Source organism: Hippocampus zosterae, chromosome 9 (genome assembly GCF_025434085.1).
Source record: "Hippocampus zosterae strain Florida chromosome 9, ASM2543408v3, whole genome shotgun sequence".
Classification (NCBI taxonomy): domain Eukaryota; kingdom Metazoa; phylum Chordata; class Actinopteri; order Syngnathiformes; family Syngnathidae; genus Hippocampus; species Hippocampus zosterae.
The window spans coordinates 3201326-3736172 of record NC_067459.1 but is presented as its reverse complement, the minus strand read 5'-3'; the positions used below and the strand labels follow the sequence as shown (position 1 = coordinate 3736172).

Below are 534847 nucleotides of genomic sequence, written 5' to 3'. Positions count from 1 at the left end.
AGCCCCCCAGTGTTTTAATGGCTGACCTCATGTTTTAAAGAGTCAAGATTAGTGGGTGGAACAGCAAGCTCCCACGTGGATCTCAACGCATGGTGAGTGGAGATAGTCTGAGGACAACAGAATGAGCCTGCACATGAACAAACATAATGCAAAATCAATATAAGTCTGAGTCAACATGATAAGCACTTGGTGCCAAAAATAGTTTCAGTAACTGTCTGTGTGAGGTATGACACCGATAAGACTTCTGAGGAATCTTATCTGTGCTAACAATTGATCTAAAGCAGGGGTGTCCAAACTTTTTGCCAAGGGGGCCAGATTTTATGTGGTAAAATGTCGGGGGGCCGACCTTGGCTGACATTCTTTACATTGAACAACAATATTGTTCAACAAATTTTAGTAAGCCAGTCTGTTTCACATTTCCATTTTTATTTTAATTTCAACAATCTTAAGAATTTCTTTTGGTTCATTTGAAACAGGTATATCACATGCAACTGCTTATTCACTTGACTTTTTCTTAAACAGAAGTCTCCTGAGTGCAAATTGATTGATTTGAAACATAAAATGTATCACCATGACTTTTCAATAGTCACAAAACGTTTGACTCGAACAACAGGGAAATGAACAAGCAATACACATATCCACAACTGCAAGGATCATTTGAAATATGACATATCAGTCAATATAAACACGGAGTGATGTCTTGTTAACTCGTGAGTGATGCCCTGTAGTGTCTAAATACTATTACTCATTTAGTGAATGCTATTACTCATTTAGCCACTAGAGGGAAGCAGTACTCTATGAAACATCACTCCCCAGTCTACGAGACCTCAGTCAATGCAACACGTGTTCCATTGCGCCCAACCTGCGGGCCAGACGGCACTGATTTTATGACGGGGGCCGAGGGCCGGATGAAATTCGACCGCGGGCCGGATTTGGCCCGCGGGCCGGACTTTGGACATGCCTGATCTAAAGTGACCGTGGCAGTAATTTGTGTGTGTGTGTGTTTAAAAATAGGTTGTTACACAAGCCATTCATTCGCTTATCTTTAGAGCAGTGTGTTTGAAGCTTGACTTGCCACTTGACGACTTACTACATTTGAGAGACACTGTGATCACTCTTTCACCATGAAATTTACAATGGACTCCAAATGCTAAGGCCAAAACACCTCAAGTCATTTATCTGACCCCCCCCCCCCCCCCCCCTCCCTCCCACACACAGAAAAAGGCATTTTTATTAATTTCCTCTAGCTGGGGCTTTTACTGTCTCACAAAAGATCAGTAAAAGTCAATGCCCCGCAGTCAGGCTGTCTTTGACAGACATGAACCCTCGAGCGAACACTATACCACTTGACAAAGAGTCAGATATCAAAAGCCAAATAAAAGAGACAATGGGGAAAGGCAAAATGGTTCTTTTTTGGTGTCATTGTTTTTTGCTACCCTAGACGTTTACCTTGAAAGGTTGTCAGTGGATACCGAAGTCAACATACACAGTGTGAAGTTGTGGATTCCTTGCCAGGCCCCGAGTCAAACAAGCACTGTGTGATACTTTGTCTGAGTCACGGAGAACAACAAAGACTCTGCGCCGCACTGCTGTAAAGGGCAAGATAACATCCTGGTTTTAGACAAACAGGAATATCTCTCCTTACCAGCTGAACGGTTTCATTAAATTATCCAGGACAAACATTTTTGTCACAAAAGGAAATGGAGAATAAGAAATAAATAAATTAAAAAGCAAATAGGGATTGAGAATGATATTTGGAACTGTGAGACACCAATGTAAAAGACTGACAATCCATTTGTGTATTCGTTTTATGATAAAAACCAATTATTTGTGGCACACACATGGTAAGCTGAAGAAGCCAAATCAGCGAAAGATACTACATACTAAAATATTCATGGTATCTTTGCTCATTTTTATGTGTGGAAAATGGCAAAGCATGATGGTGTCCAGAAAAACAGTAGACTGTACTGAACAAGATGAAGGGTGCAGTATAACGATGCTCAATAATAAGACAGATGCTACAAAGGATACTACTTCAACTCATTAAATCTATTATTTAGATTACGGTAAACAACAGGAATTGATATTATTCCCAGTGAGGTGTGAACATGTTCAGGTTATTTAATTCAGTTTCGATTGCTTATGTTGTGCTTTGATTTAGGTATTATTAAAACCAGCATAGGGCGGTAGTCCAGTGGTTAGCACGTCGGCTTCACAGTGCAGAGGTACAGGGTTAGGGTATTCCAGCTCCGGCCTCCCTGTGTCGAGTTTGCATGTTCTCCCCGGGCCTGTGTGGGTTTTCTCCGGGTGCTCCGGTTTCCTCCCACATTCCAAAAATATGCATGGCAGGCTGATTGAACACTCTAAATTGTCCCTAGGTGTGAGTGTAAGCGTGGATGGTTGTTCGTCTATGTGTGCCCTGTGATTGGGTGGCAACCGATTCAGGGTGTCCCCCGCCTACTGCCCGGAGACGGCTGGGATGGGCTCCAGCACCCCCCGCGACCCTAGTGAGGATCAAGCGGTACAGAAGATGAATGAATGAATGAATAAAAGCAGCATTTTCAGAAGGTATTCGACAGAGATTTTCAATATACCTTATGTTCTGCAGTATGAGGCGCTTGGGATTATAACGAGCAGATTCAATGAATGGCCTGTTTCAAAACTGTTTTCACGTATAGGGCGCACTGCATTCATTATAAGGCTCATAGAATAGAAACTACAATAATGACTGCAGTTGCAGTTATTTTATATATACAACTACCGTTCAAAAGTTTGGGGTCACATTGAAATTTCCTTATTTTTGAAGGAAAAGCAATGTACTTTTCAATGAAGATAATTTTAAAATAGTCTTAACTTTAAGACTAGTTTAAAATTCTACTCTGTAAACTCTATTCATTGCTAATGTGGTAAATGACTATTCTAGCTGCAAATGTCTGGTTTTTGGTGCAATATCTATCCATCCATCCATCCATCATCCATCTTCTACCGCTTTTACGGGGCCGGGTCGCGGGGGGAACAGCTTTAGCAGGGAAGCCTAGACTTCCCTCCCCCTAGCTACTTCTTCCAGCTCTCCCCAGGGGATCCCGAGGCGTTCCCAGGCCAGCTGCGTGACATAGTCTCTCCAGCGTGTCCTGGGTCTTCCTCGGGGTCTCCTCACGGTGGGACATGCCCGGAACACCTCACCAGGGAGGCGTTCAGGAGGCATCTGAATCAGATGCCCAAGCCACCTCATCTGGCTCCTCTCGATGTGGAGGAGAAGCGGCTCTACTCTGCGCCCCTCCCGGATGACCAAGCTTCTCACCTTATCTCGAAGGGAGAGCCCGGACACCCTGCGGAGAAAACTCATTTCGGCCGCTTGTATCCGGGATCTCGTTCTTTCGGTCACGACCCACAGCTCGTGACCATAGATGAGGGTTGGAACGTAGATCGGCCGGTAAATTGAGAGCTTCGCCCTTTGGCTCAGCTCCTTCTTCACCACGACAGACCGATACAACGTCCGCATCACGGCAGACGCTGCACCGATCCGCCTGTCGATCTCCCGCTCCCTCCTACCCCCACTCGTGAACAAGACCCCAAGATACTTGAACTCCTCCACTTGGGGTAAGATCTCCTCCCCGACCTGGAGGGGGCACTCCACCCTTTTCCGACTGAGGACCATTGTTTCAGATTTGGAGGTGCTGATTTTCATCCCAACCGCTTCACACTCGGCTGCGAAACGCTCCAGTGAGAGTTGGAGAGCTCTGTTTGAAGGAGCCAACAGCACCACATCATCTGCAAAAAGCAGGGATGCAGTACTGAGGCCACTAAAACGGACCTCCTCAATGCTTCGGCTGTGCCTAGAAATTCTGTCCATAAAGGTTATGAACAGAATCGGCGACAAAGGGCAGCCTTGGCGGAGTCCTACCCTCAAAGGAAACAATTCTGACTTATTGCTGGCAATGCGAACCAAACTCTGACATCGGCAGTATAGGGACCGAACAGCCCGTATTAGGGGGTTCGGTACCCCATACCCACGAAGCACCCCCCACCCCTCCACAGAGCTCCTTGAGGGACACGGTCAAACGCCTTCTCCAAGTCCACAAAACACATGTATACTGGTTGGGCGAATTCCCACATACCCTCGAGGACCCTGCTAAGGGTGTAGATCTGGTCCACCGTTACACGGCCGGGACGAAAACCACACTGCTCCTCCTCAATCTGAGGCTCGACTTCCTGACGGACCCTCCTCTCCAGCACCCCTGACTTCCACCTTACTGCCACAACTCAGATTGGCCGACTCAACAATAGAGGCACGGAACATGGTCCAGTCGGACTCAATGGCCCCCGTGTCCCCCGGAACATGGGAAAAGCTCTGTTGGAGGTGGGAGTTGAAACTCCTTCTGACAGGGGATTCCGCCAGATGCTCCCAACAAACCCTCACAATACGTTTGGGTCTGCCAGGACGGACCGGCATCTTCCCCCACCATCGGAGCCTACTCACCACCAGGTGGTGATCAGTTGACAGCTCCGCCCCTCTCTTCACCCGAGTGTCCAAAACATGCGGCCGCAAATCCGATGATACAATCACAAGGTCGATCATCGAACTACGGCCTAGGGTGTCCTGGTGCCAAGTGCACATATGGACACACTTATGTTTGAACAAGGTGTTTGTTATGGACAGTCCGTGACGAGCACAGAAGTCCAATAACAAAACACCACTCGAGTTCTGATCGGGGGGCCGTTCCTCCCAATCACGCCCCTCCAGGTCTCACTGTCATTGCCCACGTGAGCACTGAAGTCCCCCAGTAGAACAAGGGAGTCCCCAGCAGGAGTACTCTCCAGCACACCCTCCAAGGACTCCAAAAAGGGTTGGTATGCTGAGCTGCTGTTTGGTGCATATGCACAAACAACAGTCTGGACCCGTCCCCCCACCCGGAGGCGGAGGGAGGCAACCCTCTCGTCTACTGTCTCACTCCTCACACCACTGGTATCCTTGTTCACAGTCTCGTCACTTCCCGTATTGACTACTGCAACTCACTCCTCTTCGGTGTCCATCAAAAATTCCTCCATAAACTTCAATTTGTTCAGAATTCAGAAGCCCGGATCATCACCATAACCCCCTCCTTCCATCATATCACCCCCATCCTCCGACAGCTCCACTGGCTTCCTGTCAAACTTAGAATCGACTTCAAATTACTTCTCTATACATTCAAAGCCATCCATAACCTTGCGCCCACCTATCTGTCAGATCTTCTTCAAATCTCCATTCCCTCTCGCTCACTCAGGTCCTCATCCTCCCTCCACCTTTTTCTACCCTCTGCCTGTCTCGGTACAATGGGGTGCAGAGCCTTCAGTCGCTCTGCCCCCAAAACTCTGGAACTCACTTCCTCCCAACATTCATAATATTGACTCTCTTTCCATATTCAAAACCCACCTATTCAGACTTGCCTACCTGCCTTAAATCTTTATTTATTTATTTATTATTTTACCTGTGTTTTACTATTGCTCGTGGTTGTACAGTGTCCCTGAGTGTTATGAAAGGCGCTTACAAATGTGATGTATTATTATTATTACCGGTGTGAACCCCAATGTACTGGCACTGAGCCGGGGGGCAATGAGCATGCCCACACCTGCTCTGCGCCTCTCACCGTGAGCAACTCCAGAGTGGAAGAGAGTCCAACCCCTCTCGAGAGGACTGGTACCAGAACCCAGGCTGTGTGCGGAGGCAAGTCCGACTATATCCAGTCGGAACTTCTCTGCCTCACACACCAGCTCGGGCTCCTTCCCTGCCAGAGAGGTGACATTCCATGTCCCAAGAGCTCACTTCTGCAGCCGAGGATCGGACCGCCAGGGTCCCCACCTTTGGCTGCCGCCCAGCTCGCATTGCACCCAACCCTTTTGGCCTTTTCCACAGGTGGTGGAACCACCACGGGTGGTGAGACCATGAGAAGGGGGACCCATGTTGCCTCTTCGGGCTGTGCCCGGCCGGGCCCAATGGGTGTAGGCCCGGCCACCAGGCGCTCGCCAACGAGCCCCACCTCCAGGATTGGCTCCAGAGGGGGGCCCCGGTGACCCGTGTCCGGGCAAGGGAAACTGAGTACCATCGATTTTATTTTTCATAAGGGGCTTTGTGAGCCGTGCTTTGTCTGGTCCCTCACCTAGGACCTGTTTGCCATGGGTGACCCTGCTAGTGGCATAAAGCCCCAGACAACTTAACTCCTAGGATCATTGGGACACACAAACCCCTCCACCACGGTAAGGTGACGGCTCACAGAGAGGTGCAATATTTACATAGGTGTATAGAGGCCCATTTCCAGCAACTATCACTCCAGTGTTCTAAAGGTACAATGTGTTTGCTCATTGGCTCAGAAGGCTAATTGATGATTAGAAAACCCTTGTGCAATGAAACAGTTTAGCTTGTTACAGAAGCTACAAAACTGACCTTCCTGTGAGCAGATTGAGTTTCTGGAGCATCACATTTGTGGGGTCAATTAAACGCTCAAAATGACCAGAAAAAGAGAACTTTCATCTGAAACTCGACAGTCTATTCTTGTTCTTAGAAATGAAGGCTATTCAATGCGAGAAATTGAAGAAATCAATTCAATTACTTTGAAATCAATTCAAAGTAATTGAATTGATTTCCTACAACGGTGTGTACTACTCCCTTCAGAGGACAGCACAAACTGGCTCTAACCAGAGTCGAAAAAGAAGTGGGAGGCCGCATTGCACAACTGAGCAGATAAGTACATCAGAGTCTCTAGTTTGAGAAACAGGCGCCTCACAGGTCCCCAACTGGCATCTTCATTAAATAGTACCTGCAAAACACCAGTGTCAACATCTACAGTGAAGAGGCCACTGCGGGATTCTGGGTTTCAGGGCAGAGTGGCAAAGAAAAAGCCATATCTGAGACTGGCCAACAAAAGAAAAAGATTAAGATGGGTAAAAGAACACAGACATTGGACAGAGGAAGGCTGGAAAAAAGTGTTGTGGACGGATGAATCCAAGTTTGAGGTGTTTGGATCACAAAGAAGAACGTTTGTGAGATGCAGAACAAATGAAAAGATGCTGGAAGAACGCCCGACGCCATCTGTTAAGCAGGGAGGAAGTAATGTGATGGTCTGGGGTTGCTTTGGTGCTGGTAAGGTGGGAGATTTGTACAGGGTAAAAGGGATTCTGAATGAGGAAGGCTCTCACTCCATTATGCAACGCCATGCCATACCCAGTGGACAGCGCTTGATTGGAGCCAATTTCATCCTACACCAGGACAATGACCCCAAACACACCTCCAAATTGTGCGAGAACTATTTAAAGCAGAAGCAGGCAGCTAGTATTCTATCGGTAATGGCGTGGCCAGCGTAGTCACCAGATCTGAACCCCATTGAGCTGTTGTGGGGGCAGCTTGACCGTATGGTACGCAAGAAGTGACCATCCAACCAAACAAACTTGTGGGAGCTGCTTCTGGAAGCGTGTGGTGCAATTTCTCTAGATTACCTCAACAAATTAACAGCTAGAATGCCAAAGGTCTGCAATGCCGTAATTGCTGCAAATGGAGAATTCTTTGACGAAAGAAAAGTTTGAGGTAAAAAAAATCTCATTTCAAATACAAATCATCAATTCATTATTTCTAACCTTGTCAATGTCTTGACTCTATTTTCTATTCATTTCACAACGTTTGGTGGTGAATAAGTGTGACTTTACATGGAAAACACAAAATTGTTTGGGTGACCCCAAACTTTTGAATGGTAGTATATTCATTCATTCATCTTCCGAGCCGCTTGATCCTCACCAGGGTCGCGGGGGGTCCTGGAGCCTATCTATCCCAGCTGTCTTCGGGCAGTAGGCGGGGGACACCCTGAATCGGTTGCCAGCAAGTCGCAGGGCACACAGAAACGAACAACCATTTGCACCCGCACTCCCGAGTGTTGGCGCATCGGTCTTGGATATCATCAACAGCAGCCTCTCTTCTGGTGTAGTTCCCCAACAGTTTAAGCATGCTGTGGTCCAACCCGTGATCAAGAAACCTGGTCTTGATCCAGATGTGTTTTCAAGTTTCAGGCCCATTTCCAAACTGCCTTTCATTTCCAAAATTCTGGTAAAAGTGGTGCACATGCAGTTGAAACTTTTCTTGGATGAACATAACATCTTGGAGGTCTTCCAGTCAGGTTTCAAGATGATGCATCGCACGGAGTCGGCCCTGTTACGCGCTTCTAATGACATCCTCCTGGCAAATGACTCTGGAGACCACGTGTGTCTAGTTTTATTGGACTTAACTGCAGCATTTGATACAGTGGATCACAGTATTCTGCTGACTCGTTTGCAGCACTTGGTGGGCATTGGCGGCAGTGCTCTTGAGTGGTTTAGGTCCTATCTAGCTGACAGAACTTTTTGTGTCAGCCTTGGCTGCTCTGAGTCACGCACTGCTCCCCTGTCATGTGGTGTTCCACAGGGCTCAATTCTGGGGCCTCTGCTGTTCTTGCTGTATCTGCTACCATTGGGTTCCATCGTAAGGAAACATGGTATTCCCTTCCACTGCTATACAGATGACTGCCAGATCTATGTCCCACTGAGCAAGAAAGACGCCTTCTCATTAAGGCCACTCCTATCCTGTCTGGAAGAAATCAAAACCTGGATGGCACGAAATTTCTTGAAATTCAACGAAAAGAAGACAGAGGTGATATTGTTTGGTCCCAGAGGCCCTTGTACATTCCATCCTGTAGACTTGGGCCCCCTGTCTCCTTATCTGAAATCAACGGTCTCAAACTTGGGCCTTAAACTGGACTGTGATTTCAAACTCGATCGGCAAATTGGTGCCGTTGTTAAATCCAGCTTCTTTCACCTTAGACAGCTGGCCAAAATAAAACCTGTCCTCTCACATGAACACTTTGAGACAGTAATTCATGCCTTTGTCACATCCCGGCTCGATTACTGCAATGTCCTTGACTTTGGAGTCAGCCAGTCCTCCATTAAGCGCCTTCAGCTGGTCCAGAATGCCGCTGCTCGCCTCTTGACTGGTACTGTACTCGTAAGAGGGAGCATATAACTCCTACTCTGGCATTCCTTCACTGGCTCCCCATTCATTTTCAAGAAGAAGAAGAGTTATTTTCAAGATCCTCCTCTTTGTTTTCAAATCTCTGAATAATCTCGCGCCACCTTACCTCTCTGAGTTCATCCGCCCCTACACACCTGCCCGGCACCTCAGTTCTGTGGACCAGACATTATTAGAAGTACCAAGAACTAAACTGAGGCTCAGAGGGGATCGAGCCTTTTCTGTTGCTGGTCCCTCTCTCTGGAATGACCTCCCACTGAACATTCGGCAAGCCTCCTCGCTGCCCATCTTCAAAACCCTCCTCAAAACTCACTTATATTCTTTGGCATTCGACTCAGCATGACTTAGTTTTGTTCTTGGTTTTACTGTTTGGTGCTTTCTACCGCCTTTATTACGGATTTGTCTTACTGTTTATTGTGCATGTTAAATTGCTCCATGTACAGCACTTTGTATGCAGCGATGGCTGTTTGAAAGTGCTCTATAAATACTGCTGACTTGACTTGACTTGACAGTGGCTGCTGGAGCAAATGTTATTGAGCAACCCCATCTGGAGTTCATGACAAAGACTGTTTGCCTGGTGGACACATGAATCCTGACTTTACCTGACACTCTCCTGGGCAATACAAGACGGAGTTCCACAACTCGTTTTTTTTTTAAAGAAAACATCATGTAAATATTTACGCATCACGCGTCACAAGGCAAGCAAGTTAGTATGGTTTATCATAAACTAACGCTGTTGTGCAACTGCAGGCAAATGTGTCCGAAAATAGATTTTTTTGCCCATATGGATTGTGATGTGATCCAAACGGCTCAATTTTGATTTTTTCAAATCGACATGGGTCACTTATATGTGCATCCAGAAAAACTCAATACATCAATGCTTATCTTGTGTGAAGCCACCACAGAATGAAACAGAATGAAAACAATTCAACAGAATATCTATCACCCTCTTCCTCAACCGCGATTCACGACCGGACCGCCGACCTCCTCAGTCCGGCCCGCCGACCTCCTCTGTCCGGACCCTCGGCAAATTGTATAAAATAATAATTTATAACGTGATTTTTAAGTTATACATTTTATATTTGTGGACTGTAATCTGCGCATTACCGCGATCGCTTGTTAAAATTATCCGTTGTATTCTTTGCGCGCACTAACAGATGTAAGGCAGATGACCGCGGCAGCGCGACTTTGTGTGTATAATGTTTGACTGACTGGAGACCCTGGTTGAGCAGCGCATGTCGGCGATAACGATGCGCTGATTGGCTCCTCTGAACTGAAGGTGTGTCCATACATAAGCATATACGAGGCGCTGATTATATAATATAATAATGCTCTTGCGACGCGGGGGCCCAGTCTCATTCGGCTGGGTCGTCGCAGTGCGTAGAGCCGATCAGCTTCACCAGGGTCCGCCAATGACCACGGTCCTGGGCCAGGTCCGCTGCATCCTCCAGGGCGCTGATTGGCTCCTCTGAATTTAAGGTGTGCCCATACATAAGCGTCAGCACGCGTCTATCCCACTAAACACGCATTCAAAATAGTTCATTGTGGCCGGAAACAGACGCATGCGCAACGCCACCGTGCGCTCACAGCTTCAGTCCAGGAGAGCCGCACACACAATTAAGACGAAGGTTTCGATTGTGTGCAGTTTTGCTCCCATCTACCAGGGGGTCTTTGAGAGCTGTTTAACAGCAGAACAGATAAATAAACGTCACAATGGTGTCCTCTAAAATTGCTTCAAAGAGAAAGGTGGACAGTGAAAATCGGCGTTTCAATGAAGAATGGACCGACTATGCTTTCATTCTACCTCTGTCGAGCACCAAGCCACTGTGTCTAATATGCCTAAAGACGGTAGCTCTGGTCAAGAGTCAAAATATAAAACGCCACTATGTGACAGAGCACAGCTCTTTTGAACGGGATTTCCCTCCTAATTCAGAACTAAGAACAAACGAAATAAAGAAACTGAAAAGGTCATATCAAGACTCAAGCAGGAAGATTGTGACATGTATGACACACCAACAAAAAGCAACAGAGTGCTCACTGAAAGTGGCCTGGGTTTTGGGTAAGCACAAGAAACCATTCTTTGATGCAGAAATTATAAAAGAATGCATGACTGAAGTTATGGGCACAATGTTTGAAGGCAAAGAAAATGAGCAAATGACAGCCAAAATAAAGCAAATTCCACTGTCAGATTCCACATCGACCAGACGAACTGAAGTCCTTGCTGCTGATTTATCTGGCCAGCTTTGTGATGCAATACAAAATGCAAATTGGGATTGATTTCTTTTGTTAAAGGAAATGGATATTTTGATGTATCTTCTTAGCAGGCACAACTTAACAAAATAAAAGAGTTCCTGTGCCTCAACAAAATACCTCTCATTATTTGTTGTGTACTGGCAGAGTGAATAATTGTTACTTTATATATGCCCATACTAAATGGGCATATAGCCCTGCTCCTTATGACCGCCATGCATGGGACCGGACCTTGGTCTTAATAAAAAAAAAAAAAAGTGGACCTCCAGCATTTCTAGTTGAGGACCACTGATCTATCATAATCCAACTTTGGGGATCGTCATTTTAAGCAATGTCACTCTCTGTAGTCGACCGAAACGAATGCCACAATTACCATGTGATGGGATGATTCCGAACCAAACATCATGCGACCGCACTCGGAAAAACACGTTACTGAATTCCCTGTATATGCTGTGATAACTAGCATAACTACGGATTGATGACATGATGGTTTGAACACAAATTTCCTGAAATGTTGTTCAAACCTTGGTTTGCAGATTCAACGCTGCCATTACTCTCCGAATGAAAAAAACGGTGTTAAAGTGCTTTGAGTAGCTTGAAATTCAAACCCTAATTACAACGAAGTTGGGATGTGCTAGAAATAGCATCCAATAATGTGCCATGTTTTGTCATAATGGGCTGACTCATAGACACATTTTGATTTTCAGTCAAAGGCAGAGAGCAAGGATTTACTTGATTGTTTAATCTCACACTTTGGTAGGCAGGCACTCCAGAGACCCAAAAATGTGAAGAGAAATAAACAGAAAGCACATTTTATGTCATATGCCCCTTTACTGTTTCCCTGGAGAATAATTTCACACGTTACACACATACTATTTGGATAAATAGGATTTCATTAAAACATACACAATGCAAAAGCAACACAACCAACAGCACTAAAATTAGATGATGGAAAAGAATAGTAATTGTAGCCAACGATACAAAATGTACAATGTACCTCTCTGTGTGGAGTTATGTTTGTTCTCTGCGTACTTCGGTATCCATCCACTTTGCATTTTCTAAATGTTGTGAATGTTCTATGTTTGGCTGGCGATTCATCGAGATTACACCCCCTCTCGCATGAAGTCAACTAGTGTAGACACCAGATCTCCCGTGATCCCGCTCAGGGTGGTGGACACAAGATCGTGACACATGTTGTGCTCCCTAAGTCCAAACTTCCTGCGGTGGAAAAACAGTGCACTGCTGAGATTGGAAGTTTAGGAGAACAGCTGTGCAAAGCAGGAGGGTGTCTTTTATTTTGTGTCCATGTTATTGTGTCCATGTCAGACATTGGGTCAAAGCTGGAAAAGATGTTGAAAACACATACACTAAAACTATATCATAAACACAAATAAATGCTTCAAAAACCAACCGATAAGCTGCACTGGAAGGTGTTGCAGCGCAAATTCTAGTCACAGTCTCAAAAAAACGCCCATGACAAGTGAAAGATGATGTGAGGATTCAGGGGTTGAATACAATCCAATACAAGTCTCCACCCTGCTTTTTTATAAACACGTCAGTATGAAACACAAAAACAGTTATCCTGTAGTTTTCAGCTATCTTCTAGCCCGTTTCCCCCGCCAAAAGGTTGATGTGGTCAATACAGTCAGTGTCCATGTTTAGTAATCACTGCTGATTGCTCCCCTAGACCCAAGTCTTTTTGCCAAACACGATCAAGCAGACAGTCCTTGTATCTAAAGTACGCCAGCGGAAAGCGTTTCATCTGCGTTGGTGACTACCATGCCAGCTGGTGTCCCGTTCAGCGGTGACTGCGGGGTGACTTTTGCCAGACAGTGATCCTTGCTGTGAGTGCAGCTGTTGGCGCAGAGTTGGCAAGAAGAACAGGCCGAGTTGCAGAATGGCAAAAAGCGGAAAATACTTAAGCGCCACAGCAACCAGCCGGGGGACCAACAGCACCAGCAGAGCACCGCACATCCCACCACCAAACCCAGGATGATGTAGAGAACCACCAAGGACGCAGAGGCTGCAGACTCTGGAAAAATAATGAATTACAAAAATTCCATGATGGAAACATTTGGACTTGGATTGGTGGTTATCATATCCCCACAGACAGAAATGGTCAGTGGGACTTCTGAAATCGATCCGTTTGTATGCTACTGCTGTGGTTTGAGGATACGGGGAGCTGGAGGTTATCGCTTCCGATTTCAGGCTAAAGGAAGAATCTTGGGTATTGTGGACGGATGGATCGCCGGTCAACCACAGGGCACATGAAGAGACAATCATTAACACTCACTTTTACACCATTAATAAGTGAAAACTAAAACTACACAGCCTCCATGGGAACCATGCAAATGAAACACTACAGTGAAACTCCTCGACAACGAAACCTACATGGGCGAAAATACCCCCAGGTGTGTAAAATGCATGAAATCCTTTCCCATTTTTCTGCTCCCACTACAACGAAAAGTCCCCCTGTTCCGTTATTTGTAATCTTTTTCTCTGCTCTTGCCTCGCAACGAGATTCACTACAACAAAGACAAGCCTTCCGCAAAAGTCTAATCCAACCTCAGCATGCCACAGCGACCTCTGCTGATTTGTTCGGAAACGGCAACATCAACTACCACACTTGTTTACACATGCACAGTAGTACAGGAAGTATTTGTTTCAGAAGCAGCACGAACGTTGCATTGCTAAAATGGCGACGAAACGGACCTTTGCATACCAAGGAGTTAAGAAAAGAAAAGCTTTATCACTTGAAGACAGGATAAAGGTAATAAAAATGAAAGATGCATAGCAAAATAAAAGACATATGCAAGAAATTTATGTCAGAGAAAGTAAATGCTGATCGTAACTTTCGCGATTTCTTTCCCTTTTTTTCTTTCTATGCTGGCTATACGAAGTGTCAAATAAGTGTATGCTAACACTTATGCACTATTGGAATAAAAATAAAAAGTTCACATATACGTCTTTGTGTGTGTTCGTGTTTACGTTTGCTACAGTGAAAAGTCTCCTGTTGTGAAATAGTTCTTGCTGCTAACATGATTTCGTTGTATAGGAGTTTCACTGTACACCAGGGGTGTGAAACTCATTTTTCCGCCACCTTACTTCTCTGAGCTCATCCGGCCCTACACACCTGCCCAGCGCATCAGGTCTGCGGACCAGACATTATTAGAAGGCCCAAAAACTAAACTGAGGCTCAGAGGGGATCGAGCCTTTTCCGTTGCTGGTCCCTCTCTCTGGAATGATCTCCCACTGAAGATTCAGTAAGCCTCCTCGCTACCCATATTTAAAACCCGCCTCAAAACTCACTTGTATTCTTGAGCATTTGACTCAGCATGACCCAAATTATGATCTTACTTATACTGTTTGGTGCTCTCTACCGTCTTTGTTACCGAAAGATTGCTTTACTGTTGTATATGTTAATTGCTCCATGTACAACACTTTTTGTGCAGCGATGAAAGTGCTCTATAAATTCAGTTTAGTTGAGCTGAGTTGAGTTTTGTCACGGGCCACTTTGGAATGACGTTGTTCCTCAGAGGGCCGAGTTAATATTTAATCATCACATAGTATTATTATTTGTACACAACAAATTGATGGATTACGAGTTTTGAAATCAGTCAATTATTTGTTTGTTGTTTGTTCACTTATGATTCAAGTGAGTGTAACCAGGTTTAGAAAATTATTGCCAAATATCAATGTTATTTATTACACATGGCAATTTGACATTTCGGTACAGATTTTAGAAAGTATCATGGAAGTTGACACACATGATCTGCTTTCGCGGGCCACATAAAATCATGTGGCGGGCCAGATCTGGCCCCCGGGGCTTTGAGTTTCACACCAATGCTGCACACCATTACAGACAATTCTAAAATCTTCTGAAACAAATTTATTTTTCATGGGTATGACGGTTAAGGGCATTAAATATAGTTTCAGGATTTCATCCAACTATAGATTTCTATTGGGACGAGCATCAGTGTTGTTTGACTGTCAAAGTACATTATCATTCATAATACATACATGACCCAATGTAAAACAGTAAGACCATTAAAAAAATAAAAAAATAACAGTTTAATGTGGCAATGCTACAAAACATTGTGATTTGAAAAATGTGCCATATTATTGAAAACAGTTTAACATTAAAAATGGAGCATCACAAATTTATGATGCTGTCCCAAAAAAGTCAGCCTACATTCAGCATGCTGTATAACAGTTAGGGATAGGGAAACTGGTTTGTGCACCATACATGCAATGAGTGCAGCAGCTGCATAAACAGTTCTCTTCGGCATTTCCTCTCCACCATACTGGCAGCTGGAAGCTTACTGCGTGCTGAGAAATCCTGTTTAATTATTATTGATGTTTTTTTATTTTCAGCAATTAATTAAATGTAGATTTTTTTTAACTTATTAATTTTCATTTTACCTGCCATTGGCTGGCAACCAGTTCAGAGTATACCCCACCTACTGCCTGGAGACAGCTAGGGCAGGCTCCGGCACGCCCACGACCCTCGTGAGGATAAGCGTTAAAAGTTATGGATGGATGGAAAGATGGATAATTATATATTTTTTCTAATTTTATTTTTATCAATGTTTCTATTTCCCCATGTAATGTAAATTTCCCCAGTGTGGGACGAATAAAGGATATCTTTCTCATCTTATCTTATTTTTGTCGTATTTTTTTCTATTTTGTTTTTCAATTTTCTAATTCTGATTTCCTTTTCGCATTGAAAAAAAATCTTCCTCAAAATAGATTACTGATACTGCGTTGACAAGTTGTTATTGCATTACAAAACTTTAACCACATAAAACTATTACCTGTATTCTGTCTTCACACACAAAAAAACAATCAGGGGTGGATACAAAGGACAATTTTGCTTGAGTTTCGCCTACCAAGAACATACAAGAACTGAGAGAAGCAATAATTAAAAAGTTGACGGTAAATGTATTTTCCACTTACCTGACACAGACTCATAACTAGGAGTGCTGTGTGCAATTCCACAGTTGAAGTGTACGGGAATTGGCACTGTGGGGGAATTTCTAAAAGATGGAGGTGGGGTTGGTATTGCTGTTGGTGGCTCGGGCGGTAGAAGCTGACCTGCTGATGAACGACAGACTTTGATCAACTATCTTAGTCAGAAAGGTCATGTTTTGAAGGTAGAAGGCAAGTGAACAACCCGTCTATTGCAGCGGAAACATTTCAGACCGACAATCTGGAGAGACACTAAAAACAAAACAAAAAAAACCCCACTTTGGTTTTACTCGTTACTACTTTGTTCACATCCTAGAAACACATTTAAACATATTAAGTTACTTGAACTACAAAAAACATACTGTACATCTTAAAATACACTTTTCAAACCCATTGTAAACATACAGTACACGAAAGATGAAATGCGATAAAGCAGGTACTTGCATTATTTGCAGTGCTCTAAAATACTTGAGGAGTCAGCAAAGTTCCAGGACCGGTATCACAAAATGTATGTATGTATATATGTTTCAAACTGACACGGTGTACCCAAAGCGATAGAATAATCGCTTTGTGTACAACGAAATAATTGAAAGTGGATCCCCGAAATAGCAGACATGGAAAGAGATTTGTCAGACAACAAAGGGTCTTTAATACAACACAAAATTACCCGACCGGGAGAATAACAAAAAGCGCTGGTCAAAATAAGGACCAGGAATTAAATAACGAGAACAACAGAAAACGCTTGCGGGAAAATAGCAAGGAATAGTCTGTTAGGAAAAACGCTATAAAGTTCACATGAAAGAGAACAACGACGCGCAATAACAGCCACAAGGCTTGGCGGCAACGAATAATCAGAAATCGAAATGGGCGAGAGAATTGGCACGGTGTGGAATACTCCGGCAGTGAGTAGACTGCCAGAGCGTCCAAATGAAGGCTGAGTAATCAATCACAAATGGGGGACAGGTGTACAGGGGGCGGGCTTCCACGGGACGTGACAGTACCCCCCCCTCAACGGACGCCTCCCGGCGGCCTACCCGTTTTGGACGGATGAGCTGCGTGGAAGTCGCGCAGAAGGGACGGATCAAGGATCCAGGAGCGGGGGACCCATTGCCGATCCTCCGGCCCGTAGCCCTCCCAGTCGACCAGATACTGGAACCCCCTTCCCCTGCGCCGAGAGTCCAGGATGGCTCGTACCGTGTACACCGGGTCACCATCGACGACCCGCGGAGGAGGGGGCGGAGTGGGAGAAGAGGCCAAGGGACTGGTCGTCACCGGTTTGAGCAGGGAGACGTGGAACACGGGGTGAACCTTCATGGTGGCCGGCAGCCGGAGCTTGACCGTGACAGGGCTGATGATGGACTCGACCTCGAATGGTCCGGTGAATCGGGGCCCCAATTTCGCAGACGTGCCGGCCAGGCGAAGGTCCCTCGTCGCCAGCCACACCTTCTGTCCCACCACGTAGGTAGGTGCCGGGCGCCGACGACGATCCGCGATCTGCCGGTTCCGGGTCACCGTGCGGGATAGTGCAGCCCGGGCCTCCTTCCACACGCGATGGGCCCGTTTGTGGTGGTGCTGCACCGAAGGGACCTCCACTTGTCACTCCTGGGACGGGAACAGCGGTGGTTGGTACCCGTAGGCCGACATGAAGGGGGACCTACCAGTGGCTGAAGAGACGAGGGTGTTGTGTGCATACTCCACCCAAGGTAAGTGGTCGGCCCAGGAGGAGGGACGGTGGAGACACACACAGCGGAGGGCCGCCCCCAGATCCTGGTTGGCACGTTCGGCTTGACCATTGGACTGGGGGTGATATCCCGAGGACAGACTAGCCGTGGCCCCGAGGGACCGGCAGAATCGCTTCCAGACGCGGGACACGAACTGGGGCCCCCGGTCTGAGACTATGTCCATCGGGATGCCATGGAGACGGAAAACGTGCTTGATCAGGAGGTCGGCGGTCTCCAATGCAGATGGCAACCTGGACAGAGGCACAAAATGGGCAGCCTTGGAGAATCAGTCCACGATCGTGAGGAAGACGGACCGCCCACGGGATGGAGGAAGGCCCGTAACGAAGTCCAGGGCGATGTGAGACCAAGGTCGAGGAGGGATGGGCAATGTCTGGAGTAATCCCGCCGGAGGTCGACGTGAGGTCTTGCCGCAGGCGCAGGAGGGGCAGGCATTGATGAAGTCCACCACATCCTTCCGAAGCTCCGGCCACCAGAACCGCTGGGTGATGAGATGCACAGTCCGGTTCACCCCAGGATGGCAAGCCACCTTGGACCCGTGCCCCCACTGCAACACCTCCGAACGTAGCGGTGGGGGCACGAACAGCTTCCCCGTGGGACATTCTGCCGGGACTTGGACACCATCCTGAGCTGCCTGCATACGCTGCTCAATCTCCCATCTCAACGCCCCCACGATGCACTGGGCCGGGAGAATGGTCGCCGGTGTCCGGTCCCTCTCCGCGGGGTCGTGGAGACGGGAAAGGGCGTCGGGCTTGGTGTTCTTGGACCCTGGGGAGTATGTGAAGATGAAGTTGAACCGGGTCAAGAACAGGGCCCACCGGGCCTGACGGGAGTTTAGTCGTTTGGCAGAGTGGAGATATTCCAGATTTTGATGGTCGGTGTAGACCAGGCATGTCCAAAGTCCGGCCCGGGGGCCAAATCCGGCCCGCGGTCAAATTTCATCCGGCCCTCGGCCCCTGTCATAAAATCAGTGCCGTCTGGCCCGCAGGTTGGGCGCAATGGAACACGTGTTGCATTGACTGAGGTCTCGTAGACTGGTGAGTGATGTTTCATAGAGTACTGCTTCCCTCTAGTGGCTAAATGAGTAATAGCATTCACTAAATGAGTAATAGCATTTAGACACTAGAGGGCATCACTCACGAGTTAACAAGACATCACTCCGTGTTTATATTGACTGATATGTCATATTTCAAATAATCCTTGCAGTTGTGGATATGTGTATTGCTTGTTCATTTCCCTGTTGTTCGAGTCAAAGGTTTTGTGACTATTGAAAAGTCATGGTGATACATTTTATGTTTCAAATCAATCAATTTGCACTCTGGAGACTTCTGTTTAAGAAAAAGTCAAGTGAATAAGCACTTGCATGTGATATACCTGTTTCAAATGAACCAAAGGAAATTCTTAAGATTGTTGAAGTTGAAATTCCATAAAAATGGAAATGTGAAACAGACTGGCTTCTTAAAATTTGTTGAACAATATTGTTGTTCAATGTAAAGAATGTCAGCCAAGGTCAGCCCCCGACATTTTACCACATAAAATCTGGCCCCCTTGGCAAAAAGTTTGGACAGCCCTGGTGTAGACGGTAAATGGCTCCCTTGCCCCCTCGAGCCAGTGGCGCCATTCCTGCAAGGCGCCGACTACAGCCAGCAGTTCACGATTGCCCACGTCGTAGTTTGACTCGGCTGCACTGAGTCGACGAGAGAAAAAGGCGCAGGGGTGTAGCTTCTGGTCGACCGGGGAACACCGCCCCCCACCCCTGAATCCAAGGCGTCCACCTCTACGACGAAAGGGAAGTCAGGGTCAGGATGTTGTAATACGGGAGGATTAGTGAACGCTGCTTTTAAGTTTGCGAACGCCGAGTCCCATCTGAATGGGACTTTAATGGACGTCAGCCAGGTCAACGGGAGTGCCTTTTGGCTGTAGCCGCGAATGAAACGCCTGTAGAAATTGGCAAACCCCAAAAAGCGCTGCAACTCCTTCCGGTTGGCTGGAGCAGGCCAGTTCGTCACCACCTGCATCTTGTTGGGGTCTGCTCTTAGCTTGCCCTGCTCAATAATAAACCCCAGAAAAGAGATGACGGGTACATGGAATTCACATTTCTCTGCCTTGACGAAGAGCCGATTCTCCAATAAACGCTGTAAAACCAGTCTGACATGTTGCTTGTGTTCTTGTAACGACCGAGAGAAAATTAAGATATCGTCAAGATAGACGAAGCAGAAAATGTTCAGCATGTCCCTTAATACGTCGTTGATTAGACTTTGGAATACGGCGGGAGCGTTTGTCAGCCCGAAAGGCATGACTAAATATTCTAAATGACCCAGCGGAGTCTTAAAAGCAGTCTTCCATTCGTCTCCTTCCCGGATGCGGACCAAATGGTAAGCACTGCGTAAATCTAATTTCGAGAATATAGTGGCTGTTTGTAAAGGAGCGAAGGCGGAGTCCAACAATGGCAGCGGATACTTATTTTTGATTGTGATGTTATTCAACCCACGATAATCCACACATGGTCGCAGGGTCTTGTCTTTCTTCCCCACAAAGAAAAATCCCGCACCTAACGGTGATTGCAATGGTCTAATTAGACCGGCAGCGAGTGAGCTGTTTATGTACTCTGTTAGTGCTTCGCGTTCGGGTTGGGACACCTGATATAGCCATGAATTCGGCAACGGAGCGCCCGCCTGGAGGTCTATGGTGCAGTCGTAGGGACGATGCGGGGGCAAAGAGCGTGCGCGATCCTTGCTGAATACTTTTTGAAGGTCATGATAGCAATCTGGCACTCCGTCAAGGCAGATAGTGTCGGGGGAGTCGTCACTGGCACGTCCGTGCTCCCCTTCGGCTGATCGGAGACAATGTTTGTAACAGTACCGGCTCCAACTTTCTATTGCCGGACGCTCCCAGGAAATCACGGGGTTGTGAGTCTTGAGCCAGGGCAAACCGAGAACAACCGGAGCGGCTCGAGACCGCATTAAATAAAACCGGCGATGCTCGACATGGTTTCCGGATAATTGGAGTCTTAGTGGTTCTGTTCTCTGTGTTACCACCGCCAGGAGGCGCCCATCGAGATCACAAACCCGCTTCTTATCGGCCAATTCCTCGACAAAACAACCCAAGTCCGAGGCGAGTTCGGTGTCCATCAAACAGTCATCAGCCCCCGAGTCTATCAGGGCCCTAACCCGCTGCGACCGGGACCCCCCATATATCTCCCCCTCGAGTTCCAGTCTCTTGGGGTGCCCCGGCCGGGATTCGACTCGCCGAGGCTCGGGAGGCTCTGCACGAGATCGTGACTTACAGTACTCGGTGAACGAGGATGGTTGAGGTTCCGGACGGCTGGGAGCAGCATGAGGTCCTTGTTGATCGCTGTCAGACCAAGCCCGATCGTTGAACCGGCGCCTTCTCCATTATGATCCCGAGCCTTCGTCACCTAGCTGCATCGGCTCCACCTCGGTGGCAACCTTACGGAATCGGGGGTGATCTCCGGGTCCTGCTGCTCGAAGCGTCCCACGGTCCTTTAATCCGCGACGAAACAGTCCACACAGCGCCCGATCATCGTAGCCACTCTGGGCGGCCAAGATCCGGAACTCGATTGAGTAGTCCGCTACCGATCGCCTCCCCTGGTGGAGTGCAAGTAACCGGCCCTTCCGCCTCTCTGCCCCGCATGGGATGGTGGAACACCCGGCGAAACGCTGTTACGAAGTCGTGGAAAGAAGACCGGAGGCTCGGCTTTGCGTCGCTCGTCGCCATAGCCCATGACGCCGCTGGACCTGTCAACAAACTCATTATATATGCCACCTTTGCGGCGTCATTAGCATAGACGGACGGTTGTTGGTCGAATATGAGCGAGCACTGGTGGAGAAAGTGCCCACAGTGCCCGTGCTCACCCCCGTAACGTGGGGGGTGTGGAAGCGACGGCTCCCTCATCATTGTGGGGAATGATGCGGGTGCCTCAGTGGTGGTTGGACGAACCCCGGGGGGAGGTGTTCTCTGTTCCTCCACCCGTACCAAACGGGGTTCGAACTCATCGAAACGATGAGCCAGCATTGTAACTGCGCCACGGAGTTCCGTAATGGCTTGGCACTGCTGACTCATCTGTTGCTCTTGTCGGGACAGAGCGGACAAAATCTTTTCTATGTCTGCGGGATCCATGATTGCCGGAGTATTCTGACATGGTGTACCCGAAGCGATAGAATAATCGCTTTGTGTACAACGAAATAACTGAAAGTGGATCCACGAAATAGCAGACACAGAAAGAGATTTGTCAGAGAACAAAGGGTCTTTAATACAACACAAAATTACCCGACCGGGAGAATAACAAAAAGCGCTGGTCAAAATAAGGACCAGGAATTAAATGACGAGAACAACAGAAATCGCTTGTGGGAAAATAGCAAGGAATAGTCTGTTAGGAAAAACGCTATAAAGTTCACACGAAAGAGAACAACGACGCGCAATAACAGCCACAAGGCTTAGTGGCAACGAATAATCAGAAATCGAAATGGGCGGGAGAATTGGCATGGCGTGGAATACTCCGGCAGTGAGTAGACTGCCAGAGCGTCCAAATAAAGGCTGAGTAATCAATCACAAATGGGTGACAGGTGTGCAGGCGGCGGGCAGGACGCCCCCCCCCCCCCTGCTGGCAAACACGGGACGTGACACAAACCCAAACAGCGAACGGATTTTCCCTCTTGAATGTAATTCGCCTTGAGTGGATAACCGCAACCTCGGCTCTCAGCACCAATTGAGCATATGCTTTTTTATACATTAATGTAGATACAGAATATGAGCATTTTAATGAATGAGAGGTAGAGTCATCACCAAGAATGAGTCATTGATCTTTGCGCAAGATCCGGAGACGAAATGCCAGAGCTTTCAATGGAATGGAGTCTGACATCACAAAGACCGAAGAAAGCAAAACAGTCGAAGTCCAAATACAAAGTCACGTTGAAAGACTTGAAGACCTGGATGGCACAAAATTTCTTGAAATTCAACGAAAAAAAGACAGAGGTGATATTGTTTGGTCCCAGTGGCCCTTGTACATTCCATCCTGTAGACTTGGGCCCCTGTCTCCTTATCTGAAATAAACGGTCTCAAACTTGGGCCTTAAACTGGACTGTGATTTCAAACTCGATCGGCAAATTGGTGCCGTTGTTAAATCCAGCTTCTTTCACCTTAGGCAGCTGGCCAAAATAAAACCTCTCCTCTCACATGAACACTTTGAGACAGTGATTCATGCCTTTGTCACATCCCGGCTCGATTACTGCAATGTCCTTTATTTTGGAGTCAGCCAGTCCTCCATTAAGCGCCTTCAGCTGGTCCAGAATCCCGCTGCTCGCCTCTTGACTGGTACTGTACTCATAAGAGGGAGCATATAACTCCTACTCTGGCATTCCTTCACTGGCTCCCCATTCATTTTAGAGTTATTTTCAAGATCCTCCTCTTTGTTTTCAAATCTCTGAATAATCTCGCGCCACCTTACCTCTCTGAATTCATCCGCACCTACACACCTGCCCGGCACCTCAGGTCTGTGGACCAGACATTATTAGAAGTACCAAGAACTAAACTGAGGCTCAGAGGGGATCGAGCCTTTTCTGTTGCTGGTCCCTCTCTCTGGAATGACCTCCCACTGAACATTCGGCAAGCCTCCTCGCTGCCCATCTTCAAAACCCTCCTCAAAACTCACTTGTATTCTTTGGCATTCGACTCAGCATGACTTAGTTTTGTTCTTGGTTTTACTGTTTGGTGCTTTCTACCGCCTTTATTACCGATTTGTCTTACTGTTTATTGTGCATGTTAAATTGCTCCATGTACAGCACTTTGTATGCAGTGATGGCTGTTTGAAAGTGCTCTATAAATACTGTTGACTTGACTTGACTTGACTTCTTCAATGTGAGGGACATTGTCTACAGTGAGTTCTTGCCACAGGGCTAGATGATCAACCAGCACGTGTATAAAGAGTTCCTTCCTTTTTTTTTTTTTTGTTCCTGAGAAAAGGCGAGAGCTGTGACTGTACAACTTGTGGCTGCTTTACCATGACAACACACTTACTCACAATGACCTCAAGCATCTGTTCCTGGCAAAGGAGAACCTCTGTTCTCTGACTTGGCTCCATGGGATTTTTTTTCCTTTTTTCAAGCTCAAGAGAGTCATCAAGGGTACCCGTTTTGAAGATGGGGAGGACATCAAGATGCCTGTGACTAGTTGGAGAGGATCCCGGAATAATTCCTCAAGGAGTGCATGAACTTGTGGCAAAGAAGGCTGGAGAAGTCTGTTCAAGTCAAATCACGTTTGTGTAGATGGTCCTTATTTACAAAAAAAAACAAAACGAAAAGTTCCCGCATGCCCACAGTTGACAAATTTTCGTGACATCCCCTGATAGACCGTCTCAGACTCCATGGGGTTTACTGGGAATGCGTAGTGTGGAGGAGAGAACAGAAGAGAATAGAAAGTCATTTTTGACACAGTATGGGCAGAAACTACGAAATTGGTGTGCAAATTATTTTTTTTAAAAGAACATCCAAAAAAAGTTCTGAAAAATCACAACACTAAAATTGCAGTACAAAGAGCCATGAGGCCCAAGTGTTAGCTACTGTATGTGTACAGAGGCAGCGGAATCAGGGATGTTGAATGTGCAAAGTAAAGAATATAAAATTAGGCCCAACAACTGGCAATACGGCACTAACTTTCATATGCATTGTATTGTAACAGTGGAATCAGGGACATTTGAATGGAGCAGAAGCAACATGAAAAGAGTGAGTTCAGGGGAGTGATGGCTTGTGGAAGAAGCTGTCCCTAAGTCTGTTCATTGTGGTCCTGATGGAACGGTAATGCCTGCCTCACTGCAGGCACTTGGTGATAATTAGGATGAGTGCAACTGGGTGGTGGTCCATGAAATTAGCAGTCGGCAAAGCAGCTTTATTTATATAGCACATTTAATACACAAGTTAACTCAATTATCTTTCCATGAATAAAAAAATAAACAATTTAAAAACATTTAACATTGGTAAAGGCATAATAGTGGCAGACTTTAGTATGGTTAGGAGGATGGCCTGTGTCAGGAACAGGTTGATAATGGCGGTCTGAGCAACCTGAGCAGCAAAGGCCCAGGAACCTTCCCGGGAACCTCATCAGGCCAGGATGCGTTCCTGCGGTTGACACTGCTGAGTATGTGTTTCCTCTCTTGTACCTGAACCATCAGAGGTTGGTTGTTGTGATTTGACTTTGACAAATGTGGTGTGGTTGAAAAATTTAGGGGTGGAACCTCGAAGCACGTAAAAGATTCCATTCGGCTCCTCAGTTAGTACGACCGGAAACTTCAAAAAAGTGAATTTTTGTCTGTCAGTGGAATCATCACGAACCTGGTTCGTACCGACATACCTTCCCTGGGGATAATGGAATGTATAACCCGTGAAAAAATAGGGAACACTGTAGTTCCAACACTGAGATATTTGTAAATTGGAGTTACACCGTATATTTGTGACACCAGTCCTAGAACTTTGTGACACACCTTGTATGTTTGCTGCTAACCTTATACTGTATACTAAAAAATATGATGGCTTCGAGAGAGCTATTGGGACCAATTGATCTAGTGCCAACGTATTACATCACTGACCTTTGCATCCTGTGGTTAGATTTTCTTCCAGGTCACTTCCATCCCCGCAATTGTCAATGCCTTTATCATCGCACACCAGACTGAGTGGGATACACTTTCCATTCCTGCAAGTGAAGTAAGGCTCACTGCTGCACAATGACTGGTTGAACCCTGAGAAGAAAGAGTGTGATGTCTGAATCAAAAACAATGAGCCTCATCCATGAATAAATGTGTCGAAACGTTCTCACACTGTGCATACGTTTAGCGTATACATGCCAAGTCCATCACACCACCGTGCAAACGTGAATGATTCAGAATTCATTCAAAAATGACGGCTCGTGTCTATTTGTTGTTGTTGTTTACGATGATACTAGTGCAGCGTGTTATACCGGAGACAAATTCCTTGTGTGTTCTACATACTTGGCCAATAAAGATGATTCTGATTCTGATTCTGATTCTGATAAAGCTCCGGCCTGCATAAAGCACAAGTGGCTATGTGGGGGCCTCTGATCTTTTGAATGGTCATTTGGTGACAGGGAATTACCGACAATGTTGTTTTTATATTTCTATCCTGCATTTGCATTTGATTGACACGAAAAACTCTCAGGCTTTGGATGAATGCATGCAGTTGGATGGCTTTTCCTGTTACATCATGAAAGCGTGTACTTGGTTGTAGTATTCTGCTCGATGAGTGACAACTGCTAACAGACAGCTGCAGATGCACAAATAGTAAGTACAGCACTTGCACCTGTTTGAATGGGACGAAGGTAATACCAGACTCGCTCACCAACCCCCCCCCCCCCCCCCAAAACATCCCACTGTTATTCTGCACAAGGTCACTGCTTTTTTAACCAAACCAAACTTTGGGATTGTTTAATTGTTACCCTTCATTGATTGCATTTTCACCAGTTGTTTTTTTTTATTTCATGAATGAGAAAAGAAGTGCACTAAGGGGGAGAAACGTTTGATTTTTTTTTTATTGGGTTCCCTGAAAAATTATTGATTTATGAAATATTTTACATTTGTTTTAGAGTCTTGAATAATTTGCATCGTTAAGTAAAACTTCCAAAAAAGAACAGCAATTAATTTTTGTAATTTCTAAACAGTACTTGGAAAAAAAAACGTTTTTTTTGTGATTACTTTGTACACTTCTTTAATTTAAGAAAAAACATCTGGACATGACAAGGTATGAAAAAAAATATTTGCTGTTGATCAAAAAAGTTTGTGCTAAAGATATCCTATTTGGTAAGAACAAGGAAAGCATAAAAAAACATGAAAAGATCATGAAAATTAATTTACTTCAATGATGCATCGATCTCAATTTTATATCTCTCTTTTTGCTCTCCGTGCCAAACGCCCTGACAGAACTTGTTTTTGGCTTTTGAGTAAATTCGTCTGTGTGTGCCCTGCAATTGGCTGGCAACCTGTTCAGGGTGTACCTCACCGACTTCCTAAAGATGGCTGTGATAGTAACTTTGTGTATTTTGTTGCCACTCTCATGATCCTGTCCTGTTTGTGTTGCAGTCGCCGGCAGTTTTAGAGGACGTTCCGTCCAGAGGTGCACCTATCCCGAATCTCATCATTACCATCTGTCGGATTATTCAGCCTTGCTCATGACTCTTGTTTCCAAGTGCCTGTATTCTCTACTAGACATTCATGCCTTTTTCCTCGTAGTTTTCTTGTCACGTTTTCTAGTGTTTTTCATGTAAGTAGGACTTGATGTTGTTGTTGTTGTTGTTGTTTATTGAACATAAAACATATACAGTAATAATTTGACAGAAAATAAGGTAGATAAAATAGTAAAAAGAAAGAAATCAGTCTTCATTCAACACAGTTATTATGTTCATGGGAGTAGGAAGAAGTAAAAACGTATCTAGTCCTACCCCGTTAAGTGTTTATATCTAATAAATCATTTTTATATCAATCAGAAAAGAAAAAAAGTAAGAAGAAAGAAGTCTCCATTAAGGCTCATACTTTACCCTTAACCGTGATATTTTTACAACTTTTGGTTTGTATCGGGATTATATAAATCCACACCCTGGCACTCTTGTGTCAATTTTCTCTTGTCTTCATAATGGATATTTCAATACCTTTCTCTATTTATCAACTTAGTTTTGATTTTGATCATAGTATTATTCTCATTTTGTGAAATACATGTATTGGATTTCCTTGTCCTTTTGTGACAAGCGATCTGGTTTTTTTTGCCCTTGCCTTTTGTAAGGGTTTTTGGTTTTGTCTCATTTTATCCTGGTTCTTCCTCACCAGCATCTTTCGTTGGACTTTGACGGTCTTGTAAATAAACCTTTTTTTGTCAACTCTTATCTGTGTCTACACTTTTAGAATCCAAATCCAGAGTACTCCGGAACTCCTAGAAGCCGCCTGACTTCTCCTGGTCTCTTTTTTTAAAAACCTAGATTTAAAAAAAAAGTTTTTTTTATTGTTGTTGTTTTTTTTTTAAGTACCGATATCATGAGCTCATGTAGTGGCTCAAACATCTTCTGTTCAGAGCCGGCCTTTCGTTTGACATGTAGAAGAAGCTGCCCATTCCTTTCCGTCCAACATTTTCACATTGTTGTCCTCAAAGGAATGTCCATTCCCTTTTGAGATGCAAATTAACTACAGACTCGACATCATCCTAAATCGGGCCACGTATTTGAGTAGAGGTTGCATGGAGTTCCTGTCTGAGTATTAGAGCTGCAGACGCCTTTAGGAAAATGTCTTCAATTTACTTTTATTTCAGCCATGTGAAAACATTGCCCAATTTCAATGTCTAATTTTAGACCAAAAGCAGAGTGTCCGTGTATGTGTGTGAGTGTGTGTTTGTTTACCAAGTCTGAACGATGTGAAGTCCCCCACGAAGTCTACTCTGGGCTGAGTCCCACGGGTGACAAGTCGCAAGGTCAGGTAGTTTCCTGTCGACAGCACTGGCCGTGGTGGACTCTTGCCACAAAGAGGGGGCCCAAGAGGAGGAGAATTCCTGTCCCATCCATCATAAAACTGAACAAATGAGCCTGCGTGACAGGGATCCCCTGAGCTTTCCCCAGAGGTGGGCTCCAGTTTGGGGTTTAGGGGAGCAGAGCCGCGTGGGGATTCGGGTAACACAGGGGCTGGGCTCAGAGGGGCAACTCGCAACAAACTGTAGACAAGGAAGAAGCGAAAATGGAACTGGACCTTGTCCTTTGGGGAGGTGGCCTGCATGGTGAGGTGGCAATCGGTCCCAATTGTTACAAAGTAGTACTTTTTAGATTCTTGATGGGAGTTGATGATCATGCCATCACCTCGGATGGTCTGACCGCAGAAATCCACCACATTCACTGATAAGACAAACACACCACAAACCAAGTGAATTCATTACAATGACAGCAACAACAGGACCTCAAGGTCAGTTTAGCCAAAAGGAGCACAAAGTTTTCATATGGAAAATCCACCTAGGCTGTGGCCTAAACTGAACCGGCGTGCAGCCTTGGATTCCTTTGATAGTGAGTGAATCTTCACCACCATTCGACACCCACCTCATGACACTGAATCTAAAAGAGATCCAAGAATTCTACCTAAGAGAAGTTTAACATGTAAAATTGATAATTTTGGCCATTTTCTGTTGCACCTGGACTTGGAGTCCTATCATACAATATGTTAAAACATGCTCTCAGTGACATTAACCCTTTCATGCATCCTGTAATCTGAATACATGACAAACTGTCCGCTGTAGTAACCACTGTCCCTGAAAGGGTTAAAATCCTGTTGCGAGGCGACACCACTTTTAAACTTGTTTACCTTCATAGACACTGCATTGTACATAACATTACATCAAACATTCATTCATTGACTTTCTGAAGCACTGATCTGCACAAGCGCCGCACATGTGATGGAGCCTATCCAAGCCGTCGTTGGGCGGTAGGAAGGGTACGCCACGAGCTGGTCGTCAGCTAATTGCAGCAACGTGTTTTAGTGACATTAATAAATAACAAACATCATAAAATATAGTACATAAAATGAGTAAGGCACACCCGACTCAACAAGTCAATTAGTTATGACACCCGCTTGGCCGTCATTGGCTGCAGATGATCACATGACATTGCTTGTCTAATCAGTACTTTGGGAAATTTAGTTCGCTTAGTAGTCAATGTGTGACTGTCGTGGTAGTACGTCGTACAATTAAAAATTAAAAAAAAGGATGCGTATCTCTTGAAATTGTATTTACTTTTTTCTGTTTTTAATAAATGTGTTTTTTTTAATACTGTATATACCGTATATATTTATTTTTCACTCATGAAGGGTTTAGTGAACGTGCATATTAACTGGTGGGGTTAGGTACCTCTAAAAAGGGTAAGAACCACTGCCTTCTCAACTGCTGCAGCTGTAATGAAGCTATGAGAACTGGTCACAAACATGGACATGAAACATATACAGTAATCCCTCGCTATAAGGCGGTTCACCTTCCGCAGATTTTTTCAGTGCAGTTTTTTTAATGCATTTTTTTAAACAGTGAATTGTGTTCTGCATCCTGATTGGCGAAGGGACTGACCAACATGAACTGTCTCCGCACCTTGTCTCTGTACAGCTTGCCAAATTTACCTTTGCAAATTTTTGGTCTTTGGTTTCATTGTATCAGTGGCAGATGCTGGTATGTCAAGGAGGGGAAGCTCAATTTCAGCCTACATCATAAAATGTGTCTGTTTATATATACGTGAATTCTACTCTCTGTTCCTTTTCAAAAAAATGAAAAGGATGCCTTCACCATAAGCTGGGTGATTGGCTCATTTCGCTGTCAATCAAAAAGAGATTCAGACTCAGACAGATCATCATGAAGAAAAGCTGAGCTTCTGCACGCCCACTGTCCATAGACTCCCACAGACACTGGAGCGTCCAATGGGCGGGACAAAACCAGCATTCATCCAATGACTCGTCTTGTTTCATTGCATTGCGACAACCTTCTCAGAACTCTCTCGACGCCCAGCATCCGTGCGGTTGACGCTCAGCGTCCACACTGTTTAAAGCTGAGTGAAGCTACGGGAATGAATGAGAAGAGAGTCGCCTCGTAACCAGTGATAAGAAGCTGGTTCAGAACAAAAGTTGAGCGCGTTGTAGCGCATATTTAGTCAATGACATGTCCACACAATTATACATACACACATATATTTGAACAGTTACTTTAAGACATTTTAGGGGAAGCTGAGCTTCCCCTGCAGTCTTAGAGCAATCACCTCTGCATTGTATACATAGTTCAGTATTGTATAATAACTGAAAAAAATAAAGCTTACTATCAAGTATCAAGTACAACTTTATTGTGTTTGTTATTTGAAATGTCTTCCTTGTCACATTTTTTTGCTTTAAAAAAAAATAAATTCTACTTCACGGATTTCACTTATCACGGGTTCTTTTTGGAACATAACCCCCGCGATAAATGAGGGATTACTGTAAATACAAATTACAGAAAAATAAATGAAAGACAAAAGTCTCTTCTGCACCTGTGTCGGAGTATTGTTTCTGGTATTGCTATCTTCTCTGCTCATGGACTATTTGGCTATTGACCTCGTTGTGTTTCGCGTTTTGTACTCTTGGTTTCTCTGCTTTTTGTAAGTACGCTTTTGGTTTTGTGATTTGGCTTTTCGCTCGCGTGAATTTTGATACATTGTTTTCGTTTGTATTCGCGGTTGTCATAATTCGGTTTAGGGACCAACACGTAGGGCACTACAGTAGCACTTTAGGGCTCCCCCGCCAGCTGCACACCTGTTGGTCATTTGGTAATTAGTTGTATAAAACGACTCCTGCCCGAACACTCTGTTGGGTCATTGTTTGCTCTTGCTCCTGTCATGTGTGTTGCTGTTTGCTCTTGTTTTCTGTCATGTTTAGGTCATTGTTATGTTTTAGATTTAGTCATGTTTTTTGTTTGATACTTTGTGTGTTTTGGATTTAGTTTTCTTTGTTTTAAATACAATTCTTCAAATACACCCCGCTCCTCCCTCCTGCCTGCTTTTTGGGGTCCACCTCGCAACGTGACAGCGGTCTTTATTTTTCTCCCTTGCCTTTTGAGCAAGTGCTTTTTGTTTTTCGTTTATGTTCTCTCTGGTCCTTGTTTTGACCAGCGCTTTATGTTACCTCTTTATCGGTGCGATTATTAGCATTAAAACATATTTTTGTTACGGAGACCTTGTCTACGTTTTTGGGATCCAGATTTAACTCAGCTTGTCCGAGTCGTGACACTCGATGCCATAAGAACACTCACAGGGAAACAACAATATGGGGAATATAAATACACTGTGACACCATATATAAGGCGCATTGGATTATAAAACACACTGTAGGCTTTTGGGAAAATTGAATGCTTTTAGGCGCACCATCTAATGCGGGAAATGCGATACTAAATTATAATGAAACAGAGCAATGATTCAACAAAAACATCAGACGGAAGGCCTTTTGTCAAAGCCTGGCCATGTGTTTCATCAAAAAAGATAATCTGACAAATAAATGTGTAGGAACACACTGTTGAACTAATTTAAAATTACATGATTGACTCAACATGAATATTTTGAATTTTTTTGTGATTAGTCGAAGCTGTAGTCACAATTCGCATGAAGATTTGATTCTCGTGTATACTAATTACCCTTAATGAACTTGAATGGATTGGTTGAAAATTTGGAAAAATGGCAGCAGAGAAACCTGCCTAGGCCATCACACAAACTCGTGAATCAGCAGTGGTGTTCTTCCATGAGCCGGACCAGGATATATGGGTGGGCAATTCCGGCTTTGGAAGCCCCATCATCTGGGCCGTAGGCCAAATAATGAGAAAATTTACAATCACCCATGGAGTTTATTAGCTCTGTTTCCAAGGGAGACCATTAACTCCTTCTACAATGACCTCCAGGAATGTCCCAAAGCCGGAGCCCCTGTTGGTGGGAAATGATCATTCCCTCCACTCGGCAAATGTGAGAGTAAAATTACAATTTGAGCTCTTTTTCAGTCATATTGTCATAAATGAAAGGCAGTATAAAATGTGAAGGCGTTTTGAGCAGTGAGGTGTGACAGTGTGGCGGCATTGTGTCAGTGGTGCAGCAGTATAGGCAAGCTTTGTATCCATGGATGAGCTGAGCATGGCTGATCCAAGAGATGTTCGTTTCATGCACACGCATGCGTGCACGCACACAGTGATTCTGGCTGGTTATTTGACTAAAAGTGGATGAGGGGCCACTCAATTCAGGATTAGCCCTCAAACTCACTATTGAAACATTCTGATAAACACCACAGACTTTCGGAGTGTGGGGGCTCATTATCATTCGTAAAATGCTCTTGACACGCATGACTGAATTCCTCAGCTAAAAACAAGTAAAATGAGCTTATTTAAACTCCCAAAACAAGCTAGTATAGAAATTTGAATGATGCGTACGACCACGTTTTCGATTGACGTGATAGGATTTCAGTATCGTTTTAGCGTATTTTAGTGAAGTGTGCGAGTGCATTTCAACACGGTGCGTGAAGAAATTAGACCTGCCTCTAGGCAAGCCACATCAAATGTGTGTGTATACAATACATGCCGATTTATATCGCGCTTTCACAACAGTGGGAGCTGTAACAAAGCGCTGAATAAAACAGTTGACATAAAGTAAAATAATAAACACAACACATAACATAAAATATGGACAGTCGTGTAGTCCTAACGACCTTTCCCTCATGCACTTTGTTGTTTAGAGCAGTTTGAGACAAACGAGGAGAGAATAGTATTCTTTCACCAGTGGAACAGAGACGTCATGCTCAAAATGTGCACACGTCGGCTACAAGCTAAGTTTCAACGTCAACAAGAAGCTGTGGCATCCATTGATGAAAAAAAGAGATTGGTTCACTTCTCCATTGTTCCATGTAAATCCATTTCATTTCCAAGCGGCGGCTCTCAGTTCCAAATACGCATCTACGCGATGAGAGGCATATTGGAAGGCAGGGGTCGGCAACCCAAAATGTTGAAAGAGCCATGTAGGACAAAAAAAACAAATATGTCTGGAGCCGCAAAAAAATAAAAGCCTTCTATAAACCTTACAATGAAGGAAACACATGCTGTTTGTATGTAGGAGACTGGACTGTCCCAGAATTGTTTGTTATACATTCCTTTCTTGTATGTTCACAAACGCCCCCATAGAATTTATTTTGTGATTTCCTCGTTTGATTTTTTTTTTGTTTTGGTCTTTATTTTCGCTTTTCTTAGTGTCAGTGAGGTGATCATGAATTTCCGTTTTTTGGAGGCTGTCTTTGAATGCATCTTGAGTTGAATGAGAAGAGAGAAGGCACAGAGTCAGACGCAGAGGTGTCTGTGTTTGTTGAGACTGTTAAAAGCATAAATAAAGTGTACGTTTTTAAAAACCAACACCACAGCTCTCCTTTATCGGAGCTGCAACATATATCTATATCTATTTGAGCTATATTAGCCTACTATCAAAACTTTTTCCATTTTCAAACTTTTTTTATAAAACTCCAGGAACCCACTAGATGTCACTAAAGAGCCGCATGTGGCTCTGGAGCCGCGAGTTGCCGACCCCTGTTGTAAGGGTACTCCTTTCTTTGCTTTTTCAAAGTAAAACATGGCGGTTGTCCAACAGTCGTGAAGCAGCCTGAATGAAGCAATAGGATTACTTGGTACTGTACACGGTAATTTAAATATAATGACAAGACATGATAATACTTGTTGATTATTGTCGTATAATAAGGATTTTCCTAAAGAAATTAATATGTACTCATGATTTTAATTTGTAAATGAGTCAGTCAATAGGAAGCCTCTTGGTATTTTGTGCACGCATTTACAGGAAGACAACGCTTTTTATGGGTACACACTGTCTCTTGAAAAGAGGCAGGTCAAAATTTGCTCCGTGACTGTCCGGGGAGAAGTGGCAGATTGACGTGAATATTGTGGACAGTGGGTCCTTATGAGAGTGTATCAAATTTGTATACCAGTTTGTTAAATTAGTGTGAATGACAACAATTTACTACTGCTCACGACAATGATTTACTAGTGTTGAGGACATTTCAGTAGTGTCTATGAGCAAGAAATCCATCAGTGTGTATGACAGCATTTCAGTCATGGGCATTAAAGCGTTTCAGTTTTGTATACCTGTATGAGAGCATTTCCCTATTGTTTATGAGCAAGCAAATACTGTAAATAAATGAACTTCAATAGTGTTTATAAGAAAGTTTCAGCCTTGTGACTGAGGGCATTTCAGGAGTGAATGTAAGAACTAATCCTGATATGCTTCAAATCGGCCTACGCTGGCCGGATATTACAAACACCACTACGCAAAAGGATCTGAATTTATATTGTTTCATTACAGAAACTAAATATATGTTTAGGGACTCATCTTTCACAATAAATAATAAATAAATGGATACGTAATAAACGTGAATGAGTTGACTGTTTTAAAATAAAATGTCAGAACATCGTTTTAGTGGATGGGTTCATAGCAATGATTTTTCATATTTCAGTCTTCACATGAAGTTTAAGGAAAACATAATAATCAAATTTCTAAATGATACTTGATTGTACTTCATAAAATTCATTAGAAAAAGTACCTGCTACTCATGTCTTAAGTCAGAATAGCTCAGTGTGCTCCATTTAGGGATATAACGACCAGTAGTTTGCTACATTGTTCAAAAAGGATTCAAATAAAGCATATCAATTTAACTCACTCAAAAGGTATCTGCATACGCATGCAATTGATGTTAATAATCACAATTCCACAGCTCTGTTCAGTTTTTTATGTGGTTATCGTATTTTCAGTGGCTAACTGAATATTGCTGGTCTTTGCGTTAAACAAAAACTATTTTCAATTGGTCTTTGAGTTAAGTTAGACGTCTACAAAAAAAATACATAAATAAAGGTTAGAGCTGTGGAGCAATAAACTGCTATAAGCCTGCTAAGGACTACGTTTGCGTACACGTGTTCGTTGTCACGGTGGACGTCTAACCTGTGTCGATGGCTGACCCGTGTAGACTCAAAAAGCAGAGTGGGAGTAACAGCGTGACCAGGCGCCCACAGGGCACGTCCGCATGAATCTCCATCATCCAGGCTGGCCGCGTCAATGAGGACTCGACTCACAGAGGAAAGATCAGCGCCATTCTCGCCCCGACGTGAAATGATCCCAACTTTGGAATTAAGTTGGCAGGAGGATTTTATCTAGTACTATGGAAAGGCCATTATGCACACGTAGTTTGTGTGTGAGTGTGTTAATCCCACATCTCGCCCCCACCTACGGTCTCGGACATCTCCACGACAACAGACAACTAATCAGCTGTCAGGCAGCAGTGCGTGTGTGTGTGTGTGTGCGTGTGTGTGTGTGTTTGGACGACGAACAACAAAGCGGCTCGCGAAAAGTTTAAAAGAAAGCGAATAAACTTCAGTGAACAAATGTCCTTTTATTAAATGACGTAAGGTATTAATATGTTATGCATGTACCCAAATGTAATTAAAACACAAATTATCTACATTTAGAAGTGTAGAATTGGTAACCTGAATGAACATTTTATATGTCCGATAGATTTCAAGTGATTTGCTATTGGCTGCTCAGCTGTTCTATGGCCAGGCGGGTGATGTGACTGCTGACAACAGGGACGGCTCCAGGATGTTTTATTTTCTCTCCTGGGGCTAGAGTGCTATAACGATACAGAAGGTGGCTGAGAAAATACCTTGAAAAAAATATTTTCAAATATCAAAATGCTGGAGTGTCTTAATTGGGGCTAGACAGATTTCTGACTGAGCCATCAATGAGTCTGGGCGTAGCGCCATCTCTAACAATGCAGCAAAATGGATTCCAAAGTGTTTCAGTCAAATGTATCTGTTGATATTTAGCCAAATGCTTCAGAACCTATTTGATGGCACTTCACTGCGCAGGCGGCCAATGATGCAAAGCTTATGGCGAAAGCAACCAAATAGTTTTTTAAGGTATAGACATGGAATTATCAATCAATCAATCAATCAAATTTCATTTAAATAGCACTTTCAGACATAAAAATGCAACTCAAAGTGCTGTGCAATTAAAACATCCAAAATACAACATAAAAAGAGGACCGTCCCACTTCCCCAAACATGAACAGATGCATATCACCACAAGCATGCCCGTGCTTACACACACACACACACACACACACACACACACACACACACACACACACACACACACACACACACACACAAAACACGCTGTCACGTTTACGAAGTGGTGGTGCACTCCAAAAAGCAGGCATGAGAGAGGAGCAGGGAGAACTTGACAGATTGTATTAAAACACGGAAACTAAATCCAAAACAAGCAAAGTCCTAACAACAAAACGAATCCAAAGTATCAAACAAAAAACATGGCAGAAGCTCAAAAACGGTAAAAATAGTAACAGAAACATGTCCTAAACGTGACAAAACTAACAAACATGACAGCAGCAGAGGAACAGTAACAATGACCCGACCATGAGTGGTCGGGTGGGAGTCCTTTTGTAGCCATAATTGGCTAACGACCAACAAGGTGTGCAGCTGCAGGGAAAAGCCCCACAGTGCCACCTGTTGGTCACGAACTGAAACATGACACGCATACATAACCTGATAAACTATCTTAAAACATGGCACAGAGAAAACAGATGAAGAAAATAGCACCCAAAGGGAGCTCATCCACGCTGACAAAAACGACACCTCCCAGTGTGAAGGCCCCTCATTAGGAAACATTGGCGCTACAAAATAATTAAAATAAGTTATCCAAAAGATAAACTAATAAGATGTGCCTTAAGCCTGCTCGAAAAAACAGACCTGATGTCCTTTGGCTGGCTATTCCCTAGCTGGGGACCAAATTGGCTGAATGAAGCCTCACCATGTGTTCTGGTTCTCACCCAAAGAATAATTAAAACACCAGTGCCAAAGGACCTCTGGATGCACGAGGATTGATAGGATAAAAGCAAGTCGGATAAGTAGGATGGCCTAAGAACGTTTTGGCATTCAAAAAGGAATAAAACCATCTTAAAATCAATCTTGAAACACACAGAGGGGCTAATACAGCAATTTTAAAACTGGTGTAATGGAATCCCACCCTCTAGTCCTTGTCAGGACTCGTGTGGCTGAGTTCCGGAGTAACTCTCACCTTGAAATACTCTTTTTAGGAAGACCAGAAAGCTAGGCATTGCAATTAACTGAGCAACAGGAAATAAAAGTATGCTTTAAAAGTTATGTGTTAGCTTGAGAGAGAAACAGGCGGACTGTGGCTGTGTTGGACATGATTAAAAACCAATCTGTTACATTACATTTGCAAAAATGAAAAGAGAATCTTTTTTTCCAGGTTGTCATTGTGGGGAATCCTGTAAAAGTCTGAGGAGAATTGATCATGTCTCGAGCCCTGAGCAACTCTGATGTCATTTTGAGTTGACATCAGGTGGCAAAGTAGCCAGCCACACTCTGAGATGAATAAAAACAGGTGGATTTCGCTGCTGAATTAATACTCCACAAACAGAAATCAGAATACTGTGTTTCGACTAGTGAGGCTGCATAGAACATATTGCAAAGAAACTTTTAGGGTTGACTTCCCCTTTCATTCATGTACTGGTATTTATTTTTTGATGGGGTGCTTGAGTAAAATTTATGCCATTTGATAAAAGAATATTTCTGAATATTATTTTGATGCTTGGACAAAAGCCATGATCATGACCAAAATAGTGTGTCCGTTGCTGACCCTGAGTTTCGGTTGTCATCAAGACCAAGATGTTGCTGGCTCAGAATGAACGCGTTTAGAGTTAATCTATTGAAGCAAAAAATCTCCTCGGTGGACTGCTTGAGATTATACTCTGTGTGTATCGTTTGCCATATGCAGCTTTTTATGTAGTGGTTTAAAAAAAATAAATGAATAAATAAAAAGGTAAAACCTTGCATATTCCTCCTTTCGGGAGATTTAAGAAAATGAGGCACCCGAAGCTACACACCTGTACACACATCAGCAGGTTTAGAATCTGGTCTAATGAGTCCCATTGATGATGTGCTTGTGTAGCAGTTCCTCTTTGTGGTTATGCATGGTCGGCGTCATCTCTTCTTCCCGCAGTCTGGCATTCTTACGGATTTCTTCCAGGGAGTAATTCTGCAGAAGGCATCCATTCTCAAACACCGTGACCAGAAGATCCTGAAAGGACACAGAAAACATGAAACATTGAGATCAGCAGCACTCCAAAACCTACAATAAAAATTATGTTGAGGAGTTAAAATGTTCTAATAAATACACCACCAAGATGTGATTCACAAATTCTAAAACCATTTGGAAAGTGGACATAATATGGATTAATAACACTAATATGGCACCCAAGAACAAAAGGGTTGCCTGTTGCTGCTTTGTTGTATAAAATAGCAGCGTCTTAATGAAGACAACAGTATTTAGCTTAGGTTCAAGCTCAAATTTTGTAATGTCATAAGTATAACAGGCAAATACATTTAGAGTTACTTTATTGAGCTGCGTGAGAGGAATTTACAAGACAGTAATTGAAATACCTTGACAATAAGTTAGGACAGTTTTACGTAACAGCAAACAATAACCACCATCTAATATGGATTGTACACACGATACCTGTCTGACAATGTAAATTCAAACCGAGCGTTACAGCAAAGGGACTGCTGTAAATAGCAAAAAGCCAAGAGTAACTGAGTTGACACGAGACAGTGACAAAGCACTACCAATGTCTAAGTGAAACACCTTGAAGCAACTCAACATTACAGTACTTACTTGCCACCATCTTGTTCAAACAAATAAAGCTAAAACAGCAAAGAGCAGAGTTTTTCAACAAAGAAGTAAAGGTTCCCAAAAAAAATAAAAATACAATTCAGTGAATTTGTGAAAGTTGAACAGCAAATATAAGGGGATCGCTGGAATTGCAGAGTTGTTGATCTACAGTATAATAATACCACAAACATCATTATAAGATCAGTCTCACCTCCTCAGGTTTGCCGGCTCCCCTTTCTACAGTCTCGAAGAGCCCATCAGAGTTCCTTCTCAGCGATAGACGACCCCTCTTTGACACCTTAGATGGATCCGTCACTGGCTGCTTGTATACGTCCATCTGGAAGACATACACAGGTAGGGAAAAGATATTATTGCGGGAAAACAGATGTCAGCGCAAAACCGCCCCCTGTTGTCATACTAATGTGTTCACTTCGAAAAAAAAAAAATCTGAAAAATGTCCAGCACAGACCATGTTTTTAAACAATCCCCTATTACTGTTTGGAATACAAGTCTTGATCATGATAAATACCTTGTACTACACACTTAATGTACAAAAGGTGCTCAACAAATGAAGCTTGATTTAATTCATGCAACACTTGACACGCACATTTTTATGTTCCCTACTTTTAAAAATGGTCATGATAGAGAAAATGACAAACGGTTTTCATGTGGCCATCTCTCCTCAGACTATGAAGTGAATTTTCCTTTATGGTCCTATAAAGGGTTCAACCGTATTGCATTTATTTTTGGTTCAGCTCGATCAGAAAAAATGAGTCAAGACTTCTTGAATTTTAGTAACATTTTCAAGAATTACAAGTTCATCATCACATTAGTTGCTACATCTATGCAAACCCATTACCTCAATTCTACTCACCCCTTTGCCGTTGGTCTCCACATAGCTGCACTTGAAGGCACAACTGAGTGTGTCGCGGTTGAGCTTCTGGAGCAAAGAACTGCCACAACCAAAGAAAACATTCTCTGCACTCCAGCCTTCATCAGTCAGCTTGTGAAGAATCTGCAGAAAACCACCAAGGCAGATACTAGAGTGACATACATTTCATCGTGCGCGAAAATGTACTTGAAGCTACTGCAGATGTCACGAAAATACATCTTCAGAAAACTTTATCAAAGAACTGGAAGACGGCCACCAGTTTTGTTTTTACTACAAATTCGAGGGGGAAACGGCTGAAACTGAAGCTTTCTACTTTCTCGCTACTTTCTGTTCGGGCTGCCTAATCCTGCATTGGGTTCTTGAGATTCTAGGAACACCAGCAGCGTGAAATACCTGCTTGCTGCTTATCAGTAGCTGTTTTCTTAATACAGTGCAGCACCTGACAGAAACTTTTCTTAAGATGCCTTCATCTCAACGAACTTTCTGAAAAACAAATTTGTACAACTGCCTCAAAGTTTAGAGATCATGGATTCAAAATTGGGCACCGGCCTTCCGATGAGGAATTGTCATGTTCTCACAGGGCTTGCATGGATTTTCTTCCTACATTTTGAAAAACATGCATGGTAGGTTAATTAAAAACTTGTCTGCGGGCGTGAAGGTGATTGCTTGTCTGTCTAAGTGTCCTATGATTGGCATGTGACCAGTTCAGGGTGTGCCCCACCTCTTGCCTAAAGCCCACTAGGATTTCATTTTTCACATACTTTACTGTCCCCAAAGGGAAATTGGTTCTGCAATTGCAGCTTGTGATCAGAGCCTTTGCACTCTTTTTTATCGTTTTCATTATTCTCATTCAGAGTTTGTTTTGTGTACAATTCACCTAGGGCACGGGCAAAGAATAGAAATCTAGAGTTCCGAGGAAAGCACTTTAAAACGGTAAGTGTGAGCTACTATAGTTTAACAGGCTGCAAAGGTGTGTTGCATGCCTCCGTGTCAGGCTGTTGCTCATCATAGCATGCGTGTGTATGTGCGTGCGCGGTAACGGGTCGATCGCAGAAGGTTGGTTGATCAAAAAGTCGATCTTCGGTCCAAAAGGTTTGGGCACCCCTGGGCTAAATACAGGGGTAGTACAGGGGTATTCATTACATTAATTCTCCCATGCCAATGAAGGTAAACATTGGATTAAAATTGTTAGATTGGCAGAGGTGCATGGTACATGAAAAGAGCTGTCACATTTCCATAAAGCTTTTCAAATTAATAATCACAGAACAAGTCCTTGTTCTTCTATCTATCTATCCGTCCATCTTGTACCGCTTATCTGGGGCCGTGTCGCGGGGGCAGCAGCTTTAGGAGGGATGCCCAGACTTCCTTCTCCCCAGCCACTTCTTCGAGCTCTTCCTGGCGGATCCCGAGGCGTTCCCAGGCCAGCTGGGTGACATAGTCTCTCCAGCGTGTCCTGGGTCGTCATCGGGGTCTACTCCTGGTGGAACACCTCACCAGGGAGGCATCCTAATTAGATGCCCGAGCCAACTCATCTGGCTCCTCTCGATGTGGAGGAGAAGCGGCTCGACTCTGAGCCCCTCCCGGATGACCGAGCTTCTCACCTTATCTCTAAGGGAGAGCCCGGACACCCTGCGGAGAAAGCTCATTTCGGCCGCTTGTATCCGCGATCTCGTTCTTTCGGTCACGAACCATAGCTTGTGACCATAGATGAGGGTTGGAACGTAGATCAGCCGGTAAATTGAGAGCTTCGCCCTTTGACTCAGCTCCTTTATCACGACAGATCGATACAAAGTCCGCATCACAGCAGACGCTGCACCGATCCGCCCGTCGATCTCTCGCTCCCTCCTGTCCTCAATCGTGAACAAGACCCCAAGAGACTTAAACTCCTCCACTTGGTTTCTATATTATCATTAAATACAAAACTTACAGACAGAGGTTCTCAATTTTGTGATGTGTTTTCTATGCTCAGCTTCCGGAGTAGAGAAACCAGCCATTGGACATCCGTAGTATCGCTGATATCTCTCTCAATCTTGCTCTCGCTCTCGCTCTCACTCTCTGTGTGTGTGTGTGTGTGTGTGTGTGTGTGTGTGTGTGTGTGTGTGTGCGCGTGTGCGTGGCATGGTGGTCGACTGGTTCGCGCATAGGCTTCACAGTGCAGCCATGTAGGCTTCGATGCCAGCTCCGGCCAACCTGTGAGGAGTTTGCATGTTCTCCCCAAGCCTGGAAGGAGAGAGCCTGGAAGGTAAAGGTGACAGTCGTGCCTGTGGTGGTCGGAGCGCTCGGGGCAGTGACCCCCAAACTAGATGAGTGGTTGCAACAGATCCCAGGAACAACATCGGACATCTCAGTCCAGAAATGTACAGTGCTGGGAACAGCAAGGATACTGCGCAGAACCCTCAAGCTTCCTGGCCTCTGGTAGAGGACCCAAGCTGAATGAGGGACGGACACCACCCGAGGGGTGAGACGAGGCTTTCCTCTGCCCTTTATCTATTATCACGATATCTGGTTGGTTTGCCATTACCATCTTGTCAGTCTGGATCTGGAAGTCCCACAGGATCTTTGCTCTGTCATTCTCCACCACCTTCGGAGGTGTTTGCCATTTTGATCTTGGGGTTTCCAGTCCATACTCTGCACAGATGTTTCGGCAGACTATGCCAGCCACCTGGTTATGGCGTTCCATGTCGGCTTAACATGCCAGCATCTTACACCCTGCAGTTATGTGTTGGATCGTCTCAGGTGCCTCCTTTACACAACCTACACCTTGGGTCTTGTCTGCTGTGGTATATCTGGGCCTCAATGGCTCTGGTGCTCAGGGCCTGCACCTGAGCAGCCTGGATGAGTGCCTCTGTGCTGTCCTTCAGGCCAGCCCTCTCTAGCCGCTGATAGGACTTCTTGAGATCAGCCACTCCAGTTATGGTCCGGTGGTACATCCCGTCCCGTGTAGGGGCTTGTCCTCCCACGATGGTCCCTCTTCCAGCGCTTCATCCTCTGTTCCCCATTGTCTGAGACATTATCTGAGTATGTCATCCGTTGGAGCCTTCTCCTTGATGTATTCATGGAGCTTGGATGTTTCATCCTGGACAGTGGCTCTCACACTCACTAGCTGTTTATTGCCCGGGTCTTATTTTTGCCATTGAGCTGGCTTCTTAGGACTTGCCTCACTCGCTGGAGGTATTTGGCCGTAGCCGCTTTCCTTGTTGCCAGTTCGAGGTTGCCATTGGCTTGTGGTATACCAAGGTACTTATAGCGGTCCTCAATGTCTGTTCCTTCAGGGAGTGAGACTCCTGCAGTGCGGACTACCTTTCCTCTCTTAGTCACCATCCGACTACATTTCTCAAGCCCAAATGACATCCCAATGTCGCTGCTGTAGATCCTGGTTGTGTGCATCAGGGAGTCTATGTCCCTTTCGCTCGTAGCATACGGCTTTATGTCATCCATGTAGAGGAGGTGACTGATCGTAGCTTCATTTCTGAGGCGGTATCCATAGCCTGTCTTGGTGATTACTTGGCTTTGGGGTTTCAGTCCTATGCAGAACAGCAGTGGGGAGAGTGCATCACCTTGGTATATGCCACATTTGATGGACACTTGGGTAAGTGGCTTCAAGTGTGGTTTTCCACATCCTCATTGAGTTCGCAACGAAGGCTCTTAGGGTCCTGTTCACCTTATACGACTCCAAGCATTCAGTGATCCATGTATGTGGCATCGAGTCATAGGCTTTCTTGTAATTAATCCAGGCTGTGCACAAATTGGTATGTCGGGACCAGCAGTCTTGTGCGACTGTTCTGTCAAACAGGAGCTGATATTTGGCTACTCTGATAGAGCTCTAACAATGCCCTTCTGTGCTTCGTTCATGTATTGATCCATGTGTCCACTTATCTTAGCCGCAATGATGCCTGACATGAGCTTCCATGTTGTGGAGAGACAGGTTATTGGCCGATAGTTGGATGGGACTGCACCCTTCGAGGGATCCTTCATGATCAGGATCGTTCGCCCTTCGGTTAGCCATTCTGGGTGAGTCCCATCCCTCAGCAGCTGGTTCATTTGTACTGCTAGGCGCTCATGGAGTGCTGTGAGTTTCTTTAGCCAGTAAGTGTGGACCATGTCCGGGCCTGGTGCTGTCCAGTTCTACATATCTGAGACTTTCCTGTATGTGTGCCACTGTTATGGTAACTGGGTTCTGTTCAGGGAGGTCGCTGTGCTCCTCTCTCAGCGTCACCAGCCATTGTGCCCTGCTGTTATGTGCAACCTCCTTCTCCCATATGCCTTTCCAGTACCTTTCAGTTTCCAGTCTTGGTTGGTCAGCTCTGTTGTTAGGACCCTGCCACTGAGCGTACAGTGTTGCGAACAGCCTGTTTATTCGTCTGGCCTCATTCTCTTTCGTGTACCGCTTTAGGCGGCTGGACAAGGCTTGGAGCCTTTGTTTGGCAGTTTCGAGTGCTTCGGGTATGGTCATCTGGATGTACCTCTCGGGTATCTGCCTTTTCCTCACACCTCTCTGGGCCTCCGTCAATTGACTCACATCTTTCCGGGCCGCCTTAATCTTAGCCTCCAACCGTCTTTTCCATGGTGGGTAACGTATCTCATGGCTTCCATGGTTGCTCTTATAGCCAAGCATCTCAAGGATCTGCGATTGTTACGGTAGGGATCGCCCTCAGTGCTGCATTCACCCTTTCCATGAGACTTTCAGATGGTACTTCACATAGCCGTTGTAATTGGTTTCTTCGTTGCTCAGCTTTCATTCTCGCCATGATCTTAGCTTTCAGGTCAGTTGCTGCCTCGCTCAGCATTTCATTCCTTGGGGCTGGCCTCCCAATCTCATCATCTGCATTCATTTGGGTTTGCCTCCCAATCTCTGGTATGACCTCCTCCTCTGATCTGGCAGCCTGGCCCCAGGCCACCATGGAACCTGCGTTGTACCTCATCAATCTCAAGTTGTGACAGCAGTTGCCGTTTGTGGATGTTGGAACACTGAGCTACTAGTTGTTTCGTTGTCAACCGTGACTGTGGGTTTCGAAATAACCATTTAGCCCACATTCTCTGCATGTAACCCCTCTGACTAGGGTTGCTTGAGTAGTAGCATTCCAACAGAGCCATGTTATCGCATTTCGCCCATCTCTGCTTTGTTCCAGTAGCCCATTTTTCATCAAGGTGCTCTGGTTCCCCAGCACCTGACGCAGACCTTGTTTGGCCGGGCGACGTCTGAGCCGGCATGTCATTCGTTTTATTGTCTCTCATCATTGTATGAGGTAGGCATTAGCGTGAAGGATCTTGCCAAAGGACCCTCACTTCCAGATAGTTCCACTAACAAGACCAAAGTTACCTGGATGTTTTGCAGTCGTAAAGTGAGCTATCATCATAGCACGTCGTGTCTGAAATACCACTTAATGGCCAAGCACACAGCTGATGTGAGTACTCCGTCCCCTCATCTAAGACAGACAGCTATCGATAATTTCAAAGCGAAGACAATGGATACATTTGCTGAAGCCAGAGCTAAATGTATGGCTACTGCTTGCAAGCCTGTCAACATTGTCCACAGCTAGACTCAAGCTGAAATCATTCGCGTTGCATTAAACAACTCCACTATGGATTGCCAGCGAGAGCCTGCCTTACAATCGCTGAACAGAAATTGTATGTAGCGGAAAAGGCTAAGGTACACCAAGCGGGAGAAGACACTTTGGGAGAGAAATAAGAGACGAGTTTGATGAGCCTCTGGTGAATAAAGAGCAGGATGTATCAATACCTCATCCACTGAACTGAGGTCAATGCCATCCCCTTGAATTATTCTCAGGTATGAAGGCAGCACCTTGTATCCTACAGAGTTCAGCAAACATCCAAAACACTCCTCCAAAATCTTGATGACCTAGAAGACACACATTTTTTAGTTAAAAATCATTTATCTGCCATCAATAATGTGTCCTGCTGCAGGCTAAACAAGACTAAATAATCATTCAATGACCCCATTCAAAAGATCAGCTCTTGACTGACTCGCAACGTGAAAGGATGTCACAAAAATGAGTCTGTCAAAATGGCCAATTCAACCTGAGTGCAACGCAGAAAGACGGATGATGGGTTCCAGAGAAATTTGAGGGGTTTTTTTGCAAGGGAAAAATGTGGAAAATGTGTGTGATATCACTGATAGATCGGTTAAAAAAAAACTTTAAATTAGAATAAAACTGAATAACCTGATTCAATTTTCAACATCACTCTTCAAGCTGTTCGTTTTGTCCTCTACTCAGGGCAGCCCTTCTCAGATTGGCTGACAAATTTAAAAATATCCACAAATCAGCTTATATGGGCCACAATTTTGAAGGAGTCTGCAAATGGATGCCTCAAAATGACTGTGCTGTTTCAAACGGCGTCACCTGCCATAAAAATCCACTTAAACAGCGCAAATTTTTTATAAATGGTATGAAAGACAAGTGCGGAGAGTTGAATAGCACATGGAGTTTTTGACTGAATGTAAGATAAGATATCCTTTATTCGTCCCACACTGGGGAAATTTACAGCCTCCAGCAGCAAGAATGTATGTAGAAAGAAGAAAGAGAAAAAAACAACAAACATCTTTCAATTAAATGCAATATGAACACAAAATGGATAAATCGCAGTACTATTTACAATTTTCCTTCACATCATTTAATTATTATTATTATTATGATTGTTATTTTTTATTCATCAGCCTGACAGCAGTCGGTAGGAACGAGCTTCGGTATCTCTCCTTCTTGCAGCGCGGGTGTAACAGTCTCTGGCTGAAGGAGCTACCAAGTGCTGTCAGGGCGGGCTGGAGGGGGTGGGAGGGACTGGCCATCATAGCTTTTAGCTTAGTTAGCATCCTTCTGTTGCCCACCTCCTCCAGAGTGACAAGGGAGCAACCCAGGACAGAACTGGCCTTCCTGACCAGTCGGTCCAGTCTCTTTCTGTCCCGGGCTGAGATGCTGCCTGACCAGCAGACAATGCCATAATGGATGGCCGAGGCCACCACCGAGTTATAGAACGTCTTAAGGAGTGACCCCTGAACCCCAAAAGACCTCAGTTTCCTGAGTAGGAAGAGTCGGCTCTGTCCTTTCCTAATCAGGGTGTCCGTGTTTGTAGACCAGTCTAGTTTGTCGTTCAGAAGAACACCAAGGTACTTGTAGGAGGTCACCCTCTCTATGTGCATACCCTGGATGTTCATCGGTGCTGGTGAGGACTTTTTCCTGCAGAAATCCACAACCAACTCCTTAGTTTTCCTAGGGTTGATCTGGAGGAGATTCTGCTGGCACCAGTCCACAAAGTCCTTTGTCAGTCCCCTGTACTCCCGATCGTCCCCTTCTGTAATGAGGCCAACAATCGCAGAGTCATCGGAGAACTTCTGAAGGTGGCAGTTTGGAGTGACGTGTCTGAAGTCCGAGGTGTAGAGGATGAACAGGAATGGAGCCAGAACAGTCCCCTGCGGCGCTCCAGTGCTGCAGAGAAGCCGGTCCGACTCACAGGTCTGCAATCTCACGTACTGCGGCCGATTTGTGAGGTAGTCTATGATCCATGCTGTGAGATGGTGGTCCACTCCGGCGTTCTGCAGTTTGCCTCCCAGCAAATTGGGCTGGATGGTGTTGAAGGCACTGGAGAAATCAAAGAACATGATTCTGCTCCCAGCCTTCTCCAAGTGTGACAGCACTGAGTGGAGGAGGTAGATAATGGCGTCTTCCACGCTGATGCCAGGCTGATAGGCAAACTGCAGAGGGTCCAGTGACGGGCTCACCAGCGGTCGAAGGTGGGCGAGGATGAGTCTCTCCAGCGTCTTCATCAGGTGAGACGTCAGCGCCACCGGTCTGTAGCTGTTCAGCTCCTTAGGGTGGGGGGTCTTGGGCACTGGGACCAGGCACGAAGTTTTCCACAGCTGTGGAGCTCTGCCCAGCTTCAGGCTCAGGTTGAAGATGTGCTGGACAATGTTACACAGCTGGTCAGAGCAGGTCCTGAGGAGCCGGGAACTGATCTTGTCCGGACCTGCTGCCTTCCTCACATTCATCTTCCTCAGTTGGTTCCTTACCTGCTCTGTTGTGACGGACAGGCAGGAACCACAACATGTATTTGTTATGGAGGATTTTAGGGGCCTGCGATAGGCTGGTAACCAGTTCAGGGTGTCTTCCGCCTACTGCCAGACAGCTGGGATTGACTCAAGCACGCCCGCGACCCTTGTGAGGAGGAACGGATCAGAAAATGGTTGGATTTTAGGGGCCATAGAAGTGTTCACTCCGTGCGCACCCCCCTACCCGCCCGCCTCCCCCCAAAAAACATCAAATGAAATATGGTAGCTACTTGTCATGTTGCTACTCTGACGAAAACATGCAATGATAAATGAATCAATTTTGAGACTGTCCACGTTTTTTGTTTGTTTTGACTGAGAAATTTCCTTTTGTCCCAAAAACGCACATTATTTGGAACTGTGTGTCCCGCGGGAAAATTATGCATCTAGGACGCGGGACGCAGAGGTAACGAGATGGCTGTATACTGGGTTTGGGCAGTTTTTCAGAACCAGGAAAGACAAAAGACAAAAAAGTATTTTTACAGTGTGGGAGAATACCAGTGATGTACAAAGAGTACAGTAGGCCATTATCGGATGCTTCTGAAAAATAACCAATTAATTTTTTTTTATCCATGAGCAGTCCGGGCTGACAACTGTAAATGTTAAACTTGAAGAAACACACTTGCCAATTTTTACCTCGACAGAAACCATATTCAAACAAAAAATATATTTTCACTCCCCCATCTTTTTCCATTTTCAAATATTTTAAAAAGCTCCAGGGAACCACTAGGCGGCACTCAAGAGCTGCATGCGGCTGCGGTGCCGCATTTTGCCGACCCCCGGCCTAACCTGATCTTATTATCACATCAAAAAAATGATATTTTTAACAACTGACACTTAAATCATGACATTTCATTTAAACTATTAACTTGGCGGCCCGGTAGTCCAGTGGTTAGCACGTCAGCATCACAGTGCAGAGGTATCGGGTTCGATTCCAGCTACGGCCTCCCTGTGTGGAGTTTGCATGTTCTCCCTGGGCCTGCGTGGGTTTTCTCCGGGTGCTCCGGTTTCCTCCCACATTCCAAAAACATGCGTGGCAGGCTGATTGAACACTCCAAATTGTCCCTAGGTGTGAGTGTGAGTGCGAATGGTTGTTCGTTTCTGTGTGCCCTGCGATTGGCTGGCAACCGATTCAGGGTGTCCCCCGCCTACTGCCCGAAGACAGCTGGGATAGGCTCCAGCACCCCCCGCGACCCTTGTGAGGATCAAGCGGCTCGGAAGATGAATGAATGAATGAATGAATGACTAACATGATACAAAGGGTCTGCTTGGGAAATATTGCGTCAAAGCAGCTGCCTTATTTACCTCAATAAGAGTTTCTGCGGGATCACCAGAGTCTGGCCGGATCACGAGACACGAGTCCTGGCCACGTTCCATGACTCGCTCCTTCAGCTTGTCTCCCCAGATATGTTTGCAGGCATTGAAGATATCATAGCTGTCACTGACCACAGAGACAGGCCCGGAGGAGAACTCATCCAACACTCGCTCAAATGCATCCTTCTCTCTACTTTTCCCCCAGGAGATGATCGTACTGTATGAAAAGGAAGAGCATTTTCCTCATTTTAGATTAACATTTGGAGATGACTTGGGGGGGGGGGGGGCATGCCAAAAGGTAGTAAGAATGATTACATTATGCAGATTAATGCAAACAAAACCAATTATTTATGATGTTCATTACCTTATTACAAAAGCATTTGTAATAAGGCAATGAAATTAAGAACTGGCATTTTATTTGTCAAATACCATTTCTTCAGTCATTAAAACATTCTACCCATCATTATGGATTGTTTTTTTTTGTGTAATTGATTTTATTGTGCAAGGCAGCAGCATTTATAACTAATTCGAGGAATGATTGTATTAATTACATGATGGTAAATATACTCATGCGCTTATTCATAAGTGAGCATACATTGTCCCCATCGCAGTCTAGCATTCGTAAATTCTCATATTTGTGGCCTGAAACGTAGAAAGATAATTCAGAAAATCATGAAATACTGTCTACAAAGGTTTATTTGTTGTACTGCAGAGTCTCCCCTGATTGCTGAGTTCAGACAGGCAGCCAGATCTAGTAAGAGTCCTGGTTGTTTGGAAGTCCGCCCATTGGCAGAGCATGGTGGCCTCTGTGATCAGTGGAACATTCTTAGCAGCAGAATTTTCTTCTGTACTCTTGGCCAGGTTTGTGGTTTGAGTCAAGACAGTCCTGTCTCGGAGGTCTACAGATAACGCCTTTGATTTCTATGTGACCTTGTATCGACAGAGAGAGAGACATTTTAGGGATCTTAATATTGTCTAAATGCACTAGTACAGTGTATTTATTACATTCATTCTCTCCCAATGAAGGTAAATACTGGATTAAAGTTGTTACCTTGACAAAGGCGTGTGGTACATGAAAAGAACTGTCACCCTGTGGGCATCTATATTATCATGAAATATAAAAGTTACAGACAGCAGTTCTCAAGTTGCTGATATGTTTTTTTCTTTACCTATGCTCAGCTGCCGGAATGGAGAAACCAGCCATTGGACATCCGTAGTATCGCTGAGCCATTAGTAGTCCTGCTACTGTGTCAGTACTGCAGAAATTCACCAGATGAGCAGCTCCACCTAAAGCTGCAGACTGGATCGATGAAAGAAATAAGACAATTACTTGTGTGGCTCTTTAAAATATGCAGATATAGTTTACTTACTAGTTTTTTTTTTTTTTAACGAGTCCTCCTCTCTAGTTAATCATGCATTCTTTTGGTTATGCCTTGTGGTTCTGGGCAGGAGGAAGTAGGGGAAACTGGTCCTCTTGTCAAAGTCAGCTATTAGGTTTATTGGGGATGTAACAGGACAGTGTTGGAGTAGTCAAGAGACCAAAACATTATTGAGATTAGAGTGTCAAAACCGAGATATGATCAAGTCTTTTGGAGGTCGAGACCGAGATAAGATCAAGACTGTATACAGAATGTATACAAATACATGTCAAAGAAAAAGTACTGGTACAAAAAACAAATGAAAAAAAAAAACAAAACAAAACAAAGAACAGGGGTCGTCTTATATTCGGGGTTAAGACGTTATACCCATTCACCACGCTAGATGGCGCCTGATATCATTGAAGCGAATGTTGAACTTGACTCCCGAGGCCTGTCACGAAGAAGAAAACGTACTGTTATTATTTTCTGTGTAAAAATTAATTTGGTGTTCAAAAAGTCTTTTTTCAAACTTGAGTCTTGAAAAAGAGGGAATCGTCTTATAATCAGGGCTGTCTTATATTCGGGCCAATACGGTAATCAAGCTCAAACGGAACTTTCTTCTTCTACTCTTATCTATACAGAAAGTTGCTTCTCCATGCATGCAGGGTACCACACAACTAAGAGGCCATAGCTCATATCAGGAAAATATTATTTTTATTTATAGCTTAGTTGTATTTATAGTTGCTATTATTTTAGTATATTATTACTTCATTTTGTTACTTTTTGTTGTTTGTTTCAAGTTGAGTTTTATTTCAAGTTGAGTTTAAGGATTTAAAGAATATTTATTGTCATACCAGCTCACATTTCCACATGATATGGCACAAAATACGATGCCCCAAGTCCTAGGTTAGCCCAAGAAGTCCCAAGACTTATGAAAATAACAACAGAACAACAAAAAAAGTTAAATATGATAAAGCGATCAGGATGATTCATTTATTCATGGTTTGAATCTGTGCAAAGATGCAATGCAGTAAAATGTGTGGATGCAGGCAGAATGAAAACACAAGAGGCTTGAACTGGACATGCTATTTTTATATTTAAGTCATTTTGTGCTTGACAAGTTCAAGTATGACCAGTTCAATGTGCAGTGTTATGATAGTTTTGAGGAGGAGAGCTTTGGTAATTAATTATCATAATTTCAATACCAATCAAAATAATCTAGATCACCCAGCCCTATTGCTCAGTTATTGTTGAAGGGACATAACAGATGCAGACTTAGACCTCTGGGGCCTTCCAAAACCTCGAAGACCAGATCAGGCATAGGACAAAGACAACCATATGCCCAAAACACAGAGAAGAATTTAGCATTAAATTTAAAAAAAAACCTTGACAAAAGTGTTCTTTTTTTTTTGCACGAACCGGTACTAAAGTAAGTACGAAAACATTTTTACAACCTATCAACAAACAGATTTGCTGACCTCCTGTGAAGAAACTCCTCTGTAGCCAAAGTCATGCAATTTCAGGTGAAGACCCTCAAGGCTTCCTGAGGTGGCCTTCAGGTGTTTGGCTAGGATCTTCTTAAACTCTCTGGATATGGTAGCCACTGTGATGGGATACCACATCTGGACCAACATTGTCTAGAACCAACAATGAGAAGGTGTCATCAAATAGGATAGTTATGGGACAAATTAAAGCAGACAGCAGTAGTACATGCATAGGTGGATCCCAATTGCATGTACATAAGATTTCAATTATGCCCTTAGAAAGGGGTCACCAACCTTGTTGAAACGGAGATGTACTTCTTGGGTACTAAATAATGCGAAAGGCGACCCAGTACTTCTGAAATATATATATTTTTTACATTACAGTCAAACCTCGTTTTTCAAATGTCTCTGTTCTCGACCAAATCGGTTTTCGACCAAAAATTGAGTTTTTTTTATGCCTCGGATTACGACCGAAAATCGGTTCTTGACCAAACTGAACGCACTTGAATGCGCCACATGACTCCTCTCGCCTTCCTTACACGAGGAAGTGACGCTTCCTCGGGTAGACGAGGAAGTGACGCTTCCTCGTGTAGAGTTCCATTGTAAACAGACATGTTCAATAAATATTCTTTTTTTAAAAAGAGCGTTGTTTCGGTTTTCGAACAGCCTTCTGGAACGGATTATGGTCGAAAACCGAGGTATGACTGTAACTTTAATTACAGATGCTGGGTGAGGGACCAAACAAAGTACAGATGATAGACTTCCTATATTGAATGAAATATTTGGAACTTGAATTCCTTGGCCCGGATAGCGCTCCCCCTATAGAACCAGTCCTGGAAATGGGGCTCGTTGCCAAGCACCTGGTGGTCACGTCTACACCCATGGGGTCTGGACGGGCATATCCCAAAGAGGCCACGTGGGGACGTGGAATGGGTTTATTTAATGGCCCCTGGCTTGATTCCTGTTACATTCGGGTTCACCCTTGAGGACAAAGGGATACCCTCTCTCCACCTTTGGGTGGGGAGACAGGTCCTGAATGTTGTTTTTGCTTATGCACCAAACATCAATTCAGGGTTTCTACCCTTCCTTAGAGGGGGTGCTGAAGAGCGTTCCCAGTGGGGATTCCATCATTCTGCTGGAGGACTTTGATGGTGATGTGGGCATTGACAGTGACACCTGGAAGGGCATGATTGAGGAGAATGGCCCGCGCAGTCGGTTCTGCTACTGGAATTCTATGCTCGTGATGAATTTTCCATAATGAACACCATGTTCAGACATAAGGGATTCCACCAGGTCAACATAGGCTATAGTTCGATGCGCTGAGAGTATGGGATACCATATGCCCAAGTATAGGCTGTGTGATCCTAGGATGACCCTTGTTACGGTTTGGTCCGAATTGCCAGCAATAAGTCTCATTAGTTTCCAGTGAGGCAGCCTTTTTTTTTTTTTAACCGATTCTGTTCATAACGTTGTTGAATGGAATTTCTAGGCACAGCCAAGGCATTGATGGGGCCAGGTTTGATGACCAGAGTATTCCATCTCTGCTTTTTGCAGATGATGTGGTTCTGTTGGCTTCATCAAGGTGCACTATTCAACTCTCACTGGAGCAGTTCAAAACCAAGTTTGAAGTTACTGGGATGAGAATCAGCACCTCCAAATCGGAGGTCATGGTCCTCAATCAGAAAAGGGTGGTGTGCCTCTCCAGGTCAAGGATGAGAGCTTGCCCCAAGTGGAGGAGTTTAAGTATCTTGGGGCCTTGTTCACAAGTGAGGGGAGGCAGCAGTGGGAGATCAACGGGCAGATTGTTGGAGCGCTTGCAGTGATGCAGACTCTGTATCGGTCTGTCGTGGTAAAGTAGAAGCTGAGCCGAAAGGCGAAGCTCTCGATTTACCAATTGATCTTGGTACCTACCCTCAGCTACGGTCACGAGCTGTAGGTTGCGACCAAAAGCTCGGTCATTCAGGTGGAGCCCAAATTCGAACCACTGCTCCTGCGCCTTGAGAGGAGCCACATGAGGTGGCTCGGGCATCTTGTTAGGATGCTGCCTGGAAGCTTTCAGGGTATGGTGTTCCAGACACGTTCTATTGGGAGGAGGTCTTGAGAACAAACAAGGACATGCTGGAGAGACTGTCTCTCGGCTGGTATGGGGATCCCACAGGAAGATCTGGATGAAGTGGCTAAGGAGAGTCTTGGCCTCCCTGCTTAAGCTGCTGCCCCTGCAACCCGACCTCGGATAAACAGAAGAAAATGAATGAATGAATATAAATTATGATTAATTCACATGAAGACACTGATCTTGCTCATGATTTCTGACATTACCATCGGTTGGAAATCCAAATATGGTTTGTAACATTTTATTTATAAAGGTTTTTGCAATTGAATAACACTGTAAAACGATCAAATCTTTCACAGTTCTATGAAATCACCCTGTCCCATCCCTGGCGAACAGGACCCCCACCTACTCATCTGGCTACCTGTTGGTGACCCCTGACAAAAGGCAACACATGTAAACATCAATTACCTCAACATAGTTAGTGAGCCAGTAGAATCTTGCGTCTGTATTTTCCACAGTGAAGAGCACATTGCCTCTGGGTATGATCTTGCCCTCAGGCACCGCTTTTATCCGGATAGGAAGACGGCCATCGTGTTTCTGACACAAAGGTAACATATTGATCATGAGGTGACCGAATGAGAAAATACACCAACCACCCACAACATTACAACCACTTGCACAGTATAACAATGTCCAATGCAAGAGCACTCTGCCTTTAAAAGATGAAGCATCGTTTTGACAAAACACAGCAAGACAGGTACGAATTATGTTTCTGGGAGCTGTAGTCCACATTTTCATTTAAATTGTGTTGTTAATGATCAACTGCAGCGCATGTCTCTCCTTTGACCAAAATAGATTTGGAAAAATGTTAAGGATCACATATTTGTATTTGATTTCATGAGACTAGGTAAGAATGGTGGATGAGCGGTAAGCACGTCTGCCTTACAGTGATCCCCCTGCTTCCGTGGGTTTTGTCCGGGTACGCTAGCTTCCTCCCACATTCCAAAAATATGCACGTTTGGTTGTTCATTGAAGAATCTACATCAAGGGTGGGCAACAGCTCACCAGCAATCTCTGCACAAGCTGGATAACAATCCTGATGATTTGAATCAGATGTGATGGGAGGAGGGAGACATATAAAACATCCAAGATACCAGCCCTCGAGGAACGGCGTTATCGACCCTGGGTCTAAAATTAACCCTTTGCACAACAACACAGAAATCATTTCCAGAAAAAGGTCAGATGGAACAAATACAATTTTCCACTGTCAATAAATTACCAGCTACTCGGACACCATCTGATTGAAAAATCATCTCTGTAGTTGAATGTGTGATAACCTTGAGCTGTGTGATGCAGACATTTAATGACTTTTTTAGGTCGAAATGGCATAGAAAAATATTACTTCTCGAAGGTGAGGAGATTGTGAACTCGGGTTTGAGTTTCAATGTTTCTCATATTGTGAGTGTTTACATGCAGACCGAAAATTAGCACGCCACCTTACACCCAACACTGAGTACTGTGTGTAGTACTATGTACTATGTGAGCCTGATGCTTCTTATTCTATATGTGTTCTGCGATTGGCTGACAAGTTCAGGTGAACCCGGCTTCTCACTCAAAGTCAGCAGGGAGAGGTTACAACTCACCTGCAACCAGTGGCGGCTAGTGGAAGGAAGGAAGCAAGGAAGGAATATAGATGGGGGAGAGTGAGAGAGAGAAAGAGAGAGAGAGTACTCCCTGGATTTAGAATTGCATGGCGGTCACCTCCAGCTAATTTCAAAGCCCTCCTCAAAACTCACCTGTATTCTTTGGCATTCGACTCAGCATGACTTAGATTTGTTCTTGATTTTACTGTTTGGTGCTTTCTACCGCCTTCATTACCGATTTGTCTTACTGTTTATTGTGCATGTTAAATTGCTCCATGTACAGCACTTTGTATGCAGCGATGGCTGTTTGAAAGTGCTCTATAAATACTGTTGACTTGACTTGATTTATATAATTTGCATTATTCTATTGAAAGCCTGGTGGGCTGCAGTATTTCTCGTAATTACGCAAATGCACATTAAGATCTCTCTTTGTCTGGCCTCTTATTATGTGTTTCAACGTAATTTCGTTGTGAAAATGCATTTATCATGCTCATAAAAATATGGAGATTATTTTAACCTTAAGAAATTTTGTGGGTTTTTTTCTGCGGGGCTTCAGCGGGGGACCGCGTCAACCGCCTCACCCGGAGCCGCTCCATGGAGGCAGGGACGCAGAAGCAAACCCCCGCCTACTCATTGGCCAGCGGTTTATAGTACGGTGCGGCACATATAATTACAAAATTGATTTTTCTTCATAAATCTGAGCATGCGGCTCTTAATCAGGTGCGGTCTGTAGCCCGGAATTTACGGTAATTGGAAGGGTGGGGAAAATGACATACACCAGCGGTGACCAAACTTTTTGGATCGAAGATCTACTTTTCGATCAACTAACCTCACGGGATCTACCCTTACCGGCGCGCGCACGCACACACACACACAAATGTAAGATTTACCTGCTTTATTTTTTTTGTGAAAATGAGACTGATAAGATGATTAGTGTGCAGTGTATATTAACAAAAAATATATTACGTACATGTACAAAGACACACAAATGGTTGTTTTTTTTCTTCTCGACACTCCTCAGATCTAATTGGGACCCGTCTTAGATGTACCGGTAGATCAGGATCTACCTAATGGGCACCCCTGGACATACACAAATGAAATGAACACCACATTTCATTTGATTTTTTTATGAACACATACGAGTGGCTGCCTCTCCAGCAGCTCATCTTCTTTCTACATACATTCTTGCTGCTGGAGGCTGTAAATTTCCCCAGTGTGGGACGAATAAAGGATATCTTATCTTGTCTTATCTTATTTTTATTGATTTTTGAAGCTTTCCCTGAAAATTAAGGACAATTAAGAACATAATTTTACAACTTCTTTTTTTATGGATTTGGGAACCCTGTTTAACGCAGCTATGCATTTTAACTGCAGTTGCAGTGTTGCGCCACGATGGAGGTGCTATATCACCAGCGGTGCGCAGGAAAGACCTGAAGCAACTACTGAAGAACAAACAGACTGAATCATATTTTTCCATGCTAGTCGGTGCGATTGGCCATCAATGTGCAATATTGACACAGGTAAATATTGCAGGTTTTTTTTGCTTCCAAGCATGTCATGTTTATTAAATTAAAAGCTTCCTTTGTGTCGAAGTAACATTTATCATTTTTAGCATTGCAGATATATCAGGGAAAAAAAGAGCCACTTTTGTAAAAAGCGACTTCTCGAGGAGCAGAGAAAGAAGAGAGACAAAAACTTTTTCATTAATGGATGCTACAGCTTCTTGTTGCTTTCAAGCTTAGCTTGTAGGAGCCGTGTGTACATTGCAGCATTGACGTCTTTGATGCACTGGTGAAAAGCACAATTTGATTCGCTCATCTTCCATCTATAACTGCTTCAGACAAAGTGTATGCAGGAAAGTGGTTAAGACTGCACGATTGTCTATGTCTCATGTGTGGTCTTGTATTATTTTGTCTTTTTTTGTGAACATTTCTTTTAATGGCGGCTCCTTTTGTTTCTTGTTTTATGTTGATAGGGAAGAAATTTCATCTGTGCAGTCACATTTGGCAATAAAGTGGTATCCAATCAAATCCAAAACACCATGTTCAGACATAAGGGTCTCCACCAGATCATGGCTGAAGTTCGATGATAGACCTAATTCAAAGTATTACAGCCATTAATAGCATGCATTTTTTAAATAATTGAATTGTGTATCATTGTGCCAAGGAACATTGCGTTTTTGACCATTTCTATTTCCACTAACTTCTTTTCCTTTGAAATACCTTGACACAGAACATTATAAATATTGAAATACCTCAAGAACCTTTCTCCAGCCTTCTTCATCAAATACAGCCTGTTTGAAGTGCAATTGGTAGAAGACTTTTGCTTCTTGAATCTTCTCTTCTGTAATCACTCGCCCTGTAGAAAAACAACAGAATACGTAGAACTGGCCACCTGCAATGACTTTCAGGGAACATTCATCAAACATGAATTACACACCATGATTATAAGGTTGTTTTTTTCAGTAAATGTACCTGTGAGATATTTCTTCAATAAATACTGGAGACCAAAAAACACCACTTCGCTGAACTGGGAGCCTTTCTTGCGGCGACATTCAAAGTAGGAGTAGATTTTGCTTACGTTGGGAGGATACTGTTTGTAGTGTGTTATCTGAGTTTAAAAAAAACAACAACAACAACAAACAGCAGAGTGAACAGTTGGAACCACAGTCTCAATGAGCCTATTTAGACTTCTAATCATCTAACTGCATAGGGTGGTCATTCATCACTTGCTAATCATACCACGTGTATTACTTAACAGCAAATTCCTAAGTTAGAAAAAGGAGGATTTTCGACTTAGCAAAGCATGTATGTACAGTTAAGAAACAAACAACACTGTAAAATTTTGTGTCTCTCTTTGTGCCTCTGCAGCACTAATTGAATAATCAGCAGCAAAAACCACTTGATCAATATGAATGTGGATTAATTAGGGGATTAGAATTTAGTTGTTGCAAATCTGCAACACCCGCCCCTGATAGATAGATCGATCGATAGATTGATATATAGACAGACAATCTTCTGCTGCTTTGTTAATGTCTGTCACCTCACATCTTGACACATATATATATACATATATATATATATATATAAATCGGCATGTATTGTATATATATATACATATATATATATATATATATATTAGAGCTGTGAAACGATTAAAATATTTAATCTAATTAAAAATGCAACTGTCATAATTAACTCAAATGGACAAAAAAATTAATCGTGATTACTCACACATTTTTTATCGTGTCTGAATTTCCTTTTACATTTTTTGTCCTATTTTGCCCCCATTTTAATGCTCTCATCAACATGGAATCATGAATCAGTTTTCTATGTGCCAAATGCGAATAATTACTGAAATAACAATTTAGATTTTCAATTTTACATAAACATTTTTCACTTGGAGCAGTTATTCACACATAATCTCTCACACAATATTACTATCCATCAACAACAGTGAAAACAATATTTTGTCACACAACCTGCTTTAACAGCTCTTTTTAGGGAATCAAAACAGAGCAATATAACATTATAAAGTGCACATCTAAGGTAAATTAGTACTCAACCAGAGGTGATTGCTCTAAGATTGCAAGCAAAGCTCAGCTTCCTCTAAAAGTGATCAAATATTATAAGATATCCTTTATTTGTCCCACACTGGGGAAATTTACAGCCTCCAGCAGCAAGAATGTAGGTAGAAAGAATGCTGGAAAGTATGATGGAAAATGGAAAGTTTACTTTTAAAAAGTTGCCATATTGCTCCACTGACAAGACCAAAGTTATCTGTTCTTCTCTCTCTCTCTGTATCATACAGGTATACGATGTATGCCACTGACGCGATTGTTACTTGTTTGGAACTATTTTGTTTGGAAGGTTACAGCGTTCCGTGTCCATATAAATAGAGCGGGTGGAGGTTCTCTGTGTTCGTCTGACAGTGACAGTGCGCTACAGTGGTAGCGACCTAGCGAAAGTAAAATGTCTCCAGTGTTGTCATCGAACCAAGTGTAGTCATTCGAAATGAGGTCTACACAAAACCGTAGAGAGACTTCCGCGCAAGAAGAACCAACACAATCAACATAGCCTGACTGTGTTAGGTGGAATGAAACTTCCCCCCACCCCCTTTCAGAATGGTTTGCCCCTACAGCACGGGGGAAGTGAGTGTACTTGTTTGTACGGCCGGCAGTTTCGAATACAGCGGCACATAATGAACACATGTGTGTATATATATATATATATATATATATATATATATATATATATATATATACACACTGATGAAAGTATGCACGGAAGCTAGTCCCCACCATCACCCCCTCCTTCATACATTCCCTTGTTTCACCGTCTTCATTGTTCATGTCTTGTGACCTGTTGTAACTGTCATATGCTTGTGCAGGAGTTTTTTGCCTAACTCAAATTATCCACAAAATGAGGGTAGTTCGAGCGTGTGTTTTTTTTCTCCCCCTCTCCCTTCCTTGTGGTTTCTTTCTGACTTCGGGGTTGAGTGAACGCTGGCGCGTTTTGGCTGCCGCTGCTCAACCCGTATTGTTTTGTGTTTTTTGTTATTGTAAAGTGTCCTTGGGTGTCTTGAAAGGCGCTTATAAATAAAATGTATTATTATATTATACCTGTATATATTATTATTATATACGGTATATTGGTGCTGTCAAACGATTAAAATATTTAATCGTGGTTAAATACGTATATAATGATATTAACTCATAATTACTCCCATTTTTTATCGTATCTAAATTTCCTTTGATATTTTTTGTCCTACTTTTTCCTATTTTAATCCTCTCATCAACATGGAATCATGAATCAGTTTTCTAAGTGCAAAATGCAAATATTTAATGAAACAACAATTTTGATTTTCAATTTTACATGAACATTTTTCACTTGGAGCAGTTATTCACACATAATCTCTCACACATTATTACTGTCCATAAACAACAGTGAAAAAATATTTTGTCACACAACAGCTCCTTTAACAGCTCTTTTTAGGGAATCAAAACAGAGCAATATAACATTATAAAGTGCACATCTAAGGTAAATTAGTACTCAACCAGAGGTGATTGCTCTAAGATTGCAAGGGAAGCTCAGCTTCCTCTAAAAGTGATCAAATATTATAAGATATCCTTTATTTGTCCCACAATGGGGAAATTTACAGCCTTCAGCAGCAAGAATGTAGGTAGAAAGAAGAAAGAAGAAAAAAAACAACAAACACCGTTCAATTAAGTGCAATATAAACACAAAATGGATAAATCGCAATGCTATTTACAATTGTCTTTCACATCATTTAATTATTATTATTGTTGTTATTTTTATTCAGCAGCCAGACAGCAGTCGGTATGAACGAGCGTATGTGTGTACGTACAATTGTGTGGACATGTCATTGACTAAATATGCGCTACAACGCGCTCAACTTTTGTTTCGAATCAGCTTCTTATTACTGGTTACAACGCAACCCTCTTCTCATTCATTCCCGCAGCTTCACTGTGCTCTACCTGTATAGTGGCTCTTTGCAATTTTGCACAGCCCTGTAGAACAGCATTGCCGCTACAATCATTGTAGCTCCAGCTCTGTACTTACTTGAACCACTGTCACTGATGTATACTCCACCGCACCAGACACTTGCGTACATCTGCACAATTGCATCATTCCGGATGACTACACTTGGTTCGAGGAGTAACACTGGAGACATTATATTTTCAGTATGGTCGCCATCACTGCACTGCTGAACTCCCGACGTGACTCAGCGCACCGTCACTGTTAGACGAACACAGAGATTTATTTATATGGACACAGAACACGGTAACCTTCCAAACAAAATAGTTCCAAACAAGTAACAATCGTGTCTGTGGCAGACATCGTAATGAACAGGCTACCTGCTCTTGATTCACCAGAGTCTCATCAACTTAGTTCGTCTTTGTCCGTCTCTGTGCCTTCTCTTCTTCCGTTCAACTCGAGAGGCGTTCATGACCGCCTCCAAAAATCGCATTGGAATTTCCTTGATCATATCTCCAACAGAACGATCAGATGTCAGTAGTAGTTATTCATTCCTTTGTTGTGTATTCACAAATGATGAAATCACAATATAAATTCTGTAGGGGGGCTATAGAATTAATTTTTTGATATGCTCACTTGCTTTTCAGTTTTTATGTATTATTTTCAATTTTCATAGTTTCATTTAAGTAATCATTAGTTTACGTTTTTCGGAGGCGGTCTTGAACGCCTCTCGAGTCGAACTGAAGAAGGCATGGAGATGGACGAAGACATACCTGCATTTGTTGAGACTGTTTTAAAAAACAACGCTACAGCTCTCCTTGTTTCGGAGCCGCAACAAAAACGTATTTAACAAAGCAGCGACACAGTTCACTGAACCGACAGCAAGTTATAACACTAAGCATGTCTGAAGCAAGGAGCCATCTTGGTATCGGCATATTACCGTAATGACCATACACAAGACGCACCGGACTTTAAGGTGCTCGGTAAGATTTTGAGAAAATTTAAGACCTTTTGGTGCGCCCTGTAGTGCGGAAAATATGGAATATATATGTACAGTATGTGTATGTGCTATGTAGATGCTACAGCTTCTGGCTGACTTTGAAACTTAGCTTGTAGCCGACGTGTGCACATTTTGAGCATAATGTCTCTGAGCCACTGTTGAAAGGACACTTTGATTCTCTCCTCTTTCATCTCAAACTGCTTTAAACAACAAAGCAAAAGTGGGAAAAGTGGTTAGGAATGCACGACTGTCCGTGTTTTATGTTATGTGTTGTGTTTATTATTTTACTTGATGTTAACTGTTTTGTTAAGCGCTTTGTTACAGCTGCAGCTGTCGTGAAAGCACTATATAAATCAGGATGTATTGTATTGTGTGTGTGTATATTATATATATATATATTATATATATATATATATGCATGCATGCATACGTACATATACATGGAAGGGAGAGAGAGAGAGAGAGATTCCATATAACTTTAGATTACCATGACAGAATTAATTCATAAAATACCGATGGAAACCTTTATTTTATTTGTCAATAAATTGCAGTAAACTTAGGAAAAGTATGTAAAGGATTGATTAAGTAAAATTAGAACAAAGTGGAAAACCATGCTTTGGCAAAGCAACTGTAATTGTTTTGAGACGTTCTACGTGCTGCTTCATCAGCTGTTTTCGTGAAGCACTTGCAAAAAAATTGTTCCCAAGCCAAATATCTGTTGAGAAGCCTTTTCATATTTTTCCTCCGTTAAATACATATAATTTATCCAAGCCGCCATGAGGGGTGGCACGTGGGTATACTGCATAAGTAAGCCGCTGACAAAATATATTTCTTTCATATTTAAGACAAAACCTCGAAGACCCGTGATACCGTACTACTGAATACTTAAAACTACATTCATTGTGTAGATGTTGAAAACACAGGCGTGTTTCTCGGTTGGGAGTACGTAAATCACACTTGCTTTCATCTGTCGACAACTCTAAATCACCCATTAAAGTGCATCAACTGATAAACGTATCAAATATTACACAAATAACCCGTGTTTATAAGATGATCAAATAATTCAGATTCCTCCAACTCAAATAAAACGGTGGGAGGACCTTCGAGTAAAGTGTCTTAAACCTGCAACAAAAATAAATTTCCATTTCTACTCTGTACACAATACTAGACGGGGTCCCAAATTAAAACAGCACATTAGCTGTACATTATTTCGTTAAAAAACGTTTCATTCGAAACCATTTTAAGCGTTTCAAAATACAGTACAACACCATCGGTACGCGCCCAAAACATAGTACAGAGGAACGCAAAGTAATGTACTGGTTCACTTACCTTGTACGAATCCGTCGCAAGCAAAAAATTAAAGTCGTGAGCTGCCATTGTTGTGATGAATGAATGAATCGACGTAAACGTCACTTCAGAATAGTAACCTCCAACAGACCAATTATCTGTTGGTATAAGTCTAAAAGAGAACAGCCGCAATGAAAATCAGCCTTTGCACTCGAAAGGCAGGAATTTCAAACAGAAAATTTCCCCAAACATCACGGATTCTGTCGTCAAGCCGCGCGTGATCCTAGCAGAAGTCATTTTGTGTGTAAAGGGGCGGTATTCCGTTCGCAAGTGGCATGGCAAGCACACGTCTCATCTCCGCCTTCTGACCTGAGACGTAATGCAGCTTTCAGGGACACTTGGGTTTCTTCAGCTTCGACTTCTTCTATTATTCTTTTCCGAGCAGTTGGCAAATAACTTATGATACATTATCGCCACCAACTGACATGGACTGTGAGTACTAATTTCGCGCAACCTAACAGCGAATTACATCCGATTAAGTATACCTCCATCAAGTATCTGAGCCGTTTATCCTCACAAGAGTCGCGGTCTTGCCGGAGCCTATCCATCAGGCAGTAGGCAGGGTACACCCTCAACTGGTTGTCAGCAGGGCACAACTAAAACTACTTTTTACACTCAACACTCTCATAATCAAAGAACTTCTCGCAACCTCATACCTATCACGCCAAAATAAGAAAATCTCAACCGTTTGTCATTCCGCATTGGCATGTCTGTCTGTCTGTTTTTTGTTTCCAGCCCCAGTGAGAGTGAAGGTAGTTACCCTCCAGTTGGCGCATCGGTTCACAATCATTGCTAGCCTTGTATTTAAACCCCTGGAGAACCCACTGGGTCAAATTCGGCCCCTATGAATTCTGCTTCTCAAATGCTACTCTTAAATGTTTTACATACTGTACATTTGACAATAAAGTTTATCCAATCCAATCTATAAATCCCAAAGGGTCAAATTTGGCCCTAATTCTAATTTAGGATTAAAGCATTACATATTTGAAAAAAACATATATTTTGATGTTCAGTGAACACAGTCATTTCATGTAAAATTAATAATTTCCAAAGAAGAAAAGGGTTCTTGGGTTCTCCAGGGGTAAAGATTGTGACTTCGGCAATTACGTGTTGGATTTTTGACCGTGCTCGCTGTTGTGCTTTAAGTGTTGTTTTCCAGACCTCTCAATAATGTTAATATAGTCACTTGTTTGTATTTTCATCATTTAGTTTCTTGCTGTTGATTTTGGTTTTGCGTTTTTGGACTCTTGTCATTTCTTTTGTGTATTCTCCGTGTTTTATTACTTTACCTTTTGCAAGCGCTTTTTGTTTATGCATTGTATTTTCTGGCCCCTTGTGACCATCAATTTCTGTTTGTACTTTGTCGTGCGCTTTTCTGTAAATGTTTTAATCGCATTTTGTCTGAGCCTGCATTTCTGGGATCCAAAATATCATTCGGTTCGGCTCTGAACCTGACACCCACACATACACTTACCAGATTCATGCTTACCCATCCTGAAGTAATATTCTGTGAGACCATCTTCCTTTCCTCTCTTGATCCCATTGCTTTTAACACATTTCTTTAAGTTTCTCTTTTACAGTACCGGTACTTTTCATTTCAGAAGTTTAACATCAATAATAAACCCGACAAACCATTTCAATCTGGCTTCAGATCCAATCACAGCACAGAAACAGCCCTTGGCCATGTCACCAACAACCGCCTCCTCTCCTCACACCGACTCCCTCAATATCCTCATTTTACCTGACCTCAGATCTACTTTTGACATCATAATCACTCCATCCTCCTCACCTGGCACTGCTCTCTCCTGGTTAAAAATCATGCCTCAGTGACCAGTTCAATAGCATAACTAAATCTCAGTCTAACACAGCCCCTCTTCCTCTCAGCTGCTGAAGCACTGATTCACGCCTTTATCACCCCACGACTCGACTACTGAAATAGCATCCTGTACGACTTACCCACAAAAAACCCCAACAAACTTAAATACATCCAAAATTCTGCTGCCCGTCTCCTCACCCACTCCTGCCCAGAGTCTTCCAACATCTACAGTGGTTCCCCATCCAACAACAAATCAAGTCTAAAATTCTTCTCATCACCTTTAAGGCCCTTCACAACCTTGCCCTCTCCAACCTCACTGACCACCTTCACGACCACACCCCTACCTGCCCATGCCAACCTCCTTACCCCTTGTATCTGAACCAAGTACCAGACCTGGGGAGAGAAAGCCTACTCTATTGCCACCCACTCCCTCTGGAATTGTTCCCTCATCACCTCAGACACACTTCCTTCTTTTAAAACAGCATTAAATACCCCCACTTTTAGATCTGCCTTTAAGTGCAGAGCCTCCCTGTGTGGAGTTTGCATGTTCTCCCAGGCCTACGTGGGTTTTCTCCGGGTACTCCGGTTTCCTCCCACATTCCAAAAACATGCCTGGCAGGCTGATTGAACACTCTAAATAGTCCCTATGTGGATGGTTGTTTGTCTCTGTGTGCCCTGCGATTGATGGCAACTGATTCAGGGTGTTCCCCGCCTACTGCTGGAAGACAGCTGGGATAGGCTCCTGCTCCCCCCGCGGCCCTAGTGAGGATCAAGCGGTTCGGAAAGTGAATGAATGAATTTGTCATGAGTCATTTGATCTTGTCGTGTGAATTGGACGCATTTTTCAGTTTTCATCATTATCTTATTTAGTATTTTTTTTGTTCGACAGGTCACAACTTTATTAGCAAAGCTACAAAACATTGATTTGAAATAAAAAGTTTGCTCCACATAGCGCGTTTTCTTCTTAGTACAAGCACTGTGTAAATCAATAGAGGAAACTATTTTGTGTGCTGCTTATTTTCATTGAGCTAAGTTCCCGGGTATTATACAAAATTGCTTGGAAAAAAGGATTGTCTATGTTTGTACGTAACATTTCAGTCTTTACACTTTTCTTTTAGACAGGAGTTCATTCAAGACTGACACTTTTATTTTTAAACATAATTATCTGAACTGCATAAGTATTTCTCACCACTGGAGTTATGCATCACGTACAACGTGGCTCAATACACAAGTAACTAAGGAGTCGACTATAACACCTAATAATACATTTTTTTAAACATTTTTAATTTGTAACAGCACCAATCCATGAATATTAATTAATTTATTTATTCATTCAAACACGTTATCTAAATATGTAGGCCACCGAATCAAATTCTGCTTGGAGGAACACGCAGACATAAACCGGCACTGTCTGCGTGATCTTTATGTCTGCGTGATCCTTGATGCACACTTTCTGTGCCACGTTTCAGTGTGGTAGTTCTCGGCTGATATGAAACACAGAGCTGCGTGCAGGACTGTAGTTCCCTCCGCCGTTCATTTGAAGCAGTCACTTAAGTTATACATTTTTAAAAAGTCTCTTCGGGATATGCAGACTGTTCGTAAAATGTAAACAAAAACATTTATTTTACAAACCACATGGGACTAGGCCTATGTGATCACATTTGGCCTGTGTAATAAGGACGAAAAAGGACCTGCGAATTGTTTTGGTAATGTACGTTTTAACCAATAGGGGGCGACAGTAACTCAAAGATCTTTAAAAAAAACGTTTCAGTTGAGCAACTGCTGATGAGATTGAATTGTTTTTGTCCTCCGTTATTCAACATAAAACAATCTATTTTTAGAATGATTTCACATGCAATGGCTGTCATTTAAAATAAAACCCCCCAAAATATGGTGAACTTTTAACATCACATCATTTGATCAATTACAGTACTGCCAGATTTTCAAAAAGCACTGTTGGTTTTCTGGGATTTTACTTGTCAGGGTTGTGTTAATTGAAGACAATGTAATCGATGGTGAAGAATTGTCACTGCATCCTGTGTCAGCTGTAACAAGTAATTCATTCATCATTCATCACCTGAACTGCTTATCGTCATGAGGGTCACAGACTTCGAGCGAATGGTAGGCTACCCCCTGAACTGATCACCAGCCACTCTCAGGGCACTAAAAAAAATCAGTCAATCATTTTAAAACACATTTAGCCATTTTGTCTCAGGCACAGTTTAAAATATGAAGCCGAGTGTCCAAATTGGACAGGTAATTGTGTTAAAGCATTACAATTATTATGTAAAAATAAATAATATAACTGCTTCTTCACTGCAAGACATGATTGATAAGCACCGTACTCTCATCATGTTTTACTTTCTCCCCGTACATAAGAACCACTAATTGACGGTGATCAGTCTTGTGACGGGCTGACGCGGAGTGGCGGCTTGACAAATGCAATCATCCGGATAGCCAGGGTTGAAGTATCTGGTGGTTGGCAGCTGCCCCAGCTCCTCAGCTGTGGCCCCAATGCTGCAGGCACCTTCAGGGGTCATCTCGCCTCTGGCCACGACTGACTGGACCAGTCTGGACTGAGAGGGGCTGGGTGATGATGAGGGGCAAATGCTGTGAGGTCAAGGGCAGGATTTAAGCAGGCAAATTGGGAGGGGTGGGGGGTATTACTCGTGTGTATCCAATCATGGGTGACAGGATTAGGTAGTGGGAGGGAAGAAGATGAAGAAGCAATGTCGCAAATTATCTAAAACGTTTTGAAGAGCACGATCTGGAGCCCTTCCAAATGACTAGCTCATCGCCGGGGCCTTGGGGTACAAGAGGCAGAATCTCTGCTCTTGTCACGGACCAGACCTCCCCACATCCCTCAGAGACCTCACACAGTCGCCGACTGTCCTCCAGCTCTCCTCTATGTCAGTCGAGTGCATGATTTTGGAGCCGCGAGATCATGCGATGCACTTTGTCAAGTGTAAGTCTACAGAGAGCACACAGGCACATAATTGGCTGGGCCCAGAGCCATGTAAATGCTATAAGTGTCGGCTCAAGTTGATTGGATAATGGCTAATTGCATCATGCACGTCATTCAGTAATATGCTGTGGGTCCTTGCAGTGCCAAGTGAAGGGGAGAAGAAGAATAGAAGAAGGAAAATATTTTGGGTGCATTATTTCACACACCAAAATCCATCTCTCAGGTGCATAGAGTGTGAATGACAACGCGATACTGTTGAGGAGTCTTTGCTTTTTTTTCCTGGTGGTTAATTCTTCATTTTCATTCTTGGTTGAAAAATTTAAGATTTGACAGATCAGAGCGCCAGCTGAGCATCATGCCTGTTGGCACTGTTTATGGCGGGTTTTTTTGTGACCCCGTGTGAGTTTGTAAATCCATAGTCTCTCTTTTGATCGTGGAATGTCAACTCCGCTTAGGAGCCCTGACTGCCGGACGGCTCTTTGTCTTTCCCTTCAGAGTGGCCTTGTCTGTTGTCATGCTGTTTCATATTAAATCCAAGGCTTCATGTCATACGCTAAAAGGAAGCAACACTGGCCTTAAGGTAGCTTGGCGCAGCTCCTTCCCCACTGCACACATTCAAGTGTTAACACTTCCTTGAATGAGCGCCCTACTTCACTTGTGTTACTGTAATTGCATACCGCTCTGCTCTCATCTCATGAAGCTCTGCCAAATAAGGACCCAAACCCCACCTCCTGCACGCTTTGCACTTGTGCAGAACCTGCTCGCGAGTAATGTTAAAATTCTTCCCTGGCTGGACATTAAGACACTACTTTAAGGCCCACGAGGGAGATTGGGACAGCTGAATTTGACTTTAGTCACCATATATTGATTGCTCTACCATGGATGTCTTTCTGCTGTCGCCTGGTTAATTCCAAATGTGCAGTGCAATTCATATTGACTGAGAGACTAAGTGGGCATGCGCTTGTATATTTTTGCCTTTTGTTCATATTGATTCTCTCTTGACACATATCCATGTAAGGCACCAGGGAGCTGTATTTGATTTTACGACCATCACACTATGATCAATTGACTATTGTGCACACAGTCCACATTTGCTCACATAATTTGCTCTTTGTAGCTTATGTTAATATTGTGTACAGAGTTTGAAATAAGGGGAAGCGTTCCAATGAGGTAGTGTTTGTTTGTTTGAAACAAACTTAATATAAATTGAGAAACAAGTGTTTGGGGCAGACTGGGACTAATAAAAGTGTCACTGTTTTACAAGTACAGATGTTCGTTGTTAAGAGTTGATTTAGTTGTTATTCCATGTAAGTGGGAAACATAAATGAGTCATTCACAAAGAAGGTAAACATGCATATACAAATTGGATGCCCAAAAAAGATTCCTAACATTTTAAGATAATGATTTATTGAAAGAGAGCCCACACATAATAATCAAAATGTATTCTTACTGCTGTTACAGTATCTGGTCTCCTCAACTTGACCAAGACAGCACACCGCCTACTAGAACGACATCAACGAAGTTTTGCGTAGGGGCAAACAGTGCTGCCCCGCTTCATCACTGAGGTGAGTTCAGTGCTTTGCTCAAGGGTAGGTCTAGCCTCGTCAAGAAGCGCCTCACTTTTGTTTACTTACCAGTACTTTAAAAAACTGGCCACCATCTTCAATGAGGACATCACTAGAGAATCATCACATGTGCGTAAACGTTGCACTGGTCTGCACAATGACACAGCTATGCCGAATGAAATAATAATAATAATACATCACATTTGTAAGCGCCTTTCACTCGTGTTAATCCTGAAAAAAAGAAGCCACTTGGTTTCCAGCCAATACCATGAAATAAATCTACCGAATGAGATTGCACTTTTCATGTAAAAGATGCATATTTGGCACAGCACTGGTTATTATTGTCACCTGTGTGGCACAGTATGTCCCGTCTCCAACTATAAAATACGCCTGGTCCTGAAAATTTTCACTGCACTGTAAAGTACAGGCACCGTGCATGCCTGTACTTGTACACACTGGGGGCCCAACAACACTTGCGGAAGTCCACTTTTTGTAGAAATTGTTGAATAACATGCCAGTGTGCATCTTGTTTGCTATTTCCGGTCGACATCTTGCAAATAAATTGTTGGTCCGCATTATGCTACCGTTTATCTCTGTGTCCTCCTCGTTGTCCAATGTTTATCGATTGTCCCTCAATAAACTGCACATGTTAAGTCTCCTTGGATCCAACATGGACGTACCCATGTGTTGAAAAAGGTACCGTAAAAGTAACATATATCAATATAAAGGTGCATTTTTCAGCTGATATGTGTTTTCCCACCCACCTAAACTAATTAATTATGACCAATCAAGCCACAAACATAAAATGAATGATGCCTTCCTTTAAGCTAACGTGCATTGTTTGGGAATGTGAGCGTACCAGTAGAAAATACACATAAGCGTGTCAATGCTACTCGAGTGGTGCTGGTGGGCAGAAAGACGTTTTGAAAATTGTTTCAATCAGAAGAAGAGAAGAAAAATACTTGGAAATATGACTCACTTTTTGTTCAACTGTTGTTTGTTACCAAAAAAAAAGAATCATAATCAAGAATCAAAAAAGGGTCAAAGAAAATATACATAGTATTGGATGAGTTCAAGTCCAAGACTGAAGTAAATATCTGATACAAGCTTCGTAAGAAATAGTGGTTGAAATTGTGATTCACTGCAAGCAAATGATTATGGAATATATTTAGATTAATTAGTTTAAATATTTGTGCCGTGCATGCGTAGGTGGTGATCCAGACGTTCATCTGAGTGGGTGTGCCCTCACCTACGCAAATTCTGCAGTTGGCCAAAATACAATGTAAGACTCTACTTAAGGTAAGCCATTAATATTTTTAATATTAATGGCATAGTTTTAATGGGAAATAATACGACCTATTTCTGCATATAACATTTTGTCCATATCAGAAAAACACCAATTTTATTATCATATATGTAATGAGATAGATGAATAATAACAGTGACATCAATGATAACATACAACTTTGTATTATTTCATTACCTCACTGAATGATGATAAATAAGGAATTGGATCAGTCATGATGGCAATGGCAACATTTTTATCAATTGCACGGATTGTAGCCCCTGAGATTTTGAATTTACTGACTGAAAAGTTTGGTTGAATAGGAAATTGTTTAACCACTGGGGGAGGACTACTTTTGAGCTACCACTGTGTCATGATAATCTTAATTAATGTCGGAGATTTGCATTTCGAATAAATGTCTTTTGACGGCGGTTTCTAATTCTTAAGGTTTGTCGGGACAAGCAAGTTGAGTTGCATTTAGATGAGAGGGTGTTTTAATTGTGTGAACAAGAAGAAGAATTCACGATTAATGAAGAAAGAGAACGAGAACATTTCCGAGCAGGGTCAGGTCGGGTCAAAAGGATTAGCAGTGGCACCGGACATCCCCAAATCAATTGATCCGACTCAATAATGACACACTGCTCAACATTGCCAGAATAAAGTCGAGAGATGTAGGGTGGGATGGCGAATATAGCTCATTTTTTTGCAAGAGTAGGCGATTAGATTTTAATACAATGTAATAAGCGACGCAAAGATCGACATTTTTGAATAGACTGTGTTGTGAATGATCGGAGCTAGTGGAAGCATTATTAGCAACTCTAAATAATCATGATCACAACTTTTCAGTAATGTTTGAGATGTGCCAAAAACATCTTGGAACCCTTTATCAGTCAAAATTTGTGCGCCTCGCCTGCATTGAATTTAAAGAGTATGAGATGAGCCACTTTGATTGGCTGGAAATCAAGTCAGCTATGTTGACTCCCACAATGACACAAACGCCCGTTTCCAAATGCCAAAATACCAAAAGAAAGATAACCCAACCCATGCCAACCGTTAAACTTGCACTGGGTATGAAAATAGGGCCTCGTAAATTGACTTGCCAAGTACCATATTTTCCACAATTTAAGGCACTTCGGAGGAGCGGGCGCACCTTCAATGAAATGGCTTATATTAAAACTGTTATCATATATAGGATGCACCGCGTTATAAGGTGCATAGAATAGAAGCTACAACAGTGGCTGTGGTTGAGCTATGCATCAACTAGATGGAGCTATGATAAAGGGAATACAACACAATACAGCTTTATTTATGTAGAGTTTTCACAACCGCTGCAGGTGTAGCAAAGCACTTTACAGAACCTTTAAAATACTACGTCCTACTACGAAATCAGAATATTGATCCATACAAGGTAAGATAAGATAACAAAACCTTTATTAGTCTCACAATGGAGAAATTCACAATTCACAGCAGCAAAGTAATGAAAGGAAGAAGTAGAAGAACAAAATATAGGAGCTGCTGGAAAGGCCTTTAAGGCACACTCTTGGCTTTTGAGATAATTTAATGCTTTTTGGTGCGCCTCACAGTGTGATAAATATACACTTCTCTCACTGTCACTATATTGCTGATACATGGGCTGAAGCATGCATGAAGCGCATATATATATATATATATATATATATGAAGCTCTGCATAGTATATCAAGGATTTCAATTATTGCTGGAATTTTTGTCCATTTACATATTCGGCCGATGTTAATGTTTTTATTTGATTTTTTAACACAACTAGCTAGGGCTTTTGTTACATTTTGTCAATGATTAGTTTTCATTCTGTCCTGCTCTGCAGGGCTAAACAATCCGCATTTTGCTGGAATTTTGTAACCAACATTTCATCAATAGTTTCAGAGAAATGAGTGAAAATGTTGCCTGTCACAGCAAAGTCTTTAAAATCTTAACAACAAATAAACAACAATTTAAAGTGTAATCTAATAAGGCAATTGGCACAGGGCCAGTCAAACAGTCACAGTTGTGTCATGCTCTGTTTCCAACTCGCAGCGGGTCACCATCAAATCTTCTGCATCTTCTGCTTCAAACAAGTGGTGAGGGAAGACAAGGAAACTTGATGAAGATCAAAAAGTGAAGTCTGATACCAGCTGAATGATGGGATTTCTCTTCCAACTCAGTTCCCAGCGACCCGGCGCTTGCAGCAACAACCTTCTCCATGCAGGCTCACTGCACACTTGACATGCCAACAGAGACACGCTGGCACAATTGGCACATCCCACTAACAAACTGCTCAACGCCGTCTTCAAGAAATGATGATGAGGTTTGTGTTGAGAAAGATTTAGGGTTGACTTTGTAAAAGAATCTAAATGAGGTGCTGGTGAATGACACGTCTGTCTGTGTCTGGTCGTTTCTTGAGTGGCTCATTTCCATGCATCACATCTTGCATTCATCAATGCTGTAAGCCTCAAGATGCTGCTGTTTTTGAATGTTTTACTAACCTTATATTTTATACCACACATGCAAAAAGCTATGTATCAAGCTGACATGCATTTAAATGTACATTCTTTCCACATTTGAAAAAACTATGTGGCCTATTCCATCCCCGCTCTGTTCAACTCGTTTGAAGCGGGAATACAACCACTGCTCATTAACCCCTCAGTACTTACAATAAATCCTGAAGGCACATTGTGCTAAAGGGCCAGTGCCTAATGAGGGGATGCATGGGGGAGGGGACTTTTATACACATTCAAGACATATTAAAAAAAAAAAGTTTTAAGATTTGCATTTACACATTCAGTTTAAGGTGTGTATGACCAGTGTTTTCCTGAACAGAAGAACAGTTTCAATCAATCTAAATGATCCTGTTTGATAGCTTGAAATTAAAATATTTCAAATATTTATTTTCTGAGCATTTGGAAAACAACCCTGCTGAGGTCCAAATAAAACATGTTTGCAAGAGCATGAGGTCATGAAAAATCAGCATGATCAAATTGTTTGCGATAATATATACAAAAAGTGTCAGACATAACTTCAAATTTAAATCACCTTTTTAAAACGGACACACAAAGCAGACTTCATGTTTAAATAGTGTTATTTGGATGTGAAAATTTTGAAAATTGATTGTATTTCAACTGGCTGACAACTACAGACAATTTTCCTGAAATTAATATAAAACAATGACCATGGTGACTTGCAGAGATTTGTGGGCAAAAACTGAAGGGAGTTGTCCTTATTCTTGCACATTAGCTCTATAGCTGATTAAATTGAAAACATATATATTTTTTAAATGACTAAATCGTTTACTTGCTATCAAAATGGCCAATCGCAGATGTGGTGGGAACTTTGTCTGATCGCATAAATAAGTGTCGCCGCCCCGACCCGTTCCAAAAGAATGAAGGCTTTAGAGCGGGGAACGCTTTAATTGGAATTTCATGTGGGCTAAAATGAGGGGAAACTGATGTAAGTTAACATTTGGTCGACTTAATTGGTCTCTTTCTCTCCCCCCTCCTCGAATCGGGCACTTACAGGCCGCCGCTGAAGCTTCCCCGCTAATCTCCCATTTACAATCAATTCAATCGGCCAAACAAAAAGTCCGCCTCTCTCTTTTTTTCTCTTCCTGTCTCAAACGAGTTCCATTGTGGCCAGTAAATTGCCTCAATCCCCGGTGATCCCGCAGTGGCGCGGGGAGCCAAAGAAAGATGTCCTCATGTTGTTGACAGCTGATTAACGCGCGGTGCCTCGCTCTCCAGCGCGCTTAATCTCCTCCGCTTGGGCGCGCAGTAATTAAAGGCCCGGTTCGTCAATTAACGTGTTTGTGGATGCTGATGCAGTTGCTCAGATGTTGAAGAGGTGCGGGTGGGAGGGCGGGGGGAGTGCATGCGCGGGGGAAAAAAAGGCCAACCTGGTTGTTTACTGCTCCCATGTTGTCCGTGTCCCGCAGCCATAAAGACGTTTTGCCTTGTGCGCACGCAAAGTGCGGCCGGCGCTCTGTGTGTGCGTGTGAAAAGAGCGTCCTGTCGCCCCACGCGTTGCTTTGAATCGAAGTGAAGAGAAAAACCGCCTTTCAAATAACAGCGACGTGGTTCGCAGTGCAACTCGTTAATTGAAAGCTTTTCAGCCCCCCATCTCTCCGAAGAAACCGGCTCGAATTAGAATAACAGCCGCATCTTTTAATTCTCACGTCTGTTTCTTACATCTTGATTTTATTCATGTTGTTGAGGGGGGCGGGGGGGGGGGGGATTTCACTTCCAGACGTCTATTACTTGATTGAAATACACCACAAAGAAGCTCTTCCCCACAGGCAAGAGTCAGAGTGTTAGAGGAGCATGTGTCGCGCCTCTCAGTTGCCTCGCAGGGGGTTTGTCCCTTGCCCATCAGTACTCAGAAAACAGGCTAGCATCTCCCCAACAACCAGTCTACTGCCATGCAAAATGTCAACACTTCCATAGCCAAATCGTTCAGGACTTGGACATTTTAAACTCATTATTAACCAGGCTTTGTGACACCCACAAGAGGTGTGTGTGTTGGGGGGGGGGGGGGGGGGGTATGTATTATATAGATTGTAGTATGTATTATATAAATTGTCCACAGCTGGGATAGGCTTCAGCACGCCTGGACCCTTGCGAGGATAAGAAAAGATAAGATATCCTTTATTTGTCCCACACTGGGGAAATTTACAAGCATTCGGATATTTAAAAAAAAAAAGGGGGGGGGGGGGACAAGATGCAGCATCTCAAAGATGGTTTGACAGACAGGTGCAGACAGGTGGTGAGCAGAGTATATGTTATAGTCACATTAGCCAAGTGAGTGTTCAGTCAGTACAATAGCGGCCGTGGTCGGGCTGCCTGAGCACTAATTGGCTGTTAATAGAAAGATCTCCATTTAGGAGCACGGACCTACCTCTCAACAGAATGTGTGCAGGGATAATATTGTTCTTGGAGCCGTGCGGAGAATAACTTGTGGTCTATTAACGCAGAGGTCCAGATGAAGAGCTGCGCCTGAGTGCTCCATTATCTTCAATTCTGATGATATGCTGAACCCAAGCCCGCCACATGCATTCACTCTCCGCCATCAAGCCCCAGAGGCCGTTTAGCTGCTTAATGCAATTCGTTTTCAAGAGTCCATGTTATTTTTGATCATTTGCGACATTACGCCCGAGTCAAGTGTAAATGTGGTATTAGTGAGATCGTGTCTGTCAATAAATGTTGAGGCAAAGTGGTGTCGGTGTGACTTTAAAGAACACTTCACGATTACAGTACTCTCACTTCTCCATGTACCTTTAAAATCACAATATTTTCTTTTTATTTTTCCGAGTATGCTATTGAAACAAAATTGTAATTAGTTGCTATTATAAAAATACAAGAAAACACACACACACACACACACACACACATGAAAAGTTTCTTTTCATCCCATGCATATCATTCATTCAAGTTTTTTATCGATACATTTTTTTTATCAAACGGATCCAAACATGAATTAAAATGCTTATTTTGCTCCATCCGTGATTCTCAATGCGTAGTCACATCATGAAAGACTTTGAAACTGCATCTTTTCAAGTTTTATTTTCAAGCTTTTCACTAATGGAAACAACGTGGCTCAAACATTCATTATTATAACTTAGAACTTATGCATTAACATGAACGAATTCAGTGAGTGAAATGTACAACATAAAGAGGTGCACCTCAAATTATTCATCTCTTAAATAATATTTCCCTATATGTACAATTTAATCATTCCTCTTCCTGTGTGATGCTTATAACAGGCATCAGACAACAGGTTTCTTGACAGAAAAAAAAGGTCTTTATTTTCTTGAGGTTGGCTATTTGACTTGACTGAACATGATCGAGGGTATGACTGAACGGTCTCCACCTTCTTTCTGGACCATTCATATCTGTACATCTTGGTGACACATGTAGAGCATAAGGCAGTCTGTTTGAGGCCTCGCATAGCCTGGTTGCAATGCATATGGAGATTTAGGGGATTGATTCAGCTCTGGAGCTCTCTGGCTTCTCTATCTGTTGCGGAAGAGAAGCTGTCATGCAGTTTTCTGATGTGTTTCTTCAGGTCAAAGTTACGGCAGAAGCCCTTCCCACAGGTGGCACAGGTGAACGGCTTCTTGTCATTGTGTGTGTGCATGTGGAAGGTCAAGTTGTAGATCTGATGGAAGGCCTTGTTGCAAATGGAGCACTTGTACTGCTTCTCCCCACTGTGAGTCAGTTTGTGGTTCTTGTAATTACCTTGAGGGGGAGGCACGCAAGAGCAAAGAATAAAACCTTATTGTGTTTCCTGTCAATGGCAGAAAAAATCAATAAAGGGCCATACATTCCGAAGTATCATGAGCTTTAGCGAAGAAATATCTCGGCAACATAGATGTGTCATCTAGATATAGATTTTTTCAAAATCTATAATAATTAGGAAAAAAGAAAACATCCAAGCGAAAAAAGTGTTCGGTTTACCGATTTGTAAAGGCACACATGGTTTGTGATAAAACATATTGCATTATTTCCCAAAAAATATTGCAGACCTCACACAGGAGTGTGTGCATGTCCAAGTGGGTGTGCATGAGTGCGTGTCAAGACATATTAAGCATTCATCAGAAATATTTTCCAAAGCACTGAACAGATATGTGTTTGAATTGCAAATATTGTTCAGTTAATATTTTTGTTGATATAATTCTGAAATTAAATTATAATTGTTCAATTTGATTAGACAAAACATCAAACGAATGTACAATCCGTTAACTTTCCTTGTAAAAATGCTAACAGGTAAATTACGGTGATGGTGACATCAGAGTGAAAGTGACAGGCGTACTGCGCATCCAAAAAGTGAGCATAAAGAGGCCCCGTTTTCTGTTTCGCCCACCAAGGTCAGCAGTTCATTGTGAAGTTATAGAGCCGCTCCGATTCACTGACCAAACTTCATTAATCTGCGATTGTGCGTTGAAGTCAAGAAGTTGTCAAACTTTGTCAAAATCAAGTGTGGTGACAAGTGGAAACATAGCGTAGATTCCCAACTTTGCTGAGGTCTAGCAGTTGACCCAGAGCAAATGCTGCCATCTTAAAGGGGGAATTAGTCAGTGTAAAGTGACATGTCCTATTTCCACTGATGGTTTCATGCTCATCTTGTGGGCCTACAACTATTTCTCTTTTCATTACTTTCACCCCCCGTCCCCCATCCGCACCCTCCACCCCCAAAAAATTAGATAGATAAACAGATAGATATTTTATTCACCGTGAAAGGACTAAGTACCAATTAAGTCGTAGTAATTATAACACTACTACTACTCCAACAACAATAACAAATACGACTAATATAATCCATCCAACCTTCTATCCACCCATTATCAGTACCTACTATCTCATAATAATAATGATGATGATGATGATGATGATAATAATAATAAAACGAATACCAGTAATATAATAATAATAATAATAATAATAATAATAATAATAATAATAATAATAATAATAATAATAAATAAGTGTATTGAAATAATTAATTGACTTACGCGTTTGCATGTTTGTATACAAATGGGCAATAAGATCTCTTCGTAAATTCCCCCTACGTGATGGATTATGACTAAAACCAGCAGATACAGAACGACGAAATAAAATTGAAATCTTTTCAAAATTGAGTTAACCGCTATTGAATTTATAACATCACGTAATGATGTTTTTTTTTCTTTATGATTCAACCCATAAGCAACCCAGATATGATTTAAAAGCGCGCGTGAAACAAACAAACAAACGAAACACAACAACAAAAAAACAAGCGGGTAAGACTTAATCTGTAGCGGATATTAACGTTTGGTGAAATTCACGCTTTTTGGAATCCGTTAAAAACCGTTAGTGTACTTACCTTTTTGGTGGAATCCTTTGCCGCAGAACTCGCACACGAAAGGTTTGTACCCGGCGTGGATCCGAACGTGTGTGTTCAACGTGGAGCTTCTGTTGAACGCTTTTCCGCACTGGTTGCATTTATGTGGTTTTTCCTTTGAAGGGCAGTAAATTAAAAGATTAACGTTTTGGCAGGAAAAAAAACTATATCTATAGGCACGGTTATGTGTGTGATTGCGACTCTTCTCACTTGTGTGTGGATGATCTTGTGCCTGCACAAGGTGCTGGCCTGTCGGAACCCTTTCCCGCACACTTTACACACGAAGGGACGGGCCCCCGTGTGCACCGGCATATGTCTGGTCAGATTGTAGTGAGCATTAAAAACCTGTGGAATCGAGAAAATGGGGATATTTAATAATGCTGTTTTTTTTGTTACCGGCGACCCTATCCAATTATTTATTCAATCAATCAATCAAATTTTTGCTTTTTTTGTTTCAATGTAGTTACAAATAAATGTCACTACGCTGAGATTTCGTTGTATTTTTCATTCTTTTAAAAATGGTCACATTTCGATTACCTTTCCACACACTTCACACGTGAAATTTTTAGGCTTTCCGTCTCCAGTGCTGCCGCTGCCGCCGCTGCTGCTAAGTTTATGAGTCTTGAAGCCGTTTTTTTCGCCGCTCACATTGTGGTTCTCTTTCACGATCTGATCCAGCTGCCCCGGAAGGTGCTCCTTGTGAGGATACTGATGGGTGGGAATCTTGTCAGCCCCCGCGGGTAGTTTGGCATTTTCCAAGAGGAAAAGTCTGTGGTGAGTGGAGATGGAGGCCTGAGCGTGTGGGCTGTTCACCCAGTGTCCCGCCAGAAAGTCCGACTGAGGATAGGCAGAGTCCAGGTAGTTGAGATAATAGAGAGAGCCGCCACTTGGCATGGCCACAGCCTGGTGGATCACCTGCGGTTTCACGACCCTGCTTCCCGTCGTCAACACGGGCTGCTTCAGCCCGGAGTCTATTTTAGCGCACACGCCGCAGCTTCCCTTGCACGGCGCGCTCGCGGAGCCGCAAAAGCCTCCCCTGAGACTCGCTCTCCAAAGCTCCGAGTAGTTCATCAGGGCCTTGGCCTGGAGGTCGTAGCCGAAAGGCTGCAGCGGAATCATGCAAGGGATTGGGGAGCAGAGTCCGAGCAGCTTCTTACTCTCCGACCGCTCCTCCGCGCTCATTTTCGGCTCCGAGCTCTTGGACATGATTCGGTCTATTGAGAAGGCGAGAGTCTTGGGAGCCGCGGAAGGTCCGGTCCTTCCGCAGGACATCACCGTCTCCAGAGAGCCGGCGCCTGACATTTGCTGGAAAGTTTTCGTCCTCGTTGTAGCGGAACACAATTTACAGGCTTGCAATATCCCGGGATATCCGACTTGCTTCTTGGAGTTGCCTTTTCACTCACTCGTGCTTCCAGCAGAAAAGACAGGAGGACACATACGTTTAATAAGCACCTTGCTGCCACCCGCTTCATACATTTGCATTCAAATGGCAGCCCCGCTGCAACAATGGCATCCAGGGCGTGTTGGATTAATGCTCATTAACTAGTGCACACAAATTACACTCGTTAGGGCGACGAGTTGGGAAGAGGACCAAAAAAAAAAAAAAGAAAAAGAAAAGTTGCAATCTAAGCTCCTGGAGACTGGATGAAGGACGATCTGAGTTAGCCTCTTTAATGGTCAGATGGGTGTGGAAAAAAAGAGGCGAGTGCTCTCTGTGTCATGTTGGCATGAGCACCGCCCCAGTCGATTACGGTCTCTGCGTAGTGACATCAGCTGGCACCCCAACTCTTAAATATGTGACGGTGAGACGCCCACTTCCATCGACCCGCCCTCAAATCCTATCCACAGATTAATGCTTTAGATCAACCTAAATCCTTTATAACATAAATATGAGCTCATTTAAATGGTCTTCAATTATCTACATAGCAATCATCAAACAAGCAAACATGCGCTCACCTGCTCCATGTCACGTGACACTCCAATTTGTTTAACACATGCTGGATTCAAGGATCCGAACGTGCTCTTTCAATATTTCCACCTGTTCAAGAGCAGGAACTCCCCTTGGATCCTATTAAACCAAATTCCTCCTTCTCCCTATTCAAAAGAGGCCATTTTCAGACAGGGAGGGAAAGAGATGGAAGAAAAAGCCCACAAAGTTCTTTCACTTTTTGCTACTAAAGCACTGCGTGAACCTCGTTATGTGTTCTCTTCTTCCAGAAATGCAGGGCTGGATTAAACAGCGTCAAGCAGAAAAGAAGTAGACAAGGGATATCAAAAGGGATGTCTTTATTTCCTTAAAGAGGCCTGCAAGAAGTTTGCTGCAATCCCCAGTGTTGTGTCGTAATAACAAAGAGCTACAAAGACCGAGTACAATTCATGTGTTCACATTGCAGGCCATTTGAGCACAGGCGCTCCCAGAAACCTGAACTGAGTAAGGATAACGACAGTGTCGTGCCGAGGAGGAGGACTGCGGAGGATATACAGTAAGTCATCGTGATGACCCATGTCCAGCAAAAAAAAAAAAAAACAAATACAACAAGCCCCCAAATGTTCATTTGCTGTATTTACATTTGTATTTATACATTTGATGTCACATATATTATTGCAGTGTGGGATACCACCACACTACCAAATATTACAGACACTTGGTCGGCAGGTTTGAGGTTGACTTGTTTGGTTGCGTAAACAGCAATATGTGAACTCAGATGAGCCATGGTTGCACGATTATGAAAACAGACAGAGCAACTTATTTTGAAAATGTGGAAGCAGTCAACCTGCTTTCAATTTTAAGTGATTTACTTTGCCATAGAAAAAAAAAGAAACCAATTATTTTCTGTGAGTTGTGAGTCAGGTGTTTTCGTTAATTTGAAGAGCAATCGAGTGAAATCATGCTGAACCCCTGCCTGGCATTGTATCCGTTACAGCATTTTGCATTCGATTGAGATGTGGAAAGTGAGTGCATAGATAGCACTGCGAAAAAAAAAAAGTAAGTGAGTTGTTTGTTCCAAATCAATTTGCTGAATTTTAATTTATTTTTAATTTCAAGTTCAATACACGGATATGTAAAATTCTTATTGCTGTGTGCGCAGGAAAGCAAGCTTTCACAAAAGCAATACTGAAGATGATGTATTTGTGTTTTTAACTGCTTGTGTTATTGAGTGCTTAGAAAGGGGCCCACAAATAAAATGTATTAATATCTATTATTATTAAATGACCTAACTCGAAATTTTCACAAAGCCTTGAAATTTTGAGTTCGTTCAATTAATTGAATTTTTTTTATAGTGCACAATAAAAAAAACCCCACACCCAATCAATCATGACATCACATTTGGACATCACTCAAGAAATATCTGATGACTGAGGTTCATTTGGTGGGGCCTGTCAAATGGAATGTCAAAATTTCACTCTTGTACAGTGAGTTATTTAGCTTCCTGTATTTTCCGCAGATTTGAAAAGGTTTGACCGACACTCAGACATGCCAACAAAATCTATCCTCTTCCACTTTTAAACATGGGAGAAGGTGAAGTTTTCCCTCGGTTCTCCAGACAGAGTGGCATACTTAACCCAGCATGCTTCCGTCCCCCGACACTTTTTTTCCTGTTAATAATCTTTAAATACGTCCTGGCTTTGTTTTGTCTTCCACCTGCACCTCAGCATGGAAGAATTAGCGCCTGTTGTCTGGGTGCTTCTCAAATGTAAATGTAGCCAAAAAAACCCCAACCCTGTCATTTAAGTTTATTCAGGCGCAACCAGTGGTTGATCCACACAATAAACATTGATCCTGTTGCTTTAACTCAGACCCCCGTGTTCAGCTTTAACAGCAATTAGCTCAAACATTAATTGAAGGCGAGGCTTGCTTTTTGCCTACAGGCATGCAAAGACCATGCATTTCGGCTGGCAAAATTTCTCCTCACTATCAATGACTTCTTATTCAGCACACACGTCTTGCAAAGACGAAATGGGAACCTATCATGCACAATTCTAACTTCTTGATTTTCGTACTTTTTCTTTGTGCGCCTCACATTGCATTTAAGCGGATAAAATCGAAATAGGAAATGACTTTTAAAAAAATATGGATTATAGTAGCTGAAAAATTCATGGGTTTTAACTCACACTGTTGCTCATCTTGCTTTTCTTTCAGCTTGCTCCTTTTGGGCTTGCCACAGTGTGTCATCCTTTTCTATCTTCTGCTTCCTTCTCTCAAACACAAACGGCCCCTGTCTTCGGTCTTCCTCTGGCTCGCTTGCCTGAGAGCTCTATCCTCACATTATCATCCCACTGACTCAGTATGTCCAAACGGTCAAAGTTTTTTCCCCTATAACATTTTCTACAAAACATTGAACATTCGCCATTCCTCTGGTGAGGAGGTAATTTCTAATCCTATTCAAAGTGGTCACCCATCAAGAGAGCCTCAACATTTTCATCGCAAGCTAATCGGGATTCATCTTTGCTTCCAGTCATCTCTTCACTGCTACAGTCACCAGGCCGTACCGCATGGCTAGCCTCGCCACTGTCATATGAAGCTTTTACTTCATCCTCTTCTGCCCCATAATACACCTGATATTTTCCTTTCTCAATTTCAACTTGCTTGGTTCTGTTCAGTCAGTGCTTTTCACACTCCCCATTGACTCTAAGAGCCCTATTTTCACAAACAGGCACCCGTGCACTTGTGCCCATCTTCATTACATAATGCCAGAGAAATTCTAGTTTTCCGTGTTTTGGAATTTTGTAGACCGTGTTACATGTCGCAGGCGTTCTGGCGGATGGGGCTGGAGCGACCCTGGTCTAACTGACAATTTGGCGACAGAACTGAGCTCAGTGAAAAAATGGGGGTATCTTCATTTGAGTGCTGGAGCATGTCGAGTTCAGTGTTTGTAAATTTCAGCGTTTCAACTTTTTTGATCGCACGCCCTCGGCGTAGCTGGAAAATTGTTGACCATAAGTAGACTAGATTCTAGACTATCGAAAAGCAGGTCTAACTTTTGGTGCAAGTGGTAGAACGTGATTTCAATTTGATCGAGTCACAGGCAGACAGAGGTAAGTGGGGGTGAGTCCAGTTTTTTTCAGGTTTGTCTATTCAACAGCCTGACAGCAGTCGGCTGGAACGAGCGGCGGGACCTTTCCTTCTGAAGGAGCTGCCCTGTGCTGTCAGGGTGGCCTGGAGGGGGTGGGAGGGTCTGTCCATCATAGCTTTTAGCTTGGCTAGCATTCTCCTGTTGCCCATCTCCTCCAGAGTGTCCAACAACAGCATGGGACAATCCCTTTGAATCATTATAGAAATTCATTTATTCAACGCATGATTTAAATCTTCCGAACCGCTTGATCCTCACAAGGGTCGCGGGGGGTGCTGGAGCCTATCCCAGCTGTCTCCGGGCAGTAGGCGGGGGACACCCTGAATCAGTTGCCAGCCAATCGCAGGGCACACATAGACAAACAATCATCCAAGCCCACACTCAAACCTAGGGACAATTTAGAGTGTTTCATTAACCTGCCGTGCATTTTTTTGGAATGTGGGAGGAAACCAGAGAAAACAAACGCAGGCACTGGGAGAACATGCAAACTCCACACTGGGAGGCCGGCGCTGGAATTGAACCCGGTACCTCTGCACTGTGAGGTCGACGCGCAAACCACCCGCCTACCGGGCCACCCATATATATATATATATATATATATATATATATATATATATATATATATATATATATATATATATATATATATATATATATATACTAGCTGGTTCGCTGCCCGCCGGGCGGCTCATCAGCTAGTTCCTGCGGAAGGCTGGTAAGGTGGGCCTTCGGCCCACAAAAGTGTTGTTGCAATGCTTGTGGGTAGACAACATTTTTTCGCTAAGATGCCCGCGCGATCGTAGTGAGCCACTGCCTGAGCGGCGCAGTGGCGGCGCGCAGTGGCGGCGCGCAGTGGCGGCGCGCAGCGGCGCGGTGAAGTAGGTACGTGTTGAAAAGGGACAGATGGAAGGACAGACCGCGTGCGGGACGACGCGCAATATATATATAGATATATAAGGTTGTGCAAAGAGGCACCTGAGACGATCCAACACATAACTGCAGGGTGTAAGATGCTGGCAGGGAAAGCCTACATGGAATGCCATAACCAGGTGCCTGGCATAGTCTACCGAAACATCTGTGCGGAGTATGGACTGGAAACACCAAGGTCAAAATGGGAAACACCTCTGAACGTGGTGGAGAATGACAGAGCGAAGATCCTGTGGGACTTCCAGATCCAGACTGACAAGATGGTAATGGCGAACCAACCAGATATCGTGATCATAGATAAAGGGCAGAGGAAAGCCGTTGTAGCGGATGTAGCGGTCCCAAGTGATGGAAACATCAGGAAGAAGGAACATGAGAAACTCGAGAAATACCAAGGGCTCAGAGAGGAGCTGGAGAGAACCTGGAAGGTAAAGGTGACAGTCGTCTGGCCTCTGGTAGAGGATCCGAGCTGAATGAGGGACGGACACCACCCGAGGGGGGGTGTGACGAGCATTTTTTTTTTAATGTACAGTATATAATAAATTTGCGGGACAAGTGGCTAAAATGGACAAAATTATGGGGTAGGGTTGTCGTGTGGACAGTTTTTGTACTTCTTGTGCAGTAATTTATTAAAGATAACTGACATCTGGCTCTCCTTGAAACGCCACAAATCCCGGTATTTGTACGGGCTAGGTACATGAACACAGGGTGCATTGTAGCTTATCCCATCAGATTATGGAGAGAGAAAATTTTAGATAAAAAGAGGAAAAAAAAGTCAGTTTACCACATTTTAATCATGTTCAATGATGTCTATGTTCACTTGAAGTGAATTCAAATGGCTGTCTTTTCAGTCGTAATTGCTGTTGAATACTGATGATGAAACATTAAGCTGATAATTCTCCAAACTGTGCTCTGCACGTCTCATCACAGGAAATCACAGACAGTTGTCCTCACACGTTGCAGCCATGGTGACAACTTTCACTGACTTAAATTTGAGGAAATGAGACCAGAACGTGTGAGTCGCGAGAGATTTTACTCTCTTTCAATGTATTACTCCTACATTAATTGATACTACTCTCAGATATTAGCACATCACAATGCAGCAGCGTTTGCTTCATGGCCATCGGGACCAGTGGCTCACAAATTTCTTTACATTGTGCTGGTATTCATATGGTCCACTATCTGCATTTCTTATTCAATAAAGAGTAATGATTCCATAGCAAAAATGTAAGGATACATTTGTCATGTAATTTTATATTTTCGCCCCTGCCCTTTTAGTACTTCCCCATATGTGTAGTGGCACGTAAGCCAAGTGGTCAGCTCATCTACCTCTCACTTCTGAGTTGGGGGCTGTCGAGAGGGGCCAGCAAGTTAGCCTTCTCAGCCAGGGTGCTCAGCATCTCACACCTGGGGCTCGCCTGCTAATTACCCACCTGACGCTCATCAGCATGTTAGGGCCGGGGTAAGTTGGCTCCCTAACCCGTTCTCAGTGCCAGTTTGTGGCATAACCACCTGCAGTGAACTCAGTTAGGTATCTCCTGAAGTATTTACGTTCTGTATGGATTCTTCGTGTTCTCCCCTTAAACTCTGAGTGAGTTTCGGTTCGGATTTTTCCTAAGTTGACTTTTTGCAAAGGGTAGAATAAATAACGGCAAGTTTTTTTTGGGTGTCTGGCTAATGCTATCCATGTTTGTTGTCGTGTGTTTGGGGTCATATACAAACCTGTGTGGAGTGTGCATGTGCTTCTCTTGCTTGTGTGGGATTCTCCAGGTACTATGGTTTCTGGCCACTCTTTCCTCCACTGTGCAGGAAATGTTACCAGCCCTACATCCATAGATTCATTTTCTACCGCTTATATGGGGTTGGATCGCGGGGGCAATGGCTTTAATGGGGAAGCCCAGACTTCCCTCTCCACACTTGTTCCAGCTCTTCCTGGGGGATCCCGAGGCGTTCCCAGACCAACTGGAGAAACTTCTTTCCAGCGTGTCCTGGGTCGTCCCGGGGGCCTCCTGCCTCCTGCAAGGGAAAAAATCCCTTGTTTCTTTTTTGGTAATTTTTTTTCAGAGGGGTTGCAAAAGTTGACAAATAGAGTGAAAACTTTTCTAAGTTGGCAAAACTTTAGACACAAGTTGTAGCTCCTGCTCACTACCTCGCTTGTGCTACCATCCATGTGTGTGCATCCAAAAAAAGAACTTTCAAAATAAAACTGCCAGAATTTTGACTTTTTACTCTGACTTCACATGCCTTGCGATTGGCTAGCGACCGGTCAAGGGAGTACCAATGTCTTCTTGAGCAAAGCATTTAACCCCCCATACTGTGTCATCAGGAAGTGAGTGAAGAAAAGAGTTAAAGCGATGGAATTAGTGTACCCTCTCGTTGTGGTCGTTACCATTATTGAGTTGAATGAAGAAGGAAAATTTCAGATCTGCATGATTAATTTAATGTACCGGTCGATCAAATATCGTATTCTCTCTGCTTCTTCTTCCGAGCATGCACTGCCAATGGCTTCTAGATGACAATTCAGACAGCTAATGGGCCACATTTTGACACAAATCGGCCTTGCAACAAATTCCCCCGGGGAAAAAACAGGTTTGATTCTGTTATTTGAACTTGTTGATTTTCTGTCACGTAGTCTATCACAGTGGTCATTTCTCCCAACATTTATTTAGTATAATTCCTCTTTAGGGCTACCGCTGTGATGACAACGTCTTTTGCAAGGACTGTGGGCAAAACTAGCATCTGCTATCTCAAGGTGATGCGATATCATTCTGTGAGTGCATGACTACATTTCGAAGTCCTTTTATATGTCCAAGTCTGAGTTCTTCAGCAGAGATTTAATTCTATCATGTTTTGACCTGATATCTGAATACCGCAGCCAGCTCACACCTCCCCTTCACACAGATCCAGGACAGTGGCTCATTTCTGCCATCAAAAACAAACGCTCACAGATTAAATTTCTGTCATCCATTCAACCTTTAAGATTTTACACGTAATGATAAATTTAGAAACGCCGTCAAAAAAGGGAACACGAAAAAGTTGCTCCTCTACTCTGACGTTATTTGTAAAATACAATATATAAAATCACACTTCATAATCTCAAGCGCAAATATTTTTGATCAGACAATTGGAGATTTGTTACTCATGGAATTATAGTATAGTCAATAAATTGAGTTCAATCACATTGGCCATAGTTTGCGGACAGCTCGCACCACAGCATCCAAGGGATTTTGTTGCTCAAAGGTCACAGTCAAACTAGGAAGAGGGGGCAAAATTATTTTCTCGTCATTAAAAAAAAATGACAATCATCAAGTGGAGAATATACAGTTCCCCAAAATGGATGACCTTCCAAAATTAAAAAAGGGCTATGGGGTGGGGTGGCATGATGGAATTCTTAACTTGCAAAACAAGCAAACAAAAAAAAGACACACTTGAAATCATCCCTAACACACATGGGGAAATGATTTATGGTCCAATGAAGCCAACACTGAGTTTTTCTTTTTCTTTAGAGGGAAGTGGTGGAGGGAATTGTGAACAGTTTGAAGTAGCAGTCACTGTTAGCACAAGACCTTCAAGCATCTGCTGGAAAGAAAAAAAAATGGAGATCACTATTTGGTTGTAAATCAGAGGCCATTTTTGAATGGTGATATCAGTGTGCTGACTCATATTTAACATGAGTTTGAATCGGATTTTTAATTCTGAACAGCCACATTTCCGGTCGAAAGAGCATGTGCACATTTATGCAACCACATCGTTTCAGTTATTTTTAATTCTTCTCGGTAAAAGATTGAATCTTGTACACGTTTCAGGTCCCAACAATTGAATGGAAAACATTTTGGAATGATTTCTCTTGATCTCATTTTTTGGGGGGTTGGGGGGGTCTGAAAAAAACAGCATTTGGACAACAGTTTTACCATATATCCACTTTAGTTCTTATTGCCACTTTGCAATTTTTGTACGGATTGCCAGCAGGGAAAAGTACTTGATACATTATTAACCCATCTGAGACAGCAAAGTTTTCAAGCTGATTTTTTCCAGGTGATGGCAGAGTTACACAGAACGTGGATTAGTGGTGATCCAAGGTATTTGCACATCCGATTTGGATCTGCAATGAAAATATTCTCAAAGTCGTTCGTCTTAGTCTCAATGGCAGCTTGACCATTATAGTTACTGATGAATAGTACATTTACTTTTTGAAATATGCGTGCCAAGGGCAAATGTTGAATGTTAAAGACCATGACATACTTGGTTTTATTTTCGCATGAGAGAAGGAATAAATGAAGCACCTCACTTGCTTCAGTGCAGTTATATTCAATCATAACAGGTGTGTGTTTGTGCGTGTGCACATTTATGTCCAAAAGCTTCTGGCTCCATCGTGACTCATGTGAAGACAAGAGGCTTTGGGCAGTCTTTGGGTTCAGCGAAACCTTGAATAAATTCAGAATATTTTTTCCTTTTGTTTGTTTGTTTCAATGGAGGTCTACTGGTTAGCGCCTTGGCCTCACAGTGCAGAAGTTCAGGCTTCGATTCCAGCTACAGCCTTCCTGTGTGGGGTTTCCATGTTCTCCCCGCGCAAGCGTGGGTTTTCTCTGGGTACTTCAGTTTCCTCCCACATTCCAAAAACATGAATGGTAGTCTGATTGAACACTCTAAATTGTCCTGTGGTGTGAGTGTGAGCGCAGATGGTTGTTCGTTTCTGTGTGCCCTGCGATTGGCTGGCAACCGGTTCCGGGTATCCTCCGCCTATTACCCGAAGACAACTGGGATAGGCTCCACTTCTGTGGACAAGTGGATCAGAAAATGGATGGACTGATGGATATTTCAATGAGAGCGACATAAAAAAAAACAAAACAAAGAAAACGGTTGGATGCACTGCAGCGTTATTTACTAGGCCAGTGGTGTCCAAACTATCGAACGGGGGCCATTTGTGACCCACCATCCATTTTTCAGTGGCCCGTGACATGACAAAAAAATAGAATACCCCAAATGACATTTGACATGGGCCACAAGGTTATTTCAAAAAGGTGAAGGTGGACAGAGTGAGAAGGGAGGCTATACTGTAGAACAGGGGTGCCCAAACTTTTTGGCTAGATCTACTTTTCGATCAACTAACCTCCCGGGATCTACCCTTACCTGCACGTGCGCACGCACACACACACACACACACACACACACACACACACACACACACACAAACGCACGCCATGATGAGAAACAGCCTGAAACTGAGGCATGCGATGCACTTTTGCAGCCTGTTAACTATTGTAGCTCACACGTACCATTTTAAAGTGCTTCCCTGGGCCCTCCTAGTTTCCTATTCATTGCCCGTGCCCTCGGTGAATCGGACACGAAGCAAACTCTGAATCAGAATAATGACGATAAAAGATCACAAGCTGCAATTGCAGACTGCTGAGCGCCCAACAACTTCCGGTGACGTAATCCCGCACCACCGTAAATTAAAGATTTACCAGCTTTATTTATTAATTTTTTTTAAACATTTAATTTTTTTTTTATGAAAATGACTGATAGGATGATTACGGTGCAGCATACATTAACAGAGAAAAATATTACTAACATGTACAAAGACACACAAATGGTTGTTTGCTCTTTTTCTCTTCGACACCTCAGATCTACTTGGGACCTGTCTTAGATACGTAGATCAGGATCGACGTAATGGGCACCCCTGCTGTAGAACATTTTGCTATATTCAAACATACAAATATACAAAAAAACAATAACCCAATTTTTCTTCAAAACACTGTTGTGACTAAAGAGAATTCAATTTTACAGGCAAGAATTGTTTCTTCCACTTGTGCTATATGACTCATTTATGAGGACATCACATTCATGATCCTCAAGTACCGGTAACTGTTTGAAAAAAGGTCACCTTACGACAGGTTCTTCTTTTTTTGGTTCTGAATGTGGAGATGGGATTCGGCTGCTGGTAAGTGCTGAGCTGTGAGATTGAAGGGTGTTGACCACACAAAAAAAAACAACTTGTCCCTCACACCTTTAACAGAAAGTTGATAACCATCCATCCATCCATCCATTATCTACCGCTTATCCGGGGCCGGGTCGCGGGGGCAACAGCTTTAGCAGGGAAGCCCAGACTTCCCTCTCCCTAGCTACTTCTTCCAGCTCTCCCCGGGGGATCCCGAGGCGTTCCCAGGCCAGCTGGGTGACGTAGTCTCTCCAGCGTGTCCTGGGTCTTCCTCGGGGTCTCCTCCCGGTGGGACATGCCCGGAACACCTCACCAGGGAGGCGCTCAGGAGGCATCCGAATCAGATGCCCAAGCCACCTCATCTGGCTCCTCTCGATGTGGAGGAGAAGCGGCTCGACTCTGAGCCCCTCCCGGATGACCGAGCTCCTCACCTTATCTCTAAGGGAGAGCCCAGACACCCTGCGGAGAAAACTCATTTCGGCCGCTTGTATCCGGGATCTCGTTCTTTCGGTCACGACCCATAGCTCGTGGCCATAGATGAGGGTTGGGACGTAGATCGACCGGTAAATTGAGAGCTTCGCCCTTTGGCTCAGCTCCTTCTTCACCACGACAGACCGATACAACGTCCGCATCACAGCAGACGCTGCACCGATCCGCCTGTCGATCTCTCGCTCCCTCCTGCCCTCACTCGTGAACAAGACCCCAAGATACTTAAACTCCTCCACTTGGGGCAAGATCTCCCCCCCGACCCGGAGGGGGCACTCCACCCTTTTCCGACTGAGGACCATGGTTTCAGATTTGGAGGTGCTGATTTTCATCCCAACCGCTTCACACTCGGCTGCGAAACGCTCCAGTGAGAGTTGTAGAGCCCCGTTTGAAGGAGCCAACAGCACCACATCATCTGCAAAAAGCAGGGATGTAATACTGAGGCCCCCAAAACGGACTCCCTCAACGCTTCGGCTGCGCCTAGAAATTCTGTCCATAAAGGTTATGAACAGAATCGGTGACAAAGGGCAGCCTTGGCGGAGTCCTACCCTCACTGGGAACGATTCCGACTTACTGCCGGCAATGCGAACCAAACTCTGACATCGGTGGTATAGTGACCGAACAGCCCGTATCAGGGGGTTCGGTACCCCATACCCACGAAGCACCCCCCACAGAACTCCCCGAGGGACACGGTCAAACGCCTTCTCCAAGTCCACAAAACACATGTAGACTGGTTGGGCGAATTCCCACATACCCTCAAGGACCCTGCTAAGGGTGTAGAGCTGGTCCACTGCTCCACGGCCGGGACGAAAACCACACTGCTCCTCCTCAATCTGAGGCTCGACTTCCCGACGGACCCTCCTCTCCAGCACCCCTGAATAGACCTTACCAGGGAGGCTGAGGAGTGTGATCCCTCTGTAGTTGGAACACACCCTCCGGTCCCCCTTTTTAAAAAGAGGGACTACCACCCCGGTCTGCCAATCCAGGGGCACTCTCCCTGTTGACCACGCGATGTTGCAGAGGCGTGTCAACCAGGACAGCCCCACAACATCCAGAACCTTGAGGAACTCCGGGCGGATCTCATCCACCCCTGGGGCCTTGCCACCGAGGAGCTTTTTAACCACATCGGTGACTTCAACCACAGAGATAGGAGAGCCCACCTCAGAGTCCTCTGGCTCTGCTTCCTCCAAGGAAGGCGTGTTGGTGGAGTTGAGGAGGTCTTCGAAGTACTCTGCCCACCGGTTCACAACGTCCCGAGTCGAAGTCAGCAGCGCCCCATCCCCACTGTACACAGTGTTAGTGGTGCACTGCTTCCCCCTCCTGAGACGTCGGATGGTGGACCAGAATTTCCTCGAAGCCGTCCGGAAGTCGGCTTCCATGGCCTCACCGAACTCTTCCCATGCTCGGGTTTTTGCCTCGGCGACCACCGAAGCCGCGGTCCGCTTGGCCAGTCGATACCCGTCAGCTGCCTCTGGGGTCCCACAGGCCATAAAGGCTCGATAGGACTCCTTCTTCAGCTTGACGGCATCCCTTACTGCTGGTGTCCACCAGCGAGTACGGGGATTGCCGCCACGACAGGCACCAACCACCTTACGGCCACAACTCAGATTGGCCGCCTCAACAATAGAGGCACGGAACATGGTCCACTCGGGCTCAATGTCCCCCGCCTCCCCCGGAACATGGGAAAAGCTCTGTCGAAGGTGGGAGTTGAAACTCCTTCTGACAGGGGATTCCGCCAGACGCTCCCAACAAACCCTCACTATACGTTTGGGTCTGCCAGGACGGACCGGCATCTTCCCCCACCATCGGAGCCTACTCACCACCAGGTGGTGATCAGTTGACAGCTCCGCCCCTCTCTTCACCCGAGTGTCCAGAACATGCGGCCGCAAATCCGATGATACAACTACAAAGTCGATCATCGAACTGCGGCCTAGGGTGTCCTGGTGCCAAGTGCACATATGGACACCCTTATGTTTGAACAAGGTGTTCGTTATGGACAATCCGTGGCGAGCACAGAAGTCCAATAACAAAACACCACTCGAGTTCTGATCGGGGGGGCCGTTCCTCCCAATCACGCCCCTCCAAGTCTCACTGTCATTGCCCACGTGAGCATTGAAGTCCCCCAGCAGAACAAGGGAGTCCCCAGCAGGAGTACTCTCCAGCACACCCTCCAAGGACTCCAAAAAGGGTGGGTATGCTGAGCTGCTGTTTGGTGCATATGCACAAACAACAGTCAGTAACCGTCCACCCACCCGAAGGCGGAGGGAGGCAACCCTCTCGTCTACCGGTGTGAACCCCAATGTACAGGCACTGAGCCGGGGGGCAATGAGTATGCCCACACCTGCTCTGCGCCTCTCACCGTGAGCAACTCCAGAGTGGAAGAGAGTCCAACCCCTCTCGAGAGAACTGGTACCAGAACCCAAGCTGTGTGTGGAGGCAAGTCCGACTATATCCAGTCGGAAATTCTCTGCCTCACACACCAGCTCGGGCTCCTTCCCTGCCAGAGAGGTGACATTCCATGTCCCAAGAGCTAGCTTCTGCAGCCGAGGATCAGACCGCCAGGGTCCCCGTCTTTGGCTGCCGCCCAGCTCACATAGCACCCGACCCCTTTGGCCCCTCTCATGGGTGGTGAGCCCATGGGAAGGGGGACCCACGTTGCCTCTTCGGGCTGTGCCCGGCCGGGCCCCATGGGTGTAGGCCCGGCCACCAGGCGCTTGCCAACGAGCCCCACCTCCAGGCCTGGCTCCAGAGTGGGGCCCCGGTGACCCGCGTCCGGGCAAGGGAAACCTTGGTCCATATATTGTAGTCATCATAAGGGTCTATGAGCCATGCTTTGTCTGGCCCCTCACCTAGAACCTGTTTGCCATGGGTGACCCTGCCAGGGGCATAAAGCCCCAGACAACTTAGCTCCTAGGATCATTGGGACACGCAAACCCCTCCACCACGGTAAGGTGACGGCTCACGGAGGGGAAAAAAAAAAGTTGATAACGTGTACTAGAAACTAGGCAATACAAACCATTTAAATTGCTTTCTTGACTGACTTTAGCATGTTTAAAAAAGTTCGCGAATTTGTAGCTGGCCCTTTCGTCCTTCCATTTTTATGCAGGCGGCCCTCAAACAAAAATGTTTGGACACCGCTGTACGTGGCTATCAATCAAACCGGCGAACTCGTTATTTTAAACAATCCGATGTGTGAGACAGATGTGAAAGGAGAGGTGTGCGTGGTCAAATGTGCTACCAGCAGAAGGGGGGTGACCATTGACACGCATCTAACAATCATAGCGGCCTCAGTAAAACGGTGATAATGTTGATCCCCCATATGGGATTTAACTGTAAAGGTCCATGAAAAGGGACAAACAGTCCTATGACATTCGTCACTAGAGTTATGACCCAATTCGCTCTTCGGTCTTGTCTGAATATTGTGTGAGATTGCTTTGAAGTATAAGCTACTCTTTTCATGGAAAATATCTAAAATTAATCAGTGGACTTGTTGTCTGCTCTTAAGGCCATTATAAAAAGGTTTTGGTGCATTGAAACATAAGAGGCTTTGCGCATTGCTTTTATTAAAAGGATCTGACATCTACCTGCCCTCTCAAATGGTTGTCAAGGTTGACACTTTCTGGCACGCAAAACAACGTTGCAAAAATAACCTTTTCTCCGAGGCTGGGAGGCGCTGCTGTAAATTGCTGTTGTTTACACCTTTAAGAACTTTGCGAAAAGCTTTTGAAATGAAATATGCATTTTGAAGAACAAATCACAAACCTGTTTATTTCAGCTGTTGGATACTCTGCACACAGGCACTTTTCATTTGTCTATTGTCATTAGTTTCTCCATGTGGCAATTTGTCGCAATGTCTTGTTTGTGTATCCATAATACAGCAGGACTCCCGAGTACAGCTGCAGCACGTCAGACTCGTCACCGTGTCCGCCTATGCTGGCCAGTTGGAGATCCCTCGATTTTGATCAATTTTCATTTTCATTTTCAATTTCTCTGCATGATTGGAATTGAAAGGGGAAAGAAGCTCAGCTTGTGCTGCTGTAAATATCTACCCATTAATCCACCCTGGTGTCATCCCTCGCTAACAATTGCCCAATCATGTCTGGATATTCACGGGGATATTAAATGAAGAGTATTCTGTCTGCAGAAACTCGTGCTCAATGTTTTTAGACAGGAATGCGGGATGCTCACTGTTCATTATCCTCACTGGCAAAGTATATGGAGGGAAAAAACCATAATGATCACCCAGGGTCAAAAGCATGCACCACTGAAAGGACCCCTTCCTGACTTTTGTTTTATTTTTCATCACACAAGAATGTCTGTTCAATTCATTCCTGAAAATAAAATAAAATAAAATAAGATAAAGGGCGGCCCGGTAGTCCAGTGGTTAGCACGTCGGCTTCACAGTGCAGAGGTACCGGGTTCGATTCCAGCTCCGGCCTCCCTGTGTGGAGTTTGCATGTTCTCCCCGGGCCTGCGTGGGTTTTCTCCGGGTGCTCCGGTTTCCTCCCACATTCCAAAAACATGCGTGGCGGGCTGATTGAACACTCTAAAAATTGTCCCTTGGTGTGAGTGTGAGCGTGGATGGTTGTTCGTCTCTGTGTGCCCTGCGATTGGCTGGCAACCGATTCAGGGTGTCCCCCGCCTACTGCCCGGAGACAGCTGGGATAGGCTCCAGCACCCACCGCGACCCTAGTGAGGATCAAGCGGCTCGGAAGATTAATGAATGAATGAAAAGGATGAATGAAAATAAGATAAAAATCTCGAACTGTCAGGAGCACACAACATTATTTATTGGTTTTAAGCGACCCCTCTCAGACATGAGAACATTTCTGAATTGAGTGAAAATAATTATTGAGTGTATGTTCTGTCAATGTACAGTTCCTGTAAGATCACGGGTCAATGTGATCCACTGCATGTTGAAAAATTTTTTGGCTAAAAGGTTCAATACATTTTAATATCACTCATTGTTTTTTGTTTTTTTGGGGTGAAATTTGAAATGATATCTTCACAATTGTTATGAGAAATATTAACAAAGTCCCCTCTTATTAATTTTCTCAAAAACCTTTTTAGCCATGTTTGACAATAGTTTGCAATAAACATATTTTGGCAAATCACTCCTACTGGTTTGAATTGCTGCTTGTGTGTGTGTGTGTGTGTGTGTGTGTGTGTGTGGGCAGGGGGGGGGGTTGGTTGTGTGAGAATTTATTGGTGGGATCAATACAGTCATTCCACATCTTGACGTGTTGCAAGATCCAAAATTGTGTTTTTATCTCGTCTTGTCCGAAGATTATTGTCCCCTGACCCCCACAAGAAAAATAATTTAAACCATTCTTTCTTATTTTAATTTGGGACTATATGATAACTAATCCCCATGACTTTGGTTTTAGCTTCCATCTTGGGCCCTTGATTTGATTTTGGTCATTTGAGCTCTGGCAATTCTTTCAATCTCCTTCTGGACGGTAATATCAACTCTCAAGATGATGCTTTAATCCATCTTAATCTCAGATTTTTTTCTTAAGAAAATGATGCCCGAGGGTTTGGCAGAGGCCAGAGCGTCGTATTAACATATGTATTGTATTTTTTGCAGTCAACTGCCAGAGCGTGCAAAGTGCTCCTTGGAATAAAATACAATCATAACCAAACAACAGTTACACAATATTCTACTTGTGGTTTTAAATCCAGTCCGTGCACACACTGAAAAAAACAACAACAAACGGGGCAAAAAAATTATTTTGGCAATTCACCTTTATTCTAATGTTCTTGTTATCTATGCACTTTGCCTAGTGTCAGAAGCTCGACAAAAACAAATCGGTAACTTCACATCATGGAGCAAGATCATTTGGAAAAGTGAATACCGATCACCATGCAGCACTTTTACAGGAAAGTAACGCTCACAGAAGTAAAATACAGAAACACACCACTTTCCGTTGACCATTCGGAAAAACTTCCCATCCATTTTGAAAAGAAGGGCACATAAAAAGGTTTGTGAAATAATGTACAAAGACTAACTGAAAGGATGTACACTTACCAAAACAACAACAGCAACGACGACAAACTATTTGGTTGGAAATTAAACAGAAAAAAATGAGAACAGGTCGGTATCATAAAAGCAAATAAAATCTTATTTAACAAATGACAGGGATATGGCAGCAGTTTTCGCGAGAGACCAAATCATTTTTAAAATGGGAATGCACGAACCTTTCTAATGAAACAGCTTTTGCCATTTAAATAAACTGATTTGAAGTTTGAATTAAATTACCATAAATGATATGTACACAGTATTTCCCTCAACCAAATAATGTATAACTTTTATCTCTGTCAGAATATAGCAAATTTAACTGCATGAGTAAATAAAGATGCTTCCGTTTCTGAAAAAAAAATCCTTGCTTAAATGGAACAAATGTCAACGTTTATACTATATTTCTATTAACAATTTGAGTTTAGCGCCGCTATTACCAATTTGGTTGCCTACCTGAATTTTACCATACGCCACTATTATCAATCAAAGGATGACTTTGAGGTGTTATTCTGAGATAGTCGGTATTGAATAGAATACGTATCTGGTCCTTGGAATGGGAATAATCAGTGATTGTTCAACAAGAAATCAGTTGGTTGTGTGGACTTGATTTATTGTGCCTTCAAAGAATTAAGGGAAGTTGTAGTGAACTATTTTGTTGCCACTTGCAGAGGTGCTGTTAAATGAGTCTCCACTATGAGCCCCAATTTCAATGAATGTGAGAGCTGTGCAAAAAGGTAAATAAAAACTAAATAAATAAATAAAACTATTTGCAAATCCTTTTCAACTTATAGAATATGTAAAAAGACAATCTATTTAATGTTCAAACCAGCGCTGTTTTGCAAATATTCTCTCATTTAAAATTTTATGCCTTGAGCACGTTCCAAAACAGCTAGGACAGGGATAACAAAAGTCTAGGAAAGTGTTAAAAAAAAACAAAAAAAAGTTTGGAGCATTTCACAGTTGAACAGGTTCAACATAAACATGCTTTGAGGCTTTGAGGAAATTCTGGTCCATCATCTGGTTCCTCAGGCAGCAGTGCACCATTAACGCTGCGTAAAGTGGAGATGGGGCGCTGCTGACCTTGACTCGGGACATGATGAGTCAGTGGGGAAAATACTTAGAAGACCTCCTCAATTCCATCGACACATTTTCCAATGAGGGAAAAAAGCCTGGAGACTCTGATGTGGGTTCTCCTATCTCTGAGGCTGAAGTAACTGAGGTGGTCAAAAAGCTCTTCGGTGGCAAAGCCCCAGGTGTGGATGAGATCCGAGTTCTTAAAGACTCTGGATGTTGTGAGGCTCTCCAGGTTCACATGCCTCTAAAACATCATATGGATTGGCAGACCGGGGTGGTGGTACCTCTTTTCAAGAAGTGGGATCGGAGGGTGTGTTCCAACTGCAGCGGAATCACACTCCTCAACCTCTCTGGTTACATGTATTCGGGGGTACTGAAATGGAGGGTCCAACAGGAGGTTGAATCTCCACAACAATGTGGTTTTCATCCCATCCGTGGAAAAGGAGAGTTTACCCAACCAGTCTACATGTGTTTTGTGGACTTGGAGAATGTGCTCGACTGTCTCCCTCGGGGTTTGGCATACCGAGCCCCCTGATACGGGCTGTTCGATCCCTGTATCACCGATGTCAGAGTTTGGACCGCATTGCTGGCAGTAAATCGGATTTGTATCGAGTGAGGGGTGGACTCTGCCAAGGCTGCCCTTTGTCACCGATTCTGTTCAGAACCTTTATGGACAGTATTTCTAGGCACGGTAAGGCAACGAGGGGGTCCGCTTTGGTGGCCTCAATATTGCATTCTCTGCTTTTTGCAGATGATGTGAAACTGAAGGCTTCTTCAAGCCGTGATCCCCAACTCTCACTGGAGCAGTTCACAGCCAAGTGTGAAGCGGTTGGGATGAAAATCAGCACTTCCAAATCTGAGACAATGGTCCTCAGTTGGAAAAGGGTGGAGTGCCCTCTCCGGGTTGGGGATGAGATCTTGCCCCAAGTGTCGGAGTTTAAGTGTCTTGGGGTCTTGTTCACGAGTGAGGGCAGGAGGGAGCAGGAGATCAACAAGCAGACTCTGTATCGGTATGTTATGGTGAAGAAGGAGCTGAGCTGAAACACAAAGCTCGAGTTTCCTGAGCAGGGTGTCCGGGCTCTCCCTTAGAGATAAGGCGAGAAGCTCGATCATCCGGGAGGGGAGCTGCCTCCCCTCCACATCGAGAGGAGCCAGATGAGGTGGCTCGGGCATCTGAATAGGATTCCTCCTGGATGCCACCATGGTCAGGTGTTTCGGGCATGTCCCACCGGCAGGAGGGCCCTGGGAAGTCTGGGCTTCCCTGCTAAGACTACTGCCTCCGCGACCCAACCTCGAACAAGCAGTAGAAAATGATATGTTATGGTCTGACAAGTCCACATTTCCACTTGGTTTTGGAAATCATCGATGTCATATCCAAAGAGGACCATTTGGATCGGGGGGTTAGTGTCCATGGCATGGATAACTTGCACATCTGCGAATGCACCAATAATGCTGAAATTGCAACTTATGCTGCAAGCAATAGCAAAGTCTATTTCAGGGACCGCCCTGCTTATTTTAACAAGGATATGCATGTGTTACAACATCATGTCTTCATTGTAAAAGAGCAGTCCACACCTGTTTCTAATCGAACATGTGCATTGTGAAGCACATAATATGACAACGGACACCCTCGACTGACAAGCAGCTTAAGTTTCAGATCAAGCAAGAAGAACTTGACCTTTTTTTTAACAAAAGTATAATCAACTTAAACATGAAGTATCTTGTTTTTGGGGTGAATATTGGTTGAAAAGGATTTGCAAATCATTGTGTTCTGTTTTTGTTTGTTTTATACATACTCTCCCAACTTCTCCCAAATTGCCGTTTGTATTTGGTGGTTTAAACTAAACTAAGTTAAGCTGTGATAAACAAAACTAAACAGCATCAGTTTTGTGAACATGAGCAACATCCGGAGACCTCCACAATGACTATGCTGTGCATCGAAACAGTAGTTGAATAATGAATTGATCATTTTTCTGTAGCCAATCAAGGAGCTTGAATCAAATGCCTTTCCCTAACCTGGGCACTGCCGCCTACCAGATTACATCTACCATCATGAGATCTCTTGTGTCATCACTATACTGAAACACAGTGTGTCTTTGATTCATGTATCTTTCACAGTTATTATATGCTTGTTATGGAAAACCACGACAAAGGGACTGGTTGTGGAAGTTCATGTAGAGAACAGTCTCATGTACAGTACCATAAATTTGTCGCGGCCAATGTGGTACAATCTGGAACTTTAGTGCCAGGCTGCTTGCTGGCTGATTGAAGAGGAAGCTTAAGAGACGACATACAGGAAGTGAGTGAGGCTTGTGTCAGGAGTGAAGACATTTTGGTATGTTGTGATAAAATGGCCAACAACACGAAATACATCATACACTGTTCTTTTGTGCTGATAAAGTCTGTGGATTTGTAAGAATAAAAAGACAAGGGACATAATTCTCACTTCCTCCCTAAGGAAAATAACATGCAGTAGCTGCCTTCACTGCTTAGTCTCCAGTATTGGGGGAAAAAAGTCATAACATATTGCATGAGAACATTTGGAAGTTAGTAAGTAAGTAGAGAAAACAATAACTAAAAAAGAAATTCAAATACGTTCTGCAGATTTGATGTTAAATTACTATGAGTACCCATTTTTACCAGTGCCATTATCAGTGAAGCGAGAACAATATTAATCAGTGACAATTTAATAACAGTTTGGATTTTTGACACTGACACAATACTTCAATACACTTGAATACAACAGAGTCTTTGCCAGTCGGCCTTTTGCTGCTGACATTTATGTTTGACTAATATTTTTTCTTCACTGCTGTATTAATATTATCTTGAGGTGAATTCAATATTAAGCCTAGGCAAGGACTTGAATAATTGGCCTACATCTCGCAAATATTTGACACACGGTGCATTTCATTTGTATCAATTCTGACTTAAACAATAAACTCTTACATGAACAAAGAACAAAAACCACAAACAGCAAGTGATGTTAATCATTGGGCCAGTCGCTTTTGACCGTAGGAAGGCTGTGTGTGTTTTTAGGCAGCATATTGCTGAACCTGCTGTGACATTTTTTTTGCCATCTCGATTTAGTTATCGCTGGTCTCTTCGTCACTGTCCTTCATCGAAATGCCTTGCATCCCTCCTTCCCTCACTGACGCGGTGGCTTCTTCTAAGGTCAGACGATTTCGAACAGTCTCATACATCTTACTATTTAATGTGGAGTCCAGAACCCCTTGAAGGCGGAAGTCACGGTACTTTTTCTAAAAATCAAAGACACAAGAAACAGTATTACACTTTAAGTATTACATTTTAAACAGGACATACAGTACTGCACATGTTTATAATTGGGCGTTCTTAGGTTAATGTATTTATTTCAAGACACAACATCGAGTCCACTTTTTCTCTGAGGGTTAATGTGGTCCGGCTGCAGAGCTGAGAAAAAGTACCACTCCAGCGGCCACAAATGGAAACTGTAAGGTGGCTTTTAGAAAGAATGGATTTGTCATGGTTTTACTCTCAGAGCTGTTGACGTTTGGTTTTCTCTTTTTCTTTTTCCCATTTCAGTGCCTAAGTTGCGTCGGGGGCGTTCCCCTAGAGCCGTGCCAACGGCGCATTGCAATCACGGGAGTCTAAAGGACTTTGGCAACGGAAAGCCATCGTTGCTCACTACTTTGGAAACAAGTGTTCGATTATCTAGACCAGGGGTGCCCAAACCTTTTGGATCAAAGATCTACTTTTCGATCAACTAACCTCCCGGGATCTACCCTTACCGGCGCGGGCATGCGCACAAACACACACGCGCACACACACACACACACACACACACACACACACACACACACACACACACACACACACACACGCCATGATGAGAAACAGCCATGATGAGAAACCGCCTGAAACAGAGGCATGCCACGCACTTTTGCAGCCTGTTAACTATAGTAGCTAACACGTACCGTTTTAAAGTGCTTCCCTGGGCCCTCCTAGATTCCTATTCTTTGCTCGGGCCCTCAGTGAATTGTACAAGAAGCAAACTCTGAATGAAAATCATGACGATAAAAGATTACAAGCTGCAATTGTAGACTGCTGAGCGCAAACAACTTCCGGTGACGTAATCCCGCGCCACCATAAATTCAAGATTTACCTGCTTTATTTTATTTAAAAAAAATAGTGAAAATCAGACTGATAAGATGATTAGGGTGCAGTGTATATTAACACAAAAAAATATATTACTAACATGTACAAAGACACACAAATGGTTGCTTGTTTTTTTTTCTTTTCGACACTCCTCGGATCTACTTGGGACCTGTCTTCGATCTACCCGTAGATCAGGATCTACCTAATGGGCACTGATCTAGACTCTTACGCTTATGTTTCATAGCTCTCTAGTCATCGTGTTTTAACTTCACATGCACGTATTGTATTCCGGTCATGCTCGGTGTCGTGATTTTTGATATCCTTGCCGTTTGCAAGTGTTTTGTGTTGATTGTGTTTTTATCCTCGCTCTTTCTAGCCAGAGGCTTTTGTTGTACTTTGTCACTATTAAATCTCATTTGTCATCTTAAACTTGTCTACGTTTGTGGAATCTTTTTCATCGGTTCTCACCGGAACCTGACAGAATTGACCATGTCTGCATTCTCTTCGAGAGGAGCCAATCTGTGGAACTTTTCCCTGGATAATTAAAATATTTGGTAAGATTAGGCTTGTTTAAAAAGCGCACAAAATTATGGATGAGCCATAAGCAGCAGTACACTCAATTTAAGGCTACAAGTGTTTCTTCATTTTGTTTTTATCATTGCTTTTTATTCAACTCAACTGTATTTACTTAAAACACTGTTTTAAAGTGCTCTGTTGTGTTACAGTTTGTTTTTGTATCTGTCCATTTCTGACAGTTTGTTTTTGTATCTGTCCCTATCAAATAAACCCACCCATCCATTGTCCAGTCTGCTTATCCTCACAAGAGTCAGGGGCGTGCTGGATCAAGGTGCAGGCGGACTTTTGTAGTGGTCTGCGAACTTGTGTAGTGGATGTCATCATAGGGGCATTCCATTCAGAAATATAGTCACACAGGGAATTGAATCCTCTGAATCATTATGAAAATCAATTCAGTGAACGCATTATTGTTTTCATCATCGTTGTATATTTTTTGAAGTCATCCCACTGGCCAGCATGCACTCTTACATGCACTACCTGTCAGGGGTGAGATAAATAGCCTGAAATGTGTCATAGGAGAGGACATATTTGAATAAAGAAGTCAACCCCAAAATTGTCATTACAATATGTTCTATTCTAAACACAGCATTTTGATTAAAATTGCATTTGTTAAATATGAATTAAGCAGCAAATTCCAACCGCTTTTATCCATGACAGGGGGCGGCCATTTTGCCACTTGCTGTCGATTGAAAATGACATCACAGTATGTAATGGTTCAGGTAACAACCACTCATGCCTCACCTGTTTTCTGAGTTTGGTCAGATGACGTTGGCGAGCAGAGCTGTGATTTGTTGTTTGCTGTGCCCTGAGTAAAGGTGATGTCATTTTCAGTCAACAGCCAAGTGGCAAAATGGCTGCCCCCTGACACTGCTAAAAACGGGTGGATTTTGCTCCTGAATTCATATTCCACATAGGCAGGATGCCGTGTTTAGACAAGTGGGGGCAGCACAGAATATATTATTGTGATGACATTTTTAGGACTGGCTTCCGCTTTTTCAGTAGCCAGTGCTTATCTGCAAGGGTATCTTTCTCCTAACGTTGTCAGCAGCGACAATGCTCCGGTCACGCACAGATCATTTCGTCGTTGTGCACACTGAGACACCTCTCGTCAAGACTGTCATTGCACCTGATTTAATGGGAATGAGAGGAGACACTTTGATTGTGTTCATGCTGTGCCATCTGACACGCATCTGTTAAATTACCAAAACTTGGTCTATCTAACCCGCCGCCGAGCAGTGCCGGACTTGTGCCGGTCACAAAAAGAGCCCTGAGTCTCTGTTCTGATCAAGGTTTCTTGAACTTTCTTCCTCAGGAGTTTTTCATTTCGTCTGCCACCGTTGTGCTTGTTCACGCAAGGGTAAACAATTCGGTTCCTTTAATGTGTGAGGCAGAAGACCTGCTCCAAATGTGCCTGCTGTGTAGTGGCACAACATAAAGTTGACTTAACTTTAAACCGTAACCAGTCTCTCAGATGAAAAGGGTTCAGAGACTTGTTCCTTGCTCCTTTCTGGTAATGAGGTTTCGAGCAGTGTCCGCTCACCATTTTTGTTGGCATTGTTCCAGCATGATCAGAAATTACAAGTTCCATTGAGTCCAGCCTCGCGTCTTGCTGTTTCACTATTTTTTCCTTATAACAGCCCCTTTTTATTTTAATTTTTGTCTCAAATTACTGTTTGACTTGACAATCACTTGTAAGATACAATAGTACTGTTCACACGGCAAGATTTGGTCCGGTGCTGCACCGGGGCTGCCCCAGTAGAGCGTTCACACGTGCAAATTAGCTCCGGCGTAGCCCCGGAAAAGAGCTTATACCGGACCAAATTTGACCCACGTCAGGATGGTGGGTCAAATATTTGCTCCGGAGCAAATGCTCGTTTGCGAAGCAGCACCGGTGTAAATTTGCAGGTGTGAACGCAACTGGGTTAAATTTGCCCCAGAGCAAATGCTTGTGAAGAGTACGTATGGCGAGAATGCGTTGCATTCGTGCTCTGTCGGACATCTGTAATGTGTTTGTTTCATAACGACACAAAACTTGGCTAGTAACATCTTTCCTTTTGTAGGAGACTGGACTGTCTCGGAGTTGTTTGTTCCTTTGTTGTTTGTTCACAACCCCCCGCCCCCCATAGAATTTATTTTGTGATTTCCTCTCTTGATTTTCTGTTTGGCGTATTAGTGTTTGCTTTTCTGAGTATCATTAAAGTCATCGTTCATTTACGTTTTTTGGGCGGTCACTCTCGAGCAGAAGGCACGGAGACCGAGAAGGAGAAGGACGTGCCGGTCCAGTAGTCGCTTGAGTTGTGTATATACAGTACGTTTTAAAAAGAACCAACACGACAGCTCGTTTGTTGTTGTTGTCATTTTGCTCCGCTGCAGAAACTGCCGTGTGAACGCAAGTGGGGCAGCCCCGACACTGTACCGGGGCTGCCCCGCTCAGCGGCAGTGTACGCGTGAACGCTCCACACAATTTGCTGCGGTGCAAAATATCCCGCAACAAAATATCTCGGTGTAGCAAATGTGTGCCGTGTGAAGGGCCCTATAAATTAATTTGTCCAAATACTCCCGACATCCTTTGCAGTTTACTGGAAGAACGTCCTTTGTTATGTAACTTTGTTGTTGCAGAGAGAAATGGTTAAGAAAGCAGTCTTGGAACCTGCCTGTCAGTATAGCTTGATAATTAGGCGGGGCACAGTTTGCAGCTACAGTGAAACTCCTCGACAACGAGATCATGTTCAGGGGGTTTTTCACTGTAGCAAATTTGATCTCAGATGTAAACACACACACACACAAACGTATGTGTACACGCACACACAATCGAATGTGTACTCTTTATTTTTATTTCAATACAGTAGTGCATAAGTATGAGCACACACTTATGTAACACTTCATATTGTCAGTGTAGAAAGGAAAAAAAGGGAGAGAAATTGCGAAATTTCCGATCAGCATTCACTTTCACTTACATAAATTTTTGGATAATGTCTTTTATTTAGCTTGCTCCGTCTTTCATTTTGATCACTTTGACCCTCTCTTCCAGCATCAGAGCTCTTCTTGTCTTAGCTGCTTGACATGCAAAGGTCCGTTTTGTAGCCATTTTATCAACGCAACGTCCATGCTCGTCTGAATCTAACAATAACAAATACTTCTTGGACCCGATGGCTTTTCTTTCCACCATCCCACTGTCTGTAACTCGAACTCCCCTCGATCGCCACACAAGACAGCGTTGCTCAGCTAATGTCATGCAATGAACTTCTAAACCAGGTTACTACGCTCCGTAGTCCTCGATGGCCATAGTTATCTCTCGAAGGCTAACAACCTTATGCTAACTGGAGCGCTTCTCTCTCATTTGCGCACCAGTTAGCGTAAGGTTTTTAGCATGATAACAAGTAAAGCATTTTCGAGGAAAATGCTTTACTTGTAATACGAGGAAACGTTCATTTATTTGAATGTCCGTCGAGCCATAAGCAATTTACTCTGAGCAGCTAATCGGATGCATTCCACTCTATCTTCCACGGATCTAACTACAGTATCTACACACATAGATAGTTGAGGTTCCTCTTGGCCAATTGGAGGCCAGGATGATGCTCAGTAAGCCAATAGCAGGGCAGCTATGAGTATGTTGCGTTCAGGAAATTCGAAGCTGTGACCGAAATAAACATCGTTCACTATGTAAACCAGTGTGGTAGTTGCTTTTGCCGATTCCGAACGAAGCAGTAGAGGTCGCTGTTGGATTAGACTTCATTGTAGTGAATGTCTTCGCGAGGCTGGAGCAGAGAAAATCATATAACGCAACAGGGTTTTTTTTTTCGTTGTATGGGGGGCAGTAGAATGGGAATGATGTTAATGCATGAATATTTTTTCACATTAGGGGGTATATTCGCCCATGTAGGTTTCGTTCTAGAGGAGTTTCACTGTATCTTAATCGTAGTAGCACCATTTATCGACAAAGCCTCCCAATGCAGGCAACTGATTGCACTCATTCTACACATCGTTAAATGTTGCTGTGAGGCCAAGATTCAAATGAACAAAGCCTCAGTCACCTTCAACAGACGTTGATATTAATTTATTGGAAACTTCCTTTGTTAAGTTGACTGAAAATGTCAAATGGAGTTCTCACCTTAACAATTCTGATGAGAATCTTCAACTGATAGACATGCAGTTGCAGGTCCATGCGGTCCGTCAGCCATGTTCCGATGAGGTTCATTGTGCTGGTATACCATTGCTGAAAAAGAGCAGTACGAGTGGATGAGTGAAGCAGAAGCAGGAAGGAGCTGGCAAACAAATCTTTATTTGTATAAAGCGTTCTCTGATCCAATTCAACGACACCCATACAACTTAGCACTGAAAAAAATACAGTGTCTTTTCCTCTCAAAAATCGGCCCCATCGGCACAGGCTGTTATTTAAGTGTTTACTCCAGGAAGAAACAGCAGGCAATGAGGCATCACTTAATAGGATCCTAATAAAGAGGGATGACGCTCTTGGCACAAAACAGAAAGTCCTGTGAATGACAGACCTACAGGCACTTGTCGAAGGCCGTGAAACATTTCGTTGTAGTTTCCCTGTAGGATGTTTAAGTTCTGTTGAATTTGCTGTTTCTGTTCAAAAGAAAACCACCATCACAGTGCACTATTGGAGCAAGGACAAAGTCATATTGGGATACTTATGTTTGATAAAACAAACAATAATTGAGATTTCAATCTTTTTCTGTCCAACAAAACCAGGGAATGAAAACCAGGGGTGGGTGGGGGTGCGGGGGTTGACTGTGATGCAGATAATGACTGGTACCAAAAGATCACTTACTAACACGACAAACATTTTCTTGACATTGCTAGTATTCTTCATACAGGTGCATGTTTCAACCTTGTGATGCGGTCATGACTCGATTTAGACCACTCTCCCCTACATCAGTACCTACAAGGCACACTGCGCGCAGAAGCCCAAAGCTTTCATATGTCCCTCTGTTGTCATGTGTAATTGATGGAGAATAATGAGCACAGGCTGATACTAATGGAAGGTGACTGACTTCAACTGTCAGGGTCACAGAAAAGTGGATGCACGGCGAATCGACTTGGAATAAATTGGGTTGGATAAAGAGGTGCCAGATGCTAAGCGGTACTTTCTGAGTTGGAAAAGTTGAAATGATTCCTATTTAACATCTCTTGTTAGCCCACTGCAGCTGATAAATTTTGGCCTTTAATGTTAATTTTCAGGATCAAATTCATCACCATCAAGCTGCACTTTCGAAAGGCCTGGATTCTGTAAATAAGACTGATTGTTGAAGTTCAAATGCCCCAAATGTTGGAGTTTTGTGACACCATTTCTGAAAGGATGGCCAAGTGAAGAGAAGAGTCAATTGGTCACTGGTCAGTATTCTGTTATTCATCACACAACAACGAAGGCTCGTAAGTGTTTCAGTGCCATGTTTGGGTGGTGATGATCATCAGTCGCTGACTACAGAATGAGCAACACATAAACGCACATCCCACTAAATTAGATCATTAAACAAATGGGAAAACACTTTTCTGTCGATAAATTACAACTAAGTTTCTAAAATAAAAATGTCACTTTGATAATTACTTATGTAATATTTACATTTAGATTATGACAAGATGGTGAATTCTGGCTTTAACAAACTGTTAGCATCACAATTATTATTTTTTTAAAAATCATGAAATATTTAACTGTGTATGGTGAAACCATATCAGTTACACATTTTTGAATTGAACTGCTGAAATTTAGATGCCATGTGACATTCTAATTTATTGGAATGCCCTTTGAAACAGAGCACGGCAACTTAGTTTGAAAAACAATAGCCACCATCAGAAGAGTGGAACCAAATTCTTGAGCACTTGTGCCCGCCACCATCAGTAGAGTGGAACCAAATTCTTGAGCACTTGTGCCCGACCAACAACAAAACAAACTCAAAAGCACACCACAATCGCAGCTATGACAGCTGAAGATGAAGAGATCAGGTCAGCGAGTGGGACACGGGTGAGGAGAAGATGGCTGTGGCCATGCAGTACTGGGGTGAATCAGAGCGGCGACCTGGTGCCAGCAGCAGCCTATCTGTCGCTGTGTGCCTGTGAAGGCTTCAGCGTGGCAGCAGGCCTGTGATCTCGCCCCAAGCATAACCCCCCACTGGGAGGCCAGGCTTGGAGTGACTGGCTGCTCTCCCTCTTTCCATCATCCACTCCTTCACTTCTTGTCGTTCTTTAGACTTTTTAGACATGGTGCCACGCAGCACCCATCAACTGCCATTTTTCACAGCAGCCATTTTGTGTCCTCTTCTGCTTTGCTCCTCCTCATTTTATGTCAAAAGAGGCTTGACAGTTATGTTACAAGTTTTCTTGCCGCCATAGCATTTGGGGGGCGTCTGTCAAGGACATCTTGTCTACACATAATGCCTGTTATTTTCATCAAGTTTTAAATCCTTTTTGGGCCAATGTGAGTGTTCTACTCATTTGAAGACATTTAAAACAGTGAATTTGATCCAGGAATTGTCATCAATGTCTCGACAGCATCAGGGCATGAGTTTGATTAATTTTACAGGGCTTTTGCTCGTACTATAACGTGTTGGCTATAAAATATACAACACAGTTTCTTTTTTTAATTTGCCGTATTTTCTGCACTATAAGGTGCTTCAGAGTATAAGGTGCACCTTCAATGAATGGTCTATTTTAAAACTGTTTTTATATACTATATGCACCACATTACAAGGCGCATAGAATAGAAGCCACAATAATGGCTGCGGTTGCATTATGCATCCACTAGATAGAGCTAAGCTAAAAGCAATACAATACAACAATCCAACAAGCAATACAACACTGCTTTATTCATAGTGTTTAGAGCTTCAACAACCGCTGCAGGTCTCACAAAGCACTTGACAGAACATTTAAAATACTACATCCAATACATCAGAATATTGATCCATATATGAGGCACATTGGATTATAAGGCTGTCAGCTTGTGAGAAAAATGAATGCTTTGAAGTGCGCCTTATACAACGACCGAGCAGATGATTGTTCGCAGTCGGTGGCACATTTGATAACAGGCCACTCACAGGGAGCAAATTTATTGCTCATCCGAGGTTGAAATAAGTCTTGAAAATAAGGTGCATCCGCTAAAGACTCTCTGTGTGTGAACCGACTCGGTTTGGTTATGTGATACGGCTTTATTTAAGGAACTGTAACTGCAGTCAATTTAAAACACAGTTTTATCACTTACAGGCGATTTTCAATGGAGAGAAACAAGGAGTGGGCTCCAACTAATAAGAGAAATTACATTCCGCATAAGAGTGATTTATATTTGCTTTACACCTGTTTACAAATGCTGCTTCATGTGAAACCACTCCTCAGTGGAAATAAAAGAATGGGGACCGTTGTTCTCGATCACCAAGGCTTGAAACGTGCAATTCTGCAACATAGTTTGTAAGTCAAGATTTGGATTTTAGCACCCCAACTAAACAAATTGAAACAGGTCTTGAGAATTAAGAGAGATTTCCGCAGGAACTAGCTGATGAGCCGCCCGGAAAGCGGCGAACCAGCTAGTGTGTGTGTGTGTGTGTGTGTGTGTGTGTGTGTATATATATATATATATATATATCTATTATATTATATATATATATATATATATATATATATATATATATATATATATATATATATATATTGCAAAGCAGTGAGCATAAATTTCGATATTTGGAAGGTTCATTCAAAAGTTAGTGGTACACCTTGATGTATATATGTACAGCCATTTCGTTACCCCTGCGTCCTAGACGCATAATTTTCCCGCGGGTCACACAGTTCCAAATAATGTGCGTTTTTGGGACGCAAGGAAATTTTTCAGTCAAAACAAATACAACTATGGGAATCGCTGATGAGAAAAGGATGAGTCCTATTATGCATTTAGAGAGTCCCAAATTTAGAATTCTGAAATGGTCTACTTAATCAATAGCATATGATAATAACACAAACAACAACATATACGTACAATTATAAACAAATGCTGCAAAAGTTTAAATAGTTCAGTAGCAGGCGTAAGGATTTCGGAAATTCATCGTAACCGTTTTTCGGTCCGTCGGATTACCCAATGGGATACCACGATAACTAATTTTGTGTTCTGTAAACCATTTTTCTATTTTGACTGATATTCATAATCAAGAATTCTGAATACTCAAAAGTATAATGTTTCAAGGGTAAATGTTTTAAAACTATCCATGAACAATGAACATTACATCAGCAGCGGTGTACACCAGGTTTATTAAAAAAAATAAATGGATTCAAATATGGTGGAGTCATATGTCATCATGAATACAGCATACCACAAAATCAGAGTATTTTTTTTTCCAATCTCACACTGCAAAGATTAATTTCCTGGTAAGTATTGATGTGGCTTGACACCCTCTTCCCAAGACGATGCATGTGTAATCTGCTATCAATTTGACGAAAGAATCTAACACACGTCATCATCAGTTCTACCAACAGTTAACATTAGCATTACTACACCTTGTGACGATTGTTTTTTTCGGAAATTTACCATGCTACAACCAGGAAATTATACAATAACCAATACTGTTTCATAATATTCTTCATAGCGATTAGCTAATGACTAATTTGCCTTGTAATCGTGCCTCTCGTCGTATCTCGCTCTCGTGTTCTGTGCATACGTCACAGTTGAGTTTAGTGATACGCCCTACGGACGATTCATACGAAAAATCAGACTGGCATTCCCAGTTCTTAAATGTCGTAATTAGTAGACCTTTGTGAGTATTTTCGCCGCCATCTCAAACTTCCATCCGCGTGACTCCTCAGTTTTCGGACGAAAATAGCAACCCACATGCGCACATAACGTTATCTGTTCCGTCCCCCCAACACTGGAAACAAAACAAAACGAAAGTAATTTCGAAGAAACACACACACACCACACCACAAACACCTGTACAGACAGTGAAATCGCATTGATCACACAGGAGAGACTTGTTTGCGTACAGTCAACTCGTGTGCGGTGACTTTTATGGTTAAACGATTTTTCGGTACCGTCAAAATGGCGCCACGAAAAACGACATGCTACCGGTAACAATCGTTACCATGAAATCTTCAGGCCTGCCGTTTTTGTTGTTGTTGTTGTTGTTGTTGTTGTTGTTGTTTTGACTGAGAAATTTCCTTGCGTCCCAAAAACGCACATTATTTGGAAGTGTGCGTCCCACGGGAAAATTCTGCGTCTAGGACGCAGGACGCAGAAGTAACGAGATGGCTTGTATGTATATATGTTTTTGGCTGGAGTACCTGGAGAAAACCACATAGGCACGGGGAGATCATGCAAACTCCACACAGGAAGGCCAAAGCCGGGATCGAACCCACGACCTCTGCACCGTGAGGTCGACACGCTAACCACTCGACACCGGGCAAACCCCACAAGAAAAAAAGTGAATAATGAGACTGAATTTCCACTGTATGTTTTTAAAATCAATTGATATGCCCTTCAGCCACCACCACCACTTTTTTTCCCCTGCTCCAACTTTACCCCAAGTTACATAAAAACCCTGACAAGTATCAAAAGCCAATTGGCACTTGCAGACCTTGTCAAATGAACAGTGATTGCCCCCTCTTGTTTAAGTCATTTTGGCAAGAATTAAAAAGAAAAGAAAATCCTCATAACAGATTAATTCACCCGATCTCGTTTTTTAGGGTGCATGGCAGCAGGGGGCTAGCACTTGATAACAGCCAAAAAAAGCGTAATATGACTCTACATAATAATGCCATAACCACAGGACCTAAATCTGTGATCCTACTGATTCAATTTCTTCAACCAGGATATCGTTTCGTGTGTAGGTGTGTGTGTGTGTGTGTGTGTGTGTGTGTGTGTGTGTGTGTGTGTGTGTGTGTGTGTGTGTGTGTGCGCATACATTAATGGGTTTTGTCACCTTGTGACATGCTGATGAACCCCGACCTATACACATGCGACAAGCACGTTACACACAACATGCAACATTGCAGACACATTCTCACATGTACACGTATACATCTGCTCGTCCAGCACCGCTTCAAGCGAGAGCTGGGAGAGAGAGAGAGAGAGAGAGAGAGAGAGAGAGAGAGAGAGAGAGAGAGAGAGAGAGCGACCTCCTGCCCCTATCTGACACCAACCCACCCTTGCCTCCAAAAACTTCCACCCACTGCCATACACACAAACCTCGCCTTGAAGCCAGTGTTCACACCCAAGTCTTAACATGCCACTTGGTGGGAGGGAAGGGTGAGGGGGGGGGGGTGTCACCAGCAGGATATGATTCAATAAATGGCACACATTTTCTTCCCCTATTCATCTTTTTCATTTGCATACATTTGCCATGCTGTGTAATGAAGGGGCTATGGCCTTTTTAGATTTGTAGGTCAAATGATGCATACCATTTTTTTCTACACAAGTTTTAACCCTTTCATGCACCAATAAGATTAAGATATCCTTTATTTGTCCCGCAATGGGCAAATTACAATCAGAATTCAGAAAGGAAAAACGCTGGGTAGGGAGAGGGAAAAAAAAATCAACCTCGAACTATCCTCTTCCGAGGATAATTTAAGTCCAGGATAAAAAAATGATGATAACCTGTAACCTGATAACATGATAGGCTGTCCACTGTAGTAACCGCTGTCCCTGAAAGGGTTAAAGCTGTCAATAGACAACAGGATCTTTTTTCTAATAACCAACTTACTTGAAAAGAAAGCTGCAATGCATAATCAACTGTAGATACAATATATCATTTCATTTTCCTCAAGGGCACATTCAAATGTTCAAAATACTCTCCAGGCAAGGATGTCACAGGATTGTTTTTTTTTTTTTTGTCAGCAGCAAATGTTTGTCTCTTGTTCAAGGCCTAAGTGCTTCCCAACAGGCTACTGCTGCCCGTCAAGCTACTCCTACTCCAATTATTATTACGAGTTCTGACATACCGTATATCCTCATTTGAGACCAGGTGCACAAATTCATTCAACTGCTGAATGGAGAGGCGGGGGGGAGGCTAATGAGGCATTTTAAGATTAATAGTTGAAAGTATTACATACAGATTTATAAACATTTCCATTATCAATAACTAATCATTGATTAAAACTATACATTATGTACATACAGTATGTATTACAATGTATGTCAAGTGAAACTGGAACTGCGACTGAAAATTAGGAGAAATGCTGAGTAAATAACAAGGAAGGAGACAGACTGCAAAGTGCATCACTCCCCGCCATGTATGGTGCTGTGAGAAAGTATTTGACCCTTTCCTGATTTCTGTGTTCTTTTCATATTAATCACATACAAAGGTTTCAGTTCATCAAACCAATTTTAATATAACACAGAGACTACCCAAGGAAATACAAAATGCAGTTTCTAAATCCCAATTGAATTTATTAAGGTACAAACACCCCAAAACTACCTGTCCCCATGTGAAGAAGCAATTCATGGGGGGGGCACCCCTTGTTAAATCACAAACTGTGACTCACGACAGTTTTGGGAAAGCTGAGTTCAATTTCACAGGCAACACCCAAGCACCACATTTGTTGAATCAAGAAATCACTTAAATCAGGGGTGCTCAAACTTTTTGGACTGAAGATCGACTTTTCGATCACCCAAACTCCCGCGATCAATCCGTCAACGCACGCCATGATGAGCAACAAACAGCCTGATACGGAGGCACGAGACACACTTTTGCAGCCTGTTAACTATCGTTGCTCACAAGCCTCTTTTAACGGCCCTCTTGATTCCTATTCTTTGCCCGTGCCCTGTGTGAATTGTACACAAAACAAAGTCTGAATGAGAATATGAGAATAATGAAAACGATAAAAGATATAGCGCAACAGCTCTGATCACAAGCTGCAATTGCAGACTGCTGAGCGCGAACAAATGCGTGATGCAGGTCACGCGCCACCGTAGGTTAAGGATTTACCCGCTTTATTTCATTTTATTTTTTTAAATACTTTTTGTGAAAATGCGACTGATAGGATGATTAGGGTGTAGTGTACATTAATACACAAAAAAATATTACAAACATGCACAAAGACACGCAAATAGTGTTGTTTGTTTGTTTGTTTGTTTGTTTGTTTGTTTTTTCTCCTCTACACCCCTCGCGATCGAGTTGGGACCAGTCCGCGATCTACCAGTTGATCCCGATCGACGCAATGGGCACCCCTGATTCTGTCAAAGTGGAGTCGGCTACAAGATGTCAAGAAACAAACGCATCATGCCACGATACAAAGAAATTCAAGAAGAAATGAGAAAAAAGGTTTTCAAATCTATCAGCCCACAAAAGGTCACAAAGCCATTTCCAATACATCACCAGGAGTGCAACGACGACTCATCCAGGAGGTTGCAAAAGTGCCTAGAACAACACCCAAAGAACTCCAAAACTCGCTGACCTCAGTTCAGTTCTGTGTGCACGACTCTACTATAAGAAAGACACTGACCAAAAATGGCATCCATGGGAGAGTTCTCAGGCGAAAATCACTGCTGTCCAAAAAGCACACAGAGGCTCGTCTCATATTCGCCAAAAGATATCTTGATAATCCTCAAAACTTTTGGAAAAACATTCTGTGGACTGATGAGTCAAAAATTTAACTTTTTAGAGGATGTGTGCCCCGTTACTTCTGGGGTAAAAATGTCACGGCCTTTGATTAAAAACAACATTGTGCCAACAGTGAAGCATGGCGGTGGCAGTGTGATCGTCAGTGGTTGCTTTGCTAACTCAGGACCAAGACAACTTGCTGTGATTGATGGGGCAGTACATTTTGCTGTCTGCCAGAAAATCCTAAAGGAGAACGTCTGACAATCAGTCAGCGCCCTCAAACTCAAGTGCTCTTGGATCATGCAGCAGGACAACACACCAGCAAGTCCACCTCTGAATGGCTAAAAAAAACTAATAATAATGTTTTGAAGTGGGAAGGGTCAAAGTCTGAATTTGAATCCAATTGAGATCCTGTTGTGTGACCTTAAATAGGCAGTTCATGCTAGAAAACCCTCCAATGTGGCGGAATTGAAGCAATTTTGCGAAAAAGAGTGGGTGAAAATTCCTCTGCAACAATGTGAAAGACTCATCACCAATTATCGCAAACGCTTGATTTCAGTTGTTGTAAAGGGGGGCACAATACATTATTAGGTTATGGGGGCAATTACATTTCACGTTAGGGTCAGAATGGTTTGGAGTTTTGGTTGGGCAATGGTTTGGGCCACCCAAAAATATGAATCTTTCATTTGAAAAAAAGTCTGTGAGAGGTTTTTTGTTTGTCATTTCATTGCAAAACCAAATAACTCTAACACTAAATTTTCTCCATAAACACACAAGTCCCAAATGTTCACATAACTATAAAATTGTACTAAAATGTCACATATTGTGTTTACAGAATCAAATTATGGCAAGTAAGTGCACTACAACTGCAGTCCCTGAACCTTAATTTAGATGAGCCCTAAATCTTAATTAGGGGAAAACAAGTCCTCGAGTAATTCGAGTGCCTTTATTTAAATAAATAAATAAATAAATAAAATGCTGGAGGAATTTTTTTACTGCCTCTGCTAACTATTTTAGTGTGCACCACTGGAAAGACAAGACAAGCCATTCACAGCATGGCTATGCATGGGGGCAACATGCCAAACATTACATGGACATCAATGGCTTGGTACACTTTTATTTTGAAGTTCACCTTTAAAATGCATGTGATGCGGCAGCAACTGGATGCTGGCATGAGCCCAGTTTTTATTGCCATGACATATTGTCACCAACGTCAACAAAATGTCTTCTCAAAATCCTGTATAATTGGATGAAACAAAACAAAACAAAACAAATAAAAGCCAATAATCAAGTACACCACCACTGTATAATGCGGCGCCAGTCGCCAGGGTAAGCGGCTAATGGCTATCAGCTAGCAGCTAGCTATCAGCAGCGGGTGTCCAGTTTAGTCTGGCAGCAGCCGTTAGACTATATATAATTATTACAATAAAATTAAGTTTATTGTTCTTTAACCAAGCAGAAATGTATCTTATGTGAATACTCAATCGTTCAATAGAATTTTTAGTCTGAATACGATGATATTTGATAGCTATAGCCCTAATTGTAACTCGTCAAAGTCATTGTCATTTTATCCATGCTTTCATCATCACTAAATGACAGTTTGTCACCACTATTTTTGGAATGTCAGCCAGTCCGTCATTACTACTTTAACCACGCTTCCATTCTCAAAATTACAGTTAAAAAAATGCTTCATTAAAAAAATTATTACAGCTGGTCACCTCTATTTTAGGACTGCTGGATCATCTTTTTTGGTGGCATCGGCGACAGCCAATCAAAAACCCACTTACAATGTCTCACACACACACAAACTGCACAAGCACAAGCGCACACACTGTATTTCTCTCATATGTTTGACTACACCAGGGTTGCTTCAAGTGGAGAATAGAAGGGGATGCTCTGACGAAAAATAAATAAGTAAATAAATAAAATTTGAACATTGGTAGTCAATCTGGTGACCAGTGGTTGTGTTGGCTGCTAAATACTATCTTGGCAATTGACAGTTCACCAACTGGAAACAAGTCAATGTACATAGCTGCGCTTACTGTATTTGATTATTCTGCTAATCAAGAGGTACCCAATATCTCACATCATCATTTCAAGGCACTTATTTTACTTTAATGGAATGGCAACCACAAACCCTGAAGACAAGCGGCGATGAGTAACATGCATACGTGTACACATTATTTACAGGCAGAAAACCTATAAAAAGTCAAACCATTTGTAAGGTCAGTGAACCCTGTTTGAGGGGCCGCTCAGGAGCTTTTGTGCTGCTGAGAGCCAGGAATGTTGGAGCTGATGAGGGGCCTCACAACAGGGGGTACATGAGGATTACAAGCTACCGGGCCTCTGCCTCTTTCTGCCTCTGGTGCCCCTCCTATCTATTTGTGTTTAAGACTGTGGAAGACCACCTACTTATATGTGCAGTTTCTTTTTTTTTTTTAATCATTCCAATTTTGAAACTCATAGCTCAGGATGTTATTTCTGGTCTGTCTGTGGGCAGCATGGCTCACTCAGAGGTACAGTGGTCATTTACCAACCAGGAGGTTGGTATTTTGATCCTCATTGCAGGATTGCTTGAGCAAGATACTGAACCCCAAGTTGCTCCTGGTGCTGCGTCACCAGTCAGTATGAACAAGATATAAATCAGCATGCATTGTATTCTATTGTATTGTATTGAGATAACAGTGTGAAGCGCTTTGAGTACCCGCGGTAGAAAAGCGCGATACAAGTGACATCCCATTTACCATCTGCCCTTACCTCAAGTCTGGAACCCGTTTACTTCCCTACTTTCTTAGTTTGTCTCTGGAGATGGTTCTTTTTTTTTCTTCTTCTTTTTTTTTTTTAAACTGTTATCTTGTTTTGGGGTCATGGGCCGAAGCCAAAGTGCCGGAAATAACGATGAGCCACAAACTCATGGCAATGAAGATAATGTTGATGATTTTTAGTAGTAGTAGTAGTCAGAGTAGTAGTAGTACGGTTAGTCATCCTATTCTAACAATATCAATCATTTTCATTCAAGACATTAAAGTAGACATTTCAAAGTTTTTTCATTACATTATCATAACCGTAAGTCATTGTTCAGGCCAACATTTGAGAAAGGGAGACAAGAGCGAGTGAGGAAGGCAGATAGAAATACAGTAACTCGAGAGAAAGACGAAGAAAGACACAGGCAGAGAGGGAGGGAGAGAAAACAAAAGAGAGAGCGAGAGAGAGCGAGAGGTAGAAAGAGAGAGAGAGATGCCCTGCTGAGACCCAGCTGTGTCTGCAATTAGCAGCAGGCATGGAATGATGATTGTGGATGCGCCAACACTAATCTCAAATGACATGTTTCTTTTTGAGGGAGAAGCAAGCAGAACACCAAAAGGCAACGCTGCTTTTTCCTCACAAATACACATGCCGACACTGATAAACACAAAACCCACACAGGCACACAAACTCACACACGAGTGTACGGATCATCTTGAAGGAGTGGAAACTCTAAATCTGACTACAAGACATTTTGCACTTTGCACAATGGGTTTGTCTAATCCTACCTGGTCTGCTTTTCAGAGCCTACTGTTGGCCTATTCTAGTCTGGCTCACAAGCTCAGCAGAGAGGCCCCATTGATGAAGACACTCAATTACCATAGTAACTCACACAGTAGGAAGGAACACTCCCCTCCACAGCCCTCCCTCCAATCCCAGTCCCAGCAGCAACCCGCAATCCCCCTTTGCATCCAGCTGCATGCTCAACTTGTCATCCAACAGCAGGTCTAAGCCTGACCCCCAAAGAGCACAAGGAGCTTTTCACACAAGGCTAATGGTGCTCGGGCTCCTGCACTGAATGATGTCATTCCGCATTCCTCACAAATGTTGATACATCTGAAATTGGAACTTTGCTTGTATCACATGACAACTCAACTGTAGGCAGGTGGCAAGCTGGTTTATTTGGAAAAAAAAGTTTAGAAATGCTCTCTCTTTCAGCAGCTGGTCTACACACACACCATCATTAATTTTCTTTTGAGTCAGACCATAATACTGTTTTTAAGTGAAACCGTTCAGTGGCGTAAGATAGAATCCCAAAGGTTGAAGCATCAGAATTGTAATTATGACAGAGAGAGAGCTAGAGAGAGAGAGAGAGAGAGAGAGAGAGAGAGAGAGAGAGAGAGAGAGAGAGAGAGAGAGAGAGAGAGAGAGAGAGAGAGAGAGAATGTGTATATGTATGTACAGTATGTATGTATGTCTGCACATGGCAATGTACAGTGTTTGTGTGTGTGTGTGTGTGTGTGTGTGTGTGTGTGTGTGTGTGTGTGTGTGTGTGTGTGTGTGTGTGTGTGAGTGAGTGTACAGGATGCATATATCATTTTCTCCCCGTACTTGCTTGGGTTTTCTCTGGTTTCCTCCCACATTCCAATAAATATGTGTGGCAGGTTAATGGAACAATTCAAAATTGTCCTTAGGTGTGAGTGGGACCACGGATGGTTGTTCGTCTCTGTGTGTCCTGCGATTGGCTGGCAACTGGTTTGGGGTCCCTCTCTCTCTCTCTCTCTCTCTCTCTCTCTCTCTCTCTCTCTCTCATAATTATAAAATTACTATGGTGATGTTTGAACCTTTGGGATTAACAACTGCAGTGTTCCCCATCCTATCTTGCGCCACTGAACAGTTTCAATGAAAAACAGTATTTTGACTGAATGGCACAGAAAGATATGACTTCATATACTGTACAATGCTCCATTAAACTTGAATGTAGTTGGTGTAATTAGAAGTATCCCTGTGCTTCTTTCTCTTCATTCTGTCCCATCTCAATGTAATCTCTTTTCTTTCCAAAGACTCCAAAGGCTCATCTTTTAAAGCTGTTTTGATGGCTTCATTGCTTCATTTGAAAGCCTGTCACGACATACTCCACAGGGCAGGTTTGGTGTGTGTGAGTAAACAAGCAATAAAGCCGTACCTTAAGTAGGACTGCTGATATTAGTTGGGTTACTGGATACCTATTCTAATTCGAATTTTCAAGCATTGCAAATGTAAACCCGACTGGAACCACAACAAATGTGGAAAACCTTTACAAAAAAGTTTTATTGCTGCGAGGTGATGGATTTTCAGCCTATTGACAATAGGAAAATGCAAATTTCGGCGATGGAAAAAGGTTTTGTGAATAAACGTTTATAGGACCGGATACTACCTTACATGTTTTGACCGGATATTGCGTCACACCTCCATATTGAAGTCACAAAAAATAGCGGAGGACAATAAAGTAACGGATATTGAGAGTGATGAAGAAATGTAAAAATTTATGGAATTAAAAAAAGAAACGAACATTAACGGCATTGCTGGCCTCCTTATCGCCAACAGCATTGTCAACATAAACAATCTTTTTTGCCGTCTCCTTTTCATGATGGTTCCCGATGTGGTGAATGCTGACACAATTGTGACCACAGTTCTTCTAAACCACGAAAGCTCAATCAGCAATCCGCCCGTGATCACTTTTGTTGACAGTCAGCCGAGTGTCTTGTGGCAGAAAGACGTTCTCATATGGCGCAGCTTCCTCTCAGTGTTTGCAAAGTAATGACAAATGGAAACGGGCAGAAGTCGCATGTTTGTTTTGTGCAATTTCACTAAAGTCGCTTAAAAATATTTTATTGTACTTATTCTATTCACTTGAATTAGATTTTCTTTTCACAATTATATGACTTTTCTCCTAATATTTACACTACAGGCTATAAATTCTGAGACAGCGCAGGCACATCTTGATTTTCGTGCCGGTGCAAGCCTTGCTTCGCGTGTTTGTGAATTTGGTTGGTCAGTTGTGGGTCATGTTGGGCGTTGCAGCATACTGAGGGTGCAGCCAATGCCGATCACAAGTGTGGCTTGATTTAATGAAGAGTCACCTCAGTGCAATAGTTAGACGAAGATGAAACTGTGCAAAGGAGGTGGCATGACACGTGTAAGTAAACGGAGTACCGTGTCTGACGAGCTGGGTGTTCCCTCCCACGACCAGTCTCAGCCTGTTCTGCTCTAAATTTCGGTGTCATAATCAGGTGAGGTAATCAAATTAAAATATATCTATTACCAACATTGACGGATCTAACAAATGCAAATGCTGTTTTGCTGCTGTGAGCCTGCCCTTCACATATACTAAACCATTAATAGCAAGTCATCTCAGGTTTGATGAATTATTATGTCCTCCTCATGACAAATGATGGGAAAAGGGTCCCAAAAAAAAAAAAACTGTGCTCCTCGACTTATGAGTGACCAGACTTAAAACTTTTTCAAAATAAAAGACGTCGCTAGGCTGATTTTGCCTTGAATTGCGAACATTTCCTCATCAGTTTAGATGGCAACAGCAACAAACTTCACCTCAGTGTTCCAAGGAAGCAAGACAATGAGTTTGACAACACTTCTCCGGTAAAGTGAGTCTTTACTGCAGGACTACTACAACAATCAGCTAAAGGCACATGTAGACAAAGGTGCCTGTTTTTCCTGGGGGTTGTCATGAAAGCCTGTTTCTTTGGGTGAATGAGTGAATATAGCACATGCTTTGGGACTTAAAATGAGACAAACATGTACAGCAAGAATGACAACTTGCTTTAAATGTGTAAATGTGTCTCTCTCCATGTGGATCGAGAAGAAAGGTGCTGTTCATGTGAAATGAATGGAGCTCAGCATCTTGTAGTGGATGTTGTCATCTTCTGACTCACTGTCTCTGGCCATTCAAGCAAGGGGATTGCTTGAGGAGGGGGAAGGACCGGCAAGACCAAAGCAGTAGGACTAAGTTTTTTCCCTCTACAAGCCAACAAGTCTCAAACTGTTTTGATTGTGTTGCGCAAAAGACGAACTGCTGCTGACCATGGACCATAGTGTGAACGCTGCAGGCATGGCAACATAATGGGTTCAATTGACATTTCAGCCATCGAGTGAGTTAAGGAAGCGGTTCAGAAGAACAGGCCGGTAAAGCTCAACCAACAGGAAAGGTAAATAGTTCACAAGAATTTGAACAGTGTTTGCCTCTCCTTGTGTTCCAAATGTTGTGTTAGATCGATGGGATAAAAAAACAACAGCAACATCAAAAAGAAGCTGGCCATTTGTTTCGAACACATATACACATGCATGATTGTGGGAGGATGGTGTTTATGGGCTATGTTGTGAGAAACTAAACAGTTGGAATTATGGTCAGCGACCAGTCATTGAGCAAACACACAATGAGCAACAGAAAAGCTCTGTGGTCGACAATAAAAAAAGGAAAGGAAAAAAAAAGCCGCCAGCTCGGGGCCCTGAGAAAAGTAAGCCATTCTCCTCACAAAAAGCCGCTTAGGGGTGGATTGAGGGAAAGGAAAGGAGGGCTAAAACACTTGTGGGCTGAGGGAACTCTATAGAGGGAGTGAAAATGGAATAAGCCAGCAAGCACTTGAGGGTCCCGCCGAGCACCTGAATGGGACAGAGGGGTGGAGTGCCAGAGGGGGTCTAGTGAAGGTGAATGGCCTTCTTTTTGGGTCCAATTTGTCTCTTTTCACCCCGCTCGCCCTGCTCCGACTCTGACAGATGTACAAAGAGGGAGCGGCGCTGGGCCACTCATCCACATACGCCCGTGAGCAGCTGTCACTTTTGTCAGGCAAGTTAATCAAACAAATGCCACCGTACCACCCTTTTTAACAAGGCAAAGGGGAAGAGGGGTGAAAGGAGGCATGTAAAAGGGTGATAGAGACCCCAGAGATAACATGTGGGTCCTTGATCAATTCACCCCACCAGACTTCATCAATAAACCAGCGGGAGCTGATAAAGGAGAAGTTGCCATTAAACTTGTATTTTCCACTTCTGATGATCATGGCTTTCGTGATCTGAGTTGTTTCCCCCAGTGACACAGAGAGAGGGAATATTCATGCAGGATTTGGCGCCCTCCAAAAAAGGGAAAGGGGAAGCAAAATGCTCTCTGTTTGTCATTATCAAGACTCTAAGCTGCTTTAAGGCTTCATGAAACAGAAGCAAATATGTTTGTGTTCAAGCAGTCACACGCGATCAATTCAACCTCTCCCACTTGGTTGGGCTTGTTCAAAATTATGATTGGTGAGATACATGATGATTTTTCCCCAACTGTATTTTTGTTGAACTGTGAGTGTGTGGAATTAATGGCGGTAATTGTTTTACGTGATTGTTATTTACTTATATCTTATCTCTCCACCAGCCATGTTTCTTCTACATCTACTTGTCTGTGACATTATCGTCCATGTCGGCTGGAAGCATGAATCTCGCTGACAATTGAAAATCACTTTCACCAATATCTTCACTCCTGTAATAAATAGATCTTAATTACCAGACCTATCTGTCCTCTTCACCGTGAATACGGACCTTTAAGTGGAATTCTTTCACTCCACACCTGGCTTCTTCTAACACACCATGTGGGCTTCAACGATAACTTCAACCTGTCCTGGGGCCGTGAAACAATTTTGTGACCTGATGTTTTACATGCCAGTGACCAACACAGGAAAACCAGAAGGTCTAAAAGTTCACATTCGGCACACGTTTCATGCTCTTCCACTGCCACAAGAGCGATTATTTACATTCCGCACTCAGCTCCGTTGTCCTCACTGTAGAGTCTGATCTCACCGCACAGCCTCTCACGACAGCTCCGCTACTCCCCCTACCAACTCCAGTCATCACTGCCCTTTCCTGCCACTGCTCTACCCACACGGCCTGCTGTCACAGTTCGATCCTCTTCATCTCATCGTAATAAGTCACGCATCAGCTTGTTCAATCTCCAAACCATCCTGTGGTCCTCTTGACATGTCGCTAGGTTGAAAGTGAAAAAGAAACCATCCATCCCAAGTTCCTCAACATAACCAACATTCCCGCTGCTAGTTTTTGATTATTTCAAGACCTTGTTGTTCCACTTTTCTGTCCCCACTCCACTGAACCCTGCTGTTAACTTCAAAAAGCAAACCCCTCCTTCCCCCACTTCTCATTTTCAGAGTCAGCTGCGTAGTATTTCAACACCTGTTCTCATTCTTGGCGAGTTCAAGTACCACATCGACACGTCATGGATTTGGTGTGCTGAATTTATCAAGCACACCCTCAAATCACAAGCATCAACCTCCATATCTCCAACCCAATGGCAATCAGTACAAAATATCAACAACCCATCCACCCCTTGAAAAATAAACACGTCATAAGTCTTCCATCGCTCTCCCCCTCTCATGCCCCACGTTGACAACTCCTACATCTAACTCAGGTCGGTCCCGGACCCGTGAAATGTTTTGCAGACACCGATCACACAAAAAAATTTGAAACAAACACACCAAGCTGAGCTCATCCTCAATATCATCAACAGCTTTTTCTCATCTTCAATCTCACCTCTCTATCAACAATGCAGGCTGAAGCTCACAAGTAGCATTGACACAATCCTCATTCCATTGTTTCCTTCCATCTGGAAACCTGCGTCCACATCGTTGGTTCTGATTCCACTTCATTGTCACGTTCTGCCCGAAGCGATAACGATCGCTCCGAGCAGAACAAGGAACTAAAGGGTTGGATCCCCGGAAAAACAGACAACGAAAGAATCTTGTCAAAGAAAAGAGTGTCTTTAATGACAAAAACAGAAAGAGCCCGGGAAAAAATGGTAACACAAAACGCTGGTCAAATAAGGACCAGGAATAACAAAGAAGGAAACTACAACTGAAAACGCTCGCGGAAAACAAGACGACGCGAGGGGGGCCTGAATTGGCGGAAATACAATTAATACAAAATCTAGAAGCGAAACGCGAATAACAAGAGTAATCGGCCGTAAGGCAAAAAGGCAACAGGTCGAACGTCAAATAGCGAAATCGAGCGCGAGAGCAATATGGCACGGCGTGGAATTCTCCGTCAGTGAGATGACTGCCGGAGTCTCTAAATAAAGGGGGGTAATCAGCCCGAAATTACGGGCAGGTGTGCCGATGGCGGAGGAGAAAACCCGCCACCTGCTGGCGGACACGCGACGTGACAGTACCCCCCCCTCAATGGACGCCTCCCGGCGGACTACCCGGTTTGGATGGATGTGCAGTGTGGAAGTCGCAAAAGGGACGGATCAAGGATCCAGGAGCGAGGCACCCACTGCCGCTCCTCAGGCCCGTAGCCCTCCCAGTCGACCAGATACTGGAACCCCTTTCCCCTGCGCCGAGAGTCCAGGATGGCACGAACCGTGTACACCGGGTCACCGTCGACGACCCGCGGAGGGGGCGGCGGCGTGGGAGGAGGAGCCAAGTCACTGGAAGACACGGGTTTGAGTAGGGAGACGTGGAAGACGGGGTGAACCTTCATGGTGGGTGGCAGCCGGAGCCTGACTGCAGCTGGACTGATGACGGCCTCGACCTCGAATGGTCCAGTAAATCGGGGTCCCAGTTTCGCAGACGTGCCGGCCAGGCGAAGATCCCTCGTTGCCAACCACACCTTCTGTCCCACCACGTATGAAGGAGCCGGGCGCCGGCGACGATCCGCGATCCGCTGGTTCCTGGCCGCCGTGCGGGACAACGCAGCCCGGGCCTCCTTCCACACGCAATGGGCCCGCTTGAGGTGGTGCTGCACAGAGGGGACCTCCACCTGCCCCTCCTGGGACGGGAACAGCGGCGGCTGGTACCCGTAGGCGGCCATGAAGGGGGACCTACCAGTGGCAGAAGAGACGAGGGTGTTGTGCGCGTACTCCACCCAGGGTAAGTGGTCGACCCAGGATGAGGGACGTTGAAGGCACACACAGCGGAGGGCCGCCCCCAGATCCTGGTTGGCACGCTCGGCTTGTCCATTGGACTGGGGGTGGTACCCCGAGGTCAGACTGGCCGTGGCCCCGAGGGACCGGCAGACCCCGCTTACAGACGCGGGATACGAACTGGGGCCCCCGGTCCGAGACAATGTCCAGTGGAATGCCGTGGAGACGGAAGACGTGTTCGACGAGGAGGTCGGCGGTCTCCAGCGCCGACGGCAACCTGGACAAACGCACAAAATGAGCCGCCTTGGAGAAGCGGTCCACGATCGTGAGCACGACAGTTCGACCCCGGGAAGGCGGGAGACCCGTGACGAAGTCCAGGGCGATGTGGCACCACGGGCGAGGAGGAATGGGCAACGGCTGGAGCAGTCCCGCCGGAGGTTGATGGGACGACTTGCCGCAGGCGCAGGAGGTGCAGGCCTTGATGAACACCGTCACGTCGCTGCGGAGCTCCGGCCACCAGAAACGCTGGGCGACGAGTTGCACAGTCCGGTTCACCCCGGGATGACACGCCACCTTGGACCCATGTCCCCACTGCAGAACTTCAGATCGTAGGGAAGGAGGTACGAATAGCCTCCCTGCTGGGCACTCCGTCGGCACCTGAACCCCCTCCAGGGCTGCCTGGATCCGCTGCTCAACCTCCCACTGGACGGCCCCCACGATGCACCGGGTCGGGAGGATGGTCTCCGGGGATCGATCCCTCCCCGCAGGCTCGTGGAGACGGGAAAGGGCGTCGGGCTTAGTGTTCTTAGACCCGGGAGAGTAGGTGAGGATGAAGTCGAACCTGGTGAGGAAGAGGGCCGACCGGGCCTGACGGGCGTTTAGTCTTTTGGCGGAGCGGAGGTAGGCGAGGTTCTTATGATCTGTGTAGACCGTAAAAGGTTCCTTTGCCCCCTCGAGCCAGTGCCGCCACTCCTGCAAGGCGGTCACAACTGCCAACAGTTCACGGTTGCCCACGTCGTAATTGGACTCGGCGGCACTGAGTCGACGGGAGAAGAAGGCGCAGGGGTGCAACTTCTGGTCGACCGGAGAGCGCTGGGACAGCACAGCCCCCACCCCCGAATCCGAGGCGTCCACCTCCACGATAAAGGGGAGATCAGGATCAGGGTGCTGTAGTACGGGGGGACTGGTGAACGCCGCCTTCAGGTTTGCGAACGCCGCATCCGCGGTCGGATCCCACTTAAATGGGGTTTTAATGGACGTAAGGCGGGTTAAGGGGAGCACCTTCTGACTGTAACCGCGGATGAAGCGTCGGTAGAAGTTGGCGAACCCCAGAAAGCGCTGCAGTTCCTTGCGATTGTTTGGAACCGGCCAGTTAGTGACTGCACGCGTCTTAATGGGGTCCGCCCTTAACCTGCCCTGTTCAATAATGAACCCTAGGAAGGAGATGACGGGGACATGGAATTCACACTTTTCTGCCTTGACGAAGAGCCGGTTCTCCAGTAGACGTTGTAGCACCAGCCTAACGTGTTGCTGGTGCTCGTGTAATGACCGGGAAAAAATTAAAATATCGTCAAGATAAACGAAACAAAAGATGTTAATCATGTCCCTTAACACGTCATTGATTAGGTTTTGGAAAACGGCAGGAGCGTTGGTCAGCCCAAAAGGCATAACCAAGTATTCAAAATGACCCAGAGGGGTCTTAAAAGCCGTCTTCCACTCGTCACCCTCCCGGATGCGAACCAAGTGGTAAGCGCTGCGTAAGTCTAATTTGGAGAAAATGGTGGCTGACTGTAATGGGGCGAAGGCGGAGTCCAGCAAGGGTAGCGGGTATCTATTCTTAATAGTAATCTCGTTTAATCCCCGATAGTCTACGCAGGGTCGCAGGGTCTTGTCTTTCTTCCCTACGAAGAAAAAGCCCGCCCCTAACGGTGAACGCGATGGTCTAATAAGACCTGCAGCGAGCGAGCTGTTGATGTACTCCGTCAATGCCTCGCGCTCGGGTTGGGACACCTGATACAGCCGCGAGGTCGGCAACGGAGCGCCCGCCTGCAGGTCTATAGCGCAATCGTAGGGGCGGTGTGGAGGCAAAGAGCGGGCACGATCCTCGCTGAACACCTCCTTAAGATCCCGATAGCAATCCGGCACTCCGTCAAGGCAGATCTCCTCGGGGGGTGTGACACGTTCATGCTTCCCGACGGCCGATTGTAGACAGTGCTGGTAACAATACTGGCTCCAGCTGTCTATCGCTGGGCGCGCCCAGGAAATCACGGGATTGTGTGTCTTAAGCCAGGGTAATCCGAGAACGATCGGGGCGTTGCGAGACCGCATCAAGTAAAAACGGCGATGTTCGACATGGTTGCCGGACAGTAGAAGTTTCAACGGCTCCGTCCTATGCGTAACTACCGCCAGGAGGCGCCCATCAAGATCACAAACCCGCTTCCTATCTATCAACTTCTCCACGGGACAACCCAGCTCGGATGCGAGATCGGTGTCCATTATACAGTCATCTGCCCCCGAGTCTACCAGAGCCCGAACCCGCCACGACCGGGACCCCTCAAATATCTCCCCCTCGAGCTCAAGTCTGTTGGGGTGTCCAGGCCGCGAGTCGACTCGCCTCGACTCGAAGGGGGGCGCGCGAGGTCGTGACTCACAGTACTCCTGGTGGGCAGGGGGTGACGACCCCGGATGGCTGGTTGCGGCGTGAGGAGATGGTGGAACGCCGTCAGTCGTCGCTCGATCGCTGAAAAGACGCTTTCTTTCCTCCGCACCAACGTCCTTGCCTCCCAGCTGCATCTGTTCCTCCGTGGGTGTTCGTCGGAACTGGGACCGATCACCTCCACGCTCCCGGCTTCGCTCCCTCAGGCGGTTGTCCAAGAGGAGGGAGAGGTCGATTAACTCCTCCAGGTCGGTGCTGTGGTCGCGGGTCGCCAGCTCGTCTTTGAGTTGAGGGTTTAGTCCGCGGCGAAACAGACCACACAACGCCCGATCACCATATCCACTCTGGGCGGCCAGGATCCGGAACTCGATGGAGTAGTCTGCTACCGATCGCTCTCCCTGGTGGAGGGCGAGTAACCGGCCCTCTGCCTCTCTGCCCCACACGGGATGGTGGAACACCCGGCGGAACGCTGCCACGAAATCAGGGAACGAAGTACGGAGATTCGGCTTAGCGTCACTGGTCGCAATCGCCCACGACGCCGCCGGACCTGTCAACAGACTCATGACAAATGCCACCTTGGCGGCGTCATTAGCATAGGCAGACGGCTGTTGGTCAAATATGAGAGAGCACTGGTGGAGGAAGTGTCCACACTGCCCGTGCTCGCCCCCGTAGCGAGGGGTGTGTGGAAGCGATGGCTCCCTCGTCATAATGGGATATGAGGAGGGCGCTTCAGGAATGATAGAACGAACCCCGGGGGGAGATGGTCCCCGCTCCTCCACCCGGACCAACCGAGGTTCTAAATCATAGTACTGATGAGCCAGCATGGAGACCGTGCCGCGGAGTTCCTTAATGGCTTGGCCCTGCTGACTCATCTGTTGCTCTTGTCGGGAAAGAGCGGACAAAATGTTTTCGAAGTCTGCGGGATCCATGGTGGCCGGAGAATTCTGTCACGTTCTGCCCGAAGCGATAACGATCGCTCCGAGCAGAACAAGGAACTAAAGGGTTGGATCCCCGGAAAAACAGACAACGAAAGAATCTTGTCAAAGAAAAGAGTGTCTTTAATGACAAAAACAGAAAGAGCCCGACAGGGAAAAAACGGTAACACAAAACGCTGGTCAAATAAGGACCAGGAATAACAAAGAAGGAAACTACAACTGAAAACGCTCGCGGAAAACAAGACGACGCGAGGGGGGCCTGAATTGGCGGAAATACAATTAATACAAAATCTAGAAGCGAAACGCGAATAACAAGAGTAATCGGCCGTAAGGCAAAAAGGCAACAGGTCGAACGTCAAATAGCGAAATCGAGCGCGAGAGCAATATGGCACGGCGTGGAATTCTCCGGCAGTGAGATGACTGCCGGAGTCTCTAAATAAAGGGGGGTAATCAGCCCGAAATTACGGGCAGGTGTGCCGATGGCGGAGGAGAAAACCCGCCACCTGCTGGCGGACACGCGACGTGACATTCATTAAAAGACAACAATTTATCCACATACACAAGTGGACCTCCTCCACTGCTCCTCTTTCCCAAGGTGTCCCCCCAAGGTTTGGTGCTTGGTCCTCTCCTTTTCATCCTCTCTGGTAAGGTTAATCGCCAAGACGGCCTGAACTTCCATTGTTAAGATGACAACATTCAGATTCACATCGCCGCCAAATCTATCACCATAGCAACCTGCTCCACACTGACAAATTGCCCCATCCATTCACCCATTTTTTTCCCGCTTATCATCACACAGAGACGAACAACCATCCGTGCTCACACTCACACCAAGGGACAGTTTTGAGTGTATAGTCAGCCTGCCATGCATGTTTTTGGAATGTGGGAGGAAACCGGAGTACCCGGAGAAAAGCCACACATCCATAGGGAGATCATGCAAACTCCACACGGAACCGGAATCAAACCCTGCACCGCCGCACTGTGAGGCTGACGCGCGAACCAGTTGACCACCGGGCCGCCACAAATGGCCATGGTGAGATAAAATCCTGGATGGAAAGAAACTTCATACAGCTCAACATAATCATCATCAGCCCAGAATCCCTCACCAGGTCCACTTACAACTTCTTGTCTGTCTCTAAGTCACTCTAACCCCAACCCCATACATTTCACTGTGTTGGTGTCAACCTCACAGTGCAGAGGTACTGGGTTTGATTCCATGTTCTCCCCGGGCCTGCGTGGGTTTTCTCCGGTTTCCTCCCACATTCCAAAAACCTGCATGGCAGGCTGACTGTACACTCCAAATTGTCCCTTGGTGTGAGCGTGAGCGCGGGTGGTTGTTCGTCTCTGTGTGCCCTGTCATTGGCTGGCAACCGGTTCAGGGTGTCCCCTGCCTACTGCCTGAAGACGGCTGGGGTAGGCTCCAGCATCCCCCACGGCCCTTGTGAGGATAAGCGGATCGGAAAATGGATGGATGGAAGGGAAAAAAAACGCTGCGCAGCTCTGCCCTTGCATTACCTCCTCCACTGAGATACTCTCACTTGCCCCACACAACCATTGAATGAAATGTTCTTTCTTCATGACTTATGGTTTTCAAAAGGACATAATTAAATTATTTCAGAAATCTTCCTTTTACACATTTTCTGTCAGTAACTGCAGTTCTGAGACTGTAACATAAAGGCTTTAAATGACTAGTCTGCACACTTGAGTGTGACCATGAGTGACAGTCGTGGTTAAATAATCTTTTCATGATGAGACACATGAAAACAGTTAAAAATACTATTCAATGCATATTGCTGAAGGATACATGACTACAAAGTTTGCAAAAAATGTGCACATATCTCAATCAAAGGTTTTATAGCACTTGATTGTCTGAGGGAGTTACGTTTGCGGGTTTCTGTAGCTCAGTGTTGATTAAATTGTTCACTTGGCATGGCTGAGGGCCTGGTCGTTCATGACCGGATCTAGAAGGCGAAACATCCCGGACCGTCAAGTGGTATGGCTTCATCGCCCACTTGTTTGTTGGAATTCCTTTCGCCTATGACAACTTAAGCACTCCCTCGTCACGCTCCTGCCACACACAAACATCAGACACCCCTCACCCGCTGTGAGCAAAGTACAGTGGTGGCGACGACAACAATCTCAAATCCTTCAATCTGTAGTTCAATCTGACCCCTGCCCTCACCCCACTCCACCGCAGCCATTCAGCAGTTGGTGAGCCCAACGAGACGGGAGGAGCAGCTGCGATTCAAAAGCGGTTTAAAGTTCGTCACACAGAAGTGCAATTTCGCCACGCTTGTGAAGCCGATAACCATCCAAGGTCAACGGAAATACTTCAAATCAATCAATGAGCCGTTCTCCTAATCCCCTCCGGGCAAAGGCAGATTAAGTATATAATTGACCTGTGTAATCCCTGTATCTGCAATTTAAACCATGGCTTGGAAAGATGGGGGCGGGGGTGGTTTTAAGACGCTCAAGTTGTACAGCGCCAGCTCAGCCCTCCTTCTCCTTAACCTCATTTCCCCTCTTTCTCCTAACCTGGCTGCTATGTTGCTTGGCTCTGCCGGGCGCAAATGGCATGTGGCAGCAAAGTGTGGCATATCAGTGCCGGTCTGGATTTGTCTCAAGCTAAAGACGTGGCTTTTTTTAATCAATGATCTCTGGCTGTCTTGGGCTAAGTCCCCTCTACAGTGTCATTTAAGCACATCTGTTTTAATCTGGGGCCCTTAGCCACTCTTTCAAGAACTAAACCAAGGAGGGGAGGGGGCAAAAGGACCAAATTAATTTTTCTCTATTATTTGAACACATAAACACACACAGAGCATATATTCACTGCACTCTGTGTGTAAGTAGGCCAAGTTAGACTTAACATACACAAATAAGCAATCTTGATTCATTTTTAGGGTCCAAAAGATGTGAAACATTTTCTGGTTGATTTTGAGAAGTTCAGCAAAGAGCACCTTAATGTACAAATTACTGATTCATTCCTGTGAAATACTGGACATTCAAATATGTTTTGATCAATACCCATCAATTCATGACGTTCAAATTAGAAAGTTTCAAGAATTTAAACGGCTCTTTTTGGCTTCTTCTCATCAATTTCACATCGCGTGATAAAATATGAATGCAATGGGTTGCGTTCGAAGGAAATAAAATTATAATTCAAATATGTGGGATGAACATGGAAGGAAATGACTGCTCAAAGCTGCATTTCGATGACAGCAACACCTCAAAGTGGACTCAATATGAAAATTGAGTCTTCAGTGAATTTAAGCATTTCTTTATTTTTATTATTATTTTTGCCCAAATACTCATCATAACCCAACGTAGCCAGACGTTGACAAGTAAAAATCCCAAAAGTTGTTTTCCTTCAAAGGATTAACCATTCAAGTGTAATCATTGTGCCACACCTGCCTTTAGTGGATTTTCACCAAAGCAATGTAATGCTCAAGCGCTCATGATTGGATTGCTTTTGGTCAGGGTAAAATAGTAAACGGAAACAAAACCTGTACATCTTATTTTAACACAGCAGTAGATCATGCGGAGAAATGGGTCAAATATCAGTTACACGTTTTGCACCAATAAATCATAACCTCTCGTCTATGACAGATTATAAAATGTTACCACTTGTTAACAGAGTTAATCTCAGATTATGTTTAATTTCTTAAGACATTTTTGGTTGTTTAACCTTGCCAGTATTAGGCCACATATGGGCCTGTCTACTATCACAGTATACAGTACATGAAATTATGAGTGCTGACATATATTCTGTAATTAAGAGGCCACAGTGAAATAATCTTCTTACTGGAATTACAAGGTCAAGTGCATGACATAATCTCAATTAAAATGAAACGCAATCTAATTTTGTTCAGGAGGAAAACTCAGCCAAATGTTGAGTGAAGCCAAATTAATTCCCAGGCCAATTGTTTTCAATAGTATTGCTTCCTTTTCAACAAGATACGGTCGGACCAAGAAAAGCGAAACAGCCGATGAATCGTCATCCGTAGATTAAAGATGGTGGTACCTGTAGCTATTCCACATTTGGTTGTTCCAGACATGATGTGTTGATATGATTTGAAATGGAATCTCTTTACAATTAATCAGAGAGATTGTGGTACTTGACAAGAATTCTCATTTAATTCTAGTCTTAAACTAAGGCCTTTTGAAAAGATTTTAAGGTAATAATCTTGTCAGACGACAAAAAAAAAAAAAAAAAAACAAAGAACATGCCAGATCACAAAAACAAGATAAAATGTGTTTCAGTACTGTGAAACAGTAAAGTGTGCAGTTAAATTAAAATCAAAATCTCTAAGGATTTATAAAACTGATGATAAATGTCTATTTTGTTCACAAGTTGGCGAGGAAACAATTTGTTGACAGATATTTTCTTTCTTGGCTCACATAGCACCCACTCATCATGATGATGATGACACAAATGTGCAACTGGAATATGAATAAAGTGAGGGTAAATGTGTTTGATCATGGGTATCAAAATTAATTTTACTATGCGATGTACACACAACGGTAGCTATTTTGAAACTCACTTTTAGCTCATGAAAACAAAACTTTTGCAAAATCCATTCATTCACAGCGGTTTTTGCCTCACCTGATGTCCGTCGTGATAACACCACAGGCACATGCATGCATCCGGTAAGCTTGATTAGTGCTCTTGATTGCAAAATAACACATCTAAGACATTGATGTTTTAAGACTCAGGAAGCTTTGTTTTAAGGTTTATGCGCATCGAATAAAAGAAGAACAGAGTGACAAGAAAAGCACAACAGAGCAGCCAGAGACACCTTCATCGGCCTTTGTGATGCCGCGGGCAGACCTAATACAGCTTGACAACAAAGAGAATTCAGACAGAAAACCTCTCGTGAAGGAAAAACAGATACTGGGCAAAGCTACGCGTCAAGAATCAGCAACAAGCAGCACTGAACATCTCTGTCATATACAACAGCGAGGAAGACGGTAGGAGACGGATTGCACTTGAAGGCCTTGACTCAATGAAATGACATAGAGAGATACAGTACATGGAACCATATACCAGTACATCCGTCCATTCAAAGAGACTGACCCATAAAAATACTGATTGAAATATACAGATCACACACATGATCAATGCGGACGACCTAAATATCAAATAATACAAAGTAAAATTGTGCTTCAAAGAAACTCATAGATTTTATCAGTTGCCGTTTTCTACTTGCGTCTGAACAAAATAGTTACAACTCACGTAAACACCCACAAAAAGTTAAAATATGACATTGTATGGTTATAAAAAGTATATATATATATATATACTCTCTCTCTCTCTCGCTCTCTCCATATATATATTCATTCATTCATTCATCGTCCGAGCCGCTTGATCCTCACTAGGGTCGCGGGGGGTGCTGGAGCCTATCCCAGCCGTCTCCGGGCAGTAGGCGGGGGACACCCTGAATCGGTTGCCAGCCAATCACAGGGCACACAGAGACGAACAACCATTCGCACTCACACTTACACCTAGGGACAATTTCGAGTGTTCAATCAGCCTGCCACGCATGTTTTTGGAATGTGGGAGGAAACCGGAGCACCCGGAGAAAACCCACGCAGGCCCGGGGAGAACATGCAAACTCCACACAGGGAGGCCGGAGCTGGAATCGAACCCGTAACCTCTGCACTGTGAAGCCGACGTGCTAACCACTGGACTACCGGGCCGGCCCATATATATACAAAACAATAAGCGCGCTGCATAGGTCCACGCATGCTTGTGTTGCCAGCCACGGCAGCGCGAGACACCAAAAACGGATACTCAAAGAGTTTATGAATGGAAAGTTTACTTTTAAAAAGTTGCCAGATTGCTCCACTGAAAAGACCAAAGTTACCTGTATTATACAGATATATGATGTATGGTATGCCACTGACGCAATTGTTACTTGTTTGGAACTATTTTGTGTGGAAGGTTACAGTGTTCCGTGTCGGTATAAATAGAGCGCGTGGAGCGTCTGACAGTGACGGTGCACTGAGGTGGTGACATGACAACAAAAGTTCAGCGGTAGCGACCTAGCGAAAATAAAACATCTCCAGTGTTGTCATCGAACCAAGTGTAGTCATCCAAAATGATGTCGACACAAAACCACAGTGTTAGTGGTGCACTGTTTCCCCCTCCTGAGACGTCGGATGGTGGACCAGAATTTCCTCGAAGCCGTCTGGAAGCCGTCTGGAAGTCGGCTTCCACGGCCTCCCGAACTCTTCCCACGCTTGGGTTTTTGCCTCAGCGACCACCGAAGCTGCATTCTGCTTGGCCAATCGATACCCATCAGCTGCCTCTGGGGTCCCACAGGCCATAACGGCCCGATAGGACTCCTTCTTCAGCTTGACGGCATCCCTTACTGCTGGTGTCCACCAGCGAGTACGGGGGTTGCCGCCACGAGAGGCACCAACCACCTTACGGCCACAACTCAGATTGGCCGCCTCACCAATAGAGGCACGGAACATGGTCCACTCTGACTCAATTACCCCGCCTCCCCCGGAACATGGGAAAAGCTCTCAACAAAACCTCACAATACGTTTGGGTCTGCCAGGTTGGACCAGCATCTTCCCCACCATCGGAGCCTCCTCACCACCAGATGGTGATCAGTTGACAGTCTGCCCCTCTCTTCACCTGAGTGTCCAAAACATGCGGCCGCAAATCGGATGATACAACAACAAATTCAATCATCGGACTGTCCTGCTGCCAAGGGCACATATGGACACCCTTATGTTTGAACAAAGTGTTCGTTATGGATAATCCGTGACAAGCACAGAAGTTCAATAACAAAACACCACTCGAGTTCTGATCGGGGGGCCGTTCCTCCCAATCATGGCCCTCCAGGTCTCACTGTCATTGCCCACGTGAGCTTTGAAGTCCCCCAGCAGAACAAGGGAGTCCCCAGCAGGAGCACTCTCCAGCACACCCTCCAAGGATGCGTATGCACAAACAACAGTCAGGACCCTCCCCCCCAAACCTGAAGGCGGAGGGAGGCAACCCTCTCGTCTACCGGTGTGAACACCAATGTACAGGCACTGAGCCGGGGGGCAATGAGTATCCCCACACCTCCTCTGCGCCTCTCACCGTGGGCAACTCCAGAGTGGAATAGAGTCCAACCCCTCTCGAGAGAACTGGTACCAGAACCCAGGCTATGTGTGGACGCAAGTCCGACTATATCCAGTCAGAACTTTTCTACCTCGCACACCAGCTCGGGCTCCTTCCCTGTAAGAGAGGTGACATTCCATGTCCCTAGAGCTAGCTTCTGCAGCCAAGGATCGGACCGCCAGGGTCCCCGCCTTTGGCTGCCGCCCAGCTCACACTGCACTGACCCCTTTGGCCCCTCCCATGGGTGGTGATCCCATGAGAAGACATTGCCTCTTCGGGCTGAGCCCGGCTGGGCCCCATGGGTGCAGGCTCGGCCACCAGGCGCTCGCCAACAAGCCCCACCCTCCAGAGGGGGGCCCCGGTGACCCACGTCCGGGCAAGGGAAACTGGGTTCCATTTATTTTGATCATCATAAGGGGTTTTATGAAAGAAACACAATATGACACCGAATTCAACAGTCCCTGATGTTAAATGTTCATAATCAGTTCTTTTTGTTAGTTTGTTTGGTTTTTTTTTTTTGCAAGTTCAAGTTTCATTTCAAAGGATTCTAATAAATTTGCTGCTAATCAGAGACCGAAGCCGCAGTTTCATTTTGACAATGTTGACAGAGGTGGCTTTATTTAACAATGTTTTGCTTATTTAAACAGCAGAAGGGCAAACATTACAAGAACAACAAAAAGTTGAATCAATAGACACACTGCACTAGATTTGCTTTTATGCTAATTAGGATGAACCGAAAAACAGTCTGAGCTCTGGATAATGCAAGTTCCAAAATACCCAAGAAGACATAAACACACTGATAACTTAGTCAAAAACAGTTTCATTTGGCAATGATTCAATTGTGACTTAAATAATCTTTGCTGAAGTAAACATGTTTGTGTGATCCTGTTTAATTTGATGTCAAAGAATGGTTCTACTGAGAGATTAAGCCCCTCCTCCATGAGCGCGCATACACATGCGCACACACACACACACACACACACACACACACACACACACACACACACACACACACACACACACACAAACACACGCACACACACACACACACACACACACACACACACAGGCACACAAATCATCTGTGTTTCAGTTTACCAGTAAAATAACTCGGCGATAAAACGTGCTTGAATGCCAAACACAGTTGCTCTCGAATTTGTACAGATGTAATGGTATTTTATGCAGATGTGGCAATCTTTTAAAAAGAGAGAGGGACATCGGTTTTTGCACACGTATTATTGTATTCGTGTCATTCGAAATTGTTGTTCAGCAAAGAGATTTTTGGTCCATTTTTTCCAACTGATTTTATTGTGCCGATACTGAAAAACAATCTATAGTACGTATACTGTAGTTAATTTATACCTGCCTGAAAAACCTACCCTCCCTGCACAAAAAGACGACGACAAAGTGAGGAATAAATGGGACCAAGATCAATAAAAAAAGGCCCTCAGATTAGGCACGGAGAGCTACAACTCATCCAGATGCAGGGATTATTTCAATACATTTAGTGGGGGAGCAATCCTTCATTTGGAGACAGTGCATGCTGTTTTGATGTTACTTGAAACCGGCTTATGTATTTAAAGCAGACAGTGTCATGTGGCTCAGTTGCAAGTTGATTAAAGCATGAGTGGTTTACTTTTTTTTCTTTTCCAACAGAAAGAAAGACGATCATGTGTTTGTGCGGTCAACTTCTCAAAATAACTGGACGATTGGATGCAGTTTGGGCAGCAGCTCGATATGGAGGAGTTAAGTAGTGAATGGAAAATTGTTTACTTACATCAAACAATCTTTCGATGTACATTTCCTCATTCACTTTCTCTCGCAACATGTCCTGGGAGTGTCGAACAAAAGTCACATAACCATCAGCCACATCCATTCCTGGCTTCTGAAAGAAGATGTAAGAACAGGTATGGCTAAAGAGAGAGAAAGAAACCCACCCAAGTTTGGTGCAGGTTGGTATGTAACGCTACTTATTTCATTTAATTGTTGAGGTTCAATTTAGAAAGAAAAAAAAAACAATCAGCACAAAGGTAATGAATGGACAACAATGCCAAAGGGCACACGGGAACATCTGGCACAAAGTCTTATCAGCCTATATGGCTCAATACGTTTAGAATGAGACCATGTCATAAAAGTTGCATTAGATGGCAGAAGGTAGAATAAACCTCTGTAATCCACCTGTTGCTATTCATACACCAAAAGAAGCTACGGCTTTGTGTTGAGTACACCAACTTTGTGTTCCATTCAACAGGCTCAGATTTTACACAGAGTAAGATGAGCTGTGAGTACATTGAGACAGGTTCGAGATTTTTTCTGTGTCAAATTCATGTCTTGGCTCAATGAAGGTTGGGAAGCACTAGTCTAGTGGTTAGAACTCCTGTCTTGCCTGTGCTTAACTCCCAGTATGGGTACCTTGTCAGAGATTTGAGACAGTAGATTAAATTCAATTATTACGGTGAAATTAAAATCCTGCTGTAATATTAGGATTACTGCAAAAAAAAAAGTTCTTCATTCGGTTCTTGTCAAAGAATGTCGATTGGGCTGCCAAAAAAAAACCCTTGACGGTCTGGCCATGTGAAAAGCGAAATGGGACATGTCACAATTTGATTTGGGAGAGCAGATTGTGAGAGCAGCCGCCATTCTGATCTCTAAAATATTCATTGCCGACAATTCAGGAGCGTCAAACGTCAACACCCATTCAAAAAGCATATTTTGCCTTTTTCGAATCTTTTGGTGTAAAAAGAAAAATGCACCCCAAATGACATTGTTTCAAAACTCCATTAGCACATTTGGAATGATGTTTTGTGATGTAAATGTGTGTCCTTTTTTTCTAAACAGTGAAATGCTAGATTTGTATATGAAGAACATAATTAGCATGCTTGACTGAGAATTGCGACCCCTGCCAGTATAAGCAGTGCCTCTTCACATTTACTGACAAGGCATTAATTTGAAATTTGTCATGTTGCAACAACCGAAGTGTTGGCAGCTAATACAGCTCAAACACACACACGACCAAATGTTCTCCGCCGTCACTGCCACTCAAAGCAATTGGGGATGTGTTGTACAACAAGAGCCCACCATGTATTTTACGCACGGCTGTCAGTGTCAGGCCACATGCATTTGAAATTGGAAACACAAATACAGTACATATCAACACCATCTGGTATAAGGCCACAAATGAAAGTCATTGTCCAATATTTGCAAAGGGACAAGTAACAGACACAACAAACACAAACTCAACGCACCACAGTGGAACAAACTTATCATTTCAAATGCCGTAAATCAATCCCCACAAATCGGACTTTGCTCTATAATTCACAGATTTTGTTTTGTCCAAACCTTTGTCCACTCAAGGCTGCTACTCGAGGTCATACTTTGGACCATATTTAGTGTTTGTACACTATTCATTGAGAAATGTCAAACTGCTTAAAAAATTTAACTTCAATATAGACAGGTGCACCAGTGGCTTTAGGTCCACATTGGACAAAAAATGCCTCCAATGTTGAGAGTTTGAACTGCCTTATTAATGTGTTTTGCTTTATCTGTATTTTTGTGAAACCTTCAAAAACAAAAGGATCAGCCTCGACAAGTGGTGTGTAAAGCAAAGAATAATGACGATTGTCGGGTGTTGAATCAACCACAACTCTTTCTAAGATATTCATAACAGTACAGTTGGGATTGCTTCAAGGCCCCGAGAACAGTGGGAGTTACTGGATGTAAACTAAGCAGACTATGTTTAAAAAAAAAAAGAAAAAAGTAAGCTTCAGCTTCACCTGTGTGATCCTCCCCTGCAGCGTCTGCTTCCTCCCGGTATTATTTTCTGCAAAGGTGCATTGCGGTTGCTTTTATTACATTTGCTAGGCTAATTCTAATTGTCTGCGATTGGCTGGCAACCGGTTCAGGGTGTCCCCCGCCTACTGCCCGAAGACAGCTGGGATAGGCTCCAGCACCCCCCGCGACCCTCGTGAGGATAAAGCGGTTTGGAAAAATGGATGGATGGAAGTTTCAAGCCGTCAATATATTTACTCATAATTACGTTTCATTTGACCAATTAAATTATCGAAAACGGCACAGTGTACCAATGACAATGTCCAAGTCCACCCTCATGCTTAACATTCATCAGATATTTGTAATTGGATTGCACACACATGAGGGAGGAGCAGGCTGCCTAAGCGAGAGAGATTCTGCGTGTGTGGATCAGTGTACCCAGCTGGCTGTGTAAGGAGCAATTGAGAGCCAAAATAAGCATCTTGAATCGAATTTAATGAGGACGGGGAATGAGTGCCATAAATGCAGCAATTTCTGTCGTGCGACCTGCTAAACTCCTTGGCAAATTTGCCTCGTGTAACAGCATGAGAGACGAAGAAAGTTTATTTGACGCTACTGTGTAACTAGCTGAGTTTGGCATTGTTTGGGGGGGAAAAAAACAAAATGGTATTTTTAAGCTGTTTATGGTAAATAAATGTTTTCAAAAACAGAATTATCTGTGTGACCTCTTTCCTTGCAAATATCTCATCTTATAACGTGGAGACTTGAGGTCAATGTCTGTACAAATGTGTTTTATGGATTTACCTGTTGCGGCTTTGAACCGGGTGCATTTCGTGGTCCGAAAACTACAGTCACTCTACATCAATATGACAGTTGAGATGCTTAAAATGTTGCTTTAAGCATATATTTAACATTAACAAACACATTTCAAAACCTGTTTTGAAATGTGAAAAAAATTACCGGTACATGCTGTGGAAACTTTTATTCCCCTTATCTGAATAAAATATAAGTACGTAACAAAGACAAAAAAAAAGGACAATTCATGTTTATTTCAATTTCAATGTTTGTTCCAAAGTGTAAATCAAGACAAAAAGATGTACACAGAACAGTAACTTTCACTTACAGGTACGTCCACGTATTTTGAAGCAGCTTTTACCTTGTCATAAAGGAGAGAGATGATAAACGGATGATAAAACAGTCAGCATTTTCGCTATATCACTTTTCACGTAAAAATGTGTAATAAACGAAACTGTATAACTTGCAGTCGAATGTCTTTTGTCGATGTGGTAACAACATTTAAATATGGTTGTTCAATAGCCTGGCTTAACCACAACGTTTGGTTTTGTTTTTTTAAAATAGCTGTTAGCTAAAGGAAGAAGAATTTCTTTTATGGTCATATGAAATAATTTCTTTGTTAAATTACAATTAAATGACAAAAAATGCTAAATATACTGTATGCCATGACATAAAATGTCACCTTGAGTATAAAAAAAAGGGTTGAACTCTATATAAAATGTATTATTATTATTATTTATAAAAATCATTGTGTTGACATGTCCATGCAAGAAATTACATTATTTTAATTAGATTAAGAGTAAGAGATCACAATATTAAATGCAATCTGCGGTTGGACATCAATTAATTGAAAGTGAGATATCGAAAAATATTAATCGTGGTTCCTTACTGCGGAAAATTCTGAACAGATTGCTACATTCATTGCAGGAAATGGCACATTTGACAAGAATGGTCCATAGAACACTGCCTTTCCTTTTGACAATTGTTCTTAAGTAAGCAATTCTGTAGGTAATTTGAAAGTGTGATTCCACTTACAGTGAGGTATTGTGCCTCTCAAGGATTGATAGATTCGCAGTTTCCGGAGGATGTGTCATACTTATAATCGCTTTACAGTCACAAAATTTGCAACAGGAGGAACCTGCATATCAAACCTGATTCTAAGGTTTAAATAGCGACTTGGCTGTTCTTACATTTGAATGTGACAAGTTATATTAAAACAAGTTTGACAATTGCATGAGAAGAATACAGAATGTTCTTTCCCCCCAGAATTTTTCCATTAAAACCAACTTACTGTGAAGGAAAGGAAAGAGGAGAAGAGCGTTCCTTCATCATATCTCGAGAGTTTTGCCAAGACACTTTCGAGGATAACCACAAACTGAAACAGAGAAGAATTAAACAAGATCGCATCAAACTCCATCTTGATTTACATTATGAATCTTTGTATAATAATGTTACTCATTACATATATGAGGTAAGTCAAACATTGCTTCTTATCTTCCAAAAAATAAAATAAAATGTACATTAAAAAAGCTATATGTTTTGTTGTTATTGTGGGAGCTAATTTATTTATTATTTTAGTGATCTATTCCTGTATCAATGTTTGAATTCAAATCCATACGAGAGTGCATTATTTCTTTATACATTTTTTGTTGTTGTCATGCTTTCATCATGTTTCTACAATTGATGCCTTTATCACCTAACATGGACTTCCCCCCCTGCTTTTTTAAGTTTTTCGAGGGCATGCACAGCGAAAAATGGGGTACCCTAACTCTGACAGGATGTTCAACTGGGTGTGTGGCTTCAATGGTTTGGGAAAGGCTAACCTGCAATGTTTGTGAGCAAAGTTGTTGATGGCACCCATCACTTAGTGAGGAACACGTCAAAAGTTAATTCAAAATATTAGGAGTGAAAGTCCACATTTAAAGGTTGAATATAATCTGTAAATTTGAAGTGAAAATGTATATTATGGCAAAAGACAAGCTATTACCGTTGCGGCGTGTATTCTACCGAGCAGAACAATTGGATAAAGTTAGTACCGATAAAGCAATTGGGCACTTTACCTTTGCTACCAGCAGGGTTGTCATCTCCTTCACCGTTTCCTCGATGAGATTGTCAATTTGGGAATGGTATTGTCTCTACACAAAAAAAAAAAAAAAAAAGAGCGGGAGTGAAAACCGGTTCCAGTCATACTTGTACTGTTTTGATGGTTGTGATGTCACTGGTTTATACATTTTCAACACACAAGAGAAATGGGGATCTCAACCGTCCATTTGTTATCTTCACAGTATGATTACATACCTTACCTTTAATTACCCAGTTAAATTTCAAGGAATCACATCATTATTAGTTCAACTAAAACCATTCAAAAGGCAATTTGCTCATTTCTGTTTCGTCCTCCAAGTCTGCTGTTTGCAAAACATCACTACAGTTGTCAAACAGTTGACATGATACTTTTCGTTGTTACGAAATGGGATTGTTGATTCTAATTATTGTCAATAAATTACTGTAATTATATGTTACACTGCATTTCCGTATGTCACTAACTATTTGGCTGGCAAAGGAGCTTTTCAGTCCGCCACAGAACTGCTGTCATGGAAACTCAAAGGCGGTGTTACCATAATGAATCCCTTTGTTTGCACTTGTGGCACCAGCAGAAAAGCTATGGACCGCGCAATAATGAATTCATTGTCAGGAATGGGAATCAGTCTCAAGATTCTGCGAAGGATGAGATGTCTCACTTCTACCCCATGTATATTCAATAATATCTACACATATGCTCATGAAATCCAAACAATTAAAAAGGAGGAAGACAGACAGGGAAAACTGACGACTAATTATACAATTGGGAAAAGGAAGGTGTGATTACAATTTAAACTGTGGCCACACTTACCCATTCTCGAACAAACTTTGACAAGACAAAGAGAGGGGGGGAAGCAACTGAGAAGCGGAGAGCTGGAGGTGGCACTGCACATGTGAAATGATTTTAACTGTGTAGAGCAAATGAGGAAAACAAGAAACAAAACAAAACAAAAAAACTGCAAATGTGACAAAGAAATATCAGAATTAAACTACGAAAATACATGTTTCTTACCCGACAGATGTGTCATGATGGGTTCATTAATTTAAATGCATTTAATACCATTCCAATAAAAATGAAAATTCTTCCACACTTGAAAAACATCAGCTTTATATTTGCAAGTGTGTGTCACAAGCTGCTCTCATGTCATTTCCGGTTCCAACCTACCTCTTGATCCAGGTCCATCGCACACAGCTTGGCAGACTGAGCCTTGGCATCCACCATGACATTAAACATGGTGCAGATTGACTGCGGCACTCGGAAGTCTGTAGCCCGGCTGCTCCTCTGAAGCTTGGCCTCGAACGCTGCACGTGTTCTTTGGAAAAGACGAGACACATTCAAAGGGCCTCAATAGGAATTTTGCATAACACAAACTAATATCTCTAGTTCATTTCTGGATGATACGATTATGTTTACAAACAATGGTTGATTGAAACTAATACTTAGGAGACTTTGCTCACTATTTTTTGCTAAATTTATCTTATTTTTCACTGACCGCCAAAGCTTCACTTGAGGAACCTCGCTCAGAAATGCACACTTATGCTTTGGACCGATTATAACTTCTAAATGACGTCTATGATCCACTGGAGAAAGGACACTTTGATCCTCTCCTCTTTCATCTAGAACTGCTTCAGACAACAAAGTGTATGCAGAAAATTGGTGAAGATTGAACGACTGTCTGTGTCCTATGTGTTGTCTTGTGTTATTTCTGTTATTTTGACTTCAAAATGGCGCCGCGAGAGTGGCTGCCTTTCCAGCAGCTCCTATATTTTGTTGTTCTACTTCTTACTTTCATAACTTTGCTGCTGTGAATTGTGAATTTCTCCATTGTGAGACTAATAAAGGTTTTCTTCTTCTTCTTCTTCTTAAATCCTTTGCATATAAGAGGTAAGTCCCATTTGAGCATTTTCATGCATCCCGTACACTATCTTCGCATATATTGGTGCACAGGTCAATTGTGAAGTAATTTTAGAAAATCCCAAACGAAATATTTTAATGTCACAAGTAAAATAATTAAACAAAACACAGTCAATAAAGCATGAAAACAATCTTTTCTATTTCATAAATTTGACGAAGTAATCATTTTTCCAAAGTGAGACCACGACGAGCGTCAAATCTGGGTGTGTGACATAATTTCAATACAGCAATAGCGGACAAAAGTGTACAGCAGCAAAAGTGTCTAAAGGCAGTCAAAAAGAGATTCGGAAAGTGATGTTTCAAATGTATCAGGTGATCCAGGTGTTTGAAGAGTTGGAGGAAGAGGAGGTTTTCGACAAGATGTATGTTGGACTATACATATGTAGGACCCCTATGCTCAGGATACGGAAAATATGCTCGAACGGCCCAAAGTGAAGTGGAGACAAGACCCATTTTTAAGAATGGTAAGATATGTAGCAGGGGTGACAAACTAATTTCACATTGTGGGCCACCTACGGCCTCGGTAGACGTCAAGTGGACCGGACCATTAAAATGATACCATACTCTGGTATAAATAACCAAAATATCATGTCTTTCCTTTGTTCCTTTCTTTCATTTGTTTAGGTAGAAAAAGTTGAAATTTAACGGAAATACTGTATCTTTTAGAAAACATGACAAAATGACTTCACTCTGTGTTTCAATTGGCTGTCTTAGTCTGCTGATAGGTTCGAAATCCTGTCTGCTTGAGTATTCCTCGTCAGGCTAATGTTGGCAAAAGCTTGTCGCGTCTCGGGACATACTATTTCAGCCACCTTCATCATGCATCGTTTAACAAAGTCACCATCGGAATACGGCTTTGATGCTAATGCTATTTCACTAGCAATTAGGGAGCTGGCTTTTACTATGTGTTGGGTCTGTCTCAGTGACAGACTGAGACTGCTGTTGTCTTCTTCTCTGATCAAAACAGATTTTCTTGAAAAGGAACAAGAGTAGAATTCACATATAAATAAACTGACACATTTTATGATGTAGGACGAAATTGAGCTTCCCCTCCTTGACAGACCAGCATCCGCCACTGCTGGAATGTGAATAAAATTTCTCAGTAACATTTTTCCAACTTTATCTGCTTGCATTCTGGTTATATTTCCTTTGTACCTTTTGATGCAGGATTCAATCATATCACTTGACATGAGTTTCAGTCTTGTTTCGAGGTGTTTGCCAAACTCTTCCTCTGGCCAGTGCAGATCTCGGATGAAGGTCTGAAGAGCATCCAACTTCCAAAAGAGATCCTCTGATGTCCCTGAGCCATTGCTTTCAAAGCGAGAGGTAAAACGTTTTTCATTTAGGGTTCTGCAATATTGATTATCTCAAACACGAGACGTCTATTTCCAGAGCAAATTCAGAGCACGCACATATTCTCCAAAATCAATTTCTAAATACCAACTAGCTAATAAATACCGTATTTTCCGCACTATAAGGAGCACCTAAAAGCATTTAATTTTCTCTAAAGCTGACAGTGTGCCTTATAATCGCCTTATATATGGATCAATATTCAGATTTCTTGGATGTAGTATTTCAAATGTTCTGTCAAGCGCTTTGTTACAGCTGCACCGGTTGTTGAAGCTCTATACAGTATAAAGAAAGCTGTATTGTATTGTACGGTATTGCCTTTTGCTTAGCTCCATCTCGTGGATGCATAATGCAACCGCAGCCACTATTGCAGCTTCTATTCCCAACTGGTGGACCGCGATCCACGACCGGACCGCCCAACTCCTCTGTCCGGCCCTCGATAAATTGTATAAAATAATAAATTATAAAGTGATTTTTACGTTACACATTTTATATTTTTGGACTATAATCTGCGCATTACCGCGATCGCTTGTTAAAATTATCAGTTTTATTATTTGCGTGCACGAACAGATGTATTGCAGAGGACGCAGCAGCGCGACTGTGTGTGTGTAATGTTTGACGAACTGGATACCCTGGCCGAGCAGGGCATGTCAGCGATAACGATGCACTGATTGGCTCCTCTGAACTTAAGGTGTGCCCATACATAAGCGACACGCATTCAAAATGGATGATTGTGTCAGGAAACAGACGCATGTGCGACGCCACAGTGTGCTCATAGCTTCAGCACAGGAGAGCTGCACACAGACAATTAGACAGGACGAATCACGGGAGGTTTCGATCGTGTGCAGTTTTGCTCCCGTCTACTTTGCAACTGTTTAATAGCAGAACACCGCAACATGATAAATGAACATCCCAATGGCGTCCTCAAATATTTGCATGCCTCAGACATTGCATTCACCTATTGTGGAAGAAAAGCACTGCACATTCCTGTGCTCCCTTGTGTCAGTATTTAAAATGGTTCTTAACTCCTCTTCTGATATATTTTTCAGTGATTTCAGAGGGGATGTGAAAAGGGGAATCGTACAAATGAAAATAATATTTTTGTTTTCATGTTTAGTATTTATTTTGGTAAAATTAGTATTTTGTTTTTGTTAAATGAAGGGAAAAAAGAAAACTACTGTTTAACAAAGTTCAAGTAAAAATGTCTTATTTCCATAAAAGGGCTAATTCTATTATTAAGCAGGCACAACTTAACAAAATAAAAGAGTTCCTCTTTTTCTTTACAACTTTTCTCCGCAGGGTGTCCGGGCTCTCCCTTAGAGATAAGGTGAGGAGCTCGGTCATCCGGGAGGGGCTCAGAGTCAAGCCGCTTCTCCTCCACATCGAGAGGAGCCAGATGAGGTGGCTTGGGCATCTGATTCGGATGCCTCCTGAGCGCCTCCCTGGTGAGGTGTTCCGGGCATGTCCCACCGGGAGGAGACCCCGAGGAAGACCCAGGACACGCTGGAGAGACTACGTCACCCAGCTGGCCTGGGAACGCCTCGGAATCCCCCGGGGAGAGCTGGAAGAAGTAGCTAGGGAGAGGGAAGTCTGGGCTTCCCTGCTAAAGCTGTTGCCCCCGCGACCTGGCCCCGGATAAGCGGTAGATGATGGATGGATGGATGGATGGATGGATGGATGGATGGATGGAAGAGTTCCTCTGCCTCAACACAACACTTCTCATTATTTGCTGTGTACTGGCAAAGTGAATAATTGTTATTTTCATGCACCCCATTATTCAAGTCAAGTCAACAGTATTTATAGAGCACTTCCAAACAGCCATCGCTGCATACAAAGTGCTGTACATGGAGCAATTTAACATGCACAATAAACAGTAAGACCAAGAACAAATCTAAGTCATGCTGAGTCGAATGCCAAAGAATACAAGTGAGTTTTGAGGAGGGTTTTGAAGATGGGCAGCGAGGAGGCTTGCCGAATGTTCAGTGGGAGGTCATTCCAGAGAGAGGGACCAGCAACAGAAAAGGCTCGATCCCCTCTGAGCCTCAGTTTAGTTCTTGGTACTTCTAATAATGTCTGGTCCACAGACCTGAGGCGCCGGGCAGTTGTGTAGAGGCGGAAGAGCTCAGAGAGGTAAGGTGGCGCGAGATTATTCAGAGACTTGAAAACAAATAGGAGGTTATTGGTTGGTTGTGAGGAGTGTTGATTTGTACAAGCTTGGCTTGACCATACTAAATTGGCATATAGCCCTGCTCCCCATGACCGCCGTGCATGGGACCGGACCTAAAAAATAAAAAAAAATTTAAAAAGTGGACCTACAGCCTTTCTAGTTGAGGACCACTGTTCTATTCTATGCGTCTTATAATGCGGTGCACCCTATATATGAAATCAGCTTGAAAATTGGCCATTCATTAAAGGTGTGCCTTGTACTCCAAAGTGCCTCATAGTGCGGAAAATACGGTAAATCAATCAATCAAAAACACACAGAAATTAAATCGCCTGAGAGTTTACTATGTCTGCCTGATAGAGGAAAGTAAAGTCATATGCAAACATGCATTTAAGACATATGGGAGCGCTGAATTTGTCATCAGGAAAGAGGAACAAGTCCTTGGGCAAAATGCAAACTAGCTGTAGAGGAAGAAATAAACGGCAACACTTACCAGGGTCACACTCACACATTGAGATCACAATTCAAATGAAACAACAAAAATGTTGTCCTCATTTTAACTGATCCAAACACACTATTGGCACACAATAACAACAGAAGGTAAAAAAACACCGGGAAGGTCAAATATTCCACTGAGATCAGCCCGCAACATGCTCAACGCCATGACAAGACATAAATGTGGCTTTAAGGAGTGCATAAGTCTCTCCATCGGCAACAACTATTTGCAGTAAAATTGCACATTGTTGATTATTAAAATAGATATCCTATATTGGCAAAATATTGGACACAGTTTTTTATTTATTTACAGTAAGATAAGATAACCTTTATTTGTATAAGAAAATGATTTATTTATACTTAGATTTTCTCTCTTATTTAAATGCTGAATTGCAACTCATCTTTCTTTTTTCAAATTATAATTCACCAAATTATTTAGACCAAGATGAAAACATTTAGACCTTTTTTTTAACTTTAATGTGCAACACAAGGTGTAGAATTAAACTGGAAGAAAAAACTAGGATGTTTTTGGGCAAACAAACAAAAAAAACTACAAACAACCTGAAAAAATAAACATGCAAACCCTTAAACGAATGTGATTCCACCACTCAGTGTTTTGGGGTGAGATTCTATGGCACGTTTTGATGTGGCAGCATTTCTCCATTCTTATTTCAAAAAGTGCTCGAAATTGGTTTGCGAGACAGAAGGAACATCAGGTTCTTGGTCAGTCCCTGACGAAGACCCTTCTACTCCATTACTGCAGTGAGACAGGCGGCCCGCTGAAGGAAGAGTTCGGGTACCATTTACAGATGGAGGCGACTGTGCTCCTTCAAAGTAACATATGTTTTTCCGCAATGGTTTAAATGGTGCTGAACAGTAACTCAAAAAGGGAATGAAACTGATTGTATAGGGCAAAGCCGCAAATTCTGGAGGCCCCTTTAATCTGCCTGAAGGCCTTTTTGTTGGCCTCTTTGCAACCTACCCTTTTTTGGGGTGGCTAGGCATGCCTCACCACATGACAGTGACTGCCATCACTGTTTCGTGGTGATAGAGTTCATAAAAATAAATAAATAAATAAATAACCTTTTGGCACCTTCTTTTGGCCAACACATTTTAATTATGAGATCCCGCTGTTGGTTTGGAAGCCCTTTGTGGGTAATGACTTTTGCTGTAAAATGGAACCAAACAATTGTCCAAAAGCCAACCAGGACAGTTTAACTTTTTATTTTGAATTCATCAGAGTCATTTTATACGACGGCAACAGGTACTGCCAACTATTTAACATGAGCTTGAATGTCATTGGCCAATTCTGTACAAAACCGGAGCCTCACTTAAAGACTGGGGATATGTCACGACATTATTGGGTTTCATATTCCTATGCTGTACTGCATCCCATAAATATTTCAGGCGTTTTTTTGTGTTCACATTAAATGTGAAAACAGTTCTGCAAAGATTCACGTTAGTCTCACTTTTGTACATGGCATTTTAACAGGTGTTGTTGACTTTTTATAGCCACTGTACATGAGTTGTCTAGTTTTCTAATAAAAAAGAGAGAACATAATAAGGGGAACTCCTTTTAATTCCTTTGAAAAAATACATTTTTAATTTCCTGCATCTACTTGAACACGATGGTCACGATATCACATAAAGGTTCAACACAAATACTGCATCTCAAATAAAAAGAAAATGAATGCTTTGAGACACGCAGAACGAATCTGTTGCCTTGTGTCATTTAGATGCCACATTTATGCCAAAGACGTGCCGTGCATGTCTGTGCCGACATGAGGCAAGTAGTACACACTTGCAGTCATCATTTGAAGTCATCCAGTTGGGTGGAGAAAAGCTGGGCATTTGTGCAAGGTTAACACTTGGCACCGATATATTTGGTACTTTGGGCATTTGAAGATTGACATTTGGCAGAGTGCTAGCTATACTTCTGCAAAGAAAAACACAATACACCAAAAAAACAAAAAACAAAAAAAAAACAAAGAAGACAAATACTGACGTACTGCAAATGCTACACACTCATGGAAGGTACACATCATGGTGTTTGCACAGTTAAAGTTAAAGATCACCCCATTTAGGTGTGTTTTAAAAATTAAATATCCATTCATAGTACATTCAACTCTAAGCAAATAATGTTTCACCGGTAGAACTGTATGTGAATGAAGTTAAGGGAGGAGTCCCATCAATTCGGCAATACAGTGAAACTCCTCTACAAAGAAACCTACATGGGCGAAAATACCCCCCAATGTGATAAAATCTTCATGCATTAACACCATTTCCACTCTCCTGCCCCCATACAACGAAAAAAACCCTGTTGCGTTATTCGAAATCTTTTTCTCTGCTCTTGCCCCGTTTACTACAACGAAGTCTAATCCAACAGCGACCTCTACTGCTTGGTTCGGAAACGGCAACAGCAACAGCAACCACCACACTGGTTAACACAGCTCTGAGTTTCCTGAATGCAACATACTCATAGCTGCTCTGCCATTGGCTTACCGAGCATCATCCTGGCCTCAGATGTGTGTAAATACTGTAGCTCAGGTGTGCCCATTAGCTCGATCCTGATCTACCGGTAGATCTAAGACAGGTCCCAAGTAGATCCGAGGAGTGTCGAGGAGAAAAAAAACCAAAAACAACCATTTGTGTGTATTTGTACATGTTAGTAATATATTTTTGTGTTAATGTACACTGCACCTTATCATCTTATCAGTCTCATTTTCACCAAAAAAATACTTACAAAATAAAATAAAGCAGGTAAATTTTTAATTTACGGTGGCGCGTGATTACGTCACCGGAAGTTGTGAGCTCTCAGCAGTCTGCAATTGCAGCTTGTGATCAGAACTGTTGCTCTCTATCTTTTATCGTCATTATTCTCATACAGAGTTTGCTTCGTGTACAATTCACCGAGGGCACGGGCAAAGAATAGGAATCTATGAGAGCCCAGGGAAGCACTTTAAAACGGTATGTGTGAGCTACGATAGTTAACAGGCTGCAAAATGCATTGCATGCCTCAGTTTCAGGCTGTTTCTCATCATGGCGTATAGTGTGTGTGTGTGTGTGTGTGTGTGCGTGTGTGTGTGTGTGTGTGCGCGTGTGCCGGTAAGGGTAGATCGAAAGTAAGGTTAGTTGATCGAAAAGTAGATCTTCGATCCAAAAAGTTTGGGCACCCCTGCTGTAGCTAGATCCGTGGAAGATCGAGTGGAATGCATCCGATTAGCTGTTCAGAGTAAGGGACAGTCAAATAAACAAACGTTTCCTGGAATGCTTTACTTGTTATCATGCTAAAAACCTTACGCTAACTGGAGCGCTTATTAGAGAGAAGCCGAGTTCCATCGGGCTAACTATGGCCATCGAGGAATACAAAGCATCCTGTGGCTGGCGTTAAAGGTTCATTGCTTGACATCAGCTGAGCAACGCGATCGAGGGGTGGTTGAGTTAAAAAGTGGGGTGGTGGAAAGAAAAGCCACCGGGTCCAGGAAGTATTTGTTATTGTTAGATTCAGACGCAGCATGAACATTGCATTGCTAAAATGGCTACAAAATGGAAATTGGAGGTCAAGCAGCTAAGACAAGAAGCGCTCTGACGCTGGAAAAGAGGGTTAAAGTGATCAAAATGTAAGACGGAGGAAGCAAAATAAAAGACATTATCCAAGAAATTGATGTAAGTGAAAGTGAATGCTGATTGTACATTTCGCAATTTATTTCCCTTTTTTTTCTTTCTACACTGTCTATATGAAGTGTCAAATACAGTAAGTGTGTGCTCATACTTATGCACTATTGGAATGGAATAAAAATAAAGAGTACACATATGTTTGTGTACACTCATTTGCTACAGTGAAAAACCCCCTGTTGTGAAAAATGTCTTGCCGCAAACATGATTTCGTTTTACAGGAGTTTCACTGTAGATGTGTCATAGTGGAAAACATTAGAAAGGGGTAACTGAGTGCCCACTTTTCAGCTGTAATAGCTTCCACACTTCTAAGTGTGTTTGAGGCACTTGATGTTCATGTAGATCAGGGGTGCTCATTTCGTCGATCGCGATCGACCGGTAGATCGCGGACTGGTCCCCAAGTTATTCCTTATCCATTCGTTGCCTTGAAGCCTTGTGGCTGTAATTGCGCGTCTTTATATTCGCTCGTGTAAGATTAACTCGTTCATCTATAGATTCTCCTTGCTATTTTTCCCGCAAGCGTTTTCTGTTGTTTCCTTAATTATTTCCTGGTCCTTATTTTGACCAGCGCTTTTTGTTGTTCGCCCGGACAGGTATTTTGTGTTTGTATTAAACCTCCTTTGTTCTCTGACAAACCTTTTCCTGTGTCTGCTATTTCGGGGATCCACTCCTAGTTTTTTGTTGTACACGAAGCGATTATTCTATCGCTTCGGGTATAACGTGACATATCTTTTATCATTATCATTATTCTCATATTCTGAATCGGAGTTTGCTATGTGTACAATTCACCAACGGCACGAGCAAAGAATAGGAATCTAGAGGGCCGAGGGAAGCAATTTAAAATGGTACGTGTGAGCTACGATAGTTAACAGGCTGCAAAAGTGCATCACATGCCTCCGTGTCAGGCTGTTGCTCATCATGGTGTGCATGTGTATGTGTGTGCGCGTGCACGGTAACGGGTCGATGGCGGGAGGTTGGTTGATGGAAACTATGGTCCAAAAAGTTTGGGCACCTCTGATGTAGATGAACATTAAAGAGGTCAAAGTTCCATTCTTCGACCACAAACTCATTTATGCTATAATAGCAATGATTCTTGCTAAAACGGGTTTCAGAAAGCTGGAAACATCTCAAAAAACACTGTATTCCAAATCATAATGCATAGTGACTCACGCTTTATTTATTTATTTATTTTTCTTCGGTCACATTTTTGCATGTTTGTTTTCCGGTCTATTTACTTTTTAGATCGGTGATGTAAATGCCAGAGAGATTTTATGTTGGGCCGAATGGACAGTTATGTTGCAAAACGGGGAAAGCAAGTCACATTCTCCATATGACAACCATATATCCATCCTCCGATTTTCTAAACTTCTTTATCCTCACAAGGGTCGCGCGGGGGGTGTTGGAGCCTATCACAGCTGTCTTCGGGCAGTAGGCAGGGAAACGGTTGCCAGCCAATCGTCGGGCACACAGAGACAAACAACCATCTGCGCTCACACTCACTCTAGGGACAATTTTGAGTGTTCAATTAGCCTGTCATGTACGGGTATGTTTTAGGAAAGTGGGAAGTAACCAGAGTACCTGGAGAAAACCCTCAACAGGCCCGGAGAGAACATGCAAACTCCACGTAGGAAGGCTGGAGCCGGGATCGAACCTACGACCTCTGCACCGTGAGGTCAACCCGCTAACCACTCGATCACCGGGCCACCCGCCACTCCACTCTATATCTGATCAGTACACCTACTTGAAATACTCCCAAATGTTATTGCATTTTTAACAACTGAGCTCCGAGGACCACTAAAAATCTTTGAGTTATTTCTTTTTTTTGTGAGTTTTACAGGTTTTATTTATTTTTGATCATGACATTGCTTACCTATTAGAAGACAAAGGTCAAGAAGGTTTCCTTACTTGACAGGTTCCCAAGATTCCCTTTCAAAGCCTCTGTGAATGGACTGAGCAATGGACGACTCCATCAGGTCCACGTAACGCACCACCAGGGGGGCATAAAGGTCTTGCAGGTGTTTGTGGAACCGCCCATTGCAAAGGTTATCTGTTGAGAAAAAAATGATGACTGTGAATGTTCATGCATATGGAGTCAGTCTATGATGGGTGAGCATGATAAGTCATCATTTGTGACATTTGGAGTGTACATCATAAACATTCAATCGTTACTGCGTTAAATGAACAATTTGGGAATATATTCTAAAACATGTGAAAAAATAGGTTCAGAAAGAAAAAACTTGTCAGTGGAGGTTGGTAATGTGACTTTCGCACCTCTTCTCACAGGTGTGACACAGTTGAGGCAGAATGTGTCAGGTCGAAGATGTCAGAATACTTCTTAATCGGAACCAATCACACACACACAGTCCCTCCTGTCTCTGCCAGCTTCCAACTGGGAAAAAGGCAACACTGACAAAGACCGCAGGAGATAAAATGGAGGCCAGTGTGTGCTAAAGTGATGGCTCACGGCTCCATGCAGCGTGCTTGGTTTTCCTCTCCCTCGCTCTCTCTTTGTTTTTCTCTCCCCCTCTGAGCATGTATGTGTTTGTGTGTATTGGCATTGGAGTCAAGGTCAGCGATACACAGTAGGTGCAATGTTTGTTGTGTTCCGTGACTGCCACTTTCCCAATTAGCCACTTCAGCGGCAGTTGTCCACTTGGATGTGTTGTGGCCAGGAGTGTGTTTGCAGGGCTTGCCGCGACCCAAACGCGACTGCTTTGGTCCTCATTAACTCCTCGAATAGCAACCAGATTTGGGTGGCTGTCTGGTACGGGCTATTTACTGCTGCATAAGTGCATCGCTGAGGGGCACCGGATCAAATGACCTTCTGCAGAATGTAAGTCTGCATCAAGATAGAGTTCGAGTCGAGAGAGTATTTACGTGGGCAACATACAGTATATTGTCTGTCTTTGGCTGTATTGCGGAGATTATTTACTGTGCATGATGTCTTAATGAACATTTTTTTGACTACTTGCAAATAAGTAATTTAATTCATGATCTTTCATGTTGTCAATGATCTTTAAAAGTGCGACACTTTTTGTTACTGAGTGGACTTTTTTGACTTGTAATTACTGGTCGAAGAATTGTTTGCTATGTCCTCCTGTATATTATTTCAATTGACATCTTCAATGTTCCAAAGTGGGGCCCTTTTGAGGCACTACCAAATGAGCAGATTTTCAAGGAATGAGTGGATTACAATCTAACTTCTCCTTGACTCCCGGTTGACTAAAAGAAAAGGGGAAACATTCCCTGGGGACAATTAGCACCCAATTGGTTGAGTTGGAATTGTTAAGAGCGAAGTGTATCCTCTACAGGACCACAGACTCTTACTCCCTCGGGCAAGAATGCAGTTCATTATAGAGATTGCAGGCCTGCAGCAACCAAAGTCAAGATCATTATCTTCGGTCAAACACACACACACACACACACACATGTGAATGAATACACAATTGTCAGCACATTTACAATATACATGTTGTTCACCCACATAGGTATTGATCCATTTTAGATGGCGCATTGACACAAACCAGTGCCAGAAACAGACACATCAAGCTCCAACAAAAATGGCATATGAGACACTTTTCAGTAATGCATATTCTGGAAACATGTTTTCCTCAACAAAAGCAGCACCAGACGACCGTTGTTTTGATGAACTTGCCTCAATAATTGGCAAAAATAATCAGCGTTAAAGGTATGATCAGTGAAATGTTCTTTTGTTAAATGCAGCTGATTCAATTGTTCGGGGAATTGATCGAGTAGGACTGTCCTGAAAACGATTTTGAAATTTTAAATCCATCCAGTCATTTTTTTTTTGGATGACTTGTCCTCATTGGAGTCGTGGGTGAGGTGGAGCCTATCCTAGTTGACAATGGGTGAGAGGAGCATTACACCCTAGAAAGGTCATCGGCAAATCGCAGGGCACAAGCACAGTAAAAACAACGGAAGCACTGGAATTCTTACTTTGCTCGTCTCCCTCCAATTCTACAAAGAATTTAAAAGGTAAAAAGGTCAATTTGAAACAATGAAAGATACATGCTGAAGAAAAAAGAGGGGGGGGCTTTGTATATAATCCGTACAATTTAAAAATGATGACATTTCAAATAAAAAAAAGGACAGTCCATCCACATTTGGCAGTAGCAATAATTTAATTGGTGCAAAAAGAAAAACAAAAGGCACCGACGATTCAAGTATTGCAGGTTGCAGAGGTTATACACAGTGTAACCGTTGAAATGTGCAAGATTAGAAAAGTAAAATGTTGCACAGTGTGCTTGACAGATTGTGCTGTCATTTGTTGAGCAGTCTGCTAGTGTGTGGGTAGAAGCTGTTTTTTTTTTTTTTTGGGCTTGTTTCACTTCGTGTGATTCCTGTAGCGTCTGCCAGATGGGAGAAGCTTGTACATTGTGTGTTGGAGATGTGTACTGTTGTGGGACAGCTGTCATATATGTGGCGCAGTGGTGTAAAGGCTACATCACAGATGTTTTGAGATCTTTTTTAATGACATTCTGGCATGCGTTCCTGTTCTGCATGGTACAGTTTGAAGGTTTTCTTCCTGCAGACCTTTGCATACCTCAGATGGCAATACTGTTCGTATAATCTCCCTGCATCTGTATGAGGCGAGTGCGTCAAAGTGGGTGTTAGAACTCATTCAGTGAATCTGGCAGTGTGTTGTTGCTGCTCCTGGTCCATGGTGTTACGCCACTATAGGAGGTGTGTGATGTGATGAGGCTCTGCTCTTTGGAGTCAGGGGTGTTGTACTCTCACTCCAGGTTCAGCCTGAATGGTCTCTTAGCTTCTCTGATGGATCTACGTGGTCGTATTGCACTTTTTGGGGACATCACTATCACCAGAGGCGAATGCAGCGGAGGATGCAAATGGCATGGGCCATAAATCACCGGCCAGGTGTTTGATTTCAATAGATATCGCAGCACGTGGTAGCGGCAATGCTGTTGATGCATGTGCTGATGTAATCCGTGACAGCTGAGAAGGAGAGATACTCCTCAGATACTACATTCAGACTAAAAGTGAGGTGAGAGTTTTTGGTGGTGCAATCCCATATATAGTCGATGCAGTTCTTGCAGTCAAGCACGGATGCGTGCATAGCGGATTTAACTTTTGTTACACAACACCTCACAGCAGCCAAAACGCTTTGGCAATGTACAATGTCATACACAGCGTCGTGTACAGTTAGTTTTTGAGTCAAGATTCTACAACAATGGAAGCAAACTTTCTCATCGCTGACTGTAGCTAGCCGGAGTTCAAGAACGCAGCCATCAATTAGTACGGGACAGGGATAGAAGAAAGCAGGCTCGGAGAATGGTGAGCAAGGAAATTGGCATACCCGATAAATGTATTTACCAGTATTGACTGCAGGAGAAAAGGAGTGGCTCGGCTGCAGTCCGAGGAAAGAAGTACTCTGCAGTGCTATCGCTTCTTTACCTGTTGAAATGCTCTAGTTGTCTGTCAAGCAAAGCCCCCTCCCCTTCTCTGGTGTGCGCAAATGAAGCCGCCGTGTCTAGTACAAACTACAGCAGTCAAATTGCAGCAAGTAAAACAAGGTGGAATGCTCATCTCACGTTTGGTCTGAACCTAGCCTAAGACTTCAATGCAGCCCTAACTCTTTAATGAAAGACATCCCAATTTGGAGTGTAAATGCAGTCTTGTAGTACAACATCAGTCTCTTCATTCCAAACATTTACTGTTTTCTTTGCTGGAGAGTCAGTTTGAGGAGCTGCCTGAAGGAACACCAATATGTGCCAATACCAAGGAGGCATATAAACCCCTCCCCCGTCTTGGAAGAGCAGACCACAACTTGGTATTTCTCGAGCCTGTGAACAAACCCCTCGTGCACAGACAGCCAACTGTGACCAGAATGGTCAGGAAATGGTTCATGGATGCTGAAGATGCTCTGTGGGACTGCTTCGACACAACCAGGAGGGGACTCTTCAGCGAAGTTCATGGGGAGGACATTGATGCACTTACTGACACCATCACGGACTACATAAACTTCTGTGAGGAGAACACCGTGCCCGCCAGAACTGTGCGGTGTTTTTCCAACAACAAACCATGGATTAATCCTGACATAAAGGCCCTCCTGAAGGAGAAGAAGAGAGCTTTTATGTCGAGAAACAGAGAGGAGCTGGAGGCCGTGCAGATTCGGCTGAGAAGAAAGATCAGAGAGGGGAAGAAGACATACAGGATGAAATTGGAGGACATGTTACAGGCCAGCAATGTCACTGATGTCTGGAGGGGCCTGAAAACCATCTCAGGCCATGACAGCCCAAAGACATTGACTGAGAAGGACAAGGACTGGGCAGATGGACTGAACCGTTTTTCAACTATTTCGACCAGTCGTCTGTCCCTTCCCCCAACCACGAACTGCTCTCACTGAGGACTTCTCCTCCCCCTCCTCTTTCGACCAGCTCTCAATAACCCAGTCTGTCACCTGGTTCCTGCCTGTCCGTCACAACAGAGCAGGTGAGGAACCAACTGAGAAAGATGAATGTGAGGAATGCAGCAGGTCCAGACAAGATCAGTTCCCGGTTCCTCAGGACCTGCTCTGAACAGCTGTGTGACATTGTCCAGCATATGTTCAACCTGAGCCTGAAGCTGGGCAGAATTCCACAGCTGTGGAAAACTTTGTGCCTGGTCCCAGTGCCCAAGACCCCCCACCTTAAGGAGCTGAACAGCTACAGACCGGTGGCGCTGACGTCTCACCTGATGAAGACGCTGGAGAGACTCGTCCTCGCCCACCTTTGACCGATGGTGAGCTCGGCACTGGACCCGCTGCAGTTTACCTATCAGCCTGGTATTGGTGTGGAAGACGCCATTATCTACCTCCTCCACTCAGTGCTGTCACAGTTGGAGAAGGCTGGGAGCACTGTGAGAATCATGTTGTTTGATTTCTCCAGTGCCTTCAACACCATCCAGCCCAACTTACTGGGAGGCAAACTGCAGAACTCCGGAGTGGACCACCATCTCACAGCATGGATCATAGACTACCTCACAAACCGTCCGGAGTACGTGAGGTTGCAGAGCTGTGAGTCGGACAGGCTTTTCTGCAACCCTGGAGCGCCGCAGGGGACTATTCTGGCTCCATTCCTGTTCATCCTCTACACCTCGGACTTCAGACACGGCACTCCAAACTGACACCTTCAGAGGTTCTCCGATGACTCTGCGATTGTTGGCCTCATTACAGAGGGGGACGATCGGGAGTACAAGGGACTGTCAAAGGACTTTGTGGGCTGGTGCCAGCAGAATGTCCTCCAGCAAACAGTCCTCACCAGCACCGATGAACATCCAGGATATGGACATAGAGAGGATGACCTCCTACAAATACCTAGGTGTTCTTCTGAACAACAAACTGGACTGGTCTACAAACTCGGACACCCTGATTAGGAAAGGACAGAGCAGACTCTTCCTACTCAGGAAACTGAGGTCTTTTAGGGTTCAGGGGTCGCTCCTTAAGACTTTCTATGACTCGGTGGTGGCCTCGGCCATCCATTATGGCATTGTCTGCTGGTCAGGCAGCATCTCAGCCCGGGACAGAAAGAGACTGGAGCGACTGGTCAGGAAGCCAGGTTCTGTCCTAGGCTGCTCCCTTGACACTCTGGAGGAGGTGGGCAACAGAAGGATGCTAACTAAGCTAAAAGCTATGATGGCCAGTCCCTCCCACCCCCTCCAGCCCACCCTGACAGCACTTGGTAGATCCTTCAGCCAGAGACTGTTACACCCGCGCTGCAAGAAGGAGAGATACGACGCTCGTTCCTACCGACTGCTGTCAGGCTGCTGAATAAAAATAATAACAATAATAATAATAATAATACTTAAATGATGTGAAACGAATGTAAAATGTGAAAAACAATTGTAAATAGTGCTGCAATTTATCAAATTTGTATTTATATTGCACTTAATTGAACGGTGTTTGTTTTTTCTTCTTTCTTCTTTCTACCCACATTCTTGCTGCTGGAGGCTGTAAATTTCCCCAGTGTGGGACAAATAAAGGATATCTTATCTTATCTTATCTTATCTTATTTTATCTTATCTTATCTTGTGTGGTCACACTGTCCAAAATGGGGCCTAGGCACAGCATTAAATGTATCCTTAAACATGCTATGAACTTGGTCCAGTGTGTTAGTTAACTATGTTGAAATCTTTAGGCGCTGTTGGTATTTTGGGAGAACAGCTCTGAGGTAACAATGGTTGAAATCTTGCGCTGCAATAAATAAGCAAGAGCATAAACAAAAGAAGAACAAGCAAACTCCACACAGGAAGCCTTCTTGTGTGATTGTCACGAGCTGAGGTGTCACGGTGCCGTACATTTTAGATCACATAATACATGGACATAACTTATTTATACATAATACATACATTTAGCATATTTTCTATATTCACTATAAGGCGCTTTGAATTATAAGGTACAGCTCCAATGAATTGCCTATTTTAAAACTGTTTATTTATCATATATAGGGCGCACTGTATTATAAGTTGCATAGAAGCTACAATATTGGCTGCAATTGCGCTATGCATCCACTAGATCATGCTATGCTGAAGGGAATACAAAACAATACAATACAGCTTTATTTATTTAGAGCCCTCACAACCAATTAAGAAACCCATGTGAACTGGTCAAAAACATGGAGATGAAACATACATAAAAATGGCATTACAAAACAATAAAAGTTGATGAAGACAATTGATTCAACAAAAAGGCACACAAATCTCCTGGGCTCACATCCACATATCTTTTGAAGTCTTGCTTGTTTCCTTCTCCCTTCATTTAGTCAGTAGTTAAATATGCTTTTGGTATCATCTTCGTTTCGTAATGGCTGCGCAGAGCTCACAAAGTAGTTTGCTGTTAAGAGTGTGTCATGGTGAATGCACATGTCAATTAGTGTCAGGCAGAACCCTTTTAGGTAACAATTGGTTCCTGCTAATAATCACCAGGAGATGGCAAAGGCACACAAACAGGGAAACAATTCAATCCTTTGGACACAACATACTAACCTCCTATTCTTATTTTGATAAAACACTCCTGTCTTAAAAAAATTAATCATGGTGTTTTTCAGAGCGGCTGAATTATTGTTTGTTTGTTTTGTTTGTTTGTTTGTTTGTTTGTTTACTGAACATAAAACATATACAGTAATAATTTGACAGAAAATAAGGTAGATAAAAAAGTAAAAAGAAAGAAATCAGTCTTCATTCAACACAGTTATTATGTTCAAGGGAGTAGGATGAAGTAAAAAACTTATCTAGTCCTACCCCGTTATGTGTTTATATCTACTAAATCATTTTTATATCAATCAGAAAAGAAAAAGTAAGAAGAAGTCTCCATTAAGGCTCATACTTTACCCTTAACCGTGATATTTTTACAACTTTGGGTTTGTATCGGGATTATATACATCCTCACCCTGGCACTCTTGTGTCAACACCTCCCCATATAAAGAACCAGCAGCACCACAAATTTGATGCTTCAAATTAATCACCATCCCACAAAGCACACTAACTAAACATTCAACATCCTAATGCTGAAGAAGGGTTGCTTTTCCATTCATTTGATATAAAAGAACCAAAAAAAAAAAAAACGGCAGTCAAACCAATTATATATTTTGTAATTTTTGAAAGACTTCCAGACAGTGGCCGGCAATGAAGGCATAATTGCAATGTATTTTAAATGATGGTCTAATGCTCATGTTATTAGATCGAGTGTACTGTATGCCCAATAATGTTTACGCATTCACACAGAAAAAAGATAAGATAAAACTGTGTAAAAACCTATTTTTATTTGGACCCACTAGATTTGGAAATAGTTGCCGATGAAGGACATAAAATTTTTCATTTTATATCCTTGAGTAACCATTTTTAAGTGTGAATAAATTAAGTGTGTATAAAATCATATCGATCCTTATTTTTTTTCATAATATGAAGTATAGCACTAGGTAAGTGGCTAATCTCATTTCTCCAGGCCCAACTCACAGTCAATCCTCAGGAAGTCGTTGAGTAGCTGAAAGAGGGGGAAACTGTCCCAGCTGTCAGGCGGCTGCACCTCAAGAGCTGCATCCATGTCAGTCGAGTAGAGACACAGGAAGGTCTCAGCGTGCTCCACCATCAGGTCTGACCACCAGGCAAAGGCCTTCAGATAGAGTCGAGGAGACGAGTGAGACTCAACTCAAGTCAACTTTATTTATACAGCATTTTAAAAACAACTATAGCTGCATACAAAGTAGTGTACGAAAACGAATAATCTGACAGATAAAAACAACTGCAGCTAAAACAATAAATGAATAACAAACACAAGTGTGTATATATAAAAAATATACAGTATGTATATATATATATATATACATATATATATATTGCGCGTCGTCCCGCACGCGGTCTGTCCTTCCGTCTGTCCCTTTTCAAAACGTACCTACTTCACCGCTGCGCGCCGCCGCTGCGCGCCGCCACTGCGCCGCCACTGCGCCGCTCAGGCAGTGGCTCACTTCGATCGCGCGGGCATCTTAGCGAAAATATGTTGTCTACCCACAAGCATTGCAATGATATTGTTAGTTATTTAGTAGAGCTAAACATCTCTTTATTTTCGCGATAAGCAATGAAGATGAACAAAAAGTTGAACCAAGCAACAACACTTTTGAGGGCCGAAGGCCCACCTTACCAGCCTTCCGCAGGAACTAGCTGATGAGCCGCCCGGAGGGCGGCGAACCACCACCTTACCAGCCTTCCGTAGGAACTAGCCGATGAGCCGCCTGGAGGGCAGCGAACCAGCTAGTATATATATATATATGGTGACTAAGAGAGACAAGGTAGTCCACACTGAAGGGGTCTCACTCCCTGAAGGAACAATAGCAGACATTGAGGACAGCTACAAGTACCTCGGTATACCACAAGTCAATGGCAACCTCAAAATGACAAAAGGAATGCAGCAACGACCAAAAAAACCTCCAGCGGGTGAGGCAAGTCCGAAGAAGCTAGCTCAATGGCAAGAACAACACCTGGGCAATAAACAGCTATGCCCTGCCAGTGATCAGATACCCTGCAGGAATAATAAGGTGACCAAAGAAAGGGATTCAGACCACGGATGTTAAGACCCGAAAGCTCCTAACCAGGCATGGAGCATTCCATCCCAAATCCAGCACCCTGAGACTGTACACAAGCCGTAAGGAAGGAGGCCGGGGACGAGTGAGTGTGAGTGTGAGAGCCACTGTCCAGGATGAAACATTCAAGCTCCATGAATACATCAAGGAGAAGGCTCCAACGGATGACGTACTCAGAGAATGTCTCAGACAGTGGGGAACAGAAGATTATGAGGCGCTGTAAGAGGGACCATCATGGGAGGACAAGCCCCTACACGGGATGTACCACCGGACCATAACTGAAGTGGCCGATCTCAAGAAGTCCTATCAGTGGCTAGAGAGGGCTGGCCTGAAGGACAGCACAGGGGCACTCATCCTGGCTGCTCAAGAGCAGGCCCTGAGCACCAGAGCCATCGTGGCCCAGATATACCACACCAGACAAGACCCAAGATGGCACCTGAGACAATCCAACACATAACTGCAGGTTGTAAGATGCTGGTAGGGAAACCTTACATGGAACACCATAACCAGGTGGCTGGCATAGTCTACAAAAACATCTGTGCGGACTACAGGAAACCCCAAGGTCAAAATGGGAAACACCTCCGAAGGTTGTGGAGAATTACCGAGCGAATATCCTGTGAGACTTCCAGATACAGACTGACAAGATTGTAATGGCGAACCAACCAGATAACGTGATCATAGATAAATGGCAGAGGAAAGCCGTTGTAGTGGATGTAGTGATCCCAAGTGATGGGAACATCACGAGAGAAATACCAAGGGCTCAGAGAGGAGCTGGAGAGAGCCTGGAAGGTAGAGGTGACAGTCGTGCTTGTGGCACACGTCGCAGCAGATGTTACGTTGCTCTATAAATACACCAGAAACAAGTCAAGTCAAAAGTATTTATAGAGCACTTTCAAACAGCCATCGCTGCATACAAAGTGCTATACATGGAGCGATTTAACATACACAATAAACAGTAAGACGAATCGGTAATAAAGGCGGTAGAAAGCACCAAGCAGTAAAATCAAGAACTCATGCTGAGTCGAACGCCAAAGAATACAAGTGAGTTTTGAGGAGGGCTTTAAAGATGGGCAGCGAGGAGGCTTGCCGAATGTTCAGTGGGAGTTCATTCCAGAGAGAGGGACCAGCAACAGAAAAGGCTCGAACCCCTCTGAGCCTCAGTTTAGTTCTTGGTACTTCTAACAAAGACTGGATCCACAGACCTGAGGCGCCGGGCAGGTGTGTAGGGGCGGATGAGCTCAGAGAGGTAAGGTGGCGCGAGATTATTCAGAGATTTGAAAACAAAGAGGAGGATCTTGAAAATAACTCTAAAATGAATGGGGAGCCAGTATAGGGATGCCAGAGTGGGAGTTATATGCTCCCTCTTACGAGTACCAGTCAAGAGGCGAGCAGCGACATTCTGGACCAGCTGAAGGCGCTTAATGGAGGACTGGCTGACTCCAAAGTACAGGGCATTGCAGTAATCCAGCCGGGATGTGACAAAGGCATGAATTACTGTCTCAAAGTGTTCATGTGAGAGGAGAGGTTTTATTTTGGCCAGCTGTCTAAGGTGAAAGAAGCTTGATTTAACAACGGCACCAATTTGCCGATCGAGTTTGAAATCACTGTCCAGTTTAAGGCCCAAGTTTGAGACCGTTGATTTCAGATAAGGAGACAGGGGGCCCAAGTCTACAGGATGGAATGTACAAGGGCCACTGGGACCAAACAATATCACCTCTGTCTTCTTTTCGTTGAATTTCAAGAAATTTGGTGCCGTCCAGGTTTTGATTTCTTCCAGACAGGATAGGAGTGGCCTTAATGAGAAGGCGTCTTTCTTGCTCAGTGGGACATAGATCTGGCAGTCATCTGCATAGCAGTGGAAGGGAATACCATGTTTCCTTAAGATGGAACCCAATGGGAGCAGATACAGCGAGAACAGCAGAGGCCCCAGAATTGAGCCCTGTGGAACACCACATGACAGGGGAGCAGTGCGTGACTCAGAGCAGCCAAGGCTAACACAAAAGGTCCTGTCAGTTAGATAGGATCTAAACCACTCAAGAGCACTGCCGCCAATACCCACCAAGTGCTGCAAACGAGTCAGCAGAATACTGTGATCCAGTGTATCAAATGCTGCAGTTAAGTCCAATAAAACCAGACACATGTGGTCTCCAGAGTCATTTGCCAGGAGGATGTCATTAGAAACGCGTAACAGGGCTGACTCCGTGCTATGCATCGTCTTGAAACCTGACTGGAAGAAACAAAGCAACAAGCGCGCTGCAGAAGTCCACACCCATGTCTGTTTTGCCAGCCATGGATAAATGGATACTTAAAGAGTTTATGAATGTAAAGTTTACTTTGAAAAAGTTGCCAGATTGTTCTACTGACAACACCAAAGTTACCTGTATGTTTTGCAGTCGTAAACTGAGCTATCATCAAAGCACATCGGGTCTGAAATACCACTTAATTAATGGCCAATCACACAGCTGATGTGAGTACTCCTCCCCCTCGTCCAAGACAGACAGCTATGGATAATTTCAAAGCGAAGAAAATGGATAACACGACGAAGAACAAATTTGCTGAAGCCAGAGGTAAATGTATGGCTAATGCATGCAAGCCTGTCAACATTGTCCACAGCGAGACTGAAGCTGAAATCATTCGCATTGCATCGAATGACTCCACTACGGATTGCCAGCGAGAGCCTCCATTACAAGCTGTGTACAGATATTGTACATAGCGGAGAAGGCTAAGGTACCCAAAGCGGGAGAAGACACTGTTTCGGGAGAGAAATAAGAAACTAGGTTGAAGAAAGAGCAGGCATTCTGTTGAGTACAATGTATGCCACTGACACGATTGTTACTTGTTTGGAACTATTTTGTGTGGAAGGTTAACGTCTTCCGTGTCCATATAAATACCGTATTTTCACAACTATAAGGCACCATTAAAAGTCTTAAATTTTCTCCAAAATGGACAGGACGCCTTATAATGCGGAGCGTCTGGACTCTAGTGTATGAACGGAGTTCCAAAGCATGACTGAGAGCGCTTCTGGCAGACACGCTGTTTATATAGAGAAATTATTTCCCCATTGTGGGACAAATAAAGGATATCTTAAAAGGCGGAGTGAGTGACGACAGGCATGCGGAAGTACGCCAATGAGTGAAGGGTGGGCGTGTAAGAGGACGCTAAATGCACGTCCCTAGCAGGTACCAGTCGCCAATGAGGTGAAGGGTGGGCGTGTAAGAGGAAGCAAAAGGAACCCAAATAGAGAATAAACATTAGAACATAACAACCTTCAGGAAACTTCTTTGCAAGACATCTACTGTCCATCCAATTCTGAACTAAAATAATTTAAAATAACATGTCTCTTACTTTAATGGTAATTAACAGGTGATGAATACACCCTTACCACAAACAAAATATGTTAGGGTGTGTGTGTGTGTGTGCGTGGGTGTGCATTCTCACTGACCTCAGCATGGTGTTCCTCATTCTGCTGCAGCACCTCAATTACGAGCTCAGCCAAGCGAATGGTGTCTTCCAGTTTTTTTGCGGGAGTGACTAACCGACCAACATTCTCTGTTGCACAAAAGTCAATTTTTAGAGTCTCATCTGAAACACAATCTTCACCTTCCTTATCAAAGGCCTCGACACAGGTTTAATGCATGCAACCGAAACACAGGTGGCAAGCATCCTGCTGATAAAAAAAATATATGACGTTCTTTGACGTTAAGATTTTACATCAAGAAAATGCATGCTAGCTTGCCTCCTGCCAACAACTATAAGCTCAAAACACATATTTGTCATTTTGAGTAAGTTTTGCCTTTTAAGTGGTCTTTGGCTCAGATGATAGGAACAGCCAAAATTACTTTGATAATCTTGTGCATGCATTGAAAAAAATGTAGAGAGCTTATCAGCATACCATAAATCGGTCTGGCGGGTATTTTGAGGATTTTTTTTTTTTTATCGTCGAAACAGTAAAAGACAGTTACAGTTTTAGAATGAAAGCTTACAAGACTATTTTATCATTACACATTCAATGAGGTCCCAATTCGTGGTGATAGTACACATTGAGGTCAGTAGTACCGTCCTATTACGTACGCAAGTAATGTGTCACAGCTTTGTCGGTGAGGCGGAGGAGCGATGTCAAACATGAAGAGAAAGTAAGGTCGACACGAGTGATGCAAACAACATTCAACACTGATCATGCAGTAATGTAGTGATCTTGTGTTAGAAGAAAATGGTGGAGTTTTATCAAGACTTACATCTGTTCCATAATCATAACCGGGCTTTTCGTATTCAGCTCTCACGGTAAATCCATATTGATACGATCAAGCAAAATTGCTCAGCTGTGCAAATTATGTATAAAAAGCTTCATTCGGTGAAAGGTTTGAGACTGCCCTACTGGGATGCATCTCTATCATGTACAGTGAGTGGAATGGAATTATACCATGGCTAACATCTACTGACAGGCTGTTTTTACTTTTCATTGATTGATGCCTGATCCTAACACACACACACACATAAACTTTTTTTTTAAATGCCAATCTTGTTTTGGTTTAATTTTCATGGCCATGGTATAAGCATGATAATGCACTCCAATGTATTTTGGACTGTGATGCCGTAGCATCATTGCATGAATAAATATTACCACCACAGTATCCATTTGATCGATCGGGCCATCGGCTTGTGCATTATCATTTACAATCGAGTTGTGAAGTGGGTAGGTGGAGTTGTTTTATATGGCTCGGATTCTGAGCTGTAAATATCAGATTCAGTACTTGCCTTTGGAACATTTCCTATTTTTGAATGAGCACAAAACAAATCTTGTAGTCAAAGTATAAACATTAGCACATCACAACATTCAGGAAACAAATGGGTCAACATCTTGTCAGAGTCAAAACTCAAGAAAGATCTCAAAATGATATGGAAAGAGTAAGATTGGATAAACCACATCATAGGAAAGTAATACTTAAAACTGACCAGTACCGTCTTTGAAAATGCAGAATTTGATCAGCTGTCTCAAGAACCCCCCCACCCCCGCCCCATTCAGTCCACCAACTGGCACAGTCAAGTGGTTCAGTGACGATGTTTGGCAAGACAAGTGGCTGATAGTTACTTGCCCGCAGGAGCTCAAGTCATGTTAACATGGCTCACAGCTCCCAAAGAATGGGACTTCTGTACTTGTAGTACTTGTTAGGACACCCCAGAGTAATGTCTCTCAAGCCAGAAGGTCAGAATTTGGTGGCACAGTTTGTCTTAGATTATTGTACATAGCTTGCTTTTGATCTCCCCTTAGAAACGCTATTTCACGATACATACAACCAATCAAATCGTTTCTTCTTTTCTGAAGAAGAATGGTTTGAACATAATTCCTTGTGATTCTGCTAAATCAGAATGGGTTTATCTCAATGGGAGATTCCCATGCACCAAGCCCACTCTGCATTATGGTGTGTCGTATCTTTCATGTACGTTGTATTTACGCTGTTTTTCATTTGGAAGACACGTTTAAATGTTTCCATAGCGACCACAGAGTGTTGCGGCCAGATAGGAAGTTTCTCATGTCATGATTCGTTTTTATTATTATGTTGAGGAAAAGACCACCATTTTCATGCAGATCATATAATATTTTGTTGTATTTATTCGGCCTTAAAGGCCGGTCCAAGAATATTGTCTGACATTAAACCGGTCCATGGGGCAAAATAGGTTGGGAACTGCTGCTCTAAAGTCTCGCTGAGATTGCCCAATTTTGAATTCTAACACATTTTTAGGGAACAATATGCTTTTTTCATGTGTGAAATGAACGCCTGAAATCACATGAGAGTTTTACTTCTTCTAATCTTTTTTACAACACTGACTCTAAAAGAGGAACAACTTCAACGAGGGGTGTTGAGGGAAAACAAGAATGAGTTGAGAGGAAGAATCGATACTGGAAGGTCATTGAAGTCGGGCGAGTCAGATTCAAGCAGTAAATACTTCAGCATAACTAACCATTTGCCTTGTTACCAAAGGTCAAGATATTTGTTTTTGACACGTTACCTTCTGTGTATATTGAAGAATGCAATTTTTTTTTTAAATGGGTTAGGATCTGTTCTATGTAGTCATTTGTGGATAATTGGGAAGTTAAAATTTGATGTCGACCGATGTCCTGTTAATTGTGTTGAACCTCCTGTGGACATAATAGATCACTGCTCTGTCTGCCTTTCCTGTCACTAGGGCTGAAACGCTCTCTCGTCGTTGGTCCTTTTCAGCCTCAGAAAATTGAGCTGGCCCATTACTGGGTATAAAGATCCCAATGGGGCATTTTCAATGCTTTTCCTGGCCTATCATCTTGTCCATTTTACCTCCAAAACCTGTGAGAGGAACTGTGGCACACATAGATTATCAATCCATTTTCATCCCAATTTACTGTTGGCACGCGGCTTCTTCTAACCATGTGTTCAATGCACTTGATGAAATTACCTTTCATACACTTTACACATTTCAGTCAGACTAAGGTATGATTGACTAAAGTAAACATCTAAAGCAACAAATTAAGGAGAACCTATGTTCTGGCCAAGGTAAAGCTGATAGTAAATGAAGAATAGACATCACCTGAATCCTCCATTTTTTCCTGACATTTGTCCACTTTTGAGACAGGTGACAAAGAAGGAGAGGAGGTAGATAAAAGAGGGAACAATTTAGGGAGGAAGAGAGAAATGCAATGTTCATTTTGTAGAATCAGAAAGTACCGGTGTATGTTAAAAAAAAGAGAAGAGAGAAGAACAGAAAACTCAAAGGCCCTGAATTTTGAGACAATCTCGTGTTGAACAAAAGCAGCAAATACCCGAATAGTTGTCATTTACAGAATGAAGGCCAACATCGTCAGCCGGTGATGTGATTAGTTCTGACATCATTCATCTTGTAGTTTATTGAATGGAGACTGCAGTATGTTTTTGACCTCTCGTGTGTATCATGATCTTAAACAAGGAAACGGATACACATAAGCAAAGTAAAAATGCATTCAAGTTGCAGACAGACAATGAGCTTTTGGGAAGTACTGCAAAACCACGATCAAAGGCAGATTGTGCAGTAAGGCTGTCAAGAAATTGACAAGTACATCATTTCAGACAGAAAACAAAAGATTTAAGCAAGTTCAAAAACAACACCCTATGGATACTTGTTGTGGTGGCTGTGCATGCTGTATGCAAGAGAAACATGAAGGTAGAGGATAAGCTGGGAAATGAGGGAAGTACTCACGAATGGTTAAATCCATCACTTGAGACGCCAAGCAGAAGACAGGATGCTCATACATCTCTCTCTTTTTCCCTACAGAGAAAGAGGGAGGACACCAAGGCATGCGACAAGCCCGGGTCAGAGGGAATGACCATTATGGTCCGGAGGGCTCGACCAAGGCTTTCAGGGTTGATTCGAAACCATTTTGTTGTTACGTGAATTGGGTATTTTAAATTTCAGGCAAATAGGCCTTTTTGGGTCAAACATACAAAGCAGTATCAGTTTGTGCCCTACATGTACTGTATGGTTATCCAATGAATCCTTTGTACACACTGTACGAGTACCGTATTTTCCGGATTATAAATCAAGCTGGAGCATAAAACGCATTTTGGGGGGAAATTTATTTGATAAAATCCAATACCAAAAACAGACATGTCATCTTGAAAGGCAATTTAAAATTAAAATAAAATAGAGAACAACAGGCTAAATAAGTGTACATATGCTAACGTGACATAACACATTAACAACAAACGGAGAATGTGCCCGGTATGTTCACGTAAGATATTAAGAGTAATTCAGATAACTATAGCATAAGGAACATGCTAACAAGTTTAGCAAACCATCAGTCTCACTCCGAATCACTAAATCCAATGAAGTGTTCATCCTCCGTGTCACTTTTAAACAACTCTGCCATTTCCGGAGGTAGAAGATGTGACGTTTCCTCTTCTACGTCGCTTACGTCAGACGCATCGTTGATTTATCAACACAACTCTAGAGCGCCCTCTTGTGGTTTAATGTGGAAATAACATGAAATCAAACAGCAATGTGTTAATAATTTCACACATAAGTCGCTTCAGAGTACAAAAGTCACACCCAAACTATGGACAAAAACTGTGACTTATAGTCCGGAAAATATAGTATGTCATCACACGCTTACGCTTGTGTGGTGGGTGTGTTGCCACTGAAGAATTGTATTTTTGGGAATCAATGATTGGGAATCAATTTGGGAATCAAATTGACAAGGTACTGTATATATTTTGCATGAAACTGTTCACATTTTATTTTGTAATTAGAAAGATCAAGGGCCTTAATTTTGTGCCCAGCCCAAGTCTACCGCAAAGCGTAAACTAACTGTGCATTTGGTGGAGTTTGTTTTCTTTTGATATTTTTTTTAGGCTGGCGCAGGTAGAAGGGGACGGTTATGCCCTTGTCTGTCGCTGTGGAAGGGAACGATGCCAACTTGTTTGCCATCCAATGGAAGCGGCTCCCTGCATTCCCTCTAAATTCAATGCAGAGAGTCACTCGGTCTACATAAGATAAGATAAGATAAGATAAGATAAGATAAGATAAGATAAGATAAGATAAGATATCCTTTATTTGTCCACACTGGGGAAATGTGGATGCAAGAGATGAAAAGTACATTTTAAAAGGAATTGCAGGATCTTCTACATGCGGCTGATGTAAAGTTAGCCGCTTTAAGGTAGACATGGAGACTGCCTTCTACCCTGATCGCGTGTCCGTGTGAGACAACTCTCTATGAACTGATTTCTCTGATGACTCAGAGGGATTGCCTCATTCCGTTGCCATATTGCAATACAACGTCATCGACCACACACTTTGAATCTGTCAAATCCACCGAAAACGTGTCACACCCCCTGTGGCACAATTTAAGGGGTGTTCACACGGCACACATTTGCTCCGGCGCTGCACCGATGTATTTTGTTGCGATATATTTTGCACCGCAGCAAATTGTGTGGAGCGTTCACACGTACAAAGCCGATGAGCGTGTTTGCACCGGCACAGCGTCGGTTTAGCCCCACTTGCGTTCACACGGCAGTTTCTGCAGCGGAGCAAAATGACAGAAAACAGATGAGCTGTCGTGTTGGCTGTTTTTAAAACGTATATACACAACTCAAGCGACTACTGGACAGGCACGTCCTTCTCCTTCTCGGTCTCCGTGCCTTCTGCTCGAGCGTGACCGCCCCCGAAAACGTAAATCAACGATGACTTCAATGACACTCAGAAAAGCAAGCACGTAATGCGCCAAACAGAAAATTAAGAGAGGAAATCACAATTATAAATTATATGGCGGAGCGGGGGTTGTGAACACACAACAAATGAACAAACTACACAAACAACTCCGAGACAGTCCAGTCTCCTACAAAAGGAAAGATGTTACCAGCCAAGTCTTGTGTCATTATTAAACAAACACATGACGGAAGTCTGACAGAACACGAAAGCAACGCATTCTCGCCGTACTATACTCTTCACAAGCATTTGCTCTGGAGCAAATTTCACCCAGTTGCATTCACACGTGCAAATTTACAACGGTGCTGCTTCGCAAACGAGCATTTGCTCCGGAGCAAATTTTTAAACCACCTCCCTGAGGTGGATCAAATTTGGTCCGGTGTAAGCTGTTTTCCGGGGCTAAGCCGGAGCTAATTTGCACGTGTGAACGCTCTACTGGGTCAGCCCCGGCGTAGCACCGGACCAAATCTTGCCGTGTGAACACCCCTTAAGCTGTTTTCCGGGGTTACGACGGAGCTAATTTGCACGTGTGAAAACTCTACTGGGGCAGCCCCGCCATAGCACCAGACCAAATCTTGCCGTGTGAACACCCCTTTAGACGTGCTTTTATGTGGTCTAAATTGTAGTCTACATTAAAGAAAATGAAGAAGCGGCCGTATGTATGCCTTGCGCACGTGCGCGTGTCTACCAAAATAGGGCTTCAAACTGATTGATATTGAGCCATGTTACAATGGTGCATTGACATTTGAAGGCTACAAATATTCTACAGTTTGGAGTTTGGCCAAAAGTTTCAGTTAAATGTTTTTTAACCATCATCAATACAGTGCTGTTACTTGTCTTCAATGCATCTTTATTTCAGCATTCCAGAGGATGTGTATTTTTCTTTGTCCCCTGGTGTTGAAACTGTGCTTTCAATGTCATGATAATTGGAGCTGTGTCGGTTCTGTAAAGTGATGCTAGTTTTTGTTTTGGTAGCTTGTATTTAAAGAACTATTTTACTTTGTCAAATCAAAGCTGACATTATTTTTTAATCCGTCTTGCCATGACACTTATTTTGTAAAAACATTGTTGTCAAAGTTAAAGTAGTATGTTTTGTACTTTTTGACTTGTGGACTGGTTACCTTCAAGTTACAATACAGTCAAATGTTTTAATGAGACCTACCCCAAAATTTTGGTTTGAATTTTAATGGTGGTGAACTATTTTTTTGAATGTTTTTATGACAGTCTACAACTCTACATAAACATTGCCAGGACAGTACATATTTTATACATTCACCCATTACACAATTCAGTCACATGAGGGTATTTAAAGTCATTATGATTGTTAAATTTTGTTGAACATGCTCAGATTAAGTAAAGGACTTGTTTTAACAGGACAAAACTAATGTTTGTTAAATGTGCATGTCTCCAAAGAAGTCTGCACTTCCTTTTTGTGTGTGTCGTACATGTTGTAACATGTTGTATTATAGTGCATTGATTTTATTGTATATTTCTGAAACATTTAAAGTTAAAAAAAATGACTGCAATCTTCCTTCAACAATGAAGTGAGTGTTAAAGTGATTCATTGTTATTAACATATCAATACTGGACCTGTGTGATGTTAAATGGTGTGCCAATACCAAAGGCAAGTAAAAGTAAGAAACTAAACTTTTGTCAGTTATTCCTGCAAATTGTTATTTCTACATAGCAACACAATAAACCTTGTATCCAAACATCTGTCATTTCCTTTTGCTATGTTTTTTGGGCAGTCTGCCTTGGATTAACCATTCGTTCCACAGAGCAGAAGCAGTTCAAAAAGGTCTGCATGGTTTGTCTTCAGATGTGAAGAAGCACAGTAGTATAAGAGGAGGGTTTTGGGGGGACAGTATCAACAATTGGAAGAGAGATGCTTAAGTTTGACTTCCTGATTTTGTTCAGGCAGGTGTCGTGTCGTTTCTTTAGAGACATCATCTTAAATTACAGGTGTCAAAGTCAAGGCCCAGAGGCCAGATCCGGCCATGTGTTTCACCTAACATGATTCTTGCTGAAATTTGGACCGAAATGTCAAATTGTCATGGGTAATAAATAACGTTGCAATTTTGCATCGGCCCTCTAAGGGAAGTTACTCCGAAGTGGCCCGTGACAAAAAATGAGTTTAATGCAAAAAATGAGTTTAACGCTCCTGCCTTAAATAGACACATTTCGGTGAGTGTTTGGATATTTGTTAATTTAGTACTTGTTTTGCATATTTATTAAATATTTGTTGATTCAAAAATAAATAAATAAATAAATCAAATAAAAATGTCATAACACCCAACCTCCTCTATTTTTAACCACATAAAGTTAATTTCACACTTTGTCAGTTGACTTGTGTTCTAGATGTGTAGGTTGATGCAACTGCATTGTCATTCTGTATTCTGGTAAGAATATAATAATAATAATAATAATACATTTTATTTGTAAGCGCCTTTCACAGCACTCAGGGACACTTTACAACCAAGAGAAAATAATAAAACCACAGATAAAATTATAAATAAAAGAAGAGAAAGATTTAAGGTGAATATGCAAGTCTGAATAGGTGGGTTTTGAGCTGGGTTTTGAATGTGTTTTGAATTTCCCCTCAACCTTCCCTGCTCGCCCCTCAGTCTATGTGCTGTCCTTGTCTGACTATCGTAGCCTCCTGCCATATTTTCATCCTAAAAACAAACCATGGAATTCGTTGGGTTAGGGTTAGGGTTATGCCATCGACAAACTTTTCTCGACGAGAAGAGCAGGCAGTGGGGAGCCTACTTGCCCCTCGAGGACATTTGCGGCTGGGTACACCCTAGATCACCGGAGGAAGTGTAGAATGGTGTGCCTCAATACTGTCCGTTGAGGATGTAGAAGACATCTACATTATCGGCCTTCTGATAATAGGTATGCTGCTGTTTGGTGTTAGCAGTTTCCTGATCTATCGCAAAATTCAACTGACGGGAGCGGCTTGATTGTAAATGAAGAAGCTGCCGGTCTTCCTGGATGGCATGGTGCGGATGTCCAACACTCAGACCCGAGCGGTGACTCTGCTCAACTGCAAAATGGATGTGATTTTGGAAAGTCATTGCAAGATGGACAACAACTTGGAGGAGTTGGAATCCGCGCTCAGAAAAGAAATCAGGGATTTGGCTGATCGACACCATTGAAGAGACATAGGCCACGGACTCAAGGCTGTCTGGAATTTTGGCAGCCTGCTCCCAAAACATCTGCGATCTGGACCTCCTCCTTCTCGGCCATAGACTGATAAGCCAGGACTGTCTCCATGAGAAGACCTTGACGAAGCAGCTGCGGCCTGACATGCACACACAACCAGACAATCACACACGCACACACACCCTTGTAACACCGCCTTTATTGTTCCTGTTTTTTCCCCGCGACGTGAACTGATCTGCTGAGCGCTCGAATGGACTGAGCAGCTGGTCGGACGGGGTGCATCGCGCTCCCCCCACCCCCTTTCCAACCATCTGCCCCCCTCATTACATGTTATGTCTTGTGACATGTTTTAACTGTCATATGGTTATTTACGTGTTGGGGTATTTTTTTCTCCTGGACTCAAATTATCCTCAGAAGAGGATAGTTCGAGCGTGGGTTTTTTTCCCCCTCTCCCTCCCTAGTGGTTTTCTTTCGGAACTAAGATCTCAGGGTGCTGTGCACACGGTGAGTACCGACAGGCCCTTTGCACTGTATCCCATGTTCGTCATTGTTTTTCATGTTTCTTGTGCAGAGCGTGCCTGTTAAGTCCTAATTGCCCCACGGGGATAAAAAAAAAGTTTTCTAAATCCGAATGTGACACTCTGAATCTAAAAACATTTTAATAGCAACCGCAACCCCGACCATGTGGTACAAATATTGTCGGGGGCAGTGGGTTCAGGTTTACAAACGGAGCCACAGTTGTAGGTGAAAGCCAGTTTCCAATTGCCCACGTCACATGCGTGGCCAACTCCATCATCCGCAAGGGGAGATCTTGCAGTTTACCTGTAAATTCACTTCACGTATGCCAATGACATGCACTGCCCCCAGCGAGTCTACTTCTGCGTCCACAGTTTCAAACCCTGAATGCGCGTAGACCGAACTGTTTTTAATGCATATGATGGGAGGGATCCGCAACAACCGGTCGGGTGTCGCATCGGTCCCATCCTGCAGCATCTAATTATATCTGTGCAAAGTCTAGGAAAACCCAAAAATAATGACTCCACCATGTGCTTTGTGCTCGACTTCGCTCAGCACGAAAATAGGGCCGATAGATTGCTGTTTTTAAATGTGGATGATGTCTCCTAAAGAAAACCTGCTCCAACACAAATATGAGCTGCCGCAACAGAGTGTCATTATCATCTAATTATTGAACTTCCTGTGGTTAAACACCAGGGAGTGATCATGACCAGCGAGTACCAATAGACGAGAAGGGAGAGGTGAGTATGGTCATTAGAAAGCAAGGCAAAGGGAGGGGAAACATCTATTCGGCTGGAAGAAAGCCCAAATAGAGATAGAGCCAATGTAGGACTCAGTTGAAAGAGAAGCTGAGGCATGGTGGAAGCCAGCAAAGGGAATAGTGAAGAATTGAATGCATTTTTACTTATTGTTCAGCTGCAACTATCAAATGGTACCGGCAGAAGGAGCATATATTTTGGGAATTTGTCACTTAAAATAACAACAAAAGTGCAGTAGATAATTGGCTGTCAAGAAGAAAAGCGTATTATGAATATAAAATTATATGGATTAAAGGCTCTTCATGTAATTAAATATTCTTGAAACTGAAAAAAGAAGAACAAATCCAGAAACAGTTTCAGGGATGTTATGAATAGCTTACCTTCCAGTTTGGCGTACTCCGACAGGCGCTGGTAATTGACCAGAGCTGCTTGCTCCAGACACTTACGAATAACAGCTTTGACTTCTTCTTGTGGAACCGGGGTGACAACATCTTTCATCAAAACCTTTGAGGAAGAAAATAAGTCTTTCATTTTCTGAATACCAACAAGTACCGAAACACTTGGGGCTTTATTTTCGTGTTCGGTCCGGTGCAAGTCCAGCATGGCACATGGTCTACCTCGGCACAGAGTAGGTTAGACCAGGTGTTGGCAACTTCTCAGATGCAGGCAAGCCAGTGCATCGTTTAAAAAGGGTAGTTTTCGCCACGGTGGGTGTAAACACTGCCAATTCCATTTACCACCAATCAAAGTGGCACCTCTCATTCCCTTTCAATTTGGCACACTCACATCTGCTACGGAGACATATGTATGCGGAAAAGAACGCAGCAATCCGTGCACAGGCAGAGCATTGTCACTACGCCTGGCCGGTGTGCCTTCCACAGCCATCAATGGCAGTGAGTGCAGAATGAGCTGGTGATTACAGCTGCCGATTTAAATATGTCAGTGGATATCATCCATCTATCCCCACCACCTTTCTGTAGCTGTGTATTGAGGATCTAAAAACGATAATAATGCTAAATAATAATGATATGACATCTGTGGAATTGAAAATGGCCTACAAACAGATGGAAAGGGTCTAAGATACAGTTTTAGAAGTTACAATTAATGTTTCCTCTAACCCTCCATGCATCTGAGCATTGATCCAAACTTCCTGAACCTTCCTTGAACCACGGTGAGCAATATCAGACATTCACACAGTGGCTACACCCGTATCACACTTGTCCAAAATCTGAGATCATAATAAGTTCCCAGATATAAGGGGTGTTCACACGGCACACATTTGCTCCGGAGCTGCACCAATGTATTTGGTTGCGATATATTTTGCACCGCAGCAAATTGTGTGGAGCGTTCACACGTACAAAGCCGCTCATCGGCACAGCGTCGGTGCAGCCCCACTTGCGTTCACACGGCAGTTTCTGCAGCGGAGCAAAACGACAGAAAACAAATGAGCTGTCGTGTTGGTTCTTTTTAAAACGTACTGTATATACACAACTCAAGCGACTACTGGACAGGCAAGTCCTTCTCCTTCTCGGTCTCCGTGCCTTCTGCTTGAGAGTGACCGCCCACGAAAACGTAAATCAACGATGACTTCAATGACACTCAGAAAAGCAAACACTAATGCACCAAACAGAAAATCAAGAAAGGAAATCACAAAATAAATTATATAGGGGCGGAGGGTTGTGAACAAACAACAAAGGAACAAACAACTCAGAGACAGCCCAGTCTCCTACAAAAGGAAAGATGTTACCAGCCAAGTCTTGTGTCGTTATTAAACAAAAACATTACGGAAGTCCGACAGAGCACGAAAGCAACGCATTCTCGCCATACGTACTCTACGCAAGCATTTGCTCTGGAGCAAATTTAACCCAGTTTTGTTCACACGTGCAAATTTACATTGGTGCTGCTTCATTAACGAGCATTTGCTCCGGAGCAAATTTTTAAACCACCTCCCTGAGGTGGATCAAATTTGGTCCGGTGTAAGCCTTTTTCCGGGGTTACGCCGGAGCTAATTTGCACGTGTGAACGCTCTACTGGGGCAGCCCCGGCGCAGCACCGGACCAAATCTTGCCGTGTGAACACCCCTATAGTTTGGTACGAAAAAAAAGGGGGAAAAAAATGGTATATCGTAATAGAGGATATTATTGAACAGACTTTTTGACAGGGATAACATGGGCCCAAGTTTGTAAGAAATGGTTAAGGATGAAACATTTTATATTGCGAATTAGACCAATTTAACTTGAATTGTCGAAACATCAATGGAAGAAAATTCTATAATAAGTTTAAAAATAAATTATGCCTGCAACCTTTGTTATTTTTGATCCATCCATCCATTTTCTACTGTTTATCCGGGGTCAGGGCACGGGGGGACCAGCTTTATCAGGGAACACTGTTCCTTCTAAGCATGCTTTGTGAGCAAATGTGCACTGCCCCCTGCGTGTCTGCGCATAAAATATCTGAGCTGTGCACACAGTAAAAATCCAACCGGTATTGAAAATAAAATAAATGCATAGCTTATTCTGTATTATGCAACATGTGATTGGCTGTTCCAGGTTGTTATTCGACGCAATTCGCTCACGCATTGACGTCATGACGTTGTCACTGGCAGCTACGCATGAATGTTACGGAGCACCGGTGCTGAGAGCAGAGAGGCGTGTTCGCCGCGGAGGCTGCGTGACCTGAGGCAAGGCACTCTTTACCCATCATAATAATGTCAAAACGAACGGGCAGTGGCACATCCACTCACCAAGTAAAGAAGAAATGCGGTTTGTTTAAGATGGAATGGTTGTCGGAGTATGTGCAAGCGGAAGACAAACCTGTGAAACTTGATATTTTTTCTTTTTCGAGTGAGAAAGGTCTACTCTGTAAAACGTGTTGCAAAGCTAAAGTAGCAAGCGAGTTTTCGGAGGGAAAAGTGTGGAACGTCACATTCAGCACAAAAGTCCTTTGAATGCAGGAAAATTGTACAACGATGCATGATGGGAATGGGGATCAGTACCTGGACAAAGTGTACAACCACTGGAGAGGGGAAAAGGACAGACGGAAAAAATAAGGTGAAATTTAAGTTCTCAATCTGTTTCGAGCTTAATTTTAATTTATTAAGAATAATAATTATTAAAAATAATTTGTGTAAATGCTAATACAACAGTTTAATTCAATATTTTGCAGATATAGTTAATTAATGTTTCATGAATTACAACACACGTCATTGTGCAACATGTGAATGTTTTGACTTTTTTCTGAAATGTGTACAGGCCTAAATCCTTCAAGAGCACGAGCTACTATGAAGAAGGACCCTTATGCTGTGGAAGATTCAGAGGAATCGACTTGAACAAAGTGTCAACCCATTGGAGAAGTCACCAAGACACACAAGAAGAATAAGGTGAAATTTCAGTCCTCAGTCACATTTGTGCTTATCTGGTGTTGTTTACCAGGACATTTGTGTGTATTGATCAATAAGTTCTAGTAATACCACTTAATATAATAGAATAAATGGTCATTACAAGTCCAGTGGTTAGCACGTCGGCTTCACAGTGCAGAGGTACCGGGTTCGATTCCAGCTCCGGCCTCCCTGTGTGGAGTTTGCATGTTCTCCCCGGGCCTGCGTGGGTTTTCTCCGGGTGCTCCGGTTTCCTCCCACATTCCAAAAATATGCATGGCAGGCTGATTGAACACTCTAAATTGTCCCTAGGTGTGAGTGTGAGTGCGAATGGTTGTTCGTCTCTGTGTGCCCTGCGATTGGCTGGCAACCGATTCAGGGTGTCCCCTGCCTACTGCCCGGAGACAGCTGGGATAGGCTCCAGCACCCCCCGCGACCCTAGTGAGGATCAAGCGGTTAGGAAGATGAATGAATGAATGAATGAATGGTCATTACAATTGTGTATGTACAGTATTTCTTCTACATACAGCATTACATGAGCAGGACTTCCGGACTACAGTCGGTCCATCTCACCCAGTGAAGAGCAGCACTCTCTCCAAGATCACAGTAGGACATTGTCACATTGCAGTTGATGCGTTGTCATAATTTATACAAACCATTGAATTTTTCACTGAAGGTGGACAAACACACTTATTAAAGAAGTAATTTAATAGAAACGATTGCCATAATTTTATTGTTTTAATTAAAACATGCAACTTGAATGTATGTGATGCACATGATACTGCGTGACCACAATTTGCATGGCACATGTTGCTAATGATAATAATAGATTGTATTTGTAAGTGCTTTCTGGATGAAAAGCATTTCTGATGTCACTCTTCACTTCATATATTTTGTCATAAAATAACAAACGTTATTTTAAAACGTTGTGCACAAACACAATGAGCAGTCCCATGGACCATCAAGAAAGGCACTTACAAATACAATCCATTATTATCAAATCGCTCCGGATGTTTGTGCGTTTGCTCAGACACACAAAAAATTTGAGGGAACATTGCCAGGGAAGCCCAAACGTTTGTTATTTTATGACAAGTGAAGAGTGACATCAGAAATGCTTTTCATCAAGAAAGGCACTTACAAATACAATCTATTATTATCATGATTGTTATTATTATTATTATTATCATCCATCCATCCATCCATCATCTGATATAATGATCTACACGAGGGTCGCAGTCTTTCTGGAGCCTATCCCAGCTGTCTTCGGGCAGTCAGTGGAGTACACCCTGAACTGGTTGCCAGCCAATCGCATTATGATGATGATGATGATTATTAAATAATAGTTTGATGAAAGTGTGATGCACCTTAAAACATTTTCATAATCACAGCATGAACATAGAATATTGGTATAAAAGGCATTGTAACGAATGACATAACTAATAATTTCACACCAAAAAATTCACTCACCCTTTCAAGCAATGATAGAGTTGCTTTCAATGCACCCTCTGGTCGTCCAAATGGAAAGCAATACCTTTTGGGGACAGTGTAAGATTTGGTTAATCATGCTGTTCTTGGGATTTTCATGAGCACCAGATAAAATTGTTAGCTATTTCCTTACCTGAAATGTGTAATCTGGTTTTCCAATAGCACTCGAAGTCTTTCTCTGATCTCCTCAAAACGCTCCTTTTCCTCCACTGTGACAGTACCAATACCGTCCGGTCTGAAACATGACAAAATAAGTTTCACAGCAACACTGGCAATCATTCCTTAACACTGTGAAGGTCATACAGGAGAGCACTGCAGAATTCAGGGCAATATAACCGTTGGTGGGATCCTCAATAACTGTATTAATAACTTGGTGGTTGCATTCAGCCTCATACCTTCCCTGTCATTTTTAGAGACATTTTTTAATTTGAAGTTCTGTTTACATATGAATAAATAGTCCTTGTTAAGCAGGTGTGCATCTGTGAGTATGTGCATCTCGATTGCATTTATCCCATGTGACATGCTTGGGCCTGGGTGGAGTCTGAGCAGAGTGCATGTGACAGGAGAGGCGCTGGACTGGTGGCTGTGACAGTATGATGAGAAGCGGGAGACATGACACACCCTCTATCCATCACCCCCTGCCGGCCCCCACCTCTTTTTGACATGTCCTTTCAGCGGACAGCGGCAAACTGCGCGCCTGTTTCGGAGAGGGTGTTGTTAAAACACACAGAGTGTTTCATTAGTGCCGTGTTTGATCTCATGGGGTACAAGCATGCTTACCATCAAGTATCATGTAATCCGGACGCCCTCTGCAATTTGCATGAACATTTCAAGACACCGTCATTGCCACCTGTCGACCGTCGCTGCTGAAATTTGGCTTGAGGCAAAGGCTTTTGAATTTGTTAACTGGTTGCTTTCAATGCCACCAAAAAGGAAATGTCAGTATTGTTACATTTGCATTTGTTTACTATTGGAGTGGTTTGATACTAACCGACGGCGTAACAAGGTAATCTTATTTAGACATTTGAATGTATTTTTGACTAAATATATGTGTATGTATACACTACGAATACATCAAATAAACATATGGTAAAATGCATATTGCACATGCAATATATGAGAGTAAAGTAGTTACTCTGTGTTTAGTAAGTTAAAAAAAAGAATATCATTCTCAGTTTATGAAATTCATGCATTGTAATTCTTTGTAACCCGAGTTTTGTGGCAAACATTATGGGGTGTCAGATTGAAAATGCACAATAAGTGCATATTAACCTTACACACAGTCAAGAATTATAAGAGGAGCATTTCACACTAATTAGGTCTCGGTGCGTTTTTTTGTTTTGTTTTGTTTTGTTTTGTTTTGTTTGTTTTTCCACCAGCAGCACATTGTTCTTTGTCGGCTCTCTCATGTTTCTATATCCCGATGACTACACAGCTTCAGTGAAGACAAGTAAATGAGCCATCAGTGACAGACAGCTAGCAACAAATTGATGTCGGTAACACATAATTTTAAAACCACATTTAACTCTGTGTAACTGAAGTAATGAATATCAGTTCATTCCAACCACAATGTACAGTCTCCTGGAAAATCGGAACAGTTTTGATCATGTTTTCATAGTTTATTTGTATAAGGTTATCTCATTTCATTTATCAAATGTTCATTTATAAAATTTTGGTTTCAACATATGGTTTTTGGAATACACAAATTTTCAAAAGCAAAAATCAATTAAAAATAACACGCATGTGTTTTGTATTATTTGCAACCGAAATGTTATTTGCCTGATATTTAGACATGTCATTAAGTCACATATTTAGGGTGGAGACATTGTTTCATGGACTGTTTGAACAGACATTACACAAATCTGGAAGCAAGTCAAGTTGCGACACAGTCGCAGGCCGCTGAGAAACTGTGCACAACTAACTGCATGTACAGTACATCTCTTGGCAAGGAGAAATCTTGCAAAATGGTATGGCTTTTCGGAATGTAATGTTTTAGTGGGGGTTGGTCAAGGTGAGGTATGTGGCTTTTTTATTTTATTTTTTTAAGGGATGCGCAGCAATGTTCAGCCCATCACAAGTGACAACCTGTCAACCTGTCATGCCTGTGCCTCAAGGCAATATGGAGCAACTGGCTAAGCCTCTCTTGACACACTTGACATGTGTGGATGTCACTGTTTTGGATAATTTAGTTGATACACGTGTAAGCATGCCATTACTTACGCCGCTATCACTATGACATTTGTTTAGAAAATGAATTTCACCTCAGGGTCAAATAAACCCAAAACACATTGTGAAAAAAAAATACTGTAGATGAACCTTTTATGCATTTGACAAGATACTGTAGATTTTTCGTGTGCATCCGTCTAGGCCGAGGAGGGAGACCCTCCGTTTGTCAGGAGGATACAGGGAGACATTTCTTGAAAATGGCAAAAGCAGTAACTCACCTTTTTTGTCCGGAGAAAAGTGGGGACCTGAAATCCCTTTTCTTCACAAACTCAATGATTTTGAGTTCTTTCCTAATGCTTTGGGGAGAGGGCTCAGGAGAAGAGGGGAAAAGTGCTTGCTGCAGTTCGGCCTCTGATACTGGCCAGTTTAACAGCTCTGACACACGCTGACTAACAGGGGTTGTGTCAAATGTTGGAATTTTGTGGACAATGGAGGTTATTTTTGTCACGTGGACATGGTAAGTTAGTAGGTTAGAAAAGAAAAAGGGAAAAGACAAAGGAAAAATAAAAATAGACATGAAAACATGCAAGATGAGAATCAATCGGAAAAATATCAAACTAGACAGGGATGAGCACATCACAGGCAACTTTTCATCCGCTATACGTGTTGGGAGTGTGGAGTGACACCTCTCAGCTGCGATTGTATTTCTACCTATTTCCATGGACGTGAGAAGCGCAGAAGGCAAAGCTGTAGTGTAGAAGGGTTGGGTCAATCATGGCTCCATTCTCCGCCCTGTCCAGTAGGTCACCCAGGTAACACAAGTGGCGATGACAGCCTCGTACCCCATAGCGAGCGCAGTATTCGTCCAAGACAAATACCTGGCCAGGACTAAACCAGCCCTGTATGTGACAGAGACAGCGTATACCACTCTGAAACACTTTATTTACCAAGGAACAATTTGTATTTTACAGTTTGCTTACAAGACAGGAGTAAGAGTCATTGAGTCTGTGATCCAAAGTGAGGCGCTGGACCAGTTCAAAGAGTGAGGCGTGATCAAAATTACAGGGATTGGCTGAAATAAACTCATCCATGCCATGCTTCTGGGCTCGATCCGCATCTGCCCTCAGAACCCATCCAAATAGGCGGGCAGGAGAAAGAAAGAAAGAAAGAAAGAAAGAAAGAAAGAAAGAAAGAAAGAAAGAAAGAAAGAAAGAAAGAAAGAAAGAAAGAAGAAGGAAGGAAGGAAAAAAGAACATGTTATTATAAGTTCGGACTCATCTCCTCTGCAACATATATTTACGATACCTGTCCTGCTATTTTAAAGGCAGGATAAAATAAACACATAAAAGAAGTGGTACAGGAATTTATTTTTTATAGCTGTTATGGCTATGCATCACAGTTCTTATACAGTTCTGATAGCTTGCAGAATGAATCGGGCAAAACAGAGATATCCCAATTCTCCTTGAAATCGCCTCGCCGTGAACATGCTCACATACGCATTCAACTGAATTAAAATGATTACAAACTTGTCGCTAATACTTTGCTATTAGTTACGCCCGATTCAAGTGTAAAATCCCACAAATGACTTTTCTCCATAACCTGTTTCTTTTAACCCAACAATGCCCAGGCATTTCAAACGAATGTGAGAAATTGACCTGGATATTACAATTTCACATAAAGCTTACAGTCAGCGTTTGTTAAATAAATACATAAATAAATCGTGAAAAATGTTTCGATTTAAATATGTCACACATTCAACTACTGGTAAGAAAAAAAACATATTTGTGACAAGGATTACCGTCCTTAAAATGTAGTGACTTAAATACAAACAATAAATACATTGCGCTGCACGTTGCACTGTGGGAACTGAGTGGCTAGAACATATGACATTCCTGTATTCTGTTCATCGGCGTCATAACAACAATTAAACAAAACTAAATTTATATATATATATCTAGAGAGAGAGAGAGAGAGAGAGAGAGAGAGAGAGAGAAAGAAAGAGACAGCAAGAGAGAGAGAGAGAGCAAGCTGTGTCTCACTTTCAACGCACAAGTAACGAAAGTCACAGATGGCAAAGGGCTAGCATTAGATATAGCATCTCGCTTTGTTGCGTTCAGCTCAGCAGCTGGATACCTTCGATGGCCGCAACGAGGAATGAGTGGCGGTTTCTTTCTGGATTTGTTAGTCAGACTTACATTTCTTTGTATATACACATAGTTACGGTGTGGCAGCGCACCGTTATATGATGTCACATCAGATTTCTTCTTCAAGGTTACGAGGGTGCCACTCAGTTTTCAGATAGAGAAACTTAAGTTGAAAACTTAAATGCTACTAGAGGCAGTCTTCTTATACTCTTTCTACGTTTTATTATATTTATAAAATTAATGATTCAATTATTAATTTCATACTCATACTCAGGAATTTACCCATGCCCCTTTGAAACCAAACCAAATTCCATGATATGTTAACATGATCTTTGTGTTTAATCCATATTGGACAGCTGCTTTTATTTGAGGAAAATAACATTTCCCCTGATTTTCTGACATATTACAGACCAACATAGGAACTGAATCATAATTTGTGCATTTTCTGCATTGCCTATTTGAAGAAATGTCCATTTTTTTTAATAATAAAGGGATAGAAATGTTATAAATGTCCTTTTCAATCTGAGTAATCAATTAAATGGAAAAAAAAAAAGAAATAATGAATCTTTTTTTTTTAAAGAAAAAATAGTAGTTGTAGTTCTGAAGAAAAAATGTACACCAAATCCACCTAATCAGTATCCGCTGATCACACACATGGATGATCGGTATCGGCAGCTTAAAACCCTGATCGGAACATCCTTAAATGAATGTGAAAATGATGACCAGGCAGATGTGTCAGGCGTGGTGTCAAAATACACATGACATTTATGTTTGGCCGAGGACTGCTGAAGGCTGACTCTTGAGAAAAGGCCAATATCTGGGCTAAAATTTCCTTTGCAATAAAACTAAGAAGCATTTTCACAATCAGAGGCAAGCCCTTTCGCCATACTCGAGCGCTGCACGTGAGAGGTATGACTGTCTCCTTCCCATGCCCTTATAGTACTGCGCAAACATATTTTGATAGTGTTCATATTATTTTGATGTGTGGGTTTGGCATTGGTGGAACTCCAGAGTGTTCAACCCCTCTCAAGAGGACTGGTACCACAAATAAAGCTGTGTGTGGATGCAAGTCCTACTACCGTATATCTAGTCTGAACTGCTCTGCCTCGCACACCAGCTTGGGCTCCTTCACACCCAGTGAGGTGACATTCCATGTCCCAAGAGCTGGCTTCTGTAGCCGGAGGTCGGGCCGCCGAGGTCCGCACCTTTGGCTGCCGCCCAGCTCACAGGCCACCCGATCCCCTTAGCCCCTCCCACAGGTGGTTAGCCCATAGGAAAGGAGGCCCATATTGTATTTTCGGGCTGAGCCCGGCTGGGCCCCATGGGTGCAGACCGTGCCACAAGGCACTCGCAAACAAGCCCCACCTCAAGGTCTGGCTACAGAGGAAGGCCCTGGTGACCCCCGTCCGGGTAAGGGAAATCAGAATCCAATATTTTTATTCACCATAGCGGTCTTTTGACCCGTGCGTTGTCTGGTCCCTCACCTACGACGTGTTTGCTATGGGTGACCCTGCCATGGATACAAATCTCCAGACAGCTTAGCTCCTCGGATTATTGGGACACATATACGCTTCCACCATGATATGGTCACGGTTCATGGAGGGGAGGTTAAATATACTTTATAATATAAAATCATGTTAACTACAGACAGATCTGTTAACACAAGCCTGACGCTCACACTGCCTGATGCACAGTTCTCAAAAGATTCGTCAACTATCGTCCTCTTAGCTGCCGAATGACACACCGGCTGGCAGTCAACAAACAAAACAAAAGATGCTCGAAGCTGCATAACTGTGTCCCCTCAAAAAATGTTACCCCCACTCACCCCCCACCCCAAAGACAAATAAATAAAATAAAAACATCTATAAAAAATGACATTATGCCCCTTTGGACTGTAGCTGGTGGCCTGTCAGGTCTGTTTGATGTGAGTGAGAGGGAGTGGAGGCATGCAGGAGGGATGGACAGTAACTTGCAGTGACACCCCCACCCGTCACCCCCACCCATCTGGACTGGGGAAGGACGGCCCTGACAATGATTGATGGCTACTATTTGTTTATAGATCCAGAGGAGAGGATCCAGGATGTGTCTGCTATACTTCTGGTGGTAAAAAGATTTTTTTCATTTTAAATAGAATAGGTGTTTAAAAAAAGCATAATGGATTAAAAATGATTTTGTGTAATTTTGAGAAGATTTATTTTATAGATCTCAAAATTAAAAATCTCACCAAAAAACTCACCACATGAACATGCAAAGTCCACACAGGGAGGCACACTCACTCGAATCCAAAACCACTCTTTTTACGATAGTTTGGATGCTCCAGAAAAATGGCAGAAAGCATGAAAAAGAGGGCTTGGCTGTCCACAAGTGAAGCATTAGCTCTTCTCTTTGAGTCATTCTCATCTGATAAGAGCTCATGTTTATTACATTTTCCCAGACACTAAAAACATTTCTTGTCAATTGAATGGATCATGAACCATGTGCTGAACCTTTAAACCACATTTTTTGCTTGAAAATAGACTGGAAAACACTGTTGATATTTCTTTCAGGGATTATCTGGCTAGGATGGCCCGTTTTTCATTTCAAAAGCTCTCTTTATGCATTTTTTGATCTGGACAAGGATATGATTATAGATTTTAAATGTTATCAATTTGTTTTGGAAAAATCATTCAATATTTGCCTTACATTTCAGTCTCTTTTTTATGTATTTGTTTATTTATTTATTTATTGTGGTCAAATTTCTTTTCCATTCCATAAACCACATGTGCCAAATAAACTTTTTAACATATGAGGAGAATATAAAAATACAAAAAGTAAATATACCTCAGGTTGTTTTGTTTGTTTTAATGTGCTGCATATACATCTTTTCTGTGCGCTTAGACAGCGAGAACAGTGAACAACTGCTCACGCGCGCAGTTTAAAGGGAACATTGACTGGAGTGTCATTTGATCGAAAAATAATCTCTTTCCTGATTGTGCATAGTGGACAGTGATTGCCGTAAAGGTGTTATTATTTAGGGAATTAATTAACATAAAAATCTCAAAAACATCAATTCTTATTTTTATTGATATACTTTATAAATATAATTATATCTACAATAATATATGACGTGATTGGTTGCTAATCTCACTTCTTCCCACAGTAGCATTTAAAATGCTTCTGTTTAATAACTCTGTTTCTGTTGGTATTTATTTTATAAAGTTTCAAACTGATACAACATATGAATTTTTTGAGTGATTTGGCCACGTTTTTTTTCGGTCAAGGGGGGGGGTTCATATCAAATTACAGATATGATCGCTCTATGCAGTGAACTCAATTAACTAACAAAATAGCAGCAAAATAGCAGAATTGAAGAGTATTAGTGCCGTACTAATGACCTGAGAGAGTTGAGATGAGATTAGGAATCCAACTTGATTTCTACGCACGACACTTCCTGCTGTAATATGATTGGCTGCTGCATCCAAGCAGGAATGCATGCAGCAACCAATCATATTGAAGATGGCATTGTACCGCCTAGAACCTTGAGTGTCTTTAAAGGCGCTTACAAATGATTGTATTATTATTATCATTATTATTATTATTATTATTATTATTATTATTATTATTATTTGAACGGGCGTCAGCAACACGCGGCTCCAGAGTCGCATGAGGCTCTTTAGCGCCATCTAGTGGCTTCCTGGTGCTTTATATAAAATATTTGAAAATGGAAACAGATGGAGGGAAATTTATTTTTTTGTTTTAAATATGGTTTCCCCCATCTTCCATCTTCCGAACCGCTTGATCCTCACTATTGTCGCGGGGGGTTCAGGAGCCTATCCCAGCTGTCTCCGGGCAGTAGGCGGGGGACAGCCTGAATCGGTTGCCAGCCAATCACAGGGCACACAGAGACAAACAACCATCCATGCTCACACTCACACCTAGGGACAATTTTAGAGTGTTCAATCAGCCTGCCACGCATGTTTTTGGAATGTGGGAGGAAACCGGAGCACCCGGAGAAAACCCACGCAGGCCCGGGGAGAACATGCAAACTCCACACAGGGAGGCCGGAGCTGGAATCGAACCCGGTACCTCTGCACTGTGAAGCCGAGGTGCTAACCACTGGATACCGGGCCAACCGCTGTAAACGTGTGTAGAATAAATATTACATTTCAACGTTTCTGTCAAAGAAGATTTGCATCATAGCCTGCGACACACGTTTCTATTAGCAGGGTGTGACACAAGGCAGGTGGCTGTTGCAACTCCCCCCCCCCCAAAAAAAAAACGGCATTTCATGTACGATTCACCGAGGGTACTGGCAAACAGAATCTGGAGTGCCGTGAAAAGCATTTTTAAAACGGTACATGTGAGCTACGATAGTCAAAAACGCTGCAAAAGTGCCTTCCATGCCTCCGCGACAGTTCTCGACAAAGGCATGTGTCCGTAAGTGTGCTTGCGCGAGTCGATCGCGGTAGGTTGATTGAACAAAAAGTAGATCTTTGGTCAAAAAAGGTGGGCACTCCTGCTCTACAGAATGCACTGCACAGAAAAAAAAACATTTAATTAGTAAGGCTCATAGGTAATTGTAATTAAAGCAAACTTATTTGGAGAGAAGGCTAATATAGTTCATATACTGTAGCTATAGATACATGTTGCAGCTCTGAAAAAAGGAGAGCTGTGGTATTGTTTTTTTTAAATGTACACTTTATGCTTTTAACGGTCTCGACAGACACAGACACGTCTGCGTCCGACTCTGTGCCTTCTCTCCTCTCGTTCAACTTGAACGAGAGGAGAGACAAAGACAGCCTCTGAAAAATGGAAATTAATGATCACTAAGAAAAGCGAAAATAATGCACCAAAACAGAAAATCAAGTGAGGAAATCACAAAATAAATTCTATGGGGGTATTTGTGAACACACAACAAAGGAATGAATAACAAACAATTCTGAGACAGTCCAGTCTGCTACATACATACAGCATGTATTTCCTTCATTGTAAGTTTTATAGAAGGCTTTTATTTTTTGTGGCTACAGACATATTTATTTTTGGGGTTTTTTGTCCTATATGGCTCTTACAACATTTTGGGTTGCTGACCCCTGGCCGAGAAGTAAAGCGAGATTCATAATACCGCCTCAAGGAATAGTATATTTGTCTGTCTGTCTTATATTGGCCGCATGTGGCAAAGGAGGGAAGACCAGAAGGACCAGCATTCAATAGAGGCAATGTGACAAGAATGTTTTATTTATTCCATTTAAATATTTGATTATTTGATGTTTTTATTAACATTTATTCTCGACTGGCTAATTACCAGATGATGGGACCCAGCAGTTGTAACAAACACAACATGTTCACACACACTTGGCAATCCATGACATGCTTCATTCCACTTGGAATTTAAAGACCGATACTTGATGCAGTGATGCGTGCTCAAGTATGTACACAACCTCTCCCTTGGTATGCTTAGAATTGCGGCGTTATTGGCCCAGCATTAATGATCATGGACACGCTGATGTGCGTGCAATGTTGTACAATTCCCATGTCCTCAAATGTTAGTGGAGTGGCTTACTGTGGCATGTCAGAGAAGGATATATCTACTGAGATGCCCTTTGCCAAAGTAACTAATGATCTTCGCCTGGCTATGAACTCCGACACCTCATCAATACTATTATTACTTTATCTTAGCGGTGCTTTTGATACCGTCGATCATGCCATACTTTTGGAATGCCTCGAATCGTGTGATGGCATTTCAAGCTTTCTGGTGTAGTTCTTACTTGTGTAATTCATGGCAATGCGACTTCTGAGTTTTGTAATGTTCGATGTGGAGTCCTGCAGGGATGGGTACTTGGCCCTCTATTGTCAGGCATCTACATGATGATACCCAATTATAAAGGCTTTTATAAATCACAAACCCGCACAATTGCTATAATCTAGACCTGTTCCTTACTGATTTTAAACAATGGATGTCTTGAAAATGTTTCCTTCCTGATCCCGATAAAACTCAGATGTTTATCTAGATTTTTTCCCCCCGCTTTACGTAAAGATGTCCCCACTTGTTATATTTACATCACTTTATGGGCTATTTAATTTAACTGTTGTCCTCTTTCAGTTAAAGTGTCCCCAGACAGGCTTTGTTTAATTTACAGTACCTTATAAGTGTACAATACAGTAGGTCGAAATGCCCAAGTTCAGGGTATGAAGTGTTTCATAATTGGTAAAAGTATGAAAGTACAATTCTTTGTTTAGTTTACAGCACTTTGCAATAACCTGTTGGGTATGCTCAGGTTCAGGTTATTTCAGTCGATGAAAAAATAACAATCGTCATTGCTAAAAAGGACTTTCAACTTCATGTATGTCTAAATGCTTTCTTAACTTCTCCTAGCTAATAGGACATGTTAAATATTGTCAATTAAATCAAAGCATTCTTTAATGGTAAAAGAGGTTGAAATGTCCCTGGGTTTGAGGAGCTTGTTGACGATAGAGAAGAGACCCTTTTGGTTGTTGGAGTCAGTGTGGACAAGGTCGGAGTAGTTGGCGGAACGGCTGAAGTTGAGTGTGGTCTTGTATAACTGCAGGTGATCAGTATAGGCGAGGAGATGAACAGTTAAACCAGATTTTTTAATTGAGTCTTTTGAGCTGGCGTATTCGGGTTTTAAGTTTGCAGAGTTCTGGGGTGTACCAGGGGCCTGAGTGCGTGAAGGAAACAGATTTGGTTTTGATGGGGGCGAGTTGATTGAGGCAGGAGGAGAGAGAGCTGTTGAAGTAGTTGGTGAGAACAGTGGGATCATGGGACAGTGTAGGAGGTAATATGGACAGATGGTTGAGGAAGGAGGTAGAAAAGTCAGTTGGGGAGATGGATTTGACGTTTCTGAATGATATAGTGCGCTTTTCCTTGGGGAGGGGAGTAGGGAGTTGGAGATCCAGAGTGATAGCCAGGTGATCGGAGATGTTGAGGTTGGTGCTAGAGAGTTTTTGGATGGTGAGACCAACCGGTAGAACAGACCAAGGTATTAAGGTTTTCATAAAAAAAAACAATACTATAAAAAAGTAAAAAGGAAAGCCCTTGATGCTTTCTGATGTGCGGCCTAGTGAGGTAAGTGCAATATATATACCGTACAGTGAATCCCCGCTATTCCCTGGGGAGAGAGACCGAGCGAGTACAAATTTAATTTGGTCACAAGTGTGTTTTTCTGCTTACTGCAGTCTCATTGTTGAAGATGTGATTAAAGACACCGTGTTTTTACACTGCTTTAGACAATCTCTACTTGCGTGCTCTCCTGTGACAAAGAGATCGCGCCGTCTCATTATTTATGGGTGCATTTGGATATAACCTCTGAGGGCATTCTGCTCCATCCTGATGGTTCGGACATTGAAAATGTTTTTTAATTATGTGTTTTTTCCAGAGTGCCACGGGTGTTAGTATTCTGGCCACTCCAATTGGTAACAAGGGGTGCCCAATGTGTCAGGCAATACAGATGGAAAAAGTTCAAACACGAGCTGATGATTGATTACAGTATAGGATCCTTTAGGAATTAATGTTTTTTTCTTTTAGATAATTTTAAAAAATCAAAAGAGAGGTGGATGCTGATGGTGAAGGAGAGCATAAGTGTGACTGATGAAGAACAGGGTAGCGCAATATCGGCCGAGTGGGGGGCGAAGGAAAAAAAGTACTACTTTCAAACACAATGGCTTAAAATTGTCATGGATCTGTTTGGTTTTGTCTCCAGCAGGTGGCAGTAGAGGGCTCAACGTCCAGTCTCGCACCTGTCTCTCATCATGCCATTGCTGATCACCTGTTTTAAGAGACTCTTGAGCCCTTACCAGTTGTCAGATTAGTCGCCTTGCTCCCATTTCATGTCCAAGGTGCTGTATTTCTAGACTCTCATCGATCTTGATTTTTCATCGTATTTCTGGTCTATTATTCTTGTTACCCTTCAGTTAGTTTTGGTATTTGCTTTCCTCTGTGTGTGTGTGTGTGTGTGTGTGTGTGTGTTTTTAACTTCTTGGTTGGCTTCGCCCTGTCATTTTAGGACAAGCAATTTTACATCATTATTTCTATTGGCTTTTGTAAGAGCTTTTTGTTTAGTTGTATTATTATACCTTGAGTTGTTCCCAGCGACTTATGTTGTACTTAGTAGTCTCGCGACCAGTTTTTGTCATCATCTTTTTTTTTTATACTCAATCCACTCCTGGTCTTTATTTTTGGTATGCAACTTTGTTCGGAGCATAACAAAATTAAGCCGCTTGTTTCTCCCAAAAAATAATAAAATAAAAAATTATGTCCAGGATGAGGACAAGCCTTCATATTGGACACCATACTCTGGAGGAGTGCTTCCCAACCTTTTTGGCTTAAGTATGCCCAAACCTTTTTTGTCATACCAGGAGTACCCTTCGACTCATTCGTGTTGATGATTCTCCAAAAGTAGAACGTACCAGAACTGATTATGAAAGAAAAATAATTTGATTTTGATTTGAAGTTTAAACATTTAATTCTTTGGCGTTGTTGTCAAATGAATTGTAAAAAAATATGTTGCTGGGAAAATTGATAACCAATCTCAAGAAAAAAAAAAGATCTAAAAATGTAACTGACTGACTATTTTTTTCTTGATTTCTTTCATGTTTCTTAAAGCCAGAAAGTTGCCATTTGAAATGACTTTAGTTTTCTCGCATGTCTGTAATTTGCATTTTTTTTTCTGCAAATTGAAACAACTGAATGAGCGTCCCAATTAAGATTAAGGCGACAGCATTTTTGCCAGGGGTTCTAAGTATTAGAAAACACAAACAAATTGCAATTGCAATGGAGGCTGCTTGTAGCTGGATTGTGAGAGTAACAAACACACTTTTCCTCTCGACGTGAGGTGCATTTAAGGCACATCGACAGAATAGGACTTTTCCTACTAAGCCAAAAAAACAAAACAGTCATCACTTAAACCTACTAACAACACCACCAAGATTTCATGAGATGGCATCAAGGAAGTCCTATCATTGTTTTGGCCTGAGCACAGGAACAGCTCATTCAGTGAGTAATGGAGTACATATGAGATTCAAAAAATACATTTGCGAACAGGAAAAGTTGCAAATGCCAAACAGTTCTAATATGCAAGAGTTGACTATACATTTTGTGATTTGAGTGATGCATGATGGCGGGTTCACCTCCCAAATTTAGTGATCTTAGAGCCAATTCTTCACGATATTTTAGGTCCAATTATTGTGTGACATCATTGATCCACTTTAATTAAAAAAGGGAATATTGTCAGTTCTATTTGGTGCAAATGTTCAGTTTTGTTGCCTAACCCTGAACTAGTATCGGTGAAACCTTTTCAACTTGTGAATACATTACACTGGTCAACAGCAAATTTTAATCAGAGATGGTCACTTAACCCTTTCAGGGACAGCGCTTACTACAGTGGACAACTTGTCATGTGATCAGGTGATGGGGTGCATGAAAGGGTTAAAGTATTTTTGACGCAGCTTTTAAAATGTATTTTTTTTTCTTTTAGCACATCAGGTTTGGAAGATTTTTTTTTTTTGTTTGTTTTAAGCGCAACAGTGATTTTACCATGCATTGTAATTTATAGCTATGACATTTCAGGAAAAAAAATCCAGCTGTTGCTGACCTTAATTCATAACTATCACTCACTATATTACATATCATGATTATTATATATATTATTCGTCGTACTCGTAGTAGAATGAAACCTTGATGCGCAATAGGAAAAAAAACAGAGGTAGATTCTGAATTAACGCAGAAAATTAATCAAGAAAAGTTTATTTGCAACTCCGATTGAATAATTTCACAAAAAAATATTGAAATTGATAAGATATCCTTTATTTGTCCCACACTGGGGAAATTTACAAAAATATGATACATTATGCATTCCTTTCAAGATAAAGAAATCTGTCACCTCTGCAAGTGTTCTTTAAGCCACAATTGCTGTGAATCTGGAATTTCTCCATTGCGAGACTAATAAAGGTTTTCTTAATCTTAATCTTAATCTTAATGTTTATGCAAGGGGAGAACAACAAGAGGAAGGAGAAAAGAGGCAGGAAAGCGCTTACCGTTCATTCCAGCTACAAGATAGCGGGTCAAGGTTAAAAAGAGGGGGAAAAGGAAGAAGGAACAAACAGAAAAACATAAAGACACATAACAAAGCCACCAACATGGAAAGTACAGCAAATTTACAACAGAGGGCAAAGTGAAGTGGAAATAGCTGAACGCCATTGTCAGACAGCGTAATGGACAGACCAAAGTGTGGAAAGAAAAGATCATGATCCAGGAAGTGTTTTTTCGATGTCCTTTTCATGATTAACAAGTAAGGGCTGATCATCAAAGAATCACTTTCTAAGTGTTTCAATCAGATCCAGGATGAGTGTGTATTTATCTGTTTGGTTTTGTTTAGTTTTTTTTTTTTTTTTTTAATCATGATCATTTGAAAAATGAGAATTAGAGAGTGAAGTACTTACAGAACTGAGATATCGGTGCATCAAGTTGTGGCGCTGCGCACCCTCGAGAGTTTAGTTTCTGGACTTGGGTAGGAGGAACTGGCTTGTGGGATTGGCCAGTGGCCCGGTACATGGCCTGCACCCAGAGTATCCGGTCCTGCTCATCATCACTGGCAAATATTACAGTGTCACCCTCTTTCACGGCATTAAAGAATGTCCGACCACCATCCAGGCCTAGAGAAAGCATATATTCATTGATTAAGTCTGTTAAAGTATCAACGTATGAAGAACAAGCTCAGAGAAGTATTGGAAACATGCGGCCCACAACATGTGGCTTAATATACCCAACAAGCAGGCAGAGTGAATGCCCAGTGTGACTGGCAGTTTTTGGTGCTCCAGAAAAAAGGTGTGGATGCTCAGGCTGGATGATCAATCGAAATTTTAACCTTGGTTATTTTTTTTTCAAAAATCGTCCAGCCCTTGTGGATGACCCCCCTCTGTTGGATCCCGAAGGCCCCTGTTTTGTTGGCCCCACCCGCAGGGCGCCCTGGGATATAAGGTGCATGCAGTTGTAACTTAAAATAACGACCTCTGATTCGTTTTTTTCCTTCGTTTGTTGATTGTTAAACGGTGGAGTTAAGTCTCATTGCCACAGCAATCCTAGATAACCTTTTTCATAGGTCGATGTAATCCTGGGTGACCCAATTTCCTTCACTATTATCCATGCATGCCTGGGATAGCACAGTGGCAGGTTAAAGTGTAGCTAATATTTTTGCAGTAACTGTGTGAACGTCAACAGTGAAGTTTTCAATCTCTCTTGAACTTCAACACATCTGATTCAAATGATCAGCTCATCAGTAAACTTCGTTGAGGCCTCAAACGATCATTAACAATTGAATCAGGTGTATTAGAGTAGGGGGGGTGGGTGGGATCTCTACCCATTTAGTACTAAACCACACAGCAGGTCAGAGGTGGGGAAAAAAGATTTCATCCGCCTCAAATTTCCCACCCCTTCGATTACCCTCCAAAGGACAATATAATATAAAGTCGGGCTGCGTGAATCTATGTGATGATTTGGAAAGCATGCAAATGTCTTCCCACGTAGCGTTAGCAGTGTAGCCGCTAAGAATTAGCTGTGCAGCCAGCAGACCAAAGCAGTTATCAATGATGTAATCTTTTGAACATGCACACTTGCAACTAGCAATACTGTGATCCCTCACTTATTAGAGATTTGTGTTGGTGACGTAAAGGGTGACTCTCACTTTGCGCTTTGACGGTGTAGCCCTCGTTAGCCTCCAGCTAGCTCCTGGCCAGCTATACCCGCAGCAGCCGATGTGTTTATAAGACAATTAATCGGTATTGATTAGGAGGATGCGAAGAGACACATGCTGCTTTTTCGTACAAGCCCAATCACACTCTCTCTCTCCCTCCCTCCATCCACCGAGCACGTAGCAAACACAACAGATGTAAGCATGCCAGATAGAGGCAGGCAAACGAGAGTTAACAGCGTGACGAGACGCAAGTCACTGTCATTGGTCGACTTTGTGTCGGGAACCAATCATGCATACAGGCATGTACAAAACCTCTGAGTCATTAGGCATTTTTTTTCTGAATACAGTACTGTGGAAAAAAAACATGACGTATTGAAGCCGCGTTAAATGAAGCGCAACATGGCGAGTGATCGCTGTAATGCTGTATTCACACTTGTCGATTCATAGTTGTACTGTAGATTTAATCATGTAAGCCAGTGGTCACCAAACTACGGCCCGCGGGCCGGATCCGGCCCGCCTCCACATTTGGTCCGGCCCCCCTGAACAATACCAGAGTCTTTTGATTTATTTTTCATCTATGTATATTTGTATTTTATCATAAAATTTGGCTTTTGCAATAAAATATTCCTTAGTTATGAACTATTTTCATGATTAACCATTAGCTAGACATTAGCTAACACATATAACGTGACATTTGTTCCATCCTTCTGCGGTCTGTGCCGTTATCTGGCAACCCCAGAAAAAAAATCCTAAACCCGTCCCTCTCAAAGAGAAAAGGTGAGGTAAGTGAAAAATAATTATTCAGAATACAGGGAATTTAATCCAAAAGGGAGAAACAATCTTTTTTTTTCAATGCAAAGAAAATATTGTCTGTCTCATCTGTCGGTGGCGGTATTCAAAGAATACAATCTGCGGAGACACTATGAATCCCATCACAACAAGTACGATTTTTTGCATGGGCAAATGAGAGCAGACAAACTGTCAATGCTAAAATGAGGAATGTTAGCTCAGTAAAATACATTTGTAGGCCAAGCTCAGCTGAACCAGCCATGTGTTCGGGCTAGCTTTCGGTTTGTTCAACTGATAGCAAGCAGCGGTAAGGAAAGTTTGTCAAGAAATGCATGAATGCTGTCGCGGAGGTGGTGTGTCCCGAGAAGAAAGACGTCTTTAATACCGCGAGTGTATCAAAAAAAGTTATTTGATTTTGTGTGGGTTTCTTTGAAACAATACATTTTTACGTCTAGGTACTCTTGCAGTCACACTTTTGCTGTTACAAACTGACCCCGGGCCCCCCTTCAGAGAAGCGAAAAATTATGTGGCCCTCACAGGAAAAAGTTTGCGGACCACTGATGTAAGCCACGGATGTCAACATTTTTGTTGAGCGGTATGTCACCTGGCTGGGGATCTGTGTAGTCCACAGTGTAGCCATCCAGCTGGAGCAGCTCCACTGGCTCTGCCTTTTTTTCTCGGTAGCTGCACATCGCAAATGTGTACTGACTCACCTGCAGTAGATCAAGGAGGGGATGACAATGACAATGAATCAGTTACTGATTGAAGACAGCCATTTTCCTATATCTTCCTACATATACTGTTCTGTAATTTTTAGGCATGGTCAACAACAACAACAACAATACTGTACTTATATGCTTTTTATCAAATTTAATGCAATGTTGTACTATTTTTAAATCTACGCTACATGAGCTGAGTTTTTTTTCCCTCTTCCTCAAATCATCTTCGCATTGAGGATTGTTTTTTTTCAAAAGGCCATTTTCAATTGATATTTTGGCTTTGCTTTGAAATTTAATGCGACAGCCACAGTCTATGCCGGTAACAGGAAGTGGAGTGACAGTCTGCTGCTACAGTTGCTGCCAGTTATACCAGCCTGTCGTCACAAATCAATAGGCCTGGCCAATCAGCCACTGTCGCCACCTCTGTTGCTGCAAGTGGCAGCTCTCACTCGAACTGTAGCTGCATTGTTAGCGCGCACGTGTGTGTGTGTGTGTGTGTGTGTGTGTGTGTGTGTGTGTGTGTGTGTGTGTGTGTGTGTGTGTGTGCGTGCCCACCCGCGCGTGCGTGCGTGCCTCCGTGTGTGTGTGTGTGTGTGTGTGTGTGTGTGTGTGCGAGGAGGGGGTGTGCCAAATGATATTCCAAACGACAACACTGATGAGACCTGGGGCAAAGTAAAAAGGATGGAGGGACTCTACAGCAGTTCTCTGGCCTTTAGGAAACCACAAAGGCAAATTTGAGACTAAATGACAGCCCCCAGCCGCCACCCCAAAAAAGCCGTTCCTTTCTACCACTGCCGTTGTCTGCATGGTTCTCCCTCCACTGAATTCTCATCTGTCATTCAACAGGCAAAAGACATGATTATCAAAACCACGTAAGCAAATCCCCAAATTATTTTGTTGCATGCAGTGTATGCACTCGTAACAAACTTCAGCACCCTAAATCTAAAATGCAGAGGGACTAAAAAGGCATCACGTCAGGTAAGTATATCAAGTATTTAAATGCACACACATGAATATGTAAGAAACAAGTGGATACAGGCATTTGTAGCCCATTTTTGAGGTGCTCCTAAATTTAATTTTACTCAATATGCTTTTCAAACATTCAATAAAAGTACGGTACGTTGTGAAAACGTAATATTTTAACAACAAAAACAAAGTGTACCCCCTTGCCTCAAATTGGTTTGTTTCACCAAATCCATCCCACCGGTCCCAACTGAGCTGTATGCTGCCTTCCAATCATATTGTCCACTGTAATGGCTACAATGAGTCATAAACGATATGTGGAATATTTCTGAACTTCTTCCACTCGATACCAACACTGATTTTTGCTGCTTTTAATCATAGCTCAAACTTTGTTAGCAGACCTTTTTTTCTAGCAAGGAAACATTTTGGGCAGTGAAAGACCCACAATTGTCCTGTTTGAATTGGAATGACAGAAACAAACAATTGTGTCATGTGCATGTGTTCATATTAAATCCTGACGGATTTTCCCAATCTAAAACTACAGATCGTAATTTTTTTTAAAGGGTGGGCAATGAGGGGGTTGGTGCTGACAATCGTAAACTAGAGATGAAGGATGACGCATGCCAGAGGCCTCCCACATGCTTGAGCCTTGGGAAAGTCTTTACGTTAATGAAAAAATCTACTGAATCCAAGTAAGTTTGGGGTCGATTATGAATTTATGCAGAGCGTTTATGAAGACATTATAAAGAAGAATATTTTATATCCCATAAGGACATTGTCATGTTCGGTATTCGGCAGCAGGTGGCACGCGTTCACTTCTGCCGGCTACACACCTGCTGCCTATTTTCCAGTGATTGCAGCTTCTATATCTAGGCGCTCCGGCGTTTGACCCATTGCCGGAGTATTAAATGCCGTTCCACTGCTATTGCCCATATTCCAAGACTTAATGTGTGCTACCATTTCGCGGTTGGCTATATTATGTATGAAAAACCAGTTCTCTGCTAACGACTCTGCATCTGTATGGAATGGCCTGAAAGCAATCACTAACTATAGAATGCCATCCCCCCAAACAGTGAACAATAAGGGTCTTGCTAATGAACTAAACATGTTTTTCTGCCGATTTGGAAAGGACACCCCCATTTCCCACACACACCCACCTCTACCAGAAACCACTCTACCTACCCCTCCACCCTCTTTTTCGCCACTACAGATCCACGAACAGGACGTGAGACGGCTCTTCAAGCAGCAAAAGATCAAGAAAGCTCCGGGGCCCGACAAAGTGTCCCCCTCCTGCCTGAAAGTCTGCGCTGACCAGCTGGCTCCGGTCTTCACACAAATCTTCTACAGATCCCTGCAGCTGTGTGAGGTCCCATCCTGCTTCAAACAGTCTACCATCATCCCAGTTCCAAGAAATCGGCAACATCGGAACTGAACGACTATAGGCCTGTCGCCCTGACGTCTGTGGTCATGAAGTCCTTTGAACGCCTTGTGCTGAACCACCTAAAGAACGCCACTGGACCCCTGCTGGACCCTCTCCAGTTTGACTACCGGGCAAACAGGTCTGTGGAAGACGCAGTCAACATAGGTCTGCACTAGATCCTCAAGCACCTCGACAGCACAGGGACCTACGCAAGGATTCTGTTTATGGATTTCAGCTCTGCCTACCGGGCAAACAGGTCTGTGGAAGACGCAGTCAACATAGGTCTGCACTAGATCCTCAAGCACCTCGACAGCACAGGGACCTACGCAAGGATTCTGTTTGTGGATTTCAGCTCTGCGTTCAACACCATCATCCCGGAACTCCTCACCCCCAAACTACTCCACCTCGGTGTGTCCCCTACGATCTGCCAGTGGATCCTCAGCTTCCTGACGGGACGGACACAACAGGTGAGACTGGGAGCAACAACATCATCAATACGCACCACCAGCACTGGAGCCCCACAGGGATGTGTCCTCTCGCCACTGCTCTTCTCTCTCAACACAAACGATTGCACCTCAACAGATCCAGCTGTCAAACTCATAAAGTTCGCAGACGACACCACGGTCATCGGTCTCATCAAAGACGGCGACGAGTCTGCGTACCGCCAACAAGTGGAGCAGCTGGAGCTCTGGTGCGGCCGACACAACCTTGGGCTGAACACGCTCAAGACTGTAGAGATGATCGTGGACTTCAGGAAACATTATTCTCCTCAGTTGCCCCTCACACTATCCAACTGCCCTGTGTCAACCGTCGAGACCTTCAAGTTCCTGGGAATCACAGTCTCATGACATGAAGTGGGAAGTCAACACCATCTCCATCCTGAAAAGGCCCCGGCAGCGGATGTACTTCCTGAGGCTGCTGAGGAAGCATGGCCTGCCACAGGAGGTGCTACGACAGTTCTACACGGCAGTCATCGAATCAATCCTGTGTTCTTCCATCACGGTTTGGTTTGGGGCTGCCACAAAAAAGGACAAAATCCGACTTCAACGGACAGTTAGGACGGCAGAAAAAATCGTTGGCACCGCCCTACCCACTCTTGAGGACTTGCACAATCCAAGAATCAAGACAAGGGCACGGAAAATCCTCCTGGATCCCCCGCACCCTGCCCACCACCTTTTTCAGCCACTCCCCTCAGGCAGACGCTACAGATCCATGCGCACCAAATCCAGTAGACACTTAAACAGCTTCTTCCCTCTAGCCATTAACTCCTTAAACAGTCACTGACATAGTCACTCTTCTTGCACCACAAAATGGTACTACAAAACTACTGGTTACTCTAAAATGGTTCAATGATTTTGTTGTTTACGATGATAAACAACAGTGTTTATCATCGTGTGCAGCGTGTTATACTGGAGACAAATTCCTTGCGTGTTCTACATACTTGGCCAATAAAGATGATTCTGATTCTGATTCTGATTACAGGACTCAGTGTCTCAAACGTACGCGTAGTATTACATACCTTCCTTGCCGTTGTTTTGAAAGCGTTTTCTGTTGTAGCATTTCCTTATTTCCTGGTGCTCATTTTTACCAGCGCTTTCTGTTGTCGCGTTCCTTATTTCCTGGTGCTTGTTTTGCCCAGCGTTTTCTGTTATTTATTAGGCGGGATTTTTGTTTATAATAAATATTATTGTTTTGACAGAGTCCTTGTCGGTGTCCGCTATTTTCGGGGATTTGCTTACTTTCGTTTTCTCTGTTACGTACGAAGCAGTTCCCTTTCCCTGCTTCGTGCGTAACGTGACAGAAATAAAACTGTAAAATCACAGAAAATTGTAAAGCATTTTTATCAATCATAACACATTTAAATATGTGTCTCTTGAAAAGTGCGTCCGAGGGACTTTTGGAACAAATTCTTTGATTCGTTGAATGAAATGGTTGAATGAATAAAGACAACTATTACAGTATTTTTAAGCATGCTCAAACACGGGGACATTGCGTGCCAATACATTCAGCGCAGTCTCACGCAGAGCTTTATCTGTAATCTGTCTGAATGCTCTGAGGAGGGGACTCTGATTAAGAATACTGTCCAAACAAGGACGATGAGGAGGAGGTCATGTGAGGACAGCAATAAAACACAAATAATGAGGAACGAATCCAATTCAGGTTCAGAACATCTGAAACACAAAATTGAGATCAGTGTTGCATTAAATTTTAAAACTGATTATTTTTGGTATACCTGCGAGGGTCGCAGGCATCCTGGAGCCTATCCCAGCTGTCTTCGGGCAGTAGGCGAGGTACACCATGAACTGGTTGACAGCCAATCACAGGGCACACATTGACGAACAACCATCCGTGCTCACAATCACACCTCGGGACAATTTTGAGTGGTCCATTAACCTGCCATGCATGTTTTGGGGATGTGGGAGGAAACCGGAGTACCAGAGAAAACCCATGCAAGTACGAGCAGTACATGCAAACTCCACACAGGAAGACCGGAGCCAGAATTGAACTAACCAGTCAACCAGCATGCCGTCCCTCTTTTTAGATGAGGACGATAAATAGTATACAGTTATTGATGAGTAACATTTATGGCTTTATGCTCGGCATCTCAAACGATGACGTAGTTCCGGTTTGGGCACAGAGAATATCAACAACGTTAAACGTATGACAGCCACAGTAGATCCTTGTGCAATTTGTACATGTTGGGCACCATAGAGCGCTGGATTCCACCGCCCTCAGCTAATAATTTTTAAACTGAGTTACCATTAAAACCGATATTGGTGCCTGTTCCACCCAGAGCGACTCTCGTGTTCCACCGGAATTTGTCAAATACAATATGGCCACCATACGACCATATTTGATGTGGCTTAGGCAGGCTCTTCTCATTGAATCGAGTTTTGTCTACTCTCTTTTATTAGATCTGCATGGATGACAACAAGATCACAACACTGTAGTCCTGGTTTGCAAAATGACATAAAAGCTGACTCAAGTCTGTTTCTTGTGGACGGATTCTACTGTATGTTATCCAGATTACAGTACGCACATGAACAACATGTTCGGACTGCATGCCTGCCTCAGAATTCGTAGGATTTGGGTTTAAAATTAAAAAATCAGGCCTTACGGTGGGATATTTGCATGGTATCACCATGCTTGCATGTTTTCCTTGGGGTTCCTCAAATTTTCCCCATACACATTAGATTATTCATTCATTCATTCATCTTCTGAGCCGCTTGATCCTCACTAGGGTCCCGGGGGGTGCTGGAGCCTATCCCAGCTGTCTTCGGGCAGTAGGTGGGGGACACCCTGAATCAGTTGCCAGCCAATCGCAGGGCACACAGAAACAAACAACCACTCGCACTCACGCTCACACCTAGGGACAATTTAGAGCGCCCAATCAGCCTGCCACGCATGCTTTTGGAATGTGGGAGGAAACCGGAGCACCCGGAGAAAACCCACGCAGGGCCAGGGAGGACATGCAAACTCCACACAGGGAGGCCGGAGCTGAAATCGAACCCGGTACCTCTGCACTGTGAAGCCGACGTGCTAACCACTGGACTACCGGGCCGCCCCCACATTAGATTAATTGAGGGGAATTTTCTGTTTGGAGCTCTCCAGTTGACAGGCAACCGGTCCAAGGTGCACACCTTTTCGAGCCCAGTGACAACTGGGATAGGCTCCAGCTCCCTTTAATAAAGACTAATGTTTACACTGGATATGTTTTATTTTTTGGAAAGGTTGGCAAATTTACAAGTCTGGTTAATTAAATGATAATTAAATGAATTTAAAGTATTTTGGAAAATAAAAGAATTTGAGCATATCTTCAGCATCTGTTGCAAGGCAGCAGTATCTGGGCTAAAAAAGGACCAAGTCATTTGGACACATGTTATCTTTTCGATAGGTAAAAACACAGCCAGGCACGTTCTGCAGTGCAAGTGAAATCAAAAAGCAGTGAAAAGCACAAACACAATGTCGTATTTTCTGTTGCTGCATGCGCACACGGTCATACGTAACAGCAAACACATTTGAGTGCGTCGTCGATTGACCGGTATTTGTCAGTTGCAATATATTTAGCTCGAAGGAAGCAAGAGGCTTCAAGTTGGCAGCGCTCAGGCTTTTCTAGCTCCAAGTGTTAGGCCAGCTAGTGTTCAGTCGACTTTGTCAATCCCCTGTCAACGTGTAGCTCTGAGACATATTCTCTCCAATGCACGAGACAGGCAGTCCCCCCACCAACCCCCCCCCCCCCCCCCCCACCCCCGCACACTTGCATGCTACCAGTGTCCCGATGCAGTCACCAGGAAATGGCTGCAACCAGCCTCTTCGCCACCCAAATTCCCAACAAAAGCTTCTCCAGCACCTTCTCCATCATTCCTTTGACAGCCGAGGGATGGCAGCTTGGCTGCACCTCCCTCCTGCGCCGCCTTATCGATTCCGATGAAAAGATGTTAAAGGCTGAGCAACCTTCTCCACTGTGTCTTACCAGGAACCAAAGCTCATAATTTATTAACTTCAGACTTTGTTTATCAAACAGGAAGAATAAGAATAAAGTTTGAAAAAAGTACATTTGTAAAATAAGTGAATTTTACAAACTTGTATTATGAATTAATCGCTTCATCTTCTACTTACTTGAAATGCAGCATAGTAATGTGATAATAATGCAAACGTACAGATATACATGCTTCTATTCCCAATAAATATTTCTGTTTTTTATGTATTTTTTATTCTTGATTTGAGTTACATTTTGTAGGAATCAAGGCTCAGAGGGAAGAAAGCCATTGCTCTTACCTGAACTAGAACAAAGAATCGTTTCTTCCATCTTTTCCATACATTTTTGCCAATGGCCCATAGGTACCTGTGTGGTTAAAAGTAATCACGTGTGAACATAATATTAGACAAAACATAATGATTAATGACATTTCCAAGATTTGTGTGTGTGCCTTTGCGCGCACGTGTGTAACTGCTAAAAGTAAACTTTTTTGGCTATTTTCTTCCACCAAAGGTAAGAGTGTGACTTTGATGTTTTGTGACAGCCACAGAAGGACTCCCACATAGCTCGGAGAGCAAATGGAGCAACGAGTATTCTACTAGGACATCACCTGGTTGAAGTGGGTTATTGCAGCCTTAAAATCCACAGCGGGATTTTCTTGGCTCCACAAATTTGTTTTTCTGAAACAAGGAGTGGTGGTAATTGTGTCTGCTTACATGTAGATTTTCAAAAATATGTTCATCCCGTGAAAAAAAAACAAAAAAATACCACTGTCAGTTACAAAAGGGTCTCGAAATAATTTCTGTACAATTGCCCCACAATAAGCTACAAATGTGTCTTGGAAATGACAAATGAAAACGTTAGATCACAAATCCACAGAGAAAAAAAATAAAGGCTATGATTTGAACAGCACATGAGCATGGAAATGTGAAGATTATTAAGGAATAATTTGAAATAGTTTTCACAGGCTTAGAAAATAATAATAATAAATGGGAAATAATAAGAATGATTCACTGAGAAAGTGCAGGAGAAGTGAGCGGGAGGGATTTTATTTTAAAAGAACATCCGAGGGTGAGGACCCCAGTTGGCTCCCGCTCACAGGCCGTCTGTGAGAACCTCTGATGTGCTTGCTTTCTGCCTTTCCCCCTGGCCTTTCTCTAAGCTGTTTCTGCTTGTCGGACTGAATAAAACAGCATCTGCGAGGTGACTCAAAAGAGGCTCGTGAAATGTGGCGGCCTCCTCGCACATTAAAACATACTTTCCTTCTTTTTTCTTTTTCTCTTTTTGTATACCTAAAAGGCACTCCTTGTCTCCCTGCACTTAGGTTCTCCAAAGACCTTCCGTTTGTGACAAGAGTGTTCTCTTCAGCAAAAGACATGAAACGAATGTACTGGTACTTGATATGCTACCGGTATATACATTTGCATTTCATGCTCTCATGATAAAAAGCACTTAGTGAGACCAAAAAAAACTAAAACTAACTAAAATACACTACAACTCTGAGGAATCAATTTACTTATTTTTCAGCTCTAGCAGTGTTGTTGAATTTGAAGAAAAACTCTGAAAGTAAGAATGTTTACAATGGATACATTTAATGTTCACAACTGTTCAGAATGTTTTTATTCATTAATTTATTGATTGATAGCGGCCCGGAAGTCCAGTGGTTAGCATGTTGACTTAACAGTGCAGAGGTACTGCGTTCAATTCCAGCTCCGGCCTCCCTCTGTGGAGTTTGCATGTTCTCCCCGGGCCTGTGTTGGTTTTCTATGGGTACTCCGGTTTCCTCCCACATTCCAAAAACATGCATGGCAGGCTGATTGAACACGCTGATTGAACACCCACACTCCCTCGGTGTGAGTGTGGGTGTGGATGGTTGTTCGTCTCTGCGTGTCCTGCAATTGGCTGGCAACCAATTCAGGGTGCCCCCCACGAACTGCCCGAAGACAGCTGGGATAGGCTCCAGCACCCCCCGCGACCCAAGTGAGGATAAAGCATTTCGGAAAATGAATGAATAAACAAATGAATAATGTATGCATTTATTTCATTGGGACATTGCTCATTAATCAACATAAGAGTAAATGCGCCGGGCTTTGGATATTTGCTAGTTTTCAGCCGTAGTCCCAAGGCAGGTTCTAACATAAACCTAAAATAAAACAAAATAAGATAACACAAGACATAATATAAAACACGAACATTCATGCAATCTTAACCACTTTTCCTGAATAGGTTTTGTTGTTTAAATTACTTAATTAAAGGGGAAGTCAAGCCCAAATTTTTCTTTACAATAATATGTTCTATGCAGCTCTGCGAGTCGAAAAACAACATTCAGATTAATATTGCGGTTGTAAAGTATGAATTCAGTTGCGAAGTTCACTCGTTTTTAGCCATTTCAGGAGGTGGCTTTTTTGCCACTTGCTGTCAACTGATTGGATTGGATAAACTTTATTGTCAAATGTGCTGTATACAGCACAGATGAAATGTCTTCCCTCTCAACATAAAACAAGAGGAGCTGCCGCGGGTGTCCGCGCCGCTATCAAAAGAAAAGTTAACAAAAAAATTACATAATAATACAAAACAACACACGAGACGCAGACAATTGTGCACTCTTACACTTTTCCTGCTACTGAAAATGACATTGTAGTTTCTCAAGGCTCAGGTAACAACACTCACCATTTAAGACTAGTGGGGATGCATAGAACATATTCTTGGAAAGAAAATTTGAGAATTGACCTCCCCATTAAAAGATTTGTATGTCTTGCTCCAATAATAACATCAGTAAAGTAAAATGTATTGATCTCACTCAAATAATCCATCCATTTTTTTGGATCTGCTCTTCCTCACAAGGGTCGCGGGGTATGCTGGAGCCTATCCCAGCTGTCTTCGGGCAGTAGGCGGGGGGCACTCTGAACAGATTGCCAAACAACCATCCACGCTCTAACTCACACCTAGCGACAATTTAGAGTGTTCAATCAGCCTGTCATGCATGTTTTTGGAAAGTGGGAGGAAACCGGAGCACCCGGAGAAAACCCACACAGGCACGGGGAGAACATGCAAACTCCACTTAGGAAGGCCGCAGCCAGAATTGAACACTGCACCTGTGCACTGAGGCCAAAGCGCTAACCAGTTGACCACCAGGTAAAAAGTACCCTACTAAAATAATTATCTATCTTAATAAAATATATTATGCTCTGTAATATATACATTTTTTTTACGATGCCATCCATTTATCCATTTTCTGATCCACTTATCCTCACAAGGGGATGCAGGAGCCTATCCCAGCCGTCTTCAGACAGTGGTTGGGGTACACCCTGTGAAATGGTTGCTAGCCAATCGCAGGGCACACATAGATGAAAAACCATTCGCGCACACAATCACACCTCGGGACGATAACCGAGAGTCATCACTGGAATCTGAGAGTAAACTGGACTACCCAGAGTAACAAACGCAGGTACGGGAATAGCAAACTCCACACAGGAAGGCCAGTGCCGGAATCGAAAAGAAAGGAAAACCATTTCCAGCTAATAGTGCCAATGCATTTTACTACACATCAATGAACAAATGCTGCATTCACAGTAGATCATTAAAAAGCAACTCACACAACACCATCAGGCCAAATCAAACATTAGTCAAAAGCAAATAAATCAAATCATTCAATGTCTTAAAAACGGCTGGCCATTCATTCTTCAAATCTCAACAAATGTTTACTTGTCATGTTTATCCAGAGACCTAATGTGACATGGAAGAAAAAAAATGCGTTCCCTTGCTCCACATTCTTAAAATGTGTTTTGCGTGTTAATGTCCTTCCAACAACGGGAGAGCGCATTCCCTCGTGGGAAAAGGTCAGTCTTAAAATAAGTGTCGATAACATTATCATCCACTTGGGGTCGCCATTCTCATATAAATGACTGTCGACTCTGGGTTCTTGCAATGCATTCCATCCATGACCTATCCTCACCAGTGTTGACAGCCTATCCTAAATGACTTTGGCCGAAAGACTGGGTACACCCCGAATTGGTTGCCAAGTAATTGAAGGACACATGTCAACAAACACCCATTCACATGCTCACCTACAAACAATGTTCAATTAACCTGACGTAAATGTTTCTGGAATGTGGGAGGAAAGCAAAGGACCTAGAGAAAAAACAGATGTTGGTCAACATGACACCCTTGGTGCAATGCAGATATATGTAAAAACATGAATAAATGCCGTACGTTTCCAATCATAGGTCAGAATCATGATATAGTCAGTGGATAGACGCCAGACTGGTTTTGCTGTTATCAGTGCATCTTAAAGTCATTTGGTCCCCGACTGAATGAATGAATGAATGAATGAATGAATGAATGAATGAATGAATGAATGAATGAATGAATGAATGAATGAATGATTTCCTCCTCTGTGGTATTATTGAAGGCAATAACAACTATGCTTCAAACAGCCAGTATCTATCTTTGTTTGTACATCAAGTCTCATCTTCATATGTAAATGTATGTATTTGTAAATTACCCCAGTGTGGGACAAAAAGGATATCTTATATTATATATGCAAACTTTAATGTACCATTATGATTGCAAGTGCTGTCTGCAGAAAATGTCAGACAATCATTCCCGGAGAGTCAGGCTATTTGATGAAGTGGAAAGAGGTAATCGTGTATGCTATAAACGTGACAGAAAAAAATCAAAAGACTGCATTTGCTCACTCCAAAAGGGTGTAACATCCTGGGTTTATGTCTGTAGAAAAAGAGTGGCTTCAGATGCCACAGCATGACAGTGGTTTACACAACTGCTCAACTACTGACAGTGTTTTGTTTTTTTCCCCTGTCCCTACCCAGCGTTTTTCCTTTCTGAATTCTGATTGTAATTTCCCCATTGCGGGACAAATAAAGGATATCTTAAATTCACCCGGTGGTACTTTACTGCACATAAAGATTTGGCGTTCGATGACAATGAACTTTGAAAAGTATTTTACAAGGGAATGCAAACAATATTGTTTTTTTATGTCTCATGAGGGGCTGCCTGTGTTTATATTTATAATGACACAACAATTGTATGGAACATTCAAATCATCAAAGACGGGAGTAAACATGACAAAAGGACAAAACCACTCTGATGTTGACAGAGATACTTACCCACAATGCTTCATGTTCTGGGGTTTATCCATGCGGATGGCCAATCTAATCTTCAGGTCACTGTCTGAGCAGCCTTTAGAAATGGACATTTTGTGCATCTCAGACTGCTTGGGACTGTTCGGAGTTGGATGGAGTACAACCTACAAGTATTACATTGCATTACAATGATGGACCAGTCGGGAGCTTATGTTAGGACTTGTGAGGAAGGCCAAAGAGGAGAGAGTTGCAATAATCAAGACGGGAAGTAACACGACTGGTGACCAGGATAGCGGTAGAATGGTGGGTTTGGGAGGGGCCAAGTCTATTGATGTTGCGCAGGTGTCAGTAAGCAGCCAGGTAATGCTTTTGATATAAGAGTGGAAGGAGAGTGTACTGTCAATGATGACAAACAGCCTCTTAACTCGAAGTGAAGGTAAGACAAGGAGTTCCCAAAATGGGATGGCTAAGTTGTCAACTTTGGATATGTAGATTTAGTGCCAATTATGAGAGTTGGTTTTTGTTGCGGTTTAATTACATGAAATTAAATGGGAACCAGGAGTTAATGTCTGATAAGCAGGAGGTAAGGTAAAAGGGTGGACCGTGGACATGAGTCTTAGGGTTTACAGGATGGGTAGAGCTGGGCGTCATCCACGAAGCAATGGAACTGGATACAGTATTACATTTATGAAAAATAGCTCCAAGAGGAAGGTGTTAGAATTAGATGATGAAAAGCAGGCATCCAGGGATAGAGCCCTGGGGCACACCTGAGCTGGCTGGTCAGAGGATGATGAAAAGGATTTTAGCTGGATGAACTGAGGCTGGTCTTTGAGGAAAGAATGGAAGCAGTGTATCTGATGCCGATGGAGGGAAGTCCATTGAGGAGGAAGATGTGTGAAATGGTGTCAAAGGATCCTCTTAGGAGGATGAGGATGGCGAGTGAACCAGAGTCAACTTGGAGATCATTGGTGATTTTTATGATAGCAGTTTTAGTACTGTGGAGGGAATGAAAATCAGACAGGAAAGGCTCATAGAGGCTATCGTGACAAATAGGAGTGCAGTCCAGTGGCAACTATTTTTTGAGGATTTTGGAGATGAACGGTCGATAGGAAATGGGGCGAAGGTTATTGTATTTGTTGGGGTCTAAACCTGCATTACCGCAATTTTTTTTTCAGGACTGGGGTGACAGCTGCAGTTTTGAAACATGATGGGACTATACTGGTGGAGAGACAGGAGTGTATCAATGGCTGAAATGAGGAGAAGGAGTGAGGAGAGACTGGATTTAACCAAGGCTGTGGGCAGGGGATCAAAGCTGACAAGTGAAGGACTTCGATTTAAAAATAAGATCGAAGATGGGGAGAGGCAATGCAAATATGTTAAGGTGCTGGTGAGTATTTTGTATGATCATTAAAAACCGCATTAATGAGTAGTAGGTGTTTGTTTAAATATGTGTATATGTGTGGAATTAGAGAGTGGCTGGAGAATTTACCCTTCCAAGCTCCTTATCCTCCAGGGCCAACACCCCGGTGCTTTCGGTGAAGAGCTTCACTTTGACAGCAGGTAAGGGCTGGCTCGTTGTGAAATCTCCCTGGGTTCCCCAACTAGACACAGATTCATTAACGTGTCAGTACTGCAGTGAGGATTTCAGTGTCATTTTTGGAGTCTCTCCTGCAATTAAATACGCTACTTCACTTGAGTGAAGGGAAGACTCCACTCTGGACGGATGGCCAATCCGTCACAGAGACATTTATGTGAAATGAGCCTGTAACAACTGCATGAAAGTCACCCATTTGATTCAGGATACTACCACCATCAAAGTACAGAAGCTAACAGTTTAAAATTCAATTTTCATAATTTTGTTACATTTATTTGGTGCTCAAATACAGAAGCTAGTTTCGATTCTGAGATCAACAGGCTTTCATAGTGCTAGTGAGTGTTTTTTTTTTTTAAATCAAACCCACATTCACTGTAATTCTTCTGTTGAATTATCTACCAAAGATCCAATGATTTATAACACATCTGTTGTGCCACAGCTAAGATGAATGCTTTCTTTCCAAAAAGAAGATAAGTTAATTCATCAGTAAACCAAATAGAAAATGATTATTGGCCATTTGTCAAAGAGCATTCTATTGTTAAATCCACTATAACCGTCTTATGTAATAGACTGGAGGATGTGTGAACAGAACAAATGGGTTACATTCACTACATGGCACTGGAATGTTTTTACTAGTTTTGCAGGCATCCAGCTAAGATTAGTGATTGACGGTGTGATTAGTAAAAAAACAAATTTAAAAAAAAAATCTCATTTTGTGTTTAACTATTCATCATAAGGTGGCAGTACTACACAAATGTTTCCATGCATTTCATTTCTAAATTGCTTGCTGATGGTAAGGGTCAGGTTCATCTGGTGCCTATCCCAGTTGATTTTGGACAAGAGGTGTGTTTCCCCCTGGTTTTGTTTCCAGGCAAAATCAGCCTGAGCAACAAACCATTTGCATTCTGATTCCCATTTACCCACCCTGTATACATGTTTTTGGAATGTGGGAGGCCAGAGAAAAAAAAACTCTTAGTTGTTGTAAGGCAGACATCCTAACCACAACACCAACTTAGTGCTGTCACACAATATCTCGGCCAGTAACATGTTTAAATGTGGGACCCATAACTTTTACAGTAATGCCGTAACAGTATTTGAAGTCCAATGGAGAGTACCACAGAAATCGACGCTGAGTAAATCTACGTTCACTATGTTTTGAGGCTAACATGGTAAACTAACTATTCAATTTCTCAATTTTCTAAACTAATTAGGTATATGGGTGATCTTATCCCAGCTTATTTCAGGTTGTAGGTGGGGTACTCTCTTAAATCAGTCAATCACACGTCGCTTATAGACAGAGAAGGAATTCACACCGATAGGCGATTCAGAGTGCTCACTAAAGTTAAGAATCATGTTTTTCTGAATGTGGGAGGAAGAATTTATCTCATCTGGGTTCTAAAGACAACAACTTAACCACGCCACAATAACTTTTAGAGCATGATGTTGACTACTTATTCCATGTTTTTGGCTTGAGGACGAGGTAAAGATGTTCGCCAAGACAAATGAGTGTAGAGAGTAAAATTTGTTCGACATCTTCGTTTATTCAAATTGTCTTCTATTTTTAAATACACAACTCTGGAAAGTGAGGGGAAAAAAGCACGATGCCCGAGCAGGATTCAGAACTTTTTTTTAGCTATCATGTTAGGAATTATTCTACTGCATAAATGTCTGTGAGGTAGAATGTGTGTCAGGGACACTTACGTGGGTTTAGATGCCTCAGCCTGGTCTGTCTGAAGTTTGTGGCCACCCTCTACCTCCATGGTGCAGTACACAATTCTGTTTGGAGCCAAAGACTTAAGACCCTGCACCTCCATGATAACCACCTGTAACACGCAATCACAAGTTAACATAATGCAAGAGGCCAAATGAAATGGCTCAATATGCTTTAAACTTTGAAAATGTGACAATTCTTGCATTTGCTCTTGGACCATTGCATTTTTCTACAAACCCACCATTTTGACAGAAAGAAATTTTGGTATAATGAAATGATGTGAAAACTTCTTTTGCCAAAATTGATCACAATTTTCAATATCACCATAGAAAACTGAGAATCAAGTCAAATGCATTCATATCAACCTGCATCACAAAATAGTCTCAATGGGCTTCACAAGCCTATAGTTGATAAAGATTTGTGACATCTGCTGTGGACATTGTAGATGTAATCATTACAATTTAGCTTTTGCAATTAATTCATGTAAGCCAAGCCTAACATTGATATCCAACATAGTTTCAAAAAACCTAACCCTTAATTTGGGAGTTTTAAAATTGTACCCTGATTTTTAAAATTGTTCACAATTTTCATACTCCATACCCAATAGCAGTTCCGTCTACCGAGAATGATTAAAAAAAAAACAACAACAACAACAAAACGACTCAAATGGTATGATGCCCACCATTTAAATATGAAACATATGAATGAAATATGTCACGTTCGACCCTGCCACTTGTTCTGAGCAGGCTTCAGGTTTCGATCAATCACGAAACCTCAGTCACGAGGTTTTCGATCAGTCACGAAAAGTCACGAAATATCACACCGCCAGGTGTATGTCCAAGATACTCTTTCTGCTGCGCTGGCTCGCATATCTTGCCGCAGACAACATGGCAAATATGAAAATCAATATCTACTGGCATTTGCGCTGTGGCACAGGTCCCCTAAAATAGAGCCATAAACATCTCAATCGTGACTTGCAAGGTCAGATTGTGAGTAGATGTTTGCTTGGGTATGATTGAAAATAGATTGACAGTGCAGAGTGACTTTAATCACATTTTCAAACGTTTGAAAAGGCAAACAATTCAGTGCTTTTTCATTAATTTAAACATTTCTTGAATTGTAGATTGATACTGAAGTTATCGACTTGATGAAGAAATAAGGATGGAATTATTTGGTAAACAAGAAAATCACAACAGAATATTGTGTAATTTAGATTCCTGAACGTAGGCAACTTTTGCCCAGATAACAGCTTTGCACGTCTTTGTATATTCTCAGTCAGCTTGATGTTGCGGACGATGCTATTGTTACGACTCGGATAAAAATGAGTTTGGGGGGATCCAAAAACGTAGACAAAAACAAGGTCTCCGAAGGGAAAAATAATTTAATGTCTCAATCGCACCAAAAATAAGGCGAGAACATAAAGCGCTGGTCCACAATAAGGACCAGGAGGTAAATCCAAACGAGTAACAAAAAGTACTTGCAAAAAGAGCAAGGAAAAAAAAATAAAGGCCACAAAAAAAAACTGTCTCTGTCCTATGTGTTGTCTTGTGTTATTTTTGTTATTTTGACTTCAAAATGGCGCCGCGATAGTGGCTGCCTTTCCAGCAGCTCCTATTTTTTTGTTGTTCTACTTCTTCCTTTCATAACTTTGCTGCTGTGAATCTGGAATTTCTCCATTGCGAGACTAATAAAGGTTTTCTTCTTAATCAAAATATGAACGAAAAACAATGTAACACCTGTACACGCACAAAAAGCCAGATCAAAACAAAACAGTACTTACTCAAAACTCGGTCCCGAAAACTATAACGCAAAATCACGACGAGGTCAAAAGCCAATAAGTCAAAGAACAGTGAAGATAGCAATGCCATAGACAATACTCCCACAACAGGTGAATGGTGGAGGAGTCCTTAAATGCTGAGACTGAAGATTACAGATTGGCAGCAGGTGTGCCAGTAAATCCGCTCATGCCACCTGATGGCCAGATCGCAAAACCGAAACGTGACAGCTAAATGACCTGAACTGTAGTGATGGGTCCATGAGGCCTCATGAGGCGTGTCGACACACTGACACACTGTGTTGATACTGTGCTGATACTGTGTCACTGACCACTGCCACCTGCTGGACCTTCAAGATCCCTGCAGCCAACCCACTTAACAGACTGAACTGACTGATAAATTGTTTTGTATATTCAACATATGAAATATACAATTCGGTAATAAATTGGCAAAAGGTGAAGGTAAGATATAAAAAAAGGAAAAGAAAATAGTCATCATCACAAATATGTGTTCAAAGGAGTAGAAAGAAGCAAAAAACCTACCCCGAGTCCTACCCCTTCTTATATATGAATTGATCATTTTTCTAAATAGGAAAGAAAGTCTAAATATCAACAAATGCTTTTACCCTTATGTATGCTGTACTAATACATTTTTACAACATTAGGTTTGTATATACAGTACATACTCTTTAGAGCACATGTATATGTCGATTTTCTCATATTCATAATGGATGCTACATTTCATTAATATATTAAAAAATCTCATCAATGTATTTCTGATGTATTGCTATATTTCATGAGTGTATCGAATTTATCAGCTTAATTCTGATTTGTGTAGTTGTCTTGTACTACTCTCGAATTCATTTTTAATCTCAGCAAGAGAGTTCCTCATTTTACTGGTCCGTTTCAGAATCATTCCACAGATTTACACCTATTACAGATACACTCCTTTGTGTGATGTTCGTTCGTGTTTTGGATTTTTTTGTATAGATTAGTACCCCCTAAATTATGACAACTTTCTCGAATTTTAAAAAGCTTCTGGGTCTTTTGGCAAAGGTTATTATTGTGTGCTTTGTACATTAATTGGGCGATTTTGAAGTCAATCAGGTCATGAGATTATTGTTTAATTTGATAAACAGTGGATTTGTGGGTTCCGTCCATTTGGAGCCAGTGATTGTTCCCATTGCTTTGTATTGTAGTTTTAAAACAGTGTTTTACTGGCATTTCCCCATATTCCCACACAATAGGTCAAATATGGAAGTAATAAAAGTATAAGGTGTACAAGGATCTCTTATTCAGCACATCCTTAGTTTTTGGGAGGATCCCTATGGTTTGGGATATTTTTCTTTTATTATCTATTATGTAGCTGCCAGCACGGTTTTGCATCTACAACTGTTCCAAAACATTTTCATAAAAGGTCATTCATCGATTTGATGATGAAGTGTATACAATATCATTCACATCCATGCATTCATTTTGCAACATTCAATGTGTTCAAATAATGTGAAGATCATTTGAATGAGGATGCTTGTGGGCTTTTATTTCACAAATTTTTATTGAGAAAAATAAGATGCTCCAATGTTTTAAACTTCAGCCTGTTGCGTCTTTTACAAGCGATTTCTCCTGCTGTGGAGAACACACGCTCACAAGGGACGGATGAGGCTGGCGTACAAAGGAATTCCTTTGCGAGGTGGGAGAGGTTTGGGAAAGAAGTGTGTTGGTCCTTCCAGTACAGCTGCTTCCTGGAACCTTGATTGTCAAACATGGAGTGGAGAGTCAACCAATAATAATTACTGATTGTCAATTAAATCATCAACATAGCAACCGTGAAAAGATGAGTGAACGTTTGTATACCTGGCGTAATACTGGGTGTATCGCGAACTTCATTCTCATGCTTGGCCCGATAATGCCTCAGCATGGAGGAGGTGCTTCTGTTGGTGTATGACAATTCGACTTGGCAAATTCGACATTTCACCTGTAATGAAATGTGAATAAGAAGTAACTAAGAGTTACCTTGAAATGTATTCGGATTAGAATGGTACAACACATGTCAATAATCTGAGAAGCACTCGGCGAGTGCCTCTCGCCGAGAGGCTCTCGGCGACAGAAGGCGATTTGAATAAATAAATAAATAAATAATACCTTATTCTCCAGGACATCAAAATGGTCCCACACGGCGGATGATTTGCGTCTCTGCTCCATAATCGGCAAGGAAGGCAAGGCACGAACACGAAGTCTGCACTGACACGAACTTCGACAAGCGAGCGTGAGTGAGGTCTGGCTTGTTTCGGCAAGTGGCATTGTGTCGCCAAACCCACTTCCTTATAAACACTGTGCGGCGGGCTTTTGCTGCGTCAACACCCTCTGCACTGAGTCGCCGCCCCCTGGACTAAGTGGCGCAGCCTGTACGGTGCCAAGCAGCCGATGCGGTCTAAACTGCACCGGTGCAGTTCACGTGTCAATTAGCAGCCTGGACTGTGTCAACGCAGCCGATGTGTCAATTAGCAGCCTGGACTGTGTCAACACAGTCGATGTGTCAATTAGCAGCCTGGACTGTGTCAACGCAGCCGGTGTGTCAATTAGAAGCCTGGACTGTGTCAATGCAGTTCACGTGTCAATCACGTGACGTAATGAAGCAGCACATGCATCGACACGTGCTTTGCTCTGTGAGCCCGGCGCATGTGTCAATGCATCGGTGTCGCTGGACCCATCACTACTGAACTGATTTTGATTTCCCCGCTGTGTATCATCATGAGTGAATAGCTTGAAATTCTTCACCTCTTAATGTGTTTCCAGACATTTGACCATTGCTCTATAACACTAAATGAAAAAAAGTACTGTATCAGTGTATTGATGGAATACCATCGAAGTTGGAAGTTGATCTCAGCAGCAGTAACAAAGATATGTACAGTAGCTTCTGATCTGAACTTGCACCTCCATCAATACAAACATACAGTATTTACTTTTATTTACAGTACAAAAAAATCTTATTCATCCATCACTGTTCACTCACCTCCAAGGTAAACGAAAGCACCACATCAGATTTGGAAAGGGTGTTCTCATCCTCTTGTCCCATGTCCATGATTGATGTGTTGTGACCTCGTTTCAGTTTCTGAAGCTTAAATTCTCCACCTTTCGACACTGGCATGCTCTCCAGGTTAGCCATCAGCAGGTTGACTGAGGACCGGAGCTCTTCGATGAACATGGTCTCCATCTCCCTCGAGGCAAACCGAGGGAATCTTCCGCCAAGCTAATTGAACAAGAAAGACAACATATTGATTCGCTGTTCACTGTGGCAGCAGGAGTGTTGTGTTCACAGAGCAAGAACAACGTTGTAGGTAAAGATTATATGATGTTTTGTTGCAGAGGACGGTTGTCCAAAATATTAAAGCCATATTACAGTGCATGTCATTATTTTGATACTTAATCGGCTTCAAGTTTTTCCAGACAATCTGATGCAATTGATATTTGCACTCTTAATGTTAAAACACACTTCCTAATAGAAGAAAATTAGGATAATTAATTTTCAGTGGTATGTTCTTCAAAACCAGGTGTGCTAATTGTGGCACACATCATTTAATGTAAAACAATTATTTCTTAATATGGGATTCTTTTTTAACCCCCCACTGTATAAATGCACTTGAATTAAAGGGGTCATTTTTAATTTTGGTCCTATATTTCGAAAAAAATCAAAATAAAACAACTATAAGTGACAAAAATTATGGACAATTAATCTTTATTACAACAAAAATATAAAATGTTATGCATTATAGATGACTGAGGTTAATGCAAATGACGCATTAATTAAAATGAAAGGCAGTTTATCTAGTACAATTCCAGGTATATACTTTAAATATTACTAGCTGGTTCGCCGCCCTCAGGGCGGCTCATCAGCTAGTTCCTGCGGAAGGCTGGTAAGGTGGTGGTTCGCCGCCCTCCGGGCGGCTCATCAGCTAGTTCCTGCGGAAGGCTGGTAAGGTGGGCCTTCGGCCCACAAAAGTGTTGTTGCTTTGTTCAACTTTTTGTTCATCTTCATTGCTTATGCGAAAATAAAGAGATGTTTAGCTCTACTAAATAACTAACAATTTTATTGCAATGCTTGTGGGTAGACATTTTTTCGCTAAGATGCCCGCGCGATCGTAGTGAGCCACTGCCTGAGTGGCGCAGTGGCGGCGCAGTGGCGGCTCGGTGAAGTAGGTACGTTTTGAAAAGGGACAGACGGAAGGACAGACCGCGTGCGGGACGACGCGCAATATATATATATAGATAAATATTGTAACCCGCACTTTAGTTTGCATTCACCAATGACAGCATAATTCTGCCACACAGTTGTGTTGTGAACATAATTATATACAATATACTATTATGTAAAGGCACAAACTCCAGTGCAGATTAACATAATCATGTACATCAGGGGTGCCCAACAAGTCGATCGCAGTCACCTGGTAGTCCATGGACTCGTCCCAAGTTGATCGCAAGGGCTGTGGGGGAAAGGGAGAAAAAAAAAAGATTTCTGTGTCTGTGCGTGTGCTACCGATTTATATTTTTGAGTGAGTGTAGACTCCAGCTCCGGCCTCCCTGTGTGGAGTTTGCATGTTCTCCCCGGGCCTGCGTGGGTTTTCTCCGGGTGCTCCGGTTTCCTCCCACATTCCAAAAATATGCATGGCAGGCTGATTGAACACTCTAAATTGTCCCTAGGTGTGAGTGTGAATGGTTGTTCGTCTCTGTGTGCCCTGCGATTGGCTGGCAACCGATTCAGGGTGTCCCCCGCCTACTGCCCGGAGACAGCTGGGATAGGCTCCAGCAACCCCCGCGACCCTAGTGAGGATCAAGCGGTTAGGAAGATGAATGAATGAATGAATGTAGACTACATCATAAGCATCCTATCAGTTTCAGTTTCACAAAAAAAGTATTTAAAAAAAATAAAATGAAGTAAAAAAAGCAGGTCCCCGGAGGTTTTTAGCGGTCAGCAATCTGCAATTGCAGCTTGCGATCAGAGCTTTTGCAATATATATATATTTTTTTTCTCATTCAAAAATTGTTTCCTCTGCAATTCAACGCTGTCACTGGCAAAGAATGGGAATCTGGAGCGCCAGAAGAAGCATTTTAATACATTACATGTCGAGCTACGAAAGTAATGTTTATGTACTTAACACGCTGTAAAAGTGCGTCCCATGCTTTTGTGCCAGCTTTAGGTCGGCAGTGACTTGCGTTTCACAAACTCACAAACTCTTGTATTTATTTTATTTTTCTGTTTCGGTCGTGCTAAGGGCGTTTATGGCTGTTGCTTATGATGAAATGCGTGCATGCGCATGCGCACATTCTGTGCGTGTGTATACGTGCACATACCTGGTTCGTGTTCTGTATTAATTTTCTTTTTCAATCCCACAATGTCAAAGATTTAATCATGAAAATGTGTATATTTCTTGTTCAAAAACATGGGAGACACTCTTGTGCAATGCCTCCAGTGACTACGCACACATAAATTGCTGACGCAGCCAGTTGACGTGTGCCCTGACACAAGCGGCATTGCTGTTTGGCTTTATATCATCAATATACAAGTTTTATCACACATGTACAACACATGCTGACGTTCAACAGTCTGATATAATTAAGGTGTGTGACATATTTACTCTCACTGCCAGAAAAGCGAGTGGAAGTGCGCAGCAGAGCCAAGAAAGTACAGAGCCGCTGCCGACTGGTGTCAGTGCTAGCTCCATTGGTGCAATGTGTGGAAGCACTCTTCCCATAGGCATACATAACCACCATTCCATGGGTGATTGAGGATGTGCAGATTCAGTCGCATCTTTAACGAGGAGTCCCCAGTGTTCGCTTCCATTCACTTGTATTGAGATAACTGTGTATGGCTCCAGTAAATTAATAAGATCGTCAAATCCTCTATCAATTTTGTTGCTTTGTTAGAAACATCACACATGCATTTAATGATACCAGATGCTGGTTTTCATAATCTATTCAATACTTTTGAAGATGGCGCTGTAGTTAGCAGCTGTCGGCAAGAGCTCTTCAAGAGGTTTGCTTTTTGTTGTTTTTGTCTTTTGTTTTGTCTTATGGTGTTAGTTGTCCTTCGTGCGGACCCAATGCGAACTGTTTTCAGGGTTTTGGCCACGACATTCATTGAAGAAGAAGAATCTGTGCTTGATGGGTACGCAATCTCGGCAGCAAGCGTGTACCATCACTGATTTTCATTTCGAGGAAAGAGGGCGGATGTCGGCGCAATTTGACTGTTGCCGCTCAACAGCCATGGGGCACTTGTGTTTTTTGCGGGTGTAATGGACAGCATTTCGAACAGCCTCGCTTTGTACAGCGGTGAACTCTTCACTGTTGGACAGTCTGCGTTGGTGTGGCTGGATTGATGGCTGGTGGAGCCAAGGATGAGGACTGATGTGTGTATGCATATTTGAAACTGAGAGTCGCCACTCGGAATTGAAGCGGACTAACATGGGATGGGAGAAGTGAACTGTACCACACTGTCTGTCTTCTCTTATGTGTTGTGTTATATTATTTTGTTATTTTATGTTAATTTTTTTGGAAAGCATTTTGTTACAACTGCAGCTCATGTGAAAATGATATTTCAATAAAAATGTATTGTCTTGTACTTTGTATTTTGTATAATATAAGACCAAATGCTTCATAATAATTAAAAAAAAAAGATTAGGACAAAAAAAACAGCAACAACATTGTACTTGGCCTCATGTTAAATATTCTGCTAAATATTCACTACTTCTGTCCCAATATTATGTGACACCACCATCACGCTAAGTGCCCTGCCCCCAGGATCCAAGATCCAGAGCAACTCTCACGTGAAGTTCAGAGTTCGGCCAATGGACTTCACAAAAGCACGTTAAAACAAAAAGGTAAACAGCCTTGCACTGTTGACGTAGATTAGCATTTGCTAAAAGCACTACCTGGGTTACTTTTTGCTACATGGCATATCCTTGGCTATGTTGTATACGTTGGGATATGTGTTCAGACGAAATGTAATCGGGCTCCCTGGGGATGAAATGCGGCCCATGTAAGTCAAAATGCAATAAAATCTTAATGAGCGCTTGATTTATGGGGGTTATGGTTGAATTAGCCAGTGGTGGCTTTGTGCAAATTTCATTCACTTGCAGTCTGGATGCCGAGGGGTGAATCACTTCATCAAAGCCAAAATGTACTGAGACTCATTGAATTTTGTTGGATGCACAGATTTGCTTCCGCCCTGTGGTGCACACTGAATTTCTTGGTGAAGCTGTCGATGCGGTACGGGTGGGGCATTTTTGTATTTGGTGTTGTGTCCGCTGTGCAGCACACTAATGTCTGAATGTGAATGAACACATTTAATTTGGCAGCTGGATAGTGCTTCCATAAGCTGTCAAGTTGTGTTGTAACTCCTACTTGCTTCACTTCACAGTTGCTTTTTTTCAATTCTGGGGTTCCAAGTGCAGCCAGGTAAAACAGCCAACCCCTTGAAGTTATACAATTCTTGATCGTTCAGGTATATTGACAACACAATACAACACAACACAATAAAAACGCAAACAACATTAATGATAGTACATTGTTGCCAAATCGATCCTGGGCAATCGGCCCCCGTCAGGGACTTGCACCCCCTCCCGGGTCCCACACCCGGCACGAATCCCGTTGGTGTCTCACAAGGTTCCCCGCCAACATTTCCTTCCCACACCTCCCGCAAGCTACCCTTCTCCCTCCGCGCCCCCCCTCCCCATTCGCCATTCGCCCCTCCCGTGCCCTCCCTCCACGCGCCACGCCCGCTCCCTCCCTTCTCCCTCCTTCCCTCTCCACCTCATACTCTCTGCAGACTCTTTCACACCCCCTCACGTGTCTGGCATAGTTTGCTTTCGTCACCCACCTTTCACACCCTCCACACTGTCTCCTTTCTCCCTTCTCCTCATACGCTCCTCCCGTGCAACTCCTTTGGTGACTCATTTTATTACCTTTCGATGCAAACCTCCTCCCATACTTCTCGCACTCAAACTCCACCTGTTCCTCGTTCCTGCGGTGTATGCGTTTCTCGTGCATGGTTAGACCAGCTCTACTCCTGCACACTTTTCCGCACCCGTCATACCGACATACCAACCCATCATTCACCCTCCTCACATTCCTTTCCAGTCCTTCCTCGTTCCTTCCCGCCTGATATCTGTGACCTTTCTGATTTTCCCATTCATACAGGTGATCCATTCGCTCGCTCACTCTACGCTTCCATCCTTCCCTGTCACTCGTCAATCTTTCCACCTCCATCCAGTCCATCCCTGCATTCCTCATCACTCTCTTCCAGTACAACACCGTTTTCCTTTTGCGCCCCATCCTCTTCCCTCTTCCTTCCAGTTCCTCCCACCATCCCAATACCATAGTTTTTGTTAGTCTTTCATTTCCCATACGCATCACATGTCCAATTCTCTGCAACACTCGCCTCTCGATTTTCCACTCGATGGATTTTACTCCCAACATTTTCCTTACATCATACATATTCACTCCTCTTTCTTGCATTTGCCTCAGTGGTTCTCCGTTCCTATCACTCCACACATACCTGTAGCACCTATCCATCCACTTCTGTAGTTTCCCCACATCCTTCTTCATCCATGTTCTTACCTGACAGTCATACAGCAAGCTGCTCTCCACACACGCCTCTACTACTCTCCCTTGCCACCTCTTAGATAGTCGTGTCCCTTTCAACCACCCTTTCACACTCCCCCATAGCTTTCCTGCCCTCTTGATCCTGTTTCTCACATCTGCCTGAGTCCCAATCCAGCTTCCCAACACTCTAATCTCCTCCCCCTCTAGCGTTCCAAACTCCAGCACCTCCTCCTTCTCCTCATTGTTCCTCTCTTCCTACTGGGCCATTACACTTTTCACTCTCCTTACACTCTCGTCTATCTCTCCTTTCGTCCCCACTATAGTAGTGTCATCCGCAAACAAGGCGCTCGATACCCTCACTTCCTTTGTTTCTGAGCTCCCTCTCTCCCAGCCATGTTCACCTGCGAATGACCCTCCTTGTATCCACCTCCACACCACCATTTTTTCCTCCCTGTTATCTTGATTCCTCGCCGCTAGTGCCTGCCTCATCACCGCCTGATGGTAGATGTTAAAGAGGATCGGTGATGTAGAGCATCCTTCCCTCAGCCCTCTCGCTGGCATCCATCCTCCACTCACTCCCTCCCTTCCCCTCACCTTATACTCTGTCGTCTCATGCAGGTCCATAATGGTGTCCAGACATCTGCCTTTCAACCCATACCTTTCAAGCAACATCCATAGCGCTGGTTTGCTCACTCTCGGATACGCCTTTTTCAAATCTAACAGTCTTGCACATGGCCAGTCGTTGTCCTTCATGTCCCTTACCCCTTCCTGGGTCACTCTCTTCTTACAATCTTCTAGATCCTCCTGTATGCGTACCATCATTTGCGTTACATCTGCTGTGGACCTCCCTTTCCTAAAGCCCGCTTGGTTTTCGTCAAGGAGCCCCAGGTATTCGGCCCACCAACTCAGTCGCTTCGCTAACATTCTCCCTAACACCCTGCTGCCCATACTCAGCAGGCACACTCCTCTGTAGTTGTTTCTGTCATTCCTGTCCCCCTTCTTATGTATCGGTACCATCAGTCCCACTTTTACACTTCCCTCCCATCGGTCCGCCCTCTGCTCAAACATCTGCCTCACTATCTTAATCACTCTTTCTCTCACTTCCTCACAGACGCTCCGTATAAATCCTATTCTCACCCCATCTTCTCCCGGTGCTGACTCCCGTATCTCCCCCATAGCCTCCATGATTTCTTCCCTCTCAGGCACCTCATTCATGATCTCGTTTGCTTCGCTCGCTCTGCTATCGTCTCTGAGATCTACTGCTCCTTGAACTGCCTCTTCTATCACTCTTGGTTCTTCCTCGTACCTCTCCCTCGACACGCTTTCAAAATGCTCCCTGAACTCCTCTGTCGTCACCGTCGTGCTCCGAGCGGCCGGTTTATCCCTTTTTCCCAACTTCCTCAAACATTTGTACATGTCACCATCATCATCATCATCATTTATTAGCTATATATGTATACACATAACAGAATTCAACAGGTGCGGACGCATGCATAAATTGCTAGGATCAAACATTACATTACTGGACTAGTCAATGCTTAAAATGCTTAAAACACTCTGTGCTTAAATCTTTGTTCAGAAGACGGACTGCATTAGGGAAAAAACTTTCGCGATGGCGACTAGTTTTACCAAGTATCGATCTGTATCTTCTACCGGATGGAAGTTCTTCAAAAAATTCATTAGCAGGATGAGAGTCATCTTGTGTGATTGAATGAGCTCTCCGCAGTGAGCGCTGAACATAAATCTCGTCCAAAGACGTTACATCATGACCGATAATTCTGGAAGCGGTTTTAACGACTCGCTCGAGCAAGCGCCGGTCGTCGACCGTTGCACGACCAAACCAGACCGTGATCGAGAGCGATAAAACGCTCTCGATCACCGCCCGGTAGAATTTGGTCAGAATGCGCTGGCCGACCCCGAAGCTCCTCAAGCGTCGCAGAAAGAACATGCGTTGCTGAGCTTTTGCTACACAGTGGCCGACATGCGCCGACCAGGTCAAGTCACTAGAGATGTGAATCCCCAGGAACTTGAAGGTTTCAACGATTTCGACGTCCGTGCCGTTGATAACCATCGGCTCCAGAGGAGCCAAGGGTTTCTTCGGATTGTCCTGACGGAAGTCGACGATTACTTCCTTCGTCTTCGAGACATTGAGCTCGAGATTGTTCTCGGTGCACCACATCACCAGTTCGTCGACCTGGCGGCGGTAGTCGCGCTCACTGGCCACAATGAACCCAGCAACGGTGATGTCGTCGGCAAATTTAAAGAAGTGACAATCAGTAAATGAGGCCACGCAATCATGTGTCATCAGGGAATACAGAAGGGGAGACAGGCAGCATCCCTGTGGAGCGCCTGTACTCAGAATTAGTTCACTGGACACTGAGGAGCCGACTTTAACAACCTGCGGTCTCAGACAAAGAAAGTCATAAATCCAGTGACACAAGTTCAGCGGAAGTCCTAAATTTAGAAGTTTTGTAAAAAGCTTGGACGGAAGAATTGTGTTGAAGGCGGAACTAAAGTCTATGAAAAGAAGTCGGCAGTAGGTCGGAGTACTCTTGTCAAGATGTCGGTACACTTTCTCAAGCGCTATAGACACAGCGTCATCTACTGACCGGTTCGCCTTGTAGGCAAACTGGTACGGGTCCATAGAACGAGGTAGTAACGACTGGAGAACATCCTTCACGAGGCGTTCGAAAGACTTCATGACATTTGAAGTCAGAGCCACTGGGCGGAAGTCGTTTAGAGTAGTTATCGGCGAGCGTTTTGGTACGGGAATGATGACAGATGCTTTGAAAAGTGCAGGAACTTTGCAAAGACGAAGTGACCAGTTGAAGATTTCTGTGTAGATTCCACTGTGCGCACATCTTGAGGAGACGGTTCGAGACTTTGTCGGGACCCGTCGCTTTATGGACGTTTGCGCGTTTAAACTGCTTCACGGTGTCAGTAGTAGAAATCTTCAGACGATCAGGATCTTCGGGTTCATCGCTGGTATTAGGCTTTGGCATTGACTTTTCAAACCGGCTGTAGAACCTGTTCAGCTCATCAGGTAGAGTTGGGTCGTCAGGATCAGAGTTCTTGTTGCCGCCAGACTTGTACGGCGCTATTTTCCGCACTCCCCGCCAGAGGTCGCGACTATTTGTAGACTCGAGGGAATCCTCGAGTTTCCTGGCGTAGTCGCGTTTGGCGGTTTTGACGGCGGACTTGAACCGATACTTTGATGCTTTGTACGCGGCCGCATCTCCAGACTGAAAGGCTGTTTGACGAGCACTTGATTCGCGCCTGAGGGCGCGCCAAACCAGGGTTTCTGATTCGGATAAGCGGTCACTTCCTTGATGGGGACGCATAAATCCTCGCAGAATGTGACGTAATCAGTCACCGCCTCGGTACACTCAACCAGGGTCGCATTTTCTAGGAACACATCCCAGTCCGTGCATTCAAAACATCCACGGAGTCGATCAATGGCATCGGACGTCCACTGCCGGACTGTCCTCTTGAATGGTTTCTCACCCTTGAATTGAGATTTGTACGTCGGGATGAGGTGGACACAGGCATGGTCAGAGGTACCGAGGGGGGCACGTCGCAGTGACTGATAGGCGTCCTTTATCGTGGTGTAGCAGTGATCCTTCCTCTAGAACATGCTTCCTGACAGTCCTCAATCACTCCTTCCCACCAGTCTCTTTCCAGCCTCCTCAGCAGCTTCTTCAATTCCTTTCGCGTTTCCTTCACTTCCGCTTTTAGTCTGGTGAGTTCTTCTTCCATCTCCCCCACTCCTCTCCCTCCTCCCCTCACTCTCAACCTTCTCCTCGCATTCAGTGTCTCCAATTTCTTATTCCTTCTGTCTACCCTCTCCCCTATCCTCTTCTTCATCTCTTCTATCTCATCCTCTCTCCCTACCGTCCAAGGATTGGATATTTCTCTTCTCTCCCTTCCACATACCTCCACTGCTGTTTCCACCATTATGTTCGCCAGCTCTGTCCACCCACTCTCCTTTCCCCGTCCTTCCTTGTTCAACTCCTCCAATTTCTCTCTTGTCCTCTCCTCATATTCTCTTTTATTCTCCTCCACTTTCAACACCTCCCACTTCGCTTGCACCGTTCTCCTTTGGGTCCTCTCTTCTGTCCTCCATCTCTTCCACTCCATTCACCTTCATACACACCGGTCTATGGTCTGACAATTCATACTCACTCATAGTCCACATCCTTTTCACCATGCGATGTCTCTCATTCCCTTTCACCAGAAATCCATCCAACTCATACCATTTCCCGCTTGCCATGTGTCGCCACGTCCCCCTCCTTCTAAACCTCCTATAGCTGTTAACATATGCCAGATCGTGCTCCCGACACCATTCTATTAGATCCCTTCCGGCTTCATTCATTCTCCCCAACCCATGCCCCCCACACACTCCTCCTATCTTCACATTCGTTCCCACACTCGCATTGAAGTCTCCTCCAATTATCAGTCTTTCCCTCTCTCCCATTCCCACCTGACTCCCCATATCTCGTCGGCGTCTCTCCATCTCTCGTTCGTCCGTTCCCCAGCTCGGTTGGTAGACCGATACCAACCTGAGCCCTCCCAGCACCACCGCCACCACTCTCTCTCCCAGCCACTTCTGCTGTCCTTCCTCTATCCACGTCCTCAATGCCGTTCCCCTCAGCATCACTCCGGCTTTCCTCCCATGAACAAGCACTACCTGTTCATCCTCCTCACCCAACCACACCACCCTGGCTTCATCTGCCTTTAGTTCCGTCATCAGCACCACTTCCCAGTTTTCTTTGTTGACTCTTTCTGCTACTCTCCTCAACCGCTTTCTAAATGTTTCTCTCACGCTCAATCTCCTCACATTCCATGTGACTATCACTCGTTCACCGTTCTTGTCCCGAGCCTCAGTTCTGTTTCCCCCTTCCCGTCCCGCCCTTCCTCTCCTCCTCTCTCCCCTTCTTTCATTCCTCTCTCTTCTTTTATTGTTTCTGCTCCTTGCTCCCCTCTTGCTTTCAGGGCCTGGATGGGCGTGAATGCCCACCAGTCTGTCTTTCACCCACCCTCCCACATGTCTTTGGTCCATCCCGCCTTGCTTGCGCTTCCTTCTTACCATCCCCAACTCGCCCCCTGGGGAATCTTTTTCCCACCTCGTCGCGCCACGTGCGGGTCCTAAAAGGGCCCTCGCCTGACTTTTATTTAAGGAGGGTTGTGGGGCGGCTACTCCCGCTTCCCTCCGTTCCGACGGGGCGAGCATCAGGTGTCTCTCCTTCCGATGAGGTCCCTCCTCCTTCCCCGTCAGCTGGTAGGTATTCAGCCGCAGCAGGGGCTCGAGTCCCCCGGCGTTCCCCCTCACGCCACGTGGAGGCATCCCACCATGCGATAGTACATTGTTGCCAAATTAATTCTACATCTATATCATCATCATCATCATCATCACATAATCAATCATGATTAGGACACTTTGGACATTCATTCTTATTTGCTTACACGGGTTATCTGATCTGCCATTTGTAACCGTCCATCCAGCTCTCTTCTGATCTGTGCTGCCTGCTCATCTGGGTTGTCCAGCTGGGGGAAAAGAGGAAACGTGTTGCAGTAGAATTTCAGCAAAAAACTGTTGCTTACCTTACTAGCGAGAACAAGTCAGCAAGTATCATAGTAATGATGAACTCACATCCCCTGTGAAAATACTTAAAGTGTCAAGAGCTCTAAGCACGAATTGTTTTGAAAACCATTCAGAAAAACAATTTATACCATATCATGTGCAAGTAAAATACACTTCTGTCACAACTTTAATCTCATACACTCCCTACAGGACACTCTCATCTCCTTAGGTTGGCTGTCCCTCATCGGAAATTGTCATTGTCACAGTCAGCATTATGCAAACAATGAATAAAGAAAAAACATGTTTAAAAAAACAAACAAACAAAAAAGATTTATATTATGCATAGAGCATTTGAGTGTTTCACATAACACTGGGGAACAAACTTTTCGTTGAGTTCGGTCTGGGAGCTGATTTTAACGGTTGTATGAGGAATCCAAAAATGGTCTCAGTCTTTCTCTATCACATCAAGTTAATGAGATATAGGATCCTCATTTTTCTAAAAATAAAATAAATGTGTATATACAGTATGTAAATACAACACAAAGATGAAGTACTGACAAGCTTTGAAAACAGAAAAACACGTATAAAATGAAAGCGAAAAGCTTACACCAATCCTCATGATTGCTACTATGCAAGCTTTCTGTTTGCAGATGTTGAGAGCACTGACCAAATGAGACATGCACACACCTCTCACCGCACTGTCTCAAGTATGACTGGACAATGAAGTTACCACACAGCTGCAGATAAGTTTACTCGCAATAAGCTGGCAAATCTTCCTATAGCTAATCAGTTGAATTTTGTTTATAATGTAAGCTGTGGAGAAAAAAAATTGACGTGCTAGAAATAAAATGACTGCAACTTGGAATCAATACACACACACACACACATTTTTCCCACTCCTCATACATATAATATCTATACTGTATATCTAAAACGATCCATTACACTGTACAATTTGAGGGGGAAAAATATTTTTAGGCTGATGATGAAACTAAAAGTGGTATTCTGATTCTGATGTGTGTCTCTGTGTACTAGGTGTGGAAAAATGTTTTTACAAACTCTATATATCATACCGGTACTTTGTTCATGTTACTTTAAAAAGCATGTGTTTATCACTTTATATCATGAACATGATATCCAGTGGCGACCCGGTAGTCCAGTGGTTAGCACGTCGGCTTCACAGTGCAGAGGTACCGGGTTCGATTCCAGCTCCGGCCTCCCTGTGTGGAGTTTGCATGTTCTCCCCGGGCCTGCGTGGGTTTTCTCCGGGTACTCCGGTTTCCTCCCACATTCCAAAAATATGCATGGCAGGCTGATTGAACACTCTGAATTGTCCCTAGGTGTGAGTGTGAGCGTGGATGGTTGTTCGTCTCTGTGTGCCCTGCGATTGGTTGGCAACCGATTCAGGGTGTCCCCCGCCTACTGCCCGGAGACAGCTGGGATAGGGTCCAGCACCCCCCGCGACCCTAGTGAGGATCAAGCGGCTCGGTTAATGAATGAATGAATGAATGATATCCAGTGCAACAAACCCACAAACTACCGTATTTTCACGACTATTCGACGCATCGTACTAATGGCCGCAGTCTCATTAATGGGTGACATTTCTGTATTTTACACATACACAGGACGCACCGTACGAATGGCCGCAGTTTTACAGTGGTAAAACATACGGCAGCTTAAACATACGGCATGCATGCGCGCACTCTAACACGTTAGCTTGAAGCATACGGTAGCATGCCAAGACATACAGATAAGATAAAAACACGTTTTTAAAAAGGCAACGAAAGCAGAACTGAGTTCGGTGTATTTTATTTAGCCATCGTACAATGTTCTCACGTTTTTCGATCAATCATCACCCAGAAATCCATCAAAGTCCTCATCCTCTGTATCAGAAGCAGAGGACTGCACATCTCAGTTGTCATTGAATGCATCACATGCTAGTGTGAGTTGCTACGCATTGCCGAGCGGAAAGAAGGAGTAGAACAGCAAAGTCAACATTTCTCTCGTGTGAAGCTTTCCCACATTTGAAAGTAAAGAACAGAGCGAAACATGGTGGCAGCGCGTGTGTGTGTAGAAAGAATTGAACAATTGTGCAAGTACCGTAATCCATCAAAAACGCTGCGTTCCCTCTCGTTGTTGCGTATTGTGGCGTAACTCGCCAAGCGCTGCCTCTCACTCTTTGTAAAGTTGTGTTTGCCACCGATCATCCATTGTTCCCATGCCGTTTGCAACTTTACTTTGAACGCCCGGTTGATGCCAATGTCCAGCGGTTGGAGTTCTTTAGTCAAGCCTCCGGGAATAACGGCAAGCTCAGAGTTCATTTGCGTGACTTGTTTTTTTTCACCGCTGCTGTGAGATGGGCACGCATGCCAAAAGCATAACCGGTGGCTTTAAGTTTGAACTGAGCTTCGTAGGCGTGTCTTTTTGTCGAATTTATTTTCAGGGGTTCTTAGAAACCAAAACCGGAGTTTTTTTGCAACAATGCACATTGCCACACTCTATACAAGTGTTGGTACTGGCTTGAGGCGTCCACTTACACGCCCACCCTTCACCATTGGCGGACTAGCTTGCCTGTCCTCTCTCTCCCTCTCTCTCTCCCTCTCCCTCTCCCTCTCCATATATGTATATATACACGCCCACCCTTCCCTGATTGGCCGACTTTCCCGCATGCCTGGCCACAGTCACTTCCGCCTTTTCTCTATATAACCAGCGTGTCGGCTTTCAGTCAGATTTTGGAACTCAGCGCATATAAAGGACGCTCCGCACCATAAGGCGTCCTGTCCATTTTGGAGAAAATTTAAGACTTTTAATGGCGCCTTATAGTTGTGAAAATACGGTACTTCATATTGCACAATATGATGATGGCCAGCATCCCTCACACACAAATCACCCATTATATCATTCTTTATTAATAATCCTAAAGCTGCCCCAGTACCTCACCCACACCTGTCTGCATTGCCTCTCTTTTTTTTTAATGACCATCTGTATGGATGGATCAGTCGTGAAATATTCACTGGCTAAGAACAAATCACACCATCTTCATTCAGATTTGTTATATTAGCATAGGAAAGGAAGGAAAACAGAAAAGAGTGGTTGCCTCTGTGTACCGTATCCATAGCAACCTCAGATAAAAGCCACAGGGAGTTTCTGTGTACGCTTGTGTGTGTTTGGGTCTATGGAATTATCATGATAAAGCTACTCAGGCTCAGCATCATTACTATCACCAAAACAAAATAAACATCCTTCACAATTTGTCACGCACAAAGGTTGGCACATAACAAGACACTCAGGATTTAGCTCGACTAATATTTGCTACCCTCGGTCATCAAAGATAAGCATTTCGGTAGTCAGAATTGTCATCATTATGTTCAAAATCAACAACATCCTGACCATGAACAAAAATGAGAACAAAAAAATCAATTCCGCCACCGTTAACGCAGATGTCATGACTGTCTGGGTTTGTTTTTGTTTTCAGAGTGAAGGGTGTTTCCCTCCAGCCGGCGCACTTGTTCCCCATCATCATCACCACGCCTTGTATTTAAGAATTCTGACTGACTGATTATTGATCTTAATTTCTGCTTATTCTCAAGTGATGTTTTCTCGACCTCTCTCTCATTCAGTCATTTTTTTCTTTCTCACTTCATAGTTTGTAAGTATTGATATTTAACTGTAATCATTTTTATCTCGCCCTTGTTTTTCGTGTATATTGGACTCCTGTCATTTCATTTGTATTCTTGGTATGACTATTACCTTGCCTTTTGTAAGCACTTTTTGTTGAGTCCTTGTTTTTCCCTGGATCTTTGTGATGAGCATTTTTTTGGTTGGACTTTGTCGGTTATACGTTTTTGATAATAAACATTTTTGGTTTTCGTATTTTGTCTGTGTCTACAGTTTTTAGATCCAAACATTAGTGGGTTTGAACCCAAACCTGACCAATAAAACACAAACAGGGAGTTTGACTCGTCTAGCACTACGACCTTCTGGGTTTTTCAAATGTGGTATAGGGTATGTTGCCTCCTTTTCACTGTGTCTCTATATGTATCTAATAAGACTAAAATTTGCTGCTCACCTAAATAGAAGCATCGCATTCCGGGATTGTTGTTTTTGTTATTGTGTGAGAGTTTTCTTTTTCTCAAAAAATGTACAGTTTAGCCAGCGCAGCAATTTACAACTGCAGGATCTTCTTGGACAGAGTGCCGATACCCGAGAGGTACATCCTGATGACCATACCTGAAGCACTTGAAACTGCAAAAAACAAAGGCTCCAAGCCTTGTCCAGTCGCCTAAACAGGTACATGAAACAGAATGAGGCCAGATGAATAAACAGGCTGTTTGCAACACAACCTGCAAAAGTTTATGCTCAGTGGCATGGTTCGAACAGCAGAGCAGACGGAGTATAGACTGTAAACCCCAAGGTCAAAATGGGAAACACCTCCGGCGATTGTGGAGAATGACCGAGCGAAGATCCTGTGGGACTTCCAGATCCAGACTAACAAGATGGTCATGGCGAACCAACCAGATATCGTGATCATAGATAAAGGGCAGAGGAAAGCCGTTGTAGCAGATGTAGCGGTCCCAAGTGGTGGAAACATCAGAAAGAACGAACACAAGAAACTCGAGATATACCAAGTGGTAAAGGTGACAGCCGTGCCTGTGGTGGTCGGCGCACTCAGGGCAGTGACCCCCAAATTAGATGAGTGCTTGCAACAGATCCCGGAAACAACATTGGACATCTCAGTCCAGAAAAGCGCAGTGCTGGGAACAGCAAGGATATGCGCAGAACCCGCTAGCTTCCTGGCCTCTGGTAGAGGACCTGAGCTGAATGGGGGACAGACATCATTTGAGTTTTTCATGCCTCGGATTACGACCGAAAATCGGTTCTCGACCAAACTGAGCGTACTTGAATGTGCCACTTGACTCCTCTCGCCTCTTGCCTCAAAGAGGCTCGGGTAGACAAGGAAGTGACGCTCCATTGTGAGGAGACGTGTTCTATAAAGATTGTTTTTTAAAGCGCATGGTTTCGGTTTTCGAACAAATCAGCCTTCTGGAACGGATTATGGTCGAAAACCGAGGTATATCTGGATATATATATTAGAGCTTGGGCGGCCCGGTAGTCCAGTGGTTAGCACGTTGGCTTCACAGTGCAAAGGTACCGGGTTCGATTTCAACTCCGGCCTCCCTGTGTGGAGTTTGCATGTTCTCCCCGGGTCTGCGTTGGTTTTCTCTGGGTGCTCCAGTTTCCTCCCACATTCCAAAAACATGCGTGGCAGGCTGATTGAACACTCTAAATTGTCCCTAGGTGTGAGTGTGAGTGTGGATGGTTGTTCGTCTCTGTGTGCCCTGTGATTGGCTGGCAACCGATTCAGGGTGTCCCCCGCCTACTGCCCGGAGACAGCTGTGATAGGCTCCAGCACCCCCCGCGACTCTAGTGAGGATCAAGCGGTTCGGAAGATGAATGAATGAATATATTAGAGCTGTCAAATGATTAAAATATTCAATCTAATTAAAAATGCAACTGTCATAATTAACTCAAATTCACAAAAAAATAATCGTGATAATGAATGAATGAATGAATGAAATGCTCACGGATTTTTAATCATTTCTGAATTTCCTTTTATATTTTTTGTCCTATTTTCCCCCATTTTAATGCTCTCATCAACATGGAATCATGAATCAGTTTTCTATGTATAACCAACCACATTTGTCTCTGCGTGCGCAGATGATCTGGCACTCGTATGCAGTGATCGCCACAAGGAGGATGCGGGAAGAAGACTGCAGTCTGAAGTCGACAAAGTCTATGCCTGGAGTGCAGGTGTAACCCGGATTATGGCATGAGGCAATGGAGAGTGGACATAACCAAAATCTATATTGACTAAAAGAGTAGCGTCGTTAAAATTTGCTTAACTAAACAGAACTGAATATTGTCGTGGCCCGAGCGAATCAGGGCACAAAATACTAGTGGGGTGTCAGCGAATGAGAGGTGCCGTTTTTTACCTTCGTGACGTCACGAACGTGCGGCGCAACCTATCTCGCTCTCTTTTTCTGACGGGACCTGAACGCAAGCGGACGAATTCTTTGGCACTTGTAAAGAAGTGTTTCGGGAGAAAGAGAGTCATTCTACGCAGTGAGTGTCCTCAGAGGCTTGAACGTGTTATGCGCATTTCGTTTAAAATCACTTGTTGCTAAAATGTAGTCGCCTTCCTTAGACCTCGAACACTGTACCTGGCTAACGTAGCTGTTAGCTTTCCGTACCGCCGGGATTTCCCCGACCGTATAACGTCGTCGGAGTCTCGTTCAACATTCTTCTGGTGAGTGTACATGAATGTTAATAACATCTCACAGTACTTGGAATTAAGTACTTAATATTAATTACTGTAGTTATTTTATTGCCGGCGCTTGTGTGCTCTCGGCCCCATTAGGCCAGGTCTTTTGTGGAGTTCTAATTGAGGACAGCACAGGGTTTAGCGTCCCTTCAGTGGAGTGGATTCCATTACGGTGCTCTGTCTGAAAGTGCTGGAAAAGGTGGTACAGTGGTGGTGGCAAGCCAACCAAAGAAAATACAGTTGATAAACTTTATTTTATTTTATTTGTGTTGGTGATGTTTAGAAGAATTTATTTTGTACGACAGGAGTTGACAAGAACATTTTGTGTTTAGTTATTTCATTCAGATTGAAAGAAAAAAAGGAAACTCACACCGGTGTTGAGAAAGGTGATCACCAATTATTTTGCTTGAGGGAAACGTCAACTAAGAGGTTGAGACTAAATTGGATGTATTTACTTTTTTTCACTGTGTTTGTCGTGATAATAATTTTGTTGTCCTGTGTTTATGTTTGATATAAAAGTTAATTGTTTTTACAGCTGTTGTCTTGTTTCTTTGCCCATGCCACACCCTCAATGGTGACATCATTGGCTCCAGTGAATCGAACCTAGTGTCCCCTCACTGGTCCAAGTAGAAACCCGTTGTCTACCCCAGAGTGTTTATCATCTCCAGCAATTACAAAACAGACATAGCCCTTGTTACACAGACGCCCGTCTAACTCTCAACACATCGAAGTCGGAAGTGACTTTCTTCTCTTTGGATGCGGCTGGGGCTCACGTCGACAACCTCCACGTGGTGAGCCCTGGTAATCTACAAATCTGTAGAGCGAATGTCAACAATCAGAGAACGCAACCCCCTCCGGGGTGGTAAAAGGATAAACCCTCGGCCAGCTGTGAGAAGAACCGGCCCAGAGCACGTGCCCCTATCAGGACATGCAAATCCATCTGTTGCATGGGCCGGAGTGACAATAATGCAGCTAAATGTGGAAGGCCTTACTAAAGCAAAATGTGCAATCATAGAACACCTTATGAAAAAGCACAATGAATCAACAATGCTCCTGCAAGAAAACCACTCACTGGATCATTCCAAACTCAAGATCTCTGGTTACAACCTGGCTGCTTGCACCAACAGCAGCATACATGGAATAGCCACTTTTGTGAAGAACTCTGCCATCTGGAACACGATCAACTCATCACAACGTGACGGTGAAGTGGAATGGACGGCAACGGAAATTGAAGGCACCACCGTAGTCAATGTGTACAAACCACCAAGCACAAAACTGCAAGGCAATTCCATCCCTGCCTTTGCCTCTCCTTGCATATACAGCGGAGATTTCAATTCCCAAAGCACCACATGGGGCTACCAAACCATTATCCAGGTGGTGAAACACTTGAAAGCTGGGCCTCGGCTTCTGGCTTGCAACTGCTCTATGATCAACCGGACAGCTTCCACTCCAGAAGATGGAACACAACAACTAACCCGGACTTGGCTTTTGCCAACATAAATGGACCCATTCCAGAGCGGTTGATCCTCAGTCTGTTTCCTCAGTCACAGCATAGACCATCACTCATACTCCCGGCTAATCTAATCTGGCCAACACCAAGCAAAGCTGTGAAGAGATGGAACTTTCGAAAAGCCAACTGGCCTAAATTCAGGTGCTTAGCTGATAACAATATCTGTCACCTACCAGACCCAACATCAGCAGACCTGAATACGTCTTATATGTCGTTCTGTAAAGCCCTATACAAAGCCGCATAAAGAACAATCCCACGCGGTTGCCGTCACCAATTCATACCAACATGGGACGAGGAGTGTGACAGCCACTACAAAGACTTCCTGTCTGCAGCAACCAGTGAAGAAGCAACCAAGACTTCCACCGACCTAGTGCAATGCCTCGACGCAAACCGTAAGAAACATTGGGAAGACACGGTCCAAAGCAATCGCCTCACAGGATGCAGCTCTCAACCCAAACGCTGCCCTGTCACTGCCAACTCGATTGCACATCAGCTATTAGCTAATGGAAAGTATAAAGAGGCTGACAAAGTCCATGACCTCCGAGTGAAGCAAGAATGCACCAGATTATGGAATGCTCCAAGCGTTGATGGCTTCCTCTCAGCTCCCTTTTCCACCAAAGAGCTAACCTCTGTCATCAAACAGATCAAGACTGGCAAATCTCAGGGCCGTGATACTTCTTGCTTGGCTCTCGACGAAGGCGGACGCTTTTGCTTTCTGCGCTGTCCCCCACCCCACCCCACCCTTCCCTGCTCGCCACTCAGTCCTTGTGCTGTCTTTTGCCTGACTTTTCCTAGCCTCCTGTCGTATTTTCCTCCTAAAAACAAACATGGAATTGGTTGGCTGGTCTCTCGATGCCATCGATAACATTTTCTCGATGAGAAGAGCAGGCAGTGGGGATCCTACTTGCCCCTCGGGGACTTTTGCTGTTGGGTACACCCTAGATCCTTGGAGGAAGCGGAGAATGGTGTGCCTGTCAACACTGTCCGTTGAGGATTTGGACGACATCTACATTTTCGTCCTTCCGATAACAGGTATGCTGCTGTTTGGTGTGAGCAGTTTCCTGATCTATCGAAAATTCAACCGACGGGAGCGGCTCTATTGGACGAGGCTGCCGGTTTAAGGATGGCATAACGCGGATGTCCAACACTCAGACTCAGACTTTGCTCAACCACAAACTGCTGCGGGTTTGGAGCGTCACAGCAGGATGGTCAACAACTTGGAGAAAACTGGAATCCGTGTTCAATTACTGACTGAAATCTGTCACGTCCCGAGTTTGTCAGCAGGGGGCAGGCTTCCTGCTTGCCGCCTGCGCACCTGCCACCCATTTGTAGTTAGTACATAAATAGCTCGCTCCCTGCAGGTCTAATTAGACCGTCGCGATCACCGTTAGGGGCGGGATTCTTCTTTGTGGGGAAGAAGGACAAGTCGCTACGAGCGTGTGTGGATTATCGCAGGCTGAATGACATCACAATCAAAAATAAGTATCCGCTGCTGTTGTTGGACTCCGCCTTCGCTCCTTTGCAATCAGCCACCATATTTTCAAAGTTAGATTTACGCAGTGCTTACCATTTGGTCCGCATTCCGGAAGGAGACGAATGGAAGACTGCTTTTAAGACCCCGCTGAGTCATTTCGAATATTTAGTCACGCCCTTCGGGCTGACTAATGCTCCCGCTGTATTCCAAAGTCTGATCAACGATGTGTTAAGGGACATGCTGAACATCTGTTTTGTCTATCTGAACGATATTTTAATTTTCTCCCGGTCGTTACAAGAACACAAGCAACACGTCAGACTGGTTTTACAGCGGTTATTAGAGAACAGGCTCTTCGTCAAGGCAGAGAAATGTGAATTTCATGTACCCGTCATCTCTTTTCTGTGGTTTATTGAGCAGGGCAAGCTGAGAGCAGGCCCCAACAAGACGAAGGGCGGTGACGAACTGGCCAACACCGGCTAACCGGAAAGAGTTACAGCGCTTCTTGGGGTTCACTAATTTCTACCGTCGTTTTATTCGTAATTACAGCCAAAAGGCGCTCCCACTGATCCGACTGACATCCATCAAAGTCCCCTTCAGATGGGACTCAGATGCGGACTCGGCATTCGCAAGTTTAAAAGCAGCATTCACTAATCCTCCCGTACTGCAACATCCTAACCCTTTCATTGTAGAAGTGGACGCGACGGATTCGGGAGTGGGGGCGGTGCTGTCCCAGCGTTCCCCGGTCAACCAGAAGCTGCACCCATGCGCCTTTTTCTCTCGTCAACTCAGTGCAGCCGAGTCGAACTATGACGTGGGCAATCGCGAACTGCTGGCTGTGTTCGCAGCCTTGCAGGAATGGCGCCACTGGCTCGAGGGGGCTAAGGAGCCATTCACTGTATACACGGACCATAAAAACCTGGAATACCTCTGCTCCGCCAAGAGACTAAACTCCCGTCAGGCCCGGTGGGCCCTACTATTGACCCGATTTAATTTCATTATCACATACTCTCCGGGGTCCAAGAACACCAAGCCCGACGCCCTTTCCCGTCTCCACGACCCCGTGGAGAGGGACCGGACGCCGGAGGCCATTCTCCCAGCCCAGTGCATCGTGGGGGCGTTGAGATGGGAGATTGAGCAGCGGATACAAGAAGCTCAGGATGGTGTCCAAGTGCCGGCGGACTGTTCCGCGGGGAAGCTGTTTGTGCCCCCACCGCTCCGTTCTGAGGTGTTGCAGTGGGGGCACGGGTCCAAGGTGGCTTGTCATCCTGGGGTGAACCGGACTGTGCATCTCATCACCCAGCGGTTCTGGTGGCCGGAGCTCCAGAAGGATGTGGTGGACTAGATCAACGCCTGCTCCTCCTGCGCCTGCGGCAAGACCTCACGTCGGCCACCGGTGGGATTGCTCCAGCCTTTACCCATCCCTCTGCGACCTTGGTCCCACATCGCCCTGGACTTTGTCACGGGCCTTCCTCCATCCCGTGGGCGGTCCGTCGTTCTCACAATCGTGGACCGATTCTCTAAGGCTGCCCATTTTGTTCCTCTGTCCAAGTTGCCGTCGGCGTTGGAGACCGCCGACCTCCTCATCAAACACGTTTTCTGTCTCCATGGCATCCCGATGGACATTGTATCGGACCGGGGGCCCCAGTTCGTGTCCCGTGTGTGGAAGCGGTTCTGCCGGTCCCTCGGGGCCACGGCCAGTCTGACCTCGGGATATCACAGTCCAATGGACAAGCCGAACGTGCCAACCAGGATCTGGGGGCCGCCCTCCGCTGTGTGTGTCTCCACAGTCCCTCCTCCTGGGCCGACAACCTGCCTTGGGTGGAGTATGCACACAACACCCTCGTCTCTTCAGCCACTGGTAGGTCCCCCTTCATGTCGGCCTACGGGTACCAACCACCGCTGTTCCCGTCCCAGGAGGGACAAGTGGAGGTCCCATCTGTGCAGCATCACCTCAAGCGAGCCCACCGCATGTGGAGGGAGGCCCGAGCTGCACTGTCCCGCACAGCGACCCGGAACCGGCAGATCGCGGACCGTTGACGGCACCCGGCACCTGCCTACGTAGTGGGACAGGAAGTGTGGCTGGCAACAAAGGACCTTCGCCTGGCCGGCACATCCGCGAAACTGGGGCCTCGATTCACCGGACCGTTCGTGGTCGAATCCGTCATCAGTCCCGGTCGCGGTCAAGCTCCGGCTGCCGGCTGCCGGCCACCATGAAGGTTCACCCCGTGTTCTACGTCTCCCTGCTCAAACCGGTGACAACCAGTCCCTTGGATCCTTCTCCCACTCCGCCCCCTCCTCCGCGGGTTGTCGATTGTGACCCGGTGTACACGGTACGGGCCATCCTGGACTCTCGGCGCAGGGGAAACGGGTTCCAGTATCTGGTCGACTGGGAGGGCTACGGGTCGGAGGACCGGCAATGGGTCCCCCGCTCCTGGATCCTTGATCCGTCCCTTCTTCACGACTTCCACGCTGCTCATCCGTCCAAACCGGGTAGGCCGCCGGAAGGCGTCCGTTGAGGGTGGGGTACTGTCACGTCCCGAGTTTGTCAGTAGGGGGCAGGTTTCCTGCTTGCCGCCTGCGCACCTGCCACCCATTTGTAGTTAATTACACAGGCTTTATTTGGATGCTCTGGCAGTCAACTCACTGCCGGAGTATTCCACACCGTGCCAATACTCTCGCCCATTACTACTCGATTTGTTCATTACCTTAAAGCCTTGTGGCTGTTATTGCGCGCCTTTATACCCTCTCGTGTGAGATTATATCGTTCACCAAAATATTCTCCTTGCCATTTTTTCCACAAGCGTTTTCTGTTGTCTCCTTATTTATTCCTGGTCCTTATTTTGACCAGCGCCTTCTGTTGTTAGCCTGGATGGGTATTTTGTGTTTTGTATTAAATCTCCTTTTTTCTCTGACAAACATTTTTTCTGTGTCTGCTATTTCGGGGATCCACTTCCAGTTATTGTTGTGCACGAAGCGATCATTCTGTTGCTTCGGGTGCAACGTGACAAAATCATGGATCTGGCTGATCGACGCCACTAAAGAGACATAAGCCACGGACTCAAGGCTGTCTTAAATTCTTGGGCAGCCTGCTACCAAAACAACATCTGCTATCTCGACCTTCCCTGATGAAAATATGCACGGAAGCTAGTCCCCCACCATTACCCCCTCCCTCATACATTCCCTTGATTCACCGTCTTCATTGTTTATGTCTTGTGACCTGTTGTAGCTGTCATATGCTTGTCCCGGAGTTTTTTTGCCTCAGTCAAATTATCCTCAAAATGAGGGTAGTTCGAGCGTGGGTTTTTCTCCCTCTTTCCCTCCCCTGTGGTTTCTTTCTAACCTTCGGGTTGAGTGAACACTGGCGCGTTTTGGCTGCCGCTGTTCAACCCGTATTGTTTTGTGTTTATTGTTATTGTAAAGTGTCCTTGGGTGTCTTGAAAGGCGCTTAGAAATGAAATGTATTGTTATTAATATTCCATCTGAGTTCTTGAAATACTGTGGCCCAAAATGCATGAACTGGCTACGCAAATACCTCTCAGCCTGTATGAAGCACCAGTCTATACTGGTAGCGGAAAGCTACTGTGGTTTCCCTGCTGAAACCACATAAACCTCCCGGTGACCCAAGGAGCTACCGCCCTATCTCACTGCTATGTGTTTCGTATAAGATCTTGGAACGACTTCTCCTGACCAGACTTGACTCAGTGGTTGACCCCCAGCTGCCTAAAGAACAAGCTGACTTCCGACATGGACACTCTACCACCCAGCAAATAATCAAGCTGACCAGTACTATTGAAGATTAGTATTTTTTTACCACAAGTCACTTTTTTTCATAGTTTGACTGGTCCTGTGATTCATACTTAGGTGTGATTTATATATATTAAAATTTGAGCTCAGACCAGCATCCACAATTCCTGTTCCCAAATCGTGTTGACTTTCTTTTGGCAGTTGGAAAATTCTTTGGGTGCATTAACACAAGTGGCCACAAAGTAGTGGTCGTGCCCCAAAAGTATTTGCTTACAGCCAAAAGAAAGTCCAAGGAGAAATGGAAGAAGATAAGAAGATAAAGGAGAAGAAGACATAGTCATGCATTAATGGTGGCGACCTTGTTTAAAGCATGCTAAAAAACTTGTCGGTAATGCAGCAGAAATCATTTGACAACCGCCAAAAGAATGTCGAAGAAGAACGACTGTTGAAGCAGAAATACTCATAGTCATGGCAACAAATGTGTGACATATCGCTAATTTCGCATGTGGCTCTCTTCGGACACAGGAAGGGTTTCAATAGCAACAAAAGACTCAATCACAAACCATTCTACATTTTGCTACAATGCCACGCGAAGTTTAAGTTAAAACATTTTAAAACCAAAAAGAAAACTTTTCCAGAATTATATATATATATATTTTAAAAAATCCTCATCTCACCCCTCGGGTGGTGTCCGTCCCTCATTCAGCTCGGGTCCTCTACCAGAGTCCAGGAAGCTTGAGGGTTCTGCGCAGTATCCTTGCTGTTCCCAGCACTGCACATTTCTGGACTGAGATGTCCGATGTTGTTCCCGGTATCTGTTGCAACCACTCATCTAGTTTGGGGGTCACTGCCCCGAGTGCTCCGACCACCACAGGCACGACTGTCACCTTTACCTTCCAGGCTCTCTCCAGCTCCTCTCTGAGCCCTTGGTATTTCTCGAGTTTCTCATGTTCCTTCTTCCTGATGTTTCCATCACTTGGGACCGCTACATCCACTACAACGGCTTTCCTCTGCCCTTTATCTATGATGACGATATCTGGTTGGTTCGCCATTACCATCTTGTCAGTCTGGATCTGGAAGTCCCATGGGATCTTCGCTCTGTCATTCTCCACCACCTTCGGAGGTGTTTCCCATTTTGACCTTGGGGTTTCCAGTCCATACTCCGCACAGATGTTTCGGTAGACTATGCCAGCCACCTGGTTATGGCGTTCCATGTAGGCTTTCCCTGCCAGCCTCTTACACCCTGTAGTTATGTGTTGGATCGTCTCAGGTGCCTCTTTGCACAACCTACACCTTGGGTCTTGTGGTGGTATATCTGGGACTCGATGGCTCTGGTGCTCAAGGCCTGCTCCTGAGCAGCCAGGATGAGTGCCTCTGTGCTGTCCTTCAGGCCAGCCCTCTCTAGCCACTGATAGGACTTCTTGAGATCAGCCACTTCAGTTATGGTCCGGTGGTACATCCCGTGTAGAGGCTTGTCCTCCCATGATGGTCCCTCTTCCAGCGCCTCATCTTCTGTTCTCCATTGTCTGAGACATTCTCTGAGTACGTCATCCGTTGGAGCCTTGTCCTTGATGTATTCATGGAGCTTGGATGTTTCATCCTGGACAGTGGCTCTCACACTCACTAGTCCCCGGCCTCCATCCTTTTGGCTTGCGTACAGTCTCAGGGTGCTGGATTTGGGATGGAACCCTCCATGCATGGTTAGGAGCTTTCGGGTCTTAACGTCCGTGGTCTGAATCTCTTCCTTTGGCCACCTTATTATTCCTGCAGGGTATCTGATCACTGGCAGGGCATTGCTGTTTATTGCCCGGGTCTTATTCTTGCCATTGAGCTGGCTTCTTAGGACTTGCCTCACTCGCTGGAGGTATTTGGCCGTAGACGCTTTCCTTGTTGCCAGTTCGAGGTTGCCATTGGCTTGTGGTATACCAAGGTACTTGTAGCTGTCCTCAATGTCTGCTATTGTTCCTTCAGGGAGTGAGACCCCTTCAGTGCGGACTACCCTTTCTCTCTTAGTCACCATCCGACTACATTTCTCAAGCCCGAATGACATTCCGATGTCACTGCTGTAGATCCTGGTTGTGTGGATCAGGGAATCTATGTCCCTTTCGCTCTTAGCATACAGCTTTATGTCATCCATGTAGAGGAGGTGACTGATTGTAGCTCCATTTCTGAGGCGGTATCCCTAGCCTGTCTTGGTGATTACTTGGCTTCGGGGGTTCAGAACAGCAGTGGGGAGAGTGCATCACCTTGGTATATGCCATTTGATGGACACTTGGGTAAGTGGCTTGCCATTGGCTTCAAGTGTGGTTTTCCACATCCTCATCGAGTTCGCAACGAAGGCTCTTAGGGTCCTGTTCACCTTATACAACTCCAAGCATTCAGTGATCCATGTATGTGGCATCGAGTCATAGGCTTTCTTGTAATCAATCCAAGCTGTGCACAGGTTGGTACGTCAGGACCTGCAGTCTTGTGCGACTGTTCTGTCAACCAGGAGCTGATGTTTGGTTCCTCTGGTATCTCTACCAATGCCCTTCTGTGCTTCGTTCATGTATTGATCCATGTGTCCACTTATCTTAGCCGCAATGATGCCTGACATGAGCTTCCATGTTGTGGAGAGACAGGGTATTGGCCAATAGTTGGATGGGGCTGCACCCTTCGAGGGATCCTTCATGATCAGGATCGTTCGCCCTTCGGTTAGCCATTCTGGGTGAGTCCCATCCCTCAGCAGCTAGTTCATTTGTACTGCTAGGCGCTCATGGAGTGCTGTGAAATTCTTTAGCCAGTAAGTGTGGACCATGTCCGGGCCTGGTGCTGTCCAGTTCTTCATATCTGAGACTCTTTCCTGTATGTCTGCCACTGTTAAGGTAACCGGGTTCTGTTCAGGGAGGTTGCTGTGCTCCTCTCTCAGGGTCACCAGCCATTGTGCACTGCTGTTATGTGCAACCTCCTTCTCCCATATGCCTTTCCAGTACCTTTCAGTTTCCAGTCTTGGTGGGTCAGCTCTGTTGTCAGGACCCTGCCACTGAGCGTACACTTTCGCAGGTTGTGTTGCGAACAGCCTGTTTATTCGTCTGGCCTCATTCTCTTTCGTGTACCGCTTTAGGCAACTGGACAAGGCTTGGAGCCTTTGTTTGGCAGTTTCGAGTGCTTCAGGTATGGTCATCTGGATGTACCTCTCGGGTATCGGCCTTTTCATCAAACCTCTCTGGGCCTCCGTCAATTGACTCGCATCTTTTCGGGCCGCCTTGATCTTAACCTCCAACCGTCTTTTCCATGGTGGGTAACGTATCTCATGGCTTCCATGGTTGCTCTTATAGCCCAGAGTCTCTAGGATCACTGATGCTGAAGCATATGTCAGCTCATTGGTTTCTGTGATTGTTACGGTAGGGATCGCCCTCAGTGCTGCATTCACACTTTTTATGAGACTTTCAGATGGTACTTCACATAGCCGTTGTAATCGGTTTCTAGGTTGCCCAGCTTTCATTCTCGCCATGATCTTAGCTTTCAGGTCAGTTGCTGCCTCGCTCAGCATTTCATTCATTGGGGCTGGCCACCCAATCTCATCATCTGCATTCATTGGGGCTTGCCTCCCAATCTCTTGTATGACCTCCTCCTCTGATCTGGCAGCCTGGGGCCCTTCACCATGGAACCTGTGTTGTACCTCATCAATCTCAAGTTGTGACAGCAGTTGCCGTTTGTGGATGTTGGAACACTGAGCTACTAGTTGTTTCGCGGTCAACCGTGACTGTGGGTTTCGAAGTAACCATTTAGCCCACATTCTCTGCATGTAACCCCTCTGACTAGGGTTGCTTGAGTAGTAGCATTCCAACAGAGCCATGTTATCGCATCTCGCCCATCTCCGCTTTGTTCCAGTAGCCCATTTTTCATCAAGGTTCCCTTGACGCAGACCTTGTTTGGCCGGGTGACGTCTGAGCCGGCATGTCATTCGTTTCTCTCATCATTCGTTGTCTCTCATTGTATGAGGTAGGCATTAGCGTGAAGGATCTTGCCCAAGGACCCACACTGGATGGTGTTATGTGCTCATTTTTGCCCCAAGCGGGATTCGAACCACCGTCTCCCGTATGCCAAACCGATGCCTTACCAACTGAGATATCCAGCCGCTATGTATATGTGTGTATATATATAAATACACACATATATATATATATATATATATATATATATATATATATATATATATTAGAGCTGTCAGTTTAGCACGTTTTTATTGGCATTAATTTAAATGAATTTTAACGGGATTAATTTTTTTCTCGAGAGATTAACTTAATAATAAGAACACTTAAAGAGTTTATGAATGGAAAGTTTACTTTTAAAAAGTTTCCACATTGCTCCACTGACAAGACCAAAGTTATCTGTTCTTCTCTCTCTCTGTATCATACAGGTATACGATGTATACCACTGACGCGGTTGTTACTTGTTTGGAACTACTTTGTGTGGAAGGTTACAGTGTTCCGTGTCCATATAAATAAAGGGGGTGTTCGTCTGACAGTGACTGTGCGCTGAGGCACGTTGAGAGTTCAGCAGGGCAGTCGTAGCGAACACACTGAAAATAATACATCTCCATTGTTGTGTTGTGCCTCGAAACAAGTGTAGTCATCCGAAAACCATAGAGAGACTTCCGCGCCACAAGGACAGACAGAATCAACATAGCCTGACTGCTGTGTTCAAAGCAAATTTGAGAAAAATGAAATATGCAACCATGGTTGAAATCCACTATAGGCTGAGTACTGGTTTACCTTAGATGTGCACTTTATCATTTTATATTGCTCTCTTTTGACTCCCTAAACAGAGCTGTTAAAGGAGCTGATGTGTGGCAAAATATTTTTTCACTGTTGTTGATAGACAGTAATATTGTGTGAGAATTATGTGTTAATAACTGCCCCAAGTGTAAAATGCTCGTGTAAAATTGAAAATCATTGTTTAAGTCAATATTTGCATTTTGCACATAGAAAACAGATCCATGTTAAGAGCATTAAAACGGGGAAAAATAGGACAAAAAATATAAAAGGAAATTTAGAAACGATAAAAAATGTGTGAGTAATCGCAATTAATTTTGAATTAATTAGAGTTAATTATGACATTTGCATTTTTAATTCAATTAAATATTTAGATCGTTTGACAGCTCTAATATATACAGTACATACATATAAAGAGCAGAAAAGACAGGAAAAGAAAGAAAGGAAACATGTTCAACCATGAGTAGAAGGAATGTCCGTGAAAAAAACAAAAGGGTGTAAGCTTTCGCTCAACATCTGTGGCCTCCACTGATTGAAAGCTAACTCTACGAGAATGGGCTCAGGATTACTTGCTTGGCGAATCTATGCGATGTGCCGCACTTTTACAGCTACTGATGCCAGATGGAACACATACCGTATCGGCCCGAATATAAGACGGCCCTGATTAGAAGACGACCCCCTCTTTTTCAACACTCAAGTTTGAAAAAATACTTTTTGAACACCAAATAATTTTATACAGAAAACAATGGCAGTACATCTGAAACAAATGATTAGAACAATATAATTGAGAGAAAAAGCATGTTGTTTTGTCTCACTCAAATCTTACTATCTGAACATTTAATAAATATGTAAACTAAAGTGCAATCACATTCGTAAATGAATGGCTTCTGGTTTTTGAAATTACCGTATTTTCACGACTATAAGGCGCCATTAACAGTCTTAAATTTTCTCCAAAATGGACAGGACGCCTTTTGATGCGGAGCGTCTTTTGTATGCGCTGAGTTCCAAAACCTGACTGACAGCCGACACGCTGTTTATATAGAGAAATGGCGGAAGTGACTGTGGACAGGCATGCGGCAACGAAGTCGGCCAATCAGTGAAGGGTGGGGGTGTATATATACATATATGGAGAGAGAGAGAGAGAGAGAGAGAGAGAGAGAGAGAGAGAGAGAAGGCAGATGTGAGAGAGGACAGGCATGCGGGGGAGAAGTCCGCCAATGAGTGAAGGGTGGGCATGTAAGTGGACGCTAAAGGGACGCCCCAACCTGTATAGAGTGTAGCTATGTGCATTGTTGCAAAACAATTTTGGGTTTGGTTTCTAAGAACCCCCGAAAATAAATTCTACAAAGAGACACGCCTACGAAGCTCAGTTAAAACTTCAAGCCATCGGTTATGCTTTTGGCATGCGTGCCCATCTCACAGCAGCGGTGAAAAACCAAGTCAAGCAAATTAACTCTGAGCTTGCCATTATTCCCGGAAACTTGACTAAAGAACTCCAACCGCTGGACATCGGCATCAACCGGGCGTTCAAAGTAAAGTTGCGAACGGCATGGGAACAATGGATGATCGATGGCAAACACAACTTTACAAAGAGTGAGAGGCAGCGCTGGGCGAGTTACGCCACAATTTGTGAATGGATTGTGGCTGCTTGGACGAACGTGTCTGCTTGCACTGTTGTTTGAGTTCTTGTCAAAGCCAGCATCATTTCTGTGGAGCCACATGGCAATGAGAGTGACTCTGACAACGAGAGGCAACGCAGCGTTTTTGATGGATTACCGGTACTTGACAATTGTTCAATTCTGATACAGAGGATGAAGACTTTGATGGATTTCTGGGTGATGATTGATCGAAAAACATGAGTACATTGTACGATGGATAAATAAAATACAACGGAACTCAGTTTTGCTTCAGTTGCCTTTTTAAAAACGTGTTTTTAGCTTGTATCTGTATGTCTTGGCATGCTACCGTATGCTTCAAGCTAACGTGTTTTTAGCATGCGCGCATGCATGCCGTATGTTTAAGCTGGAGTTTTACCACTTTAAAACTGCGCCCAATGTTACAGTGCGTTTTGTCTATGTGTAAAATACAAAAATAGCACCCATTAATGAAACTGCGCCCAACCATACGGTGCGCCGAATGATCGTGAAAATACGGTACATTATAACTTTTCCTCAGCTGCCGGTTAACCTGGCCGATCTTTGACTTTTCTCTAGATGGTTGCTACGTTTCTCCATTTTCTGTTGTCTCTTCTATTCTTATTCTGTTTTCTTTCTTACTGCTGATTTTTATTTTTCTTCTTCGTGACAGGAGTTCACCATGGCCTGGGGAGTCAAGTTCAGCATTCGCTTCAATGAGATCTGGCGCCATCTAGCGTCGTGAATGGGTATAATGTCTAAGATAAGATAAGAAAACCTTTATTAGTCTCGCAATGGAGAAATTCCCAATTCACAGCAGCAAAGTTATGAAAGGAACAAAATATAGGAGCTGCTGGAAAGGCAGCCACTCTTGCGGCGCCATTTTCAAGTCAAAATAACAAAAATAACACAACACAACACAGGACACAGACAGTCTCCTCAAGCCTTACATCATCCAGCCGCAGACCGTTCAACAGCACCGATCTCTCCGCTGAACAAAGCGGGGCTGTGAAAAATGCTGCCCATTACAGGCACAAAACACAAGCGCCCCGGGACTGTCCAGCAACGACAGTCAAATGGCGCAGACATTCCTCCCAGTCAAAAACAGTGCTGGTCTACCCATGCTGCCGAGAAGGCGCAACCACCAAGCACAGAGTCTCCTCCGTGATGAATGTCGTGGTCAAAAAATGCTGAAACGTCTACATCAGGTCCACACGACGACAAACACAAAATGACAAAACAAACACAAAAACAACAAAAAAAGCAAGGCTCGTGAGAGCACTTGCCGACAGCTGCCGACTCGGGCGCCATCTTGATTTCAAAGCTAGACCCCGAATATAAAACGACCCCCACTTTTTCAGTCTTCTTTCAATGCAAAAAACACCGTCTTATATTCGGGCCAATACGGTATTAGAATGTATCCAAATATATAATAACACCAATATAAAATCTTGTCAGCAATGTTTAAATGAAGGCAGGAGATGTTATCTTTCAGCGACATGCATGAGCTCTCTCAAGCTCGGTATTGGTTGCAGACAGCCAAAGACTAGCAGTGTTGCTAAATGGAAAGGTGATGTTACACATTGGCAAACATGCTGCTGTCCCAGCTTTTTGGGAAAGTGTTGCAGGCATCTAATTCAAAGTTGCAGACTAAATCTCTGCAAATAAATAATACATTTTTAACTCAAAATAACAATTTTTAGTGTATCATATTCAATAGAATATAGGTTGAATGGGATTTTGAAAATTTCCAGAAAATTATTGTATATTATAAACAGAATTGGAGAGATGTGGATGTTTTTTTTTCAATTCACACACTACATTTGTTCAAAAAAGGCAAGATGAAAATGTATTTACTATTTACCCATTACAATACACTCAAGATAACTTTCCATTCCTTTCCTTTAGCCGAGCAAGAACACCCTGGGATATTTGGAGTAAAGGTCATTCAGGAACCTTTAAGCCTCCTTTAACGACCTTTTTGAAAGTAAATATTTGATACCCATTGTCATGATTCGGTTTGGGACCATCGGGTAGCACTGTAGGGCTCCCCCTGCAGTTGCACACCTGTTGGTCATTAAGTAATTAGGGCTTTAAAAGGACTCTCAGCCCGACCACTCATCGTCAGGTCATTGTTTGCTCTTGGCTTCTATCGTCTTTGTTTCAGTCATGTTTAGTTCATTGTTATGTTTTACCTTCAGTCACGTTTTGGTCATGTTTTTCGTTTCTGCCATGGTGTTTGTTTGTTACTTTGGATTCGTTTTATTTTCATGACTTTGTTTTAGATTTAGTTTTCTGTGTTTTATCAATACACTTCTTCAAATACACCCTGCTCCTCCCTTCCGCCTGCTTTTTGGGGTCCACCACCACCTTGCCACGTGACACCCATACTCCTTTACGGCAGCAACAAGCCACCAAAAAATGTTACCGTAGTAGAAACTTATGTCAGTAAGACTGCTTTCGCATGAAGTGACCTTGATTTCATTTCAAACAGCAATTTATTTTCATATATCCCAAAGGAAGCTTTTTTTTTTTTTAATTCGTTATCACGATTGTTTTGTTTTATGTACAGCACTTGGTGTCAACATTGGTTCTTTTTTTAAATTTTCAATGAAGTTGCGTTGAGCAACAAGGGTTCTAACAGAGTGACAAGCTAATGAGCCAATCACGACTGTGCCATTCCCAAATTGACAAGTGAATCATCTGATTATGGCAGTGTCATTTCCCAGCATGCTGGCATACTAATTAAGTTGACATCTTATTTTTAACCCTTTCATGCAACCTGTAACCCGTCAACATAGTAAGATGTCCACTGGAGTAACCAATGCCCCTCAAATGGTTAAACCGAAAAAAATACAATGAACAACAATCGAGTCTACATATTTCAAAGTCAAACCAAGTCTCTGTCTTTTAATTTTCGCACTGTCACCCGTTCTCAAAACAGTGAATGGAGTCAACTTGAGTCCTCACATGTGACCTAAGGGAACTGTGTCCAAGCACTTTTGTTGTTATAGACTGTTTCGATGTCTCGATAATCAAGACTTACCTGACAGGCATTATATAGAAGCTGGTGCTCAAACTTCTTGATACCAAGAATCTGTTGAAACATCTCATAGAGCTGGTCTTTGCTGAGAATCAGTTCAGAGGCAGCGCTGGTAGTCATTCTCTGTTGGTGTTTCCTTGGGTCCTCCTCGCCTCGGTAAATTGTGTCAAACTTAGCTATCCACGAGCTGAGAACAGTCTCTTTACTCAAGCCGTCGATTTCTGGCAAGCTGCGCACACGCTTCTCAATGTGCTTTTTAAAAACTTCGCGCGAGTCACTGGCTGAGCAGCCGCCGCTCTGTACCATCCGAGACACTCGATCACTTTTCAGGAACACCTGCGGTCACAAAACAATGGGAGAGTAGTGTTAGTTTTTCATTAAACATACTGTTTTACATATTGGTAGCTCAAATGAGGATATTAGCTGAACATTTTTTATACTACAATATTGATCAAGAACAGTCAAGACAAAGCCCACTGAGTTCCCTTTTGAATCAACATGAATTTTACTAATATGATTAAATTTATGTCTGTCAGTTGTTATCATTCGACAAACATAATTGTTTCGAAGAAAAAAAAAATATTCCATACTTTTAATGCTGAAGATTCCCAAATGAATCACAAGAGAAGTTCACCGATTTGCAACCTGTTTTCTGAAGATAAAAATGTCACCTTTGGATACATATAGCATTGTTCTTTAGCTTAGCATTTCCTTTTCCGTGCAAACTAACACAAATGCATCTTCAAGTGTTCCGTTTTTTGGTTTCTTTTACAAATGCTTTGTCTTTGTCATTCAAGTTGCCTTTACCCTTAATCATTAAGCATTGATGCTCTGCAGTCGCATTCCGCAGAGAGCCACTTATGTTGTTGCGATACACCAGAAGGATCTGTGAGTGAGCTGCAGGGCAAGGACAAGGCAGCCATAAAAGGTGTCATTTTTGAGATAGCTACAGAGTTGTAAAAGCGTCAGAAGTGCCATCATTACGGTTGTATAAAGATGAGAGTGTAATGGGTTTAATGATTAGTAAGGACCATTTATGTACTCGTAATGTGAAGAGCAACACATGGAAATTATGTTCTGCCCTAAACCAGTTTGTGGATAACAGAACAACAATTAAGAATTCATATCCGATTAGTTTAATCATGTCCTCTCCTAAATTTGCAATGGTTTTCCCATAGATTCTTCAATTTTTGTCCTCCCTATCTGATTTTTTTTCAAACTAGATCAATACTTTTAGTGAATTGTTAACCTTTGGAGTCGTAATTTGAACCAAAAAACTATCTCAGTGAATCAAATAGAATATTTGATTTATACTATGTATGTACAAAACACCCAGAGAAATCCCAAGCACAGGTAGAACATTACACTCCAGCCAGTTGTAAGCTGATCATGCCTGAGGCTCGCATACTTGGCAACCTCGGTTAATAGCTGCCCTTATAAATGATTATGATTCCCCTTACAATACAAAGCAACAAAAACCCCTTCCAACGGCTTACCGTGCATGCACACATCATGCTTTATCAATCCTACCGTACGCAGCGATGAAAAAAATATAGGATTGAGGATTACTTTTGCCGGTTTGCCGTGACAATAGTAGCGATCCACGACGGCATTGTCGTTGGTGAGATGGTCTGGATTTGAGCCAAAATGGTCTTTGTGAGATCGATTCACAATTTCTTAAAATATGGGGAAAACGTACAAGTTGACACAGGTATGGGCTCGGAACCAAACTCTCACGGCTTCTCCAGAGATCAAGGCAGATCTAAAGCTTTTAGATCTAAATCCCTGTTTACTCGCCAATGCAGGAATAAATAGACTTTGGTTGTGGTTTTCTCCCAAAATCTTCCTTCTTATTGGTCGGGTATAACACCTACTGCACATTACACACAGAGGATAAGGTGGCAGTCTAATTAGAAAGGGACAGTTTTACACAAGAGCGATAGACTTGCAGTCCGGACACAACAGGGATGAATATTTTCCATTCTGACTGCTTCTGGGAAGGACATACTTCAAAAGTGTCCAGTAATACCAGAAAAAAAGTCACTCTAATGCTACACAACCAATAGCGTCAAATGAATTTTGATCCTTTGTCTCTGTAGCCTTCTCTGCATCTTACTATTTCTGTCTTCACCAATATCTTGCATGTCTCACTCTCCGACTCCTCTTTGGTTTAAATTTCTCTTCTATTTTTCTTTCTTTCTTTCTTTCTTTCTTTCTTTCTTTCTTTCTTTCTTTCTTTCTTTCTTTCTTTCTTTCTTTCTTTCTTTCTTTCTTTCTTTCTTTCTTTCTTTCTTTCTTTCTTTCTTTCTTTCTTTCTTTCTTTCTTTCTTTGTCTTCACAATTAGATTTGTTTAAAATTATAAGGATAAGTCATAATCTCAGGAGAAAAAATACTAGAATAAGCTCGATCAAGTCCACAGCAGCCTGAGAAACAAAGACAAAATGATCCTCATGATTGCAGGCATCACTTTTCTTTCTATACTCACCTCGTAGTAGCTCTGGACAGCATTGATGAAGGCCTCGTCAGCTACAATCTGTGTTTCTCCGTTGAGGAATGCCTGAAAACGCTCTTTGACTGTTTGCAGCTGTTGCTTATTGATCTAATACAAACATAAAAATGAAAATGAGAAAACCATTATAGTTTATCAGACTCGAATCCCATACTCCAACAGTAAGGACACTGATATGAACGTCACAACCGATAAGGTGGGTTTATTTGCAATTGTTACTCAATCATGTTAGACGGTATGTTTTACTGAATTAGGATCCCTCAATTGTAGCTGTATTGTTCTATTGATAAATGACCAGTAAAACTCTCCGCTCAGAGACTCAACACAGTGGCCAGTTGCCGTCCAGAGCCCTGGTAACTGTTGCCATGGCCACCGCTACAGAAGAAATAGTATGTGATTACAGCTTCCTTAATGGGGGTTAAAGTTCACAGCTACAGAGGAACCATCTGTCATCTCCTCTCAATCCATTGAAATATTGTCAAAGTGACATTCAGCTAGAAATCACAACAGTGGTAACAATTCACTGATATGTTTGACTCAAACTTGTCTTGAAAAGTGCTTGCATGCTGGTATTTAAATTGTTATTTGTGTAAGCTTCAAGAACAAACACAAGTTAATGACCTTACTTTTGTAGATGCACACAAATGCTTACCGAAGTTACCTGGGGCAATCATGGGAAATGCCTTCTTTGGCAATCGCCGCGTAAGAAACAAAAGCACTTTTTCCATTGTACCGCTTCTATCTCAAAACAGCATGGTTTGGCTCTGTGTGCTTCTATAACGAACGCAGGTCGACGATAGCTGTGACATCACTGTCATATGATTGGATGACAGATATAGGACAATCAATAATCAACTGTTACCACTGTACAACTCAAATGAAAATAGATTCAATTAAATTCATTCTTGGACAGACCAACAACGTGCACACCGCTCAGTGAAATCTTGACAGCAATCTTTAGTATTTCATATTTCGGTACATATGATATTGTGAATATGGTTAGGTCTTGCTGTGAAACACAATGTTATACGCTGGATTTAACATATTTTTACGTCTTGGCGGCGGGCTGACTGTGCCTCGTTTAAACCAGAAATTGCTTTTTCATCCATGTGAAAGCTTCTATGTATTTATTTATTTTTACTATAATTTTTGGGTCCCCACATCGTTCAACTGCGATTCATAGTTTGAATTGCCACAAAACCAGTGGCCAAGATTCGTCCACTTGTGAAATGCTGTGGCAGACCCCTGATCCTGAGAGCGTGCAATGGATGCTTGCACCGTTCAATAGATGTTGGGCAAATTGGTTGATGCCTATTGTACTGGAGAAGCAACAAAAGCCAGACCAGTCCAAGTGAGACCGTGGGGCAGAACAGGGCCAGGGAATGAAAAAGTAACCAAAGTGATTTATGGGTGTGATATTTTATGGTTTCCTATACAGTGATTCAAGCAGAGATTCTTCACAGCCTTGAAAGCTTTTTTTCAGTTCAATTTTGAATGCAATGAATATATATATGTATACATTTATAGACACACACACACACACACACACTCAGACTTAACTAAACAGGGTTAGAAATGAATCATAATTTTGTTTGTTCTGTTTAATTTTCTTCTGGAACTTTGTTCAGCTGCAGTCAGGAAAAGTTAACTTGCCTTATAGTGGTTTGCGAGACTGCACATTTTGATATCGATTCAATATCAAGTAAATGCAGGTCCAGTATCGCAGCCACCAATATTGATACCGGTACTGATAATAGTTTTTAATTAAGGTAGTTGCGTCATCAAATCACTGAATCTCAAATCATTTTCATGACCTTTTAGTGTGTCTGTGACGTTTCGTTTTTCATTATTAAATGGCATCGTCAATATGGTGAGTATATATCAGTGAGCTGCCGTCAGTATTTTAGGCCAGCCCAATCTGCCCGAAATGTTGGCGACAGCTAAACGCTTGAAATGTCAAACACAGGTGCCATACACCTGACATGCAGCCAAATACAGAAGAAATTAAAAAAAAACAGACCCACAGATCATAATATCTCTCCCTTATTATTTAATTTCACCAATCACAATGCTGGGTGTATGAATCTGTGTGTGTGTGTGTTTTTATTTGACCTTTTTTCTTTGTTTAGCAGCACCTGTGTGTGACGTGGTAATTACTATACACCCTTAACACTGCTAGGAAGTCACAAATGAGGAATGGGCGTGGCCTGAAATACTGACGGAAACAGTGACTGACAGCACTCGTAATATGATAATTGCAATATAAAACAGATTCTGATTGTGCAGGCAAAGAGACAAGACGGGGGGGAGAGACAGAGAGAGAGAGACAGAGACAGAGACAGATGGAGAGAGAGAGAGAAAGTATCTTATTCGGTAGTGTTGTTATTCTTTGTGTCAGATGTTTCCGAAACTCATTTTTACACTTGGATGCATTTTGTCGCCTCGGGAAACATCCCCTGTGCCACTCGGCAGCCATGAAGGATTTTCTGAAGTTCATGATCCACTCTAGTAGTGCATGTCAAGAGCCATCTGGTGTCACATGTCAAAAATGTAAAACCTGAGGAAAAGCGTCTCTGCAAATGAAAGCGGTACTACAAACTCATTTCCACATGACATGGAGTGTGTGGTACTGGACCCAAAAAGCAAGGAGGCAGAAGAGGCAGGGTGTACTGAACAAAATATATTAACAAAAACACTTAAAGGCACACTGGAAAAACTAAATCCAAAACACAAAGTCCTGAAAACCCCAATAAACCAAATTAACCAACAAACAAAAACCCATGACAATAAAGCAATACAACGTGACAGCAACAACAATCTTACCAAGACTGACAAACTGTCAGACTTCCGGAAAATTCCGGATGCAATAGAACTGCACTCCAGAAACATTAACTCATTAAGAAGGAACAAAAATATATTTTTTTACACAAAAAATACTGGTCTCAAGACCGACAAAGTACAACAAAAGTCACCGATACAACACCAGGATAATGATGCAAAGGCAAGCGTCTTTGGAGCGGATTGCCCTCGTGACCATGACGTCCGCTCGGTCGCAGATTCGGGTAAGGACATAATCGATCAGGTGCCAGTGGCCGGATCTTGGATGTTGCCAGGTGGTCTTGTGCTTGTTGGCAATCCGAAACAGTGTGTTGGTTATTACCATCTCCGTCTCTGCGCAGAGACCAAGGAGTAGTTCTCCATTTTCGTTGCAGTTGCCAACGCCTTCCTTCCCCAGAATCCCTCCCCAAAGCTGATGGTCCCGGCCCACCCGCGCGTTGAAATCCCCCCAGAACCAAGAGCTTATAAGGGTTGACGCGGAGTATCAGGCCACGCAGCGCGGCATAGAAGGACACATTCGCCTCCTCCGAGGCGTCCAGGGTAGGTGCACACAAGGTGATCACAAGGGATTGGGATTGACACAGAGGTAGAGTGATGGACATGAGTCTCTCAGAAGTTATTACGGGGATGATGTTGTGATCCCTAACCAGACGTGACTTAACGCAGAACCCTACACCGTGAATTCTTCTCTCCTCCACAGCTCGTCTGCTCCAGAAGAAGGTGTACCCGTGCCGAGGCTCCTCGATCTGCCCGGCACCAGGGAGACGGGTCTCGGAGAGGGCCACAATGTCCAGGCCGAGCTTCTGAATCTCAAGGGCGATGAGGGCAGTCCTGCGCTCCGGTCTATTTACTCTTGCATTGTCCATCAGGGTTCGTACATTCCAAGCGCCGATTTCCAGCAAAGCAGTCCGGTTATTGTATTTGTATTTGTTTCGCCCGCATGAAGGATGAATCTGCTGGAGGCGGGTCTCCAGCCGATCGGTGGCGGTGATGGGCGTGTTTAGGCAGCCTTTTATTGGCCCTTCCTCGGATTGAGGGGAGCAGCGCTACGACTAAAGAGTCCTGCTCCGCCACCGTGGTCGCTGCCTCTCCCCTGCACCATCACCAGTTCGCAAGGGGAGCGACCATCGTGCCACGGCCACCGACGTGTGGTTGTGGAACTAGGGACGTGGGCCCTCAACTGAGCCTGTCCCCGACGCCCCGCGCCATCGCCGCCGGACTTCTTGAGGTTAAGGGGATCGGGAGAAGGGGGAAACAGGTTGAGGAGGCAGGAGGGGGAGGGGTGCCCCTGCACTTCGACCCCGTGGCCAGGGTCCACGGCAGCGCGGTGGCCGACGGTGGTGGTCCAGGGGGTCTGCAGCACTCGAGGTTGGACCGTGGGTACCCGGTGTTTTATTTTGAAGGGTGGACATTCCTTCATAACCCATGGGGATGGTCGGCTTGGCGATCCGGTCCGCCGCCTTGCTAGGCGCTTAACGCCAGGACTGCGGTGGATTTGTATACCGCCGGACGCGGTGCCGCGGGATTTTGCTGACCCGAAGGTCATTACCACTTCGCACCAACTCTCCAGTAATGGAAAGTCCCGTCATTTCGGCGTGGAGGCTCCCTTACGGACTTCACTGCGATCCACTAGGAATTGGCGACGGTTTTATCCGCACCTTTGAGTCTAGGGATCGCAGATCTTTTGCGAGTTGTCAGAAAATAGGCAAACACTTACAAGACCAAACCCATGACTAACAGTAACAAGAAAAAAACTAAACAAAAAAAACTTACAAAAGGTAAGCGAAGACGACTAAGCGGAATCAGAAAACGAAGAACATGAGCGCTTGTGACGTCTTGAAGAATTTGTATCTTGGAAGCAGAGCTGTGAGTAAGGCAAACTTTCCGGCAGAGACATAAAGACAGAGAACTCGGCTTGATTCCATGAACGACAGGTGTGCGATCCGGAGGAGGCGCCCTCCTCTGCCACCTGCTGGCGATACTAAAGGGCAGAACATTAACAGAAACCGAGGAACTAAAAACAAGAAAACTGACGAGACAACAAGGAAGACAAGACAAGACACAGATGGTTGAGGGATCTGACTGGATAACACAAGGGACCCAGATGCCAATGGGTGGGGAAAAAAAATGACGAAGACATAAAGCACATGAGAAAACAAAACTGACACAAAACCAAATGTAATCTAAACAAAATTAGAATCAGGACACCGCATGCATGTAACCAAAGGTAATCAAAACATATAACTACTCCTGAAGGTTGAATAAAATTGAATGTATAACTTAATTCACAGTACGAAATTACAAATGAATTTACGTAAATGTATGACATTAATTTAAATTTGGTCGAAACTTGATTTGTCATAGTTAAGCAGGGCTGAACGGCACATGCAACAATCCTCGTACCTTCAAAATCATCGCTTTTCAGGAGGCCCTAAAAATTGGCATATTTGTTCAAACATTCACACTTGGTCATCAAAGAAAGCAAGCCATTATCAATACTTTCGACCTGCAAGTGTGAGCTGACCAATAATCAATCAGAGGTGGGCGTGTCAGTCAATTTTGCCGGTCCGTCATTGGTCATTCACCAGTGGCCAGGCCACCCGTTTGTCATCGTCAGTTCATAATTTTTTCTAGCCTCTTTCCTCATCGCTAAATTAACGTTCATCACCGCAATTTCAGGGCAGCCATCTTTTTTTTTTCCTTCGGCAGCATAGTGTAGCAAAACAGTCAATCAGTGTCAAGACCGTACCAGCCACAGGCAAAGGCAACACAAATTAGACGCACAGCCAAATATTTGTTTATACTGCCTCTTGTATTTCATCTTTCATTTTAATTGGTTTTTATAACCGTTAGAACATGACCGGCGTGTTTTGTGAATTTGATGTGAATTTTCAAAATGTTTTGGATACTTTGCTTAAATAACATTTATTGACCGTTGGTCCAGTGGTTCGCGCTTTGACCTCACCATGCGGAGGTGCAGGGTTCGATTCCGGCCTCCCTGTGTGGAGTTTGCATGTTCTCCCCGGCCCTGCGTGGGTTTTCTCCGAGTACTCCGGTTTAGTCCCACATTCCAAAAACATGCATGGCAGGCTGATTGAACATAATTGTCCCAAGGTGTGAGTGCGAGCGCAAATGGTTGTATGTCTGTGTGTGCCCTGCAATTGGCCTGGCAACTGGTTCAGGCTGTCCCCCGCCTACTGCCCGAGGACGGCTGGGATAGGCTCCAGCACCCCCCGCGACCCTTGTGATGAGGATAAAGCGGATCAGAAAATGGATGGATGAAAGTTTATTGAAAGTAAAAAAAAAAATACATCACCAATTTATCAAGGTACTCAGTGCAGAGAATCGCCCCTTTCAGCCAGATATTTAAAAAAAATAAATTATTTTTTTAAATGCTGCACGAATGCCAGTGTATTTTTTGTTTCATTCAAAAAATGCACTTGTTTCATTGGATTGGGTTGTGCTGCAATGATGTTGACGTTGGTTGTGCTGAAATAACTACCAAATCGGGGTTTCCTATCCCAAACAAAATACAACCGTGCGGAACTCAACTGTGGTGAATAGCTGAATAATCATCTGTACAAGAAAAGAATGTCCCCACGGCTGCCATTCGGTTTGCTGAAAAACGAGATGACATGGGCTCTCCACCGAGCAACTGCTGCTATCTTTCTTTCAATAATTAGTCCCCGCAGGAATCTGCAATTCCATTTGCCGCTGATTCCAAAGCTCACCGTGGAACTGAAAGCAGTCCACAGAAATAAGGGTGAGGTAGAGAATATTACATTCACGTGTATTTTCCATCCCAGCAGAAGAGCGATCCAGGAGGAATTATTACAGTTATTACAGTACAATGCAAGACAACTTTATTTACAGGATGTTGCGCACTTCACGACAACTGCCGTAACATGGCACTTTAAATAATAGAAAATAAAGTGAAACCAGTCAATTAAACCACAAATTAATGATACTAATACATTTACAGTGGACAGCAGGAAACAATAGAACAGTGTCAGTGTCATATTGTATTAGAAGATGTGTCTTCAGACAAGTTTTAAAAAATGGACAAGGAAGGGACTTGCGTAACATTTAATGGAAGGTCCTTTCAGAGGGAAGGACCGGCAACAGAAAAGGCTCGATCCCCTCTGAGGCTCCGCTTCATCCTCAGCACCTCCACTAGCATCTGGTCCGCACGTAACGTGGACGGCTAATACAGATGACGTCACATCATTGGAGCACGTAATAAATGTCTGTGTGGTTGAATTACATAAATGATCATACTGTATGCCAGTGGTCCTCAACCAGAAATGCTGGAGGTCCACTTTTTTTTTTTATTAAGATCAAGGTCCGGTCCCATATATAAAATAACAATTATTCACTCTGCCAGTACACAGCAAATAATGAGAGGTATTTTGTTGAGGCACAGGAACTCTTATTTTGTTAAGTTGTGCCTGCTAAGAAGATACATCAAAATATCAATTTCCTTTAACAAAAGAAATCAGTCATTTGCTCCTTTTCTTTGCCTTCAAACATTGTGCCCATAACTTCAGTCATGCATTCTTTTATAATTTCTGCATCAAAGAATGGTTTCTTGTGCTTACCCAAAACCCAGGCCACTTTCAGTGAGCACTCTGTTGCTTTTTGTTGGTGTGTCATACATGTCACAATCTTCCTGCTTGAGTCTTGATATGACCTATTCAGTTTCTTTATTTCGTTTGTTCTTAGCTCTGAATTAGGAGGGAAATCCCGTTCAAAAGAGCTGTGCTCTGTCACATAGTGGCGTTTAATATTTTGACTCTTGACCAGAGCTACCGTCTTGAGGCATATTAGACACAGTGGCTTGGTGCTCGACAGAGGTAGAATGAAAGCATAGTTGTCAGTCCATTCTTCATTGAAACGCCGATTTTCACTGTCCACCTTTCTCTTTGAAGCAATTTTAGAGGACGCCATTGTGACGTTTATTTATCTGTTCTGCTGTTAAACAGCTCTCAAAGGCCCCCTGGTAGATGGGAGCAAAACTGCACACAATCGAAACCTTCGTCTTAATTGTGTGTGCGGCTCTCCTGGACTGAAGCTGTGAGCACACGGTGGCGTTGCGCATGCGTCTGTTTCCGGCCACAATGAACTATTTTGAATGCGTGTTTATTGGGATAGACGCGTGCTGACGCTTATGTATGGGCACACCTTAAATTCAGAGGAGCCAATCAGCGCCTCGTATATGCTGAGGCTTATGTATGGACACACCTTCAGTTCAGAGGAGCCAATCAGCGCATCGTTATCGCCGACATGCCCTGCTCAACCAGGGTCTCCAGTCAGTCAAACATTATCCACACAAAGTCGCGCTGCCGCGGTCCTCTGCCTTACATCTGTTAGTGCACGCAAAGAATACAACGGATAATTTTAACAAGCGATCGCGGTAATGCGCAGACAATAGTCCACAAATATAAAATGTATAACTTAAAAATCACTTTATAAATTATTATTTTATACAATTTGCCGAGGGTCCGGACAGAGGAGGCCCGGACAGAGGAGGTCGGCGGTCCGGACCGAGGAGGTCGGCGGTCCGGTCGTGGATCGCGGTCCGCCAGTTGAGGAAGAGGGCTGTATGCAGTATGTTTACAATATCCAGGTCAAATGGCTAGTTTTCACTTTAAACCTTTCACGGACCCTGTAAATCTGTAACATGATAAGATGTCTACTGTCGTAACCGCTGTCCCTGAAATGGTTAATATCACTTGTTCGCCCTCCAACCCATTGTTTGGTGAAATATTTTGCACTTTACATAAAAATCAACTTTTAGGCCACGGAATCAAGATTTACAGAATCAACACTTTTGCTCCAGTCAGCATGAAAGCTGAAACAGACTTAGCCTCGGTATCCTCAGGCTTCATAATCAAATGTGATTGTTTGATTGGTGAACAGTGCCCAAGCAGGAAGTCCGTAGACCCAACCCCCTACCCCACCCCCCAAAAAAATCACGATTTAGAGGGAGACAAAAATAAAAGTAGACAACGGAATGCTTTTGACATATATTCTCAAAACTACTCTGGCAAGTACAATTCATCCCAAAAGTTAAAAATCCAACCGAGCAAATGTAGCGCATTACGACCCACCTCTGAGAATTGTAGCCCACTATGGCACTTCAATAAATGACAATGTAAAATGATTACATGGCATGATTTCTATCAGTAATTAAAACCACAGTTGAAGCATTTTTCATTGTGACAATGAAAAAAAAAACTCCAGAAAACACCAGGCCACACACTTCTCCATTTCAATTGCAAGGACATAATTTGTACCTCCAATAGTCCAAGCGTGTATCAATAAAGAATGTACACTGCAGAATTATCCAGGAAAACGTGATTGCTAGTGTGTGCTTTCCTCCCTCTCATGCTGTTGGTGACATAACAACAAATGGTTGGGTAATCCCAGATTACACATCGGCAGACCAAGAAAGGATTGACAGTGTGCTCATCAGGGAAAGAGCTGCTATCTGTTAACAAGCTTTTCATATGCGGGCAAGGCAGTGGCAGCAACTAAAATCTCCAATGCTGAGACCTCAGAATGGCAACAAACCAAAATATTTCATTATTTCTTCACTCAATAAAAATGATCTCTGCAAAAACCTCATTTCACACATGTATTGCAAGATTATAAATTGTAATGATAACATATTCATACAACATATATCTGAAAGAAGGATGGCAACAAATGATCTATTTCAGATGCTTGTGGACACAGCTGCAAAGCTTGTTGGTGCTGTTCCTTTTCAATGCTTTCAGGAGCGAGTTGTGTGTGACTCTAGTCCTTATTTAAGGAGAGTAACCTTTACAAGTGGCACAACCTTCAAATGAGGCCACTACAGTGCTTTAAGTGGAAATAATATGTAATAAGTTTTTTTTTCTTTGTCTAACATGGCTGGGGTTTGGTTTAGTAACTAGGGATCATCAGGCGTCATCAGGCGCCGACAGGTATGGCAGCCTCGGTTACACGCTCTCTAGTATTATCCCTGTTTTTGTCATTTTCGTTAGTTTTTGGCGACCCTGAGCGGCTTACTTACACGAGGGAAAAGTTGCTGCGCATTGGGGAGTCGACGCTCGGTCTTTTTTCACCAGCACACGAAAATCCACAAGGTTTTTCGGAGCTAATCGCGAGCGGAGCGGCTGCGCTGTACAGAGCATGGAAAGGCCGCCGGATGAGGGGGAAGCGAGCCGGCGTGCTCGTCAAGCTCCGGCAGCGCAGATTTCGAACCCCGCTCCCATTGACCCATCTTGCTAATCTACGATCTCTGCCAAACAGGATGGATGAACTTCCTCTCCTCACAAAGTCCAACAAAACCTTTGTACGTTCTGCTGCGCTCTTCTTCACTGAAACCTGGCTCAGTGACCGCCACCCGGATTCCGCGCTACATCTACCCGGCTTCCGCCTTCTCCGTGCCAACCGCGAAACTGAGCTATCAGGGAAATCGAAAGGTGGTGGGATTTGCTTCTATATCAACGAAGAATGGTGCACTGATGTCACGAAGATCGACGCACACTGAGCACTGAGGTTGTTGAGGAAGCATGGCCTGCCACAGGGGGTGCAACGCCAGTTCTACATGGCAGTCATCGAATCAATCCTGTGTTCTTCCATCACGGTTTTGGTTTGGGGGCGCCACAAAAAAGGACAAAATCCGACTTCAACGGACAGTTAGGACGGCGGAAAAAATCATTGGCACCGCCCTACCCAGTCTTGAGGACTTGCACACTGCAAGAATCAAGACAAGGGCACGGAAAATCCTCCTGGATCCCCCGCACCCTGTCCACCACCTTTTCCAGCTACTCCCCTCAGGCAGGCGCTACAGATCCATGCGCACCAAATCCATCAGACACTTAAACAGCTTCTTCCCTCAAGCCATTAACTCCCTAAACAGTCACTGACGTAGTCACTCTTCTTGTACTACAAATACTGCTACTGGTCACTCTAAAATGGTTCAATAATTTTCTGCACCAACTGTACAAACTGTCATTGTATTGTATTCGACCACGGATCACTTTAGCTCTGCTTGATACTTTGCACATTGTCTCACTTACATTAAGAAATGTCCTTGCATACCTATTTGTCATGTCCTTGTTTACGTTGATACTAATGCAGCGTGTTATACGGGAGACAAATTCCTTGTGTGTTCTACATACTTGTCCAATAAAGATGATTCTGATTCTGATTCTGATCTGCTCTGCATCTTCTCTATTTCGTCTTTTCTTTTGTAAAACAGTAAATTGCATGTTAATTCATGGGCAACATGTACATCGTTTATTATGTGTCATGTTGCACGCACGTTGCAAAGAACGAGATCCCGGATACAAGCGGCTGAAATGAGTTTTCTCCGCAGGGTGTCCGGGCTCTCCCTTAGAGATAAGGTGAGAAGCTCAGTCATCCGGGAGGGGCTCAGAGTCGAGCCGCTTCTCCTTCACATCGAGAGGAGCCAGATGAGGTGGCTTGGGCATCTGATTCGGATGCCTCTTGAGCGCCTCCCCGGTAAGGTGTTCCGGTCATGTCCCACCGGGAGGAGACCCAGAGGAAGACCCAGGACACGCTGGAGAGACTATGTCACCCAACTTGCCTGGGAACGACTCGGGATCCCCCGGGCAGAGCTGGAAGAAGTAGCTAGGGAGAGGGAAGTCTGGGATAAGCGGTAGATGATGGATGGATGGATGGATGGATGTTGCACGGTGCTGGTGGTGGTGGACCCCAAAAAGCAGGCAGGAGGGAGGAGCAGGGTGAATTTGACAAGTTGTATTGATAAAAACACAGAGAAAACTAAATCCGAAACAAACAAAGTTCTCGGAACACAAGGAATTCAAAGTACCAAAACAAAACCATGACTGAGGCAAAAAACTAACAGGAACACAACCATGACAGAAACATGACAGTAGCAAGGAAACAAATAATAACCCGACTCTGAGTAGTCCTGCCGGGAGCCCTTTCAAAGCAATAATTAGATAACGACCAACAGGTGTGCAGCTGCAGGGCGAGCCCTACATTGCCACCTGTTGGTCACAAACAGAATCATGACATTATGTTCTCATTAGCTTTTATCAGTGGTTCTTAACCTTAGTCGATCGAACCCTTGGCGGTTGAAGAAGCTTTACTTTACATATACACATAGAACTGCACTAAATTTCCTTAATTCATTCATTCATTCATTCATTCATTCATTCATTCATTCATTCTGCAGACCGCATACCGACCCAAGGGCATCGGGTATGCTGGAGGTCACCAGCCAGTTGCAGTTTTACTTTACAATCATTTGTTTCATTTTTATCAAAAGCAAAGAAGAGAGGCTAATTATGGTCATGAGCTAAATGGTTTGGGAAACCCTGTATGACTACTTTGTGACTGTCACTACCATATCAGACAATCTGTGCTATTCTTTGCTATGATGTTTTGATCCATCTTGGTAATCATGAAATATGGTTGTATTTGTGTGACCTCCAGTTTTCTCATCGCCTATGGAGCCCCACTGAAAAAAAGTGCTCTGAGTCTCTTTAAAAGCCTGAGGATTTGAGATGCTAATTGTCCTGCGGCTTCATAGCAATGACGAGCACCAGAGTCTCAATAGATGTAATGGGTACGGTGACTCAGCCACGACTTCTAATTATGCTACACTCATGACTTTGTATAAGTGGGTGTGCGAGAGGGCCATCAGACGCTCAAGCATGTGGTGTATGTTCATATGTGGTTGTGTGAGCTTGAGTAAAAACACAGCAGGGCAACTGGCAAGGCTTTCATCATTAGTAGCTTACATGCTGTCCTCATGAATTATGCAGACACAATAAATTGTTACGACAGGCACTCGTGATTGGAATGTCGTCTGTTTCTCCAGACAAGGGTGTATGGGCTCGGCTCCCCAAAAAGAACCAGTTCTTTCGGCTCTAGCGGCGACTCAATTTTTGAATGGCTATATTATCAAATTAGGTATAAAATCAATTGCTAATTAAAAAAAATACATTAAGTTGATCTTGCTTTGTTAATTCGCATACTCAGAATGCAATACAACATTAACTAGAATATTTGGGAATAATATTTTGAATATAGAACTATAGTAGCTGCGGCAATAGATGTAATTGACACACTTGTATATTAATTAACAAGCTTGTCTTTTCACCCTCTACTGTAGTAGGTGAACAGTGCACATGTGCCTAATGAAGACTGTGTTGTCTACCTGTATATGATTTTTTTTTTTAATTTTGAACAGTCCGCACTCTGTGCTCAGACAATCTTTGAACTTTAAAATATGTCTGTCACTACTAGGCAGTGCTCACTTGCATTCTCACATTGTCTACTTCTACTAGATCCAGACTGACAAGATGCTAATGGCGAACCAACCAGATATCGTGATCATAGATAAAGGGCAGAGGAAAGCCGATGTAGTGAATGTAGCGGTCCCAAGTGATGAAAACATCAGAAAGAAGGAACACGAGAAACTCGAGAAATACCAAGGGCTCAGAGAGGAGCTGGAGAGAGCCTGGAAGGTAAAGGTGGCAGTCGTGCCTATGGTGGTCGGAGCACTCGGGGCAGTGACCCCCAAACTAGATGAGTGTTTACAACAGATCCCGGGAACAACATCGGACATCTCCGTCCAGAAAAGCGCTGTGGTGGGAACAGCAAGGCTACTGCGCAGAACCCTCAAGCTTCCTGGTCTCTGGTCGAGGACCCAAGCTGAATGGAGGACGGACACCACCCGAGGGGTGATATATATATATATATATATAATTTTAACTGACTCAGCAGGTTTTGTCAACCTTTCTTATGTAGTTGGACAAAAAAATCTCAGTTCAAGTCCTTTTCCTCAAGCCATGACCACTTGAACGTGTTCCGAACACTCGTGTCTACTGCACGTATGTCAGGTTGCCTGTCTACCTGTTCGAACATTGCACTGGGGCCGTACCTGGCCGATCACGCATGAATTAGAAAAAAAACGCTCTTCAAATACTCGACATTCAATCATTAATCTGCCTTTTGTGTGCACACATGCACGTTTGTGGCTTCCGTTCTCACCGAATTTTTGAAATCTCCGAGATATGGCAAGGCAATGAGAATGCACGGGGGGGGGGGGGGGGGTGTTACTGTTACTAGTGTTCGTGCCTCAACGTGGGTATGCTTGTGAAAGCAAAACAACGAACTCAAACGCGTGTTCGTTCAAAGTTGTCAAAAGATATCCCAATTAATTTTAAAAATCAAGGCCAAGTACATTTTTTGTTTTGTTGTCATTACCAATGGGGTGAAACTAGAAGGCTGAACAAGGCAAATGCCCGGGACTGTAAAATAAGAGAGCACACAAGGCATTTCCACGAGTAGTATCAGTACTTCATAGAACAAACTCCATTCCTTTTATCAGTTAGGGGGGCTACACAATTTTAAAAATGAAAAATGGCTTACTCACAGACACATTTTTAAAACAGACAAATACCAGAGTTACTTATTCGTTTCATGTCTCAATTGATGAGCAGGGAGGCACCCCAGACACCCAATTATCTGTAGCAATTAAATGTTCAAATGTGTACCAATGAACATGCCGCTGATGTGAACCCAAACGAGGAGCGCCAGCGACGGGAATTGGAAATACACAACGTTAAATGCACTGCATGATTAAAGTAGTTGTGACGTTAAATATACTGCAAAGAGTATCACAAAAAATATTTCTCTTTAGAAATAGAAGCAATGACGTAATGTACATACACATACTGTATATACTGTACACAGACGACCATGGCATGCATGCACGCGAACACATGCACACACACTCCTAAATCCTACGTCTAAGAATAAATAGTGTGCAAATAGTTTGTAAACTTTGTCAAATTGCCATTAAAAGCACATTTGCATTGTTGTTGTTGTTGACATTTTATCGAAGGAAGGGACTGTTCATATGTTTTTGTTTTTGTTGAAGCAAAACCAATAAAAACAACACCGCAGTGTCCCACAGCGACCCGAAAGAAACGTTTTTTAAATGGAGTTTCACGCTCACAATTCCAAACTCAACATTGCCTTGACCGTCACCATCAGTCACAAACAATACAGAAACCATTTTGTATTTTGTCATTTACATTTTAAAATTATTAATTTACTACTTCAACAATTTACTGATGTACAGTCCAGATGTATTTGGTGAGTGACGGTTTGAATATTTTATGGTTTTATGTTTAACCTTAGACACTAAAACCGTGGATTTTAGTGTCAGAATTTGATTGTATAACTTCCCATTTAAATATTGATATGACGTAATCTTGAGTTCATGTTTTATGTTTCTTAAACACCACTACAGATGGTTACCAAGCCCCGGTAGCAAATTAGTCGTTGAAATGTTTCAGACTGTCATATTGATAAGCGCCGCCCTCAATGGTTGCGTTAATGTTGTTGGAGAAATAACTAATTTAATTTCTATTTATTTTGGCAAAAATAAGAGCCGCAAGAGAGGATCAATCTAAAGATCAATGTGTGTGAATGTGTTGCTGTGCCTATGAAAAATGTATGTGGAGCGTGTGTGAAATCCACTGACAAAAACAATCCTGTGCCCAAACAAAGCACAATTCTGGTTTTGAAATGCTTGGGAGTTGCTCTGAAAAATGAATGACATCAGTTTATTTCCTTAACTCTGAGATCTCTGAGATTGGCATCTGATGTAAAGTTGAGTGGTGGCGATAGTAGGGCTGAACAATTTTGCAAATCATTTAATTGTGATTTATTTTTTCCTCAATATTCCGATTTAATATGAAATCATTTTTTCAGTCCATTTTCTTTCTGTATTTTTTAACCAAGACCATTAATTAATTCATCTTTAGTATAACATACATCTATTTTTGTACATTTTAGAATACTAAGATAAAGGCAAATGAATTGACACACGAACACAATCCCACTCACCCCCCCCCCCCCCCAAAAAAAATACAAGCACACGTTAAATACAGGACACAAATTTACAAGAAACAGACCATGATTTTTATTCCTTTGACCAAGAGCATGTCGGGCGCCCAAGCAGGACCACCCACTTCCCAGCTGACGAGATAATGTGTTTTGTAAGGCGTCTGTCTCAGTGTGATCTTAAAACAAAATGTCAACTGACTCTTTCATTCTTTGTCTGTCTCGGCTAAACCTGCTGTTCAAAGTCTCTATTGTGGCTTGCAAAGTACTGGTATTCCTCCTCTTGAACTCTTCCACATTTTATCCCATTTTTTTTCCAATTTGGTGTTTCATATGACAAACCCAAAGAGTGTATGTGAAACAAAATTGATCTTGTTTTCAAATATTTGTACAAATAAACATCTGAAAATGTTGGTGTGCAAACATAATAAGCTTCCATTTGTCAGTACTATCTCGAAATTGTTTTTTCTGCAATCACAATTGCAAGTGGTTAGGGGCTTGCAGTTTTGCACGCTTGGCAAAGTGTTTGCCCATTCTACTGTGCAAAATAGCTGAAGTTCAGTCAGAATCGATGGAGGACATCTACAAATATACATTTTATAGTGTTGTCACAGATGTCACGGTGTCTGGACTTGGATTGCGCCATTCTAAAACCTGGGTACAGTATGCAATAATCTAAAATCATTCAACTGTAGCCCTGGGCAATATGTTTCAGGTTGTTCTCCCACTTAAAGGTAAACCTCCACCCGAGTCTTTTGCAGACTCAAACAGGTTTTTTTATCCAAGCTCGCCTTGTTTCTGGTTACATCCTGCTGACATTTCTTGTCCATGCTGGAGAAATGCTTCCCTCTTTAGGTTTCGCAGTGGGGAATGGTGTGTTTAAGGCAAAGGTTTACCAACGTGAGCACCGGGTGGTCCTCAAGGACCACATGAGTAGCCTGTGGACCTGTTCTAAAAATAGCTCACCAGTGAGACGTTGTTTTTGTAGGAATGGTATCGGAGGTCATTTGAGCAAATTTGTTAATTCACAAGTGTGTATCAAACTGCTAGCCCTTTGTATTAATGAAAGCCCAAGTGGTACCAATCTGCCACGATAAAAGCCGGGGGCCTTCGATCGGCATTATAGAGAGCATCTTCACTGACTGGACCGGTATATGTGTTTGGTTTGCTCGTTGCACAATAGCAGACAGGAAGGCTCTCCAAAGGATCATTAATATGGCCCAGAAAATCATTGGTTGCCCTCTGCATTCCCTCGATGAACTATACAAATCTTGTTGCCTCATTAAGGCGCCAATGAGGAACAAGGACATTTAGAAAGAGAGTTCTATATTTTATTTTATTGGCAAACACCACCTCTGTATTAAAGACATTAGCTGATGTTGGTGTTTTTTTGGGGCTACTTGTTGGTTTATTAATGTCATATTGATGCTCTTTTATTTTGTTTCCGATGTAATTTATTATGGTCTGGTTTTTAATTATTTATCATGCACTGTGAGAAGCACAGTTTGCATGTTCTCCCTGGGCCGGCGTGGGTTTTCTCCAGGTACTCCGGTTTCCTCTCACATTCCAAAAACATGCCTAGATGTGAGTGTGAGCGTGGATGGTTGTTCATCTCTGTGTACCTTGCGATTAGCTGGCAACCGGTTCAGGGTGTCCCCCACCTACTGCCCAAAGACGGCTGGGATGGGCTCCGGCCCCCCCCCACCCCCCCGAGACCCTTGTGAGGATAAAGCCGATCGGAAAATGAATGAATTAATGAATGTGAGAATCACTTCAATTTCGTTGTTTCAAAACAATGACAATGAATGACAAAGACGTCCGTTCATTCACTCGTTTATTCAGGTCGCGCTCGCCTTCAAAAAGGTTGCTGAGCACTGCCTTAGTGTTTTCTGGAACAAGGTTTAAGCCAAAAATTTGTTTGTTGTTATTTGACTTTCACATGTTAACCCATGTTTTCCATAATTGCAAATGGCACCTCCTTTTTTCCCCCACAATTTAGAATGCTCAACTCATAGAATCTCCCACCTTAGATTTGGATCTCTGCAGCCTATGACCTCTTTGATGCTTCCCTGAGCAATGATAGTCGCCCAGCTTGTCAGTTTAAAAGAACAGAACATTTTAATGGAATTGCCGTGTGCCATGCACTGTAGAATTTCAAATTATGTGAGATATTATATGAGATATTAATGACCTTAAAGCTTTTTGATCAAAGGCGTTGTGAGAGCAGCAGCCTGCTTTAGCAACTCCATCTCACTGTTGACCTTTCCTTTTCTCTTTTCAACTTGTTTATTTTTGTTTAAATATCAGTGAAGCAAGACTACTTTCTCAATATGGACACAACATTTGTACTGGATCAGGGCCCCATGGCACTTGGTTATTGTTGGGATCAGCAGTTAGCGCTCCATGCTAACACTAACTGCTCCCAGAGCACGACCTGACATTTACAGTGAGATGAGGAAGACGAGATGGGGATGTTGTGCTGGGCAAAGCATCTACCAATAAAACTGATGCCCTTGGGCTTGTCCATCTTTTATTTTATAAAACACTTTTGCGTGTGCGTGTTTAAAACAAAAGAAGTAAACACAACATATCAAATATGGCCGTTTAGATTTCAGAAACACAACTGTAAGTGCATTGTAAGGCAGGATACTGGAAACAAACTACATTCATGGACCGTGGATAAAAAATACCGCAAAATGCAATTCAAGGCATATCCTCTTGCTTTAATCATGGAGAGTGAATTACAAACTAGCTATTTCAGGCCTGAGAATTTCAGAGTAATGATCGCTTCCGGTAGTGTGTCGTTTCCGTGGGATCATTTGTACGGTACCGAAAAATTGTTTCCCATAAAAAAGTCACTGCGCACTGGTTGACTGTACACGATAGAATCTCTCCTCTCCTGTGTGATCAACGTGATTTCACTGTGCCTGTATGTGTGCTTGTGGTGTGGAGTGTGAATGTTTTTCTTCTATTCTACTTTCGTTTTGTTTTTATTAAATGGTGGGGGTGAGGGGGACAGGAAACATTGTGTGAGCATGCGGGTTGCTATTTTAGTCTGCACGTTGAGAAAGCGCGTGTATGATGGACAGAGATGGCGGCAAAAAAAAACCACAGAAAGGTGTATTAATCACTACATTTAAAAAATGGGAATGCAGTCAGATATTTCTTTCGAACCATCCAAAGAAGGGCGTATTACCACCTAAAGAATGTCACCGGACCCCTGCTGGACCCTCTTCAGGTAGGCAAACTGTGTTAATTGACAAAGTTAATTGACAAAGCACCTGCTCTGGAAGGCACCACGAAAAGCAAATGGGTTGCAATGCATATTTCAGGTTTGCATGCAGCGAGAAAGGCCTTTACTGAAGCGAAATGTTCAGAGAGAATACGGAGAACACTCAAGAAACGGCTGCGTCACACAGATGAGAAGTATGAACTGGGTGACAAGCGGTTGGACTGTCCAGAATGGAAAGGGCCAGGGGTAGTCATTGGACAAGATGGTGCTGTTGTATTTGTTCGACAAGGGGGCACCTGCATTAGAGTTCATCACCTCAGACTAAACAAGGTTACTCAGGAACATGATGTTGATCCACAGACAACCTGTGATAAAGAGACCGACAGCAAGCAACAGTGTACCACTGAGGAATTGGAGTTGGAAGAAGAAGGGCCTCTTGCTGAGTACATAGAGAATGATCCATTGCCAGCTGTGGCAGACACATTGCCAGCTGTGGCAGACACAAGGGCTGAAGGACAAGAGCATGACAGAGAAACCAAATTGAAGACTGGTCAAATTGTAACATTCAAAACCACAGAAACAAGTGCTCAACAAACAGCGAAGGTTTTAGGACGTGCAGGGAAAGCAACCGGAAAATATAAAAATTGGTACTATTTGGAGCTTCTTGAGCCTGCTGGAGTGGCTGGCACCAGCATATCCGCAGATGTGTCACAATTAGAGAATCTTCAAATTCAGGTGGATCAAAATGTATTGGACATCAGAAGTGAGGATATATATGTGGTGAATGATGTATTATTTGATGACGCCAAAACAAGTGAAATACAGAATTGGAGACAAAATGAAGTGTTTGAGGTAGTTGACGACAAGGGGCAGAGGTGCATATCCACCCATTGGGTGTGCACTCTGAAAGAGACAGTGACTGGTGTGGTACCAAAAGCAACACTGGTAGCAAGAGGATTTGAAGAGCTGCAAGTTGCAGAGCTACAAAAGGACTCGCCTACTTGTGCCACAGAGTCACTGAGGCTTCTTGTAGCAGTGATTTGTCAAAAACAATGGACACTTCATTCGATGGACATAAAATCTGCATTCCTGCAGGGCATGGACCTATCCAGAGACATTTTTGTCAAGCCTCCTCTGGAAGCTAACTGTACGGGGAGGCTTTGGAAGTTAAAAAAGTATGTGTATGGTCTGGCAGATGCATCTCTGTATTGGTATAACAGAGTGAAGGATATAATGGTTGGTGCGGGAGGTACTATTTCCAAAGTTAACCCGGCAGTGTTCTACTGGTTGGACAACGAAAAAGAAGTAACTGGGGTTCTTGCTTGTCATGTTGATGATTTCATTTGGGGTGGATCTCATATGTTTGAACTGACTGTCATGGTGCATCTCAAAGAGAAATTCAGTGTTGGTCGTGAAGGTCATGATAATTTTTCTTTTGTGGGTGTAGATTTTGTAACCTCTGACGACAGGGTAAAAATACACCAAGCCACGTACATCGGGAATTTACAGACTATACATCTGACACCATCGAGAGCAGCTGAGCAAGCTTCACCTGTTACTGATGAGGAAAGAGATCAGCTACGGTCGAAAATAGGGCAACTTTTGTGGGTTGCAAGACAGAGCAGACCTGATGCCATGTTTGATACCAGTAATCTGGCTGCAAATCGCAAATGTGCTACCATACAAACAATTCATGAAGCAAACAGAGTTGTGTCTAAACTTAAGGCCAAATCAGTTGAGTTGAGCTTTAGACACCTCGGTAAAGACGATAGCCTTAAGTTGGTTGCATACACTGATGCGTCTTTTGCAAATCTCCCTGATGGGGGCACCCAAGGTGGGCACTTTGTTGTTTTGATGGGCGAAAGCGGCCAGTTTTCTCCCATCTTGTGGCAGTCAAAGAAAATTAAGAGAGTTGTCAGGAGTACACTAGCAGGTGAGACATTGGCTATGGCTGAGGGAATTGACAATGCCATTTTTCTGTCAACATTATTCTCTGAGCTACAGTATATGCCGATAGTGCTAACCAACCTGTGCCGATCATTTGTGTCACCGATAATCATTCGCTTATGGAGGCATTGAAATCGACCAAGTCTGTTGCTGAGAAAAGGCTACGCTTGGAAATCAGTTCTATTAAAGAGCTGATCCAATCAAAAGGAGTCCAACAGGTACTATGGTCAAGTACCAAAGATCAATTGGCCCACTGTCTAACAAAAAAAGGAGCATCTCCGGCATTGTTACTCAAGGCTCTCTTTGGAGGGCATTGGACAATTAAATGAACCGACACACTGTTCACTATACACATTATGCTTTCAAATGTAATGTTCAGTCCTGCTTTTTTGAGCAGTACATTTTTTTGTTAAAGAAGAGACTGAGATTGTTGTTTTATTTTTAGTGATAACCTTTACAATAGTAGAATGTTAGGGGGCAGTGTTGCCTGGGGTAAGGGGGTATATAGCACAGGTTTTGTGTAATGTGTGGGAGGTGATCCTTTTGTGGGTTAAGGTGGAGGGTCGCAAAAATAAAGAGTTCTACGACCATCATACAAGTGGAGTTATTATTCTGATTAACATGCACTACATCCTCGAGCACATCGACACCACAGGGACCTACGCAAGGATCCTGTTTTTGGACTTCAGCTCTGCGTTCAACACCATCATCCCAGACCACCTCACCCCCAAACTTCTCCAGCTCGGTGTGTCCCTTACGATCTGCCAGTGGATCCTCAGCTTCCCGATGGGACGGACAAAACAGGTGAGACTGGGAAGAACAACATCATCAACACGCACCACGAGCACTGGAGCCCCACAGGGATGTGTCCTCTCCCCACTGCTCTTCTCACTCTACACAAACGATTGCACCTCAACAGATCCAGCTGTCAAACTCATAAAGTTTGCAGACAACACTACGGTCATCTGTCTCATCAAAGACGGCGATGAGTCTGCGTACCGACAAGTGGAGCAGCTGGAGCTCTGGTGCAAACAACACAACTTCGGGCTGAACACGCTCAAGACTGTAGAGATGATAGTGGACTTCAGGAAACATCCTTCACCACAGTTGCCCCTTACACTATCCAACTGCCCTGTCTCAACCATCGAGACCTTCAAGTTCCTGGGAATCACAGTCTCCCAGGACATGAAGTGGGAAATCAACACCAACTCCATCCTGAAATGGGCCCAGCAGAGGATGTACATCCTGAGGCTGTTGAGGAAGCATGGCCTGCCACAGGTGGTGCTCCATCAGTTTCACATGGCAGTCATCGAATCAATCCTGTGTTATTCCATCACGCTTTGGTTTGGGGCCGCCACAAAAAGACAAAATCCTACTTCAACGGTCAGTTCGGACGGCGGAAAAAAATCATTGGCACCTCCCTACCCACTCTTGAGGACTTACACAATACAAGAATCAAAACAAGGGCACGGAAAATCCTACTGGATCCACCGCACCCTGCCCACCACCTTTTCCAGCTACTCCCCTCAGGCAGGCGCAACAGATCCATGCGCACCAAATCCAGCAGACACTTAAACAGCTTCTTCCCTCTCGCCATTAACTCCGTAAACAGTCACTGACGTATACTCCACCGCACCAGATACTTTAAAGCGCAAAAGGACATCTGCACAATTGCACTCTTCTTGTACAACAAATACTGCTACTGGTCATTTTAAACTGGTTCACTGATTTCCTGCACCAACTGTACAACTGTCATAGTATTGTATTCTACCACCGATCACTGTTGCTCTGCTTGATACTTTGCACATTGTCTCACAGTTGTCACTGTGTGGTACCAGTCCGCTGGCTCCGGGTCGATCACGATTGACGTATTGGTCACCCCTACCTTTAAAGCTGACTAGCTTAGCGTTTAGCACTGAGCACCGTTATTTGCGCACGAGCAGTGATTCAGTTGTCATCTGATTGGTTGCCCTGTTTGACAATCATAAGCGCTAAGCACCGTTATTTGCACATAAGCGGTGATTTAGTTGTCATCTGATTGGTTGCCCTGTATGTCAATCAAGTGACAGGCTTGATGATAGGCTGACGTCGTCAGTTCTGTGTATTTAGCACCATTGTTTGAAAGGCTGCGCCACCACCGAGGCATTTGTCACTTGTCATGAGAAAGCCCGGGAGCCGCATTGAACCAACCAAAGAGCCGCAAGTGGCTTGCGAGCTGGCCACCCCTGAACTTGTTGTTTCTTAACATCCTAAATTAGGAGTTGAATATGATTCCAGAAAGTAGTTATGTTGATGATGGCTTACCAACTACCTACGTAAGACAATACAATACATCTTTATACAAAAGCACGGCAATAAAAACTGTGATAAGGCAAGAAGAAATTTCAAAAAGACTGCAGGCTAACTTCAAAATAAAAGTCTACTATGGCTATTGAATTGCTGTCATTTATAGAGGAATAATGATGTATTTTATTTATCATACATTTGTACATTATTAATAAAGAATTGATTCTGCTTAGAACGAAGAATTGCTTATGTTTGCAACAAAGAACTCAATGAAATAAATGAGAGCGCGACCAGGGAGATCCGCGGGTGACATGAAGAAACTGAATCTACTGCTTCTCCTCATTCCCCCTCGCGGTATTGCTACCAGAATTGAGTGTCATCTCTCCTCAGTTGGTCTTTATTATGAATGACTAATTGATAACTCTCGGGGTGTTCACACATCACACATTTGCATCGGTTCTGCACCGATGTAATTTGTTGCCATACTGTATATCTTATACTAGTGTACATTTTGTGGAGCGTTCACACATATAAAGCTGATTACTGAAGAGAAGTGTAGCCCACTTGCGTTCACACAGGAGTTTCTGCGGCCGTGCAATACGATAGTAATAATACGGAAATAAAACATACGCATGTATGTGTACTTCCCTTTCCCCGCCTTGTTTGTGACATATCGAAAAACCATGGTTTATACTTCTCCAGACAAATAAACGCTGTGGTCTATCAGACACAGTGAAAGGATGAGAGAGGCAAAGGAAAGAAGTGCAAAATACCCAGGATGCAAGTTATGCAATACCCGTATGTAATCAACTCTTCTTACGCGTAGCGAGTCTACCCCTGTTGCGTTCACACGTCCCATTTTATATCTGTGCCGCCCCGCAAACTAGCATTTACTCCGGAGTAAATTTTTAAACCGCCTCCTGAGCAGGGTTAAATATGCCCCACTTTAAGCTGTTTTCAGGGGCTACATCGGTATAACTTTGTACGTGTGAACGCTCTATCTGACAATTTATTATTTAGCTTTTATTTTGAAGTTAGCCTTTGTATTGGGAGTGTGTTACATTCGCAGTATGTTTGCAGCTTCCTTGGCTTTTCGGAGCGCCAACCTGTATAAACTACCAAAAAAATCCTTTTCAAGAGCAAAAAATACTTATAACATACCAAAGCATTTTATATGTCAAAATAACGGCAGAAAAAAAAACAAAATTTTCAATATTTATTGTAGATCTCCATAATACAATGTCTGGTTAATGTCTAATCATCATTCTACTTAGTAGCATTACTGTCTTCAGAGTTGTATTCCTGCGTTACTTTTTTCACACACTCCCAAAAAAAAACTTAAATTTTCAGAATCCGTATGATTTGTGCAATATTTCCCGTTTCCTTGCCTCACAAGAATCGAGAATCATTATTCATCGTCTGCTTCTTCCGATCACATAACTGCAGCCAATGGCACTGTGTAATCGTTCAAAGTGAAGCAAGAGAAAGGTGCTACAAAAGTGATAAAATATGGATGAACCAACGCAAAAGAAGAGAAAAACTCGCCAATGGACGCCATCTGCTAGAATGGGAGACAAACACCGGCGAGTGTGCTGTATGGATTAAACCACCTTCAAAAGGAGCACAGTCCTCCTCCTGCGTGCCCTGTAGAGTGAACATTAAAGTTCTGCGTCTGGATTTTCTGTTGCCATTTTTTATGCTTGTGTACATATAATAATGGAAAAAATAGGTTCTCTATCTTTTATTTAATTTCTGTTCATGTACATAGGCAAATGCAAAAACGATAATAAGTTCTCTGTGTTTACATGTTGTCTACCATATAGCAATGCAGTCAGTACAGGCATTTTCTCATGTCATCCATCCATCCATCCATTTTCTGATCCGCTTATCCTCACAAGGGTCGTGTGGCGTGCTGGAGCCAATCCTAGCTGTCTTCGGGCAGTAGGCGGGGTCCACCCTGAACCAGTTGCCAAAAAATTGCAGGGCACACATTGACCAACACCCATTCATACTCATAATCACACCCATTCACACTCATAATCACACCTAGGGAGAGTTTAGAGTGTTCCATTAACCTGGCACGCACATTTTTGGAACGTGGGAGGAAACCAGAGTACCCGAAGAAAACCCACTCAGGCTTGGGGAGAACATGCGAACTCCACACAGGAAGGCCGGAGCCAGAATGGAACCCTGCATCTCTGCACGGTGAGGCCGACAGGCTAACTAGTGAACCACCGGGCTGCCATTTTCTCACGTGAGAAAGATAAACACAGAAATCAGGAAGTCTTTTGGAATGGATACACTGACAAACTCTCTCCAAGTCAAGGACTGTGAACTGAAATGCTATGAAGTGGAACTATCAAAAGGGATGATTGAAATGGCAAAAGGTGCCACTTACACATACAACAAAGATCACATTGAAATGAATTGCTGAAATTTTGACAAATAACAATAAATCTTATTTCAAAGTGTGCTTTGATCGCTCCTGGTTAGATTTTGACAATAAAGGTATCAAAAGACTCATTTACGTTTTAAGAAGAATTTCATTATGTTGATAGTCCACGCGATACGAATGATGTAGGATCATTTACCAGTCTGTAAGCGCAAATATCAACTCTTGGAAGATGACCTACAGCCTCAGACTGACAGGTATGTGTTAATCCCTCACCATGATTGTGTATTTTAAATGTGAGAATATCGCTCAGGAATTACACGTGATAATCCCAGAAGGAAGGTGCTTTCTCAATGTCAAGCGCAGAAGAGAGGATGCTATTTTTCAGTGCCTTGGATAGGTCATGCAAAGGAGCAGTTTCTTCAATAGATTGGATGATTCACAAGCGAGTAAGAAAAAAAACACTGCCGCTTCATTAATCTGCGCTGATGCAAGAGCTTCTACAATGGATGGGAAGACCATGAATACACATGTCCTCTCTCATCTCACCTTTCTCTATTATCTCAGCTTTTTGTTTGAAAAAAAGTAGTCTCTGCTCCCTTGACAATGATTTTTTTTTAATCCTTCATTGACCTGCATGATGTTCAAAAGAGACAAATAGATTATGATAAATGTAATGTCGTCACAAAATTCTCATTAAATTGCTTTTGGGCATATTATTAAATCCACAAATTGGTGTTTCCTGAACATATTCCACCTATTTGCAGCCACAAATTTGGATTTGTGGACTGCCATTTTAGCATGTTGTTTGTATATCTAGATTTTGTCTTCAATTCACTTTTTTTTCCACTCCATCGTGTTTACTGGGTTTTAAACTGAGACTAAAGGGGAGTCAGAGCCACACCTCTGCACTTCCTCGACTGCTGTAAAACAACGACCGCTGCATCTTAAAGTTTACTCAATCAATTTTCAGCAATTAATCCATTTCACAATCTGAAATTACCCATTTCCACATCCCGAAAATTCAAACAAAGGGTACCTCTGCTTGTGCACATGTGGAAGCAACAGTTGTGTCAGGAGACTTGTTCACGTACTGTACTGTATGTGTGTGAGAGCGATGCACAATCACAGGGCGTGTGACCCCCTGGGCTTTTTTTCACCTGATCTTACCTTCTGCTGCCTTCTGGCCATGTCAGTGGGTTGTTTCGCGTTAAACGGATATGCGATGCAGCGCATAACAAACACGTAGAGCTGGAGTCTCTTTTTTCTCTCCTCTTCCTCCCTCTGCATCTTCTCAATATCCTCCTTCTCCTTGTCGCTTCCGACCGACGGGCTGGGGCTTGAGGCTCGCCCGCCACTGCCCGCTCGGCCCCGCGGCTGCAGCCCACCCGCGCCGCTGTGGCCGTCGGTGTCTCGGCTCGGTGAGGGCCGCGCTCCTTTGAGGCTTTTCGGAGCCGCCACCTCCTTGCGGTGTACCTCCAGGATCTCATCCCCTTCCTCCTCGCTGGAAGACGGATCTAACATGCTGCTGAGTCTTGGACGGAGGCGACACCTGCTAGGCTACAACTCCACTACCTCAAGAGGAGGACGCTTCACAGCTTCAGAGAAGGAAAAGGAGAGGTGGGGGCGAATCCCCAGGGGAGACGAAAAATGTTGCTTCTTTCTCAGATAGGAGGAGAAGGGGGGCGGGGGGGGGACTGCCGTAAAACGACTCGACAAAATTTGTTTTAAAAACAAAGCAAATACAAACTACAGGATGCAGTTGGCGTGACGTTGTGGAACCAGTTTCCTATCTTTTAACTGTCAATCAAACGCACGCGAAGAGATTCATGAGGAGAGACCACATTTGGGGGAGGGGTCGCACGAGAGAAAGCAGGACGATATTGACGATGCTAAGAGCTGGATGAGGAGGAAGGGCTTGGAGATAACAGCGTTGCCGGGACCTGCTGCTCTGGGGTCAGTTTGAGCAGGATTTGAGCAGCACAATGGCCACCTGATGATATGCGCGCGAGTGCAGGAAGTCAGCTTGAGAAGGCACAGATCGCACGAGTACGTGCGTGTGTACGTGCGTGTGTTCGGGAACTCGCACCGCTAAAAGAGACATTATTATTATTATTGTGCATTATTTTGTGAATGCTTGTCGGGGTTTTCCAAAATGACCCATGGTTTTATTTCACTTACGTTATGTGGAAAATTACATGCGTTTTATATATTGGTGGGTAAGGTATGAAGTTGGATTTGTCTACTCTACACAATGTCAAAATGTTTGTAAACATAGGCATAGGCAGGGCACAGGAAAAAGTGTCTAACGTACACCGACCTGGACGGAAACGTGAAGTTGCCATTGCGGAGTAAAATTATTTTGACTAGCAAATACGTTCGAACGTGCTTGTGAGTATGTTTGAACCTCTACTTGGACACATACCATGTATCCCCACTACACTCTTTCTAAACTACAACTTGGAATTTTAACAAGTGTATGGGACGGTTACTTTTAAAATGTATTCTGATACAGTTTCTAGTTACCTGTTAAAATATGTCGTTTGTAACATAATCCAAGTACCACAATATTAAGGGAATGTAACTTGATTCATTTAATTCCTTTTTGTTTCCGTCAATTCCAAACATGATAATGAGGATTAAAAAATGACTACATAAATAAAAATACTGCTACAATATATATTTCTGCTGAGTGGGCCCCCGTTATTTTGTGGGGGTTCAGTACCAGGCCAGCCATGAAGTAGCAAAAATAGGCAGATAGATTGATAAAATTTAATTTTTCCAATTATGGAAAGTATATTTGCGTGCTCCAGTAATGTCTTGTTATAGTTATAAAGAGTAAATTATTGAAAAAAAGAGGATGAAAGTGGACAAAATGAAAATGGCTGACAGGTGCAAACGTGCCGCACAGGGCTAAATGCTGTAAATGATGATGGATGAAAAAAACAAGGGGAGAAAATGCATGGCATGAACAAGAGAGATCCATCCATCCATCCATCCATCCATCCATCCATCCATTTTCTACTGCTTATCCAGGGTCGGGTCGCAGGGGCAGCAACTTTAGCAGGTAAGCCCAGACTTCCCTCTCCTGAGCCACTTCTTCCAGCTTTTCCCGGGGAATCCTGAGGCGTTCCCATGCCAGCTGGGAGACATTGTCTCTCCAACATGTCCTGGGTCGTCCCCGGGGCCTCCTGCCGGTGGGACATGCCCGGAACACCTCACCAGGCAGGCGTCCAAAAGGCATCCTAATCAGATGCCTGAGCCACCTCATCTGGCTCCTTTGATGCGGAGGAGACTCTGACCCCATCCCGGATGACCGAGCTTCTCACCTTATCTCTAAAGGAGAGCCCGGACACCCTGCGGAGAAAACTCATTTCGGCCGCTAGTATCCGGGATCTCGTTTTTTCGGTCGCAACCCACAGCTCATATGGACACCCTTATGTTTGAACAAGGTGTTCGTTATGGACAATCCATGACGAGCAAAGAAGTCCAATAACAAAACACCACTCGAGTTCTTGTCGGGGGGGGGGGGGGGGTCACGCTCCCAATTCACGCCCTTCGAAGTCTCACTGTCATTGCCCACGTGAGCATTCAAGTCCCACAGCAGAACAAGGGAGTCCCCAGCAGGGGTGCCCTCAAGAACACCCTCAAAGGACTCCAAAAAGGGTGGGTAAGCTGAGCTGCTGTTGGGTGCATAGGCACAAACAACAGTCAGGACCCGTCCCCCCACCAGAAGGCGGAGGGAGGCAACCCCCTCATGTACCAGTGTGTATGTACAGGCACTGAGCTGGGGGGCTATGAGTATGCCCACATCAGCTCTATGCCTCTCACTGTGGGCAACTCCAGAGTGGAAGAGAGTCCAACCCCTCTCAGGAGAACTTGTACCAGAGCCCAGGCTGTGTGTGGAGGCAAGTCCGACTATATCCAGTCAGAACTTCTCTGCCTCGCACACCAGCTCAGGCTCCTTCCCTGAAAGAGAGGTGACAGTCCCTAGAGCTAGTTTCTGTCTGTCGCAGAGGATTGGACTTTGGCTGCTGCCCAGCTCACATTGCACCCAACCGACCCCTTTGGCCCCTCCCATAGGTGGTGAGCCCATGAGAAGGGGAACACACATTGCCTCTTCGGGCTGACCCGGCCGGGCCCCATGGGGGTAGGCCCAGCCACCAGGCACTCGCCAACGAGCCTCGCCTCCAGGCCTGGCTCCAGAGGGCTGCCCCAGTGACCCGCGTCCAGGCAAGGGAAACTCATATCCATTTATCTTATCCATCATAAGGGGTCTGTTGAGCTGGACTGTCTGGTCCCTCACCTAGGACCTGTTTGCCATGGATGACCCTACCAGGGGCATAAAGCCCCAGACAACGTTGCTCCTAGGATCACTGGGACACACAAACCCCTCCACCACGGTAAGGTGACGGCTCATGGAGGGGGAACAAGAAAGATCGTGTACAGAATTCAACACTTGGAGAAAAAGTCAAGAGCAAGAATAGGAAGAATCCAACAGAGTTGGCAACTTGGAAGCCCTTAAATGCTTGACTGATTATACTGGGAGCAGGTGTGCAGTTTGGAGGGAAGGCCCTATTCTGCCACCTGCTGGAAACGCACAAAAACAGAATTAGGATGACCACTTTCTTTGAAATCAGCCAAAAGCCGATTCTTGATTGACCTGACCCTGTTTTATTGCTCCTTATAAAAGTTGTTCTATGGAGATATTTTCCAACACCAGCTGAATGTTATCTGCTGTGAGAGAACTAGATATAATCCCGCCAGTGAGATTTCCAATTTTTTATGTCATCTGGGAGTTCGTTGTAAGTAGACCAGGTCTGCCTTGAACTGTTTGCCAAAAAGAAAAAAGGCCTTGCGTTTTGTATTATTTCGTGAAATCTTGAATTTATAGAAAATATTTTCTTTCTTCGGCGATTTTAAACAGGCAAATCTAAATAGATAAACAATGAACTTCAAGCAAACCTTAAGATTATTAAATATACATTGTCAAGATCAGCACTTGTATGTGTCATAAAGACCAGGTCATAATGACGACACATTTCACGAAAATATCGTTTTTTTTCCCCCTCTTTTCCGACAAAAATAAGAAATGCTTTGCAGTAAGACAGGTTTCAGCCTTTCTTAAGTTCTGCATAAAATTCTCTAAATGTAATTTGATCATCGTTACAAAAAAAAGAACAGTCTGCTTAAACTAATACCACACTCATTTTTTCTTGTTTTTATTGAAAATACCATATAAACATTCACTGGACACTGAAGAAAAAGTCAGCAAAGCCTTGGATTTAAAAAATGCTCTTTGCAGGGCTTTGGACTGTGAGCACTTCATCATCAAATCATCAGCAAACATTCAAAAGTGCGATAATGATCCTGATCATTTGAATCACCTGTGTTGGAACAATAATGATAATAATATAAAATAAGCGGGCTTGCGAGGACCGGAGTTGGAGACCCCTGCTTTTATAGCCTTTTCTCAGTCAGGCATTAATTTTCTAACATTTCTCTTTGCGTAAACATTTAAAGTTCGAAGCTTCATAGATTTAAAATAATTATTCAAGAACAGAATGAAAGCAAAGATCCAAATTTAGGTTTATTTGACAAATAAAAATATACATGTCCATTCAGCCGTCCATTTTCTTTAGTTTTATATGGGCCGGGTATGAACTAGTGGATTCTCACTCCTGTCCCGTCCCATTCCACTCTCACAGAAAAAAAAATAATCCAGTCTCATACCAGACAAAAGTAATGAACAGTAATTAATCAATTAAGTAATTGATTAATTAATAGTGCCTGTTCCGGTCACGACTCCCATCGCGTCCTCTTCCCGTTCAGCATGAATCCCACTTTTGGTGCTACATTAAAAAACAAACAAACAACAAAAGTTGCATTCTACTCTTTTATTGAACAGTTTGTCGACCCGCGGTTCCTCATGGATTCTCAATATTTCATACATTTTTTTTCGGACTGTATAATCCTGCTCCCATCTCCATATTTTATACTGTACCTTGCCCAGTCCCCATCACGCTGGAATTCCCATTGTCTATCTATCTATCTATCTATCTATCTATCTATCTATCTATCTATCTATCTATCTATCTATCTATCTATCTATCTATCTATCTATCTATCTATCGTTTCCAGTGGGGGTAGGACTCCACCAAGGCTGCCCTTTATCACAGATTCTGTTCATAAGCTTTATGGACAGAATTTCTAGGCGCAGCCGAGGCAGAAAAGATCATGTGTCATATGTAAACAGGTGACCATAGATCTTCATTCGGAATTATTTCAATTTCAATGACAAAGAAGACTTGATGTAAGTCCAGCTAAATATCCTATGACTCTTCTGATTTGAATGGGAAAGCTCTGACTCTCCATTTGTTTTCAATGTTATCCATCCTGACAAAATGGTGTTGCTCAAATGTCGTGCAATGCATCATGGGATGTGTGACATTAATGTCAGCAAGAGGGACTGGCAGAACCATTTGTCATCAGTTATACCAGTGCTTCTCATTTACTTTTTCTTACACCTACTGTACCTCCCCACTAAAGAAGAAAATATTTTGCACGCCTCCAAATCTCCTCCATACTGTAACTCTAAATATTATCATGTCTAAAAAGATTTTATCAGTGCACCACCTAAATAACATTGTATCCTTAACATTTAAGGCAACAACAAAAGAAATAAGATCCAACACACAACTTAATAACTTTATTAACATTGTCTTTGGTCTTTCTTCTCACCCTTGTTTATTTTTCCATGATGTCTCTTGGAAAGGTTATTTTACACTGCTCTTCATATCACCTGCTCTGTGCTATGTGCAACAAAAACCCTACACCTGAGTCATTACAGAATATACACACTATGACAATAAAAGTCACTGTCACCTACTGGAGTGGAAGTGCAATTATACTTTATTCAAGTATGGCCAAAAAAATAAGTGTTCTCTGGGGTCACACGTGACCCCCCCCCCCCTCCCACCATTTGAAAATGACACAGTTTGTGTTCTCGCTCAGTCTTCGTAAAGCAGTAGGCCCAAGATTTAACAGTTAGACAGGTCTAGATTTTGGACGAGGAGGCAGGCCATGGTCCTTTGCTCTTTGATGTGCCTGATAAACTCTCTTGGTCAATGGTCCAGGACAATCAGTAGGATGTGGTTCTTTGCCCAGAAGGAAGCGCTCCCAGATTGGAATGGACTTTTCCACAAATGCCCAATAGCATGCCTGAAAGACAGATCCAATTCAATTACAGCGGCAGCCTACCATTATCTGAAATGATTCAGGGTCAAAATGCCAATGTCAGAGCTCAAAATTGTGACTGCCCCATGCCCAAGCGAGTGAAGTTGCTAATTTGCTGATGAGTTGGATCTTTTAATGTGATGTTAAATGTTAATATTTGGACTCCATGTCGTTCTCTAATATAGCATGAAAATCAGCTAAAGAAAATCCCCATTCACGAATAGTTGTTGCTGTTGAAGGCAGTAAATTACTTCCAAATGAGTTAGAATCTTACTCAATGCACTTAAAAAAAACATCATAATCCAACAAATGAAAAAATAAATTTGATAAAATGGTCAAAGGAGGGGCGGCCCGGTGTTCCAGTGCTTTATATTTAGTGCTCACTAACTGGCCAACTATTCCCAGGAACCATCTAGCTCGGGGATCGGCAACCTGCGACTATGGAGCCGCATGTGGCTCTTTAGCGCCGCTCTAGTGGCTCCCTGAGCTTTTTCAAAAATGTTTCAAAATTTAAATAATGGGGGAGAGAAATATATATATTTTTGTTTCAATATGGTTTCTGTAAGATAAACATGTGGCTGAATTGAATATGAGCAGGGTTGCTTCAATTGTGTTAGGGAGGGGCCAGCCAGGCAGCCTCCTCAGCCAGGGTGCTCTGAACCTCATACCTGAGACTCGTCAGCTCATCACCCACCTGTTGCCAATCTGCTCGTTTAGACTGGTATAAATTGACTCACAGACCATTCCTCAGTGCAACTGATCCCCCAGATCTACAGCTAGTGATGGGTCCATGAGGCCTCATGAGGCATGTCGACACACTGACACACTGTGTTGATACTGTGCTGATACTGTGTCACTGACCACTGCCACCTGCTGGACCTTCAAGATCCCTGCAGCCAACCCACTTAACAGACTGAACTGACTGATAAATTGTTTTGTATATTCAACATATAAAATATACAATTCGGTAATAAATTGGCAAAAGGTGAAGGTAAGATATAAAAACAGGAGAAGAAAATAGTCATCATCACAAATATGTGTTCAAAGGAGTAGAAAGAAGCAAAAAACCTACCCCGAGTCCTACCCCTTCTTATATATGAATTGATCATTTTTCAAAATAGGAAAGAAAGTCTAAATATCAACAAATGCTTTTACCCTTATGTATCCATCCATCCATCCATCATCTACCGCTTATCCGGGGCCGGGTCGCGGGGGCAACAGCTTTAGCAGGGAAGCCCAGACTTCCCTCTCCCTAGCTACTTCTTCCAGCTCTCCCCGGGGGATCCCGAGTCGTTCCCAGGCAAGCTGGGTGACATAGTCTCTCCAGCGTGTCCTGGGTCTTCCTCGGGGTCTCCTCCCGGTGGGACATGACCGGAACACCTCACCGGGGAGGCGCTCAGGAGGCATCCGAATCAGATGCCCAAGCCACCTCATCTGGCTCCTCTCGATGTGGAGGAGAAGCGGCTCGACTCTGAGCCCCTCCCGGATGACTGAGCTTCTCACCTTATCTCTAAGGGAGAGCCCGGACACCCTGCGGAGAAAACTCATTTCAGCCGCTTGTATCCGGGATCTCGTTCTTTCGGTCACGACCCATAGCTCGTGACCATAGGTGAGGGTTGGGACGTAGATCGACCGGTAAATTGAGAGCTTCGCCCTTTGGCTCAGCTCCTTCTTCACCACGACAGACCGATACAACGTCCGCATCACAGCAGACGCTGCACCGATCCGCCTGTCGATCTCCCGCTCCCTCCGACCCCCACTCGTGAACAAGACCCCAAGATACTTGAACTCCTCCACTTGGGGTAAGATCTCCTCCCCGACCCGGAGGGGGCACTCCACCCTTTTCCGACTGAGGACCATGGTTTCAGATTTGGAGGTGCTGATTTTCATCCCAACCGCTTCACACTCGGCTGCGAAACGCTCCAGTGAGAGTTGGAGAGCCCCGTTTGAAGGAGCTAACAGCACCACATCATCTGCAAAAAGCAGGGATGTAATACTGAGGCCCCCAAAACGGACCCCCTCAACGCTTCGGCTGCGCCTAGAAATTCTGTCCATAAAGGTTAGGAACAGAATCGGCGACAAAGGGCAGCCTTGGCGGAGTCCTACCCTCACTGGAAACGATTCCGACTTACTGCCGGCAATGCGAACCAAACTCTGACATCGGTGGTATAGTGACCGAACAGCCCGTATCAGGGGGTTCGGTACCCCATACCCACAAAGCACCCCCCACAGAACTCCCCGAGGGACACGGTCAAACGCCTTCTCCAAGTCCACGAAACACATGTAGACTGGTTGGGCGAATTCCCACATACCCTCAAGGACCCTGCTAAGGGTGTAGAGCTGGTCCACTGTTCCACGGCCGGGACGAAAACCACACTGCTCCTCCTCAATCTGAGGCTCGACTTCCTGACGGACCCTCCTCTCCAGCACCCCTGAATAGACCTTACCAGGGAGGCTGAGGAGTGTGATCCCTCTGTAGTTGGAACACACCCTCCGGTCCCCCTTTTTAAAAAGAGGGACTACCACCCCGGTCTGCCAATCCAGAGGCACTCTCCCTGTTGACCACGCGATGTTGCAGAGGCGTGTCAACCAGGACAGCCCCACAACATCCAGAGCCTTGAGGAACTCCGGGCGGATCTCATCCACCCCTGGGGCCTTGCCACCGAGGAGCTTTTTAACCACATCGGTGACTTCAACCACAGAGATAGGAGAGCCCACCTCAGAGTCCCCAGGCTCTGCTTCCTCCAACGAAGGCGTGTTGGTGGAGTTGAGGAGGTCTTCGAAGTACTCTGCCCACCGGTTCACAACGTCCCGAGTCGAAGTCAGCAGCGCCCCATCCCCACTGTACACAGTGTTAGTGGTGCACTGCTTCCCCCTCCTGAGACGTCGGATGGTGGACCAGAATTTCCTCGAAGCCGTCCGGAAGTCGGCTTCCATGGCCTCACCGAACTCTTCCCACGCTCGGGTTTTTGCCTCGGCGACCACCGAAGCCGCGGTCCGCTTGGCCAGTCGATACCCGTCAGCTGCCTCTGGGGTCCCACAGGCCATAAAGGCTCGATAGGACTCCTTCTTCAGCTTGACGGCATCCCTTACTGCTGGTGTCCACCAGCGAGTACGGGGATTGCCGCCACGACAGGCACCAACCACCTTACGGCCACAACTCAGATTGGCCGCCTCAACAATAGAGGCACGGAACATGGTCCACTCGGACTCAATGTCCCCCGTGTCCCCCGGAACATGGGAAAAGCTCTGTCGGAGGTGGGAGTTGAAACTCCTTCTGACAGGGGATTCCGCCAGACGCTCCCAACAAACCCTCACAATACGTTTGGGTCTACCAGGACGGACCGGCATCTTCCCCCACCATCGGAGCCTACTCACCACCAGGTGGTGATCAGTTGACAGCTCCGCCCCTCTCTTCACCCGAGTGTCCAGAACATGCGGCCGCAAATCCGATGATACAACTACAAAGTCGATCATCGAACTGCGGCCTAGGGTGTCCTGGTGCCAAGTGCACATATGGACACCCTTATGTTTGAACAAGGTGTTCGTTATGGACAATCCGTGACGAGCACAGAAGTCCAATAACAAAACACCACTCGGGTTTTGATCAGGGGGGCCGTTCCTCCCAATCACGCCCCTCCAGGTATCACTGTCATTGCCCACGTGAGCATTGAAGTCCCCCAGCAGAACAATGGAGTCCCCAGCAGGAGTACTCTCCAGCACACCCTCCAAGGACTCCAAAAAGGGTGGGTATGCTGAGCTGCTGTTTGGTGCATATGCACAAACAACAGTCAGGACCCGTCCACCCACCCGAAGGCGGAGGGAGGCAACCCTCTCGTCTACTGGTGTGAACCCCAATGTACAGGCACTGAGCCGGGGGGCAATGAGTATGCCCACACCTGCTCTGCGCCTCTCACCGTGAGCAACTCCAGAGTGGAAGAGAGTCCAACCCCTCTCGAGAGAACTGGTACCAGAACCCAGGCTGTGTGTGGAGGCAAGTCCGACTATATCCAGTCGGAAATTCTCTGCCTCACACACCAGCTCGGGCTCCTTCCCTGCCAGAGAGGTGACATTCCATGTCCCAAGAGCTAGCTTCTGCAGCCGAGGATCGGACCGCCAGGGTCCCCGCCTTTGGCTGCCGCCCAGCTCACATTGCACCCGACCCCTTTGGCCCCTCTCATGGGTGGTGAGCCCATGGGAAGGGGGACCCACGTTGCCTCTTCGGGCTGTGCCCGGCCGGGCCCCATGGGTGTAAGCCCGGCCACCAGGCGCCTGCCAACGAGCCCCACCTCCAGGCCTGGCTCCAGAGGGGGACCCCGGTGACCCGCGTCCGGGCAAGGGAAACTGAGATCCATTAATTTTACTCATCATAAGGGGTCTTTTGAGCCGTGCTTTGTCTGGCCCCTCACCTAGAACCTGTTTGCCATGGGTGACCCTGCCAGGGGCATAAAGCCCCAGACAACTTAGCTTCTAGGATCATTGGGACACACAAACCCCTCCACCACGGTAAGGTGACGACTCACGGAGGGGACCCTTATGTATGCTGTACTAATACATTTTTACAACATTAGGTTTGTATATACAGTACATACTCTTTAGAGCACATGTATATGTCGATTTTCTCATATTCATAATGGATGCTACATTTCATTAATATATTAAATAATCTCATCAATGTATTTCTGATGTATTGCTATATTTCATGAGTGTATCGAATTTATCAGCTTAATTCTGATTTGTGTAGTTGTCTTGTACTACTCTCGAATTAATTTTTAATCTAAGCAAGAGAGTTCCTCATTTTACTGGTCCGTTTCAGAATCATTCCACAGATTTACACCTATTACAGATACACTCCTTTGTGTGATGTTCGTTCGTGTTTTGGATTTTTTTGTATAGATTAGTACCCCCTAAATTATGACAACTTTCTCAAATTTTAAAAAGCTTCTGGGTCTTTTGGCAAAGGTTATTATTGTGTGCTTTGTACATTAATTGGGCGATTTTGAAGTCAATCAGGTCATGAGATTATTGTTTAATTTGATAAACAGTGGATTTGTGGGTTCCGTCCATTTGGAGCCAGTGATTGTTCCGATTGCTTTGTATTGTAGTTTTAAAACAGTGTTTTACTGGCATTTCCCCATATTCCCACACAATAGGTCAAATATGGAAGTAATAAAAGTATAAGGTGTACAAGGATCTCTTATTCAGCACATCCTTAGTTTTTGGGAGGATCCCTATGGTTTGGGATATTTTTTTTTTATTATCTATTATGTAGCTGCCAGCACGGTTTTGCATCTACAACTGTTCCAAAACATTTTCATAAAAGGTCATTCATCGATTTGATGATGAAGTGTATACAATATCATTCACATCCATGCATTCATTTTGCAACATTCAATGTGTTCAAATAATGTGAAGATCATTTGAATGAGGATGCTTGTGGGCTTTTATTTCACAAATTTTTATTGAGAAAAATAAGATGCTCCAATGTTTTAAACTTCAGCCTGTTGCGTCTTTTACAAGCGATTTCTCCTGCTGTGGAGAACATACGCTCACAAGGGACGGATGAGGCTGGCGTACAAAGGAACTCCTTTGCGAGGTGGGAGAGGTTTGGGAAAGAAGTGTGTTGGTCCTTCCAGTACAGCTGCTTCCTGGAACCTTGATTGTCAAACATGGAGTGGAGAGTCAACCAATAATAATTACTGATTGTCAATTAAATCATCAACATAGCAACCGTGAAAAGATGAGTGAACGTTTGTATACCTGGCGTAATACTGTGTGTATCGCGAACTTCATTCTCATGCTTGGCCCGATAATGCCTCAGCATGGTGGAGGTGCTTCTGTTGGTGTATGACAATTCGACTTGGCAAATTCGACATTTCACCTGTAATGAAATATGAATAAGAAGTAACTAAGAGTTACCTTGAAATGTATTCGGATTAGAATGGTACAACACATGTCAATAATCTGAGAGGCACTCGGCGACAGAAGGCGATTTGAATAAATAAATAAATAATACCTTATTCTCCAGGACATCAAAATGGTCCCACACGGCGGATGATTTGCGTCTCTGCTCCATAATCGACAAGGAAGGCAAGGCACGAACACGAAGTCTGCACTGACACGAACTTCGACAAGCGAGCGTGAGTGAGGTCTGGCTTGTTTCGGCAAGTGGCATTGTGTCGCCAAACCCACTTCCTTATAAACACTGTGCGGCGGGCTTTTGCTGCGTCAACACCCTCTGCACTGAGTCGCCGCCCCCTGGACTAAGTGGCGCAGCCTGTACGGTGCCAAGCAGCCGATGCGGTCTAAACTGCACCGGTGCAGTTCACGTGTCAATTAGCAGCCTGGACTGTGTCAACGCAGCCGATGTGTCAATTAGCAGCCTGGACTGTGTCAACACAGTCGATGTGTCAATTAGCAGCCTGGACTGTGTCAACGCAGCCGGTGTGTCAATTAGAAGCCTCGACTGTGTCAATGCGGTTCACGTGTCAATCACGTGACGTAATGAAGCAGCACATGCATCGACACGTGGTTTGCTCTGTGAGCCCGGCGCATGTGTCAATGCATCGGTGTCGCTGGACCCATCACTATCTACAGCCCTCACGGGAGAACAAAGATTACATTTTTAAGAATTTTTTAAAAACGGTCGAAAATGTTTGAGGCGTGTCGATACAATGAGATACTGCATTGATACTGTGCTGATACTGTGTCGCTGATCACTGCCACCTGCTGGACCTTCAAAATCCCTGCAGCCAACCCACTTAACAGACTGAACAGACTGATTTGATGATGAAGTGTATATAATGCACTACCTCACTCTACCCACAATAGCCACAAGCGCCATTGTTTATGTTGTTGTTTATGCTGTTTATATTGTTTATATCGTCTATACCAGGGGTCCCCATTACGTGGATCCTGATCTACCGGTAGATTTAAGACAGGTCCCAAGTAGATCCGAGGAGTGTCGAGGAGAAAAAAAAACAAACAACCATTTGTCTGTTTTTGTACATGTTAGTAATATATTTTTTGTGTTAATGTACGCTGCACCCTAATCATCCTATCAGTCCCATTTACACACAAAAAAAATTAAAAAATAAAATAAAGCAGGTAAATCTTGAATTTACGGTGGCGCGGGATTATGATCGGAAGTTGTTAGCGCTCAGGAGTCTGCAATTGCAGCTTGTGATAAGAGCTGTTGCGCTGTATCTTTTATCGTCATTATTCTCATTCAGAGTTTGCTTCGTGTACAATTCACCGAGGACACGGGGAAAGAATAGGAATCCAAGACGGCCCAGGGAAGCACTTTAAAACGGTACGTGTGAGCTACGATAGTTAACAGGCTACAAAAGTGCATCTGCCGAAAAGGCGCAACCACCAAGCACATATATTTCTCCTTTGACGAATGTCGTGGCCAAAAAGTGCTGAAAACAGTCAATATCAGGTCCACACGATGAAACAACAAACAACATGTGACAAAACAAAAGACAAAAACACCCAAAAAGAACAAAAAAAGCAAGGCTCTTGAAGAGCACTTGCTGAAGGCTGCCTACTCGGGCGCCATCTTGAAAAAGTCTATAATAGGCTACAAGAGGACACAGCAGCTATGCCCAATACGCGGGGTGTTCTCCTTGAGTTTAGTTTGGCGAAGAGCTTTGCTATGGCTCCCTCTATTGCTAATGCTTTCGGTGCTAACGTTAGCCGTGGCTGCACTCGCGACTGGGTGCTTTGCATTGATGTAGGAGGCTAAACGTGAGCTGCTTTGTTGGTAAGAAAACTCCTTACGAATTAGGCACAACACTCTACCTTTATCAATAGTGCCGTCAGGGCATTTTTGGAATGTAAATTGTCCATTCATTGTGCAGAGAAAGCTCACATGCTCCTCCATTTTCACCTCTCCTCAAAGCTGCTTACTTAGCCCGCCCAACTCTGATGGGAGTCAGTCAGCTTATGCTAAACAAGCCCAAACCTAATGGCAGCCAATCAATGTCCGCGTCAGGCTGTGACTGATAGTTGCTCCCCCACAATCAACAGCTCGATCACAGGAAGCCAACACATAAAAAGGGATGTTAGAAAAAGGCAACCCACCTACAGAAACAATGAAGTTAGAGATTAAAATTTTGATTAACGTGATTAAAAAACATAATGTGCTAAATATGACTAATTATTCACAATTAACGTGATAATTTGACACCTCTAAATAATAATAATAATAATGAATAATAAATGTAATATCGTAATATTAGTTTTTTTGTTTTACTGAAACATCAATGCTATAAATTACAACATATGGTAAAATGCGTATCGCGCTAGCTTTTATAGAGTCGGTCAAACTTAAAAACAAAAAATGAAAATATCTGAAAAATCTAATGTGTTAGAAACAAGTAAAAAAATTAAAATAAAATCTGCGTTAAAAGTATGTTTAGAGACACAAAATCATCAGTGATTAGTGGGAGGAACAATCACAGTGGTGATACAATGTATCCAGATTGGAAGTGCATCTGTGTGCCAAGTAACAAAAACGATGTGAAATGTGTATTTGTCATTAAAATAAAACATTTGTTACCTCAAGGGCAAGGACTTTCGGTTGGTGTAGTGGTCTTCCACAGAGGTGATTCTCTAACTTCTGTACATCCTATCGTAACAGAAAGCCAGCACAATTAAAAATGTGTCCGTTAAAGGTAACTGACTAAATGGCACTGAAAATTTATCTAATCCATCTTTCCCTCCATCCATCCATCTTCTATTGCGGGTCAGCAGATATAGCAGGGAAGCCCAGACTTTCCTCTCCCTAGCTACTTCTTCCAGCTCTGCCCGGGGGATCCCGAGGCATTCCCAGGCCAGCTGGGTGACAAAGTCTCTCCAGCGTGTCCTGGGTCGTCCTCGCGGTCTCCTCCCGGTGGGACATGCCCCCAGAACACCTCACCAGGCAGGCGTCCAGGAGGCATCCTAATTAGATGCCCAAGCCACCTCATCTGGCTCCTCTCGATGTGGAGGAGAAGCGGCTCAACTCTGAGCCCCTCCCGGATGACCGAGCTTCGCACCTTATGAAAATTGATCTCGAAAGATATAACAACCCAATTCCTGTGTACTTCCGCATTTTAGTTTGGGGTAGCTAATCGCCATTCACAATCGTAGAAACTGACAACTACACTACAATAAACAGACTGTTCAATGGCATTAACATTTGTACTTGACAAAAGATCAATGATGATAGTCTCAACAAATCACATGCATCTTTAAATGAACACAAAAATGAAAGCATTTTTGTCTTTGCCCTGTGCTGGTAAATAATCATTTTAAATTCTCTATTTGTCTGCCCGGGTCTTTGCCTTGTGCTTGTAAATTTTAATTTTAAATTCTCTTTTTGTCTGTCCGGGTTAAACAGTTGAGGTACAAAAATCATTGTGATTCTGTCAGAGCAGGATATTTGGCAGCAGCAGCCTCCGTTCATCCTCAGTGCAATAACAAGCTATGATAGCACTTTAGACTGTCGAGGACAGAGCCTACTGAAATTGCTTAATGTACTGGACTAGATTTCAGTCGACACTTCACAATCTTCTCCATAGTATCCTCCATTCACTTCATCTTCTGTCTTGCTGTTTCTATATATGATGAAATTTAGATGTTAAATGCTTTCCACGTTTGCCTCCACTAATAGATGGGTAAGATGCATAAATAGGAAAAGATATGCTCACAATACAACAAAACGCCTCCATTCATCAGTTTGAACATTAAATATCTTTGTTGTGTATTCAACTGACAACAGGTCAAAACCATTTGCAAATAATTGTATTGTTTATACTAATATTTTACACAATTTCCTAACTTCACTGGAATCTGGTTTTGCTGCTGTAGTTACTTCTGCTGTGGCATCAGCTTGATTCATATTTTAAGTGTACCAGAGACCTCGGCTCCCGTGTAAACACACAAACTGTGCTCAGTAACTTTTGTCTCTACTACAAAACTCCCTTTACTACACAGTAGTTGACCTGATATTTGAGCAGCAGGAAAGTCTGGTTCTGGTTTGAGTTTTTTCTGTTCAAAGTAGCAAGTAGTAGTTTATCATGCTGAGTAAACAAGTCTCCAGACAAGAAAAAAAATATTCATGTTAAAAACATGAGACAACACCAAGATCTTCCTCTATTGTTGCACGTGTGTGCCGCAAAGGGGCCATTCAATTACGAAGATTGAGGGTGCATTTGGTCATAAAACATTGCAGGTCTTAAAGGGATGCTGTACCTGTAGCAGGCTGCTGTTCCTTTGACGAGCGACTTCAGACTTGCTGAACTGCTGCTTACTTTGCATCTTCAACGTCTCTCTGCGGCTCTCCATCTGCTCGAGCAGCTGTGCCCTAGTTGCTAAACTGGTGGGCCAAAAAAGTAAACAACAGAAAAGAGAACTCAATCTTACTTTATTCATCAAAGTATAGTAATTTAAAAAGCTTCAATTATATGCAAGACCATTCCGGGTAAAGCAATACAAGTTGATCAGGCGTAATACATGAATGAAAACAGTCCAACATGTTGATCGTTTAATGTTTGATTCATTCGTTGCGGCGTAAATCTCCGCAAAATCACGGGTGAAAACGACACAATTAAATCAGTCATAGGAAAACACGACTCAGTCAAACCTTTTATACACTTACATTTCTTCGTATCGCTCAAACACCTCCATTTATTTTTAGAGAAGGTGCTCGCTCAAATTCATTTAAATTGGTGAAAGCAACATACGCTTCTTCTCTTGCAGAATATTTGTTGGTAAACCTGTTCAGAGTCGCAATACTGCCACCGAGTGACAAAATAAGACGCTGCAACGCTAGTCGGGAAGGACAGCTTTTTAAAATTGTGCTTCTCAAAGCCTGGGTTGTTGCGCTCGCCTCCTTTTCACAATACAGAGCTCAAATGACTCATTCATTTGCTTTCATTCATCAATTCAATTCCAGCAGCAATTAATATTCTCAAGGAATATCTGCTTCTCACTTTCAGAAAATAAAATGAACTACTGCGCTTCAAGTGCATATTCAACAAATTTCTAGCAAAACCTGTAATAGCATCAATATACAGGTAATAAAAATCACAAAGACTTGTCGACAGCTGTCACCATCCTTAATTCCACATGAAACATTTTTGCTTACTGTTACTCTTGCACCACTAATAAAACATTTCCAAGAATGCACTTCAATAACTTACTGTTGCCGTGGTGAGTGAGTGTGAGGTACAATGTTGTAAAGCTAACGTATATGCTACACATGTGAAATGTGTTTGTACTGAACATATGCAAAGGTTTATTGGAGGATGATATTGATCTTCTTGGTTAAAAAAGTCTGTATCATAATCGCATTTTAGATTGAAGAACAGCCATACGCAGGGTGGAAACGGCGGTGCAGAGCGAACATTGTGAATAGGATGTAATATTTTGTGTGTTCCAGAAACCCACAATAAATTCCAAACAAAATTAAATGTGTAGCGACAGATTGATCAAGATTAGTCTTCTGCACCACTCTTCAGGAACACATTTTTCTATGTCAGTGACAAGGTCTCCAGCAGTCACGGCGACAAGCGCTGCTTCGATGGATGCCAGACGGACGCTACAGAGTCTGATCTAGACAATCTTTACAATGGCGAATCCAACAGCACCAACATCACCGTGGACCTCTCACACCCACTCGTGGTTCCAGCCCCAGCGCTCTGTTTTGGAGTGGACCGTCAGACAGTATGTCTGAACCCTCCGCTTGCCACCAGCGCCTGAACTGGCTCTCCGGAGGGCCTCCGTTTTGTGCGTCCTTTCATTTACCGTATTTCATTCATTTACAAAAGAAGAAACAGCAATATAATATAAATACAGATGTTCTCCAATCTAGAATGGAATGGAGCAGAAAGAAGTCATTTTTTATCTGCACAGGAAAAAAATTCATTGCAGTTGAGAGGTGCAGGGTTTTATTCCGGCCCCGGATTCCCTGTGCCTGTTTCCTCCCACATTCCCAAAACATATGTACATGGCGGGTTAATGGAACCCTCTACAAATGAGACTTGGGAGAACCCTATTTGACATTTAGTTTAGGACAATATTAGAAAAACTATTTTCTCACAGACTTGATAGCTTTATACAAAAGCATGCGCGGTTAAGTAAGAATCAATTTGGCTTCAGGGAAAAACGGACCACCTCAATGGCAGTTATGGAGTTTGTGGAAGCAATACCCACTAATATAGACAACAAAGAATTTACTGTTGGGGGTTTCCTAGATCTAAAAAAAAGCTTTTGACACAATAGTTCACAGTATATTATTGAAAAAAATAGAAAGATATGGCATTAGAGGTGTAGCTTATAAATGGATAAAAAGTTATTTAGAAAACAGCTCAAACGTACGTGCAGCTCAAAAATAAAAAAAACAAATCAACTGAAAATCACTCGTGGAGTTCCTCTACAAAACCAAGGAAGTGCTAAATAAGAGATCTTTGTACACATTATACTCTTACTTATTATTACCATATATGACCTACTGTGTGGAAATATGGGGAAATGTCTGCAAAACAAACACACTCTCTATTCTAAAACTACAAAAAAAAAGCAATTCAAATTATTAATAGATTAAAATATAAATCTCTGAATAATCTCGCGCCACCTTACCTCTCTGAGCTCATCCGCCCCTACACACCTGCCCGGCGCCTCAGGTCTGTGGACCAGTCTTTGTTAGAAGTACCAAGAACTAAACTGAGGCTCAGAGGGGATCGAGCCTTTTCTGTTGCTGGTCCCTCTCTCTGGAACGACCTCCCACTGAACATTCGGCAAGCCTCCTCGCGGCCCATCTTTAAAGCACTCCTCAAAACTCACTTGTATTTTTTGGCGTTCGACTCAGCATGACTTAGATTTGTTCTTGATTTTACTGCTTGGTGCTTTCTACCGCCTTTATTACCGATTCGTCTTACTGTTTATTGTGTATGTTGAATCGCTCCATGTACAGCACTTTGTATGCAGCGATGGCTGTTTGAAAGTGCTCTATAAATACTGTTGACTTGACTTGACTTATTCAAAAAACTGAAAACAAGAACAAACATCAAGTAAAGAAGTGTATCTATCAAAGGTGTAAATCTGTGGAATAATTTTGAAACGGACCCAAAAATGAGTAAATCGCTTGCTCAGTTAAAAAAAAAAAAATTTAATGGTACAAACAACCTACATCAGACATGTCCAAAGTCCGGCCCGTGGGCCAAATCCGGCCCGCGGTCGAATTTCATCCGGCCCTCGGCCCCTGTCATAAAATCAGTGCCGTCTGGCCCGCAGGTTGGGCGCAATGGAACACGTGTTGCATTGACTGAGGTCTCGTAGACTGGTGAGTGATGTTTCATAGAGTACTGCTTCCCTCTAGTGGCTAAATGAGTAATAGCATTCACTAAATGAGTAATAGCATTTAGACACTAGAGGGCATCACTCACGAGTTAACAAGACATCACTCCGTGTTTATATTGACTGATATGTCATATTTCAAATGATCCTTGCAGTTGTGGATATGTGTATTGCTTGTTCATTTCCCTGTTCGAGTCAAAGGTTTTGTGACTATTGAAAAGTCATGGTGATACATTTTATGTTTCAAATCAATCAATTTGCACTCAGGAGACTTCTGTTTAAGAAAAAGTCAAGTGAATAAGCAGTTGCATGTGATATACCTGTTTCAAAACCAAAAGAAATTCTTAAGATTGTTGAAATTAAAATAAAAATGGAAATGTGAAACAGACTGGCTTACTAAAATTTGTTGAACAATATTGTTGTTCAATGTAAAGAATGTCAGCCAAGGTCGGCCCCCCGACATTTTACCACATAAAATCTGGCCCCCTTGGCAAAAAGTTTGGACACCCCTGACCTACATCAATCAGAGTTAAAATGATAAATTGTAAACATTAAATACAATGGTACATTAGAACTAAGTTGACAAATAGAGAAAGGTACTGAAATATACATTATGAATACAAGAGAAAATTGACACAAGAGTGCCAGGGTGTGGATTCTTTTCTGACAGTTTTTTACTTCTTCCTACTCCCTTGAACATAATAACTGTGTTGAATGAAGACTGATTTCTTTATTTTTTACTCTTGTATTTACCTTCTTTTCTGTCAAATTATGACTGTATATGTTTTATGTTCAATAAACAAACCAAACAGTGGTTCTTAACCTGGGTTCGAGCCAAACCCAGGGGTTAGGTAAATCGGTCTCAGGGGTTCGACGGAGCTTCTGCCATGGAGGTTAAGACACACCCGATTCAACATGTCAATTACTGTAGTTATAACACGCCCGCTTGGCCATCACTGGCTGCAGATGATCACATTACAAGAATCAGTACTGCAGGAAATTTAGTTCGCTCAGTAGTCAACGTGTGACTGTCATGATATTACGCTGTGTGATTATTTTTTTAGAATGTTTGAATACACGCTGCGGCCCGGTAGTCTAGTGGTTAGCACGTCGGCTTCACAGTGCAGAGGTACCGGGTTCGATTCCAGCTCCGGCCTCCCTGTGTGGAGTTTGCATGTTCTCCCCGGGCCTGCGTGGGGTTTCTCCGGGTGCTCCGGTTTCCTCCCACATTCCAAAAACATGCATGGCAGGCTGATTGGACGCCCTAAATTGTCCCTAGGTGTGAGTGTGAGCGTGGATGGTTGTTCGTCTCTGTGTGCCCTGCGATTGGCTGGCAACTGATTCAGGGTGTTCCCCGCCTACTGCCCGAAGACGGCTGGGATAGGCCCCCCGCGACCCTAGTGAGGATCAAGCGGTTCGGAAAATGGATGGATGAATACACGCTAAAAATGTCGAGCAAAAAAACAAAACAAACCAAAGTGATCTGACGAATATATACCACATGGATTTACATGCATCACGGAATGTGATGGAACTCGACATCCTATCTGCATGATTTGTCATGCCAATTGAGCAACTCTGTTCTCACACCAGCAAAACTGAAAGAACACTTCTTGAATTGTTATTTTTCAGTAATGAATGTGCGTATAAACTGGTTGGGTTCGGTGCCTCTAATAAGGTAAAGAGCCACTGATCTCGAAGGAATGAGGCAGTGCATTGTAATAGTAATTTTTGGTTTAGCCACAAAAGAGAACCACAGTCGACATTCAGAAAAGAATAAAAATGTATGTATATATATATATATATATATATTTATATATATATATATAAAAATGTATATATATATATATATATATATATATATATACCTGTATATACCGAATATAAATATATATATATATACAGTATATATATATATATATATATATATATATATATATATATATATATATATATATATATATATTAGAGCTGTCAAACGATATAAAATATTTAATCTAATTAAAAATGCAACTGTCATAATTAACTCAAATGAACTAAAAAATTAATCGTGATTACTCACACATTTTTTTTATCATTTCTGAATTTCCTTTTACATTTTTTGTCCTATTTTTCCCCATTTTAATGCTCTCATCAACTTGGAATCGTGAATCCGTTTTCTATGTGCCAAATGCAAATATTTACTGAAATAACAATTTCAATTTTCAATATTACATCAACATTTTTCACTTGGAGCAGTTGTTCACACATAATCTCTCACACAATATTACTGTCCATCAACAACAGTGAAACAAATATTTTGTCACACAGCTGCTTTAACATATTTTTTAATGATATCAAAACAGAGCAATATAACATTATAAAGTGCTCATCTAAGGTAAACTAGTACTCAACCTATAGTGGATTTAAACCATGGTTGCATACTTCATTTTTCTCAAGTTTGCTGTGAACACAGCAGTCTGTTCCTGTATGTTTGTTGGATAATAACGAGACCCCGGACACCAGTGTTCGTTATGTGCCGCTGTATTCAAAACTGCCGGCCGTACAAACAAGCGCAAGCACTTCCCCCGTGCTGCTGGGGCAAACCATTCTGAAAGAGGGGGTTTCACTCCCCCTAACACAGTCAGGCTATGTTGATTATGTTGGTCCTTCTTGCGCGGAAGTCTGTCTACGGTTTTTGTATCTACCTCATTTTGGATGACTACACTGGAGAGGTTTAATTTTCGCTAGGTCGCCACAACAGCAGCGCACTGTCACTGTCAGACGAACACAGAGAAGCTCCACCCGCTTTATTTATATGGACACGGAATGCTGTAACCTTCCACACAAAATCGTTCCAAACACGTAACAATCGCATCAGTGGCATACATCGTATACCTGTATGATACACAGAGAGAGAAGAACAGGTAACTTTGGTCTTGTCAGTGGAGCAATCTGGCAACTTTTTAAAAGTAAACTTTCCATTCATAAACTCTTTAAGTATACGTTTTTCGGTGTCTCGCGCTGCCATGGCTGGCAAAACAGACATCTGCGATTGTCATGATAACCCCAACCCCTGATGTAATTGGTGCCAGAGTTTGGCCCAACAAGTAGTCAGGGCCATCTTAAGCACCAGTTTCAAGCACCAGAGCTAGAGCTAGAGCCAATTTCGGTGTTGGAAAAAGAAAGAACTGGTGCTAATCTGGGCACTCGCCCGGCACGAGCACAAGCACGGTGGAAAAGCACCATGAGACTATTGGATTGAAAAATACAATCAATGTCAAGGACATACCAGATAAGGTTCCCAATGCATTCTTAAATTTGAACAACTTGGCTTTTTTCTCTTTAAATTAGTTTAACAGAGAGAAAATAAATGAAAGTATTACATTGCGATTGGATGGCGACCAGTTCAGGGTGTACCCCGCCTCCTGCCCGATGACAGCTGGGATGGGCTCCAGCACATCTCACGACCCTTGCGAGGATAAGCGGATCAGAAAATTGGATGGATGGATGGACACATTACAAGTTCAAATGTAAATGTTGAGGAGTTTTTTGTATTCAATCATTTTTGTCACACTACCTAGAGCGAATAAAGGCAAATTATTGGAGTTGATAAAAACAGGCATGTTTTTTATATGTGTATGCATAATTTTTGGTCACAAATTAAGAATTTTTCAAAAAGTTTATGCCCCATTTGGAAGCCGAATGCGCCATCTCTTTCCAGACAGCCAAGCCAAAAGAGTCAGTTCCAAAAAAAGAGACGAAATTCCCATCACTAGATTATGTTGGAGTGATGAAGTGGTCATGTAACTGGGTCATAATTCAGAAATTGTATCCTGTATGTATCAATGTTGGCAGATGGTTTGGATGGAATACCAAAGTGCTACCCATTGATGCTGTTTGGGTCGATACATTCCAGTTCTTTTCTTTTCTTTTATTTTCTCCAATCAATGTCAGTTCTACGCATACTTCGTGAGATAGCATTCCATCTCGGGGCCTCTTTTTGCTTTTTATAAAGTGCAACTACAACATGCGCCGCAGAAATAGGCGGAGAACAAATGTTACAAATTAATCAGAAAGCAGCGCAGCCCTCCAATGGAAAACGGAATTGTTCGTTCAAATAAGCCAATAGTAGCAGTGAGTGGCCGCGCTTCTCCTTTCAATATCCAGTATGGGTGGGCGGTTTTTCGTATGACCCACCCATCTTGAATTTATGGTTTGGTTGCACACAGTATGCAATTTCACTTTGTTTTATTCAACGTTTTGAGTACGTGAAGGTAAATTTTATACATTTACGTTGGTAGGGATAGTGGTACTATACTTCTGATTTCAAGCACTTACTCGGACGTGGGTTGGTCTGCTTTTTTCGCTTGCCTTGGTATTTCAGCAGAGCGGACTCTTCAGTCGATTTTTGTTTCTCCTGCTTTTTCTTCTCCCTCTGGAAATCATCATTTAAACCTTTACGGTGTTCCTCCATAATGTCAAGACCAGTAAGGTAGGTCTGTCCCCAAACGGCGTTAGGCAGACTGCGTTGGTCGCTATCGCACTGTAGTTGCACGCCTCCGCCATATTGTCTTTAAGGAGGCTACTGTGTATGCTTTTCATGAAAAAATGTAGACATGAACGTGTGCTTGGCTTCTCGCGTGCGCACGCTAAGTCGAGCAAGGTTCCCAGTAGCATTGGGGCGCGTCGATTTTTAGTTTGGTTTGGTATTGGTTCAGTTTGCATCGTTGAATACTATGTAGGCCTGCACGAAAGACGCAAACATTTGTCTACACACGTTTGTTCACAAGGCCTGATCATTGCTACATTGTCGATGCTTCCAAGGACCCATGGAGGCTCAGAGTTGCCCTATTTTTCAAATGGACATTAAACTGCGTGGTTAGCCAGCATTTCACTATTAGGGCACATTATCTTACCAGCTGTGTGGATACATGAATGGATTGAGAATGATTTTTAGACTGACATAAATGTCGTGTAAACTAGATAACCCGATGGCGTGAAGTGGGCTTTATTTTCATTGAATGGACAAATGTATTTTTGCTGGCGGGGCCTTGGTTGAAATTGTCTCCTCCTACCATGGCGCCTTGTGTAATTGTAATTAATACCGTTTTTTAAAGTGCTTTTTGCCATAAATTATACGTGTGTAATTTACCTTTCTCGTACATGATATGCAGGAATAATGTGAATCACTGCCACTAAAGAAGTGGATTGAAATATAGCCTTGGACTGTTTTTTTTTCTGCCCGTACCAATGTATTTGGAAGTGGAATACAGAACCTCTGACGATTTTTTAAAATACAAAATATAGTTTTTATGGAGAATTGCCTTATAAATTCATATTTTTGTGATTGTCTTTCTAATTTTCACTGTTCAAAACATGGGTCTGTATCATGTAAATGTGTATATAATTGATGTATTGCATTGATTTTTGTTTGTGGCACCCAAGTAATCTAATTCAGGCATGTCTCATTATTTCTGGAAACGCAAAAAGTACATTTTCTTATTAAATGTAGACTTAGGTGTCAAATAATTTAGTATTGTGGCCATCCAGTCGATAGTGTGTCGACCACACAGTGCAGAGGAACCGGGTTCAATTCCAGCTCCGGCCAACGTGGGTTTTCTCCGGGTACTGCGGTTTCCTCCCACATTCCAAAAACATACATGGCAGGCTGATTGAACTCTCTAAATCAGGCATGTCCAGCTCTGCAGCAGCATTAGAACGATCCTGATTATTTGAATCAGGTGTGTTGCTTCGGGGAGAGCTGGAAAACAGACAGGACAGCGGTCCTAAAGGACAGGGTTCAATTTCAGCTTAGAGTCTAAACCTGGGGTGGGCAAACTACGGCCCGCGGGCTGGATCCGGCCCGTTGGTCTTTTTAATCCGGCCCGCCGAAAATTGGTGCACAATTAAGGTTTGATTGCTTTCATTTCGTTTGGACTAGTAATGACAGGTATTTCAACACCAGGTGGCGCAGTTACTTCAAGTTGCAGAGCACAGGGAGGGAGGGGAAGACGAAGAAAGAGGAAGAGAGTAATGACCATGGAAGGGAAAGTGATATGTATCTGATTAAACGAAGCAGTTAACAAAGTACGAAACATTCAGGAGACGCCTGGAGTCGGAAAGACTCAAATCTAAGAGACTTTGAAAAACAAGGAAACGATTCTTACTCAGTCCGATTCTGGCAATTTCCATGCTCAGAGTGAATTGCTTGTGGCTTGACTAAATGAACATTTCCTAGAATGGTTTGATTGTTATGATGTTAAAAACTTTCCGCAAACTGGACCGCTAATAAGAGTCGGAGAGCAGTCAAATGTGTAGAGCGTGAACAACAGGGGGCTCGGTACACATCCTTGAGGAGAACCGGTGCTGAGTGTGATGGTGGAGGAGAATGTTACATTATTACTGGCATACAAAGACATTGTGCTATCTTCTTTCATTTCTATTTCTAACTTTTGGCCCGGCCCTCCACAATATTTTCTGCTTCTCATTTGGCTCCCCGGGAAAATATAGGGCCGTTCACACGGCACACATTTGCCCCGGCGCAGCACCGATATATTTGGTTGCAATATATTTTGCAACGCAGCAAATTTTGTGGAGCGTTCACACGTACAAAGCCGCTGAGTGGGGCACCCCCGACACAGTGTCGGGGCTGCCCCACTTGCGTTCACATGGCAGTTTCTGCAGCGGAGCAAAATGACAGAAAACAAAAGAGCTGACATGTTGGTTCTTTTTAAAACGTACTCTATATACACAACTCAAGCAACTACTGGACCGGCACGTCCTTCTCCTTCTCGGTTTCCTCGAGAAGGAGAAGAGTCACTGCCCAAGAAAACGTAAATGAATGATGACTTCAATGTGACTCAGAAAAGCAAACACTAATGCGCCAAACAGAAAATCAAGAGAGGAAATCACAAAATAAATTCTATGGGGGGCGGGGGGTTGTGAACAAACGACAAAGGAACAAACTATACAAACAACTCAGACAGTCCAGTCTCCTACAAAAGGAAAGATGTTACTAGCCAAGTCTTGTGTCGTTGTGAATCAACACATTACGGAAGTCCGACAAAGCACGAAAGCAACGCATTCTCGCCATACGTACTCTTCACAAGCATTTGCTCTGGAGCAAATTTAACCCAGTTGCGTTCACACGTGCAAATTTACACCGGTGCTGCTTCGCAAACGAGCATTTGCTCCGGAGCAAATATTTGACCCACCTCCCTTGGTCCAGTATAAGCTCTTTTCCGTGGCTACGCCGGAGCTAATTTGGACGTGTGGAACGCTCTAGTGGGGCAGCCCCGGCGCAGCACCGGACCAAATCTTGCCTTGTGAACAGCCCTTAATTGCCCACCCCTGGTCTAAACTGTCCCTAGGTGTGAGTGTGAGCGGGGACTGTTGTTCGTGTCTGTGTGCCCTGCGATTGGCTGACAACCGCTTTAGGGTGTCCCCCGCTTACTGCCCGAAGATGGCTGAGATAGGCACCCCCAAGCGAGCCTTGAGGATAAGCAGAACCAAAAATGGATGGCTAATTTAGTGTAGTCTTGTAAAATTGTGTAGGCAGTCAAGCAATGCCAGCATAATATACAAATGTATTTGTTTGACATATGATGTAAACTTTAATTCCCCTGAGATGAGAGGCTTCTAAGTTTGACATTGACAACCAGTTAATGAGGTTTACTGCGTAAAATTGTCATTATTATCGTCAACATTTCTTTAATGATGAGCAATTTTACATTATTCCATACTAATACTGTCTTGATAATAAAAGACGAATGAGTCCATTGATTGGCTGCAAAGTAGGATGAAGTGATGAAGTCCTCATTCGACAAATCACTCACCGTGCATAGTCGGCAAAAGAAGAGGAAGTGAGTATCCTTCATTCTGCAAATCAGAAGCCAGGATTCGTTCCTGGTGACTATGTGGGACCAGGCAGTGGTAGACAGCTATAAATTTAGGAAATGGAGTCACGGACGAGTGTCTCATTTCAGCGAGTGTTTAATAGCAAGACCTCAGTCGACGCCCCTACCCTGGACATGATTCGAAGTTGCCAAGACTGTTGTTGGTCAGAATAACATTGTAAGATGTGCCAAAACGGTGGCAATGAAAAACAATATACCAACAAATCTGTTCCCCCACAAATCACGAGCACACTAAAAACCTGCACGACACACTGAAAACTTACATAGTTGAGCAAACGCACGCACGCACACACACAAACACACTGTGCCATTGACAAAGCAAGAAAATGTCATCAAAAAGACATCACTAACTTGTGTTTCCTTTGTAAAACTCAGCAGGATGTTCTGTATTTACATTCAGTTAACATAGTCATAGTCCCTATCATAAGTACATTTGCGGCTGTATCACGTGTAGTATGTGTCAGGTGATTTTGGAAAAGATTATGGCTGAATTTGTTGTCACTACAAACGTATATGTAATAATGGCACACAACAAGTATCTCTCTTATCGCATGTGTGAAGGATTGTCCAGATGTTTTTTTTTTCCCCCTCCCTCATTCTGACTGTTGAATTAGTTGACAGTGGAAGACCAGGACAGTCAAACCTCGGTTTTCAAACGTCTCTTCTCGACCAAATCGTTTTTCGACCAAAAATGTTGAATTTTTTACGCCTCGGATTCTGAATGAAAATCAGTTCTCGACCAAACTGAGCGTACTAGAATGCGCCACTCGACTCCTTTCGGCTTCCTTACACGAGGAAGTGACGCTTCATCAGGTAGACAAAGAAGTGACGCTTCCGTTGTGAGCAGACGTGTTCAATAAAGATTAAAAAAAAAGAGAGAGCGTCCATTGCGAGCAGACATGTTCAATGATTTAAAAAAAAAAAAGAGCATCCATTGTGCGTCCAATGTGAGCAGACGTGTTCAATTAAGATTATTTTTTAAAAAAAAGCAGATGTGTTTGTTGAGATCTATGCAAATTGGACTGTTATTACTGCACGGCACCGAAGAAAGCAAGTGGAAGTGAAGCTGGTGAAAATAAGAGGAAAAAGAAAGCAAGTGGAAGTAGTACAACTGGTGAAAAAGGAGGAAAATAGTGCGCAAAATGATTGTATTTAAGAAAGATTTGATAGTGAGAGAGAGAGAGGTTACTTCAACAACTCACTATAAAGGATTGTTTATTTCGGTATAAAAGTGTCCTCTAAACAAATCAACAAATGAGATGGTGTTTGTGTGGAAGAGATGACGCTTCGGTCACGTACTCGAAAACGGCGCCCGTCAAACGAACGTCAGCCTATGCAAACATGGCGTGCTACACGCGGTCCGCATAGCTCACTCCGAGTTTCGAGTTCATCTGATGAAGATGAACATGCTCCACGTCAGGGGCCATCGCTTGGCAGAGCATTTTGTGCCTCCCGTGGAGCACATCGCCCACAAATCGTCTCCCCGGCGACTTCCAGCGATGACGGCAAAGAGGCTGCATTGCTTCGCATGGCCGACGCCGGGCACACGTCAGCGATTTGCTGGAATCGTCTCGTAATGACGACGGCGAAGACGATGAATTGGAGAGTGATTTTTATCCCGATCTGTCGGACGGATACGTGCCTTCGGACATAACGGAAAGCAGCTGAGAGTTCTCGCCAGAGCCGCTGGAACGAGGAGGTAACTGTTGACTAGCTTACAAGTCCCCATTCAAAACTTCATCTTCTTATGCCTAATCAGTCACTTTTATTTACCACTACATTCCCCTCTATACTATAAAGTTGCCAGTAACACTAATCATTTATGTACGGTTGCTGCGTCTCGTAGATGTGGATGAAAATATGCGCCGTAAATGTGCTGACTTGCATGTCCCCATAGGTTTTAAAAAAACAGGACACATTTGGTCCGCTCAGCTCTGCTAAAACCACAGCCTGGATGCTGAGCAACGTGGAATGAATGGTGTAAATAGCAGTGTGCGAGCATGTATATGTGTGTGAGAGATGTTGAAATGTAAGTGGAAAGTAACAATAAAAAAAATAGAAAATTAAAAGTGTGGTAATTGTACATACATACTTCTATAAATTACAGATTGTCCAACCAGAAGCCAAAAGATGACGACTCCTTGCTTTGGTGGTCGAAAGAAAGGTAAATACAATTATTGTACCTCACTCTGCAGCAAGATATATTTGCAACTTTTTATGTTTCTATAATGTATAGGTCGTGCATCTGGACGCGGTGACAAACTGGATGGAAGCCAAAAACCATCCTCTCCACAGCTGCACTTTCGTTCATTGTTCAATTTGCACTTTTGTTCATAGTTCAATAGTTGTGTTGTGTGCAAATAAATTTTGCTACAAAAACATTATTTGTAATGTTCTTTTGTAGGAAGAACACATTGAGGCATTTGAGCTGTCACAAAAGCAAAAAATAGTGTAAAACTTGAAATGATGCTTGAAATGCATGCTTTTACAAAAAGCTCATTTTCTCTGGATTTCTGCAGAAAATCAGCCTTTTCCATAAAACTTAGCAGTTTTCTAATGCTGATTGCCAACAAACTGAGAAAGATAGAAACAGAACTTTCTGCTGAAAGAAGAGAGCGATGGCATTAATGTTTTAAAACGATCTCAACAAATACAGGTATGTCTTTGTTTGTCTCTGTGCCTTCTTCCGTTGACTCGAGAGGGGTTCAAGGCCGCCTCCGAAAAACGTAAACTAACGATTACTTCAATGAAACTACAAAAATTGAAAATAATACATAAAAACTGAAAAGCAAGTGAGGATATCACAAAATAAATTCTATAGCCCCCCTCCTACAGAATTTATATTTTAATTTAGTCATTTGTGAATACACATCAATGAATAAATAACTACGACTGACATCTTGTTGTGTTATTTTGACTTAAAGATGGCGCCGCAAGAGTGGCTGCCTTTCCAGCAGCTCCTATTTATTTTGTTCTTCTACTTCTTCCTCCCATAACTTTGCTGCTGTGAAGTGGGAATTTCTCCATTGTGAGACTATTAAAGGTTTTTTTTAATCTTATCTGATCGTACTGTTGGAGCTACGATAAAGGAAATGCGTTTTTCGGAGGCGATCATGAATGCCTCTCGAGTTGACCGGAAGATAAGAAGGCACGGAGACAGACAGACAGTGGTTTTATTATTTTTTTTTTTAAACGCAGTCTTTATTAATGGTTTTCAGTCTCGGCAAATACAGGTACTCTACGTTCTGTGCCTTCTTCCGTTCCACTTGAGAGGCGTTCATGGCCTCCTCTGAAAAACGTAAATTAATTCTTACTTCAATGAAACCACGAAGAAAATCAAGCGAGGAAATCACAAAATAAATTCTGTAGTGGGGATATAGAATTTTTGTGATTTCCTCGCTTCATTTTCTGTTTTGATGCATTATTTTCAGTACGTAATGGTTAATTTACATTTTTCAGAGGCGATCATGAACACCTCGAGTTGAACAGACACCTCTTGAGTTGAATGGAAGGAGCGTAGCACCATCTTGTAGAGGCATTGTAGATTGCGCATTTTAATGCGAAGCGTCTAATGTATGAAAAAAAATTACAATATAGCCATTCATTGAAGGTGCGCCTCATAATCCAGTGCGTCTTTTAGTGCGGAAAATACGGTACATTATTTCTTTTTAAAAAAATCTCTAAAAATGAAACGAAATAAAACAGAAATAAATGTTTACCACGTGTGGATTGGGTGATTTGGATGTTTTGGACTGCAGTATGCACAGCTCATTAGTTCCTTCCGGTGCTATATTATGAAACACATCACAAAGATGATTGCTAAAATTTTATCTTGTCATTTTTTCTATTACCATGCCATCATCAATTAACTGCTAAAAGCTGCTTGATATGAATAGGTTAAGTACAGCTTGATTTGATGGGCTGAAAGCGTTCACATTTCAATCTTATGCCCACCACCTTTGAACAACTATACAGGAAAGTGAATCATAAGTTATAGTCACCGTATATAACAGACCTACAGTGTCAATTAAAATAAATAATGAGGTGGGTGACTCCAAATAATAATAATACATTGTATTTATAAGCGCCTTTCAAGAAACCCAAAGACACTTTACAATAACAAAAAACACAAAACCATACGGGCTGAGCAGCGGCTGCCAAAACGCGCCAGCGTTCCACTCATCCTGGAAAGCATCCGGGTTGAGTGGCATGCAAATGACAAACACTACTGTGTTGGAAAAGAATAAACTATAAACAAACCTGTAATTTACTATTTTCTCTGGCAAAAAATATGCCCTCAAGGCCTGCAGGGTACGCTTGCCTTACGATACAGTACAGTAAATATTCTGTAGTACGGACTCGTGTTTGTGCTGTCCAATTTTCCTGATAACAGAAATTCCTCATTTGGTAAATTAGCATGGTATCTGTCCTTTATGAACCTGCAAGTACAGTATGTTGACAAAATGCTCGTGTAACAACACAATCAATAAAATACAAAAATATACTGTCCAAAAACTGTTTATATAACAAAAACTGCAACACAGGTGTATCCAAAAAACATCACAACAGTAAAATACGTACAGTATTTTAATGTTAATTTTTATTCTGTCTTGGGAAAAATTTGTATTTTGGATTGTTTTGTTGGATGCATTCTTTGGTTTATGACAATGTTTGCCTGCGTGTCATACCGTTTTCTTGCTAGTTGCAAATAACTGTCCCGTTGATCACCGATGTCTGGTAATTCTTGTGCATACTGAAGGATTTGTGTTGCCATTTGCATTGCTTTCTTGCTGGATGGTGGCTTGTCATCAGGAGTTGAATCAATGCCTTGTTTTTTAAAGTTTCGTAGATTTGCGTCGTTCCGACTCAAAGTGTCTGCGGGATGTTTTTAACTTTGTGTCCAGCCTCGCTCAAATGGATGCATTTCACTCGCTCCGCTCCAGTTGTTACAGTTCTTCTACGTTTCGATGCCATGATCTACATGACGTAAGTGAATAAAGTTAAAATCTTTCGCAATTACAGTAAAACGCACGCCAAGAAAAGGTCACTTACACGCCTTCATTTAGAATCTGATGAATAAAAACAACAAAGCGAACACGTTTCTTCGGTCGTGTTGAGTGGGTGCTGCTTTTAAGCTAGTGCCGCGTTCTACAGGACGTAAGTGAATAAAGTTAAAATCATTCACAATTACAGTAAAACGCATGGCAATAAAAACCTACCTACACGTCGTCGTTTAGAATCTTATGATCGAAAAACGCGAAGTGAAAACTTGTCTCAGCATTGTCTTTTCCATTGCATCGGGTGGGCGTTGCGTGTATTTAAGCTTGCGCGGCATTATGCCTCCATCCGGGTTACGGGTAGTAGAATTTCCGCTTATGCAAGTTCCGGTAACACGTAATATCATAGTCAAAATGTTAATGCATAGTTTTTTATTACGGGTGAAGGATATTCCTTTTCATAGAATTCCACGAATAGGAATATTTACTCTATATGCATAGCAGTTTTTTTAAGCCTCATCAAAAGACAAAAGCAAAACGGAGAATCACAGAAATTTTTTTTGTAAGATTTTCCGATAATTAAACGTTTGAGATGTCCCAAAATGCTTTGATGGGCTGCTTATGTCCCCTGCAGCTGGTTCCAGTGAACGTGAGAGGGTTGAATTTAAAACTGTTATGTTAGAGAACATTTTCTGACGTGTTACGGGCATTATTTGGAAACAAGGTATGGAAATAATAATTTTGCACCACAAAACCTTTCTATTTAATTTCACAATTTACTCTAAATATCTGTGGCAGATATATGAAAAACAAAAGAATTTCTACCCAAGGCGAGCATGGCTTATTATCAAATACGCTCCATTGTCCAGAAAATAAGGTCATCTATTTTAGATATAAGGGCAGTTCACACGGCACACATTTGCTCCGGCGCTGCACCGATGTATTTTGTTGCGATATATTTTGCACCGCAGGAAATTGTGGAGTGTTCACATGTACAAAGCCGCTGAGCGTGACAGCATCGGCACAGCGTCGGTGCAGCCCCACTTGCGTTCACACGGCAGTTTCTGCATGGGAGCAAAACGACAGAAAACAAACAAGCTGTCGTGTTGGCTCTTTTTAAAACGTACTGTATATACACAACTCAAGCGACTACTGGACCGGCACGTCCTTCTCCTTCTCGGTCTCCGTGCCTTCTGCTCGAGAGTGACCGCCCAAGAAAACGTAAATCATCGATGACTTCAATGACACTCAGAAAAGCAAACACTAATGCGCCAAACAGAAAATCAAGAGAGGAAATCACAAAATAAATTCTATGGGGAGCGGGGGGTTGTGAACAAACAACAAAGGAACAAACTATACAAACAACTCAGACAGTCCAGTCTCCTACAAAAGGAAAGATGTTACTAGCCAAGTCTTGTGTCGTTATTAAACAAACACATTACGGAAGTCCGACAGAGCACAACAGCAACACATTCTCGCCATACGTACTCTTCACAAGCATTTGCTCTGGAGCAAATTTAACCCAGTTGCGTTCACACATGCAAATTTACATCAGTGCTGCTTCGCAAACGAGCATTTGCTCCGGCGCAAAATTTTAAACCACCTCCCTGAGGTGGATCAAATTTGGTCCGGTGTAAGCCTTTTTCCGGGGCTACGCCGGAGCTAATTTGCACGTGTGAACGCTCTACTGGGGCAGCCCCGCCGTAGCACCGGACCAAATCTTGCCCTGTGAACAGCCCTATATACACTAAAAACTGAACAATTGTATCTTCATTTAAAAAGGGAACTTAAAAGAGCCAGTCTTAAGCCTGAAACGCCAGGGCTGAAAAGGACTTCCACTCTGGCCCCGATATCGATACAATTCAGATCTTCAGAAGAATGAATGTTCTTTTTTTACATTAATACTGAGTGGCACACTGTAAAATGTGATAAATGTTGAAATATTCAGAATGTGGGAGTAAAAGTGTATTTAAAACAGGGGTGACAAAACTTTTTGGACCGAAGATCTACTTTTCGATCAACTAACCTCCTGGGACATACCCTTACCGGCCGGCGCACACACACTGCATGATGAGAAACAACCTGAAACTGAGGCAAGCGATGCACTTCTGCAGCCTGTTAACTATCGTAGCTCACACGTACCGTTTTAAAGTGCTTCCCTGGGCTCTCCTAGATTCCTATTCTTTGCCCATGCCCTCGGTGTTGTACACGAAGCAAACTGAATGAAAATAATGACAATAGAAGATGGAGCGCAACAGCTCTGATCACACGCTGTAATTGCAGACTGCTGAGCGCTAACAACTTCTGGTGATGTAATCACGCGCCACCGTAAATTCAAGATTTACCTGCTTTATTTATTTTTTGGGGGCGGCCGGGGATGAGACTGATAGGATGATTAGAGTGCAGCCTACATTAACACGAAAATATATATTACTAACATGTACAAAGACACACAAATGTTTGTTTGCTTTTTTTCTCCTCGACACTCCTCGGATCTACTTGGGACCAGTCTTAAATCGACCGGTAGATCAGGATCGACGTAATGGGCACCCCTGATTTAAAAATTACATTTGTTGTTTCTGGTGCCATTCTTTAAATGGGTGAATGGACGGCATTAACTTTGTGCACTTTGTAGGATTTTGAAGTAGAGCGAAGTTGACGTGCATTAGTTCATGATGGCACTGACACGTCAAACGACATCTATTTGTGTGTGTGTGTGTCTCGAACTGGAGCTACAATAATGATAACACTTTTATTTATAAGCCCCTATCAAAACACTCAAGGGCACTTTAAAATCGAGAACAGTGATCAGTGCGGTAATACTGTCCTACAGGGTGTGTAACAATGCAAAGAGCCACTATAGATTTGAGATACTGTTGTTGAATTTTAAGTTGTTTGAATATCTACTGAATGTGGCGCGCAACGTTCGATCGCGCCCTTCTGAGGGGAGTACCTGGAAGAGGCAGTGGGGAAGGTGTGGGGCCTACAGTCGGATTTTCCGTGCCCTTGTCTGGCTCTTGCGGGGTGTAAGTCGTCAAGATTCCGTTCCTGCCTGTAGTTGGTTGATGGCTATCTCACAAGGCTGTGTTGGGGCACGGTGCTTTTGGCATAAATTACAGTGCATGCCTTCCTCAGTATGCCTGAACCAGCTAAATTGACTTAGCCACTGATTGTCAAAGCCACTGTCTCGTTTGTTTTTTTTAGAGGATATGCAAAGACGAATAAGAGTAGATGTTTTAAATACTTACACGTTTGCTTTGCATTGCTTCCAATTGTAAACGGATTTATGTACCCTCGCCTCACCGATTCATCCTGTCCTGACTTCTGACCCTCCTTATCACCAGGGTTTCATGCCACATTTCCAGCATGTTGTCACCATCATGATTTATTACCTTTTAACTACACGTTATGTTAATTTCTCTTCTCTGTCTTACCTGGGCGCTTGACTTTCCTCCTTACGGGGTTGCCTTTCCAAAAAGTGGCTGATTTTCCCTGCCATATCTGCAATGCTAAAAATCAAACGTTACTTTGACACAAAGTAAACTTATTTTTAATAAACATGACATGCTTGAATGCAAAAAAAAAAAAAAACGGCAGACTAGCTGGAAAAACAAACCACGATTCAATCCGTTTCTTCTTCTGTGTTGTCTCGGGTGTTTCTGCTGCACTGCTCTTGATATAGCGCCTCCATCGTGGTGCAACACTGCAACTGCAGAGGGACATCCATTGCTTAATCAGCACAGCTGGAGCTTTACAATGCCAAATTGTCTGAGGGAAATAAGCAGGGTCCATAAAAAGATGTTGCTTGGATGGCAGCATATGAATCTCGAAACCTGTATGGGTATGTGGCTTTTCAGTAGTGATGGGTCCATGAGGCCTCATGAGGCGTGTCGACACACTGACACACTGTGTTGATACTGTGCTGATACTGTGTCACTGACCACTGCCACCTGCTGGACCTACAAGATCCCTGCAGCCAACCCACTTAACAGACTGAACTGACTGATAAATTGTTTTGTATATTGAACATATAAAATATACAATTCGGTAATAAATTGGCAAAAGGTGAAGGTAAGATATAAAAAAAGGAAAAGAAAATAGTCATCATCACAAATATGTGTTCAAAGGAGTAGAAAGAAGCAAAAAACCTACCCCGAGTCCTACCCCTTCTTATATATGAATTGATAATTTTTCTAAATAGGAAAGAAAGTCTAAATATCAACAAATGCTTTTACCCTTATGTATGCTGTACTAATACATTTTTACATTAGGTTTGTATATACAGTACATACTCTTTAGAGCACATGTATATGTCGATTTTCTCATATTCATAATGGATGCTACATTTCATTAATATATTAAATAATCTCATCAATGTATTTCTGATGTATTGCTATATTTCATGAGTGTATCGAATTTATCAGCTTAATTCTGATTTGTGTAGTTGTCTTGTACTACTCTCGAATTCATTTTTAATCTCAGCAAGAGTTCCTCATTTTACTGGTCCGTTTCAGAATCATTCCACAGATTTACACCTATTACAGATACACTCCTTTGTGTGATGTTCGTTCGTGTTTTGGATTTTTTTGTATAGATTAGTACCCCCTAAATTATGACAACTTTCTCAAATTTTAAAAAGCTTCTGGATCTTTCGGGAAAGGTTATTATTGTGTGCTTTGTACAATTGGGCGATTTTGAAGTCAATCAGGTCATGAGATTTCATTGTTTAATTTGATAAACAGTGGATTTGTGGGTTCCGTCCATTTGGAACCAGTGATTGTTCCGATTGCTTTGTATTGTAGTTTTAAAACAGTGTTTTACTGGCATTTCCCCATATTCCCACACAATAGGTCAAATATGGAAGTAATAAAAGTATAAGGTGTACAAGGATCTCTTATTCAGCACATCCTTAGTTTTTGGGAGGATCCCTATGGTTTGGGATATTTTTCTTTTATTATCTATTATGTAGCTGCCAGCACGGTTTTGCATCTACAACTGTTCCAAAACATTTCCATAAGGTCATTCATCGATTTGATGATGAAGTGTACAATATCATTCACATCCATGCATTCATTTTGCAACATTCAATGTGTTCAAATAATGTGAAGATCATTTGAATGAGGATGCTTGTGGGCTTTTATTTCACAAATTTTTATTGAGAAAAATAAGATGCTCCAATGTTTTAAACTTCAGCCTGTTGCGTCTTTTACAAGCGATTTCTCCTGCTGTGGAGAACACACGCTATGAGGCTGGCGTACAAAGGAACTCCTTTGCGACGTGGGAGAGGTTTGGGAAAGAAGTGTGTTGGTCCTTCCAGTACAGCTGCTTCCTGGAACCTTGATTGTCAAACATGGAGGGGAGAGTCAACCAATAATAATTACTTATTGCCAATTAAATCATCAACATAGCAACCGTGAAAAGATGAGTGAACGTTTGTATACCTGGCGTAATACTGGGTGTATCGCGAACTTCATTCTCATGCTTGGCCCGATAATGCCTCAGCATGGTGGAGGTGCTTCTGTTGGTGTATGACAATTCGACTTGGCAAATTCGACATTTCACCTGTAATGAAATGTGAATAAGAAGTAACTAAGAGTTACCTTGAAATGTATTCGGATTAGAATGGTACAACACGTCAATAATCTGAGAGGCACTCGGTGAGTGCCTCTCGCCGAGAGGCTCTCGGCCACAGAAGGCGATTTGAATAAATAAATAAATAAATAATACCTTATTCTCCAGGACATCAAAATGGTCCCACACGGCGGATGATTTGCGTCTCTGCTCCATAATCGGCAAGGCACGAACACGAAGTCTGCACTGACACGAACTTCGACAAGCGAGCGTGAGTGAGGTCTGGCTTGTTTCGGCAGGTGGCTTTGTGTCGCCAAACGATTTCCTTATAAACACTGTGCGGCGGGCTTTTGCTGCGTCAACGCCCTCTGCACTGAGTCGACGCCCCCTGGATTAAGTGGCGCAGCCTGTACTGTGCCAAGCAGCCGATGCAGTCTAAACTGCACCGGTGCAGTCAATTAGCAGCCTGGACTGTGTCAACGCAGCCGATGTGTCAATTAGCAGCCTGGACTGTGTCAACGCAGCCGATGTGTCAATTAGCAGCCTGGACTGTGTCAACACAGTCGATGTGTCAATTAGCAGCCTGGACTGTGTCAACGCAGCCGGTGTGTCAATTAGAAGCCTGGACTGTGTCAACGCAGTTCACGTGTCAATCACGTGACGTAATGAGCCAGCACATGCATCGACACGTGGTTTGCTCTGTGAGCCCGGCGCATGTGTCAATGCATCGGTGTCGCTGGACCCATCACTACTTTTCAGCATTGATGGTGCCTTCACAGATACATGACCCATATTGGCATTAACACAGCCACGTAACACCACAGATGGTGGCTTTTGAATTTTACGTACATAACAGTCCGTATGGTTCTTTCCCTCTTTGGCCCAGAGTACATGACATCCACAATTTCAAGAAACAATTTGTCATGTGGACTTGTCAGACCACAGAACACTTTTCCACTTTGCATCAGTCCATTTTAAATGACCTCGCCCCAGAGAAGCTGGTGGCATTTCTGGTTGTTGATAAATTACTTTTGCTTTGCGTAGTACAGCATTAAGCTGTACTTATGAGATCATCGGTCATGGCCATTCAATGTTTGTTTTCGGCATTGCTGCTTATACGCAGTGATTTCTCCAGATCCTCTGAAACCTTTGATGACCAAGGTTGGCCAACCAGTCAGAGACTAAGAGCCATTTTTTTGACTGCGTAACTGCAAAGAGCCACATTATACACATGGGCACACATAAACATCACCCCATCCCTTCCTCTCGCATGCACACACACACACACACACACACACAGACCTCTGCTCAACGAGATTGATTGTAAATGTCACACACCATGACAATGACCACAGGCCAGTCATTTTCAATAATGAATATTGTGTGCACTGTCTCAAACACACACACACACACCTCAGTTTAACAAAGTCCACAAACAAAAATATAATAATGTCTTTCTCTTACTATGCATGTTGCTTCACGCCTTATTGCACGGACTTCTGGCATTCCTTCTCTTGAACAATCCTGTCTCCATGCGAGTTGCAGTGGTTACTTACTACTCGGGTCAGTTTGCCACATAGGGCAAAACATTTTTGACCGAAGATCGACTTTTGAAGCGACCAACCTCCTGCGATCTGGTCTCACGTGCAAGCATATACAGACACTCACACGCAAGCACGCCACGATGAGGTACAGCCGTAACATGACCGAAACCGAAACACAGAGACACACAAATCTTTTTTTCCCGCCATTTCCTCCCCCCACCCCTCGCGGTCAATTTAGGACCAATCTGCTGGCGCCCGGTCAATCACGATCGACGTATTGGGCACCCCTGCCTTAAAATCAGACTTAATTTGCTAACTAGCTTAGCACTTAGCACCATTGTTTGGTCATGAGCGATGACCAAAAGATCGGAATTCAGTTGTCATCTGACTGGTTGCCCTGTATGTCTATCAAGTAACGGGATTGATGACAGGCTGACATCGTAAATTCTGCTATTCTTTGGACATTTTTTGAATGGCAGCGCCACTGCTGAGGCATTTTCGATACTTGTCATGTGCAAGCCCAGGAGCAGCATTCAACCAGCCAAAGAGCCGCATGCGGCTTGCGAGCCGCGGGTTGGCTACCCCTGATATAGACCTTAGATGCTGAAATCCCTTAATCCCTTGCCAAAAATACATTTAAAAATCCACATTTCAGGTTTACTGTGCCAATAAATAAATCTATATATATATTGCGCATCGTCCCGCAGGCGGTCTGTCCTTCCGTCTGTCCCTTTTCAAAACGTACCTACTTCACCGCGCCGCCACTGCGCCGCCACTGCGCCGCTCAGTCAGTGGCTCACTACGATCGCGCGGGCATCTTAGGGAAAAAATGTTGTCTACCCACAAGCATTGCTATAAAATTGTTAGTTATTTAGTAGAGCTAAACATCTCTTTATTTTCGCGATGAGCAATGAAGATGAACAAAAAGTTGAACCAAGCAACAACACTTTTGTGTTGTTGCTTACCAGCCTTCCGCAGGAACTAGCTGATGAGCCGCCCGGAGGGCGGCGAACCAGCTAGTACATACATAAATAAAAATACACTTCCTTTGTGCCAATTGCCTGAAGTGTTCTGGGTTGTGATCACCCTTAATAGCTGCTCGCAACTCTTGTAAAGGTTTTCTTTTTTCCACACCATGTTCATTCAGGTGCATTATTCGCCATTGACTTGCAGAGTGGTTCACTTGCTTACCTTCCATCCGGGTTGAATGGGATTAGGCATGGCATGGTATTAGATTCTGAAGGTATGATAACCATGAGCAAAAATATTGCGGTATTAAAATTACAGCGCCATAATGTCTTTTTTAATATATTTGAGTACATATTAATAATTTTCCCCATAGAACACAAAATGTGTTTTAAAAAAAAATACAACATCTGAAAAATCAAGAAACACATGTTCAGTTAAAATCAATCTTGTAATGTGAACGGTCGTCTGGTACACATCTGAGTAATTTGGTGTCCCATTACAGACTACTACCCGTGTTCTTGGAGGCAAATTAGTACCTGCTGGCACCAGTTTTTGTTGTTGTTTTTAGGATAATGTATATTAATCAACATCGCAAAAATGTATCTGTGTATGCTGGAGTTTAGGCAATCGGTCTCTCTTGCTTGTTTTTTGCCCTCCTCCCACTTGTTGAACTTCTCATCCCTCCCCCCTCTGCTCAGCTGAGGAGAGAAATAGACAATACTCATCAAAACTTGGGGATAATTGGCTTTCAGGTGACATTTATGGATAATGTAAAAAGTTTGCGCAACAGTGATGTCATGAAAGTAAGATATTCAAGTGGAAGGCTGCACTGGTGAGTCCCTCATCTCAAACAATTAATTGAAACAAAAGTGGGGGACACCACAACAAAAAATGTCAATGTCTCAATAGCTTTGCAGTGCACACCTTTACCAGCGGCTTTTCGGCGTGATTGAGGTGTAATGTCCTTAAGTGCTGCCTTGATTTATTTGGGTTCAAGCTCTCTGTAGCCAGCATTTTTCGACACAGTTGACACACTAATCTTTGCATGTCATCTCCCACTGTCGTCACAGTGAAGCAGAGTGCTACATACGCTTCGTTATATTTCCTCGTCTTAGCTGCGGGGGACTTTCTGTTCATCTCTTTCCGCCTTTCTTTTCATCTTGTCTCTTGAGGATTTGTTTACTGCACTTCATATCGCCTGCTCTGTGCAAAAACAAACAAACAAACAAGCAAGCAAAAAAACAAAGCACAGTAGGCCCAATACCCCCTGTGCACTCTCTGACAAGGAGGGTGACACTGCCACCTGCTGTAGTGGATGTGCAATTACAACATGCGGCCCTCTGGCATCGCATTGTGCCCTATTGTGCCACTATTTGAGAACGACTGCCTGAGCAGGTGCTTTTAGCCTGGACCCCATTTAACACATGAGACTGTTATGCAAGGTGGAGAGCAGAGTAAAATTTTATTTTTCTTTTCTTCCTTACAGGAACAGAAAAGTAGTGAACTACTCACAATTCAATGAGTCTGATGATGCAGGTAAGGGTTTTTCTTGCTGTTGTTTTACGTATTTATTTTTTGTGCGTGTGTGTGTGTGTGTGTGTGTGTGTGTGTGTGCGCGTGTGTGTGTGTGTGTGTGTGTGTGTGTGTGTGTGTGTGTGTGTGTGTGTGTTTCATGGGTTAATTCAGTGCTTCTCAATTATTGTCCGTCATGCCCTCCCTAGTCAGAAGAAAACATTTCGTGCCCCCCCACGCGACGATAAATAGTATCATTTGCCTATAAAATTGTTATAAGTACATCTCTGCATAACACTATATTCTTATTAACCTATAAGAATTAAAAAAAAGAAATATGGACCAATTTACTAAAAAGAATAGCTTTATTAACTGTAACAGAAAAGATTTAAAGTGAATATGAAATTGGAAAATTAAATTAAATCCTTAATTAAACTGGAATTTTTTTTGACTGACCATGTCAAACCATATGATACTGAAAAATAAAATTACATCAAAATAATGCATTCAAACTGATCACCAACTTGAACTCAGAGCACAATATTTAAAAAAAACTTTAGCCTGCAAAACAAAAATAGATAAAATGATGTGTGCAGATTATTATTTTTTTTTAAAAATCAAAGATGTCTGAATTAATGGCTACAATGAGCACGTTTTGCAATGCACTGCTTTTCGAAGCGAGGTTTGAAGCAGGACACAGCAACTCTCGGCTCCTGCTCAATGTGTCGCCGGGACCTGTATTTTAGTTAACTGAAATATCAGTCACAAAGCGGGATGATTGTTGGCAATATTCGGCACGTTTTCGCTGAAAAAAACTCAAGCGGCTTATCAGCGTGATTCGGGTGTAATGTCGTTAAGTGACGCCTTAATTTATTTGGCCTCATACTGTCCGTTACCAACGTTTTTGGACACAGTAAACACACTGATCTTTTCCTGTCTGCCACCATAGTCACACAGTGAAGCCAAGCGCTACATACGCCCGGCCATATTTCTTTCCTCCCTTCAAATTCTCACTGCGCAAACTCTGCCAATGAGAGCGCAATGAGAGCATTGAGCAATGAGAGCGCCTAATGTAGTAGAGGTGCCACTGCACTTCATTCTAGGACAGTAAAAAAATTAATCAATAAAATTTAAAAATTAAAAAGCATGTTCTCCGAGGTCAAACACGCCCCCCTTGACGGAGCTTTGGGGCGCGCCCCTATATTTGAGAGACACTGGGTTAATTGAACACTATAAATCAGGGGCACCCAATAAGTAGATCGCAATCGACTGGTAGCGCGCAGTCTGGTCCCAAGTCGATCGCGAGGGGTGCAGAGGGGAACAACCCAAAATGTTTGTGTGTCTGTGTGCGTGTTATTGTTCTGATGTATTTTTATTTTAGTGCACACTGCACCCTTAGCATCCTATCGGTCTCACTTTCACAAAAACTACCATGATTTCCGCACTTTAGAGTGCACCCGATTGTAAGATGCACCAACTATATTTTTTTAAGGAAAAAACATTTTGTACACAAACAAGCAGCACCTGTCTATAAGCAGCAAGTGCCCACATTGTAACATGAGATATTTACAAAGAAAGATGGTACACAGAATGCATTTTCAAAGTTTTAATAACATCCCTTAACTTTTCTTTTCAAATAGTGCCTGTAACGCAGCAGCACCACGGCAGTAAAACAGCAAAAACAGGGCTGGTTTAAAAAAAAAACAACAACAACACAGAACTCACTGTTTGCCATCGAATAATGCTTTTTTTTTTTTTTTAAATGAAAAAAAATCCTAGCTTGCCGTAACACTCGGTCAACCATTCCTCCATTCGGCTTTCTACCATTTACGATTTCGTGTCAACTTTCATGATTCTGTCTTCCTGGAGTTTTTTTTGGGGGGGGGGCATAGTAATCCTTGGTGGATGCAGTATAGCCCAAAACACAGGTCAGATGCACCCTCTCATGGCCGGTTGTTTTCAGCGTGACAGATGATGGCGTCTTCCTCGATACGTATATATCAACTTGTCTCACTCTTACCTTTTATGCTCGAGCACTCAGTAGAAAAAATCTTTATATAGGCCACTTCTTTAAATAAGCTGCAGAATTGAAGCAGGTAACCCTTAACATGGCCTGCATCACTGGAAGTTGTTGGCGGTCAGCAGTCTGCAATTGCAGCCTGCGATCAGCGCTGTTGCAATACAGTACTTCTTTTTTTATTATTATTATTCCTATTTAAACTTTATTTCCTGTCCAATTCACTGAGGCCACTGGCAAAGAATTTAAATCTGGAGTTCCAGGAGAAACATTTTTAAACGGTACATGTGAGCTACAATCGTTAACATCCTGCAAAAGTGCGTCCGATGCCACCACATCAGGTCTCGACAAAGGCTTTTCACGAAGCCACAAACTCCGTCTACTTTATTTTTCAATTTTGTTCACCTTAGGGGCCATTATGGCCGTTGCTCATCATGGTGCGTGCGCGTGGTAAGTGCGTGTGTATGCGCGCATGTGCGGTAGCGGGTCGATTGCGAAACATTGGTTGATCGACAAGTCAATTTTTGGTCAAAAAAACTTGGGTACCCCTGCTCTGAATTGTCCTTCGATGTAAATGTGAGCGCCCAACACTAGTGAGGATAAGCGGAATAGATGGATATGGAATCTACTTATATAGATTTTGATCATATATGTTGTTTCTTTGTAGATGAAGAATATGGTGACTCTAAACCCAAGAAGGTCCGTCCTGCACACCGAGAGCTGAAGCACAAGAGCTCAAAGAATTCACAGGATGATAGGTTAGTACGAATTGGGGCTGGATAAATGTTTTTGTGGAATGCTTTACGACAGGTTTATGCAATATCATATGTTGGTTGATCCATCCCACCCTCAACTCTTTTGGCCCTTTCTGAGATCGGGTGTTCTCATAGTAGTAGTAGTATGGCCACAGGCCACGTTGAATGCGCAATCAACCAGCCCGTTTATTGTGTAGGTGAGGCAAGGTCGGCGCCAACCACGTACAGTACATTAAACCAGACCGTGGAGCAAGAAGGGTTAAGGACCACTGGTTTAGCTCATTCCAGTGCATCAGTGTGATGATCTCCTCCTTTGCTACCTCAGGAGCATAAAAACCTGCTGTGATATATGGGGACAATGAATTCTGCTGGATTTGAATCCAATTGAGATGCTGTGGTGTGACCTTAAACGGGTAGTTCATGCCAGAAAACCCTCCAATATGGTGGAGTTGAAGCAATTCAGCGAAGAACAGTGGGCCAAAATTACTCCACAGCGACGTGAAAGACTCATCGGCAAATTACCACAAACGCTTGATTTCTATTATTCCTGCCAAGGGTGGCGCAACTCATTACAGTATTAGGTTAAAATTACAATTACTTTTTCGCATCAGGACAGCTAGTTTCAGATTTTTTTGTGCGTTTAAATAAATGAAAGGTATTTAGAAACTGGATTTTGTATTTCCTTGGGTTGTGTCAGTGTGGTACTAAAATTGGTTTGATAAACTGAAATCTTTGTGTGACAAATTTGCAAAGAACAAATCCGATTGAGGCAAATTCCTCTTTCACGCCTACCCTTCCCCTTCAACCAGCGCAAGCTGTCCTAAGTCACGTCTGCCTTTCCTCTTTATAAGCATCGTGTCGGCAGGCGAAGCATTCGTCAAAGTCACAGATTTTGGAACTCGGTGTGGCCCCGCATTATTCTGCACCCTGTCAATTTCAAAGAAAATTTAAGGTGTTAGTGCGCCTGACGGACATGAAAATACGGTATATTTTGGGGCCGATTGATCCGTTATTTTCACATGAGCGATGTATTTACAATGATTTTGCTAATTTCCAGGGGGTGGTTTTAAAGTCGTGGGTTTTTCATTGATTTTGAATTGAAAATGCAAGCTAATATCAAATTTCTGGTTTCATTAAAAAAAAATCATTTGAGCTTCTTTATAAAAAAATGGACCATCCTGGCCGGATGATCCCTTTAAATTGCAAAACATTTTTCCGCCATAATCACCCAGCACTACCAAGCACAAAATGTTTAAAAGGGCATGTAATGTTTAATCTTTGGATTGTTTGGTCACTTTGTGAAACTATGAAATTTCAGAAAATGAAGAAAACCGATTTTTATGCCCGAATCCCAGTTCAGTTGAACATCATGTGTTTGGGCCCGATTTCTGATCATGTGATCAGCTCCAGGGATTCCGTGTGCATGCGTGCATCTGTCTGTCAGTCTGTCAGTCTGTCTCTATGGATGCACGCATTATATTGTTTTGTATTACACAAACCATATTCATACGTTTTGTCACTTTGAGATACTTTCCCCTTTTACTTCACAGTTCAAAATGGTCTTTCATGGGAACCTTTTTGCAAAGCTCAATAGTTTGACCCAACTCAATGCTTTAATTGTTAAATAAGGATCAACGATAATGTGCCTCAATTGCATCAACTTGGCAGAGTAATTCAAGTGAATATATTATCATTTAAAAATGCTTAATTACCAAGTTGTTGATGATTTTAATTCACACATACATCTTGATCCCCCCTCCCCGCCCCCACCTTGATTCTTGGTTTCAGTGAGGACTCTGAGGACAAACTCTCCAAATCCAAAAATGATTCTGCTGGTAAGTCCAGCTAAGCTTTGCTTAGGTATTTGCAAAGCTGTAACAAACTGTCACAGGGAGAGCTGCATATGGACTTCAATGTTCTTACAGATGACCTTGGTAGTGACGACGAAGAGAATGACTTTGGCGAGGAAGAGGAAGATGGAGGAAGTGACTATGAAGAAAAAAAAATCAAAAGAGGAAAGAAACCCAAGATGGAGAAGCCCAGCAGAAGGACACCGAAAAGAAAACGGGCCACAGGTAACATATATGAATAGGATTGAATTAAAAGCTTTACTTTATGTCATCTGTATGTGACTGACTGCTCTGTCAAGCATTCATATTTATGAGAATTTCCGTTACCATGACTTCAAAACAGACAAGATGGCGCCAACGCAAAGAGGCGCCTTGGTGATGCACGCTGTAGTGTGGACTTTTTGTCATTTTCGTTCGTTTTTAACAACTACACCGCTTACTCACACGAGGCAAGACTTACTAATCAGGGAGTCTCCTCTGTCGTTTTTCGCCAACTTTCACAAATCGACAGTTTGTTTTCTGAGATAATAGCCGGCGGAGCGGCTGTACTTTGCAGACCATAGAGGCGACACCAGAGGAGGAAGGCCAAGATAGTCAGCGTGCTAGTTAAGTTCCAATAGGGTTTGCAATCTCCATTCGCCACATCACTGATGATGAGTTGAAATGGAGTATGGCTTGATAAATATTTCCCATATTCCCCAATCCGGCAAAGGACTAATTTGTCTAAAATTTCCCCGGCATAACCTACGTCGAAAGCCATGGCTACGCAGTACAAATGTCCATATGCAAATAATCCCACAATTTTCTTTGTGGCCAGTTATTCATACGATTGATTAGAGTATGAACACATTACTTGTCAATGTCTAAAAAAAAACAACCCAGCTTGTCAATCTGATGACGCAAGCTTTTATTTTGACATTGACCCCCGTGGCGCTTTATATAGTAACCTATGGACCGCCATCTCACTCCTGCTGTGTTGTGGTTCCAGTGGGCCGTCAAAATGTCTCTAGGCGAAAGCAGTTGGCAGTGCAAAAAACACTGGCCACATCGCTGCCCCTGAGAACGCTGCTAAATTAGCTAGTTGATCACAAGGTCCCATACTGAAAGTCAAACATGGACAATTAATTTGTCAAAGGCCATTCAAGAAACTGAGATGGCTTTCAAGAAACTGAAATGGTGGTGGAAAGCCACACCAATATGCTACCTTAATTGTGTTGAATATCGTGGGTATTTGAGGTTTATGTTGTAATTAGGAAACAAAACTAAAAAAGAAATTCAATCAGTTACATTAAAATAACATTTGCCACGAAGGTTTGCGACTGTTAGAGAGTTAAAAAAAATGTTTGGGGTGGGATCAGGTTCTTTAAACGAACAAAGGTTCACGAACAAATTTTCTTGTTTCCATCAAATTTTGAACGTGTGTGTGTGTGTATAATATCTATCTATCTATCTATCTATCTATCTATCTATCTATCTATCTATCTATCTATCTATCTATCTATCTATCTATCTATCTATCTATCTATCTATCTATCTATCTATCTATCTATCTATCTATCTATCTATCTATCTATCTATCTATCTATCTATCTATCTATCTATCTATCTATCTATCTATCTATCTATCTATCTATCTATCTATCTATCTATCTATCTATCTATCTATCTATCTATCTATCTATCTATCTATCTATCTATCTATCTATCTATCTATCTATCTATCTATCTATCTATCTATCTATCTATCTATCTATCTATCTATCTATCTATCTATCTATCTATCTATCTATCTATCTATCTATCTATCTATCTATCTATCTATCTATCTATCTATCTATCTATCTCATGTACACATGTATATGTTTGTGTGTTTGTTATATGTATATATGTACTGTATATACAGTATACTGTATGTATGTACAGTATATATATGTGTATGTATATATATATATATATGTGTGTATATACATGTATATCTACAGTATGTCTATATATGTATTAAGGGTGTGTAAAATAATCGATATTCATCGATGCGCACGTGCGCGATGCGAGTGCATCGGCTCATTCACTGTGTACGACGCGATTGACGGGTGAAATCGCGATTCATCACGATGCATTGGTGGGTATCGGTAAAATCCGATTCAAGCGCCGTTTATTCATGTTAAACGTCGCCTACCTGCCCTTTCCTAGGCGCAATGAATGCACCATCATTGTTTTGCGTTTTGTGTTGAATACGGACGGTAGCCGTGCGTCTCATACAGTCCAGAACACAACTAGCGAAACAGTATGGAGGGAGTTCGCGCAAGCAGCAGCGAGGAAACTACTGTATTTAATGCTTCCGCAACATTCAGATCTTATGTTTGGAAATACTACGGCTTCGAAAAGAAAGACGGAAAGATTGATAAAAGCTCAGTAATTTGCAAAGAAAGTTGCACTACGAAGCCATACAACGGCAGCACCACAAATATGCAGACCACTTAAAACGATGGCACCAGATCACCGACAAGTTTCCCGCTCCCTCCCCCGCGTCCCCGTCCAGTTCCTCGTTGGACACCGGAGAAACTCTTGGCAAACCAGGTCAGGATCAGAAAAAAATCGCCTCTTATTTTGGGGGTCCCCTTGCAGCTCACTGTGACCGCGCAAGGAAAAACTATATATGGATGACTCTTTTGGACATTTTATTTTGACACTTAGTGAGAGTAGTCTGTTTGTGTTTACACTACAGCAACAGCTGTGAGTCTCAGGTGCCAAATTGTTTACATTTTCTTTGCACAAAACCCAATTGTGAAAGGGCTTAAATAAGTTGTTTTACACGTTCTACTATTTATAAGGAATAAAGTGGTCTACTATTTTTATTTGCATCATGTTTAATTGCACACACAATATCACAACGAATTGTACTGTATCGGATCGCATTGATTTGAACTAAATGTGTATCGCGTCGTATCACATTGTGAAGACGGTGAAACGTATCGAATCGTGTCGCCAGAAAATTCCATGTATCGTTTAAGTATCGAATCGCTGCTAGTGCATCGAGATGTGGATCGAATCGTCCTCAGTGCTGAGATTCACATCTTAACATGTATGTGTGTATATGCATGTATGTACAAATGTGTGACTGGGTGACTGAGAATATGTAGCTTTCCCATGAGCATGTTACTAGCACTCACACAAGCCTGTGTCGCATATTTTTGTCTGAATCTCCACTGCGTATCAGGGTCCGTACGGGTCCTGAAAGTTCATAGAAATCCATAAAAACTAATTTGTAAAATTACGGTCTTAATTGTCCTTAAATTTCAGGGAAAGCTTCTAAAATCAACATAAATCCTTAAAAATTAACATGTGGTGTTCATTAGTGTATGTCATTTTCCACATCCTTCCAATTAATGGTTTAATAGTTGGAAAATGCGCCTGGCGCCCTTCCCCTCAAACCCCGCTGTGTGGCGACATCCTTCCTAGTTCCCGCTCTCCTTTTTCGGCCCTCTCTGATCAGTTCAGATGATGATCACTTCGCGTCATTTCGGGTAACAACAATAGACCGACGGGTCGGGGTGGATCGGTCTGTCCGCATCGCGCGGCCAGCCGCTCCCCATCCTGCCTGTCACCGCCCTGTCAGGCGCCCGTTCCTTTCGGCCCTCCCCAACTCGGAACCTTACCCACCCAGCCGCCAGGTACCCAACTGTCGGGGAAAGGGGTGTTCAGTGAAATTAAAATTTGACCAACAGTATGTCAAATAAAGGGGGTGAGCTGATTGCCCCTAAAAATAAAGGTGTGCCCTTCCTTTGGCAGCAATGATTTGAACACCAGCTCAGCTCAGTGATACGTGGTTTTCTGTTCAACCTGCATATTACTGAGGGAGCATTAAATCCAACGTGAATCCCCAGCCGAATGGAGAAAAGGTCCTTAAAATTTGCCAAATCAATCCTCAAAAGTCCGTAAAAGTCCCATAAATAAAAAGCGATTGGAAGAGTGGGAGGAACCCTGTGTATGATCTATACACACAATAGTGCTGGTAACAGATATTAAGTATAGAATAATAAAGGCATGCAGTGACTAATGGACGAGGCATCATTAGCGAGCAGTTAGCGGTTACTTTCTTTGATAATCTTGGGGACCAGTCTCCGATGTGACACTTCTGGATTATGATGTGGCTTGTTTGACTTGACTCTTTCAAACCACTGCTCATCCACTAAGCGTCATCTTTCCTTTTTCTCTCTTATTGGTGTCATCATCATGGATTATGACCTCTTTCGCTTCTGTTGAGCTTCAAATATACTCTGCTTGAGCCTTTGCCAATTCAAATTTTCTGTTCTGCAATATGGACCCTTCTGCTGCTTCTCCTTTATGGAAATACTTGGTTTAACTTGTCTGATCACTAATCCACTGCAATGCCATCACCCAATGACGAAAACAAAATCGCCTCAAACTTTCACAATTTCAAAGATGATGGCAGAGACACCGTCTCACCAATCCCGGTGAAAAAAAGAATGGTTTGACGAATGCATGGTTTTAAATGACTTGAGACTGGGTGGCTTTAATGTCCGTTGGCCTACGCAGCTCTGCTGGCGCACCCATCACCCTCTATTCTAGTCGTCCTCACGACAGACGTGCTTGAGGTCCTAGATGGTAAATGGGCTGTTACAGCTCTACTTTTCTACCCGGGGTACTCAAAGCGCTTTACTCTGTTTACCACATTTACCTCCTGATGATGCAGCATCAGGAGCAATGGGGGGTCAGTATCTTGCTCAAGGACACTTATACATGGTTGCAATGGCCAGGGATCGAACCACCTCCGGGTTGGGAAACGACCACTACACCATGCCACCCTCGGCCTTTTCCTCGCCACCTGACTGACACTTCCAATTCCTCTTTGTTCACTGTCTAAATGGACTACAAACCAAACACGATTGCCATGGTCCAAACCTTGGAACCGTGGTCTTGTCAACAGCAATGTCTGCTTGTTGCCAGCTGACCTCACCTCTCACCGGGTTCCACAGTTCACATCAGAGTTCTGGACAGCAGGTTTACATGGTTTACGGTCAGCCACTGGATATCTCACGGGAGCTCCTCCCAGATGCCGTAGAGCCCTGGTATACAACCTCTCAATGGGATGTGTTCCAGGGGGTTGCCGCCGTTTTTGTCCCCTTTGCGTTTTATGCGACAGTGGTCCAACCTTCAGCCAAATATGCCTTAATCTGCCATTGAACCCTGCTACAGCCCCGCTATGAGGGATCCTTCCGGGTGGTAGAGGCAGGGGCTCAGAGCTTTTGGAAATTGGAGGTAAGTCAGATCGGGTCAAGATAGGAGGGACTTAAGCCTGCTCATGTGGATGTCGTTGCACAACTGCAGTTGTCCCAACCGCCCTGGTGGCGCCCGCCCTCTGTAGTCTCCGAAATAAGCCCTGACCTCTGACCCTTCCTCCGTTTTGGCCACTTGTTATCACATTCATTCATTTCGTTTGGACTTGTAATTACAGGTATTTCAACACCAGGTGGTGCAGTTACTTCAAGTTGCAGAGCACAGGGAGGGAGGGGAAGACGAAGAATGAGGGAGAGAGTAATGACCATGGAAGGGAAAGTGATATGTATCTGATTAAACAAAGCGGGTAACAAAGTACGAAACATTCAGGAGATGCCTGAAGTCGGAAAAACTCAAATCTACGAGACTTTGAAAAACAAGGACGCGATTCTTACTCAATCCGATTCTGGCAATTTCCATGCTCGGAGTGAATTGCTTGTGGCTCGAGTAAATGAACATTTCTTAGAATGGTTTGATTGTTATCATGTTAAAAACTTTCCGGAAACTGGACCGCGAATAAGAGTCGGAGAGCAGTCAAATGTGTAGAGTGTGAACAACAGGGGGCTCAGTACACATCCTTGAGGAGAACTGGTGCTGAGTGTGATGGTGGAGGAGAATGTTACATTATTACTGGCATACAAACACATTGTGCTATCTTCTTTCATTTCCATTTCTAACTTTTGGCCCGGCCCTCCACAATAATTTCTGCTTCTCATTTGGCCCCCCCGGGAAAATAATTGCCCACCCCTGGTCTAGAGAGTGAAGGAGACATCACTCTCATTTGTCTCCTCATCTTTTACCCCATATCCACAAAGCAGTATTTTATTTATTTATTTTTTATTTTAGCAGCTGACCCAACTCCATCCCTGGCTGATATCATTCAGCGCATGTTATGAGAGTAGAGTAAGGCCCCTATCCCACTGAGGGGGCAGAAAAATCCACGTTCATGTCAGGGTTCATTGAAGGTCGCAACTGTTTACCGAATATTCGCTCGCGAATGTTTTTTTGTTTGTTTTTTCCTTGTCGCGAAGACATTTTGAGAAGGTTTAAAATTTCCTTGTGACAAACAAAGTACAGGTGCGCATTTGCGACCTTGAGTAAACCCTGATGAACCACAACACTTTGCCACGCTGCCTTTGAAATCACTCACAATTGTCCGCCGCTCATTGGGGTAGGGCCTAAGAATGAAAAATGTACACTAATTGTGAAATATTGGTTCACACAGTTATGCAAGGTACGTCATGGTATATTTAAATAATTATTAGTATATTTTTAAATAAATACTACAATCATCTGTAATAATGAACAGAGGAGTAAACATTGGCGCTCCAACATTTGTCCTTTGCCAGTGGCTGGGCCGCCTTTCCGTCATCATGTCAACCTCGGTTTTCGAACGTCTCTATTCTCGACCAAATCGGTTTTTGACCAAAAATATATTTTTTTATGCCTCGCATTATGGCCGAAATTCGGTTCTCGACCATACTGGGCGCACTTGAATGCGGCATTCAAATTCCTTGCACGAGGAAGTGACGTTTCCTTGGGTTGACGAAGAAGTGACGCCTCTGTTGTGAGCAGATGTGTTCAATCGATGTTTTTTTTTAAGATTGAGCGTCCATTGTGAGCAGACGTATTCAATAAAGATTTTTTTTAAAGCAGACGTGTTTGTTGAGATCGACGCAAATTGGACTGTTATTATTTCTGCATGGCACCAAAGAAAGCAAGTGGAAGTAGTAAAGCTGCTGAAAAAAAGGAAAATAGTGCGCAAAACTATTGAATTTGAGAAAGGTTTGATCGTGGCATATGAATCAAGTGTGCATGTGTCTGTGTTGGCCAAGGAGTTCGGCATGCCGAAATCAGCCGCATCCTAAAAAAGAAAGACCATCATAAATTCGGTGATGTGGCTAAAGGATCTCGTGTGTTTAGTGAACAAAGGCCACAAATATGAGATTAAGTGGAGAAACATTTGCTTATTTTCATAAATGAGAAACGGCGAGCAGGCTGAACTCGTAGCCAAGATACGGTTTGTGGCAAAACAATACAATTGTATGGAGATTTGATAAAGAAAAAGGATCCTAGCATTGCTCCTGATTTTAAAGCAAGCCGAGGATGGTTTGAAAAGTTGAGGAAAAGAAGTGATTCGTCATGGGGAGGCAGCGAGTTCAGACAAGGAAGCTGCCGAAAAGTTTAAAGTTGAATTTGAAAATCGCATCAAGGCCGAGGAATGTCTTCCCCAGCAGACTTTCAAGATGGATGATACTGGTACCTGCTAGAGACGTGCCTTTAGCATCCTCTTACACGCCCACCCTTCACTCATTGGTGGACTTCCGCATACCTGTCGTCACTCACTCCGCCTTTTCTCTATATAAACAGCATGTTGGCCAGTGGTGCTACCAGTCAGGCTTTGGAACTCGTCGTAGACACTAAACGCTCTGCATTACCGATCCGCCTGTCGATCTCTCGCTCCCTCCTGCCCTCACTCGTGAACAAGACCCCAAGATACTTAAACTCCTCCACTTGGGGCAAGATCTCCCCCCTGACCCGGAGGGGGCACTCCACCCTTTTCCGACTGAGGACCATGGTTTCAGATTTGGAGGTGCTGATTTTCATCCCAACCGCTTCACACTCGGCTGCGAAACGCTCCAGTGAGAGTTGGAGAGCCCTGTTTGAAGGAGCCAACAGCACCACATCATCTGCAAAAAGCAGGGATGCAATACTGAGGCCACCAAAACGGACCTCAACGCTTCGGCTGCGCCTAGAAATTCTGTCCATAAAGGTTATGAACAGAATCGGCGACAAAGGGCAGCCTTGGCGGAGTCCTACCCTCACTGGAAACGATTCCGACTTACTGCCGGCAATGCGGACCAAACTCTGACATCGGTGGTATAGTGACCGAACAGCCTGTATCAGTACGGTTCGGTACTCCATACCCACGAAGCACCCCCCACAGAACTCCCCGAGGGACACGGTCAAACGCCTTCTCCAAGTCCACAAAACACATGTAGACTGGTTGGGCGAATTCCCACATACCTTCGAGAACCCTGGTAAGGGTGTAGAGCTGGTACCCTGTTCCACGGCCGGGACGAAAACCACACTGCTCCTCCTCAATCTGAGGCTCGACTTCCTGACAGACCCACCTCTCCAGTACCCCTGAATAGACCTTACCAGGGAGGCTGAGGAGTGTGATCCCTCTGTAGTTGGAACACACCCTCCGGTCCCCCCTTTTTTTTAAAAAAAGAGGGACTACCACCCCGGTCTGCCAATCTAGAGGCACTCTCCCCGTTGACCACGCGATGTTGCAGAGGCGTGTCAACCAGCACAGCCCCACAACATCCAGAGCCTTGAGGAACTCCGGGCGGATCTCATCCACCCCCGGGGCCTTGCCACCGAGGAGCTTTTTAACCACATCGGTGACTTCAACCACAGAGATAGAAGAGCCCACCTCGGGGTCCCCAGGCGCCGCTTCCTCCAAGGAAGACGTGTTGGTGGAGTTGAGGAGGTCTTCGAAGTACTCTGCCCACCGGTTCACAACGTCCCGAATCGAAGTCAGCAGTGCCCCATACCCACTGTACACAGTGTTAGTGGTGCACTGCTTCCCCCTCCTGAGACGTCGGATGGTGGACCAGAATTTCCTCGAAGCCGTCCGGAAGTCGGCTTCCATGGCCTCACCGAACTCTTCCCATGCTCGGGTTTTTGCCTCAGCGACCACCAAAGCTGCGTTCTGCTTGGCCAGTCGATACCCGTCAGCTGCCTCTGAGGTCCCACGGGCCATAAAGGCTCGATAGGACTCCTTCTTCAGCTTGACGGCATCCCCTACTGCTGGTGTCCACCAGCGAGTACGAGGGTTGCCGCCACGACAGGCACCAACCACCTTACGGCCACAACTCAGATTGGCCGCCTCAACAATAGAGGCACGGAACATGGACCACTCGGACTCAATGTCCCCCGTCTCCCCCGGAACATGGGAAAAGCTCTGTCGGAGGAGGGAGTTGAAACTCCTTCTGACAGGACGTTGTATCGGTCTGTCGTGGTGAAGAAGGAGCTGCGCCAAAGGGTGAAGCTCTCAATTTACCGGTCGATCTATGTTCCAACCCTCATCTATGGCCGAAAGAACGAGATCCCGGATACAAGCGGCCGAAATGAGTTTTCTCCGCAGGTTGACCTCACATCGAGAGGAGCCAGATGACGTGGCTTGGGCATCTGATTCGGATGCCTCCTGAACGCCTCCCTGGTGAGGTGTTCCGGGCATGTCCCACCGGGAGGAGACCCCGAGGAAGACACAGCACACGCTGGAGAGCTGGAAGAAGTAGCTCGGGAGAGGGAAGCCTGGGCTTCCCTGCTAAAGCTGTTGCCCCCGCGACCCGGCCCCAGATAAGCGGTAGAAGATGGATGGATGGATGGCTCTGCATCCATCCATCTGCATGCAGCCATCTGCATGGAAGGCTTCCTGTCCATTTTGGAGAAAATTTAAGACTTTTAATGGCGCCTTATAATCGTGAAAATACGGTATATGGTTTATAAATTCAAGGTGTAAAAGAAGGCAATCTACAATTGTCACGATGAGAGAGAGAGATGTTAAATTTTCATGTTACAATGTCAATGTTTATGGTAAAATTATTAAAAATAAAGCATACAAAATGTAGTTTGTTGTTACCTGCTCTCTTATTACACGTGTATACAGTTTATGTTCTAAAATGGTTTAAAAAATGCTTTAAAAAAGTTGTTTTCTAGACTTGGAATGGATTAAAAATTTTTACATTGATTTTAATGGGAAACATAGTTTTGGTTTTCGAACAATTGGGTTTTTGAACAACTTTCTGGAACGGATTATGGTCGAAAACCGAGGTTTGACTGTACAATGTCAGTGCGTCACTTTAAGCGCGCCAGTCCATCAATCCTTCCTTCCATCGATTTTCTAATCCACTTTTCCCTCACGAGGGTCTCATTCAGCTCTCCCACATTCACTGAGGTGCTCATTGACCCGGTCCACTGTTATAGTGTTTACAAATGTCCAAACTGTATTGTTTAACATGAGTAAAAACATTCTAAACTTTATCCTCATCGAATTTTGTTGAATACAAGGAAAATTAATTAAAGGTTGTCTTCTTTTTAAAGTTATCTAAAATAATTGACCTGTTTTGTTCGCCGCTCTTTGTTGCAAAGTTCACACGACAGCAAAATATTTATATATATCCTGTCAATCTCTGCATCATACGAAAGTACAGTATGTCAAATGAGATGGCTATACATCAGCAAATATGGTCATTCTGTTTCCCCTGCCAAAAAAAGTGTTATCAAACCCTGTATGGTGCAACAAAGTTTGTGTCGAGCTTTTCCAATAATTTTTTGTGTGATTTTTGTAGATTGCAGTGATGACGAGAAGGAACTCAGCCGAAAGCGAACAGTACGTCAGGCGGCCTCCAAGGCGGTATCAAAACAAAGGGAGATCCTTCTGGGTGACGGAGGCAGTGAGGATGAAGAGCATGAGGAACAAGAAGAAGCCTACCTTGATCGTAAGTACCTTACATTACAGTTTGGCCGTGTACCAGATATGTAACACATAAACATTCAAGCAATCAGCCGAACTTTTTAAATGATGGGGTTTTTTTGTTTTGTTTTTTTGGTAAGATGTTATGGAAAATTGACTTTGTTGATAACTGATAGGTGAGTCTCTGAAGTGTCTGCCCACCTGTCAATGTGAAACAAGCAAAACAATCTTCAGTTCAACAACAGTATTTCTGAATTACGTACTGTGAGCGAGTAGTTTTGACCCGCCACGCCACTGTTGCGTAACAGTAGGGGTGTTCACACAGCAACTTTTACTCCGGTGTAGTACCCAGGCTGCCTCCGTAGAGCGTTCACATGTACAAAGTTATACCGATGTAGCCCCTGAAAACAGCTTAAACCGGAGCAAATTTAACCTTGCTCATGAGGTGGTTTAAAAATTTACTCTGGAGTAAATGCTAGTTTGCGGGGCAGCACCGATATAAAATTTGAAGTTGTGAACGCTACAGGGGTAGACTCGCTATGACGCGTGAGAAGAGTTGCTTACATACGGGTATTGAATGCGTTGCGTTCGTGCTCTGTTGTACTTCTGTCATATTTCCTTTCTCTCATCCTTTTACGGTGTCTGATAGACGTCACATACATTAACACAATACAGTATAGGCTCGTCAAACAGCATTTAAAAACATCAAGTATTGTATTCACAATTAAGAGCAGGAAACTAAATTTTCAGATATTGTCAAAAATAAAAAGATTAAAAAAATACTAAATAAAATGCCACTCAAATTACGCTGTGTGATCTTAAACAAGTCTGTCCAATAAATTGCGCAATGTCGCAGTTGCATATAAGACACCAACCAAACAATAACAAAACATTGAACAAACAAAAATTCATTCATTCATTCATTCATTCATCTTCCGAGCCGCTTGATCCTCACTCGGGTCGCGGGTGGTGCTGGAGCCTATCCCAGCTGTCTTCGGGCAGTAGGCGGGGGACACCCTGAATCGGTTGCCAGCCAATCGCAGGGCACACAGAAATGAACAACCATTCGCACTCACACTCACACCTAGGGACAATTTAGAGTTTTCAATCGGCCTGCCACGCATGTTTTTGGAATGTGGGAGGAAACCGGAGCACCCGGAGAAAACCCACGCAGGCCCGGGGAGAACATGCAAACTCCACACAGGGAGGCCGGAGCTGGAATCGAACGGAAAGAAAACATTTGAACATAAATACCTGACGTGAAGATTTAAATGACAAACGAGGGAGAGGTATGCTCATCTGGGGGTGCACAGTTGCTGCAGACGGGATAATCTCAAGAGTCCAAGTACCTCTGCACTGTGAAGCCGACGTGCTAACCACTGGAGTACCGGGCCGCACAAAACAAATTATTCTTTGAAAATAAAGTAAAAGGATCATTTGCATTTTGAGAATCGGCTACAAAACGGCAAATAACTGACGATGTTGAGCAGCTGAGAGTGAACGAACTTTCGTGCACAAAGGTGACTACAATGCGCCATTATAAATTGCAGGTGAGCAGATTTATTTGATACATTTTTGTATCTTTGTCATTTTATGTTGTTACCATTAATTTAATACCAACAAAATAAAATGACAAGAAGAAATGTAAAATAAGATTCATTTACTCACCAATGTAGTGTCTGTTCACTGAGCTGCACATCTACGCGAGTGGCCCCAAATGTTTTTAAACGCACCGTAATTTGTAAGTGCCCAGCCGTGCTCTGATGTTTCCTTGCTGCCTTGGTAAAACAACTTAAATGGGTAAATCCAGTATGGCTCCAAACACCAAATCGGTCCGTTGCCAGCAATAGGCATTCCCAGCAGTACAATTTGCAGCATTTCTCAGAGGCTGTGAGCCACGGGTACCGTTCATAATTGCTTGACAAACCCTTTTCATTGCTGGGACAGGCTAGCTAGCGCAGGAGTTGGGCGACCTCTTCACACAATATTCAGCTTTTCGTGTAAGGTCCGTCTTGAAAATTGTGTGGAAAGTAGTTCAGCAACCAGATCAACGTCTTCTTCTTCGGCCGTTTTGGGTTAAAATGCAGTGATGGCTCCCTCTAGCAGGCGCTAATCCATTTACCGAACGCGCACGTCCAGTCTCGACGTAAGGCATTCTCGCTGGCCCCGGTGCGCAGACTCGTGATCTGATTGGCTATTGCAACCTGACTGTGCCCGTTCATTTACAGCGCAATGGGGCCTGCTCTGTATAAACTGAAGGCCCCAAGCAAATTTAATTTACCTGGCAATACAAGCTAGCTGAAATATGTTTGGTTAAAAACTCTACCATAATAAATAAGTTATTTATCGAGTGGTTTTCAATGTTAATTAAAATAACATTGAAAGCCACTCCTAAACTAAAACTAAATGGAAATAATATGACGTAAAGAATACAGAGAATAATTTTGATTACATATTTATGAAAATAAAATAACATGAATTAAATTTATGTTATTGTATGAATTTTTAGGAGGCCTTGCTGGCCCTGAGGGTCTGCCACTGGTTGAATGTATGCAAATGTTGCTTTCAAGGGGAAGTCAACTGCAACATTTTCTCTACAGTAATATATTCTATGCGCTTCCACTAGTTGAAACATGGCATTCTGAATTAATACTGGGTTTGTGGATTATGAGTTAAGCAACAAATACCTGTTTTTTGTCCATCTCATTGGGTTGCCCTTGTGTCACTTTCTGTCAACTGAAAATGACATCACAGATGGCTCAGGGTAACATCCAAGCACGGCTCAACTGTATTCGAGAGCGGCGCCAATATTTATCAGATTGCCATGTTTAGACTAGTAGGGCGGCGTGGACCATATTTGTGCAAAGAAAATTTGTGGGTTGACTTCCCCTTTAAAAATTCTCTTTAGTAAGTAGCTTTTTAAGTGTGAATGCTCCCCAGAATTTACACCGGTGTAAGATATATCGCAACAAAATACATCGGTGCAGCACCGATGCAAATGTGTACCGTGTGAACACCCCAAGCTATCTATATATAGATGTAATGATGTATACATGATAGATAATATCTATTATGTTCCCCAAACATAATGTCGAAAAAGCTCAGCACCTTTTACCGCTGCAACCGAAGGTGCTGCTTAAAATGCCTCAAATCGGCAGCTGTCGCAGCACCCACTTGCCTTGAAATTGGCAGCTGCTGCAGCCCTACATCCAGCATCTCCCAACTCAATCAGAAGTACGACGACGAACTGCCACTACAAACGAATGTGCTAGCACTTCCTGTCGTTCTGAACGGTATGACTCATAATTTCTCCTGCATGCACACATTCATAGAGTTGTTACACGCTTGTTCGCCTGTCTCTCACCCAAAAAGATGTCAAAATGTATGCCTTTTCATCATAGCATGTGACAGAAAAAAATCTGTAAATATTTGCTATCCTTTTCCTATGAAATAAAAAAAGTGTATCCTTAAAATAAAGAAGTAACTAGACCTGATAATTAGGCATTTATGGTTCCAAGCAGAAGAGCATATGTAGTGTAAATGTTTTCTGGAGAATAACATCCTCAATGTTTTAATATTTCAGGCAGGACACTTCCTCATAATCAGTAAAAGGAAAAAAGGCGAGGTTTGGACTCTGGTTTCCTTTCTCGTCTAACTAGCCCCTTGAAATTTTAGAAATGGCATGCCCCATCTGCTGCTTCTGACATATGTTTCTATTTTAATAGGGGTGAGCATTTCTCTGAAGGTTCAGGAGATTGACATCAGGTCGAAGGAGACCAAGCTCCAGCAGTTAGAACCAAGGTATTATTTTTATGAAAATGTTATAAATGCTGTTCATGGGGTGGTCGGTGGGGATGGGTATAGGGGCCCCAAGAGCAAAAATATGTGTAGAATAGACGCTAGGGCGGTACAATTCATCAAAATGTAATCATGATTAAAATATTGGCTCCTCTCAATCTTTAAACATTATAATTGAACAAAAACGATTAATATGCAGAACAGCGCGGTGCCTTTGCAACACGGGTCTGTCAAACTCAAGTTCCGGGGGCCAGATATAGCCTGCTACATCATTTTATGTGGCCCGTGAAAGCAAATCATGTTTCAACTGCCATGATCCTTGCTAAAATCTGAACCCGAATTGTCATATATGTGTGTGTGTGTGTGTGTGTGTGTATGTGTATATATATATATATATATATATATATATATATATATACAGTATATATATATATATATATATACACATACACACAATACTTGCTGATTATATATATATTTTCTTTACAGTAACTTTGATTTAAGATTTGTTTTAAAGTCTTCATGGCCCTCCGAGGAAAGCTTGAAAGTTCAGAGTCCTGCGACAAATATGATTTTGACACCCCTGATTTACAAGCTACCGACGTTGTGAAAATAGTTCTCTGTGTCGTTAGTGTAGCAAGCGTGGAATAAAATCCTTGTGATGCCAGGTTAGCCCAGCAACTTCCAAGACTTGTGAAAATAACATGCGCTATACTAAATATGATCAAGAGAGCAGGGTAATTCAAGGTTTCAATGTCTGTAGATACAAGGAAACAAAGGTGTGGAGGGAGCAGAATTGAAAATGCAAGCATCCCGACTTTCAAATATTTACAAGGTCTACCAAGAAGGATAGTTAGTGTTCAACATGCAGGGATGAAGCGGCATGAGGCTGTGATGTTTGAGTAGAAAAACAATTACTGAAATCAAAAGTTCTGAAATCAATGAATATTAGTTTTCATTATCATGAGTTAATCTCAATCCAAATAATTGTGATTATTTTTTTCCATAACCGTCCAGACCTAACTGACGACCATTAAATTGCATTCTTCAAATAACGGCGATAAACATTCAATTGATTCAATATTTGTTTTCCAGAGGAAAAACAGCAGAAAATGGGAAAACCGACAGAACAAAACAAAAAATAATATTAATCTCGGGTTCCAAACTGTATGTGTTGGTCAAATGTTCCATCCATCCATCCATCCATCCATCATCTACCGCTTATCCGGGGCCGGGTCGCGGGGGCAACAGCTTTAGCAGGGAAGCCCAGACTTCCCTCTCCCTAGCTACTTCTTCCAGCTCTCCCCGGGGGATCCCGAGGCGTTCCCAGGCCAGCTGGGTGACGTAGTCTCTCCAGCGTGTCCTGGGTCTTCCTCGGGGTCTCCTCCCGGTGGGACATGCCCGGAACACCTCACCAGGGAGGCGCTCAGGAGGCATCCGAATCAGATGCCCAAGCCACCTCATCTGGCTCCTCTCGATGTGGAGGAGAAGCGGCTCGACTCTGAGCCCCTCCCGGATGACCGAGCTCCTCACCTTATCTCTAAGGGAGAGCCCGGACACCCTGCGGAGAAAACTCATTTCGGCCGCTTGTATCCGGGATCTCGTTCTTTCGGTCACGACCCATAGCTCGTGGCCATAGATGAGGGTTGGGACGTAGATCGACCGGTAAATTGAGAGCTTCGCCCTTTGGCTCAGCTCCTTCTTCACCACGACAGACCGATACAACGTCCGCATCACAGCAGATGCTGCACCGATCCGCCTGTCGATCTCTCGCTCCCTCCTGCCCTCACTCGTGAACAAGACCCCAAGATACTTAAACTCCTCCACTTGGGGCAAGATCTCCCCCCCGACCCGGAGGGGGCACTCCACCCTTTTCCGACTGAGGACCATGGTTTCAGATTTGGAGGTGCTGATTTTCATCCCAACCGCTTCACACTCGGCTGCGAAACGCTCCAGTGAGAGTTGTAGAGCCCCGTTTGAAGGAGCCAACAGCACCACATCATCTGCAAAAAGCAGGGATGTAATACTGAGGCCCCCAAAACGGACTCCCTCAACGCTTCGGATGCGCCTAGAAATTCTGTCCATAAAGGTTATGAACAGAATCGGCGACAAAGGGCAGCCTTGGCGGAGTCCTACCCCCACTGGAAACGATTCCGACTTACTGCCGGCAATGCGAACCAAACTCTGACATCGGTGGTATAGTGACCGAACAGCCCGTATCAGGGGGTTCGGTACCCCATACCCACGAAGCACCCCCCACAGAACTCCCCGAGGGACACGGTCAAACGCCTTCTCCAAGTCCACAAAACACATGTAGACTGGTTGGGCGAATTCCCACATACCCTCAAGGACCCTGCTAAGGGTGTAGAGCTGGTCCACTGTTCCACGGCCGGGACGAAAACCACACTGCTCCTCCTCAATCTGAGGCTCGACTTCCTGACGGACCCTCCTCTCCAGCACCCCTGAATAGACCTTACCAGGGAGGCTGAGGAGTGTGATCCCTCTGTAGTTGGAACACACACATTTAAGACAAGAACACTCTTCATAATATTTTCATTTTCAACTCTAGTTTGTATCTGAACAGAGGGTGGCACCCACTTAACCATGAAGCAGAAATCTGAAGTGGTGTCATATGGTGCTCTGTCGCACACACACACGCACACACTTACTTCTGCTCAGCCACATTTATTGTAAATGTCACACACCAACATGATAATGACAGAAAATAAAAAAATTATCCATCCATTTTCCATTCCGCTTATCCTCATAAGGGTCGCGGGGGGTGCTGGAGCCTGTCCCAGCCATATTCGGGCAGTAGGTGTGGGGGAAAGAACAGTTTGCCAGCCAATCGCAGGGCACACAGAGACGAACAACCATCCGTGCTCACATTCGCACCTAGGGACAATTTAGAGTGTACAATCAGCCTGGCACGCATGTTTTTGGAATGTGGGAGGAAACCTTAGTGCCCGGAGAAAATCCACACAGGCCTGGGAAGAACATGCAAACTCCACACAGGGAGGCCAGAGCTTGGATCAAACCCACAACCTTTGCACTGTGAGGTCGACGCTCTAACCCAGGGGTGGCCAACCAGTCAGAGATGAAGAGCCAGTTTTTTTTTACTGAGTTACTGCAAAGAGCCACATTATACACTTCTTCACGCATGCGCACACACACACACACACACACACACACACACACACACACACACACATTTTTTGGCCAAAGATCGACTTTTGAAGCGACCAACTTCTCACGAACACCCGATCGCGCACATGCAAGCATACACGCACACACAGACACGCGCGCTACGCACTCACGCAGGTGCCCACCAGTGAACTCGCGCACATATGCACGCAAACCACGATGAGCAACAGTCGGAACAGGCCGAAAATGAATGAAAGCTCAAGATACAAACCTATTTTCCCCCCACACATTAACTCCTCCGACCCCTTGCGGTCGACTTGGGACCAGTTCGCTGGCTCACGGTCGATTCTGATCGACGTATTGGGCACCGCTGCCTTAAAATCAGAGGTAATTCGCTGACTAGCTTAGCACTTACCGCGGTTGTTTGCGCATGAGAGGTGATGCAATCATCTGATTGGTTGCCCTCTGTCAATCAAGTAACGGGATTGATGATAGACTGACGGAGTACGTTCTGTGAAGTTGGCACCTTGTTTGAATGGCATTGCCGCTGCCGAAGCGTTGTCGACGCTTGTCGTGTGAGAGCCCGGGAGCCGCATTGAACTAGCTAAAGAGCCGCATGCGGCTCGTGAGCCACGGGTTGGCCACCCCTGCTCTAACCACTGCGCCACCGGGCCGCCTTATATAAGTGTTCAATTCAGGGAATTACATTTTTTTTTAACGAATGGTCCTTGGCTATTACAATTAATTATATCTATCTTAAGAACATAAGTGTAGACATGTTTCTATGACGCATTGTTACAGCTAAATGCAGGAGTAGTGAAGCGTGTGACATGCCGAGCAAGAAGAGGTGTCACTAAGCTTATGTAAAAGAGTGCTTCGGGGTCTATCTGGAACGGCGTTAGAACGGAGAACATCCAGCTATGACCAGTAAATTAACAGGTTTATTATTAATTGTTGAGAGAGAGAATAATAGAATAGCAAACTAGAATCGCACCTGAATCACTTGTCCCCAAATCCAGGATTGAATCGGGTGTGGTCAGCCAGGACGAGATGGAGGTTGTATGAAATCATATCATAGTATATTGATTAGTTATATCAGATATGTGGATTTGTTTGCACTATTTAAATGCTCATGAATTTTGAGAACTGATAGGCTTTAAAATTCAACTGTTGTTTTCTTTGCGGAATCAATTTAGCTTTGCCAAGGGGGTAAATTTATTTCATCACAAATGTGAAACAGCAGAGGTATGTTCAGATGAAAATGCAAAATGGGAGAAGAAGATTCTGAAAATGATAATTTAAAAGAAAATATAAAATTTTCACATGTAAATACTACTTCCATTCACAGTTTTACATTTGAGTTCACATCATGATTTGGACTATTACTGTCAAGGGTTTCAATTTATCCCAAGATGGGACTTCGCTCAGCCCTCTGTGTAAATTTGAAGTCGTTGGACTCGGATAATATTGAAAAACAATTTACATGCGCTCCTGCATTTTTGTAAAATGAACAAAAAACCTTTGACAAAAAAAATACATTGCAAAAGAATTGTTAATCAAATGAACTCATGCACAATATCTGCCAGAAAAATTGCATTATCTTTTGCTGAAATGGATCAGGCCTCAGGACGCTCATGACGTTTCAGAATACAGTGCAAGCCATACCCAACAACAACAGACACAAATCTTCCCTCTTGCAGCAAAAGTAACGGTTGATGATGAGATTGTTGGAAAATATGCATCCGTTGTCTATCACAATGGTCTTATGCAGAATGTCCGGTAAACGTTTGTCCATCTAAAGGCCCAAAATCGGGACAGAACGCACCTGGACCACTTTGAACTGCTTCTGTAAATCATTGGCTACATCAGAATTAGTCATGAAACAACCTATTGTGTGATGTGATCTCCATTTTTTTTTCTTGTTTCAGATGTGTCCTTGAGCCCATTTTGTTTGGAAATAGGCCTCCCAGCCTATAATGAAATGTGGAATGCTGGCAGAGGACGACTTCTTGGGAACCAATATCGTACCGTCTGGAAGCAAGTTATACAAAGATCTGTCAACTTTTCAAAATTATAGAAATGGGCAATCAACATATTCCAGAATACAGAACAAATACTGTGTGGATTTCTTGAATGATAGCAGAGATTTGAATCATCACTGAGCTTCAGTCCAATGGACTTTGGTGAGTTTGGCATGCAAATTAACACTTATCAAATGTTAGTCATTTGTAGGGTTGAATTTATTTATACTGTCATAATAATAAAATTAATCTGCATTGATTTCTTTTAAATTTCATTGACCTGTGTTTTTCATTTTCTTTATTTGAAGGAGATGCTCTGATGGACAGTCCTGGATTCTCTGCTCTGTGCTGTACCTACGCTGTTCTGGAAAATAACTTAATTAGATAATAAAAAATAATAAACAAAAATATTAGATATGTTCGACATGGACAATTCTAAGACATCCTGATATGTTATCATGCTGAAGTATTTGTATGCATTCTGATTTCTTAGGACAGTTTTGTCAAAATTAGATTTTGGGTTGTTTGAATTTAAATGAACTCACTAAATGTGAGTTCCTTGTTGAAGAACAGCCACAAGACTGGACTGACACATGAGTCACCGCTGGAAAACTAGACAAAACTGTTAAATTTACTGTTACTAAACCACTCATAAATCCTGCAAATAAAATGCTTAATTAAATACGTTGAATTAGTTTCATATGTCTTCTTTCAAAAATATACAATCTATGAACAAATGTTGTAGGGCACTGGACAGATGTAAAAAAAAGAATCACTCTTTGATTATTTCTGAGTTGTAACAGGAAATGATAAGGCACTGCTCATTTACTTTACAATTGAACAGTAAGAACATTTTAAAAGTAATATGCAAGCATTCTGCATTGTCAACTACGCAGTCAATCAAAAAACCTTTGTTGTGTATGACAAATTTTGTGCTCAGTAGCGATGTATTTTTCGGACTTGAGCAAAAAATATTGCAGCACGGCTGACATCAATCTTGCTTCTTGCTACTTTGTGAAGAAAAAAATCGAGATATAACTCTCTCCCATCCAAATAGTTCTGAGTCTGCTATGCAAGTTATCATTTACTCTGTCTCTTGAAAAAGCAAAATGACTGAGGTGTGAAGTGAGGCAAGACCTTACTTCTTTTGACCAGGTAATATAATCCATAAACTTTCCAACTGGAAAATATGGTGTTTTTTTTACTCCCCTGATACTGTTTATACTGTACATTGTCACTTTTAATAAAATCACGTTTCCCCCGTGTCATCATGAACCATACATTGTTTGTATATAGTTTTTTAAAACTGATGTGTCAACGCTTTCTGTGAAAGATAAGGCAAATTAGTTTATTATTTTAGAGTGGCCACATTACTAGCATAATTCATCCCTCCACTGAGCAGCAACTCGCCCATCTTCAACATTCAAAAGCAAAACATGAGCAATGTGTAGTCAGCTGACAGTACTTGAGGATCTTTAATATATGTTCACAAATCAGACCTTGCGACTAAGCAGATAGGGGAGAGAAACATTTTGGTTTTTGAAACTGAATTATCTAAGTAACGTGTGCGCATGTGCATGCGTGCATGCTTTTATTTATTTATTTTTGTCTATGGCCGGTTTGGCTCTCAAACTTTTAATGTGTCTTAAGCAAGGTACCTTAATTTGCGGACAATGATTTCTTGTGCGGGTTGCGGGTTGATCACTTGGTTCATGCCATGTAACAAGCAGATAGATGCTTGTAATTGAATAATTTAATCGTTTGTAATACAGTGATCCCTCGCTACTTCATGGTTCACTTATTGCGGTTTCAGAGCATCGCGGATCTTTAAAAAATATTCATTAAAAAAATAGAGCGAAAATGCCACAAAAGGCCGCGAGAGGAAGCGAAAGTTCAACATATACAGTACTACATGTATATTTCATGTTTGTTTACTGTATTTTGTGATGTATACACTAACCTAACATACACACATCTGTATGTGTGTGTGTGTATATATATACACACATATTAGTATGTATCTCTCTCTCTCTCTCAAGCTGTCAAACGATTAAAATATTTAATCTACCGTATTTTCACGACTATTCGACGCACCGTACTGTTGGGCGCAGTCTCATTAATGGGTGACATTTCTGTATTTTACACATACACAGGCCGCACTGTACTAATGGGCGCAGTTTTACAGTGGTACGCTTTTTACATAACATACGCTTAAACATACGGCATGCATGCATGCTAACACGTTCGCTAACACGTTAGCTTGAAGCATACACTGAAGCTCGAAGCTAAAACACGTTTTTAAAAAGGCAACGAAAGCAGAACTGAGTTCGGGTGCATTTTATTTACAAGGTACTCACGTTTTTTGCTCAATCATCACTCAGAAAGCCATCAAAGTCATCATCTTCTGTGTCCGAATTGAACAATTGTGCAAGTATCGGTAATCCATCCAAACCGCCGGGTTCCCTCTCGTTGTGAGAGTCACTCTTGTCGTCATGTGGCTCCACAGAAATGATGCCGGCTTTGCCAAACGCTCGAACAACTGTAGTAGCAGATGCGTTCGTCCAAGCAGCCACAATCCATTCACAGATTGTGGCGTAACTAGCCCGGCGCTGCCTTCGTGAAGCCGTGTTCGCCATCGATCATCCATTTTTCCCATGCCGCTCGCAACTTCACTTTGAATGCACGGTTGATGCCGATGTCCAGCGGTTGGAATTCATTCTCGCAACTTCACTTTGAATGCACGGTTGATGCCGATGTCCAGCGGTTGGAATTCATTTTCGGGGGTTCTTGGAAACCAAAACCGAAGTTGTTTTGCAATAATGCACATACTCACATTTTATACAGGTGCTGGTACCTGCTAGAGGCGTTCCTTTAGCGTCCACTTACACGCCCACCCTTCACTCATTGCCGGACCCACACCCTGCGTGCCTGTCCTCACTCACGTCCACCTCTCTTCATATATTTACATATATGTGCACGGACGCGCTTCACTGATTGGCCGACCTCTTCTCCGCATGCGTGCGTGTCGTCACTCACGTACACATTTTCTCTCTCTCCATAATTTACATATAAGTGCACGGACGCGCTTCACTGATTGGCCGACCTCTTCTCCGCCTTTTCTCTATATAAACAGCGTGTCGGGTCTCAGCCAGATTTTGGAACTCAGCTCATATAAAAGACTCTCTGCATTATAAGGCGTCCTGTCCATTTTGGAGAAAATTTTAGACTTTTGATGGCGCCTTATAGTCGTGAAAATACGGTAATTAAAAATGCAACTGTCATAATTAACTCAAAAATACTCTAACTAAAAAATTAATCGTGGTTACTCACACATTTCTGAATTTCCTTTTACATTTTTGTCCTACATTTTCCCCATTTTAATGCTCTCATCAACATGGAATCATGAATCAGTTTTCTATGTGCCAAATGCAAATATTTACTGAAATAACAATTTCGATTTTCAATTTTACATCAACATTTTTCACTTGGTGCAGTTATTCACACATTATCTCTCTCACACAATATTACTGTCCATCAGTAACGGTGAAAAAAATATTTTGTCACACAACAGCTGCTTTAACAGCTTTTTTTATGAAATCAAAACAGAGCAATATAACATTATAAAGTGCACATCTAAGGTACACTAGTACTCAGCCCATAGTGGATTTAAACCATGGTTGCATACTTGGTTTTTCTCAAGTTTGCTTTCAACACAGCAGTCTGTTTCTGTATGTTTGTTGAAGAATAACGAGACACCGGACACCAGTGTTCATTATGTGCCGCTGTATTCGAAACTGCCGGCCGTACAAACAAGCACACGCACTTCCCCCGTGCTGCAGGTGCAAACCATTCTGAAAGGGGGGGGGGGGGGGTTCACTCCCCCTAACACAGTCAGGCTATGTTGATTGTGTTGGTCCTTCTTGCGCGGAAGTCTCTCTACGGTTTTGTGTAGACCTCATTTCGAATGACTACACTTGGTTCGATGACAACACAGGAGACGTTTTACTTTCGCTAGGTTGCTACCACTGCCGCGCACTGTCACTGTCAGACGAACACAGAGAAGCTCCACCCGCTCTATTTATATGGACACAGACCACTGTAACCTTCCACACAAAATAGTTCCAAACAAGTAACAATCGCGTCAGTGGCATACATCGTATACCTGTATGATACAGAGAGAGAGAGAAGAACAGATCACTTTGGTCTGCAGCCTGTTTTATTTCTAGAGCAACGTAACATCCGCTTGTGACGTGTGCCGCGTTAATCTCGCGAGAAAAAATTTAATCCCGTTAAAATTCATTTAAATTAATGCCAATAAAAACGAGCTAAACTGACAGCTCTAATATATATATATATATATATATATATATATATATACACTATATATATATACATGACACTGTATACTATATCTATACTGTATACTATATCTATACTGTATATGTATGCATTTAGCATAACAACGTGCGTTTTTGGGACGCAAGGAAATTTCTCAGTCAAAACAAATAAACAAACAAAAAAACTACGGCAAGCCTGAGGATTTCACAGCAACACTCGAGTATCTGTGCTTGGTGGTTGCGCCTTCTCAGCAGCACGCCTGTACCAGCACAGATTTTGATTGGGAGGAATGTCGGCGCCATTTACTGTCGGTGCTGGACAGACCTGGGGCGCTTGTTTTTTTTGCGCCAGTATTGGGCAGCACTTTTCACAACCCCAATTTGTTCAGTGGCTATGTCAGCGCTGTTGGACAGTTGGCGTTGGTGCGGCTGGATTGATGGCCGCTGAAGTTGAGGATGAGGAGAGCGGAGCGTTGGCGAAGAGCGCCGATGCGTATTTGGAACCGTGAGTCGCCGCTTGGAATTGAAATGGATTTCCATGGGACAGGAGAAGTGAACCAATCTCTTTTTTCGTCAATGGATGCTACAGCTTCTTGTTGACTTTGAAACTTAGCCTGTAGCCGACGTGTGCACATTTTGAGCAATCTGATCCACTGGTTAAAGGACACTTTGATTCTCTCCTCTTTCATCTCCAACTGCTTCAAACAACAAGGCGTGTGACGGAAAAGTGGTTAGGACTGCACGACTGTCCGTGTTTTATGTTATGTGTTGTGTTTATTATTTTACTTTATGTTAACTGTTTTGTAAAGCGCTTTGTTACAGCTGCCGCTGTTGTGAAAGCGCTATATAAATCAGCATGTATTGTATTGTATTGTATTGTATTGTAAAAAAGGGTGCAACTAAATCTGTGCTGGGAATGTTTACTTTTATTTTTTTTAATTTTGCTACCAATGCAAAAGTTAGTGTAGAGCTCTGGATAACAAAAAAAAGTTGTCTTTCCCGTTAATTTTCTGACACTGCTAAGACAAATTAAACTGCTGAGTAAACTGCTTACTTTGGAAACCAGCTCCTGCAGCAATGCTGTTTGTCTAAGCACATCAAGGTACTACTAATCCTGTGGTTTGATCCAACCAATTATTGCTTCTAGATATCACTTTTTTTTATGGAAAAGTGAAATATCACTTTGATGGTACTGGTTTGTGGGACTCCAAGGACACGTCCAAGTTATTGACCCAACCTTTTACTCTTTTTATCCAGCTGATGAATCTGGCAGTGATGAAGACTTTATGGTGGAAGATGACGATGACAGTGACTACGGTCACTCCAAAAAGAGAAGCAAGAAGGTTATTCGACGAGGCCGAATGGACAAGGAGAAGAAATCTCCCAAACCCAGATTAAAGGCTACAGGTAAAACCAGATGCACCGAAAGACAATTTGGCTCTTATTGTCCCGATTTTTGCTGTCAAAGGTCTGACGATCTTTTGCGTGATGGTATTTTCCTGCAAGATTATCCTTAGGTCTGCAGTGCGTTAAGAGTCAATGATTCTAGATCCTGATTCTTAAATAAAAAGATGCTCATCTGTTATTTTTAGATAAAATCGTACAAACGTCTCCGTTCTTTAGTTTCTTAAACTTCTTAATGTTTGGGAACTTGACACATTAACTCAGAGCTGTTTTTAACAGTATGTACATTTTTAACACGAACGTTAATTTTGAGAACCTCAAGAAAATACACTAATGCAGCAATTACTTAAAGCTTGCTCCTGAACACTGGTTGATGGGCGAGCCTAGAATTGGCCAACCAGACTAAGAGCCATATTTTTTACTGTTATTGCAAAGAACCATATCGCTCTCTCACACACACACACACACACACACACACACATACATGAGCTACAGTGGTTACTTACTACTTGGGTCAGCTTGCTACATATTTGACCGAAGATCGACTTTTGAAGCGACGAACCTCCCACAATTGACCCGATCGCGCACGTGCAAGCATATACGCATGCACAGATACACGCGGGCGCCCACACGCCGAGATGAACTACAACCGGAACGTCACCGAACAGGAATGAATTTGAAACACAGAGACACACACAGTCTTTTTTCGCCCTCATTTCCTCCTCCCAGCGCTCGCGCTCGACTTGGGACCAGTCCGCTGGCTCCCGGTCGATCGCGATTGACATATTGGTCAACCCTGCCTTAAAATTTGAGGTAATTTGCTGACTAGCTTAGCGTTTATCGCTAAGCACAGTGGTTTGCGCATGCGCGGTGAATCAGTTGTCATCTGATTGGTTGCCCTGTACTGTATGTCAATCAAGTAACGGGTTTGATGATCGGCTGACGTAGTAAGTTCTGTGTATTTAGCACCGTTGTTTGAATGGCAGCGCCACCACCGAGGCGTTTTTGACGCTTGTCATTTGAAAGCCCGGGAGCCGCCTTGAGCCAGCCAAAGAGGGCTGCGGCTCACAAGCCGTGGGTTGGCCATCCCTGGGCTAGCCTTTCATAAAATGAAAGTTAAAAAAAACACTTGCAGACGAAATCCAAATTGAACAAGGAGGTCCATCTTGTTGCTTTGTCCAAGACCGACCTGCTTGAAAATTTGTATTTCTTCTGCAAGCGTTTTTGCCCTCAGTTGAATGGTGACTGCAGAGATGCTTCTCCGGATGTTCTGTGACAGTGCATCCATTGCTCCAGTTGGCCTTCCAACTTGGGCAACCTCTCCTTGTTTCCGCGGAAACTAAGCTTTGCCTTCTTGACTTGGCGAAGCTCATTCTCCTGCTTCCTCCAATTCCAAACCATGAATTCTTGAATTTTAAATTCTCTCACGGCTGCTCGATTGCGAAGTTCCTCCCCGTAACTAATCGCTTGAAGTTTCACCTGTGCTTCGTAGGCATGTCTTTTTATAGGTGCCGTTTTCGGGGGTCTGAAGTTGTTTTGCCCAATATACGTACTGGCATTATATCCACCTACTGGTGGGTTTGCCTTTCGAGTCTTCTTTCACGCACACCCTTCCCCTTTAAAGTCTGCACGCCGTCCACAGTTATGTCCGCCTTTCCTCTGCGTGTCCGCAGATCATCAGAAGTCACAAAGCAACAAACACAAATTATGGAACTCTGTGCATAGATTAGGTGCACTGCATAAATCGAAGGCGTCTTTGGTTGGTTGGATGGATGGATGAATTTCTCTTGCAAATATGCATTTTTATGCATGCATATGCACATTTTTACACAACTTTGAGACAAAGACACCCTTGAATTTAGTTCGTGACAATATAAAAGGACCCTCCATTAGCCATCACCTTCACATGGTAGAGTGTGTCCCAATGATCCTGGAGGTAAATTGTCTGGGGCTTGATGGCCCTGGCAGGGCCACCCATGGCAAACGGGTGTCGTCTTTGTTTGTGTGCAGCACGTTGAGTTCCCTTGTGTATGAAATGTGCTGTATAAATGAAACTGCCTTGCCTTTTTATTTTGGTTACAATGTAAACTCTCAAACTCCAACTTAGCGGGGTGGATTATATTGAGGGGGGCAGAGGCATCTGATTCAGGGTCATACAACGCTGTATCAGTGGGGAAAAAATGCAGATCCAAAACTGTCTATATTGAAAGGCCATAAATGTATTCATAGGCCCAAGAAAACGGTTCCAAAACCCATCTCTGGGCAATACAGTAATTTTACAAATCGTGCAAAGACAATTCATTTTGATTGTTCTTCCCCCGCCTCTCTAGTAAACCCCAGCCCCATGAAAGATAAGGGGAAAGGCCACGCCAGCACCAAGGCTGTGGAAAAGAGTTCACCCAAAGAGGAGGAAGAGGATGATCCTGAGAGTCCCTTGGAGGAGGAGGAGGAAGAGGGGGAAGCTGAGAAGAAAGATATCTCCCCTGCCCCCAAGATGACAAAGAAGGGCGCTGGAGAGGAGGAGGAGGAGGAGAATGAGGAAGAGGAGGAGGGTGGCTCAGAGGAAGAAGTGGCCTCTGGGGAAGACTAGATCATTCCCCGTTAAGTGTCCATGTTTAATTTTGTTTTTTGTCCTTGTGGTGGCCTGGCTACATGGTTTGGACTAGATGTGCTTGTCTTTTTTTTTTCCTCTCTCTCTCGCTCACCGTGAGGATGGATCACAGCCTACCCATAATGATCATCTGATATCACCCTCTGCTTCACCCGTTCGTTCTTTTGACCCCAGCCAACCCTGACTTCTCCATCGTCGACGAAGAACAGATTCTATGACACTTCTGAAGCAAGTCAAGTCTGCTGGTATTTGTTTCTGGTTCGCTGAGAGAATCCGTCCTGTGGAAACAAACAGTACACTAAATTTAGCTTGTGCAGTGAATGATTTGCCTACATTTTACGCAAATGTTTTTTTTTTTCATGTCACCGTTGCTACATTAAGAAATCGCAGATGTTTTCCTGGGTTAAAGCCGTTTTATTCTTATGTTCTGCTTTATGGGTGGAGCAGTAAATCCAGAGAATAAAGCCAAACTGAAGCTCGCAATTTTGGAAATTATCCATTTGGTTGAATGTACTTCATAGATCACTGTGATAGGTCTGCTGTGTCAGCTACAAAAGGCAATTACGTTTGATAAGCCAGCGTGCGTTGTTCAGAGAAGGTCCAAATTTTATCCTGTTGGCTTCCATTTTGGTTTCCTCTGGTTCAAGATTTCTAACCATACACAAAATCTGCATTCTCGCTGTAGCCATTTAATCATTTGTACCAGGCAGGCACCACCTAAATGTTTTTTTTTTTAAAGAAATTCATTTATTTCTTCCTCAAATTTTTGGTTTATCTTTTTTGTTCATTGTATTAGTTCTATATTTTTTTGTAATGTTTGTTTTTTAAAAAACAAAATAAAATGTATCTTGATTTTAAAGATCTGTTCTGTCCATTCTAACAAGTGGTCTGACTTGCTTTCCAGGTCTTTCACTTAGTTTACATTTACTTTGAATGTGATTAAATAGAAGATAGGGCAAACTGTCAACTTTGATTCAGGCAACTTTAGTTATATACGTGTGGGTAATTTCTTTCCAGCTTCCAGATTCAAACGTACATTCAGCCTCAACAAATAAGTACAGTCTAATCTTGTGAGAACGTACCTCAAGAGACATAACGAATCTGTACGTTATAACAGTAACATTTCCAATAAATTGGCCAACTACGATATATCATACGGTATGAACATTTCGAGATGTAAAACCATGAACATGTAGTACACTATAAACATTCATTTTGCGAACTGCTTGATCCTCACGAGGGTCGCGAGGCGTACTGGAACCTATTCCAGCCGTCTTTGGGCAGTAGGCGGGGGACACCCTGAATCGAATGTACTATACTTAAATGCCGATATATTAATCAGAGACCTACTATTTGTGTTTGTTTAAAAGTCTAATGATATATTAAGATTATTGAAAAATCCGCCACTATGAAAGGAAGTAAGATTATATATTCTTATTCTCTTTGTGATATGTTTTGTAATATCGTTATTTTGGTTTCTTACATTTGTTTGTCTCCTCTGCCACTTGTGTCAGTATATTTGGTGTTCGACTAGTTTTTATGACGTCATCGTCATTCCCCGTCTCCGTCTTATGACGTCGGAAGAATACTCGGGCACATCTCATCTCTTCAAAAGATAGTCTTGGGCCGTGGACGGACGGAGACAGCGGCGTGAGAACAACCTTCGGGTTGAGTTCAATAATTCTGGGAGCTCCAGCGTTGACAGAAATCAATAGATATGAGATGAGCCCAATGTGGTTATAAATCAGTGCGAGCCACTGATGTCTTCTAAAAGCCAACGTGTCGATGTGATCGAAACGGTGTGTGCGTGTGTGTATGAGAGCGACAGGGACTTAGTATGCGGTGAAAGTATTGGAATATATTGATAGTTGAAATAAAATTGGAAGAGCGGAACGATTGTGAGACTCCCGGTTCAAGATGGCGACTCTGCGCTGTGTTCACTTCCTGTATTTCACTCTCACCTTTATATACGAAATCTAGGGCGCGTTCGGAAAACGACCGTGACACCTGTGCACTACTTTGAGACAGTCTGTGTTCTGCGAGGCAAAGGGCGCTCTCCTCCCGTTGATTTTCAAATGCATCGTATATAAGTAGCTTGTGCTTTAAATGTTTCCACTCGTACAACCTGACAAACAGGCGCACCGTGTTCCCAGTCTGAGTGGCAAGAGCGCTCCCGGGCACTCTGAATAACCGGATGGTTGGAGTGGAGCTGGGTTTATTCTCGAACGTGCTCCCCGGTTTCTGGGGGGAGGAGCTAAGATGTAAACAGGATGGAAGCGGAAACACACTAGACAGCGGATAAACCGAAATGAGATGTGCCCATAATATGTGCGATCCTTTGACATTGTGTTCAGTCATCGCTATTAGCAGTTTGCAGTGGGTTTATACGCCCAGCCAATGATGAATATCAGTAGAATACTTGTCGTCTCCAACTATTTTCAGATCCGAAAGCAGCTACTGCGCTGTATAAGGCCAAAATATGTCTGTTGTTTTCCACAGCAGAGATCAATTAAAACTTATTCAAGAAATCTCGCGTATGCCAAAGACTTGTTCCTCGGTCAAGTTAACGAGGTAATATCAACAATATCTGAACGTCTGAAAATTGATCCAAATGATTTTGTTTGAAAGAATGCAAACGTTTAAATTGCCCTCTGTAATTATTCTCCCTCATTGTCTGCGAAATTCCTTACTCATAATAGAGATGAGCAACTTGAACTACCTGCTATTAACTTATGAATACTGTATTAAGAACTCACTCAGCTTCTCTCCTTCAGGCTGAAGTATTTCCTTTTCCAGAAATTGGAATAGAAGAATTGGAGGAGATCAACCAGCTTGTGGCACCTGTGGAAAAATTCTTCAATGAGGAAGGTGAGGGGACAGTGATGAATATATACAGTGGTTATTTTGCCGTGACAAGCAACTCGCCACCTAGTGTTTTGCCATGAATCGTGGAAGTCCACCCATCCATCCATTGTGTGGGGGATGTTGGAGCCTATCCCATATGTCTTCAGGTAGTATGCGGCGAACATCCTGAACTGGTTGCCAGCCAATCGCAGGGCACACAGAGGCGAACAACCATCCGTGCTAACACTCGCACCAAGGGCCAATTTAGAGGCTGATTAGCCTCCCATGCATGTTTTTGAACGTGGAAGGAAACCGGAGGACCCGGAGAAAACCCACACAAGCCCAGGGAGAACATGCAAACTCCACACAGGAAGGCCAGAGCCAGGATTGAACCCACAACCTCTGCACTGTGAGGTCGATGCGCTAACCACTGAACCACCAACAAGTACAAATTCACATCGTAGCTTATGTATATGCGTGGGTTGTTCCCTTAAAGCGCTTTATTCGTTCGCGTCACGAGTTCAGACATAAAAATAAGTCCATTGGAGCTGTAGTCTAAAATGAAGAGGAAGTAAGCTATGAATTTTTGAATGTCCAGTTTTGGCTCATTTTCCACATGTATAGGGGTTTTGATTTATGCACCCTTGTCCTAGAACAGATATGCCCAACCAGTTGATCGCGATCGACCGGTAGCCCGCGGAATGGTACCGGGTCGTTCGTGAAGGGTGGAGGGGGAAATGGGGAAAAAAAAGATTCGTCTGTCCCTGTCCTTGTTATTAATATTATATATGTTAGGGTGCAGTGTACATTGACACAAAGAGTCCAATTATTTTCAGTTTCGTGAAAAAGCTACAATAAGAAAAGCAGGTTGCCTTTAACCTAGTGTGGGGCATTACCTGCATCACTGGAAGTTGTTTATTGGTCAGCAGTCTGCAATTGCAGCTTGCATTCAGAGCTGTTGCAATATTGCTTTTTATTTTTTATTTTTTTACTCTCATTCAAAGTTTATTTCATCTGCAATTTGGCACTGGCAAAGAATGGGAATCTGGAGAAACATTTTAAAACAGTACACGTGAGCTGCGATAGTGATGATCATCTATGGTCTATTATGTCATGAAAAGGTTCAGATAATCTGGAGAAATCACTGCAAAACCAACATTGAATTCGGCACTACATCAACAACAGACAACAGTGACAACAATATGTAAAGGATATCACCAAATGGGCTCAGGAGCACTTTAGAAAAGAATGTCAGTAAACAGAGTTTGACACTACATTCGTAAGTGCAACTTCAATACTCTACTCCGCAAAGCGAATGCCATTTATTAATATCTCACAGAAATGCTGCCGCTTCTCTAGGCCTGCGCTCATCTGAGATGGAGTAATGCAAAGTGGAAAATGGTCTGACGAGTCCACGTCTAAATTTGTTTTTGTAAATTGTGGACGTCGTGTCCTCTGGGCCAAGAGGGGAACAAAACATGTGAACTGTTATTAACACATTGGTCAAATGCCAGCATCTGTGATGGTATGGGGCTGTGTTTGTGCCAGTGGCATGAGAAACTTACACGTCTGTGAAGGCATCACTCATGCTGAAATGTACAGTACATACAGGTTTTGGAGAAACATACGTTGCCATCCAAGCAACATCTCTTTCTTGGATGCCCCTGCTACAAGATAATGCCAAACCAGCTTCTGCATGTGTTACAACAGCAGGGCTTTGTAGTAAAAGACTGCAAGTACTAGAGTGGCCCGCCTAAAGCGCAGACCTATCTCTTATTGAAAATGTGCGGCGCGTTATGAAGCGTGAAATGCTACAATGGAGACAGACCCTGGACTGTTGAACAGTTGAAGCTGTATATCGCGCAAGAATGGGAAAGAATTCCCACGACAAAGCCTCATCAATTTGATTTATGTACCTGATACATATACAGAGGTTTTCATATATGCAACTTTGATGCAACTTTATAACTTAATTATGCAATCCTTTATCTTCTTTCATTCTAGTTGATTCAACAAAGATAGACCAAGAAGCCAGAATCCCCACAGAAACGTTGAATGGCTTGAAAGAGCTTGGACTGTTTGGAATCCAGATTCCTGAGCAATATGGTAAGATGGAAAATGGTTAATGCTGAATTATTTATCTTCTTAAATCATACATTGGAGTCACCAACAGTCCCCAAAATAATTGCAGTGAGTTGTTGGCTTGGGACATCTACAGTGTTCAGGTAGCAGACAAGCATAAATGCATAGTTGTTGTCAGAGGTTTACATACACTACAATCCCTGGGAAAAATATGGACTCACCATCTCAAGAGGATGATGATTCAGTTGTTTGAATTTGTAGACAAAATTCAAATCACAGACATGACAAAACGGAATCATTTCAAATGGTAACTTTATAGCTTTAAGAAACAATCGATGTCATTAACAATAAAAAAGTAGCATTAACAGTTACATTTTTAGACCAAGCAGAGTAAAAGACAATCAATAGAATCACTCCATTCTATGGAAAATTATGGAATCACCAAGTTGTTGCACCAAGTGGAGTGACTTAAAGCATGGCTCCAAAGCCAGAGCTTACCAGTCAGATAACAACTGAATCACCATACATGCGCAAACAACGGCGCGAAGCGCTAATTGCGAAGTTAGTCAGCGAATTACCGCATTTATGTGTTTGTGTTTCGGTTTCATTCATGTTCGGGCTGTTGCTCATCGTGGCTTGCGTGGTTGGGCGCCCCTGTGCGTGCGTGTGTGTATGTGCTTGCACGTGAGCGATCGGGTCGATCATGGAAGGTTGGTCCCTTCACAAGTCGATCTTCGGGCAAAAAAGTTTGCCCTATATGGCATGCTGAACCAAGTAGTAAGTAACCGCTGCAGCTCGCATGCCGACAGTGCCTGCTTTGAGTGGCAGCAACAGAATGAAAGTTAGATTTGAAGATTGTTCAAGAGAAGGTATGCCAGAAGTCCCTGCACTAAGGCGCCAAGTAACATGCGTAGTAAGAGAAAAACGTTCTTATATTTTTGTTTGTGGACTTGGTTGAACTGAGAGTTTGTGTGTGTGAGACACTGGACACAGTATTCATTGTTGAAAATGACTGCCCTGTGGTCTTAATGTGTCTGTGTGTGTGTGTGTGTGTTTGTTTGTTTGTTTGTGTGTGTGGAGTGTGGTAATGCTTATGTGTGCCCTTGTGTATGATGTGGCTCTTTTCAGTAACACAGTAAAAAAATTCGTCTTCGTCTCTGACTGGTTGGCCACCCCTGGCCTACATAATATGCTCCGAAACACTGTCCATGCTATGTTTATGTGCTGTACCTCAAAAGGATCCATCCACAATCAACCATACATTTCAAGTTCATGATTGTTTTTAAATAAAAAGGCTCCTGAGAATTTGATTTGTGTTTGCATTTTCAGGAGGTCTTGGTTTGTCCAATACCATGTATGCACGATTAGCGGAAATTATCTCATTGGATGGCTCGATTGCAGTGACACTCGCTGCACATCAAGCAATTGGACTGAAGGTAAAATTGAAATGTTGTCATATGCCTCATGTTGACATTGTCACCTCATTTATGTAGAATCCCAGTGAAAATGGGAAAGCATATATCCTGCACTGTGATCTTCTGACAGTCATTCTATCTTTTAGGGTATACTTATTGCGGGGAATGAATCCCAGAAGAAGAAGTATTTGCCTAAATTAGCCTCAGGGGAACACGTTGCAGCTTTTTGTTTGACGGAGCCTGGAAGGTAAACTCTTTTAAACCTTGTTTCCAATTCTCAACTATATCTGTCTGTCTGTCTCTCTGTCAGTCTATCCATAGCTCAAGTCGTCACACTCTTCTCAAATTGTTACTGTAAAACCCCTTCCATTTGCACATTTTTCTCCACAAAAAGATCCCAAAGAACTATATGAATGTAATGTACTTCGTTTTCAAAACAATTCCAATTCCAATGTGCCCATACACCTGTCTGCACCACAATGTTGCTAGAACTGCATGGGCCTTTTATTGCTCCTGATTAAACATTTTATTTTGTTGTTATTCCTGCATTTTTGGGGACTGACACATGCAAAAAACATTTGCCCACTCCTCTGGGATGAAACCTCTGGGATGAAAATCTTTATATTTTGAAGTTGTCTTGCACAATAACAAAGAAAATGGTCTACCTTCAGTGGAAAAACTAAATCCAATCCAGCTATGTTTGGCCGAGGGCGAGGAAAATTGGAAGGCATGTGTCGCACCCTGAGACATCGAGATTGCTTTCTTAAGATGCACATGAAATTAGCTATGATTTTTTTGCATGTCCAATTTTGGCCAGTATTTACATGTTTACAAGGGGTTCTATACTTTTGCGCCATTGTCCTAGATCAGGGGTGCCCAGCCTTTTTTAAATGAAGATCGACTTTTCAGTCAACCAACCTCCCGCAATCGACCCGCTACCGCACGTGCACGCCATGTAACACGTAACAGCCATAACGGCCCAGAACATTACCAATCATCAAGATGTCTTTTGGCAATTGTGACACAAGCCTTTGTGTTCTTTTTGGACAGCAGTGGTTTTCGCCTGGGAACTCTCCCATGGCTGCCATTTTTGGCTAGTGTCTTTCTTATGGTAGGGTCATGAAAACTGATCTGAACTCAGGCCAGCGAGGTCTGGACATCTTTGGGTGTTGTTCTAGGTTTTTTTGCAATCTCCTGGATGAGTCGTCGTCCTACTCTTGGAGTACTTTTATCTGGTCAACCACTTCTGGGAACTTATTTTCTAATTCTTTGGATTTCTTTGGATCGTGGTATGGTGCGTTTTTTTTTCTTGAGATCTTGTAGCCTACCTCGTTCCTTCTGACAGATTCTCTTTGTGATTTCTTGATTCAACAAATGTGGTGCCAGGGTGTTGCTCTGTGAAATTAAAGTCAGCTTTTGTATTGCTTTCTGTCGTTAGTCAGTTACTTTGTGATTTAACAAGGCAGAGATGGCAATTTTCCGCGGATACACGGAAATCCGCCGTTTTATTTCTTAAATTGATCATTTTTGTGAATCGTCTAAATCAGTTGAGAAAATTTTAGCCGGGGTCAGGTACCTTATCGTCGAGTTTTCACAAGCTCTCCCGATCAGTCTTTCCATCTTCCGATTGTAAACAGCTCTGCGATTGGACATGTATGATGTCTTGTTGTGATTGGTCGCCCCGTCCAGGCCACGCCCCTTTCCACTTTTTTTCATCACTAGCCATTGACAAGGCGAGGGGGGGGAATTTCTTTTTCCCATAAGGACAGCTTGTTTTGGATTTTTTATGTGCCTTAATACATTAAATTGACAATTAGAAACTCAATTTTTAGTTCCGTGAGTAGTGTCTGTGTGATATTAAAATATATGTGATGCACTGAAACCTATGTATTTGATAAATATGCAAAGAACACAGAAATTGGCAAATATTATTTTCACAGCACTGTACACTACCTTTCTCCTCGCGATCATGTCGCCCAACTCCCTAGTCATAGTCCCAACAATCAAAGTCCCCTCTTTCAGTTCTGTGGTTTTGTGCTTTTCTGTTCTCATTTTGTCTCTGAAACCTGCATTCCACCAGTTGTCCGTCTTCAACCCACAGAAGGTCAATTTCCACCGGCGCCATGAAGTTTCATGGTGCCAATGTCAGTCACTGTTAACCAGAAATGCACTAATTAGGATGAATTCTCATAATTGTTTGGCAAAGTTTTATTTAAGCCAGATGCCCTTCCTGACGCAAATCTTCTGCATTTACCCGGGCTTGGAACTGGCCTGCAGTTTGCACTGGCGTGTGCCCCCCGTAGGGCAGTATTACGTTTCCTAGTGTACCAAATATTCTGTTTTGTTTGAAAATAAAATAGATGTTACAGTGCAAAAAAATTGCTCTTTTTATTTCCACAAATATGAAAAAAAGACAATTCAGAGGCTTTAATCTTAATACTGTGATACTGTTCTATATTTGCTAATTGTTAGCATACTGTCAAAATCTAATATCAGCCCGTGTCTATTGAGTACATAGTTATTTCACCCTCCACTCAGTTTTGCTCCAGCAAGTTTTAATTCAATCTTTTCAGTGGAAGTGATGCAGCCTCCATTCAGATGCGAGCAACATTGTCAAATGATGGAAAACAATACCTTCTCAGTGGATCCAAGGTAAAAAGAAAAAGGTGTTACTCATCATGTATTTGATGTGTTCATTCTCTAATTGACATTGTCTGTTGATCAGATTTGGATTTCAAACGGTGGAATGGCTGACATCATGACTGTGTTTGCAAAGACTGAGGTAGTTTCAAATGGCATAAAGAAAGACAAGATTTCTGCATTTATTGTTGAGAGAGCTTTTGGAGGCATTGTTAGTGGAAAACCTGAGGACAAACTTGGCATCAGGGGCTCGAACAGTAAGACTGCTCAAGTACTTTTTTGTGGTCATGAGCCATTGGATTTGACTTTTTTCCTTGATGTTTTTTTTTTCTTTTTTTAGCTTGTGAAGTGTCATTTGACAATGTTCCTGTGCCACTGGAAAATGTTCTTGGAGAAATAGGGGACGGATTCAAGGTAATTATTGACTTGCCTTGTCAAAGGTCTTGTTGGGGTTTCTGTTTGAGGTAGCTTTTCCCAAATCTCTTTATTTATTTATTTGAACAGATCGCCATGAATATACTCAACTCTGGAAGATTCAGCATGGGAAGTTCTTCAGCCGGAATGATAAAAAAATTAATTGGTATGACTTCTAATTTGTTAGATATACAGTGGTACCTTGACTTATGAGCTTGAATTGTTGTCTGACAGCGCTCATATCTCAAAATACTCACCTCTTAAATCATCTTTCACGAGTAAAATCAATTGAAATGCCATTGCTGTATTTTCATGACCATAAGATTAAGATTAAGATATCCTGTATTTGTCCCGCAATGGGGAAATTTACAGTCAGAGTTCAGAAAGGAAAACACTGGGTAGGGAGAGGAAGAAAAAAAAAACACGCTCGAACTATCCTCTTCTGAGGATAATTTAAGTCCAGGATAAAAAAAGACCCTAGCACATAAATAAGCATATGACAGTTACAACAAGTAACACAAGACATAACATGTAATGAGGGGGCGGATGAATGGGAAGGGGGAGTGGGAGGGGCGACCGCGACAGGGCCCGTCCAACCCGCTGCACGGTCCACCGAGCGCTCTGCAGATCTTTCCACGTCGCGGGGGAAAAGAATAGGAACGATGAAGCTGCTTCGTCAAGGTCTCCTCATGAAGACAGTCCCGGCTTATCAGTCCACGGCCGAGAAGGAGGGGGTTGATGGTGGGGGGGCACTAGCATCCGTGCATACCTTCCATCCAGGGGAAAGGGGTCCAAATAGTGTTGTTTGTTTTGGAGGGACGGGCGCCAATAATTTCAGGTGGCCTTGAGTCCGTGGCTGTATCCCTTCACTGGCGCAGATCAGCCAAATCCTCAATTCTTTTTGGAAGCGAGAATTCCAACTTCTCCATGTTGTTGTCGATCGTACGGAGATGCTCCAGAACCGCAATTGCGGTTGAGCTCAGTCACCGCTTGAGTCTGAGTGTTGGACATTCGCGCTAGACCATCGAAAATGACCGGCGGCTTCTTCACTTCCAATAAAGCTGCTCCCGTTGGTTGGATTTTGCGATAGAACAGGAAAATGCTAACACCAAACTGCAGCATACCTGCTATCAGAAGGCCGATAATGTAGATGTCTTCCTCCTCCTCAACGGACAGTATTGACAGGCACACCATTCTCCGCTTCCTCCATGGATCTAGGGTGTACCCGGCAGCAAATGTCCCGAGGGGCAAGCAGGCTCTCCACTGCCTGCTCTTTTCGTCGAGAAAATCTTGTCCATTGCATCAAGAGACCAGCCAACCAATTCCATGGTTTGTTTTTTAGGATGAAAAATACGGCGGAGGCTAGGAAAAGACAGCACAAGGATGCAGACTGAGTGGCGAGCGGGGGGCCGGGGGGGGGGGGGGGGCAGGAGCAGAGCAAAGCGTCCACCTTCGTCGAGAGCCAAGCAGAAAAATAAGACGCACTTAACAGTCTTAATTTTTAACCAAAACAGACAGGGCACCAAATAATGCGGCACGCCTCATCTGTGCACAGAGTTCCAAAATCTAAAAATGTTTTTGTGTGACTTTGTTGAGTGCTCTGCTTGACTCACTGATGGTGTGCTGACACGCTACTTCCAGTGCCATGACAAAGTATTTGTCCCCCTCCTGATTTCTGTTGTGTTTGCCTATCTATCACACACAAAAGTTTCAAATCTTCAAACTAATTTTAAGGCAGTTTTATTTATATAGCACATTTCCTACACAAGGCAACTAACTCAACGTGCTTCACACAAGCAAAGACGTGACAGTCAAGCATTTACAAACACAGCAGTTCGCAACATTCAAAAACAAATGAAGTTTACAGAAACTACAAGAATGTACGGTGACAATATATCAACACATTAACAGAGAAATTAAAAACATTTAAAAGAAATCAAAGAGTATTTCTATCCTGCACCCGATACTGCATCATCAGTTGTTGATTGGGGAGACAGTGTTAAATGCTTTGGGTGCCTCAAAGGTAGAAAATCGCAATACAAGTGAAGCCCATTTACTTATTAGTAAGTAAAGTATCAGTAATAGTAGTAGTAGTATTTTATTTTTATTTTTTTGCAGAGGATCAAGAACATTGTTATGTGTATTTTTATATTGTCTGTCGATGTGTTGCTATACCCTCTGTGCTCAAATATCCATTGATTAAAGCACAGGTGTCAAACTCAAGGCCCAGGGGCCAGATTCATCCCGCCACATCATTGTATGTGGCCCACTGAAGCAAATTGTGGGTGTCAACTTCTATGATGCTTGCTAAAATCTGTACCAAAATGCTACATTTTTATGTGTAATCATGAGATTTTGCAATAATTTTGTTCCCCCGTTTACACTCACTAGAACAATAATTGAACAAACAAAGAAATAGTTGACTGATTTCAAAACTAGTAAGCCATCAAGTAATAATACGATGTGATGATAAAACCTTTATTCAGTTTCTGTCGTCACGGCCCTCCAAGGGAAGACGTCACCTCAATGTGGCCCATGACAAAAATGAATTTGACACACTGGATCAAAGAGTTTTATCATCATCATCAACATGCTAGTTTTTTTCGATTGTGTTTTGCATTCTGTGTTAGCATTCATCGAGTGGGCTTTCGTTTATGTGGTTGGTATCTTTTAAAAAGTCGTAAGATGGTTCACTTGTAAGTGAAGGTACCACTGTATTTACTAAAGGCATCAATAAAGTTTCAAAGAAATTACAATGAATGCTATCTTTCCCTGTAGAATTGACCTCTGAATATGCTGCAACAAGGAAGCAGTTCAACAAACGCTTAAGTGAATTCGGTATGATACAGGTATTGTCCCCAACACCAAAAACAGGTCAGTGATCAGTGCCGCCCGGTCGAACGATTAATTTCATATCTGCCTTGTTAATCCAGGAGAAATTTGCAGTCATGGCCCTCAATGCCTTTGTGATGGAGAGCATGGCATACCTGACATCAGGAATGATGGACAGACCCGGGCTACCAGATTGTTCTTTAGAGGCTGCTGTGGTCAAGGTAAGGCATATTTGTCTTCGTAAAGCCGTGTGCTAAATCGATCTATTAAGTGGCAGAGCGCATAGATGTTCGCAGCTGTAAAACGTAGCTGTATGTCTGCCCTAAAGCCCGTATGAAAGCTTTGCTGGAGCAAAACCAAAAGGTTTCCCATTTTTTGAGAAACAATGCCTTGAACATACAAGAGTGATTCTAGCCCGACCTCAACAAAAGTCAGAAGCTGATGAAACTGTCAGAAACACATCATCTGCCAACAGCTAAGATGAGATCAGTCCACCTGTTTGCACAACACCTTTGCTGCACCCATAAATTTCAACCTGTATCAAAGATGATCACCAAGGGAGACCAATGGCAGCCTGAAGGGAGTTTTAGTCTTACTCTGAAATAGCCACTGAACAGTTGGCAATGCAAGCCAAGCTCCTGCTTCAATTCTACTATTAAAAGATGCCGGTGCCACCGGTGCAGCAGTATGCCATGATCCCAGGATTAATAAGCCCATTTATTATGACTTTGAAGCCGACTGCCATCTCAGCGCTAATACCGTGTGATATATATAGCACGGACTAACTATACCAATTTAAATAGAGTTCAATGGTAGCCATTTCATCGATGTTGAAAAGTAATCTCTGCAAAACATTGGGAGTTGGCTGCAATGGAGGCATTGCTCGCAGAAACAAAAGCAGGTTAAAAGTGCCGTATGGCCGGTTTGCCCAAACGCTAGCTGACCTAACCGCTCTTTCAAGCCAGTGTTCCCTCACTGGACAAAAAAATGGCCGTCTGAAGTTGGCTGGCTGTAGTGAGATGAAGTTCAATGCCGGAAACCGACTCAGCCTTCCAAAATTGATGGTTTAGGACTGTGTATTTACATCAACAGAGGTTGGTACACAAACAGTTGACTTCAAGGGAGCCATTACTCTGTAAAGTAGAGCATTTGCTACGCACCTTGCATTGCAATTTCACAGCTATTTACCTCACCAATGTATACAATGCTGTGAGCGCTGTATGAAGGAATCTCACGACACCATTATCTGCCTACAGTCCACGCATCCAAAGGCATCATACATGGTCGAAGTGATTTTAACCACGTAAAATTGACGGCACTCTGACAAGTTTTAGCCAGCATGTCGACATGCCAACATAGGGGATTAAATGCTGTCCCTCGCCCTCACCTTGGCCCCTCCTATCACGTTTCTCGTTGCCCAAGATGTCTCCTTTTAGATTGATTGCTTTAACATTAGATAGTGCAAGACAAATGGTATCAAGAGCAATTAATAACAGAAACATTATTGCCAACCTCCTCAGGGCAGGAGTGAAATGTTCACAGTCCACTTGGGGTATATTCCGTGTATTTTTTCTATTAATAGGACATGTATTTATTTAAGGCATGACGATTAGCAACAAAGCGATATATCACTCGTTTAGAACGATACAGTTTGATATGATAAAAGCGATTGTGATACAATATTTTGATGCAGTACCAGTGGCTTTTCTTCAAATTAACCGAGAATAAATAAAGCTAACTTCAAATCAACACAATAACAGTCAAGTCAAGTCAGCTTTATTGACAAATATGTTCTATGTCCAACACACAGCACAGATGAAATTTATTTCCTCTCATCCACAGTGCAAACATGCAGTGCATTGAAAACACACACAGCTAAAAATAAGTGCAGTGAAACCGAACTGCATAAGAAAAATAAATATAAACAAATAAAACAATAAATATCAATCAACAGACAACCAAGGGCACTTGAATGCTGCTTCATAGATTTTTTTTCCAAAATATTTTTATTGCCACAAAAAAAAAATCATACAGCAATGACATATACACAGATTTTTTTTTTTGAAGACGTTAAGATACAAAATACGCAGTTATACATTTGTTAAATGAAAGTGGACAAATATGCACAAAATACCGAGACATATGCATACACACAATCAAAAGTAAACCAATATGCAAACAACACACAAGGAATTTACTTCCCAGTTGCAATAACAAACATGGGCGAGGTAGGACGAGAAGCTCGACTGGTTGCTGTTAAGTTCCCCAATATCTTAGATATGAAAGGAAAACAGTAGGGAAGAGGGGAGCCATTCTACTCCAACACATAAGTATGAGTGTTGACCACCTGCCCCACATTCCCTGCCAATGAAGCTGCTCCTGCCAGCTGAATTGTGCGATAGATCAGGAAACTGCAAACACCAAACAGCAAGGTACCTGTTATCAACAGTCCATTAATGTAGATAGATGTCTTCCACATTCTCTGCGGACAATATTGTCAAGCACACCATTCGATTCTCCACTTCTGCCAAGGATCCAAGGTAAGGGCAACAGGATCTGTCCCAGAGGCGCAAGAGGGCTCCACATCGCCTGCTCTTTTTGTCATTTTTTTTTTTTTATCCATAGTGCTGAGCTAAAGAATTCCATGGTTTGTCTTTTCGGAAGAAAAAAAATACGGAGGCTATGTCAAGACAGAAGACAGCATCTTCATTCCTATAACAGTGATTCTAAAAGTAGGATACAAGTACCAAGTATCTAGTACAACTTTATTGTCAAAATGTCATCTCTGCTATATAGTGGCGGATGCTGGTCTGTCAAGGAGGGGAAGCTCAATTTTCGCCGACATCATAAAATGTGTCTGTTTGTTTATACATGAATTCTACTCTCAGTTCCTTTTCAAGAAAATTATCTGTGACCCTGTCATACCAACAAGGCGCCAGGGACTTGACTAGTGTCCTACAACTACAGCAACTACAATACAGTGAAACTCCTCTACAAATAAATTATGTTTGCAGCAACACATTTTTCACAACAGGGGGTTTTACACTGTAGCAAATTTGATCTCAGATGTAAAAGCGCACACACACACACACACACACACACACAAAATATGTGTACTCTTTATTTTTATTCCAATAGTGCATAAGTATGAGCACACACTTATTTGACACTTCATATCGTCACTGTACAAATAAAAAAAGGGAAAGAAATTGAAGAAATTTACGATTAGCATTCACTTTCACTTACATTAATTTCTTGGATAATGTTTTTTATTTTGCTTCCTCCGTCTTTAATTTTGATCACTTTGACCCTCTCTACCAGCATCGGAGCGCTTCTTGTCTTAGCTGCCTGACATCAAAGGTCTGTTTTGTAGCCATTTTAGCAATCCAACGTTGATGCTGCATTTGAATCGAACAATAGCAAATACTTCCTGGACTACTGCGCATGTGTAAACCAGTGTGGTGGTTGCTGTTGCCATTTCCGAACGAAGCAGTAGAGGTCGCTGTTAGATTAGACTTCATTGTAGTGAATCTCTTTGCGAGGCAAGAGCAGAAAAAAAGATTTCGTATAACGCAACAGGTTTTTTTTCGTTGTATGGGGGGGGGGGCAGGAGTGTGGGAATGGTGTTAATGCATTCAATTTTTTTTCACATAAGGGGGTATTTTCGACCATTTTGTTGTAGAGGAGTTTCACTGTAAACCCCACCAGAAATAAAAGATTAATTTGTCGCTAGTCGTTTTCAACAAAGAGAGTGTCTCTAAGATGATTAGAAGTCTCCAGTTCAACTTAGAACAGAATGAGAATTGAAAGATGCTCTCACGCATCCCTACACTAAAAGATCGGTGATTGGCTCATTTCGCTGTCAATCAAAAAGAGATTCAGCCTCAGACAGATCATCCAATCATCATGCAGAAAAACTCAGCATCGGGCCAGCCGATACATGCCCACTGTCCATCGACTCCCAGAAATGCTGAGCATCCCGTGGGCACGACAAAACCAGCATTTATCCAATGACTCGTCTCGTTTCAATCCCTCGGGACAACAGGCTCTGAACTCTCGAGATGCCCAGCTTCCGTGCTGTCGACGCTCAGCGTCCCACACAGTTTAAAGCACAGTGAAGCTGCGGGAATGAATGAAAAGAGTCGCGTCGTAACTAGGGATGTGAATCTCAGCACTGAGGACGATTCGATACACATCACGATCCACTGCCAGCGATGCGATACTTAAACGATACATGGAATTTTCTGGCGATACGATTCGATACACATTAAGTTCAAATCAATGCGATCCGATACGATACAATGCAATTTGTTGCGATATTGTGCAATTAAACATGATGCAAATAAGCAAAGAAAAAAAGCTTTTAAAAAGATGAAATTCAGTATGGTATTACAAAAAGGATACCACTTTATTCCTTATAAAGAGTAGAACTTGTAAAACAACTTATTTAAGCCCTTTCACAATTGGGTTTTGTGCAAAGAAAACGTAAACAATTTGACACCTGAGACTCACAGCTGTTGCTATAGTGTAAACACAAACAGACTCTCACTGAGTGTCTTGTATGAAATATTCATATATATATATATATATATATATATATATATATACAGTATATGAATCTATAGCGCAAGATGTCCACCCATCCACTGTAAGTGCAACTCTTTGCGCACTGTTCAGCGACACAGTAATCTCACTTCTCACTTTGTTGTACACATCGGGAATATGTTTGTAAGTGAACACAGACCTGTCTGGTATTTTATACCTGGGTTCCAAAACGTGCACGAGCTGTCTGAAACCCTCGTTGTCCACCACGCTAAGGCTGGAGGTCTTTGCATATGAAATAAGCAGTGGCCTTAGTTATAGCCATTGCGCGGTCACAGTGAGTTGCAAGGGGACTCCCAAAATAAGAGGCAATTTTTTCTGATCCTGACCTGGTTACCAAGAGTTTCTCCGGTGTCCGACGAGGAACTGGGCGGGGAAGCGGGACGGAAACTTGTCGGTGATCTGGTGCCATCGGTTTAAGTGGGTCTGCATATTTGTGGTGCTGCCGTTGTATGGCTTCTTAGTGCGACATTCCTTGCAAATTACGGAGGTTTTATCAAGCTTTCCGTCTTTCTTTTCGAAGCCGTAGTATTTCCAAACATAAGATTTGAATGTTGCGGCTGCATTAAATATAGTAGTTTCCTTGCTGCTGCGTGCGCTAACTTCCATAATGTTTCGCTCGTTGTGTACTGGACTGTATGTGACGCACGGCTACCGTCCGTATTCAACACAAAACGCAAGGCAATGATGGTGCATTCATTGCGCCTAGGAAAGGGCAGATATGTGACGTTTAACATGAATAAAACGGCGATTGAATCGGATTTTACCGATACCCATCAATGCATCGTGATGAATCGCGATTTCACCCGTCAATCGCGTCGTACCCAGTGAATGAGCCGATGCACTCGGATCGCGGACGTGCGCATCGATGTATCGATTAATATAGATTATTTTCCACACCCTTAGTTGTAACCAGTCTTAAGAAGCTGATTCAGGGCAAATAGTTGAGCGTGTTGTAGCACATCAAGTCAAGCATCAAGTACAACTTAATTGTCAAATGACATACGGCACAGATAAAATTTCTTCCCTCTCACAACATACAACAAGAGGAGCCGCTGCGGGTGACCGCGCCGCCATCAAAAGACAAGTTAACATAAAATGACCAAATAATACAAGACAACAAATTAGACGCAGACATATTTAGTCAATGACATGTACACACAATTGTATGTACACACATATATTTGATCACTTGTTTTTTGACATTTTAGGGTTTGCAGTCTTAGAGCAATCGCCTCTGATGCTGTACAGCACAGATGAAATTTCTTCCCTCTCAAGACAACATGTAACAAAAGCAACATGAAAGAATCACTGAATTAAAATACAAATGGTCACATTTAAAACATGCAATACATTCAAACATAACAGGGATAATGGACTTTGTTCTTGTTTTTGTTGTTTATTTGACATGAAAACACCAAACATTTCTCATGATGTAATCTGTTTCTGCTCTCAAGGTGTTCAGCTCAGAGGGAGGCTGGATTTGTGTCAGCGAAGCTCTTCAGGTTCTTGGAGGTCTGGGTTATACAAAGAACTACCCATATGAGCGTTACGTCAGAGACTGTCGTATCCTTCCCATCTTTGAGGTAACATAATTATTTTGGTGTTTAATACCCACTTAAGAAAAACTAAGTTGTGACAGTGATGATGGTGTCCATGCTCAGACTGATCAAGCCACAACCATCTGTGACTGTTCAACCAAGAATGCTTTAGATCTGATTTACAAAGATGATTGAGATCACAAAAAAAAATTAGGCTTTGCACATTCAGGATTTTTGAGGTTGATGGCTGAGCGGATCAGCAAGGTGAGAAAACACTGATCAACGATCCAATCACACGATGGAGCAATATGTTTATTATATTTAATTTTTATATTTAAATAACTTCAATTAACCTATGAAGATAAAAGACTGTTGGAAAGAATTATTTACACTTCATTTAAGTTGTAAATGTAGGTATTTGTTTCTGATAGTGTTTGCGCCTTCAGAGAAGTTCCTGTTGGATCGCCACTGATATAGAGTGTGTATACCACTGTTCAAAGGTTTGGGAGCACTTTACTGTTTTCAAGGGGTGAAAAACAACAAAAAACATTACATTTGTAGTTAACACAATTGAGTGAGCATGTTGGTGTGGCCCCTGGCCACCGTTTTCAATTTTTCGCATGGCAGCTTTGAAAAATGTATTGCCTGCCTCTGACTTGTAAAACCCCTGTCCTACTGAGAGGTGATTGTTTGTGAGTGTTTTCCAGGACACCAAATGTGTTCTCATCAGTATTCGTTCAGGGTCGCAAACATTCGGCAACCTCCAGACGTTAGCCAGAAGTTCATCCGCCTCTACTTTGCTTATCGCAAGGAAATTTTGAACATGACAATCCGGAAAAAACATCAAAATTGTTGGTGAATGTCTCGAATAGTTCCGAAATGTTTGTGACCTTGAACAAACAATGACGAACCCTAACATAAAAGTGCATTTTGCTTCCTTTGCCAACACTTGCATACATTGGCCCCTCACTGGGATCGGGGCTTTATATGAGACCACAAGAGGATTTAGCCCAGGTCTCTCGTGGACCGATGCCCTTTTTTGCACCCGAGACGGCGTTCACATTCTGACATTTGACATATTGTTGAAAGCCGCACCGCAACAAGGCGGAGATGACTTTTGCCGTTGGTGCATTGACAGTTTACGTTGATCATTTACATGTAAAATGCCTGATTATAGCCATTGACTAGTTTCTATCTGTTGTCCCTTTGCAGGTTTCAATGTGTTAACTAAACAAGAGAAATATTCTCAAGCATTTTTGTCAATGTTTAGCAACCTTTGCAAAGCCGCAAGGAAGGACAGGGAATAAAACAAGAAGTGTGATTTGAATGTCACACATTTATTCATTAACAAATGAACAGAATTTGATTTTGAGGAACAAATAAGCTATTTTCGGGGAGCACAGGTTAGCCGCCTATTGCCTGAAGACAGCTGGGATAGGCTCCAGCTTACCCAGGACCCTTGTGAGGATAAGCAAATCAGACAATGAATGCAGCTGCTTTCAAAAAAAACAATTACTTTAATTGGAACCCAATTATTTTAATGAAGAAGTTAACTTGTGGATTGATATGAATTGATATGAATCATAAGACCTGCATGGCAGGATTAAGTGAAATGTGCAGTAGTGCTATGCTGTAATGATGCATATGGGGCAAGTATGGGCATATACCTGGATGTCCATTGGGCTGAACCCAAGTTAGAAATTCTCAGACCTCCTCAAGCTCGAACCCACACCGGCTCATACATGTCTTCATGGAGGACATTAAGAGGATTCCACCTTTGAGTGGCCACAGTTTGGGCATGATGGCTGTGACATTTACTCCATAGGGAAGCCAACTATTTCACCAATTTATTTCAAGTCCATTGTGGGGGTGCAAAAAATGTGTTTCACTGATTAAATACTTTGTCACCTAATTGTTAAGAGAAGATTTCTACGATTCATCCAATCTACAACACCGTTATTTTTAATTGAGACATGTCTGTCAACTTAAATATAGATGCACACTTTGCTTTGATTAACTGACAGTTATATATCAGGTTTTAAATGTCCAACAACAGTGACTTGTAATTTTGTGAAATTCATTCGGGAATTTTTGTTTTTCGCGCAGCAACTTGAAATACGTAGCTGAATTTTGTTTTCTGTTTGTTTTCAGGGTACCAATGAAATTCTGAGAATGTACATCGCACTTACTGGAATGCAATATGCTGGCAAAATCCTCACAAGTAAAATCAAGTCAGTGGAAAAGTGACATAATTGATTACGCTTGTATTTGATGGATTGTTCGTTTTTTTTTAAAGAATGCTTTTCATTCTGCCGTTAAATGTCATGCATTTGGAAGAGAAAGAAAAAAGGATTTTTTCAGCAATGATGAGGCTGGAAGACATGTCCCTGTTGTGTTGGAATGAATAACAGTACTGACATATATTCATTATTTGTTTCCCTCATTATGCTATTAGTGTATGCCAAATCAAAGACTGAATCTGAAACATCGATATTAGGCCAAATATGTTAAAACCCACAAGGAATGTCTCCGGCATTTGGAGCCACGAAAAAGGCCATTTTAACCAAATACACATTTAACAAAATACACATTTAAAGAACAAAAACAAAGTGTTGCATGCACAAAATAAATAAATGTTTCAGAAAAAGAACTGTACACAGTTAGCTCATCATCCTCACTGAACAGAGGTGCAAGTTTCGATTCCGGCTGCGGCCTTCCTGTGTGAAGTTTGCATGTTCTCCCGGTGCCTGCATGGGTTTTCTCCAGGTACTCTGGTTTCTTCCCACATTCTAAAAACATACATGGCAGGTTAATAGAACACTCTAAATCCCTCTTCCTCAACTGGCGGACCGCGATCCACGACCTTACCGCCGACCTCCTCTGTCCGGACCGCCGACCTCCTCTGTCCGGGCCTCCTCTGTCCGGACCCTCGGCAAATTGTATAAAATAATAAATTATAAAGTGATTTTTACGTTATACATTTTCTATTTTTGGACTATAATCTGCGCATTACCGCGATTGCTTGTTAAAATTATCCGTTGTATTCTTTGCGTGCACGAACAGATGTATTGCAGAGGACGCAGCAGCGCGACTCTGTGTGTGTATAATGTTTGACGAACTGGAGACGGGGGCATGTCGGCGATAACGATGCGCTGATTGGCTCCTCTGAACTTAAGGTGTGCCCATACATCAGCATCACGCATTCAAAATGGATGATTGTGTCAGGAAACAGATGCATGCGCGACGCCACAGTGTGCTCACAGCTTCAGCACAGGAGAGCCACACACAGACAATTAGACAAGACAAATCGCGGGACGTTTCGATAGTGTGCAGCTTTGCTCCCGTCTACCCGGGGATCTTTGCAGCTGTTTAACAGCAGAACACCGCAACATGTTAAATGAACACCCCAATGGCGTCCTCAAATACGGTAATATTTGCATGCCTCAGACATTGCATTCACCTTTAATGGAAGAACAGCACTGCACATTCCCGTGCTCCCTTGTGTCAGTATTTAAAATGGTTCTTAACTCCTCTTCTGATATATTTTTCAATGATTTCAGAGGGGATGTGAAAAGGGGAATTGTACAAATGAAAATAATATTTTTGTTTTCATCTTTAGTATTTATTTTGGTAAAATTAGTATTTTGTTTTGCTTTTGTTAAATTAAGGGAAAAAAAGACAACTACTGTTCAACAAAGTTCAAGTAAAAAATTTCTTATTTCCATCCATCCATCCATCCATCTTCTACCGCTTATCCGGGGCCGGGTCGCCGGGTCGCGGGGGCAACAGCTTTAGCAGGGAAGCCCAGACTTCCCTCTCCCTAGCTACTTCTTCCAGCTCTCCCCTGGGGATCCCGAGGCGTTCCCAGGCCAGCTGGGTGACATAGTCTCTCCAGCGTGTCCTGGGTCTTCCTCGGGGTCTCCTCCCAGTGGGACATGCCCGGAACACCTCACCAGGGAGGCGTTCAGGAGGCATCCAAATCAGATGCCCAAGCCACCTCATCTGGCTCCTCTCGATGTGGAGGAGAAGCGGCTCAACTCGGAGCCCCTCCCGGATGACCGAGCTTCTCACCTTATCTCTAAGGGAGAGCCCGGACACCCTGCGGAGAAAACTCATTTCGGCCGCTTGTATCCGGGATCTCGTTCTTTCGGTCACGACCCATAGCTCGTGACCATAGATGAGGGTTGGAACGTAGATCGACCGGTAAATTGAGAGCTTCGCCCTTTGGCTCAGCTCCTTCTTCACCACGACAGACCGATACAACGTCCGCATCACAGCAGACGCTGCACCGATCCGCCTGTCGATCTCTCGCTCCCTCCTGCCCTCACTCGTGAACAAGACCCCAAGATACTTAAACTCCTCCACTTGGGGCAAGATCTCCCCCCCGACCTGGAGGGGGCACTCCACCCTTTTCCGACTGAGGACCATGGTTTCAGATTTGGAGGTGCTGATTTTCATCCCAACCGCTTCACACTCGGCTGCGAAACGCTCCAGTGAGAGTTGGAGAGCCCCGTTTGAAGGAGCCAACAGCACCACATCATCTGCAAAAAGCAGGGATGCAATACTGAGGCCACCAAAACGGACCCCCTCAACGCTTCGGCTGCGCCTAGAGATTCTGTCCATGAAGGTTATGAACAGAATCGGTGACAAAGGGCAGCCTTGGCGGAGTCCTACCCTCACTGGAAACGATTCCGACTTACTGCCGGCAATGCGGACCAAACTCTGACATCGGTGGTATAGTGACCGAACAGCCCGTATCAGGGGGTTCGGTACTCCATACCCACGAAGCACCCCCCACAGAACTCCCCGAGGGACACGGTCAAACGCCTTCTCCAAGTCCACAAAACACATGTAGACTGGTTGGGCGAATTCCCACATACCCTCGAGAACCCTGCTAAGGGTGTAGAGCTGGTCCACTGTTCCACGGCCGGGACGAAAACCACACTGCTCCTCCTCAATCTGAGGCTCGACTTCCTCACGGACCCTCCTCTCCAGCACCCCTGAATAGACCTTACCAGGGAGGCTGAGGAGTGTGATCCCTCTGTAGTTGGAACACACCCTCCGGTCCCCCTTTTTAAAAAGAGGGACTACCACCCCGGTCTGCCAATCCAGAGGCACTCTCCCCGTTGACCACGCGATGTTGCAGAGGCGTGTCAACCAGGACAGCCCCACAACATCCAGAACCTTGAGGAACTCCGGGCGGATCTCATCCACCCCTGGGGCCTTGCCACCGAGGAGCTTTTTAACCACATCGGTGACTTCAACCACAGAGATAGGAGAGCCCACCTCAGAGTCCCCAGGCTCTGCTTCCTCCAAGGAAGGCATGTTGGTGGAGTTGAGGAGGTCTTCGAAGTACTCTGCCCACCGGTTCACAACGTCCCGAGTCGAAGTCAGCAGCGCCCCATCCCCACTGTACACAGTGTTCGTGGTGCACTGCTTCCCCCTCCTGAGACGTCGGATGGTGGACCAGAATTTCCTCGAAGCCGTCCGGAAGTCGGCTTCCATGGCCTCACCGAACTCTTCCCATGCTCGGGTTTTTGCCTCTGCGACCACCGAAGCTGCGTTCCGCTTGGCCAGTCGGTACCCGTCAGCTGCCTCTGGGGTCCCACAGGCCATAAAGGCTCGATATGACTCCTTCTTCAGCTTGACGGCATCCCTTACTGCTGGTGTCCACCAGCGAGTACGAGGGTTGCCGCCACGACAGGCACCAACCACCTTACAGCCACAACTCAGATTGGCCGCCTCAACAATAGAGGCACGGAACATGGTCCACTCGGACTCAATGTCCCCCGTCTCCCCCGGAACGTGGGAAAAGCTCTGTCGGAGGTGGGAGTTGAAACGCCTTCTGACAGGGGATTCCGCCAGACGCTCCCAACAAACCCTCACAATACGTTTGGGTCTGCCAGGACGGACCGGCATCTTCCCCCACCATCGGAGCCTACTCACCACCAGGTGGTGATCAGTTGACAGCTCCGCCCCTCTCTTCACCCGAGTGTCCAGAACATGCGGCCGCAAATCCGATGATACAACTACAAAGTCGATCATCGAACTACGGCCTAGGGTGTCCTGGTGCCAAGTGCACATGTGGACACACTTATGCTTGAACAAAGTGTTCGTTATGGACAGTCCGTGACGAGCACAGAAGTCCAATAACAAAACACCACTCGAGTTCTGATCGGGGGGGCCGTTCCTCCCAATCACGCCCCTCCAGGTCTCACTGTCATTGCCCATGTGAGCATTGAAGTCCCCCAGTAGAACAAGGGAGTCCCCAGCAGGAGTACTCTCCAGCACATCCTCCAAGGACTCCAAAAAGTGTGGGTATGCTGAGCTGCTGTTTGGTGCATATGCACAAACAACAGTCAGGACCCGTCCCCCCACCCGCAGGCGGAGGGATGCAACCCTCTCGTCCACCGTTGTGAACCCCAATGTACAGGCACTGAGCCGGGGGGCAATAAGTATGCCCACACCTGCTCTGCGCCTCTCACCGTGGGCAACTCCAGAGTGAAAGAGAGTCCAACCCCTCTCGAGAGGACTGGTACCAGAACTTGGCTGTGTGTGGAGGCAAGTCCGACTATATCCAGTCGGAACTTCTCTGCCTCACACACCAGTTTGGGCTCCTTCCCTGCCAGAGAGGTGACATTCCATGTCCCAAGAGCTAGCTTCTGCAGCCGAGGATCGGACCGCCAGGGTCCCCGCCTTTGGCTGCCGCCCAGCTCGCATTGCACCCGACCCCTTTGACCCCTCCCACGGGTGGTGAGACCATGAGAAGGGGGACCCACGTTGCCTCTTCGGGCTGAGCCCGGCCGGGCCCCATGGGTGTAGGCCCGGCCACCAGGCGCTCGCCAACGAGCCCCACCTCCAGGCCTGGCTCCAGAGGGGGGCCCCGGTGACCCGCGTCCGGGCAAGGGAAACTGGGTACCATCGATTTTATTTTTCATAAGGGGCTTTGTGAGCCGTGCTTTGTCTGGTCCCTCACCTAGGACCTGTTTGCCATGGGTGACCCTGCCAGGGGCATAAAGCCCCAGACAACTTAGCTCCTAGGATCATTGGGACACACAAACCCCTCCACCACGGTAAGGTGACGGCTCACGGAGGAGTTCTTATTTCCCTAAAAGGGCTATTTCTATTATTAAGCAGGCACAACTTAACAAAATAAAAGAGTTCCTCTGCCTCAACACAATACCTCTCATTATTTGCTGTGTACTGGCAAAGTGAATAATTGTTATTTTCGTGCACCCCATTATTGGTTGGTTGTGAGGAGTGTTGATTTGTATAAGCTTGGCTTGACCATACTAAATGGGCATATAGCCCTGCTCCCCATGACCACCGTGCCTGGACCGACAGCATTCTAGTTGAGGACCACTGCTCTAAATTGTCCCTGAGTGTAAGTGAGTGTGAGCGTTGATGGTTGTTCATCTGGCGACCAGTTTAGGGAGTGCCCCGCCTGCTGCCCTAAAACAGCTGGGATAGGCTTCAGTACGCCCACCATCCTTATGTGGATAAGCGGATTACAAAATGGATGGATGAATGGATGGATATGCAAATAATGTTCAATTTGGTCTGATTGTTGATATGTGCGTAGCTTGGTTTATTCTGTGTCTGAAGTATTTTTGTTCTGCTTCCAGAGAGATGAAGAAAGGAAATATCGGTCTGGCTTTGGGAATGATTGGTAAAAAGTTGAGGAACTCAATTGGAAGTGTCCCAAACTCTGTCCTCGCAGGAAAGAATGAAGTGGTTCATCCAAGTTTAGCTGTAGGAGCTTTTTCATTCACACTATATTGCATGGAGGTATTGTTGTTTTTAACTTTCAGGAATTTCTTTTTACAGGAGAGTGCACAGAAGTTTGAACAGAATGTTCATCTTTTTGGATCAACTGTGGAGAGCCTGTTGTACAGATATGGAAAGGTAACATTTAACTTGTATTCTTTATATTCCACAAAATTCCACATTTCGGTCAATGAATGTTCAACCGTTGTTCCTTTTCGCCTATCTGTTGTTCTTAGAAAAATGGTGTGTAAAGACGATTGATTTTTAACCATCAAAAGTCAAAGCTCGAAATAAGCATTTTCGCATCCCTAGTTGTCATCTACCACGGGTATTGGGGAGCTCGAGGGAAGTTCTGTCAGACTGTAATCCTTGTCTCCGTGGTGCCGAATAAGCGAGATTTCATCCACACTAAGTGATGAGAAAAGACAAAGAAGCCATGCTAATTGCTAAGCTAATGTAGGAATGATATAGCTAGCATGTTTATCACATCACATCACATTTAAATGTTTGGGTGATCGATTCCACAGACGTCTGGCTGGCACAGCATTAACGCAGACAACAGCCAATTTTGAACAGCAAAATGGGCACCTCAGTCCATGTCAGGTCCATTAATTTGACATCTAGGCATAAAACACAAGGAGGATAAGATAAGATATCCTTTATTTGTCCCACAATGGGGAAATTTACAGCCTCCAGCAGCAAGAATGTATGTAGAAAGAAGAAGAGAAAAAAAAACAACAACAAACATCTTTCAATTAAATACAATATGAACACAAATGGATAAATCGCAGGAGACAGGAGACTCAATTCTGGTACCGGGGGAAACGAGGAGAAGTGCTGGTTTCAGTTCTCTGCACGTCACCCAAGGATCTCCCCGCTCGCCCTCTCATTCATTCCATCTAATACATGGGTGTGTCCAACCTAAAGGGTGGGGGCTGTTGAAGACACACTGAACTTGCTTGACTATGTGTGTGTGTGTGTGAGAGAGTGTAAATTACGTACATATATGCAATTGTTACAAAAACATCACGTTGCAGATGGCTCCATCCACGTCCGACCTTGCTCCTATTTAGTCTTAATACTTATCACTTCCCAACCATGTCCTCGAAAAGGTGGTTGAATCCCTCAACTGCCACACAGTGCACGAAGCATTCTTGATTATAAATGTGAATATATCATGATTAAAAGCATTATATCTTCATTAAAAGCATAAGCGTTCTTCATTGCAGGCATAATCAATTAATGATTGCAGGCATAAGCATTCTTCATTGCAAGCATAATCAATTTATCATTAATAATATGCAAATGTATGATAAAAACAATCAACCTAACAGTCCATTGTCGGCATTCCGTCATCATTTCATTCCATTCCACCCATCGTCATGGTGATTGGTAAAATAAAAACAATACGGCAGACTGTGTGAGACAGACGCATTTTTAAAAACTTTTTTGGGGCTGAGTGTCTGCTTGTTGTGCCAACATGTGAAGTAGTAGCTTTAAATACGTTCATGACACTGATAGGCTGTCGCCGATGGTTGAGACGTACAAGGCCGACCTGAAATAATGACGGAATGATGACTGACGAACTAATCACAATAGGACTGTGTCACCATTAAATATATTGACACCGTCCAAAACAATACCATAAGTGATTTTTCTAATTTTTCTGATAACATGGAAAACTGAACCAAATAATGTTTAGATTCTATTTATAAAGGTTTTCAATTTAGGCATAGAATTTAATCAACTCGGCGGCCCAGTAGTCCAGTGGTTAGCACGTCGGCTTCACAGTGCAGAGGTACCGGGTTCGATTCCAGCTGCGGCCTCCCTGTGTGGAGTTTGCATGTTCTACCCGGGCCTGCGTGGGTTTTCTCCGGGTGCTCCGGTTTCCTCCCACATTCCAAAAAAAACATGCGTGGCAGGCTGATTGAACACTCTAAATTGTCCCTAGGTGTGAGTGTGAGCGTGGATGGTTGTTCGTCTCTGTGTGCCCTGTGATTGGCTGGCAACCGATTCAGGGTGTCCCCCGCCTACTGCCCGGAGACAGCTGGGATAGGCTCCAGCACCACCCTAGTGAGGATCAAGCGGTTCGGAAGATGAATGAATGAATTTAATGTGGATGTGGCCGATTTCAGCAGTAGTGGGCATGAGCCTGAGATATTTAATGCAAAAAAATTAATAATTGAACATGGAACACAGTGGAACATAAAAGAAGACTACAGCTATAGTACATGCGCCGAGGAACAATGCGTGTTCATAACTTGCTATCCTGGGCTTTTAACATACGGTCCACCTCGCCATCAGAAAGGCTGTGCTGAGCGTGTATGATTTTTTTTCTGTATTTTGCTCCAATTATGCACTTTCAGATCTTATATAAACTAAACACCAAAGTGTGTGGCATGGAGGTAGACTGATGAGCATGACCACTTCACAAAGGTCATGGGTTGGATTCCAGACCCCAGACTGTGTGGAGTTTGCATGTTTTCCCCATGCCTTGCTGGGTTTTCTCCAGGTACTCCAGTTTTATCCCACATTCCAAAAACATGTATGGCAGGTTGATGAAACACTCTAAAGTGCCCCTAGGGGTGAGTGTGAGTGCGAATGGTCAATTGTCTATGTGTGCCCCGCGATTGGCTGGCAACCAGTTCAGGGTGTACCCCCACCTGAGACCCAAAGACAGCTGGGATACGCTCCAGCAAACCCGCAACCGTTCTGAGGATAAGCGGATCAGATAATGCATGGATCTAAAACTTTTTTTTTCATCATGACTGATACATTCTAATTGTCACTGTGGACACTAAAATGCGATATATTTTTATATTTGAAGACTCAGAACTGTTATTGTGATTACAGCAGTAGTAATGTCAGAATGTCGGAACAAAAAAATAAAACGTGTGTGTATCGGTGTGTGTGCGCACACACACACAAAACAATGCACACGATGCAATTAACACATGGACGGACACATGCACACACACACGAGCACAACAAACACTTCTGTGGTCGTATAAAAGCTCAGTTGCAGTAGAATGAGAATCTGGTGTTTTTAAAATATTGAATGGCTGTCAATAAGTTATCATTAAAAAAGTACTTTCCACATCCTTTTGGATTAATATTTTGCTGTGAAAACATGCTTAATTTTCACTGAACCCATAGCGATTTCGTTTTCACAACGTTTTCAAGATATCTGGAAAGAATGTTGATATGAAATTGTGTCCATGTCGCACACCCCAAATTTGCACTCAACCCCAAAAATGGTCTTGTTCCTTTTTTATGTTATTAGACAGTTGTGGATGAACAACTCATTCTGAAGAAAGTAGCAGATGTGCTTATCAACCTGTATGCCATGACCGCCATCCTGTCTAGAAGTAGTCGTTCCATCAGACTCGGCCTTAGGAATCATGACCATGAGGTATGTGTACACCCAAACTTGGATCAGTAGACCAACCCATTACACCAGGGGTGCCCAAACTTTTTGGATCGAAGATCTACTTTTCGATCAACTAACCTCCCGGGATTTACCCTTACCGGCACGCTCACACACACACACACACACACACACACACACACACACACACACACACACACACACACACACACACACACACACACACACACACACCATACGCCATGATGAGAAACAGCGTGAAACTGAGGCATGCAACGCATTTTGCAGCCTGTTAACTATCGTAGCTCACACATACCATTTTAAAGTGCTTCCCTGGGCCCTCCTAGATTCCTATTCTTTGCCCGTGCTCTCGGTGAATTGCACGAAGCAAACTCTGAATGAGAATAATGACGATAAAAGATAAAGAGCAACAGTTCTGATCACAAGCTGCAATTGCAGACTGCTGAGAGCTAACAACCTCCGGTGACGTAATCACGCGCCACCGTAAATTCAAGATTTACCTGCTTTATTTTATTTTTTAATTATTTTTTGGGTGAAAATGAGACTGATAAGATGATTAGGGTGCAGTGTACATTAACACAAAAAATATATGACTAACATGTACAAATACACACAAATGGTTGTTTTTGTTTTTTTTCTCCTCGACACTCCTCGGATCTACTTGGGACCTGTCTTAGATCTACCGGTAGATCAGGATCGAGCTAATGGGCACCCCTGCATTACACCAGAGCAAAATTTGAGAATGTGAATTTTTAATAATAATATTATTATTTCTACAAAAACAATAGGGACCTATCAACAGTCGCTGCTCGTGCCCTAACTAGAGCTATGAGAATCTATAAACGGCCATTTATAAAGGGCCCTTGTGTGGCCCTGGCAACGTTGCGATATTACCACATTGGTCAAATTATTGGTCAAAAGGTCAAGTTACAAAAATACGCCCAAGTATTTCCACTAATTGCATATTGGGATTCCTCGTTGAATTCCCTTTCAAACCATACCTGTTTTGTGAAGATTGACTCGGTAGGTCCTGAGATCAAAGGGTTCCAAATTTCAATTTCAATTCAATTTCGATGAGCCGTAGCTACCAAACCCCTGCTCCGATTAATGTCAAATTTGAGATTTAGTGTTATGCCATCACTATCGATAAGATAGCTGTTTGGTTAAACCCATTGGGTGATTTGGTATTGAAAGGCCCAGGAAATCAAACCCCAAAACCAGATCAACTCGGTAGCAGCACTTTCTGTAGATATGATACACAGTGTTGTTTTCACACCAAACTATCATTTTCGAATTGCAGAGAAGAAATGAAACAAAAGATATGCATCAGGTTTCCCAAAGGCATGTGGGAAATTGCGACAACAGAAACCTTGATCATGAGTCTTTGATTCATGAGTCTCTTGTTTTTTTCCCCGTTTTTTTTAAAGTGTATTGCCAATTATAGTCAGAACAAATTCTGTATTGTCAAAATGTAAATGGACTGCAAGAGAAACATTGAGGCATTTAATTGTAAAGTGTGTGTGTGTGTGTGACATTTTGTCTCTCTTCTCAGGTGCTGCTCGCAAACACCTTCTGCAATGACGCTTACTTCAAGAACAATTATTGGATGACTCAGCTGCAAAAAAGTATGTAAACACAATAAATGCTGTCTATGTTGCCATGAGCCGCTATCATATTCTGGTGGGAAAATAACCTTAAGACAAAAATATTGCAGTTTCACGTTATTGCAATTACAATTTGAAAATATATCATTTGGAAATGGTTGAGTAACAACCTTTTTTAATTGAAACCATTTGTTTATTCTTAAATAACATGGTATATAGTTGTTACATTAGTAAACATGTGCTACATGTTGAATTAAAATAAATTAAATCAAAATGAACATCAAACATGAAGTGGACAAAACCTTGCATCTCCATCCATCCATCCATTTTCTACCACTTAACTGGGGACAGGTCACATGGGCAACAGCTTTAGCAAGGAAGCCCAGACTTCCCTCTCTCCAGCCACTTCTTCCAGCTCTTCCCGAGAAATGCCGAGGCGTTCCCAGGCCAGCTGAGAGACATAGTCTCTCCAGCATGTCCTGGGTCGTCCCTGGGGCCTCCTGCCGGTGGGACATGCCCAGAATGCCTCACCAGGAAGGCATCCAGGAGGCATCCTAATCAGAATGCCAAGCCACCTCATCTGGCTCCTCTCGACGTGGGGGAGAGGCAACCCGACTCTGAGCCCCTCTCGGAATACCGAGCTTCTCACTTTATCTCTAAGGGACACGCTGCAGAGAAAACTCATTTCAGCCGGATCCAGGATCTCGTTCTTTCGGTCACGACCCATAGCTCGTGATGATAGATGAGGGTTGCGACGTAGATTGACAAGTAAATTGAGAGTTTCACCTTTTGGCTCAGCTCCTTCTTCACCACGACAGACCGATACAACGTCCGCATCACACCAGACACTGCAACGATCCACCTGTTAATCTCCCGCTCCCTCCTTCCCTCACTCGTGAACAAGACCCCAAGATACTCCTCCACTTGTGGCAAGATCCCCTACCCGACCCAGAGAGGGCACCCCCCATTTTTCGACTGAGGACCATGGTTTCAGATTTGGAGGTGCTTCACACTCGGCTGCGAACTACTGGAGTGAGAGTTGGAGAGCCCTGCTTGAAGGAGCCAACAGTACCACATCATCTGCAAAAAGCAGAGATGCACTACTGAGGCCACCAAAATGTACCCCCTCAGCACATTGGCGGCTCCTAGAAATTCTGTCCAAAAAGGTTATGAACAGAATCGGCAACAAAGGGCAGCCTTGCCACAGTTCTATTCTCACTTGAAACGATTCCAGCAATGCGAATCAAACTCTGACATCGGTGGTGTAAGGACCGAACAGCCCGTATCAGGGGGTTCGTTACCCGATACTCAGCGAAGCACCCCCCACAGTACTCCCCGAGGGACACGGTCGAACGCCTTGTCCAAGTCCACAAAGCACATGCAGACTGGTTGGGCAAGTTCACACTCATCCTCGAGGACCCTGCTGAGGCTGTAGAGCTGGTCCACTGTTCTACGGCCGAGACTAAAACCACACCTCTCCTCCTGAATCTGAGGCTCGACTTCCTGACGGATCATCCTCTCCAACATGCCTGAACAGACCTTACCCGGCAGGCTGATGACTGTGATCCCTCTATAGTTGGAACATACCCTCTCATCCCCCCTCTTAAAAAGAGGGACCACCTCCCCGGTATGCCAATCCAGAGGCACTCTCTACAATGACCATGCAATGTTGCACAGGCGTGTCAACCAGGACAGCCCCACAACAACCAGAGCCTTGAGGAACACCGGGCGGATCTTATCCATCCCAGGGGCTTTGCCACCAAGCTTTTTAACCACGTTGGTGATTTCAACCCCACCACAGATTCCTCAGACTCTGCTTCCTCTAAGGAAGGCGTGTTGGTGGACTTGAGGTGTTCAAAGTATTCTGCCTACTGACTCACAATGCCCCGAGTCAAGGTCAGTGCCCCATCCCCACTGTACACAGTGTTAATGGTGCACTGCTTCCCCCTCCTGAGACGTCGGATGGTGGACCAGAATTTCCTCGAAGCCGTCCGGAAGTCGGTTTCCATGGCCTCACCGAACTCTTCCCACGCCCGGGTTTTTCCCCCTGACGATTTACTGCAAATCCTTCCTGTCCTTTCTCTGCCCTTTATATTGAATGCCCCCCCCCAAAAAAATACAACAGGGTGGTGTTGGGCGGTATTGTGGCTAAATGTTTTTTTGCGGTTCACATGTATTACCCAACAAAAGACAATTTGTCGCCTAAAAATGTCTACATCGATGATGGTGGGGTTGTAGGGGTAATGTTGTGGATGTACATTCAAACAATCCAAAACGTTTTCTTGAAAGGGTGCTTTACTTGATGAGGTGATAACCACTAGGAAGCTACCACATCAAATCATCAATCATATCAAGACATAAAGTCCAAATGTATTGGTAGAAATATAACATGTAGAATTTGCCGATCCAGATGGCACTGGTATGTCATAGTATTGGTCTTAGCGTGTCGATTATTGTATGTGAATGAATGACTTTGATTTTTAATTCTTTCCTCAATCATTTGAACTTACAGACTCTCCTGAGAACAATGATGCCAGCATTAAGAAGATTGCCAAGGATGTCTTGGAGAATAGAGCATACATCTGCTCTCATCCTCTTGAGAGCACCTATTGAGCTCTCTCATGTGACTCCAATACCATTTGATGATGTTTCAATAAGTGCAAAATTGGACCATCTTTTTACAGTGGAAAAAGATAGACCGCCATAATAGTTTTTTATGTTTCAAGGAACCAATATCATCTTTCAGAGCTTGTTGCATTGCTCATTTTTAGTTCTCAAAAAATTAATAAAAGTTCACCCAAGCCACTACAAGAGGAGATGACACTTGAGAATTCTGTTCGATTAAATGGATTCTGATTTTGAATTGACTCCACCCAACAAGTTGTTGAACTGAATGTGAGGTATTACAAGAGAATTCAATGCAATTCAGAAAAACACATTCTCATCACAAGTCAGCTCCAAAACGACCTGTTCAAAATGTTTGGTCAGCCATTTTAAAGACTTAGATAAAGAAAGGTATTCTGGGAAATGCAGTGCTCTTCTTCCATCATATCAAACTTTTTTTTTCAATAATAATGATCTGTTTTATCTGAGTGGACTTTTATGGCTAATTAAAAATACGACTACATTTGAGTATTTACGGTTATCGAGTATTCAGTACATGAAGTGCTTACAATAATATTTTTAATGAAATTCATGTAAATAGACTTATACACGTAAAGCGTCATTTTTTTTTAAATTTTACATCATGAATTTTAATTCTGCTTCCTGCAACCTTGCCACCTCAATTAAAATTATAATTCAGAAATTTTGTTGGAATTTAGGGGTCATTCTCAATTGAATTCTGTCTTGCACAACTGTACTCAAACTGGTAACCGGAAGAAGTGACAATGACATTGCATTCTCGATGCACTGCCCAGTACATACAACATCGTCATCTGCTGGACACTTATTTTATGAACATAATAAGTAAGGGTGTACATTAATATGACATCAAACACAGCCGTCAGTGTTGGTCGTGTGTCCAGTCGGGACAGAACTTCCCTACAAACTTTGGGGGGGGGTACAGTGACAAGGCCATATGACCTGAACAACATTATTAATCCGGTGATTGTGCCCCTACATCAGGGGTGGCCAGCCAGTCAGAGACTAAGAGCCAATTTTTTTACCGTGTTACGGCAAAGAGCCACATCATGCACATGGTTACGCATAAACATCTGCTTTCACACACACACAGAGACCTCTCTGCTAAGCCTCATTGATTGTAAATGTCACACACCAACACGATAATGACAAAAATTGACTCTTACGGTACCAAGACCACAGGCCAGTCATTTTCAACAATGAATTGTGTGTACGATCTCACTTACACAAACTCTCAGTTGTTCATTATTACTCATCCTGGCTGCTCAAGAGCAGGTCCTGAGCACCAGTCATTGAGGCCCAGATATATCACACCAGACAAGACCCAAGCTGTAGTTTGCGCAAAGAGGCACCTAAGATGATCCAACACATACCTGCAGGGTGTAAGATGCTGGCAGGGAAAGCCAACATTGAACGCCATAACCAGGTGGCTGGCATAGTCTACCGAAACATCTGTGCGGAGTCTGTACTGGAAACCCCAATGTCAAAATGGGAAACACCTCCGAAGGTGGTGGAGAATGACAGAGCAAAAATCCTGCGGGACTTCCAGATCCAGACTGACAAGATGGTAATGGCGAACCAACCAGATATCGTGATCATAGATAAAGGGCAGAAGAAAGCCGTTGTAGTGGATGTAGCGATCCCAAGTTATGGAACCATCAGTATGAAGGAACACGCCAAACTCGAGAAATACCAAGGGCTCAGAGAGGAGCTGGAGAGAGCCTGGAAGGTAAAAGTGACAGTCGTGTCTGTGGTGGTCAGAGCACTCGGGGCACTGACCCCCAAACTAGATGAGTGGTTGCAACAGATCCAGGGAACGACATCGGACATCTCAGTCCAGAAAAGCGTAGTGCTGGGAACAGAATGGGGGACAGACACCACCCGGGGGGTGAGACGAGGATATACAGTGTGTGTGTGTGTGTGTGTGTGTGTGTGTGTGTGTGTGTGTGTGTGTGTGTATATATGTATATAAATTTTCCTCGTCCTGAGCTCCTGCCCTGAGCACCAGAGCCATTGAGGCCCAGATATTTTACTTTTGACCGCGGAGTCATTTTCGACTTGTCATATGAAAGCCCGGGAGTCGCATTGAACCAGTCCAAGAGCCGCATGCGGATCGCAAGTCGTCGGTTGACCACCCCTGCCGTACATGAACCACTCAGGCCTAACTTCATCTTCATGGACGACAATGCTGCAGCATATCAAGGTCGCAGCATCAGGGAACGGCTGTTGGAGACTGGAGTCTCTCAAATGGAATGGCCTGCACTTTGTCCAGACTCGAATCCTGTTAAAAACCTGTGGGATCAGCTGAGTAGCCATGTAGAGTCTTGAAACCTTCGTTTCAATGAATTGTTTGAAATGAGGAAATCACCAGTGCATCCTTCCACTTAAATGTCCTGCTTTCGTGATCACTGTACTGTGAACTTTTTACATTTTCCACAAATTTCACCCGAAAGCCAAATCTCTCTCTCTATCACATCACTCGTTTTATACGACTGTACTTCTTTACCATCAATCCAAAATCAAACTGCTTTATCTTCACAATGGTCATGGGCGTACTAGAGCCTATCCCAGCTGACTTCAAAATTACTGCATTTTATATTTCTGTTGTTTTAAATAAAATTGACGATTTTTTTAAAATATTAGTTTTATTGATTAGGCCTGTGCCTCGATCAATATTGTTAATTGGACTCAGTGAAACATGTACTTTTCAGCTGTTTAGTATGACGATCCTTAATATTGCGACATAGTGTATATTTTTTTTGAATTGGGATGACGTCAATTTCCCTATGTAAAAAAATGGTTCATCGACCGTGATGTGTTAACTTCACTAAACTCTTAACTGCAACTGTAGGAGGTTTCATGACATTTTAAGACAAGGGGGACAAGTTGCAATTCTACTCCAACTTTCAATTTTTTTTTAATTGGGATGACGTCAGGGGGCCCGGCCAGGCTTAGCCCGAAGAGGCAACGTGGGTCCCCCTTCTCATGGGCATGTGGGCAATGCAATGTGAGCTGGGCAGCAGCCAAAGGCGGGGACCCTGGCGGTCTGATCCTCGGCTGCAGAAGCTAGCTCGAGGGACGTGCAATGTCACCTCTCTTGCAGGGAAGGAGCCCGACCGAGCTGGTGTGCGAGGTAGAGATGTTCAGGCTGCAAATAGTCGGACTTGCCGCCACACATAGCCTGGGTTCTGGCACCAGTTCTCTAGAGAGGGGTTGGACTCTCTTCCACTCTGGAGTTGCTCACGGTGAGAGGCGCAGAGCAGGTGTGGACATACTCATTGCCCCCGGCTAAGTGCCTGTACATTGGGGTTCACACCGGTAGACTCCCTCCGCCTTCAGGTGGGGGGACGGGTCCTGACCTTTGTTTGTGCATATGCACCAAACAGCAGCTCAGCGTACCCACCCTTTTTGGAGTCCTTGGAGGGTGTGCTGGAGAGTACTCCCTGCTGGGGACTCCCTTGTTCTGCTGGGGGACTTCAATGCTCACGTGGGCAATGACGATACCTGGAATGGCGTGATTGGGAGGAACGGCCCCACCGATCTGAACTCGAGTGGTGTTTTGTTATTGGACTTCTGTGCTCGTCACGGACTGTCCATAACGAACACCTTGTTCAAACATAAGGGTGTTCATATGTGCACTTGGCACCAGGACACCCTAGGCCGTAGTTCGATGATCGACCTTGTGGTCGTGTCATCGGATTTGCGGCCGCATGTTCTGGACACTCGGGTGAAGAGAGGGGCGGAGCTGTCAACTGATCACCACCTGGTGGTGAGTAGGCTCCGATGGTGGGGGAAGATGCCGGTCCGTCCTGGCAAACCCAAACGTATTGTGAGGGTTTGTTGGGAGCGTCTGGCGGAATCCCCTGTCAGAAGGAGTTTCAACTCCCACCTCCGGCAGAGCTTTTCCCATGTCCCGGCAGAGCTTTTCCCATGTCCCGCGGGAGGCGGGGGACATTGAGTCCGAATGGACCATGTTCCGTGCCTCTATTGTTGAGGCGGCCAATCTGAGTTGTGGCCGTAAGGTGGTTGGTGCCTGTCGTGGCGGCAACCCCCGTACTCGCTGGTGGACACTGTAGGCGGAATTCCCACCACACTATTTGACCAATAATCAAATACCTTGGCGGACTTCCTTCAATACCAGCAGTAAGGTATGCCGTCAAGCTGAAGAAGGAGTCCTATCGAGCCATAATGGCCTGTGGGACCCCAGAGGCAGCTGACGGGTATCGACAGGCCAAGCGGAACGCAGCTTCGGTGGTCGCCGAGACAAAAACCCGAGCGTGGGAAGAGTTCGGTGAGGCCATGGAAGCCGACTTCCGGACGGCTTCGAGGAAATTCTGGTCCACCATCTGACGTCTCAGGAGGGGGAAACAGTGCACCATTAACACTGTGTACAGTGGGGATGGGGCACTGCTGACTTCGACTCGGGACGTTGTGAACCGGTGGGCAGAGTACTTTGAAGACCTCCTCAACTCCACCTACACGCCTTCCTCGGAGGAAGCAGAGTCTGAGGATCCTGAGGTGTGCTCCCCAATCTCTGTGGTTGAACTCACCGATGTGGTTAAAAAGCTCCTCGGTGGCAATGCCCCAGGGGTGGATGAGATCTGCCCGCAGTTCCTCAAGGCTCTGGATGCTGTGGGGCTGTCCTGGTTGACACGCCTCTGCAGCATCGCGTGGTCATCGGGGAGAGTGCCTCTGGATTGGCAGACTGGGGTGGTGGTCACTCTTTTTAAAAAGGGGGACTGGAGGGTGTGTTCCAACTACAGAGGGATCACACTCCTCAGCCTCCCTGGTAAGGTCTATTCAGGGGTGCTGGAGAGGAGGGTCCGTCAGGGAGTCGAGCCTCAGATTGAGGAGGAGCAGTGTGGTTTTCGTCCTGGCCGTGGAACTGTGGACCAGCTCTACACCCTTAGCAGAGTCCTCGAGGGGACGTGGGAACTTGCCCAACCAGTCTCCATGTGTTCTGTGTTGTTGATGACTACATTCAACTCGCATCAAATACATAAAAAAACGACAAGGCATTTTTCAAACAAATCACTTTATTTTCACTGAGGACAAAAAATGTTTGTAAAATTCAATTACAACTCATCCTTGTCATTGTGAGAGTCTGACATGGAAAGCGTTTGGTGATCCATTTTGACATCATCTTTGGAACTCTTTTTGTCCAGCTGTTCAACTTTTGTTTTGAGTGTTTGTTCTCTACCTACGTTAAAAGGTTGACTTCCATCTTCCTTGACCTCAGATGTTTTTTCAGTTTGTATGCTGTTAACTTGCTCAACATCTGGAGCCTCTCCTTGACTTACTTTTGCCTCGTCAGTCTCGCTGGTTCGTTCTGTCACCACGGGATTGTGATCTGAACTGCCCAATGCCTCTTTTGAGTCGAATCCTGGCATCAAAGACGTGGAGAACATCTCCAACATACTCTGAGCTTGGATTCTTTCCTACAATGCAAAGGGACATATGAAATTAGAGAAGGTATGGTCATATAAAAATTAACTCATGCCAAAATTGTTTTTAAAAAATAATAATTAAAAAAAATAAGCGCTTTGCAACACTGCTCAGAGAGTATCAACCGTAACTCTGGTGGGAATGACTTCAGTTTGATCAATCACCACTAGAGGGCAGGAGTGGCTTCGATCAGATCTTGGTCCACACAGTGTGTGACTGCGTGTGTGGGGGGGTGGTGGGGGTATACAGTTCGCTATTCCACTTGGCGAGGTGGCGTGCAAAAGCAATGTGGTGGTGAGAACATCGATAAAGTTCAACAGAAAAGTTCATCCAAAGTTTGTGCATAGTTCATGCATCAGTGCAGAGTTTTGGAAAGCATTGTTTCGATATTTGAAGAATCAGAAATGCAAAAAGATTGCATCAAGGTAGATGTTCTGCCTGAAATGCATTCTTTCACAAAAAGCTATTTTCAAGACTTACCAATGTTCAACTGTTGTTTACTAAAGAATGTTAAAAGGTAGAAATGTACTTTTTTTCCTGATGAAAGAAGAGGGTTAGAGCTCCATGCTTATATAGGGACAGAACTCAATTTTCTGTAGGTCTTCATAAATTAGTCAACTGGCCATAAATGGCTCGGGCACCGGTTTTCCCAATTTGAGAAAAATGGCCGGCATTGATAAAAAGATAGAGGTACTGTAGCTAAGTACCTTTTCCTCATGCGCTGGATCCAAGGTGAACCAAAGTGCAACAGCACACCTCTGTCCCTTTGTGACAGCTCTCACACCATGTGGGTTTTCCTTTCCTGCTCCAAATCCAACCACACGGCCACACTGTGGACGCACCACTGCCTAGAGAAATCAGAAACGAGTGACAAATGGACACAAGTACATCCAGAAATCAAAACGTTGTTTCAAGCGAAATTGAATAAATACCGTGACTACTTTGGCATCTAATTCAGTGAAAATAAAATCTCCTCCTTCAAAGTCATCATTCAGGTAAAGTATTGCACTGTAAAGACAAATGAGATTCTAAGACTGATTTGTACGTATTAGTAAAATGCAAGCAGGCAATTTGCAACTGGAAAACCTCTTGTGAGACTCACCTGAAATCTCGATGTGTGTATGCAGGCGGTTCCTTAAAACACTCATTGAGCTCCGAAACGAGCAGACAGTTGTCAACATGAACGGAGTGACTCAGATCACTTCGTGTTTCTTGCTTCCCTGAATAACAAAACCAGAACACTGGTATCGAACCCACGACTTCTGCACTGTGAGGTTGACGCGCCAACCACTGGCCACTGGGTCACCCACCATAGCATTTTATTTTATTTCTTTAAGAATCAGAATCATCTTTTTTTTGGCCAAGTATGTAAAACACAAAGAATTTGTCTCTGGTAGTACAGGCTACACTAGTATTGTAATAACAAACAACTACAATAAACAAGGACATGACATCCAAGTATCAAAAGATTATCCGTAATGTAAGAGTCTAATTATGCAGTAATACGCTCCAATGACAGCTGTGCGACAATGTGCAGAGATCTAGTGTTTTATTGTGCCACTGATCACTTTAACGGTTGTGCAGTTGGTGCAGATAATCGTTGCAATGTTTTTTTAGTGACCAGTAGCAGTAATTCTGGTACCACTTTAGTCGTGCAATTATACAGAAAGTCCTTAAGCGTTTTAAAGTGTCTGGTGCTGTGGAATATTGATCAATGACAATTGTTTGAGTATGTACAGAGTGGAACTACAATGATCACTGCGGTAAAACTGTTCCACAGGGGTGTGCAAAAATGCAAAGAACCACTCTTGCCAACAAAGGGATGAGTGAACTACATTTATTCAGCGCATTGCAGGAAGGTTTGATCTACATTTTATTTTTGGGCTCTCATGTCAGATTTTGGATGATACTTTCTAAGAACCACCGCCCATATACAAGTCTACACATATGGACGCAAAGACAAATGGATGACACATTCTCTATTTTACTCACCCTCAATAGCGGATCGACACACCAGATGTGAATAGGAGAAGTAGAGCGGGGAACTCAAGCTAAAGTATGACTCCAAAACCTTCTTCACCTTCTCGCTGACATCAAAGAAAAGACGGACAGCCTTCAGTGAAACCTTTCCTTCTTGTGCCAGCTATAGGAGGAACAAGATACATAGAGGGGGGACAAAAGTGACTTTTTTTTGTGTGTGTGCTGTTAATGTGTTTGTCACCTTACACTATAAAACTTGAACACAGCCAAGAATATAAAAGATCAGAATAAGACAACCTTGCCTTTGCATGGCGCCGGGTAAAAAAGTTCAAGTACCAAAAATGCTTCTTGTTTCAAATTATTTTAATGTACCACCTGTGATGTCTAGTTTACTGTTTACAGACCTTCAGAGCCTTAAGAATTGTGACTCCCTGAAACATTTCCTTCGTAGAATGGGGAGAAGGATGTCCCCGGAAGCCATCACCTCCAAGGGCAGCTGCCTGCACCTAAGACAAAAAATAAACAAAGTGAAATGATGAGGTGGAATGCAAGCAGACAATGTACAGCAAGGCTCAACATGTTTTTTTTCCTTGCGGAACAGTTTTGCAAATCAATGACTTCAATTGAGGGAGCCACTTTTTAATTTGCGGCACTGTTCGACTGGGAATGCAAATCCTCAGAGAGCAGCGCTGCCCTTCTTGTTGTTGTGGACGGCCATGGAATTTGCCGGAACCTTTGTTGAAGTCGTTCTCCTTTCCCTTCGCCGTATGGAGTGTCTGCCTTCGCCGCCATACATACCTTGATCATTCCGGAGTCAGTAAAAGGCTTTTTGTGTTTGCTCAAGATCCACTTCACGGGTAGTGAGCGCTCATAGGGCCGTCGTTGTGCTGTCAGCGTGCGTTATCGCCCACTTATCACATACAATTTCATTTTGCAAATTTTCCTCGACCTCGTAGGTGATGCTGGCAGGTAATTTGTGTCAAAGGTTTTGTTTCTCGTCTCAAAATGTCGCTTCATACTTGCACTTTTAACACACGCAACAGACTGTGAACAAATAACACACACTCGATGCTGGCAAAATCTAAGCAGACGCCTCAGTCCACTTATCTTGAACGGCACGGCTATTAGAGTCAACATTTCTGACTTTGAACAATACCATACTTCATGTTTGTCGTAGGTAGGTGATTATAATAATAATAATACATTTTATTTATAAGCACCTTTCAAGACACCCAAGGACACTTTACAATAACAAAAAAACACAAAACATTTACCCCTATAAACAAACGAAAACCTTGTGAGCTTTGTCAAATGAACCCGGTTCAGGCATCGGTGACCTCACGCGTGAAAAACTGAAAATATTTTTATTCCAGTACTTTTAAATTAATATTCTTGAAGGTCCAGATGAAAGGGGCTCGGGGTTCGGAGCCAGACTGCTGTCCACCAATATGGGACCACTGTTACTGTATACAGTAATGATAACACAAAAATACAAATCTCATTCAAAGCATTTGTTTGCAGCAAATGAAATATGGTCAAAGTACCATGACGTCCAGTGCTTTTTTTTCTCCTCTTATCTTATATATATACTGCGTTTTTAGTTACGACACCAATGTTTAGATAACTCACGTTAGAAAGATGCCGCAACTCCGTGCACTCATCATTGGTGATGACCCCGTCGAGCAAGACCCGTTGAGAGCCATTCAACTGCATGGATGTCAAGGCCACTTTAATGTTGTCATAAAATTGACTTCCACCTAAAGTAGATCATCGGCAGGAGACAGATTTACATTAATGGTGCCAAATAGAACAGCTTTGGCATGATTTTGGAAGGTTATTTTCATTCATGTAGAATTGATGTGATTAACCACTGTTAATATAATTAACACTTCAAGAGTTACCTTCTGGCGTTACGACCATGTTTGTCAAATCTGTCGAGTCCTTCTTCTTCTCTTCCACGAGAGTTTCAATCTCTTTCATCAGGTTTCCTATTTCCTCAGTAATCCTTGCTGCTGTCTCTCTGTCAGCCCTGAGAGACAAGCAAAGATTAAATTATACTGAAGCAAAGATGAAAAAAAAAACAATCAACGATTTCCATACTTCTTCAATTTGATTTTAGAGATTCTTGTGAACTTCATTTCAAGAGTTAGTTTCAAGACTGATGGAGTAGACTTCATTGACAGAGCGATAAACTACAATCACATGAGCACCTGCAGTAAGAAGTGAACATTGTGGATGCAATAGCACATCACAGATAGGGCTTTAGCCAACAGCTGGTTACTCTACCGTAATGATCTCAGAGTATGTGATATTCCAATGAAAACTCAACTCAACTTCATTATTGAGCACTTTAAAAACAACCATTGGTGCATACCAAGTGCTGTACAGTAATCCCTTGTTTATTGCGGTTAATGGGGGACCAAAACCACCCGCGATAAACGAAAATCAGCGAAGTAGCGACCTTCCCCCCCTCCATATAGGTACATTTACATAATATTTATAAGCCCAGATTTAATGGTATACACACGTACATGTAGAAGTAAATTTTGAAGTAATTAACATGACTTAATACTGTATAGTAATAGATTTAAACATGTATAAATTAGGTTAGTTTATGAATAACAAAATACAGCCAACATATTTTTTTTAATGTTTTGTTTTTTGTTTTTTTTTTTTGTCTGCAAAAAGTCTGCAAATGGTCCGCGAGAAGCTGCGAAAGTCAGCAAAACTACAGCGAGTCACATAGAGCAACATATACAGTACTGTACTACATTTATATGAAATATATATACTGTATATATACTGTATATAGTATATATATTTATTTTTTAATGAATATGTTTGAAAAAATCTGCGATGCACTGAAGCCGCGATAAACAAACCGCGAAATAGCGAGGCATCACTGTACATGCAATACAAATCAGTTACACAGTACAATAACAAAAACAGAAAAACAATGAATTAATAGTAGAACTGCAGCAGACACAACACACACACACACACACACACACTCAATAGATTATTGATTGAATATGAAGTGGACAAATCATTCATATGCATCTCTTACTTCTGTTTGTCTCTCAGTTTTCTCGGCATGATATCTTCTGGAGTCCATGTATCCTTAATAAGAATAAATAAATAAATTATCACAGTTATAATGGACGCTCAAGATTCATTCAAACCATGAATGACAAACTGCAAATACTAAAACAGACACTCAGACTTTAAATACTCACAGGATCAATAAATGTTACCCCAAATGCTTCATATCCGTAGTACAGCAGTTCTTTCTCGAGCAGGGAACGCTGAATGAACTGCTTCACAGGCTGAGGGTGTCAAAAATAGTTTGTTATAATACCACCAAAGTTGTTGAAATCGATACAAATACTCGCGTTTTATGTGAGGACTTTGGACATTTAGGGCCATAATTTCGTGCCCAGCACAAGTCTAGCGCAAAGTGTGGATTTTTAAAAAATAAATATACCTCAATTCATTTTCTTTGGTATTATTCAGTGCTTATGCCTTGTCATTATTTTTAAAAACATTGTTAGTTACATCACTGTACCCGTCTGGCTGGTATAAACTCTGCCTTGTCCAATCCCAACATGGTTGAATAATAAGCAAGATTCTGTTTCATCACTTCATCGTCAGGGTGGAAGAGCAAGTAAGTCTTTGCACACTCGATGGCCATCTCATAGTTTTCACCTTGAGTGGAATGCAAGAAGAACAGACTTTAAAACAGTTTGTCCAATGTCGACAGTTTTGGACACTTTTAGGAAAGTCCACCTAAAATTGAACTACAGATCAGCATCAGTTTTATTACCTTACAGCCCATTTCTCTAAAAATACAGTCGCTAAAATGCATACATAGTTGATTGGGTACATATATCAGAGGATAAATCCTCACCAAACTGCCACCTTTTGACTTTACAAAATGTACACGATCTCATATGACTACATGGAGAAGGGGCACCTATAGAATATATAGGTTAGCAGTGCTGGTTTGAGTCTCAGTCCCTGCCTTGCTTTTGTTGAATTTGAACACTTCCCTGTGTTTACATGGGCTTTCTCCAGCCATCTCGGCTGCTACCCACATTCCCAAAAAAAAACCACGCTGTCACGTTGCAAGGTGGTGGTTGACCCCAAAAGCAGGCAGGAGGGAGGAGCGGGTGTATTGGAAGAGTTGTATTTAAAACAAGAAAACTAAATCCTAAACAAAGTCCAAAGTAACAAACAAAAACCATGGCAGAAACTAAAAGCTCTCATAACAAAAACATGACCAACAGGACTGAAGCTAAAACATAACAAAGAACTAAACATGACTGAAACAAACATGAAAGTAGCAAGACGCAACAGCAACCAACAAAGCATGCCAGTAGCAATAGCAACAATGACCCGACACCGAGTCTTCGGGCAGGAGTCCTTTTATATAACTAATTACTAGAGCTGTCAAACGATTAAAATATTTAATCTAATTAAAAATGCAATTGTCATAATTAACTCAAATGAACTAAAAAATTAATCGTGATTACTCATATATTTTTTATCGTTTCTGAATTTCCTTTTACATTTTTTCCCCATTTTAATTCTCTCATCAACTTGGAATCATGAATCAGTTTTCTATGTGCCAAATGCAAATATTTACTGAAATAATTTCAATTTTACATGAACATTTTTCACTTGGAGCAGTTGTTCATATATAATCTCTCACACAATATTACTGTCCATCAACAACAGTGAAAAAAAATATTTTGTCACACAACAGCTGCTTTAACAGCTTTTTTAATGAAATCAAAACAGAGCAATATAACATTATAAAGTGCACATCTAAGGTAAACTAGTACTCAGCCTATAGTGGATTTAAACCATGGTTGCATACTTCGTTTTTCTCAAGTTTGCTTTGAACACAGCAGTCTGTTTCTGTATGTTTGTTGGAGAATAACGAGACCCCGGACACCAGTGTCCGTTATGTGTATATATATATATATATATAGATATATTGATATATTGATATGATATTTATTTACCGGTATATATAAACAGATAACACGGGGTAGGATTAGATAAATTCTTTACTTCTTCCTACTCCCTTGAACATAATAATTTTGTTGAATGATGACTGATTTATCTTTCCTTTTACTATTTTCTTTCCTTTCCTTTTACTATTTTACTTATCTTACTTTCTGTCAATTTATCACTGTATATGTTTTTACGTTCAATAAACAAATAAACAAACAAACAGTATGTTGTCGTGCTGAAGGCTGATAAAACTGCAAGTGAAACCAGTAACTGTAGGAGATAATCTGCCTATATTATTGATGAATGCTTTATTTGCCTTCATTTTAGTATCCTATAATCTTAATGCATACGAGCTCAGATATTGTTTGTTGTAAGAAAAATTATTGAAAAATACATTTCAAAAGGACTTTGAGGGTAAAAAATCCCAATGAGAATATTTCCCCAAATTGTTCAGCCTTAGCGGGAAGAAGTGGGGTTGATACAACATTAAGGATTTGTCTTGTCCTCCATCCGCTTGAAAGTAAATAAGCCTCTTTTACCAAAAAAACGACAGGTGTATTATTGCCCAGGTACTGAGAAGCCTCAAAGCATTTGAGCTTGCTCATCGCCTCACTGTCTGAGGAAAGTAGCGAAACACGCTACTGCACGGGTGCCCATTAGGTAGATCATGATCTACCGGTAGATCTAAGACAGGTCCCAAGTAGTTCCGAGGAGTGTCGAGAAGAAAAAAAACAAACAACCATTTGTGTGTCTTTGTACATGTTAGTAATATATTTTTTGTGTTAATATACACTGCACACTAATCATCTTATCAGTCTCATTTTCACCCAAAAAATAATTAAAAAATAAAATAAAGCAGGTAAATCTTAAATTTGTGTGTGTGGGTGCGTGCGCGCGCCGGTAAGGGTAGATCCCGGGAGGTTAGTTGATCGAAAAGTAGATCTTCGATCCAAAAAGTTTGGGCACCCCTGTACTGTATATGCTTCTTGACCACTTGATGTCATCTTCCTCACCCCGCTACATGAGTAACAAACGGTAGTAAAGAGTTTTCGCTTCTCAACTGTGACAACTAGCGTTCCCACATTGTATAAGTCTGTAACTGTCAAAGAAAGTGACGTCGCGCAACAATTTACCATGTAAACAGAATACGAGTTGGTTCATAATCACACAGGAAGTGGCGCCCATAATTCAAGGAAAGGATCATTGGGCGTAGGGATAAGGTGGATCTGCGGCCAAAGATTTTGCCCATCTGTGTACAAGGTACACTCTACATATCACCCAAAGCAGGCTCTTGGTCAGCCCAACATTAATGAGGACGGGTATGGAGAATGGATGTAATATTCTGGTGACCAGTATTAGTGACGTAACACGGTCACTCACACAACAACACATACTCACTGTTATAGTAGGAAAACTGCAGGTAGTTAAAGTGTGAGGGAAGGAAATCCTCCAAGGGCTTGTCACTTCCAGCAGCAAGAGCCAGCTCCGTGGAACATCGCTGCTGACAGTTCAGGACCTGAATGTAGTGGTCTGACACAAATCCACAATGAGAAAAACTCCATTGATGGGTCCCGAAATCAGGCATAACGACGGTTACCTGTCATTGTCTGATAGAGGTCGGCGTTGTACTCCATGTAATTGTAGCCGTCATAGTTGTAGCTTCCCTCACAAAGTGCCCTGCACTCTTCGTTAGCAGTGAGGTACTCATTTACTGCCACCTCAAATAGGTTGGCCGCCAGACTGAAGGAGTTGTCACTGTAATAACTCTTCGCCATCAAGAACTTTGCCTGAACAAAACGATTTGACATGAACACAAGTTAGAAGATTTATCTGAGGTCAAATGTCAAAGCCCAACAGTTTCAAATGTTCAAGAATAGTGTGCATTATTCACACTAAGGCTGCACGATATTGGTAAAACATGCAATATGGGTATTTAATATAGATTGAATAGATATGATTGCAATATTCAACAGGTACCAAAAGAAATTAAATTTTTAATATTGAAGGAAATTTTTTTTTCACATGGCAAAATAGAATGCCTTTTCGAAAAATAAAAATTGTAAATTGTGTGAGTAATGTCACTTGATATTGTTCTCCAATTGGATGGCGATGCACATTAATGTTGCATCAGATTGGTCAAAGTCGGATAAAAGCACACAATTCCATATAAAAGTATTATTTTATCGCACGTCTTTGGAATACACATGTTGCATGCGCCATTATCGTGATGGTGATTTTTTAAAAATATTTTGTGCATCTGTGGTTCAAACCATGTGAGGTCTGGCTTCAAGATCTTTGAAGTCCTCTTCCCGCACTCCTGACATTGTGCCGTAGTAGTCCAGGTTCTGTCTCATCTCCGCGTGATCTTGATTTGCTTGAAAAAATGTGTTGGCTGCTGCCACTGCCTTATCCAGTTTATTGATCTAAAAAACAAGAAAGGGATGTCACGTTGCGGTGCAATTCTAACGGGTAGAAGTCGTCATTGTTTAGCTGTTAAAACTGCCTCGGGATTTTGCTTAAATGTGAAAGCAATCTTGATTTTGAGATGATCAAAAAATGAAATGAATCAGGAGAGAAACCACAAGCACACTTTATAGCCAATCAGTAAACAATGCGGCTCGATTATGTCATCCATTTTGGCTGTGGTGCTAGGAAAATTTTCGGAGCATAATTCAAAATCCATCAAATATTTCATGTGTATATATAATATATTTGTATATCTATATATATATTGCGCATCGTCCCGCACGCGGTCTGTCCTTCCGTCTGTCCCTTTTCAAAACATACCTACTTCACCGCGCCGCTGCGCGCCACCACTGCACGCCGCCACTGCGCGCCGCCACTGCGCCACTCAGGCAGTGGCTCACTACGATCGCACGGGCATTTTAGCAAAAAAATGTTGTCTACCCACAAGCATTGCAATGAAATTGTTAGTTATTTAGTAGAGCTAAACATCTCTTTATTTTCGCGATAAGCAATGAAGATGAACAAAAAGTTGAACCAAGCAACAACACTTTTGTGGGCCGAAGGCCCACCTTACCAGCCTTCTGCAGGAACTAGTTGATGAGCCGCCCGGAGGGCGGCGAACCACCACCTTACCAGCCTTCCGCAGGAACTAGCTGATGAGCCGCCCGGAGGGCGGCGAACCAGCTAGTACAATATAGCAGACACCAAGTCTGAGAAAAAAATCTGCTAAATTGGCAACACGACAGTACACCAAATAATGTAGCCACTAACTTTGTTTGTGTGGTGACAGTAGAGGAAATTGCACATCAATCAATAATCAATAAAAAATTGCAGAGTCCCTCTTTGCCATGAAAATGAGCTGAATTAAACTTCAAGGAGAAAATACAATAGAATTTAATTGCTGTGAAAAAGGCTCCAGGGGGGCCCAAGAAGGTCCATAAAACACCAGAACTACCTCCTTAAGTTTATTCAGCTGCAGGATGGGAGAACCAGCAGTGCAGAATTTAATCAGGAATGGCATCAGGCAGATATCAGTGCTTATACACACACAGTGAGGCAACAACTTTTGGAGGATGGGCTGGTGTCAAGAAGGACAATTAAGAAGCCACTTCTTTCCAGGAAAACCATTCAGGAATGACTGATATTCCCGCAAAGGGTACAAAAACTGGACTGCTGAGGACTGTGACAAAGTCATTTAGTTTGATCAATGCTCTTTCCGATTGTTTGGGGCATCCTCAAAAAAAAAAAAAACGCTTGTTTAAGAAAAGGTGAGCACGACCATCAGTCCGTGTTATGCCAACAGTAAAGCATCCTGAGACCGTTCATATGTGGGGTTGCATCTCAGCCCAGGGACTGGGTTCACTTGCAATTTTGCCTTAAAACACAGCCATGAATACAGAATGGGACCAAAACATCCTCCAAGAGCCATTTCCCCCCACCATCCAAGAACCATTTGTTGACAAACAATACATTTTCTAATATGATGAAGCACCTTGGCACAAGGCAAAAGTGATCACTATGTGGTCCAGGGTACAAAACAGCAATATTTTGAGTCCAAGGCCAAGACTCTCTGAATCCCATTGACAACTTGTGATCAATCCTCAAGAGGCCAGTGAACAGATGCGGACAAACATTAATTCATTCATTTTCCGAGCCGCTTGATCCTCACTAGGGTCGCGGGGGGTGCTGGAGCCTATCTCAGCTGTCTTCGGGCAGTAGGCGGGGGACACCCTGAATCAGCCGCCAGCCAATCGCAGGGCACACAGAAACGAACAACCATTTGCACTCACACTCACACCTAGGGACAATTTAGAGTGTTCAATCAGCCTGCCACGCATTTTTTTGGAATGTGGGAGGAAACCGGAGCACCCGGAGAAAACCCACGCCGGCCCGGGGAGAACATGCAAAATCCACACAGGGAGGCCGGAACTGGAATCGAACCCGGCACCTCTGCACTGTGAAGCCGACGTGCTAACCACTGGACTATCGGGCCGCCCGCAGACAAACATTTTTGATTAAAAAAAAAAAGCATGAATTCTTTTATATATTTTTGTTTTGCTGGTTAAAGTTTTTTTTAAAATATTGTGCTCCTGAGATAATGTTGGTGATTAGTTTGAATGCATTCTTAGTTATTGATTTATGTAATTTTATTTTTCAGTATCGTATGGTTTGACATGGTCAGTCAAAAAATATTTACTGTTAAATTAAGGATTTGATGTTATTTTTGAATTTCAGATGCACTTTAAATATTTTCTGTTCCACTTACTAAAGCTATTCTTTGTTGTAAGTTGTTTCATAAAGTTGGACCATATTTCTTTCTTTTTTTTATTCTCTTATACGTTAATAAGGATACAGTGTTATACAAAGGTGCACTTATAACAATTTTATAGACAAATGATACTATTTATAGTCATGCGGGGGGAGGGGGGCATGACAGAAAATAATTGAGAACCACTGCATTAACCTGCCGTGCAAGTTTTTGGAATGCGGGAGGAAATCAGAGTACCCAGAGAAAACCCACACAGACACATGCAAACTCCACACAAGAAGGCCTGGAATTGAACCCTGCACCTTTGCCAACGCACTATCCAGTCGACCACCGTGCTATTCTATTAATATATCTCATTCATTTGTGGAACATTAATTTTTACCGTGTTTTGGGTCCGATGTGGTTTTCACACTGGGCCTCTTTAGCAAGGTCCGTGTTACAACATGCCATGATGGTCACCTTGCATTTTAATGTGGAATGCCCCCCCCCCCCCCACTTCTGCCATCTTCGGGGGCGTCAACCGAATAGTTTCTCTTCCACCTCCTGCCAGTGTGTGACGCAAGCGCGTTGTGCCTGCTCGTAGTTTTGCTTTATAATGTTTCAGTAAATCCACATATTTACCCGCAAACTGCGATGCGAGACCACTTATTTACAGCCTTGTACGGCATTAGATTTAAGACACAGACATTGAAATTCAAGACTTTTTCAGGTATTATTTTCAAATTCATAAATGTAATACTTTCAAGACTTTTTAAGACCCCAGGTGAACTTTGTAAATCACAATAACTGAACTGGGAATGAATGATAGATAGGTGCACAATATGCAGCATTGTGTATTTTCCTAATTGCCATCTTCAGCTCAATAAGATCCGCTTTTGTTCTTGATTTGTATGTGTGGCTCCAGACCTCCAAGCAGTAATTAATGTATGGGACTAGAGAAACAAGTAAACAACAAATGTAAAGCATTTTGGTTAATTCAATTTACGTAGTGCATGTACTCCAAGGTCTATGGATAATTTTGACTGAGCATGGTTTACCTGCAGCTTCCATCTCTCTCTACTTCTATGTACAGTAAATATTTATCATTGATCTTGATTTGTGCCTAGTTATTGTTCTGATAGTAAAATAAAATGAGTTTTATTTATACTCAAAGATAAGTTGTTGATATCAAATCACTGTTTCCAAGTGTTTAATTTTGACCTTTTGAACTGTGTTCTCACTTGGATCATTTCCAGAGCAGAGCATCATCAGTTAAAAAGTGTACATTTGAAGAACTTTAATGCCTCACAGATTTCATTTTAATACACAATAAATTCAATTCACTCAATTTAATTTCCCTTACCCCAAATTATCTATGCAAATTCAAATGCTGATTTTGTACCACTTTACGGGGGTGGGATGTCAGATTGCACGTGGACCCCTAGTTGTTCATGGACTCGTCAGCCACGATTGTGAGAATGTGGCCAAAAGGTTGGTTTGCTTTGAATTGTCCATAGGTTTAAAGAGAGTGTGAATGATTGGTTGTGTTCCGTGACTGGCTGGCGACCAGTTTTAGCGTGTACCCGCCTCTCATCCAATGACAGCCAGGATAGGCTCCAGCATGCTCACAACCCTTGGGAGGACAAGTTTTCATTCATTCATTCATTCATCTTCCGAGCCGCTTGATCCTCACTAGGGTCGCGGGGGGTGCTGGAGCCTATCCCAGCTGTCTTCGGGCAGTAGGCGGGGGACACCCTGAATCGGTTGCCAGCCAATCGCAGGGCACACAGAGACGAACAACCATCCACGCTCACACTCACACCTAGGGACAATTTAGAGCGTCCAATCAGCCTGCCACGCATGTTTTTGGAATGTGGGAGGAAACCGGAGCACCCGGAGAAAACCCACGCAGGCCCGGGGAGAACATGCAAACTCCACACAGGGAGGCCGGAGCTGGAATCGAACCCGGTACCTCTGCACTGTGAAGCCGACGTGCTAACCACTGGACTACCAGGCCACCCGACAAGTTTTCAGATTTTAATTATTAATGTCACTTGACTTTGGAGGCAGGCATGATATGACTGAAGAACAAAATACATTCACAAGCTAATTTAACATAAATAAATCGTGAAAAAAAAGAAAAGTGGTCATTATCTATGTAATCATGGTTAATGATAACAGCCAGAGAATAATCATAAAAATAATAGGCTATTATGTGTAAGGGAATAGACTAATTAAAAGCAGCATGGAAAGACATTCAATTCTTTTTGTAACTAACATAATCCCTATTTTGAGAATCTTAAAACCCGAGCCTTATGACGTGGCATTGCTGTGTGTTTTTTTTTGGGGGGGGGGGGGGTTACTGTTAAGATTTTGGCGCTTCGCAGTGAACTCTAAATTTAGCGTTTACCTCTACATAACTGACACACATTGTATTTTTGTGATATGCATTTGACCAGATTAAACAGTGGTGCTGTACCTTGAAATATGCGACTTGCAAGTAATTGTAAGGGGTCCTTCTCTTAAACTCCAACTCCACCTCTTCACCGACTTGATGCAAAGTTGGCTGACCAAGTTTCTCCGTTTCGCAAGATTTCACACAGTCCGCTCGTTTCAAAATTTTCCAGAAGAAAGCCAGGTCCTCCACAGATTCAGCCTCGGGAATGGAAGTTCCTAAGCCTGCCGTGAGGTCCTCGAAAGCGGTCTGGTTGGCGCATCTGAGTCGGCAGTCTGCCTTTACCCGGCGGACTGTAGCTCTGTTCCGCAGAGCCTTTTCCATGTTCAGGATCACCGTGAGCCAGTCTCCCTTATAATAGGCTTCCACCGCCGTGTCAAAAAGGAAATCACAGGGCTCCAAAACAAAATTATTGCTCAAATAAGAACTCGATGTGTATGATGGTAGAACGACGCAAATTACTGTAAAAGCCAAAGTCAACTCCATTCTCCTGAAATCTCGTGCGCACAACTATTTGAATTTTGACATAAATTGGAAGAGAGATCTCAGCATGTTTTTAAAAGAAGAAGAAAAGGCGTGTTCAGATTCTGAGCAGGCTCGAAGCTTGAAGTAGAGGCGGGGTTGGGTTTTGGTCCAGCCCTGCCTCTTCGCTAAAAGAGGCAAAGTTGGCCGGACGTTCGATGCTCGATACTCGTTCTTACCGTCAGAGTTAGGGACACATTACGATTACATGAATATGGGTTGTTGAGTTATTATGTGTGTGTTGTCAATTATAGTATGCACTGATTCTGTATTGAAACGGACTGCAAGAGAAAAATCGAGGCATTTAATTGTTGACTGTGTGCGTGTGTGTGTGTGAGAGAGAGAGAGAGAGAGAGAGAGAGAGAGAGAGAGAGAGAGAGAGAGAGAGAGCGCACGCCAATGGCGCCAATGGCGTGACGCCATGCGTATTATCTATCTATCTTTCTATCTACCGATCTATTTTCTGATCTGCTTGATCCTCACGAGGGTCGCGAGGGTGCTGGAGCCTATCCCAGCTGTCTTTGGGCAGTAGGCGGGGGACACCCTGAACCGGTTGCCAGCCAATCGCAAGGTACACAGAGACGAACAACCCATCCGTGCTCACACTCACACCTTGGGACAATTTCAAGTGGTCCATTAACGTGCTACGCATGTTTTTGGAATGTCAAGTCAAGTCAACAGTATTTATAGAGCACTTTCAAACAGCCATCGCTGCATACAAAGTGCTGTACATGGAGCAAGTTAACATGTACAATAAACAGTAAGACAAATTAGTAATAAAGGCGGTAGAAAGCACCGAACAGCAAAACCAAGAACAAATCTAAGTCATGCTTAGTCGAATGCCAAAGAATACAAGTGAGTTTCGAGGAGGGTTTTGAAGATGGGCAGCGAGGAGGCTTGCCGAATGTTCAGTGGGAGGTCATTCCAGAGAGAGGGACCAGCAACACAAAAGGCTTGATCCCCTCTGAGCTTCAAGTTAGTTCTTGGTACTTCTAATAATGTCTGGTCCACAGACCTGAGGCGCCGGGCAAGTGTGTAGGGGCGGATGAGCTCAGAGAGGTAAGGTGGCGCGAGATTATTCAGAGATGTGAAAACAAAGAGGAGGATCTTGAAAATAATTCTAAAATGAATGGGGAGCCAGTGAAGGGATGCCAGAGTAGGAGTTATATGCTCCCTCTTACGAGTACCAGTCAAGAGGCGAGCAGCGGCATTCTGGACCAGCTAAAGGCGCTTAATGGAGGACTGGCGGACTCCAAAGTAAAGGGAATTGCAGTAATCAAGCCGGGATGTGACAATTCACACGTCCGCTTCGCAGTGCAGGGTTCGATTCCGGGCCTCAGCTTTCCTGTGTGGAGTTTGCATGTTCTCCCCGTGACTGCATAGGTTTGCTCCGGGTACTCTGGTTTCCTTTCACATTCCAAAAACATGCCCGGTAGCGTAATTGTTCACTGTAAATTGCCCAGAGTGTGACCCACCCACTGCCCGAAGACACAGGCTCCTACACGCCTGAGAGCCTAGTAGGGATAAGCTTTTCAGATAATGGATGAATGACTGTTTTATTAAAAATTAAATATAAATTAAATTAATTTTTAAAAATGAAGCTTGAAAGGTTGAAAACTATCTGACACTGCACTCTGCAATGAAGGCTAAAGCTAGTACCAACTGCACCACAGAGACTTCGTTGAAAGTGATGAACAGAAAGGAGAAACAATGTGTCACTGTCATGTCGAATGCCATGCATCCATTTTCCGCTTTATCCTCACAAGTGTCGCAGGGGGTGCTGGAGCCTTTCCCAGCTGACTTTGGGCGGAAGGCCGACTACACCCTGAACTGCTTGCCAGTCACTTGCATGGCACATATAGAGAGACAAACAACCATTAACACCCAAATGCACACTGTCACTGTGTGGAAACCGAATACAAGCTGCCCGCATACAAGCCATCAATGACTTATTCCAACATCGTTTATGAAATAAACTGAATTATATGAAATCAACACAATACTAGGCTGTCAGAGGTTGTTGTGTATCAGTTGCTCGAAACATTGTGCCACCACAGACGTGCTCAATGTCAAATCTTAAAAGCGAAGACAATGTGTTACCGTCACATTGAATGCCAATGGATGAATAAAGGACATTATTTGGTATGAAGTTATACAGAACGGATTCTTATATAATTAATCAATGTACAGTCAAAGGCAGGATTCAAACCACCAATCCCTTAATTAATGGGGAAGCGACACTACCAAGTGATCTACAGCCATGATAACAGAGTGTATGAAGTAATTTACAATTGTATTGAAGGGTAGGGGATGTTGAATGCTCTACTGGAAATGAATGGGGACATTTTTAACAAAAAATATGAAATTGTGGAATGAGAAAAATAGTACACAGATTGATATATTTGGAATATGTTGAAATTTGAATGGTGTAATGGTGTACCTGTATATTGTATTATATACACATAAAAAAGTGGGCAGAATCAAAATTTATAATAGGTCACACAACTAGAGAATGCAATTTCTGGAGTAATTGTGAGCGAAGGCTGAGAGACTCAATTAAAATTTATGGAATGATTTGGAATGTGGGTGGCACGGTGGATGACTAGTTAGCACGTCTGCCTCACTGAGCAGACGTGCAGCGTTCCATTCTGGGTCCTGGCCTTCCTCTTTCTGATTTGCATGTTCTCCCCATGCCTGAGTGTTGGGGTTTTCTTCAGGTCCTCCAGTTTCCTCCCACATTCCAAAACATGCATTGTAGGTTAATTGATCACTCTAACTTGTCCCAACGTGTGAGTGTGAGCGACAATAGTTGTTCGTCTTTGTGTGCTCTGTGATTGGCTGGCAACCAGATCAGGGTGTACCGCGCCTGCTGCCCGAAGACAGCTGGGATAGGTTCGAGCACGCCCGCGACCCCTGTGATGGTAAGGAGATCAGATAGTGGATGGATAGGGAGAGAGAGTAGTTTAGTTTAGTTTTTTTCCCTGCCTTTCTACTGCTGTACACTCCAGTCTGATAGGTGGCAGAATGATCCAAAAGTTGGTTTGCCAAGAAGAAGAAGAAGAAGAAGAAGAAGAAGAAGAAAAAAAGAAGAAGGGGTGGGAGGAGGAGGAGGAAGACGAGAAAAAGAAGTAGAAGAAGAAGAAGAGGAGGATGCAGGACGTCGTCGTCAGCTGTCATCTGAGCAGTTTACGCCAGTTTGTATTTAACCATTTGAAAACAGCAGCACATTCTTGCAGGAAGTTTTCCAATGGCGGTAAACTGGAAGGTGAAAATTTCAGACTTTTTCCGCAGTCCCTCCCGATTCGTGTCCTCCAAATCGGCGGATACGTTCCTTGCGGAGTTGCTCCGTGAGCTCCGAGATGACAGAGTTACCAACAATACTAAGGTACCTTCATGATGGAATAATAATAATAATACATTTTATTTACAGTGGCTGATACCTACTTTACCTTGTTCTGGTCTAAAACAGAGCAAGGTAAATGTACACATTATTCATTCATTCATTCATCTTCCGTACCGCTTGATCCTCACTAGGGTCGTGGGGGGTGCTGGAGCCCATCCCAGCCGTCTCCGGGCAGTAGGCGGGGGACACCCTGAATCGGTTGCCAGCCAATCGCAGGGCACACATAGACGAACAACCATCCACGCTCACACTCACACCTAGGGACAATTTGGAGTGTTCAATCAGCCTGCCATGCATATTTTTGGAATGTGGGAGGAAACCGGAGCACCCGGAGAAGACCCACGCAGGCCCGGGGAGAACATGCAAACTCCACACAGGGAGGCCGGAGCTGGAATCGAACCCGGTACCTCTGCACTGTGAAGCCGACGTGCTAACCACTGGACTACCGGGCCGCCATGTACACATTATTCTCTATAAATGCTAACACTTATCGAGAATAATGTGTACGGTACATATACTACAGCAGGGGTGTCCAAACTTTTTGCCAAGGGGGCCAGATTTTATGTGGTAAAATGTCGGGGGGCCGACCTTGGCTGACATTCTTTACATTGAACAACAATATTGTTCAACAAATTTTAGTAAGCCAGTCTGTCTCACATTTCCATTTTTATTTTTATTTCAACAATCTTAAGAATTTCTTTTGGTTCATTTGAAACAGGTATATCACATACAACTGCTTATTCACTTGACTTTTTCTTAAACAGAAGTCTCCTGAGTGCAAATTGATTGATTTGAAACATAAAATGTATCACCATGACTTTTCAATAGTCACAAAACCTTTGATTCGAACAACAGGTTAATGAACAAGCAATACACATATCCACAACTGCAAGGATCATTTGAAATATGACATATCAGTCAATATAAACACGGAGTGATGTCTTGTTAACTCGTGAATGATGCCCTCTAGTGTCTAAATGCTATTACTCATTTAGTGAATGCTATTACTCATTTAGCCACTAGAGGGAAGCAGTACTCTACGAAACATCACTCACCAGTCTACGAGACCTCAGTCAATGCAACACGTGTTCCATTGCGCCCAACCTGCGGGCCAGTCGGCACTGATTTTATGACAGGGGCCGAGGGCCGGATGAAATTCGACCGCGGGCCGGATTTGGCCCGCGAGCCGGACTTTGGACATGCTATACTACAGTAACGGTTATTTATTTTCCAGGCAGTGGTTATTTTGCCGTGACCGGCAACTCTTCCAAGCGTTATTTTTGTTGTGAACAGCGCTGATTGGTCAATCACCGGAGGGAGGAATTTTGGATCTGGCTTGAATCACAATTTTACATTGATTACAGTTGAGTGGCAGTGAAATAGGCTTCTGTGTTACAATACATCTGGCTCCTGATTCCCGCTGTGGCCAATGGGGCAATGTCAGTCCACTAATTGTGTGTTTCCTAATCATGACCTTACCATAACTTGTTTTTGTTGTTGTTTTTTTATTCGTTAAACTTTTGAACTCGTTTTAAACTCTTATTTCAACATCATTTTAGATTAACTTGAACCCCTACTTATCCTTACTCCAACCATAACATTTTATTTATTTGAGCCCAAATCGTTTTTCCACTTATTTTTGTGTTTCAATGGCTTCATCGAAATTGTTCAACTGCACAAGTCTTTAATCTTTGATAAACCCGCGAATCAAATCTTTTACAACTTCCGACTGTCTGCAAGAAATTGTCACCATAGTTAAAAAAACACACACAGTATGTGTTGTTGTATTGTTACAAAGATGCACTGAACAATGACTTTCGGGTTGAGTGAACGCTGGCACGTCTGGCTGCCGCTGCTGACCCGCACTGTGGTTTTATTGTTCTTGTTCCTGATTGTAAAGTGTCCTGGAGTGTTTTGAAAGGCGCTTATAAATAAAACGAATTATTATTATTATTGTGTAAAAAACAAAACAATAATTAGACAAATGTACAGAGCGGTATCTGAAACATGATGCGATCACACATGATTGCCATGATATCTGTCCGTAATAATGTCTTGCTCTTATTTATCGTCCATCTCAGGTCTATCTGCTGTCCCCACTATGTGAGCAAGCGGCTCTCCTCTGTCCTACAGTGTCCATTGGAGAAGAAACAGTACTGGAGCTCCTGTCAGTGTTTGCCCACTGCCCAGTTACGTGTGTTGAATTTCGCAGTTCCCTCCTCATCACCCTGACGTCTGTCCTCATCTGTACCTCTTGTGTGAGCAACAAAATACACGTATGTGCGGACTTCCTGGATCTGCTCCTTCAGATAGTGCAAGACACATCCAACTTGCATGGTGACAGTGTTCTTCTCTTGAGAGCAACAGCATGTGAATGCCTACAAGAGCTGGAGACATGCTGCCCCGGCCTTCTTTCTCAGCACCTTGAGCTCATTGGTGGGCTTTGGACCAAAGAAACCTCGAAACTTCATCAGTCATATGCAAGACTCAATACTCTGGTGTTGAAAAATTGTGTTTATCAGCTTGCCATGGATCCTGGATCGGGTGATGATTATTTAAAATTACTGGTCGGGGAAAATACAATTGTCAACTGGGAAGCAGACCAGAGATTAGCTCAAGTAGATAAAGACTCAGCCATTTTATCCTCCCTAATAATGGGCCACATGGGCACAGTTCCTATTCTTCAGACTGGGCGAGACTGCAAGGATTTGCGCTCAGTCCTGTCTACCACTCTGGAGAATTCTTTTCTTCTTACTCCACTGTGTCAAGCGGCAGTTCTACACAGACTGATGGAGGTGGTTGCCATGGTTCCTGTTGTTCGACCATCCATATTTAGAGCTCAACTTCTGCGTATGCTTGGAACCAGCGAGGTTTGTATTCTTTGCTTATGAAGTCGTTATTATATGTAGTTTATTATTACTAGGAAGCCCAAATCTTAAAATCCAGAACCATCTCGGCGGACCCCAACCATACGGGATGCCGCCAAGCTAAAGGAAGAGTTCCTGCTGGCCTTTTTGGCCTATGGGACTCCAAAAGCAGCCGACAGGTCCCGGGTGAACAAGTGGAAGGCAGCTTTGTCAGTCACAAGGTATCACTTGTGATCAGAAAATTAAAACTCAAAACTGGTGAAAAAAATGTTGATCAGTTACATAAAAATAACATTTCCACATATTAAATTAAATCACTAATGAATATTCACACACACAAAAATCCACATTTTTTTTTGCTATATTTTTAAATTGTAATGACATTATGAGCAAAAACCATTACAGTATTACCGGTAGTTGTTCTTATGACTACCCAATCATTAAAAGGGCAAATTCCTCTCTTCTCACCACTATGCAGGAAATGAAAGTGCTGATAACACGAGATTGCAAGCATGATGACCACAGTTGATGTTGATGCTTTTGATATATTTTTTAAACAGTTGATGGCATGATCAGAGAAGTCACTGATTACAGTCACAATGTATTTAAGTTGGCAACACTGAAACCAAGTCGCTGCTCTTGTTCAAAATCAGAATCGTTTTTATTGGCTGAGTATCATCTTTACAGGCTACACTCGTATTGCAATAACAAGCAACTACGATAAACAAGGACATGACACAAGTATCAAAAGACTTTCCATAATGATAGGGTACTATTGTGCAGTAGTGCGACCCAATGACAGCTGTGCGACAATGTGCAGAGTCCTCAAGCAGAGATAAAGTGATCAGTGGTGCAATACAATACTATGACAGTTGTGCGGTATGTGCAGATAATTGTTGCACCACTTTAAGTGGCCAGTAGCAGTAATTGTGGTACAACTGTCGGTGTGCCATTATACAGAAAGTCCTTGCCTGGTGCTGTGGAATATTGGACAATAAATGTCAATTGTTCATGTACAGGGCTGGAACGATCATTGCAGTAATACTCTTCGATGGGTGTGCAAAAATGCAAAGAGCCACAATGGATTTGAGATAATGTTTAGGGAGTTCATGGTTAGAGGGAAGAAGCTGTGGTTTGGTAACGCTTACCAAAGGGGAGTAGCTGGAAAAGGTGGTGGGTGGGGGTCCAGTAGGATTGGCACAGTAGCATGTCCTCAAGAGTGGGTAGGGCGGTGCCAATGATTTTTTTCCGCCGTCCTAACTGTCCGTTGAAGTCAGATTTTGTCCTTTTTTGTGGCGGCCCCAAACGAAACCGTGATGGAAGAACACAGGATTGATTCGATGACTGCCCTGTAGAACTGTCTTAGCACCTCCTGTGGCAGGCCATGCTTCCTCAGCAGCCTCAGGAAGTATGTCCTCTGCTGGGCCTGTTTCAGGATGGAGTTAATGTTGCCAATATAATTTATTAAGGCACAAAAAAAATCCCAAAACAACCTGTCCATATGTGAAAAAGTAATTGCTCTCCCTCCTTGTTAAATCACAAAGTAACGGATAAAAGGAACATCGGGCCAACAGTGAAGCATGGCGGTTGCAGTGTTGTAGTCTGTGGCCAGTTGTGTAATTGCTGGGACAATTAATTCTGCCGTCTACCAGAAAATCCAGGAGAATCTTTTGTAATCATTTTGCGCCATTAAAGTCAAGTAAGCTCATGGATCATGCAGCAGGACAAATAGCTGACACACACAAGCAAGTCCACTTGGGAATGGCCTAAAAAAACTAAATTAAGGTTTTGGAGTAGCCAAGTTGAAGTCCGGATTTGAATCCTATTGAGATGCTTTGCTGTGACCTTAAACGTGCAGTTCATGCTATAAAACTCTCCAATATGGCGGAGTTGAAGCAATTCTGCAAAGAAGAGTGGGCCAAAATTCCTCCACAGCGATGTGAAGGGCTCATCACCAATTATCACAAATGCTTGACTTCAGTTATTGCTGCTATGGGCGGCATAAGCCATTATTAGGTTCCGGGGGGCAATGAGTACTTTTTCATATCGGAACAGGTCTTTTGGGAATTTTTTGTGTCTAAATCATTTAAATTAACATGGCAATCAACAACAAAAAGTGATGTCGTTTAAGATGGGCATTACAAAGATCTTGACATGGTTACTGGATTAATTGGGTGATGTCGAAGTAACACGAACAAGGACCTGAGTGGTCAGGGGCTTTATTGTGATCGAGAACACAAAGGTAATGAGTTGGGTTCGAATATATGACCAAAAAATGGTTTACGGTAGGGGTGCCCAAGTCAATCCTCGAGATCCCCTATTCAGCCTGTTTTAGATGTCCCAAGACACATGGTTCAGGATCGTTATCAGGCTTCTGCAAAGCTTTCTGATTAATGAGCTTGGTTATGTATTTGGAGTGTGCGTTGATGAGCATTTTTTTAAACAATCACAAAATAAGCCTTAAATATACTGTGTATATATATATATATATATATAAGATAAGATATCCTTTATTTGTCCCACACTGGAGATATTTACAGTCTACAGCAGCAAGATTGTGGGTAGAAAGAAGAAAAAAAAACAGTTCAATTAAGTGCAATATAAATATTAATATGGATAAGGTCGCAGTGCTAGTGTCACAGTATTTTTTCTTGGCATGGCAACAGTGTTCAATGATAAAATCTGTAAACAAAACAGCAAAATTCTTGGTAGGTTTAGCATATGGCTCCAGGAGACTTTTGTAGGTCATGGGCTCTTACATTTCAGTGACCTTGGTGGAATGTACAAGTGGTGCTTCTTGGTTAAGACTTTATAAGAGCCCCACCGAGTTGTGTGAGCAATGTTTGCTTAAGTTGAAACTTCCTCTTTTTCAGGTTTGCCTTCTTCATAGCACTCTGCTGATGAAGTGTGCCTACACCGAAAGCTTGTTCAGCACTGACGATGAAGCTTTCGTCTTGAAACGATTGGTTGTTCTCTCCCAGCATCCACTGCTAAGTAAACCAGAGAAGCTTTTCTTCTTGGACTATATGCTGCATTTTCCTGAGAATAGGCCCATCAGCTGTGGAAATAACGAAAGTCCACCTGTGCTGCTAACCTCCCAATTGGCATGTACGCTAGCACCCAATCTCCTCAATGATTATGCTATGATGCTGGCCCGCTTCAATCTGCTGTTGGTGGTATGCCAGGAGGAGGGTGAAAAAGATGGAGAGGAAGGCAGGGGTTTAGTCTATCTCTATGAACACCTTGGCTTGCTACTGAACATAATGATCAGAGGACACAGTCGTAAGCTTGCCGCCACATTTTTCAGGGCAGTTTTCCTTTTCCTTGTTTCTTTTTGCCACGTGGAGAGATATGCTAACAGTATTGCAGAAAAACTCTGCACGCTTTATCATCATCAAACCCACTTGGCTCCACACATTCTCAACTTGGCTGAGCAAAGTTCTGACTTGTTCCCTGAATGCAATTGGTCTGCAAGACTCTGCAGGGCCCTGCAGGGCGTTATAATTGAGGCGCCGCCTGCTCAGTTCACTCTAACAGACCTCAGTTGGCACCTCAAGGTGCTGGCTCGAGTGGCAGAAGAAGAGCAAATCCCTCAGCAGACTTCGCTCCAACTACTTTCCAAGATCATCTTTACACCTTCAGTGTGTCTGACTAGTGACTGGCGTCTGGGAAACAGTGTGCTGCAGCTTTGCCGGCGCTTGATGACACATCCCAGCCTAGACTCATTATTTACCTCTCTGGCCAACGTCCTGCAACATCTGATCTGTTACTATGGCGACGCAGACATTCAAGATCGTGCTCGACTATATTACAGCCTCCTGACTACTCTCTCCAAAGAAAAATTGATTGGGATTATAAAGCAGGGTTTGAGGGAGGAAGGACAAAATATCAAACACTCGCTATCCTGCATCATGGCAGACACCGAGAGACTGACAAGTGTGCTAACCATTCAGCAGATGGAAAAAAATGTTTTTAGGCTGGTTGAGTTAAAGTATCCTGAGCCACAGGACAGAAATGAGATAATTCTGGAAAGTTACTCGAGCCCCAGTGAGGAACAGGACAGCCCAGGACTGGAAGCATACAGGGCCCAGTTCAAAGACCCTTGCTTTGGCTCACAGATTACCTTGCACTACCAGCTCAAACATACCATGCACAACCTGTCCTGCTTTGATCAGGTCTTCAGCATACACCTGCACTTCATCTTAAGGGATAACATCTATGAAGAACTCTGTGACTTCAACGTGCCCTGTCTTTTTAGAGAGAGACGGTCTCCCGTGGTGAAACTGGTATTGAAGCCCAGGTTGCCTGTCCCCATCACTCTCAGTTGTAGTGCCATCTTCAACACCTTAAATGGCCTTTCCTGGTATACTTCACTGCCAGACATCCACGTTTTATTTCAGCAAATCTTTCTGCCATTGGCTGTTCCCACCACTTGGGGAACAGCTGTTAAATTGGGTGTTTTTAAGGACCTTTGGGATGAAATCAATCGGGAAGAGAAAGCAGATTATGCTACCACCCTGTTTTGTGGCCAGCTGCAAGCAGAAGAACTGGGCTCCATTGTGGAAAAACAGTTGCTTCCGTTCATTTTTTCAGATTCAGCCAATGAAGCCGAATTCAAATGTGTTTTTTTCATTCCTCCGCAATTTCACATACTGCTGAAAATCATTTCAGAAGAGGATGCTGTCCATTTCAATATCGTTACAGATAACTGGCAGCTCCTGCCTCACATCAGTTCTTTCCTTGGTAACCTTTTAATGTCTTTGCCTGAAAACGTTACCAGTAACCCATGAAGTACCATATTTTGGTTTGAAATGAAAAGTGCCACTATTGTGTTTCTCTCAATAAATTGCTGATAGAACTGATTTCACATGTAGAAAGTGTTTTTATACAATATGCTGTAGTTTCACATTTGTAATTATTCCAAAATAGTTCTGTTAAATGTCAACCTTTTTCTTAGTTCAAATCTGATCAGTTTGAGTTCCACCGACCATAGAAAGATGGAAGAATGTCTGTGTTTAATGACTGAATTGGCCATATTTTGAAAGGAATACATTATCAATCAAGGATGCAGATTTGTCACTTTTGGTTTGCTAATGGTTGGATAGAAAAAATGTGCGTTTATTCATATTAAAGACCCCACTAATACATGTTTTCAATTTATTATTTATTTGCATGCTCCAAAGTATTATCCATCCATCCATCCATCCATCTTCTACCGCTTATCCGGGGCCGGGTCGCGGGGGCAACAGCTTTAGCAGGGAAGCCCAGACTTCCCTCTCCCTAGCTACTTCTTCCAGCTCTCCCCGGGGGATCCCGAGGCGTTCCCAGGCCAGCTGGGTGACATAGTCTCTCCAGCGTGTCCTGGGTCTTCCTCGGGGTCTCCTCCCGGTGGGACATGCCCGGAACACCTCACCAGGGAGGCGTTCAGGAGCCATCCGAATCAGATGCCCAAGCCACCTCATCTGGCTCCACTCGATGTGGAGGAGAAGCGTCTCGACTCGGAGCCCCTCCCGGATGACCGAGCTTCTCACTTTATGTCTAAGGGAGAGCCCGGACACCCTGCGGAGAAAACTCATTTCGGCCGCTTGTATCCGGGATCTCGTTCTTTCGGTCACGACCCATAGCTCGTGACCATAGATGAGGGTTGGAACGTAGATCGACCCGTAAATTGAGAGCTTCGCCCTTTGGCTCAGCTCCTTCTTCACCATGACAGACCGATACAACGTCCGCATCACAGCAGACGCTGCACCGATCCGCCTGTCGATCTCCCGCTCTCTCCTGCCCCCACTCGTGAACAAGACCCCAAGATACTGCGCCTAGAGATTCTGTCCATGAAGGTTATGAACAGAATCGGTGACAAAGGGCAGCCTTGGCGGAGTCCCACCCTCACTGGAAACGATTCCGACTTACTGCCGGCAATGCGAACCAAACTCTGACATCGGTGGTATAGTGACCGAACAGCCCGTATCAGGGGGTTCGGTACTCCATACCCACGAAGCACCCCCCACAGAACTCCCCGAGGGACACGGTCAAACGCCTTCTCCAAGTCCACAAAACACATGTAGACTGGTTGGGCGAATTCCCACATACCTTCGAGAACCCTGCTAAGGGTGTAGAGCTGGTCCACTGTTCCACGGCCGGGACGAAAACCACACTGCTCCTCCTCAATCTGAGGCTCGACTTCCTGACGGACCCTCCTCTCCAGCACCCCTCAATAGACCTTACCAGGGAGGCTGAGGAGTGTGATCCCTCTGTAGTTGGAACACACCCTCCGGTCCCCCTTTTTAAAAAGAGGGACTACCACCCCGGTCTGCCAATCCAGAGGCACTCTCCCCGTTGACCACGCGATGTTGCAGAGGAGTGTCAACCAGGACAGCCCCACAACATCCAGAACCTTGAGGAACTCCGGGCGGATCTCATCCACCCCTGGTGCCTTGCCACCGAGGAGCTTTTTAACCACATCGGTGACTTCAACCACAGAGATAGGAGAGCCCACCTCAGAGTCCCCAGGCTCTGCTTCCTCCAAGGAAGGCATGTTGGTGGAGTTGAGGAGGTCTTCGAAGTACTCTGCCCACCGGTTCACAACGTCCCGAGTCGAAGTCAGCAGCACCCCATCCCCACTGTACACAGTGTTCGTGGTGCACTGCTTCCCCATCCTGAGACGTCGGATGGTGGACCAGAATTTCCTCGAAGCCGTCCGGAAGTCGGCTTCCATGGCCTCACCGAACTCTTCCCATGCTCGGGTTTTTGCCTCGGCGACCACCAAAGCTGCGTTCCACTTGGCCAGTCGGTACCCGTCAGCTGCCTCTGGGGTCCCACAGGCCATAAAGGCTCGATAAGACTCCTTCTTCAGCTTGACGGCATCCCTTACTGCTGGTGTCCACCAGCGAGTACGAAGGTTGCCGCCACGACAGGCACCAACCACCTTACGGCCACAACTCAGATTGGCCGCCTCAACAATAGAGGCACGGAGCATGGTCCACTCGGACTCAATGTCCCCCGTCCCCCCCGGAACATGGGAAAAGCTCTGCCGGATGTGGGAGTTGAAACGCCTTCTGACAGGGGATTCCGCCAGACGCTCCCAACAAACCCTCACAATACGTTTGGGTCTGCCAGGACGGACCGGCATCTTCCCCCACCATCGGAGCCTATTCACCACCAGGTGGTGATCAGTTGACAGCTCCGCCCCTCTCTTCACCCGAGTGTCCAGAACATGCGGCCGCAAATCCGATGACACGACCACAAGGTCGATCATCGAACTACGGCCTAGGGTGTCCTGGTGCCAAGTGCACATATGAACACCCTTATGTTTGAACAAGGTGTTCGTTATGGACAGTCCGTGACGAGCACAGAAGTCCAATAACAAAACACTCGAGTTCAGATCGGTGGGGCCGTTCCTCCCAATCACGCCATTCCAGGTATCGTCATTGCCCACGTGAGCATTGAAGTCCCCCAGCAGAACACGGGAGTCCCCAGCAGGGAGTACTCTCCAGCACACCCTCCAAGGACTCCGAAAAGGGTGGGTACGCTGAGCTGCTGTTTGGTGCATATGCACAAACAACGGTCAGGACCCGTCCCCCCACCTGAAGGCGGAGGGAGTCTACCGGTGTGAACCCCAATGTACAGGCACTTAGCCGGGGGCAATGAGTATGCCCACACCTGCTCTGCGCCTCTCACCGTGAGCAACTCCAGAGTGGAAGAGAGTCCAACCCCTCTCTAGAGAACTGGTGCCAGAACCCAGGCTATGTGTGGCGGCAAGTCCGACTATTTGCAGCCTGAACTTCTCTACCTCGCACACCAGCTCGGTCGGGCTCCTTCCCTGCAAGAGAGCTGACATTGCACGTCCCTCGAGCTAGCTTCTGCAGCCGAGGATCAGACCGCCAGGGTCCCCGCCTTTAGCTGCTGCCCAGCTCACATTGCATTGCCCACATGCCCATGAGAAGGGGGACCCACGTTGCCTCTTCGGGCTAAGCCTGGCCGGGCCCCCTGACGTCATCCCAATTCAAAAAAAATTGAAAGTTGGAGTAGAATTGCAACTTGTCCCCCTTGTCTTAAAATGTCATGAAACCTTCTACAGTTGCAGTTAAGAGTTTAGTGAAGTTAACACATAACGGTCGATGAACCATTTTTTTACATAGGGAAATTGACGTCATCCCAATTCAAAAAAATATACACTATGTCGCAATATTAAGGATCGTCATACTAAACAGCTGAAAAGTACATGTTTCACTGAGTCCAATTAACAATATTGATCGAGGCACAGGCCTAATCAATAAAACTAATATTTTAAACAAATCGTCAATTTTATTTAAAACAACAGAAATATGAAATGCAGTAATTTTGAAGTCAGCTGGGATAGGCTCTAGTACGCCCATGACCATTGTGAAGATAAAGCAGTTTGATTTTGGATTGATGGGAAAGAAGTACAGTCATATAAAACGAGTGATGTGATAGAGAGAGAGATTTGAGGAAAATGTAAAAAGTTCACAGTACAGTGATCACGAAAGCAGGACATTTAAGTGGAAGGATGCACTGGTGATTTCCTCATTTCAAACAATTCATTGAAACGAAGGTTTCAAGACTCTACATGGCGACTCAGCTGATCCCACAGGTTTTTAACAGGATTCGAGTCTGGACAAAGTGCAGGCCATTCCATTTGAGAGACTCCAGTCTCCAACAGCCGTTCCCTGATGCTGCGACCTTGATATGCTGCAGCATTGTCGTCCATGAAGATGAAGTTAGGCCTGAGTGGTTCATGTAGGGCAGGGGTGGTCAACCGACGACTCGCGATCCGCATGCGGCTCTTGGACTGGTTCAATGCGACTCCCGGGCTTTCATATGACGAGTCGAAAATGACTCCGCGGTCAAACAGTAAAATATCTGGGCCTCAATGGCTCTGGTGCTCAGGGCAGGAGCTCAGGACGAGGAATATTTATATACATATATACGCACGCGCGCACGCACACACACACACACACACACACACACTGTATATCCTCGTCTCACCCCCCGGGTGGTGTCTGTCCCCCATTCAGCTCAGGTCCTCTACCAGAGGCCAGGAAGCTTGAGGGTTCTGCGCAGTATGATTGCTGTTCCCAGCACTACGCTTTTCTGGACTGAGATGTCCGATGTCGTTCCCTGGATCTGTTGCAACCACTCATCTAGTTTGGGGGTCAGTGCCCCGAGTGCTCTGACCAACACAGACACGACTGTCACTTTTACCTTCCAGGCTCTCTCTAGCTCCTCTCTGAGCCCTTGGTATTTCTCGAGTTTGGCGTGTTCCTTCATACTGATGTTTCCATAACTTGGGACCGCTACATCCACTACAACGGCTTTCCTCTGCCCTTTATCTATGATCACGATATCTGGTTGGTTCGCCATTACCATCTTGTCAGTCTGGATCTGGAAGTCCCGCAGGATTTTTGCTCTGTCATTCTCCACCACCTTCGGAGGTGTTTCCCATTTTGACATTGGGGTTTCCAGTACAGACTCCGCACAGATGTTTCGGTAGACTATGCCAGCCACCTGGTTATGGCGTTCAATGTTGGCTTTCCCTGCCAGCATCTTACACCCTGCAGGTATGTGTTGGATCATCTTAGGTGCCTCTTTGCGCAAACTACAGCTTGGGTCTTGTCTGGTGTGATATATCTGGGCCTCAATGACTGGTGCTCAGGACCTGCTCTTGAGCAGCCAGGATGAGTAATAATGAACAACTGAGAGTTTGTGTAAGTGAGATCGTACACACAATTCATTGTTGAAAATGACTGGCCTGTGGTCTTGGTACCGTAAGAGTCAATTTTTGTCATTATCGTGTTGGTGTGTGACATTTACAATCAATGAGGCTTAGCAGAGAGGTCTCTGTGTGTGTGTGAAAGCAGATGTTTATGCGTAACCATGTGCATGATGTGGCTCTTTGCCGTAACACGGTAAAAAAATTGGCTCTTAGTCTCTGACTGGCTGGCCACCCCTGATGTAGGGGCACAATCACCGGATTAATAATGTTGTTCAGGTCATATGGCCTTGTCACTGTACCCCCCCCCCAAAGTTTGTAGGGAAGTTCTGTCCCGACTGGACACACGACCAACACTGACGGCTGTGTTTGATGTCATATTGTAATGTACACCCTTACTTATTATGTTCATAAAATAAGTGTCCAGCAGATGACGATGTTGTATGTACTGGGCAGTGCATCGAGAATGCAATGTCATTGTCACTTCTTCCGGTTACCAGTTTGAGTACAGTTGTGCAAGACAGAATTTAATTGAGAATGACCCCTAAATTCCAACAAAATTTCTGAATTATAATTTTAATTGAGGTGGCAAGGTTGCAGGAAGCAGAATTAAAATTCATGATGTAAAATTTAAAAAAAATGACGCTTTACGTGTGTAAGTCTATTTACATGAATTTCATTAAAAATATTATTGTAAGCACTTCATGTACTGAATACTCGATAACCGTAAATACTCAAATGTAGTCGTATTTTTAATTAGCCATAAAAGTCCACTCAGATAAAACAGATCATTATAATTGAAAAAAAAAGTTTGATATGATGGAAGAAGAGCACTGCATTTCCCAGAATACCTTTCTTTATCTAAGTCTTTAAAATGGCTGACCAAACATTTTGAACAGGTCGTTTTGGAGCTGACTTGTGATGAGAATGTGTTTTTCTGAATTGCATTGAATTCTCTTGTAATACCTCACATTCAGTTCAACAACTTGTTGGGTGGAGTCAATTCAAAATCAGAATCCATTTAATCGAACAGAATTCTCAAGTGTCATCTCCTCTTGTAGTGGCTTGGGTGAACTTTTATTAATTTTTTAGAACTAAAAATGAGCAATGCAACAAGCTCTGAAAGATGATATTGGTTCCTTGAAACATAAAAAACTATTATGGCGGTCTATCTTTTTCCACTGTAAAAAGATGGTCCAATTTTGCCAATTGCCAATTTGGCCGCAAATCCGATGACACGACCACAAGGTCGATCATCGAACTACGGCCTAGGGTGTCCTGGTGCCAAGTGCACATATGAACACCCTTATGTTTGAACAAGGTGTTCGTTATGGACAGTCCGTGACGAGCACAGAAGTCCAATAACAAAACACCACTCGAGTTCTGATCGGGGGGGCCGTTCCTCCCAATCACGCCCCTCCAGGTCTCACTGTCATTGCCCACGTGAGCATTGAAGTCCCCCAGTAGAACAAGGGAGTCCCCAGCAGGAGTACTCTCCAGCACACCCTCCAAGGACTCCAAAAAGGGTGGGTATGCTGAGCTGCTGTTTGGTGCATATGCACAAACAACAGTCAGGACCCGTCCCCCCACCTGCAGGCGGAGGGATGCAACCTCCAGGCCTGGCTCCAGAGGGGGGCCCCGGTGACCCGCGTCCGGGCAAGGGAAACTGAGGACCATCGATTTTATTTTTCATAAGGGGCTTTGTGAGCCGCGCTTTGTCTGGTCCCTCACCTAGGACCTGCCAGCGTCATAAAGCCCCAGATAACTTGGATCCTAGGATCATTGGGACACACAAACCCCTCCACCACGGTAAGGTGACGGCTCACGGAGAGGCAAAGTATTATTCAAACTATTAATGTCGGTGTTTGGAGGTCTGAATGTAACTCCTACAATTACATTTTATCCAATGCTGTGACACATAATTTCATTGAACATACAGTAGATTTGGCATCAATTTGATCATATACTGAAAAACACTACCCCTATCTCCCAATTTTATTTATGATGACTGTTTCCTCTGTAAGCTATGCTTATGTTAAAGCAAATGCAGAAATCATTTTCTAAGAGTGACGTGCACAGTTTGGTCAGTTTTATTTCCCCCGGTGGGCGGCCCGGTAGTCCAGTGGTTAGCACGTCGGCTTCACAGTGCAGAGGTACCGGGTTCAATTCCAGCTCCGGCCTCCCTGTGTGGAGTTTGCATGTTCTCCCCGGGCCTGCGTGGGTTTTCTCCGGGTGCTCCGGTTTCCTCCCACATTCCAAAAATATGCATGGCAGGCTGATTGAACACTCCAAATTGTCCCTAGGCGTGAGTGTGAGCGTGGATGGTTGTTTGTCTATGTGTGCCCTGCGATTGGCTGGCAACCGATTCAGGGTGTCCCCCGCCTACTGCCCGGAGACGGCTGGGATGGGCTCCAGCACCCCCCGCGACCCTACGGAAGATGAATGAATGAATGAATATTTCCCCCGGTCCGGGGGGGCTAGACTATGAGCATTTAAATGTAGTAAAGAAAAATATTTGACTTTATTGAAAGTGATTTTTATATACAAATTAAATTGACTCGATAACAGCGACATTACCCTAAATTAAGGTTCACTCATGACAAATTCCTTGATTTGATTATAAAAAATGCTTTTAACAGCAAATTATTATTGTCTATGACTTTTGAGTCATGGCTGTGTGGAAGGTTGGAGGCAAAAATCATCCTAAAGTGTATGAGAAGGAAATTTAATTATGCAAACATGGAATTGGTAGGCTGGTCTCTCGATTGACAAAATTTTCTCAATGAGAAGAGCAGGCAGTGGGTAGCCTATTTGCCCCTCGGGGACTTTTGCTGCTCGGTTCACCCTAGATCATTGGAGATCACGGATTTGGCTGATCGACGCCACTCAAGAGACATAAGTCACGGACTCAAGGCTGTCTTAAATTCTTGGGCAGCCTGCTACCAAAACAACATCTGCTATCTCGACCTTCCCCTGATGAAAGTATGCACGGAACCTAGCACCCCACCATCACCCCCTCCTTCATACATTCCCTTGTTTCACCATCTTCATTGTTTATGTCTTGTGACCTGTTGTAACTGTCATATGCTTGTGCAGGAGTTTTTTGCCTAACTCAAATTATCCTCAAAATGAGGGTAATTCGAGCGTGGGGTTTTTTTCTCCCTCTCCCTTCCTTGTGGTTTCTTTCTGACTTCCGGGTTTAGTGAACGCTGGCGCGTTTTGGCTGCCGCTGCTCAACCCGTATTGTTTTGCGTTTTTTGTTATTGTAAAGTGTCCTCGTCTTGAAAGGCGCTTATAAATAAAATGTATTATTATTATTATGCCATCATCTCTTTTCTCCTTGACTCATGGGATGGTGAGTTCACAATAAACATTTCATATCTTAGGTTCATGATTCAATTCAATAAAATATTGGTTCATCCCTAACGCGGCAGACAAATTGTGAAATGCTCTGACCCGATTAGATTTTTGAAATCATTCAATATTGTGTTTGGAGCAAGTTTGTACGTTTCTGCATGTTTCTCATCTGGCAGTGCACAACAATTAAAAAAAAAAAAATCACAGAGTCATTTCATTGTGGGATGAATATTCAGGTTTATTCAGCTGCACCACTATTAATTAGAGAGGCCTTTGAAATTAGGTTCCCTGTCAGATGGTAAAATTGTCTGTTGGCTCAGTAACTTGCCCATGACAGCAATCTCTACATCCCTTTTATGCACATCATCCTCAGGAGTCCAGGACATGTCGTGTTGAAGTTTGAATGCACCAACAAAGAGGTGAGGACAACTTGAGCCCCACTCCTGGAGAGGAGATCATATTTTACAGAATAATCGCACAATAGTCATTTCAGGCTGTTAGGAACATACAAGGTACTGGGCCAAACATAGTGTGCCATATTCAGTGGTAGCTCTACTAAGAAATTTATTGGTTCTGGAAGACATTTATGTATCGGTACTAAGTAGAGACGCGTTTTCCATGTAAATGCCCTAATTCGTTCAGCCCCCCCACCCCCAAAATTCAGAAATAAATGCAAATGACGAGGACACTGGAGAGATACAGATCTATATTTTTCTATGTACACATAGAGACATGTTTGGTAGAGGTCCCTCTTAGCCAATGGGATGTCACGAAGATGTTAGTTAGTAACCAATGGTTGAGCAGCTATAAGTATGTTGTGTTCAGGAAACTCAGAACTGCGGGTAGCAGCCCATACTGTATTTTTACCTCTTGTATCTTGAAATTTCTTTTGTAACAGACAATATTTTCCTGTTGAGACGTTTCATAACTTGAACATTTCGGATGAAGAGACGTTCGTAAGTAGAGGTACCACTATGTGCTTGTATGGGGTAAACATTAGCATTTAAGTGTTAAAAAAATCTGCATGTACACCGCAGCTTTCACAACAAAACAAACAAAAACACACACACATTACATACATATATATATATATATATAAATAAAGGTAACAACAATCTACCTTTGGTGAAATAATAGAAAAGTATTTTTGTCCAGATGGTCGCTGGTAGAGGTAATACATGTTGCCTGGCTTTTTCACTATGTTACAGGCAGCATGGTGGAGGTCAGCATCTCGTTTTGCTTCTTCTAAGGCCTAGACATATACAGAAAGAGGAATCAAATCAATCAAGCACCAGTCAAATTGCATCTTTTTAAATGTCTGTCAAGGAAATGAACATAAATTCTTCCCCCATGATATTTACATCGGGCTGGGCATTTAACTGATTTTATCAATTCATTCGACTTTAAAGGTCTTTTTTTTTTCTTCAGCACCTTCAGTAGAGCAAAACTCGATGCTGCAGATGTAAGATAAGCTGGATTTCCGTTGCCCTCGTTGCCCAGATCAACCCTAGGAAAACTAAGGAGTTGGTTGTGGATTTCTGCAGGAAACAGTCCTCACCAGCACCGATGAACATCCAGGGTATAGACATAGAAAGAGTGACCTCCTACAAGTACCCCGGTGTTCTTCTGAACAACAAACTGGACTGGTCTACAAACACGGACACCCTGATTAGGAAAGGACAGAGCCGACTCTTCATACTCAGGAAACTGAGGTCTTTTGGGGTTCAGGGGTCGCTCCTTAAGACTTTCTATAACTCGGTGGTGGCCTCGGCCATCCATTATGGCATTGTCTGCTGGTCAGGCAGCATCTCAGCCCGGGACAGAAAGTGACTGGAGCGACTGGTCAGGAAGGCCAGTTCTGTCCTGGGTTGCTCCCTTTACACTCTGGAGGACGTGGGCAACAGAAGGATGCTAACTAAGCTAAAAGCTATGATGGCCAGTCCCTCCCACTCCCTCCAGCCCGCCCTGACAGCACTTGGTAGCTCCTTCAGCCAGAGACTGTTACACCCGCGCTGCAAGAAGGAGAGATACCGACGCTCGTTCCTACCGACTGCTGTCAGGCTGCTGAATAAAAATAACAATAATAATAATAATTAAATGATGTGAAAGACAATTGTAAATAGCACTGCGATTTATCCATTTGGTGTTTATATTGCACTTAATTGCACGGTGTTTGTTGTTTTTTTTTCTTCTTTCTTCTTTCTACCTACATTCTTGCTGCTGGAGGCTGTAAATTTCCCCAGTGTGGGACAAATAAAGGATATCTTATCTTATCTTAAATGTGAAAAATGCAAATTGTGCAATAGCAAACTGATCATGGAAACCCAGAAACTTTGAAAAATCTCTCACAATCACAACATCATCTTCCACAATCATTCAACCCTACTGGGAACAGTTTTTAACGGCGGGAAAAAAAGAATTTTTATTGAACGACCGTGTTGTCCAGCCCTAATTTTAGTGTAACCTTCCAGAATTGTCTTGACTTCTTCCAATGTATGATAAAATCATTTGATAAATAACTGCTGTGGTCTCAAGAAAATCTGTGTTTTATGGGCCAAATTAGTGATGTCCTCATCTCCCAATTTGCTGGTGCACTCACCTTTTTTGCCTGCTCTTGTAGATATCGGATCTGGTCAGCAATTACTGACAGTTTGTTGCAGGCATTGGCTTTAATAAAATCGTCTGCCTGAGAAAATAGATGATTTTCAACAAAACAAAACATCCATTAAATTTTTAAAATAAAAACTGAGTCCAAACCTTCTGCAGTTGTGTCGCCAAAGCAACAAGATCCATAGCGTCCCCCACTCTAGTGGTCTGGTAAGCGTTGACAAGCTGCTGTCCACCAGGAGAGACGCTGCTCTCAACCAGAGTCACTACAGAACCAAACCGATGTTTACATCAAATGTTTTCACATGTGATATGCATCCACTGTATATGGAAATACAGTCATCTGAATGGATCTTATCCAGAGCAAAGCAAAGCGTTTCCGGCAAGGAGGGAAAAGTCCAATGCCGTAACAGTTTCTGCTGTCAATATGTTACATGTTCTTGGTACGCCACCTGACTGAAAATAACCTCGGTCCTTAAATGTGTGATGACCTAACCTGGTGTTATAATTCCAGAACTGCTGTTTGCCAGCTGTTTGCAATTGCAGCTCGCGATCAGAGCATTTGAGATATATATTTTTTGTTTATTCCCATTAAAGGTTTGGAGCGGCAGGAGAAGCATTTTCAAACGGTACAGGCGAGCTAGGATAGTTATGTTTCTGCACTTAACGCGCTGCCAAAGTGCGTCCCTGCCTCCCTGACAGCTCCCCCACTCAGGTAGGCAGTGGTTTCCTTTTCATAAAGTCAGTCTTGACTTTATATCTAATTTATTTTTTCTGATATAAAACGTGCAGTATATCATTTTGACCTTGTTTAGAAGATATTTTTTGGTTTTCTCATGTCACATTCCTGGACCGAGCTTTATACGAACCAGCCATATGTCGAAAATATATACAGGATATCTAAGATCTGCCAATGATGATTGAGCCATTTGTCTATACATTTATGACACAATAAGGAGTCGTGTGATTCAAAATTTTCCTCACTTTTACACCCACGCTTAAATGCACCTAACTTTAGACTTATATCACTCCTGGGTTACATAATGAAAGTGGTGACGCGTTTTGTAAAAGCCGATTATTACACATTTCGTTACCTTTGGTTGTTTTGTCGGGCTGGCTTGGGAGGCTGACAGTTCCATCCATTATTTTTCTGTCAGTCGTTCTTGAAAGGACTCTATTATTAAAGCGAATTTGCTCAAGCCCAGTTAACTAACCAGTTTGTTTTACCAGAAGAGCAGAGTTCGTTGCATTCCTTCGTTATCTGAGTAGTTCGTTGCTTTCCTTCGCTATGTGAGTACTTGATCCCAGCCACTGACTGCCCTATGAGGAAAATCGGAACTCAATGTGCCGTGTTGCAGCCTTGTCTACACTGACCGTCCGAGTTGTTTCCCCCCGGCTACTTTGTCGACAAAAACACAGGGGTGGATCTTAAGTCACGTTTCCAGCTACTCCGTACCACTATCGATTCATCGAACGCGACCCGGAAGTGGTTCTCGCGCCGCCATGCGAGAATCGTGCATAGAGTGTGGACTTTTTCTCGCGTTTGGAAATTCACTCTGACGCCCATGCTCTGCTCTGACAGTGGGTGTGTTCGGGGAGGCGGTGTGCGCACTGAATATCCGAACGGTCAGAATGATTTGGTACGTGCTTGGAAATTATTTCTGAACGTGCCCCAAATATGAATGGCCTGTCAACAGGCACCTCGCGGCAGAAGCCACAGGGCAGCCATCTTACGTTGCCATCGGGACAAAATTATTTAATAGTTATCAGTGCGTGGTTTTACTCCCCCCGACGGCAAATAAACAAAAAACAAAACATGCTACATTCAAGGAAAATGCGAGATTGGTCTTTTCTCACTTTCGATGAGGAAAAGTACACTAAAACGCCCCTTTGAACTTTGAGCTACGAGTTGCCAAATCCGGAAAAAAACTCCCGAGTTCACTGCCATTTTTTGTGTGACGTCACTCGACAATAACGACCACAAGGAGAAATAGACTGTGAATGGCGTAACATAATTTATAAGATTATAAACACATATTTAGCTTTATTTATTTTATTTTTAGCTTTATTTATTTAAAAAATGTTTTGGGAATGTCTCCATTGTGAGACAAATAAAGGGTTTCTTATCTAATTTTAGTTAGCACATTTAGTTATTCAAAATGTATTTATGTAACATAACGTGATTTTTACTGACTTGAGTGAATATGCTATTATCTCTCTGCATGAACGTATTTGCTGAAATGAATGAAATGTTATGAAGATCAATGTTCCTTTATTTCGATAAATTAAGGAAATAACGAAGAAGCTTTGCTGGAGGTCAAAATTCGTTGTGATGAGTCAGAAAAAAATCACAGTCAGCCTCCCCGGTTTACATACGACTCGAACGCTTTCCGGTCGGAACTGGGACATTCTGCGTGGCATAAATTCAACTTCCTACCTGCTCCCTGTTTCTAAAACCCGCCCTCGCGTGCTTTAACATCGGACACATTAAATTATCAAAGTAAATTGAAGTCAACCCTCTTCTTGCACATAGGCGGCACACAGAAAATAAAGAAAAAAAAACATGGACAGCAAATACTATATCATACTTCCGCGCGCGCACACACACACACACACACGCACTAGTGATGGGAATTCCTGCTCCTTTTAGAAAGCCGGCTCTTTTGGCTCGGCTCCCGTATGGCTCCTCAGTTTTTTGTTGTTGCTTAAATTAATTTACTACCAAAAACAACGTAATATTATGCGTAAAATGAATTACTAATGCAAAAAAACAGACAGTATATCAAATATTTATTCTTTATATGGCTTTATGTATATTCTTCTGAACATACTCAACATGGAGTGCTACAAACATAAAAACAAAGTATAAATACCCATATCAAAACAAGGTCAACAAAAAGTTCCAATCTCTGAATGTGTATATATATGTAAGCTTTTAACTATTTACAGTATAACAACATAAGTAATCTTTGAATATCACACAGCAAATTATAACTTAAAATTTGTACTGGAGAAAGGACACTTTGATCCCCTCCTCTTTCATCTAGAACTGCTTCAGACAACAAAGTGTATGCAGAAAATTGGTGAAGATTGAACGACTGTCTGTGTCCTATGTGTTGTCTTATGTTTTTTTTGTTATTTTGACTTCAAAATGGCGCAGCGAGAGTGGCTGCCTTTCCAGCAGCTCCTATATTTTGTTGTTCTACTTCTTACTTTCATAACTTTGCTGCTGTGAATTGGGAATTTCTCCATTGTGAGACTAATAAAGGTTTTCTTATCTTATCTTATCTTGTAAAACAAAAAGAAAAAAGCAGCACCAATGTAAAAGTTTTAGCTTGTCTTTCGCGAAGATTTGCATAAAGAAAAAGCAAGTGCCTCAGGGGTTGATCCTGTTTCTCCTCTCTGTTAATATTTGCCCTGTTTTGGGGAAGATTCTCTGATGGGACAGATGTCGCAACAACACACAGCCAACACAAAATGGCTGAAAATCACTTGCAATCATTTTACCCAGTTCCTCGTCAATTGTGTTCTGTTTTGCTGGTTTTATAGTTTTTTGCATAAAGTGGCTCATAGAGCTCTGGGTTGTACATCTAGGCAGTTGTGACATTGCAGCAGCAGCAACGGTTGCAAACACACTAGCACCTTCATTCATAGCTGGTTCCATTGCTTGTCCTTTCTCTTCAAATTGTACTGATGGGTGGACTTTTCTGATGTGCCTGTGCAGGTTATTTGTGGAGCCTGATCGATGGGATATTTTAACCTTGCACAGTCTACACGGTGCCTTTGAACTATCAATTAAATTGAAATGAGTCCATATTTCACTGCGTTTCATATCCATTTTATCACCTTTCCACTTTCCACCGTGTTGTTTTTTTTTCGTCTCCTCGTTTGTCTTGTTTACATGCTGCTCAGTGTGCTGCTCTGTGCGTCTCTTCTCTGACCCCTCGCCCGTCTCTAAACTGCAGCGTGTGTGTGTGTGTGTGTGTGTGTGTAAACCCCAGCCCCTTCCTCTTCTACCACGGATCTTGACCAACCACGTGCGGCTTTAACCGAAGGGGAAATAAAACAGGAGAAAAAAAAGTCGGCTCCTATTCGGACCGGCTCCCAATGAGGAGCCGGCTCCCATCGTTCACTTCAAAGAGCCGGCTCTAAGAGCCGACTCGTTCGCGAACGACACATCACTAACACGCACTCTCTTACGCACGCACGCTCCGACGTACGACGGCCACAAAAAATAAAAACTAAATACACAACACTTGTTCAATATAATGTTTTTGTTTTTTTTGTTTTTGTTTTTTACACACGGGGAGTAATTTTAAACTTGCTAGGCGAAAAAGTTAGTGTATGCTCGCCTCAATGTCTCGCGAGACGGAAACCACTGGCCAGATTTTCTTGACAATTTACACTTAGAAATACTGGTCTCTACCATATAAATATATTCAAGCAAATAGGGCAAGAGCTATTTTAAAATCCTAGATCGGTTTTATTCTGCCAAACACTATCTTCTAAAACAATATTTTTTTAAAATCAGATGCTTTTGCATTTCCTCTTTCTCTCAGGAGATGTCGCTGCTCCATTCCACCTAATGACCCTGTCGTGTTTATGTATGGAATTTTAAGTGTTTATAAATCGCTTATTGTTATTACTGCTCGTTACTCAATATACACTATGTTAAACCTTAGTATAAGCGTACAAAAACACCTGATGGCTTATTTTATTACTGGCCATTGCTTAATATACAGACAACACCCTCACCCCATCTGCAGCAGTTCATTTATAAATATTTTCTCCTTTTCGTGTTCGTCTTTGTACAACGTTAGCCTGTTTGTATGATCCTTTTGTCTTTGTTACTATTTATTTATTTGGTCAAGACAGAGGCATTCGTGGGATATTGAGAATTTTGTAGCTAGGTATGGCAACGATCTAGGACAATATACATTCCTTCATAATCTGCGATGTGCCTTCGTAAATAGATTATGTAATATACAATAACAGTACATATGTGCAATATTTTTCACTTCTTCCTCTCGAAAAGATAGATGTATAAACTTTCAATGATACCAACTACTGAATAAATACTTGATGTTGTTAATTGTGGGTCTATTTGTTGATAAATTTGCTAACCTGCCTGGTAGTCTTTTTTTTAATTGATTCAAATATTTAAAAATTCACCTCGCTTTCCTAGCAAGATTGCAGAAATAATGAGACGTGTCGTCAAGTAATATTTACTTTTTAATTGGTAAAATTATTGTTTAAAAATCTAGACATAAAATATTGTTATATTCATAACCATTTTAATGATAAAAATATTGGTCTTGTTTTGAATGCGATTGTTGAATTATTAAAAGGTAGGCTATCAAGTAGTCAAAAACAGAAACCAGAACATGTTCTTTTTATCCAATTTTGAATATTGTTTGCGAGAACAGCTGGAGGGCGCAGCAGTGGTTGACTGCTTAACACGTCCGCATCACAGTGCAGAGGTCGTGAGTTGGAATCCAGCCCCGGCCCTCCTGTGTGCATGTTGTGCCCGTGCCCGCGCATGATTGCCCGGTTACAATTTTCAGGATTCTTTAGGTGGCACGGTAGAAGACTGGTTAGCACACGGGTATGTAATTTATATTCATTTGTGCGATGACACAGATCCTGTTTATGGTTTCTCACAATAGGTAGGGAACAGGTAAATAGCAATATGCAACACCTAATTTTTATAAAGAGAGTAACGCGTAACACAAATACGCTAAAGTATCTTAGTTTCAAAATAAAACTGAATGGGTCATTGGATGTCAAGTTCTGTACCCTGACATATTTTAGTTACAATGCTGAGATTTGGGGCAATGACGACAGACATTTTGTGAGTTCACTTAATGATTCCAACTGAAAAAGGGCAATCACATCATCCACAAAGTGTCATGACAAATGTTGTTTTAAATGTGGTCCGACCTTGTCTTATTTGTTCATTTTTCACCTGTTCTGATCAAACCAGTTTCTTCTGTCGAGCAGACAGACCCCTTCAACCACTCGTCTTCTCTCGGTGTCATTCCATGTCTTTTCACTTTGCTTGTACGGAGTTGCAGGGTTGCTTTATTCAACATCTTCTTTTATAACAACACGGTTCATCAACCAAGTTAATAAAACTGTGACTGACAAACATTAAACAATGTTTCGAAATAGAGGGGAGGTTGGAAATTATGAGGCTAATATAATTCTAAAATGAACAGAATTGCCACAAAGCGCAATTGTACAAATGTTATTTGCAAGTGGAATGATGGCTTGTAACTGCATACAAACATCAATCAAAACTACATTATAAAAAAATCATTATTTCACATGACGTTAATGTTATTATTTTAAGTACATTGGAGTTATTCAGATGGAACATTTCCATCCATCCATTTTCCAATCTGCTTATCCTCACAAGGGTCATGGGGGGTGCTGGAACCTATCGCAGCTGTCTTTGGGCAGTAGGCGAGGTACACCCTGAACCGGTTGCCAGCCAATCGCAGGGCATACATAGACGAACAACAATCCACACTCACACTCAGACCAGGGGACAATTTAGAGTGTTCAATCAGCCTGCCATGCATGTTTTTGGAATGTGGAAGGAAACTGGAGGACCGGAAGAAAACCCATGCAGGCCCGGGGAGAACATGCAAACTCCACATAGGGAGGCCGGAGCTGGAATTGAACCTCTGCACTGTGAGGTTGACGCGCTAACCACCGGACCACCATATTTACACTTGTTCTTAAATATTTTTTGAGGTTAAAAAATACATCTGTCATTGTTTGATCCCAAAACACAAGGGGTTTAGTCAAACCTCTGAAAATGTGTGGTTATATATGAGACATTTAAAAACATGAGAATCTGTGTATTTCTCAGACAGAAATTTCAATTGAAAAACAAAAGCTCTGTGTTCGGATGATGAAATGAGACATTTTGTCAATACGTTAGAAACAATGCAATGATAACAATGGGTAAGCATTTTATCTTTAAAAAACAAGCACACAGGACTCAGTAGGTATTGTAACCCAGATTGTTCACAAACGTTTTATATCAAGTACCCCTCCAAAAATTATTGACTCTTGACTGATAGTATGCTGAAAGTCTGTACTGACAAAACAACATATCATACTGATAACACGCACACAGACACACAAATATATTTTTTCCACTCTACACCTCTAGCGATCGACTTGGGACCAGTCCACAAGGTACCGGTCAATCGTGATCAACGTTTTTGGCACGCCTGATTTGGCACCCAAGATAAGGGTGCAAAAGTATGACCCCTGTAAATGTGCATAAATGGGTCAAAATTAGACATTGAAAAACAAATCGGTAAATTTTGTTCATGTTAGACGACAGCTACAATGGACCTTTTTAGTACAACTTGGGGTGCTACACGCGCCTGCCAATTTTCATAGGCCTCGGTCAAATGTGCCAGAATTGGATTTTGTTTGTCCACTCTCGGTTGCACTACAAAGCTAATTGGTTCATGACAAATTTAAAATGTGAAATTTTTAACAAGGCTTGATAAATGTGCAAAATTTGGTGGTGCAGAATATAAATAGCAATTACAAAAAAACCCCCAACAAAAAACCATAGGGACCTTGTTGGACACTGCTGTGACCCTAATTATAATAATACATTCTACAAAAACAAGCCACTGTGGTCCTGTGGTCAATGATATTTCACGATATGTCCTTGGACTCTGGTTCAAATCCTCTAGGCAGCACGGTGTAGACTGTTTCAAACATCTGCCTCACAGTGCAGAGCTGCAGGGTTCTATTCCAGCCTTGTGTGGAGTTTGCATGTTCTCCCTGTGCCTGCATGGGTTTTCTCTGGGTACTCCAGTTTCCTCCTACATTTCAAACGCAATCATGGTACAATACAATACAATACAATACAATACAATACAATACAATACAATACAATACAATACAATACAATACAATACAATACAATACAATACAATACAATACAATACAATACAATACAATACATGCTGATTTATATAGCGCTTTCACAACAGCGGCAGCTAGGTTGATTGAACGCTCTAAATGGTCCCTAGATGTGATTGTGAGTGTGAATAGTTGTATGTCTATGTACAGTATGTTCTGTAATTGGCTGGCAACCAGTTCAGGTTGTCTCCCGCCTACTGCCCGAAGAAGGCTGGGATCGGCTCCAGCACAACAACTTAGACATTTCCAAAAATGCCAATACCCCATACATGAATCAAGCCATGTTCAAGCTGTGTTCAAAAGAGACATTCTTATAATTCGATTCAAGTATTTCACTCAGAGCATAGTTACCCTTCAGTGCTAACACATGAAGAGCTTTTTGTGTGTGTGAGTTTGTGCATGCGTGTGTGTGCGTGTGCTGAGCTTTCAGTACTTCCATTGTGTCCATTGTTCAACTCTGGTTTAGTTGAAAAACAGTGCGGGACACTGACCACTTTGTGTGTGTGTTTGTGCCCTGTGGATTTGCCCATTGTTTCTCAAAAGAGAGTGGGAGAAAGATGTGCACGGCTCTGAGTACAGTAGACAATAGGCAACTATTCTGTGATTGGCACAGCCATCGCTGATTAAACTGACAAAAGCTGGAGCATATTTTGACATTTTCATTTTAAAGATTGAACATACAGGTATACCATCTCATAATCATCAATAAAAGAACATATTGGGACACCTACTGGTCACAACAACCTCTTAAACATGTCCCGGCTGTGAGTTGAACCCCTTTGCAAATGTGACACACTGGAGAGATTTTACAGTATTTATTAAATAGAAGGAGCATGCAATCCAGAGAATACAAATAACAAAAGGCAAAATGACGAAAGGTCGACATGGAACAAAAGTAACAAACTGAGAGAAGTGAACGGAGTGTCACAAAAAGAGGTTGAAGCTAATAGGGAAATAGAAACTCAAAAATCTAATGAGGCAAAGAAAGAAAAAAAAAGAACAAGAAAAACAGAGCAATACTTATGAAAATATGAAAGGAAAGACGTACTACTGGCAAAATTACAAGAATGTTGAGGGCATGAGATTAAGTAGCAAAATAGACACAAGGTACAATAACATGGCTGGCAGTTTTCTCTAACACAAAAGCGTCTAATGCTACGTTTACACCCGACGCGTATTCAAGCATTCACACGATGTATTCAGAGTCAATGCACTGTGGTATGAAATGGGAACAGGCAATGGGAAAGACGAGCCTCAGTTTCTGATGCACTTCAGTCACGTCCAGGCACTCCACACAGAGGCTGACCAACTTAAGGCAAAGTAAAAGCCGCACAATCCTTTGCTCTTTCGCCTGAAATGTCCCTTTCCTCTTTCATCTTTCCTGACATCAGAACCGCCTATAACCAGGTCCAGCCTTAACGGCTCACACCCAGAACATAACAAACATGGCTCTTTTTCCTCACCAACACTTTGCAATTTGGGAATTACTTAGAATTGAAGACTAAACTTTGCAGAATGCAAATTTTTCTGAGCAAAACTTTGAAGAAGTGGAACGAAGAGTAGTTAAATAATAGTAACCTGCAAAAAGTCTTCCGGGTGAAACACTAACAAGCACAAAGTGGTTGAAGCTGTTGTGTGGCAAAAGAGGAAAGAAAGCCCAGCAGCCAGCTTGAAAATAAACTTTGCAAATGGGCTTGACAAATAACACAAGCACTCGCAGAAATAATTGGACGTGCCAGTTTAAGTAGGGAATGTGGAATATCAATGAGTCATGAAGGTTGTTGAGCCAAAGTATGAAGTTGTTTTTGTTGAGCCACAGTTGGAAGGCCTGTGATGTACATTACCATGTTAAAAAAACAAACAAACAAACAAAAAAAAAACATGCTAGCTGCCTGCCGTGCAATGCTTTGGTCATTGGCGTCATCACTGAATCTAATGACCGGACTCTGTCTATCATTGCTACAGTGGACTGTGAGAAGTGCGCCCAGGGATCGCTGCTGCAAGGCTGTTGGAGATTTTATCATGCAGAAATTCATTCATTCATTCATCTTCCGAGTCGCTTGATCCTCACTAGGGTCGCGGGGGTGCTGGAGCCTATCCCTGCTGTCTTCGGGCAGTAGGGGGGGGACACCCTAAATCGGTTGCCAGCCAATCGCAGGGCACACAGAAACGAACAACCATTCGCACTCACACTCACACCTAGGGACAATTTAGAGTGTTCAATAAGCCTGCCACGCATGTTTTTTTTTAGAATGTGGGAGGAAACCGGAGCACCCGGAGAAAACCCACGCAGGCCCGGGGAGAACATGCAAACTCCGCACAGGGAGGCCGGAGCTGGAATCGAACCCGGTACCTCTGCACTGTGAAGCCGACGTGCTAACCACTGGACTACCGGGCTGCCCTCATGCAGAAATTGGACTTATTCATTCCTCACTTGAGCTTCGCTCCACTAATCATTAATTTTTCCTTCATTCTCCAAACTGATTACCCTCAATAGGGTCGCGGGCATGCTGGAGCCTATCAGAGCTGTCTTGGGGTGAGAGACAGGGAGCACCCTGAACTGGTCACCAGACAAACTATTCTCATGTACATATGTTACAGTCCTCAATTAACTTGGCAGAAATGTTTTTGTAATGTGGCAGGATACAGAAGCACTTGGAGAAAACTCAAGCAGGCATGGGGAGAACTTGCAAACTCCACACAGGAAAGCCAGATTATCAGAATTGAACCCATGACCAATGCACGATGAGGCGAATCCACCAGTCAGGGATGCTGCCGCCGCTGCACTCAACGCAGTTGATGAGTAGCCATCCATCCATTTTTCTGATCCGCTTTATCCAGCCAAGTGTCGCGGTGGCGCTGGAACCTATCCCAGCTTTCCTAGAGCGGTAGGCGGGGGAACCCTGAATCGGTTGCCAGCCAATTGCGGGGCACACACAGACGAACAACCTTCTGCACTCACACTCACAGCCAGGGACAATTTAGAAAGTTCAATCAGCCTGCCATCTATGTTTTTGGAATGTGGGAGGAAACCGGAGTACCCGGAGAAAACCCACCCAGGCCCGGGGAGACCATGCAAACTCCACACAGAAAGGCCAGAGTCCAAATGGAACCCTGCACCTGTGAGACAGACGTACTAACCAGTCAACCACCTGGCCGCCAGTTGTTAGGTAAAGTTCACAAATATCTATTAAGGTTAAATGTTATGGTGCATCAATTTAAGTTGTCTGTTCTTGTTAAAATGTTGACTGTTTCATCAAAGGATTGAGATGCAATTAAGTGAATTTTATTTGAACCTTTTATTCATGAAGTTGTTATGACCAATATAGCTCCATCCCCCAAAGCTTCCTCCTCCAATATCTGCCCTCCTTGTAGGCGTGACGGTCTGAGAGTTGACCAACAACAACTCAGTCCTTCAATGTAACCTTCAGCCCCATTGACTTTTTCTGTTTTCCCCCGACTTCTTTATTCTATGTCCCTCACTGAGGCACTTGAGCCCGGAGCAGAAGAAAAGCAGAGCGGAGGGACGAATTAGAGAGCAGCAGAAAGAAAACAGACTTGGAAGGGGCCCATGCGGAGAACACCATTTCAGATAAGATACTTCATATCCAGCACTATTCATAACTAAAAAGACATCAGGTCTATTTTATCAACGGAATTCAAAAATCTCATATTGGAGCTCCAGCAGGAGAGAAATTATTGCAACTGTTTCAATGTGATTCTACATATCTGAGTTAAACAGCCCTTTGTTTTAACTCAGATACATGAAGAGACAATCAAACGGTACCGGATAGAAAAGAACAAAGTGAAACAGGATTCAGAAACCACCGCTTGAAGACAACAGGAGTGCGTGCAAAGAAATTAAACCTAGCAGAGGTAAAGAAGACGGCGCCACAGAAGGATGGCAAACCTTGGTCTACAGTTGTTAGGTTACTTCCTCGCCTTGGGTGGCTGGATCGGCATCATCGCCACAACAGCTTTGCCCCAGTGGAAGCAATCATCATATGTCGGTGATGCAATTATCACCGCTGTGGGTCTGTATGAGGGGCTGTGGATGAGTTGTGCTTCGCAGAGCACAGGACAGGTCCAGTGCAAGATCTTTGACTCGATGCTTTCTCTTGACAGTGAGTACAATGTTCGATACTGTATTGACGAGAGCGGTGATTCCCAACCAGTGTGCCAGGGCACATTCGTATGCTGTGAGAGCTGTAACGGTGTGCCGTGGGAAATTTTCAAATTTCACTTAATTGGTGAGAAAATTATTTCTGAATAACAAATCATTTATCTTTGTCCCTCTATCTATGCCAGCAACAGAGAATAAATAAATGATCTTCTAGTAGATGTCAAAAAGGATGACACTGACATATGTATCCTCTTTTTGTGACAATTTTGTTTGGTGATGTGCCGTGCAATTTTTTTCGAGCTGAAAATATGTGCCTTGGCGCAGTCAAGGTTGGGAATTATTGGATAAGAGAATTTCCACCACACTAACATGCTGATTCCTTTGTCATAAATTAAGTGCATACAGTATTTGCCAAATATATGTTAACAAATACTATCCTACTATTTTGATGAAATAAATTGCGATCTGTGGAAACGCAAACTATATATAGATTTAAAAAAAAATAATTCTTATGTGTTTGGTTGAAATGTTGAAAAAAAATTGTTGGAAATATTTACTTTTTAAAAATACCAGTACTAATTTTGTGGCCAGTACATGCATACAGTTGATGATATCCATATCTATATCTCTGTCTTTATATATATCTCCATCCATTTTCTGATGATCCGCTTATCATCACAAGGGTCGCGTGGGGTGCTAGAGCCTATCCCAGCTGTCTTCAGGCAGGAGGCGGGGGTTCACCCTGAACCGGTTCCAAGTCAATCGCAGGGCACATACCTGAACAACCATCCACACTCACATTCACACCTCGGGACAATTTAGAGTGTTCAATCAGCCTGCCATGCATGTTTTTGGAATGTGTGAAGAAATCGGAGGACCCAGAGAAAACTCACGCAGGCACGGGGAGAACATACAAACTCCACAGGAAGGCTGCAGCCGGAATCGAACCCTGAAACTATGCAGTTTCTTCACACATTTCAAAAACATGCAAGGCAGGTTAATGGAACACTCTAAATAGTGTGTGTGTGTGTGTACAATTATTCTTCTTCATCTTTTTGACTGTCTTTTAACAGTTGGCAAACCAGTTTTGGTGCATTATTGCCACCTTCTGAAATGGAGTGTGGGGCTTCAAAATAACATTTTGCAACTTCCAAACCCTACGATTTAAATTTAACTCACAAGAACTTGTCTGTCTGTCGTAATCAAAGCTACACTCTTGACTCTGAGATATTGAACTCATATAATGAAAAAACGTTAAATTACATTTGAAAAAAAAAAACATAATTTTGTGCCAAAACGTAAAATTACACAGCTCCTCAGGTAAGTATCAAGGCTTTGGGAATGATTTCAGTATGTTAAATCACAACTAGATGGCAGGAATGGATTTGATGAGATTGTAGCCCACACGCGATGTGAGTGTGACATTTACACCACGTGCGTGGTGAAGTAGAGTGCGAAAACACTGTGGTGGTAAGAACATGGATAAAGTTCAGCGTTCATGCAAAGTTCATGCATAATTCATGCATTCATGCATTCTTGTAATAATCTGTTATTTTGCAATTAAAGTGTTATTTTTTGTGTTGTTTATGGAAAACATTATTTGAGGTATCGCAAATGCAAAAAATAGCACCAAAGTTAAAGGTCTGCTTTGAAATGCATCCTTCCACAACAAGTATTTTTTATCAGATTTTTTTAAACGGCTGGCATTCCTTGAGTTAATAAGTTGTTGTCTTGCCAGCCTGACTTTACTTAACACGATTCCAACAACATACTTTATTGTCTCTCTGGTGTATATCCCCACCTAATGTACATATAGGCCTACATTCAATGATGTCTACTCAAGCAAACCTGGGAAAAACACACACACACACACACACACACGCACAGACACACACACACGCACACACGCACACACACACACACACACGCACGCACACACGCACACACACACACACACACACACACTCACACACACACACACACACACACAAGTAGTATCTATATTTCTATATACCCTACTCACAAAAGGTTTGGATTATTTGGCTTTCAAGTGAAATTTCAGGATGAGTCTAAAATGCTTTCAAACCTTGACAGGTGAACTTGATGTGACCTTCTCTCATCTTTTGATTGCACATGGACGACTGTTAAATTTTTCAGTACTTTTTGCACAAGTTGCTGTTCTCCAACGCAGAGCTTAATGGGAAAATTCACAACAGGCATTTGATCGATTTGATTGATTTGAATCAACCAATAACTGTCCTGGTCCAATTAGAGCCGGTGTTTAAACAGTCATCCTCATCATGCTGTTGATATTTTGACATCATGAGACCAAGATGACACCGAACAAAGGATCAACGGTACCTTGCCATTGTGATCCTTCAAACAGGACTTTCTCATACGGAAGTGGCCACTGAGCTGAGACTGTCACAGAGCATCATCAGCAGTTGCAACAGAAAGACAGAGTGACTGGAAAAATCCCAGAAAGAAGTGGACATCCCTTGGCCATAACCCATGCTGATGACCGCTACATTGTGAACAATGCCCTGAGAAACCACATTATGGATGCCATTCAAATCCAGGCACGTTTAAGGGAGGTGAGAGGGACTCAAGTGTCACATCAGTCCATATGAAACCCTTTCAAAACAGCAACATGGTCTGCGTGCCATACAACCTGCAAGGGCGCCTGACCATACCACCAGACACAGGCATCATCATCTTGCGTAGGCCAGGGAGCATTTATGCTGGATGAGGTATCATTGGGCCTCAGTGCTATTGTCTGATGAAAGTCGATTAACGTTGAGCAGAAATGATGACCGGCAACAATGTTGGTGACGTTAAGGAGAGCGCTACACATCCGCCACTGTTGTCATCAGACAAGCTTTTGGTGGTGCCAATTTTCTTGTGGGTGGGTGTGTCCAGTCAGTACAGAACTCCTCGACACTTGGTGAATGATACAATAACAAGCCCATACTACCTAAATAACCAGTGATTGTGCCCCTACATGATCAACACGGGTCTACTTACATCTTCATGGAGGACAATGCTCCAGCTCATCGAGGTCGCATCATCACGGAACGTTTTTTGGAGACTGGTGTACCTTGAATGGAATGGCCTGCACTTTGTCCAGACCCGAATCCTATTGAAAATCCGTGGGATCAGCTGTGTCGCCCTGTCGGGGCTTGAAACTCTGCACCCTAGAACCTCAATGCCCTTCAAGAAGAGTGGGATGCTGTGCCTCAGCAGACACCAAGTCGACCTGTGAACAGCATGAGACGTCGTTATCAAGCTGTAATTGATGCTCAAGGGCACAAACTGTAATTGATTCTCAAGAGAGGTTTACATTTTCTGTTGTTAGTGTACCCACCATTGTTGTTAACTTTTGTTTCAATGAATCGTTTGAGATGAGGAAATCACAGGTGCATACTTCTATTTAAATGCCCTACCTTCGAGATATCACTGCGGCATGAATGTTAAACTTCACCAGCCACCACTACTGACTGCTCAGCAGAACGTTTTGTCTTTCTGAATGAATATGGGCTGTGTTTGGGCAAACAACAATGATGATTCACTCCCTCAAATGTAGGCATCCCCTCTCTCCCTCCCACCCACACATACCCACACACACAAACACACACACACACACAAAGGCCACGAACATTTGAGCCATCTTAAATGTGCATTGTTGTTAACGTAGCATATTAGCATATCAGTCAAAACAGAACGTACTGGTGCGTATACAGTATGTTATTAATGTTTACCAGACTTTACTACACCACCCTCATGCCTTAGTAAATTGATTTACAATACGTATTCACTTTTCATGCATGCATGCATATATATATATATATATATATATATATATATATATATATATATATATATATATATATATATATATATATATATATATATATATATATGTATGTATATATGTGTGTGTGTGTGTGTGTGTGTGTGTGTGTGTGTGTGTGTGTATGTATGTGCAAATCATCTGGAAATATGTTCCCCCCTCCTGAGTTATGTGCGTCGGCCTTGTGTTGGACATTCTTTTTGCGAATGCAAATCCACCAGGATTTGCCAACTTGTGATCTGATTCACATGTCTCGTCAATGACTTTAACTGAACATGTTTTATCGTGATGTTTTATCTTTTTCCTTTTACATTCTACTGCCCCCTCTCTTTAGTCCATATCCAGACATGTCGTGCCCTAATGGTGGTGTCAGTACTGCTTGGCCTAATCGGCATCATCATCAGTGTGGTTGGCATGAAGTGCACAAAGGTGGGAGAAAATAACCCAGCAGTCAAGACACGCATTGCAGTGACTGGAGGGTCTCTCTTCCTTCTAGCAGGTATAAGTTGTCATTTTTTACATTTAACATGGCTTTAAAAAATACATACATTTATGGAATCAGAAGTCTATGAGAAAGAAGTGGTTATTTAGTTCTTATCTTCATAATTGTAAAATGCATTAAAAAGATATTCAGTAAAAAAATGTTTTAGTAATGTCTGGGGTTTTTTTTCCATCAAATAACTGTGTCAAAAGTGAAGATGATAAAATATCAATAAAGAATAAAATGCAGGCCAGGAAGATGTAAATTAAAACATATCTTGTCATTCTATTCGAATGAGCATGATTTTTTTCCCCAAAAGTGGTCACAGTAATGAGCGGAGACATGTGCAAAATGAGGTTTTTCTTATCTCTAAAGTTGACAAAAACGGCTAAGCCATGTATGTGGATCCCCAAAAAAACAAACTCCTGTTCGAAATATATACATGTAAAACCCCATTTATTAAACAAAAAAAAAGCATGTGGAATATTTACCAAAATTAACACATGCAACATGAAAGTGAAAAATTAACCAACAAAAAGCATCACGACAAAGGTTGGTGCAAAATAAGAGTGAACAGATCTGTTCTTCCTTGATTTCATATTTCAGTACATGCAACGCATGCAAAAAATATACTCCAAAAAAGCAAGAAATTACATCAAAATGATTTAACTCAAACCCTTCATGCATAATACTACTGAACACAGTCTAAAACAGAATGAAATACATTTTATATTAATATGTTTTCATAAACTTTCGCAGTCCTGATAAAATGCTCCACTGGGATTGACTGTGCTAAATCCTTTCTTTTCTCACAGGTCTGTGTACATTGGTTTCTGTTTCCTGGTATGCAACACAGGTGTCTTATCATTTCTTCAACCCAAATACCCCAGCCAATGCCAGGTATGTTTCAAGGATTCTGCTTTCCTTTTGTACTTTAAAGTCCATCTATAGTCAAGGGCTCACACCAAACAAAACTTCATAAAAAATGTTTATTAACAAGAACAAAAACACACCAAACAGGTATGAACAGAAAACGCTGGTCAAATGAACCAGGAAAAACAATACATTAACAAAAGGTGCCTGCAAAAGGCAAGGAAATAGTTTAACCGAGAAAACCAACGAAATGTCAAGAATCTAATTTACACATTACAAACAAAAAGAAAGTCAAACAACGAAACAAAGACTGTACTGTACTTACAAAAACAAGGTACTAAAGGAATAATCAACTGTGATGAGAGCAAACGGTCTAGAAAACAATGACTTGAGCAAGAGCTGCAACAGTCGGAGGTAGCCTTATTCACCATAGATGCCGCAGAATCCTCATGGAAGCCAAAGATCTATCTTGGAGACACCCTTCTCTGTACAAACCCCAATCCCAACTTTCCTTGGGCTTAAATATGATAGACAGCTTACCTTCAACGAGCATGTACGCTATGTCTCACATACTATCCAACATCGGGCCAACCTGATGCACTCTACAAGCACTCAGGCTCCTCCTGGGGCTGGCACCTGTCCGATTTCAGGTCTGTGTACATAGCAACCATGAGGGGCGTTGCCAAATATGCTCCCCTAGCATGGACGCCCTGGCTCTCGGCAACCAACACCAACAAGCTTCAACGCTGTCAACTGCAAGCAGCCAGAGCATTACAGGGCAGGTCTGCTCACCTCCGGCTGAAGCAGTCCTCTTCGAAGCCAATCTCCCCCCTCTTACTTCCCATTTTATAAATCTATCACTCCGTAAGGCAGATGACATCTCGCCAACTGCCCGAAGACAGCTGGGATAGGCTCCAGCATAACCCCTCAACCCTTGTGAGGATAAAGCGAATTGAAATATAGATGGATGGATGAATTGAAACGGTACTGCATTTTACATATTGTTTTCCAATACGTATGTGATGAGTTGACTAGTGTTAGTTTCTCTTTTGTTGCTTTCATTGATGCTTTGCTTTATTTGCGTTTGTTTTGTCTCTACCCTTCACAAGTGCACTAAAAACAACTTGTTTTTTAAATGTTATACACATTTAAATTCGACACACACAAACAACACACAACATGCTCAACCCTCATCTTTAGTTGTGATGTCCTATGCGATAATCGCAAAAAGGAATCTGCAAACTGAGATTTTGATCTGCTTTGAAAAGGTGTTTTTATTTCGAAAAATAAGTTGAAGGCAGTGTTTGTTTGTTTTTTATACAGGTTCATATTCCCCCTATTCGTCCCGCTATGTACCTCAATACGTTTTGTTTTACTAGTGTTCATTTCTCTCTTTCCCGTGCAGGTATGAGTTTGGCTCAGCCCTCTTTGTGGGCTGGGCAGCAGCAAGTCTGACTGTACTCGGGGGCTCCTTGCTGTGCTGTTCCTGCTCCAAAGATGACATGCAGGGCCAGCAGTATTATCGGCAATCGCAGCCTTCTACGGCCAGGGAGTATGTGTAAACCCCAAACCACTCCCTTAATCATCAAAACAAGAGTTCACAATATTAGAGACAGCAATTCACTTTTGTTGTACCAAATCCATTATTGCAGTATCTTAGTCAGGCTGAATAATCACTTGACATCTACCCACCACTAAAATGTTATGCAAATGTGAAAACTATGATAACAACCGTTCAGAGTTTCATTCGAAGCATAACCTGATATATTGTAAATTACATAAAAGGCTCATGTTGCCACAATTTGCAGGTGAACTGATCATAACTTCAGCTCAATTACCGTCCAGTCAAAATTGCACACTCCTGTCTTAACCTTGATTCTTAACGTTCCTTTATGAGTGTGCAATAAACAAATATTCAGTGCATTATGATGAATTAAAACAATATGATTAAAGCACATCTTTTTGTCCCTTTAGCGATTGACTGTCGAAGAAGTCATATCTACCACTCGTTGAACACATTGGAAATCGAGCCATTCACAGATTTCGTTCATGTTACATGGATCACACAGAAAGATGACTACTCACAAACATACTGACAATTATAAGGCCTTATCGAGTCTGACACATCTTTGTGAACACGATGAGGTGTAGTGTAAAATTAGTTGTGCAAATCCCCTCTGCTTGAGTCAGTATGTTGTAAGCACTCAAGATATGCAGAAATAATTTGGCGCAGGTTAGCTTCAGACTGGAGTGGTAGTCAACTCAACTCAATGCCATCCACATTTTGTGAATGATTGGATGTAAAAGCGATTTGAGAATATAAATAAAGAGCAATTTTATTTATGTTCAATAAAACAATTTCCTCCAAAATATTTGAGTGCTATATTACTACACTGTAAACATCTAAAGACCCACAATAGGGCTGGCGATATAGCTTATTGATATCAAGATATGAACATTCAAAATAGTATTATTGAAATTAGGAGGATATCATTCATGCGACCTGGGCACGCTTTTGTTGCATATAAATTTAAGTTCAACCAACCACATTTGAGTTATAAGTTAAATGACAATCATCTTGCGAGAGGGTGGAGGGACAAGGGTAGAGCTAGCTAAGGACCCACAAGCAAGAAATCTCTTCTGCCATTGTCCATTATTGAACCAGTATTGGTCCTCCCAGATGATCTATAATAGGTAAATGCTGAAGCAATTGACATATAACTATTGTGATTCGTCACATATCAAGGGAAGGGAGAAAATGTAGGGCAGATGCACCACCTTGTAAAAAACAAAACAAAAAAAGTGAAACAGGAACAGAGGAACACAAATCTAAACGGCAAATCTAAACTGTCAAGGGAATGGATGACGTGCACATGACGATTGATGACATCTCGTGACGAGTATCCTCCTAGGACAACAAAGATAAAGCTGGAGAAGGGACAAAGGCCGGGAAAGAGCCCGGTCGCTGACACAGTGGGCATGTCAGATAGGAAACCAAAAAATAGGAAAGCATGAGACAGACTCAAGAAAAGTTTATGTCTATGTTATGAAAAGATAATGGCCCCAAAACACTTCAAGAACATAACATCAAAGGTCCTGAATTATGATGTGACACCATTTGTATGGGAAAACGGGTCCCAGTTATCTCAGAAGATCACACAAAATAATGAGGGTGGGACAGAAATTCCGGTGAGCAGTCAGATTTCTCAGCAATGTAGTCTATCCTTGATATACAAGGGTGAAATAATTGCTTACCAGACTTCACGCCGTATTTACACATACACTATGTATCATTTGAAATTCTTTACTCATGTTATAATAACAGACATTATTTTACACTGTTTGATGAAACTGGAATACCCTTGTTGCTGCGTCACAGTTGATAAAATGTTAGAAAGGCGATCAACATGTCGCTATGCCTCAGCCAACTGACACATCTCGAGACAGGTGCAAAATAACGACAGAGGACGACTAAGTGATTAACATTGGTATGAGGTGAGGCAAGCCACAACCGTTTTTTAATGCTTTTGGATATTGGGTGAGCCAATGATGAACATATACCAAGTGAGTAGAGTGACGGTCCACGGTTTTCACAGTTCTGTGATGTTTGGCCTGCAGTGTATGAGACAATAGTACATACCTAACTGTTATTATTAAAGGTATGGTTGTTGGTGGTCTACCAATTTAAAATGTTTCAATCTTTCAACAAATTAAGAGTTATTTTTCTCTATCAAGAATCAGAACAACATATTATAGAATAGATCAGATGCAATAGATCAAGATTACAGATTTTACATTTCGGCTCTCCTTACAGTACTGTATTCTGGTTCACAGGCAGGTTTATCGATTATATACACTTCTGTCTTTTAATACTATTCTTCTCTTACTTCTTCTCTCTAATTCAGGGCAGAGTTGTTGAGTGAAACTAGTTTCCCTGACTGATCTGCTTTTATCAAGGATTTTCCGACTGTCCAACCACTTTTTCTCCTTTTTCCTCTTTGCCTTTGACTCACAAACATTATTTCTGACTGAATATTGTACACCTATTTGAGATTTTATTCGTCTTGTCCTGCACCAGACATCCATCTTTTGAATTTTGATATTATTGACATGACCAAATCTGCTTCATTGAAAAACTTTGCTTGAACATTTAATTTTTTTTAAATTCATTTGCATCTCCTGTTAAACATTAGTCTGAAACTTGAACTGTGAAATGTTACAATGAATTTTGATTTTCCTTTTAACGATTATGAACTACACAGTACTTTGTTATTATTACAAACCCAATTCCAATGAAGTTGAGATGTTGTGTTCGACATAAAAACAAAATCACAAACAAAGATCACGTTCAGCCTATATTTAATTGACTACACTACAAAGACAAGATATGTAATGTTCAAACTGATCAACTACGATTATTAGAAAATTATCATGAATTTAGAATTTTATGGTTGTGAACTACTGTGTGAGAAAATAGCCAAACAGTTTTAGGATAATTTTCTTCAATGTACAATTACAAGGAATTTAGGGATTTCAACATCTACAGTCCATATTAACATCAAAAGGTCCAGAGAATCTGGAGAAAGCACTGCATGTAAGTATTAACATTGAATGCCAGTGACCTTTGATCCTTCAGACGTCACATCAGAAAACTAATGTCAGTAAATGCAGTTCAGCGCTGTACTGTATCTCTAAGTGCAACTTTAATCTTGACTACGCAAAATTTATCAACAACATCTAGAAACTCCGCTGGGTTCTCTGGGCCCGAACTCATTGAAGATGGACTGATGCAAAGTGGAAAAGTTTTCTGTGGTCTGACGAGTCCACAGTTGAAATTGTTTTCCGAAATTGTGGACGTCGTGTCCACCGGGCCAAAGATGAAAAGAACCCTGTGGACTGTTATGGTCGCAAAGTTCCAAAGTCAGCCTCTGTGATGGTATGGGGCTGTGCTCATTCCAATGGCATGGGTAACTTACATGTCTGTGAAGGTTATGGAGAAACATATGATGACATCCAAGCGCTCTCTCTTTCATGGATGCCCCTGCTACAAGACGATACCAAACCACGTCCTGCGCGTGTTACAACAGTGTGGCTTCATCGTAAGAGAGTGCGGGTACGTGACTGGCCTCCCTGCAGTCCACACCTGCCTCCCTTTGAAAATGTGAGGCGCACTATGAAGCGTAAAATATGACAACGGAGACCGTAAAGTGTTGAAGCTGCACATCAAGAAAGAATGGGAACGGATTCCACCTACAAAGCCTCAACAATTAAAGTCCTCAGTTCTCAAAGGTTTATTGAATCTTGTTAAAAGAAAAGATGATCTTACCACGATTGAAAATGTGACCCTGCCCCAGCTAAACAATAAAGTTTATCAGTTTGAACATTAAATACTTCGTAGTGTATTCAATTTAATAACGGTTCAACCTGATTTGCAAATAGTGTTTTTTGTTGTTGTTTTAAATGCAGAGGGCACAATTTTTTAATTTATTTTTAAAATATAGCTGACCTCCAAAATGGGAATGGTATGGGATTGGGAGTCATTCTGAATGGGAGCCGAATGGGATGGGAGTTGTTTTCACCAGGACAGGATAGGATAATTTTTTTTTTTAATTTAACAATGGTCAGACTGGACCAGGACAGGATTTTTTCTCTGGACAGCAGCGAAAATCCACTCCCCTGTCAACTTCTACTGCATCTACTCAACTATTTCGACATCAGTAATTGAATCAATACAAAAATACATTTCTGAAAGCCTACTTTGTACTGTAGGTCCGATTCCAAATTGCAAGACATAGGAGCCATTCTACCACAGCAGTTCCACTGTACTTGGAAAACCTTTGTGAATAAAATTGGTTTTATTACATTGGACAAGGCCTTTTATGGCACAAAAATTACAACTGACACATATTTGGGAATTTCTCCATTGTGATATGATTAAAAGTTTTCTCTTATGGTTGGTTTTGCTCAGCACTCTTTCATTGACATTTCATGATTACACCATACATGTGAAATTACTCAACTTGAGCAGACATAACACCCAATCATGTTTTCGATCTTGAGGATATTGGATCATGCCTTTGTATGGAGTTATTTTCCTGTTCCCACAGGGAATCTAATATCCACATATGAATTATGTTATTTTGTTTCAATGTGGGGCGGCCTGGTAGTCCAGTGGTTAGCACGTCGGCTTCACAGTGCAGAGGTACCGGGTTCGATTCCAGCTCCGGCCTCCCTGTGTGGAGTTTGCATGTTCTCCCCGGGCCTGCGTGGGTTTTCTCCGGGTGCTCCGGTTTCCACCCACATTCCAAAAACATGCGTGGTAGGCTGATTGAACACTCTAAATTGTCCCTAGGTGTGAGTGTGAGTGCTAATGGTTGTTCGTTTCTGTGTGCCCTGCGATTGGCTGGCAACCGATTCAGGGTGTCCCCCGCCTACTGCCCGAAGACGGCTGGGATAGGCTCCAGCATCCCCCGCGACCCTAGTGAGGATCAAGCGGCTCGGAAGATGAATAAATGAATGAATGAATGTTTCAATGTGTTAACAAAAAATAAACAACAGAAGAACAATTGTGGGTTCAACATGATCACCAGTCCTGCCTCACTGCTTCATATACCAGTTTGCTGAAAGAAAAAAATATAGTATCACCTAATCAAGGTATACACCACAAAGGCACATTCCACAAAATAAAAAAATCAAGCTATTGTCCGTGCATAAAGACTAGACTCTAATTATCCTCAGAAGAGGATAGTTCGAGCATGATTTTTTTCCCCACTCCCTCCCTAGTGGTTTCCTTTCTGAACTAAGATCTCGGGGTGCTGTGCACACACGAGTACCGACAGGCCCTTTGCACTGTATCCCATGTTTGCCATTGTTTTTCATGTTTCTTGTGCAGAGCATGCCTGTTAAGTCCTAATTGCCCCACGGAGATGAATAAAGTTTTCTGAATCTGAAAATAAATTATCCCAAGTTCCGGTGAAATAATCTGACAGCTGCAGGCATGAAAGAACAGTGGAATCTCTCCACACAGCGTCAGCGTGTAGAAATCTGCCAATGCACTTCATCTATGAAGGAGCTTTGTAGTGGTGTCAGCATCCTCGAGGGCTGGATAAGGTTTTGCAGCACGGATGACAGCTTAGCCATCATCCTCTTGTGTCCCACTGTGTCACTTGAGTCCAGCACAACACAGGACCGAAAACCGATGCAACCACTGAGCCCTAAAGTTCTTCAGGAGTGCCTCTGGAACACTGAAAATCTCCTAAGCAGGAAGAGTTTGCTCTGACCTTTCCTGTATGGAGCATTTGTGTTGACAGGTATTTATAAGTTGAAACTCTATTCCCTATGTATTCAACCATGCAAGTGAAGAATGACGGTGCTCACACAATTCCACAATCAACTTTTCCATCCATTTTCAATTTTCTACTCATTGTGCTCTGGGTGACAGGTGAGTTGCATCCTATTAGCAATTGAGGTTGAGCAAAGAACGGGGAAACAACCATTTACACTCACATTCCAACTGATAAGCATGGCTGTATGTGCACACTATATACTGTATGTTAACCTTGGGTGGAAGTAATTCATTCATTCATTCATTCATTCATCTTCCGAGCCGCTTGATCCTCACAAGGGTCGCGGGGGGTGCTGGAGCCTATCCCAGCTGTCTTCGGGCAGTAGGCTGGGGACACCCTGAATCGGTTGCCAGCCAATCGCAGGGCACACAGAAACAAACAACCACTCACCACACTCACACCTAGGGACAATTCAGAGTGTTCAATCAGCCTGCCACGCATGTTTTTGGAATGTGGGAGGAAACCGGAGCACCCAGAGAAAACCCACGCAGGCCCGGGGAGAACATGCAAACTCCACACAGGGAGGCCGGAGCTGGAATCGAACCCGGTACCTCTGCACTGTGAAGCCCACGTGCTAACCACTGGACTACCGGGCCGCTCGGTGGAAGTAATATTTTATGGAAAATGCACAATGAAATATATTAATATGTTAACAAGATAATAATACAGTAGTGGCCAACCACAGACAAAGAGCCAATTTTTTTTACTGAGTTACTGCAAAGAGCCACATCATACCCTTCCTCGCGCACTCACGCGCGTGCGCACACACACACACACACACACACACACACACACACACACACACACACACACACACACACACACACACACACACACACACACACACACACACACACACACACACACACACACACTTTTTTGGCCAAAGATTGACTTTTGAAGGGACCAACTTCTCACGAATGACCCGATCGCACCCGTGCAAGCATACGCACACAAACGAGCGCTCGCACGCACGCACTCACGCGGGTGCCCACCAGTGTATTCGCGCACATATGCACGCTAGGGATGTGAATCTCAGCACTGAGGACGATTCGATACACATCTCGATGCACTACCAGCGATGCGATACTTAAACGATACATGGAATTTTCTGGCGACAATATACGATACGTTTCACCGTCTTCGCGATGTGATACGACGCGAGACACATTTAGTTCAAATCAATGTGATTCGATACGATACAGTGCAATTTGTTGTGATATTGTGCAATTAAACATGATGCAAATACGCAAAGAAAAAAAGTTAAAAAAAAGTTGGAATTCAGTATGGTATTGCAGAAAGTAGACCACTTTATTCCTTATAAACAGTAGAACGTGTAAAACAACTTATTTAAGCCCTTTCACAATTATTTTGTGCAAAGAAAATGTAAACAATTTGGCACCTGAGACTCACAGCTGTTGCTGTAGTGTAAACACAAACAGACTACTCACTGAGAGTCTTATATGAAATATCCATCTCCATGGGACAGAAAAAAATACAATTGAAAACAATGTGGCAGTCACAGCCTCAAAGCTGCTGTGTGTATTGTAGCATACACAGACCACTCTCACTGAGTGTCAAAATGAAATGTCCAAAAGAGTCATCCATATATAGTTTTTCCTTACCCCCAAAATAAGAGGCGATTTTTTTCTGATCCTGACATGGTTTGCCAAGAGTTTCTCCGGTATCCAACGAGGAACTGGACGGGAGGGCGGCGGAGGGGGCGGGAAACTTGTCGGTGATGTGTTGCCATCGGTTTAAGTGGTCTGCATATTTATAGTGCTGCGTTGTATGGCTTCGTAGTGCGACATTCTTTGCAAATTACGGAGCTTTTATCAATCTTTCCGTCTTTCTTTTCGAAGCTGTAGTATTTCCAAACATAAGATCTGAATGTTGCGGAAGCATTAAATACAGTAGTTTCCTCGCCCGTATGTGACGCACGGCTACCGTCCGTATTCAACACAAAACGCAAAACAATGATGGTGCATTCATCGCGCCTAAGAAATGGCATTGAGGTGACGTTTAATATGAATAAAATGGCGCTTGAATCGGATTGTACCGATAACCACCAATGCATCGCGATGAATCTCGATTTCACCCGTCAATCGCGTCGTACCCAGTGAATGCGCCGATGCACTTGCATCGCGCACGTGCGCATCGATGTATCGATTAATATCGATTATTTTCCACACCCTTAATGCACGCACACCACGATGAGCAAGAGTTGAAAAGGGCCGAAAATGAATGAAAGCTCAAGTTACAAAAAAACAAATCTTTTTTTTTCCCCACGCATTTCCTCCTCCCACCCCTTGCGGTCGACTTGGGACCAGTTCGCTGGCTCCCGGTCGATTCTGATCGACGTATTGAGCACTTTTTTCACTTCACTTATATCTTGACTTCTGTAAAAGTCGTCTGGGGTGCCTGCAAAACCTCTGCCACCACTCTCCTCCACCAGTCTCTGTCTTCCACTGCTCTTTGGGACTCTGCCAGGCCCAATCCTGTCCATTCTTGGATGTTGCCCTCCCATCTCTTTTTCTGCCTTCCCCGTTTTCAGTTTCCTCTGACTGTGCCTTGCAGGATGGTCTTAGCAAGGCCAGATGAGTGGGATGTGTGACCATACAATTTTAGCTTTCATTTTTTCACAGTAGTGAGAAGATCATTGTGTGGTCCAATTGCATCTGTGATCTTCTTGCAGACCTCTTCATTTGTCACGTGTTCAGTGTAGTGGATGTTTAGGATCTTTCATTAGCATTTCATTTCCATCACTTGTATTTTTCTTTGTAGCTCCGGCGTGAGGGTCCATGATTCATAGGCGTATAGGAAGACTGAGAGGGTAAGTGAGCGCATTCGGTAGATTTTGGAGCGCAGGCTGATGTTTTTGTCTCTCAGGATGGATTGGAGTTTTGTCAGCACTGTTGTTGTTTTTGCTAGCCTTGCCAGTATTTCCGGTCTGGAGCCTTCATCTGAGACGATGCAACCCAGGTACTTGAAGGTTTTCACAGTGTCAAGTTTGATCCCATTGATTTTGATTTCTGTTGTGAGGCCTTGAGGGTTGTTTGTCATGAGTTTGGTCTTTTCAGTGCTGATCTCCATGCCAAATGCAGAGGATGCTTTGTCTAGATGTTCCACCAAGCTTGCCAGTTCTTCTTTGTTTCCTGTGAGGCCATCAATGTCATCGGCAAATCGGAGGTTTGTGATGATTCTTCCTCCGATAGAAACTGTGCCTTTATGATCTTCTATGGCGCCATTTATAATTCTTTCTAGGAAAATATTGAAGAGGGTAGGAGAGAGGATGCATCCCCTGCGCACTCCAACAGCAGTGTGGAACCAGCCACCTCTTTTACCGTTCAGGAGGACAGCACTTGTGGCCTTACTGTACAGTTCTTCGATCACCCTGACAAGGTTGGCGTTGATGTTATATTTCCGCATGGTGGACCACAAGGCAGCATGCCATACCCTGTCGCAGGCCTTCTTGAAATCGACGAATACGCGGTAGAAGTGTTGTTGGTGCTGAAGATATCTCTAGCAGATTATCCTCAGGTGGAAGGTCTGTTCTGTGGTGCTTCTCTTCGCTCTGAAACCAGCCTGTTCTTCCGCAATGATGGTCTCAGCTTCGGGTTTCAGTCTGTTCAACAGTATCTTCAGCATCATTTTGCTTGGATGACTGATCCAGCTGATGGTGCGGTAGTTGTTACGTTGCTGAAGATTCTCTTTCTTGGGCAGAGTAATGATCAATGACTGTGTCCAAGAGGATGGCCATATCCCAGTGTTCCAGATGTTGTTGCAAATTATGTTAAGAGTGGTGATGATTGCCTCTCCTCCTGCCTGCACTAATTCTGCAGGTATGTTGTCACTACCTGCTGATTTGCTTTGTTTCAGTGATTCTACTGCTGCTTCGACTTCTTCTCTAAGGATGGATTGTGAACCCTCTTCTGTTGTTGGCACAGGGCAATTCATTACCGTTGGGTCTCAGTTGAGCTGGTGGTTATAAAGTTCAAAACAGTATTCTGTCCAGCTGTCTAAAATCTCTTTGTCTTCAGTGAGGCATTTACCTTATCCTGGATACTCGTAGGTCTGCCTTGCTTCTCAGCGGTAAGGTCTTTTATCACTTGGTAGGCCTTCTTGGTGTTGTTCCTTTCTAGGCCCTCCTCTATTTCCGTGCATTTTTGTTCAGTCGAGGACTCCTTTGCTTTCTTCATCTCTCTCTTGACTTGATTGTTCGCTTCCCTGTATTTCTTGGCTCCCTTTGGGTCTTTCTTCTCCTTCTTCAGTTCTCTTCTTTTGTCACACAATGCCAGTATTGGGCACCCCTGCCTTAAAATCAGAGGTAATTTGCTGACTAGCTTAGCACTTAGCACCATTGTTTGCGCATGAGCGGTGATGCAGTCATTTGATTGGTTGCTCTCTATGTCAATGAAGTAACGGGATTGATGATAGGCTGACGGACTACCTTCTGTGAAGTTGGCACCTTGCTTGAATGGCGATGCCACTGCCGAGGCGTTTTCAACGCTTGTCGTGTGAGAGCCGCATTGAACCAGCCAAACCTCGTGAGCCGCAGGTTGGCCACCGCTGAATTAATACATCCTATAAAATGATCATCAGTGGACCGAGGTTTAAAAAAAATGCTTTAATGTACTGCAGTAAGTGGACGATTTTAAAGATTTGTTCACTCTAAATGATGAATACACAAATGGAATAGAGGGCGGCCCGGTAGTCCAGTGGTTAGCACGTCGGCTTCACAGTGCAGAGGTACCGGGTTCGATTCCAGCTCCGGCCTCCCTGTGTGGAGTTTGCATGTTCTCCCCGGGCCTGCGTGGGTTTTCTCCGGGTGCTCCGGTTTCCTCCCACATTCCAAAAACATGCGTGGCAGGCTGATTGAACACTCTAAATTGTCCCTAGGTATGAGTGTGAGTGCGAATGGTTGTTCGTTTCTGTGTGCCCTGCGATTGGCTGGCAACCGATTCAGGGTGTCCCCCGCCTACTGCCCGAAGACAGCTGGGATAGGCTCCAGCACCCCCCGCGACCCTAGTGAGGATCAAGCGGCTCGGAAGATGAATGAATGAATGAATGAATGAATGAATGAATAGAAGAGGCACAAAACAAGCCTGTCAATTATACCGTATTTTCTGCACTATAAGGTGCTTCAGAATATAAGACACACATCCAATGAATAGCAAACTTTTGAAAACTGTTTTCATATATAGGGCGTACAGTATTGCATTATAAGGCGCATAGAATAGAAGCTACAATAGTGGCTGCAGATGCGCTATAGATAGAACTACGCTGAATGGAATACAATACAATACAACTTGCAACACCTCCAGCACCATCATGATGAACACAGGTGCCCAACAAGGATGTGTGCTGAGCCCCCTCCTCTTCACACTGCTGACCCACGACTGCACTCCTTCGTCCAGCTCCAATCTCTTCATTAATTAAGTTTGTGGATGACATGACTGTAGTGGGTCTCATCAACAACGACGATGAGACAATCTACAAGAGTGAGGTGAGCAGGCTGGCCTTGTGGTGTAAAGACAACAATCTTCACTTGAATGTGGAGAAAACAAATGAGATTGTTATGGACTTCAGGAAGACGCACCCCCAGCATGCTCCACTGACCATTAACGGTGCCACAGTGGAGAGAGTGAGCAACACCAAGTTCCTGGGAGTGCACATCTCTGAAGACCTGTCCTGGAGCCACAATACCTCATCACTGGCCAAAAAAGCCAACCAGCGCCTGTACTTCCTCCGCAAACTGAGGAGAGCAAGAGCCCCGCCCCCATCATGCAGACATTTTATACAGGCACCATTGAGAGCATCCTGTCCAGCTGCATCACTGTGTGGTATGGTGCTTGCATTGTGTCCTGCCAAAAGACTTTGCAGCGCACCGTGAGAGCAGCTGAGAAGATCATTGGTGTCTCTCTCCCCCCACTCGTGGACATCTCCTACTCCCGTCTGACCCACGAAGCCATCCGGAACGCAGGTGACCCCACCCACCCACCCATCCCACAGCCTCTTCGGCCTCCTGCCGTCGGGAAGGAGATTGCAAAGTCTCCGTGCCAGAACCAGCAGGCTCAAAACAGTTTCTTCCACCGGGCGGTCTGGAGACTCAACTCCCTCCCTGCTCTGCCCAACCCCTGCCTCCTGTCACAGACTATGACCCTCCCCTCATTATCCGACATCTGTATATTGCGTATTGCATGTTGCACAATGCACTACCTCACTTTACCCACAATAGCCACAAGTGCCATTGTTTATGCTGTTTGTATTGTCTATATTGTCGATAACGTTTATACTGTTCAGATTACATATTATGTCTTTTTATACAGTGTAGCTGCTATCTTCTTAGCTATGTGTTTAATGCACAGCATGTTTGCATGCATATTTGCACTGAGGATTGAGGGGAAGACATTTAATCTGCATGTCATACGTAAGCATATTTGACAATAAAGATGACCTTGACCTTGAAATTATGCCAAGTTTTGGCTAATGCCATCCCTGTCTGTTGTCGTGCTTTTGGAGTCAACCCCGAACAGCTACAAACCCAAACAACTTTTGAATTATCTTTGTTTCATAATGGCTGTGCAGAGCTCACAAAGTAGTTGATTGTTTGAGTGGGTGTGGACGATGTGAATTTGTGTCAGGCAGAAGAACCCTTTTAGGTTACAATTGGTTCCTGCTAATAATCACCACTAGATGGCTTCGGAACACTAACAGGGAAACATCTCAATGGGGACTATAAAGAGATGACACCATATACTGTAAACGGCGCATCAGATGATAGGGCTTTTGGAAAAATTGAATGCGTTTAGGTGCGCCTTATAGGAAAATATGGTAGTTGGCTTTATGGGTCATGTGATCCCTCTGAGGCAAAGCACTCGTAAATTCTAAAGCAAATCTAACATTGAGGACTCCCGATTGTTGATGGTGGAATTCCAAATTATGCATAAACTGATGCCCCATTAGACAAATTGCCGAGAGGAAAAGGCCTTGTGGAAATGACGTCACTCAGATGACAGAAGCTTCTACAGACTATCTTCTGGTGATCAGACTGTATTTAATCAGAAAAACGGGACATGTACACGTAGTTGTAAAAAAGCAAATCTACTTGGAGAGGTGGTGACTTAATGGGGACCTCCACCGGCCCATTTCGAGGTATTGATGGTGAAAGGGAGCAATACTGTGAAGTATGACAAATATCTGATGTTCCAATATTTGTGTCAAGCCTTTTATTCGCCGAAATAGCACACTCGTGGTCAGCCTGTTTCATTTTAATGCAAGGCGCCATGTTGGAAATGGTTCAAGTAGTTGCCTGTGCCTTCTCAAAAAATGCTCAAGTGATACGCCAGACCAGTTGTTGATGTCATGCATACAGTATTGTCATATATAGTGCTTATGGGCTGAACTCATATTTCAAGTACACGATTGGTATTCATTAACCATTTAACCATGGAATCCTGCATCCATTTGAATGGATTACTCGTACTTTTGCTAAAATCACGTCACTGATTGTTCTTTTATAGTGCATCATCTCTGTCAGAGCTTGTCCAAAGTGTTTTGCCAAGCAAGCAAACATATACACTAATGGCAACGCAGCATCAACCTTTCGTTGAAGATTGTATTTACTATCACCACCAGAATCCCACACTGTCCACTGTCAAACAGGAGCACAGAGAGTTAGCTTGACTCTTGCATTTACAACTTAAATGAAGTGGAAATAATTCATTTGCAACAGTCTTTAGTCTGCATTTCATTGAGTATGTCTTGGCCGTGCAGCTTCCGGTCCTGGGAATTTTTTATTGGATTTTTTTGGTCCCCTCTGATTTCGATGTGATACAGTATATATCTGCGATTGGCTGGCAACCAGCTCAGGGTGTCCATCACCTACTGCCTGAAGACGGCTGGGATAGGCTCCGGCACCCCTAGCGACCCTTGTGAGGATAAGCGGATCAGAAAATGGATGGATATACTGTATATCTTAAATTTAAAAATACTGTATTTAATAAAAGACCACCTATTGTACATGTGGTCCTTTCATTTTGTGGACACAAAGCCCATAAAGGAACATGCACATCCTACTTTGCTGTTGTGTGACAGTTCATGTTGTGTTTTGTGTTACGTTTTTTTTCTTCGAAAATATGATGTCGCTACTGTATGTATTCTACGTTATTCATTTTTAACAATGCTTTTATTCATTTGTATTAACTTCAATTCAACTTGTCGAGAATTGAAAAATACAGGTCCCAAGGTGAAAACAGTTGAGAACCTTCCATCCATTTTTTCATCCACTTATCCAGCGGGTGTGCTGGGGCATATCCCAGCTGTCTTCGGGCAGCAGGCGGGATACACCCTGAACTGATTACCAGCCTATCGCAGGGCACACAAAGAAGAACAACCATTCGCGTTAACACTTACACCCAGGGACAATTTAGAGCAGGCATGTCCAAAGTCCGGCCCGGGGGCCAAATCCGGCCCGCGGTCGAATTTCATCCGGCCCTCGGCCCCTGTCATAAAATCAGTGCCGTCTGGCCCGCAGGTTGGGCGCAATGGAACACGTGTTGCATTGACTGAGGTCTCGTAGACTGGTGAGTGATGTTTCATAGAGTACTGCTTCCCTCTAGTGGCTAAATGAGTAATAGCATTCACTAAATGAGTAATAGCATTTAGACACTAGAGGGCATCACTCACGAGTTAACAAGACATCACTCCGTGTTTATATTGACTGATATGTCATATTTCAAATGATCCTTGCAGTTGTGGATATGTGTATTGCTTGTTCATTTCCCCGTTATTCGAGTCAAAGGTTTTGTGACTATTGAAAAGTCATGGTGATACATTTTATGTTTTAAATCAATCAATTTGCACTCAGGAGACTTCTGTTTAAGAAAAAGTCAAGTGAATAAGCAGTTGCATGTGATATACCTGTTTCAAATGAACCAAAATAAATTCTTAAGATTGCTGAAATTAAAATAAAAATGGAAATGTGAAACAGACTGGCTTACTAAAATTTGTTGAACAATATTGTTGTTCAATGTAAAGAATGTCAGCCAAGGTCGGCCCCCCGACATTTTACCACATAAAATCTGGCCCCCTTGGCAAAAAGTTTGGACACCCCTGATTTAGAGTGTTCAATCAGCCTGCCATGAATGTTTTTGGAATGTGTGAGGAAACCGGAGGACCCAGAGAAAACTCACACAGGCACAGGGAGAAAATGAAAACTCTACACAAGAAGGCCAGAGACAGAATCAAACCCCGCACCTCTACAATGTGAGGCGGAAGTGCTAACCCAGATCACCGTGCCGCCCCAGTTGAAATATGTATTGTCTTGAATTCAATATGTATTGTATTAAATAGTCGACTAAGTGCTTTTCAAGGTTAAAGTGACATTGAGAATCAGAATCAGAAACAGAATCTGACTCAGATTTATTCGCCAAGTATGTAACACAAACTTTACATTCCCAGTAAAAACCCATCCAGAGGACCGTAAACAAAATAATGACCAACAGAGGGAGACAGAACGAAGCCTGGCGCCCGGACATCCTCGATGTGAAAGGAAAATAATAGAGAGGAGGAGGGAAAAAACCCGACAGACTAACCATTCTCCTTGATGTATGTATGGGAGAAAAAAAACATCAGCACGCGCAGCATACGTTTAACCCTCCTATTATCATTGGGGTCACTTTGCCCCTATCAATGTTTATCATTCAAAAAATAATAGTTGCCTTTTTTTTAATGGGGCCAACAGATTAAGCATACATTTATCATGATGCTATTTTTTGAATGTCCTGAACACATATTGCACACATTGGTGATCCTCAGGGGTCAATTTGACCCCAAGCTGTTTGAGCTGCAATAACTGTGTGTGCGTGACCTAACCTCCCCACACCTGTCGGTGCAGAGTTGATACTTTTGAGTTGATGAATTACAAGGGATGGGGAATATCGCTATTTCTGTGAGTACTAGTTTCCCACAAGGATTTTAGTTGTTCATGCAAAATAAGGGTGGAGCAAACACAAGTTTGCACAACAGCACTCTACCCAAATCATTCCACATTATGCTCTGCATAATGAATCTTTTACTGCAATCTGCATGCTCTCTCACTTGAAAATGTCCTCTTCCAAAAATGAAAAGATAATATGATAAAAATCTATGCTCTCACGTGACTATCAATGAGTACTTGGTTGCATTTCGTGGACGCTGTCCATTTCGACAATAGATGTCAAGCAAACCTGCCAATATGGTATCAAAATATAGAAAGAGGACTTTTCTGGAGCAGCTGGGTAATGCTCTGGTGAAGCCTCATTTTTAGAGATGATGGTGCCTTACAAGAGCATTAACAGCTGTTAGGGACATAGGGACAAAGACATACACCCAAACTCCTCCATTGGTACAAACAGGAGCACATGCATATGCCACACAGGAAGGGCAGAATTGAACCCTGCACCTCTGCACTGTGAGGCGGACGTGCCAACCGTTGACCACCTTGACTCTCTTGTACAATAAAGAGACAATTTGGCCCAGATGGACCATTTTTCCTTCACAAACTTGTGTTGATCAGGAAAACTTGCTTGCATTTTGAATTACATCAATGTTTTGGGGAGAAACCAATAAATAACTATCTACCGGTAATCTTGGAATGCCTCTTTTTAATCAGCAATATGGATACCGACTTCTGTCCCCCATATGTTGGGGAGACGTCTGCAGAGCAACTTCACACAATTTGTATTGGTGTTTTTTGCATTGAAATAAGACGTGGGGGTCGTCTTATATTCGGGGGTCTAGATATTATAGCCATTCACGACGCTAGATGGCGCCAGATATCTTTGTAGCGAATGCTGAACTTGACTCCCCAGGCCAAAGTGAACCCCTGTCCTGAAGAATAAAAATAAAAATAGCGGTAACACGAAGAAGAAAATTAAAAAATAGTGGTAGGAAAGAAAAGAGAACAAAATAATTGAAGAGATAACAGAAAATGGAGAAACGTAGCGACAATCTGGAGAAAAGTGGGCCGAAGATCGGCCACGTTAACGAGCAGCTGAGGAGAAGTTATGATGTCATTTACATTTCAAAAACCAGAAGCTATTCATTTACGAATGTGATTGCACTTTAGTTTACATATTTAAATGTTCAGATATTAAGATTTGAATGAGGCAAAATATCATGCTTTTTCTCTCAAATATATTGTTATAATAATTTGTTTCCAATGTACTGAAATTATTTTCTGTATAAAAATTAATTTGGTGTTCAAAATGTATTTTTTCAAACTTGAGTCTTGAAAAAGAGGGGGTCATCTTATAATCAGGGCCATCTTATGTTCGGGCCAATACGGTACAGTCCAAATCACTGAATGTACATTGCTTATAGTGTCCGAAGATTGTGCTCAATTGTCTCCGAAATCTGACAGTCCAAGGAGGCGCACGGATGTTAAATGCAGTACGGCAATTTAAGCAGTTAAGAAACCATTGCTGCAGAGCTGGATGACCATCTGGTCATCCTTTTTTAAAATTAGCCATTTCCTTCCAAATTCCAACCAAAACACTTCATCTTCCAAGTCAGGATCATTCAAATGTGCAGTGCAAATTAACTCGTCTTGTATGGTCCATCCCAGTTTGTGCATGTCATTTTGACTCGAGAGGTCCAACGTTTACTCACTTTCTCATACTTGGGTCATTTAAGCAGACTCTTTCTTTTGACAAGTTGTTACAGCTCGCCACACTGCATCTGTTCTGCATATTTGTTCAATATTTGTTTGAAAACAACATCACGTGGTTGTGAAACAATAGTAACTTGCTGCCATTATCCCTTCAATGAGGTAATCAGGCTAATGAGTGAGTCAAGCAGTCCCCACCCTCATATTAGCGTTCTAATGCCGCATTTACACCGGACACGAGGTGAACTCATGCCTTGCAGGATTTTTATCGCAGGTGTTCATTTGTGCATTTGCATGTCACTCATGCTGGAGAAAAGACAGGGCATTACTACCGGTAGTTAAAAGTCAGAAATAAGGGAAGAAGGACCACTGGACAACAACATTGCAAGCACTTAATTCTTGTTCTCTCAAGGCTTCGACCGTCTACGGTTGTAAATTTCACCGGATTCTCCGGCATCTTTGTCTGGATAACTTGCCACGCAGAATGAGGCTGACCTGTGTGATATGCCATGATTGTCGAGAAACCAACTGCCGGCATTTCGTCCCAACTGAGGAGCTCCTGTCTATCTGTCGCCACAAAATGTCTGTTTTATATCATTGATTGGTGTGTCACAATTAATAAATATCATCCATCCATTATCTGAACCATTATATCCGGGTGTACTGGAGCTAGCTGACTTCGGGCAGTAGGCGGGGTATTAATAGCTATTAACAGAATAAATTGTATAATTCATAAATATGAATCTACAGTCACATTCAGAGTTAAATATCAATGGATTTTAATGTACTACACTGTAGTAACTACAGCAACAATGAATGCTTCAAAATATTGTTGAACTAGATCATGAAGCTGTTTTACACCTGACTTTGGATGCATGGATCCTAAATGCGATCTTTTTGGCCGCTCGAAGCGACACGCGCTCATATCTGCTAATTGTATAGCGTATAAAGTCACAGGAATGTATTATTACGGTAATATTGATGACAGCATCTGTACAGGTATATCAAAAAATAGTAGAGGCTATCTACACAGATACACATAGACATGGAAATGGCAAACAGGAACATCTAATGACTGGTAAAATAAATAAATAATGACACATTGTGTCGACTATACATCCCTCCATTATCCAGGCATGGGGATAACATGGCAAGTGAAGGTCTGCTTGCAGTTCCTTATAAACATACCTCACATACTTCGATCTTCAGAATGGGGACCAGTGAATTTATTTCTGCTTCCAAAATGTCAAAGACATTGTGTACACCTCTCCTGTACTGAATATAGAGGGAATGATTGGAGCCGATTTTTGGCCACCTAGTAAATCAGCTGTTTTCACTCTCACAACAGCACAAACGTACTGTACTTTATATGAAAGTACGAAAAGAATGAAAACTTCTCCCATGCACCCAGTTAGATTTAACTTTGCACGTGACTTGTGCTGGGCACGAAAATAAGGCCTTTAGAATAGATTGTTCATTCATTCATTTTTTTTATTTCCTGAAACCCAACATGTCCATGTTTGCAACACTTCGGACAAATCATGGTTTGTTTTTACTGCTAAAACACATGCACATCAAAACAAAAGCAGTGCAAGGATTTCTTTTGACTACATAAAGGCTGCGAGGACTGCTCAGAGAATGCAAACTGTGATTCATGGTCCCTACTTTGCTGGTACATGCTTATACTTTTTTTGACTCAACAATTCCCAATAACGATTCCCATCCATCCATCCATCCATCCATCCATCCATTCATTTTCGAATCCACTTATCCTCAGGAGTGTCACGGGCGTGCTTGAGTCTATCCCAGATGTCTTTGGGCAGTAGATGGGGGCATTGAGGCATTGAGTACTGCATTGAGGAAGGCGAGGGCCTGGAATTGAACCCTGCACCTATGCACTGTGAGGCAAACATGCTTACCACCGTGTCGCCCCCTATAACTACAAGTTAGAACAATTTGCATGCATTTGCAGCACATGCCTTACATGACACCAAACAGAATCAATAGAAATCAACGGATAGAAATCTGTTAAATGAAAAATATGTGTACTTTTGTAATATTTACATCTCTTCATGATTGAAAAAATATCAGTTTCTAATTTTAAAAAACTGATAAACATATCACGAATTTCATCCACTCTTTCGCTTCTGCTCATGAAGGTTGTGAGCATGATGGAGCCGATGTGATGTGGGGTACACCCCGGACTAGTCGGCAGACAATTGCAGGGCACATTTACACCCATGGAAAATGTTGAGTCTTTTAATCAATTTAGTCAATTAACGTACCATGCATTATTTTTAGAACGTGGGAGGAAAATCGGAGTACCTGGAGAAAACCCACAGGCACAGGAAAAATATGCAAACTCCACACTGGAAGGCCAGAGCCTGGAATCAAACCCACAATCCCTGCACTGTGAGGCAGATGTGCTAAACAATTAGTCCCCGTGCCACCATCATCAGGAATATATATTTTTTAATCAAATAAATATAAAGCTTTGAAAGTGCCGTTACTACTACCTGTATTGTATAGAGATGAAAGTGGACTTTCCTGAAAATACAATTATATATACACTGTGTGTTTATATATATATACACACACACACACACACACACACACACATCAGTTTTATCAGTTTTTTAAAATTAGAAACTGATGTTTTTTCAATCATGAAGAGATGTAAATATTACAAAAGTACACATATTTTTCATTTAACAGATTTCTATCCGTTGATTTCCTAACAACAGAGCTGACCCACCAAGACTGGAAACTGAAAGGTACTGGAAAGGCATATGGGAGAAGGAGGTTGCACATAACAGCAGTGCACAATGGCTGGTGACCCTGAGAGAGGAGCACAGCAACCTCCCTGAACAGAACCCAGTTACCATAACAGTGGCAGACATACAGGAAAAAGTCTCAGATATGAAGAACTGGACAGCACCAGGCCCGGACATGGTCCACACCTACTGGCTAAAGAAACTCACAGCACTCCATGAGCGCCTAGCAGTACAAATGAACCAGCTGCTGAGGGATGGGACTCACCCAGAATGGCTAACCGAAGGGCGAACAATCCTGATCATGAAGGATCCCTCGAAGGGTGCAGTTCCATCCAACTATCGGCCAATAACCTGTCTCTCCACAACATGGAAGCTCATGTCAGGCATCATTGCGGCTAAGATAAGTGGGCACATGGATCAATACATGAGCGAAGCACAGAAGGGCATTGGTAGAGATACCAGAGGAGCCAAACATCAGCTCCTGGTTGACAGAACAGTCGCACAAGACTGCAGGTCCCGACGTACCAACCTGTGCACAGCTTGGATTGATTACAAGAAAGCCTATGACTCGATGCCACATACATGGATCACTGAATGCTTGGAGTTGTATAAGGTGAACAGGACCCTAAGAGCCTTCGTTGCGAACTCGATGAGGATGTGGAAAACCACACTTGAAGCCAATGGCAAGCCACTTACCCAAGTGTCCATCAAATGTGGCATATACCAAGGTGATGCACTCTCCCCACTGCTGTTCTGCATAGGACTGAACCCCCTAAGCCAAGTAATCACCAAGACAGGCTATGGATACCGCCTCAGAAATGGAGCTACGATCAGTCACCTCCTCTACATGGATGACATAAAGCTGTATGCTAAGAGCGAAAGGGACATAGATTCCCTGATCCACACAACCAGGATCTACAGCAGCGACATCGGGATGTCATTCGGGCTTGAGAAATGTAGTCGGATGGTGACTCAGAGAGGAAAGGTAGTCCGCACTGAAGGGGTCTCGCTCCCAGAAGGAACAATAGCAGACATTGAGGACAGCTACAAGTACCTTGGTATACCACAAGCCAATGGCAACCTCGAACTGGCAACAAGGAAAGCGGCTACGGCCAAATACCTCCAGCGAGTGAGGCAAGTCCTAAGAAGCCAGCTCAATGGCAAGAATAAGACCCGGGCAATAAACAGCTATGCCCTGCCAGTGATCAGATACCCTGCAGGAATAATAAGGTGGCCAAAGGAAGAGATTCAGACCACGGATGTTAAGACCCGAAAGCTCCTAACCATGCATGGAGGGTTCCATCCCAAATCCAGCACCCTGAGACTGTACGCAAGCCGAAAGGATGGAGGCCGGGGACTAGTGAGTGTGAGAGTCACTGTCCAGGATGAAACATCCAAGCTCCATGAATACATCAAGGAGAAGGCTCCAACGGATGACGTACTCAGAGAATGTCTCAGACAATGGGGAACAGAAGATGAGGCGCTGGAAGAGGGACCATCATGGGAGGACAAGCCCCTACACGGGATGTACCACCGGACCATAACTGAAGTGGCTGATCTCAAGAAGTCCTATCAGTGGCTAGAGAGGGCTGGCCTGAAGGACAGCACAGAGGCACTCATCCTGGCTGCTCAGGAGCAGGCCTTGAGCACCAGAGCCATCGAGGCCCAGATATACCACACCAGACAAGACCCAAGGTGTAGGTTGTGCAAAGAGGCACCTGAGACGATCCAACACATAACTGCAGGGTGTAAGATGCTGGCAGGGAAAGCCTACATGGAACGCCATAACCAGGTGGCTGGCATAGTCTACCGAAACATCGGTGCAGAGTATGGACTGGAAACCCCAAGGTCAAAATGGGAAACACCTCCGAAGGTGGTGGAGAATGACAGAGCGAAGATCCTGTGGGACTTCCAGATCCAGACTGACAAGATGGTAATGGCGAACCAACCAGATATCGTGATCATAGATAAAGGGCAGAGGAAAGCCGTTGTAGTGGATGTAGCGGTCCCAAGTGATGGAAACATCAGGAAGAAGGAACATGAGAAACTCGAGAAATACCAAGGGCTCAGAGAGGAGCTGGAGAGAGCCTGGAAGGTAAAGGTGACAGTCGTGCCTGTGGTGGTCGGAGCACTCGGGGCAGTGACCCCCAAACTAGATGAGTGGTTGCAACAGATCCCGGGAACAACATCGGACATCTCAGTCCAGAAATGTGCAGTGCTGGGAACAGCAAGGATACTGCGCAGAACCCTCAAGCTTCCTGGCCTCTGGTAGAGGACCCGAGCTGAATGAGGGACGGACACCACCCGAGGGGTGAGATGAGGATTTATTTTATATATATATAAAATGGGAAACACCTCCGAAGGTGGTGGAGAATGACAGAGCGAAGATCCTGTGGGACTTCCAGATCCAGACTGACAAGATGGTAATGGCGAACCAACCAGATATCGTGATCATAGATAAAGGGCACAGGAAAGCCGTTGTAGTGGATGTAGCGGTCCCAAGTGATGGAAACATCAGGAAGAAGGAACATGAGAAACTCGAGAAATACCAAGGGCTCAGAGAGGAGCTGGAGAGAGCCTGGAAGGTAAAGGTGACAGTCGTGCCTGTGGTGGTCGGAGCACTCGGGGCAGTGACCCCCAAACTAGATGAGTGGTTGCAACAGATCCCGGGAACATCATCGGACATCTCAGTCCAGAAATGTGCAGTGCTGGGAACAGCAAGGATACTGCGCAGAACCCTCAAGCTTCCTGGCCTCTGGTAGAGGACCTGAGCTGAATGAGGGACGGACACCACCCGAGGGGTGAGATGAGGATTTTTTTTTTCTTATATATACCTGCATATAATTTTAACTGATTTACCAGTTTTGACTCCCTTTCTAATGTAGTCGGACAAAAAAATATTCGTTCAAGTCCTTTTCCTCAGGCCATGACCACTTGAACGTGTTCCCTAACACTTGAGTCTATTGCACGTATGTCAGCTTGCCTGTCTACCTGTTTGAACATTGTGCCGGAGCCGTAACCTGGCCGACCATGCATGAATTAGTTTACACAAAGCGCTATTCAAATACTCGGCATTCACTGATTAATCTGCCTTCTGTGTGCAGACGTGCACCCTTTGTGGCTTCCGTTCTTGCCGATATGTCGAAATCTCTGAGATATGGCTAGGCCACGAGAATGCAAGGGGAGGGGTGTTACTGTTACTTGTGTTCGTGCCCCAACATAGCTACGCTCGTGAAAGCAAAACAACAAATTCAAACGCGTGTTCGTTCATTGTTGTCAACTCGTTTCTGGATTAATTTTAGGCAAATTTTCCTCAAATTTCCAGAGGAAATTTCATGAAAATGAGAAAATCCAGAACTTTCATTTCTAATTGTAACATTGTGTCTCATGGAAAAAAGAAATATTTCTAGAATATACTGTACAACTGATCACCTGTCTAGTCCTGTGGCCTTCATGAGAAAGAGGTGCAAACCTGGAATATTTTTAACAGCCCTCCGCATGGCGCTAAAAACCCACAATTGGGCCGTGGCCCCATGTAAAAAATCGCTGCACATAAGACTTTGAAAATGATGTCAGTGGTTCTGAATTCAATGTGGATGGAGAAGAAGTAAATCGCACTCAGATGTTGGAATCAGACGATGACATTTTCTGTGTTTATATGTATTAATAGAAGAAAGAGCTTTTGAGTGTGCTCTTTGAGGTCATGGTTTGGGCGTTGTGCTTCAACCCAATGTTTATTTGAGTATTTTAAAGAAATTCCAGTAATACCATGCATCAACACGTGTCGTATATGGCTATACAAAGTACTCATTCGCTCCACTAAAGGAAATGCTAAATCTAATCCGATGGGAAGCTGCCATCAAAGATTTTGTTCGACTTCTTCAACAAAGTGCTGAAGTTACTTATCCTTGGAATAAACAAACAATCCCCAAATTTGCTGCATTTCCTGATTAAGTTACTGAAACAACTGCACGCACAATCCATCTTGGCAGGAAAGCATTCAGAGCTGCTGTGTGGTCATCTGTAGGTAATTACTCATCATTGCAAATGGGAATTCCATTGACGCGCTGCGCTGATGAAACAGTATTCCCCCAATTTGAAACAAGTGGGACTTATTTTCTAGCCTCTGTTTTTTCTCAGCAGCCAGATTGCCCAGATATATCTACTTTCACTGGGCTGTGTAAAAGATACCATCTAAATCATTAGGAGTCATTCGCCGCCATGTGCCACTCTGCAGCGCAGGTTCTTATGACCTCAAGGTCAACTGGCTGAGAGCGCCCTGTCCTCCAGCACTTCCTCCAAATATTAACAAAGTAGTTATGTCGTCAAAAGCCCTGATAAAGAACATTGACTCATTTAGATTATAGCCAATCAGGTGGTGCGGGGAGGAGTGTGGTGATCTCCACCAGATGGCTGCAACACAATGTCCTAGGGAAGGCAAAAAAAAAAAAAAAAGACTGAGAATAACAAGGCTTTTTAGGCAGCAATCATGTGGTCATGTGCATGCTGGCTGTAATGCTTTCCCTTAGTCCAGCTGTTGGGCTCATAGTTGATTGTAAAGTTGAATTGGGGATTCTTAAGGCCTGAGCAGTCGTGGCTGCAAGGTCCCTATTGTTTTGGAAAAAAAGTATTACTGTATTATTATTGTTATTATTTGGAGAAAACATACTCTTTCCCAAGAAAACAAAGCTACTTTTAAGGGTTTAAACAGGCACAAAAACTCATAAAACTTAAAATGTAAATACTTACAGCCTAGCAACTGCATCAAAATTATATGGTTTCTTGTGCAGTATCTAATATGGCTCAGCAATGGCCCCTGCAAATGTTTAAGAAGCTGCTCTGGTTGTTCGTGTCACCAAGATGGATGAAAGTTTGGAAGCCTCGCAAAATCACTCGTATTTTAGATGTTTGTTGTGGAATTTTCAGAAATGACTCACTAGCGCCAGTTAAAATTTTATCTACATCTATGAAAATTGGGTGGTTAATGTAACAGGCCAATACTGTACCTACAAAAAAGTATCTTAGAACCATATACTACATCTAATAGGAAATTCCATTTTTTAAATTTATTTTAAAAGTCAGCTCTGCCTTGAATACCAAAGATGCTGTAATTTGACCCACGTGTTCAGAAAGATTTCTCAAATTTTGTAATAGTTGAGGTATGAAGGTAGACTGTATTAACTTATTTTTAGCATAATGGCAGCACCACCTACTGACCTAAGGAAATGTGTTTTACTTTTTGATGTTTTTCTCCCAGCTGACCAGTTTTACGTCATATTTGTTTGGAAGACAATGCAGGCCTTCATGATTTTGCAATATGAAGTTTGTGAGTTTTTACCAAAAGCTGTTGTCATGGAAATGCGTTGTTTGCAAACAAAACATCACTACCTTTAAGGGTCTAAATATGCAACATTACAAACTCATCAGGCCAGGCAACAGTATTAGAATAGATTATTGTGCAATTTTAAAATAATGTCTCAACAACGCCCTCTTCAAATTTTTAGCAACACTGTCCTGGTTATATCGATGAAATTTTGAAGGTAGTATGTATGTAACAGCGCCAGGCCGACAAAAAAGTCTCTTGTAGCCAAATGCTGAAGGTAATAGGAAGTCCATTTTGAATTTCTTTCATATTCAGCCCCATTTTTGGCCTTTTATAGAGGTTGCTGTTGCTGCTGATTTTGATGGTCTTAACATTTGCGAAAACATAAGGAACTTTGCAGGCACATCACACTTTTCAGAGCTCGTACTTTGTCAAACTATATTTTTAATTTATGTTCTTCATTTTCGAAAAATTCCAGCTTCTATGTGCCAGTATTCCAACAAGACAACACGCCAATGTGGCCAAGGTTGTGAAGGCCCTTTAAAGCTCCTCAGTGCTTGAATTATGATGTTTATTATTATTATTATTATTAGGGCCGCGTTTAGCGCGTTAACCTCACAGTGCAACCTCAATTCCAGCTCCGGCCTCCCTGTATGGAGTGTGCATGTTCTCCCCAGGCCTGCGTGGGTTTTCTTCTGGTACTCCTGTTTCCTCCCACATTCCAAAAACATGTATGGCAGGCTGATTGAACACTCACAATTGTCCCTAGGTGTCAGTGTGAGTGCGGATGGTTGTTTGTCTCTGTGTGCCTGGGATTGGCTGGCAACCGGTTCAGGGTGTCCCACGCCTGCTGCCCGAAGATGGCTGGGATAGGCTCCAGCACCCCCCGCGACCCTTGTGAGGATAAGCGGATCGGAAAATGGATGGATGGATATTATTATTATTAGTTGTAGTAGTAATAGTATTACAAAAACTGACGAAATTTTGCACACTCATGAGGCCTGATGAAAATTCAGACATTTCAAAGTTGTCATAAACTAAAACAAAATGGCTTTGTCGCACCACCGAGAGCGGGTAAACAAAATCCAATTCCAGAGCGTATGAAATTCCGCAGGCATATGTAGCCCCAGCTCCCTTGCAGTCATAGTCTAAAATGAGCAGGAATGAGTGATACATTTTTGAAGGTCCAATTTTGGTCCAATTTTACACAAACTTGTGAATACCTTCGATATGCATTCATTCATGAACAGCAGCTAAATTTTACGTTTTTATCATTAATTTCCAATTTTTCGCCATCTCACCTTGCTATCCTGTCATGATAAAAAATACCTTTTCCATGTTTACAGAAATAATTTTGAAACATCGACGAATGATATTGACATTTTTCTATTGTGTTTACTACGTGCGTATATTCTCCTCATCCCTTTTATTCAAATCTTACATGAATACAAAAGTATTGATATACTTGTTTTGTAATCATTGCTGTACATTACTATTTACATAATAGATTGTGTAAATAGAATAGAACTAAGCTTGGACACAGGACACAGTTGCTGGGTGCAAGGTTAAAAGATATTTATTTGATGATCGGCAACTGACACCTCAAAATGGCAAAGCTGTGGAAACAAGACAAGAACTGGTCAGGTCTGTGGCGAGAGACTGGCGTGAATGCACAAGGACGAAACGTACTACTGGCACATGACAAAAGGAGACATAGATTATTTAAACACAAGGTAAGGGGCAAAAGGTGTAAACAATCAGAATGGGGGCCTCCAATTACACTGGCACAGGAGTAAGGATAAGTGACCTAAAAACGAGAGGAGAGTCATTCTTTCAAAATAAAACAGGAATTGACCAGACAAACACCAAAAACTCTCAACGCAGTGTGACAGTACCGCCCTTCAAGGGCTGGCCCCTGACAGCCCAGGTCGTCGTGACCTAAGGGAAGTATTAAATGCGGTCTTCCAGTCATCTCCCTCTCTAATTCAGAAGAGATATGAATTTCCTAAATCCAGTTTAGTGAAAATGGTGGCCTGCTGAAGCTGAGCAAAGACAGATGACATTAGCAGGAGTGGATAGTGATTCTTGATAGTGATTTCATTGAGAGGACTGTAGCCAATGCATGGTCTAAAGGACCCATTCTTCTTGCTTACAAAGAAGAATCCAGCTCCAGCAGGAGACGGTGATGGCCGGATGTGTCCTGCCTTCAGTGAAGACTCAGTATCGTCCTTCACTTCCTGCCGTTCGGGACTTGACACAAGAGTACCATTGCCCCTTCGTAATGGTGGATCCTTGAATGAGATCTATTGCAGTCATATGTTCTATGTGGTGTGAGTGATGTGGCCTTGACTTTATCAAAGACCTCTTTGAGATGGTGGTAGCAGGTTGGCACAGATCTTAGGTCAGGGAACTGGATTTCTGTAACAAGATGAAATGAGACAGCACTTAGAATGGTGGTAGCCTCCCCCTGAGTCTTGTGTTGCAGACACTTGCTCCCACAATCCTTTCCCTACCACAGAATCTTGCCAGTAGGTCAGTCTACGTTAGGGTTGTGCCTCATATGACACGGATACCATAGCACCAGAGTGTGTGCAGGTCAGTGGTGCAGGTAAAAAGCTCATCAGATTACTAATTGTATATGGTAATGGCTGTGGGTTCTGTGACGTGCGTTATCACCATTAAAGGCCCTGCTCATAACAGGTGGCATGATGGCTTCTGTTTTTGCCCCCAGCTTTTTGGCTAGCCTCCAGTCCATTAAGCTCTCATCAGCCCCGGACTCAATTAAAGCTTTCGTTTCTGCGATGGTGGATTGGTGTCTTACTTTGAGAGGGGTCAAACTGCATGAAGGCGAAGCTGAGGAAGTGAATTGGCTCACCACACGCTTTGGCTGGGCAGACAGCCACAAGATGTTTAGATTCCTCACAGTAAAAGCACCTCTCCTTGAGATGACACTTGCGTTCGGCCTGGGTAAGCTGAGTTCTACCAAGCTGCATGGGTTCCTCCTCCTCCACCTGCAGAAACTGGCATTGTTCTGTCGGAGGATGACTGGAAGGCAAACCAAGGACTGAAACTTGCTGCGGGTGGAATGGCCCCTGTTGGTGTCCTCCTTGAGGGTCCAGAACTCCGGTTGTCAATTTGAATGGCAAAGGGAATGTGAGAATCCAGATCTCTGGGTAAATCTAACGGCAATAGCTATTCCTGAACATTGCCCGCCAGCCCTTTCAGAAAGACATCATAAAGTGCTGTAGTGTTCCACGCACTCTCAGCAGCCAGAGTCCTCGAGTGAATGGCATTGTCACAGACGGACTCCTTCCCTTGCCTCAGTCCACTCAGCTGCCTTGCTTTGTCTGTCTACTCAACTTATTAGACTGTCTCGAGAGGAATTACACTCCATCCTATACCAAATCCAATTATCGTATTAGATGTACTGTTTTGCAGGGGGGCTAATGCTGATTGTTTTCAACAAATGTTTTCGTGAAACGTGTTGCTGTTTCAGCACTGTGTATGGTAAGACCACAGATCCATAAGCCCACTTGGACACAGTTGTGTTTTTCTGTGTTTACAGAAGTGTAGTTTGTTATAGTTTTGCTTTAACGGAATTGACTCCGCTAGAAAAGACACTAGTGTCAAGTAATGATTTTGTATTGACTATTTCATCTTTTGGTTGTTGTGAAAAAGTGCTGTCTGTGAAAATGATTTTTTTTAAAGTGAAAATGAAAGATGTGGTTAACGTAAAGTAGAATAGTGTGTTGCTGCTGATCTGAGAGTGTATTCATGATGCGAGTGGGTAACATTTTGTCATCAGAATGATGTTTTGACAAAGGATTCTTAGGTTTTGATAGCAGAGCTTCCATTTGTTATCGATGTGAATAGTTTGTTTGCCTGGAATGTGTCATATTAGCCTGTGTGTAGAGTTTTGACACAGGAAGCAAAGTTTTGCAAAACGTGTACAACCAATGGGCAAAAAATCTAATATTTGGGGTGATTTTATATATATATATATATATATATATATATATATATATAAAATCCTCATCTCACCCCTCGGGTGGTGTCCGTCCCTCATTCAGCTCGGGTCCTCTACCAGAGGCCAGGAAGCTTGAGGGTTCTGCGCAGTATCCTTGCTGTTCCCAGCACTGCACATTTCTGGACTGAGATGTCCGACGTTGTTCCAGGGATCTGTTGCAACCACTCATCTAGTTTGGGGGTCACTGCCCCGAGTGCTCCGACCACCACAGGCACGACTGTCACCTTTACCTTCCAGGCTCTCTCCAGCTCCTCTCTGAGCCCTTGGTATTTCTCGAGTTTCTCATGTTCCTTCTTCCTGATGTTTCCATCACTTGGGACCGCTACATCCACTACAACGGCTTTCCTCTGCCCTTTATCTATGATCACGATATCTGGTTGGTTCGCCATTACCATCTTGTCAGTCTGGATCTGGAAGTCCCACAGGATCTTCGCTCTGTCATTCTCCACCACCTTCGGAGGTGTTTCCCATTTTGACCTTGGGGTTTCCAGTCCATACTCCGCACCGATGTTTCGGTAGACTATGCCAGCCACCTGGTTATGGCGTTCCATGTAGGCTTTCCCTGCCAGCATCTTACACCCTGCAGTTATGTGTTGGATCGTCTCAGGTGCCTCTTTGCACAACCTACACCTTGGGTCTTGTCTGGTGTGGTATATCTGGGCCTCGATGGCTCTGGTGCTCAAGGCCTGTTCCTGAGCAGCCAGGATGAGTGCCTCTGTGCTGTCCTTCAGGCCAGCCCTCTCTAGCCACTGATAGGACTTCTTGAGATCAGCCACTTCAGTTATGGTCCGGTGGTACATCCCGTGTAGGGGCTTGTCCTCCCATGATGGTCCCTCTTCCAGCACCTCATCTTCTGTTCCCCATTGTCTGAGACATTCTCTGAGTACGTCATCCGTTGGAGCCTTCTCCTTGATGTATTCATGGAGCTTGGATGTTTCATCCTGGACAGTGGCTCTCACACTCACTAGTCCCTGGCCTCCTTCCTTTCGGCTTGCGTACAGTCTCAGGGTGCTGGATTTGGGATGGAACCCTCCATGCATGGTTAGGAGCTTTCGGGTCTTAACGTCCGTGGTCTGAATCTCTTCCTTTGGCCACCTTATTATTCCTGCAGGGTATCTGATCACTGGCAGGGCATAGCTGTTTATTGCCCGGGTCTTATTCTTGCCATTGAGCTGGCTTCTTAGGACTTGCCTCACTCGCTGGAGGTATTTGGCCGTAGCCGCTTTCCTTGTTGCCAGTTCGAGGTTGCCATTGGCTTGTGGTATACCAAGGTACTGGTAGCTGTCCTCGATGTCTGCTATTGTTCCTTCTGGGAGTGAGACCCCTTCAGTGCGGACTACCTTTCCTCTCTGAGTCACCATCCGACTACATTTCTCAAGCCCGAATGACATCGCGATGTCGCTGCTGTAGATCCTGGTTGTGTGGATCAGGGAATCTATGTCCCTTTCGCTCTTAGCATACAGCTTTATGTCATCCATGTAGAGGAGGTGACTGATTGTAGCTCCATTTCTGAGGCGGTATCCATAGCCTGTCTTGGTGATTACTTGGCTTAGGGGGTTCAGTCCTATGCAGAACAGCAGTGGGGAGAGTGCATCACCTTGGTATATGCCACATTTGATGGACACTTGGGTAAGTGGCTTGCCATTGGCTTCAAGTGTGGTTTTCCACATCCTCATCGAATTCGCAACGAAGGCTCTTAGGGTCCTGTTCACCTTATACAACTCCAAGCATTCAGTGATCCATGTATGTGGCATCGAGTCATAGGCTTTCTTGTAATCAATCCAAGCTGTGCACAGGTTGGTACGTCGGGACCTGCAGTCTTGTGCGACTGTTCTGTCAACCAGGACATATATATATATATATATATATATATATATATATATATATATATAGTGGGCGGCCCGGTAGTCCAGTGATTAGCACGTCGGCTTCACAGTGCACAGAGCCGGGTTCGATTCCAGCTCCGGCCTCCCTGTGTGGAGTTTGCATGTTCTCCCCGGGCCTGCGTGGGTTTTCTCCGGGTGCTCCGGTTTCCTCCCACATTCCAAAAACATGCGTGGCAGGCTGATTGAACACTCTAAATTGTCCCTCGGTGTGAGTGTGAGTGCGAATGGTTGTTCGTTTCTGTATGCCCTGTGATTGGCTGGCAACCGATTCAGGGTGTCCCCCGCCTACTGCCGGAAAACAGCTGGGATAGGCTCCAGCACCCCCCGCGACCGTAGTGAGGATCAAGCGGCTCGGAAGATGAATGAATGATTGAATGAATATATATATAGTATATATACCTCTCCTCTAATGCATGGCAAGTCATTTCTCAATAAAAGTGAAATTGTCATGATCTTGTCTTGTTTTGTTTTTTTCAAGTCTCACCTGGAGAGTAGAGTCATACCCAGCTGTCAAATGATCAAACCTCGCTCATGACTCTCTCCTCAAGTGTTTCAATGAATTCAAAATTTTGTGGGGGGGAAAGTAGGGAAAAAAATATAACTAATTGCTGCAAAGATCACTGATTTTGTGAAATGTAAAAACCTGCCATTTGCACCCTGTACATTAAGTTCTCACTACGACTTAGGAAGCAGGTTATTCAGTCCCCCCGCCCCCTTAATTTTTCATCTGAAATGAAAACAGATTTGTTTTGAACAATATCTTTCTGTTCAAGTTTCTTGATGCAATTTTGGGTACTTGAAGGCTATGCGCTAAAATGATTTAAATCGGTCATGTCAGGAAAATTTCTCTTCGTGGATAGTTTGACATGCAGCTAATATCGAGATGGCAGCAGATGAAAGGAACACCCAAGTGCCGCTTAAGTGAAAATATGCAACTGGGAGGTCTGACTATAATAGCGTGTGTGCGTGTGTGTGATGAGGGAAGTCAAATCTAAAGTGAGCCAAACAGTTCCTGACAGAACATTGCCTCTTTTGGCTATTTCCCCTCAAAGCAATCACACCAAATCAAAGCAACTCCTCTGCATTTGAATCAACCAGTGGCGCAAATCAATTACATTTAAGCACTGCCTTGTGAACACATACTGTTTATATTTACATTCGTACACACAAAAGCTGGGGGAGATTGGAATGTTCAAACCCCGCATCCATCCATCCATTTTCCAATCTGTGTTATACTCGCAAGGGTTGCTGTCTTTGGGCAGTAGGTGGAGGACATGTTCAAACCATAAATAATAAAACTGACTTCATATCTTGTAATAATGACTTTACTATTCAAGGAGTGGGCAAAATACTGATCATAAAATTGGTGCGCAAAATGAAAAAAAAACGCTTCAGAAAAGTCAATTTTTTCTCTTACTATTTCATTGAACATGGAACTATTGTTCAGTTACATTCAATTGCCATTCATATAAATTAGCTTAGGCTCCAGCACGCGACCCTTGTGAGGATAAACAGATTAAAAAATGATTGATGGATGGATGGATGATTCAGGTTGAGATCACTTCAATTTACCACAGCGTTGCTCAAAACATTTATCTGAATGTTCTGATTAAAAGAAAAAGAATTTAGAGTGTGTTTGTGCATTCAGAGAGATTTGCTTTACGTTCCACCATTTAATAACACAAATTAGAGGAAGTCAAAGCATCGACTGTGCTTCTGTGATCTGGCTGTGTATCCTTGGCTCTGGGTGATGCTTCATCTGCAAAATATTCAAGGATGTAACACTACACTTTCCAAACAAAAAGCAGCTGAAACAACAGTGACATATGCAGGGCTAATGTTAATCAGTGGCAATGTGGACTAACGATCTAACGCTAAATAACCAAATGAATAGAGTAATCTAGCTTTTTGTTAGGCTGTACAACATCCTGTTAAAAGCAGAAATTGCAGGGCTCCTTTTTTGTAATATCTGGGAGAAACAACTGTGAAGACCAAATTCACATGAATCATGATTATCAATAGCTCATCTGGAAGGAAATATTTGGGCTTTTGACCTAAGGGGCAAGGTTTATGTTCGACTGTTAACAAAGGCAACTTGTTGGAGTGATGCAAGTCTGCTACCCAAAAGTACTTACAAAACAAGGACCCCCGAGAACGAGAGTTACTAGGAACATGTGCAAGAGGTCAAGAAACGACACTTGAGGCACAACAGTGATTAACTTGCCTCCTCTCCAGTGGGGGAAGTCGTTTTCCAATAAGCTGTATAGGTTCGACAGAGGGTTTAACAGGTTCCTCTGACACTCGTCTATCTCTGGTGGGCTGATTGTTTCTTCCCAAGGTTGATCAGTCGAAATAGAGGTTCTCCGCAGGTGCTCAGGACTGTTCAAATCCGTGTGAACAAGAGCAACTATAATCATGAACGAGAGGTCTAGAAAATGACACACACCTTGCAAGGTCAATAATCTGACAAGGACTGGCAGATGTCGAAGACACTTTCAAGATGCCCTTGAGCAAGGCATCATCCCCACCACCGATTAACAGGTGCAACTCAGTTTGTATACCCATTTGACCCTGACATGACTGCATCTTTGTGACCTGGTTGTCTGTGTGGTGTGCAACATAAAAATATGCAACTGAATGTGAGTTTGAATTTCTCCATGAGTACAAAATTTTTTGAAAAAGGGGATCATTAGTACCTCACAGTGCAGAGGCACCGGTTTGCAATTCCAGCTCCGGCCTCTCTGTGTGGAGTTTGCATGTTCTCCCCGGGCCTGCGTAGGTTTTCTCCGGGTATTCCGGTTTCCTCCCACATTCCAAATATTCTTAGGCGTTTTCAGGGTCAGGTTGCAGGGACAGCGGTCTTCAGGTGTGCCCACGCACCCGGGAAGACATTGTCTCTCCAATCTCTCCTGGGTTGTTCAGGGCCTCCTCCTGCTGGGACATGCCCATAACAAATCACCAGGGAGATGTCCAGCAGACGATACTATCAGATGTTCATAGCAACTCATCTGGCTCTTTTCAATGCAGAAGAGTGGCAGTTCTATTCAGAACCCCTCCCGAATTACCAAGCTTTTCACCATATATTTAACGGAGAGCCGAGAAACCCTGTGCAGTAAAGTTATTTTGGGCTGCTTGTATCCAGGATCATTAACTTTCAATCACGACCCACAGATTGTGAGCATAGGTGAGGATTGGGAGGTAGATCGACCGGTAAATCAAAATCTTTGCCTCTTGCCGGCGCTCCTTCTTCACCACGACAGACCAATACAGAGTGTGCATCACTGTATATGCAGCACCGATCCCCCTTGTTGATCTGTCGCTCCATTCTGGCCTCACTCGTGAATAGGAGTCCAACATATTTACATACATATGAGCCCTTTCTATTGGCGGTGTTGTGACTGTGATAGGGTTTGGCTCTTTGGTCCATGATGTTGTTAAGTGCTTTGGTCAGACAGGGCTTGGCTTTTTTTTCTCTGAGCTTAAGCTTCATGTCAGAACGTTTCGTCTTTCATGCCTTTCTGCGTCTAGGATGCTCGCTGTTTTTTACTTTTCACTTCACCACTTTCATCTCCTTTCTGCTTCTGGGTCAATTCCTTGTGGTAGCCAATGTCAGAAACATTGGAACCATTAAATTCTTTTTCTGAGGAGATGCATAAAGTCTTTGATCACTCCTTCATTATTCAGTTTTCAGGCAAATAGCTAATGTTATTATGTCAGAATTCTCAGTCAGCTGCAGATTATGCCATGGAGTTCAGGATTTCAGCATTTGAAAGTGGATAAAATGAGGTTGGACGAAGAGGAGCTTCAAGATCAGCTATTGACTTGGGATTAGCCTGAGTTTATCGAGCAGTTGATCTCATTAGTGATTTGGATTGACAGTCGCATCAGAGAATGTCACTGAAGTGCCAAACCTAACCGCCTTTCCTGCCCTCGCGCCGCTGATCCTCGACTGGTCGCCCAGGCTTCCAGAAGCCCTGAGACACCTGCCGCCACTCACTTCAACCCAGGAGTACTCTTGCTACCACACAACGCAACAAGGGTGAGTAACAGTGTCACTGTGTCACTAAGACCTCCAGTGACTCTTCTCATCGGATTAATTTACCAGCCACTGTTTCCTCCCCCAACAACTCAGTCTCCCAGTGATGGTCGACTCAGGGGCACACAGCAATTTTATTGATAAAGAGGTTGTTGCAAATGCTAATTTTGGGGTATTTTAGACCCACCCCGACCAGTCAGTGCCATTGATGGCGACGTCGTTTTGCGGCTTGGATGTATGCAAGGTTCTTGTGGTCCATGTACACGGTGAACTGTTCCGTCGCTCCTTCAAGCCAGTGCCTCCACTCTTGTAAAGCCAGTACGATGGCCAGTAACTCACGGTTGCCCACATCATAGTTGGCTTCATCCGGACTGAGATGACGAGAAAAAAAGGTGCAAGGGTGGAGTCTCCAGTTGACCAGGGATCACTAGGATAATGCGGCTCCCACTCCTGAATCTGACACATCCACTTCAACAAGGAAGGGAATCAGGCTGCTGGAGAGAGACAGAACACAGTCATGACATTAGTGAGTCTTGCCCCTCAATGACCGTATGACTGTGCCATCGATTTACATCCCGGAGCGCCCCCCTCTCAGACCCCCCACCTTCTTGTAGACTTTACAACCTGTCACGGCCCGAGGGGGAGGCCATGGAGAAGTAAGTCGAGGGTGTCCATAAAAGCAATTGAAATAATGTATTCAACGACAGTTGTTGAACTATTGCAGTGGTTCTCAATTATTTTCTGTCATGCCCCCCCTCGGAAGAGGAAAACATCTCGCGCACCCCCCCCCTCCCCCAACCCCACACACCTATAAATAATATCATTTGTCTATGAAATTGTAAAAGTACACCTTTGCATAACACTATCCTTATTAATGTATAAGAGAATAAAAAAGAAATACGGACCAACTTACAACAAAGAATAGCTTTAGTAACTGGAACAGAAAAGATTTAAAGTGCATCTGAAATTCAAAAATTACATTACATTTTTAATTTAACAATAAACACTTTTTGATTGACCATGTCAAACAATACAATACTGAAAAATAAAATTACATAAAATCAATAACTAATAATGCATTCAAACTCATCGCCAACATTATCTCAGAAGCACAATATTATATTATTATATTAAAAAAAACTTTAACCAGCAACATAAATTCATAAATTTCTTGTGCCATGCACAAATTGAGGGACACAATGGTGAATCTCTTCCATACTTAGTTCTGTAGTCTGATTAACTCCGAACATCTGATTTTGTCTCGATAAAACAGGTTCCACGTTGTGCCTTTTCTTGAGGAATAGCCATTTTAAAGGGTTCAGTTTCCCTCCAATCAATAGAGCGGTGGTGGCCAACCCGCAGCTCGTGAGCCGCATGCGGCTCTTTGGCTGGTTCAATGCGGCTCCCGGGCTTTCGCACGACAAGCGTCGACGCCATTCAAACAAAGGCGCTAAATACAGAATGTACGACGTCACCCTATTATCAATCCCGTTACTTGATTGATATAGAAGGCAACCAATCAGATGACTGCATCACCACTTATGCGCAAACAACGGCGCTAAGTGCTAAGCTAGTCAGCGAATTACCTCTTTTTTTAGGGCAGGGGTGCACAATACGTCGATCGCAATCGACCGGGAGCCAGCGAACTGGTCCCAAGTCGACTGCAAGGGGTGGGAGGAGGAGGGGGGGGGGGGGGGATATTTGTTTGTGTCTTTAGCTTTCGTTCATTTTCGGCCCTTTCCGACTGTTGCTCATTGTGGCGTGTGTGTGTGGGTGGGGGGTGCGTGCGCACACACACATGAGGAAGGGTATGATGTGGCTCTTTGCAGTAACATTGAAAAAAATTGGCTCTTAGTCTCTGACTGGTTGGCCACCCCTGCAATAGATTATCTGAAAGACGTTTTAATGTAATAAAAACGTTGATAAATCCTGATTAAAATGAAACAAAACTCGCTTCAATATTTCATCACCTGCATTTGGAATAATTTTTATGAACACTTACTAAGTCATCTTTGTTATGTATCCTCAGTTTGTGTTCATCGTGTATTGGATTGTCTTTTCCTTTGAGCAGACAAGCAATTTACGTTCATCTTGTTCCTTGCCTTTTGCGAGCACTTCTTGTTTGTTCTCACTTGCTCTTGGCCTGCGAAAAGCGTCTTTTTCCAGAGCTCCTGTTTCCTTAGTTTTCGTTCTTGTCTGAGTTAGTTATTAGGTTGATTCTTTGTTTGGGTGGAAGCTTTTGCTGTCTTTTGTTTTTGACCCATTTTTAGGACCCTTTTGTTTAATACATTGTAAATAGCCTTTTTCCTTTGGGCACATGTTTGTTCATAATAATAATAATAATAATACATTTTATTTGTGGGCGCCTTTCTAGAAACTCAAGGACACCTTACAACAGGGGTGTCCAAACTTTTTGCCAAGGGGGCCAGATTTTATGTGGTAAAATGTTGGGGGGCCGACCTTGGCTGACATTCTTTACATTGAACAACAATATTGTTCAACAAATTTTAGTAAGCCAGTCTGTTTCACAATTCCATTTTTATTTTAATTTCAACAATCTTAAGAATTTCTTTTGGTTCATTTGAAACAGGTATATCACATGCAACTGCTTATTCACTTGACTTTTTCTTAAACGGAAGTCTCCTGAGTGCAAATTGATTGATTTGAAACATAAAATGTATCAACATGACTTTTCAATAGTCACAAAACCTTTGACTCGAACAACAGGGAAATGAACAAACAATATGACATATGAATATGAAATATGAATATGAAATATGACATATCAGTCAATATAAACACGGAGTGATGTCTTGTTAACTCGTGAGTGATGCCCTCTAGTGTCTAAATGCTATTACTCATTTAGTGAATGCTATTACTCATTTAGCCACTAGAGGGAAGCAGTACTCTATGAAACATCACTCACCAGTCTACGAGACCTCAGTCAATGCAACACATGTTCCATTGCGCCCAACCTGCGGGCCAGACGGCACTGATTTTATGACAGGGGCCGAGGGCCGGATGAAATTCGACCGCGGGCCGGATTTGGCCCCCGGGCCGGACTTTGGACATGCCTGCCTTACAACAAGCAGTTAAAATCACGAGTACAATGTTAAAAACTATATCAAATAAGATAAGAAAAAATACAACAAAAATAAATAAATAAAATAATGGCTTTATGGTCTGAGTGAATAGGCTTGTCGAAACAGATGTGCGAAACAGATATTAAACCTGTTTACCTTGTTATCTTGGGGACAAAGAGTAATTACTCTCCTTCCCATTTATCCTTATGCACCTAACCCTCGACGGGTGCTGAACACTGGGTTTTTCTGTAGGTGAGCATAAAGTGGTCCTGCCAGTGGTCCAGTGGTCGTGGAGAACATGATCCCCGATGTAATTGCACAGTCCCAGTATTCTCTGTAGCTCCTTCTTAAAGGTTGGAGACATTAACTGTTCAATTTTCTACAAGAAACCCTCACAGTGAGACACATATCTTCAGTCACTTGCACCCCCAAATAATCCACTTGAAACTCCCAAGCTGGCATTTTTTGATGTTCTGCTTGCGTCCCGCTGCTGTAACCCTTTCAATCACAGTGTGCAACAAGCCCAAATGCTCCTCTTCAGTGTCATTGGCAATTAGCACGTCGTTGATACAAACTGTGACCTCAACTCCTTCCAGAACTCACAGATTGGGACACATTAGAGGAGTTCTTGTTGCCCTGGGGCAGCATCTGCCACACGTATGCCTCTCCTTTATGCATCAAAGCCGTTTTCCCCTGAGGTACTTTCGTCAGTCGTAATGAAAAGTATTCATTAGTGAGTTCGATGCAGAATTCATATTTTTCAGTCAAAGTTTATAGTGAAGTTTACGGGTGAAATAGGCTTTCTCTTTTGGGTTCCGTGCAGCGTTTGAGCGCTTTAAAGTTGATAAAAGGCCTCCAGCACCCCACCCCAACCCCCATAGCTTCTGGCTTTTTCACGGCTTGAATGTGGCTGTTGGTTATAAGATTATGCTCCACTTAAAATACAGCAAGAGCCAATAGTTCTTTCACAGTCATGTCCATCTCCAGAGCCTCAGGGTTAAGTGGATACTGGTGAGTGGGTGGGTGCACACCTCCACTTGTAATATGTACAAACTTGATTCCCAAATCCTTGCAACCAATTTTAAAATGGGCCACTGATGCTTTTTCCAGAATTCTTGCCAACTTTTCTTTGCCTTCAGGGGAAGTTATCTTCCACTTGCTGGGCTTTGGCGGCTGTCACATTCATGGATTTGTACCATTCCTTTGGCTCAGCTACTTTAGTAAGTCCAACGCAGACCTGACTAGCTTGTTGTTCAGTCTTTTCATCATTAATTGGCATCTGCATTTCATCATGTTCATGTTTTCCACATCTTTTAAAGTCAATAAATGCCCCAAGGATCCAGACAATTTTATTCCATATACCAACTGGCATTCATGTTATTGACTCATCTGCAACAATTACTTCTAGGAGTCCAATTTGTTTTATGACCCTGTGAGTCATTGACACCTCTACTCCTGTGTCCACCACATATGGTACTCCCTTCTATGTCATTAGAAATGCTATACAATACAATACATCCTGATTTATATCACCATTTCTTTAGACACCTTCTAAAATGAATTTAACATATTTTTCCATTACGGAACTGCTCCCACTTTACAAGATTCACAAAGGGCCCTCGTCTCCTTTGGGCTCAGCTTAACATAATTCTTCTGTAGGCAGAAATGATCCAGCACATTTCTGTGTGGTCTTTTTTTTTAATTATTTTGAGATGTCTATGCCTGTTTGTTATTTTTCCTCTGCTGTGGCGGCTGGGTGCTTGTTGCTCCTTCCTGCGGTTGAATCTGTGGTTTCTGAGCTGAGCGGTGCTCTTTTTTCACCCCGGGGGCGATTTGCTAACGGTGAGGCCTTTCTTCTCTCATTATGGTGCTTAACAAAGCTATCCCATTTTCTTATGAATGTTTATATTTAAGCGAAAGTGGCATCTGGTCTCATTTCCGCAAAGCTGTCATGTCCAGGTATTCCCGTTTGTGCAACGCTTTCACATATCTGGACTTATCAGTTGTTTTAGTTTGTGCCACAGAGTAAATATTTTAATGCCCTGCTCTAGTTTATCTTAACTCTTGCTTCTGTGCACATCTTCATTCTCTTCTTCATCACCCACTCATCTGTCATATACTTGCAGTGCTGTCTCATAAGGGCCGATAGGCTCAGAGGTAATAAGGCGCAGCCACATCTGTTTGGCAACCTCTCCACCAAGCCCATCTTTAAAACACTGCAATGCCCGGAACTTTCCGCTGCTGCCTCAAGGCCCACCTCCCTTTCTCAAATTTGTGTTCAGGTGATGACCCAAGTGACTGGACCTTTGAGTTGCAAATTGTATTGACCCCCACTTGGCAACCTCCCAGTCAGTTAAATTTTTGTCCTTACAAGAATAATTTACACAGTTTGATGTAAATGCAACATGTTTTTTCACCATGCATTGTTGAAAAGAGGTTGTCGTGTGGTTTTAGACTGAAATTTTCCTGATTATTTGAATCAGGTGTGTTGCTCTTGAGAGAGCTGGAAAACAGGCAGGACAGCTGCTCTTGAGGACCGACTTTGGACACCCCTGCCTTAAACAGTACTTATGCAATATCTAGAATGGTGTAGAACACAGCTACAGGCCATCTCCGTGTTCCTGGGCGTACTGTGTGTTTTTCATCAAGCACGTCGATACCACATTTCAAGAGATTGTAGTCTGTGATGACATTAGGTTTTCACCACAAATCGTCAAACTCCACTTTTTCATGCAGCATGCTGAGAAGACACACATTGGTCTTCTATTAGCTGCATAAACTTACAGCATGAAAACTGCACACGTTCTGTGGTATTTTTCATCTGCCCTCGAACTTCTCAACAATTTTTGTTAATTGTGCCAAGCAGTGTTTTGTGGCACTTTAGAAACTTGTTCGCCAGAGACAGTGATATCATAAAATTTACATATATATGGGGCTACTGATGATGAGGGCGAGAGATGAACACCCAAAAGACTAGACTTTGAGTTGCAGTCAATTCTCACACTCTGCTGATCCAATTGTGTGAAGAGCTGGAGGGGGGGCATATCCCTGCACAAATTTGTGCAGTTTCAGGTAGCAAAGTGTAAACATTGCTATGCCTGGAACTTTCCGCCCTCTTCCCCTTCTCAAATTTGTGTTGTAGTGATGACCGTATTTACTGGATCTTTGTGTTGCAAATCAACACCAACACCCACTTGGCACCCTCCCAGCCAAGGACAAGCATAGTTTAGTATGTTCTAAAAATTGTTTTTTCTTGTTTAGTCAATGAATATTGAATGGTTTGTTGCTGCCCCACCCCCCCCAAAAAAATGTAAACGTTTATCTGTTTTATAGAACATTTGAGAGATAACATTTCATGACAAAAATCTGTTTAGGTCACGTGATCCACAAGATTAATTTCAAGGTCGACTAATAAGTTATAGTTCCCGTTAGTAAAATTTGCACCGATCTTCTAAATGATTCCAGATGTAGAATCCTGGTTGAATTCCCTGACCAACAGTACATGTTTTGTGAAAATTAACCCAGTAGTTCCCTGAGATATAAGGTTTCAAAGGACGATTGCCAGATCTCTTTTGGTGAAAAAAAAAATGAAGTCACAATTCAGTAGGCAACAGCTCCCCCTAAAACTGCTCCAACTGACCTAAAATGTCGATGCACATGGTTTGCCACCGCGGCGCCGACTGCGCACCCACACCCTTTACCTTCATCCCTACCTATGCGCAAGCTTGTGCTGTCCACATTTGCCATTGTAATGGGCAGTTGCCGGTAAGAATGGTTCTTTGACGTCGTGGGTGGGGGTGCGGCACTTTCACCCCCAAATAGTTGCTCCAAACCCCCCCTCCAAAATCTTGTGGCGATGTAGAATGGCGGTGGGCACAGGCTCAAGATGTGGCTGGGAATGCCTGGCCCACAAATGTACACAGGTGGAGGGGGGTCATGATGGTCATCGAGACTGGGGATAGAGCAGCGCATCTCCTCGGCAGCTTCAATTGCGACTGAGCAGCTCCACATTGCACACCCCCGACATGGGGAAGGACCTAGAAAAAGTGGACAAAAAATGGTCTGCTCTTGACACTCCGGACAGTAAAATACAACCGTCAAAGCATTCCCCCTCGTCGTCAAAATGACCAACAAAAAAAAAAGGAAAAAAATCCATGCATAGCTTCATGGATGTCACGTTGTGCCCGAGGCGATGAAAAATCGCCTCGTGCACAACAAAAATAACGAGGTGGATCCCAGGGAAAAGCAGACACGAAAAGATTTTGTATGAAACACAAAAGGTTTTAATAACGAACAGAAAGAGCCCAACAGGGAAAACGGTAACAAAAAACGCTGGTCAAATAAGGACCAGGAAATAAGGGAAACAAACCAAAAACGCTCACGGAAAAACAAAGAGCGAGGAAGTACAGAGATCAGTAAACTTAGAGCAATAACAATTTGGATGCAACGCGACTAACAATAGTAGTGGCCGTAAGGCAAAAAGGCAGCGAGTAATATCGAACGATGAAATAGCGAGAGAGAGCAATGGCACGGTAAGGAATTCTCCGGCAGTGAGATGACTGCCGGAGTCTCTTAATAAAGGAGGGTAATCAGCCCGAAATTACGGACAGGTGTGCAGATGGCGGAGGAAAAAACCCGCCACCTGCTGGCGGACACGCGACGTGACAGTACCCCCCCCTCAATGGACGCCCCCCGGCGGACTACCCGGTTTGGATGGATGAGCAGTGTGGAAGTCGCGCAAAAGGGACGGATCAAGGATCCAGGAGCGAGGCACCCATTGCCGCTCCTCCGGCCCGTAGCCCTCCCAATCGACCAGGTACTGGAAACCCCTGCCCCTGCGCCGAGAGTCCAGGATGGCACGCACCGTGTACACTGGACCACCCTCGACCACCCGCGGAGGTGGCGGCGGCGTGGGAGGAGGAGCCAAGTCACTGGAAGACACGGGTTTGAGTAGGGAGACGTGGAAGACGGGGTGAACCTTCATGGTGGGTGGCAGCCGGAGCCTGACTGCAGCTGGACTGATGACGGCCTCGACCTCGAATGGTCCAGTGAATCGGGGTCCCAGTTTCGCAGACGTGCCGGCCAGGCGAAGATCCCTCGTTGCCAGCCACACCTTCTGCCCCACCACATATGAGGGCGCCGGGCGCCGACGACGATCTGCGATCTGCCGGTTCCGGGTCGCAGTGCGGGACAACGCAGCCCGGGCCTCCTTCCACACGTGATGGGCCCGCTTAAGGTGGTGCTGTATGGAAGGGACCTCCACCTGCCCCTCCTGGGATGGAAACAACGGTGGCTGGTACCCGTAAGCCGTCATGAATGGTGATCTGCCCGTGGCGGAAGAGACGAGGGTGTTGTGGGCATATTCCACCCAGGGTAAGTGGTCGACCCAGGATGCGGGACGGTGGAGGCACACACAGCGGAGGGCCGCCCCCAGATCCTGATTGGCGCGCTCAGCCTGTCCATTGGACTGGGGGTGGTATCCCGAGGTCAGGCTTGCAGTAGCTCCGAGGGCCGGCAGAACCGCTTCCAGACGCGAGACACAAACTGGGGCCACCGATCCGATACAATGTCCGCCGGAATGCCGTGGAGACGGAAGACGTGTTTGACGAGGAGGTCGGCGGTCTCCAGCGCCGACGGCAACCTGGACAAAGGCACAAAATGAGCCGCCTTGGAGAAGCGGTCCACGATCGTGAGCACGACAGTTCGACCCCGCGAAGGCGGGAGACCCGTGACGAATTCCAGGTCGATGTGGGACCACGGGCGAGGAGGAATGGGCAACGGCTGGAGCAGTCCCGCCGGAGGTTGATGGGACGACTTGCCGCAGGCGCAGGAGGTGCAGGCCTTGATGAACTCCGTCACGTCGCTGCGGAGCTCCGGCCACCAGAAACGCTGGGCGACGAGTTGCACAGTCCGGTTCACCCCGGGATGACACGCCACCTTGGACCCATGTCCCCACTGCAGAACCTCAGATCGGTGGGATGGAGGTACGAACAGCCTCCCCGCTGGGCACCCCGCCGGCACCTGAACCCCCTCCAGGGCTGCCTGGATCCGCTGCTCAATCTCCCACTGGATGGCCCCCACGATGCACTGGGTCGGGAGGATGGTCTCCGGGGATCGCTCCCTCCCCGCAGGTTCGTGGAGACGGGAAAGGGCGTCGGGCTTAGTGTTCTTAGACCCGGGAGAGTAGGTGAGGATGAAGTCGAACCTGGTGAGGAAGAGGGCCCACCGGGCCTGACGGGCGTTTAGTCTTTTGGCGGAGCGGAGATAAGCGAGGTTCTTATGATCTGTGTAGACCGTAAAAGGTTCCTTTGCCCCCTCGAGCCAGTGCCGCCACTCCTGCAAGGCGGTCACAACTGCCAACAGTTCACGGTTGCCCACGTCGTAATTGGACTCGGCGGCACTGAGTCGACGGGAGAAGAAGGCGCAGGGGTGCAGCTTCTGGTCGACCGGAGAGCGCTGGGACAGCACAGCCCCCACCCCCGAATCCGAGGCGTCCACCTCCACGATAAAGGGGAGATCAGGATCAGGATGTTGTAGTACGGGGGACTGGTAAACGCCGCCTTCAGGTTCGCGAACGCCGCATCCGCGGTCGGATCCCACTTAAATGGGATTTTAATGGACGTAAGGCGGGTTAAGGGGAGCGCCTTCTGACTGTAACCGCGGATGAAGCGTCGGTAGAAGTTGGCGAACCCCAAAAGCGCTGCAGTTCCTTGCGATTGGTAGGAACCGGCCAGTTAGTGACTGCACGCGTCTTAATGGGGTCCGCCCTTAACCTGCCCTGTTCGATAATGAACCCCAGGAAGGAGATGACGGGGACATGGAATTCACACTTTTCTGCCTTGACGTAGAGCCGGTTCTCCAGTAGACGTTGTAGCACCAGCCTAACGTGTTGCTGGTGCTCGTGTAATGACCGGGAAAAAATTAAAATATCGTCAAGATAAACGAAACAAAAAATGTTAATCATGTCCCTTAAAACGTCGTTGATTAGGTTCTGGAAAACGGCAGGAGCGTTGGTCAGCCCAAAAGGCATAACCAAGTATTCAAAATGACCCAGAGGGGTCTTAAAAGCAGTTTTCCACTCGTCACCCTCCCGGACGCGAACCAAGTGGTAAGCGCTGCGTAAGTCTAATTTCGAGAAAATAGTGGCCGACTGTAATGGGGCGAAGGCGGAGTCCAACAAGGGTAGCGGGTATCTATTTTTAATTGTAATCTCGTTTAATCCACGATAGTCTACGCAGGGTCGCAGGGTCTTGTCTTTCTTCTCTACGAAGAAAAAACCCGCCCCTAACGGAGAACGCGATGGTCTAATGAGACCTGCAGCGAGCGAGCTGTTGATGTACTCCGTCAACGCCTCGCGCTCGGGTTGGGACACCTGATACAGCCGCGAGGTCGGCAACGGAGCGCCCGCCTGCAGGTCTATAGCGCAATCTTAGGGGCGGTGTGGAGGCAAAGAGCGGGCACGATCCTCGCTGAACACTTCCTTAAGATCCCGATAGCAATCCGACACTCCGTCAAGGCAGATCTCCTCGGGGGGTGTGACACGTTCGTGCTTCCCGACGGCCGATTGTAGACATTGCTGGTAACAATACTGGCTCCAGCCATCTATTGCTGGGCGCGCCCAGGAAATCACGGGGTTGTGTGTTTTAAACCAGGGTAATCCGAGAATGATCGGGGCGTTGCGGGACCGCATCAAGTAAAAACGGCGATGCTTGACATGGTTGCCGGACAGTTGAAGTTTCAACGGCTCCGTTCTATGCGTAACTACCGCCAGGAGGCGCCCATCAAGATCACAAACCCGCTTCCTATCGATCAATTTCTCCACGGAACAACCCAGCTCGGATGAGAGATCGGTGTCCATTAAACAGTCATCTGCCCCCGAGTCTACCAGAGCCCGAACCCGCCACGACCGGGACCCACCAAATATCTCCCCCTCGAGCTCAAGTCTGTTGGGGTGTCCCGGCCACGAGTCGACTCGCCTCGACTCGAAGGGTGGCGCGCGAGGTCGTGACTCACAGTACTCGTGGTGGACAGGGGGTGACGACCCCGGATGGCTGGTTGCGGCGTGAGGAGATGGTTGAACGCTGTCAGTCGTCGCTCGAACGCTGAAACGACGCCTTCTTTCCTCCGCACCAACGTCCTTGCCTCCCAGCTGCATCTGTTCCTCCGTGGGTGTTCGCCGGAACTGGAACCGATCACCTCCACGCTCCCGGCTTCGCTCCCTCAGGCGATTGTCCATGAGGAGGGAGAGGTCGATTAACTCCTCCAGGTCGGTGCTGTGGTCGCGGGTCGCCAGCTCGTCTTTGAGTTGAGGGTTTAGTCCGCGGCGAAACAGACCACACAACGCCCGATCACAGTATCCACTCTGGGCGGCCAGGATCCGGAACTCGATGGAGTAGTCTGCCACCGATCGCTCTCCCTGGTGGAGGGCGAGTAACCGGCCCTCTGCCTCTCTGCCCCGCACGGGATGGTGGAACACCCGGCGGAACGCTGCCACGAAGTCGGGGAACGAAGTACGGAGATTCGGCTTAGCATCACTGGTCGCAATCGCCCACGACGCCGCCGGACCTGTTAACAGACTCATGACATAAGCCACCTTGGCGGCGTCATTAGCGTAGGCAGACGGCTGTTGGTCAAATATGAGAGAGCACTGGTGGAGGAAGTGTCCACACTGCCCGTGCTCACCCCCGTAGCGAGGGGGGTGTGGAAGCGATGGCTCCCTCGTCATAATGGGATATGAGGAGGGCGCTTCAGGAATGATAGAACGAACCCCGGGGGGAGATGGTCTCCGCTCCTCCACCCGGACCAACCGAGGTTCTAAATCATCGTACCGTTGAGCCAGCATGGAGACCGTGCCGCGGAGTTCCTTAATGGCTTGGCCCTGCTGACTCATCTGTTGCTCTTGTCGGGAAAGAGCGGACAAAATTTTTTCGATGTCTGCGGGATCCATGGTGGCCGGAGAATTCTGTCACGTTGTGCCCGAGGCGATGAAAAATCGCCTCGTGCACAACAAAAATAACGAGGTGGATCCCAGGGAAAAGCAGACACGAAAAGATTTTGTATGAAACACAAAAGGTTTTAATAACGAACAGAAAGAGCCCGACAGGGAAAACGGTAACAAAAAACGCTGGTCAAATAAGGACCAGGAAATAAGGGAAACAACCGAAAACGCTCGCGGAAAAACAAAGAGCGAGGAAGTACAGAGATCAGTAAACTTAGAGCAATAACAATCTGGATGCAACGCGACTAACAATAGTAGTGGCCGTAAGGCAAAAAGGCAGCGAGTAATATCGAACGATGAAATAGCGAGAGAGAGCAATGGCACGGTAAGGAATTCTCCGGCAGTGAGATGACTGCCGGAGTCTCTTAATAAAGGAGGGTAATCAGCCCGAAATTACGGACAGGTGTGCAGATGGCGGAGGAAAAAACCCGCCACCTGCTGGCGGACACGCGACGTGACAATGGAATGTCCGCACACTGTTGGACCTGGCTGAACCTCCTGACAGGCCCCACTAGCACTTGTGGCCACAGAGCTCACAAGATGCAACATCGACATTGCAGCTCTCAGCGAGACCAGTCTACATGGAGAGGACTCCGTGACAGACGCTGATGCAGGGTATACCTTATTCTGGAAAGGGTGGTCTCTGAAGGCACTTGTTAAGTCCCAACCGCTGCAGTGCAGTGACTCCCCTATTGGCATCAATGAAAGGCTGATGACATGTGCATTCCCTTGTGGATGCAGAGTACAACATCAAGGAAGATTACACCAGAGCTCTGGACGCCATTCTGCAGAAATAACAAGCTACAGACAATCTTCTAGTCAGGGGAGACTTCAATGTTAGAGTGGGAGCGAAGCACCCGGTATGAAGTAAAGTTATTGGCCAGCACGGAGTGGATAAAATGAACATCAACGGGCTTTGGCTCCTCTCCTTAGTGCAGAACATTAGCTGGTCATGACTAACACCATCTTCCAGATGAAGAATAATAATAGTAATACAAACAATTACAATAACTGCAATACCAGTGTCAGCACAAAAGTGTTTTTTCTTTTAGTCACTCCGTCCATGCCGAGGAGGAGTGGGGCATCTTGGTGATGAATGATTTAGTGAACAAATCTTTTGGACGATTCTTTTTGATGAACTGAATGATTGCGTTTACTTTAAAAAACAAACAAAATAAAAAAACGATCACGGCCATCACGAGCTGGAAGGACCACAATATACATCTTTCCGTTCGTCTACACTAAAACCATTTCCTGGCATATTGAAAATTTGTAACCAATTTTTCATTTTTTTGGGGGGGGGGGAAAGCAGGTAGTTTGTAACAGGGTTACACTTTTTTATACCACCAAAAGGAAATAATTTTTGCGGCAGTACAATTTGTAGCATTTAGCTAGAAGTTAGGCCAAATGTCAAATCACTACTCCAAAGAAGATTCAAGATGCCATAATAATAAGATAAGATATCCTTTTATTCGTCCCACACTGGGGAAATTTACAGCCTCCAGCAGCAAGAATGTATGTTGAAAGAAGAAAGAAGAAAGAGAAAAAAAACAAACATCTTTCAATTAAATGCAATATGAACACAAAATGGATAAATCGCAGTACTATTTACAATTTTCCTTCAGATCATTTAATTATTATTATTATTATGAATTGTTATTTTTTATTCATCAGCCTGACAGCAGTCGGTAGGAACGAGCGTCGGTATCTCTCCTTCTTGCAGCACGGGTGTAACAGTCTCTGGCTGAAGGAGCTACCAAGTGCTGTCAGGGCGGGCTGGAGGGGATGGGAGGGACTGGCCATTGGTCAGTCATATTTGCCATGTGAACATTTTCCTGGTTTATATGGAACCGAATACTCCGATGACACGTCCACTCCTTACATACAATTGAAATACATCCGTGTAGTTTCTGCTTTGCTTGTGCTCATTTTGGTCATGCTTGAACTTGACATAGAGTCTATAGATAACCTATTACACATACAATCACTATATGTACATTTTAGAAATTCAAATAAAGGTTTTGTGGATGTGGGAGGGAGCCACAGTTTTGGGAGAAAACCTGCTTGAGGACAGGGAGAGCAACAAATTCCACACACAAAAAGGCTGGAGCCAAGATTTGTGATTTTTCTACAGCTGTGTTAAATTTCGTGATGTAAAATTCTTGCTTAGTTCTAGCTGCAGCCAGCAGTTAAAGATTTACAGAATGTTTAATGCAGATTAAAATGCCGCATTGTAGCTGGCATTGTTATCTGGAACACACTGCTATTAATCCACCAGATGTGTATCAGATGGTTCAAAAATTACGGTGACATTTTTTTTTCAAACCTTGTATTGCAAAACAATCAGAAAGGCCTGGCCCACTAACTGTAAGTAATTACCCGTATGTGAGGGCCTGGAAGACAGTAATAAGAGGTGACGGTTTAATCACCACAGTATGAACACTAAGCTATTTGAAAGATATTCACATTGACTTCTAAGATAATGCACACAAACTAAATCATTCTGTAAACATATGGTAATTGCAAGGAAATTGTATGCTGGTAATCTACACTGCCAAAAGCCCATTGGAAATTTTGAGGAAAAAAAGACGAAGAAGAAAAAAGTAATAATTAAAATGAGCAATATATTCCAACAGAGCAAGAAAATTTTACTTGACAAAATTTTGAAAAATCATCCTAGGCTCATATCAATCAGTCTTGAAATTAATATGTTTCAAACAAGTAATAGTCATTTTTTGAAGCTTTGATATGTAGAACTATTTTCTTAAAATAAAGAAATATTCACTTGTATTTTGGTCAACATAGACTTAATGACTAGAAATTGACAAGGTCTGAACAAAACGGTGGATCCCAAAAACGCAAACTCAGATAAGTAGCGATACAAAAATATTTATTGAAAGAAAAGCGAGAGACCAACAGTACAAACAGATATCATTGGCGATAAAATGCCATGTAAAAAAAAAAAAGCACTCGCACACGACAAGGTAAGGATGATCACCGAAAATCACAAAACAAAATCATAAGAGTCCCATCACATGAACAAAACAGTCAACAATAGTTTGACAAAAGGATACTTACAAAACCCAAATCTATCTTGATGAAAGTGACTATGAGCAAGACCAAGAACAAGACCAAGAGGTCTGGAAGATGGCACTTGGGCATGAGCAGAGAAAAAGATCAATAATCCGGCAAACACTAGTCATCTTGGAAGTTCTTAAATAAGGAAGCTTGATTGCATGACGAGACACGGGTGCACCGCTGAAGGGTCACGCCCAACAAAAACAAAAACAAGACAGATCAGAACATGACAGAAATTGGGAAAATGAGCCTAGTAAATAATATTAAAACCAAAGCAGCACTTGACTATGATGATTATTGCAAGAAAATAAAACGCTTCAAAGGTAAAAGGTAATACAAAAAGTAAAAAATAAAAAGGTATTTGCAGATGGCTTGTTCACATGGAAATTGAAGTTTTCAATGATAATGGAGTCCATAAATATTGGCGGAATGACCAATATTTAACTTTGAAGTGGATCTGCAAAGGGGCTGCATTAAATACCACAGATGGATTACCCATCAATGGGGACTTGACTTCCTGGGCCCCTGTTGAGGAGCTGTGCTACAAGGACGTTGAATGTTCATAAACAAATGTTGGCCCCTCTTCAGTCTTGACAGCATACATGTTAACACATTTGCAATGCTGGAACAAACCATGTCTCCATATGAGACTAATTTGTACCTTTGAAATAAATCTAAAGGTCATATGCTCAATATTCCATTCATCCAATGTACTATCATGATTATATGATCAAAAAATGGGATAGCAATACTTTCTTATTCATATGAGTGTTCTCAGAAAATATTTCACCATAACAAAATGAGAAAAATATAAAGAATGTAATAGGCACAATGGAACAACCAAAATATCATTAGTCCATGTTTATTTCCTCATTATGGGCTATCATGACAGCATAGCAAGGTAATCTACAATATCACAAATAATTGGGAAATTAACTTCAAAATTATTGGTTCATCATGAATTTATGTATAGGGAAAGTATTTACAGTTTACTTGTGACCATTTGCGGTATTCTTTCTAATTTTAAACATGATCGTTTCACAACAGTAATTGCAAATTATTAACTCCTGATCTTTCAGTAGTAACACATTATTCAGGATGAAGTTATAATAAACAATTATGACTTCATCTGTCGAGAATGCATTACAAAGATTAGTCATGGATATTTCATCATTAGTTAATACAGTAGATGCAAATCATTCATTCATAATTCTTTAATAGTTGCAAATTAATTAATCATGAGTTCAACTTTTCCTCATGAATTTTCAGATTATTGGCGAAGGCCAAAAATATCTCCACGGAGATGTGAAACATCTCATTGCCGCAGCTATTGAAAATGCTTCATTTCTTTTGTTAATGCTGAGGGTGGCCCAACAAGTGATTTGGTTTAGAGGCACGTACATTTTCAGCAGTGTAGTTTTGAATACTGTACCCCCTTCCCTCTTTTAATTAATAGAATTACCATTTTAAAACTACATTTTATGATTACATGGTTTATCTTTGATATTTACATTTGTCTGATGACCTTCAACATTTACGTCTGGAAACTGCCCAAAATAAAAAGATAATTTGAGAAGAAGGCAAATACTTTTTCACAACATTGTAGATGATTTGGTTTGAGGACGAGGATCTGAGGGCGCAGAAGGGAGTGGGGGCACAGAGAAGATCAGACAGGTATGAAGGGGTGAGGTTGTGGAGGATCTTGAATGCAAACAGGGGAATTATGAATTGGATTTCTCAACTGATAACTGCAATAGATATTTTTTTGTTTTTAAAAAATATATAGTAAAATCCTGTCTGGCGGCACGGTGATCGACTGGTTAGCACGTCCGCTTTACGATGCAGAGGAGCACAGGCTTCAATTCCGGCTCCTGCCTTCCTGTGTGGAGTTCATGGTCTGCCTGTTCCTACGTGGCTTTTCTCCTGGTACTCCAATTTCTTCACACATTCCAAAAACATGCATGGCAGGTTAATGGAATACTCTTAATTGTTACTAGGTGTGATTGTGATCGTGATCGTCAATGGTTGTTTCTGTATGTGTACCCTGTGATTGGCTGGCAGCCACTTTGGGGTGTACTACTGCCCCAAGACAGCTGGGATAGGCTCCAGCACACCCACAACCCTTGTGAGGATAAACGGATCAGATAATGGATGGATGGATAATCAAGTCTCCATTAGCACGATAAAGCCCAATTAAGTCTTAAGACTGTGTGCATTAAGGAGATGGCTCTTTTAAACATAAATCAAAATATTAATGCAATGTATAAACACAGCCTTTATCTGACAGTGATTTACTTACAAAGACCTTAATCCAAGAGCCCAGAGTAACATTGTTCATTAGCGGTGGCCTTTCACTCACACTCCAGGGTGACACATGCAGGTGAACGCTGAGCCTAGAGTGACTATTGTGTTTATGTTATCTTTTCATAAGCACTGTTTGAAATTTGTCAAACTGCATCACTGTTTAGCTATGTGCCAATCAAAAATTCACACAGCCAGATGGGCGCCCTTCTGCTAACCTCGCCCAAGGCTCCTGGGCCTCACAGGGAACTCTTTCTGTATATCTGCCCCCTTCCTTTCTGTTAATGTCTTTGTCTCGTTTCTAATGCTTTTTTGTATTACATTTGCATTTCTCTTGTTCCACTGAAAATTTCACTGAAGTCTTAAAAATGTGCACAAACTGTCCCTGGAATGGCTGATGAATGTGACTTGTCTGAAGCACAAAACAGTTCAGATAATGATGATGACTGTCAAATAACATAATTGATCCGCATGATTTTCTTTGAAAACCCATAAGTATACATACCGGTTATTATTATTCTCCCATTATTACTTTTTTCTTTCCTTACAAAATAGTTTTGAGACTTTTTCAAAATACAAAAGTTTAATATAAACATGCTATTATTTTTTATTAATGAGTAAAGTCAGAAAGTATGCTGTCAAACTTGAACGTTGCCTCTATGAAAAGCCCCCACTGCCCCCCACCACCACCTCCTAATGTATTTAATGTGTTTACTGCTCATATTTAGTGCTTGCTTCAGCTATGAAGTTGAGCAATGTAAGTCAAGAATCTGTTTCCAGCTATCACACCAGGGTTAGGGGTGTTAAAAGCAATTACTGCTGTTTTATTTTAATGGACGTGCAATTGACTGGCATCCAGTCCAGGACATAGCACACTTCGTCGAAGTCATCTGGGCTAGGCTCCAGCACACCCGTAACCCTAAAGAGGATAATTGGTATCCAAAATGAATGGATGGATTTTGATTGCGGTCCAGTTGGTCAGTCTCATCTCAACAGATTGACAAAGTGCAGGTGTCCTCCAATTCTCACTGCACTAAAGAGGAAAACATTAAATTGCGGAGTAAAGGGGTAGGGGGTGGGTCCTTTATAGCATTTAAATGGAGCAATGGGTCAAGGGCTCCCCTCAACAGCTCTGATTAATACAAAGACAGTATCCAGTTGCCTAACTTTGGCCTGGAACAGAATAAAAAGCCATTTAAACCAGGTGCTGACCAATGACCTTCTGCAAACTACCCACACCTCAAAACAAGGCCCTGATGGATGAGGACACCCACTAATTTTGCGTGTGTTCGTGTGTGTGTAAGTGTTATTGTATGCATGTATGAGAATGACTGTTTACTATCTATGGATTAGCACCACACAAGGAAATATAAATTGTAATAAAAACGATGTAAAAAATACTAATAGTTTTAGTATATGATTTAATAGGATATGATAATGTATGACATCAAGGCAATTGTCTGCCAAAACCACAACTTCCAAATAGGCTTTGTGAACTGAATACTTTACTCCAGTGGTGTCCAAACTACAGCCCAGGGGCCATTTGTAGCCCACCATCCATTTTTCAGTGGCCCGCGACATGACCAAAAAAAATCATACTAAAATTGACATTTGCTATGGGCCACAAGGTTAGTGAAAAAAGGCGAAGGTGGGCACCGCGACAAAGGATTTTGTACTGTAGAACTGTTCGCTACATTCGAAGATATAATTAAACCATTAATGATTAAAAGAGAAACACAAATTATTTTCAAAACATTGAAGTGAATTAGGTAATTCAATTTTAGTGACTAAAACTGTTTGTTCCACTGTGTGCTCTATGGATTAGTTATGAAGACATTACATTCATGATCCTCATGTAACTGAAAAATGGTAAGTGTACTAGTTTTTTAATATTTTTGGTTCTGAATGTGAAGATGGGATTTGGCTGTTGTTAAGTGCAAAAAAGGGATAGAAGGCTGTTGGCCACTCCAAAAACTTGGGAAAATTCTCAACTATTTTGCTTCACACATTTAACAGAAAGCTCATGAAATTGTCAAGAGAATACAAACAATATACAGTTGCTTTCTTGACTGACTTTAGTGTGTTTCAAAACATTGATGAATTTTAAAGTGGCCCTTCCATCCTTTCATTTTTATGAATGCGCTCATCAAACAAAAAGGTTTGGACATTCCCGCTTTACTCTAATTTGTCCATTGGTCAGAGTGGCATTACGCATACGCATTATGCCGAAATCAAGCGGGATAAGCTCCAGTTACCTCCGATCATAACGAGGACCAGCCTTGTAGGAAATAGCCTCGTGGATGGATGTTTTATTTTAAATCTGATTGGTCACTAAAATTGTTGATGTGTTATGACAAAGGTAATCGTTCAGAGTTTTTGTGCATGGTCGGTATGTGTAAATTTCTCTGGTCGCTCCTTGGCTTGTCAAATGCAGACATAGTGACATATTCAAGACAACAGCAAAGACAGTGTTAACACACTTGTATGAGGGTTTTGATTTTACATTAACTTCTATGTGTTCCCACCTGGGGCTGTCACGACAATTTATCCCATCACATCTGCAGCCAAATATCCACTTCTGTCTTCCTCAGACATGTTGGTTTGACATACTGTGTAAGTTGTAAATGAAGTTGCTGGATAATTTGAGGATGACTTTACACATCATATAGTGGCTTGGGCTTTGGCAAGTCAAATGTTGGCAGACAAAATAAAAATGCAATCCATTAAAAGCAGTGGGATGTTAACAGTTATTTGTAACTCATCAGATTTGTCAATCCTAGTTGATCTCATGTTATGCCAGTTGAGCATGAACAACAAATTTCAATCTGTTCTCGCTTTCCGTGTAGCAATTACTGGAAACTGGTTCATTTCATCTTCATATCTCTGTGTCTCCCTTAAATTTGGTTTGTGTTGTCATGTTTGAACTCGATGGATCTTTGTTTAGACTCAGAGCTTCTCTAATAGTTCACATTAGAAATTGTTCCCAAAATAATTATTGGGAGTAGAATGGATAACTAGAGCTGTAAGCAGCAGGAAAGGGCCCTTGCAGCCTTGGCGGCATAGGGGTACTTGCACGTTGGAATACTGGCACATTGAAATTGCAATTTTGTTGAAAATGTGCATCACAAAGTACAGCATATTAAAAGTTATTTAGATCAAATATAAGCTCTGTAGCAGCCCGGGGGTCCAGTGGTTAGTGCATCGACCTCACAGTTCAATCCCGGCTCCGGCCTCCCTGTGTGGAGTTTGCATGTTCTTCCCAGGCTTGTGTGGGTTTTCTCCGGGTACTCCGGTTTCCTCTCACATTCCAAAAACATGCATGGCAGGCTGACTGAACACTTGAAATTGTCCCTAGGTGTGAGTGTGAGCGCGGATGCTTGTTCGTATCCGTGTGCCCTGCGATTGGCTGGCAAACGGTTCAGTCTACTGCCCGAGGACAGCTGGGATAGGCTCCAGCACCCCCACCCCCCACCCCACCCCCGCGACCCTTGTGAGGGTAAGCGGATCGGAAAATGAATGTATGAATTAATATCTACAAAAACAATAGGGTCCTTGCAGCGATTGCTGCCCAGGCCCCAAAAAGAATTTATACAAAAACAATAGGGCAACAATAATAATAATAATTTCGATATCAACAATCTGGACTGAGTAGCAACATGATGGAAATACAATATACGTCCCATTCGTGAAAGACGTTTGGTCATTCTGTCAGAAATACAGATCGGGCCGTCTGTTGACATGAACTAATTGTAACCATTAAGAAATGGTCATGTAATCATTAAAAAGTGGTCATTGAAAATACTGCACTTGAAGTGCCTATATTCCTACTTTCAAAGAAAAAAAAAATCTGAAATATTTCATGAAATTATTTTTTTTCAATGTTTCATTACCGTTGCAATTTTACATGTCTAAACATGGTTATTTTGTGTAATCATATTTGTCATTTTATCAGTGCATCAACAAGTATCGTTTTGTTGTGAGTTTGGTGTGGTTATGGCAGACATGGGCGCATCCATAAATTAATTAGCAATTAATTCAAGCTGAATCAAAACTACAATAGTCAATCTAATTGTTATTTTAACTGCACTTCAGTCATCACTAAATTACAATTCGTCACTGCTACTTTAGGACCGTCAGTAAATTTTAACGGTCTGTCATCATCAGTCCATCACTCTCATCATTATTTTAACCACGCTCCTGTCGCTGCTAAATTTATTCATGATCTATAACGGTGTATTTAGACTGAATGCAAGCTTTCTCTTCAATGGCGGACATCCCCTCCTCACTCACCCGCAGCGACGAGAAAAGATGCCTCGCTAGCCTATGGCAGGCCTTCCAGCGAGTGTTGTGTTTCTCACGCCGTCCAAGCAAGACAAAGCGAGGGTCTGGCTGTCCTCCATCTGCCTGCTCCGACATCAGTCATCTCGGGGCGAGAGTGCACGCATGTGTGGTTGCCTGGCTGCCCACAGCTGCCACTGAGCAGCCGAGCACTGTGCGCATTCCTTCTTTTTAATAATACATATTTGCTAAACACCAGGACATCAGTGATATTCTTTCCACCCTCGTTTGTTGCTCATGCAATACTTAAACTGAATGTGTCATCAAGTGGTGGTGTCAGGACGGGCTGACAAATCGCTGTTCATTCAATTACCGATCCAGTGAGCAAATGATAATCTAATGTTATTTTGTTTTGCTACTCTTCTAATTCTAGTGATCTTTGTTCCTTTCAGTTGTGATCCAGTGCATATATGATAATCTTTATTTTGATTTATTTGGTTACGATTGTAACATATGATTGAGTAGGATTTAAGAGTTACACTGCGTGTTTTCTTCAGTCATGATGGACTGTGGTGGTCCACTGTAACTGACTTGCTTTTTGACAATTCCGGTGATTTGTGAAAATCTGTAGCTACAGTGTAAGTCAATGGTTTACACTATTGCCTGATAACAACTATCTGGGTTCAGAGTTCTAGCGTGTTTGTTTTTCCTCTCATTTTTGAGTTTTTGGCCTTTCTGTGACATGATAAACATGAATGTACAGTAAGCTTGCTTAGACACCTACGGAGCCCTTAAGGTGACCTGGAAGTGGAAAAAAAACATCATCAGATAATGCAAAGCTGTTTTTGATGTGGGTTTTTTGTTTGTTTGTTTGTTTGTTTTTTTGCAGAGGAGCGCTTTTATGAAATACTGTAGCCTCTAATGCACAGCTCTTATTTACGGTTAAGACCAAGAACAGATTTGATGTCTTTGTAATTCAAGACAATTTCAAGTAAAATGTGATTACACTCGCACAAGGGTGAAAACGCTTCATCTTTGTTGCTTTCATTTACCCGAAAGATGACCCGGAATTATATAGACACGCATTTAAAATAAGGGTTCTTTTGCATAAAAGAAATTAAAATTGCGAGGGAACATCATTTTTTTCCCCTGTTTCTCTTCCATGTCATCTTAGGGGCTCCTTAGACACCTAATATTCAAAAGAAGGTTCCAGATAACATATATGAGAATAGAAGACCAAGTTGGTCAGACCACAGGACTGATTTATTTATTTACTTATTTTGGGGGGTCAAAATAGGGAATGGGGAAATATTAGAAATTGAGGTCAGACAACAAATTGTTACCATCATATATTGATATATACACTTGCACAGACACACACACACACACACACACACACACACACACACACACACACACACACACGCGCACACACACGCACACACACACACAATCACACACACACACACACACACACACACACACACACACACACACATACTTTTTAAAAGAAAGATTTGGTTTCTTGCGATTCTACCCTTTCTTCACATTTACATAAATGGCTAAAATAATTTGGGAAAATAAAGACTGGAACAGAATGTTTCTTGGCTGCAATACAAGTTAATATTTTGTGTGCTTGTAAGCCAAAGCCTCCCGTAAACAGTTGGTGTTGGTGAAATTATACCGGTATGTTTTGCCACAAGCACTTAATTGGATTTGTCAATTTCTGGACATATCCACATCAAATCTTGTTTTTCTTCAATCAATAAAGTAAAAGTAGATGGAAACTCTCAAATGTTGTCTGATGTCAATGTTCCTGTGACCCTGCACAGGTTAAAAGATACAGAAAATGGATGTGCGGTAAAAAAAAAAAGTGTCCATGTTATGTCGTATCCTTTTTCATTGTGAATGACTCACGATATTTACACTCGATCAATCTCGTTTATTAAATCAACAGTTAATTAATAATTGGATAGTTGTTGCCATCGGCAGACAGCCTTTATGTTTCTGTTAATGAAACTCCTGTGTTATTTTCTTTGATCTTGTCAGTAAAATAAAATGCAAAGGTGCACTATTGAGGGTTGATGTAATTATGGCACATCATTGCTCAGCTAATTCATTCAGTGGCGTGCGCCATGCTAAATAGAAAAAGAAGTCGTGGGTGTAGGTAGAAACAGGCAAGCAGTCTATTCATTAATCACTGCAGTAAACAGGCCATCCAGTGACACCTGGTCGGGTTAATGCTTCGAACCTGTGTGCAATTACCTCCCCCTGACTGTTCTGTTCAAGGCAGCCCCTCACACGAAACCTTGTGATTATAAAGGAAATGGGAATTAGCAGAAACATTTCAGAGAGGTGGTCTGCAGTTTGCTGCTAACTTGGAGAACCTGCAAAAGAACAACGATTGGGGGGGAAAAAAAACTTTGCTGGAGATGTGAGTTGATTGGACTTTTCCCTGTGGAGCAAATGGGAGGAGGGAGGGGCAAGGGTCAGACCTACACCAAATTAGTAGTGTCTGTTATTTGAGACCAAAATAAAGTAGGGGCAGCAGCAAATGATTTCCCCAATGCAGGGACTCCTTTCTTAGCTCTCTGTCGAAATTACCAGGAGGCCATGCTACAATTAGTGGTTTGTTTCTTTTAGACTGAAATATGGCAATAATTCTTAGCTTTCAACTCATTTCACTTGGAAGACTTATTGGCCGGTCAAACTAAGGAGGTAATTGTAACACATGATATGGCAATTTATTAAAAAAGCAAGACTTTACTGAGACATTACTGAGTACTGATGTGTGGAATCCAAACTGTTTTTTCCAAGTAGGATACAACTGATAAAGCTTTGTTGATTAAAGTGATGGTGCTAAACATGCCAATATCTTTATTAAATTGTTAGTAGATTCCAGTTCATCAGCCAGAATAAAACTTAGCCTTTATATGTGTTGATGTTGATGGTCCTTGGGAGTTAAGCACAAATGAATCGAGAATCTATTTGACTGTGTAATTACAAAAGCAAAAAAGTATTATTGATATGCTTCTTTTATAATCATGTGTATTTTGTCATTTGAATATTTGCAATCAAATGCCCTTTTTTCAGCTTCTATGTGATTCTACTGTATTCACTCTAAGTTGGTCTTGAGACTGTGCCTCAGTGGATGTAACATAAATACACTTTTCCGTATTATTGTACTTTCATGTCATAATTTTTTTAGGAAATGGTTTCAGATTGACAGACTAATGCAGATACTGAGAAGCCTTTCTCCGGGCTTCTAATCGCACGAGTGCAGCATATTTTTTTTCTCCTTGTTTCTTATTTTGTAAAAAATGTAAAGCTGGATGCATTGCAACCATGGAAACTAAGTGAAGCATGGTGTATTTTCCAGGGAAACCAAAACAACAAAAGTATTTATAAAAAATTACGAGATTTATTTAAGAAAGAAAAAGAAAAGAAAAAAAAACATGGAGGGACACCGTTCACAGATCTGTCAAGGGAGCCTTCTCCCTTTCCGCATCTTGCGCTCTAATTTTATCTTGTCTGCAGTTGGTGAAGGCCAGCGCAATCAGCATTTTTGAGTATCTACAAAGTGCAAATTTGCTTATCATCAAAATAACTGGTCAGCAAGGTACGTTCAGCATTCAATAGTACGAACAGTTACTTCCATTTAGCTCTGTTATATGTCAAATTTCCATTACAATGACTTCTCCAAGCTAAATCTATATGTTCCAGAAAAGTATAGTCGTATAAGTATAGACTCCTCACTGCCTTTCCTTGCTCAGAAATAAGTGTAAAGTTGTCCCACAAATATTTGGATATTTTTCGTTTGGTTAACCATTTTAAAAATATAAATTTTCAACAGTAAATTATCATCATCATCATCATCATCTTCCGAGCCGCTTGATCCTCACTAGGGTCGCGGGGGGTGCTGGAGCCTATCCCAGCTGTCTCCGGGCAGTAGGCGGGGGACACCCTGAATTGGTTGCCAGCCAATCGCAGGGCACACAGAAACGAACAACCATTCGCACTCACGCTCACACCTAGGGACAATTTAGAGTGTCCAATCAGCCTGCCACGCATGTTTTTGGAATGTGGGAGGAAACCGGAGCACCCAGAGAAAACCCACGCAGGCCCGGGGAGAACATGCAAACTCCACACAGGGAGGCCGGAGCTGGAATCGAACCCGGTACCTCTGCACTGTGAAGCCGACGTGCTAACCACTGGACTACCGGGCCGCCTAGTAAATTAAGCCTTTGATGATAATTAAAAAATCACATACTTTATATTTTATTATATATTATACAACAAATATATTTATTGAATGGGCAGCACAGTGGTTGACTGGTTAGCAGGTCGCCTCAAAATGCAGAGGTGCAAGGTTCAATTCCGGCTCCAGCCTTCCTGTGTGGAGTTTGCATGTTCTCCCCGTGCCTGCATAGTCAGTCGGTGAAGGCCCTCGTTATCGAGCAATGCGGCCCCCAGGACAAGGCGACGGCTCCTGGTGCTTGTGTCTCCGATGACTGTGGCGGCCCAGTCTTCCCCGGAAGCCCCACCCGCAGGATTGACAGAAGTGGGTTGGGGGGCCGGGCGTTTGCCGGGCCCTCTCCTACCTACGCGCTCGCCGGTCCTCCTCTACAGTGACGCGTCGAGTCTCGAGGATCCAGACCCCGCCCCGCACAGCCACACGCCAGGCCGCCCGATCCGCAGCCAGGTCAGCTCACTGTGCCGGGGGAATCCGGCACCGCTGAAGATGACCCTTTAGCTGGTCTTTGAATCATCTTTTCGGACCACCGCGGGGACGGTTGCCCACCAGCAACTCCGCGAAGAGGAGCTGCTTCGGGAGACGGTCGTCGCTCATCCGCTGCACGTGGCCGGCCCACCGCAGTTGGGCCAGGGTGATCATGGCCTCGATGCTCATGAGGCCAGCCCGCGTGAGGATCTCATTATTGGTCACTCTCTCCTCCCAGGAAACGTTGAGGAGAGATCAGAGTCGTCCTTAGTGGAACCTCTCGAGCCTCTTGATGTTGCTCTGGTAGAGGGTCCAACATTCGGCACCATAGAGAAGGGTCGGGAGGACGACAGACTTGTACAGCATGATCTTCGTGTTGGAGGAAATGGTGTGATTCCTGAAGACCTGACGACCGAGGCGTCCAAAGGCTGTGTGGGTTGCCTGGATAAGGTAAGTGAGGTCCTCCATGAGGCCGGCATCCTTCTGGATAATGCTGCCCAGGTAAGGGAACGCCGACACCTGCTCAATGGGTTCGTCGTCGATGGTGATTTGGGGTGGACGATGGTTCGGGTGGAGCGTCTTTGTCTTTTTGGTGTTGACGGAGAGGCCAAAGGTCCTGTACGCCACGGCGAAGCCGTCCGCGATGAGCTGGAGGCCCCCGGAGGAGTTGGAGACCACAGCCTTGTCATCAGCGTACTAGAGTTTGCTGACGGTCGTGACTATGGCCCCCCGCCTGCTCCTCAAACGGCTGAGGTTGAAGAGCGACCCTTCAGTTTGGTAGCGTAGAGTGATTCCGTGCTCCTGGACAGGGGTGACGCGGTGGCTGAGTGTGGCGATGTAGAGGCAGAACAACGTCGGCGCCACCGTGCAGCCCTGTTTGACTCCGGTCCGAACCGGGAATGGGGGAGTCATTTCGCCCTATGTCAGGACGCAACCCTTCATGCCGTCGTGAAACATCCGGATGAGGGATATAAATTCGGAGGGGCAGCCTTGACGTTCCAGCACTTTCCAGAGTGCTGCTCGGGGCACAGAATCAAACGCTTTGGCCAGATCATAAAAGATGCCGTGGAACTCCCTCCACTGCTCCCGACACTTCTCCAGGAGCTGTTTGGTGCAGAACACCATGTCCGCGTTTCCCCTTCCTGGACGGGAGCCCGCCTGGGACTCCGGAAGAACCCGCTCGGCGAGACAGGCGAGTCAGTCGGCCAGTATACGACAGATGAGTTTTCCAGCAGAGAAATTACACGATAGTTTCCACAGTCGAGTTTGTCGCCCTTCTTGAATATCGTGACGATGACGGAGTCCCTCAGTTCCCCAGGCACCATCTCCTCGGCCCAGCATTGAAGGATGAAGGTGTGCAGGCGGGTGAGGAGATGTGCACCCCCAACTTGTAAAAGTTCTACGGGGATGTCGTCGACTCCAGCAGCTTTGTTCTTCTTCATCCTCCTCAGGGCTCCGGAGATCTCCCGTAGAGTCGGCAGCTCCGTCATCCAGTGTTGCACGGGGAGCTGGGGGACAGGATCGAGGAAGCCGTCTATTGCGCATGTCGGACGGTTCAGGAGCTCCATGAAATGCTCCTTCCATCGCTGGTGAGTATCCTCCTTTTCCTGCAGGATTGTGCCGTCCTTTGCCTTCAGAGCCATTGGAGCACTGTGAGCCGGACCGATGATCTTCCTCGTTGTTTCGAAGAAGGATCTAGTATCGTGACGGTCAGCGAAACTCTGCATTTGGTGGGCAAAGTTAACCCACCATTGATTTTGGATCCTCCTTCTCTCTGTGCTTCACTCTTGGCCGCCCGGTAGGCTTCTTCAAGTCTCTTGGAGGAAACGCAGTTCTGTCATGCAATGCGAGTCTCTCTCTTTCTTGAAATCAGTGGCTCAATTTGGTTTACGGCAAACCAATCGGGATTTCTCCTCTTCTGGACACTGAGGACCTCTTCCGCAGATTTGGTGAGCGCAGTCTTCAGGCGCTCCCAGTCTGAGTGGACAGTGGCAGGATGGGTCCTAGGTTGAGTGTCCAGTTTGTCGGCTAGTCTGGGACGTCTGGTACTGTTCGAGGACTTTGGAATTCCTCAGCAGACCAACATTAAAACATATCCTCTTGGGGATCTTTCTTCTTCTTTTCGCAGGCGCGATCTTCAGCCTAAGTCTTGAGGCTACCAGCCTGTGATCGGACCATGCGTCATCCATGAAGCGGATGGCCCTGGTGACCATGACGTCTGATCGTTCGCAGATTCGGGTAAGGACGTAATCAGGACGATCAGGTGCCAGTGGCCCGATCTTGAATGTTGCCAGGTGGTCTTGTGCTTGTTGGGCATCCGAAACAGTATGTTGGTTATTACCATCTCCGTCTCTGCGCAGAGACCAAGGAGTAGTTCTCCATTTTCGTTGCAGTTGCCAACGCCTTCCTTCCCCAGAATCCCTCCCCAAAGCTGATGGTCCCGGCCCACCCACGCGTTGAAATCCCCCCAGAACCAAGAGCTTATAAGGGTTGACGCGGAGTATCAGGCCACGCAGCGCGGAATAGAAGGACTCCTTCGCCTCCTTCGAGGCGTCCAGGGTAGGTGCACACAAGGTGATCACAAGGGATTGGGATTGACACAGAGGTAGAGTGATGGACATGAGTCTCTCAGAAGTTCTTACGGGGATGATGTTGTGATCCCTAACCAGACGTGACTTAACGCAGAACCCTACACCGTGAATTCTTCTCTCCTCCACAGCTTGTCCGCTCCAGAAGAAGGTGTACCCGTGCCGAGGCTCCTCGATCTGCCCGGCACCAGGGAGACGGGTCTCGGAGAGGGCCACAATGTCCAGGCCGAGCTTCTGAATCTCAAGGGCGCTGAGGGCAGTCCTGCGCTCCGGTCTATTTACTCTTGCATTGTCCATCAGGGTTCGTACATTCCACGCGCCGATTTCCAGGAAAGCTGGCCCGTTATTATATTTGTTTCGCCCGCATAAAGGATGAATCTGCTGGAGGCGGGTCTCCAGTCATTCGGTGGCGGTGATGGGCGTGTTTAGGCCGCCTTTTATTGGCCCTTCCTCGGATTGAGGGAAGCAGCGCTGCGACTAAAGAGTCCTGCTCTGCCACCGTGGTCGCTGCCTCTCCCCCGCGCCATCACCGGTTCGCAAGGGGAGCGACCATCGTGCGACGGCCGCCGACGTGTGGTTGTGGAGCTAGGGACGTGGGCCCTCATCTGAGCCTGTCCCCAACGCCCCGCACCATCGCAGCCGGACTTCTTGAGGTTGAGGGGATCGGGAGAGGGGGGAAACGGGTTCAGGGGGCAGGAGGGGGCAAGAAGGGGGGGGATCGCCATCCTGGGGACTATGTAGCGTGAGGAATGGGGACGGGTCGCAACCCCGCCCCCGCACTTCGACCCCATGGCCAGTGTCCACGGCAGCACGCTGGCCGACGGTGGTGGTCCAGGGGGTCTGCATCACACGAGGTTGGACCGTGGGTGCGCCGGGCCCGGTGTTTTATTTTGAAGGGCGGGCATTCCTTCATAACCGAGGGGGATGGTCGGCTTGGGGATCCGGTCTGCCACCTTGCTAGGCGCTTGACGTCAGAACTGCGGTGGATTTGTATACCGCCGGACACGGTCCCGCGGGATTTTGCTGAACCGAAGGTCAATACCACTTCGCACCAACTCTCCAGTGATGGAAAGTCCCGTCAATTCAGCGTGGAGGCTCCCTTACGGACTTCACTGCGATCCACTAGGAATTGGCGATGGTTTGATCCGCACCTTTGAGCCTAGGGATCGCAGATCTTGCATAAGATCTGCGAACACTATGCGATAGCCTGCATAGTGTTTCTCCGGTGACTCCGGTTTCCTCCCACATTCCAACAACATGCATGGCAGGTTAATGGAACAATCTAAATTGTCCCTAGCTGTGATTGTGAGCACGAATTGTAACATATCTATGTGTGCCTTGGAATCAGCTGGCAACCAGTCCAGGGTGTACCCCGTCTAATGCTCGAAGACAGTGTGGATAGGCTGCAGCACACCCGTGAGGTTGTGAGGATAAGCCAATTAGAAAATGGAAGGATGGATATTTATAGAGCACTTTAAAAACAACCATGGCTGCATACAAAGAGCTGTTCATCAAATAAAAATCAGTCAAATGAAAATAAACACAGTAAAAACAATTATGACATTAAAAACAGTCTCATGCTAAGTCGAAAGACACAAAAAAAAACTGGAGCTGCAGTCACCCTTGCAGCTCAGGCCAATTTGAGGTACAGGCACATTAGGATACTGGCACGTTGGGGTACATTGGAATTAAAACATTTTTGATAATGATACAATGAAACTCAAACAAATGGATTTCATATTTTTTGTCAAGCATAATGTGTGTTCAGTTTTATCTGTTTTCACCAATGTCTATATCCTTCTCTGTGATGTCCTCTGATGGTTTCCTCTTTTTTGCCAAAATAGGATTTAGAATTTTTCCTAGCCCAGTTGGGATTTTGAATCGTTGCATGTCATTAATCATTGTTAAGTGGGGGCCTGTAAACCCCTTTGAGACTCTTTTTTTAACGTAATGCCATCCATCTATTCATTCATTGTCTTCCTCTTATCCAAGGCCTGGTCATAGAAGCAGCAGCTTAAGCAGGGAATTTCAGACTTCCCTCTCCTTAGCCACTTCATCCAACTCCTCATGTATTGAGTCATGCCTGGGGCCTCCTGCCAATGGGACATTCCTGGAACACCTCACCAGGGAAGAATCCAGGAGTCATCCTATTCATTCATTCATTCATTCATCTTCCGTACCGCTTGATCCTCACTAGGGTCGCGGGGGGTGCTGGAGCCCATCCCAGTCGTCTCCGGGCAGTAGGCGGGGGACACCCTGAATCGGTTGCCAGCCAATCGCAGGGCACATAGACGAACAACCATCCACGCTCACACTCACACCTAGGGACAATTTAGAGTGTTCAATCAACCTGCCATGCATATTTTTGGAATGTGGGAGGAAACAGGAGCACCCGGAGAAAACCCACGCAGGCCCGGGGAGAACATGCAAACTCCACACAGGGAGGCCGGAGCTGGAATGGAACCCGGTACCTCTTCACTGTGAAGCCGACGTGCTAACTACTGGACTACCGGGCCGCTCATCCTATTCATATTCCTATTATATGGAAATATTAAGGATGCCTACACTGCAAGAGCCCTGCCTCCCCTGGGAAACTCAGACCATAAAGTGATACACCTACTACCCATCTACAAGTCAGCTTTAGGTCTAGCAAGCCAGAAATCGATAACGGTGAATGTATGATCAAACGACAAAGTAGAGGAGCTCAAGGGAAGCGATTTCTACTCAGACTGGAGTATCTTCTTCAAAGACACATATGTTCATGAGGCTGCTGACGTAAAAACAGATTATGTCTCCTTCTGTATGCACATTATCCCTCAAAAAACTGTAAAAATATATGCAAACAATAAATCGTTCATTACGAAGGAGGTTATTGAATGTATGAGGAGGAACAAAAGAGCCCATAGGCTTGGCGATGACTCTGGGCTAAAGTTGGCCCAGAAGGATCTCAACCGGCAACTAGCAGCACGGTCCATGCACAAAGAGTGGGCAGAGCAAGCCCTGTCTAATTTCAACACAAAGAGGTTGTGGGACTCAATCCGCACCATGACAAACATGGGCACAAGGAAGAAGCCCCTGTCAACTCATGATGAGAAAGCGAGGGCACGGGAGCTAAATGATTTCTATATGCGCTTTGAAGTTGACACTTCCAAAGAGTGTAATAAATTGCTGTGCAATATGCAGTATGATCCTGTTACACGGGTTTTTAGATCACTCCGCGTAAACAAAGCCACTGGACCAGACAATATGTCTGCTTATTTATTAAAAACCTTCGCTGAGGAACTAACACCAGCCTGGCGCCCTCGCTTCCAGCTGTCTATCGACACAGAAGTGCTGCCGCCCTGGAAGAAATTGATTACAATTCCGGTCCCTAAAAATCCCTGCCCCCAGGTTGATAATGATTATAGACCAGTGGCCTGAACCTTTAATGTGATAAAAGGGTTAGAGAAGATCATTGTTGAGAAACTATGCAGGGAGGTGGAAGCTTCGATGGATGAATATCAGTTTGCCTACACTAAAAAACATAGTACGAGTGATGCCGTGTCTACTATTCTGCACTTTCTTCTGAGGCATCTTGAGAACAGGGGGGCATATGCCAGACTGCTATTCGTGGACTTTAGCTCAGCCTTTAACTCAATCCGTCCGGACATTCTGCTAACGAAGCTTTTTCGGTTGAATGTCAATCCATTTCTTCTTAGGTGGTACCTTTCCTTCTAATCCAAGAGAACACAGCGTGTGAAATTTAACTCTGTCTTGTCAGATGAGGTCATGAGCAACACGGGGGACCCCCCAGGGTTGCGTGAGCTCACCTTTTCTGTTCACCCTGTTTACAAACGACTGTGTTAGCTCTCAACCAAATCAGTATGTTGTAAAATTTTCAGACGATACAGCCATCCTTATTCTGCTCATGACTTGACATATTTGTTGACTCGTGTAATGAACACCACCTAAACATAAATGTGGAAAAAACTGAGGAAATGGTGTTTGACCTTAAATCAATTGGAGACCATAGCCCCATGTCTATAAAAGGCACGAACATCAGGCAGGTCTCCTCATACAAATACTTGGGGATTTATATGGATAGCAGGCTTGACTGGCAGACACATGTATCAAGTGTCTGTTTGAAGATCCATCAGCGCCTTCATTTCTTGCGACGTCTGAGATTATTTGGAGTCACCAGAAGCATATTGTTGATCTTTTATCGAGCAACTATTGAGTCAGTCCTGCGCTTTGGAATAAACAGTTGGTTTGGGAACCTGCCTGTAAAATCAAAAGATCAGACAACCAGCTTGGTTAAAACAGCCGTGAAGTAAATCGGACAGCCCCCACCCCCTGCTCCCCAGGATATATATGTGCGGTCCGTTATTCAACAGGCCAACAACATTCTGGACCAGGGGTGTCCAAAGTCGGTCCTCAAAGGCCGCTGTCCTGCCTTTTTTCCAGCTCTCCAAGGAGCAATGCACCTGAATCAAATCATCAGGATCGTTCTCATGCTGCTTCAGAGCTGGCTGATGAGCTGCTCCTCAGAATCAGGTGCGTTGCAGCCGAAAGAGCTGGAAAACATTCAGGACAGTGGCCCGAAGCGGGACATGCCTGTTTGAGACAATCCTTCTCACGTGCTGCACTCCCAATTCAAGCTCCTACACTCAGGAAGGAGGTACAGGACCCTTCTATACAAACTAAACCGATACAAAAACTCATTCATACCGCAGGCTATCAATCTAATAAACAAACAACTAGAGGAAAGCAGACAGACAAGCAGGAGGACATGAGGGCAGTGTGGCGTGTGTAGATGCCTGTAACGTATTGTCCAATGTATGTAGAGTATATATTTTCCTCTATTGTATTATTGTCTAATGTCTGTTGTGTATGGTATACTGTATGTATTGATTGTTCAATGTATGTAGCGGCATGGGGGGGGGGGGGGGGGGGCTGTCCTCCAAGACAAGTATCTCCTATGGGAGACCAAATAAAAAGTCAAATCAAATCAAATGCCTGAGCCACCTCATCTAGTTCCTCTCGGTGTGGAGAAGCAGCAGCTCGACTCTGAGCCCCTCACTGATGACCAAGTTTCTCACTTTATCTCTAATGGAGAGCCTAGACATCCTGTGGAAGAAACCCATTTTGGTCACTTGTATCCAGGATCTTCTTCTTTCAGTCACGACTCACAGCTCACAGATTTAGAATCAGAATCATCTTTATTGGCCAAGTATGTAGAACACACAAGGAATTTGTCTCCGGTATAACACGCTGCACTAGTATCATCGTAAACAACAAAATCATTGAACCATTTTAGAGTAACCAGTAGTTTTGTAGTACCATTTTGTGGTGCAAGAAGAGTGACTATGTCAGTGACTGTTTAAGGAGTTAATGGCTAGAGGGAAGAAGCTGTTTAAGTGTCTACTGGATTTGGTGCGCATGGATCTGCCTGAGGGGAGTGCCTGAAAAAGGTGGTGGGCAGGGTGCGGGGGATCCAGGAGGATTTTCCGTGCCCTTGTCTTGATTCTTGCAGTGTGCAAGTCCTCAAGAGTGGGTAGGGCGGTGCCAACGATTTTTTCTGCCGTCCTAACTGTCCGTTGAAGTCGGATTTTGTCCTTTTTTGTGGCGACCCCAAACCAAACCGTGATGGAAGAACACAGGATTGATTCGATGACTGCCGTGTAGAACTGTCGTAGCACCTCCTGTGGCAGGCCATGCTTCCTCAGCAGCCTCAGGAAGTACATCCGCTGCCGGGCCCTTTTCAGGATGGAGATGGTGTTGACTTCCCACTTCATGTCCTGGGAGACTGTGATTCCCAGGAACTTGAAGGTCTCGACGGTTGACACAGGGCAGTTGGATAGTGTGAGGGGCAACTGAGGAGAAGAATGTTTCCTGAAGTCCACGATTATCTCTACAGTCTTGAGCGTGTTCAGCCCGAGGTTGTGTCGTCCGCACCAGAGCTCCAGCTGCTCCACTTGTTGGCGGTACGCAGACTCGTCGCCGTCTTTGATGAGACCGATGACCGTGATGTCGTCTGCGAACTTTATGAGTTTTACAGCTGGATCTGTTGAGGTGCAATCGTTTGTGTAGAGAGAGAAGAGCAGTGGCGAGAGGACACATCCCTGTGGGGCTCCAGTGCTGGTGGTGCGTATTGATGATGTTGTTGCTCCCAGTCTCACCTGTTGTGTTCGTCCCGTCAGGAAGCTGAGGATCCACTGGCAGATCGTAGGGGACACACCGAGGTGGATTAGTTTGGGGGTGAGGAGTTCCGGGATGATGGTGTTGAACGCAGAGCTGAAATCCACAAACAGAATCCTTGCGTAGGTCCCTGTGCTGTCGAGGTGCTTGAGGATGTAGTGCAGACCTATGCTGACTGCGTCTTCCACAGACCTGTTTGCCCGGTAGGCAAACTGGAGAGGGTCCAGCAGGGGTCCAGTGACGTTCTTTAGGTGGTTCAGCGCAAGGCGTTCAAAGGACTTCATGACCACAGACGTCAGGGCGACAGGCCTATAGTCGTTCAGTTCCGATGTTGCCGATTTCTTGGGAACTGGGATGATGGTAGACCATTTGAAGCAGGATGGGACCTCACACAGCTCCAGGGATCTGTTGAAGATTTGTGTGAAGACCGGAGCCAGCTGGTCAGCACAGACTTTCAGGCAGGAGGGGGACACTTTGTCGGGCCCCGGAGCTTTTTTGATCTTTTGCTGCTTGAAGAGCCGTCTCACGTCCTGTTCGTGGATCTGTAGTGGCGAAAAAGAGGGTGGAGGGGTAGGTAGAGTGGTTTCTGGTAGAGGTGTGTGTGTGTGGGAAATGGGGGTGTCCTTTCCAAATCGGCAGAAAAACATGTTTAGTTCATTAGCAAGACCCTTATTGTTCACTGTTTGGGGGGATGGCATTCTATAGTTAGTGATTGCTTTCAGGCCATTCCATACAGATGCAGAGTCGTTAGCAGAGAACTGGTTTTTCAGCCTCTCTGCATCGCTTCTCTTTGCGATGTTAATTTCCTTTGTCAATTGGTTTCGGGCATGTTTGTACAGTGCCCGATCTCCACTTCTAAATGCGGCCTCTTTCTCTTTCCTGAGTTGCCTGAGTTTGGGAGTAAACCAGAATCAGAATCAGAATCAGAATCATCTTTATTGGCCAAGTATGTAGAACACACAAGGAATTTGTCTCCGGTATAACACGCTGCACTAGTATCATCGTAAACAACAAAATCATTGAACCATTTTAGAGTATACCAGTAGTTTTGTAATACCATTTTGTGGTGCAAGAAGAGTGACTATGTCAGTGACTGTTTAAGGAGTTAATGGCTAGAGGGAAGAAGCTGTTTAAGTGTCTACTGGATTTGGTACGCATAGATCTGTAGCGTCTGCCTGAGGGGAGTGGCTGAAAAAGGTGGTGGGCAGGGTGCGGGGGATCCAGGAGGATTTTCCGTGCCCTTGTCTTGATTCTTGCAGTGTGCAAGTCCTCAAGAGTGGGTAGGGCGGTGCCAACGATTTTTTCTGCCGTCCTAACTGTCTGTTGAAGTCGGATTTTGTCCTTTTTTGTGGCGGCCCCAAACCAAACCGTGATGGAAGAACACAGGATTGATTCGATGACTGCCGTGTAAAACTGTCGTAGCACCTCCTGTGGCAAGCCATGCTTCCTCAGCAGCCTCAGGAAGTACATTCGCTGCCGGGATGGAGATGGTGTTGACTTCCCACTTCATGTCCTGGGAGACTGTGATTCCCAGGAACTTGAAGGTCTCGACGGTTGACACAGGGCAGTTGGATAGTGTGAGGGGCAACTGAGGAGAAGAATGTTTCCTGAAGTCCACGATCATCTCTACAGTCTTGAGCGTGTTCAGCCCGAGGTTGTGTCGGCCGCACCAGAGCTCCAGCTTCTCCACTTGTTGGCGGTACGCAGACTCGTCGCCGTCTTTGATGAGACCGATGACCGTAGTTAGTGATTGCTTTCAGGCCATTCCATACAGATGCAGAGTCGTTAGCAGAGAACTGGTTTTTCAGCCTCTCTGCATAGCTTCTCTTTGCGATGTTAATTTCCTTCGTCAATTGGTTTCGGGCATGTTTGTACAGTGCCCGATCTCCACTTCTAAATGCGGCCTCTTTCTCTTTCCTGAGTTGCCTGAGTTTGGGAGTAAACCATGGCTTGTTATTGTTAAACGAGCGGAAGGACTTCGTTGGTACACACATGTCCTCACAGAAACTGATGTATGATGTTACAGTGTCTGTGTATTCATCCAGTGTGCCCGTTGAAGTTTCAAAGAGGCCCCAATCAGTGCAGTCTAAGCATTCTTGTAGAGCTAGCTTTGCTTCATCTGTCCATTTTTTCACAGTCTTAACAACCGGTTTAACACATTTGAGTTTCTGTCTGTATGTAGGTATTAAGTGGATTAAATTGTGGTCAGAAAGACCCAATGCTGCACGGGCGACCGATCGGTATGCATTTTTGATTGTTGTATAGCAGTGGTCTAGAATGTTGCCTTCTCTGGTGAAACAGTCGACGTGCTGCTTATATCTGGGAAGTTCACGGTTAAGATGTGCTCTATTAAAATCGCCCAAAATGATCAGGGGTGACTCTGGGTATTTTACCTCGAGTTTGTTTACTTGTTCGGCTAGCGTTTGTATCGCAGGTTTCAGTGAAGCAAAGCGCAGCAGAACGTGCAAATGTTTTGTTGGTCTTTGTGAGGAGAAGAAGTTCATCCATCTTGTTTGGCAGAGATCGTAGATTAGCAAGATGGATCGATGGGAGCGGGATTCGAAATCCGCGCTGCCGGAGCTTGACGAGCACGCCGGCACGCTTCCCCCTCCTCCGGCGGCGTTTCCATGCTCCGTACAGCGCAGCCGCTCCGCTCGCGATTAGCTCCGAAAAACCTTGTGGATTTTGGTGTGCTGGTGAAAAAAGACCAAGCGTAGACTCCCCAATGCGCAGCAACTTTTCCCTCGTGTAAGTAAGCCGCTCAGGGTCGCCAAAAACAAACGAAAATGACAAAAACAGGGATAATACTAGGGAGCGTGTGACAGAGGCTGCCATACCTGTCGGCGCCTGATGACGTATTTAGAGGTGCCCATTTCATCCCAACCTATTTACACTTGGCTGCAAACTGCTTCCGTAAGAGTTGAAGATTGTGAATCGAAAAAGCCAGCAGTACCACATTATCTGCAAAAAGCAGCAATATAATACTGAGACCACCAAACCGGATGCCCTCGACACCTTGGCCGCACCAAGAAATCCTTTCCATAAAAGTTATGAACGGAATCGATCACAAAGAGCAGCCTTGGTGGAGTCCAACCCTCACTGGAAGCAAATCCAAAGACTGTCGGCAATACAGACCAAACTCTGTCATACAGGGATCGAACTATCCATACTAGGGCATCTGTGAGGCCATACTCCAGGAGAACCTTCGACAAAATCCCCTGGGGTACATGTCTGAATGGTGTCGTCAAGTCCATAAAGCACATGAAGACTAAGTGAGAGAACTCCCATGCACCCTCAAGTACCCTGCCTTGGGTGCAGAGCTGATTCCGTTTTCCATGGCTCAGAGAAAAACCACACTAAATCCTCTTGAATCTGAGATTCAACCTCCCAACAGCACCAATGAATAGACCTTACCAGGGAGGCTGAGGGGGGTGATCCCCCTATAGTTGGAAGACACCCTCGGGTAACCATTTTTAAAAAGGCAAACGACCACCATGGTCTGCCAAATCAGAGGCAATGTTCATGTGATGTTGCAGAGGCATGTCAACAAGAACACCCCCACAACACCCAGAGCCTTTAGGAACTCTCTTCGGATCTCATCCAACCATGGGGACCTGCCGCCGAGGAACTTCAACCACTGTGGTTTACTGACTCAGAGAACCCAGATTTTGCTTTATCATGGGAAGGCATGCCGGTGGAACTGAAGAGGTCTTTGAAGTATTCTCTCCACCGATTAACAATGCCCATGTTGAGGTCAGTAGCACCTTATCCTCACTAGCTACAGCGTTGACGGTACACTGCTTCCCTCTCATGAAATGCCACATGGTCCGACCAGAATTTCCTTAAAAACCTGTCACAAATTTGTGCGCAGAACTTTTGAACCCCCAAAGCACAGTCAAACACAAAGTTTATGGGCATCTCACTGCTAAGCCTATCCAAGATATCCCGAATCCAGAAACAGACTCTGGAACATTTCTGGGGTTTTTTTTTTCAGGAAGTACTGCAAATCAGTGTTTTTCAAACTTTTTTGAGCCAAGGCACACTTCTTTCATTGAAAAAATAAATGTGAAGAAAAAAAAACGCTCATTTTAACAATTAACATGTTACATTTTTACTATAACCGTTTTTAACATTGAAGAATGACATTACAACAGCTTGAATTGGAATCAAATGAACACAAAGAAAATAGTATTTTGTCATCTTTCATATATATTGTTTCACCGTCGTCCTGCATCCATGTGTCACAAATTCTCTCGTTTAAACACAAGGCAATTGGGTAGCTGTTGCTGCTCACTAGCGGTATGGGAGGGTACTATACGATTACTTTCTGGGCGATAGACTGCACAGGCATACAAATTGGATATTTTTGTGCCGCGGCACAGGGTTTGAAAAACACTGCTGTAAATCACATGAATAACTCAGATCAGAATCAGAATCATCATTATTGGCCGAGTATGTGGAACACACAAGAAATGTGTCTCCGGTAGTACAGGCTACACTAGAATTGCAATAATAAGAAAGTGTAATTTTCCGTGGCCTTGTCTTGGTTCTTGCAGTGTGGAAGTCCTCAAGAGTGGGTAAGGCGGTGCCAATGACTGTGGCTGAGAGACTGTGATTGCCAGGAACTTCAAGGTCTCGACAGTTGACACAAGGCCATTGGATAGTGTGAGGACAGCCGTGGTGAAGGATGTTTCTTGAAGTCACAATCATCTCTACAGTCTTGAGTGTGTTCAGCTTCAGGCTGTGCTGGATGCACGAAAGCTTCAGCTGCTCCACTTTTCCGACAGTGTTATGCCGTATGTATCAGCACTTGTACCAAAAGCAAACATGGATTTTCTGCATGGTTACAGAGTGGTGCATGAAACATTAACGTTGATGTGGTTTAAAGCCTCAGCTGTTCTTTGAAGACGTCAACGGTGCCTTGAGAAATGGTACGTCTCATTTGTGTCCATGCAGAGGCTACTAAAACACTGAAAAAACTACCACGGCTGACTGAAGAACCAGACATTTCCAAACAGACGGTAATTTTTACAGCCTTCACCGGCATTTTAACATTTCTGGGTCAACTTTGCATTGTCTAGTCAAACTGCCGCCAAGTCTCAAACCTCCATTTTGGGACCTTTGTAACAAACTCGATGAAGTCAGAGCGGAGCTGTCGATTGACAAAGTCCTCATTAGAGATGAGCTTTCCATGGTGTCAAAAGACCTCGTTGCATACATGGATAGCAGAGTGAAATGAATAAGCGTATCAAAATCAGTTCTTTCCATTGGAGATTTCTCTTTGCTCCCTCTCATAAGGCAGTCGAAACATTTGTACAATCACACTCGGCTTGGCCACTGCCATATTGACTCAAAATGATCAGTCTGACTGAAATAGTGAAACAAAGTGAAAGTCCCTTTTGCCGAATTGCTCAATCAACTGCACGTTCTAGGGAAGTCGGTTGAACTCTCACAACAACACAGAGCTTTGCTTGCGACGGTTTAAATTCCTCTGGAACAGTGTCCAAAGAATGTGCTGCAAGTTACGCCACAAATAAACGGGTAGAGATGTTGGATATTGGAAAGATTGGAAGATGTTGGTCCGTCCTGGCAGACCCAAACGTATTGTGAGGGTTTGTTGGGAGCGTCTGGCGGAATCCCCCTGTCAGAAGGAGTTTCAACTCCCACCTCTGACAGAGCTTTTCCCATGTTCCGGGGGAGGCGGGGGACATTGAGCCCGAGTGGACCATGTTCCGTGCCTCTATTGTTGAGGCGGCCAATCTGAGTTGTGGCCGTAAGGTGGTTGGTGCCTGTCGTGGCGGCAACCCCCGTACTCGCTGGTGGACACCAGCAGTAAGGGATGTCGTCAAGCTGAAGAAGGAGTCCTATCGAGCCTTTATGGCCTGTGGGACCCCAGAGGCAGCTGACGGGTATCGACTGGCAGAGCGGAACACAGCTTCGGTGGTCGCCGAGGCAAAAACCCGAGCGTGGGAAGAGTTCGGTGAGGCCATGGAAGCCGACTTCCGGACGGCTTCGAGGAAATTCTGGTCCACCATCCGACGTCTCAGGAGGGGGAAGCAGTGCACCACTAACACTGTGCACAGTGGGGATGGGGCGCTGCTGACTTCGACTCGGGACGTTGTGAACCGGTGGGCAGAGTACTTCGAAGACCTCCTCAACTCCACCAACACGCCTTCCTTGGAGGAAGCAGAGCCTGGGGACTCTGAGGTGGGCTCTTCTATCTCTGTGGTTGAAGTCACCGATGTGGTTAAAAAGCTCCTCGGTGGCAAGGCCCCAGGGGTGGATGAGATCCACCCGGAGTTCCTCAAGGCTCTGGATGTTGTGGGGCTGTCCTGGTTGACACGCCTCTGCAACATCGCATGGTCAACAGGGAGAGTGCCTCTGGATTGGCAGACCGGGGTGGTAGTCCCTCTTTTTAAAAAGGGGGACCGGAGGGTGTGTTCCAACTACAGAGGGATCACACTCCTCAGCCTCCCTGGTAAGGTCTATTCAGGGGTGCTGGAGAGGAGGGTCCGTCAGGAAGTCGAGCCTCAGATTGAGGAGGAGCAGTGTGGTTTTCGTCCCGGCCGTGGAACAGTGGACCAGCTCTTCACCCTTAGCAGGGTCCTTGAGGGTATGTGGGAATTCGCCCAACCAGTCTACATGTGTTTTGTGGACTTGGAGAAGGCGTTTGACCGTGTCCCTCGGGGAGTTCTGTGGGGGGTGCTTCGTGGGTATGGGGTACCGAACCCCCTGATAGGGGCTGTTCGGTCACTATACCACCTATGTCAGAGTTTGGTTCGCATTGCCGGCAGTAAGTCGGAATCATTTCCAGTGGGGGTAGGACTCCGCCAAGGCTGCCCTTGGAGGAGGGGACACCCTGAATCGTTTGCCAGCCAATCGTGGGGCACACAGAGACAAATTGAAGAACACAGAGACTGAATCGGCTACAACTACGGCTTTTGTTTTTAATTTTTTCCACCAAGCTTTAATTGAGCGATGTCCCTTTTCTCTCTAACTCTGGTTCATCAATTTTAACCGTCAGGCAGGTGCTTGTAAACCAGATTTTTTGTTTTATTTTCTTTTATTTGTTTCATTAATTCGTTCAACAAGTTGTTCAGCAAGTCATTAAAAAAAAACGTATCGAGTTAACAAGTAATGCTAAGCTAACGTTTTTGCTAGCTACCGACAATGTAAGGCCAAACTCGTGTGTGTGCGTGTGTGTGCATCCAGCTAATATACATTTAATTACACAATCAATTATTCATTTTAATTTCAATACCTACACTCATCCTTATAAATCAGTTTGAACTCAGCTTTAATGCAGTTAAAATTAGTTTGGTAACACTTAGGTTCATTTTAAGTGGTGCAACAACTCTTTAATTTTAAAACCGGATGAACTAATTTTAAACTCGGTTCTACTTATCCCCGATGAAAGCTAATCCTAAATTATATTAAACCTTGTTGGTGCACACCATCCTAAATGTCCTTTTTTCTCTTTCTCAGAGTAACGTATGAAACCTGAGATAGTTAAGCGTGCTACCTAATTCATTGGCAATAGTTGAAGCATGCAAGTGATTTAGTCAACTGTTCAAAATTGGTTATATAGTCTGCGCAGGGTATGTCATTATTTTGAGACAAAATTCTCTTCAACCTTTTTTTTTAAATCTCCAGAGAAGTGTTGCCTTAATCCTTTTTCAGCGATAGTGTCAGCAACATAGGACCAGTAGAAAGTTAATCACTACATTTGCCCTACAGAAAATAACTTATCAGCGGTATTAACATTGTCACGTTGAGCCCGAGGCGATGAGAAATCGCCTCGTGCACAACAGAAAAAAACGAGGTGGATCCCCGGAAAAGCAGACAACGAAAAGATCTTGTGAGAAACAAAGGGGTTTTAATAAAGAACAAAAGGAGCCCGAACAGGGAAAACGGTAACAGAAAACGCTGGTCAAATAAGGACCAGGAACAAATAAGGAAGACAACCGAAAACACTCGCGAAACGATAAAGGGCGAGGAACTACCGAGATAGGAGAACCGATGATAACAATTTGATCACAATATGAAGTACGCGATGATTGAGGCCGTAAGGCAATAGGGCAGCGAGAAATTGTCAAACGACGAGAATAGCAAATAGAGAGCAATGGCATGGTAAGGAATTCTCCGGCAGTGGGAGAACTGCCGGAGTCTCATTAATATAGGAGGGCAATCAGTCCGAGATAGAGAACAGGTGCACCGAACAGGCGGAGGGAAAAATCCGCCACCTGTCGGCGAGCACGCGACGTGACAGTACCCCCCCCCCTCAATGGACGCCTCCCGGCGGACTACCCTGTTTGGACGGATGAGCAGTGTGGAAGTCGCGCAGAAGGGACGGGTCAAGGATCCAGGAGCGAGGCACCCATTGCCGCTCCTCCGGCCCGTAGCCCTCCCAATCGACCAGGTACTGGAAGCCCTTGCCCCTGCGCCGAGAGTCCAGGATGGCACGAACCGTGTACACTGGGTCCCCGTCGACGACCCGCGGGGGTGGCGGCGGAGCGGGAGGGGGCGCCAAGGCGCTGGAAGACACAGGCTTGAGCAGGGAGACGTGGAACACGGGGTGGACCTTCATGGAGGCCGGCAGCCGGAGCCTGACCGCGACGGGGCTGATGACGGCCTCGACCTCGAACGGGCCAGTGAATCGGGGCCCCAGTTTGGCAGACGAGCCGGCCAGGCGAAGATCCCTCGTTGCCAGCCACACCTTCTCTCCCACCGCGTATGAGGGCGCCGGGCGCCGACGACGATCAGCGATCTGCCGGTTCCGGGACGCAGTGCGGGACAACGCAGCCCGGGCCTCCCTCCACACGCGATGGGCCCGCTTAAGGTGGTGCTGCACGGAAGGGACCTCCACCTGCCCCTCCTGGGACGGGAACAGCGGTGGCTGGTATCCGTAGGCCGACATGAACGGCGATCTGCCTGTAGCGGAGGAGACGAGAGTGTTGTGGGCATATTCCACCCAGGGCAGGTGGTCGGCCCAGGATGCCGGACGGTGGAGACAAACACAGCGGAGGGCCGCCCCCAGATCCTGGTTGGCGCGCTCAGCCTGTCCATTGGACTGGGAGTGGTATCCCGAGGTCAGGCTGGCCGTAGCTCCGAGGGACCGGCAGAACCGCTTCCAGACGCGGGACACAAACTGGGGCCCCCGATCCGACACGATGTCCGCCGGAATGCCGTGGAGACGGAAGACGTGCTTGATGAGGAGGTTGGCGGTCTCCAGCGCCGACGGCAACCTGGACAAGGGCACAAAGTGAGCGGCCTTGGAGAAGCGGTCCACGATCGTGAGCATGACCGTCCGGCCCCGGGAAGGCGGTAGGCCCGTGACGAAGTCCACAGCGATGTGAGACCACGGGCGAGGAGGAATGGGCAGCGGCTGGAGCAGTCCCGCCGGAGGTTGATGTGACGACTTGCCGCAGGCGCAGGAGGTGCAGGCCTTGACGAACTCCGTCGCGTCGCGGCGGAGCTCCGGCCACCAGAAACGCTGGGCGACGAGCTGCACAGTCCGGTTCACCCCGGGATGACACGCCACTTTGGATCCATGTCCCCACTGCAGGACCTCCGAACGAAGGGCAGGAGGCACGAACAGCCTCCCTGCTGGGCACCCCACCGGCACCTGCACCCCCACCAGGGCGGACAGGATCCGCTGCTCAACCTCCCACTGGACGGCCCCCACTATGCACTGGGTCGGGAGGATGGTCTCCGGGGAACGGTCCCTCCCCGCAGGTTCGTGGAGCCGGGAAAGGGCGTCAGGCTTAGTGTTCTTAGAACCGGGGGAGTAGGTGAGGACGAAGTCGAACCTGGTGAGGAAGAGGGCCCACCGGGCCTGACGGGCGTTAAGTCTTTTTGCGGAGCGGAGATATGCAAGGTTCTTATGATCGGTGTAAACAGTAAAGGGTTCCTTAGCCCCCTCGAGCCAGTGCCGCCACTCCTGTAAGGCGGTTACCACCGCCAACAGTTCCCGGTTGCCCACGTCGTAATTGGACTCGGCGGCACTGAGTCGACGGGAGAAGAAGGCGCAGTTGTGCAGCTTCTGGTCGACTGGGGAGCGTTGGGACAGCACCGCACCCACCCCTGAATCCGAGGCGTCCACCTCTACGACGAAAGGGTGGTCAGGGTCAGGATGTTGCAGAACCGGGGGACTAGTGAACGCCGCCTTAAGACGAGCGAACGCCGCATCCGCGGCAGGGTCCCACTTAAAAGGGATCTTGACCGAGGTAAGGCGGGTTAGGGGAAGCGCCATCTGGCTGTAACCCCGGATAAAGCGTCTATAGAAGTTGGCGAACCCCAAGAAACGCTGCAGTTCCTTGCGGTTGGACGGGACCGGCCAGTTAGTGACCGCACGCGTCTTAATGGGGTCCGCCCGTAGCTTGCCCTGTTCTATAATGAACCCCAGGAAGGAGATGACGGGAACATGGAACTCACACTTTTCTGCCTTGACGAAGAGCCGGTTCTCGAGCAAACGTTGTAGCACCAGCCGAACATGTCGCCGGTGCTCATGCAGTGAATGAGAAAAAATTAAAATATCGTCAAGATAAACGAAACAGAAGATGTTGATCATGTCCCGGAGCACGTCATTGATGAGGTTCTGGAAGACGGCAGGTGCGTTAGTGAGACCAAAAGGCATCACAAGATATTCGAAATGGCCCAGGGGGGTCTTAAATGCTGTCTTCCACTCGTCCCCCTCACGAATACGGACCAGATGGTAAGCGCTACGTAAATCGAGTTTGGAGAATATCGTGGCAGATTGCAGTGGAGCGAAGGCGGAGTCTATCAGGGGTAAGGGGTATTTGTTCTTTATAGTAATTTCGTTCAACCCCCGATAGTCCACGCAGGGCCGTAGGGACTTATCCTTCTTCCCCACGAAGAAAAAACCCGCCCCTAACGGTGAGCGCGATG

The 534847-nt window shown here is 43.6% G+C and overlaps 11 protein-coding genes and 6 long non-coding RNA genes across 42 annotated transcripts; 7 read left to right on the top strand and 10 right to left on the bottom strand.

Annotated features, from left to right (window-relative positions):
• Positions 1-12002: 12002 nt before the first annotated feature.
• Positions 12003-35838, bottom strand: ldlrad2 (low density lipoprotein receptor class A domain containing 2). 2 transcript variants are annotated; one of them, XM_052075210.1, is made up of 5 exons: positions 35506-35838; positions 28390-28875; positions 25583-25732; positions 16232-16369; positions 12003-13307 (listed from the first exon to the last, which is right to left on the bottom strand). In XM_052075210.1, the coding sequence occupies exons 1-5, from the start codon at positions 35600-35602 to the stop codon at positions 13009-13011; spliced, it is 1170 nt and encodes a 389-aa protein (XP_051931170.1). In that variant the 5' UTR covers positions 35603-35838; the 3' UTR covers positions 12003-13008. The 2 variants fall into 2 exon arrangements, with proteins under 2 accessions (XP_051931170.1, XP_051931169.1); XM_052075209.1 differs by having other exon boundaries at positions 16232-16372; positions 35506-35836.
• Positions 35839-36791: 953 nt separating this feature from the next.
• nampt2 (nicotinamide phosphoribosyltransferase 2) lies at positions 36792-64238 on the bottom strand. Its single transcript, XM_052075172.1, has 11 exons — positions 63904-64238; positions 58551-58686; positions 58331-58434; positions 54902-55030; positions 52375-52533; positions 50708-50838; positions 49530-49755; positions 45906-46025; positions 40148-40288; positions 39485-39610; positions 36792-38682 (listed from the first exon to the last, which is right to left on the bottom strand). Exons 1-11 carry the CDS (start codon positions 63949-63951, stop codon positions 38521-38523), a joined length of 1482 nt encoding a protein of 493 aa, XP_051931132.1. The 5' UTR covers positions 63952-64238; the 3' UTR covers positions 36792-38520.
• Positions 64239-77103: 12865 nt separating this feature from the next.
• fezf2 (FEZ family zinc finger 2) lies at positions 77104-81285 on the bottom strand. Its single transcript, XM_052075197.1, has 4 exons — positions 79973-81285; positions 79646-79780; positions 79418-79550; positions 77104-77793 (listed from the first exon to the last, which is right to left on the bottom strand). Exons 1-4 carry the CDS (start codon positions 80735-80737, stop codon positions 77543-77545), a joined length of 1284 nt encoding a protein of 427 aa, XP_051931157.1. The 5' UTR covers positions 80738-81285; the 3' UTR covers positions 77104-77542.
• A 16297-nt stretch (positions 81286-97582) lies between these two features.
• On the bottom strand, positions 97583-284753 carry cadpsa (Ca2+-dependent activator protein for secretion a). 22 transcript variants are annotated; one of them, XM_052075012.1, is made up of 33 exons: positions 283879-284751; positions 257090-257203; positions 254607-254939; positions 232002-232082; positions 222383-222421; positions 220954-221190; positions 216157-216278; positions 214351-214462; positions 212886-213025; positions 208059-208125; positions 200782-200890; positions 198139-198351; positions 186541-186677; positions 186272-186459; positions 185839-186009; positions 183528-183629; positions 183377-183440; positions 178914-179037; positions 172091-172159; positions 171446-171478; positions 168324-168430; positions 163761-163917; positions 155697-155838; positions 151918-152052; positions 147263-147418; positions 145358-145505; positions 145004-145018; positions 144174-144248; positions 143405-143488; positions 142442-142474; positions 139328-139435; positions 107770-107874; positions 97583-102205 (listed from the first exon to the last, which is right to left on the bottom strand). In XM_052075012.1, the coding sequence occupies exons 1-33, from the start codon at positions 284230-284232 to the stop codon at positions 102032-102034; spliced, it is 4248 nt and encodes a 1415-aa protein (XP_051930972.1). In that variant the 5' UTR covers positions 284233-284751; the 3' UTR covers positions 97583-102031. The 22 variants fall into 22 exon arrangements, with proteins under 22 accessions (XP_051930972.1, XP_051930975.1, XP_051930974.1 ...); XM_052075015.1 differs by lacking the exon at positions 142442-142474 and having other exon boundaries at positions 283879-284753; XM_052075014.1 differs by lacking the exon at positions 171446-171478.
• LOC127607224 (uncharacterized) lies at positions 260508-261789 on the top strand. Its single transcript, XR_007964031.1, has 3 exons — positions 260508-260537; positions 260652-260821; positions 260898-261789. It is a non-coding gene; the product is annotated as an uncharacterized LOC127607224 (long non-coding RNA).
• A 4649-nt stretch (positions 284754-289402) lies between the features above and the next one.
• Positions 289403-347502, bottom strand: c9h3orf14 (chromosome 9 C3orf14 homolog). 2 transcript variants are annotated; one of them, XM_052075217.1, is made up of 4 exons: positions 300590-300828; positions 300184-300307; positions 298508-298576; positions 289403-289929 (listed from the first exon to the last, which is right to left on the bottom strand). In XM_052075217.1, exons 1-4 carry the CDS (start codon positions 300616-300618, stop codon positions 289756-289758), a joined length of 396 nt encoding a protein of 131 aa, XP_051931177.1. In that variant the 5' UTR covers positions 300619-300828; the 3' UTR covers positions 289403-289755. The 2 variants fall into 2 exon arrangements, 1 of the variants encoding a protein (XP_051931177.1); XR_007963993.1 differs by lacking the exons at positions 300184-300307; positions 300590-300828 and adding an exon at positions 346201-347502 and having other exon boundaries at positions 289829-289929.
• Positions 295380-298500, bottom strand: LOC127607215 (uncharacterized). The gene is made up of 3 exons (XR_007964023.1): positions 295961-298500; positions 295705-295825; positions 295380-295599 (listed from the first exon to the last, which is right to left on the bottom strand). It is a non-coding gene; the product is annotated as an uncharacterized LOC127607215 (long non-coding RNA).
• On the top strand, positions 307421-359358 carry nucks1a (nuclear casein kinase and cyclin-dependent kinase substrate 1a). Its single transcript, XM_052075263.1, has 9 exons — positions 307421-307544; positions 307655-307762; positions 325754-325803; positions 328464-328554; positions 330340-330386; positions 330477-330626; positions 341060-341209; positions 355742-355891; positions 358219-359358. Exons 2-9 carry the CDS (start codon positions 307746-307748, stop codon positions 358476-358478), a joined length of 915 nt encoding a protein of 304 aa, XP_051931223.1. The 5' UTR covers positions 307421-307544; positions 307655-307745; the 3' UTR covers positions 358479-359358.
• LOC127607226 (uncharacterized) lies at positions 309177-337654 on the bottom strand. Its single transcript, XR_007964033.1, has 2 exons — positions 336397-337654; positions 309177-309733 (listed from the first exon to the last, which is right to left on the bottom strand). It is a non-coding gene; the product is annotated as an uncharacterized LOC127607226 (long non-coding RNA).
• Positions 310379-317927, bottom strand: LOC127607219 (uncharacterized). Its single transcript, XR_007964027.1, has 2 exons — positions 317787-317927; positions 310379-310484 (listed from the first exon to the last, which is right to left on the bottom strand). It is a non-coding gene; the product is annotated as an uncharacterized LOC127607219 (long non-coding RNA).
• Positions 341218-350838, top strand: LOC127607201 (uncharacterized). 2 transcript variants are annotated; one of them, XR_007964009.1, is made up of 4 exons: positions 341218-344809; positions 344910-344985; positions 350055-350309; positions 350456-350838. It is a non-coding gene; the product is annotated as an uncharacterized LOC127607201 (long non-coding RNA). The 2 variants fall into 2 exon arrangements; XR_007964008.1 differs by having other exon boundaries at positions 342201-344985.
• Positions 359359-360810: 1452 nt separating the features above from the next.
• Positions 360811-392967, top strand: acad9 (acyl-CoA dehydrogenase family, member 9). 2 transcript variants are annotated; one of them, XR_007963990.1, is made up of 18 exons: positions 360811-361070; positions 361274-361367; positions 363348-363449; positions 364755-364861; positions 364987-365087; positions 367414-367492; positions 367566-367737; positions 367821-367894; positions 367985-368060; positions 370673-370743; positions 370828-370947; positions 376786-376914; positions 379021-379100; positions 384495-384621; positions 384697-384774; positions 387003-387148; positions 387920-388048; positions 389598-389655. XR_007963990.1 is itself a non-coding variant. In XM_052075137.1 (18 exons), the coding sequence occupies exons 1-18, from the start codon at positions 360897-360899 to the stop codon at positions 392260-392262; spliced, it is 1887 nt and encodes a 628-aa protein (XP_051931097.1). In that variant the 5' UTR covers positions 360813-360896; the 3' UTR covers positions 392263-392967. The 2 variants fall into 2 exon arrangements, 1 of the variants encoding a protein (XP_051931097.1); XM_052075137.1 differs by lacking the exon at positions 387003-387148 and adding an exon at positions 392162-392967 and having other exon boundaries at positions 360813-361070; positions 389598-389670.
• On the top strand, positions 368653-369168 carry LOC127607221 (uncharacterized). Its single transcript, XR_007964028.1, has 2 exons — positions 368653-369069; positions 369113-369168. It is a non-coding gene; the product is annotated as an uncharacterized LOC127607221 (long non-coding RNA).
• Positions 392968-397308: 4341 nt separating the features above from the next.
• Positions 397309-412551, bottom strand: p3h1 (prolyl 3-hydroxylase 1). Its single transcript, XM_052075107.1, has 15 exons — positions 411930-412551; positions 407007-407159; positions 406334-406523; positions 406135-406266; positions 403283-403422; positions 402954-403043; positions 402785-402837; positions 401619-401746; positions 401347-401474; positions 400122-400217; positions 399730-399880; positions 398840-398957; positions 398670-398745; positions 398445-398585; positions 397309-397730 (listed from the first exon to the last, which is right to left on the bottom strand). Exons 1-15 carry the CDS (start codon positions 412389-412391, stop codon positions 397368-397370), a joined length of 2421 nt encoding a protein of 806 aa, XP_051931067.1. The 5' UTR covers positions 412392-412551; the 3' UTR covers positions 397309-397367.
• A 2969-nt stretch (positions 412552-415520) lies between these two features.
• ap5b1 (adaptor related protein complex 5 subunit beta 1) lies at positions 415521-423559 on the top strand. The gene is made up of 3 exons (XM_052075087.1): positions 415521-415812; positions 417912-418700; positions 421571-423559. The coding sequence occupies exons 1-3, from the start codon at positions 415675-415677 to the stop codon at positions 423485-423487; spliced, it is 2844 nt and encodes a 947-aa protein (XP_051931047.1). The 5' UTR covers positions 415521-415674; the 3' UTR covers positions 423488-423559.
• Positions 423560-431996: 8437 nt separating this feature from the next.
• c9h1orf50 (chromosome 9 C1orf50 homolog) lies at positions 431997-435880 on the bottom strand. The gene is made up of 5 exons (XM_052075312.1): positions 435486-435880; positions 434542-434657; positions 434384-434470; positions 432905-433036; positions 431997-432227 (listed from the first exon to the last, which is right to left on the bottom strand). The coding sequence occupies exons 1-5, from the start codon at positions 435532-435534 to the stop codon at positions 432042-432044; spliced, it is 570 nt and encodes a 189-aa protein (XP_051931272.1). The 5' UTR covers positions 435535-435880; the 3' UTR covers positions 431997-432041.
• A 9879-nt stretch (positions 435881-445759) lies between these two features.
• Positions 445760-457062, top strand: cldn19 (claudin 19). Its single transcript, XM_052075287.1, has 5 exons — positions 445760-446471; positions 450655-450819; positions 451617-451701; positions 453080-453226; positions 455580-457062. Exons 1-5 carry the CDS (start codon positions 446249-446251, stop codon positions 455614-455616), a joined length of 657 nt encoding a protein of 218 aa, XP_051931247.1. The 5' UTR covers positions 445760-446248; the 3' UTR covers positions 455617-457062.
• The last annotated feature ends 77785 nt before the right edge of the window (positions 457063-534847 follow it).

What these genes read in the sequence shown, in the direction of transcription:
- p3h1 (XM_052075107.1), bottom strand. Translation starts at nt 412,391, where the DNA reads ATGGAGTTGACTTTGGCTTTTACAGTAATTTGCGTCGTTCTACCATCA. An exon ending in GGGTAACATTTATTGATCCT is followed by an intron (nt 402,838 to 402,953) that starts GTGAGTATTTAA and finishes ATTCTTATTAAG; the next exon opens with GATACATGGACTCCAGAAGA. An exon ending in CATGGTCGTAACGCCAGAAG is followed by an intron (nt 401,475 to 401,618) that starts GTAACTCTTGAA and finishes GATCTACTTTAG; the next exon opens with GTGGAAGTCAATTTTATGAC.
- fezf2 (XM_052075197.1), bottom strand. Translation starts at nt 80,737, where the DNA reads ATGTCAGGCGCCGGCTCTCTGGAGACGGTGATGTCCTGCGGAAGGACC. An exon ending in CGTGTGAAGTGTGTGGAAAG is followed by an intron (nt 79,781 to 79,972) that starts GTAATCGAAATG and finishes TCGATTCCACAG; the next exon opens with GTTTTTAATGCTCACTACAA. An exon ending in ACAAGATCATCCACACACAA is followed by an intron (nt 79,551 to 79,645) that starts GTGAGAAGAGTC and finishes TGCCCTTCAAAG; the next exon opens with GAAAAACCACATAAATGCAA.
- nampt2 (XM_052075172.1), bottom strand. Translation starts at nt 63,951, where the DNA reads ATGGCAGCTCACGACTTTAATTTTTTGCTTGCGACGGATTCGTACAAG. An exon ending in ATTGAAGAAATATCTCACAG is followed by an intron (nt 58,435 to 58,550) that starts GTACATTTACTG and finishes GTTTTTCTACAG; the next exon opens with GGCGAGTGATTACAGAAGAG. An exon ending in ACCTCAGTTCAGTGGATGAG is followed by an intron (nt 40,289 to 45,905) that starts GTATTGATACAT and finishes GGTTTTCTGCAG; the next exon opens with ATTCTTCACAAGCTGACTGA.
- c9h3orf14 (XM_052075217.1), bottom strand. Translation starts at nt 300,618, where the DNA reads ATGGAGGTGTTTGAGCGATACGAAGAAAT. An exon ending in TTTGAGCGATACGAAGAAAT is followed by an intron (nt 300,308 to 300,589) that starts GTAAGTGTATAA and finishes TTGGCCCACCAG; the next exon opens with TTTAGCAACTAGGGCACAGC. An exon ending in GGAACAGCAGCCTGCTACAG is followed by an intron (nt 298,577 to 300,183) that starts GTACAGCATCCC and finishes CTGTTACGATAG; the next exon opens with GATGTACAGAAGTTAGAGAA.
- ap5b1 (XM_052075087.1), top strand. Translation starts at nt 415,675, where the DNA reads ATGGCGGTAAACTGGAAGGTGAAAATTTCAGACTTTTTCCGCAGTCCC. An exon ending in GAGTTACCAACAATACTAAG is followed by an intron (nt 415,813 to 417,911) that starts GTACCTTCATGA and finishes CGTCCATCTCAG; the next exon opens with GTCTATCTGCTGTCCCCACT. An exon ending in GTATGCTTGGAACCAGCGAG is followed by an intron (nt 418,701 to 421,570) that starts GTTTGTATTCTT and finishes CCTCTTTTTCAG; the next exon opens with GTTTGCCTTCTTCATAGCAC.
- ldlrad2 (XM_052075209.1), bottom strand. Translation starts at nt 35,602, where the DNA reads ATGATGGAGATTCATGCGGACGTGCCCTGTGGGCGCCTGGTCACGCTG. An exon ending in TCTAACCACAGGATGCAAAG is followed by an intron (nt 16,373 to 25,582) that starts GTCAGTGATGTA and finishes GTCGTTCATCAG; the next exon opens with CAGGTCAGCTTCTACCGCCC. An exon ending in TAGTTATGAGTCTGTGTCAG is followed by an intron (nt 13,308 to 16,231) that starts GTAAGTGGAAAA and finishes TTATTTTTCCAG; the next exon opens with AGTCTGCAGCCTCTGCGTCC.
- cadpsa (XM_052075012.1), bottom strand. Translation starts at nt 284,232, where the DNA reads ATGTTAGATCCGTCTTCCAGCGAGGAGGAAGGGGATGAGATCCTGGAG. An exon ending in CTACACAGATCCCCAGCCAG is followed by an intron (nt 198,352 to 200,781) that starts GTGACATACCGC and finishes TGCTTTCTCTAG; the next exon opens with GCCTGGATGGTGGTCGGACA. An exon ending in TTCTCATCAGAATTGTTAAG is followed by an intron (nt 102,206 to 107,769) that starts GTGAGAACTCCA and finishes TTTGATTTTTAG; the next exon opens with AAAAAGTACCGTGACTTCCG.
- cldn19 (XM_052075287.1), top strand. Translation starts at nt 446,249, where the DNA reads ATGGCAAACCTTGGTCTACAGTTGTTAGGTTACTTCCTCGCCTTGGGT. An exon ending in CTCGATGCTTTCTCTTGACA is followed by an intron (nt 446,472 to 450,654) that starts GTGAGTACAATG and finishes CCCTCTCTTTAG; the next exon opens with TCCATATCCAGACATGTCGT. An exon ending in AATACCCCAGCCAATGCCAG is followed by an intron (nt 451,702 to 453,079) that starts GTATGTTTCAAG and finishes TTTCCCGTGCAG; the next exon opens with GTATGAGTTTGGCTCAGCCC.
- acad9 (XM_052075137.1), top strand. Translation starts at nt 360,897, where the DNA reads ATGATGAATATCAGTAGAATACTTGTCGTCTCCAACTATTTTCAGATC. An exon ending in ATCCTCACAAGTAAAATCAA is followed by an intron (nt 379,101 to 384,494) that starts GTCAGTGGAAAA and finishes TTCTGCTTCCAG; the next exon opens with AGAGATGAAGAAAGGAAATA. An exon ending in GATGACTCAGCTGCAAAAAA is followed by an intron (nt 389,671 to 392,161) that starts GTATGTAAACAC and finishes TTGAACTTACAG; the next exon opens with ACTCTCCTGAGAACAATGAT.
- nucks1a (XM_052075263.1), top strand. An exon ending in ATCCAAAAATGATTCTGCTG is followed by an intron (nt 330,387 to 330,476) that starts GTAAGTCCAGCT and finishes ATGTTCTTACAG; the next exon opens with ATGACCTTGGTAGTGACGAC. An exon ending in ACCCAGATTAAAGGCTACAG is followed by an intron (nt 355,892 to 358,218) that starts GTAAAACCAGAT and finishes CCGCCTCTCTAG; the next exon opens with TAAACCCCAGCCCCATGAAA.
- c9h1orf50 (XM_052075312.1), bottom strand. Translation starts at nt 435,534, where the DNA reads ATGGATGGAACTGTCAGCCTCCCAAGCCAGCCCGACAAAACAACCAAA. An exon ending in GCCCGACAAAACAACCAAAG is followed by an intron (nt 434,658 to 435,485) that starts GTAACGAAATGT and finishes TTGGTTCTGTAG; the next exon opens with TGACTCTGGTTGAGAGCAGC. An exon ending in TGGCGACACAACTGCAGAAG is followed by an intron (nt 434,471 to 434,541) that starts GTTTGGACTCAG and finishes CTATTTTCTCAG; the next exon opens with GCAGACGATTTTATTAAAGC.